The 524480-nt window shown below is 40.3% G+C and overlaps 3 protein-coding genes, 1 non-coding gene and 2 pseudogenes across 17 annotated transcripts in view; 3 read left to right on the top strand and 3 right to left on the bottom strand.

Annotated features, from left to right (window-relative positions):
- Positions 1-52479: 52479 nt before the first annotated feature.
- PLD1 (phospholipase D1) lies at positions 52480-257930 on the bottom strand. Of its 6 annotated transcripts, none has more exons than XM_042998977.1 (27): positions 257853-257930; positions 181436-181626; positions 181048-181175; positions 176184-176329; positions 175823-175928; positions 174478-174543; positions 167027-167085; positions 165465-165557; positions 157094-157246; positions 155909-156058; positions 155118-155201; positions 140846-140927; positions 132490-132600; positions 130165-130365; positions 128935-129148; positions 128237-128350; positions 122835-122963; positions 121972-122090; positions 120456-120569; positions 109827-109937; positions 107311-107399; positions 95350-95463; positions 93045-93094; positions 75578-75712; positions 67597-67750; positions 59539-59656; positions 52480-57648 (listed from the first exon to the last, which is right to left on the bottom strand). In XM_042998977.1, exons 2-27 carry the CDS (start codon positions 181593-181595, stop codon positions 57424-57426), a joined length of 3225 nt encoding a protein of 1074 aa, XP_042854911.1. In that variant the 5' UTR covers positions 181596-181626; positions 257853-257930; the 3' UTR covers positions 52480-57423. The 6 variants fall into 6 exon arrangements, with proteins under 6 accessions (XP_042854911.1, XP_042854914.1, XP_042854912.1 ...); XM_042998980.1 differs by lacking the exon at positions 257853-257930 and adding an exon at positions 257297-257605; XM_042998978.1 differs by lacking the exon at positions 128237-128350.
- Positions 146669-149525, top strand: LOC102966711 (annotated as a pseudogene).
- A 144-nt stretch (positions 257931-258074) lies between the features above and the next one.
- Positions 258075-310307, top strand: TMEM212 (transmembrane protein 212). 4 transcript variants are annotated; one of them, XR_006222162.1, is made up of 5 exons: positions 258075-259289; positions 273701-273978; positions 284684-284761; positions 297148-297207; positions 309972-310307. XR_006222162.1 is itself a non-coding variant. In XM_042998983.1 (5 exons), the coding sequence occupies exons 1-5, from the start codon at positions 287557-287559 to the stop codon at positions 302616-302618; spliced, it is 723 nt and encodes a 240-aa protein (XP_042854917.1). In that variant the 5' UTR covers positions 287542-287556; the 3' UTR covers positions 302619-302863. The 4 variants fall into 4 exon arrangements, 3 of the variants coding, with proteins under 3 accessions (XP_042854917.1, XP_042854918.1, XP_007077147.2); XM_042998983.1 differs by lacking the exons at positions 258075-259289; positions 273701-273978; positions 284684-284761; positions 309972-310307 and adding exons at positions 287542-287715; positions 298417-298740; positions 299685-299827; positions 302582-302863; XM_042998984.1 differs by lacking the exons at positions 258075-259289; positions 273701-273978; positions 284684-284761 and adding exons at positions 287542-287715; positions 298417-298740.
- Positions 310308-397707: 87400 nt separating this feature from the next.
- FNDC3B (fibronectin type III domain containing 3B) overlaps positions 397708-524480 on the top strand; it is a 434559-nt gene continuing 307786 nt past the window's right edge. For 3 of the 6 annotated variants that reach the window (XM_042998607.1, XM_042998606.1, XM_042998604.1), the window contains exons 1-2: positions 446445-446535; positions 524462-524480. The exon at positions 524462-524480 is cut by the window's right edge and continues 120 nt beyond it. The gene's annotated coding sequence lies outside the window, so the exon portion shown is untranslated. Of the gene's footprint in view, positions 397870-446444; positions 446536-524461 lie in introns of those variants that run through there. The other 3 variants (XR_006222068.1, XM_042998612.1, XM_042998605.1) reach the window with 2 other exon arrangements.
- Positions 438974-439077, bottom strand: LOC122230827. Its single transcript, XR_006207910.1, has one exon. It is a non-coding gene; the product is annotated as a U6 spliceosomal RNA (small nuclear RNA).
- Positions 509227-521640, bottom strand: LOC102970785 (annotated as a pseudogene).

Below are 524480 nucleotides of genomic sequence, written 5' to 3'. Positions count from 1 at the left end.
CCAGTAGAAGAGGATCTCACAGAGTATTTGAAACAGGTGGCAAAATGGGCAAACACAACCTATTAAATGTAGCTAGCTCCCAAGTCACCATGGGAAACAATTTCATGTGATTTTAGAGAAGCTTTGCAGTCAATGTCGATGGTGGTTGTCTTTCTTTATATCTGTTTGTATGTCTGTCTTGCCTACCTTCAAGCCTTTTCCCCTTCCTTTCTTACAAGAAGTGAGACCAGCCCACCTGTTAAGTTGTATTTGAGGTTTAGAAGAAAATACTGGAAACTTAGGTAACTTGAAGATGGTTTGGAATGTGGCATGATAAAGTAGGAACTCCTAAAAATATTAAAATGCCTCCTGAACAGCTATTCATTATAACAATTTTAACAAAAGAATTTTCTACTAAATTGACCAAGACTAGCACAATACTCCTAAATTTGTACACCAGGAACTCCCATGACTTTCTCTAGTAAGTCTGAGTTTGCCTCTAGGGAAATAATTCTGCTGTTCTCCTCTCTGAAGGTCAGCCCTGAGTGCCCAGTAGAAATTGCCTGAAGCTACTATGCTATGCCTAGAAGCAGCCTCCAGAAAGAAATTAAATGCATTCAAAGATCAGCTATCCTTTTAAATGACACGAATAGAGATGTGAGGCAAACTGGAGAAGATGCTCCAAGCATTTGTTTCTTCCTGGCTACCAAGGCAAACCCTTGGCCGCTAGATGGAATGAGGCGCGTGATAGAGCTATGGTCTCAAGGGAAAACTGTAGACATCTCTGGCTTGGTGTAGTGGTTGGCATCTGTCCATCCCAGACTTAGGCAGAAGTCATCTATCTCAGTATTTGTTTCACAGGCCAATGCAAGCAATTGAATTTGGGAAGATGCTGAAGTGTGTGTTGATACAGTTCACAGAGAAGTTCTGACTTCAGCATAGGACTTGCCTATCTGGGAATTCAACTTGTCTTAAGTTCTCCCTTTTTTATGATTAATTGTTGTACCTGACATTCAGTTCCTGCCACCCTCTGGGAGAAAGAAATGAGGGTCTCTTTAAATGTTGTCCAGGGACCCCTTTAGCACTCACTTAACCTTAAGTTGGCCACTCAATTCCATGGTCCTTGGAGTTATTTCCTTTATATTTCTCAAATGCCAGACACATTGTACAAGCCAGTGCATCCCATTCCCTTGGATTCCCTCTCCATTCTCTACAAGTGAAAGTTTTAGCACTTGCTCTGTTACAGCATGCCAGGAACTATCAATATCTACCACTAGCAATGAGGTCTTCATTGTCATCTGGTGAGTGAGTAAACCGTTCCAGAATTCTATCATTAGAGTTCAATTCCCAGAAACACTCAATTATGTCAGGTTGATTGATAGTGTTGGTCAAGTCTTTTATGTGATTACGATTTCTGCCAAGTTGTTCTATCAGTTCACAAGGGAGGCATATTGAAATTTCCAAAAATAATTGTGAATTTATTTCTTTTTTCAGTTTTTGTTTCATGAATTTTGAAGCTGTATTATTAGGTGCATACATGTTGAGAATTGTAATGACATTTTAGTGAATTGATCTCTTTATAACTGTATAATGTTCCTTTTCATCTCCAGTAATGTTCCTTGTTCTGAAATCTTTGTTTGATATTAATAATGTCACTCTAGTTTTCTTTTCTTTTCTTTAAAAAATTTTTTTTTAACATTTATTCATTTTTGAGAGTGAGAGAGACAGAGCATGAGCAGAGGGCAGAGAGAGAGGGAGACACAGAATCCAAAGCAGGCTCCAGGCTCTGAGCTGTATAGCACAGAGCCCGACGTGGGGCTTGAACCCACAGACTGTGAGATTGTGACCTGAGCTGAAGTCAGACCCTCAACTGACTGAGCCACCCAGGCGCCCTCTTTTCTTTTTTAAGTAAGCTCTACACCCAATATGGAGTTCACACCCATGGCCCTGAGATCAAGAATCACATGCTCCACTAACTCAGCCACCCAGGCACCCCACTCTAGTTTTCTTTTTAATTAGTGCTTGCATGGTTATGTTTTGCCACTTGCTTCCTTCAATCTAGCTATGTTGTTTTATTTAAAGTAGGTTTCTTCCAGACAATATATAGTTGGTCTTGCTTTGGTTTCCAAGCTGACAATCTCTGCCTTTTAACTGGAATGTTTAGACTATTTATATTTGATGTAATAACTGATATGGTTATGTTTAAATCCACCATATTGCTGTTGGTTTTTCATTATTCCATATGTTCTTTGTTTCTTTCTTCCTCTTTTACTCATTTTTTTAAAAGTTTATTTATTTGTTTTGAGAGAGAGAGAGAGAGCAAGACAGAGCAAGCAGGACAGGGGCAGAGAGAGGGGGCAAGAGAGAAAATCCCAAGCAGGCTCCACTCTGTCAGCACACCATCCAACATGGGGCTCAATCTCATGAACCACATGTGAGATCATGACCTGAGCCGAAATCAAGAGTCTGACGCTTAACCAACTGACCCACCCAGATGTCCTTACTCCTTTCTTTTACTTTATGTTTTATGACCTCATTTTAGCTTCACTGCCAGTTTATTAGCTGTATCTCTTCAGTTTCTTTGATTTTTATTGTTGTTATTTATTTTTAGTGATCGTTCAAGGATTTACATTATACATCTTTAACTTATCACAGTCTACCTTCAACTTTACCTATAGTATAAAATCTTTCATCTATTTCCCTGTTAGTCCTTGATACCATTCATTTTATTTATTTATTTTTATTTTTTTAATGTTTATTTATTCCCAAGACAGAGAGATACAGAGCATGAGCAGGGGAGGGGCGGAGAGAGAGAGGGAGACACAGAATCTGAAGCAGGCTCCAGGCCCTGAGCTGTCAGCACAGAGCCTGATGTGGGGCTCTAACTCACAGACTGTGAGATCATGACCTGAGCCAATGTGAGACGCTTAACTGACTGAGGCACCCAGGCACCCCTAATGCCATTCATTTTAATTCTACATATGGTAGAAGCCCTACAATTAAAGAATGAAAAAAGGTGCTTTTTAGATTACCCACACATTTTCCATTTCCACTGTTCTTTATTCCTTCATTATGTTAAATTGTCACATGGCATCAGTTTCCTTCTGCCCAAAGAATTTCCTTTAACATTTCTTGTAGTAGAGCTCTTCTGGCTTTCGTTTGTATGAAAAAGCATGTATTTTGCCTTTGTTTTTGAAAGATTTTTTTCAATAGGTATAAAAGTCTAGGTTGACTGTTGTGCTTTCCCTTAGTGCTTTAAAGATGTTACTCCATGGTTTTCTGGCTGCATAGTTTCCAACAGGACATGTGTTCTTATTCTAGCTTGTTTCTTTTCTCTGGCTGCTCTTTATCACTGTTTTTCAGCGAGTTAATTATAACGTGCCCTGTGTAGTTTTCTTTCTGTTTATTCTGTTCAAAGTTCATTGAGATTTTTGAATCCGTATGTTTGCTGTTTTTATTAAATTTTAGAATTTTCAACCATTATTTCTTCAAATACCTTAAGTTTTCCCTCTCTCCTCTCTTCTTAGAACTCCACTTACAATATGCTAGGCCACTTGGTATTTTTGCAAAGGTCTCTGTTCATTTTTTTAAAATCATTTTTCTTGTTTTAATTATTTTTTTAGTTTTTAAAATTTTTAAAACAACTTTTTAAGTAATCTCTACACCCAACATGGGGCTCAAACTTACAACCCCAAAGTCCATAGTTGCATTCTCTACCAAATGAGCCAGCCAAGTGCCCCCAAAAATCCTTTGCTTTTTGTGTTTCATTTAGATTAATTTATAGTCTTAGGTATTCATGTTTGCTATTTTTTCATTTTGTAGTATCTAATATACCCAGAGTGGTTTTTTTTAATATCATATTTTTTTCTCTAGAAGTTCTGCCCAAGTCTTCTTTTTATATCTTCCATTCCTCTTATCATTATATTCATGTTTTCCTTTCCTTTACATTATTGAGCACATGAAGTATATTTCTAATAACTATTTTAGGTTTTTTCTTTGAATTCCACCCTCTATGTCATTTCTGGACTTGTTTGTATTGATTTATTATTATCATTTTTCTGCTTTTTTTCATGCGTGGCAATTTTTTAAAATTAGATAACAGACATTGTGAATTTTTTTTTGTTTATGGGTGCTGAGTTTTGTTTCATTCTTTTAAATAATTGTGGACTTTGTTCTGACATGCAATTGACTTACTTGGAAGCAGTTTGATTCTCTCAAGGCTTTCTTTTAAGCTTTGTTTGGCTGGGTCCAAAGAAGTCTTTGCTTTAGGATAATTTAGTCCCACTGAGAAGGCAACACCTTCTGAGGGTTCTACTGAATGTGCTGTGTATTATATGATCTTCCTGCTTTAATAGGAATGTGAACATTTCCCAGCCCAGTGTGAACTCCAGGAATTGCTAAGCTTACCTCTTTTTTTTGTTTGTTTGTTTGTTTTCCTTTTTCTAGCCTAATGATTTTCACTCCATTCTGTCACAGGTTAGTATTCAGCTGAAGATTCAAATGGGTCTGTCTGTAGATCTCCAGGGCTCTTTCTTTGTGTATTTCCCTCATTTCTGGTACTTTGACACACTGACTCTAGTTGCCTTGGCCTCTCTGAAATCTGATCTCTATCTTCTCACTTCTGTGGGACTGCATTGAATCTGGAAAGTAACTCCCAGCAGAACTGACTGGGGTAATCATGGAGAGGGCTCATGTTGTATGTTTCTCTTCTTCAGAGTTTATGGTCCTGCTTTGCCTTCTGTTTAAAGTCTGCAAACAGTTGTTTCATATATTTCATCTGTTTTCCAGTTGCATATGTCAAAGGGCCAATTCCTATTACCATTAATTTCATGGACAGAATCAGAAATCTACTTAGCCTTTTTAAGTCATATTCTACAACTTTTCTTCAAAGTAGCCTTTTAGTCACTTTTGAGTAACATTCAAAATAATTATATGAGGTGTGATGTGTGTGCATATGTTTGTGTGTATATGCATGTGATTATTCTCACTGTTCATAATCTGTTAGATTCTAAATTCAGATGGAAAGATTTTTAAGATTTTGTTTATTTCCGAGAGAAAGAGAGTTTGCAAACTGGGGAGGGGCAGAGAGAGGGAGACAGAGGATGTGAAGCAGGCTCTTCACTGTCAGCACAGAGTTCTATACAGGGGTCAAACTCACAAACTGTGAGATCATTACCCCTACCGAAATCAAGGGTCAGACACTTAACTGACTAAGCACCCAGGTGTCCCCAGATGGAAAATCTCTTGGATAGCAAGGGATACCTTGCTATCTGGACCAATTTGGTTCTCACCTTTGAGCTAGTGAGTAGCAAAGTTGGAAAAGAGAGGCTTCTCAGCTGGGGTTTCAAATGAAAACAGATGGTATAGTCAAAGTGTTTAATGAAAGAGGAATAAAGGAAGATACTGTTTACAGATCTGTGGGAATGTTTAAGAGAACCAGTAAGAATCCAAGGACTAGCACCAATGGGAAGCAGTTAATGTCCCAGACCTGAAGGACAAGGAGAAGGAATGGTGTTCTCAGGGCCTCCATGACAACTGGAGTCCTGGAAGAGGGACCACCCAACGGGATCTGTAGGTATAGATGGGGCTCAGCCACTGTTGTCATGATGAGGTTCTGGGTGAATGCATGTGGGGGAGGTCTTAGTTGGGGTTCTCTAAAAGAAGACTCTGGGGGCGCCTGGGTGGCGCAGTCGGTTAAGCGTCCGACTTCAGCCAGGTCACGATCTCGCGGTCCGTGAGTTCGAGCCCCGCGTCAGGCTCTGGGCTGATGGCTCGGAGCCTGGAGCCTGTTTCCGATTCTGTGTCTCCCTCTCTCTCTGCCCCTCCCCCGTTCATGCTCTGTCTCTCTCTGTCCCAAAAATAAATAAAAAAAAAATAAAAAAAAATAAAAAATAAAAGCAGACTCTGAGGTGAGAACTCATGTGTAAGTGAATTATTGAAAAAGTGCCCTCTGGAGACATCTCTTGAGCCAAAATAAGGAAGGGAAAAAAGATTTGCAAGAGTGAAGATTCAAGCAAAGGCCTAGTCCTAGCCTAACCTCATAGATTTTTCTGGAGTGAAATCACACCCCAGAGTTGTGATACCTGAGTTTGTCTCACCTCATGGCGAGGGTGTGGGGCTTCCATCTTCTCTCACTAGTTATTGGCTAATCTCTGGAGCACATGATTTCCTAGACACTCCCAGCTCTCTACCTATACTGGATGAAGTGAAGTGGCTTTAGTGGTTCAAAGGTAGTTTTCTGAAGGTATAGTTGTCAGCCAACAGAAGCAAAAGGGACAGAAGTTTAGAAATGGAAACACAGAAGCAGTCATCTGGGCACAACACCAACAGTGTCGACCACAGGGAAGAGGGATATAAATACCACAAGCACATACCCATTGCTCTCTCACTGGCCATAACCAACTAGAAGCTAGTGGGCAGGGAAACCTATGATGCAGGCCTTAAGCATCAGTCTCCTGAGTTATAAATTAGGTGCTGGGAGGGTAGAAATGGATCTGGAGAGCAAAAGTAGCATAATTAGGACAGCAGGAATAGATCCAAAATTTTATACATGTTCATTTGGTTCCTGAGTTCATATAATGATAGTTTGGAAAGAAAGACATATCTGTATGTGTGTGTATATGTATGTAATTAACATTTACTATACTAATAACCATCATATAACAGCATGGATCATACCCTTAATGTTACTTCTGTGACTGTAACCAGCTTTCTGTGTCAAATTCCCCATTTATAAAATTTTAAAAACCCCAAAAGGCATGTTTCCTAGTTCCAGTGGGGAAAAGTTATAACAACATGCCAAGTGATGAGATGAAAAGAACTACTTCTGAATTTTACTTGACACTTGAAAACATTTCATTATTTTTTGTGTATGTTTAAGTTCCAGGTTCTGATAAGATAGAAATTAAAAGGTATCCTGATAGCATCTTTAAGAAGTTTAGATTCCAAAAAGGCACTGATACTTGTAATCTTGAAAAGTCATTGTTGCCTGTTTTTTTGAGCATTTTGCATGTATTTAATTTCTTCTCTGATAAAGAACTGCTAGTAAAAGCCAAGATCCCGAAGGTCAATAATGAGCAAAAGTTTTCCCTGGGAGGAGATAGGCTAGGTATCAAGTGTTGGGTGATGTAGTGATCATATCCTTTGCACTGCAGTGTCAAGGTTATGCACTAAAATTCCAGTGGGTACAATTCCCAGTATTGATATAACTTACCAAAGCCTCTTCTTAAGCCCACTAATGGTATATCTAAAATCTGGACCCTTTGTGAAAGGGTTTCCCTACAGACCCACATAGGCTTATATAGGCCCAATGCAAAGTATTTGTCAGTATCTTCTTCCCCCCTTCCCTTCCTTTCCCTTCCCTTCATTTCCTTTTCTTTCTTTCTTTCTTTGCCAGTAACAGCAAACTTAACTCATATTAACTCATAAATGGGGATTTATGGGTTCCATAACTACACTGGAGAAATGACAGAGTCATTGCTAAGACTTGGTGTTTAGACTTGAGCCTGTTCTCCACCAATTCCCTCTGCTCCAATCTTTATGTTGATTTATTCTCCATGACAGGTCTTCTCCACTTGCCTGGAAGCATAGCTTGGCTCCCATCTCTCTGCTTTACCACTGCCAAAGGGTAGAAGCTCACCTTTTCTGGTGCCAAGTGAAAAACATTCCAGAGAGGGGTTTGATTGACCTGATTTGGGTCAGGTGTCCACTCCCTGATCAAATGAGTATGGCCAAAGGGATCGACTACTCTTATTGGGCCTTTTGGCCCACATGCTCACCCTTTTGCCAATCCATTGGGGTCAGGAATGGTTACTGTGAGAAGAGAACAGCTTTCTCTGGACTTTAGGGTTCAAGTCAGAGAAAGGAACAAAAGAAGTAACGTTTAGGCACCCACTCTGCAAAGCGATTATGACTATTTCTATTTTAAAGATGAGATAGCCACATCTCAGAGAGGGCAAGTGACTCCTTTAAGTCTCTTAGAGGTAATATGTGCAAAGCTGTGATTGATGAGAAGCAATATGTTATAGGGATAAGAGCTCAGATTCCAACACTAGACAGATCTGAGCCCAAATCCCAGCTTTGCTACCTACCTGTAGTAGTCTGGGATGAATTACTTTACTTCTCTGCCTCTGATTTCTCCACCTAAATATGGGTTATATTTTTGTTTACTATATATATGTGTGTTTGCATATATATGCATATATGATATGTAATTACTGTATCTCCTTCATTAAGGTAATTATGAGGATTAAATGAGGTAATACGTGAAAAGTGCCTTGTGCAGTGCCTGGCATAATGTAATTGCTGCTTAAACATGTGCTGTTATTATTGGCTAGGAGTTGAACTTACTAAGTATGTCTGTTTCAAAGCAGCACCTACGTGGCTTGTGAGTCTCACAGGAATTACTGCAATTAATTTCTTTGTTCTGTTCTCAGGCCTAATAACTTTGGAATTTTTACACACGGTCCACAGGCACATGAAGTTATGAACACAGTCTCCATCACCAGTGAGCAGAAAGACCACTGCCAGTCACTATATGGGCTTGAGCAATTGACTGGAAATCCAAACCCAGTCTCAGAAATCAAGAATTGCAGCCAAGTCCTATTACCAGAGAACATTCTGTCATATTTACCTGAAGAGCCAATGTAGTCTCCCAACTGAGAGCACTAATATCATCCATGCTTCCCACGTAGACTCAGGCAACTGTGGCCTGTCACTCACTCACTCATCAAATGTTTATTCTGCATTTACTATGTGTGGCCCCTGAGCTCTGCATGGTATTTGATATTTATTTACCCATCAAAAGAATCTCTCCTGGTTGAAAAACCAGAAGGGTGTTGAGTTCTTGGAGAGAAGACCAGTCAGGAGAAAACTTAAAAATACCTGTGATACTTCCTGAAACCAAGCTTGTGAAAATCTGAAAAATTTTCTCAAGAGTGAGAAATTAGAAATGGAAATTAAGTGTAGTATCCATTCTTACTAACTTGCGGTGTATAAAAGTATCAGTGATGTTCTCTTAAAAGCACAAAATGTACTTTTTGTGTTGGACAAAACTTCCATGAACAAATTGGCAAGGGAGTGTTTCTGGCAAAACAGATGAGGTTCAAAGTATTTGTGTGAAAGATGCCTCAGCTTGATAACCTGTGAAAGATGCCCATTATTCTTAATCACAGCTTATTGATAGGTGTTCATTAATTATAATAATATTTTTTAGATCCACAGATCCTTTCATCCCTAATTTTCAAAGTGCTTTACAACTAGTAATTAATTCCTCCAACATCCTAGAGACAAATTTAAAAGGAGCTTTCAGCAAAACTTGCACTGATGCTCAGAACACCTTACTCAGAACTTTGAGAACCAGGCCATGGTTTTGTTGCCCGAAGCCTCAGAATGAGGAGCAGCAGGTTCCCAAATTGTACCCAGAAGGGAACCCAACAGAGGGAAATTCTTCATGTGCTGTTAAAGGAAGACATTCAGGGTGTGGGAAAGACCATAAGTGGTTGTGGCATTTATAGCTGGCATGACTTGTTGGGAAAAACAGAACCGATGTGGAGTTACAGGAAAAAGGTCCCTGAGTCTCTCTAAAATGCCCAACATCACCATTCATAATAAGAGAGAGGTACTCTCTCCCATGATCCAACTCCACATACCATGCAGGCTGTGATACAGAGGAGGGAAACAGCCTGGCACAGGAGTCCAGGGACTGGGCTGCAGTATTTGTTCCACTACTGCTTGTCTGTGTGACCTGGAGTGAGACACTTTACCTCTCTGAGTCTTTATTTCTTCACCCACAAAATTAGTTTGGATTAGTTTAAAGCCATATGTCACAAATGGGCAGCCTATGTGACAACATTGGCTGGCAGCCCTGTTTTCTTTGGCTCACACAGTGTTTTTTAAAATGCATGTACTTCTGGTTTGCCTCAACCCCCACCATTCCTTGTGACCTTCCACCCAGTCTTCTTCATTCATTTATGTCCCTTTCCTGGCCCCTATAGGCATCTGAGGTTGTAATCCTTGGGTCAGATGATCTCTGATGTTACTTCCAACCCTGATACCCAGTAGTCTAGGCCCTGGGAGGTTACTAAGCCTTAGCAGTCAGAATTACAGGACTATGAAGCTTTGGAGTTGTTGTTGTTGTTGTTGTTGTTGTTGTTGTTCTTCTTCTTCTTCTTCTTCTTCTTCTTCTTCTTCTTCCTCTTCGTCATCGTCTTCTTCTTCTTCTTCTTCTTCTTCTTCTTCTTCTTCTTCCCCTTCCCCTTCCTCCTCCTCCTTCATATTTTTTAATATATATATACTTTCTAGACTCTTCTATCTGCAAGCTGATGATATAATCTCCTAGGCCTCTTCCCATAGATCTCCAACAGCCAAGCTCTCCACTGTAGTCACACACTTAGCCTTTCTAGCTCTTGTTCACAGCAAGTAATAGCACACAGCTTAGATCCCTAGGTTTTTGTTGTTTTTTTTTTTCTAATTCTCTCTCTTCCACTCTTGGAGGCCAGCTAAGGGAATTACCCACAGGGCAAAAAGCTCTTGTGGGGAGCCAGGCTTGAAGTGATGATGGAGGAAAGAGAGGTGAGAAAGAAAAAGTCAGTGCTATGGGAGAGTTCCCCCCCCCCCCCCCCCCACATTTCAGTTAGAACGGAGTCACAAAGGCAGGGTAGTTATTTAGGATTATCTTCTGCAGATTCCCAAACTTCATGACTGTTTCAACAGCTCCAACCCTTACTGAGTTCTTTCCAAGTTGGGCAGGTTTCACTGAGCCCTCTGGCTCAGCTCCCTTTCTGCAGGGAAATTTGTTCATGTTGACCCGAGGGCACACAGCTGCCGCGGGCCTGCGGGACACAGGATCTCTGTACAATGCAGCCCTGTTGTAGAAACTTCTCCACACATGTCCGCATACAGGAGTTTTGTCATTAATGCGGTCTGGGTCATGGGGTGGAATGCACAAAGGGTGGAGAAAAAGCCTTCTATTTCAAAAGCTTTCTTTTTATACTCTTTGCCCCCCCCTCCCCTCCCCGCTCCCTGACTCCCTGCCCCGGACAACTTGGAATTTTCTCTTGTAGCTGAAAAAACATATTTCCCTTAAACACAACCCAGGCAGTTGTGTGTCCCAAAGGATCCGTTGGCCAAACAGATAAGGGATATGCCAGGGGAAAAGGACCCAACTACAGGCGAAAATCAAGAAGCTGATTCCATGAGCCATAGAACAATTGTGGTTTAGCAATCAACTCTCCTTTATTAAGTGGTTAATTGTCTTCTTCATAATTAAAGTCAATCGTACTCACTGTGGAAAACAAAGGGAGCAAATAACAATCTCCCATAACCTCACCACCCAAAGATTTCATGTTAACATATTTTCTAGAGAATTTCTATGCGGAGGAATATTTCTTTAAATGAAGTTGAGATCATACTAGTCTCGTCGCTTAAAGTCATACTTCTAAGGACATTGTGAAATTTCTCTCAGTGTAGATGGAAGGCTTATGTCACTTAATTTCTTTGGAGTAAGATGTTCAAGGGTTCAGGAGAGATGGAAGCCCAAGTCCAGGGCAGCAGAATTTTAGCCACCAAGAAAGCAGATCCAATACTTCCTAAAAAATGCCACAGGTTATAGTTTTTCTGGACTTAAGCTGTGGAGACCAAATCTCAAATTCTTGCCCACACGCATCTTCCATGGGACTCCTAGGCATTTACTGAAATTCACCATTATAAAAATGGGGCAATAACTCTGTGATTCTATTCCTAGTATTATCTCCTAACAAACCTCAGAGACTTGACTTAGAACCACTAGATTTTAAGGCAGCCTTGGGAGAATCCCAGTGTACCCCACACCCCAAGGGTTTTGCCCTGGGAGCATAAACACATAGGCTATATGGAGAGGGAGAGAGGGTACACCTAAGGGAAGGAGAGCTACTAAGTGGTGATTTCAGTGTTATTTTTTTTTTACAAAGTTTCTGTAAAGCCTCAAACTTTAAACAGATTTGTAGCTTTACCTACAAAACATAAGCTCAGAAAGAGAACCAGTCACCCCGTAAACTCATTTCCCTTGTTATACGCATCTACAAGGTGCAGGTTCGCCAAGATGAACAGTACTTGAGGGACTCGACGAGATGGAATTGCAACAGTACTAGGAGGAAGGGCTCCTATTTTGCCCCAGCCTGGCCAGTCCCAGATTCAGGGCATAGAGACCCCTGAGGCTGCCATACAAGGCAGTTTCCAAGGTTGCTATGTGCTCAGAGCTCTTTGTCTCTGATTAAAACATCCACCAGAACCACAGTGATGACTGCCTCTCAGTGGGGGTTGTTACACAGATGAGCGTCATTGACCCCCTCAACTCTTCAACTGTAATCAGGAGGTAGAGAAAATGAAATGCAAAAGCTGCTCTATCAGGAAGGGAGCATTCAACACAATGATGTGACCTTCCCAAATGGCTCAGGTAAATGACATCTTTCAAAATTCTACCACCTAATTTACTCAGGCCTTGGAAAACAAGCGATGTGTCTGATACTAGCACTTACTAGATGGGCATGATACTCTGGGAGGATTAAGGCTTAAGAGCTTTGCTGAAATATGAACAGAACACACTCCCCATAAGGAAAGGGCCAAGGGAAGGCAGGTGCTGCTCCCACCCTGTAGTTTCAGTTGCCAAATCTGATTTAGGCAGAAAGCCCACCTGACTGACTTTTGAGGCTTGCCTGCTGCCTTACTGGTTCCATTGTTGTCAATGATAGCTGCAACGGGTTGGAACCTGAGTGTCACCTCCCTCAGGGGGTGGGCTTGTGCAAAGTGCCAGCAGCCCCTGCCCAGCTGCCCCCTATTGGTAAAAGCAGAGCTCATGCTGTCTACCTGAACCCCTAGATGTACCCATTCAGGGCTTCTCCTGGAAACGTCTTTTCCCTGAAGTCTTATGTATTTAGAAAGTTGTAAATATTTTTACTTGTCTTTTCTTATCACCAAAACAAAATCTGTTCATTGTAGAAAATTTGGAATATAAAATATGTACCAGGAGGAAAAAAAAAAAAAAAAACAAAAACAAGGGAAAGAAAACCCCCACCCACTTACTAGAGATAACTACATTTACTATCTAATATCTATCCTTGTTACACATATTTGTGTGCGAGTACATATATTATAATGTTCATTGCTTTATAACTTGTATTTTATACTTGGTATATGGTGATCATCTTTCCATGTCATTAAATATTCAGTCCTCAATAACTTCACTTTAAAAAAATTTATTTATTTTGTGTGTGAGAGAGAGAGTGAGCAAGCAGGGGAGGGGAAGAGGGAGAGGGAGAGGGAGAGAAAGAATCCCAATCAGGCAATGTGATTTCAGCACAGAGCCTGATGCAAAGCTCGAACTCATACGCTGTGAGATCCTGACCTAAGCTGAAGCCAAGAGTCGGATACTTAACCAACTGAGCAACCCAGGTGCCTCTGTATTTGCACTTTTTGACATTGCCAGACGGCTACCTCACAGTGACACCCAACTCCAACATGGACTGCCTGTCTATAACCCTCTGGAGAGATAGGGAAGATTATTGAACCTTCTGCTAAGGACAGATGTGCAGGCACCTCAAAACATTTAAAGAAAAGTCTTACAGATAGACACAAATGAATGTGGACCAAGGAAATGCACCTGCTTCTTACAAGTCAGACACCAAGCAAGAATGATGGAGGATCACCCAGAGACTAGTCACCTGAAGCCACCACACACAACAGAAGTGCAGGGCTGAGATGACAGTAAAGGGGGCTGCTCATTGCTGAGGAGTCATCCTGCTTAGCAATGTGGGAGAAGAAGAGGCATTTTCCTTCAGGTGGATTCTTGCTAGCCTGGCAGGACTTTGGCTTTGGGCCATTTCCCTAACTCTTCCTTCTGCCCAACTAGAAGTCAGGGAGAAAGGGCACACTGCCCTCTTGAAAAGTGAGGCTTAGACAGATTACAAAGTCTTTAACAAGAGATGACAATTGTTAAGTCAGGTACCATACCGAGCTAGAAGCCAGAACCCATGAAAGGAGAGGTTGCATCTCTAACACTTGGATTTTCAGAAAAATTTAAAAACCTGTCAAAATCTTGAAGTACGCCAGGCACTTCTGCTTCTCCACAGTGATAGACCTTCCCAATGAAAAAGTAAACCTGGGGATCCAGGGGTTTCTTTTCTTTTCTTTTTGAAAATGTTTATTTATTTTTGAGAGAGTGAGCGTGAGCAGAGGAGGGGCAGAGAGAGAAGGGGAGAGAGAGAATCCCAAGCAGGCTCCACTCTGTCAGTGCAAAGCCCAACATGGGATTCGACCCCACAAACCATGAGATCATGACCTGAACCAAAATCACGTGCTGGATGCCTAACCCACTGAGCCCACCAGGCACCCCATAGGGTTTTCTTTTCTGTTCTGGTTTCTGTTCACTGTTTAATGCACTGCTGCTGGTGCTTCATGGCTGAGGACCTGAAAACTTTCCTTGGTCATCCTTTATCGCCCACACAGAACAGGGGTCTTCTATGAGTGGGGACCTCATATGGAGCAGAGTATTGTGTTACACATAACTCATTTTGTCTGAGCAGAAGTTCTCTTTCCCAACTTTGGAATCAAGCCAGGCCAGCAGTATTACTGGGGACTTCCAAGGTTCTGGCAATTATCTCAGAAATGGCCTGAGAGTTATTTCTGCTTTATTTTTACTTGGCTTAGCAAGAAAAACTACTAGGGCTTGGCTGTCCATTATGTTGTTCAAGGTGAAGGTTAGCAACAAAATTTGTAATTTCATTCTCCTATATTGTAACTCAAGCCAGATAACTGTGGGAACGATCTGGTTTGTACTGACACTGCTATCCCTGATAACTTTGTGTTATAATCCATGCTTTCTAGCTGGCCCCAGTTTTGAAAGGAGATTAAATGCACATTACTTTGTTAGAAAAGCAACATAATAATATCATTGGTTTTGACAGGCATTTTTAGACAAATAAGGGATGGAAAATCTTTCAGTTTTATTTATGTGGATCCAATACTCACTTATTCATTCAACAACCATGTATTAAGCCTGCCACTGTTCTGGGTGCTGTGGAAGATGCAAAGATGAAAAAAGGCACAGCTCTGTCCCCTTACCTTCTAGTGGGGAGATCAAACATGTTCACAAGCAAGCATATATATAATTTAATCAGTGCTACAAGAGAAGTAAAGATACATTTTATGAGAGTTCAAGAAAGGGAAGGAAGTAGTTGGAAGGATGGAAGAAGACTTCATAGACGAGATGACATTTGAGCCGGACCCCAACAGGTATGTGAGAATGGGTGGGAGGCAATTCCAGGCAGAAGGAACAGCATAAGCAAAGGAAGAGAAGTAAGAAAGTATGGATCTGTAGGAAACAGTGAGGAGCTTTGTATGACTTGAGTATAGGATGCATAAAGGGAGGGGCAAGGAGGGAACAAGATTAAAAGTGAAAGTTAGATGAATATTTTGGAGGATGTTGAATATCAAGCTAAGAAGCTTTGGATTTTATTCCAATAGCTGCATGACATCATCAGAGCAGAGAAATAATGTGGTATGAGTGGACTGGAAGATGGTGAGGGATGAGAGGTGAGACTGCTGCTGCTATGATGGAGGCAGGAGTTAACAGGGCCCGAACTGGGATAGAGACAAATAAGAAGGCAGAGGCAGAATTCACAGGGCTTAGCAACCAGTTATAGGGGTGGAGCCAAGGACTTCTGACAAAGACATTCTTTAGGTCAGTGGTTCTCTAGCTTCAGCACATCAGAATCACCTGGGGGGCTTGTGAAACTACAGACCGTGGGCCTCATCCTCAGAATTTGTGATTTCGGTCTGGCATCGGTCCCCAGAAACTGGCATTCCTCGCAAGTTCCCAGGGGATGCTGATGTTGCTGGTCTGGGGACCATTCTTTGAGATCCACTGCTACAAGTCCTCTGTGGCTCACCTTTGTGACTCCGGGGAAGCAACTGCAAAGGGACAAGGGTGTGGGGAGGGGAAGCAATGATTAGAGTCAGTATAAGTGAATTGGAGGGGACTTGTCCTTTGAACCTAGAGCCTCCCAGATGTCTGGAGCAAAAGGGCCTAGAGATGTTTTACAAAAAGACATTTGTATTCACCTCTAAGCTGGCGTACAGAAGGACATTCATCTAGGGCTCAAGCATTTTGTTTTCCTTCGAAAATATACAGGCTCTGATCTGATGGGGAGGCAGTGTTATGATATAATGGTAGAACCAACATCCCTGAGTCTGCCCCTTGCGCCAACGATTTAACTTCATGAAGTCTCCGTTACCCTGTGTTTTTGGGATAACAATGCCAGTGCACAGTGCCGGGAGGATTAAGTGTGGAAGTCCTTGGCTTCAGGAAGCACTTGGCACCGTGCCCAGCACACTCTGCAAATTTTGGTTTCCCCCCTACTCCCACCCTGCAAGCAAGTGTGAGGGAGGTGGGTATTGCCCGTGGTGAAAGCCTTAGAAGCACCTCTGGGTCAAACAGCCTCTCAGAGGCCGGAGGCCCCACAGTGACCTGGTCACACCTTTGGATTAAGCCTCACGACAGCGTAGCTCTCTTTGCAAACGCCAGCATGTTGACTCCCTAAAACATATGGGAAAACCAATTTGTTGGGTATCTTTGGTCTGCTGGGAGAGCACGGCGAAGGACAGGGAAGGGATATCTGCGATGAGACAAGGACACAGAGGGAGGAGTCGCTGGAAGAAAGGAAAGTTTTGTCTCCTTTAAAATTTTGTTCAGGCCGGGCAGGTCTTGGCCAGAGCAGTATCCCTTAGGGCCTCTTGAGGCTATGATCCTCACAGTGAGACCCCTTTGAACCTTACAAGACTTTAAGAGTGCCTGGGAAAGAAATGAGCGGGTAAGCATTTTTTTTCCTTTAACCAGATAAATCTGATGTCACAACATCCCCAGACAGGAAAGCAGAATGTAGACTGGACAGTGAATCACAGGGGGAAGGACGTCTCACTGAGCCCTGTTTCACGGGAACTTGATGACAAATAAGAGAGCCTGAGGCCCCACACCCCCACCCTGGGAGAAAGGGTTTGGGAAACAGGCGGGTCCGTCATTTCAGCCAGATGAGTCGGAGGAGGGCTGCAGGAGAATGAAATGTTACAGATGTGGTTCCCCTGCTCTGGGCTGGTCACACCAAGGACACCAGAAGGTTAGGGCCCTACCTATCCGTTTAGTGGTGAGGGAGAGAGAGAGAAAGCAAGGGGTTTCACTAAATGGCTTCACTAAACGACCCCACTTGCCATTTTAGGATTTTGTGATAGGAACGAACAAGCCTGACCTGAGCCAAGCCTCCACTTGACATACCTTCCAAGTGATGAGTAATGAAGGGGAACACCAATAATTCAGGTCCATCAGGTCCCTAGCTATGAATCGGCACCCTTCCTCCCTCCCTCCCTTCCTCCCTCTCTTTCTTTCTTTCTTTCTTTCTTTCTTTCTTTCTTTCTTTCTTTCTATTTTTCTTTTCTTCTATTTTTCTTTCTTTTTTTAATTTGAGAGAGAGAGAGAGCATGTGAGAGAAGGAGAGGGGCAGAAGTATGTGTGGGGAGAGACAGAGAGAGAGAGAGAGAGAGACAGAATGAAACTCAAGCAGTGCAGAGCCTGATGCAGGGCTCTGTCTCATGACCGTGGAATCATGACCTGAGCCAAAATCAAAAGTTGGATGCTCAACTGATCAAGCCACCCAGGCGCCCCAGGAAATAAACTTTAAAAATGAGCAGTGCAAGTCATGGTTCGTGACTTTGAGCCTCTGCACTGACAATGTGGAGCCTGCTTAGGATTCTCTCTCTCCCTTTCTCTGTTCCTCTCCCACTTGGTGCACTCTGTCTCTCAAAATAAATAAATAAACTTAAAAAGTTTTTTAATTAAATTTTTTGTAAAGTTTATTTCCTTTCCTCCAAAATAGATCCAGTACGGATACAAAGGAATACTACACAAGTAACATAAGTACCTCTGCAGAACGCTCTGTAATGACAAGGGATGGCAAGGCAAGCCACAAGAACAGGATAACCCCGCTGTCAGTTAAAAAATAGAATGACAGCCTGACGTGGGGTGCCTGGGTGGCTCAATTGGTTAAGTGTCCAACTTCAGCTCAGGTTATGATCTCGCAGTGTGTGGGTTTGAGCCCCATGTCGGGCTCTGTACTGACAGCTCAGAGTCTGGAGCCTGCTTTAGATTCTGTGTCTACCTCTCTCTCTACCCCTCCCCTACTCGTGCTGTCTCTCTCTCTCTCTGAAAAATAAACATTATTATTTTTTTTTTTAAACTAGAATGAATCAAAGACTAGAAAGATGTCTCAGGGGTGACTCTGGTGGTACAGATAACTTTTTTCCCTTTTTCTTATCTGAGTTTTTAAAAATTATTTACAAGTAACCATATATTACTTTTGAAGTAAGAAAAGACAAAATTATTTAATTAAAAAAATACATCCAGTATAGAAAATGGTGCTCTCTTTTACTAAATATGAATATAAACTAATGAATATAAAATATTCAATAAAATAATATAAAATATAATATATTTATAAAAATATAAAAACTAATGAATATAAACTAATGAATATAAAAGCTAATATAAAACTGTATGTTAACTATACTGGAATTAAGACAAAAAAAGTTCTATGTGAATATAAACTATATACAATTTGCGACCTGTATTTAAGCATTTTCCATGTTGTTAAAAAAAAACTGCAAAGTATTGTTATTTTTTTAATGTTTGTTTTAGAGAGAGAGAGAGAGCGAGCATAAGTGGGGAGGAGCAGAGAGAGTGGGACAGAGAATCCAAAGTGAGCTCTGTGCTGACATTGCAGAGCCTGATGCGGGGCTCAAATTCATGAACTGCGAGATCATAACTTGAGTCGAAGTCGAATGCTCAACCGACTGAGCCACCCAGGTGCCCCCACAGTATTATTTTTAACAGCTGCATAGTATTTTATCATATAAATATATCATACATTTTTGTCTCAGTCCCCAGTTATTGGCTATTTGTTGTTTCCAACTTTTTATTATTACAATAATGCTACAATCAATATCTTTTTAGCATAACTTCCCCATACATATCTTTGAAAATTAGTCACCTGCTGATTTTATCTTGCCCCTAATTGCCTTGGAAGGATTGTATTTCCACATATTCACGCAAGTGCATCAACACCTTTTTCATTATATAGCGATAAACTCTTAATTTTCTTATAAGGACTCTTACACTAAGACTTTCTTGTAAGATTGTTAGGCATTTGAATTGCCAAGACAGTTGTCAATCAAAGACACTCAGTCCTATGTCTGTTTACAGGGAGGAAGTTGAGGCCCAGAGAAGTGACAGGACCCGCCCTAGGGCACACGGTTAATCGTGACCTGGCTGGAAAAGCAACTTTGAATATTTTCCAAGGACTGGGAACTTTGGAGGATCATGACATACTAAATGATAGAAAGAGAGAATGAAAAAAGATTTGGTGGTAGGAGGGGGAAGGAACAGAAGGATTAATGGGACAGAGGGAAGGCACATTTACTTAAGGGGAGAGGGAGAGGACAGACCAACAATAGCAACATAAAAGGAAAAAGAAAAAGTAATGAGAAAAACTAACATATTGAGACCATTTACAGCAGGGGATCCCAACCTTGGCACTACTGGCCTTTGGAGCCAGATGATTCTTTGTTGCAGGGCGCTGTCCTCTGCATTGTAGGATGTTACACAGTGTTCCTTGCCTCCTACCCACTAGACATCAGTAGCACCCTCTGCCCAAGTTGTGACAACCGAAAACATTTCCAGACCTTGCCAAATGTCCCCTGGGAAGCATATCAGCCCGAGTTTAGAACCACTACTTTATGGTATTGTTCTCCACTGAAACCACTGGAGAAATACAGCCCCCACCCTCTCCTTATTGATGGAAAAGAATCTAAAATATCTGCTGAAAGAGGAAATTGGAAGCAAAACATTTGAATGCACTTTAGACATTATCCCAAAACCATAAGGTTATGCTGCAAGGCAGGGAAGGGAAATTATTAGATAAAGCCCATTTTTCAGATAAAGAAAATAAGACTGGAAATATATAATTTGCTTTGGGGACTAAGATGAGTCAGAGAGAAACCAGTAAGAGAAACATGAACTTAGGCTCTGACCTTTAGAAAGAAGAAAAACAATTTTATCACTAATCCCTGCTCACTTCAATCCTGGATCTTTGTGAGAAAAAGGAAAGCAATTTCCATTCTACCTAGTAGCTGATGAAACATCAGGAATTGGTAGTAACAGAATTTTTCTTCCTATGAAGAATAAAAAGCAGAAAACTGTTAAGAGTTAGATTCCCTGATTTAAATTAAAAAGAAGTCATAGGCACCTGGGTGGCTCAGTTGGTTGAACATCCAACTCTTGGTTTCAGCTTGGGTTCTGATCCTGGAGTCATGGGATTGAGCCCCAAATCAGGCTCCATGCTGAGTGTGGAGCCTGCTTGGGAGTCTCTGTTTCTCTCTCTCTCTCTCTCTCTCTCTCTCTCTCTCTCTCTCTCTCTCATTCTGCCTTTCCCCTGCTCATGTGCTCATGCATGCTCTCTTTCTCTCTTCCCCTCTAAAAATTAAGAAAAGAAAAAAGTCATTATGCACCAAACACTATAAAGTGCCTCACACATTATCTCTCTGAAACCTCACATCAGCCCTTTCAGCTGGGTCCTGTTATTATTTGACAGATGACCAGCTGAGAGCCAGAAGTTAGGTAACATGTCCCAGATCACACACTAAGTGAAGAGACAAAGACTTCAAACCAGGCCTGCACAATTCTCAAGGCAGGACAGTAACCTCTTAGCATCCTTGCCTCTATTGACAAAGCCTACTCCTCTAAGATTGCCATTTTGTCTCATTTTAGAATGTTTTCTCAGAAACCCCACAGTTCACTTCATCATGGACACGGACAAGAGTATTGGGCACTGCCTGTAACAGAGGAGTCTAATCTGGAAGCTCCCCCAGAGTGCTCACCCACATCCTAACTGTGCAGGAAAATGAACAGAATATATCTCATAAGGTGCTGTCAGAATCACAGTCCTGGGTTTGTACCTTCCTCTGGCTGCCTTTCACAGAACACAGAGGATATCTAGCTCCCCAGAGCCATAGCTGCTCTGGCGTGGCTGACCAGCCATGTTCCTGGAAAGTGCTTTGGCTCCTGTCTTTCTTCCTTTCTTTCTTTCTACGTTTATTCATCTTTGAGAGAGATGGAGAGACAGAGCATGAATGGGGGAGAGGCAGAGAGATGGAGACACAGAATCTGAAGCAGGCTCCAGGCTTTGAGCAATCAGCACAGAGCCTAACACGGGGCTCAAACCCACGAACTGTGAGATCATGACACGAGCCGAAGTCAGATGCTCAACCAACTGAGCCACTCCAGTTCCTGTCTTTCATAAACACAATTAGGGCATCTCTGTCAGACTTTAAAATGTTTTTTTTCCATTATTATAGTTTGACATACAATGTTACATTAGTTTTACGTGTAAAGCATAGGGATTCTACAATTCTATAGATAAGTGTAGTGACCAACTGTCACCATATAATGTTATTATATATTATTGACTATATTCTCTATGCTGTAATTTTCACCCACATTTGAGTTATTTTTAAAATTGTTTTTTAAGGTTATTTATTTTGAGAGAGAGAGGGAGAGAGTCTCAAGCAGGCTCCGTGCTGTCAGCACAGAACCTGACATGGGGCTCAAACTCGTGAACTGTGAGATCATGACCTCAGTCGAAGTCAGATACTTAACCAACTGAGTCATCTAGGCATCCCCATCCACAATTTGTTTTTGAGACTCTTCTTTTTAGAAGAGTTTTAGATTCATAGTGAAATTGAACAGAAGGCCCAGAGATTTTTCATACACCCCTACCTCCACACAGGCATAACCTGCTGCCATCAGCAGTATAGAGGGTACATTTGTTACCGTTGATGAACCCACATAGACACATCACAATCACCCAAAGTCTGTCATTTACGTTAAGGTTTACTCTTGGTGATGAGGGGTTTTTTGATTTTTTTTATGAACTTTTTTTGGAATTATACTTGGTATTTTTATAAAGAACTTCTACAGGATTGTATTTTAAAAACCATTTTGTTTCTACCAAAGGGAGGACTTTAGAAGGCAAGAGCTGTTTTTCATGCCTTTCCCCTTGTATGAAAATATTCTGAGTGACTTGGATGCATAGTACAGATGTTTCATGTCTTCCCTTTCTTCCAGGATGACAAACAGTTATATTTAGTTATAATAATAGTTATATATAATAGTTATAACAACAACAGCAAACAGTACAATCTGCTTACTCTGAGTCATGCACTCTTATACATGAGCCATGCACTTTAGACTTTCATACATGAAGAACTGAGGTCCAGAGAAGGTCTGTTACTTTGTCTGAGGTCATACAACTAAGTAGTGCAAAACTTTACATAACAAACGAGTGGACATTTTTCATTATGGTTAAAAAGGACATCTGCTTTCAATACAAGCTGCATATAGGCAGTTCTCAAGAGCGTAGCCTTGTTTCCTTCCACAAACATTTACTGAAACCCTACTGTGAGCCATTCAGAGAAGGATGGTGCCTTGGGCAGGATTAGAATTCCTAATCTGATGTCTAGGAATTGATGTCAGCACTGGATAGAGGCATTCAAGGTCATAAGAAAGTCCTTTGTAATATGAAAAAAAAATCTCTCTCTTATTTAATGCTTTCATGCAGAAATAACCCTCCCATTTCTGCTCCCAGGAGAAGGTGGCAAGTGGGCACCCACTTTCTGTTCATCTACTCAACTCAGGGTTTCCCTTCCAGCTTCGTGAAATGCTGCCCAAGGTGAACAACGCTGTCCTGAAGGCCTGAGACCTCATGTAACTCCTCTCTGTGGCATTTGACACTCTTACCAACTTCTGCTTCCTGGAAACTAATTTTTCTTGCAACTCTAGTTTTACTTTCAGAAACCACCCTGTTTCCCATACCCCTCCCACCCCTCTGATGCTACTTCATGGTTTTTTTTCAGTACAATTAATTTCAAAACTTGGAACTTTAAACCTACTTTGTGCATCAGTAACCTACAATGGTTTTGACCAAATTGATCAGCATCACGTCCACTGGAAGAATGAGAAAACCTGGAGGGGAAAGGCTTGAGGTGCCCAGTGATTCAGGGAGAAGCTGGATTCCCAGCTCCAGCACAGCCATGAGCTTGGCTGTGTCTCTTCTGAGCATTTACTGTCAACCTTCAAAGCAGGAGCAGCTCATTGTTTGCTATGAACTATATTTAGGAAAGACAAAGCCTGCTGAGTATGGAAAGACTGCAGGTTTGGGCAGAGGGCGGGGCTTTAAAGGCCTAGACCCATGAGAAACACTTATTTCATTGAGTGTTATTTTTAAATGTGCATTTCCTCACAATAGGGCCCCAGGTTCTGCTATCCTTAAAGGGTTACAGATTTTCCCTCCCAGTGACAGATTGCACAGCTACATCCCAGAAGACATAAAACTCCTTCCAGTCATCCCAGAATTAGGTCCATAGATTTCCAGTTATAGAATAGAGCCATTCTGGGTAACGCAGCAGATGTAAATTGTGTGCCTGAATTGATTTTGCATTAATTTCTCGTAGGCTATTTCAATGCTGCTTAAATACCACTTTTTAAAGCTTGTATGGTATTGTATTTTAAAAGCTGATTTGTTTCCACCAAAGAGAGGGCTCCAAGAGGCAAGAGCTGTTTTTCAAACCCTTCCCCTTGTGAGAAAGTAGTTTTGCCAGTGAGGAATTTTTGGTAGTGAGCTGTCTGTTTGCATAGCTCCTGTGTATATGTTTTTATGCTGCTTCCGTATTCTTTCTTTTGCAAGACACATCATGGGGTGCAAGCTTCAGCTTTCATATCTCCTTAAAGGACCAGCCCTGCACCCATCGGAACTGAGTAAAACAGTTGTACAGGGGTTCAGATAACAGCACCGTGTGCCCTTGCTGCCCAGTGCCTTAGGCTGTGAGCTCTTAGCTCTCCTACTTGATCCAAATGCTTTTAGAAACCATCAGATGAAGAGCAAAAAGATAATCTATAAACCTATTTTTTTTAAGAGAGATAGGGGGTAGAACTCATATTGAGTCCTGAACCTGCTACAGAAGGTCACCTTACAACTATCAAAGCTTGAACTTTCTCATATATAAAGCCACATGGCACTCAGCAAAGTAACAAATAGCACATCAGCTGTTACTGCCACCGACACATGCTTCTAGTACAGGCTCTCGGTCGCATTTCTTCATTGTTGTGGCCGTGTGTGCTAGGTGTAGGTTTTGAGACACTTTACAAATGGTTTGATGAATTGATTACACTAATTACATTTCAAATTACTAAATATTAACTATTTAATTAAGTATTAAAGTACTGAGAGAACTGAAAATGCAGTCGAATCAGCGTGTGCAGCTATTATGAAAACGGAAGTTTCCATGAAAACGAAAAGAAATGGTTCCCATGAAAATGAAAAGAAAGGGAAGATGAACGTGGTTCAGTCATAGGAATAATTCCACGGGACAAAGAGGGAAACCTATAACATGGAATACGCAACTGAAAGTTTGTGAGTGGTAAGAAGCACTGACGTTGTATTTCTATTGTCCTGAGAATAATTCGGGGGAAGGCTCCAGACTCAAGGACGCTGGGACTAAAAATTCCCTTCAGAGATGTAACCTTAAAGGGAAAGGTAATTTTGTGCCAAGCCTCCGTGTCCACCAGGGGCCTGCTCATTTTTAGACTCTAGCACCACCTAGAGGAGAGAAGGAAATAATTCCCGCCCACCGCTGAGTCCCAAGAATCTTTCCTCTGTTAACCATTTTGCAGTTTTCAAGGCATTTGCATCTTAATATCTCATTTGATATTTAGGTAATTTTCTTCGAGATAGGATTTCCTATATTCATTGTATGGATGAAGAAATTAATCTCTCAGCAGCTTACTGTACAAAGAATTTGACCAATTTTTCATGTGACCAAGCATTCTCCATGAATTAATTTTTTTTAGCAATGGTATTTGAGTATAATTTACATGCCATGAAATTCACTAATTTTAAATATACACAAGTCAATAATTTTTTAGTAAATTTACTGAGCTGTGCAGCCATCACTATAATGCAGTTTTGGAACATTTTCATTAGCACAGCAAGATCCCTCCAGCTTCTTTCGCACTGAATCCCCCTTCTCACCCCTGCCCCAGGCAATCACCACTCTGCTTTCTGTCTCCATAAATTTGCCATTCCTGGAGATTCCATAGATACAACACGTGCTCTTTTGCAGTTGGCTTCTTCCACTTAGCATGATCTGTTTGAGGTTTATCCAGGCTCAGCCTTTATCAGGATTTCATTCCTTCTTATTGCTGAATAGTGTTTATTGTATCAATAGACCACATTTTACTTGTCCATTAACCAGTTGGTGGACACATAGGGTCATTTCCAGTTTCTTTTATTATGAATAACATTTGTGTGAAAGTCATCTTTGTAAGCAAGAATCTTTCGTTACTTAAAAGGGTTGTGGGGACACCTGGGTGGCTCAGTTAAGCATCCAGCTTGGGCTCAGGTCACCATCTCATGGTTTGTGGGTTCAAGCCCTGCATCGGGCTCTGTGCTGACAGCTCAGAGCCTGGAGCCTGCTTCAGAGTCTGTGTCTCCCCTCTCTCTCTGCCCCTTCCCCACTCATACTCTGTCTCTCTCTCTATCTCTCAAAAATGAATAAATGTTTAAACATTTTTGTAATAAAAAAATTTTAAAAAGGAAGTGAATAAAATGTGTAGTAGGAGATTGATTACATAAACTATGTGTATTGGGGGAAAATTAGGATAAACTCTCTGGAGATGCCCAAGAGAAAGACATTTGGGTCTCACGTTCAATACATGCACACACACACACACACACACACACACACACACGCACGCACACCCAGGAACCAAGGGGCTCTTGGGAATATACTCTGGGGAAAGCAAAGTGTAGGGAAATAATTGAAGATTTGCTTTGATGGATTAACAGGATTCAAAGACAGTCTTTGTTGTTGTTGTTGTTGTTGTTGTTGTTGTTGTTGTTGTTGTTGTTGTTAAGTAAGCTCTATGCCCAACATGGGGCTTAAATTTATTACCCCAAGATCATGAGTTGCATGCTTTTCCCATAGAGCCACCCTTCAAACACCATTCGTAAGAAATTTTTTCTTGTTGAGTCAATGCAATATGTAACAGATAGAGACTTTATTAATGCATCTGAGGTTGGGGGTTCCATTATAATCCTTCCTCATCGTGAAGATATCCATGTGAAGACTCGTTAAGATGGTGAATGTAAATCTTCCAAGTCTTTCCAAATCTTAGCACAGAGCCTGGCACACAGTGAGTACTGATGTTATTTTTGTAGGATTGGATTGTGCTCTAGATACCCAGAAATAATGACATTGACTGCTGTTTACTCCAGCGAATGTTTCATGTGCTTTCATTGGATGTTTCTGGCTTGAGATCCAGGCAAACAGAGGTATAAATTTATTTTAGAGGTAATACAATGTTTGTGGAAGTGGAACCTCATTAAAAAAATATTGTTTATCACCCAGAATGCCATAGGCTGGTAGGAAGATGTAGTGAAAATCTGAAGGGAGTGCTTAGGACTTAGGGGGATAAATACCAGAACAATTAGCATGATAAGTTAGCAACTCATTTTGCATATAAAAACATTGCTAAGGCTCTACAGAGTTTTTTTCTATTTATGGAAACCAGTCAGAGGTTCTTGGGTTTAATCAAAATTTAATACCCTGTGAGGGGAAATATGAAGAATACAAATTCTCAGTAATAGGCAATATGTCAAATGCAGTAAGTGCCAGTTTTAAAATAGTCCTTTTTGCTGTCCCTCCCCTTGTAGACTGTGCACCTGATCTGTAGTTAGGAAGACATGGCCAGAGCCATATTAAGTCTCTGGGAAAACAAAGGAATGAAATACATATTCTGTAGCAGGAAATATGTCAAAGATTCAACAAAACCATAATCTTTAAAATGATAAGGCAGCATATTCAAAAATGGCTAAATCAAGGGACTTTCCTCCAAGAAAATTTGAAGACTCTTATTTCATGTGGGGCAGGGCAGGTGAGACTTCCGTGAGCTGCACACACCTTTATATTCACTGGAGTGTAAATTTGAGAGGCCAAAGTAACCATGCGTTCCAGAAATCTTTTTGCTGAATAAGCCAAATCTGACACCAGAAGAACACAGTTCAGTCAGGCACAGAAACAAACACAGATATGCTATAGGCCTACTTAGGGAAACATCAGACAGTACCGACTTGGTGAGATACAAGTATGGAGGATAGCAATCCTAGCAGATTATTCTGGCACATTGACTTATTGGCACCAGTTTCTGTCGCCTTGTAGCCACACCCTTTCTTTACCCTGTGACTTTGCAATTCTCACTAGAGGCATGGGTGTTGGGTTGGAACATGAGGTTTGCTGCAGCCAATGGATCGTGGGCAGGGTGGCCACGTGCCAGTTCCGCTTAGTATTTAGGAAGCATTTGTGCTTTCGGTGCCCTATTGTGCCTCTGCCGTTGTCATGAGAAGAAAATGTTGTGGCCAGCCCAGTGGCCCAAGTAGGAGGAAGAGAGATACATGAAGCAGGTCTGGACGCACACTCAGTCTAGATTAGCTACTCCCCAGCCAACCCACAGATGTACAAGCAAGAGTAAGTAATCATTGTTCAAAGCCGTAGGATTTTGAAGCTGTCAAGCAGCATTATTGTGACACTAAGTTACTGATATAAATGGCTATTTTATAGGGCTAGTTGACAGAAAAGCTGAGAGACTATTAATCTGAGAACTATCAGATCTTCATCTTCACATTTATTCTGTATGGATAATAGAAAGTTAAATTTTCAACAGAAACCTGAGCATTTCCTATATCAAAAATTGATAGTTGGGCCATTCGAGAACTGAGAAAACGATTTCTGTACAGATTTATGTAGGATAGGGGTTGGGGACAAGTGTGCTTGGACTTTTGTTTAGATAACTAATTCTAGGGGCACCTGGGTGGCTCAGTTGGTTAAGCGTCCAACTTTGGCTCAGGTCACCATCTCGCGGTCCGTGAGTTCGAGCCCTGTGTCGGGCTCTGTGCTGACTGTTCAGAGCCTGGAGCCTGTTTCAGATTCTGTGTCTCCCTCTCTCTCTGACCCTCCCCCATTCATGCTCTGTCTCTCTCTGTCTCAAAAATAAATAAACGTTAGGTAACTAATTCTACCTCATGCAGCCCACTCTGAAGACACTCCTCTTTTCACACCCTCCCTCCCCAAATGCCAGAAGACTTGTCAGTTTTCTGTGTCTCTCCTTGAAATCCTCTCTTTTCAAATCTAGTTGGGTTTTGTGCAGCATGAATTCTCATTTGTCAGCCTTCTCGAATAACCCTGGTACATCTAAGAGCTGGCAAAAGGTTTCTGGCTTAAAGTAAGAATGGAGCAGGTGTCAGAGCCATGGTGGCAGCCCAGGGAATCCATGATGGAGCTGACTGGACACAGGAATTGGGACAAAGCTTGGGGTCAGGTCCACGGTGGAATTTTGTTCCTAATTGTTTTGAGACCAACAATTCCAAGTTTTCTATTTCATACATGTTTACTCCATCTTGGATAAATGGAGGGCTAGAGCTCAGATTCCAGGCTGGAATTCCAGAAGCCCGAGTTGGGTATGAGGTTGAAGTGGGCCGGTAGACAGCAGAGATATGAGGCAAGGGCCAGTCCTAAGCACCAGTGTGAAGGGACTGGACAGAAAGACACCAATAAGAGGCAATAGAGTCAGAACCAGACTGGAACAGCTGGAACATGCCAGAACAGCAGGTAGGACCAGGGCCTGAAGAGACACTCTGGGCCCCAGTACCTGGCTGGGGGCATTTGGGTAGGTCCTACTAGCTTTGCCTGGCTAGAGCTCCGGGCTAGTTTGGAATGAGGCTCACTGAGAATGAGATGGGAGAGTTGTGTGGGTCTGAGTCTGCCAATCATAAGTAGCAGGGAGCCCTTCCTTCATGCTGGCTTTCCTTCCTGAATCCTTATCTCTGTCTGAACAAGATGAATTATAAAGAAAGGAATGAAGACAAAAATCACCTAGTATATTCCAACTTTTTAGAACTGCTTAGAACTCTCTAGTGAACAGTCTTTCTTCTGCTGCCAACCAGGAATTTTGTACTTCAAAAATGTCTGTGCTCCTAACATGTAACTTATTCCACTCCCTACCGCTACGTGCCCCCACTACTTTATTTTCCTGCCAGGAAATAACAGCGTTCTACCTCCTTGAAGGGGATTAAGTCAATGTCTCACTGAGAGCTGAAGATAGACGCTAAAGAGGAGATGGGCATGATCTTCAGAAAAAGAACTTTAGCTTCTCTTGAAGGGAGGAAAGATGTAGATGGCTGTCTGCATGTGGTTCTGACCTACCATGCTGTTGGGGTGACATCCAGTTGCTTTGAACTGAGGGATTTCCCAGGACATAAGACTTTCAGTATTAATACTGGGCCAGTCACTGGATTTATGCTCTAGAAGGTGACAGACTTTTTAAAGGGTTAGCATATGGATGCAAAGGGACAGAATGCTTGGTAACGTGGCTGTATAGGTTATACACTGCCAAGTAACAAATTTTATTAGCTTTCTATTGCCTCATGACAAATGACTACAAATGTAGTGGCTTAATCAGCACACATGTATTATCTCACAATTTCTCTGAGTTAGGAGTCTGGGTATGGCTCAGCTGGGCCTCTGCTGAGGGTCACACAAGGCTGTAATCAAGGTATCAGCTGGGCTGCATTTTCATATAAAGGCTTGTCTGGGGAAAAAAAATCTGCTTCCAAATTCATTCAGGTTGTTGGCAGGATTCATTTTCTTGCATCTACAGAACTCATGATGGCTTGTTTGTATAATAACAGAGAAAGAGTCACTGGACTCAGAGAGGACCTAGTTCCTGCTTTAAGGACTTTCACTTGATTAAGTCAAGGTCACCCAGGATACTCTCTCTTCTGATTAACTCAGAATCAACTGACCTTAATTATATCTGCAAAATCCCTTCACCTTTGCCATATCCTATTGTCCAGAAGCAAGTCACAGGTCCTGCCTACACTTAAATATGTGAACACCTGGGATCAGGAATCATAGGGGCCATCCTACAAACCGTTGTCATACAAACCATCTCAAAACATAGGGGCTGAAACAACATTAAAAAAAAAAATTATTTCCTCATGATTCCATAGGCCAGTATTTTGGGCTAGGTTTAGCACGGCCATTCTGCTGATGACACTTGAGGTCACTCACGTGATTACAGATAGCTGACAGGTTGGTTGGGAGCATATTAGTCTAGGAGGTCTCAGCTTGACATGGTTCCACATGGTCTCCTCCTCTAGTAGAATGACCTGGGCTTCTTCACATGGCAATCCCACAGTAACAAGAGAGAACAAGCCTTGGTGTGCAAGTTATTTTCAAGCTTGCATCACATTTGTGAATATCTCATTGGCCAAAGCAAGTCCTCTGGAAAAAGCTGGAGTCAATATGGGAGGGATCTACAGAAGGGCATAAATAGAGGAGATGTGATTCATTGGGGGTCGTTCCTGGAACCAGCCACCACAATGGCATTGGGAGATGCAGTCAAAACTCCTCTTGCTCAGGTTTGGAAGGAGGGCCAATAGTTACCTATCACTAGTGGAACAGGAAGACCATACAGCACACATGGCAAAAACAGCTACAAAGTTCTCAAGATGACAGGACTGCCCCCAAGTTTTCTGGACTGAGGTTCATGGGTTTCATAAATGGCCCTCGGGGGGTGCCTGGGTGGCTCAGTCAGTTAAGCGTCCGACTTCAGCTCAGGTCATGATCTCACGGTTTGTGGGTTCGAGCCCTGCAGCAGGCTCTGTGCTGACAGCTCGGCGTCTGGAGCCTTCTTCGGATTCTGTATCTGCCTCTCTCTCTGCCCCTCCCCAGATCACACTCTTTATCTCTCTCTCTTTCAAAAATAAATAAACATTTTAAAAAAATGGCTCTAGGTAGAGGGAGGGATCTTCTTAATAACAGCTGACATTGGACCTCTCAGTACGTTGGCAAGTCTGAATTTCTAAGTTTGACTTAGAAAAAACTAAGCATAAGAGGTTCGAGCAGTAACTTTATGATGTGTATTTTTACTGGGATCTTTATAATTTGAAATCATAACACCTTGTTGCACATTTTCACACCACCATCACCCCTGGAAAATCTCTTTTTAGGCTTTTCTTTACAGCTCCATATTCAAACTGGATAGATTCCAGCAGACAAGAATCATTTATGCCAACACCCAAACTCCTAATAATTGCAGTCATAAATGCCACTGAACTATCTGCATCATGGGCTAAACAGAATGAAAGCACAGAGCTTTAAGTGAGAAATTATGAAAAAAAGTAATGAAAACTTTGGATTGAACATATATTCTGAATAAAGGAGGGAGAGGAGAAAGTGGTTAAGAGAATAAAGCAGGAAAAGGAAGCATGGTGTTCTTCTTTCTCCGTTATTACCTGGATTCAATAATAATTTTTTTTAAACATTAAGATTAGGTGGTGTATTACTTTAAACCAACTTGGTCTTTCATGTAGGTTCTGTGTTGGTGGGCATTGCTAGCCTCCCATGACTAGAGTTCGTGAGAGCTATAGGTTTCCCCCACAACCTTCCTACTGGGTGGTATGCTATAGCTAAAGGAATCTCAAACGGGATTCTTTCATAAAAGCATATGTTAACAAACAGGCACACAAGGAGTCATGCCTGTTCCTGAAGCTCAGAAAAAAGACTATGGCCTCTTGCATGGCTGAAGGCTTCGATATTCTGACAGTAGAATTTTCTTCTTTTTAGCCTAAAGCACCATTAGACGTCCACCATTGGATCTTGCAACAGACGTAGGTGTACTTGTCTTTTTTTTTTTAATTTTTTTTTAACGTTTATTGATTTTTTTGAGACAGAGAGAGACAGAGCATGAATGGGGGAGGGTCAGAGAGAGGGAGACACAGAATCTGAAACAGGCTCCAGGCTCTGAGCTGTCAGCACAGGGCCCGACACAGGGCTCGAACTCACGGACCACGAGATCATGACCTGAGCCGAAGTCGGATGCTTAACTGACTGAGCCACCCAGGCGCCCTGTAGGTGTACTTGTCTTAAGTGCTGGCAAAAAGGACCTAATGGAATCCTAGACTTGAGGTATTACTCTGAAGTCAGTAAGACTTCAAGTCTTACTGTAAGAGTAAGTTCTTACTTGAAGTAAGAACTTGTGTGGTTCTGACACCATGTATCTTGAAAAACCATTTGCCCATGAAAACGTGTTTCTTTTCAAGATAATACACAAAGGCAGTCTTGAAAAATCTGACACATTAGAGACGAAGCTAAAATCTTCTCTATGATAGTTCCCAATCTCAGTTTCATTCCCAAAGGGAACCACATATACTTAGATAGGTACTTATAAACACTTTACATAATGGTCATGTTATTCCAAAATGAATCTTTTACTTTTTATCTCCCCAACTTTTTATTATAAAAGCTTTCAAACATATGGAAAGTTGAAAAAGCATTACTCTCCACCTAGGTTCATTCTGTGATACGTACTCTTTTTCTATAAGTTTATATATTTAACTGTATCTTTTAAAAGAATATAATGATACTTCATTCTTAAATATGTCACATGCAGCTCTGGAAAATATTTCTGTCATCTAACATAATTACTAAACCTTTTAATTTCGATTCTGTAAGTGTTATAAAAACTTTGGAAAGAGGGGCGCCTGTGTGGCTCAGTCAGTTAAGCGTCTGACTTCAGCTCAGGTCATGATCTCGTGGTCTGTGAGTTCAAACCCTGCATCAGGCTCTGTGCTGACAGCTCAGAGCCTGGAGCTTGCTTCAGATTCTGTGTCTCCCTCTCTCTCTGCTCTTCCCCCACTCGCACACTGTCTCTCTCTCAAAAATAAATAAACGTTAAAAAAATTCAAAAAAATTTTAAACACAAACTTTGGAAAGAAAGAAGAACATAAAAAAGAAAAATAAAAGAAGAAATAAGACCACCACCCAAAGATAAACTCTACTTACATTTTGTATCTTTAATTCTAATCTTAAAGTTGATTTTTAAGTAAAAATCAGCATTTCCTAAGGTGTATTTCATGCCATGGTTAAAAGACATTCTGTGACAGAGTTCAATTGTCCACTAAATTTGAAATACGTAAGTTTTAAAACTCTCTGTGTGATTCCAATGTGCTGCCTAAAGCTCGTGCTTATCAAAATGCAGTTTTCCATAGAATCAATCAGGGACTTGTTAAAATACAGATTCTGATCAGTGGGGCCCAAGATCCTGCATTTCTAGCATCTTCCTAGTTGATGCTGAAGCTATTGGTCTGTGAATTATTTTTTGAGTATAAAGGCTTCACAGCACAAGAGAAGAGTGATGGGATAGGGTAGCAGATGTGGTATTATTTTGGAAAGGTCTTTCTAAATAACTGTACTGTACCACCTGAGCCCTGCTTCTTTAAAAGTCTAAGGTTATAAGTTTAGTATAATAATAAGAACGACCTTCTTTTATTGAGTAATCACTATCTCTATATGCTCTATATACGTTACCACATTTAAACCTCCAAATGCCCCTATCGAGTAGTATAGCAATGCTGTTGATGTACCATCCAAATGTCCCTCGCTACACTTCCAAATCCGCCTACAGCCATAGTGAATGGTCCCTATGCACCTGCTTACCTTTAGCACCCATGTTGCTCTGCTGCTCAGCCACAGGATCTGGCTCAGTTCCACTCGAGGAAGCTGACAATGCCAACCGCTGTCCGATCATGGTTTGTTCCACATATGCTGTTTAAATACAAGAATGTTCATCGAAGTTTTATTAATAATAGCCCCAAGATGTAAACAACCCAAATGTCCGTTAACAGACGAATGGATAAAGTATAGTTTATTTATACAGTAGAAAACCGCAGAGCAATAAAAAAATAATGAACCACCACTGCTGGATGAATCTTACAGATACCATGTCAAGCAAAAGAAGCCCAACAAGTTACCTGAAGTTCAAGAACAGAGGGAGGGGCCAAGATGGCGGAACAGCATGGAAGTTTTTTTTGCGTCTCCCGTCCCTGAAATACAGCGGGATCAACACTAAACCATCCTGCACACCTAGAAAACTGATTTGAGGGTTAACACAACAATCTGCATAACCTGAACCAGAGAACTCAGCAGGTATGCAGCGGGGAGAAGTGAACTGGGGGAGAAAGCCCCGGAGGGCAGGGAGCTGTTTTTGCTTGAGGAGAGAGGACTGAGACGGGGTGGGGGGGGGGGGGGAGAGTATGGAAAACATCCCTCCTGCCTGAAAGCAGCTGGAGAGAAAAAACAAGAGTATGCAAGGGACTGAACAAAAAAGGGAGAAATGATAAAGGAGAGGGTTTAAATGCCATTAAGACTCTATAAACAGTGCAGAGTCTGAAACTCAGCAGCTCTACCTGGCAGTGCGCTGGTGGGAAGGGCGAATCCCTAGGAGCAGAGAGTGCAGTCCTCGGAGCCCTCAGGCCACAGGGGAGAGGCGGTTCCCCCGCTGGGAGGACATTTGGTAAAGGCTGTGTGCAGCTTCCCCATAGGCAAAGGCCCCAGGGGACCCAGGAGAACAACCACATTCACTGGTGCTGGAGCAAGAATGTTAAGGGTGAAGCCTGGCGCCAGATGTGTGTGGTGATTTTCCATAATCCCTGAAACGCTGCTGCTACACGATCGCGTGAACTCTTTCTGGGGCGGGCTGGCACCCGACCACAGTCTCTGGGCATCAGAGGCAGCACAGTCCCGCGAACATTCCTGGGTGCGGCTGGCACCTGGTCATCGCTCAGTGAGACCCTCCCCCCGAAGGTCTGAGAGGGTCAAAGCCGCAGTCCCTCAGAAGTGACGGGTTGGGAAACACAGCCGCATCTGAGATAAAACTCAGGAGGGAGGTGCCGCCTGGCAACGTGACGGCTTGGTCACGGACAGTATAAAAGCGGGGAGGGGACGGAAGCCGGAGACAAAAGACGGGTACGCGATTGCTGGTCAGGGAGAGCACATAGTTCTCACACTAGATACTTGTTATCTGGGTGACGCCATTTTCACCCCTCCAGCGCATGCGCATACGCACCTACAGCAATCGACCCAGTAAGCTAAGCAGCGCCACCTAGTAGAGAACGGAGCCATTACACTAAGCCCCACCCAACTGGGCCAATCTCACTCTTCAGGAACACAAGTCTCTCCGCCGGCTTAGTTTACAGACTATTAAGTGCTTCATAGTTCGACTTCTAGGGGAAACCGATGTAATTTCAATAGTACTTCACTCTGTTTGCTGGTCCATCGATTCAATTTTTTTTTCTTATTCTTGAATACAGAAAGAGAAAAAAAATTTATTTTCCATATCCATTAAAGATATTTTTCTTTAATTTTTTTCCTACTATATTTTTTTACTTTTTTGTAAAATTTTCAAATTCTATTTTTTTACTTCCATCATTTCATTTTATTCTATTTCATCATATTCATTTTTTCAAATTTTCAAACATTTTCCTTTTCTTTTCTTATCTTTCCCTTTTTTCTCTATTCTATCAAGCTCCTTTCAACAACCAGACCAGAATACACCTAGGATCTAGCATCCTTTATTTGATTTTTGGGGGGTTGTTTTTAATTTTTAATTTTAATTTTTTTAATTTTAATTTTTTTTACCTTATTAATTCCTTTTCTTCCTTCAAAATGACGAAATGAAGGAATTCACCCCAAAAGAAAGAACAGGAAGTAATGACAGCCAGGTACCTAATCAACACAGATACAAGCAAGATGTCTGAACCAGAATTTAGAATCACGATAATAAGAATATAGCCGGGGTTGAAAACGGATTAGAACCCCTTTCTGCAGAGATAAAAGGTAAGTCAGGATGAAATAAAAAATGCTATAACTGAGCTGCAATCTCGAGTGGATGCCACAGTGGCAAGGATGGATGAGGCAAAGGCTATATCAGTGATATAGAGGACAAACTTATGGAGAACAATGAAGCGGAAACAAAGAGGGAGATTGAAGAATTAGAGAAATCAGTGACTCATTAAAAAGGAACAATGTCAGAATCATAGGGGTCCCAAAAGACGAAGAGAGAGAAAAAGGGGTAGAAGGATTATTTGAGCAATCATAGCAGAAAACTTTCCTAACCTGGGGAAAGACACAGACATCAAAATCCAGGAAGCAAGAGGACTCCCATTAGATTCAACAAAAACCAGCCATCAACAAGGCACATTATAGTCAAATTCACAAAATACTCAGGCAAGGAAAGAATCCTGAAAGCAGCAAGGGGAAAGAAGTCCTTAACCTACAAGGGAAGACAGATCAGGTTTGCCGCAGACCTATCCACAGAAACTTGGCAGGTCAGAAAGGAGTGGCAGGACGTATTCAATGTGCTGAATTGGTACTTCAGTATTAACCTTTGGTCTTTGTTATCAACAATCCTCCAATGACTGTTCAGTTAATACTTACATTCAATGCTCTCTGTTAAAATGACCAATGTGGCTCCTTCTTTTCTTTCTTTCTTCCTATCAGTCGGGGTTCAAAACTCTAGGAGATTATATATTAAGAGATTGCAAAGAATTACTTTATGCAATTGTGGGGACTGGCAAGGCAAGGCTGAAGTCTGTAGAGCAGGCCATCAGGAATGATGGACTGGAACTGTTAGGTACAAACTCTTGTCTCTGCAGGCAGAATTTCTTCTTCCTGAGGAAAGCATCAGTTTTGCTCTTAGAGCCGTTCAACTGGTGGACTCAGGCCCAGCCTAGAGTATCCAGGATAATTTCCCTTACTGAAAGTCAACTAGTTATGAAGTTTAATTATATCTACAAAATACCTTCACAGCCACATTTGGATGAATGTTTGTTCAAATAACTTGGGACTAACTAGCCATGTTGACACATAAAACTGACAATCACAGAGGCGCCTGGGTGACTCAGTCGGTTAAGTGTCAGACTCTTGGTTTCAGCTCAGGTCATGATCTCACGGTTCGTGGGTTCAAGCCCCACATTGGGCTCCATGCTGGTAGTGTGGAACCTTCTTAAGATTCTCTCCCACCATCTCTCTCTGCCCCTTCCCTGTTCTCTCTCTATCTCTGTCTCTCTCAAAATAAATAAATAAACATTAAAAAAAAACCACCCGACAATCACAGCCTACCTTTGACTTCCCCCAAAGCTGTGATAGAGAGCTGTATGCACTGAGAGCTTCTCAAGTGTTCACGCATCTCTGTTGCTTTGCTTGAGGGTTTACAAGAATTATGTTCCATGTGATACCTGTGAAGCAGGACTGAGCCTGCTGCTCACGGCCACAGCCCACTCACAAATGCTCTCATATTGGTGCTTCCCCTTCCCTGCCTCACTTTTCCTTCTTCTCCCCTTGTGCTTTCTGGGGTTACCCCCCAGCAAATTACCTGCACCCTAGTCCATTGTGCAGGGTCCACCATTGGGGAAACACCAATTATGACAAGTATCATCATCCACTCCATTTTATGCCTTCCTGTCCTCTATACCAGCCAAAATGATCTCTTAAAAATTTATTGTATCAGTACCCCTCCAACCCACTTAGAATCCTCCAATGGATTCTTAACAATTAGGACAGAATTTAACCTCTTAACTAAGACGTAAAATTTCAACCTGGCCTGCCCTTGCTGTGATTCCAATGTCATTTCCTACTATCTCCTCATTCACTTTCGGCTACGCTGGACTTCTGCTTGCTCCTTAATCACACCAGAGTCATTCTGCCTGACACTTTGCATTTGCTATCCCCACTGCCTGAAACATTTCCACCTGTTTTCACATGGATGACTCCTTTCACCACTCAGATCTTTCTGAAATGCCACTTTCTTAGAAAGATCTTCCCTTAATCATTCTACTAACATAACATTCTTTCTTCTAGACTTGCAAATCTATTATTCACTTCACAACACCTCTGCTTTTCTTTTAGGACTTCTGACCATCTGAAATTCTCTTCTTTTTCTTTTACTTCCTTATTGCCTGTCTCCTTTCCCTCTGCCTCCAGATATGTATTGATCACCACTGTATCCTCAGGACTCAGAATAGTGCTCAAGGCATTGAAGACCCTTGTTCAATATTTGATGAATAAATAAATAATTATAAAAACACATATAGTTTAAAAACCTGAAAATCACTTCCGACCATGTCTATGAGTCATAGTAGGGATGACTAGGGTGGAGTAAAGGTGAACTTCACAAGCATTAGAGTAGAAGTCAAGATACTGAGAGGTCAAGGTGTTAGAAGAGCTACCTATCTGGACAATGGGATGACCCTAGTTAACAGTAAAAAACAATGAAAAATCTCTGTGGTTTAGGTGGGAGTGAACAGAGGATTGGTAGATGATAGGTAGAGAGTAATGAAATATAATATTAAGGTATTTGTTGTATGTGTATGTTTTTTAGGATTCTCAAAAATCCCCTCCATATCTGTTATTGTATTAATTCCAAAAGCACTCAATAATCCTATTGTTCATTTCTTATAGATTCCCTTACCATGTTTCCCATAATAGTCTCTTTCAAACATAGCACAGGGATTCACACGAAGTAAGTGCTCAATAAATATTTGTGTAGTAAAAGAAACTGAGGTTTAGAATGATTGTGTTATTTGCCCAAAGATACTGCCCAATAAAATATTGACAGAGCTAGGATTTAACTTCAGCGTCCATTGCCTTTGTCTAAAGACTGTTTTAGCAAATAGACCTATGTTTTCCTTCAGAGTTACAACTGTATATGTTTTTAAAACTCCCCAAATACTTTGAGGATAAGATTCAAGAATCAAACAGATCATTGGGATTTTTGAAAATGGGAAGGAGAAGGTCAAGAAAGGTCAGTGAAGCATTTAAACCTGGGCTGAAGTTGGTATTCTTTGTAGCCTGATAGTGTGGGGGAGTGAAAGGAAACAGCACAGTTTATAGGCTGCTTCAACTGGACTTACTCCCTCAACCTTGTGGGGTCAACTCTAAATATTTGGGAGGTCTGTTCCTTTCTCTCTACCCATTATTTAGACTTTATCCAGGTCATTTAATCTCTCAGTTCTCTGCTCCATAAAGTGTGAAAAAATAACAGCTGCTCTGATCTACCATGAGCATGCCCAGCTATTCTGGGATCATATTTGGAAATGTTTTAAGCTCTCTGGAGAAGGGTAAACTATTTGATGGCATTACACTGCTCTTCTGTACATTTACCTGGTCAATATCACACTCTAATGAATGAACGTCCTCAAGTGGTGAATGAAATAGCAGCATAGTCTATGGGGAAAATACCCACACATACACTCCAAATCATCCGAGGCCCCAATTTTTTTCCTGGTCGTGACTCCTTATATCAAGTTGGAGAGATCTATTTTATCAGAGAAAGTGCAGGAGTCTTGGGTTGGGTGCATGGTCTCAGAAATCCTGAAGTAATTCTGAACGAATATCTGGCTGTGGGTACATGATTTATGTTTATACGGTCTTTTACAATTTGCACAGCATTTTCACTTATTGTCTTATGTACTCTCTATTACAAGTCCTACCTTCCACAGTAAAATCAGAAGTTTAGTTTACAATGGATGTTCAACTAACATTACCTGTCTTTAATTCCTTCAAATATTTATTCCCAACTACAAATCTCTGGAGAGATCAAACAAGGCAAAAAAAAAAAAATCTTGCAGTTTAATGATTTTGGTGCCATTTGCCAAAGGAATAAATTGATGGTCATTTGGCTTGTGTCTGCCTTAAGTTGGACACAAGTTGAGTAGTGCATACAACCTCATAGGAGGTTGTTAACATTCCTCATGTGCTTATTTTGGATAGGAACAAAGAGCTCTTTGAGGTCTCAGACACTCCCTCAGATACTCTGGGCACCTCAAAATAAAAGGAGTAGCCAAGATAAAAATTATGTTGAAGTAGTTTGCTTCTGTACTGAGGCCCTCAATAGTGGTAACTATACAAACTCATATAAGGTTCAATAATTTATTTCTCTGGCCAACATGATGGGAGAAACTCTCAGGCTGAGTGACTTTACTTTCCCTTCAGATGCTCCGTGCTCATCTGTATCTCGCTTTGGATGGTAATGGATGCATTTGTGTTGAACAGCATCTTTGCTTCAATAAATAAAAAATGGCAGGGGTAAATTTAAATTCTTTCTTTTCATTTTTCCTAATGAGAACTGAATATTTGGTTCTCTATTGTATTGCTATTATTTATGATCATTAATATTTTATTTGATGTGCATCCGTGTCTTCATGTGTAAAAAATGCAAGGGCCACAAAAGCAAAAAGAATACTTCTCATTTAAGCTTTTCATATAGTATCATTTCAGAGCTGTTATAATGGCCATTTTCTGTTTGTAATACAACATTCCTTTTAAAACCATTGTACTTGTAGCTTTCTCCCACCTATTAAAATATCAAAGAAGATGCTTCTCTCTTCTTTAACTCTCTTAACCTCTAAAAAGGCAAGGTATCTTACTAATATGTTATTTGCAAGTATATTTGAAAAATGAGGTCAAGTGAAACAGATCCCACTACTTACAAGAATAGAAAGAAGAGTTGAGGTTGGCTTCAGTGAACAAGAAATACCATGGTTTAATCAGAATTCAGGTTCCTGAATACAATGGACTTCTTTTCCAGGTATTGGAAATCTATCGTGATAGAAATCTATCATGGCAGCTTTTGACAACCGTTTAACAATTTGTATAATAGAACTCAGTGTGATTATGAAGACAAAGGCTTTGGAATTTTTGCTAGGAAGGTAATGTCCATCTTCTAGGATGCAGAGTTATCACCAAATAACCAACTCATGAAAATAATAGAGTGGGGCGCCTGGGTGACTCATTCGGTTGAGGGTCCAACTCTTGATTTCGCCTCAGGTCATGATCTCACGAGTTTGTGATTGCAGGACCCGCGTCAGGCTCTGTGCTGACAGCATGGAGCCTGCTTGGGATTCTATCTCTCCCTCTCTCTCTCTGCCCATCTCCAGCTTGTGCATGTTCTCTCTGTCTCAAAATAAATAAATGATGAAAAAAAAAAACGTAAAAAAAATAGAGCAATAACAAATATCTACCTGGGAAAACAAGAAATCCGGTGGGAGTGGGGGTGGGGAAAGGAGCATAATGGCCAATGTGTGTGGTAGCTAGCCTCTAAGATGACACCAGTAATACCTGCCTCCTGATATTCTTGCTGTGTATAGTCTTCTCCCCTACTGAATAAGGCTGACTGGTGTAATCAATAGGATATTGTTGCAATGATGGCTTATGATTTCCAAGACTAAGTCATAAAAGATGTATGACTTCTGTTTTGCTCACTCTTGGATCATTCACTCTGGGGGAAGCCAGCTGCCATGTTGTGAGATCGCTCAAGCAGTCCTATGGTATGAGGATTTTCATTTCCCTCCCTTCCTCCCTCCCTCTCTCCCTCCTCCCTCCCTCCCTTCCTCTTTCTTTCTTTCTTTCCTTCCTTCCTTCCTTCCTTCCTTCCTTCCTTCCTTCCTTCCTTCCTTCCTTCTTTCTTTCCTTCTTTCCTTCTTTCCTTCCTTCCTTTCACCTGCCTTTTTATTTAAATTCCAGTTAGTTAACATACAGCGTAATATTAGTTTCAGATATACAATTTAGTGATTCAACACTTCCATACAACACCTGGTGCTCATCACAGCAAGTGCACTCTTTAATTCACATCACCTATTTAACCCATCCCCCACTCATCTCTCCTCTGATAACCATCAATTTGTTTTCTATAGTTAAGTTTCTTGGTTTGCCTTTCTGTCTCTCCCCTGCCCCACCATGATCTTTTGGTTTGTTTCTTAAATTCCACATGAGTGAAATCATGTGGTATTTGTCTTTCTCTGACTGACTTATTTTGCTTAGCATAATACTCTCTAGCTCCATCCACATTTTTGCAAATGGCATTATTTCGTTCTTTTTTATGGAAGAGTAATATTCCATTATATTTATATAGCACTTCCTTGTTATCCATTCATCATTCAATGGACATTTGGTCTCTTTCCATAATTTTGCTATTGTTGTTAATGCTGTTATAAACATCAGGATTTATGTATCCCTTCAAATTAGTATTTTTGTATCCTTTGGGTAAATACCTAATGGTGCAATTGCTGAACTGTAGGGTAGTTCTATATTTAACTTTTTGAGGAATCTCCATACTGTTTCCCAGAGTGGCTACATCAGTTGCATTCCCACCAACAGTATAAGAGGGTTCTCCTTTCTCCACATTCTCACAAAAACCTCTTGTATCCTGTGTTGTTAATGCTAGCCATTCTGACTGGTGTGAGGTGATATCTCATTGCAATTTTGATTTGTATTTCCCTGATGATGAGTGACAATGACCATCTTTTCATGTGTCGGTTGGCCATCTGTATGTCTGGCCATCTGTGTGTCTCCTTTAAACGTCTATTCATGTCTTTTGCCCATTTCTTAACTGCATTATTTGTGTTTTGGGTGTTGAGTTTGATAAGTTCTTTATATATTTTGGATACTAACTCTTTATCAGATAGGTCATTTGCAAATATCTTCTCCCATTCTGAAGGTTGCCTTTTCATTTTGTTGATGGTTTCCTTTGCTGTGTATAAGCTTTTTACTTTTATGAAGTCCCCATAGTTAATTTTTGCTTTTGTTTCTCTTGCCTCAGGAGACCTATCTAGTAAGAAGTTGTTATGGTCAAGGTCAAAGAGATTATTTCCTATGTTCTTCTCTAGGATTTTAATGGTTTTCTGTCTCACATTTAGGTCTTTCATCCATTTTTAACTTATTTTTGTGAATAGTGTAAGAAAGTGGTCCATTTTCATTCTTTGCATGTCATTGTCCAGTTTCCCCAACACCATTTGTTGAAGAGACTGTCTTTTTTCCAATGGAAAAATATCTTTCCTGCTTTGTCAAAAATCAATTGGTTGTTTAGTTGTGGATTCACTTCTGGGTTTTCTATTCTGTATTACTGATCTAAGCATCTATTTTTGTGCCAGTACCATACTGTCTTGATCACTACAGCTTGTAATGTAACTTGAAATCCAGAAATGTGATGCCTCCAGCTTTGCTGTTCTTTTTCAAGGTTGCCTTGGCTATTCAGAGTCTTTTGTGGTTCCGTACAAATCTTGGAACCACATTGTTTCCATTGTTTGTTCTAGCTCCATGAAAAATGCTGTTGGTATTTTGATAGGGATTGCATTAAATATGCAGATTCGTTTGAGTAATATAGACATTTTAACAATATTTTTTTCTTCTAATCTGAAAGCAGGGAATGTCTTTCCATTTTTTTGCATCATCTTCAATTTATTTCATAAGTGTCCTATAGTTTTCAGAGTAGAGATCTTTTATCTCTTTGGTTAGATTTATTTCTAAGAATCTTATGGTTTTGAGTGCAATTGGCAATGGGATTGATTCCTTGATTTCTCTTTCTACTGCTTCATTATTAGTGTATAGAAATGCAACAGACTTCTGTACATTGATTTTGTATCCTGTGACTTTATGGAATTTGTGTATCAGTTTTAGCCATTTTTTGGTGGAGTCTCATGTTATCTTCAAATAGTATCATGTTATCTTCAAATAGTGGAAGTTTGACTTCTTCCTTGCTGATTTGGATGCCTTTTATTTCTTGTCTGATTGCTGTGGCTAGGACTTCCAAACTATGTTAAATAACAGTGGTGAGAGTGGACATCCCTGTCTTGTTCCTGACCATAGAGGAAAGCTCTCAGTTTTTCCCCATTGAGGATATTAGCTGTGGGTATTTTGTGTTAGAGGTATGTTCCCTCTAACCCTACTTTGTTGAGGGTTTTTATCATGAATCGATGTTGTACTTTGTCCAATGCTTTTTCTGCATCTATTGAAAGGATTGTATGGCTCTTATCCTTTCTTTTATTGTTATACATCTTGTTGATTAATTTGTGAATACTGAACCACCCTTAAAGCCCAGGAAAAAATACCACTTGATCATAAAATGTACTGTTGGATTTTGTTTGCTAGTATTTTATGGAGAATTTTTGCATCCATGTTCATCAGGGATATTGACCTGTAGTTCTCTTTTTTAGTGGAGTCTTTGTCTGGTTTTGGTATCAGGGTAATGCTGGCCTCATGGAATGAACTTGGAAGTTTTCTTTCCATTTCTATATTTTGGAATAGTTTGAGAAAATAGGTATTAACTCTTCTTTAAACGTTTGGTAGAATTCACCTGGTCCTGGTCCTGAGTTTTTGATATGTTGGAAAATTTTTGATTACTGGTTCAATTTCTCTTGTTATCAGTTTTTCAAGTTTTCTATTTCTTCCTGTTTCAGTTTTGGCAGTTTTTATGCTTCAGAAGTTTACCCATTTCTTCCAGGTTGTCCAATTTGTTGGCATATAATTTTTAATAATATTCTTTTAAAATGTTTGTACTTCTGTAGTGCTGATTGTTATTTCTCTTCTCTTATTTGTGATTTTATTTATTTGGGTCCTGTTTTCTTTTTGACAAGTCTGGATAGGGGTTTATCCATTTTATTAATTTTTTTCAAAGGACCAACCTTGATTTCATTGATATGTTCTATTGTTTTTTTTAGTTTCTATATCATTTATTTCTGCTCTAATTTTTATTATTTCCTTCTTCCTGCTGGCTTTAGGCTTTGTTTGTTGTTCTTTTTCCAGCTCCTTTAGGTGTAAGTTTAGATTGTTTCTTCGAGATTTTTTTTGTTTCTTAAGGTTGGCCTATAATTGCCATGTACTTCTCTTTTAGGACTGCTTTTGCTGCATTCCAAAGGTTTTGGACTGTTGTGTTTTCATTTTTATTTGTTTCCATGTATTTTTTAATTTCTTCTTGGCTTTCCTGGTTGACCCATCCATTGTTTAGTAGGATGTTGTTTAACCTCCATACATTTGTGGTCTTTCCAAATTTTTTATTGTGGTTGACTTCAAGTTTCATAGTGTTGTGTTCAGAAAGTATGTGTGGTATGATCTCAGTCTTTTTGTATTTGTCAAGGGCTGATTTGTGACCTAGTATGTGATCTATTCTGGAGAATGTCCCATGTACACTGGAAAAGAATACGTATTCTATTGCTTTATGATGGAATTTCCTGAATATATATGTTAAGTCCATCTGGTCCAGTGTGTCAAAGCCACTGTTTCCTTGTTGATTTTCTGCTTAGATTATCTGTCCATTGCTGTAAGGGGGTGTTAAGATCCCCTACTGTCATTGTATTATTATCAGTGAGTTCCTTTATATTTGTTATTAATTGTTTTTATATTTTGGGGTGCGTAAATATTTACAATGTTAGATCTGCTTGTTGGATTGTCCTCTTTATTATGATATAGTGACCTTTTTCATCTCTTGTTATAGTCTTTGGTTTAAAATATAGTTTGTCTGATATAAGCATTATTACTCCATCTTTCTTTTGAAGTCCATTTACATGATAAATGTTCCTCCATTCCCTCCCTTTCAATTTTTTTTTTAATTTTTATTTATTTTTGAGAGAGACAGAGCACAAGTGGGGGAGGGGTAGAGACAGAGAGGGAGACACAGAATCCGAAGCAGGCTCCAGGCTCTGAGCTGTCAGCACAGCTGACATTTAGTCTATTTATATTTAGAGTAATTATTGATATGTATTTAGTGCCATTTTATTACTTGTTTCGTCATTGTTTCTGGAGATTTTCTCTATTCCATTCTTGACTTTGTTACTTTTGGTCTTTCTTTTCCACTCAAAGAGTCTCCTTTAATATTTCTTGCAGGGCTTATTTAGTGGTCATGAACTCACCATTAGTTTTTGTCTGTGAAACTCTCTCTTCTTCTATTCTGAATGATAGCCTTGCTGGATAGAATATTCTTGGCTGCATATTTTTCCCATTCAGCATGTTGAATATACCATGCCACTCTCTTCTGGCTTGTTTCTGTGGACAGATCTGCAGTTTGCCTTTTGAGTCTTCCCTTGTAAATTAGGGGCTTCTTTCATCTTGCTGCTTTTAGGATTTTTTCTTTATTACTATATTTTGCAAATTTAATTATAATATGTCTTGTTGTTGGCTGGATTTTGTTGATTTTTTTTTTGCTTTTGTTGATTTTGATGAGAGTTCTCTGTGCCTTCTGGGTCTGGATGTCTGTTTCCTTCCACAGATTAGGAAATTTCCTCAAATTTTCTGCCCCTTTCCCTCTCACTTCTTCTTCTGGGACTCCTATGATAAGAATGTTATCATGTTTGATGGAGTTGCTGAGTTCCCTTATTCTTGTGTTCCATAATTCTTCTTTCTCTGTTTTGTTCAGCTTCATTATTTTTCATTATTTTATCTCCCATATCATTTATTTCTCTACTTCTTCCATCCTTGTGTTCATTGCATCAAGTCTGTTTCAAATCTTAGTTATTACATTTTTCATTTCTGACAGATTGTTTTTAACTCCTTTATCTCTGTGCTAAGGAAGTCTTGAAGTCTTCCATTCTTTTCTCAAGCGCAAGTATCCCTATGATTGTTGCTTTATATTCTCCATCAGGCATATTACTTAGATCTGTTTGGCTTAGATCTCTGGCTGTGACCTTATCTTGTTGTCCCATTTGGGACGAATTCCTCCATATTGGCAACTGTCTAACCTCTGTCTTCTTCTGTGTTAGAAAAGCCTGTTATGTTTCCTGCTCCTGAGAGTAAGGGCTTTATGAAGAAGAGGTCATATGGTGTCCAGGGCCTGGTGCTTCAAGGAGTGTCTCTGATGTGTGCTGCATGCACTCTGCTGCTGTGATTTTAGCTGCTCTTTCAGGCTAGTCATCTGCCAGTCTCCTTGCCTGCTGTGGGCCATGTTTGGTCCTTGGCCAGAGTGTGGTGAGTTTTAACTAGGTGTGCTCTGGTCTGCTTGTGAAATGAGACCTGATACTACTTCTACTAGAAACAAAGCCTTGCAGAAATCTCTGGTCAGGAGACGTGGTGTGGCCAGGAGTTTCTGCTGGTCTTCCGGAGAAGAGACCCACTGTGCTGGGACTGAGGCCAGCATGACCAAGAAGGGCAATCCCGTCAGAGCACAGGGTGTGGGACTTGGTACAAGCAGGTTAGGCAGCCAGTGTCGGCACTGCGCTGCTTACCACAGGTGGTTCTGTGCTTTTGCTGAGGAGCAGGGGAGGGAAATGGCGCCAGCTAGCTCCTTTGTCCCTAGATCGGGGTCTCCATCCTTGCTGCTCTCAGAGAAGCACTCCAAAAAGAGCGAATAATCTCCTTCCTTTGTATCCCAGGTGTTTTTCAGATTGCTGTTTCCATGCGGTCTGCCTCCGGATTTTTTGCCTGCCTTCTTTCCAGGAGCAGTGCTGTGCCTTGGGGCTCTACCCCAGCCAGGCAACTGACTTTTAAAGCTCCAGGCTTTAGGGACATGGTGTGGCAGGGACCTGCGCTGGTCTTCCGGGGGAGCATCTTGCCACACTGGGATGGATGCGGGTTTGAAAGAGAAGGGCAGTCATGCCAGAGCACAGGGACGTGGGACTTGGAACAAGGAGGCTAGGCAGCCAGTGTCAGTCCCGGCTGCCCTCTGCAGATGGCTCTGCGCCTACGCTGAGGGTGGAGGGGAGGGAAATGACACCCGCCGGCTTCTTTGTCCCCAGAGAGATGCCTCTATGAACACAACCTCCCATGGATACAATGCGAGAAGAGCCAGTAACCTCTCCATTGTATGCCCAATGTGTTTCCACATTGCCTGCCCCAGGGGTGTTTGCCTGCCTTCTCCCAGGTGCAGTGCAGCGCCCTCAAGGTTCTAACCCGACCTAGTCCCTGACCTCTAGAACTCCAGTCTTGGAGCCCCATCTGTTTGAAGAACTCCCCCAAATCAGCCTCTCTCATTTTCCCAGCCAATGGCTTTGGGGAAATGTTCTCCTTGTGCATTCCCCTGGGTGTTCCTCTCTTGCCTTTCTCTGCGACCAGGGCTGCCTCCCCTCTACAACACCCTCAATCTCTTTCTCCCCCAAACCATGTCTCCATACTTCCTACCTTCCTTGATGCGGTTTCTTCTCTCTCTTTCATTGTGGAGTTTGTTCTGCCAGTCTTCGGGGTGATTTCTGGGATATTCAGAATGATTGGATAGTTATCTAGTTGTGTTCATGGGATGAGAGAAGCCTAGGGTTTTCCTACTATGGCGCCTCTGAGCTCCCCCCCGCTCCCAAAACACAGACCTTCAAAAGAGAGGGCATTGAAACAGTGATAGAAAAAGAAGAGTTGTATCCAGGGACCCCTCAGACAAGTTTTGAAACAAAAAAGAGTCTGTGATAGAGCTGGGTTCTAGGCAAAAAAGCAGGTAAGTCGCCAGGTGAAGGGAAGATGATATAAACTGCCAATCAAGAACTTCCTGATTTTCACTTCACTTTGGGGTTCCTGTGTCTTTATCTAGGGGAGTGCATTGTCATGTAAGTATTTTAAGAAGGGTTATGAAAACGAGGCTCCAGAAATGTGTGTGTGTGTGTGTGTGTGTGTGTGTGTGTGTGTGTTTTAAAGACACTTAAAAAGGACTCCTTCTGTTGTTTTTCACAAATTACCAAGTGTTTGCCTACTGAGTTATCTGGTGTAATTCTTAACTAGTCCTTTAAGCTACCATCCAGCAAGTGAATAGTCAAATATCATGGGGAAAACTATTGAATTTTAATTTTCCATGATCTTTCAAATGAGATTTTGACCTCATGTTTAAAAGTTCCCTTATGATAGCTTTAACTACATTTTTTTTTTAATGAGACTTAACAAATACTAAAGAAAAATTTAGAAATCCAGATCTTACCACAGCACATAAAACCAACTCATTCCTCTGGGTCCTCCTTGGTGCTTTCTGGATTGGCCCAAGGCATCCCATGTATCATAAGCACCCTTAGACTCGGGGGAAGAAGGTAGAGACTGCAACTTTTCAATCCACTTTTCACATAATCTGAATAAGTGCTTTGCATGGTGATTAAAGAGCATGAAAAAAGTCAGATGATCCCTGCCTTCAGGGAAGTTACATGCTTCTAAAAAAAAGGAATGAAATGACTACATCACAAAAACGCAGAGGCCCATGCGAGGGGCGCGGTTGATGCCCCACTCTAAAAGTCCTCAGCCTGTCTCTGAGGACTTCCTCATGCTGCAGCTCTGCTCCATGGGATTCTTGCTGCTTCTCCGCTGGCTCTCTGACCCACAGCAGCTTGCTGAACCTGTCTGCAGGGAAGCTCCAGAAACACCGGGTTTGGGGCACCACCCGGGTAAACATTCGACCAATGACAAGTGGAAGCTTGTGGATAAGAACCCCAGCCTCCCCAGCCTTCAGGGGTTCCAGCAGGATCAGGCCCTGCTGCCTTCAGTGGTTACTCCCTCTTTAATCCACTCTTGATTGGCTTTGCCCGTCCCTGTTTGCTTTACCCACTCTTGAGAGTGAGTTCTAAGTAAACTGGGCTACAGGTGAGCACACAGGTGCCAGGGAAGCTGCAGGAGTTGGTGGGATCACCTGAGCATTGTGTACAATCAGAAGACTTAGGAGCATTAAACTGGAGATGCGAAATGGAGAAAGGGGAGCCATAGTGATTTTAAAGAGTGACCAGTCACCTGGAAGCCAAGGAAAGCTTCAGAGAGGCCTAGTGAGATAAAGACAGAATGTGTCTTTGTCAAAAAAGACCAGTGAGATACGAAAAAAGGCAAAACTAATCTATGGTTCGAGAAGTCCAGGAATTGGTGGTGACAGGCAGAACAGGCAGAAGGGCCCTTCCCTTTCTTGATTTGGGTGCTGCTGAGCTGTGTACGTTAAGTTCGTGAAGAAACATCAAGCTGCCTATTTATCACATAGGCACTTTGTGTAGGTATGTTATATCGTAATAAAAAGTGTAAAAGAACCATAAGTAGGTCACTTTAGGTAGAGGGGCTGGAAACCAGATGGCAGTAGGTCGTAGAGCAACTACAATGTGAAAAAGGAAAAACAGAATATCCCGAAGAAGCTTGGCTATCAATTGTCTATTGCTGGGTCACAAACTATCCCAAAACTTAGGGGCTTATGACAGTGACTGTTTTACTTGCTTATAATTCTGTGGGTCAGCCATTTTGGCTGGGCTCAGCTGAGTAGTTCTGCTTGTATCCTTGGTGGTTTGACTAGGTCGGGGTGATCTAGCCTGGCCTCACCCCCCTGTCAGGTAGTTGGTGCTGGCTGTAATCTGGTCCTCTCTCTTGGCTTGGTCTCTCCTCACTTGGTGACAGCATTTTAGAAGGATAAGGGTGGAAGCTATAGGCTTCCTGGGGCATAGGCTTGAATGTTGCACAGTGTCACTACTGCCATGTTCTATTGGTCAAAGCAAATCATAAGCCCAGCCCTGGTTTAACAATAGGGAATGGTGGGGACAATGGGGACCTAGACAGCACATGCCTCGTCTGAAGGGGACAGCTGTTTGGCACCAACAAGATTGGATGCCATGTGGCCCACTGTTCCTAGATATTCTGATTTTGCATGAAAGTCAGAAACCTAAAATGTTCTGTGAAATCTCTCAATTTTTATACATAGCAACTCACAATCTTAAACAACATTATGTGGTCCAAATAAATATGCCCATGAGCTTGATGCAGCCTGTGAGCCTTAAGCTTATAACCTCTGCCTTGGATTATAGCAAGATTTAGAATAGGAAAGACCATCATTCTCCAAATAAAAGTGGAAACAGATTTAAGAAATCTACACTCTCTCTTTGGCCTGTAGGGCATCAGTTAGTAACTTTTGGTTTATTTCTGCCATGTAGAAGACCAACAATGCAAGCATGATAGGAATTTGGAGAAAGCCACCCATTATTTCCTCCCCTTAGACACCTCTCTCTGCCCTCCCTCCAGCTTAGAACTTCCACTTAGAAATTAGTATTATTTTTATTTATCTATTTTATTTTTTTCTGGGTTTATTTATCTATTTTTTATTTTTTTAAATATAATTTATTGTAAAGTTGGCTAACATACGGTGTATACAGTGTGCTCTTGGTTTTGGGGGTAAATTCCATGATTCATAACTTACATACAACACCCAGTGCTCATCCCAACAAGTACCCTCCTCAATGTCCATCACCCATTTTCCTCTCTCTCCCCCGCCCCCATCAACCCTCAGTTTGTTCTCTGTATTTAAGAGTCTCTTGTGGTTTGCCTACCTCCCTCTCTGAAACTATAGAAGACCCCAGGTCTTCTATTAAGTTTCTCAAGTTCCACATATGAGTGAAAACATACATGTTTTTCTCTAAATGATTTATTTCACTTAGCATAATAGCCTCCAGTTCCATCCATGTTGCTGCAAATAGCAGAATTTCATTTTTTCTCATGGCCAAATAGTATTCCACTGTATTATATAAACCACATCTTCTTTATCCATTCATCAGTTGATGGACATTTAGGCTCTTTAGGACATTAGACATTTAGGACATTTAGTTATTTTTTCAAATAGAAGTATAGTTGGCATATAATATCCTATTACTTTCAGATATACAACATAGTGATTCAACATTTTTATACATTATAAAATGATCTAGAAGTTACTATCATTTTCTTGCCTTCTGGAAGTGTGAAAGAAATTCAGACTATGGGTGGGCATGGGGTGTGTTGTCCTCTCCATTCAAGATGGCCTGTCTCAACTTTCAGAAAGTGGATGAAAGGCATCTGCTGCAGCTTGAGCAAAAATACCTACTGTGTGAGGGGCATTGTGCTTTTACCCAGGTAACTCCTTGGCCTCCCTGGCTGAGTCCTTATTACTGCATTTGAAGACTTCAGAGAGGATGATTTGCTCGCAGAGTCCCACTGCTGGCAAGTGGCAGGGTAGAGCTTTGGGGTGAGCTCTTGAATGCTGAAGCCCATGCTTTTCCCCACTGGTGTTTGCTTCAGTCCCACACCTATACCTCATGCACATGGGAGTTGTATGTAAGCCTCCAGAGTCTTGAATTGGGGGGAAAGGCAGTCTTAGGGCCATGACGACATCCTGAATATGGAACTACAAAGCTACAGAATAAGCTAAAACATGTAAAGTGTTTAGAAGAGGCCCCGGCCAAGACAGTTGTTGGGCACTCCCAACTCACTAGAACGTGGGCACCATCAAGGGCCACCTGGTCTGTTCACTGATGTACCCCAGCACTCCCACTGGCTTTGCTCAAATATGTGCTTATTAGAAGCTGGCTTGGTCTTTTATTTTTTAATTAAAAAAATTTTTTTAATGTTTATTTTTGAGAGAGAGAGAGAGAGAGCAGGGGGGTGGGCAGAGAGAGAGGGAGGGAGACACAGAATGCAAAGCAAGCTCCAGGCTCCGAGCTACTAGCACAGAACCTCATGTAGGGCTTGAACCTATAAACCGTGAGATCGTGACCTGAGCCACACAGGCACCCCTGTCTTGGTCTTTGAAAAGAAATTCGCCACATCACTACATCATCATACCTCATAGGTGACAGAGGCCTGGGAGTTGCAGAGGATGCTAAGACTCTGAGGCTCACCTTCATGGGGACCCATGACTGTTGTGTGGGGTAGGACTCCACAGACACACATTTCTGTCTCAAGCTCAGACTTGAGACAAAAACCTCCATGCAGAATGAGGAATCTGGTTTGCAAATGAAGGGACACTGCTGATTTCACACTTTTAATTATTTAATTAATGAGTATTTACATTTTTAAAAAAGCAGTTAAGGGACCAGGCGTAGAGAGCATTGATTGTGAGGCAGGGAATGGATACACGTATCATTTCCAATGTTTAACAGATGGAAAATTCAGGGGAAATTGAGTCTCCCGAGTTCACGGTTCTCATTCAATACAAATCCTTCAGCCTATCCATCGTCTTTTTTTTTTTTTTGAACACTTGAGTTACAAACATTGTCACCCATGTATAAGTCCTCAGCTGGGAGAGGCCTGCTTTAGCTGACAACATCTCTTTCCAGAACCAAAAACCATGTGATTTTATTCCTGGAAGGACTTGACCTTGTTCTTAGAATAAATCCATTGTCATATGTTGGGCTCTGGGATAGGGAGACTTGAAAACCTTCTTATGGAAGAGGTTAAAACTCATCCAAATCTGCTTGGTTGAGGTACTCTGTCTGGACATTCTCTGCTCTCTCTGGAGGAAGGATCAGTAGGCTCTTCTTAAAGATGGTGAATATTTTAAGATTTGTGGATCATTTGGTCATGAATGCATGTAAATGAATGGACATGGCTGTGTTCAAATAGGGCTTTACTTACAAAAACAGAAGGCCCCGCTTGGTTTGCCAAGTGCTGCAGTAGAGGTGAGGCTCGGAGCCTGAGTTCTGTCCAGAATATCTAAATGTTCTGAATGGATGTTCATCGCCAAGTATGTTTTCTGTGTCAGTAGTAACATGTGCTCCAACTGCAATACTTTGTTATGAGGTTTTACAACAGTTTAGGAGATCTGTACCTTTGGCCCAGACTATTTTGTGTGAAGGATCCAAGTAGATATACATTAGGAGGGCATGATGTTCTATTCCCTAGTGGGGAGCAGAATTAGGGTGACATTCACTTATGTGCATTTATCTAGAATAAAGTGAGCAATTATAGTTGCTTGGGGATAGGAAAGAGTAACTAAGCCTGGATTTTGGTTGAATTGCCATCCTAGTCTCTGACTTTACACCTTCCAAATGATCAGCATGACAAATTTTCATTTATCTTGTGTTTGATTACTTTTTTTAAGTTAAAAATTAAAAATAGTATTAGGGAAAAAAAAATAACCTGTAAGAAATTAAGCGATAAAACGTTTGGCTCCTTTCATGAATGCTTCCAATCTCAAGTCAGAGTCTGTACTATCTCACGTATGAATTGAATGCCATTAGGAATCATTTTATGGTATCTTCCCACCCCCCTAAAAATAATGTAAATTCCCTGACTTTTCACCTGCAACTTTTTGAGAGATGTTGATGAATTCCTTTTCCAGTGAATTTCTAGATTCAAGAATTTCTCAACACTCATCCATTTTAAATTTCCAAGCTGCCAGTAGTAATTGGTCTCAGAGGATCTTGCAAGGAAATAAAAAATATATTCCTAAGCACACTTAAAGTCCTTTAGCATTTGCTCGTTTTATACAAGAGAGAGTAGAGAGGGATGAAAAGATGTGAAGGATCCTCTTTACCCCTGCTACAGAGGGTGACAGACATCAGAAAAGGCTCAAGTGCCACATCAGATTGGGGATGTTAAAAAGAACGATTACCTCTGTTAAAAAAATAATAATATTTTGTCAGTCACTTAAAAGTAGAAGTTAAACTGAAGATTCGTTGTGGAGGCCTAATTTTTTTTTTTTTCCGGAAACCCTTTCCTTGTCCTCTAAAACGTTTTACATAATAAGGAGGTGCTCTGCATGGGGCCAGAGGCTGAAGGAAGAAGGAGTCAGGAGAAGCGGAAAGAAGTGTAGGTTCTTCAAGTCTACACAAATTTGTTCGCAGATGGTCTTAATCTGCAGAAAGGCTTCTCAGCTTGCCGGTTTCCTCTGGGAGACTGTTCGTTCATGATATATTACAATTGCTCAAGTTATTACATAAGAGATTAACTCTTCATGTTTTTGACTACCTACAGATGAAATTTTCTTCCAAAGGTGTTAGTAAAATAAAACCATTATTTTGTATTACAATGTGTCCCTCAATTATCTAATGGCCACCTCTCCAAGCCTCTGCATGATGCATCAGAGCTGAGAGTTAAGAACATTCCAAGGAAGGGTGAATCACTGAGTGGACACTTAACACAGAGCAAATGCCTGCATCAGACCTGCTATGTTGAGTATCCTCCAACAACTAAGCTTGGATAACCTGAATAGCTTTGCTAGCTACCCTACTTTCTACCATTCGTTTCGTATGATCAGAGGATTTTTTTTCCTTCTTGAAAACAAAAATTATTACAGAGATGATCAGAGTATTGGGTACAGCATTTATAGGTGCTTCAGAGGATTACAGTCAATTTAAAATGTTGAGCAGATTCATAAAATGTTGAGCCTTTTGCAAGGCTTTGAATCCTTTGCAATTTAAAGTTGATACCAGTATTGCAATGTTAAAGTATTTGAACTTCTATTAGGTAGTAGCGGTGTCGGGATGATGGGTAATTAGGCCGTGCAGTATACCTTGTGTCCACATCTCATGTGACTTCTGCAGAATGCTGCGCTATGTAAGCTGCTATTGCAAATAGGCAACTATTGCGTGGAATGTTCCACAGATCCTCCAAGTAAAGCCGGTAGCCTCCCATCTTTGCAGATAAACATCTTGCCTTTGAGGAGATTCAGGGGAAAGAAAACTTGCCACTGAAACCAACAGTAAGATTTCTTGTCTGAGACTCCACAAATCTGTCATTTCATTAGCTCTCCCTCGACTTCGTTGATTCACCTAACAAAGAGTTACTAAGTCCCTCCTATGTGCCAGGTACTGTTTCAGCTCAGCAGATACACTAGGAACAAAACACAGCAAAGTCCCTGCCCCGTGGAGCTTACATTCAAGCAGGGGGAGACAGATGAGCACATGAGTACATCACACGACATATCCTGCCTGAAATCTGTTTACTGCATCTCCTTGCATTTGGACAATGTTGAAGTCAAGGGAGATGCCAGTAATGAACCACAGCAATTTCATTAGTCCTGCCTCCACCATCTCTCAGTTGAGTGAAACTCAAGTGAGTCCTTCAAACAATCTGGGCCTCAGTTTCCTCATCTATAAAATGGGGAGAGGTTGGCTTATGTGATTTTTTTTTTAAAAGAGAAGGGGTGCTTTTAGGCTTTTATTTTTCATGGTGTTAAAGGAGCATCTTGCACAAAATCAAAAGCCAGCATGTTGACTGTTCTACAGTTTCCAAGTATTTAAAAGTAAACTATAAGACATCCTTAGGTATTCCATATACACTCAGCACTTTCAATGCCAATCTAAACTTCATAAATAGCAAATGTCTTATGTACAGCTGCTATAGAATGAAGTCATTTTTCACCATCTTCAGCTATCTGAGAAACTATTCATAAAACACAGTTCTACCTCATTAGTCTGAAATGTTCTCTGGCTGTGAAATCCTTTTGTGAGTGTGACACTCTCTCCTACACACCCAGATTATTGACTTTGTGCTCCTGTTTAACCTTTTCCATTGGCCTATTAGCTCCACGAAAATGGATTGGGTCCTTGCCTCTTTGAAGAATGGCTCAAATGAGGTTCTGCCCAGGTAATCCATACGTGTGTGATCAATGCCCCCACACCATGTTTTATGAGCACAGGCCTTTTGGGAACCTACATCAACTCTTTAGGCTAGAAGAATAGTTCTGCCTTGTAAAATTAGAGCTATGGTGTACCAAAGGGTATGCTAGAATTCAAAAAGGAAAAACGGGTTTCCAGAACAATTCATAGACCAGAACGATGTGAATTAATAAAGATCCTAACCTCTTTAGAAGCCTGGTGGAATGTTAATGTATATTGAATAATGCAAGTTAAGTAGCACATATTTTGCAATCAATTAATTTTTCTTAAAGAAGATAACATAGCTGGAGAGCTGAATGTCAACTAAGGTTAGGCTCCTAACTTATTAATGTGGTAGGAGTTATGAAGCCTCTGATTCTCTTGAAAGACAAAATGCATTCACTGGTCTGATTTTCAAATGCAGAAACTCAAATTTCAATCAATCCAGCAGCCAAGGATGATAGGACATTTTCCAGGACTATAAGAAATCTCCTCTTGTCTGAATCAGATCCCTGCTGACACCTTGGAGGTTTCTGAAGGCTGCATGCTCTGAGTTTTATCAGTTGCTGTGTAATGAAATATCCTACATATGTTTTCAAATTTGATCAGGTGGGCCCTATCAAAAGAACATATCTTGTCACTGCCTTTGGAGGCAAAGTGAAATCTCTGCCTCAATAACCAAATTTAATTCCTTCCTATTCCTCTGCGGTGTTAAGATCTATAGTGTCAATGTTATCAGAAGTGCCTAACATGGGCTGCTATGTACATAGCATCTGCCCTGTGCCTTCAGCCACTGAAAAGGAATAAGGCCCACATCTTGGGTGGGTAAACACTATGACTTCAGGATCAGATGGGCAGGGGTATCTCAAGTAACCTTGAAGAACCTGGAAGCAGCCTCACAACATCTCCTATTATTAAACGATGTCTCAAACGGTGTCTGTATGCACTATGAAATGAGGGCAGGTCCAGCAGTCACCAGCTGCATAAATGAAGGTCAGAGGAGAACAAAAAGGTTTAGACAATTTTTGCCTACCTGGATCACAGGTACAGGTAAATTCTTGTTAGTAAAGGAAATGCATTTTGGTGTACATCATGGAATTTGAGTATGTGTTTAAGTTGTTGAGCATACGTTACCATTAAGAATGCAGTCCCTTTTTACAAGGATAAGCACGAGGAATTATAAAGCCCACCTGATGTTCAGTATCCTTCTATCAGTAGGACCACAGCCCTGCCCAGCCAATCCAAAGGGTCTGTAGGTTGGATACAATAGTGCATCGGGGCTGGCTTTGGCTGTGAGGGTCTCCAGAAAATCACTGTGTGTGCAGTGTACCTTTCAAGGTGGGAGTCCTTGAGCTGCAAATGAATAGAACCCTTAAGTCCAAACCTCTGTGGGCACTATGGCTTCTTTGGTTCCAACGGAAGGCAGTAGGCTTTCTTCAGACAAGAAATAAAAGGGGAATTGCACCAAGAACCCACGGATCTTTTTCAGTTCTTCCTCGGCTCTAATGGGATCCTCCTTTGCTAATATGGGCTTGCTAATAAAGTCTCTCAATTGAATTAAATTGTGTACTTCATCATTGGGAAGGCACCGGAACACCTGATTAAAACACAAATGGGAAGAAACTAGGTCATAAGTCTAAAAGGAAAGATATCCCCTTATGGAAAAATACTAATTCCAACAGACAAAATCTTTGCTTTATGAAACACGTATTAGTTTTATGCTACAGCACAGACCTCACTGAAGAATTGCTTCTCTTATTTGCTCCAAAGAAACTACTAGATTTGTTTCCATAAAAAAAAAAGCCATAGATAGATCCTTCTATATGATCTACACAAGTCATTGACTTCAGGATAAAGTCAAGCTAGTGGTACAGGAATTCCACTGATGTTATTCCACACTAAGGTTAAGTTTTTGGATAATACGGATAATAATTCCCCCAATTTCACTGGAGGTTCTGCTCTAAGAGGAAAATTGCATATTATATTTTCTCTTAGCTTTTTATTTTCAAAAATGTTCATATCTGTACCTGTATTAAAGTTATCAATTGTACTCTTATTTTGCTAATTGAAAATGAGCTTCATATATCAGAATACTTCCCTCCTGAACACTTCAGCATGTATTAAGGATAAGGATGCACCTATATAACCACAATACCATTCTCACGCCTCAGAAAATCAATTCCAAGTCATTTAAGATATAGTCCATATTCAGATTTTCCCTATTATTACTCCCTAAATGCTTTCTATAGCTGCTATCCCACCCTCCCCCCAAGGATCCAAACAAGGCTGTGCACTGCATTTTTAAAATTACATTAAAATTTTTTTTAATGTTTATTTTTGAGAGAGAGAGAGAGAGAGAAAGAGAGAGAGAGAAAGAGAGAGAGAGAGACAGAGCTCGAGAGGGGAAGGGCCAGAGAGAGAGGGAGACACAGAATCTGAAGCAGGCTCCAGGCTTGGAGCTGTCAGCACAGAGCCTGATGTGGGGCTTGAACTCACAAACTGTGAGATCATGACCTGAGCCGAAGTCGGACGCTTAACCGACTGAGCCACCCGGGCACCCCTAAAATTACATTTTAAAATATTCCATGCACATGACCTATTTGATCATGGCCTTGAGTCCTCAGTATGAAATAAGGCTATGTAGATTGTCATGTTTCATTAGGAATGATGAATTCTCCATCCTGGAAAGGACTCTGGCAGTCATGAAGAAGAAAACACATTCTCATGCAACTTCTGAAAGATGGTCAGTGGATCTCAGCTTGAATATTTTCTGTGACAGAAAACTGGCTACTTCATGAAGTAACCTGTTCCACTGTTGGACACCTCTTGATTCTTCTACATTTTTTTATCATAACCATGGACAAAACTTACCAAAAGATACATTTGGCTTCCCTAACATATGGAGCTGGTTTTAAAACACCCTTCCAAAATGAGAGCTGTCCAACAGAGGAAGTGTTTCATTATTAATAAGTTTCATCATAAGGATGGATGCCATTTACTATGCACTATGTGCTAACTGCATTTAAAAGACTATTCTTTATTTTCATAACCGCCCTATCCCTCTCAGTTTATAGAAGAAAGGAGGGCTCAGAAAGTCAAATCACTACACACAAAATTGTATCACCAGCAAGTGGGCGAGCTGGGTTGTACCCCAGTCTGACTCATTTTAGGATCCCATCTGCTTCTTTTCTCTTTGTCGCTAGACATGTCCAAAGGCTGGATAACCACCTGCTAAGGATGCTCATGATGGGATCCCAGCGTCAGATCAGAGATCAGAATGTCACTAATGTCTCTTTGAAACCATAATTCATGATACTTTTTGGCTTTGTTTTTCAATGTCTACAAAGAGGTATTTTATTACAACTTGGAAATGTACCAGTTTTTTACACTCATTAAGAATACTCTGTCCCAATAATATGCAGAAATAATGATGTGTTTTTGTGACGTGATTCAATTAAAAAAGGTGGTGGTGATATGCAAACCTCACCTTATCATAAATTGTAGCATTTCGAGCTGCCGTTGCAACCCATACCTCCTTGAAGAATTTGTCACTCACTGGATCCTGAATGTTTTCGCTTGGGTCAGAAAGATAGCCAAGGACAACCCTGAAATACAAGCACCCTGTGAAATGAGTAACTGACATAAAGAAGTTTGCAGCAGGTATTGTTTCAAATAGTAATGCAATTCAGGCACTCAACCAGAGAAGTCCATTTTTTTTTTAAAGAAAATCAAAGAAGCCATTAAAACTGTGTGTGTGTGTGTGTGTGTGTGTGTGTGTATAAAACCTTAGTTGCAAAACAAAACAAAACAAAACAAAACAAAACAAAACAAAACCTAAGTTGTTTGATGCCTGAAAGTCTTAACTATTGGATAGACAGAAAGACCTTAATTTAGTTCCAAGAGAATCCTTGGAATTTGGCCTAAGGGGGTGAGAACCTTGGAGGATAGGGTTAGCATTCAAGACATGGGCCAGCAAATGTGCTAAACCCTTTCCAAGAACTGTCTCAGTAAATCCTCAATAATCTCATAAGGAAGCAACTATTATTATCTTCATTTTACAAATAAGGGAACTAAGGCACAGAGAGGATAAGTGATTTGTTCAAGGTCATACAGCTGGTAAGCTGCAGATCTGGGACTCCAGACCATCTGACTCCAAAACCTGTGTTCTTAACCACAATGATGTATCCCTTTTTCTTCCCTCCCTCCCCTTTTCCCTCCCTTCTCCCCTTCCTCCCTTCCTCCCTTCCTCCCTTCTCTTGGGCCAAGAACAATGCCAAACTCTAGGGTACAGAAATGAATACAAAAGACGTGGAGCCTTTTTGGGTAAAGTTAAATTTAATGGGGAAGACCAACAATGAATAAATAGTCATCCTTAAAAAGAATGAATGAAAATACTGAGTGTGCTTTAAAAGCATGAGATGGGAGTAGTCAGGGAGTGTTCCCCCACCCTTCCTGTTTACCTGACCCCACCTCCTATCTTTTAGGATTTGGTGCAAGTCTCCCCCTTGATTCCTGGCTTCCCCTTCTCTCATCTCCCATTTTTCTCTTTCAGTCCCCAGAAATGTGAATCTTCTTCTTCTGCTCCCCCACTGCACTTTACCTATGCTTTGTTTTATCAGAACACCTGCAGTCCTTTATACACTTTTTGTTTTTAGCAGCTCTCTGTACCACTTCTAGCATGTGAATTCTTTAAGAGAGCATGACTTGGCTACTCTCATATCCCCAGAGTGCCTGGCAAAAAAGAAACCACATACTAGATGTTGTCTGACTTGATCCTATATAAGCAGTGGTCTAGAAATAACAAGAAATTCTCAAGCAAAGCAAGCTAAGTTTTAGAGGTTGTATTTGAAAATGATAAAAGCCCCTGTGTTTATAGAAGGCCCTGGAGTAAAAAAACAAAAACAAACAAACAAAAAGCATTTACACCTCAATCCTGTGAGGCAGACGGTACAGGGTTCCCATTTTGCAGACGGGAAGCTAAAGTTTGGAGACATACTGCTAACAGAGTGAGATTTCAAACGGAGTCTAAAGCCCTTTCTCACATGCCTGATAGGTTCAAAGAAGATCAAAAAGGCTAGTGTTACATTGAAAACAGAAGTAAGGAAATAGGTCTTAGAAGGACTTTGTATTTTACACTGAGTGAAACTGGGACAGATTGCAAACACTGGAGCAGAGGAGTGGCAAGACCTGATTGACATATGAAAACACGGCTGCTGTATTGAGAGCAGGGCAAGGGTTGCAGCAGGGAGGACACTTAGGACTTCCTGCAGTAATCTTGGTGACAGATGATGGTGGCCTGGGCGGTGGAGAGGCAGGCAGAGCCACCAGGTTTTACCGATAAAGTAGACGTATGATGCGGGAACAAGTGAAGCATCAGGGATGACTAAAAGGGTTTGGCTTGGGGGAGCCTGGATGGCTTAGTTGGTAAAGCGTCCGACTTCAGCTCAGGTCACGATCTTGCAGGTTGTGAGTTCAAGCCCTGTGTCAGGCTCTGTGCTGACAGCTCACAGCCTGGAGCCTGCTTTGGAGTCTGTGTCTCCCTCTCTCTGCCCCTCCCCCGCTCATCTCTCTGTGTCTCTCTCTCTCAAAAATAAACAAACATTAAAAAATTTAAAAAAAAAGGGTTTTGGCTTGAGTAACAGATGAATGTAGTTGCCATTGGCCGACATGGGGACTTCTCTGTTGGTAGGGCCAGCTAGTGGGAGAAGACCAGGAATTGGATTTTGAACCTGTTGCGACTCCCATTAAACATTCATGTGGTAATGCAAAGTAGGCAGCTGGAGAAACGAATCTGGAGTTTGGGAGAGAGGGCCTGGCTGGAGATAGAAATTTGAGAATTGTCCCCATATTTATGTTCATAAAGCCGTGGGACCTTAACTGAGTTTACCAAAGGAGTGAGTATAGGACCTGGTGTGCCTCAACGGTGGGGAAGAGGAGGAGCATCCAGGGAGCCTGGAGAAAAGCCACGATGTCATGTCCCCGAGCCATGAGAACTGTGTCAACTTCAGAGGAGAATTGACTGTTGGATTCAACAGTGTGGAGGTCATTCTATTGTCACCCTCTCTGTATTTAAATATATGTAGATTTACATCGTCATTTTTTAAAATTTTATTTTATTTTATTTTTTTTAATTTTGAGAGAGAGACAGAGAGCAAGCCGGGGAGGGGCAGGAGCCAGTGAAACAGAATTCCAAGCAGGCTCCATGCTGTCAGCGCAGAGCCCGATGCAGGGCTCGAGCTCACGAACCAGGAGATCATGACCTGAGCTGAAGTCAACAGTCAGATGCTTAACCAACTGAGCCACCCAGGCACCCCTATATCTTCATTTTTAATGGTTGCAAAATCCCATAATGTGAAATTTCTTTAACCGATTATTTTATTATGACCTTTTGGATGGTTTCCAACTTTTCATTATTGGGAGCAACTTTACAATGAACATAATTTATTCATCATGTAGAATCCTTTGTGAATTTGTATGATTACTTCACCAGGAGAAATTTTAGAATTAAAATTTACTTCCAGAAAGGCTGTTCTGGCACATACACTGTAACTGTGCATATGTTCCCCAGTCATCTCCAACTTTATTAACTTCTGAAAAAGCTCAGCCAGGTTTACAGGGATAAAAGGACATCTCTTTTTAGTATCAGTCTGCACTTTTCCCACTGTATAAAAATTCTGTAAAATAAATGGATTTGGCACTATGGGCTCACTAGGATTTTTAGGGTTTTACAACCTCAAAATTTTATGTCTACTTCAAATAATGTCTCCTTCAAACTACATAGGAATAACTTTTGAAAAAAAGGATCTAAGGGGTGATGTTTGCACACAGATGCCGGCTGTTCCTAAGACCCAAAGCAAAATGCGACTGCACCACATTTGAAAGACAGTGCAAGTTATGACAATGTATCACTTATAACAATACCTTTGATGGGGATCAGATACAACCAGCTGAAAACTTGGCCAAAAGAATATTTCTGTGACTTTGCTTTTAAATGAAAACAAGAGGTGACACAATGTGTCCACCAAGGTATCAGTTAAGAGCTTGTTTGTAGAATACGTATCTAAGTAAGTCTACAATAGAGCATTTTTGATGATTTTTTTGTTTTATTTTATTTTGAGAGAGAGTACACGTGCAGATGCATACAAGTGGGAGAAGGGCAGAGAGAGAGAGAGAGAGGGAGAGGGAGAGAGAGGGAGAGAGAGAGAAAGGGAGAAAGGGAGAGAGAGAGAGAGAGAGAGAGAGAGAGAGAGAGAGAGAGAATATCTCAAGTAGGCTCCATACTCAGCACAGAGCCTGACACGGGGCTTGATCTCACAACCCTGAGATCATGACCTGAGCTGAAATCATAACCAACTGAGCCACCCAGGCTCCTATAACAGATTGTTTTTAGTAATAAATTATTTGTCCTGTCAGTTTTTTAATTATAAGAGATTCATATTACAATGCACAGTAAAAACACTATGAAGTCTTCTGGATATTCTTTTGAGGACTAAGGTTTGACAGAAATCTAGTCTGATTTAATGCTGGTGTGTATCATGGGAATTATTTAATGTTTGTTTATGCATCAGTAGGACAGGAAGAAAACTGCAGAAAATAGTTCCTGTTCTTTCCATTCCTCACGTCTATCACTTTAAATGATTCTGAGCTCTACTTGTGTGGATAATGGTTCCTGTTGAGTGATGGCTACATCTGTAAAGTTGGATAATTTTCTAGGACTTAATGAACTGTTCGGCACATGGCTGTGACATTAAGTGCAGTACCCTGATGTTTGGCTCTATTTAGAATTGATTTCACATTGAAATGTGTCTCTCTATTTCTATTCAAAAATAACCCAGATGGAAAATGGATGGAAGCTGCAATTTTGTGTGTGTGTGTGTGTGTGAGAAAATGGCTGTGCTCTAGGCCCCAATATTATCTTTGAGAACATTTCCTAATAAAATCAATCAAGGTTTTTTGTGGTGCTTTATACCATATTATCTGTGTTTGCCACTGGGACAACGTGAAAATGATTGTTCAAGGACAACTGCTTCTCTAAGACGCTTTGAAAATTGTCAGAAAAATAAAAGCACCTAAGAATATATTTAACACGAAATGCATAGGATCAGCACTAAAAAGTTAAAATAAAACTCTAATGATTACTAAAGAGCAATGACCCCAATAATGAAAACCTTAGAGCTTTATTAAAGAAAAATCTGAAAAGAATTTGAAAAAAACTGAAGCTTATACATTGTTCTTCAACAGGATGACTCAACACTATGAATATGTCCCTTCTTTTTATATTGATCTATAAATCTATTGTGTCCTCAACAACAACAAAAAACTTGAAGAGAGTGTGAATAAATATTCTCCAGTTCATGCGGAAGAGTGAATGTTTAAGAGCAGCCAAGATTATTCTGCCAAAGAATATTGATTTGGGAAGTGGGGTGGCAAGAAGCAGTATTCAAGTGCCCAGCTACAATTAAAGCGGTGTCACGCTGGGACAAGTAAGCAAACTACATTACCATGTAGTGGAGAGACTACAGGTAAAGTGAGGATTTATAGCCTTGTGATGTGTCATAAGGAGGCACTGCATGTCAGAGAGGCAGAGAATACTGCAGATCATTTAGTTCTGGATCAACTGGTAGGTTGGGAGGAAAAGTTAAGAGTCGCTACCTCATTTCTTACATGAAAATAAGCTACAGAGGTTAAATGTAAAGAGCAATATCAAAGAAGAACTAGAAGAACATATAGTATTTGATCTTGGGTTGGGGAAACCATACGAAGCATGCAAGAAAAGGAGGGGGAAAAACCTGTTAGATTTAATTAGTAAGAATTGAAGTTTCCCACAAATACTCTAAATATGATTTGAAGGCAACTGACAGATCAGATTTGCAACCAATGTGACAAAAGAATTAGCCTCTTATATACTTACATTACTTACAAATCATTCAAAGAAAGGGAAACATTCCAACAAAATGGGCAAAGGACACGAATAGGCTGGGTAATTTCCAGTGGAACAATTACAAGAACAATATGGCTAATGAACATTTTTTTTTAAAACCCTCAAAAAATGCAAACTAAAATAATGAAATTCCATTTGAAATCCAACAAATTGGCAAAGATAAAATAAAATAATAGAACCCAGTGATGGTAGAGACAGGAGGAATGAGCCCTCTAAAGCATTACTCATGATAACAGCAAGAAGTTAGAGGGTAAAGGAAACAGCACACTTCCTTTGATTTGAAATTCCACAGTAAGGATCTAGTTAAGGAAACAATTAAGAAAGTAAATCAGATTTTGTCTACGAAAATACCCACCTCATTTATTTATTTTAAAGATTTTATTTTTAAGTGATCTCTACACCCAATGTGAGGCTTGAGCTCACAGTCCTGAGATCAAGGGTCGCAGACTCCACAACTGAGCCAGCCAGGCATCCCTATACCACTTTTTTGTATCTGTGAAAAACCTGCCTATCAATGAGGTCTTATTATGTAAAGGAATTACAGCATACTCATATGATGTAACACAATGCATCATTAAATGTTATAGAAGAATACCTAATGACACAGAAAAGTGTGTGTAACATTACTTAAATAATAAAGAACTTCATAGGACTGTAAGATTCTAATTATGTTTTAAAAAAGAAATACACAATAGTAATATATATGTACAGAACAAAGTGGAATGATATACAGCAGATGTTAAAATTGCTAGCTCTGGGCAGTGGGATTACAGATAATTTAATTTTCTTTTCTTTACATTTTTTTACTGTATTTATTTTTGAGAGAGAGAGAGAGAGAGAGAGAGAGAGAGTGAGCACGAGTGGGGGAGGGGCAGAGAGAGAAGGGGACAGAGGATGCGTCGCGGGCTCTGTGCTGACAGCCCAATGTGAGGCCCGAACTCACAAACCATGAGATCGTGACCTGAGCCAAAGTCGAACACTTAATGGACTGAGCCACCCAGGCGACCCGATGAATTTAATTTTCTCATTGCTTACCTGTATTTGCCAAATCTTCTACAACAAAAATACGTTGTAATCAAAACCACCTACACCTTTTTAATTATACATTTAGAAAGTTATAAAGAAACTCGCCACTCTAAAGAGAATACTTCAGTTCTCATGGAACTGAAAAGACATTTTTTCTAGCTTACACGAAGAAATATTTGCTTCCTCATGTATGCTGCAGTAGGCAATCAATGGGTTGATTAACAGGGTACTAATTTTAATCTCTTCCGCACGAAACAAAACAACATTAGAAGCTAATTGAAATATCAATAGTTTGGGGAAAAAAATCTTACTGGCAAAACAATTAGTAACAAAAGCAATAAAAACTGTTAAGTAGTATTGACAGTCAGATTTTGAGGGATGGATTCGCTGAGCTCCTGGGGCAGAGAGGAGCAGAATGACCCCTCTCTGGAACTGAAGCTTATCTCGCTTCTCAAAAGCCAGAATCTGGATGTCGAGGTACCAAGGGAGTGGCTGGCAGTATTTTCAGGGAGCGAAGGACTCATTATGCGCCTATCTACAAGTGAACCCGTTTCCAAGCTCAACCACTCATGCCAGAAAAACTTAAAACAGCTGTGCTGTGAAGCATAGTATGCTTTCCCCAAATAGCTTAAAGCTTAATCAGGGACACTCGCTGCCCCTCGCTGTGGAGGCCACGGTGAAAACCCATCTCGGCAGATACAGCTCTAGAATCATGGAAACGTGGGCTTACTGTAAAGGCCTTGGGATGGAAGTGGTCAGGATCTTCTATTGGCCATGAGCAGAGTGACGGGATCTGAGCTAGGCTCTAGAAGGATCGCTCAGACCACCTAGACTAAAGGGGCTGGGGTGAGACTAGTTAGAGCCCAGCACCAGAAAGTTCTCAGAAACATTAACCCAACGAAAAGACTCCTTTAGGGGCATACAGCCCTTGCTTCCCAGCCCAGTGTTCTCTTAGCTTGACCACAGATTAGTTTAAAACTCACATCTTCTTGGAGGAGATCAGGAATCTTTCGTGTCTGCACTGACACCCTCCTTTAATAATTTTTCTTACATCCCCGTATTATTGGGACTATTACAATTTTTAAACATGGACTTACTTTAAAAACCTTAAATAGACACAGATGGGTTGACCCAACCTGGTCCTAAATCAATGAATAAATTTAAAATGCTATTTGTCTCAATTACACATAAAAATAATAAAAACAGGGGTACCTGGGTGGCTCAGTCAGTTGAGCGTCTGACTCTTGATTTTGGCTCAGGTCACGATCCCAGGGTTGTGAGTTCAAGCCCCGTGTCAGGTTCCACGCTGGGTGTTCTCTCCCTCCCTCTGCCCCTCCCCCACTCATCTTCTATCTCTCAAAAGATAATAATAAAAAACGATTAAAATAGAGAATGTTTATGCCCCAGATAAAGTAATTTCTAACACTACTGGTGACTCACATCTCGTATTCTGGGAGATGCTGTTTTAGACGAAGAATCTGGGGGATGATATGACTGCTAAGGGCAGGAGATGGGGCTGGGTTTCAGCAAACACCACAGTGAAACCATGTAAGAAGGACACAGCTTTGGATGGCCCACCTGAAGCTCTGCAGCCGAAGTCCTTGGGCGAACCGGCCAGCTTGGTATTCTTCCCCATCCATTACTGAAGGGACTGTCTCTGTGTCCTGTACAATGACAGCCATTTCACTGTCACGCTTCCCCAGCATGCTTCGGTCGTTTATGTTGGCAGAGCCTATAAGGAGAACCAGTGACATGGGACAATATTCTCGTCATAGCAGACACGGTTGGTTGCCCTCCCCACTCAATTCTTCCTTGCTAAGAAAACCTTACTTTTGTTCAGGTTATCAAGAGATGCTGAGTTTTACGAAGAGGAGGCCCGCCCTAACCCAGGCATGAGTCTTGATCAGTCTAAGCCAGCCATGGTAATTTCATGATTTTTGCCCGTGACTGGCTTAGGAATGGGCACTTGACACGATTGTAGCCAGTGTGACATGAAGAAAAGTCTGCAGGGGCTTCTGAGAAAGTTTATCTCCTTCTTATAAACAGACACCAGCCTGGAATAGGGTCTCTTCCAGTCTTTGGATATTCTGGCTTGAATGTTGGATGAAGACATGATGCCAGGAGCTGCTGCAGCCATTTTATAACCAAGAGGGGACAAGCAGACAAGTTGAAGAGAGTAGAGCAGAATGAAGAAAAACTCTGGGTCTTCAAGCCACTGAACTAGCCAACTTTCTTACCTTTTGGTGTGTAGAGTAATACATTTTCCTTATTGTCTCACACAATTCTAGCTGAGTTTTCATCTGGTGGCTCAAAGGATTCTAACTGATGTAATCATTAAGCACACAAAGAGAAAAGACACACCAGTTCAGAGTTCAGCCCAGTCAGCTTTTAGACTTAAGAATCAGACTCTGCAGAGTCTGATAACTTAACTCATGGTCATATACTTATGAATGCCAAACCCCAGGGTAGCCTCACAACGGAGAGAGTCCACTCTCCAATACGGATTATCATTAGTGGCTTTGGATTTAACATTCTCTTGCCTAACTTGTGTGGTATGCGAACAGCTTCTATCAACTTCCTTCCATGCTATTTTTAGATCCAAATGAGCTGAGAATGTTGACTTTCACATGTGAAGGGCAAGTATTTTAATATTAGTTCAACCTGTGCTTTCTCCACTCCTCTGCTGTGTATTCAGAAACCCCAGCACGTTTTTCTGCATTTATCACTATGGATTCATGTTTTTGAATCCTTGAGATGTCCTACAAACTACAGAAGGAACCTGACCTTTTCTCTTCCTCTTCCCCTAGTCACACATGCCACTGCTTCTGCAGACGCGGAGCAGAAGGGTTGGACTGAACAGGAGCAGAGGCTACCCTCTGTGATGGGGACAGTCAGGGTATAAGGTGATAGCAGCCCCGCCCTGAGACCAAATGGCAGCATGTTGTACGTGAGGAAAAGCTGGAGCCTTCCTAAAGAGATTTTACTGCCATTTGCCACAATATCGTCATGTAGTTAATACGGAAATCTATGATAACTATGGATGCGAATGGTGGTCCCATGGGGACCCTGGGTGACAAAGAAAGGATGGAGCAAGTACTTCACAGAAATCTGGGAGCACTATGGAGCTCTGTAAGGTGGGAACCATCGACACACTTTGTTTGGTTAGCAACAAATAGTCTTTTATGCATGTACTTACATTTTGATTTTTCTGTAAAATTTGTAGCCATATCCTTGGGCTTCACAGTTGGCCCAGCGTTAATTTGGACAGAGTCATTTAACCTTTTCCAGCTTTAATTTGATCTTTCATAAATTGAGATCATAATACAGATCTTGCAGGGTTCTTGTGAGAACTAAGTAAGACTATGTGAAAGAATTTAGTAATCTGTAAACTGCTCTACAATGTTTTTTATGTTTATTTATTTTGAGAGAGAGAGAGACAGAGAGAAAGCATGAGTGAGGGAGGGGCAAACAGAGAGGGAGAGAGACAGAATCCCAAGTAGGCTCTGCACGGTCAGCACAGAGTCCGACTCAGGGCTTGATCTCACAAACCGTGAGATCATGACCTGAGCTGAAATCAAGCGTCGGCCGCTTAACCGACTGAGCCACCCAGGTGCCCAAAACCATTCAATTTTTAGAGAATGACCTTTTCTAAGTCTGCTTTTTAGAAAACATTTTAAACATTGTGATATATAAAAAAAAAGACAAAAGAATGTATGCAAACATGTACGTACAAGTTAAATATGCATATATGCACAATTTAAATGTATCCATATGTAGATAATCTTTTGAGATTTGCTTCTTTCATTCAGTATTATGTCTTTGGGATTTATCTGTGTCTAATAGTAATGCATTATTTTCCTTGAACGAGCACAGCAGGACTTATTTATTCATTCTACTGTTGATGGATGTTTTGGGTTATTTTTAGTGTTTTTCTATGATGCACAAACACTCTACATAGCGATCTGTTTCCTGTTGTGCACACGTGGGAGTTTACCAGTGCTCTATAGGATTGACGTCCCTGGTGCTCCAGCTTTGTCAATACCTGGATTGTCCAACTTTTTACATTTTTGCCAAATGGTATTTTTAAAAGCTGTTCTTTGTGTCATATTAATGCAGATGAACGTCTTTTCCTATGTTTATGGGCCTCAGGTATGTCCTCTTTGGTGACATGCCTATACAATTCCTTTGCCCATTTTCCTTTGGATGTTTTTTCTTATTGATTTATGGTAGTATTTTGTAGGTTTTGAATATTGTGTTGCCATTATCCTTTTTTCAGTTTATGGTTTATGTTTTTATTCTCTTTAATAGTGCTTTTTAATGAATAAGTTTCTGAATTTTAATGCAGTTGGGTTTACCTGTCTTTTCCTTTTTGGTTTGTGTTTTAAAAAGTGTCTTGGGGGGGCACCTGGGTGGCTCAGTCGGTTAAGCATCCGACTTCAGCTCAGGTCACGATCTCACGGTACGTGAGTTCAGGCCCCGCGTCGGGCTCTGGGCCGATGGCTCGGAGCCTGGAGCCTGCTTCCGATTCTGTGTCTCCCTCTCTCTCTGCCCCTCCCCTGTTCATGCTCTGTCTCTCTCTGTCTCAAAAATAAATAAACGTTAAAAAAAAAAAAAAGTGTCTTGGGGCGCCCAGGTGGCTCAGTCGGTTGAATGTCCGACTTCGGCTCAGGTCATGGTCTCGCGGTTTGTGGGTTCGAGCCCCGCGTCAGGCTCTGTGCTGACAGCTCAGAACCTGGAGCTTACCTCAGATTCTGTGTTTCCTCCTCTCTCTGCCCCTCCCATGTTCATGTCTATCTCTCACTGTCTCCCAATAAAAAATAAACATTTTTAAAAAAATAAAATAAATAAAAAGTGTCTTGTTTGAGAAATTGTGGATCTTTCTATGGGAGGCAGAAAAATGGCCCCCAAAGACGACTGTGTTCTAATCCCCAAAGCCTAGGAATATGTTATGTTACACAGAAAAGGGGAATTAAGGTTGTTAATCAGCTGGCCTTAAAGCAGGGTGATGAACCTGGATTATCCAGGTGGGCCCAACACAGTCACAAGAGTATTTTTTTTTTTAATTCTTTCTGTTTTTAATGTTTATTTTTGAGTGAGAGAGAGAGAGAGCGAGAGCATGTGTGAGTGAGGGGCAGAGAAAGAGAGGGAGACGCAGAATCCGAAGCAGGCTCCAGGCTCTGAGTTGTCAGCACAGAGCACAACATGGGGCTCGAACCCATGAACCACGAGATCATGACTGGAGCCAAAGTCGGACGCTCAACCGACTGAGCCACCCAGGCGCCCCTCACAAGGGTCTTTAAAAGTGAAGAGGATTCAGAGGGACATGTAATTAGAGAAGTTGGGGCTGAGACTTTTGGGAACTCTCGGAGAGAAACAAAGTTGCTGCTTCCAAGGATAGAGAAAGGGGGCCACTGACAGACTCTAGCACTGGAAAAGGCAAGGAATTAGCTTCTCTCTTGGAGCCTCCAGGAAGGAATGTAGCCCTGCTGACACCCTCATTGTAGCCCAGTGAGACCCACGTTGGACTTCTCGTCTACAGAACTGTTGGGTAATAAATGACCACTAAGTTTGTAGTCATTTGTTTTAGCAGTCACAGACAACTAATTCACCAATTCTACTCTGTTTTAGCTGATTTGTTTTATCTCTCTTTTTTTAATGTTTATTCATCTCTGAGAGACAGAGAAAGACAGAGTGTGAGCAGGGGAGGGGCAGGGAGAGGGGGAGACACAGAATCTGAAGCAGGCTCCAGGCTCTGAGCTGTCAGCACAGAGCCCAACACGGGGCTCAAACCCACAAACCGTGAGATCATGACCTGAGCCGAAGTCGGATGCTTAACCAACGGAGCCACTCCGGTGCCCCTAGCTTGTTTTAAAGGAAACCTGATTCTTCTATGGAGTCCACATGTACTACTCAGTACTTTTTACCCACTTGTGTTCTCCGTTCTTCCAGTTCAGAATTTCTCAGCTTGGACTGCATGTGAGTGGCACCCACAAGGCTTTTAAAAATACTGGTGCCAGGGGCACCTGGGTGGCTCGGTCGGTTAAGAGTCCGACTTCAGCTCAGGTCATGATCTCGCGATCCATGAGTTCGAGCCCCACGTCAGGCTCTGTGCTGACTGCTCAGAGCCTGGAGCCTATTTCAGATTCTGTGTCTCCCTCTCTCTCTGCCCCTCCCCTGTTCATGCTCTGTCTCTCTCTGTCTCAAAAATAAATAAACGTTAAAAAAAATTAAAAAAAAAATACTGGTGCCAAAAAAAAATACCTTGATGCCTGAACCCCAACCAGACCAATTAATCCTGGAATTTCCAGAAATAGGAACCAGTTTTCCCCCAGTACTCCTCCATCCCTTTATCCACTAAGGCACCTTTTTTAGGGGATCCGTTTTACAGTAAATTGTAGATATGGATAAACTTCCCCCCAAATTTTATACATAGATTTTATTTGAGAGAGAATAGGGGAGAGAGAGAATCTTAAGCAGGCTCCACACTCAGTGCAGAGCCCGACACAAAGCTCGATCCCATGACCCTGGGATCGTGACCTGAGCTGAAATCAAGAGTCTCAACCGACTGAACCACCCAGGCACCCCACTGATCTGTATTTTTAAAGCTCCCCAGTCAACTCTAATGCAGCCAGGGTTGGGATCTGTGGGATTAGGCTAAGTGTAGGCAGCCGTTCAACTACACACTTTCCTCAGCCACTCTCAAGCCTGTCCTTTAAGGACTGATACTCATTACTGCTACATAGTTTCCCACCTACCAATCTCATTGACGCCTCTGGACCCTCTTACTCCCGCTCGGCAATACCCACTCTGACCTTTCTGGTGTTAGGTGGAAAGAACACCTCCCTCCCCTCTAGACCTTGAGCCCTGTGGGGCAGTGGCATTGTTTGATTCAAGTTTTACGTCTCCCCATTGTGCTCTGTAGTGGATCACACACACACACACACACACACACACACACACACACACACACACATCATTTCATTTAGTCAACACAATACTCCAATTCTAGTTAAGGAGAGCCTTGTTTTGTTTAGGAAAGCAAACAAAATGTTAGTTTGGTTAAGTGCCAATATTAAGATGGATTAGAAAAGTGGACTTGGTCACAGATTTCATGAGCAGCAGGGGCACTTAGGGCAAGGGATAATTAAAACTCCGCAGAGAAGAGATCTGTAGTGCAGGAAAACAAGTATTTCCTTGTGAGGAAAATGTGAGAATAAAAATTAGATGTTTTTCTTCTGTCAATTGTTCAATAACCCTGGCGTACTTTTGCCATGTTAGAAACTTTAGCCACAAGCTACTTTAACCTCTTTTAAGCTTTTAAATACTTGCTTAACACCTGTAAGTTATTTTCAACCTAACTTCTCAAACTCCTCTCTGAGAATTTGAAATACTGTTCTCTGTGTTATGAATTTAGAGCAGCAACAAACCTGCTTCTCTTAGAGTTTCCCCTGAGACAGAGAACACAAAAGTATCTTTGGATTTTCTATGGGGAAATCTGTTTTGCCCTTGGGGAAAGAGAAAAATCCAGCCCCTAAAGACTAGCAAGTAAGACCTCTTCAGACTCCCAAGGCCACTACTTTGGTTTCAAGAAAATGGGTAAGAATTATGTGCAAGACGGATTATTGCTAGCCTAAATAAACGGTAGCCTTTGAAAATTCACAGAACTTTCTAGAAAATAAGTCAGTTAAAAAAACTCAACAAATCTATTTAATCATTAGCTCTGTTACTGCAAAGTACTCTTCATCTATACTTTTATTTGAAGTACAGCAGGCTGAAAGCCAAAATGAGCTTTAAAATGAAAAAATGTACATCTGTCAATTTTAACTTCCAGACTTCTGAAATCTTGCTGAAGCAATCAACTGAATTTTATTTGGCTTTGTTTGTTTGTTTTTCCATTTCAGCAAACATCAGTACTCCTCCTCTCCAACTGTCATTGACAAATGTAATATGAAAATATTCTGAGATTGACTTCTGAAGAGCAAGGCCTGAGTCGCTTGGGGAAAATAAGAGAAACCTTGTTTATTGGGGGAATAGGAAAGACAATAAATCCCTGACGAGCTTTGATCCTAATAGAGCAACAGACAGAAGACACAGATATTTTTCCAAATGCCCTGGGTAAGTATTAAAAGAATGTGTGTGTGTGTGTGTGTGTGTGTGTGTGTGTGTGTGTGTGTGTCTACACATATATATGTATCACCACACTGTGGTCTATACATTTTCTGGTTTCAGAATTACTTTTTCTGTTTTTTCAACTCATATTCCAGAGAAGACAATCTCATTATTCCTAGATACGAAGTTTTGTTTTTTATCAGTGGAGGATAGGGATGGAAAAGGCTTATTTACTGCCAAAAGATTTCAAAACACTCTACAACATTTAGTTTCTCAAAGAATAGGGAAGTACCTTATTATAGTGGAGAAAATACATTTTATACATTTTTTCCGGAAATTTATTTTCTTGAGTTTTTATTTAAGTTCCAGTTAGTTAACATACAGTATAATATTAGTTTCAGGTGTACAGTTTAATGACTCAACACTTCCATACGTCACCCAATGCTCATGACAAGTGAATTCCTTGATCCCATCACCTATTTAACCTGTGCCCCCACCCACCTCCCCTGGGGTAATCATCAGTTTGTTCTCTACAGTTAAGAATCTGTTTCTTGGTTTGCCTCTCTGTCTCTTTGTCTCTCTCGTTTTTCCCCTTTGCTCATTTGTTTTATTTCTTAAATTCCACACATGAGTGAAATCATATGGCATTTTCCTTCTCTGATTTATTTCACTTAGTACATATATATATATGTGTGTGTGTGTGTATACATATATATACATATATATATACACATATATATATATATACATGAGAGAGAGAGACAGAGAGAGCTAGCACTTCTGTGTGTGTGTGTGTGTATATATATATAATATATATATATACACTATATTGTCCATTGTCTGATGCATGGATAAAGAAGTACTATATATCTATATATACTATATATATACTATATATATACTTACATATATACTTACATATACTTATATATATATACTTATATATATACTTATATATAGTATATATAAGTATATATATAAGTATATATATATAAGTGTATATATATATATATATGTATATATATATATATATATATATATGTAGTACTTCTTTATCCATGCATCAGACAATGGAGACTTGGGCTGTTCATTTTCCCTCCCCATGTCTTCCTCTCCAGCCCCCAAAATCTAGGGACTTAGATTCAAAATAAAAATAAGGAGGTAATAAAGAATTAATGAGAACAACTGATTACTATACTGCTGGGTTAAACCACTGCTCTGGATACTGTAATTTGCACAATGGTTATTTAGTTGCTCTGTGCCTTTGTTTCTTCACAGATGAAAACAGAGATTATTAGAAAGGACACAAGTGAAAAAGACTGCTCCAGAAATGTTTTAGATAACATGTTACAGTCCGTCTCAACTGCAAAGGAATCTTGGGAGGAAAAGAAAGAAGGATTTTTGCATGAAGTCAACCAGCAAGCAACACAATTAGAGACCATGTACTTACCAATAATAACAGTGTTGTCATCAGCAATTAGCAACTTGCTATGGACATAGATGAGCTCAGTGACTAGGTTTCCTTCAAGCTCTGCATGCGTTCTAAGGCCACAGAATGATATGTAATTTATCCACTGATTGCCAACTATAAAGTAAAAAAGAAAGTATTAAAATGAATATGACCTAGCTCAATAAAGGCACATTACATTTTACTGTTTTTCAAAACAAATATACTCATTAAATAGGTGGTTAAGAATAGATTGTATAGTGTGTGTGTGTGTGTGTGTGTGTGTGTGTGTGTGTGTGTGTATAATATCAGAACTCACCCAGGATCTATTTTTGCTATCAGAAGAAACTTGTACTATTAATATGGATGGATACACATTAAAAAACCATACTGGAGTGTTTGCTATGAATTACTTTTTCTGAGGCAATCAAAAACATATCAAATGTGAACATGTATTTTAATGATTGATGAGCAACTACTAACGAGGGATAATTAAAGCAGAGCCAGAGTAGATAACCAAGACATCAGTGTCACATTTGCATCTACCTTGGTTCACACTTGCTGCAGCTTAAATCAGACGCAAAAATATTAATGCCTAAACTACTTGATATAGACATAGTTTGCAGCATTTTCAACACACAGCAGCAGTTAAATTTTATAGACTTTGTGTAAATAAAAATGTTGGCAATTGAATAACACTCCTAAATCATTAAAATCAGGAAATAAAAGAACCTAACTACATTTGACTTTGGAGACTTTTCTCCAGAGCAAGCAGTACCAGGTTTGTACTTTAAAATGCTGCCCTCTCATCACATGAGGGCCATTCGTGTGATAAGAAGAAATGCATTCCATACCAAGCCAACCCATAACCATTATCCTGGCATGAATGTCAGTCACACAATTTTATGGTCCTTCTCCCTCACAGCAGTTGTCCTGGATAAGGAAAGTCTTATACTAAGAATAAATGGAGCAGAGCAAAACCATCACGAATTCTAATGGAAAGAGAATATAATTTTTCTCCTTTAAGAGAATCTGAAGCATTCTAACAGAAACAATGGCAGTTCATGTTCTGTTTACTGAAGTTTCCATGTATTACTGATGCTTTCTATTATCCTGTTGATGTTACTCGGTATTTCTATTAAATATGAGGGTCTTGGAAAGAAATTCACTCATAGGTTATATAGGGAGATTGGTCCATTTACAGATAACCCTTCCCTTATATATGTAAATAATATTGTAGCTTTGTTTGCCAAGAGTTGGTGTGTGGATGTACTAGTACATGATGTGTAAGAGATGCGTTCCTAAAAAGTTTCACGTACATAAGATTTTGTAAATAAATTTCTTCCCCATTTGTTAATGTTATATTGGAAAGATGGCTCATCTAAAGCATCAACTCCTGAAACCTCTGATCCAGGAGAAAGAAGTATTTCCTCTTTTAAGCCTATCATACCCATAAAATTCCTGGAAAATATTTCTAACATAACACCTAATATATTATTTTACATTCATTTAATCCTCCATTTCTTCTACTCTTATGGAGGTCTTATACATTTTTGTACCCCTATCATTGCATAGTGCTAAAGGAAGGTGAATAAATGAGTGAATGGATAAATGGATAAATGGACAGTCAGGGGACAGCTAATATTTTAGCTTTTGGTATCGTCAATTTATTTTCCTGAAGCTGGCTCATGATCTAAAATTTTAAGATATAAAGCAGATTTTTAAAGGAATCATGGAGAAAAATCCTTGCTAGAGTAAATAAAGTTTTGCAGTAACTTCCCATAAAAAATCCACATTAAGCTATTTGGTAGGCCAATGGTTCTCAGTGTGCATAAGGACTGCCTCTGTGAGGACCTCTCAGAAAGGGAATCTGGAAACCCTCCCCAGAGGTTCTGAGTCAGTAGAAATCTATAATCCAATAAGTGCCTTAGGGGATATCATTCTTTTGGGGGTTTTTGTTTTGGTTTTTGGGGGATATCATTCTCTGAATGACACTGTTGCAGAGCTTTGGCATTTATGGATTTAACACTAGTGGTACACATTCAGAAAATGATACACCATGCCAAAGTGAGATGCATTTCAGTGGTGCAAGTCTGCTCAGTATGAGGACATCCATTAATATAAAACATGATATTGATCAATCTGGGGAGAAAAATCATACGATTATTATAACAGATGCTGAAGAGCTTTTTACACAATTCAGCACCCATTCTGGATAAAAATAATGAAGAAAACAGAAAATGAATCCTTTCTTAACATGCTTAAAACTATATAATATATAATATAATATATATTATTATATAATATTATATATATTATAATATATATATTATACACATATAATATGTGTGCATGTGTATAATATTTTCAATACTATTTAACATTGCCTTGGAGGTATCAGCTAATGTATTTAGATAAGAAAAGTCACATAAGTATAACCATCTCCATTTCCAGATAATATGATAGTATACCTGAGGAATCAATGATAAAAATATCTCAAATGATAAAAAAATTAAATATGACAATAGATATAAATTAACATATAGAAATCAACAGCCTTCATACACACAAACAATGACCATTTAGAGGATAAAAATCAGAGAAACTGTTGCTTACAATGGCAGGAAAAAAGATAAAACACAAAGATAAACAATAAGCTTATCATCAGGTGTCTGAAATCTTTATGAAGAAAAAATTAAAACACTATCAAAAGACATAAGAATAGATTTGAGCAAATAAAGACACCCTTGTTCTGGGATAGAACAATTCAACATTAAAAAGATGCCAACTCTCTACATTTTAACTTATAAATTTAACATAATCTCAGTAGAAATACCAACCTGTTTTTATGGACCTAGAAAACTTAATATTATAATTCATATAGAAAAAGAAACATCCAAGAATGGCTATGATAAAAGCTGGAAAAGAAAAACTATGAGGGGGCATTAACACTATCTGATATTAACATACTATAAAATCTGTATAATTAAAACAATGCTGCACCAGCATATGAAAAGACAATTAAAACCACTGAATTCAATAGAAAGCACATACAAAAACACATACAAAATTTTTGTGTATGATAAAAGGTGGCATCTCAAATGATAAAGACTTTTACATAAAGATCCATAGCTTATAAATAAAAAGTCTAGTATCATTGCATAGCTCTTTGAAAAAGAAAAATTATATACATACCTCATACCAATCACAAGAATAAACCCCAAATGGACCAGAAATAGAAATGCAAGCATATGAAACGATACAAGTGTTAGAAGAAAACAGAGTGAATTCTTATATAACCTGAGTGTAAAGAAGTCTTATAACTACCTAGAGACAATAAAAGAAAAACATCAATAACTTTGGCTAGATTTAAAAAAAAAAAAACAAACACATGACACAAAACACCACAAAAAAAAAAAACAAAAAAAAAAACAAGTGACAAAGCAGGAGAAGGTATTTGCAGTAAGTATATATCACAGATAAAGAGCTAAGAAGTCCAAACCTATAATGAACTCTTAAAAACTTAAGGGATAAAAAGATCAAAATCTTGATGGAAAAAATGTGCAAAAGACATAAACAGACAATTCACACACACAAAAAGATACATTTGAAAAGATATTCTTCCTCACTCATAACAGAAATACAAAACTATGCTGAGAAACCATTTCTTACCTATGGTATTGGCAAAAAACAACACATTCTGTCAGTGAGACTGGGTTGAAGCAGGTTCTCTCATATACTGGTGGCGCGAAACCAAATTGATACAAATTGGTGGGGGGGGGGAGGATTTGGCAATATTTAGCAAAAAGTATATTTTAAAAATTATTTTATTTTATTTTATTTATTTTTCCATCATGATAAAGTGTACTCTTTAATCCCCATCACATATTTTACCCATCCTCCTATCCGCCTCCTCTTTGGTAACCATCAGTTTGTTCTCTATAGTTAAGAGTCTGTTTCTTGGTTTGTTGCTCTTGTTTTTCCTTTGCTCATTTGTTTTATTTCTTAAATTCCACCTATGAGTGAGATCATATGGGCAATTTGTTTTTCTCTGGCTGATTTATTTCACTTAGGATTAGCAATCCCACCCTAGAAATTTACCATAAATATACACTTCCAACAAATAAGAATATATATGGACAAGGTTATTCATTGCATAACTGTAATTGAAACATACTGAAAACAATCTAAATGTCCACCCAGAGGGGAATGATTGAACGACTATGGCAAATCTATACGTGGAAGACCATGCAGATGTCAAAATAAATGAAGAGTTCCATGAATTGATATGGGAAAAGTAAGAATATATGCATTATATCTGCTCATTTGTACAAAAAGAAACACTGTAAGAATATTCTAGAAACTGACAAAATTGGCTACAGATAGCAGATGTAAGGGAAATAGGGTAGAGAAGATGGGTGGGGAGGAAACTGACACAAAGTATAGGGAAGTGACATTTATCTTAGTATGTCATTTTTATGGTTCTGATTATTGGAAGTATATTGCACACACTCAAAAAAATCAAGAAAAATATAGAAAAAAACCTCTAAAATAGAACAGACTAAAGCAAATGAATCTAACTGTATTTCAAATTAATAATATAATCCAAGTAAATTTTGAACACTAACATTTGAGTATATACCATTAGGCTAAAGACAAAAAGAACTATAAACAAATATTGAATTTTGGGGAATAGATTCATTTTTCATAGTAGTATGGGCTAGCAATTCTAAAACTATTTTCTGTGTATCATAGGATTGAGGAAATATATACATTGTAGATAAAAGGAGCCAGGTTTCTCACTGTGAGAGAAAGGAGTTTTAAAAATAGAAAGAGAGATATCCAGAAAGAACTCTGTGGTGTGGGACTGGAACTGGAAGCCTTAGCGTGGAGACAGACAGATGGACAAACAGATATATTTATGGGTGATAGATAGGTAATGTGTATACCATAGGTCTTAAAGCAATTACATCCCGGTAGCAATGATCATTTCTAGCACCAGGATTTTGGTTTCTAAATGTCACTTTCCACTAGAAGAATCTAGGTTTCTTGGAGGAATGGCTGATTCTAGGGCTAATTCTGGGAATATACAAGAAGAGTATAGAACTCTTCTTGTGCCACCAAGAAAAAAAGGCTGATGGGAACATATCAAAAGCACAGATGAGCCAGCTTATAAAGGTACTCACTGGCCAAACCTGTGCAAGCTGGGCATCAAAATTATATTCACTAAATAAAATAAGAATCCATAAGTCCATACCAATGCAAATACATAAATAAATACATAAATACATACATTTTTGCTATAAAGGACACCAGTAATTCAATTGGCAAAATTTCAATAAGGTGTACAAATAATAATATTATATCAATGTTAATTTCATTAATTTGATAATGGAATTCTACCTGCTTTTTTTAATGCCTTTTTTTTTCTTTTCAGAAACACATACTCAAGTATTTAGGGGTAAATGGGCATTATAGCTGCAACTTATATATCCTAAGATATATATGATATGGTATCATATCATATTTTATTATATATATATATACACACACATATATATACATATATATATAATAAGAAATGTTCTTAAGAGAAAAACCCATCTGTCTACGAATCTAACTATTATCAAAGAATGACAAAACAAAGAAGGTAAAAGGTTAACATTTGGGTAATCAGGATGAAGGGTATACGGCAGTTCTAGAAGGCCTTCTGTAAGTCTGAAATTATTTTAAAATAATTTTTTAAAAAGATTAGCGATACTGACTAGCTTAGCAGCCTGAAGGTTTAAGACATGTAATAAATGGAAATTTTTTTTTAACGTTTATTTACTTGAGAGACAGAGCATGAACGGGGGAGGGTCAGAGAGAGAGGGAGACACAGAATCGGAAGCAGGCTCCAGGCTCTGAGCCATCAGCCCAGAGCCCGACGCGGGGCTCGAACTCACGGACTGCAAGATCGTGACCTGAGCTGAAGTCAGATGCTTAACCGACTGAGCCACCCAGGTGCCCCAATAAATGGAATTTTTGAAGGCGCAGATTTGTGTCATTCCATAGCAAGGTTGGAGAGTATCCGCAATGTATCAATTAGCAGGACAGCCTTGCAGCCCACGATCCATACTACTTTCCATTCTTCCTTGCCTATGAAATAACTCCTGTGAAGTGATAAAAACTTTGTTTCTTTGCAAAAAATGCCTCTCATGGAATAAAAAAAACTAAAGGTTAGGACCAGTAACAGAACCCAAAAGGAAAGATCAGGGTCCTAGCCAGAAAGTGGACATTTTATGTTTTTCTAAGTTTATTTATTTATTTCGAGAGAGAAAGAGAGAGAGAGGGCATGAGCAGGGCAGCAGCAGAGAGGGAGAGAGACAGAATCCCAAGCAGGGTTCACACTGTCAGCACGGAGCCCGACGTGGGACTCAAACCCATGAACTGTAAGATCATGACCTGAGCCAAAATCAAGAGTTGGCCGCTTAACCAAGTGAGCCACCCAGGAGCCTAGGACATTTTAGATTAATACAGTGTAGCCTGTCAGGTAAAGTGGGGGCACCCATCTAATATGTGAATTATCCCACCATACATGCTATGTGAAAAAAAGAAAAAGCTATTTTGGTCAGTACTGTGTTCTATAAAGAAAACTGGCTTGGGACACTTGGGTGGCTCAGTCAGCTAAGCCTCTGACTCTTGATTTTGGCTCAGGTCATTATCCCAGGGTTGTAGGATCGAGCCCCACGTTGGGCTCTGCACTGAGTGCATAGCCTGCTTAAGATTCTTTCTCTCTGCCCCTCTCCCCTGCTCGCACGACAGGGGAGTTCACAATGTTTACTTGAAGTGTGGGGATATGCTGAGGAAACAAGTACCTTTTGAAGAAAGTATGAGAAAGCCTGGGGCATGTAGAAGCATTAATATAAAGCCATTAATAGAAAAGTATCAGGAGATTTCCAAATTATATGCCATGGAGGTATGTGAGGATCTGGAGGTTTTATATAGACCCCTAGGACATATCTGTTAGGAAGTTTGGTTTATAGATGTACCATCAAAAGATGGGAATTCAATACAACAGACTCTTGATGTTTGTGAGAAAGTTTTGTGAAAGGATTTCAAGAGTTGTTACAGGCCTTTGCTACTTAAAAAGTTGTAGTTCTTGTGGGGCTCCTGGGTGGCTCAATCAGTTAAGCACTAGACTTTGGCTCAGGTCACGATCTCATGACTTTTGTGAATTTGAGCCCCGCATTGGGCTTTGTGCTATTAGCATGGAGCCTGCTCAGGATTCTCTCTTTCTCCCTCTCTCTGTGACCCTTCCCCACTCTCTGTCTCAAAATTAATAAATACATTTTTTTAAAAAAGTAGCACTTCATACAGGCATACTTCTAATCCTGACTGAAAACCTCTAGACCTTGTGTTAAATTATACTATATTGGCTGCTGACATGCCAGAATACAGAAAAATTAGAAAAATGATAAAGAAATTCTTTAAATTAAACACTAAATCCCTGAAGATTGGTATATATGATGATTATAGTACACTAATAGCTGCTGGTTTTCTTTTCAGGAATTTTAACATATTCATAGCAGTTTTGTTATTTCTAAAGAATTGAAACAGTACAGAACTACAGTCATCTATACAGTTAGAGATTAGCTAGTTCATGTATTTAAAACCCACTATACATTTACGAAAACAAAACGAACAATACAACATTGTGCCTCAGAAAGGGGCGTTATGTAATTAATCTGTTCTTTATGTTTAGAGTGTGAACATTTTTCCCACTGAGATGCCTGATTTTGACTTGTTCCCAGGGTACTTGGAAATCTTTTCATAAGAGGGCTTAGCATTGAAATTACTTCTTGTGTTAAAATCCAATTTTTCCCCTGAATAGCCAAAGACAGGAAAAGGGGCCAGAGCCAAAAGAATGCTTTATAATAAGCTCAGGCATTTTTATGGTCGAGAAACTAAATAATAGGCTTATTCTGACTTTTTATTTTCCTATAACTTCACCTTTGCATTTTTTACCAGTCACTGTCAGCACTGAATGGCTTTCCTGATTTTGTTTTTGGCAATATTTCTTTTAGAGACTTATTCATTCATTATCATCTTCATTTTAAGCCATTAGAAGCAGAGACAGGGATAATGCTCTAGTAAATCTTCCCTGTCCTAGATGCAATGAGATACAACTTTGAAAGTATTTATTATTGGTAATGTACATGCCCCATGTCTAAACATGTCTCATATTTCCAGAGAGTTGACTAGCATATCATTAGTGAAAAATTATGAAAGAGCCAACACACACACACACACACACACACACACACACACACAGAGTATATATTTAAATTTATCATATACTAAAAGCTTAACTCATTATTTTCAAAGCTTCCAAATCATTTATAAATCCATATACCATACAATCACTCCTTTAAAGTATATCATTCAGTGTTTTTTTTTTTTCAGTACCTTCACAAAGTTGTACAATCACCACCACTATCTCATTTTAAGACATTTAAAAAAATTTTTTTTTTAAATGTGTATTTATTTTTGAGAGAGACAGAGACAGAATGCGAGTGGGTTAGGGGCAGAAAGAGAGGGAGACACAGAAGCAGAAGCAGGCTCCAGGCTCCGAGCCGTCAGCACAGAGCCCAATGCAGGGCTCGAACTCACAAAGTACGAGATCATGACCTGAGCCGAAGTCAGATGCTTAACTGACTGAGCCACCCAGGCGCCCCTAAGACATTTTTTAAAAACGTTTATTATTGAGAGACAGAGAGACACAGAGCATGAGTGGGGGAGGGGCAGAGAGAGAGGGAGACACAGAATCTGAGACAGGCTCCAGGCTCTGAGCGGGGCTCGAACTCACAAACTCTAAGATCATGACCTGAGCCGAAGTCAGATGCCCAACTGACTGTGCCACCCAGGCACCTCCCCCCACTTTTTAAAAAATGTTTATTTACTATTGAGAGACAGAGAGACACAGAGCATGAGTGGGGAAGGGGCAGAGAGGGGGTAAGATATTTTTATTACACCAAAAAGAAATGCCATCCCCATTAGGAGTCACTCCCCATTCCACTCTCTCCATACCCTAGCAATGACTAATTTACTTTCCTGACTCTATAGATTTACCTATTAAAAACATTTCATAAAAATGGAATTATACAATTGTGGCCTTTTTGTGTCTGGCTTCTTTGTATTTATCATAACATTTTCAAGGTTCATCCATGTTGTACCCTGTATCAGTCCATTTCTCTTTATATATAAATAATATTCCATTGTATGGATATAAACATTCTGTTTCTACATTTGTTGGTTAATGGATATTTGGGTAATTTCAACTTTTTCACTATTATGAATAATGCTACTATAAAGGTTCACGTACAAGTTTTTATGTGGACATATGTTTTCAGTTCTCTTCAGGATATACTATGGAGCAGAATTGCTGGGTTACATGGTAACTCTATGTTTAATTTATAAGGAACTACTAATTTGCTTTCCAAAGAGCCTGTGCCATTGTTTTTAAAGCTTTTATTTAAATTCCAGTTAGTTAGCATATGGTGTAATATTAGCTTCAAGTGTACAAATTGCACTCTTTAATCCCCATCACCTATTTCATCAATACTCCCACCAACCTCCTCTCTGGTGACCATCAGTTTGTTCTCTATAGTTAAGAGTCTATTTCTTGATTTGCGCCCCACCCCTCTCTTTTTCTTTGCTTGTCTCTTGTTAATTAAAATTCCATATATGAGTGAAATCCAATGGTATTGGTCTTTCTCTGACTGACTTATTTCGCTTAGCATCATACACTCTAGTTCCATCAATGTGATTGCAAATGGCAAGATTTCATTCTTTTATATTCTATTTTATATACATATATAGCACATCTTCTTTATCCATTCATAAGTTGATGATGGAGTCCATAGTTTTCTATAGTTTTCAGCATACATCTTATCTGTTACCTCTTTGGTTAGGTTTATTCCTATGTATCTTATGGTCTTTGGTGAAACCATAAATGGGATAGATTCCTTAATTCTCTTTCTGCTGCTTTATTATCGGTATATAGAAATGCAACCCATTTGGGTATGTTGACCTTATATCCTGTGACTCCTGAATTCAGGTATCAGTTCTAACAGTATTTTGGTGGTCTTTCAGGTTTTCCGTGTAGAGTATCATGTCATCTGCGAAGAGTGAAAGTTTGACTTCTTTGCCAATTTGTGTGCCTTGTATTTCTTTTCTGTTGTCTGATTGCTGAGGCTAGGACTTCCAGTACTATGTTCAACAATAATGGTGACAGTGGACCTCCCTGTCGTGTTCCTGACCTTAGGGGAAAAGCTCTCAGTTTTTCCCCATTGAGGATGATATGACTGTGGGTTTTTCATGTATGGTTTTTATGATGTTGATGTATGTTTATTCTATACCTACTTTCTTGAGGGCTTTAATCAAGAAAAAATGCTGTGTTTTGTCAAATGATTTTTCTGCATCTATTGAGGACAATATGGTTCTTATCTTTTCTTTTATTAATGTGGTGTATCACATTGATTGATTTGAAAATATTGAACCAGTCCTATAACCCAGGAATAAATTCTACTTGATCATGGTAATTTTTTTAATGCATAGTTGAATTCAATTTGCTAGTATCTTGTTGAGAATTTTAACATCCAGGTTCATTAGGGATATTGACCTGTAATTCTCCTTTTTAGTGGGGTCTTTGTCTGGTTTGGGAATCAAGGTAATGCTGGCTTCATAGAATAAGCTTGGAAGGTTTCCTTCCATTTCTATTTTTTGGAATAGTTTGAGAAGAATACGTATTAACTCTTCATTAAATGTCTGGTAGAATTCCTCTGGGACGCCATCTGGCCCAGGAATCTTATTTGTTGGGGAGATTTTTGATAAATGATTTAATTCTTTGCTGGTATGGCCTGTTGCAATTTCTGTTTCTTCCTGAGTTTTGGTAGTGTGTGAGTTTCTAGGAATTTTTCCACTCTTCCAGATTGTCCAGTTTGTTGGCATATAATTTTTCATAGTATTCTCTTACAATTGTTTGCATGTCTGTGGTGTTGGTTGTGATCTCTCCTCTTTCTTTCATGATTTTATTGATTTGGGTCTTCTCTCTTTTCTTATTGAGAAGTCTGGCTAGGGGTTTATCAATTTTGTTTATTTTTTCAAAAAACTAGCTTTTAGATTGATCATTTTACTGTTGTTTTTTTTTTTGTTTGTTTGTTTGTTTCTATATCATTTACTTCTGTTCTAATCTTTATTATTTCTCTTCTGCTGGCTTTGGGTTTTACTTGCTGCTCCTTTTCTATCTTCTTTAGGTATAAGGTTATGTTGTGTATTTGGGACCCTTCTGGCTTCTTGACATAGGCCTGAATTGCAACGTATTTTTTTCTTAGGACCGCCTTTGCTGTATCCCAAAGGATTTGGACTGTCATGTTTTCATTTTTATTTGCTTCCATGTATTTTTTATTTCTTCTTTAATTTCCTGGTCAACCCATTCATTCTTCAGTAGGATGCTCTTTAACCTCCATGTATTTGAGAGCTTTCCAAATTTTTTCTTGTAGTTGATTTCAAGTTTCATAGTGTTGTGATCTGAAAATATGTATGGTATAATCTCAGTCTTTTTGTACCTGTGGAGGGATGATTTGTGACCCACTAGGTTATCTATTCTAGAGAATGTTTCATGTGCACTTGACAAGAATGTGTATTCTGCTGCTTTAGGATGAAATGTTCTAAATATATCTGTTAAGTCCATCTGGTCCAGTGTATTACTCAAAGCCATTTTCCTTGTTGATTTTCTGCTTAGATGATCTGTCCTTTGCTATAAGTGAGATATTAAAGTCTTTTATTATTATGGTATTATCAATGAGTTTCTTTATGGTTGTGATTAATTGATTTATATATTTGGGTTCTATCAAGTTGGGGGCATAAATATTTACAATTGTTAGATCTTCTTGATGGATAAGACCCCTTAATTATGATATAATGTCCTCCTTCATCTCTTGTTATGGTTTTTTTCTAAAATCTAGTTTTCTGATATAAGTATGTGTACTCTGGCTTTCTTTTGACCTCTATTAGCATGATAGATGGTTTCCTTCCCCTTACTTTCAATCTGCAGGTGTCTTTAGGTCTAAAATGAGTCTCCTGTAGGCGGTATGTAGTGGATCTTGTTTTTTATCCATTATGATACCCTATGTCTTTTGATTGGATCATTTAGTCCATTTATATTTAGTGATTATTGAAAGATATGAACTTAGTGCCATTTTGTTACCTGTAGAGGTGATGTTTCTGGTGATGTTCTCTGGTCCTTTCTAGTCTTTGTTGCTTTTTGTCTTGTTTGTTTGTTTGTTTGTTTGTTACCATAGAGTCCCCCTTAAAATTTCTTGCAGAGCTGGTTTAGTGGTCACGAACTCCTTTAGTTTTTGTTTGTCTGGAAAAGGCTTTATCTTTCCTTCTATTCTGAATGACAGCCTTGCTGGATAAAGGATTTGTGGCTGCATATTTTTCCTATTCAGTGCACTGAATACTTGTGCCACTCCCTCTGGCCTGCCAAATTTCAGTGGACTGGTCTGCTACTAACTTTATGTGTCTACCTTGTAGGTTAAGGACCTTTTGTCCCTAGCTGCTTTCAGGATCCTCTCTTTAGCTTTGTATTTTGCCAGTTTCACCATGATATGTTGTGGTGTTGACCTGTTTTTGTTGATTTTGAAGGGAGTTCTCTGTGCCTCTTGGACTTGGATGCCCGTTTCCTTCTCCAGATTAAGGAAGTTCTTAGTTATAATTTTTTCAAATAAACCAGCTGCCCCTTTTTCTTGCTCTTCTTCTTCTGGAACTCCTATGATATGGATATTGTTTCATTTCATGGAATCACTTACTTTTCTAAGTCTTCCCTTGTGACTAGTAATTTCCATTTCCTATTTTTTTCAACTTCATTATCTTCCATAATTTTATCTTATATTTCACTTATTCTTCCCCTCTGCTTCTTCAATCCTTGCTGTTACTGTATCTAGTTTATTTTGCATCTCAGTTATGGCATTTTTAAAGTTTGTACTGATGGGTTCTTAAATCTTTGATCTCTACAGCAAGGGTTTCTCTGGTGTCTTTTATGCTTTTTTAAAGGCCAGCTAGTAGTCTTATGAGTGTTGTTCTAAATTCTTGTTCAGATATATTGTTTACATCTGTTTTGAGCAAGTCCCTGGCTGTGATTTCTTCTTGACCTTTCTTTGGGGGAGAATTCCTCCATCTTGTCACTTTGGCTACATTTCTGTCTTTTGCATGTTTTAAAAGCTTGTTATGTTTCCCGCACCTGAGAGTACTGCTATATTAAGGGGTCATACACTGTCCAGGGCCTGGAACTTCAGAAAGCATTTCTGCTGTATTCTTTGTGCCCTCTGTTGTTGCATTTTGGCTGCTCTATCTCACTGGTTAGTCCTCTACAGAGTTCCTCCTTACTTGGCAGTGGTTGAGTGTTTGGACCTTTAACTAGGTGTGCTTTTATTTGTTTACTGATGTAACCCTGGGGGGAAAAAAGGGTGTGTGTGTGGGGGGGGAAGCCTGATCCCATAAAAAGAGAAGAGGAAAGGAAAGGAAAGGAAAGGAAAGGAAAGGAAAGGAAAGGAAAGGAATCCCATAAAACGAGAAAAGAAAAAAAAATAGTCAAAAAACTATAAGGCTGATTCCAAAGAAAAAGAAACAAACAAAAAAAAGCAGAAGAAAAAAGAAGGAAAAAGAAAAGAATAAAAAGGCTGATTTCAAAAAAAAAGAGAGAGAGGGAGAGAGAAAAGTAAATGACAAAAAACAAGTAAGAAACTATAGCACCACAACTTTCCTGCATTTTTTCTTTGGCATGTGGCTGGGACTCAAAACCCAAAGTCTTAAAGGATACAGCACAGCATAGATCCATTCCCCTCCTCTGGAGTAGAGCTTCTCCATCCTGCTGATGAAAGGCCTTTGGCTAGCACCTGCAGGGTCTTTTGTCTTTGGGGAGGCAATAAACCCTCTTCCAAAAGTACTCCAGGAAGGGAACTGTTCTCTCCCAGTGCACCCTGGAGATCACTACACCATGCTATGCACTCAGGGGCCATGTCCCTCCTCCCCAGCAACACTTGCCAAAGTTCCACTCCAGAGAAAGTCATATACTTCCAAAACTTCAGAGTCTGAGTTCCAAAAGCTGTTTGGAAAAAAAGAACTGGGACACTCAGTACTTCTCACTCCTCAGTCAGTGGTCCAGAGAGGTTCTCCTTTTATGCTAACTCGATGCTGCACTCTCTCACCACCTCTCTCTTTCCCTTTCATCTGTCCACAGAAAGGGTTCCCTCCCTTTCACAGTACTAGAGTTTATCTCTCCCCCAATTCACATCCACACTCCTCACACTTGTCAGGCTGTCTCCCTCCAACTGTGGAGATCCTTCCACCACTCTGCAGATCAATTCCTTGGGTGTTCCAAGCAACCTGACCTCAATACAGCTGTGTTTGAAGGACCAGGAAAGCCCAGTGTCTCTCTACTCCTCTGCCATCTTAACTTCCACCTCTCCTTCATTTTGAAGGATGTTTTGCTGGACACAGAATTCTTGGTTGATAGTCTTTTCTTTCAGCATGTTGAATATGTCATCACAGTGCATTCAGAACACCATGGTTTCTGATGATAAATTGCCTATTAATCTTATAGAGGATGCCTTGTATTTGATGATTTGCTTCTCTCTTGCTGCTTTCAAGATTCTCTTTTTGTCTTCGTCTTTGGATAGTTTGATTATGATGTGTTTTGGTATGAAACAGTTTATTCTTGTTGGATTTTGTTGAGCTTTGATGTGTGGATTCATATTTTCCATTACATTTAGGAAGTTTTCAGTCATTATTTCTTTAAATATTCTACCTACACTTTTCTCTCCTCTTCTTTTGGGACTCCCATTATGTATATGTTGGTATGTCTGATAGCATTTCACAGGTCTCCAAGGTTCTGTTCATTTGTCTTTATTCTTTTTTCCTTCCTGTTCCTCAGGCTATATAATTTCAATTGATCTGTCTTCAAGTTTGTTGATTTTTCTACCTATTCCAATCTGCTACTGAGCCTCTCTAACATATATTTCATTTCGGTTATTATACTTTTCAACTCCAGAATTTATTTCTGTTTTTTTAAGAACTTTTATGGAAACTTTCTAATAAAAAAGTTCTATTTTTAAGAAAATATTCTCTATTTGGGGAGATACAGTTTTTATAGTTCTCTTTAGTTCTTTGGATATTATTTCCTTTAGTTCTTTGAATATTCAAAGAATATTCAAATATTAAACTAGGTGTTTTAAAGTCTTTTAAACTGTCAGATAGGTCAAATTATGACAATTTTCTGAGAACTGTCAGAGGATGGGAGCTTCAAACCCATGCCTCCCTCTGGGGGCTGATAGGCTGCTAGTTTTGACAGTGATCAGGAGTTGATGTTCAAGGCTACTGTGGAACTGAGAAGAAGATGATGGGTATATAGCAAATTAAATGGCTACAAAGCTTGCTGCTTTTACCAAGATTGTGTTGTTTTTCTTGAGTAAAAACTCCTCATATTGTTATAAGACTTTGGTTAATTTCTAGAGTTCTAAAAAAGTTTATTTTGGTGTGCCTGGGTGGCTCAGTTAGTTGACCATTTTAATCTTGATTTTGGCTTGGGTCATGATCCCAGGGTCATGGGATAGAGCCCTGTGTAGGGCTCTGTGCTGAGCACAGAGCCTGCTTGGGATTCTTGCTCTCTCTGCCCACTCGCACTCTCCCTCATTCTCATATTCTTTCTCTCTCTCTCTCTCTCTCTCTCTCTCTCTCTCTCTCAAGAAAAGTTCATTTTAACAATTTCTGTCTGTATTTTTGTTGATTTTTTGAAGGAGTGGATTTTTGGAGATCCTTACTATGCCATTCCTGCTCATGTTTCAATTCTTTATTTTTAAGTGAAAAATATACATACATGGAAAGACTAGTATTTTCTCCCCACATTCTGGTACATCACCCAGCGCACTCCATTTAGGAGGTTACCAATATAAATAAAATCTCCAAAAACCTCAGTTGAGGTTTATAGCATATGTGAAGGCCATAACACAAGGCCTCATATAATTGTGACTTCTCCTCATGACTTTTGCAGACCTCCCTGTGGCAGCTCCATTCTCCATGTCAGCTGGTGGAAACTCTCAGGATTATCTGATACTCCTTTCACTTTCCTACTCCCACATCCCCTCAAGTCTTCTTTCCCAGCTGTACTCATACGTAACCTTTCTTTCCTTTGCCAGTGTGCCATTATCTTATGCCTGCCACCAGTCTCTCTCTACTTTTCTTACCAACAGTAAGTGAATCTTTCCATAAAAACACCACCTTGATAGTTTCACTCCAGGAAGCAGAGGCTTCCACCAACCTTGTCTTCTTCAGGATAAAGTCTAGTTCTTTTTAATGTGGCCCTCCAAGTTTTCACAATCTGTATCCCATCTGAACTGGAAGTCAGACAATTTGGGTTCTGACTCTAGCTTAACTTTTGTGGGACTTTCTGTACCTACTGTACAAGATATAGAAGACTATTGATGACCTACTATGTGCTAAACCTAGCATCAGGACAAACAGACAAGTAAACCCACAGTTACAATATGTGGTAGGTGGGAGTTTAAAGAAGGGTTGAATAAGAAGATATCTAGGTGCCTGGGTGACTCAGTTGGTTAAACATTAGACTCTTGATTTCAGCTCAGATCATGATCTCATGGTAGTGAGATGGAGCCCCACATCGGGCTCCACGCTGGGCATGGAACCTGCTTAAGATTCTCTCTCTCTTCCTCTCCCTCTGCCCATCCCCTGCTCGCTTTCTCTTTCTCTCACTCAAAATAAATAAAATAAATAAAATAAAATAAAATAAAATAAAATAAAATAATAAAGATATCTGAGAAAGTGCCTTTGAAAATGTGAAGAACTGTACGAGTGAAAGGTATTACTGTGAGCTTTTTTTCTGATTTATTTGCCTCTAGTACAATACCTTCAAAGGTTTAGTCAGTGTATGGTGGCAAAATAAAATAAATAGAATTGGTTTTCTTCCCTAAATATAAGACAGTGTTGTGACAACCCGGGGACCTCTGTATAACAAGCAGCCGCATGAATACCTGTTGACCTTGCAGCATCTGTGTCCTTAGCTTTAAAGCAGAAATGACACTTGTCCTGCTTCCTTCCCAGGATTGTGGTGAAGGATCGTAGAAGAAGATACATGAAGGGTCCTTGTGAAGTGCCTTATAAATCCCACTTATTATCAAAATAACTATTATAAAGAAATAAAAGTAAATAATGAAAGTACTCTTATTTTTCATTATCTATGCATCTGAAGTTGTGATGTCCTCATTTGAACATTGTTTTGGACAATTTAACAAGAATAAGTGATTGATCTCAGTTAAACGTTTGTGGGCTACCTCTTGTGAAGAGAGTTTCACAATGATTATGGATATGTCACCAAAGACAACTGTGGAGGAAAATAAAAGCTGTTACTTACGCTTTGCTTTTAACTGCCCAAGGATGGAATTTTCTCCTCTGCACATGGTTCTGAACACATGGAAAGGAAAGAAATAATTACAGAGGTTTCAAAGGAACCAATCCCAACTGCAGTATCTGTGAAGTATAGTCCTAACCCAAGCAAAAACAGAACGAGTGCTTTTAAGAGAAGATGAGACATGGACTTTTCGGAAGCTATAAAACCACCTGGATATCACTTTTGTAATGGTACTGCTGGGACAGGTTGTTTTGAGGCAAGTAAATGGAAAAGTCATAAAACTGACATTAGATTTCAGAAAGAGATTCTATTTTCAAAAGATGGGCTATGAATGAACTTTCTCTCTTAGAAAATTTGGTGACAGCTAAGATAAATTTAGAATAACTCAATAGATGAGAACACTTACAGACTCACGTTACTTTCATTGGTAAAAAGGGCAAACACTTAGCAGAATAATTTCTGAGTTAAAGAAACTATACACCTTGGCTGTCTCTGCAAAGTCGGCAAATGCCTTGAAAGTGAAAAATATAGTTGCAGATAACTGACTCCGCTAATGACTTTGTTTTTCACAACTCTAATAGTCAATGAATTATAAAGACTGACAAAACAAAAAATTCTATGCTCCATCTGCTTGTTCTGTAGAAGTAATTAAAAATATAGTTATCCCTGGGAAATACTGATATTCTTAAAGATGATGCCAGCAAATAGAGATGTTTTTGCATAATAAAAGGTTAGAATTTTAGCTGCTGAACAAAAGCCAAGCATGTTATTTCATTCAGCTGGTTCAAACCCAGGAAAAGTCATAGAAAATAATTACAACTGACAATATTCCAAAAATAATATTAGAATGGCAAATGAAGTGGATAAAATCCAATTAAACATTATGTCAGTGCCTTAAATACTTGAAAAGCTTTGTTTGTCATGTTATAAATCAGGTAATATTAGAAATAGGCAAATCTTCAATCAAAGTGTATATCCCAAAGCATAGTTAAAGTTCTCTCTTACTGTAACCAGGCAAAATTACCCAGAAGAAACAAAAAAAAAATCTTTACTTGAAATCCTGGTTGATAGAAATAACTCAGTCAGTAAGAAACAAGAGGATTAAAAAAAAATCACCACAGTGGTGACCACAATTGTGCCTAGAGGACCCTCAGATCCTGCAGGGGGTATTATGGGGGAGAGCAGCAGGAAGGCATGTAAGCCCCTATCCCTAATTTGACCAAGCTCCTAAGACCTTATCTGCTTTACACACTGGGGGTTTTGAGCCAGGCCTCATTGTCTCCTCCCTCACAAAAGGGTTTGATCAGAAAGGTGGGAAATTACAGGTGGTTCTAAAAAACAAGGGATATTAAAAGAAAACATCCAGGTTCCCGTCCTTGCTTTGACTTCATACAACTGTGATGCTCAGCAGGGTTCTTTTGTATCTTAGGTCCCAGAGCTTGTAACTGGGCGCTGGGATTCATGCCCAGGCCTGTTCACTTACCTCTTCACTCCCATTCTCTTTTCCAGCTACGTGACCAAGACAGAATGTTAGGGGTGCCTTCCCATCACTTTCTACACTACCTCTCTGCTCACCAGACATACCTCTTAACCCTCTTCATATCGCTCTACTGGCCAAGTCTGAAGCTTCACGGGTCTTTTTCAAGTGAATATGGCAATTCTGCTTTTTAGAATATCGAGAATAGGATTTAATACTTTCCTTAAAAGTTTAACAAAGATGTGGTAGAGAAAATAGAATTAAAATTCCAGAAGATAGGAAAGAACCTTCATACTTCATTTTCTGTCAAAGTCTACCATTCCCAAGCTTGGTGAAAAAACTTGCTACCTAAAGAACCATAAACAAACACAGGGAAATTTAATTTTTTTCTTCAAATAATATGGAAAGCTCAATAACTCTCTGGTGGCTTAAAGATAATTTTTAAATCAATATTATACATATGCCTATACATATATAATACATATATAATACATACATATATATATATATATATATATATATAAAGTCTTTGTCTCCATTTTATAAGATCTATGTATATGTACGTCTTGTGTATAGGCAATGAGTATAAAAGACAGCTTTATATTTTAGTTCTTTTTATATTCGCCATGTGTCCCAGGCCTGCCATTTATGATTTTAGGCTCTATTTGAATTTTATCAACTAGTAAACAGGCCAAGATTCAAAAGTAAAATAAAGTGTTCATCTGTTCAACACTCCCTGAATAGATGTGGGGAAATATTTCCATTCCTTTCACCAGCTTACACGCGTGACTGATAGAAAGCTGAAAACAGACGACTTTAGAACTTTGGCACCTGTAGTTGAAGTGCATTATTGCCTGCAGAGCATTTCCTCCACCCGTTGAAATGTCTCCTTCAAATCCTGGCAGCAGCGGTATCACAACATACACCCGGTATCTCTGGTTTTCCCTACAAAAGTCAGATGCAGAGCGATTCACCAAAAAATGATATAGTTAGGCAGTTCACATGGTTTTAGAGATTCAGCTAATGGCTTCCTACAATACATTCTATCACATTTCGGGGCTTGGAAGGTGCCGTTGGATTGGAGGCCAGAAGCTGTTATCCAGGTAACAATTCATAACAACCCAAAAAAATCAGCTGAACTTGGCAGTAGAGTGGGAAGTCTACTCTTTCTAAAGCATAATTTTTCCTAGGACAAAATCCACTAAAAGCAACCCATGTGTGGACCCATGGAAGGTGGGGTGGGGCTTGCAACAAAGTTTTTTTTTTTAAACTTTTTTTTTTAACGTTTATTAATTTTTTGAGACAGAGAGAGACAGAGCATGAACGGGGGAGGGTCAGAGAGAGAGGGAAACACAGAATCGGAAACAGGCTCCAGGCTCTGAGCTGTCAGCACATGGCCTGACGCGGGGCTCGAACTCACGGACCGCGAGATCGTGACCTGAGCCGAAGTCGGGGACGCTTAACCGACAGAGCCACCCAGGCGCCCCTCAACAAAGTTTTGAAAAAGATATCATCGTAATAATTTTATGTATGACAAGTCGTGTCATCATTGCTTAGAAACTCTGATTCAGCTCTGAAAACTGGCTCTGCTGCAAAATGTTATCCTGCGCCCTTCAAGAATCCTGAGTGACTGATGATTTTAAATCCTCTGCATATATAACGCATCATTTCTTGGCCGACTGTTCCAACTGATTTGAGGCCAGCCTTTGAAAGAATAGTCTTTCAGTAGCCTTTGCTACTCCATAATGTAACAAATAAAAGAAGGAAGTGGGGCTACTTAGACTCCATTCAGAAAGTACAAAATTTGGAGAATCATGTTCAAACAGGTATCACTATTTGGAGGCAAAGCCGTTAAAGTCCTTGCCTCCATTTATGGGATACAGAGGAAGAAGTGGAAGCTGGAAATGATTGTGGTATCTGTTGTGGTCGAAAAATCTTGTCCATAGATCTGAGACATCCATATTCACACAAAGGTGCTGCTATTTAAACTTCTCTTAATACTTAATTTCCAAGGTTCATTTTCTTCAAAACAACTACATTTTTCTTTCATGTGAGTATTACTACTACTCTTTGAGGGGTCGGATGTCATTATAATGTCTCCAAATGCCAATGTATGTATTGTATGCCCGTGGAAGGTGAAGTTCAGGGCAGAAGTGATAGCCAACACAATGGAGTCTGTGGGCCCCTGAGCTTAACCGCAGCGCTGAGGACCAAGGCATCACAAGTAGGTTGTTGCAATGGCACGGATTAATCACTAGATGGCAAACATAGTTTGAGTTGGAAAAAATGAATTTTAAAGAATGTAAACTCCTCAAGCTCTCTGCCTGATAAGGGTAAGAGGCTCACAGCCTTAAATGGTAAATGAGATAGTGGGAAACAACAGAAAACATACCTAAGCCATTTCCCCCATCACCAGCTTTTAAAAGTCCAAATGAGTTAAACCAGACAGTTAAAAACTGACACTATCTGGCCTCAACTGCCTTTCCAGAATCGCCTTCCATTGGATCCTCACAGACCCATTGTCCAGTGCCAGACCACTGCCCTTTGCTCAGAGGTGCACCTCCCTACTAAGGAAGGTTGGCTCATCCGCTTTGAGTCAGGAATACCCTTTCTGCCCACAGAATCCCACTTCTCCCTCCAAGGCAGCTAAAAGGCACTTTCCTTGGTCAAGTCATCCTGAATCTTCCAGTCAAAGCTGGTTTGCTCCTGCCTCTGGACTCCCAAGGCACACGGCACAGATGTCTATTCAGCTTTTGTCTATTCAGCCTTTTTGCTTTACACGATAGTGACACAGGGATCTGCTGCCTAGGCTATGTGATAAGCTCTTTTGAAACACAGGATGTACGTCCACATATCTTTCTATTTGGGGCAGTGCCCCACAGAGGATCCCTGCACATGTTATGCACTCAGTACTCTATGCTTTGGGAGACTAGGGTCGGGTTCGAAGAATGTTTGTTTCTGGGAAGCCTCGGGTACAGAAGAGATCAAGCTGCGAAACTCACAGTAAGTTTCTCTTTAAATTACATGTTATATATATTTAGCATGATAAAAATTCAAATAACACAAAATTAGCCATTTTAACCATTTTTAAGTATACCATACAGTGATAGTAATGATTGCCACATGTTGTGCAACCATCACGATTCTATTTCTAAAACTTTGTCATGACTCTAAACAGAAACTGTGATTGTTAAGCAATAACTCCCACATTTTCCCTCCCTGAAAACCCCTGATAACCTCCAATCTACTTTCTGTCTCTATGAATTTGCCATTCTAGATGTTTCCTCTAGGGGGAATCATACAATATTTGTCCTTTCATGTATGAGTTATTTCACTTAGCATAAGATCCTCAAGATTGTCAGAATTTCCTTCCTTCTTGTGGCTGAATAATCTTGCATTGGATATGCAATGCACATTTTGTTTATCCAGGCATCTGTTGATGGGCACCGGGGTTGTTTCCACCTTTAGGCTATTGTGAATCATGTTGCAGTGAACACAGGTATATAGATCTCAGTCCCTGTTTTCAGTTCTTCTGAAATATCCCCAGGAATGGCATTGCCCAGTCATGTGGTTATTTTATGCTTAACTTTTTGAGGAATCATCAAATAAATGATATTTCCACTGGGTAACACATGCTCATAGTACAAAATAGAAGAGGTAGAAGATTATATGATGGAAAAAAAATTCTCTTTCTCTCCATTGTCCCCAGGTGCTGTTTCTCCTCCCTGAGGGCAACTCCTACTACCTTCCATGTTCTTTCAGAAATAGTCTATGAATTTATAAGCAAGTATATGTATTTTTCTTCTATTCAAATGCTAGACTACTATAAACACTTTTCTGAATGTTATTTTTATTTATATATCTGTACATAGAGATTTGTCCGTTTTTTAATTATAGTGATACAGTATTCCCCGTACAACTTTTCCATAATATTTAAAGCAGCTCTCTATTGGTGGGCATTTAAATTGTTTCCAATTTTTTTTTATTATTTCAAAGTATCTATTTTGCTATGTCTTCTGACTCCCATAAATCATTTTTCACATTTGTGAAACATATCACTTAGGAGTGGGATTGCTGGTCTTGAACATCATGGGTTTGTGACTCTGTTTGTAAACATGGTTCCCTTTTATCATTGTGTTTTATTAAGGGCAGAGAAGACCTCAAAATGGAGATCTCATATCATACCCATATCAATTAGAGATTTCAGTAGGATACTGAGAAATGTCCTATAAAACTCTTTATCTTCAGATAAAATATTCTTGCCAATTTAGTTTGTGAGAATCAGAAGGTACACATTTTCTTGTTCTTAGGACTCTGTTAGCTCCCTATCTGGGTCTTTGCCTTTTTCCAATGCAGTAGTTCTTCAATTTCCTGAATGATGAAATGTTTAAACTGTGTTCAGCAAGTTAGGAGAAATGACTTAGATTTTCACTGTTGTAGAAAAAAGGGGCTCTTGAATTTCAAACCATAAAATCGTGGCTAAGTTTAAGCCAATGAAGAGAAAATTCTACTCGATATTATGTCCACTCTCCTTCCTGGATCCAATCCCCAGAAGGCAATAGTTCTCAGCTGCCAGGGAAACACTGCATCCTCATAAAGTTGGGGTGGTACAAAGGATAGGCATCAGGTTAGGGCAAGAACCTGAGCCCCTAATGGGCAGAATTACTTATGATCTTAAAAACAAGGTAAGAGCTAGTGGGCTCCCAGCCATCATGTATGAAGCAATCATTTCATCCACTGCAGTTCAGAACAATTTTATAAAATTGTATTCTTGGGCTTTTGGTTAAAATAAGTTTTCTTTCAAAACTCACAAACTCTTATAGCAGTGCTATGTATATCTGAAAATTGGAAATCAATGTCCAATAATGGGGGGTGGTTAACTAAATTATGTTATAGCCACTCAAAGAGTGAACATTTTGCAACCACTAAAAATGACCACCATCATGACTTAATAGCAAAATACTTCAGTACTGTGTTAAAATGGCCCGAATGCAAAGTTACAATTACAAGACAATTACAGATGTGCAGGCTGATACCATGAAATAGGAAATAACTTGTCCCTTAAATGCATTACCTTTCCCCCACCCTGTGACTACAGATATGAAGCAGGTACTGCCCCCAGGATGGCACTCTCACAAAGGAAACAGGACACAAGATATCAACTTCTATTGACCAGGTAGAGATCCTTTGAGCTCAGCCAAGAGTATACAGAAATAAGAGTGATGGTATCCTGCCCTTCACCCTTAAGCAGAATTCCAGGGAGAACTGGATAGACCTCATCACCTGTCAGCAGGATAGGGGAGCCATGAGGATCTGAGTGTGAAATATAATCTTGCTTCTCAGAGAACCCCAGAGAAAGGTCCACCAGCCCACATGATGTGGCAGCAACAGAGGAGCAGAGGAAAGGCAGATCTGAAAGGAGAAGGTGGAGGCCCCTATGTCACGGTCAGCAGGCTCCAGAATGGGCCCAAGGCACATCAACACTGAGGGCTGGAAGCCTCTTCCCAAAGATCTAGGACCCCTTACCATCCATACCAAGGGTGGGGTGTGTCGGGGCAGAGAGGGGAGGAGAGGCCAGGAAACACCTGACTGATGGTGTATGGAGCAGAAGTAGCAAGGAATCACTGAATTTGTCCACATTTATCAGGATGTGACTAAACTAAATTTAGTTCTATCGTGTGGAAATGGGATTTGAAACCAAAATCCAGGTGAGCTACGGAAAAAGGAAATAAATCACAACTCAACAGAAAATATACGTATGTTAATATGGACAAAAAGGAAATAGGTAAAAAGTGAATTTTTAGGGTGGTGAGAGTGTGAGACCTTTAATATTTTCCATTTTTGTGATTGCTGTAATGTTGCCTGCACCTTTAAAATCAGAGTGCTAATTCACCATGTATATGGTCATGGCGCTCCTCTACATTTCCCTCCTTGTTCTTCTCAGGAAAAACCCCCTCCCCTCCTTCATCCCCACTTCCCTCCTCACCACAGAGGGCCATCGGCAGAAGTGGGGTTGCCTGGAGCGGGGTATCAGGATCTGTAAGAAGGCCCCTAAGGAGCTCGTCATGCTTCTCCAGTGATGAGATGCTTTGCTTTTTGAGAATTTGGAATTTATAGATCATATTTCATGGCTATAAACTTCAACAGCTGGTATAAATCCTATCATTGTAGATTTTGCAGCAGTGAATGCTGCCAGAACTAAGGACTGTGCTCGGGGTGTAGTATTTTTGTGGAGAGAACATTATACCGTAGTGGCATTGGTTATGTGACAACTGGATCCGTAGCCTTCTCTGTGGTTTGGGACATAAACGATTTTATTGTGTGTTTGGCAAATCTTATAAAGCGCAGTAGCCCTTTCTAGGCTTTAGTTTTCTTATCTGTAAATGAGGGAGTTGGCTAAAATCGCTGCTGGTCCACTAGAAATGCTGGCCCTATTTAGCAGTGACTTTGCATATTACGTGTTCAACTTTACAGATTATGGCATAATACATATTGTGCACACACACACATATTATTTTCATTGCTTATCTTTTGGAAACAAAAGCTTTTAACTGTAAGGACGTTGAAGGTTAGCCCAGCACGTCTGACTAAGACTTCACTCTCAACTTGATAAGCTTTGTCAGGCAGGTCCTTCAGTTGCCCCCAAATAAGATCCTACAAAATGATTGCTGGCCTCTGCCCTGTGCTAATCTTTACATCTCTCTATCTTCTGAGATTGCCATTTATATAATTCTTGGAATCAAATAAAAGCAGTTAAATAATCTAAATCAAATGTTCTCCTGCCATGATTTACTGTCATCTCTGCCCCAGTGTAACCTCTCCTCCAGGTATTTTACAAAGCTTGGAGGTTAGTCTACAAAAAAAAAAAAAATGTGAAACCAGCCATCGGCATACTTATTCTACATGGTTTGTGTTCTTTTTATTAGAACCACGGTTTAAATTTCTTTAAGACAGTGCTTCTGAAACATACCCAGCATGGTACACAAATTATAGGACATGGTAATTGTAGGAGGCAGACTTTTCTTTAAGCCAAATAACTTTTCATCTATCATGCAATTACGTAAAAAAAAAAAATTAAACGTTCATCTGATTTCTTTAATTTTAAAATAAAGTTTCTCTCATAGATTTCTGGGAGGCTTAGTACTCGAACATTTCTACTTCCCTTGAAATGAGGGAAGCTTTGTAGCTGAGTGGTGGAGAATACAAGGTAAAGTCCCTAGAGACACGGTCTCAGTCTCTGTTCCGCTCATCGACAGCTGTGTGACGGATTCACGCGGGTTACCTCACTTCACTGGGCTCCACTGCCTCATCTGTAGAATGGGAAAGCTTACACATCCACTTCATAAGGTAGGTGTGTGAATTAAATGAAGCAATGCATGTAAAGTACCTCCGATGTAGAGAGACTCAAGAATTACCGGGTAACATCGTTAATTCAATCTACAACCACTGATTTCAATGAGAAAGCCTGCACGCCTTCAAAGAGTAATAAAGAAATAGTACCTAAAATTAAAACAAAGCAGAACTGAATTCATGTTATGCTACTGAGTGCCTTATTTTATATCTGGGGGAGGAAGTTTATTGCGTCAATAATGAAGCACCAGAGGTAGAAAACCAAAGTAAAGCTTACCTGTCCAGCAGTTGCTATCTAACAATTTAAAATAAGTCACTTTAAACATCTATTTAAAACATTTCTGTTTCTACCATAAATAGTATTTCTGAAACAGCCGATTTGAATATAGTGCTTCTAGATCCTTGTTCAACTGTACGGTGAGCTAGCATATTTCCAGAAGATGAATTTCCTGGAAATAATGTAAGAGTTTCTTCCACAAATTGATGTGCTATGGTTTTCAAAGCTGGGCAGAACAGGTATTGTTTTCTTTGTTAGTGAAAAGAACAGAGCGTCCGAAAGGTAAATGGACATGCTCAAAAGGTCACATACCTGGAGACAACAGAGTTGAAAAGAAGCCAAGTCCCAAGACATCTGGTCCCCAAATAATTTCAGATTCCCCAGAGGAACATTTTCCATACCACTCACTCATGGGCAAACTGTAAGCACTATCTGGCACTACTCTATAGTTAGAGGAAGCATGAAGAATTTGAACAGTTTTCAAAATTGGGTATTTTTCAATGTAGTGTAAGATTGTATCTCTCACTGCAGTTTAATATGAAAATGCTGAGGCGTTAAATCCATTGCCTGTCTTCACTGTATGTATCAACTCTGTTGATAACTGTGCAAAATGCACTCCCTCGCTTCCTGTTTGTCAAGGCAGCAGGATTATGCATGTCAAGTTTCCGTAAGCAAAACTGTTTCATCCTCAGAAACAATTCATTCAGGGCACGCAAAATTTCTACCTGGATCAGTCAGTTCCAGCTCTTTCTCTTGGCTTCTTCAAATATGGCATACACCTGTTGACTTTAGACAACAGATAATGATTTCTTCTCCCTGACCTCCAGTCAGATTTGAGTTGTTAAAGACGGGCTTCCAGCGGGTTGGGAGCCAAGACAGTTTTACTAATTAGAGCAGATCTTTTGATTTCTGCAGAGATTCCCATAGCTACTCTCAGTTCACCATGGAATGAGCAATGTTCTGAGGCTCTAGGTCATGGATCAGAGCGTGAAAGCTTTGTAAAAACCTATTTCTGCAAAGAATTATAGCTGTTGAGAAGGAACCAGGAGGAAGTGAGGAAAGCAGAGAACTCACAACAGGGAATTGGTGTTCCCTGGAGTCCAGCACTGGCAGAAAAATAAAGTCTCAGCTCAGTTGAGGGAGTTGGCAATTCAAAGACTCTGATCTTTCCAGGGTGGGAGGGACCTGGAAGAGAGCCTGTGTTCCTTGGTCAGGCCTGGCTGAATGCTGTCATTTCCCTCCATCTGCTTTGTGCTTTATTCTATTCTTTTTCCAACAGCCAAAATTATACTTGTTGCTAGGCATGTGACCTTGGCAGGGTAGTTTGGAGTCTCAGAAGAGTGGAGCACAGAGAAGTCAATGAAGGAAGAAAGGGGGTGAACTTGGGCATGGTACACCGTGGCCCTCAGTGAAAGCAGGGAGCCCCATTGCAGGCAGGCTGCAAGATGAGCCTTTTAATCCCACCCCTCCCTTTCCTAAGAATACAAGGTCACAGACTTGAAATTATTAAATGAAAATATATTCTATAGCTACAATGAACACAGGAGATGAACAATAATGTGGAGATACAGAGAAGGGGGGAAACGTAAAATATATTTCCAGGATACATATGGATAGCCACGAAAAATTTTATGTGCAACATCCATACCCTTTAAAATGTGACTGTCAAAGAAAGGGAGACCACTGAGACATCAGAGCTAAATAACACACAGTTAATATGCAATTCAACGGACTCACTGCTCGTTTTCTACAGAGTAGGCTTGAAATTGCATCTTTAACGTGCTCTGTGAACTTCCAAGTGTGAGATACAATCTGCAGCAGATGCTACCCTACAATGCTCTCTCACTACAGATCCCCATTCCTTTCAGAAGCAGCTCATAGGATCACTGGGAAATAGTCAATCAGAAAATAACTGCAAGTTCTTTACAGTCCTGAAATACTGTGATTTTAGAAGAAGTCCAGATTTTTAAAGACAAATTAATATGGTAAAGAAAAATGTTCTTTCAGGTTCCCAAAGCCTTTGAAAACAAATCTTGTAGGTACTTATTAACACATGTACTGTAGGGAACTAATAACTCAGATGAGTGAAGCTGAGATTCAGCCCAGTCTCCTTATTAACTGATCACCGTTACAATATTCACCACTCGCTGCTCGGCCCAGTGAGCTCATTTGTCAACTTAATGGATTTCTGCGACTTATATCAATTTCATGAAAAAAAATATTTTTCTCTTTTGTCAAATGCGCTTTATAGATAAAGCGGATATTCCTGCATCAATGAAATGCAAGAGTTAACAGAATAATTTAATTTTGTAAATTAGACATAAATTGACCCACAGAATTGAGAGACTGGCATGATGCAAGAAATCTTGGTGTATGCGGTTACGTTTAACTGTAAACAAGCCAATTTTAAGTTATCTCAGAAACAGATGCCATGGTAACTTTCTTAAAAAAAAAAAAGTATATGAGAAGGCAAAAGATAGAAGTCACCTGTAAAAGCACAGATCATCAATGTTTATGCTGGCTATATGTGCTGTTCTAGGTGAGTACTGAGCCGTCTTGACTTTGCCCTGGAGTTACCTGTGGACCATTATGAAATACAAGTGCCTGGGCCCCACTCCAGGAAATTCTGACCCAGCAACTCTGGATGGAGTCCAGCTCCCTAGATTTTTGTAAAAGTCAAATGGTGATTTTGACGTGTAGTAAATGGCGAGATCTACGGTATACCTTGCAGGATGTGGTGGGTACTGTGGTGTGCTGCCTAAATGCCCTCACCATGGGCTCAAGACAGCACTCCCTTATCATGGAGAGTGCTGGCTGCTGACTACTCACTCACAGTGAAGTCCTTCTCCGGGATTTGCACTCCTTGGTCAAAGGGACCTGCCTAACCCAAGGTCATGTTCCTCGAGTGGGCCTGTACCTGATGACTGGTTTAATGGGAAGAGGGGACATAAAGGCCCAACCCACTTAGGTGGCAACCCTTTAGGGGTCTCAAATCTATCTGGCAATGAACTGAAGTTACGTGGTATGGGAGAAGGCACTGGCTTGGCAGTCCAAAGACTTGAGCTTAAAGCCATGTTTGCCTATTGTTGTTAGTGGCTTAGTCCAGCCACATCACCTCTTGAATCTTAGTTTTTAACTCTACAAATGGGGACGGCAACAACAATAACAACAACAAGACTATATGATCTACTTTGAAGAGTATTTGTGAAGATTCAGTAACAGTATAAATATAAACCATAAATCATATAAAATACTGGTAGTTACAGTTATCAAATGTTCTTAGATCTAAAAACCCCCACATACTATGTTTAAAAAGAGGATATTAAAGTACCATGTTATGCTCAAAGTACAAAAATGTTTGAATTCCCAAATGTGTATGTACTTACCATTCTCTACTGCCTGTGTTTAATGAGTTGAAATAATAAAATGTAATGGTATTGTTTGTCTGTGTATTTTGCTGCTTCTACACAGAATTAAAATCAGCCGTAAAAAGAAGCAGTCTGGGAGCCAAGACAATTCAGTGGGGAAAGAACAGTCTTTTCAACAAACGGCCCTGGAACAAGTGAATATTCCTGTGCAAAAGAACGAAGTTGGACCCCTACCTCACATCATGTATGAAAAGTAACTCAAAATGAATCAAAGACCTAAGTGTAAGGGCTAAAATTACAAAATCCTCAGAAGAAGAGAGGTGTTAAGTCTTCATGGTCTTGGATTAGGCAGTGATTTTGTAGCCCTGGCACCAAAGCAGAAGTGACAAAAGAAAAAACAGATCAACTAGACTTTATCAAAATGAAAAACTTGTGTTTCAAAAGGTAGTATGAAAAAAAAAAAAGGTAGTATGAAGAAAGTAGAAAAGAAAACAGCCTGAATAGGAGAAAATACTTGCAAATCATAAATCTGATAGGACACTTGTATCTAGAATACATAAGAGAACTCTCACAACTCAACAATAAAAAGACAACCTAATTAAAAAATGGCCAAGAAATCTGAATATCTATTTATCCAGAGATAATACACAGAATGGCCAACAAACAAACAAAAATACTCAACATCATTCATTAGTCATTAGGTAAATTCAAACCAAACCCACAATGAGATATCATTTCACACCTATTAAGATGGTTATAATAAAAAACAGAGAGGATAGTAATTACTGGCAGTGATACAGACATTGGAGCCCTCATACACTATGGAAACATAAAATGGTGTAGCTGTTTTTGAAAATATTCTGGCAGTTTCTCAAAATGTTCAGCATAGAATTTCCATATAACCCTGCAATTCTACCCCTAGAATAATAAAGATATATCTGCATAAAAACTAATACACGATGTTTATAGCGGCATTAATCACAATTGCCAAACAGTGGAAACATCCCAAATGGATAAATAGAATGTGGTATATCCAGAAAATGGAATATTACCTGGCAATAAATATAAATGAAATACTGATAACATTCTATAACATAGATGAGTCTTGGAAACATTAAATTAAGTGAAAGAAGTCAGTCACAAAGACCATATACTGTATGATTCCATTTAATATGAAATGCCCAGACCAGGCAAATCTATAGGGAAAGAAAATAGTTCAGTGGTTGCAAGGGGATAAGATAAGGGGAATTAGGTAGTGACTGCTAATAAATAAAGGGTTTCTTTCTGGGGTGATGAAATGTTCTAAAACTAAGTATACTAAAAGTATACTAAAAATCACTGAATTGTACACTTTAAGTGGGTGGATTGTGTGGTCATACCTTAAAACACTGCTATTTTAAAAATAATCCCATGAGCTGAAGAAATAGGACAGAGGGTAGCCAGAATTTAAATATAACTCATGGAAAAATATGATGACTATTTTGCTTTGATTTTTAAGTGAACACAGTAACTGTCTGCCATTAAATAAATCAAATCACAAGTCTAACGGCGTGGGAAAGAGACTGGCCAGGAAAAAATGACTGTGCCCTGGAAGAATTCAGATTCCTTCAAAAATGGACTCAAAATTCTCAGCCACTGAAATCAGACTGAAGGAACCAATAACCTACTGCTAGCTGACCCCAATTTATGCCTGCTAGGAAAAGACAGTATTTTAAAATGGGCTTTCAAAAGTCATTTTAGTAGTAAATGCAAGAATCATTTGCAGTAACCACTTTTACCAAAATGCCAAAATGTTACCTGTGAGCTTTCAGGATCCTCTGAGCAATGGCATCACCTATCTTGTTGAACACAACTTTGTCATCAGCACAACTTATGAAAAACTGGTTCTACGAGAAATAGAGTGATCCTATAAGTCATTCTTATCTTAGTAAAAAAAAAAAAAAAAAAAAAAATATATATATATATATATATATATGGACAGTGTGCTATATTACGAACACTACATTGATATTACAAAAAAATTTTTCATATAGCAGACATGTTCTTATTACTAAAATCATTTAGAAAAGTAAATGACGCCGAGAATAAGAGAAGCCTCTTCTCAACTCTGGGTCTCATGCACGTCTATGTAACACCACATCTAATACCTTAGTCAAATGGGAGGCTGCACTAGTATTTCATCATGTGAATTCTTTGTCACTTACATTTTGAGAAAGGGAGGAACATTCCAAATTTAATCAATAGGGATATTAGGTTTATAGATATATGTATTGTGCAAATGCTCACGATTTAAAATCCTATATTGGTAAGCATTCAGTTTCGTGCTAAGTTTACCTTTCCAGCAGGGTAGACGGCAGAATCCTGGTCTAATTTTCTCCATCCATCCTCTATTATCTCCTAGTATCTTCTCTTGCCTTGTCTCATTTGTTTGGCTCTCTTATTATTTCCGAACATCTATTTTAAGTAGCTTCAAATCTCTTTCACAAGTACGTTTCATATATATAAATAAACCAATAAAACGGAAAAAAATATTTTTCCTTTTTGCTTAAGTAATCTATACTATTCATTTACCTATAAAATATTCTTTAAAATTTTTACTAAAAAACTAGGGCAAGACATTATCATCATATTGGTATAAAAGATTTAGTTGCTGCATAAAGGGGATGTTAGTAATTAGGTACAAATATTATCACCACTACATATTTATATACACTGTTGTAATATATTTGTGATTTCTAAGTCTAATCATCACAAAGTAATCTTTGCTAATCATCTTAAAGAGACATATAAGCAATGACTCAAGCTATGGTTATCATCCCTTTGCAACATCATCACTTTTACTAGTTTACGTGTTTTTATACTTAAGTACAGAAGTCTGTAAACTGCCTCCATAAGACAAACTTACCAGAAGACATTGTGCGGGAATTCATTTGAGAATCCGTTTCCCCTTAAGGCATCAAATAAAAATTTCAGCGGCAACCAAACCATGTTTGTTTTTCTGAATTCATATTACAGAGAGGCTCAGCATTCCTCAGCTGTAAACATGGCCACATGCCATGGCCTGTTCTTCCTTTTTGGGGAGAGCAGGGAAAATGCCAACCACTTACCTCTGCTAGAGGTGTTCATTACAAGGTTTGTGTCCACAGCCATGTGCATCCACATGGCATTACTGACCTCATTTAAGACTGTGGTAGCATTAATAAGAAAGGCTGACTTAATGCTACTAAAAAGAGATAAAGCAAAAGGATTCTGGGTAATGGATGAGGCAGCCATTAATATCTTATATTGTTATGGTATAATTGTTGAAATTAATAATACTAATTGTATTAGTATTAATACAAAGCTCCAGACTTTGATATTCAGAGTCCTTTTTTTGTTGCATAGTCCCATCCAGAATACTGTATTGCATTTGGCCTGCTAATATTTGTAATCAACTTCTCTTTCTCCAGGACTATGAAATAAATAGAGGTCTAATTCTCTCCTACTCACCCTTAGTGAGTAGTCACTGCATGGAAGGCAGAGGCCCAGACTCAATGGGAAGGAATATAGGGTTAGGATGATTTTCTCCAGGAAACTCATCTCCCTCCACATATTACAAAAGAAAAAAAAAGTTCAATGGGAAAGACAAGACTAAAATAAAGACGAAAGATGTGCTCTGACTTACTTTGACATTATCGTGACTTTTTTTTTTCAGGATTTTCTACATGCTCTGAGCTAGCTTTATATCTACTTTGAAGTTGAGTTAAGGTTCCCAATCTAAACCCAGTGTCTCTAGATTTTCTCCTATTCTCTGAACACAAACTCTGGCATCTGACAAAATTTTTAAATGGTTCATAGAGGACTGAAGAAAGTGGTACATGCCTTCAATATTCTCACATCTTCCTTTTCTATGTTCCTTTCCTTACACTCTCCCTATTCCAATATCGCCAAACCAGAGGCATCCAGTGGTCTCCATTTTTCCAAATTACCCTTGTATGTGCTCTCCTGAAGCAGCACACGCCTTACACTTGGACCCTCCAACTCAAGACAAGTAAAAAATGTACTCATCCATGTTATGGTATTTCTGGCTAATAATATCATAGTGAGTTGATACATTTTGGGGGACTTGGGGGACTCCTATTAGAGTCCTGAGTTAATGAAAACACAAAGTGAATGTCAGGTATGCTGGGGAGGTAAAAATTCAGGTTACCTGAATTCATATCTCAACATAGGCTGATTAATGTAGCAGATCCTGAGTTTGGGGACCCTGCGGTGTCTGTGAGCTATTTATGGGAAGGCAGGTTGTCCTACTAGTTTACATGAGCAGGACTTACCTCTATGTAGATATAGTGCTTGCTGTTCTCTATCACATGGATATAAGCAGTATGGATGGACTCTTCATGGTACTTTATACCAGCCGACCAATCAGCAGCAGAGCGGAGCAACTGTAAGGCAGCAATCAGAAATGAGTAAACAACTGAGATGACACCAGATGTGTTAATACAATGAAATCAATCCTTTTTCTTCTACACAACCGAATGATTGTGTGTGAGTGGCGTGGGTGTCATGTGTGGGCCAAGTAGAGTAGATGGGTGGGAAACTGGTCCTTGGACATAATCCATAAGGAAGGAGCCCAGCTAGAAATCAAATCCTGAAAATATCCTCCTCCACCCAGAATTATTTTGTCAACACTGCAAACCACAAAGTGTGGTTTCTACCAAGAGTCTTTTAAAAGTAGCTCTTTTGGGGGCTATGAGTAGGGTGACCATTGGTATTCTTTTTCCATGATGGTTCCACAATTACTATTTATTAATAGTACCACCGTTACTCTCCAAAGCGTCCTGGTTTGAGTCATGTGATATAGTCACCCTAGATCTGACATGATAATGTGCTGATTCCTTTTTCCCCAAATAGTGCTCAGATTAATACCTTTTAAAATGCCAATAGATTCATTTAGATATATAATCTTGACTGCGGCTTTAATCGGCTGTCTGATTCTTGGTGTGCTTCTTCATTGTTCATCTTTCTCAGTCCTACTGTCTCCCTCTATTCAGACACTCACTTGCTCTCACCTGGATTACATCAAGAGCTTCCAGCTCAGGTGCCTGAGTATGTGTTAAGTACGCTGATACCTAGTGGGATCAGCTAGTTCAAAGCTTAGCCCAACCACTTTGTAGCTTTGATCCTGGTCAAGTTTCTCAACCTCCTGGTGCCTCATATTTCTGTTTTATTAAGTTGAATATCTATTTTATAGGGTTGTGGAGAGGATGAAATGAATCTCTGAGAAGTGTGCAGGAGGCCTGTTACCTAGCATGTGGTATTGCTATTATTAATTAGAACGTTAGAGGATGCATTTGAGCTCTGGCAGATCATGTCAGAGACGCTGGACAGTACACTGGGGCTGTGCACAGGAGGGTGGTCTGGAGGACATGCAAACCTGCAGCACTAAGAACCACTGTTGGTCACTTTTCCAGCATTCTAACTATGACTGCAGTACAATGTTAGGCATACAGTAGGTGCTCAATAAATATTATGTTGAGCATACAGTAGGTGCTCAATAAATATTATGTTGAGCATACAGTAGGTGCTCAATAAATATTATGTTGAGCATACAGTAGGTGCCCAGTAAATAGATACTTATTACTACTTCCTTGAGCAGTAGCATGACATTGCAGAAGAATCACTATTTCCTCCTCCTGATTTGAAATGAATATTGAAACTGTCTCTCATGAGGTCAACTGAAATTGAAAATAAAAGAATGGCTCCACATTATTAGGAATGTATAAAGCAATCTAGTACATAATTGGTTTTATGTCTGTTATATATAAAAGTTGGTAAAATTCTTGATCTAATCAATAGCTTTAAAAATTGCCTCTATAACACTAAATTCAAACTAGTACTTACTAACATCATCGATTATGTTATCCTCAAAATGTTATTCCTTTATTTACTATGAGGTATTTATTACAAAATAGTTTTCCTCGAAACATGTACTTAATTTTATCAGATGAATACGTACAGTTGGAAAATTTAATTGTGAACAGCAACAGGCAAATATCTCAAAAGAAAACTCATAATGGGGACACCTGGGTGGCTCAGTCGGTGAAGCGTCCCACTCTTGATTTCAGCTCAGGTCATGATCTCATGGTTCGTGAGTTCAAGCCCTGCAAAGGCTCTGCACTGGCAGTGGAACCTGGCTTGGAATTCTCTCTCTCTCTCCCTGTCTCTCTCCCCTGCCCACTTGCTCTCACTCTTTCTCTCTTTAAAAAAAAAAAAAAAAAAAAAAAAAAACTCCTAAGGAAAATTTAAATAAATATGATCCACACGGGGAAAATACCTTGATTCATAATCTCTAAGGAACTGCATTATTGTCCCTCAGTATAAATAACACAGTGTTGAACAAATAGAAGTTTCCATTGTGAGTCCACTCAAACTTATGTTGAATTTTGTTGCTAAGGGGCATAGCCCTGAAAATGCAGGCTACCTTGACAAGATTCTTACGCTACACATAATGATTTGATTCTATATAACTCTGGGAACAATGTATGAAATTGCAGAGTATACTGGACAGATAGGAAATCTGGAGATCTGTGTTACACCTCTGCCCTTACTAGCTTTTTCCCCTTGAACAAGTCATTTTAATATCAGGGAGACTCAGTTTCCTCCACTGTACAACTGAGATATGAGATATCTCTCTGTCTCTCTGTCTCTGTCTCTGTCTCTCTCTCTCTCCCTCCCTCCCTTCCTCCCATCCCCACACCCACAGCTACTGGGTAAAAAAATAAATGGCATAACAAACACAAAAAGAAGTAGGTATGTGGCACATAGTATTTATTTGATGTATGGGATTTCTACCTCTAAAAACTTCCAGGCAAAATTTATATACCATCCTTGGTGGTAACTTCTCAGTCTTCCCCTCAAATCCTGAAACCTTATACTTTTCTTTCCTTTCTCACTCTCAAAATTTGCCCTGATTCAAAGATTTAACAAACCATTAACATAAGATATAAGAGTGCCAAATAGGGTTCAAGTCTAATTAAAGTGGCTTCCTGGACAATTATGCTGAAAAGAGTCTCCCTTGGAACCAGACACACTGGGGAGGGAAGCTAAGGTTGATGGCCAGTGGCTGCCACGAAGGCAATGTATGCAGGTCATGTGTTTACCATCTTTCCTGTGAAAGTAATGGTAAATGTTTCCGTTCATGGAGGCCTTTAAATGTTTAAAATCAACATATTTGTTTTTTGTAATGTTCATTTCTTTTTGAGAGGGGGTGCCAAGAGAGGAAGGGGGACAGAGGATCCAAGGCAGGTCCACACTGACAGCAGAAAGCCCAACACGGGGCTCGAACTCACAAATTATGAGATCATGACCTGAGCCAAAGTTTGACGCTCAACCGACTGAGCCACCCAGGTGCCCCGAAAATAAGTATGTTTGTAAGCCAAAAGAAGAACGTGAAGGACAGCGTAAGCAAGGTGGAGGGGAACCCCCTAATGCCTATTAAACCTCAGCATGTGGAGGCTGCCCCCCTACACAGGGGGGTTCCGCATTACCAATTCGATTATCGGAGTCCAAACCTGCATTGTTTTCTCACCCTGAAAACTCATCTAACTTTAACAAGTCATCATTTTGTATTAAACTTGAACATATCTTTCAAGTGATACAGAGAAAAAATAACTTGGGATTAATATTCATTTACTATTATCCTAATTAGTTAAAATCTATCACCACAAAAAAACTAAAAACACAGATTTCCCTTTGGTCCTGCCTCTACCCCTGAACCAGGGACCCTGAGGTAATCTATAAATCGGCTTGGCCGCTTGAAACGCTTGATGGTCTAGAAAGCTTATAAACAGCCACATAGGTCAAACACATTGTGACTGACCCTTCTGTGTTAAATTTAAGATTTACTCTTCCCCTTTTTCTTAACTGATCTGACCAACTTGGCCTGCATTTTTGTCTTAAACCAATGTAACGGAGACAAGCCTCAAACCCTTGCTCACACATGCAGAAATGGGCCTCATCTTACTCCCCACCCCAAGTACATACTGAGAATGTATGTTTAATCTAGGGTTAGATTAAAAGTGAATCTAACCCTCACTTTTGAAACCTCAAGTTTTAATACACAATTTTAAAGTATATAAAAAGAGCATATTTCTAATTTTATGTTTTAGCCTCAAAACCGTAACTAGACCCAGTTATTTTCCATTGTACCATGTCCTATTTTTTTAGCTTTAAAGATAGTCTTCTCAGGTGAAATAGGTGAAGGGGATTAAGAGGTCAAACTTCTAATTATAAAATAAATAAGTCACATATGGTCAATGATACTGTAATAATGTTGTTCAGCGATAGATGGTGACCATAGTTATCACGGTGAGTACTGAGTAATGTACAGAATGGTGGAATCACTTTGTAAAGACAGACAAACAGACAGACAGACAGATAGATAACCCTCTCTTTATCCACAAGCCCTGATCCCCTTATATACAGTGGGCCTAAGCTGAATATACAGAAGTCTCTTCTTGAAGGAAAACTTTCAAAACTTCCTTAGTATTTGTCCCAAGTTGCTTTTCTCTTACTATTATGCTTTGCTTCCCTATAAATTCAGCACATATCTTAATTTCTTTTTATTTCCCTAAACTCCCAAGTCAATCATGGACCAGAGACTGCTAGGACCAGAGCACTTTTCATATGTGTCTCAAGCAGAAGTCACTGGTGGCCTGGGCCAGGAGACCAGGGAGGCACTCAGACTGTTGGCCCTCACTCTGCCAGTCTATACTGAGGGCACAGCAGGCCAGGAGCACCAAGAAATAGGAATTAGTTCAAGAATTTGCCTCATACTATCAGGCTCTTCCTTCCGGTATCGAAGGAGATAATCCTCAAAAAGCTCAATGCAGTACTGGACAGGGAGTAAACATTCCCCTCTCATGGGGTTTCTCCAGCCAAGTAGCAAGTACAGAAATGCTACTGCATGAAGACCCAGTCCATAAATGGAAAACAGCTTCCATGTTAGGAAACTGCCTTAGAAGTAAGTTAAGTGGCTTTCTTTTTATCCTCACCTACCTACTTTATTTTTTCACAATACAAAACATCTTGTGGTCCTTTGAAATCTACATTGATTCCTACATTGACAGCCTTTGGAGAGTCATTTGGCTATTCTCCCCAAGTGCAGAAACTCATTTTTCCAGTAATATAATTTGGATGTCATTCACACTTGCCTGTTTAGTTTCTTTTCTGTTTAATATATTTTTTAACAGACAAAGAGATCAAAGACCTAACTCCAGTGGAATTATTTCCCTCAATTTGGCAGGACTTCTCAACAATGACTGTCTAAGGGATAGCTTTTCTGCACGAAGCTGCCCAATTTAATAAAAAAAGATTGTTCCCTACATTGATTCCATATTGATGCCAATTTGGCATCAGGCTTTTTCTTTTACCTTAATAGACATGTTGAATGTCTTCTGTCTAGGTCATTTACCTGAAGTGGCAGTGATAGCATTCAGGAATCTAGTTTGTTCTTTTTAGGGGGAAAACAAGTTCTTTTATACAGTCTATGCATAAGCAGTTTCAGAACTGTCTTTCCTCCAAATCTCTGCCCCATGCCTTTCTCCTGCTTTGTCTTCTCTCAATGTTCTTGGCAGGCTTCTGAGAATGCCCAGCTCTGAGGGGAAACACCCAAGGTTATTCTAAAAGTGCTGGTGGAAGTTGCTGAAGTCAGCATGAATTCCTTTCTTCCTTCCCTTCCCTCGCCTCCCCTCGCCTCCCCTCGCCTCCCCTCGCCTCCCCTCGCCTCTCCTTTTTTTTTCGGTAGCAGAAATCTGTGTTGGTGGGGGCAGGCCTGGCTCCAGTCTCCTGGGCAGGCTGTGGCAAGCCTTCTGTAACGGCTATGTGTCAGGGCTGGTGTGGAATCACCAAGGATGGTTGAACCCAATGATTGTGTGTCAAAAAAATTAAATAATCGGGTTCCCTTTTTCCAATAAAAAACACAAATTGCCCCTATTATTTATCTACTTCATTATGTCAAATGCTTCTCTCCCCTTCAATAAATATATGGTATAAAGACTTTGTATCCAGAAGTAGCCTAGCGACCCATCCAGAAAAATGTCAACTTCTTTGTTCCAAAGTCTTGAAAACACTAGGGAAAGCTTGAACACCGAAGGTAGTATCGATATAATCCACAATGAGCGCACTTCCTCTAAGTAGTTTGCATGGGTTTGCCTATTTAGCCATCATCACCACCCTATGAAGCAGATACTATTATTGTCTCTGTTTTATTGATGAAGAAAATGCAAGCAGAGATGTGAAGTATTTTCCCAAGGTTGCACAGCTAGCATGTAGCAAATCTAGGCTTTGCGCACAGTCTGACTCTAGATTCTACCTCTTCCCCTTGCTCCAGCCCCTTGCTCCCTTTGAGTTAATTAACCTTGTGGTCTCTAAATTATATTATGAACAATAAACTATGTTAGAAATCATATTAAAATTTGTTAAAAAGAATAGCCCTATGGCTCAGTCAGTTAAGCATCCAACTTTGGCTCAGGTCATGCTCTCGCAGCTCACGAGTTTGAGCCCCACATCAGGCTCTGTGCTGACAGCTCAGGGCCTGGAGCGTGCTTCAGATTCCCTATCTCCCTCTCTCTCTGCCCCTCCCCTGCTCATGCTCAGTCTCTTCTCTCCCTCTCTCTCAGAAACAAACATTAAATAAAAAGTTTAGGGGCGCCTGGGTGGCTCAGTCGGTTAAGCGACTGACTTCAGCTCAGGTCATGATCTCACAGTCCATGAGTTCGAGCCCCGCGTCGGGCTCTGTGCTGATAGCTCAGAGCCTGGAGCCTGCTTCAGATTCTGTGTCTCCCTCTCTCTCTGACCCTCCCTCATTCATGCGCTGTCTCTCTCTCTGTCTCAAAAATAAATAAACATTAAAAAAATTAAAAAAAAAAGTTTAAAAAGAATAGCCCTAAGAAAGAACTTTATTAAACAGTGTTAAATTTCTCAACCAAGAGTATGTAAGTTATATGGCTACTGCCACACAATAGCTGAGAGAGTGGAGGGTCTAGAAATAGGACAATAAACCCTTTAAAAATCAAGTTGCTGGGGTGCCTGGGTGGTTCAGTCAGTTAAGCATCTGACTTTGGCTCAGGTCATGATCTCACAGTTTATGGGTTCGAGCCCCACGTCGGGCTCTGTGTGGACAGCTCAGAACCTGGAGCCTGCTTTGGATTCTGTGTCTCCCTCTCTCTCTGCCCCTCCCCCGCTCCTGCTCTGTGTCCCTCTCTCTCTTTCTATCAAAAATAAATAGACATTAAAATTTTTTTTTTCAATTAAAAAAAAAAATCAAGTTGCCTACTTCACAACCAGGTCCTATCTCCTGGCTCCCTCCTGGGTTCTCTGGAAAACCAGGGATTCAGCCAGATTATTGCTTTTGGCCTCTAAGCTCCATACACTCATGACTTGAAAACAATAATGTCTAGACAAGATGAATAACGTTTAGAGACAGTAAATGTGAAGTGAAACAACACCGTGGTCAGAACTTTACGGGAAAGGAGAAACGGAGCAGGGTCACTTCTTTTCTTTTTTTTGGTTTCTGGTCATCTCAGACTTTCCTGACTTCAAAAAGTTGCACTGTCTGGCTGTGTCCACTGTTTTCACAATTGAACTTATTTTGGCAGGTCTGAAAAACAACTCTTGGCAGCCAGTAGAGACCCAGGTTTTGTGAGTTCTAACACTTGAAATTGTGGGGGGAGTCCTCTTTAAGAAAAGGAACACGAATTTATAAATGCAAACTTTGTAGATGCTAGAATGAAAGTCACAGCCTCCTTCCTGGTCTCCTTGCTTCCGCTCTCTTTCTAATCTAAGTTCTTCCCATGTAAAAACTTTAGGTCCCAAAGTGTGTTTGTTCAGAGATGGAAATAGACATGTGACAAAATGAGAGAGATCCTCTGGCAATTTAGCTTGGGAATTTTCTCACAGCACATTCATTCCTAGTGATTCCATGCTGCATATTAGCATAACAAAGGCACTAAGAAATCCTGGGTTTGAAAAATCTGCAAAAACTTATCTGTCCATGGAATCTTTTTTTTGTGGAAGAGCTATTAGCATTTCACGAGTAAAACTGGGTTTGTAAGATTCTGATCTAAGTTAATTTTCATAAAGCATTCCTGTATCGTGCTTCTCCCTGGATGAAAAATAAGTTCCAAAGTTCATTTATGCCTCCAGGATCGGGTCCAAATTAACCAAGTCAGTAGTCCAGGGCATCCCTAATCTGGCCTGATGCCACCTCAACTTTATCTACTCCGTCTTCAAGAGCAAATGGCCTGCAGCAGTCAGTTCCCCCATGGATGAGCAGGCAGGCTTATCCCTTACAGGAGACACCCACATGGTTCTCTCACTCTTACTGCCGAACTCTCAGGCTGGCATTTAGTCCTAGGCCACACCTAGCATTGTTAACTGAATATTTCCACGTGGCAGCTTTCTCTCCCTCAGCTAACTATGTTTCCAGAGGCAGAGAACTTTTGTCTTCCTCAGCACTCAAGTATGCATTGATGACTTCACTGTGCAAACAGATGGCACTTAATAAACATATGTTGCCTGAATAAATGAATTAATGAGTAAGTCTTGGTGGACTTCCTTTCAAATCAATTGGCTTTACAGGTTTCTGAGTCCAGGCCAACCAGAGCAGATTGAGGATGAACATACAAGCGTATCAGGAGATATCACGGATCCAGCCCCATCTCTAACACCATATCCAGTGATGCAGAGAAGTGACTTAAGGGAGACATTTTATAGACTAGACCATGCAGAGTAACTATCTACCTTGCTGGGGGGACCAGATGAGAATATGTAAAACAGGGCTTTAACGAGGGATAGAAGATGTAGGTACATGCAACATTGGATAAAACTTCCTTTGCTGATCACAAAAATGTACAATTCCCAGAAATTCCTTTTTAACAGATGCTTAATTAGCATCTGCTGACTTTGATAAGTTGATCACTGAGTCAATTTTAATGCCGTCTCAAATCTTAAATTAAATTATCTTATTTTCTTAACATGAAGGCTATTTTATCTTATAGCATGGGTAATTCTTCCCTCCAAGTAGAATAAAATTAAACAGGTTCATAAAATATTCATTAACTTACATATGAATGCATATATATATCTGTGCCTCTAAGCTTAAATTAGTTGTCTCCTATAGCCTGGGATAACTAAATATTCTCTCAAGTGGCTTATCTTTTTGATGGTTCTATTATTTGATCTATGGCCTGAAAGTCTTTTTACTTCTTAAATACAAATACCTCTACTTGTATATAGTACAAAGTAACTAATTTAGGCATTTCATTCATATATATAATCATATTCACTAGAGTCCATGTCCAGATTCTATAAATCCACATTAGCGATGCCAGGAGCAGACTGTTGGATCTTTACTTAAACAATACTTTTGATGCTGATAGTGATGACCTTGAACAAAAAGCAATGCCAAAGGTGGCCCATCCGAGCTCTGCCCCTGATGATCTCATTTACTTGAGCTGGGGTAACAATGGACCATAACAGGATTTCAAGCTCCGACTCTACTGGCGACCAACTAGCTGGTGACCCTAGACAAGTCCCCTAGCCCCACTGGGTCTTAATTTTCCAATTTGTAATTTGAGATGGCTAGATGGGATATAGTAAAATTATGCGACTCCAATAAGCAAATTCCATGTTCTATTAAAAACGCCTCTAAAAGGCTTTTGGTTAATTAGGGAACTAAAATTAGACTGACCTATAATTAGCTTCTTAGATATGAAGTGTCAGCCACATTCCTGGTGCTTAACTGGTATCAGTCCCAGGTTTACTGCATGTCAGGTTGCTAGAGTCACTTCAGGAGGAATTACAGGACAAGCCTTTCCTTGACTGGCCTTTTCTACGGCTATTTATTTCCTCATTTTCCAATTACGAACACATTTATTAGAATCCTTGTGACATAAAGATTTCTTCATTTACATGTAAACTTAAAACATTTTTGAGGGAACCAAAACCAGGCCCTTTATAGCAAATGTTATAAATGGAGGACAAAGAAACTTTTAAACATATTTTGTAAAAGTAGGTGAGTTATTCCAGATTGATTAACCCTTTTAAGTCATTTTGCAACCCACCAGTGATAATATCAAACATATTAAAAAAAAGAAGAAGCAAAAAGACAGAAATATAAATTTTTTTGAGCATTTGATGTTTTTACAGCTTATGTATGAAAGATTATATAGATTAAGAATGCACATGCTTTTGGGGCACCTGGGTGGCTCAGTCAGTTAAGCATCTGACTTCAGCTCGGGTCATGATCTCACGGTTCGCGGGTTCAAGCCCTGCATCGGGCTCTGTGCGGACAACTCAGAGCCTGGAGCCTGCCTCAGATTCTGGGTCTCCTTCTCTCTCTGCCCCTCCCCAGCTCATGCTCTCTCTTCCTCTCAAAATTAAATAAACATTAAAAAAATAATCAAAAAAAAGAATGAATATGCTTTCTGTGAGACACTCTCACATAAGGGACATGCTTCCTAATGATTGTTTTATATCAGCTGAGAAAATTATCAATCACCTACCATGTGTAAGACTCTAAGACAGCTACAGTGGGAGGAACAGAGGCATAAAGGACATGAGTGTGTCACTAAAGAAACTGATAATACAGATGAAATAAGATGGACATGTAAAGATAATGATGAACACGCTACAGTATAGAATAAAAGACGAGTGACAGATGTAACATGTGCTGAGGAAGGAAAAATGTGCATTGATCATATTTATAAAAGAGCTCTAAAAAGAGGATAAATGGAATAGATTTTTAAACAGGAAATATAATACTAAGTTTTACAAGACCTATTCAGATATGTTTTGGAGTGGCACTCACTGAAAAATATGAAGCCAATGTACTAGGCACTTGATCTAATAAGAGTAAGTCTACCCAGGAGCATTTGGTGTAAAAGAAAAGCCAGGCTTACCTGTACATTGGCATGGACCGACCCAGGCACTTGATATTTCAGCTCATGGGCTGTTGTTTGAGATTTTGGAAGCAGAAAAGGATACGAAAGGGACCGATACTTTGATTTCATTATCTAAAATGAAGAAAAACAGATTAAAAAAAAAAAAAAAAGATCCAGATGAGAAAATAGCTCCATTCCTCCCTACTTTTGTGATTATAAAAGAAATTAAGATTCATTTGAAAAAGAAAAATGTTAACAGTGAATGTTTCTAGTTGAAGAGGCAATAGATGATTTATTTTTGTGCTCTTTCCATTTTCCAGTGGCAGAGAACTCCTTTTTCCCTTCCTCCTTTACCTTTTGGAGTAAGGCATGTACTGTTTTATATTTTTAAAGAAAGCCTAAGTGTAATCTAGAGTTATAGAGGTATATAATTCCAAAAATTGTATTTTTTTTGTAAACTGATTTCTTACTATCCTGTCACAGCAATGTATAACTGTATATTATATTTTAATAATTTCACAAGAAAATTATATAGAAGAACCATATGTCATAAATTCTTATTAATGTGCATTTCAGTTATTTCCCATTTTATCAGAATTATTAGAAGCAATGTCCAAATAAATTACCCTGTTGAATTACTTTTTAACGTAAGTACCCAAAAAAGATTTTCTGAGATAAAGGTTGTATAATTTTTAAAAAGTTTTTGGGGCTTACCAATTTATCCTGCCAGGGATGGAGTATATAAGCAACAGAAATCCCCAAACCAATCACAGATACTAGCAGGTTAAAAGTAATGTCCCTTCATTTATTCATTCATGCTCCCTTAATTTTGGTTAAAAATATTTCCATTATTTCTAAGAGGTTATCAAGTTTATGCAAACGAAAGTTCACGTTAATGAAAACTAAGGGGAGACTCTAAGCTGTTGATAAAATAATTTTGTCCCAAATTATCAAGAATGCTAATGCCTTGTCATAATTCATAGTAAATAAAACGGAAGCTTAATGACACCAGGATGGTAGGTACTTAAGTTCTTCCTCTATGTAATGAAGGCGTAGTAAAGACGTCACAGTCTGGACAAAAGGAAAACGGCTCTATCTTCTCACACTGCTTCCCTTTGCTCAGAATCTCCTTCCAGAAGCCTGGACCAGTATGAACCCAGTACAATGCCAGGACGAGAGGGACTTGAAAGCTCGAGCTCTTTCCTCCCAACAAGGCCCTTGCCCCCTACAACAGCCTTCTAGGTGGCCATCAGTCCAAACCAGATGCTTAATCAACACTGAGCATCCAAAATGTTAAAAAGATCACAATAGGCCCTGAAAGTAGCATCTATCTCTCCGTGCTTCAAATTGCCTGTGGTGTGAAAGTTTAGGGACATTTTCTTTTTCTTTTGCCCACAGACCCCAGCGCTCTGGCAACCAGGCACTGAAGAGCAGACGGGCCACCACGGCCCCTTCTTGCCAACCCTCTGGGCTCCTCCTCTTCCAGGCTATTTCTCTTCACATGGACTGAATCATGATAAAACCATCCACGTACCTTCGTGAAGTTCCAGCGCTGGATGAAGTGACGTGCTACGTCACGAGCTGCCTTCCCGTGAACTGCAGAGGCAATGTCATGCCATGGCATCCGGGGAGTGGAGTGCCTGTCAATGAAATCTGCCCAGGTGCCCCGGGCAAGGATCATCACTAACTTCTGTGCCACAGACACAGCCATCTGATTCCAGCACTCACCCCAACCATGATATGTAAAAGGAAACATGGTAACGTTCACTATGCGTATATTACTTGGCTTGGGTGGAACAATACCTTTATAGCCAAGAAAAACATAGCTATCTATTACATTGAGGAGCACGGTCCCCCAAGTTCCTCCCCCAACAGGTTTCCATTTCACTTAGTACAACATAATCACTAGTCAAGGCAAGATGTGAATTGGTGTAAATTATCTAAGGCTGTGTACTTAATATTACATTTTTCTTCTAAATCCTGTTGAAATAACCTCAGGCTGTATATACAGTTCTGTCTTTCTCTTCTCTTAGACACATAAGCACAGTGATAATCTGAAAATGGGTCATTTTAATGCTGGAAGGTGAAGATGATAAGCAGAAAAGGAGAACAAAGGAAGTCACCTCTTGCAGAATTACAGATTATTACCCCCCAAATATGCCTTGATGGAACCTGGAGGTTTCAAACAGTAAGCTATGTTTCATGCTCTTTTCTTATTATACTTACAAGGAAATGTCCTTGTGTATATGACTGGATCATAGTCTCCAAAGTTTTACCAAATATTCAAAACAAAACAAAGCAGAATAAAGGACATTATATCCTGTACATGCATACTTGCTGAGATGCTGACAAGTAAAAGACAAAACACAAGCAGCCACCCACAACCATGGTACTCACCAGCAAAAGGTTTATCAAGTTGAACCCAGTCTTTGAAGACAAAATTGCAGTAGTCCTTTCCATGCCAGAACCTGGTTTCCCCATGGAGCTCTCCCATGCCTGTCTGTAAACTGCGGAGGGAGCTGGTGTCTGTGAAGGCAGCAGAGACTGTGTTCAGGTGGGCCCCAGGGAGGGAGGCTCACGTCTCATTTATTGAATGGCTAGAGGCTTCCGAACTGTTATCTTTAAGCCTTGGAACTAGGGTAGCATGTGTTCATTCTATCTGAGGCTGTGGGCTCGTGAGGTTTCATAATCCATACGAGTTTACCATTAGTGAGTAGTGGGGGCTATAACCAGGTTCATTACTTGACAATGAAATTCAACGTTCTTCTCCCCATCTACTAGGTGACTGAAGAACATCTCACAAAGTTAACCATGAATAAAGAACTTGCTGAGAGGGACTACGAGAGAGCAATAAAGCCAGGTCAGGCAGAGAAACATGAATGGGAGATGCCATGAAGAAGTCATGCCCTTGGCTCTCTTCAACCAACATGGCGCATGCCCAATACATAATTTTGTCTTTTGCATCTCAGAATCAAGAACCTCAAATCAGCACACAGCCCCTGTTCCTGCCCTGGGATTGTCAAGCTGACTGACACCGAGCTTCATCTTTTTGGGTCAGAAATTCTTTACATGTAAAAGGAAGAATTTGGCCTAGATGGCATCTAAGATCTTTGGCTCTAACATTCCATACTCCCAACATCATAAATGACATCCATAATAAATATCACAAGAACACACAGAGCTTATGATCACATAAGGTGCAAAAGCAGCAACCCACTGCAGCATTTCACAAAGAGCTTTGCCGGGACCATTTTACTTAAGGATGAAAATTCTGACTTAAATAGTTTGTACATTTATGGGATATGGTGGCCACATAAACAACTAAGCAGGAAGACAAGCAGAACTACAAATCACAAAGCAGCGCTTGGCACAAAAGAGGCACTTAACAAACACGCTGGGTACAAAACTATTCATTGAATGAATAAATGGTAGCACGTACCAGTGAGAGGAGCGGACCAGCCCCCTACCACCACATGTCCCAGAATGGTCTTTCTAAAACGCATACCATTGGCTTAAAAGCATTCTAAGATCACCTGCTGCCTGCCCATGGGGAGTCAGGTCCTAAAAGCTGAGTGTGCACAGAAGGTTCTTCCCAAACTGATGCCAATCTCCCTTTCTGGCCCTTGTTCTTCCCCAACCCAGGCCTCGTGCACACCACATTTCTCCCAGTGTTTCGACAGGCGTGGTTTGTTACGTCTTGGTACAGTTGGCACATTATTCCTTCCCGTCCGGAATGCCCTTCCCTCCCTCTCATCCTCAACTCCACATCTTTCTAGAGCTACAATAGCTGTCACCTGCCCTACAGGTACCTCCCAGATCCCAGAAGGGTGAGGCTACTACTAGCACTGCCGTAGAACCATCAGTAGCTGCACACCCTGGTGCCTCGGACTCTCTGACACAATTGTGCATGGATGCTCCCCACGAGTCTGGAAGCTCTTCGGGGTGGAGAGTGTGCCTTCACTGCGTGGTGTAGCTCCTGGCATTCAGTAGGCAATCAATACGTACTTGCAGAACAAAGGTTTTTAAACAATCACCACACACACACACACACACTGCTAATATTCTAACTTAAACTGAATAATTAACCTTCAAAGTTATTGACATAATCTATAAAAGAAAAATGTCTTAAAAGTGCTAAATATTAACAAAACTAAATAATGTTAAAAATAGCATTCTATTGACTTCTCCCAGTGATTTATTTTCCTGCTCTGTTGAGACTGAAAGGCCAAAGTACTGGCAATCTGTTTGCTCACCTGTAAAATCTTTAGAATAAGCATGGAATTTTATATTTTTTAAAAAAAAGAGATAGAAAGGAAACAGGAACAAAGAATGAGGTAAATCATGGGTCAAATTCCAAAATAAAAAAAAAAAAAAAATATATATATATATATATATATATATATATGGTAATATATACATAAGCTAAAGCTTAACATTTATATGCATGCATGTGTTTAAAAATTAACTTTCACCTAACAATCAGTTATGATAAGAAAAACAAAACAAAGCAAATTCTCATCTCAGAAAATTGTGTTGGTACTGATTGGATTCAACCTGCTCATAATTCAAATTTGTTTTTGGTTTCAGTCATGGCCTAAATTATTCCAAATAAGTCAGTCTTCCCCAGAACAAATGAAATATTAAGGCAATACAGCCAAGGACTCATAGTGTGACTGCTGCCCAGAAGTGCATGAGCACCTACGAGCAGGAAGAGAGGCTTTTTACATCAGCCATGCTGATCTGAGGGGTCCTCCTCAGTCTGCATTTGGCTTCCAGCTGATTTCATAATTGCACCTGCCTTGTCTTTGGCATAGGTTTTATGCCAGTTTTCTGCAATCCTCATCCCTCAGTGGCCCAGACACAGGCTGTAAAGTTCATAGAAAGGGTGTCTTCCTGCCCTTCACCCATGTCTTCTGGCTTTGCTTCTTCCTCTCTTCTTTTTATGGTCTCTTGACTGCCAAGGCTGCATCCCCTACACCATTACTGCAACCCCCGCTTCTTGACCTTCTTTCCTAGTCCCTCCTCCTTCACAAAGTTCTCCCTAATCTTCTTCTAAATGTGCTCTTCGAGCTCTGCCTTCTCCTTTGGCTCTCAGATCCACAGCCCCTTCCAAAGCCTCCCTCAACCTTCTCCACCCAGTTGTCCCACCAGGCCTTAAAACCATGTGTTTAACACTAGAATCATTATTATTCCCACAAAATCAAGTCTTCCTTGAGATTTCTGCTTTCTGTTCATAGTTACTCAAGCTCAAACCTCAGGATCAACTTTGGCTCCTTTCTTTTCCTTGCTCTCTTCTCCACCTACCTCCCAGTCGCCACTTCCCAAATCCTATTGAAATTCTGCAGATTCTTCCTTTGGAAAAAGTTTCTCCCATTCACTTCATTCCTGGGACAAGCTAGTCAGACTCTCTGTGGTGTAGTGTAACTTAGTAAAACACCATCCTTAACTCTCCACCCACCCCCCACCACCTGTCTTCTCCAAATCCCACCTCCATTCCTCACCCACCAGGGATTCTCCGACATTTGATAGATGAAGTTCAAGGTCACAGCCTGATCTTCAAAACCTTCCATTACAGGTACAGATGTAACCCACCAATCCAATGTATACACAAAATTTACTAACTCTTATCCATAATTCCAAAACCCAAAAGCTCTGAAAATTCAAATGTTTTCTCATAGCTCATTTGCTAGCAAAATCTGACCTGAACTAAAAAGAAGTTATAATCTTTATTTAACCCACCTGGTGTTGCACAAATATAAATGATCTGTTTAGGTGTTTCCCAGACCCTGCAAGCAGTATAACATAATATAGAGTATAGGTATTGCATTACCTTTCTAAAATCTGGAATCTTCTAATTTCTGAAGCACATCTGACCCCTAGAATTTTGAATAAGAAATTATAGACGTCTATGCATCTACCTCATTCCACACCTACATCTGACATGCTGAAATAAACACTTTTGGCACTTCGCACATATGTGTCCTAAGATATAACATCTACCAGGGCACCTGGGTGGCTCAATCAGTTAAGCTTCTGACCTCAGCTCAAGTCACGATCTCAAGGTTCTTGAGATGGAGACCCACACTGAGCTCTTTGTTCTCAGCACAGAGCCCTCTTTGGATCCTCCTGTTAGTGCATTATCTAATTAACCCATAGTGATCTTGTACATGGCTCCACGCTAATTTCTGTCCACGGCCAGTAAGGTTCACTAGGAGCCCAGGTCATCATGGTCTTTTGCGTTCAAGTAAAACTGATTTGAACTAAGAAGCTAACCCAGTTTGTAGCCTCAGGAAAGGAAATTATTAACTCAAGCAAATATTCAGTTTCAGATTTCTTATGAAGAGTTACTCTGTGCTTAAATCAGGTTTCAAGTCCTATGAGACACTATGTTTAAATCATTACATAATTTAAATGTAGAGCTGTGCTCTTTAAACTCCTTTCATTAATAGCAGAACCTTGCTTTTTTTCTTCCAACACAAATTCACATGGAGCTTTTATATATATATATATATATATGTATGTATATATGTGTATATATATGTGTGTGTATATGTGTATATATGTGTGTGTATGTGTGTATATGTGTATATATGTGTGTATATGTGTGTATATGTGTATGTGTGTGTGTATATATGTTTCTGTGTGTGTGTATATATATGTATATATATGTGTATATGTGTATATATGTGTGTGTATATGTGTTTATGTGTATATATGCGTGTGTATATGTGTGTATATGTGTATGTGTGTGTACATATGTTTCTGTGTGTGTGTGTGTGTATATATGTATTATGTGTATATGTGTATATATGTGTATATGTGTGTGTATGTGTGTGTGTATGTGTGTGTATGTGTGTGTATGTGTGTGTATGTGTGTGTATATGTGTGTATATGTGTGTATATGTGTGTGCATATGTGTGTATATGTGTATATATGTGTGTGTATATGTGTATATATGTGTGTATATGTGTGTATATGTGTATATATGTGTGTGTGTATATATATTTCTGTGTGTATATATATGTATATATATGTGTGTGTATATATATATGTATATATATATGTATATATATATATACACACACAGAAACATATATACACACCTCACAGAATTTTTCTGGTTGAAGCAAGTACCAATAGAGATGGGAGTGTCCAGGGCCCACCTGCTTGGTATACCCCCTCAGAGCCCCTGAGAAACACCAGGGTCCACAAGTGAGTGACTCATATCCAGCCATGGTAGCTGGGCTCTAGCTAAGTCTTCTAAGTAGTGCCCTAGAATTGTGGCCTCGGAATCCAGCCAAAACCTCATGATGTAGTAATCTGCATTTTTGCTAAATCACAAATCTGAATTATGAGCTCTGGAAGGCTGATAAACTGGAACAGCATTGTGCAGGTTACTTTTGATCTCTAACCCTGAGTTTCCTCATCTGTAAAAGGGAGTCAATCTGTAACACTATTACGGCCGAGCACCACCAGTGCTTAGGGTAGTAACAGGAAGTCTGCACACAATAAGCTCTAGCTTATGACTTTATTATGGTTGCCATTCATCACGAACATTACTTGTCCCTTTTCTTGTCCCCTGATCCGTTGCCAAATTCCTCTTCATCCCCACCACCACATTTTAGGCCCTATTTATTCAAATACCTAGTTCTTACAAAAGCTCCTCAGATAACAATTTCAAATAATACATGTGGTATAAAAACTGTGCAAACAGAAAGCCAATCCAGAAACACACTCACTCTGCTCATGCAGCAAAAGCTGAAGCCTAAGGACATTCTGCGGCTTCACACATCACTTACCAACATTAGGTCTAGTGAGTCCCTGCTCGGACTTACTGGAAGAGTGAAAGAGTTTCAGGTGGGGTTTTAAACCATGGATTAAATTCTGACGACTTCTACAGTGATTACAATAACCTGGAGAAAGTTGAGAGTTCTTTTTTTTTTTTTTAAACAAAGAAATAGATATATATCAAATTTGCTACCCTGAAAAGCAGGCTCGATCATTTTTAAAACTAGGCAAGGCTATAAAACCAGTCACAAATTCTGTGCTACAGAAAACTGTAGAGCTTTAAGACAAATTTGAAAAGAACAGTAAATTTACAAGATGTAGAAAATCTAATGTTTGAAGATAAAACTTCATATATTTCTGGCTAGGAAGAGACAGGAAATCTCTTCTATGAGAAGTTAAGGATGCTTAATACTTTTCTTTTTTTCTTTATAACTTGGCATTATTTTAGAAATGCTTAGACATCCTGCTACCATCAGAAGTATGAATTGTGGTTGTCACAACTACTTGTGTGACTACAACAATAAGTCTGTTCTAAAATGAGGCAAACAAAGCCACAAAATGGCATGATATTGAATAGGTGATAGCCACCTTTCAGCATTACTCATACTACTCCATTACAGAAAGACAGGTTTAAAACCTGGTCCACAGTGTCCGGCTGTGAAAGAACAGAACATCATCAAGACAAATTCTAGCAAAGACAAAGACTTACTGGAGGCACTGTCAATGCTGCTGATGCTGTCTGCATCGTGCAGGTGGTGCCTGTGGAGGTGTCTGTAGAGGCTAAATTTCGAGAACTTTCTGGATTTTCCTACTCCTTTCAGTTTTGAATCCATATCATCAACGCTCCTCAGGGTGGGCAGATTGTTACTAGCTTTGTTTTTATCTTGAAGGCTTAAGGATTCCATGGACTCTGTTGTTTCAGCCTGAGAGAGTTATTAAAAAAAAAAAGAAAGAAAGAAAAAAGATACCTCATAGGATATGCTGCAATGTGACCCTTTAATTCTAGTTGAGCTGACGTGTAAAGTTCACACATGATGGTCTAATAGACACACAACAATGTGTGAGGTCAGCCACAGGGCAGTGGAGGATTCTTGTGAGCTGCTTAAATACTGGCAAAGGAATACCAGGCGCTCCATTGTACATCCCCCTGCAGTAGATTAAATTCTTGAAATTTCATACCAGTTAACCTTTTTATGTCAAATACAATTACATGAGTTATATTCACCGTTGAGCTACTGAATTTCTTCCTCCGATAAACGTGAATAGTGCTTTTTCTGTCAACCGTTTTTCTTGCTACTTATTCACTAAATCTCTATTTTTTCCAGAAAAGTCACCAGCATATACAGCAGCAAGATAAAATGGAGACCATCAAAATTTTTAATGAGTGTATTGATATTTTGGCAACCATTAGAGTTAAACCACTAAGCACTGTTTATGGATATGGCCATATGGGTATTTTGGCAGCTCTTGATTTAAAAGGTACTTTGAGAAGTTATTAAACTCCTGCTTTCAAAAAGAAGTCCCTCCATGACTCCAGACTGACTTATCCTATTTTTGCACGTTTTTAAGTAGGAAGATTTCAAAAACCTTTGCAGGTACTTGTAGTAAGGCTACATATTTAACTTAAAGCTCAACTGATGCACATTTTTGTTTATGAACATTTTTTTTTCCAAATAGGAAATGAATCTTTTGTTCAAATGGAAAACAGGAGTTAATTATGAGCTGGCAAATGCTCTATTGGATCTGTTTTCTCTTACAAGAGAAGAAAGAGATTAAGAGATGCAAAGTTACAGACTTGCTAGGTGGTCTTTGAAACCAGGTCTGTCCATCCAGGAATATGCTGCCCCCCAGTGAACCAATCAATCAGTCATGCTATTAACACATACTTATACAAATCATGTCCCTTCTATGTAGTTCCATAAAGGTGAGATTTACTTACTGTGAAGGAACTCAGAGATGGTCCTACAGTGACACGCTTCACGCTGCCCACGTCCGTGAGTCTGTGTTCATTGTCATCCCACCTTCCATAGGCCAGGTCGATCCCACCCACAAAAGCCACTGATTGGTCGATGACAACAATTTTCTCATGATGAGCCCACAGATACACGCTGGATGATACATGATCTGGGTGCCTCATCACCTTGGGAGGGAAAAGAAAAAGACCCACGAGTAATGCACTTTTCAAAAAGTTCTTCATGTTATAATAAAATATATCTGTTTTATCCCCTGAATAGCATTTTCTAGAATTCAAATACCAGAATATGTTCTGTATACACCAAACTTCTAATTTCATTCTCAGTGCTTACAAGAGGAAGATTCCTGGTTACTTTTTTAAGCCTCCCCACCAGCCCTGCCCCATACCACATTTGGGGGAAGCTGCCATTTAACTAGAAATGTGGCCACATATTTCAGTAAAAGCTGTAATACCTTTTGTAATGTAAGAGCTGATTCCTTTTTTCCACCTAAAAGGCTTATGCTATACCTGATCTTATTTTAAAAACAACAAAAAACTCTGAAAATGTTTAACCAACATCTACCTCTGAGAAAATTTTTAATAGGTATATTGATATTTTGGCAGCCACTGAGTTGAAATTGCAAGCATATGGATATAGGGATATACATACTTTGGCAGCTCTTGATTTGAAAGATATTTTGAGGAGTTATTATTCTCCTGCTTTCAAAGAGAATTCTCTTTATTTTTTTGTTAATTTAATGCTCATTTATTTTTTGAGAGACACAGAGAGACAGAGTGAAAGTGGGAGAGGGGCAGAGAGCGAGGGAGACAGAGAACCCAAAGCAGGCTCCAGGCTCTGAGCTGTCAGCACAGCGCCTGATGCAGAGCTCCAACTCACGAACTGTTCTGAGCTGAAGTTGGAGGCTTAACTGACTGAGCCACCCAGGCACCCCTAAAGAGAAGTCTCTTTAGATGATCCCAGACTGACCTATCCTATTTTTGTATATCTTTAAGTAAAGCATTCCAAAAACTTTGGAGACTACTAAAGTTCTTAGTAACCTACATTTGTTGTGTGTAGTAAAATACACATAACACAAAATTTACCATTTTGACTATTTTTAAATGGACAGTTCAGTGGCATTACATACATTCATATTGTTCAATCATCACCATTATGTATCTCCAGAACGCTTCATTTTGCAAAACTGGAACGCTGTATCCAATGAACAATAACTTCCCATTCCCTCCTCCCTGTAACCTCTGGCAAACACCATTCTATGTCTCTATGAATTTGACTAAGTATCTTACTATTTGCCTTTTTGTGATTGGCTTATTTCATCTAGAATAAGGTGTTCAAGGTTCACCTATGTTTTAGCATACATCAGAATTTCATCTCTTTTTAAGACTTAAATATACTCCACTGTATGTATATACAAATCATTATTGAGATTGGGATATTAAAGTGTCCAACTATTATACAATTGATTGTACAATTGTCTATTTGGTCCTTTAATTCTGTCGGTGTTTGCTTTATATATTTTGATAGTCATTATCAGGTATGTACATGTTTACAATCGCTGTATCTTTTTGCTACGTTAAAACTTTTAATAATATATAATGTCCTTCCTTATATATTATAAACTTTTTCTATTATAATATCATCTGATACTAGTATAGCCACTGCTGCTCTCTTTTGATTAGTATTTACATGGAACATCTTCTTTTAGCCAAATAAAAACACACAATTGTTATATACTGTAAGCCTGCTGGAGATTTACTAATTCATATGTCTTGGTGTATCTCAATGACTTGGCAATAATTATTGATAGCTTTTTCAGTCTTTAGTAAATATCAAATTGCTCTTTTTATTGCTTATTGAATTTATTTATCTTAATTAGTTTTGTATATAACACACTATTAAGAAAAAGCTTTTTAAATCCTAGATGAGCTCTCTGTTGCTATGAACATTCAAGGGACATCACAGGGAGACCACATCTAAGACATTCCAGGATAATCTCAACGAGGAGCAAGGGAACTTGACGAAGCTCCTGAGTATTGAAACAATTGTAGAAGGTGTGTTCTTGGCTAAATTATCAGGTTAGGAGAAACAGAAATGTGAACTCTGCTGACCCCATCGATATCAGAAGTATAAGAAAGTATTTTTGTTTTATTTCTGAGAAGGATCCAATGCTATTCACTCAAAATGTACATTAGGGAATTCTACAAATTACCACTGCTCAAAGCAAAGCACACCTGAAAGACTACAGAATAATACAGAAGAAAGGTTGTTCAGAAGGATGAACCTATTACCTTTATGTTGGGGTGTAGACGCATTAAAGTCCTCTTGCTGTATTCACTGTTGATTCCAAGAGCGAGTTCCACCTCTTTGTAGAGCATTATGAAGATTCTCACCCCCTCTTGCTGTCACAAGAGAGAACACAAGGAGGAGTGAGAATTTCTGAAAGTGGGTTATGCTTTTTCTTGCCTGTGCATTATAAAGTTTCTTCTATAAACAAGTATAATAAGATATTTAACGAAAAATGCAACACGAGAAGGTGAAACATAAGTATATATCAAGATACAAATGTAACAAAAATGTATCTCCTTCCATTCTTAGGACTTGTCATACCAACACACAGTGTCAATATTTGAAAAGGCTGAAATGGTAAACTTACCAGCGAAAAGTGATGGTCTTATACCTGTGAACATTTTCAAACACTTACACAACATTAAGGAAAGTGTTGGCCTGATTCAGGTTGCAGGATTAGGGTTTTCGGTTTGTTTTTATTATACTTCCATTAGTTAAAATAGCAGTGACAAAAAACTCTGATGGCAATAAATCACACTAAATATCCCTTAAATGTTTCTGGAGTATTTTAATAGAATTTTTCTTTATTAAAAATTACTTAAGTTAAAAAAAAAACATTTCTTTATCTTCAAAGATGAATATAGTGATTCACATTTGGAACTCATAATTACAACATTAATGTCTATTTGTGACATGACTTCTTTGGAAGTTTTTCTAATGTCCAAAAATCCCTGAGATTTAGCAGCAGCACAAAATTAACATCGATTCAACCTTAGACCTTGGACTTAAAAGAAGACAAATAAGGCCACTGTGAAGGTCAAATTAAATCAAAAGTGCCTGATAAACTTGAACATGCTATGTTAATAATATTTTTATTAGTATTAACTATCAAAAAGACAATGTTGGGGTGCCTGGGTGGTTCAGTTGGTTAAGTGCCCAACTTCTGCTCAGGTCATGATCTTGCAGTTCACAGGTTTGAGCCCTGCATTGGGCTCTGTGCTGACAGCTCAGAGCCTGGAGCCTGCTTTGAATTCTGTGTCTCCCTCTCTCTCTGCCCCTCCCTGACTCATGTTCTGTCGCTCTCTCTCAAAAATAAATAAATCAACTTTATAATAAACAAATAAATGCAATATTCTAAAAAAAAGACAATGTCTAATAGCTGGTAGTATAAAAAAAATAGTATTTTCTCCTCTAGTTTGGATAGTGATAAGGTTTTAGCTAAATTGCCCCACACCTGAATGTCCTTCCTCTTCTCCCTGTCTAGTCACACAGTCCCCTCACCAACATACAGTTAAGAATGTATTCCTCCAGGAAACTCTTATCTTATTTACCCCCACTTCTTATATGACCTTTTTACTTTTTAGGTTTGTATCCTCAGTACTGCTGTGCAGTTTGCAACATTTGTATTTGCATTCTCTATATCCAGCAGCTCTGAAGCCATTTTGAAGCATACTGCATACATATTGGATAATGTATCTACACCTAGGCATTTAAAATCCTAGAGATAAAAGGCAAGAACTTGTACACAGTACAGTACTTTATAAAGCATTAGAGATACTGGCATATGAAATAAACTATAGTGACAAAGAGTAATTTAATTACAATTTAAATTAACAATCCATGGTAATTAGATATACTTCATAATGGAAATTTGAGTCATTAATTTAAGAAGCCAACTGGGTCGAATGCAACTAATTTATAAGAATTGGTTATTTTTGCAACACTATAAAAATATGAAGTATCATAAGAGTTAACATTTTTAAGTTGCAGGGTACAAAATCTTGGAGTACACCAAATATATATATATAGTTCCCCAATACTGGTCTGCCAATATTAAGAAGCATGTTTTGGCCATTAAATCCTTATAAGAACACATCCCTTCAAAATACTAACACTCTCGGTATGCCTGAGTAACTCAGTAGGAGAAGCATCTGACTTTGGCTCAGGTCATGGTCTCATGGCTTGTGAGTTCGAGCCTGACATCAGGCTCTGCTGACAGCTCAGAGCCTGGAGCCTGCTTTGGAATCTGGGTCTCTGTCTCTCTCTTTGCCCCTCCCCCGCTTGTACTCTGTCTCTCTCTCAAATAAATAAGCATTCAAAAAAATTTCAAAATACTAACACTCTATATTTCTTGGTGTGACATCTGAAAAGTGCATACATTTTTGGAGGAATATACTTAAATATATGTTCTGAGCTGCACTAAGGAAAGTCAAATGGGCGATGGATATTAAGGAGGGCACCTGTAGTAATGAGACTGGGTATTGTATGTAAGTGATGAATCACTAAATTCTACTCCTGAAACCAATATTTCAGAGTATGTTAACTAAAATTTAAATTTGAATGTGAAAAGTAAAATGCATTCTGACCCTGAAAAAAAAAATAGGATAAAAAAATACATATGTCATCCTATTTCTCTGGTTAATAGCTGACTTTTGGAATTTTCTTATTAGTAATTAAAATTATGCAACTATTACTGCAACCAAGTGCATAAGGACAGACCAGATAAAGAAATAAGGAAGTGAAAGTGTAGGCAAGACATGAACAGATTAGCTTCTAAGAGTTCAGTCACTTAGTGCTCTGCAATGAACCACTGGTGGAGAGATCTAAATGCAAACTAGAACATTATTTTTTCCCTCTACTGTTCATATACACTCTGCTATTTGGGTATTTTAGGATTTGGTACTAAATAACAGCAACACAAAATAGCCTCCCATTTAAAGATACAGTATAAAGTCTAAAACCCAAAATTGCAACCCAAATTATAAAACATTATACCTGACATCTTTTGTCACGTTTATTTTAAATGAATGAAATTGTGCTTCTTCAGCTTATGAAATTACCATTCTTGAAGGACAGGAGTTGCAATTTAGACCCTGGCTTGATTCTTTTTTTTTTTCCCTTATTTTTTATTTATTTATTTTTTAATTAATTTATTTTTTAATTTACATCCAAGTTAGTATATAGTGCAACCATGATTTTACGAGTAGATTCTTTTATGCCCCTTACCCATTTAGCCCATCCCCCCTCCCACAACCCCTCCAGTAACTCTGTTCTCCATATTTAAGAGTCTCTTATGTTTTGTCCCCCTCCCTGTTTTTATATTCTTTTTGCTTCCCTTCCCTTATGTTCATCTGTTTTGTCTCTTAAAGTCATCATATGAGTGAAGTCATATGATATTTGTCTTTCTCTAATTTTGCTTAGCATACTACCTTCTAGTTCCAGACCCTGGCCTGATTCTTACAGTTTTCTACTGACCTGCATAACTAATGGATTTTTGAAGTAATAGAGATGTTAACACTAATGGATTACATTATTACCCTCCATTTATCAATACCTTACATTTTCTTCTATATTTTGTCTTTTCTCATTGAAATAAATTAACTCCAAAGGAAATAGGGCAGAGACTTTTAAGTCTTTTTAGCTTATATACAAAAGACTAATAAGGAAGTAAGAAAACAGTTCATTTTAGGTAATCCGGTTTACAATTATTTACTTATATCTGTATCAGAATGAACAGTTAATTAGTGACAAGATTTCTGTGATCATAAAGCAATAAATTCCTTTTCTTTTGGTCAAAGTATTACAACACTATCATAAACCCTAAACTACAAAGGGCAAAGGAAAAATGTTTCCTGACAATGAAGGCATTTTCCCGGTCATAATAGTGCAGCCTTACACAAAATGTGAGAAATAACTGTGCAAAATGAAAGCCAAATTAGAAAAGAAAAAAGGACTGATGTGAATTCTGTAATTTAAGAAATACACATCTGAAGCATCCAATGTTTTGCCAACACCTTTTCATGACCCTAGGGGAAATTACTTTTTATTACAGAGGAGGAAGAAAAGTATTAATAGGCCAAGTAGAAAAATGAATGGCCTGGAGGGGATTACACAATGTCATCTTTCTCATCTCTGCTGAAGTCACGTAACCCAAAGGTTAACGGAACACACGTCACACTATCAACACAGAATAAACTTCGTAAAACCGGAGTTTCAAAAGTTGAAAGTTCTGACCTCTTTTCTAACTAGTTTTGAATCAAGTAGAGCAGACATAAGAGTATACATAGTAGGAATTTTTAGGAACTTCACATATACAAAATACATGCGAAGACAATAAAAAGTAAAAAAAAAAATGTAATAGTTGAAATCAAAGAGACTTTTTTGAGTCCATTTTTTTCTCTCTGATTACTCAAAATACTGTGGTCAAAATATTTTCTAAATGCAGCCAGGTTTGTCTCCTGCCTCGAGACAGCTTAACTTACGCATCCCCAGGATAATCACCAACTTTATCATTTGTCAAGGACTTCTGCAGAGTGTGCAATATTTGGGGAAAATGAAAAATAAAGGACAGGAGATCACATCCTCACCATTCAATGTAAGCAATGTGAAAAAGTACAAATTCTCCTTTTTTTTTTTTTTTTTTGAACCAGTTCTATTTGAAGCATAGTCTTCAAGGTTGAAGATTTTTCCTTTCCCACACATGCCCTTCTAGCCCACCACTTTGATAAGATCCTGTTTTATTTTCCTGTGTGGAGATGTGATTATCTCATTTGACAAACCTGAACATCTTTTCCTCCTAAATGATCACTGATTGCAGCTCTAGAATGTGGCTTGTGGTCCAGGACAGAAAGAAACTACCTCACAACAAAATCACCCCTGAGGACCTAAACCCTTTTCTGTAGGTCTCCAGGTGGCTGCATTTGAAGATTTTTTCAGTGCAAGTCCCATCAGAAATATTATGTTCCTAGGGTGCCTGGGTGGTTCAGTTAGTTAATCGTCTGGCTTCAGCTCAGGTCATGATCTCACTGTTTGTGAGTTTGAGCCCTGTGTTGGGCTCTGTGCTGACAGCTCAGAGCCTACAGCCTGCTTTGGATTCTATGTCTCTCTCTCTCTCTCTCTCTGCCCCCCTCTCTCTCTTGCACTCTGTGCATGTGTTTCTCTCTCAAAAATAAATAAACAGTAAAAAGTTTAAAAAAAGAATCATCACATTTCTAAGGTTGAAATATACACATTGGGTACATGAATACAGTTGCCATAACTATGATGCACTTTATTTCAACTCTTGGGGCAGTCCATGCAGACCTGTGGGAAACCCTGGGATGCTGACTTGAGCCATAATCAGCTTCTAAGTCAAGGTTGGCTTATGCTATTTTAAATGATAACACTGCTATTCAAAAGGCAAAAGAAATAGGAAATTACCAGTTTGGCTATCACCAGAGAAACAAAATACTGTATTTCTTCCATAAAAACAGCCATTGTAAGAGATGTTTGCCTGTATCCTGGCTATGAGGCAGAGACACAAAATTCCTCCCCCCAAATCTACACAATGAGATAGAAGAAAAAAAATGTATTTATTTTAATCAACCTTGTGGATCTCTGGGATCCATTAATGTAAGAATAAATGTTATTTTTTCAACCCAGTACTCTGTGAAAGTAGTGGCTTTCAGAAACTAAATAATTTAGGTGAGACAGTGTTTGTAGGCATAGAAAATAACAATTTACAATGATCTGGGTATTAAAAATTTATGACCAAAATAATATGGTATAGCTAAATTAAGGAAGAGCAATTCTGCCAAATGTACCACTAAGAAATTAATATTTAGTAATATTACTATTTCCTTAGGAAGTTGTTTTTTTTTTTTTGAGAGAGAGAGCGAGCGAGCACAAGAGCAGGAGAGAGGGCCAGAGGGAGAGGGAGAGAGAGAATCCCAAGAAGGCTCCATGCTCAGCTCAAAAACTGATATAGGGCTCAATCTTATGACCCTGGGATCATAACCTGAGCTGAAATCAAGTAGGATACTCAACCAACTGAGCCACCCAGGTACCCCTCCTTAGGAAATTTTTAAAATCATTACGTGCAATTTAAAAATTCCAAGTTTCACAAAGCAGATGGAATTGAAATGAAGCACCATTATCAGGCAATAGTATTTACTTGGCCATGGTGTTCACCTAGGACCTCACCAGGGTTCATGGGCCATAAAAGCAAAGAAAGCCCACACTGGTGATAGAAAAGTCAACTAGACAGTAGCCTGAGGGGAAAACAAACATATGAGAGCTAACACAACATGGAGGGCCAGGCCTGCAGGATCTTTAGAATCTTTCTCCTAAGCCCTGCTCAGGCATTTGCTAGCTTTCTGGAATTTACTCAGAGGTCCTGTAGGCACCTCACACTCAAGTCAGCTGGAATTTAGCTCATCGAACCCAAGTTCTTTCCACTTCTTCCCATTGCCAGACTCACCTTCCTAATACACAATTTTGATCAGATCACCAGACTCCTCTACCAGACTCGAACCTTCCCCAGTCACTTCCTACTTTCTTCCATAAAGTCCAAATGACTGACTTGGCTCGCAAGCCTCCACATCTGGCTGCAACAGCCTTTCCAGCTTGATCCCTCGTCGTACTTACGCTAACACTCAGCTATAATTAGCCTTGTCACTTTACTGTGACTGACAAAGCCTTGGGAATTCCTGCCTCCGGAATGTTTCCTCACCACAGTTTCTACACCTAGAAACTTCTTCTTTTCATTTAAATTTTTTTGCCCATCCTAAATGCCCTAAATTCCTCATATTGTGAGGGACTCCCCCACCAGAGCTTCCCATAGTAGGCACTCAACAAATACATATTGATTGAAACCTACAACAGTAAAGTGTTGGATGCGTACTATGAAGAGAGGATTTACTAGTATGGTTGACAATTGCTAGGCCAGACTGGAACAACTTAACTAAAATGGAATCTTGAGGAGAGATGGGAAAAACGCTGTTTCGTAGAGAGAAACGTGGAGAAGGCTATAGCCCATTCAATATGTAGAAGGAAGTTTGATAAGGCTAGGACTAAACCTGGGACACGAGTCCTTCAGCAAGCCTTCCATGGGCAGGGATGGAGTCCTACTCACATTCATGGCATCTTTAGTAATTAGTGTAGTACCTGGCTCCTAGGAGACACTCAGTAACTTTATGCTGAATTATTTATTTAATGAACATACAAATAACGCTTTTGAAGACAGAATTTCCAATTTTGTGAATGGAATTCTTTTGAGGCAATGAATTAGACTAGCCATGAAAATAATGCTGTTTGGCAGAACATGTGTCTGAAATAAAGCTTATCAACTTCTTTTTCCATCAGTATTAGTGAGGTCTGACTATATCTATGGATTATCTTTAGAAATCTTAAAGGCATGGGGAAAGACACTGAAAGAGGGAGGATGGGTAAATGGGGAAAGCAATAAGAGAACGTGGAGAATGGGAAAGAAGAAATGAGTCACAACTATAAGAAACAAAAATTCTTGTTTTTACCCAATTACCCAGGATCTACAAATTATGTTAGAATGTTTAATGATAGAATAATAAAGGGGTGCCTGCGTGGCTCACTTAAGCGTCTGACTTTGGCTCAGGTCATGATTTCCTGGCTCGTGAGTCTGAGCCCCGCGTCAGGCTCTGTGCTGATGGCTTAGAGCCTGGAGCCTGCTTCGGATTCTGTGTCTCCCTCTCTCTCTGCACTTACCCACTTGCACTCACTCTCTCTCACTCACACACACTCTCTCTCTCTCTCAAAAATGAAAAAAAATAAAATAAACATTTAAAAAATGATAGAATAAAAAAGCTTAAGACAATTTCAAGTAATAGTAGAAAAAAAAAAGCTGGCACTTCCTAGTTTGGACATGATTAATAACAAGTCCAGATCTATTCTAATTTTACTTAATTTACCTTGGTTGAGAGCCAACTATATAAAAACATTCATTAGAAATAAGAATGTAAAGTAGTCATTGATGAGCCTATACTGTTTCAGTTACTTACTTTTTATGCCAAAAAGAATACACTCAATGCTTACCCAGAATCTATAGGGTCAATTGGAGAGGAGGCAATTCCACATTTTTACCATGAACTGTCTCAAAACTGGAACCAACAACACCAATTCTTACTGCCCTTCTTTTTGATATTCTTCTACATTATCTTGGCCCCAACTGAATGAAATCATTCTCTTAATGACTTTGTGTTTTGATCAAATGGCAGAATAATGAATAAAAAGTAAAATGCTACATTTCATTTCACCCTTTATTATTCAACGATAAAATCTTGTTACAGTTTTTTTGCCTATAAAATTAACTGCCTATAACTGATTAAAAATCAAAACTTAGAGTTCCTGATACAATCCATGCTGTGAATTAGGCTAACATATTTATGCAGTCAAGAGTAACAGGAAAAAAGAACCAAATAAACTTGAAAACCACAAATATTCCACTTTTTATCAAACTCTAAAGAAAAAAGCTATGCTTATATATGAAGGGCTTTGAAAAGAAAAGGTATTTCAGAAACAATAAACATTGAAAAAATTACATCAGCCAAGGTTTGGAATACGTACTGCTTTTCGTTTAAGAATGCAGTCCAACCTCCAACGATTTCCTTCAACCACCGGGCGTTTCAGGAAGATTTCTGGACTCAGCCTGAAATCACAAAAGCAAGAGTTTTAAAAAGTAAAATGAAGGTAGACTTAGAGAACTCAGTGACTTCTTAAAATGTAATAACATGCATGTCATAGGAGTCCCAGAAGAAGAAGAGAGAGAAAGGGGGGAAGAAGGTTTATCTGAGCAAATCATAACTGAAAACTTCCCTACTCTGGAGAAGATCACCGGCATCGAAACCCAAGAAGCACAGGAAACTCCCATTAAATTCAACAAAAGCCAGCCATCACCTAGACATATCATATAGTCAAATTCACAAAATGCACAGACAAGGAAAGAATCCTGAAAGCAGCAAGGGAAAAAAGTCCTTAACTTACAAGGGAAGATAGATCAGGCTTGCAGCAGATCTGTCCACAGAAACCTGTCAGGTCAGAGGGAGTGGCAGGAAATAGTCAACGTGCTAAATGGGAAAAATAGGCAGCCAAGGATTCTTTATCCAACAAGGCTGTCATTCAGAATGGAAACTGAGACAAAGAGTTTCCCAGACAAACAAAAACTAAAGGACTTCATGACCACTAAACCAGCCCTGCAAGAAATATTAAAGGAGACTCTGAGTGGGAAAGAAATACCAAAAGCAACAGACTAGAGCCTACTTCGGCTCTAGGAACAGAGAACATCACCAGAAACACCAGCTTTACAGGTAACACAATGGCACTAGATTCATATCTTTCAGTAATCACTCTGAATGTAAATAGACTAAATGCTCCAATCAAAAGACAAAATATAAAATTCTGATTGTGCCATCAGAAGCAAAGGCAACTTTAGCGCAAATGCCACCATCCTCCTCCTCCTCCAGTGTGGCGGGTCATTGAAAGCTCTGCTAGGAGTTCACATATAACTTTACCTGGGAACAACAGCCTTGAGCCATTAAAAAAAAAAAAAATCACTATGATTTCTCTTTCTCTCTTACTCACACATGCAAATATATATGCATATGCAGATACTGGTGATTGCCCAGACAACAGCCATTTTCCACCTTCTTTCTTCAGTCAGAGTCTACCTCCCACAATGAGATATATGAGGAGGCACACATGGGTTTAATGGGAAAGTTTTTCCTCTTTGATCTCTCTTTCTTATACACACGCACGCGCGCACACACACACACACACACACACACACCAGGAAAAGTAGCTGTACAACAGATGTTGTTTGGGGATATGATGCTTAGGCAGGTATAGCCATATTGAAATTCTAAAGGGAAAACCAGAACCCTGAAATCACTAGACCATTTGCCAACATTAGGACTGCTTAACTTTGGGTTTCTCATTAAACAAGACAAATAAATCCTCACTGTTTAAGCCACCTTTAGTTGAGAATTCTGTTAATCCAAGCCAAGAATATTCTAATTGATAAACATAAACACTGACTTTCTATACCAAGGAGCAGTGTCCATAGGACCTGGGGCTTTCTGAGCAGGGAAGAAGGCAGGTTTGCTGATGGATGACATTTTTTTCCCATGTAAAAATGGGGTGAGATCTGAAGTCAGTGTTTGAGTTAAATCTATATATGATGTAACTACTCTATGATGAGGAAAAACAGAACAAAATATGTACAATAAAGGAAACTTTATCTGCTGAAATGCTAGACCTGGAGGAGCAGGAGTAGACTGCAAGGATTAAAGCCTTATAGAGTACCAGGCTGGAGTAGTGCCTTGCCAGAGAGGCCTCTGAGCATGTGAAAACAACAGTTGTAAGGAGCTAAAGATATTTTTAAAATCTTTTTATGCTCTATTTTATTCAGTTAAAGAAAAATAAAGCCCCAAAGATAAAATACCCTAAGGAAATACATACTGTGTAAGATAAATAAGAAAACAGACAAATGGTGGGGTGTGTGCAGTACTTAATTTAGTGTAGGAAAGGAACACAGAGGCAATCTATGTCCAAACAAAGAAACAAAAATGCAGCAATTGCTAGCAAAGGATCTAAAATGAATTAAAAAGAGGTCTGTTACAGGAAGCCATCAAAATGGAGAAAGCAGGCAAAAACCTCTTTGATCTTGGCTGCAGCAACTTCTTACTCAACACGTCTCTGGAGGCAAGGGAAACAAAAACAAAAATGAACTACTGAGACCTCATCAAAATAAAAAGCTTCTGCACAGAGAAGGAAACAATCAGCAAAACTAAAAGGCAACTGACGGAATGGGAGAAGATATTTGCAAACAACATATCAGATAAAGGGTTAGTATCCAAAATCTATAAAGAATTTATCAAACTCAACACCCAAAAAACAAATAATCCAGTGAAGAAATGGGCAAAAGACATGAATAGACACTTCTCCAAAGAAGACATCCAGATGGCCAACTGACACATGAAAAAATGCTCCACGTCACTCATCATCAGGGCAATACAAATCAAAACCACAATGAGATACCACCTTACACCTGTCAGAATGGCTCACATTAACAACTCAGGCAACAACAGATATTGGCGAGGATGTGGAGAAAGAGGAACTCGTTTGCATTGCTGGTGGGAATGCAAGCTGGTGCAGCCACTCTGGAAAACAGTATGGAGGTTCCTCAAAAAGCTAAAAATAGAACTACCCTATGACCCAGAAAATGCACTACTAGGCATTTATCCAAGGGATACAGGTGTGCTGTTTCGAAGAGACACATGCACCCCCGTGTTTATAGCAGCACTATCAACAATAGCCAAAGCATGGAAAGAGCCCAAATGCCCATTGATGGATGAGTGCATAAAGAAGATGTGGCATATATATACAATGGAGTATGACTCAGCAATCAAAAAGAATGAAAGCTTGCCATTTGCAACTATATGGATGGAATTGGAGGGTATTATGCCAAGTGAAATTAGTCAGACAAAGACAAAAATCATATGACTTCACTCATATGAGGACTTTAAGAGACAAAACAGATGAACATAAGGGAAGGGAAACAAAAATCATATAAAAACAGGGAGGGGGACAAAACATAAGAGATTCATAAATATGAAGAACAAACAGAGGGTTACTGGAGGGAGTGTGGGAGGGGGATGGGCTATGTGGGTAAGGGGCACTAACGAATCTACCCCTGAAATCATTGTTGCACTATATGCTAACTAATTTGGATGTAAATTTAAAAAAATAAAAAATAAAATTTTAAAAAATTTAAAAATTAAAAAAAAAGGTGTTTTAGGTAGAAATGTGCATTGCTATACACTGCTTGTTCACTGAAGGCGAGAGATACCAAACAACATAGATTCTTGAAATTTTTTTTTTTAACGTTTATTTATTTTTGAGACAGAGAGAGACAGAGCATGAATGGGGGAGGGGCAGAGAGAGAGGGAGACACAGAATTGGAAGCAGGCTCCAGGCTCTGAGCCATCAGCCCAGAGCCCGACGCGGGGCTCGAACTTACGGACTGTGAGATCGTGACCTGAGCTGAAGTCGGAGGCTTAACCGACTGAGCCACCCAGGCGCCCCTCTTGAAATTTTTTGATGTACACATTAATTATAAACTCAGAGGCCTTCTGTTTGGGGGCCACTTGTAATGCTATACCCTGCAGTTAAGTCTTTACCATTCTTTATTTAACCTACAAGCATTTGTGTACCCTGGATGTAGAACATTCTATTAGATGCTCTGGAGAATCTTAAGATAGATCTCAAGGAACCCTCAGTTTGGGGATAATGCATAAGAAGGTAAAAAACAAGTGTTCATGCTTTAAACAAAGTATAAACAATGGTCTCATTGATGAGGAAAAAGCAGCTATATGAGTTATGACTTACAAGCATCATTATCTCAGGATCTTCACTAAGCAACTATTAGATAAGCAAAGTTCATTAGATAAGCAAAGTTTTATCCCACACACACATGCCAATGATAAAGTTTAATTTATAAATTAGGGACAGTAAAAATTAACAATAGTACTAATAAAATAATGCAATTACAACACTGATAAAACTGTAATAAAAAAATAAAATAAGTAAAACTGTACATAAAATGGTAATAAAAGTTATGTGAATGTGGTTTCTCCCTCTCTCAAAATATGTTATTGTACTGTTTCCCCCTTCTTATGATGATATGAGATGATAAAATGCCTAAATGATGAGATAAAGTGAGGTGAATGATGTAGGCATTGTGATGCAGCATTAGGCCACTATCACCCTCTGACAATGGGTAAGAAGGAGAAGCATCTGCTTCTAGATCGTGGTTGATCTCAGGTAACTGAAACTGCAGAAAGCAAAACTATGGACAAAGGGAGACTACTGGATGTAGAAAGTACAAAACGTTGTTGAAAAAAATTAAGATCTGAACAAAAGGAGAGACGTTCATGAATTCAGGAAGAACAGAATCTGATGTACCATCTAAACAATGGGGACTTTACCATTTTTTTTCCCCATCTGATTCATCAACCTGAAGGAGAACCCAGAAATGGGCTTTGGCACAGGTACAGAGAACTCAGGTAGAAGTGCTCTACCTCAGGCTTGAGGAGAAAGAATGAGTTCAGATGACAGCCAGGGGCTCACAGGCACCACAACACTGAGGGATTGGAACTTTTTTCTCCAACTAGAAGAGCTGCTGTTCCAAGAGGACAACGTAAATAAATATCCATTGCTTGGCTCCAGACACAAGTATCATTGCAGAAAGTGTGCAGTAGGGCAGGGCAAATAAAGCCCCACCTTTCTAGAGAACTGGGCGGGGGGGGGGGGTAGGGGGAAGATACAGCAAACCCAAAAGTAGTAGAGAGATCTTCAAGAAAGCAGAGCTTAGGAAAGCAACCCTATTAAGTAGATTATGAACTTCTAGCTCACTCCCAAGCTGCCCTTCCATGGATTTGATCCTAAACATTATACCAAAGTTTGAGAACTGAACTGAGAATTAAACCACAGCCAAGAGATGAGTAAACACTCACCAGGCAAATGGAAGAGGAAAAAAACAAAAACAAAAAAACCAGGGTACCAATCTTATATCAGACAAACCAGACATTCAAACAAAGATTATAACAAGAAACAGAGAAGGGCATTACATAATAAAGGGATCAATCCTACACACCCAATACTGGAGCACCTAGATACATAAAGCAAGTATTAATGGACTTTAAGAGAGAAACTGATGGTAACACAAAGGGTAGGGGACTTTAACACTCTATTCACATCAATGGATAGATCCTTTGAACAGAAGATCAATAAAGAAAGAATGTATTTGAATGAAACATTGGACCTGAGGGACATAACAGATACATACAGGACATTCCATGAAAAAACAACAGAATACATATTCTTTTCAATGAATATGGAATATTCCCTAGAATAGATCACATATTAGAAAACAAGTCTCAATAAATTTAAGAAGATTGAAAGCATATGATACATCTTTTCTAATCACCATGGCATTAAACTAGAAATAAATCACAAGAAAAAAAACCTGGAAAAAACACAAACACATGGAGACTAAACAATATGATACTAAACAACCAATGGGTCAATGAAGCAATCAAAGAAGAAATTAAAAAAATAAATAAATGGAGACAAATGCAAATGAAAATACAGTGGTACAAAATCTTTGGCACTCAGTGAAAGCAGTTCTAAGAGGGAAGATTATAGTGATATAGGCCTACCTCAAGAAATAAGAAAAAGCCCAAATAAACAAATTAACCAAAAGGTTACACCAAAAGGAACCAAAAGGAACTAGAAAAAAAAAAAGCCTAAGATGAGTAGAAGAAAGAAAATAATACCACAGAAATACAAATGATTACAAGAAAATACTATGAAAAATTATATGCCAACAAAATGGATAACCTAGAAGAAAAGGATACATTTTTAGAGACAGATAGCCTTCTAAAACTGAACCAGGAAGAAAATCTGAACAGACCAATTACAAGCAACAAATTTGAACTGGTAATCAAAAAACTACCAAAAAATGAAAGTCCAGATGGATTCATATGTGAACACTACCAAACTTTTAAAAATTAGTTAATACCCATTCTCCTCAAACTATTCCAAAAAATGTAAGAGGAAGGAAAGCTTCCAAATACATTCAATGAAGTCAGCATTACCCTGATACCAAAACCAGACAAAGATACCACTAAAAAAGAGAACTACAAGCTAATATCTGATGAACACAGAATGCAAATTTCCTCAACAAAAATATTAGCAAACCAAATCTAACAACATATTTTTAAAAAAATCATTCACCACAATCAAATGAGACTTATTCCAAACATGCAAGGATGGTTCAATATTTGCAAATCAATCAGTGTGATACATCACACTAACAACAGAAAGGATAAAAACCATATAATCATTTCAATAGGGCAGAAAAGCATTTAACAAAGTTCAACATCCTTCATGATTAAAAAAAAGAAAAACTCAATCAAGTAGGTTTAGAGGCAACATACCTTAGCATAATAAAGATCATCTGTGAAAAATTCGCAGCTAACATCACACTCAGTGGAGAAAAACAGAGCTTTTCCTCTAGATCAGGAACAACATAAAGATGTCTACTCTCATTACTTTTATTCAACATAGATTAGAAGTCCTAGCCACAGCAATCAGACAAGAAAATGAAATAAAAGGCATCCAAATCAGAAAGGAAGAAGCAAAATTTTCGTTATTTGCAGATGACCTGATACTACGTATAGAAAACCCTAAAGACTCCACTGAAAAACTACTAGAACTAATGAATAAATACAGTGAAGTCACAGGATACAAAATCAATGTACAGAAATTTGCTGCCTTTATATACACTAATAATGGAGCAGCAGAAAGAGAAATTAAGAAAACAATCCCATTTACAATTCTACCAAAAATAATACAATACCTAGGAATAAACTTAACCAAAAAGGTAAAAGACTTGTACTCTGAAAACTATAACACATTGATAAAATAAATTCAAGATGACAAAAAGAAATGCAAAGACATTCCATGTTCATGAATTAGAAGACTAAATATGGTCAAAAAGTCTATACTATTCCTATCAAAGTACCACCAGCATTTTTCACAAAGCTAGAATAAACAATCCTAAAATTTGTATGGAACCATGAAAGACCCCAAATAGCCAAAGCAATCTTGAGAAAGAATAACAAAGCTGGAGGTATCACAACCCCAGATTTCAAGATATACTGCAAAGCTATAGTAATCAAAACAGTATGGTACTGACACAGAAAAACAGGATAGAGTCCAGAAATAAACCCACACTTATATAATGAATTAATTAATCTATGACAAAGGGGCAAGAATATAAAATGGGAAGAGACAGTCTTTAGTAAATGGTGTTGGGAAAATTGGACAGCCACATGCAAAAGAAAGAAACTGGACCACTTTTATACCAGAATAAACTCAAAATGGATTAAAGACCTAAATGTGAGACCTGAAGCCATAAAAATCCTAAAAGAGAGCACAGGCAGTAATCTCTTTGACATTAATCCTAGCAGCATGTTTCTAGATATGTCTCCTGAGGCAAGGGAAATAAAAATAAAAATAAACTGTTAGGACTACATCAAAATAAAGTTTCCCCACAGCAAAGGAAATCATCAACAAAAGGAAAAGGTAACCAGTCCTAATCCACACCAGCAGGTGGAGCTGAAGTGACCCATTCTGGGAGAGGGACTCCATCTTGCTCCCCAGTGAGGCCCTCGCTGGAGGAGGAGGGTCAGAGCTTGGGTGCAGTCAATTGGGGGCTGTAGTTTAGTAAAACAGGAAAGCTACAAAACACTGTGGAGTGCTCGGGTATAAATAAAAAGAGGAAAAAAGTTTCTCAAATCACTGCTGCACCACACGGGGCAGATGCTTCGAGGGTCAGAGTCTACGCTGTCTCTAACAGCCGCACACTGGACTTTACTGTGCCACAAGAAGACCCTTGTTCCCATTGTTTGTTTGCTTTTTTCCAAAGGTTCAAATGAACAATGTAGTGGTGCTGGATATTCCTTCTCCTTCCTACAACCCAGTCCAGTTCAAGAACTCCTTCAAGTGCATCGAGGACCTGTCTGAAGACTTGGAATTGAAAATTTTCTATGTGGGCTCTGCAGAAAGTGAAGAATATGATTAAGTTTTAGACTCTTAGTGGGCCCTGTTTCTGCAGGATGGCATGTTTTATTTCCAGCTGAGGCACCTAATCCAAGACTCATTCCAGATGCAGATGCAATAGGTATAACAGTTGTGCTAATTACATGCACCTATTGAGGGCAAGAATTTATTAGACTTGGCTGCTATGTAAATAATGAATATACTGAGACAGAAGTATGGGAAAATTTGCCAGGAAAACCAGACTTTTCTAAGCTTCAAAGGAACATTTTGGCATCTAATCCTAGAGTCACGAGAGTTTACATTATATGGGAAGACAATATAGAAAAACTGGAAGAGGCAGAGATCAGTAATTCAAATCTATAATTACTTCTTTCAACAGATGCATTACCTTCAGCATCAAAGGGATGGATGGCCCATGTCAAAAAACTGACTATTCGTCATGTCAGAATCCTTCATGGACTGCATGTGACCATCTGTCATCCCTTTAGTACAAATTAAGCTATAGAAACACACAAAACTATTTCCCTTTAATTCCATAAGAACACAGTCAAGACACAATGTGAAGAATCTGTTCAAAAAACATCCTGTAGAAAGTCTGTAAGAAAACCAGTATTTGAGTACATTGTAGAATATAAATACAACTATTTTTAAGTAAAAAACAAAACAAAACAAAAAGCCTAAAAGGCAACCTACTGCATGGGAGAAGATATTTTCAAATGACATATCTGATGATAAAGGTTTAATAACTAAAATAAAGAACTGAAAAACTCAACATCCAAAAAACAAATAATCCAATTTTAAAAAATGGGCAGAAGACATGAACAGACATTTCTCCAAAAAGGACATACAAATGACCAACAGACACATGAAAAGACGCTCAATATCATTCATTATCAGGGGAATGCAAATCAAAAGTACAATGAGATATCACCTCACAATGGTCAGAATGGCTAAAATAAAAAACCTAAGAGCTAACAAGTGTTGGCAAGGAGAACCCTCGAGCACTGTTGGTGGGAATGCAAACTGGTGCAGCCACTGTGGAAAACAGTATGGAGGTTCCTCAAAATGTTAAAAATATGGACACCTGGGTGGCTCAGTCAGTTAAGTGTCCCACTCTTGGTTTCGGCTCAGGTGATGATCTCACGGTTCATAAGTTTGAGCCCCACACCAGCTCTCTGCTCTCAATCAGCACAGAACCTGCTTCAACTCCTATGCCTCCATTTTTCTCTCTCTCAAAAATAAACAAATTTTTTTTTAAAAGTTAAAAATAGAACTATCCTACAATGCAGTAATCATACTACTGGGTATTTACCCAAGAAATACAAAAACACTAATTCAAAGGGATACATGCAACCCTATGTTTATAGCAGCATTATTGACAATAGCTAAATTATGGAAACAGCCCAAGTGTCCATCTATAGATAAATGGATAGATAAGATGTGGGATGGGGTGTGTGTGTGTGTGTGTGTGTGTGTCAGATTGAATATTATTCAGCCATAAAAAGAATGAAATCTTGCCATTTGCGACAACATGGATGGAGCTAGAGAGTATAATGCTAAGTGAAATAAATCAGCCAGAGAAAGCCAGCTACCATATGATCTCACTCATATGTTGAATTTGAGAAACAAAACAAATGAGTAAAGGAAAAAAAAAAAAAAAGATAAACCAAAACACAGAGTCTTAACTACAGAGAACACCCTGATGGTTACCAGAGGGAAGGGGGCAGGGGGTGAAATAGGTGATAGAGGTTAAAGAGGACACTTATCATGATGAGCACTGAGTAACGTACAGAACTGTTGAATCGCTATATTGTGTACTTGAAACTAATTAACACTGTATGTTACCTATACTGGAATTAAAGTTAAAACCTTAAGAAAATCTGGTCTTGGGGCGCCTGGGTGGCTCAGTCGGTTGGGCGTCCGACTTCAGCTCAGGTCACGATCTCGCAGTCCGGGAGTTCGAGCCCCGCGTCGGGCTCTGGGCTGATGGCTCAGAGCCTGGAGCCTGCTTCCGATTCTGTGTTTCCCTCTCTCTCTGCCCCTCCCCCATTCATGCTCTGTCTCTCTCTGTCTCAAAAATAAATAAAACGTTAAAAAAAAATTAAAAAAAAAAAAAAATCTGGTCTTTAAAACTCTTCAGTTTTACTAATCCTGTCAATTTCTGACATGGTTCATGCATAGGCTCAGCACAGAGGCTGTGGCAGACGCGGCTTGCACTCCTCACCCTGACAGGCTGGGGAGAGAACTCCACATGCTACCGTACACGTGCCTGCTGACACTTGCCTGATGAATTATAATCACCACCATCAAGAAGAAATCTGAGCTAAGCCACACTCTCCAGATCTGTCCTAAGAGCAATTAGCCATGTACCAATGGAGCTCGGAGCCACCTCTTGGTGTCCCACCTCATTTGAGGACATACTTCAATGAACACTGAGGAGCTAAGTCCTTGAAATAGCACCAAGCACAGAAAAGACAGAAAACAAATGTTCTTGTGGTTAATCCAGACACATGAAGTAGAGAATGCTCACTGATCTTTATATGGAAACTATCTCTTAAGACACCTTCACATCCAGCTGAAATGTACTCTTCTTAGTTTTTAGATAGTCTGGGCTGTTTAATGAGTCATTACCTCTTCTAACTGGACAGCCTACCTCAGAATTTACCTCTTTAGAAAATTTCTCCTGGGGCGCCTGGGTGGCTCAGTCGGTTAAGCGTCCAACTTTGGCTCAGGTCATGATCTCGCGGTTTGTGAGTTCGAGCCCCATGTCGGGCTCTGTGCGGACGGCTCAGAGCCTGAAGCCTGCTTCAGATTCTGTGTCTCCCTCTCTCTCTGCCCCTCCCCTGCTCATGCCCTGTCTCTGTCTCAAGAATAAATAAAACATTTTTTAAAAATTAAAAAAAAAAAAAGAAAATTTCTCCTAACTAAATCTATCCCAATCTGATTACAAATTTATTTAGTACCTCAAAATAGTTCAATCTGCACTTAAAGAATCTTAGATCTAAAAGGAACTTCAAAAAAATAAACAAATAAAAATAAAAGGCACTTCAGACACCATCCGAGTGGCAGGCTCCCCTGAGAGGTGGCTTCATGACACGGGGACGCTACAGCAGACACACCTGGAGCCCAGCCGGCACTGGCACTTGCCAACTGGGTGACTGTGGGCAGTTTCCTTCCCCTCCCCCTTATGGGTCTCACTTTTCTCAACTATAACATAGCCCCTGGCACTTGTAAGAATTTAACAAATAATCACTATTATTGTCAATGTTACTTTGTGCCTTAGAAACTACCCCTGAGAAAGATAAATAGGACTTGCCCCAAGTCCGTAATCGTCAGGTCCCTAAGGTGGTCTGAGCAAAGACCGTTGCCATTTCTCTCCTGGAGAATGGAGCACACAAGAGCGTGCCAAGTGTTCTCTAGAACCAGTGTTTAATTCCTCTTCTACACTATTACCAGAATGATCCCTTTTAGAAAACAAATTGGATTAAAATCCCCATGCTTAAAAATTGTCAGTGGTTCCCAGTGTTCACAGGACTAAGTGCAAACTCCTTAGCAGCTCAGCCAGCACCCTTCACAGTTTTCCCCTGAACCATCTTTTGGGGGCCATCTCCACCCGCCATTCCAAAGGATGCTATGCTTCAGCTCCACACAACCTCCACCCTCCTCCAAAGTTGCTGTGCACTCTCACCCTTCTATGCCTTGGTCCTGGCTATCCCTCTGCCGAAAACATTTGCCTATCTCCATCTGGTCAACTCCAGCACTAAGCCCCAGGCCAGCCTTCTCTTAGGTGAAGCTTTGTAGGCTCAGTTATCGCCCTGCCTCAGGGCTCCCTCCTTCTTCACAGCCTCCTGCTATCTTAATGCTCATCACTCAGTTTTCCCCAATCTGTTGTCTTCCATAGGACTTCCTTACTCTATCTCATTTCAGAGTAGGGGCTGCTTCTCAGTCATCTTTATATATGCACAGCCTAGTTTGGTACCTGTCACAGAGTGGGTGCTCACTAAATAGATCTAGAATGAATGAGTGAATAAGTTAATGAATGAATGGCTGGGTGGTTAAATGAATTAATGAACAAAGGAACTAAGCACTAGAAGGTCCCAGGTTGCTTCTCATTTCACTGTATCCCCCTTTGTTTGCACATGAATTATTTTATAAACCTATTAGTACAGTTTTCATTTAAGCATGTGGCAGCTCTTGAATCAGATCAGAAGCTTCTATAGGACATGTGCATCTTCTACTTATGCTTTTCACTCTCTCAGATCTGGACATATCAGCACTGGTTCAGTTTCTGATGCTCTCTTTTGCAATATACTGGCACGACAAGAATTTTCTTCACAAGATGAGGGAAGTTACAACGAAGGTTTTATTTCAAAGGTAGTGTGGTAATAAGATGTTATCCTAGACAGCCATAGAAAAGAAATAACCTGGTTTATTTTCTTGCCGACAGTAGAAAACATCCAAGGCTCCAACTCTTTAGATGTTTAAATGAGAGCCTGTATTTTAGTGTTCAGAACCTTCAAAAGAATATTATTTTCTTGCATAAAACATGAAAATATGGGCTCAATGGAAACACTATTTTCAGTCTCTCTCATGTCTTCATCAAACTTTCAGAAATATTTTCTGAAGGAATATAGTACTATTTTAAGCTTGAATTTATTCACATAAGTGCTTATAAAGTATTCAACCAAAGAAATAGCTCTTAAGTATGAAACTTTCTTTTATTCCCAGTAACTGAGTAGAGAGACAAAATGTGACTATAAAGGCCAAGATTAAGCTCCTCCGCGCACACGAGAATAAACAAGCTCACAGACATGATACTGACCATCATATACTTTATCTTTTTTAAGTTTATTTATTTTGGGAGAGAGAGGGAGAGAGAAAACGAGGAGGAGAGGGTCAGAGAGAGAGAGGGAGGGAGAAAATCCCAAGCAGGCTCCACACTGCCAGCACAGAGTCCGATGCAGGGCTCAAACTTGAGAACGTGAGATCATGACTCGAGCCAAAATCAAGAGTTGGACACTTAACCAACTGAGTGACCCAGGCACCCCCACTTACCTCATCTATCGACCCTAGATCAATGGTTCTCAACTAAGAAGGACTCTGCCCTCTGGAGGACATTTGGCAATGTCTGAAGACATTATCACAAACTAGGAGCCTATTTGGCATCTAATCCGTAAAAGCCAGGGCTGCTGATGGTGCTAACCATCCCACAATGCACAGAACAACCTCCCATAACAAAGAGAATTATCTGGGCTAAAATATGAATAGTGCTCAGATTGGGAAAGCATGCTGTAGAATTATATATTTCTACATCACTAAGACAAAAGAGTAGAAGAGGATGAGTTCATATTCCTAATTCTTCTTCCCTCCCCCGCAAAATCTAGAATGAGGAGGAAATAAATTATGATGATATTTTCACAGCTTAGATGTGAAAGGTAGCATCTGGAAGGAAACAGGACAGGGAAAAATAAGGAGTATTTCAACAACTAAGTTCTTAGAAGGAAAACAGATTCAAGACAGGTTCATTTCCACTGCAGTCAACTCTGGCATCTGCAGTAGGTTTTAACTGTCCAGGCAGATGGGTAACTGGAACTAAAGTCAAACTATCAAGCATATACCAACTCCAAGAGAACAACTTCTCAAGAGCTAAATGAGTTTTCGGTACAAGATTTCCAGTGGCTCTGTGAAGCATCATAGCTCTCATGGAGATTTGTAAAGAGGGCCAAAAAGCTGAAATCTGATGTATCTCCAAAAAAGCTGAACAGGCCTAGTCAATACCAAGGACATTTTAATAGTAATAGGCAAATGGGAACTCTTCCAGCTTCAAAGGGACAATCCAGAACGATATTCACTGAATCTGGTGACTGAAATGCCGAATGAGGAAGGCACCCAAGGAAGATTATTTTCTCTCACTTGTACAATTGTGTTTGCACTACAAAATAATCTTTACTAAAATGAATATTTGAGTGTCTACTTCCAACTGGAAAGACAAACCAAAATTGTTAAAACTAAATATTTTAAGGATATATTTGGATGCCAAGTTTTTTGAAAAGACCTTTCACTGAAGGCTATTCCAGTTAATTGGTTGAGACTCTGGCCAGACCATCTACAGGTACTGCTGGTTTTCATAACATATGATTCTGGAACAGCACAACTGTTTTACGTTTCTAAACAGAGAGGCCTCCGAACCAAATCCCCCTAGACAAATACTAACCACCAATCCGTGATAAAAATCTCTTCTTGTGCCTCTTCCATTGCATTTGCCACATCTTCAAAATATCCTTTGGCATTAACGTACCTAAAAAACAAGGGTTTTTTTGTGTGTGTCATTTATTTTTGTTTTACAGAAAGAAAGAAAGCAAACATATTTTACGGCAAAGTGAAAGACCGAAGCCACTGCCTGAGTTTCTACAAAGCCGCCAGTTTACTTTGCATAACTGAAAACCAAGGATTGAAAATACCATCTTCTGTCTACTAACTAGCAGGAAGCACAGTAAGTAGACGGAAGCAAGCGACCCGATTCTGCCTAGAGCACAACAAATTGGTCTCATCATCACATGAGTCAGATGAATTCTCTCATCCTGTTGAACTCACACCATTGTTCTTCTGAGACTGAAAACAGACCAGTTTCCAATCCATGGGCAGAAAACCACGCAATGCTTTTTATTTCAAAGAAATACCTAGCAAGTAAATTCTCGTCCTTAGATTATGGCTAATAACTTAAATAAACATTTTCTTTGCATCATTAAAAAATGTATGACGTTAAGGTTTTAAAGCCAAACTTCAAAATCTAAAGCTAGCTGTCTCAAGCTCACTGTAAAAATCTTAAAAACAAAAGTTGGAAAACCAATCTATGCTCAGGTAGTCCTATAAAGAAAGGCCCTTGTTAAGTATAATGCATATTATCTTACCACAGCCTCGAAAATTGATTCCAGATGAATTTACACCTACTATTATATTAGATACTATGACTACCTCAACAGTCTTAGAGCAATATGATCTTACCATTTGGCTAATGTATTCTCTTGGATAGCAGCATAGGACCCGAATCGATGGTCTTTGAGAAAGTTGGTACCATATTTCTGGATGAATTCTTCTATAGCCCCTCCCCACCACCGAGCATGTCTATAGCTGTTGCATTTTAAAATAAGAGTCCTTCAAAGAAAAGCAAAATGTGGAAAAGAATGATCACTCTGTTTTGTCTCTTTAAAAAAAAATTAACAATTAAACACATGACATTTTGTTGAAAATTTTAAGCAAAGAGCATCTTACTTTTATCAAGAAAGCAGACTTCTGAACATTTTCAGCAAGTTTTTAAACTGTATATATACAGCAGTACATGGCAATATAGCAAAAATAAATTTTCAGGTTATTTACTCACTCCTTCATGCTAACATGCATAAAGGTATTTACTATGACCTAGAACTGTACCAGACTGTGAGGGGGATAATCTTGAACCTTTTACCATCAGAGAAAATCAGGAAGGTCATCTTTTCACATACATACATGCACAGACACACAAAACACATGCCAATGTGTATTAGAAAGGATGTGCATGTGTGTGTGTGTGTGTGTCTGTGTGTATACACATATACAGTCAATGTGTGAAAAAGAGAAAAATTTATGTATAATATATTCATATACATGAGGCCGAATGTATATATAGAGAAAATGACAACACGTATTACATAACTATAGCCTTCCAGAAAGAAACATTTATCAACACACACACTAATAAAATCTATAGTAAATGTATGCTTGAGTATCCTTTCAAGAGATCTTTCTTAAAATCTATGTGTAAATAGAATTTTTGTAAATCAAATCTTTATGTTAACTAAAGGATATCAATTTATAAAGTTTTGTTTCTTAAAAATGTGAAACTATCACTCCTTAGCTTATCTGTTTGGTAAACTGGTACCATTGAGTAGTTAATTTTATTAATAGGCATACATTTTGTTAAAACAAACACAAATCAATACATGTGATTATTTATTCTGTTGCACACTGAATATTTAATTCTTAAAAATTTATATAAAGAAAAGTAGTTTCATTATTTTTGATCAAAGATGAGTTCTAAATAACAATGTTCTAACACTTAAATTATTTTACCTCCTCCTTCACTTAAGGTTGGGAGAAAAACTTTTTGAGAGAAAAAGAGAGAAATCTTTTTAAAATACTTGAAATTTCTACCTTGAAAGATTATCAATTCGGAGCCCGTATTTTGTCTCTGTCTCCTTCTTCCCCACTTTGATTTTGAATTCTTTATCTACCAGCAGGACGAAGGCAATGGCACCACTATCTGGTTTCATATACAGTAAAAAGGAATCTTTCACTATCAACCACCTGTAAGAAGGTAATAAGTATTTTAGAGTTGTATTGAATTACTGAAACAAAAACAACAAATTATGACAAGCTAGGTAAACATTCCAGCAGACTGTAGATATAATATTGTTTTTTTTACACAGAGGATTTCTTTTTTTAAAAATCACCATGAAACAACAACGAAAACTCATAAGGAGTCTATCATAGTTTCCTAAGAAGGACCCGGATCAAGCAATTCAAAGTAATTCATTAGCTTTTTATACATTAATGGCAAAGCCTGAAAGAATGTCCCCAACATCGGCAGGTGATGCTTGCAGGATGTACAGCAGGAGACCAAGCTGTTGGAAAAATGGAAATGAACTGGAAAAATGTTTACTAAAATAAACTATCATAAAAGAGGTAAATAAACCTCTCAGTAGATAAAAATCATCCTTTGAAAATAACCCAATGAGCATCGAATACTCCACATATTCTGTTTTTCATTGCAAATTACTTGTGGTTTGGGGCGCCTGGGTGGCTCAGTCAGGTAAGCGTCTGACTCTTGGTTTCGGCTCAGCTCATGATCTCACAGTTTGTGAGTTCAAGCCTCGCATCAGGCTCCATGCCGATAGCTCAAAACTTGCTTAGGATTCTCTCTCTCCCTGTCTCTCTGCCCCGCCCCTGCTTGTGCTCTCTCTCTCTCTCTCTCTCTCTCTCAAAAACAAATAAACACAAAAAATTCAAATTACTTGTGTTTTTAAGCACTATTCATAAATGATATTCAATGGGACATGATCTCTCCAAAGTATGTATGTATTCAATTCGATATATATTTGAGAGTTTCGTAGTGGAAAAATACAGTGATAAGCTGGGAGTTAGGGCAGAGGTGGAAACAGCACAGAGGTTTCCAGAGAGCTTACCAGGCTAGTGGGGTACAAACAAGGTACTAGAAAATGAAAAGGTAATGGGTGTAAGGAGGAGGGAGTCCTTAGTTCTCAGAGAAAGGGCTAGAGGCACTCTCCCAAAGACGTGGATCGCAGCAAGGCCAGAAAGGATCTTATTAAATAAAGCCCAAAGCAGGGTGGCAAGGTGTGCATCCCACACTGAGGGAAGAGTTGGAAAAGGCACTGAGGTATGGAAATGCAGCACGCGTTGGAAGAGAGTTTGGTGAGGCCAGGGTCTCGGAGGATAGTAAAGAAAAATGGGCAAATGAGTGGAGAAAGGGGAAAATGGACAAAGGCCATATTGAGGAGGGTCTGATGGAAATGCTCAGAAGGCTGATTTAATATCATTGAACCAGTGTTTCCTAAACCTGCTTTGCCATCAGAATATCTGGAGATGTTTGTTCAAAAAAATAATATATTCCCAAGCCCCACCACAGATCCATTAAAAAGGCCTAACAATCTGTGTTTAAAAAAAAAAAAACAAAAAAAAACAAAAAAACAAGAAACAAAAAACAACAAAAAGACCACACCACCAGGGTTCTTATTAAATAAGAGAATCCTCATGCCCAGGCAAGAAATAGGATGATAATATCATTATAACTATGTTTCAGAAAGAAAGGTATGAAGGATAGAGATGTAATGTTCAGGTTAGCAAGCTACTAGAATAACATAAAATAATTCTTCTTCTACTTGGCTGTGAATATGCATCACGTGGGTATCCTGTTATGCAGATTCTGTGGCTACAAATTCTTTGTCTTATCAAAATGACAAGAAATAACAAGTGTTGGTGAGGATGTGGAGAAAAGGGACCCCTGGAGCACTACTAATGGGACTGTAAATTGGTGCAGCCACTCTGGAAAACAGTATGGAGGTTCCTCTAAAAAATAAAAGCAGAAATACCAAATGATCCAGCATTTCCACTTCTAGGTATTTGCCTGAAGAAAACAAAAACACTAATTCGAAAAGACGTCTGCACCCCAAGTTTACTACAGCATTATTTACAATAGCTGAGATATAGAAGTAACTTAAGTGTCTATCAATGAAAGAATAAAGAAAACGTGGCGGACTATTACTCAGCCATAAAAAAGGGATCCTGCAATTTGCGACAACATGGATGGAACTAGAGAGGATATTACACTAAGTGGTAGAAGTCAGAGAAAGACAAATACCATATGATTTCACTTATATGTGAAATCTAAAAAAACCCAAACAATCAAAATAGAAATAGACTCATAAATACAGAGAACAAGCTGTTAGTTACCAGAGCAAGGAGGGGTGGAAGGACAGGCAAAATAGGTGAAGGGGATTAAGAGGTACAAACTTCAAGTTATAAAATAAATAAGTCATAGGGATGCAAAATACAGCACAAGGCATATAGTCAATAATATTGTAATAACTTTGCATGGTGACAGATAGTAACTATATGGGGTGCCTGGGTGGCTCAGTCAGTTAAGCATCCGACTCTTGATTTCAGTTCAGGTCATGATCTCACAATCTGTGAAATTGAGCCCCACACTGGGCTCTGCACTGACAGCACAGAGCCTGCTTGGGATTCTCTCTCTCCCTCTCTCTCTCTGTCCCTCTCCTACTCACATTGTCTCTGCCTCTCTCAAAATAAATAAACTTTAAATAAAGTGAATGCAAATGGCAACTGTCTCACACTGCATACACCACTGTATAATCATGTTTATTTGCAATTGTATACTGATCAAATAAATCAGTTCATAACCGAATAAAATATCAATGGGCATATTATACCAAACATTAGACAAAGTAAAGCACATTATGGAACAGGAAAGACCAGAACACTGGAACACAAGTTAAACAATGCTGTAAATCTATAATAAATTGTTACTGAACTTGCTAACCACGTTACGATTTAGTGGCTTTATAATATGGGATTTAATCCAGACAAATCTCCACGTAGTTTCATTTCATTCATTTGTGTTTTAATATAGGCTGACTCCTACCCAATAAAAGTGGGTGGGATGGATCTTGGATAATGTACAGTAAAGGGCATACATGTGATATGGTTAAAAAAAGGAAAAGCATCAAGGTCACAGAAAGCAAATACCGAACCACAACATCAACATTATTATGGTGATGGCATGCCAGGGTGGGTCTGAGCTTCCCGGTTTTTCTTACCCAGTGAATAAATTAAAGAAATAAAAAGGTATCCCTCAAAAATTAAATTCCAAAGAAGTTTCTCATGTGGGACCTAAGAGAAGGCAACTGAATAGTATAATGGATAACATTTTCAATAACTGTCAGGAAATGCAGAAATTATACACTTTATAAGAATTCTCATAGCACTGCTCAATAAAAATGCCCAGGCCATCATATAAACAAGGACTCGGTGGTTCTGAGGGCCTGAGTTATGAGTGCAGACATGTAGCTTGCCTGTCGATAAAACTCGGTTAGCGATAAAAGAGAGTGGATGGATCATATATCTGTTAAAGTTCCTTCTTTAAAGGCAGTCCCTTGTCCTGGCTTGACTTGTGGTACAAGTTAGTGGGCACATGGCACGCCACAGCCCCACGGGACTGCTGTGCTATGCTGATGACTGGGAAGGAGCCACAGAGGCTTTGAACCCCGCGGCTGGCAGGTTTGCCAATCTGAGAAGAAAGACCCCGCAGCAGACCCGTGAACCTGTCTACCTGGAAGTCCAGGATACGCAAATGGCATCAGAGCTGGCTCTCGCCAGACCTCCACGCCACGGACAACAGTGTGGGATGACGATGGGATGACCCCTATCCAGGTGTACCAGCTCCCATGGTCGGCATGACAAAACACATCTCAGAAATGCTTCTGGGAGCAGAGGCTGGTGGCACAACCACCAGGGCAAAGGCTGCAAAACACGTCCATAGGAACAGGCCACCAGGTACCACTGTGCAGATGTAGCCTGCACCAGGATACCCCGGGGAAGGGGGGCTCCGAGGTAGGCTGTGTCTTCCTGCAGAAATGGGTACTTTTCTTTAATTTGCAGAGGCTCTGTACAGGCTGTAAACAGTGTTCCTCAGCAATGGCAATGACAGCTGGTGGACTGCAGGGCCAGAGCCCTGGTCAGCTCTGGGGGTGCCACACATGTGCAGGCATCCTACGTGCATTCCTGCCCTACCCCTCCAAGAGGCAGCAGCCTGGAAATAGAGAACTGCGTAGCAGTGACAGCTGGATTTTGAACGCTGAGTGCAAAAGATAATAATTTCTATTCTGGTAACAAATTCTCTTTAATAGTCACTAGATATCAGGGTAAATTGACTCCTGGCCTTTATATAAAGCTCTTCTTAATTATGCCATTCATTAAAACTCTCCTGATTTCTTTCCTTTCTCTTTTGTCAATCGATTTTTTTCCTTAATAGGAGGATATGCAACAAGAAAGGAGTTCGTCAGCTAGCCTTTGGGAGCCCGATCCCAGCTCCCTGGGCTCTGATCCCAGCTCCGCCACCCGCCTGACTGTGTGAACTTGGGTAACTGAGCCTGAGGTCTAAATCCATACAATGGGGATAACAGCAGTGCGCAGCTCAGACACGTTTGTGAGAAGTAACAGATGATTCACCTACGTAGCTCAGCACCGTGCCTCCCACCAATAAATATGCACTTTTACAAACATTCTTGTTTCAAAGTAGGTGAGATCATAGTCTGTTCTAACAAGATGCCTCCTGCCTGGGCCACTACTTGCTGGGGCTTTAAAATGTGGCCAAACCACAGGAACCAGCCATGACCTTCTCAGCCTCACCTTCTACTGTTCCCTCCCACCTCCTAGGTCTGGCTGTTCCTCAGACTTGCCAAGGTTATTCTTTGGGCCTTCTACATTTGTTATCCCTCTGCCTACAAATGATTTCTTCTAGATCCTCCGATGGGCAGTCCTTTCCTGTTACTCAACTCCCTGCTTCAACATTTCTCCACAGGGAGGCCTTCCCAAGCTACTCAATCTTAAAAAGCTGTCCCCGACCCAGCCCAGCCCACCCCAGTCCACTTCTCCATCATGTTTAGCTTCCTCCTAACACTTACCTCAAATTATTTCTCTGCTTCGTTAGTGTCTGTTGAATTCTTGGTATAGCTCAAAGTTCAGCAAAATAAGTCCTACATTTATTTCGTAAAATCTAAACCTCTCCCTCTCTTCAGACATTATTTGAGATAAGAAGATTCTCATCTACTCCACTACCAGATGCAGAGGAGTTGCTCCATAGATAAGCTGTTAAAGCAGATGTTTTAAATTGTGGGAAGAAATGTTTGCCCTGTTTGTCTTTCTTTCTTTTTCTTTTTACTTGTCCCTGAGAGAAGGTCATCGTGAGACTTGATTGCAAGTTTAATTGCCCAGTTTGCTTTATCTGGTTTGTCAATATAGCATAAATGAGAAAGTGGTCAGAATGCTTTTTATGGGTCTAAATATAAAAAAGAGCAAGTTATGAGCACATCATCCTTAAAAGTAACTCCTATTTAGATACCAATAGCTTCTACCATGAGAAAATGTCTCAACTAATTTTGTCAGCTCTATCTTATCATTTTATTTGGTACTGATATTTTATATCCCACAAATGTGATTCAGGAAATACTTATTAATGGGGGAACCAAGGCTTCAATCTTCATGGAAAGATTTACACAATTTTAAAATGATGACACATTTCATTCCAGGCTGGATCATATCTTTTTAGATTGGATTAAATCAGGCTTCAACCAAGACAAAGTTTAAGATGTGAGGGAGGTATATTCTTTTATATAATCAAGTCTGGCCCCCATCTTTTCTGGCTGCCCTTTCTCATGGAGGTTACAACTCCAACAGCAGTTCCTTGACATCTGGAACTAAACTCACCCTCTCCCATCCTCAAGTCCGTCACCATCCCGTTGCCTTCATTTTCCTTCAAAGCTCCGGCCCCCTGCTGCACAGATACCGTTTACACGGCCTGTCCACTTTGTCACTGCCTTCACTGCTCCTCTGGTAATGCTCTGTGGGGGCATGCTCTCTTACAAGAGCTAGAGCACATCCAGGCCAACATTAGGCACTCACTAAATGACTGCATGGACCAGACCAAGGCTTCTATTTCCTGAGTAGATCTCTCAGGTTGGGCTGGCCCACGTGTCCACTCTGAGAAAAGGATGTGAGTAAAAGTGGTTTATAAAAGGGGCATCTTAGGGAGTTGTTAGGAGCCCTGGCAGGGAAGGACGGGAAGGTAGAGCAAGAAAGGAGCCATCAAGGATGTGTCGTGTTTTGTTGTGTCTGCATGTACTTTACTGTGGGCAGCTGGGCTGCAAACCTGCCAGGGGACTCCAGAGACAGTGCAGGGCTTGCTGCAGTGTCACGCCACCAGAGGGTGGAGGGGACTGGACTCCTGCCAGCTCTTGGCTAACGGCTGCTTCTGGGGGCTGTGAACGCTTCCACTCTGCTCTGCACGCAGACCCTAACTGCCCGGAGTGTCTTCAAAGATTCCCAAGGGCTTGCCCTCTGCAACCTTGAGGTTGGCCCCAGCCAAAGCTGGTGAGCGGGGAGGACTGCTCAGGAGGAATCTGTACCAGGGCCCCCTACTGGGCGATTATGCAAGTTACAGCAGTTCATTTGAAAACCAGTATTTTCTAGTATATTACTTCCTTTTTTATTTTAGTATAATTGTTTAGTCAGAACATAGGAATCTTCCATTTTTATCTAGTCTAATCTCCTGATCTTTCCTTTGTAACTTCTTCCATCCTTTCAAAACTGAGAAAATAAGAGCCTGACTTAGCAGTATTTTTTGTTGGTAGTGTAAATATGTATAAAAGTAAATCTTAGGGTTTATATATTTTTAATACACACTTAGCTCAATTTCACAATTACACATGAGCTCATAGATCTTTTTCAAAATTGGGGAAATAATATATAGTTCTTAATATTTTTCCAAAACTCCAGTAAATTATTATTGTAACCAGTAACTATTGTCTATTATATCCAAAACATTGTGATAAATGCTTTGAGAACACAAAGCAGAATCAGATGAGAATACTGACCCACAGGAGTCTTTGGTTGGGTAGGGTATGAATTAAAGTTCTCTGTCTATATCACACTTACCATAATACACATCCTCACAAATGTAGATCTAAACTGATCGTCCCTGAAGTCTGACCAATTTTTCTTTTCTTTTTTTAGTTTATTTTTTTAAGTATACAGTTCAGTGGCTTTTTAGTATATTCATAAAGTTGTGCACCATCACCATTAATATCTAATTTCAGAATATTGTCACTTCCCCAAAAGAAACCCCATATCCATTAGCAGTCACTTTCTACTGTCCATTCGTCCCAGCCCCTGGAAGCCACTCACAGACTCTATCTCTATAGATTTGTTTGTTCTGGACATTGCATATGAATGGAATCATATAATATGTGGCCTTTCGTGTCTGGCTTTCTTCACCTAGCATAATGTTTTCAAGATTCATTCATAATATAGCATGTATTAGTACTTCTCTTTTTTTCCATTAAAAATTTTTAGACATCTATTCACATACTTTAAGACCCTTCAAAATTGTATTTATTCACCGGTTTGTAATATATTCAAGAAAGTTGTACAACTATATATTTTCATCAACCCAGAAAGAAACCCCATATCCATTAATCTTCTTCACCCCTTTGTATGGCCACAAAATATTCCACTGTATGCATAAACCACATTTTATTTAACCATACATCAGGTGATGGACATTTGGGTTGTCCCTACCTTTTGGCTCTTCTGAATAATGCCGCTATGAACATTCATCTGCAAGTTTTGATACAGACATATTTTTTTCAATGCTTTTGGGTAAATACCTAGAGTTACCATATGCCCCAGTAATCTCACTTCCTATGTTTAATATTTTGAGGAACTGCTGCACTGTTTTCTGCAGTGGCTGCACCATTTTATATTTCTACCAGCAATGTAGGAGTATTCCAATTTCCCTACATCTTTGTCAACACTTGTTCTTGTGCATCTTTCTCGCGAGAGCCATCCTTCTGGGTATGAAATTGAACCTCGCTCTGGTTTTGATTTGCATTCCCCTAAGGACTAGTGATGTTGAGATATCTACTTGTGCTCATTGGCCACTTGTATGTGTCCTTTGGCCGACCAGTTGTGGAGTTCTGTGGCCCACCAGGTCTTTATGTATATAATAAAGTTTGCACACTCTACCTACAAGTCCACGTTTGAGTTTTAATGGTTAAATGGATGCTGAAGACTGGAACGTAAAATAATTTAAAATTTGCTCTGCTGTGACTTTCAAAGGATATATAATTGATTCATAATTGAAAACTAGTAGGTGAAAACTTCCCAAATACCCAGTCTATTAAAACGAATACACAAAGCTGCCAAGTCCTACCTTTTTGACCAGCGGTAGCAGGCTCTTCCCTGACCACAGCAATTCAAGCCTGGTATTCTGTGTCCCCCGGATCTCTTCATTATCATACCTTCTCTGAAAGACACATCAAGTTAACCTAGCATCTTCAAATTTCCAACTCACACTTAGCTGATACAGCCCCGCAACTTGGGACTAAATAAACTGTTACATAACTTTCCTCCCCACCCTTTCCTCCTTCACTCTCAAATTGCTTAATGTCACATTCGCTAGCCTGGATATTCTAGCAGCTGATCTCTAAAAGCACCTGGTCGGATTGAAGCCAGCAACATTCTCTTACTCACACTGCAGACCTTAAGCATCCTTGCTTCTGGCTCCAAATGCTGACTGTACCCTCTAGTCATTGTGACAAGCTGAAAAAGACCCCACACATTGCCAGATGCCTGCAAAGGAATGGTCCAGCTCACATTGAGACCACTGGAGGTGCTCGCCCACATGTTCCCAGGGATTTCTGCATCTTTTCACCTACAGTTCTAGGACCAAGTCATACCAAAGGAGTAGAGCACAGCTATGAGAGCTTTGGAAAGAGAAATATCTTGATTTTGAAATATAGGACAAGAAATAATGATAATAATGGCTTGGGGTGCCTGGGTGGCTCAGAGGTTAAGCAACCAACTCTTGACTTCAGCTCAGGTCATGATCTCATGGTTCATGAGATCGAGCTCTGTGTGGGTCCCTGCACTGACAGCTCAGAGCCTGCTTAGGATGCTCTCTCTCCCTCTCTTTCTGTCCTCCCCCAGTTATGATCTCAATCTCTCTCTCTCTCAAAAATAAATAAACATTTAAAAAATACAAATGGCTTAATGAAAGAAAAAAAATAAAACAATTACTAACAGTGCTCTTAACTCAAGAAGCTAAGTAGGCTCTATAAAAATAACATCAAGCTCTCTCATTATGAAGGAAAATAATAAGTAAATTCCAATCTTGTTACCTAACAAATTTTACACAGTATTATTTTTAATCATGAAAATGAGTGAGAAATAGCTAACTTTTGTAACTTGTTAAAAGAAGGGATCTGGCATATTTGATTTTTTTTTCAATTCACATACATTATACTAGTTTCAGGTATACAACACATTGTTTCAGTATGTGTATATATTGCAAAATGATCACCACGGCAAGTCTAGTTAACCTCCATCGCCACATGCAGTTCTACATTTTTTCCTTGTGATGAGGACTTTTAAGATCTGTTCTCTTGGCCACTTTCCAATATACAATAGTGTATATTTATTTCTAATGCTTTCTCCCATATTTCCTATTTGCCGCCTGTATTAAACATTCCTACTGCTGGGCCAGAGGAAATCTGGGCTGTAATAAGGAAGAGAGTGGAGCAGTTGATTCCCTTGTTCAACATAGCAAGGTACCACTGTGTATAAATAGAGTCCCTGAGAGGCTCTAACTCTGTTGAGGAGAAAAGAAGGTAGCAGGAAAGCCAGGTAGGCTTTGTCACCATGGCATGCTGGCAAATCAAATGGTAATGCTTATCAACTTTCACACTTCTCTTTAAGATGCAACACGGAACTTACATGCCCTTTGGTCCCAAATCATGGATGAAAGACAGCTGGCTTATGTCAAGGAATTCTGTCTGAAAAGAGGCCAGAAATTCATACTTTAGAAAGTCAGAAGGAAAAAAGATAAACGTACACATTTGGAAAAAAAACATGCATTAGATACTGCTATGCGTAAACACATCTGGGGGACTATACAGAACAATGGCATTGCCCTGTTTTCATATCTGCGAGAGAACAGATCAGAAGTGCGTACATAATTAAAACACAACCTAGAAAGTGATGTCTGCTCTCACATGTAGGGACAGAATGTTCAAGAAAGTTGAGGAGAGAGGATTTACTCCCAAAACTCTTCTGTGTTTTCTTTGCTGGGGAAGGGGGACTGTGTCACATAGTGTGCACACAAATAATAGCGGTGTGTGAAGGCGGCAATGTTGGGGCCAGCTTCTGAAAGGTGGGCTAGACTTGGCGTGTGGAAGTGGGAGATGAAGGGGGAAACAGAACAGGGAAGGTGTAAAGAGCTCTTGGGATGTACATTTGGGCTAGAGTGAGGAAGATGAAGATAGTTATGTGAAATTAAATGGCAGAGTAGGTTGAGGCGAGTTTGGGGAGGTCTTTGAATATCAGGAATACCAGAATATTTTAATACAAATTAAATAAAATGATTTTATGTAACAATAATATAAAAATAATTCTATTTTTATTGAGTAGCAAAGGAAGCAAATTTTAGGCCCATGTTTCCTATGCAAATTATAAGATAAAAACTACAAATATTATAATAATAACACCAATAGCTAACATTTACTAAGTACTTAATATCTGTTGGCCCCCTACTAAGAATTTTTCACACACTGTCTCAAATCTCTCTGAAATAGGTGCTATTTTTCCCATTGTACAGAAGAGGAAACTGACAATTAGAACAGGAATAGGCAAAAAAAAAAAAAAAAAAAAAAAAAAAAAAAAAAAGAACAGGAATAGGCAAACTTTCTCTGCAAAGAGTCAGACAAAAAATTTAGGCTTTGTGAATCATATACTTTAACTATTGTAGCATAAAAGCAGCCATAGACAATACATAAATGAATAAGCATGACTACATTACATTAAAACTTAATTTATGCATACTAAAATACAAAATTTAATATAATTTTTATGTCACAAAATATTACTCTTCTTAAATTTTTTTCAAACATTTAAAATGTAAAAACTATTCTTAGCTCATGGACCATACAAAAACAGGCAGTGAGCTTGATTTGGTCCGTGGGTCATAGTTTAAAAGCCCCAGGCATAGAGGGGCACCTGGGTGGCTCAGTTGGTTGAGCTTCCAATTTTGGCTCAGGTCATGATCTCACAGTTCTTGAGTTCGAGCCCTGCATCAGGCTCTGTGCTAACAGCTCAGAGCCTGGAACCTGCTTCAGATTCTGTATCTCCCTCTCTCTGCCCCTCTCACACTCTCGCTCTGTCTCTCTCTCTCTCAAAAATAAACGTTATTTTTTTTTTTTTAGAAACCCCTGGTGTGGAGAAAGACATTAATTGTCCAGGGGCACCTGGGTGGCTCAGTCAGTTGAGTGTCTGACTTCAGCTCAGGTCATGATCTCACAGTTTGTGAGATTGAGCCCCGCATCAGGCACTCTGCTGTCAGCACAGAGCCCGTTTTGGATCTTCTGTCCCCTTCTCTCTCTGCCCCTTTTCTGCTTGTGCTCTGTCTCAAAAAAAATAAATCAACTTAAAAAAAAAGAAGCTAAATAAACTGTCCAATATCAATAGTTAGCAAGGGATAGACTCAGAATTAGGTCAGACTAGTCAGTTTCCTCAAAACGAAGCTGCAAAAGCTGTAAGCCATTCCCCATGAGTGTTAGATGAAAATATGAAAGTGCAGAGGGGAAAACCAAGAACATTACGTGATTCTCAGCACATGCAGGAGTTTTACCTCATGTATTCCTTGCAACAACTAGAGTTACACATTATTTTGCTCCCAAATTACAGTATTTTCTTTAAAAGCAGCCACAGTAAGCCCAGATCTACCAGAGGTTGCAAACCATGCAGTAACAGCATCAACAGAAAATTCAAAGTCAAAAAAGATATGCTCCTGGGGTCAAGAAGCAGAGGGGAGACCAGACACGGAAAACACTCCATATCCACAAAGTTCTGTGGGAAGAACCACAACAATTACATGTCAAAGTAGTTATGGAGGAAAGGGGACTACTTCCTTGCTCATGTGACACTTCAGACGAAATGGCATTTGATCTAGGCTTGTAAACGGGATTAATAAAATGAAACAACAGTTTTCCTTTAAAGTTGTGTATATGTGATAGAAAATAATCTAATATTAACCTTGGAAGAAAAAAATTACAAATCTTTCACTGCTGTCAGTCTTTATCCAATTGTTTCCATATCTTTCTTAGGGTTGTTTGAGGAAGTATTTAAAATTCAGAAAGACTTAGAAACCCCAAATCAAACATATCCTCACATTAAATTTTTCATAAAGATTTTATATAAAGTCTTTATGTTTCATTTCTTACATAAAACATGGTGATTTGGTATCATATTTTTTAATCTGATTTGTGGAAATGCTTCAAATTAGAGAATGTAGTAATGCATGACTTATTAGAAGTGACATCACAGACTTTGAGCATGGAATCCAAACTGTTTCAAAACCCTAAACCACAACTTCTCATTTCATCTCTAGGGAGCAGAGAGAAAATATCAGTCCTGGTTTACACTGGAAGAAACTATGACAGAGGTGTAACTAATTTATGCAAAGCTACAGAACAGGTAAATGGTAGAATAGGAAATGAAAAGCAGAAATCAAGAAAACCATTTATCTAATACATGGATAATTTCTTATTCATATAGCTCTTATCATAGGGTTGACACCAGAAGTATTCTTTGAAATAATTCCAAAATCATAACTTTAGAATATCATAATAAAACTGCTAAGTGTAAATTTAAAATATATGTATTAGTAATACAGAAAATGTAAAGTTGTGCACCAATATAAAATGAAAAATTATCTTCATCACTTTAGTTTCACTAGGGAGAGATTTCAAGAAAAAAACTAGCTCTATCATAGACAAAAAAAAAAATCTCTGGCCATGCATGCTCTAATATAGATTTATCAGATTAAAAGTGAATGTGGCAAGGTCAATTTAGAAGCAAACCTCAATAGGCACCTGCATGGCTCAGTCAATTAAGCATCCGACTTCAGCTTGGGTCATGATCTTGCAGTTTGTGAGTTCAAGCCCCACGTGGGGCTCTTTACTGACTGCTTGGAGCCTGAAGCCTGCTTTGGATTCTGTGTCTCCCTCTCTTTCTGTCCCTCCCCTTCTCTCTCTCTCTCTCTCTCTCTCTCTCTCTCTGTCTCTCTCTCTCTGTCTGTCTCTCTCTCTCTCTGTCTGTCTCTCTCTGTCTGTCTCTCTCTCTCTGTCTGTCTCTCTCTCTCTGTCTGTCTCTCTCTCTCTGTCTGTCTCTGTCTTTCTGTCTGTCTCTGTCTTTCTGTCTGTCTCTCCCTTTCTGTCTGTCTCTCCCTTTCTGTCTGTCTCTCCCTCTGTCTGTCTCTCCCTCTGTCTGTCTCTCCCTCTGTCTGTCTCTCCCTCTGTCTCTGTCTGTCTTTCTCTCAAAAATAAAGATAAAAAAAGCAAACCCCAATAACACATTTTGAAATTTAACAAAGATTGTGTTGTCCAAACTTTTCAGTGTATCTTTAGTGATAATAATTCCATTCTCTACTTGCACAAGTGATACTCAAGAACATGAATTAATGATCAATTTAGCTGGACAGTATTCCACTGGGCTTATTGATCTTTTGAATAACTTGTGAAAAATACAATTAAACATTAGAGAAACAGGAAAGTAAATGACAAGGGACAAGCAAGTAACCCAAGGGGTAATAGCAAACCCTGGAAATTACCTGGCAGTCATATACACACTACTGTCCTACCTCATCTTTGTACTAGAAGAGAAGGAAGGTGTTCAGCAGTCCCCTTTAAGCCTGAGGTAACAAAAATTCTAGCAAGTGCCAAAGTAGGAAATTCTCAGAAGGGACACAAGAGCATTGGGTTGGGCAGGGCCTTTATGGTGAGGCTGGGAGGTAGGCTCAACTATGCCAGGAAAGACTGCCTTCACGGTCAGACGGTTAACACCACACTAGAGAGAAGAGAAGATGGCTCATCTGTGGAGGAAACTGAGAGGCTGGACTCTCCTAACTCTTAAGACTCAATCATGAGAATGACAACACCTCCCTTAATTCGCAGGCGCAGCTGTTTAACAGTACAGCTTCTTTGTTGGCATGGAAACACCTTTATTCATCTCTACCCATTCTTCCCCTCAAACTAAATTCATTCACCTCACAAAACATGGGAGGGGTGAACTCAGTATTATTAACCTACAGGATGTTTATCTTCAGATTCCTTCCTTCCAACAGGGAAATTAGCTTGCAATTAGCCTCTCAGAGGTAAGGAATCTGAGTTACGACAGTCAAATGACTTACCGGAAGTTAGCAACATCATCATATCAACCTAGGACCCTTCTCTTGGAAATTATGCACTTTGTTCCATTTCTAGATTTTAATCTTCAGCTACAAAAATAGTGCATTTACTGTTTCTAATGACTCTTCCTTTAAATTCCCTGGAATCTAAGCATTTTCCAGTTATTAATTAAAATGCCCAGCTAGTAGGTTCAGTACTAGAGCTAGCACTAATCAAATTTAGAACACAAAAGGAATTCTGCTTGAGATTTTGTATGTTAATTGAGTAAATATGTCTCTCTCTTTCTTTTTTTAGCATATTATGCCTTGAAGAGAGTCAAAATACATTTATCCCTATTTTACAAATGACTAAAGAAAACAGAATGAATTACCAATAATCTCTGAGGGAACTATCTGATGTTAAATCCACTAAAACACTAAGATGTTCTATTTTTCAGAACCTCAAACAGTATAAAAGAAATTTTATTTTATTTTTTATGTACTTAATATTTTATTTTATTATTATTTTTTAATATGAAATTTATTGTCAAATTGGTTTCCATTAAAAGAAATTTTTAAAAAGTCATTCTCTGGGGTGCCTGGGTGGCTCAGTCTGACTTCAGCTCAGGTCATGATCTCACAGTTCGTGAGTTCAAGCCCCACATCAGGTTCTGTGCTGACAGCTCAGAGCCTGGAGCCTGTTTCAGATTCTGTGTCTCCCTCTCTCTCTGCCCCCGCCCCCACTCACATTCTGTCTCTCAAAAATAAACAAACATTAAAAAAATTTTTTTAAGTTATTCTCCTGAATAAAAAGTTACTTATCTAAATACCAACTTAGCCAATGACCATATGAAAATAAGAAAACTTGTCCATGTCTAATTTCACTGAAATTTTATTGAAATTTGAGATATGATCCTATCTGATCCCTTGACCTATGATCCATGACCTCTGGCCTAAAAACCCAAATTAATTTCTAATAGGTTTGCTTTGCACTTATAAAAATAAGTTAATTATATATGATTGTATAAAAATAACTTTTAATATGATTTTATAGACAAGAGTTTTAATATTTCTCACAGTTATCAAAGGAGACACAAAGATGCCAATCTAATTTGACAAATATGAGGCAAAAGCCCATAAATCTAGTCTCCAGGCCACAGTGCCTCACAGGAAAGTTAAATAATGTTAGAAGATTAAAAAGAAAGAAAGCAAAAGAAAGAAAGAAAGAAAGAAAGAAAGAAAGAAAGAAAGAAAGAAAGAAAGAAAGAAAGAAAGAAAGAAAGAAAATTAAGATAGATCAAACTGTATCTTAACAAAAGTTTGAATCATTTTGGAGAATTCTGTTCTTGGGATAGATAAGTTGCCATCAAAAATGTGGAGTAACATAAATTAGGTGAGTTGTAACCAGGTTTTCCTCTCCAAGGAAATGTTTAGAAGACATTCTAGAATTTCTAGATACACTATGGCTCAACTTTGGAAAATGTTTTATGATTGGAAAATAAATTTAAATGAACATTTAAAAAAAGGTAATCATCATTTAATCAGCATTAGAATCCAAAATGTAGTACTATCCATAGAAAGAGAAGACTAAACTCAGCAATCACTGTTTCAAAGCCACAAGAAATAGTACAAGTCACAGGCAGGCAGAACAGTAAAACAAATAGAAAATTATTGCATACTGGTACTAGTACACATTTAAATAAATCTCTATTAAAGAAAACAGCATATGTGATTTCAGAGAGCACAACAGGAAGCAGCATTTTTAGCAGGAGAAATAGCAGTTAACTAATTGTAAATAATAGCAGTAATATCCTTACTCGTTATACTCTTTCAAAGATGCACATTCCTGAGTCCTAGGAGGGAAGAAATCCCTCCCACCCTCCTCCTCTTGAGATCCTCTGGTTGGACCCATGTTGCCAGTCTCCCTGGGAAAATACTTCTCCAGGATTATGAAACCACATACGTTCCTTCAAGTCCATCAAAAAGACATACAGCAAACTACTGTAGAAGGGGGACTGTGGCTCGGCCCCAGATCCTTTGTGTGTAAAGGGGACCAGCCGGGTACACATCCCGGCCTCCAAATAATACCCTGGTGGGCAGCAAGTCACCAGAAAACTCCAAAGAGTCCAGGTGCTCTTGCTTCCTTTCCTCAATACACAGACAGCTTCCCTTATGTGACACCACTGTCTAAACTGGAGGCCACATCTTGTAGGACATATCCGTGTCTGTCCTTAAGTTCCACATACACCACATGCGTACGTTCAACCCCACAGCAGTACCGTTTATAAGACACAGACACAAAAACACAATAATCCGATATCGTCTCAGTTACCTGGACCTTTGATAATTGAAGGTGAACCCTTTAAAAACACCCCACCTCCAAGGCCTCTAAAAGGGCTGAGCTTATTGTTTTCTGAGAACTTCTATAAAAGCCTACCCCCTTCTGTTTGCCAGCTGTGTGCCTCCCAGCTGCTTCTAAGCCCCACCACCTCTTTTCTCTTATTTCTCGGGAGTTTTTTCTCTCCCTAGCTTTTCCCATGCTTCTCACTTTCACATGAAAAGACAGGCCCTTTATAAGCATCGCAGGCCAATCAGATGGCCAACCAAGCACTATGCTCTGTCTAATCTTTGGGTATTCAACTCTGCTCAGCTGTTTTCATCACTTATACTCAGTGTTTTTTTGGTTTTTTCTTCAGGGTTAGAAATGCTTTGGGGCATTATTCTGGAAACCTGAGAAGAGAAGGACATTGATTTCTAGATAATCTAGCCTAGACCAGTGTTACAAGTTCATCTAGACACATCAATTTATAGTTGATATTTTTAAAAACAGCATACTGTGAACTAGATTATTGCTGTCAAATCAACTTTGCATTCATTTCATTAATTTTAACCCGAGGAACGCACAAGTGGATACAAGCACTTGTGTTGATAAAATGAGCCAAAATTTAGCAGCCGATTTATGCTTTTACAAAGTACTTCAAAATTTAAGTCACTGAACGGTACTTACTGTTGCATGGTAGTTTCTATACATGGGCATTTTCAGTAGCTTTGTCAAATAATCTTCCAGTTGTTTCTGTAACACAAATATAGGAGATAAGCGATAATGTCCTCATACTTAAAATTTTAAACAGTGACAGTGGTGTGACCACTATCCAATCTTTACTTCTGTAATTTATTCAATTATTTGTTCAGATTATCAGTGGACAAGGAATCTTGAATAGCACTAAGGAGTTATTTCCATAGTTCCCCTGAACTTTTATTTAAATTGCTTTCTGCTATTCAACTTTTCATGTGCTTAGGTCTTTTACAAACTGTTGAAGAGGCCCAAGCTGTATATTCGTTCAGTCTTCCATAATCACTAGCACAGGACTTGCCCATAGTAGACTGTTTTAAGGCATTTATTGATTTTATCAAAAACCTCGATTTCCTTAATTTCAACACTGAATTTACTACTGGTAGATATACTGCAGTTTTTTTAACAGCTCTTCAGGGGGAGAGGGGGGGGAAGTTTAAAAAGAGAGAGAGAGAGACACTTTCTAGTACTTATATTCTGATTTCAAATATGGTCAAATGTGGGAGGTTAATGACAATCACATCGACTATGATGATGTGTGGATGTACTGTTAAAGCCACAGCTTCTCATTTTCAGCTGCATTTTCATGTAAGTGTACACAGTAACCCCAAACTGTAGAGTTTTATATGTCCATGTATCGTGGAAAATATGTATTCTAGATCCCTAAAAGGATTTTAAACAAGATGACAACTATACAAAGGAGAAGTCAAATATCCCTTTCAGGATAAAAGTTTCAGATTACAAAACAGAACTGATATTTCCTTGTTAATTTTCTACTGAAAAACAATTCATCTTCTACCTTGTGTGGCACCATATCACTGAGGCAGAGCACCTGCTCCTGGGGCTTCTGTCCTACTCTTCTCTGACCCTAAGGGCCCCACTTATAGTTTGGTAATTAGACTTCACATATACTTGGGACAAGCTACTATGAAGTCTGGAGCAAACGGATAGAAATAAATGCTTTTAAAGGAGTATATCTCAAAACCCTCAATGGTGAGCTCAAGCTTGACTCACAACCAGCCCAAAGAGGTTCCTGCAGAGGAAAACTTCTTCATAGAACACTCTTCCTCTTCTGGGAAATGCAACCATTCTGAGTGCAGCCATTCTGACCTGGAGAAGAAGGCTGCCTAACAAGTTCCAAAGATGCTAAGCTAGCCTGGGTGAGGGATCAGGGGGAAAAAAAAGTTGCAGCCAGGTCCCCCTCACCTCCCAGGAGCCGCCATGTTTCTACAGCGCTGCAAAATTATATTTTGAACAACAGAAGACTGAAAGGGCTTACCCTTCTACCGAAGAATTGTTCTTCTCTGATCATGTTTTCAGATGAACGGGGCAAACTTGGCATCTCTCGAGGCTCTTCTTTGACATTCTGTCTTCTAAACGTGTGCCTAACACACACACACACACACACACACACACACACACACACACAATGGAAACATTTATTATTCTTTGAGTATTACTCTCATTTAAATGAAAGCATAAATATGAGCATAAAAGCATTTTATGCTTATTTTTAGAAGAGCCTGTTTAATAGAAATATCCACCAACAACGGACAAGTTAACCCATAATATAGATAAAACACTCTTTCCATCCAGCTTGCATACTGGGATAACTTTATAATTAATTCTGAAACAGTTACCTTCTGGTGGGAATGGGGATTCGGATAAAAGCTTTGTACTTGAGCAGCTCTCTATGAAATTCTTGAAAGTGTTTGAATTTCCTCTTAACTTGCCATTTAAATTCCCCATGTGTTAATTCAATAGTGTAAAGATTGATACTTGGTACCTGCAGTGATCAATAAAAATGATTGATATTTTAGATAACAAAGCCTAAAGTCTTTCAATGAACAATAGCTCAGACAAGATGTTTCCTAAAACAAGTGGTTACAGAAATAAAATGTCCTTAAATATATATACATATATATATATATATATATAATGATATATATATATATATCATTATATATATATATATATATATAATGTACATAATATACATAAGACAAACTCTGAATCACACCAAAGATAAACTTCCACAAGTTGTATTGCTCTAAATACACACACAGCCCTGAAACAAGAAATCAGGTAAAGGAGACAATGAGTGAAGACCCTAATTAGATATCAGGGGTGATTTTGCTTGTCCCAAAGTATAAACAGTGAACAGACCACTGGAGCGGGTGAAAGGAAAGCTGGAGGAAATGGATTCCAGGAGCATGATCTTAGCCAGCTACTCGTCCTTCACAGATGACATTAATGCCTTCTCCTTCTGAAACATATTCCAAGGTCCATCCCTGTCTACAACATCTCCTTGCTCTGAAGGACCACCAGTGACCAACAAGGTACAGGATGATTAGAGGGAAAAAGTGAAAGACTACGCACAAAATATTTTTCCCAATTACTTAACTAAAATGAATCCCCATTTAAAATTTTAAAAAATATTTCTTATTAAAATGCAAATATATCTTGGTAATGATTTCAATCAGAACTAACAGGCCTGGGGGATAGTTTTGATACAGTACAAAGTGTTAGGAGACTGAGGGATGTTTATAAAGCGGAGGAGATCTTGAAGGAAGTTCTGTGGACAGGGGGATGGTGTGTAGGGTGGCTAGGCAGTGGGCACTCTGGACTACCCAAAGGACACTGGCCCTTCCTGGAAGATTTAGGCACCAAAGATGTTGGGGGTAGGAGAAAATAAATGTCTCCTCTGCTACTTTATTTATCCAGGCTCTCGTGTCAGCAACCACATGCGAGATTCCTGGCCCTCAGTCCTGTTTTTTTTTAATCTTTTTAAATTTTTTTAATGTTCATTTGTTTTTGAGAAAGACAGAGAGAGACCGAGACAGAGAGCAAGTTGGAGAGGGCAGAGAGAGAGGGAGACACAGAATCCAAAGCAGGCTCTAGGCTCTGAGCTGTCTGCACAGAGCCTGATGAGGGGCTCAAACTCATGAACCACGAGATCATGACCTGAGCTGAAGTCGGATGCTTAACCAACTGAGCCACCCAGGCGTCCCCCACAGTCCTATTTGGTAACTTCTACATCTACACAGAGTGGCCATGCTTTACTATATAAAATATGAGCAAGAGTATCAATGCAACTTGTGCTCTTAAGTCTGAAATCCAGCCATATCACTGATAAATATTCAAATGTAGCATTTGCTTCGCCTCTAGTTAGGATTCATGACAATTACTACAACCGGAAGTAGGAAAAAAACCAGTTCTGGGGTTCAATATTATATGTTGCCTTTTACTTTACATTCACTTTTACTTTTACATTACTACAGGTGTCATCCTCCATCATGTATCACAGAGAAGAATGCAGGAAAGTTCTGAGTGGCCAGAAACTTTGCATTCAAGTGAAAAATGCTCAATTTAAGATGAACCAAATAAATAAGAAAAATTATACAATTTAGGAAAGCTACTGCATTTCCAAGGATTATATTTACCTATCTCCAAAAACTGAATACTTCGAAACTTTTTCAAATGCCAAGTTTTAGCCCTCACATATAAATCCAAGACTTTGTACACCAAACTTCTTAGCAATTGTGAGGTGGTATGATACGATGAAAACAAGCTGCCACATCCTTCTTGAAGATTTTAAAGGCCTGAAACCCTGTGGTGCAGCCTACCAGCTGTGATGCCTCAGCCAAGCGTCACTTCTGTCAGACAACATCCCAGCCGAATTATTGGAATTCTCTGGAATTGGAATAATCTGAAGAGTTTTAATGAAGGGACTGCTTATAAAGATGTGATAGGGGTAAGGAAACCATAAAGGAAGGACAGTAACTTGGGACTCTGAAGGCATTCCTAGTCCTGAAGGAACAAGATGCAGGGCCAGGTACTGGAACAAGAAGGAGAGAACCATGTAAGGATGGCTGCCTTGGGGAAAGGGGTGCCTTTGGTCAAGGGACACAGTCAGCCCAAGGTAACCCCAATCTCCTATCTGGGCTCTTCACTGTCTGAGCCCTACCAGAGGACAAAAGCAGAGAGCCCTGAGGGGCAGATCACAGGGTAGAAAAAGGTAGGAGGAGGCACTGGAGGGAAAATCGAAGATCTCCAGCCTGAGAGGGCCTGAAGAACACCTACCTCATTGGGCTGTCACAGAAATGAAAAGAGAAGGGCCTTGCCTTGAGCTAGCACATAGAATGTGTTCAGTAATTAGAAAAAGTGTGTTTTTATTTACCTGGAATCACATTTATACTGCATGACTTTAGTTCATATTTCTTAGTAAACTAAACATGAAGTAGGATAACGATGATCCTTAGCGGGGCGCCTCAGTGACTCAGTCAATTAAGCATCCGACTCTTAATTTCAGCTCATGTCAGGATCTCACAGTGTGAGATCAAGCCCCACATCGGGTTCTGCAGTAAGAGTGCAGAACCTGCTTAGGATTCTCTCTCTGCCCATCTCCTGCAGGCACGTGTGTGCTGTCTCTCATTTTCTCTCAAAATAAATAAACATTAAAAAGAAATTTAAAAAGATGATCCTTAGCTTTCTCACAAAGACTCAGATTAGAATAGGACTAAACCAAACTCACCTAACTAACAGAAGAAGAGTCCAAGCACAGAGAAGTCCCTGGTTTGGGGGTCTTGAATATTTATTTATCTTTGTGAATAACCTTAGGAGACACCTACTATTAATAATAATATGTAGTATTAGTGTATGCTTATGTAATACTGTAAGGGCCAAGGATGGGCCACCCCAAGATGGGCCACTTTGTCATGAAGACTACTTTGAGTTAAAAACCAGTCGAAACCCAGCAGATCCAGGAAAAGCTCTTTACCTCCCCGTCAAGTGCCTAGAAAGAATTGAGCTAGAGGACCTGCTCCAGGAGGAGAGCCACCATCACAGATTATATGATGAACCAGCTATGGTAGACAGGGAAGAACTAGCAAGGCCTGTTTGATCAAAGTTCTCCATATGTCCCACTATTTCCAAGTGGCCTGGTAAACATTTGTTACCAAACATTTGCTCTTTGTCATCTCCCTGTGAATTGCATTCCTTCTCTTTGAAGTCCCAGATGTGCCTGTATTTGGAATTTCCACGTCTGTGTGGATTGCCCATACTTAAAGAAATCAAATTTGACCCATGTTAATGGGTCTCATGTCAATTTGAGTCTTAGTCCAGCTAGGAGGATCTTGGAAACAGACAGAACCTTCTTGCTCCCCAACAATACAATATGCAATACCCTTGCATAAGGCTGTGTATTATTATTATTATTATTATTATTATTATTAAGTCCTCATAAGAAACCTATACGGTGGGCACCGTTACACCCATTATTTAGCATTATTCACATGTGAAAACTGAGAAACAGAAAGATTAAGTAACTTGTTGGAGATCACAAAGCAAAGACAGGATTTCAACCATGCAGTCTGGCTCTGGAGTCTGTGCATTTCACCCTCTGAGCATGCGTATCCCCTCTGAAGCTAAAAGCTAGTAGGCAAACTAAGAAGGCAAAGGCCACATCAGAGACATTTCTGAGTGCATTGTGCTCAGTGGTATATCAGGAAGGTAGAGACCCCCCTTCATATAAAGGGCCTAAAGGAAAGGCTGCACACAAAGGTGGGTGTTAGGAGTCAGAACATACACACAGGTAGGTCAGGACAGGCCACTAAGCAAAACTATCAGGACCCAGGTAACACATGCCATTCTGCAAAAGACAAGGAGGAAAGGCAGACAGAACCTGTCTCTGGAGAAAGGCTGTTCTACACTTCCCCTGAGGCAGGAGCAAAGGTGGCCTTAGTCTGCCGTGGCCAGAGCTCAACCTGAGGGGACAAAGGCCACCTGCCTGCGGCAATGCCCTCTACTTATCAGACTGACAACTGTGATGTACAGTCATTAACAGAGCAATGGTGGCTCCCCTCACAACCTAGTCTAATCCACACCAAAGAGTGATGCTTTGCTTGATGAAGTGATCTTCATGGAAGACGTCTTCCAGCACTCAGGCCCCATGAACAGACCTAAAGGACAGGTGCCAGGAGCAGATCAGAGAGCAGCAGAAGATGCCAGCAGTATTCTCTCAGCACCGTCTCTGGGTGATGACACTGGTCGGTCCAACATCCTGGCTTTTTTTCTTTTTCTTTCAAGAGCCAGGCAGCATCATTATTTTCTTGCTAAACCAGCATTAGGAAAGCTAAACTCTTCCTTGGCTTCTATGTGACGGTCTAGGTGGAATGGTGATGCCCCAAGAGCCCACGTTAAACAGAAAATCGAGGAGAGAGGAGGACTAGGAGTGGCACTCAGCAATTTATTAAAGTCATAAATTGCCTTAGGTGCGTATTTAAAAAAAAAAAAAAAAGCATTTTCCAGAATGAGGAAAAAGGCATATGAGAATCAAGACTCAACGGAAAGCAAATTCTTGAGAGGTGAACAGGACTTACAAGTGATTTGAAAAAAAAAAAAAAAAGCTAAAAACATATCATAGCTATGAGGAAGGAAAATGGAAGTCAGTGTGTTAATTGGTATACGTGGACCAATACGAGGTGAGTCCATAAATGCTCTGACCCTTGTTGTAGATGTAAAGCGCTCCACTTCCAGAACTTGGGCTTTTATTGGACAGCCGGTGAGATACGTCTGTATATTAGGCTCCTTAAATCCTTGAGTCTTATAAATAGCAGAGAAAGGAATACACACTAAAAAATAAACAAGTAAATAAAGTTATTGCAAGGACACAATGATATTGTAAGAATACACGATATTAGCATAACTTGCCTTTTATGGGCATCTGTTTAAGAATCATAACCTGCTACAACAAGAATACAGCTAGTGAAATGGTCTCAGCCCAGGGTAGGACATCAGCAAGGATGATCAATCATTTGCTGGTTATTTCAAATCTGCTCTCTGCCAGGCAACTCTGAGAAACTCTCTTCTCGCTCAGACCACCAGTCTTTACCTTCCTGTATCTTGGGATCGCTGGGAGACACATCATAATCCACCTCTTCTCCCTCAAAGTGCAGCTCCCGTGTGTCCAGATTTTCTATCAAATTACTCATGTCAGCAGCGATTTTCTGCAGTGCAGAGGTATTTACTCGTGGCTCATTTTTCAGTGACATGTTGGCTTCAGACAGGGTAAGAGCAAAGGGGCTGGGAAAAAAAGGGGGGTTACAAGGATTTATTATTTTGGTCAAATAAAACCCTATTCTACAATATGAATCCAGGCTTAGATACAGCATATGAAAACAAGTCAACTAGCTCTGTGTGAGCCCCAGTTTACTCAAACAATGTTTTCATTTATTTTCCTCTTTAACATTTAAAAGATTCCTAGCCTGTAAATTAAATTGGAGTGAGATCCTTAATCACAAGTACAAAAGAGAAACACTACATTGAATAAATGCCAGCATAGCTTTCACCCAATTTCATTAAGTTGGATAAATGAGGAGACTCCAGGGAGACTGGTTTGGGAATGGTTATTCAGAGAAAATAAATTGATACTTAACTGTAACAAACACACGGAAAAATATCACGTGAAATTAAGCAACCTTAAATATTTTCTGAAGACATTTTAGGGCATTTTACAACAATTTCAACAAGCAGATTTAAGACATTTTCATGACAGCATAACCTTTTCCACATTTCCTCTGTAGGTGATATCCCAAGCAAAGTGTAAATACTATCTTTTCGAAACATGAGGTTCGGGCCATGACTTTCCATGACTTATAATAATGTACGTGTCTTGAAAGGTAATTGATTAGTCTACCTATTCTGAGATACTGGAGGTGCTCAAATTGTACTTCTCTCCTTTTTGAAGAAAACCAGTTCTATCTCATTTCGACACTTAATAACACAAGTCTTTAAACATCAGTACCCAGGGAAGAAGAGTTCATTTTCATGTAGATTTTATTTTTTCTTTAAATACTAAGATTTAAACCTTGAGCGCCATCCTCAGAGCTGAGTGACAAATTCATACTGCTGGAAAGAATCGCTCTGTTACAGCCCGGCCCTAAAACAGCAGGTTTTTCATACCAGCAATTCCACCACACATGTCCATTCATTCCTGCAAATCACAAACATTTACTGAGCGTCTGCCATTCACTGTGAGAGGCAATGAGGAAATCTGTAAAGATGAATAAGGCTGGTCCCTGCAGTTAAGGAGCTCCTGACATGGGTGAGAGGAATAAGCTACATAACCCCAAATTCATTCCTGGCCTCCTCCAAGGTCCAAGGCCTTCCTGAGAACGACATGTGCTGAGTGGAAGACCCTTGGCCAGGTTCTCTCCTACAGGTGTGATCAAGAAGCTGGGGGTCTCTGTGGGAAACGCTAAGAGAGTCTTGGCCAAACTTGGACAGCCCTTACTGTAATCCGTCAAGTCTCAGGAACCTATACTGCCGTGTCTGGTAGAAAGAGATTTTGTTTGGAAATTCAGAAGATTGGGCTGGAGGAATGTGGCTCTGGTTTGGCCAGAGATACATAATTAATATGACAAAGTTCTCTGTGAAGTATGTAATCAATCATGTTTCTTTCTCCACATTGGCCGTAAGGAAGCTTGCAGCCATATCGATGGCCCACTATTAGCAAAACACAGGCCTATCCTTGCCTACATCACTTCCCTTCAACTTTCTTCTCCACTTCTCATTTATATTGTAATAACAGTTTATGTGTACCAATCACTTCATACGTACCTGGCTTGGTGATAAGTCCTTTTTATACATTATCATGTTTATCATCAATAATAATCTATGAAGTTTTGTTATTTCCATCAAAGATGACGGAAGTTTATCAACCCCTCTTTACAGATAAAAACACTGAGGCATAGAGAGATTATGTAATTTGTGTCCAAAGTCACAGAGCTAGTAAGGTGAACGGATTTAAAAACCAGGTCTCTCTGACCCAAAAGCTGATCTTCTCAACCACAGTCTTTATCTTTCCGTATAGTTTTGGTAGATATGTAAATGCCCCTGGAACAGATGGAAGTTTCAGTAAAGCAAGTGCTCTTGGGCAAGATTCAAATGGGAAGAATAGGAAATGACCTCCTCTTGATGCTCAGCACCTCAGGATGGGCCCATTTACACTCTCAGGGCCATGGTAACTCCTCTTGGTAATAAACTAAGGAGGTTGAGCCATCTCCTCTAAGGTCCTTTTAACACTGGAACCTTAACTATAGACAAAAAAATGCTATATATATTACTCAGCTTCCCCTTATAATGTACTTACTTTAACCTAAGAAATTAACCCAAGTAGTTCTTCATATGAATACGAGAAGCAGGTGGCAGATGTTTCCTAATCTGCATAATTTAATGACTGTCTGTTCAGCTTCCATCGAGGAGCTTGTTGCCTCTGGTCACAATTAAAATATTAATTTCCTTCCTTCTCGATTCAACAAACACTTACTAGATGCTAACCGTGAGCCAGGTTTTGCTTTATTTAAAATACAAGGTAATGAGAAACTTAAAGGAAATGAGACAAGGAAAAACAAGTAAGAAATTACATCATATCGTTGCTACTCATGAATTTGTAAGCCCTTTTCTATTGATTAAACTGTCTTATGGTTAACTCTGCCAACTTTCCTAGCACAGCAAAGGAAAACAAGGGTTATTCCAATGACTTTTCTTTTGGACAGAGTGTCAGTGTTAAAATGCATGTTCAATTTAAGATACACAGAAACTAGAATAATTATACACTGCAAGGTAACTGGAATAAATAGTACAGAGTCGCTAGCTAAAGCTAAAATAAAAATCAGTTTTCAAAAAGAAAGAAAAGAAGCATATAAACTTGTAAGAAACTTAAGAGTGAGAAAAGAAGCAGAAAGGAAGCCTCTTATCATTTATATTCAAGTTTTTACTATGTGCTAATAAGCACAATTTTAGCACACTTCTTTTACGATACTACCTGGTATTTATGATTATTCTGAAAGAGTTAGATAAGGAACTTGCCCAAGGTCACGCAACTTGTGTCAGTGTTGAATTCACTTATTTATAAAGCAGATTTTCTGGCCCTGAAATCTCATGGACTTGGTTATAGAAGTTCATAATTATTGATTTTATTTAATGGGTTGAATGTCTATAAATTAATCTTTTCTATAAAGTTTAAGTATCATAACAACAAAAGATGTTATCTACTTCAATCACCATACCTTGGAAGGAATCCTACTAACTCTATAGTCATTATAATTAATAGAAACATATCCCGACAGCCTCCTATAGTTCTTCTTAGCCTCTTGTTTTTGTGGTTCATAATATTTTATAAGATCACATGGAGTTTCAGTGGGCCCAAATGGTTTGCAGATTTTTTTTCTAAGCTTTTGTGAAAACTTTACAATTGAATAATCAAAATGAACCAAATTGTTTGTCTGTCACTGCCTTCACTCATGTCCGTGGTTGCTTTGTGTTGAATTTTTATCCATCAATTGTATTGCTGCTTTCATTCTTGAATATCAAACTGTAAGGCCATCGACACTCCTATGTTGTCAAATCTTAATTTATTAGCCCATGTTTTCTTTCATCCAAAACAATCTGTAACCGTGGGTGAGTAGCTGCCACAGTTACAGTCCATCTTAACCAGCAATGGGATAAGGCCTTCAGTGTTTACCCTTGAGATAATGTAATTGATTTCGTTATCTCCTTATAAAATTATACTGCAAGATCATTATCTCTCTTGGTACCAAGTAGAGATGGTGCCTATGGAGCAGTAACAGCAGCTGTGTTTTATTTTTGTTTGCATCTCTATCTGGAAAGTAAATAGGGTTGTTTTTTTTCTTTTCTGGTATTGAATACTAGAATTAAAATTTTTTGCAGGGAACATTTAATTACTTCCCGTTATTCAGGGGTGAAATCAGAGAACTCTAGAGTTTTTTCTGATCTTCATTTTCAACATCACTGGAAAATAGGACATCAAAGGAAGCAGATATTTTCCTTTCTGATAGTGTGTGTGTGTATATATATATATATATATACACACATACATACATGTATATCTATTAGTAAATATAGATATATTTGATAGTCTTATTGTATTTTAGCGAAGGCATTGCATATATATATATATATACACACAATAATATATATATAATATATATATGCAATGCCTTCGCTAAAATACAATAAGACTATCAAATATAACTACTAATATTAAAATAAATATTAACATTACTCAATATTAGCTGAGTACATACTAAATGCCAGCCACTATTCAAAAAGATTAATTGCATGATCTCCTTGAATCCTCACAATAACCTTAGCAGCTGAGTCCTATTCTTACCCCCATTTTTAAGATGAGAAGCTTAGATGGGCAACTTGCCCAGAGCCGTGCAGCTGGGAAGTGATGGAGCTGGACCCAACCCTGGTCGATCTGGCTCCAAAGTCCAGCTACTTAACCAGCCAGAAGTAGAACTGGGGCTAGCAGGAGGGACAGACACTGAAGACTTTCACTCCCATTTTACATGCTCATAGAGTAAAACAGTTCAAAAAGGAACAACAATAACCCAAAATAACACTCATTTTGTGAAGGTAACCGATTTACTTCTTGTTTCCCTTTCTAACAGAACATGCAGAGTTCCCCATATTTTTTCCAATACATTATTTGTGCTTACCTAGAGAAATAAATGGAATGGATTTCCAAACCAAGAATCATGTTTGAACGTGAAATGAATTATAATTAGATCATTTAAAACCAAACTGAGTCATGGGGATTTCTTGTTTTCCCATTTTTCATTATGATGAAATTAATTGGTGGACCCATACTACATAGCCTCCCCAAACACATTATATAGCAATGATTTGTACAGAACTGACTCGATGTTCCTTGAAATGCAAACACCGTAAATGTGGATTCAAGTACTAAACTCAATCTCTAGTGACACAGTAAACCTTGGATAAATATTTTTTTAGTTGAGCTGACTTTGAATAAAGTAAATGATATTATCATAGTTTACATTCCAGATGATATATTTTAAGAAATTAACACATCAAAAAAATTAAAAAAAAAAAATTCTTGGTGTTTACTTGGATCTTTGATTTTTTTTTAAAAAAGAACACTAGTTCCACAAATATCAATGGGGGGCTTACTATGCACCTTGGACAGATAATTAAATGTCCGTGGTGGAGGGGACAGGCCAGATGACCATGGTTGTTCTACCCTTTTTATCAGTGTAACCTGGGCAACCCGCAGCCTCCAGGGTTTCAGCATCTCATCTGTAAAATGGAAACAGTGCCACCTATCCTTTCCACCTCAGGAAGCTTGAGGAACCAGTGTCATAATGCACACACATCTACAGGCCAAAGTAATCTAGGTTGCTAATATTCCCTTGAATTCTATTAACAGGTGGCCCCTGAAAATTAACCTTAGGAAAGTTTCTTTCATTTCAGTATTTTTCAGGGCTGACAGGCTAGGAAATATCCTGCCTTTCATCTCTTAGTTAGCTCCCAAATTAATGTACCATCTAGCAACTGTCTTCCTGGATGGGCTCCTCTAAGAATAGGGCTCTCCCATTTAACCAGTCCTGAAATTTTCTGGACTCAATTCTCCCATTTGGAGAGAAGCCACCAAGACTTTGAGTGAAAAAAAACAATCACCAGGCATTAAGCAGTCAAGCCCAGTTAATGCATTTCCCATTCTTTGCACATCTTCCTGGCCTCATCTTCCTCTCCCTGGCTGGTAAGGCGTTACAGTGTCCCTTGTGTCTGTGGCAGTGACTCCTGCTCCCTTTTGGGTCCAGTACCCTTTGTGGCTTTGATGAGATTTATGGACCCCCAACCCCAGAAAAAAAATGAATATATCCTGACACACAGTATTTTGCATATATTTTCATAGGTTCACGGATGTCCCTTTCAAAACCTTAGTTTAAGAAGCCCTTCCACTGAGCAGTAATCATGAGCTGAGGTGCTGACACGTCCCTCGTCCCACCAGATGAGGACACTCTAAGGTGGGGGAGGGTGAGAGCCAGACTGTTTACCCCCGACACCTTGCTGAGCACCTGCTCAATCAATATTTATTGATTAAATGACTTCATCAGTGAGCTATCTACTGAGAAACCAGTCAGCTCCAGGTTATCCAGTGAATGCCACAAAGACATTTCCTTCATACACCACAAATACTCTCAGATGGAAAAGCCATCTGGTTAAAGAACTCCAAGAGGAATATAACCTGCAAGAAATACACAGGCTGCTGAAGCAGTAGCAAATAAGACAGTGAACTGCTATCAGAGCTAACTGTGTGCCAGGCTTCCACCAAGAGCTTTTCACGCGTCCTCACAACAAGGTCATGATGGAGGTATGGCTGCTATTCCCCCTTTACAGATAACAAGACAGGCTGACCAAGGTGACAAGTCCGAAGGTCAGTAATTCAGCTCTCAGCACAGCTCTGGCTGACTCGAAAGCCATCCCCCTGTTCTGCTTCCGTGTTCTGCTTGTACCCATATCAGGAAAAGGAGATGCTCTGTGGAATCATAGTTCCTTGTGTGCATAGCCTTTGAACTCAGACTTGCTGTCACTTCTATGGTTCCAGGAACTATAAGTATGATTCCCAAACACTATCCTCCCTCTGAGTTTCAGATCTGATCTGACCTTGGGGCCCCCAGAGCCTAGCAATCTCCCGTTTGCTTATCCTTCCTTCCTGGTTTCCTATCACAGCCTCCATTTGGTCTAACACTGACACTGCTATCCTCCCTGAGGGTCAAGATTGCAGATGATGGTGCTAAATAACCTAGACTCACTGTGCCCACAGGACAAGAGTTGGAAACCGTGCGTTCTCCCTTTTCCCTAGCTAAAAAGAAAAACAAATCTATAATTACACAAAACAAATTTTAGCGTGGAAATCATTTCTTGATTCTCATGATTTCCCCTGAATCCTTTGACCTCCTTGGATGGCCTCTCTTCTCTGCCATAAGCTTTCTTAGCCATTTCCGTTGACATGCCCTAGGGTTAAATATTCCCCTTTGCTGTAGTACCAGCCTCCTTTGGTTCATCTCAGTCATAACTTTGAATTCAAGTGGATGTTTTATTTCCAGAGGCAAATACAAGTGTTAAGGGAAAGGGATCTCTATTTCAAATATAGGTAGATAGGAAAGTATTCCCTGTCATTTATTGTCTATTCTGGGCCAAGCACTAAAGGCACGTTACATATATTTCTTCTAATTCTCGTGATAATCTCACTTAGAATTAGGGACAGAAGGTTACTGAGGCTGCACAGAGATGAGTGGCAAGGCTGGTCCTGGGGCAGAGGCCACACTGATGGTTCCACACTGCCCGCCTCCCCAGCCTCTGCCACTGGGCTCCACGGAGATACACATCACTGCCACTGTCCCCTCTTCTCCTCACACCACCATCCATCTCTGCCTCCTTCAGGCTGAGGGCAGGGCTCCTGCACAGCGTGCACAGCACATGGTCCAGCAGGAGCTGGTGTGGCTCCAGCACCCCAGCTCCACCCACCTCTGGCCAGACCCACAGAGACACTGGCTCATCCTCAGGCTTCCGGATTCTGAGGCAGCAGTGCTACACTAGAGCTGGAACCCAGTCACCTCCAGAGTTGTGTGTATGGGCAGAGGGAGCATGGGGAACTGAGTTACACAGCCTGTGAGATCAGGGGAGTTAAGGTCCTGGTGGACACATGCCCCTCCCCTCCCCTCCCTGCCTGACTGCACTGAGCACATGGGTACCACACAGCCAAGCTAGAAGCTTTCTATGTGACTGAGCAACGAGCTGATTTTCTTGTGAAGCTATGGCAGCCAGGCAATACACCACCTTTATGCTTCTTCCCTCTCTCTTCCCTTCTCCCCTCACTCTTGCTGCTGGATAAAGCCCACCATGCAACCTTAGCTCAGACTCTATTATCCAGGAAACTCGGACTAGGGTAGTGTTGAAACCAACAGGAACCATGAACCACCCTGCCTCCTGCAGACATCCATTCTCTGAAGTTACTGGTAATAATAAACAGAAAACTTGCATGGTGCTTTTGTGTCAGACACTGATCTAGGAGGTTCGCCTGCATTAACTCCACCGCCTTTACTATTCCTAGCCCCTTTTGACAGACAAGGCAACTGAGGACACAGACAGGCTAAATGACTAGCTCAAGGTCACACAGAAACCTGATGGGAGACAACTGCCTCGTTTGCTCCTATTGTTGCCTTGACTAACCTGGACAAAGTCACTTTAGTGCTCAGTTTCCTCACCTAAACATTGAAATGAATACAACAGAGACATTATTGGAAAAAAGACTCCCCTTTCAGCATCACTAAATGCCAGAGAAAACAACACATTCTAAGCAACCCCATCCAGGAGATAAAAACCTACCCCAAATGCCAAGGGAATTTAGATGTTCTGAGCAAACATCTAAGTAAGATTTGCTCCTGCTTCTATTAATGGCAATACATATAAACATTTGTATTTGGAGGGGAGGGCCCCCTCTTAATTCCAAAGTTTATTAAGTGTATGTGAGAGACTTTGAATAAGCACTGGATTGACTTAAATCAATAAGGATCCCACAGGGAAAATTCTTTATTAAAATATAAAGGTATATTATTTATTAAAATAAAAAGGTAATTAACATGGCTTAAAAACTGTGATCAGACTTCTGAAAATAACATCATTTTGTGTTTATGGGCAATTTTTTATGGCCAAGAGCAGAATACCTATGTATTGTGCTGGGTCTATAGGAGAGGAAGCTAACCACACATGAATTTATAGGAACAAATAATGTGCTCCTTGAAAAACTAAGTAAACCTTTTTTCTCGCTAAGGTAGACTTAGACCACCAATGATTCAGTGCGTGCACATGAACAAAATAAATACTTTTTCCAAAATAAAAATGGTTTTAAGAAAATTTTTCTTTCACTGGCTCAAAATATTAAATATTAGTTTTAGTGGGTACATGTTGGTTTTGATAAGAACACATGTTGATTAAGAAGCTAAACTGTGAATTCAAAGGTTTGACTTTATCATTTTCTACTATCATTGCTTTCTTTTTTCTTAAAACTGATCTTTGCCATCTTATGATGGCAGCCCCATTCAGGAAGAACCTGCATTCCCTCATGTAGACTTTGTCATTAAAGTTCTTTCCAGCTGTCTAAACTTCTTATGAATCCTCTCTTTCACTTCTCTCCAAAGGAAGAAACAACTTCCTTCTGAGTGAGTTGAGGCAAAACTGAGCATTTTCTGTGATATCCCACAAATCTCGCCAATGAGAAGAATGGAGCTGGCAAACACATGTGTAGACTCCTCCAGACATTCCCCCGTGCTAATGAGCCCTCAAATTTTGTCATGGCTGCTGATAAACACAGCAAAGTCTTATATTTTTTTTACCCATTCACATACTTAGAAAAAATGTCTGTGGAGGCAGCAGACTATCACTGAAGGTATGTGATTTTGAGTCAAACAGCTTGAATTCTGAATCTGCTTATGCTGAAACAAGTCTCTAAATCTCTACATCTCTAAGTCTCAGTCTCCTAATCTATAAATGGGTAATGCTGTTGGAAGTAAAGAATTGGAAGAATTAAATGATATAAAGTGAGTGGCTTGGAGTCGGGGCTCTAACAGATGCTGAAATAATGTTAGTTATGCCTCTGACCGAGTCCCTGGTACCCACATCAGAGCCCAGTCCCCTCCTGAGGACAAGAACTAGCAGTCAGAATTGAATTCTGAGGATGGTCTGATGTCACACACTATAGAAAACACTGCCACAAATGTCTGAAAACAAAATGGATTAAGCTGATGTAGCTGTCTCTTTCCCAGTACAAACACAGAATTGCTGAATAAACTGCAATCATATTTTAAAAATACTTAGTTAAGGATAAAAGCTAAGGCAGCAACAACAAAAGCAATCATGAAGGAAACCTTCAATTTCCAAGGATGAAGAAACAAATGAAAGTCAGATGAGTATACTGGAACTGAAGCTGAAGGTGCCCAGGGGTTTTGGTCTTGGATAAAAGAGCTGAGATTACAGGTCTGTCCCCACATGAATGTTAGCAGACATGACCCCAGGACGATAGGAGGCAGGTGCCCGGAAGCCGGACTCCCCGAATAACCTAGAGCCTCAAAGAGTTACACTGTTTAAAAGAGACTAGAAGAACTGTACCCAGCAGCCCTGGGCAGAAACTGCATGGAACTGAGGTAACTACAAAATGAGAAACTTTATATAAAACTGATCTAGGATTCCAATTTCTGGCTTTCAGTGATGGTGGTGTAGCCCCTATTAGATCCACCAGCCATTCCGCAGATGAGGACTACAAATTCAATTATAAAAAATAACTGGCTATAGAACAACCAGAAAGAAGCGGGAAATGGAAAGTAATCTACGTTTGGAAGAAAGGAATGGCACCGCTTTTGTCTAAAGGCAGACTAAGTCCGAGCCAGGTTGGGTGACTAAAACTCAGAAAATCCATAATCCTGCTTGCTTGGAGAACCAGATAACAGGCTTCCTGGCTTTCACAGCAGCTGAAAACTGAAGTGGGAAACCTTGGAAAGGAGAGCCACAGAGGAGGAGTGTCAGATTCTGCACAGGCTGACTTTGAACCATGCAGGCGTGGGTACACTCCAAAGCAACTCAGATAGTACCAAAGTGACTTCAACAGAGGTTTCCGCAGCTGCCCACCACAGGAAAGGCAGAGTTTGGAGTTTAAGTCCAGCCAAATCAACTGTCCACTCAAAAACCAAAAACCAAAAAAAAGAAAAAAGAAAAAAAAACCTCTTGAACAGAACTGAATTGAGCTTCTACAATATCTGTCATAATGTCACCTAAAACTATTAGACATGGATATAGAAACAGAAAAACGTGACTCATCCTGAAGAGAAAAGGCTATCGTTAATGAAGACTCATTCTAAGATGTTAAAATCAACTGATAAGGATTTTAAAGCAACTATTATAATAAGCTCAAGAATGTAAAGGGAATCTCAATAAAAGAAAAATTCATTGGATGGGCTTAACAGAATAGCAATGACAGAAGAAAGAATCCGTGAAATTGAAGACAGATCACTAGAAATGATCCAATCTGAAGAACAGATGAAGGGGAGGGGGAAGGTTTCTAATAAATGAGCAAAGCCCCAGTGACTTATGTGATAACATCAAAAGATCCAACATACATGTAATTTCAGGTCCAGAAAGCTGGGCTAGAGAAAAAATGAGAGAAAAAAGTTTAAACAAATAATGGCCACAAATTTTATCAAATTTGGTAAACAAAATAAATTTACAGATTTAGGAAATTTGGTGAATCCTAATCAGGAATAAATACAAAGAAAATTACATCTATGCACAATAAAGCCAAGCTGGTAGCATATAAAAAAAAGAGAAGATGTCAAAAGCAGCCAGACAAAAAGGACTTACAAAATTTAAGAGAACCATACTAAGGACCACTCATCTCTCATCAGAAACGAATAGAGGCTATAAGACAGTAAAATTATATCCCCAAACTTGATAAATATGGAACCAAATAAATGAACATGTGTTATTTTTCCTGAAACTAATCTACTAATTCAAATTTCAAAGAATTTCTCAGAGAACTTGACAATATGGCCCTAAAATTCATAACAGAAGAGAATTAAGAATAGGCAAATAAGCCTTGTCCAACCAGATATCAAGAATTATTATAGGGGTGGCTGGGTGGCTCAGTCAGTTAAGCGTCCAACTCTTGGTTTTGGCTCAGGTCACAATCTTACTTTGTGAGTTCAAACCCCATACTGGGCTCTGCACTGACAAGGAAGAGCCTGTTTGGGATTCTCTCTCCCTCTCTCTGTCCCTCCCCAGTTCTCTCTCTCTCTCTCTCTCTCTCTCTCTCTGTCCCTCCCCAGTTCTCTCTCTCTCTTTCTCTCTCTCTCTCTCTCTGTCCCTCCCCAGTTCTTTCTCTCTCTCTCTCTCTCTGTCCCTCCCCAGTTCTCTCTCTTTCTCTCTCTCTCTCTGTCCCTCCCCAGTTCTTTCTCTTTCTCTCTCTCTCTCTCTGTCCCTCCCCAGTTCTTTCTCTCTCTCTCTTCTCTCAACAAATAAACTTAAAAAAAAAAAGCTGGAGAGATTAAAATGGTATGGTACTAACAGAGAAAGAGACACAGAGAACCAAATAGTGACCCCCAAAACAAACCTATGCATATACAGGTCTTGGTTTATGATGAGAGTGGTGTGGAAAACAATTAGTAAAGAAAGAATAAACCCTCAATAAATAATGCTAGCACTACCGGCAATTCACAAAGAAATACACAATAAAATTAGTTCTCTATCTCACAGCTCCCATAAGAATAATTTCTATGTTGATTAATGTCCTAAATATGAATAAGGAAAATATTAACCTACAGAAGAATGTCTTTATGACCTCATAAAGAATGTCTTTATGTCACAAAAGAATCTTAACAAGACTCAAAAGGCACAAACCATGAAGGAAAAGCTAATAAATTTAACTACACTAAAATTTAAAACTTGTTACACAAATGGCAAAATTAAACAACAAATCCAAGTTTGGAGAAGATATACATAGAATATACAAAGTACTCCTATAAATACATAAAGAAGAAGATCCAAAGGCCAACAGGAAATAAACCAGGAATATACACAGGCAACTCACAGAGGAAGAATTCTAAATTTACAGTGAATCTTTAAACATGTTTAACCTTCCCAGTAATCAGAGAAGTCATATTAAAACAGTAAGATACTTTTTCATATCCATTGAATTAGGAAAATTTTTGCAAGTCAGAAATTATAATGTATCAGTAAGGTAATGGAACTCTCATGCACTGCTTGATACAAATGGGAGTTAAAATAACCCATTGGAAAGATATTTGGCAATAAACTTGAAGAAGGCATAAGCTACTGCCAGCAATTCTTCCCCTAAATATATTCCCCAAGAAACTCAACGATGGGTGAGTTTACATAAGAAAATGTATTATGAATGCGCACTGAAGCACTGTTCACAGTAAAGAAAACTGGATGAGAGTGTCCATTTATCAGAGAATGAATAAATAATCATATTTTTAATGAAATACTATACAATAGAGAAAATAAATGGATCAGAACTACATGTATCAACATGAATAAATCTCAACACAAAGTTTGGTGAAAAAAAAGACATCTTAGAATTTTTGTTTAAGATTAAAAAATACACAGCACAATCCTGTATGTTGTCCATTGACATATGTAGAAGTAGGACATAAAAGGAATTGAGGAAATAATATACAACAACTTCAGAAGAGTAGTCACCTTTAGAGAGCAAGGATGGGAAAGAATGCAATTAGGAAGGGGTACTAAGAGGATTTAATATACCAGAAACATTTTCTTTGCTTCTTATTTCAATTCAGAAGGATATAGGTCTAAGTAATAAAACCTGTTAAATCTGGATGTTATAGGTACATAGGTTTTTGTTTCCTAAATGTTAATCTGTACTTTTGAAACATTTCATTTAAGACAAATTTAAAAACTATCAAATATAAGTGACATTTTACGAATGTCTTTAAATCCAATCTTGGTTAATTATTGTTACATTCTTTGCAAAAATGAAATTGACTATTATTTCTATATTCAGCCAATACTGGGGACCCACTAACAAGGTAATATGTAAAATACTGTGAAGTGCTTTGTTCCACAACATCCCTCACCCACCCTCGGGAATGCTTGTATATTTGTAAACTCTAATCTGATTTACCCTAAAAATCAACAGTTGGCATGCACAAATGTTGGCCATGTTTGGGGACTGGTTCAACATCAATGCTAAAAAGATAAAGTTAAATGGGCCTGTACTGGAACTGAAAGCAAATCTGGCCTTTATTTTATTTTATTTTATTTTATTTATTTTATTTAGAGAGAGAGAGAGAGAGAGAAAGAAAGGGAGAGAGAGAAAGAGAAAGAGAGAGAAAACGCATGTGTGAGTGGGGGCGGAGGGGAAGGGACAGAGGGAGGGAGAGAGAGGTGGGGAGAGAGAGAAAGAAAGGGAGAGAGAGAAAGAGAAAGAGAGAGAAAATGCATGTGTGAGTGGGGGCGGAGGGGAAGGGACAGAGGGAGGGAGAGAGAGGTGGGGAGAGAGAGAGGTGGGGAGAGAGAGAGAGAGAGAGAGAGAGAGAGAGAGAGAGAATCTTAAGCAGGCTCCATGTTCAGCACAGAGTTCAACATGAGGCTCAATCCCACAACTCTGGGATCATGACATGAGCCAAAATCAAGACTTGAACACTCAACCAACTGAGCCACTCAGGCACCCCAAACCTGGTCTTTTTTCAGGCAACTAAACCTTCCAAGTGGAGCCTTGATGATCCATGGCTCTTATCTATAACGTTGGAGCTTCCTCTATTAATGATAGTGATGCTCAGGTGAGGGAAAACAATCACCAAAACTTAAGCTAAATTTGCCTTTGCCTTCTTGAAGGAGTTATTAAAGTTGTTTCGATTAAACTTTTATTTTTTTTTATTTTTATTTTTTTTTTAACGTTTATTTTTGAGACAGAGAGAGACAGAGCATGAATGGGAGAGGGTCAGAGAGAGGGAGACACAGAATCCGAAACAGGCTCCAGGCTCTGAGCTGTCAGCACAGAGCCTGACGCGGGGCTCGAACTCATGGACCGTGAGATCATGACCTGAGCCGAAGTCGGCCGCTTAACCGACTGAGCCACCCAGGCACCCCTTGATTAAACTTTTAAAACAGGAAAGCCTTAATATGTTCATTTGAAAATTTCCTCTCCTTAACACCAAAGTAGTCTAACACTTCAAATTAGGAAGCCCCCTCTCTTTATTCTAGAAGTCCAAATATTTCAAATAAAATGAAGCTCTTTTCACAAGTTCCTCAAAAATAGAGAAGTGATGATGATAATGCATATTATTAAAATTATAGCCAACATAGCATTTTACTTCTTTTAACACATTCTCCAATACTCGATCTCACTGATCTTCAGAATACTCTATAAGGGAAGTATTATTATTCCTTCTACAGCAGAGGTGAGTAAATCAAGGCTCAAAGAAAAAGGAGAGGGACCACGTGTTGGGTCATTTGTCTACAGTGTGCAGTGGGGCCAGGACTTACTTCTGAGCTCTCCTGAAATTAAGAACAGATATTTCAGACTGAAAACAGATATGTAGCCTCCCTATTAGAGAAATACCTGAGCCACTGGCTCCAGCTCCCACCTGGATTCTAGCCTAGGGGTAGTGCACTAGAATGATACAGCTACCTAAGTTTGTATGTCCATTCCCCACTTATTGGCTGTATAAACTTAAACAAGTAACTTAACCTCTCTGTGCCTCAATTTCCAGTCCATAAAATGGGAAGAGTCATAATGCCTACCTTATTGGGTTGTTGTAAGATTAAATTAGTTAACATATAAAATGCTAAAAATGTAATATCTGGCCCAAAGTAAGTGCCATGTGCATATTAGTTGCCATTATTATAAACTAGCCTTCTTACTTTTCAAATGCAACACAAGGGGAATAAGGACACCAAGAAGTTCCTCTAAGGAATAATACTTGTGAGGGACACCTGAATGGCCCAACTGGTTGAGCGTCCAACTCTTGATTTCAGCTCAGGTCATGATCTCAGTTTCAGGAGTTCAAGCCCCATATTGGGCTCTGCACTGACAGCACGGAGCCTGCTTGGGACTTTCCCCCTCTCTCTGCCCCTTCCCTGCTCACACTCTCTCTTGTCTCTCACAAAGATAAGTAAATAAACTTAAAAAAAATAAAGAAATAATACTTGTGAGACCACTGCCTTATTTAAATTTTACTCATGGTAGGGACACCTGGCTGGCTCAGTCAGAAGAGCATGTGACTCTTGATCTCAGGGTCATGGGTTCAAGCCCCATGTTGGGTATAGAGATTACACAAATAAATAAATAAACTTTAAAAAATAATAAAAATGAATAAATTCTACTTATGGTAGCAGTTTTCAATAAGCCATCTGGAAAAAGTGAGTATTTTCAGATTTTCTTAAGTACAAATCTCCCTCTCTTTCAACATATAACCTTCTTAGATTTCTTTTACTTAGATTTTTTCTTTTTAGTCTTCTTGATTTAAGACTCATATTTCTGTCTAGACTCATGATATTTGTATACTAGTCACAAAAGTATGTATACTATGAACCTACCATTCCCTATCACATAGTTTTACTTACAGAGCATTTATAGGAAATTCTTAGCAACTTTATAGCACAGTACTAAAGAAAATGACAATCAACCATCTGCATAATATTTCAAGACTTCAGACACTCCTTAGTCCACCGTTTTAACATTGTGACCAATAGTCACTTCCATGTAGATATGTGGCTGGAAAAGATACCTGTGAAGATGCTGTCCCCTGGTTCCAAAACCTACAAAGTGACCCTTCTAGTTTCCCTGCCCCCTACACACACACACACACACACACACACACACACACACACACACACACAGAGAGAGAGAGAGAGAGAGAGAGAGAGAGAGAGAGAGAGAGAGAGAGAGAGAGTTGGACCATACATAGCCCAAGATCACGATTATAGCATTTGGATTTCTGATCTCTACTCAAAATGCCTTTTTGGCCCAAGCTCCTACTCAAGTTATACTCACTTGCTACTCATTTGTCTGGTCAAATGGGTCCTAGGGATTGAGCCTCCATCTGATCAGGCCTCTGAAGCCAACTGCCAATTTACAGAAGGAAATACAGAGGGGCATACTGAACTGTACCATGAGGATACAACCAGCAAAACTCAGACCATGGGCAAGTCTATAGGTCAAACAGCCCAAGATTTTATTCAAGAAAAATTATAAGGAAAAGAAAAGGATGCAAGAGAATCTGTAGGTTAAAGTGGGCTCGAAATACATACCAAGTAAGAAAATGATAAAACAAGCAAGATTAAACCCTAGTGTCTAGGGCTGCACACTGAGTTGATAAAACTATCAAGAAATACAAAGACAGTGATAATTTTGGGGATTGAGAGGTTGGCACCGAGATGGGGCATATGAGGCCGGCTTCTGAAGGGGCTGGCACAGTTCTTTTTCTTATCTCAGTAGTGGCTACCTGAGTGTTTGAATTATAATTATGCACATAACTCTACATTTGGCCCTGGTCTTTTCCCCACCCGGGCATCTTCTGTCACTTTAAATACCCTCCCATCCTCCACGTCTCCGCCTGCTGAGACTTTCCACATTTCCTCTTACTGAAACTTTGCCGACTCTCCCCAACCCATCCCCTGCAGGTAGAGACAACATCTCTCTTGACTAAGCTTTGCATCATCTGGTTTCTAAGTTTTCAGTGGCGCTTATATCTCAGAGGTTTGGGGGCACGCCTCATGTCCTCTGTGATGTTGTAAACTCTTGGGGACAGGTAACTGGGTCATCCCCACAGTGCACAGTAAGCACTCAAAACTCTTTTCTGAGCAAACAACAACAACAAAAACAACAACAAAAACAAACCCAGTCAATGAAAATTAAAAATTAGGTGAGAACTTTGAATCCACCAGGTTTAGCCTGTCACAAGACCCCCATCTTCCTTAATTTTCCATGAGCTATTCTCACTCATTCCTTTGGCCTATCTGAAAACAACGTGCAGACCCTGAGTGAGCCCAGTTGGCTTAAAAACAGAGGTTCTTGGGGCACCTGGGTGGCTCACTTGGTTAAGCATCCGACTCCTGATTTTGGCTCAGGCCATGATCTCACCATGTGTGGGTTCAAGCCCACGTCAGGCTCTGCACTGACAGCATGGAGCCTACTTGGGATTCTCTCTCCCTCTCTGCCCCTCCCCTGCTCACATTCTCTCTCAAAATAAATAAACTTAAAGAAATATTAAAAAAAAAAAAAAAAAAAAGGACAGAGCCTCTTACCTGGTTCTGCCACTTATGAGTCTTAGAACCAGTAGCCTCTTGCTTTACTTACATTACTCTAGGCCTCTCTGAGCCTCAGTTCTGTCATCTATAAAATGAGACTAATCTTATCTAATAGGATCTAATAAAGTACTTAATCTGGTACCTGGCACAGAGTAAGAACTCAATACATAATTGATATTATAAATATTACTGTTCTCTATTAGTAACATTAATGGGAAAGGTACATCAATTAACCACTGACATTCTAGCCAAGAGAAGTGAAAAAACAAAACCTGGTAACAGACATGTTTCCTAAATGCCAAACAAATTGTGGAAAGTAGAAAACTTAGCAAATCTGCTGTTCCTTTGGTGGCCATCATACAAATGCAACGTCTTTTGCTAAGGTGAAGTCATCTGTCTGTGTCTGTTTCATTCTTCCTGAGCTGTAAGCTCCTTGGAGACCCCGAATGACCATGTGTCGAACTTGTGTACAGATTCTCTAGACATATCCCCATGGCCACCCCCACTATGGGAGCACAGCCACTGTCTCCTCTGAGCCTCAGGAAAGTTTCTCAATTCCTCTGAACTCTCTCTTCAGGGGTTTCAAGCTCCTTGCCATTTCTGAAAGATGTCAAGTATGATCTGTCTCAGATCTTTAGCACTTGTTGAGAAGAAATGAACTGAACGAACAAGTAAATTACATGATCAACGGGCACTATTTAACTTTGCGCATATGCACGTACCTGAGAAGAAAGAAAAGCTAATGCAATCTGATTCAGTATACCTGTGGCACATATATTTCATGGCAGACACGAAGTAAGAATTGAGGATACAATCTCTGGACTAATGAAACCAACGGATACAAAACTTGGTCAGTGATGATGATGATCTGTGCAATCGATTGGTCCAACCTCCTTCAATGCACTGAGAAGACAGAGGCCCAGGGTCATGCAGAGAAAACAGAGGCAAGTCTAGAACTCAGGCCTCTTTTGTCCCCTGCATGCTCACACAAGTCTGTTTTGTGGCCGGCTTGTTTCCACATAATGCAGCTCTGAACCACGTCCAGTATGTGTAAGAAGGACGACCAGATAGGCAGGATGAACCGCTTTTGTCTCGGCTGCAGCCAGACTCCGCTCAGTAGGTGTGGACAGGCTGCCAGCCTCACTGGAAAAAACTAGTGTGGGATTGCTCAAGAAACCGTCACTCCTGTGACTGTCGCTAAGGAACAGAATTTTCTAGCGACACCCAACTCGACAACATCCCTGGGGATCAAAAGCACAGGGACCGTATCGGCGCTAACAAGCAATGGCAAACTGCAAGAGAGGCTGCCCAACTTCAGTGCACTGGAGACAGGCAGTGCGTGCCAGCCAGACTGGCACATCACTGTGCTCTCCAGTCACGTCACTCTGTCTGTGGGGCTTCTCAAGCAGCCAGGATGATGATAATTCAATCAGCAGCTATTCACTGAGCAACCACAACGTCCTGAGCACCCACCGTGCTGGGCTCCGGGAATACCTCACATATCTTCCTACACTGTGAGAAGAGGCACTTTAGGGAAGGAACCCTCTCGTTGCTCCTCACCTTACTCCATGTATTTGCCTCCTTCCCACCAAAGCCCCAGAAGACGGCCCCTCTTCCCACTTCACCCAGCTCTCAAGCCCGGGCTTCTTTCAAACCCTCCTTTCCATTAATCAACTCCCTTATCAACCTCCCTGCTCTCATGTTTCTTCCTATTACCACTTAAAACATCCTCAAAGCACCTCATTTATACGTATGGTCCCCTGTACTTCTTGCTTCTCTTTTGCTGTTATTTCACAGTCAAGCTTTGGAAGGTATTATGTTTCCCTGCTCAGCCGGACTGAGCCAAACATGCTCCATGCTCTCCGACCTCTCAGCCTCCCAAAAGGCTGCTCCCTCTGTAGCTTTGCCTTCTTCCACCCTCCTTCTTTTCCTGATTAACTCTTTGTATTCAGGCTCCTCACAGGTGCCACCTCCTCCAGGAAGGCTCCCCTGACCTCCCAGGCTGTTTTAGATGCCTCTGCTCACTGCTTCTACAGCATTTAGGGGAGTCCACTGAGAACACTCTTTCTGCTTGGTCTCTGCCTCCTCTAGAAGATTCCCAGTTCCCTGAAGGGAGAGGTCATCTCTAGATTCCCAGTTCCTAGCGCCTTCTGGACTCTCAGTAACTATAGACCAAAGGAGGAATGAATAAATGTGAATTAAGACTTAGAACAGCTCACAATATGGGCAAAAGCAGTGAGCATACTGCTTTCCAGATTACAAAGCATTTTTCACATATACATCATATCCGATTTTCCTCATTCTGCAGGCAAACTATTATTTTTCACCTTCTTTTCAGCTGAAGAAGCAAAGATTTAAAATGATTAAGAGGTCCGACCAGGGTCATACCGTGTTAAGTATTAGGTCTGAGAATCATATCATGACTCCTAAACGTCACATTCCCTGCTCTGTCCATTCCCTGTAAGCTACTATCTTCATATTCAGAGGGACACAATACTCTATAAACTCTCCTCATCAAAACCTGATAGCTGGAAACTGTTCTACATGCTTTGTGCCTAACCAAACTACTTATTAGAAGGGACATAAACAGATTTTAATTAATTTTTAACAAAAGAAGTCAGTCTAGAAAAAGAACTAACATAGCCAGGACAATAGAGATACCATTTCCATCTTCCTCTGGTGGGATGGATGAACACATATGATTAGTGGCATCGTATTCTCCCACCAAGCCCGCAAAACATCTCAAATTTAGGGCTCATGATGAAATGGCTACAGATCTGCCCTGTGACTCTTTCATTCTTAAAACCAGGAGACCGCCATCTATTTTGGTGGAATAGCAGCAAGACTGCCTGATTAACTCTTTGCATTCAGGCTCCTCACAGGTGCCTGTATCCAACTTGTATCCAAGCACACCTTTGACACCCAGCAACGACTGCACCTCGGACAAGCTGTTCCTGCTCCCACAGCCCATGCCAGCCCTTATGCCCCTGTTCATCCAGCTGAGAGCACATGGTCCACGACTCTAACTCCTCTCTTGCTGAAAACCTCTCCTTGATGGTCCCACTGTCCTTCCGTTGCAATCACCTGAAAAACCGAACCCTGGGCCAATTCAACTCTCTGACTTCTTGGCCCCCTCCCCAAGGTTTTCTTTTTTTTTTAATATATATACGTATATACGTATATGTATACGTATATACGTGTATATGTATATATATGTATGTGTGTGTATATATATACACACACACGTATATACACACACACACACGTATACACACACACACACACACGTATACACACACACACACACGTATACACACACACACACACGTATACACACACACACACACGTATATACACACACACACGTATATACACACACACACGTATATACACACACACGTATATACACACACACACACGTATATACACACACACACGTATATACACACACACACGTATATACACACACACACGTATATACACACACACACACACACGTATATATACACACATATATTTTTTTTGAGAGAGAGAGAGCGCGTGCGAGCAGGGTAGGTGCAGACAGAGGGGGACAGGGGATCTGAAGCGGGCTCTGCACCGATGGCAGAGAGCCTGATGCAGGGCTCGAACTCATGAACTAGGAGATCCTGACCTGAGCCAAAGTTGGATGCTTACCTGAGTCACCCAGGTGTCCCCCTCCCTGGGGTTTTTAAACATGGGTGCAGAAGAAGCATTCAGCTGGACTCCAACCTCAGCTGACTCTATCCTACTAGCTCCCCCTGTTTAGAGGCAAACTGCTTCAGAAAGTTGTCTACTTACTCCTTGTATTTCATCATTCCTCCCTCATCCTTCATCCTTCAACCCACTGCACCTGGCTTCTACCTCTATACTCTGCCAGCTTTCACCAAAGCCCGGAACCACCCGTATACTGTGCCACCCAAAGGTCACCTCCCCGTGCGTGTTTTCTGTTAACTTCCTATTGCATAACCCTGCACTCCATTCTTCTTGACTCCATGTCTTCTCTTGGCTTTCATGCTCCCACATTCTTCCAGGGGTCCTCCTCCTTCTCCAGCCACTGAGATGGAATTTTCTTGGAGGCTATTCTTCTGCTCAATTTTATATGCTAGTATTTTTCCAGAGTCCTGGGATCATGCTTTTCCACTCTACCCACCTCTCAGTTACAATGCATGCTGAGATTTCCTTTCTTTGGTATTTCAATGGCTTCTGGGGGAAAACACCATTGAGTACATTCCTCTTCACAGAGTCCATGCCCCTGCCTCTTCTGGAAGACTGGAAGCTTCCTGAAGGCAGAAGCCATCTCTGTATTCCTAGTCACCAGTATCTACTGGGCCCTCAATATTTGTTTCCAGCCTTGTTCTTCCTCCTAAGCTTCAGAACCATATATCCATCTGCCTATGAACTTCCCCGTTGGATGAACTCAATATGATCAAATTAGAATTCATCATCTTCCAGGGCACTTGGGTGGCTCAGTTGGTTAAGCATCAGACTTAGGCTCAGATCATGATCTCACGGTTCATGAGTGCAAGCCCCACGTCAGGCTCTGTGCTAATGCTCAGAGCCTGGAACCTGCTTAGATTCTGTCTTCCTCTCTCTCTCTGCCCCTCCCTGGCTCATGCTCTGCCTGCCTCTCTCTTGCTCCCTCTCTCGCTCCCTCTCAAAAATAAATAAACATTTTTTTTTAAAGAATTCATCATCTTGGGGCGCCTGGGTGGCTCAGTCGGTTAAGCGTCCGACTTCAGCTCAGGTCATGATCTCATGGTTCATGAGTTTGAGCCCCACGTCAGGCTCTGTGCTGACAGCTCAGAGCCTGGAGCCTGCTTTGGATTCTGTGTCTCCCTCTTTCTCTGCTTCTCCCCTGCTCATGTTCTCTCTTTCTCCTCCAAAAATAAGTAAAAATTTTTAAAAAAGTTTATAATAAAGAATCCATCATCTTCCAAATCCCAGAACATTTCTTCATCTTACATTTCCTTTCTGAATGAACTGCAAATATCTACCCTGAAAAACTGAACCCTGGAACTCATCCTTAGCAATTATCTCTCCTTAATTCTCTATATCTAATCAATTAATAAGTCCTGCCAGATTCTAAATATCTCTTCAACATGATGACTATATTTCACATCCAAAACCATGGCAGGTATAAGGAAATGAAAAAAGGTGTCATGTAGATGAGCATAGGGTCTAGGCAGGTGATTAACGCATTTAGACTTTCTCTCAAAGTCTCCACCCACCATCCCCTATCCCCTCCTCTAGATGCTGAAGGCCTGGAGCTAAAAAGCATTCAATAATAATAAGGTGGACTGCCCCAAATAGAATTTTGTCAGATAAGTAACATTGCTTTCAATTGGTTGCTTTTTTATTAGCCAGCCAATGGTGTTCTTTCACAAATAAAAAAAGATACTGAGCTGAACAGAAAGCTGGCTCTGCTTATACAGTTACTATAGTGAACAACCATTTCCAGAGGAGTTTCCACTGTGTGAAGTCTTAATGGAACCATCCCAGTTCAGTTCTGCCACATTTTAGAATCAATGCAATATTTAAAGTAAACAAGCCAAACTGGATATGGTGGAGGGTGAGGTTTGCAGGAAGGAAGGATAGAGGAGTAACGAGAAACATGCCAGGCTTAATAACGCATGGACACAGTTGACAGATTATGATTCATCATTAAAATGGCACTAATATAAAGTTAATAAAAAACCACAGTGTAATCAGGAAGTATGTAGCTTCTTAGCATTGTCAGGGTACCTATATATGCCCAAAACTATAAGTAGCAAGAAAAGTCGTTAAAGGAATGGTAAAATGAAGGGGGTTGGGGTACACAGTACAAAGAGGAAAGAAAAATGGACTGGCAAAAATCTGCAAAGACAATTTTGTGAATATACTTAAAACTTGGAACTGTACACTTCAAGTGGGTGAATTCTATGGTTTGTGAATTATAGCCCGATGAAGTGGTTGTTTTTTAAAAATCTACAAAGACACAGGAATAATAAGTTGTAAAAAAAAAAAAAAAAATCGATCGACATATACCAACACTCAAAGAAGAGCAGGTAATTTTCAACGATCCTATAGAGTTAGCCAGTACAAAAATCACTTCTACAGTTTTTACAACAAAACTAGACAAATTTTTGTTATAAGACAAACTTATAAACAGAAAGGCACAAAGGAAAAAGACATTGTCAAAGCACTAAAAGAAAGCAATCTGTCAATGCCTACAATGAACATTTTCAAATTCCATTGTTTTCATTATCTATAGACTATTCAGTGAGTTGTTATCATGCTTTAACAAACACAATAGTCACACTTAAGTTTCTGCCAAACCAGTATCTTTTTAAAAAATTACAAAGGTATGTAACACACACACATATACACACAAACTATTGTAATCTCAGAAAAAAGCTTGCATTTCTCAATAACTAAAAAACCTATTAGATAAAGAAAAGATAAATTCTGAGGCAGTGATCATTTCCTTTGCAAAGAAAGGTATCAAAGACAAATGAAAACACCCAGCTCCCAGCAACCCAGCATTTGCGCTGCCTTGTTGCAAAAGAGGCAGGGTGCATATTTTTTAAGTCTGTATGAGAAAAACAAGTTAGTTCATGCAAAGACCGAGTCCTTTTGAAATCACTTGAAAAAGTGGATGGCAAATGGAAGGCAGATGAATGGTTAGGATCCACCAGAATAGAAATCGATAACGCCTATTCTCTGGTATTACTCCTTTCCCGCTGATCAAGCAAAACAATTCAGCTGATAAGAAACAAAATAAAAACCTATACTTCAGTCTCAACCCCCACAGATAACTCGTGCAAACCCAAGGAACCAAACAGGACTCACTTTTGGTTTTAAAAGTTAGATCATGTTGAATTCACGGAGAGTCAGTATATGGGTTCTACTTACTTAAAGTCGTCTGAAACCAGGTTTTTTTTTTTTAATTTTTTTTTTTTAAGTTTATTTATTTTTGAGACAGAGAGAGACAGAGCATGAACGGGGGAGGGTCAGAGAGAGTGGGAGACACAGAATCAGAAGCAGGCTCCAGGCTCTGAGCCATCAGCCCAGAGCCCGACACGGGGCTCGAACTCACGGACCGCGAGATCGTGACCTGAGCCGAAGTCGGACGCTTAACCGACTGAGCCACCCAGGCGCCCCAAACCAGGTTTGTTTTAATGTGGCTTCACATCATAAGAAACAGCCAGTGAGCACACAGAAAGAATTAGACAGGAAGGGCTTTGGACTTAGAGTTAAAAGTTTTAGATCTAATCTCACCTCCAGGGACTCCAAATAAACCAATTCAATCCCAGTTGAAAGAGGTGTCTTTTGATCCTTACATACCTGTCTTAACATGCCAGGCATGTAGTAAGTGTTCAGTAAATGTTTTCTGAATTATTACCACCAATAGCTATGAATAGCAAGCACTTACTAAGTACTTTATATGCATTATATCTTTTAACCTTAAACCTAGGTTTTCATATTAACTGCCTGCCACAAATTCAGAAACTGAGGTGTAGAGAGATTAGTAATGTGCCCATATGATCCAACTGCTGGAGGGCAGAGGGAGGACTGCAGGTCCCAAAGTTGTTGGTTTTTTTTTTTAAACCTTTTTTTAACATTTATGTATTTTTGAGACAGAGACAGAGCACAAGTGGGGGAGAGGCAGAGAGAGAAGGAGACACGAAATCCAAAGCAGGCTGAGCTGTCAGCACAAAGCCCGATGTGGGGCTTGAACTCACAGACCCCAAGATCATGACCTGAGCCAAAGTCAGACACTCGACCGACTGAGCCACCTAGGCGCCCCTTAAGGTTCTCAATATGTACACTGCTGTCTCTCTGAACTCAGCCGGTCACGTGCCAGAGTAATCATAGCAATGAACATAGGAGGCTCCTCCATGTAACGTGTGTTTTATCACTCACCCTTTCCCACCACCTGTCTCCCTGGGAGCACGGACAGTGAAAACCTTCAGATTTGGGGTTCTCAAAGTGTGGTCTGTTGGATGGCTGGTAACACAGAATCTTTGCCATACCCCAGAAACAGAATTTGCATTTTAACAAGATACCCAGGGGATTCATATGGGCATCAGTTTGAAAGACATGGATTTAGACTACCCCAAAACTATGTATTTACTTTAATGATAGGAGGAATGAAATTCTGGGAAGGAAACTATGGCAGAAGGGTTACTCAGTGAGAACAAAACCAGCTTGCTACGGCTCTATCAAGACCTTAATTCACCTGTATAATGGCCCACAGATTTTCTAAAGGACCTATAAAGATCCCTAGGGAACTGATAATAGAGGCAAAAACTGCATCTATAAGGGGTAGATCTACAGTCCCACTCCCTTCTAAAATTTCCAAACTTATGTCTTTAGAAGTATCTACCACGTAGCAAGTAAAAACACACCAAGGCTGTGGCAAATACTGAATCGCTCATCAGGCAAAGAGTAGAGCTATGCTGCGGGTTGATAAACCTCCAGATCTGTATACTATTAGCACCTTCATTCACGATCCAGTAGGCAATTCTTATCAAGGCAACTTTATCACACTTTTGGAGTACGACACTAAAGTCAACTTAAATTTGAGTTTAAACTTGATGTCAACTTGAGTTATTTCAACATGGTTTTCTTTTTAAGCCGTACACCTTCATTTTTAGACAGAAAGTGGCTTCTATTTTTAGCCAAGAAGTACAGGACAGTAACTATCCTCTCACAAGAGGTGGGAGTTATGTTGGGCTACGAGTCAAAATCTAAAGAGGCATCTGATGGAGTTAACTTTTACTCAGTATTTCTTACCTGTTTAAACAGAGTTATGAAGGCCTAATAACTCCACATATAAAAGCCATGCACATAACTAAAAGTAGTCTTTGTAAAAGGTTTGGAGTATATTTGACTTTTTTCTTTATTCCCATTTTTAAAAAATACATTAAATCTGTTTGACAGCGACAAATCTACACTTCCAGGGAGCACCTGGGTGGCTCAGTCAGTTAAGCGTCTGACTCTGGATTTTGGCTCAGGTCATGATCTCACAGTTTGTGGGTTCGAGCCCGTGTCAGGCTCTGTACTGGCAGTGTGGAGCCTGCCTGGTACTCTCTCTCTCTCTCTCTCTCTCTCTCTCTCTCTCTCTCTCTGTCCTTCCCCTCCTCATGCTCTCTCACTCTCAAAATAAATAAACTTAAAAAAAAAAAAAAAAAGACAAATCTACACTTCCAGGAGCTGAGACTACACTGAAGATATCTTCTTTAGTTCTATGCTTTCTGTCATTGAAAGCTACTAGGCAGGTTCTTTTTCTTAAAACCTTCAATTATACATTCTTGACACTTTCTACTTCCTCTCTGTCTTCGTCTAGAAAGAACTAGAACAACTGGATTGGATTTCTTGTTAATTAATCATCCAGGTATCTCTTAGAAAGTTCGCAAGATATTCTTCCTTCAACCACAATGGAGCTATAAAAAGAAGTGTTTTTAATTCCCAACTCACTTATTCTGTTACTGTCGTGATCATCCTGATTCAGAGATTTTCATCATGATTCAGAGATTTTCTATAAACTGCATCAAATAACCCAGGATTTTACAAAAAACAAAAACAGAAAGATGTGAGCATGTGCAGTCAGAGGGCAAGTGAGAAGCAGAGCAAAGTTTAGCGCAGTGTGGCCCTCATGGATTCTGACTCAGGGCCAAGTCCAGAGGCCACAGAAACAGAAGCACACATATTAACTATGAAGGAACACTGACAGGGTAGCCCACAGGCCTGAGTCAGCCTAGGATGGGGGCTTCAGGGAGCCATGGGACCATCAAATGCATGAGTTTCCCCAAACAGAACCAAATTCCCAGGCCCGATGAGACCAGTAGTGGATTGTATTAAAAAATTACAACAATTGTGCTAAACCAACCTCATCGCCGGTAGCATTAATGAACATACCACTCTCAGGCATACCTAAGTAACTGTTTGTAGAGCCACAAAAACATTTATATGATTTGATGTGGTCAACACACTAAAATATGGGGAAAGGAATGCACAGAAATTTGTTTGCTGCGAAGGATAAATGCAGATATCTGCATTTAGGTTGAAATACACTTACAAGCACAGGCTGGGGCTGCTTAGATTGACAGCTGTTTTGTGAGGAAACCCCCCCTCCCCCGGGAATTGGAGATGAGCTAACGTCACCTTCCAGGCCTTGGGCAGGAACAGGGTGAATGGTAGGAACACACACTGCAGTCAGCAGACCTGGACCTGAACCCTAGTTCTCCATTCTACAGCCTGTGGCCCGTTACTCAAATTCCTTAAGCTCAGTCTCCTTACCTGTAGACTGAAAATACCATATTTCCTTGATTCCAACATGTACTTTCTGCCCCCTTTCCCCAACACACACGCATTTTAACTTTTCTGAAATTGGCATGACTACTGGACTTGACATCTACATTCAACGTGATGGCATTTTCTTTCCTCTTTTTCCCCTGAAAAGCTGGAATTTAATTGATGGTATATTTAGCCCTTAACAGTGTCTTCAAATCAAGGAAATACAACAGTAATGCTGGCCTTAGTGTGGGGAAGATTGAGTGACATATTTAAGGCACTTTGGCACACTGCCTTCAAATATAATAACTGTCCAAAAATGGCACATGTTAATATTGCTATTTGTGGAAGCCTGGGTGGCTCAGTGGGTTCAACATCTGACTTTGGCTCAGGTCATGATCTCGCAGTTCAAGCCCCGCATTGGGCTGTCTGTGGTAAGTGCTGAGCCTGCTTCGGATCCACTATGTCCCCTGTCTCTCTGCCCCTTCCCCGCTCATATGGGTGCGTGTGCGCACTCTCTCTCTCTCTCTCTCTCTCTCAAAAATAAACACTTTAAAAGATATATTGCTGTTTTTAAGATCTAATGCATTCTTAGGATACATTATCAGAAGAGCAGTATCCAGGAAAGCAGCCGATAATCCCAGCCTGCTAGTCAGCCTACAGTTGGGAGTACTACATTCAATTTGAGGACCACAGAACAAGGGTAAACCACAGACATTCAGAGAATAGGGACAAGTGTGGAGAAGAGTCTGAAAAACATGGTATGAGAAATAGTCGAAAGAATCTAAAGTTTTTAGGCTGAACAAAAATGAGAAGCCTTTCAAACCTATCAAGCCCAGTGGATGTAAGTAGATGTTTCCTCTGTGGTTCCAGGGAATGGAGCTGGCGCACGAGGATGGTTATTCTAGAGAGGACTTTGTCATGTCAGCATACAGGAGGACTTCATAACACTTTGGGCTCTCTAGGACGGAAGGGGCTTGGGAAACGGAAAGCTTCCTAAAATAGGAAGTGCACCATCAGCACCTGGATGGCACCACATCAGCACTCTCCAGAAAAGCCTCCTTCATGCTCTTAACGGCTACACCCTGTGTCCACATCAACTCTAGAATCCTATGCCTCGGTCTTCCTCCTCGAGACCTAGGCCACACCTCTGGGGACCACTCAGAGCAGCAACGGCCTCCAAGGGCACGGGCTCCAGCTAGCTCCAGGGAAAAGCTAGCAGAAAAGTGGCAAAAAGTTAAAGGAGAAGGTGCATTCACCGGGGTGCCTGGTATCGTAACAATCCACACGGGAGGTGAAGACTCAGTGTGGATAAAGAAGGCTGGCAAATCCAGACTCAGATGGCAAGAGGTAGGGCCCCAGGGTCTAGCCCTCAGAGTAGCCCTCAGAGTAGGCACTCCACAACTCCTGAGACCAGATAACACCCACACCTCACCTACCACATGTAGAATGTTCTAGTTAGGGCCTAATGAATCCATTTAAGACTCCAGTGACAGGCCCTTACTGCCCCAGTTACACATTTTTTTTCTTAAATTAACCTTCTATCCATGCTTTAAGGAAAACTCCATGAAAAACTACCATAATTTCACATTGAAACAGAATGTTCTGTATCTTCTTATCAGCATTTATGTGAATACTGGTATTAAGTTTACTGTGAACTTTGTGATTCAACCCCACTGTCAAAGTCATAATCATTTTATCTAAAGCTCTCTGAGCAAAGGTGTGGGTAGCAGCCTTACCCAACACACAAGCAAGTACCATGCTTACATCAGGCAGTCAGTGGAGAATTTTACCAAGTGAAAATGAATGGCACAGGAGCCAAATGAGACCAACCTTCAGTCTGCTTCCCAAGATGATGCTACTTTGGGTCTGAGAGAAGCCACAGGCTTTGGCTTTTTGGTTTTTTAGCTCAGCCCTCAGGTAATCAAAGTGTACCTGCACACCCTTGATCCAAAGACATCTATAATCTGTAAAGTCAGATATAGTTAGGAATCTATAGGACATGAGATCAAAATTCTCTCTTCTACTGTCTGGAACAATCATCACGTGTCAGGTGCCAGGAGTTTAGGAGCACAAAGGTCAACAGCTCTCTGACAGAGGCTCACGGTCTAGGGGAGGAGACAGACTTTTAAGAACTAATTCTCAGAGTGTGAAGGGTAGTGTGGTGGGAGCCTAGAGGAGGAAGTGCTCGATCTGGGGACTGGGGAAAGTAACTGCCGGGAAGGTACAGTGGAAAGGAATCTTAAAGAACCGCTTCGGAGTTCACTGTGCGTACTGGGAAAGAAGGCACATTCCAGGAAAAAGGAATGGTTGCAGTGTGTTAGACTATGTAATTTAAAAGAACAATGGAAAAGTAACCCCGCATGTTTGAGCAAGAGAATAATAGTTATCTTCCGATATCAGAACTGTCTGATTAGGTGTCTGCTTCTCCATGTAGAAGGTACTATGAAAATCGGAGCAGGGGGCACTATGATAGTACACACTGCACTTTAATATGTATAAGAACTTTGTAAAAAAAAAAAGAACGATTAACAAGGAAACTGGTTGCCTTGAGCAGACGAGTTTACACCATAATTATATCATTTTGGAGTCAGTTTGGGTTCTAATTTGAGTTTAGCTCATGGGAAATGCTTAATAAACAGTTGCTATACACATTATGAGACAATACACTCACCTTTACACTGAGTTCCAACACCACACCGAGTTGTCATTGATGGCAATGTCTCATGTATGGGGTAGGAAGGTGGACTAGAGAACATTCAAGGTGCTCCCCGGCCTGAAGCTCTCCTGGATTATCTCTGCCCATTTCTGATCTGGCATTATTCCCTGGCATTATTCGCCAGGAAAGATGCTACAGAAACGCCCATTGAAAACCTGCTACCTAAATGTTAGCTATCGTTACTATTATTTATTTACAGAGAGAGAGAAAGAGAGCGTGTATTTGTGTGCATGCAGGGGAGGGGCAGAGGGAGAAAGAATCCCAAGCAGGCTCCACGCTGTCAGGATGGAGCCCAACACAGGGATCAATCTCACAATCCACAAGATCATGACCTGAGCCGAAATCAAGAGTTGGACACTCAACTGACTGAGCCTCCCGGGAGCCCCCATTACTATTCTTATTGTACTTTCTTCTGATATTATTTTTCTACTAACTTTATCAGCTCTGGTTTTCTTTCATCCCTGTGTATATCTGTATGTGTGTTTAATGGTATGCAAATATTCTTGCAAGCCAACTCAAATCCTTAGGAGGGCATAGATGTAGTCATTAAAAAAACAAAGGAAAATAGGGGCACCTGGGTGGCTCAGTCGGCTAAACATCCAACTTCAGCTCAGGTCATGATCTCACAGTTTGTGAGTTCGAGCCCTGCGTCAAGCTCTGTGCTGACAGCTCGCAGCCTGGAGCCTACTTCGGATTCTCTCTCTCTCTCTCTCTCTCTCTCTCTCTCTCTCTCTCTCTCTCTCTCTATCACCACCCCTCATGCTCTATCAAAAATGGGTAAACATAAACAAGTTTTTTTTAAAGCAAAGGAAAATAACTTTCTACAATTTATTATAAATGACACTAATAACAATAGCTAACATCACTTAACACCTATGAAGCATCAAACTACAGTAGGCCTTTTATATGCATTATTTTAGTTAATTCTCATAAGAACCCTACAAGGGAAGTATTTATGTTTTAACCCATATTTTATAAATTAAAAAAAGTAAGTCTTAGTGAGTCAAGTGATTCACTCAAGGCCCCAACTATTAACTAGTATAACCTCACAATTTTGCAACACAGTCGACAACAATCTCATATTAACGGCTATATACTCCCACATAGTTTTTAAATCTGATTATGGAAGATTTTAATTTGAATCTGAATATAGGGAAAGAAAACACAAATAAGCCACTTAATCTAATAAACAGGTAACAACACTGAGTTAATTTTGTCTCAATCTCATGCGTCAGGACACTATTAAGAAGAAAGGGCTGGGGCGCCTGAGTGGCTCGGTCAGTTAAGCATCCAACTTCGGCTCAGGTCATGATCTCATGGTCCGTGAGTTGAAGCCCTGCGTCGGGCTCTGTGCTGACAGCTCAGAGCCTGGAGCCTGTTTCAGATTCTGTGTCTCCCTCTCTCTCTGCCCCTCCCCTGTTCTCATGCTCTGTCTCTCTGTCTCAAAAATAAATAAACGTTAAAAAAAAAAAAAAAAAGAAGAAGAAGAAGAAAGGGCCCACACAGCGGCCAGGTCACATTCACCTAAGCAGTCTTTGAGCATCAAATTAAAATGTCCAGCTTTCTCACATAATGTATGATTCCATTCACATGAAATATTCTGAGTGGGCAAATCTAGAGAGGCAGAAGGTAGAATATGGGTTACCTAGGGATGGGGGAGGAAAAAATGGGAGCAAGGGAATGAGTACGAGGCCTCTTCTTGGAGTGATGAAAATGTTCTAAAATTACATTACGGTGATGGTCACACAACTCTGTAAATATGCTAAAAATCATTGGGCTGTACACTTTAAAGGGGTTAACTTTGTGATATATAAATGTCAAGAAAGCTATTAGAAACTACTTTTCCAGGGCTCAGTATCAAGTGATCTCTAGTCATTCCATGTGGCTGCTGTCTTCCAGAATAAACATGAAAACCAGATGTGTAGTAAATAAGCCTTACCCAGGAACAAAATGTTCAACAATGAGGAGAATGAAGACCATGCCTATGAAATTGGTGAGTTTTCCTTGGAAGCAGTTAACGGGCCTTCAGCCTCTTTCTCAAATGTCACTAGGTAAGTGCTGAATGGTATTAGCTTTTGATTTTTACCAAACCAGAAATAATGGAAATATTCATTCATCATTACTAAAATGTTTTTAAGTAGACAGAATGGAGTATTAGAAATAGCAATAACTGGGGAGTCAAAAGACCTCAAAGGGCCCAAAGACTCCAACTCAACTGGAACCTTGTGGCCTCTGGGACTCAATCATTCTAGGCTTCGGTATAAAATGAGGAAAGTGTTCTCGAGACACAATGGAAATCCATGAAAGTGTCATTCCTAGACTGATGTTTCAAGTATTTAAGTGAGCTTCCTCCCACATCCCTTATTAAATAAACTCTCTACCTTAAAATTGCATTGGCTATAACCACTGACTAAAACTTTAAACCTGATAGATAAAAATCAAAAGGCACTTTCCTAAAGTAATGCATAAACGTAGTGAAATAATTGTTCTCCAAAGTAAAATTATCTCATCCTTTATAAAAATTGATCTTGCCTCATCTAACCTGTCACTCCTAATCTATTTTAATTTTTATTATAAAAACTATAATTTCTTATGAAAGGAAATCTTAGATTTACAAACTGAGGAAAATTAAAATCATTCTTAAAGCCGCCATCGTAATTAAATAGAATATGGGTGATGTTAACCTGCAATTAAATTTTGGTACATATTGTTCTCATTTTTTTCTCTTCATAAGTAGTTTTCTTTTTTTTCTTCAACTATAATCCTGTTTAAAAATATCAATATGCAGAAAAGTATATATAGAGAAGAAAATACAAACTACCAGAAAGTCTCAACTTCAAAATAATCCCTAAACCTCTATTAACTTAAGGTGACCATCATTTCTGCTATCGCCTTAAGCATAATACAGACAGAGATATGTAGATTTTAAATAGGGCCAAGTACGTGGTGCACAAATAGTTTAATTTTAAGTGTTTTAAATTAAACATCTGTCATCACTACTTGCTATTACACTTTTTTCATACCATTGCAAAATTGTAATAGTTGCATAATGGTCCATCATACAATTTTCTTCTACTGTATGTTTTGAGTACTTCCAACTTTTTATGATAATAAGTAATGTTTCAGTTAGTATTTTTGTACTTAAAATGTTTTATACTCCTACCTGGAAAATTCCAATCTATTACCCTGTTCCTTTTGTGATTTCTCTATTGGTTTTAGGATGAGAAAGTGCTTCCCCATCCAAAGATCCAAATCTTTATTGTTTGATTTCTTTTCTTTCCTTCTTTTCTCTTTAAACATAGTTCCTTAATCTATGGGCTATGTTTTCAAATACTGTTAAAGACTCCAAACTTGTGGCACTGGATGGCTCAGTTGGTTAAGCGCCCGATTTCGGCTCAGGTCATGATCTCACGGTTTGTGAGTTCAAGCTCACGTCGGGCTCTGTGCTGACAGCTCATGCCTGGAGTCTGCTCTGCATTCTGTGTCTCCCTCTCTTTCTGCCTCTCCCCCTCTCACACTCTGTCTCTCTCTGTCTCTCTCTCTCAAAAATAAATAAACACAAAAAAAAAAGATTTTTAAAAAAAGGACTCCAAACTTGTCACACGTCTAAGTTTTAGCAAAAGCTAGAGTAAGCTATTTGCCCAACATTTTCAAATACACACTTACGTTTTTAAAGGAAACACTTGTCTCATATTCTTGGCTTTCCACTAGGCCTCAGAAAGCCTCCAGGACTGACAAAATAACCAGAGCTTTGATTATCAGCAGGAAATCATACTGGGCAGGAATGAGGAGGACACTCATACAGGCCAAATTAAGGTAAACAATCAGAAGATCCAAGTTCCTAGCCTTAGCAGTTTTATTATTTTAGCCTTTAAAAGTCTCAGAAGTTCCAAGATGGGCTTAAGTATGTAGTCAAAAGACAATTTTCAATGCTGTGGGCTGACTCTCTATGGTCATGACTCTCCGTGGTCGCCATTGGTCTCGTTTACCGACCATGGGCAAACTCTGTGTGTTGCCATTGGTCACCAGCAGAACAATGCTGGTGAGAAAACAGTACAAGCCCACCTCCCACCCAGTAGAGTAAGAACACAAAGGACATGCCTTACTGGTTGACAGTGAGTCAACAGAAGCATCTCTGAGTGTGAAGAGTGACACAGGTATCAGTGCTCACCTGTTTGTTTCTCATTAATAACAAATATTGGATTATAGCTCCCCAGAACATGAACTTCTCGTACTAAATTTTCTTCCCACCAGAGCACTTCTCTGAGGCACAGCACTGTTAATGCTGCTATCCGCTATGACTTGGGATAAATGACAGAATCTTCCTGGGACAGTTTCCTCAACTATAAAATGAGGATAAGGGCAACTGGCCTCTTGGGGTTGTTGTGAGAAACAGAGAAGAGGCTCAGGACAGGGACTGCCCTTAGGGAATGGTTTTGGTATTAGTTGTTGTTATTACCATATTATTATTACCACCACTACCTCTACCGTTCCTGCTAGGACTATTATTTCCACTCTACCTCCGGAAATGCCAGACTGTAGGAGTGCCTGAGTGGCTCAGTCAGTAAAGCGTCCGACTTTGGCTCAGGTCATGATCTCACGGTCCTGAGTTCAAGCCCCGCGTCCAGCTCTGTGCTGACAGCTCGGAGCCTGGAGCCTGCTTTAGACTCTGTCTCTCTCTCTGTCTCTCTCTCTCTCTCTCTGTCCCTCCCCTGCTCATACTGTCTTTCTCTCTGTCTCAAAAATAAACATTTAAAAGTATATTAAAAAGAAAAAAAAGAAAAGAAGTGCCAGACTGTAAAACTTAAATGGGGTTTTTCCAAAAGAAAGAGGGAACTGGATGGAGAGGATTGTGGTCAGTCAGATCAGCCTCGGGAGTAAAATCCGCCCAGGAAGTCAGTTTTCCTGTCACTATTAAATACTGAATGTCTGGGGTGGGTGGCACCACAGTCCTCCCCACTTTCTGATACACAAGCACGGGAATTCTGTGCATCGCCACCGTCAGTGAGCAGGGCTGAGCCAGAACCTGGGGGTTAGGCACAAGAAAGACCATGAATCCAAGGCCAGAAACCACAGAATAACACCTCCCCAAAGGGGCACCGAAAAGATCCCAACTAGGGGTGGGAATGAGAGCCACCTGGGCCATGAATAGATTTATCAAGGTTCAGCAGTCAGAAAACCAACCGACTCTTGATATCACAGTTACTTCTATGTATTCATTTCTTTCCTCTGAGTGCCTATCTTCTACCGCCAGTCAGTTTTCCCAGTGTGTGGGCCAGTTCATACTGAAATGGTTTGCCTGAGGATTTGTCTCCAACCTCGAAGCTCTGAATCGTTTTAAAAGAAAATAAGGATCACACGCTTATGCATTATCAGCTAGGTTCACAAGCCATCTGAGATTTATGAGACATCTAGAGTACTTTGAATTCCAACAAGAAAGCAGTTTGATATAAATTAATCAGCTCAAAGCTTCACTTAAAATTAGATGGTATGGAATGAGAAAAATACCCGTCTCTACTTGATTCTAGGCAAAAGGCAGAGTTGTAACAAAACCAAATTAGTCCAGCAAGATGAGAACAAGAATTACAATGCAAGTTTCAAACCTAGAATCAGGAATAAGATTTGCTTACTTTATCCTCAAATTACAGATTTCGAACACCCTACTGTATGTATGGTCTTTTTTTTCTCCCCTTGTTTGAAGGAAACGTAATGAATATTCTTTGGGAAAACCCTAAAATCTGGCCTTCAGGGAGTTTCTCCTATACTTTGCTACATTTGTTTATTTGTGTTTCTACTCAGTGGTATTTTGTTTGGGTATCTTCTCTAGAGGAAAGACTGTGAAGCACTTGGGAACACAGAAATTGAGATCGACCAGACACAAATGAGTTTCCTGTGAGCTTTTGAAGACTTATCTATGCCGACTAAACACAAGTAAGTAATCAGTGAGCAAAATGTTCTTAACATTGTTCTTGAAAAATCACTGGGCAGCAATAATCATGCTGACAAAAGTCCTTCTTTAAATATTAAATTAAGAGCATTTAATTATTAATAACAGTATAATAAAGAGTACGTATATGCAGTAAGAGTGTATATTAAGCAAGTTACAGCAATCTTTGCCTTTTTGTCTTGTTTTGTTTTGAAAGCTAAAATGACCCAGTGGATTTGCTGTTAAGAAAAGACCTGCAGAGGCAGGGGCAATCATTAGCTGTACAATTGTATCTTGGAGGTATAAAGTACAATCAAATTTGTGATCCTGAAATGGCATGCAGTCATAACTTTATAACTTCAGCCTCAGCAGATATGGAAACTGTGATCCTCAAGGAAGTAGCGTCCTTAAAATTTAGCATGTCACCGCAAAGATTTTTTCAAAGTTCTTTTTTCTGTCTCTCTTCTCCCTCAATTTTATTTTTTTGAACAGAGGAGAACAGGGAAGAACAGATCCCTTCCAATACACTGTATTTCCCAGCGGCGGGGGGGAAGAGCAGAAGAAAAGGGCAATAACAGAGGCATATTAGCATTATCTTAAAACACTCGCACATTACTTCCAACCAAAGCACACTTAAAGTAACATAAACACAAGAATATTTTATAGAGTGTTACAAACTGTAAAACATCATCCAATTTACTCGTGCAGAACAATTTCTTGCTGGATTGCTTTGGTGACAAATTAATTAAGGTAAAACTGCTCTCTAGGTCTTTAAGTTAATGAAATTAAAGAAGATACTCTCTTGGTACTTACGTACTGAATTTCGTGTTATTACTATTAGCAATACAAGGCACGCTCCATTTTTGCCATCAGATTTACTCCAGAAGGAGTCTCGGACTGTGAGGAATTGCTCGAGAATGAAAACAGTGACAGCTATGCACCTGTACACGGTTCCCACATCAATAGTTACGTGGGTATTTTAGGAGGCATTCTAGACAAATGTCAGACTCTTCAAAGAGAAAATGAAAACGGCATTCTGGTTCATTGTAACTCTAAGTAGGCCCAAGGGAAAACTGGGCACCAGGCAATTTTGCACAACGGTGTGAGGCACGACATCGCTAGCTGGAGGGTAGCACAAGGCCACCGCATGTTCAAAAACAGTACAATCAGCCATGTATAAAAATCACACTTATGCCTAGAAGACTTAACAGGAGGGCAGAAAGAAAGGAATTCGGAAAAAGGAACTAAAACTGCTTACAAACAAGTCCAAATCTCCGGACTACAAATCCACCACATAAATGCCATTTCATTCTAGCTCCCATGTGTATGTAATATTGCCAAACAACGCATATGTGATAAGGAGAATCATAACCTCCAAACCTCCACGAACTCACATCATTTTCTACAAGAACACAGCGATGGCACAAATGCTATGCTGTCATGTCATCGCCCGCAGTCAGCAGAGAGAAAGTCTGACACATGCAGCAGAAAAGTTCAAAATGTTATTTACTAACCTGGTGCCCCTGTGAAAGCAGTCCCTCCATACTGCTTTAAAGAAAGAATCTTTACTATGAAACTAATCTCCAAAGCAGCTGATCCAGCCCGGAGGGGAGGACTCGGACTACCCAGGGAATCCACAAACACAAGGAAAGCAGTTTGTTCGGAACTTGGCAACTTAAGTCATAGCCAAGCCCACAAAGCACTTTAGCCTATAAGCTTTAGTAATGAACTTGAAACCACTCCCCATATGTTAAATAGACACTGGGCAGCTGTGAGAAATAAAAACCACGTACACCATGAGCAAAGACTTCAGGCTTCAATTTTGAACTTGCTGCCTAAGAAAACCATAACACACAAACTTAAACAAAGAGAACCCTTACTCCCTTCTCTCTCAGACGCTGTAGTAAAGTGACTCATTCATTTTAAACAGGAGGAATGCGATCCGCTCCCCATTAGGGTCATGAGATGAAGTTCAATGGTGGTGACAGTGTAACATACAGCACTGCAATTTCACTTTGCATAAGAGGGACACATGAAGGGACCATTGCTGAGCATCAAAGTTACATACCGTTTTCAAATTTTGAGGGGTAGCGTTAAATAAGCCTAATATCTCATTAATCACTAAAGTCTAAAAATCAACTTATGTTCGAGAGGAGTATGTGTTAAAAAAACCTTCTAATTTTTTAGTATAGTTAACATACAATGTCACATGAGTTTGAGGTGACCAGCACAGTGAGTGATTCAGTATTTCTGTATATTATGCTACGCTCGCCTCAAATGTAGCTACCCTCTGAGGATCATTCTAACTTATGACTCCCTCTTGGTGTCTGTAAATCTGAAAATCACTCATAATTCAGTTTTACCATCTATATTTAGGTTATGTTTACAAGATAAAAGATTTTTTGGTCGTATTATAGTTCTTTACAGTTTAAAATGGAACTGAATAGGACTCGCTATGGTTTCAAACGAAGAAATGTGAACTCATTTCTCATTCTAGAAAAGTACAATTGATAATTTCCTAAAGGCATTTCTATCTCCAAACAGTCCATAAAGTTCCAGTATATTGCTGAAGAAATAATGAAAATCCACCCTCTGCTTTTTAACACGACGTGTTCACAGTACCGTATACATAGTTTACCCCTAGTTTTCAACTCCAAGAACAGTGTCAGTTGTAATGGCTTACTTCACGTCTTCACCTTGATTTAAAAAAAAAAAAAAAAAAAGATCTATTTCACGGTCAAGATTCTCTAATTCTATTGTTTCTTCTAAGACATAACATCGGACCAAATATTCCAAGGAACACTGGATTCATTTCCTGCCAAACAGATTTATATAGGTATTGCTGGTAAAATCAAGTTTCTCAAAACCGGTGCAACAGAAGACGTTAGCACATAAGCACAAGATCAGGCATGAAAAACCTGGAGACCCCCAGAGACCTCACACGTGCCCCACCTGCTTCCCCCACCCACTCCCAGGTGAGCTTAATGGTTTCTCCTGGGGTCACTTTAGAATGAAGGGATCAAGACAATCACCTCCATGAGAAAACTGGCCTCTAGATATGCGGCCCTTGCCTTAAGAAGGAGCCAGAACCCCACCTGGTGGCAAAACCAAGAAAAGGCTGGAACAATTAAGTTTCAGGGGAAATACAAGTTTGATGCTGGAAGAAAACACAATAAAAGCAGAAGACGATCTGTTATAAGGGTGCATTAATGTCACATACAATATAAGTGTGTGGTGAGGTTCAAGGAAAGTTTGTCCCCCCTACAAGAGCAGAATATTTCTTGAAGATATGAAAATACTCATGCAAAAAAGAAAAAAAGTGATTACACTCAAAACCATCTCTTCGATAGTTCTGGTTTGCAAATATATACAATGATTTACATTCCCAGAAAAATCCTCTGATAAATAATGCTGATCCCTCCTTTACCCAAAAATCTGCAAGTAAAATGCCAGTCAACATAATCTCTGAAATGGAATAAATATGGATAAACCCCCAACTTAACCAGCTAAGTACTGGTGGGACAGTGTCCATCACTGTATTAAAAGGCTGTATCCCTAAGATTTTTCCTGTCAAAAGTATTTCCTTTTGTCTCACACAAATTATTTCTGCCAAAAATCCATGTACAATATCAACCTCAATGGAGATGAAGAATAAATACTTGGTTTCAAATTGCACTAGAGTAAAAACCCCAGAAAAAACAGTATAGTAGGATGTGACTTTTTTTAATTTTTAATTTTATTTTAGAGAGAGAGAAAGTGCATGAGCAAGGGAGAGGAGGAGAAGAAGAGGAAGAGAGAGAACCTCGATGCCACGACCCCTGGGATCATGACCTGAGCCAAAATCAAGGGTAGGACACTCAACCAACTGAGCCACCCAGGCACCCCAAGCAGGATGTGACTTCTTAATAAGCCCAAGCCACATCACTGAAACTAAAGCTAATAGCTAATATTTAAGTTCTTGCTATAAGGTAGGCATGGTTCTAAACTGCTCTACAAGTATTAACTCATTTAAATCTCACCACTGTTTTTTTTTCCCCCACCACTATCTTATAATACCAGCCTTACAGATGAGAAAACCAAGGCACCTAAAGGGTAAGTACCTTGCCCTTGGTGGAGCTGGGATTAGAACCCAAGCAGTCTGGCTCTGAAGTAAATGTTCCTAACCACGTACTTTAATCATTCTGTCCTTCTAGGTGCGTACCACTTGGGAAACCCTGCCAGACTCTGGTCAGACACAAGGGAGGGGGAGTTGGGAGAGGAGAAATGCTCTGTAGACAGTCCTCATGATGGTGTAGACCGGGCAAGGCTTTGCAGGGAAGCAGCCACAGAGCTGAAAACAGAAGGCCACATGGCAGGTAAGGGATCCCGAGGCAGAGAGCACCCATTCAGCCTTCCAAAGAAAAGGGGGAAATGGTGAACAGGCCATTGAAGGGACCACAGGGAGCAGAAGAAAATGCTGCAAGAGAGGCCCGAGCCCTCTGATGTCATATCACAGAGGCTAAGAGACATTAAGAGAGTTTAAACCAGAGGGCACCTGGGTGGTTCAGTCCATTAAGCTTTGACTTCATCTCAGGTAATGATCTCGCTGGTCTTGAGTTCAAGCCCTACAACAGGCTCTCTGCTGCCCCACGTTGGGCTCTCTGCTGTCAGTGTGGAGCCCACCTTGGAACCTCTGTCTCCCTCTCTCTGCCCCTCCTCTGGACCCATGTGTTTGGACGTGCACTCTCTCTCTCAAAATAAACAAATATATAAACATTAAAAAAAATTCTTAGGAAAAAAAGAGAGAGAAAGAGAGAGAGTTTCAATGGTAAAATGACCAGATGTGTGCACTGGAAAAATAAAGTAAGGATCGAGGCCTTTTGGAGTGGGTTGGTGGGGTAGAAATTAAGACATTCCAAGTAGAAGGAAGGGCAGACCAGTGCTTTCAAATGTAAAAGTTTATACTTTCCCAAGCTTCCCCAAGGACGCGGGGCAGTAACACAGGCAGCAGTGGCGCTTGCTAGTTCCCTTGCTCAAGCTGGGTTTGGGGCCTGAGCCAGGTGCAGGTTGTTGAGGCCATCTGCAGAGCTGGGAACATGGGAGGAGGAGCAGAGGGGCACGGAAGGGCCCAGGAGTTGGGACTCTGGAGGCCGAGTGGGAGGTCCCTCGGGCCATCCAGGGTGGATGTGCAGGAGATACAGGTCTGGAGCTCCAGTCCCCTGCCTGGATAGAGGTGCACATCTAGTAGGCACTGCAGAGAAAGGATGGCTGCAGCTGGAGGGCAGCAACAGGGGGTCTGCCCCCAAGAGTACCAGCCACAAGAGTAAAGGGTAAAGGATTTGGGGTTTTTTTTAATTTTTTTTTAACGTTTTTATTTATTTTTGAGACAGGGAGAGACAGAGCATGAACAGGGGAGGGTCAGAGAGAGGGAGACACAGAATCCAAAACAGGCTCCAGGCTCTGAGCTGCCAGCACAGAGTCCGACGCGGGGCTCGAACTCACAGACCGCGAGATCATGACCTGAGCCGAAGTCGGACACTTAACCAACTGAGCCACCCAGGCGCCCCAAGGGTAAAGTCTAAGGCAAGGTGTTTCGGAGGATCTCGAACAGAATTCAAAATGTGAGTGGGAGAAAATTTTCATTTTAATTTTTACGAACCTCCAACTGAAATTGAGGGTTTCCTTCTTTTACAAATGCAGGCAACAATCCATGCTAAAATTAGCCATACTGGTAACTTATCACAAGTAGAAATCAAAAGATATCTACATATCACATTACAGTTATTACAAGTACCTCAAAGTAACATTTCCACCCATCTCTACTTCCAAATGACAGTAGTTCCCAGACCTGCCACTAGTTCTTGGTGTGGAATGCATTAATAAAGGATGTATGTAACAATACCACATATCTTTTGCTCTACAGATAACTGTATATCCTATCATTGGCTTCCTTTGTAATCCCGTGCATTTGAATTTTAAGCATTTAAGTTTAGACGTTTGAGTTACGCATTAAACATTATTCTGAAAAGGGATACATTAACTTCACTAGAATGCCAAAGGTGTCCTGTGGGGCGCGCGCGCGCGCGCGCGCACACACACACACACACACACACACACACACACACACAGAAGTAAAGAACCTCTATCCGATTTAAGGAGGAAAAGAAAAAAAACCACAGGAAGATATTTCAAAAAGGAATTCAGAAAAGGGGGGACATGGTATGAGATGACCCAGGATTCAACCCAGGACCTCTGACTTGTGTTCTTTCCTCCACCAACTGCACACCCTAAAAATAGTCATCCCTTCATTTGTGTCAGCAAAGTGCTTTCACATTTATCGGCTCAGCAGCTCGTCACAAAGACCCAGAGTAGGAAAAGTCTACCCCAACTGCCTGAAACTTCAGAGAGGCCGCAGCCCAGGAAGACACCACTCCCGGGCAGGGTGGGCGTGGGGGTGTGGGGAGGACTTGGCATCCGCCACCTGCTCTATGGGGCTGCAGCCCTGAGCACAGAAGAGTACATGAGAGTCCATCCCTTGTATCAAATCAGCTAGAACCCAACCCAGAGAGGAAGGAATAGCGAGTACAGAGCTTACTGAGTGCATCCTGCTGCTCTCCAGGCTTCCATCTGCAGGCAAGGGTAACAACTGATTTGCATTCTTTGCTCAAAGCTCTTTCGTTTAGTTCTGACTGGTGATCCAGGGTGAGTTACAAAATTTACAGTATTTCAACTGTTCAGTTTTCCTTTGGCTATAACCAGAACAGAAGCCTGTACTTAAGCAATTAGTCTGAAATTAGATAGACAAGCCGAAACAATACCCTCTCTGTTCCCTCCTCGCTGTGCCCACTAACTGGCGTTCATTATTTAATCTGTGACGCGTGTTGCCAGGGCTGCATTAACAACAACATCACTTTTTGTCTTCACATCCACTCCCTACTCTGCAACATCTGTCGTGGCTCATGTCTATATTTTATTTATTTTCCTTCTTTTACTTTTATAGGGTCATTTTCTTAACAGCCACAAATTGCTTTATAATATATTCTAACCCCCCAAAAGGTACCAACATTTTGTAACTTGGTAATAAGAAGAAACTTAAGGTGTAGGTACAAACACCCTTTTACGTTACTGCAATTTACACAAAATTGTATCATTAATATTTTATGATATATTTAATCTCATGGTTGACTAAATAATCTATCTTTATTTTTTAATAACCTGATCAATTCACAGAATACTTGGCCCCTTCTCATACAATGCATGCATTTCCTTTTTAGAATGTGGCTTTGGGGCACCTGGATGGCTCAGTTGGTTGGGCGTCCGACTGTGGCTCAGGTCATGATCTCACAGTCTGTGAGTTCGAGCCCCTGCGTCAGGCTCTGTGCTGTCAGTTCAGAGCCTGGAGCCTGCTTTGGATTCTGTGTCTCCCTCTCTCTCTGCCCCTCCCCCACTCACGCTCTGTCTCTATCAAAAAATGAATAAACGTTAAAAAATTGTTTTTTAGAATATGGCTTTATATGACCAATATAGTATGGTCTTCTGAAAAACAAGTTATTTCTTAACATGCATGTTAAAAAAAAAAATATTGGGGAGCCTGGGTGGCTCAGTCAGTTAAGTGTCTGACTTCAGCTCAGGTCATGATCTCGCGGTCCGGGAGTTCGAGCCCCGTGTCGGGTTCTGTGCTGACAGCTCAGAGCCTGGAGCCTCCTTCGGGTTCTGTGTCTCTTCTATTTGCCCCTCTCCTGCTTGCTCTCTCTCTCTCAAAAATAAATAACATTAAAAAAACATAAATTATTATGTTTATTAATGGGCCTTTAATTTCTAAGTTCCCTATTCTTTCTTTCTTCAATAAGGAGCCAGAGTAAAAATGATCACTTGCCTTCTACTCCCATCACCTAAGAACTAGAATGGGAATTCTTGTGAGTAAAAAAGAAAGTTCAAAATTGGTTTCCAGACCCTGGAAAGGAAGAATGGAGCCCTCCTGCTGCTGCTGCCTGTCCATGGCACATGGAGTCAGCACAGCCATCCACTGTGAGTGCCCTGGAGGGTAACTCCCTGGCCACCTCCCCTGCAGGGGAAGGAAGGACTGAATCTGGAAGCAACAAGCCCCTGATAGGTTACCTTCTTTCCTAACCACCCAGAAGCACTTCCTGCCTAGCTTGCCCAATCTACAGAAGGATTCCTGTGTGGTGGCACTTCCTGTAGCCTCAAGCCACTTACTTTTGTTCCTACCCTATTTTCTTCGTATTGCTCTCAAACAGCTTCTTCATTAGACATCTTCCACCAGTCCCAATGGCTTATTCAATTTTTCCAACCCCCTAAGTTCTTCCTCCCCTTTGGGTTTGTGCCATTGCCCCCACCTGTAATGCCCTTCCCTTGACGACCAGTAAAAGATTAAAATCCTCCCCAGCTTTTCCTGGGGCAGCCCAAACCCACATCCTCCCCAAAGCCTTCTCAGATCCTCCTGGCTTAGGAAAAAAACATTTTTATTTACTACACCTAGAACAATCAGCAGCAAATGCATTAGGAAACTAGTCATACCTGATGACTTTTCTATTATTGTCTGGTTTGGTTATTTAAATATCCTATGGCGTTTAGCGTTTCATGCAGTTATATCTATTTCCTCCAACTAAGTGATCAATAACTGGATCATAGGTTATACCTCTAAAATCAACCATTGTAAAAAGCATATGCCAGGGAAATTAATACTACCTTATATGGCATTCATATTTCTGTGTTGTTTTATGAGACTTAAATCATTCATATTATTAAATAGTAATTATAATAACAGCCAACACTATCTTACTACACCCAATATTTTATTTGACATTCACATCTGCCCTATGAGGTAGGTACCATTACTTTCCCATTTCTCAGAAGAGAACGGGACCAGCAAGGTTAACTTGCCCACAATCATCCATCTAACAAATATTTATGGAGCACCTATTATATGACAGGCATGGCTAAGAGCATTAACAATTCCAAGCAGAAATTCCTTATCCTCAGGGAGCTTGTATTCTACTAGGAGAGAAAGACTATCAACAATTAAATATCAAACCAGATAACGCCCTTAGGTAGGGTAGTCAGAAAAAACCTCTCTGGTGAAATGATACTTAAGCAGAGATCTGAATGGAGTAAGGTAGTAAGCCTCGTAATTATCTGGGGGAAAGATTCCAGGCAGAAGAAACAGAAACAGCAGAGGCCCTGAACAAAATAAGCTTGGAGTGTTCAAGAACAACAGAAAGGCCAGTGTAGTCAGAGTGCTGTGAAAGAAAAAGCAACAGAAGAGAATGAAGTCAGAGAGCAAACAGGGAGGTCTGATCACATAAGTCTCTGTAAACCATTGCACAATTTTTCCCCCTAAATACAATGGGAAGCCCTGAAATGTTCAGGGGACTGAAGCCATCAGGGGAATGAAATGCTGTGACATTTTAAGATTTTTTTTAATGTTTTATTTATTTTTGAGACAGAGAGAGAGAGAGGATGAACGGGGGAGGGTCAGAGAGAGGGAGACACAGAATCTGAAACAGGCTCCAGGCTCTGAGCTGTCAGCACAGAGCCTGACGCAGGGCTCAAACTCACGGACCGCGAGATCATGACCTGAGCCAAAGTTGGCCGCTTAACCGACTAAACCACCCAGGTGCCCCAACACTGTGACATTTTAAAACTCCAGTTGTGTGGCTAACAAACAGACTGGGACAAAGACTACTTAGGAGAATCCTACAGTAAGCCAGGTGAGAGATGTTGGTGGCTTGGACTAGAAGGACAGCTACATAGAGAGATCTAAGGTATATTGTGAAGATAGAACCAAGAGCATTTTCTGGTGCAGGTTGCCGGTCTTCTGTGTGGGGTGTAAAAGAAAAATAGGTGTCCAGGAAAACTATAAGATTGGCATCTGAGCAACAGGGAGAAAAGCCCATTTATTGAGCTGGCAGCATAGTGGGTAATAGAGAGTAAGGAGGAACAATACATTTCAGAGGCAAATTAAGAGCTCCATGTTGCATAGATTAAGTTTGTTTGATATACCTTTTAGATGCCCAAATGAGGATAAGAAACTGTATATGTAACTCTGGGGTTTGCATCTATAAGTCTGCGATTCTGAACTGAGATATAAAATTGGGAGTCAGTTGGATTTAAATAACATATTTATACCATTTAACTGAGAATGGATAAAGCACAAAAGTCTAAGGACTGAGGCTCAGGCCCTTTAACATCTAAATGTTTGGAAGAAGAGAAGGATACAGCAAAGGAGGCCAAAAAGGGGCAGATAGTTAGATGGGAAGAAAACCAGGAAAGCTTGAGGAATAGAAGCCAGGTGAACAAAATGCTTCAAGGATAGGATGATCAATTATGTCAAAGGCAGCTGAGAAATGAAGAAAGAGGATGCCTGAACTTGCCATTGGATACAGCAGCATGGAGGTCACTGGTGACTAGACAAGAGTGGTTTCAGGGGAACGGGGCCCTAAAACCCAAATGGAGTGAGTTCAAATGAGAATGTGGCTACAAGACCTTGCTGAGAGGAATTAAAGATCTAAATGAGTGGATATACCATGTTCATGGATTTTAAAATTAAATATTATTGTCAGTTCTTCACAAACTTATCTAATAGATTCAACAATCCCAATCACAAACATCTCACTGGACTTTTCTGTAGAAATTGACAAGCGAATTCTAAAATATGTATAGAAAAGCAAATGACCTAGACTAGGCAAAGCAATCATAAAAAATAAGACCAAAATTGGAGGGCCTAAATTACCTGACTTTAAGACTTTGACAAGTGAGTCTACAATAATCAAGACAGTGTGATACTCACATGGGATTAGCAAATAGACTGATGAGACAGAACAGAGAGCTCAGTAACAGACCCACACTTACAAGGGCATTTGAACTTTCACCAATCAACAGAGAAATCCAATAGAAAAAGAAAGAATTTATAACAAATGATGCTAAAACAACTAAATACCTGCATGACAAAAATAGATAAATCTCAGCTCCAACCTCACACCACACACAAAAAATTAATTTCAGATGGATTACTGCCCTAAATGTTAAAGCTAAAACTATAAAGCTTTTAGATATGACACAGAAAGCAATAAACACAAAAGGAAAAAAAAATTAGACTTCATCAAAGTTAAAAATTCCTATTCATCAAAAAGACACCAGTAAGAAAATGAATAGGTAAATCACAGGCTGGAAGAAAATATATGCAAATCATATATCTGAAAAAGGACTACAATTCAATAAAAAGAGAGCTAAATATTTGATGGGACATTTCACAGAGGAAGATAAACTAATGATTAGTAAGCACATGAAAGAGTGCTTAATGTTAATATTCATCAAAGAAATTTAAATAAAAATTACAATGAAATATCACTACATTATATATATATATATATATATATATATATATATATATATATATGCCCCAGAATGGACAAAATCAAATGCTAGCAAGAATGTAGAACAATCAGAATTCTCATATACTGTTTATCTGAGTGTAAAACAATACAACCATTTTAGAAAAAGTTCTGGCAGTTTCTTATAGAACTAAACATATATATATATATATATATATATATATATATATATATATATATACCGATAACTCAATAATTTCATGCCTAAGTGTTTAGTCAAGAGAAAAGAAAACACATATCCACAAAGGACTTTTGTGTTTGTTCATGGCAAGTTTATTCATAATAACCTGAACTGGAAACAGCTCAGATGTCCATCAATAAGATAATGAGAAACAGGGGCGCCTGGGTGGCTCAGTCAGTTGAGCATCTGATTTCAGCTCAGGTCATCATCTCATGGTCCATGGGTTCAAGCTCCATGTCAGGCTCTGCGCTGACAGCTCAGAGCCTGGAGCCTGCTTCAGATTCTGTGTCTCCCTCTCTCTCTGCCTCTCCCTCAATCACACTCTGTCTTTCTCTTTCTCTCTCAAAAATAAATAAACAAAAAAAATTTAAAAAGAGTTGGTATGATTTTTCATCTCAACAAACTGGCTATGAGAGAAAAATCTATTCTCCTATGTCTTAACACATCCCTTCTGGTCTTATATTTCCCAATCCTAAAGAGAATGACTTACTACTTAAATACCACATTAGAAGGATCTGAAGAACCTAAACTTGAAGTCATTCCTTCAAAAGAATTTTTTGAAAAAACATTTAAGCATTAAGTCACCTCACTCTCAAGGAAAAAAAAAAAATGCTGTCACTGTTTCAGGCATTCAGAATTTTAATGATTTTTTAATATTTATTTATTTTTGAGAGAGAGAGAGAGAGAGATAGAACATGAGCCGGGTAGGGGCAGAGAGAGAGGGAGACAGAGGATCTGAAGCAGGCTCTGTGCTAAGAGCGGAGCCCAATGTAGGATTCCACCTCACAGATCACAAGATCATGACCTGAGCTGAAGTAGAATGCTTAACCAACTGAGCCACCCAGGCACCCCCAGGCATTCAGAATTTTGGATGGACTACTAATTGGGTATTTTAGAAACTGTTTTAAGACACCACACACTCACTGGCATTTAAGCTCTACAGGAAAAAGTCCAGATTCCCCAGATTCCCCAGCCCGGCCTTCTACTATTCAAGTCCAGGCCTTTACCACCCCCTGCATGAACATCATGTTCCAGGCATGTGACTGCCCCCTTCCTCCTACAAGACCCCTCCTGCCTCACCTCTGATCTTCTGCTCTTGCCATTCCCTCCACCTGGGCCATCCCTTCCACTTTCCCAGTCTCTGCCTATGCACATCCTCTTATCCATCCATCAGGTTCCATCTCAAACAGACTCCAAGCCAAACAGTGACCACAGTCCTCTGGAACTGCCAAAACTCTGCGTCTGCACCTCTTAAGATGGCTATCCAGTTGTAGCTGCTATAGCTGTTGGGTACCCATAGAATCTCCCTTCTGACACAGAATCACCTAATATTTCAATCTGGAACTCTTCACGATTTATCTTTGTATTGGACTCCGAATGCTTCCCACAGTGCCTGGCATAATACCTAATCAATAAACATCTGTTGACAATACAAGTATACATTTCAGAGGGACTAATAAGGGAAAGTTCAATACAATGGTGGGTGTGCCTATTTTTAAGCTCAGCATTCTGTGTCCAGTAGTAAGTTAATACACTTAGAGATCCAGATTTTTTAATCGTGGGCTACTGCCAAATTATCCTTCAAAAAGTTTACCCCAACTGAAATGCCCATGATGAGGTTCCAACAATTTATATACGTGCCTTACCTATACAACAGCACTGTCCATCAGATATACAGTGTGGGTCATAGATGTAAACCTGGGTGGCTCGGTGAGATTAAGCCCTGCATTGGGCTCCGTGCTGACAGCATGGTGCCTGCTTGGGATTCTGTCTCTCCCTCTCTCTGCCTGCTCTTGCACTCATGCGCGCGCTCTCTCTCTCTCTCTCTCTCTCTCAAAAGAAATAAACAGTTTTTAAAAAGTAAAAGTAAACAAGTGAAAATAATTTCATGACATTTTATTAACCTAATTTATATCCAATATACTATGTAATTTCAACATATGATCCATACAAAAATTATTAAGGACATATTTTACATTTCTTTTGTGCTCAATCTTAGAAACCCAGTGTACATTTTACACTTAAAACACACCTCAGCTTGGATTGGCCACATTTCCAGTGCTTGATAGCCACACATATCCTTATCAAACTAGACAACACAGGTCTAGAATGTCCTTGAGGACAGAGGCTGCTTCCTTCAGCCCTACACATTCCACAGTGATTTAAGTGCCACAAGCATGCTAAAATCAAATGTGGAAAAGCACCAAGCACAATGCTTGCTGCATAGAAAGGGTTCAACAGCAGCTCCCTTTCCTTTACATGCAACAGACACTCAAATGCTTCTGGGATTGAACTTCCAACGTGGAAATGGTGCTTCAGGATTAAGGCCATCAAGCTCTCTTTGCTCTGCCCTCTCCAAGGACCCTTGTGACCTTAATGTGGCTTCAGGGCATGTGTTCCTAATATAAGAATATTCTAGCTACCAATAAATGATCCCAACTACACAGAAATAATAATTTCTTAAATAAATAAAATAGTATCCTGGTCTTCATCAGTCCCAGTGAGTTTGATTTCCAGCAGATATGCAGGGTTCATTCACCCCTGGCTGAATTAATAATAGTGCATTTTGGAAGCTGCAGAGCTAAAGAAAAGATTCAGGAAGCGAGAACCAGGCTGGAGCCAATCTCAAACGGCTGGTCAGACCGACCCTCCATTACTGGGTCGGGGATTTATAAAGCAACTGAGCCACAGAAGCCGTTACTTGGGCCTTGAATTCTCAAGGAATTAGAATAGAGCAAAGAAGTAAGAATGCTAAAAATGCTTAACATAATTAATTATTATTTAAGAATTCAAAAGGCATTTCAGAATCTCTTATGCCTCAAAGCAACATTATAATCTTAAATTTATGTTGGATGGTACCATAAAAATTATAATTTAAACATTCGTGTTGTTTGAGCTTCTGTGATTTTGATTACATACTCAAATGCATATATTATATATATATATCTGATACCACATATATATGATATAGGTATATATATCTATATGTATATCACATATATAATACAAAGCTCAACCTGACAATATTTCAACCAGAATAGGTAACATGGGAATTTCTCTACCAATTCTGGTCTCCCATGCAAATATTCTAGCCAGGCAAATATATCTTACAATACATGCATTGCCTTGTGGTTATGTCTCCTGTTAATTAAACCCTTTATTAATAAGTCATCATTGCCTTTAATCTTCCATTCTCTGTCCATCCATTCTTTGTTCCTTATACATTCACCCAAGGCATCCATCTAGCCCTTCACTGAACAGTCATGGAATGCACATCCCCAGTACACCACAGAGAGTAAGAAAATGTGGTCTTGGCCCCGGGGAAGCTCACAGTTGAATTCTCACAGCTCATTCTGCTTTTCCACTGCTAGTCTCTCTCTGAGATGCCCAAGGCTGCAGGTCTGTGCAGAAGTACCTACTAACAGGAACCTGGCTAGGGTTTTACGGACTCTGTATACAGTAAACTAGGCTGTCTGGTGAATTTCCTTCCTTAGAATATGGTCATCTGTGTTCAACACAGACTGACTTTCCAAATTAGATATGTTGAAACGGCCTATCTGCATTGAGTATTTTTACCCTTTTTTCTTAAGATCAAATGACTTTCTGTTGGCAATTCCTGCTGGGTTTTTTTTTCCATTAAATAAATACCTGGGTGCCCCCAAGTGGCTGATGCTTCTCTCACACTGTAAGAACTGAGGACAAAATGCAGCAACCAAGAAAAACCTCACAACCATAATATTAACCTAAGTGAGAAGGGGATGAATTTAATAAGCACCAGGAAAGGAACCTAAAGTCTATTTGCATACTATAATGTATCTGATGTCAACATGCCCCCCCAAAAAAATTAAGGATATTTTTCCCTTTTTAATGTTCATGGTACGGTCTTCATGGATGTGGTGGTTGACGTTCATGGTACGGTATGTATTTCAGGGAGGGGGCAGTGGTGTTTCCAGTATAAACCGCACAGGCTGATACAGGGTGAGGGCAGACTCTTCCTATGAGGCAGCAAATTCATTGGGCCTGAATTTTCATTTCGGAAAAGGGAATACCTTTTCTTTCGTTATCGAATGAAATTCAGATAATACAAGAACAAATTGGGACTAAAAAAAGAGAAAACAATTTTTTTAATTATTATCACTGCCAGCCTGAAGAACAAAGGGAACCTTTGTGTTTGTGAGTGCGCCTGCGTTTTCTCTGTGTGAGGACTAAAAGAAGGATGCCGATGGGTGATAGACATAAACAGGATTATCAGTTTACCAACTGCTGAGAAACCAGGCCAGGCCCACAGGCTGACAACACCAGGGAGGTGGCACGGATGAACTTTCCTTTAATGCACAGGAGGCTCTGATCACTCATACAGCTGAATCCATTCAGTCAAGAAACCAAACAGCTTGCCTCTGCTTTTCTAACTTCCCAAATAAGAACAAAACCCGGCAGACACAAACAACATAGCAACAAACAGAACAAAACAACAAATTTTGATTACACATTCTTTGAATGGTTCTAAAAATACTTTTCATGTCTCCTGAACACTGACCCGGGAAAGTACCATCAAAATGAGGATGAAACTCAGTTCAGTCCTAGACAAAAATAGCTTTGACACGTTTGCTGATCTGTGGTTCTCCACATACACAAAAACACATCACCTCCGAGGACGCTCCCACTTCCTAGAGTTCTATTTATATACTTCTACTGCCAAGTCCAAGGTTCTGTCTGCACTTAAATTCTCTGTGGCCATTTATAGAGGTTGGTTTGCATCCATTAGTAAGACTGCTTATTTGAATTTTATTTCTCCCATCCAGTATCTACTGAATACCTGCTCTCTGTTATGCACTCTGCTAGGCACTGGGGATTCAAAAATGAGTAAGACAGACACTGTCCTCAAAAAGCTGGCAAACTCATGAAGGAGGCTGCCTATGTGGCCCAACAACAAAAGTATGCTGTGCACCCACAAAGCTGTGCATGAAAGGGCTGTGTGAACAACAGAGGGGGGCAGAAGTGATCCAGCACGCAGGAAAAATGGGTGGTCAGGGAAGACTCCAGGAAAGCATGGGATATTTTTATCTGTAAGTAGACAAGGGAGGAAGGGCATCTTATTCAAAGAGCCCTAAGGCTAGAGAGCACATGGCATGGTCTGGCCCTGAGAATCTTGGCACAGAGGGGAGAAACAGCGAAGTCGAGAGGATGTGTGTATAAAGCCACGTGACTGCCACATTATAAAAAAGGTCTTGCTATGGTCTGATTGTTTGTGTCCCCCCCTGAACTCAGATGTTGAACTTATAACCACGAAAGATAAATGGACGTAGGAGGTGGGACCTTTGGGAGGTTCTTAAGTCACACACTTTTTTTTAGATCGGTCATTCATGCATGCAACAATTCTTTATCAGCACTATGTGCCAGACATGGTACTAGACGTTATATTGGAGACAGCCCAGCAAACAAAGCACAGCACCTGCTCTAAGGGGGCTGTCCTTGTTGGCAGCAGTGGGGAGGGAGGCTGCAATAGCAAACATACAGCATAGAGCTCAGAAGAAAGAGCAGAGCGAGTGATGGAGCAGGACAAGGTCCTACTTTGGAAAGATGGCCAGGGAAGGCCTCTCTGATAGGTTATGTTTAAGCAGAGAGGAAGGATATAAACCACATCGCAGTGGGAACCCTTCAATTCATATCTCATTAACTGCAGCAACATTCACTGCCCTTCTCAGAATCTATGTCCACTAAGGTCTATGACCTTAGTAATTTTGTTCCCATCTGCTGTTAAACCAGCCCCCAAGAAGATCTAGGTTCCTCATGGAATGCTCAGATGTATTCTCAAAACCTGTAGTCTGTTCCCTCCTGAAAATCCACAGTTATGAAATCTCCACTCATGGGTTATACTAGCTCTGGCAATTTCGTGCCTCCTGGGCTCGCAGGGACTTTACCAATCCCTCCACCCACCTGACCACAAGGTTTCTGAGAAAGTCTCATTGGACACTAGCTTGGCACAGAGTAAAGTTCAATAAATATTTGCTGAACAAATGAACGAAAGGCCCGATTCTGAATTACATCTGAGGGAATAATATACTTAAATTTGGTAGAAAATCCCATAATGAAGACTTTATGTGTATTCTTTCCACAAAATTAAGCCCAAACATTTGTCACTCTGCTCTTCCCAAAAGTCACCAATTTCTTTTTTCAAGTGAATTTAAATCAGATAACAGAACTAGGTTTTTCAAATTCTTCACTGTCTAAAGATACTCACGTCTATATTTAATACAAAAGAATATGGCAGTTCTGGAATTAGTGGTAATTAATACAAAACTTTGTGAATATACTAAAAATCACTCTAAAAAGGTGAACTTTATCATATGTCAACCATATATCAATAGAACCATTATTTTACAAAACAATGTAGAGGACTCTTCCAATAATAGATTAGTGAGCATCTGAATCTAATGAGTAAAAACAAATCTGCAATGCTCCTAATTTTTCCTATAGTTACAAAAGCTATTATTGGCTTGAATAAAGAATGAAAGGCACCATTCATATCTCTATCTACAAAAAGACAAAAAAGGTACAGGTGAGAAAAATAATTAGTGCTATGAAAAAAATTGGACATCTTGCCATTAGTTTTAAAAGCAAATTTTAAGTTCTGTTAACTCTGATGAGTTCACAGTGGCTGATGAGCCTCAAAGCCCTTTACTTGCTTAATGAAAACATCAAAAATAAAGTCTTAACTATCTATAATAAACAGAGAGGGAAAATAATTAAAATGCACAAAACCAGGCTCTCATTGGCTACCAATGATGGTATCAGTCCACCTTCTTCCAGAATATCAGAAATGAGGAAACACCCCAGCTCTCTCGCTCTAGGTGACAATTAAATTGTGGCATATGATGACTTTGTGATGTGTCTACTTGGCTAGGCTAAATACATGCCCCAAAATTACCTTTCTTGTATGTTTCCAGCATGAGTTGGTGGCCACGGATATTCTCTCACGAGTGCTAGAGGAAAGAAGCGAGGCAGCAGCCTTTTTAAAGCAAGCACACACCTTTTCCCAGTTATTCAGTCAATTACTAATTTAGTGCTGCTGTGAAGAGATTTTGCAGATGTATGTAATCAGTTGAATTTAGTCAAAGGAAATACTGGGGGGGGGGGGGGCGCCTGGGTGGCGCCTGGGTGGCGCAGTCGGTTAAGCGTCTGACTTCAGCCAGGTCACGATCTCGCGGTCCGTGAGTTCGAGCCCCACGTCAGGCTCTGGGCTGATAGCTCGGAGCCTGTTTCCGATTCTGTGTCTCCCTCTCTCTCTGCCCCTCCCCCGTTCATGCTCTGTCTCTCTCTGTCCCAAAAATAAATAAAAAACGTTGAAAAAAAAATTTAAAAAAAGAAATACTGAGTGGGACTGACATAATTAGCTGAAAGCTCTAAAAAAAAAAAAAAAAAGACTTAAACCCTTCCTGAATTCAGAGACTCCAAGCATTAGCTCCTGCTCTTGGGGTTCCAGCCTGGTCATGATATTTCATGCCTGAATTTCAAGACCTATGGATTTTAAGCATGCTTAGCAAGCCCCACAACTGAGTAAACCAATTCCTTATAATAAATCCCTTAATCCATGTAACCTACTAGCTCTGTCACTAAAGAATCTGACTATTCCATAAGCTCTCTCCCAATCTCATGCAATGGGAGAACAGAAGATTGGAGGTGAATTAATTTTAAAAAATGAGTTTTATAATAATTTAGAGATGGAGTGAATTAAACACAATGCCACAGCTAGGCCAGTGTGCCTCAGCTCTGGCCAATGAGATACAAGTAAGGAGTCCTGGAACTCTGAGGCATGAGACAGCAGGCCCATCTTCCCCCTCTTCACCCTCTGCCTGCTCTGTAAACATGAGGTTTGGCGCTCCAGCAGCCATCTTGGACAAGGGCCATAACCTGGAGAGAGCAGACTGGAGAGCTGGAGAGAGCCACCAGCTGGGGGTGCCCACAACCGTCAGGCCAGCTCACAACTGCGTGCTTCCAGGCTGCTCTTACAGGACACGTAAAGTCACTATCTGGGGTGGGTCTCTGATACTTGTAGCTAAACACAATACCTAACTGATCCAAGGACTTTTTTCTCCAGTTTTCCTCTTCCCAGAGCAGTAAACTAACACATTCATGCTGGTGCATTAGAAGGAATAGCTATATTTAATTCCACCGCTATGTGCATGGAGACACATAAGTGTTTAAGAGGATTAGAGCGGACAAACAGTTACAGTGCAGGTCCATCTTTATTTCTCCGTGCTTCTATGCTCTGGCAAAAGAATACGAGAACGTTTTCACAGTCTGCACTAAATGTCTTCACGAAGCCACTAACTTTCATTCCCATAGAGTAGAATTTCATATGGCGAGCCTGTGGTCACATCCAAATCCACTTATTCGACAGATTGGTGATGTAGAAAATTCACTCTACTATCCCTTTAGATAGGCCCTGCCTTTTCATGTTGGAGTCATCTAACGTCTCCCAAACCAACAACCCTTGAACATGCCTGGAGTAGATTCTTTGCTGAATGGAAACCACACGGTCATTTCAAAGCCTATAATTCCATTCAGTAGCCCTGGGCTTTTGGGATGTTCATGAACATAACCACCAAGGGTCGCACACACTTTTGGTGGTAGCCTTGCCTGCTTGAGCTCTACCACGTCACTCTCTCAGGGTGAAAAACTGCCTGACATACCACGCAGATGACAAATGTGAGAGAAAAAAAAAAATATCAGGCCCATGACCAAAGGGAAAATGAAGTGATTAATATGGAAAACACAGCAAGAAACATCAAACAGGAAAAAGTTGACATTTCCCTTTAGCTTAAAGTAAGTTTGTTTGCTCCTCACACGGACTATAAAAGGCCGGATCAAAGTATTGACGTGGTGCAAAAGTGTCAGAGGTCTTCCTGACCCTGGGTCGTTTATGATACTGCAGAGTCTCTGACTCCTTTTTTTCAGAGGGAGGAAAGGAGCTGAGTTAACATAATCATAAGTCTGAATAGATAAACTTGGGAAACTGTAAGTGTGAACACAATGGGCCGAACTGTCCCCAGCATGAGCCACAGCGGTGGTGCCTCAGGTCCTTTGTGCCATTTCCTTCCGTTCAGAGTTGCCTGGACATTCCTCCCCGTCTGGTTCTGGGGCCCCTCACCCCTGACACCATTCCTGAACACTGGTGTTCCTTGGGGTTCTGAGCTCTGGCTAGTCTACCTGTCAATGTCTCCCATTCACCATTCTCACAGGAGAGGTGTTTGTCTCCATCACGGCTTCACCCGCTTTACTACTCTCAATATCGCCATTTCTTTCCTCTCTTTCTCCCAAATGTCCACAACCCACTGAACTTATTGTTCCGGAGGCACCTAGTTTATCAAGTTCAAAACTGAGCACAATTCAAATATGCCTCACACCTCAATTGCATCCTCTTTCCCTTTCCCACAGCCCGGCCACACATGCACCGCCCTCCATATTCCACACCTCAGTTACTGGCACCACCGTGCACCCAAAGGCCATTTCCACACTTGCATCTACTCTGCCTTACTTTTCTACTAAGAGTAGTGGGGGCTGGATGACCCAAAAATGAAATCCATCCATCTGTGTGGATGGATCAGGGGGCTCCTGGCCTTCAGGCCTTCATCTGCACCAGCCAATCTGCAAGGGGAGAAGGGGGCCTTTGGACAGGGAGACCGCTGTGACTGCTGGGGGCCAAACCAGCAGAGGGAAAAGGGGCTGCAGTCAGCAGCTGCTTGAAGAAATGCAGAAGGCTATCTTCCCCCTTGCCTCTGTGAGTCACAGAAAAACACACCCAGCAACTTCAGGCTCCTTGACACAAATTTATGCAAGGCATGTGAGGCACACACCAGGTTCCAAAATCTTTCTAGTGTCTCCTCCCCCAGATTTGCAAACAGGAAAATAAGGCCTGGCGCATGGCTTCCTTGGCATGGATCCCAGGCTCCAGGAAGGCACCCACAGCTATGGCAGGGGTAGGGATTCACCCTCAAATCCTTTTGGCCCGTGGTCATCAACAAAGAAGCCAAAGCCAAGGACAGCCAAGGACACAAGCTCTGTAAGCACAGGTAAGATATCTCTAACGTTCCCAGAGTACCTGGAGGAGACTTAATAAAGGTCCTACATATCCACATTTGAACACAGACCAGTAAAATTTGCATTGTCTCTATTAACCTGACTTCATTTGAATCCTCATGCCGGTAGAGTCTGAAGACATTCTCCCCGTCTGTGTTCTGCTTTTCATACCTACTATAACTCAGATGCTTTTTCCCTACACCCCCTTTCAAAGTATTTCTACAGATCGCTACAAAAGTGATCTTCTAAAATTATAACTCCAGTCATGTGCTAGGCTGGCTCATCCCGGCTCCTAAGAACTCATTGGTAAATTTTCAAAAATGTTATGAATCAGTTGTTAAATATAACATTTATGAGAGACTAAATTATATAAACTTACAGTGAAATAAATTATATTAAACACAAAGATAGTAAGTACTTAAAATGCATCACTTCTTGACTACTTTAATTCATTTCACTAAGATCTATGACCTTGAGGTTATTTAGATCTATGTTGCCCACATGTGAAAATACCATGAAATGTGCTACAGCAACTTGAAGTTGGCTGTAATGGGAGGGTTTTCACATGGACACTGACAAACCCTAAATCATAGTCTGATTTTTGTTTTGTCGATTGTCTAGCCTTAAAAAACTGGTGGAGTGGGGCACCCGGGTGGCTCAGTCGGTTAAGCGTTCAATTTCAGCTCAGGTCATGAGCTCACAGTCCGTGAGTTCGAGCCCCGCGTTGGGCTCTGTGCTGACAGCTCAGAGCCTGGAGCCTGCCTTGGATTCTATGTTCCTCCCTCTCTATGCCCCTCCCCTACTCGTGCTCTATCTCGCTCTGTCTCTCAAAAATAAATAAATGTTAAAAACAATTTTTTTTAAACTGATGGAGAAAATGTTAATATGTGGTGCCTGTAGTAACTATGTTGTGAATTAAATGAAAAGTTAAGGAAATAATTCTTCTAATACTATCCAATTCACAAAGATGCATAATGAACAAGTGAAGGTCTGGGATATGCCTTCATTGTTTCACTTTGATCTTACTCCATACTGTAACAGGAAAAAATCAACTACCCTCTTTTATCAATTGTAATCATAGGTTGGCTACAAATACAAGAGTTCAGCATAAACCCAACAGAAACCTGTCAGACTCAATTAGCTAAATGGACTTTATGATCAAGAAAATTGTATGTTTTATTATTTATTTGTAAATTGTGTGCTACACAACCTTTATGTGAGGACATTTTAAAACAGACATATATACATACTTATGTATACACACATGCACATTTATTTTTCTGTAGAGCTGGTTGTTAAACATTTACCAGCACACCACTGCAGAAATCTGACTAGGTGATTCCTTTGTTTAAAATCCCTTGATAGCTCCCTAGGTCGGCTGCCTTTTATGCTCTGCTTTAAATCCTCTCAAACTCACCTCGTATTCCTGCCATTGTGATGGCAGCCAGTCCCATGAAGAATCTGGCCAGCTTCGTTTAAGTGCAACCTGACAGGGCCTCTCCAGCCCAGGCTTCTCCAATACTGCCTCATGAGGTGCCCGGGGGAACCCACCTAGCAGTCAGGCTAGGGGTAGCCAGTGAAAAAGTGGAGCTGCCTTTAATCAACGGGAGACAAGAAATCGATAAAAGCTTCTCCCTTCACCTTCTCCAGGTGAGCTGTGCTGACATACATTTCATAAGACTTCTCCTGAGACGATCCCCTGGAATCAAGCAATCAGTTGCCCCTGGCAATAGCCAACTCCATAATGCCTGCTTCCTGGTATGACTCTCCCTGGTCCCTCACTCCTGCTCCCAGAGAGCATTCCCAATTAAACTGCTTCACACAGACATTCCTACAGGATAGAGCCCACGCTCCTTATCTGAGCAGTAATGCCCTTCTGAAACGGGGCCTCCAGCTACCTCGCCCGCTTCATTTCCTAGCATGTCACACCCTGGTCACAAAGAATACACATACTCTTTTCCATCTCTGATGCTTTGCTCATGCTGTTCCCTGCTTAGAATTCTAGGGGCATGCAGAGAGGCATAAAATTCTGTAGTTTACTATATCCACAACCTTACAAATGAAGAAATTGAGACCCAGAGTAGAAAGGTCTGGCCCAAGGTTTTCAATGGCTAATTTAAGACAGATCTGAAAGCTGTCCTGGTTTGTATGGGCTTCTGCTTCTGGTTCCTACTGTGTCCATGAATAGCTACGTTCTAGTCCTGAAAGTCTACTGAATCGTTTCCTCTTTCAACCTCCCAAAATACACGGGTTTCCATTCCCTTTAAACTACTACTTTTTATTGCCTGAGCCATTTTATCTCTCACTAAAGAAACAGATAGTAATTGACTTTTACTCAGTGATTCAGCCCAGTTCCTCAAAATTTGCTGGCTCCTTTATACAATCACTCATGATGAGTGCAGGGAGAAACACAAAAATGAATCAGACATGTTCTTTACTCAAAAGGAGTTTATGATCCAGAGGAAAAAGAGGCTTGTGCATAAATATACCAGTATATGCTGTGAGTATTATAATAGGAGAAGAAGCCAAAAAGATTTAAAATATCTACTATAGTTATTTAAAATACATGCATAGAATTACAAGAAGAAAATGTCCACATGCATAGTATACAAAATAGGAGAAAGAGCAAGTCGACATACTTAGAAAACTTTAAGCAAAACTATAAGTTCAAAAAGAAGACTACTTACAGATGTAAATATTTTCGAGCCAGTGATTACCCAGGATCAACCAATTAGCAAATATATTAATTAGTGCCTATTACATACAGGCCATTTGCTTTTCACACAAATACATTCTGTGATGTTCAGACAATAAGCAACCAAAACATTGATTACAATCAAACAAAAAGAGACCTTTAAAAAGGCATCTGGTCCAGTGCCCTCCTAAAGAAACCAAGTTTCCACCTGTTCGTTTTCTTATCCAATCTATTTTCTCTGAGGGATCTATCTGTCCACACTCCTTCTTCTGCAACAACTCAGACTTGAATCCTCAGTCTCTCTTGACCTTTCCACCTCCCTCATCCCCAGCAGCCAATCAACTCCCACATCTGTGACTTGTGCATAGATCCATCCCACCACTGTATCCTTCCCACCTTCACGCTCTTCTTCAGCTCCACTCCTGCTTGGAGATCGAGCTGCCCCAATAATTCCTGAAACCACTGTCACTTCCAAAGCCATTCATCACAATGCCAGAGGTGGTGCCATTCTTAAGCATGGCTCTGATCATGCTGTTCCCTTGCTGACAAGATCCAAAAACTAAAAACATGTTTAGTTTAACTTTCTAGCTCTTTCATTCTCATTCTCTCATTCTCTCATTTCTCTCAGAAACAATTCCATCTGTTTCTGGTTGTTGTTCCCCGACACCAACACTCAGCCCACCGATGCTAGACTCTCCCTAGCTCCCACACACATCCTCGCATCAAAGGACTGGGATGGTGCCATCCCCCAAATGCCCTACCTGTCAAGGCTTTATCCACTTGCCAAGATCCTGCTTGACCTCTCTTGCTTCCATTAGGTCTTCTTAGATCTCCAGTTCATTCATCTTTTGATCCACTTCTCCACACCCTGTTGTCCACATTACTTGTACTTATTTCACAGCATTAATCTTTGAATTGTGGTTACTGATGTGTCAGCTAAACCATTAGGTCAGTGGTTCTCAAATCATGGTCCCCAAACCAGCAGCATCAGCATCATCTGGGAACTTGTTAGAAATGCAAATTTTCTGCCCGGCCCAGACCTACTGAATCAGAAACTCTAGGGTGAGGCTCAGCACTCCGTTCTGATGAGCCCTCCAGGGGATTCTGATGCGCAGTGGAGTGTGAGAACCACTGAACTAGACCGTAAATCCCCCGAGGGTAGTGACTAGGACTACAGTTCATTTATCCCAGCTCTGGAGGCAGGGCCTAAAACAGACAAGAGCACTAGTGGAACTTCCAGAAATAAATTGCCCAGGGTCACACTAAGTCAGTTGCAGGGACAAAACAAGAACTCGGGGGTATCGTGAATATCGGACCATGGTTCTTTCCAGCATGACCACAGTCTCTAATTGTGAATATAGACCATTTAAGTCCACGCATAAACACCCACGTGTTGTAGAAAATGCACTTAAATTACCTAAGAATGACAAATTGTACAAATCACGTCATTTTTGGTCTGTAACTTCAAAAGGATGAGTTGGTGGAGCTAGTCAAGAAGGCTGACTTAGAGATGTCCTGCTTGTATGAAAGGAGAGATCCTGCAGGAACTGAAGAATAATCAGCCACTGAATCTGTGTTCCTCAAACGTCTCGCAGGACTGAAAAAGTAAATTATGCTCACCGAATGGCTTTAGAGGCAGACTCAGGAGGCTGTCTTTTTACAAACGTACCCTATCGTAGCTATCTTTCTTTTAAATGCATTTTTCAAGTAAGCAGCTTTTGACCAAAACATCTGCAAATATCTTAATAATGTGAAAAAAAGCTGGCATTTACTAATGTGAATAAGTTTTTAAATTTCTCACTTATTTATTTTGGGCCTCCTATTTAAAATTGACTAAAGTTGGCTACATTTTTTTTTAATGTTTATTTTTGAGAATGAGAGAGACAAAGAGTGAACGGGGGAAGGGCAGAGAAAGAGAGAGACACAGAATCTGAAGCAGGCTCCAGACTCTGAGCTATTAGCACAGAGCCCGATGCAGGGCTCAAATTCACAAACTGCGAGATCATGACCTGAGCCAAAGTTGGACGCTTAACCAACTGAGCCACCCAGGCACCCTGAAGTTGGCTACATTTTTTGAGAGCTTATTCTTTTTCTTTCAATCTTTAGAATCCTTAAAGGCTTATTTCTCCTCAAGTGCCATTCTTCCTTATGTTTCGTGATGGCTGTCATGCGAGCCATCACGTGGGAAAACCCATTTTCCATTTTTTTCATGACTCACTTGTAAAATGATAAATAAATGGAAGTATCACTGACCCCTTAAAATGTGAAACCTAAAGAAACTTTAAAGAGAAGGGGAAAGTGCTCAGGCTACTGAGTCCAGGTAACCTCACCCACACACGAGTAAGATTGTCCTTTTGTTATATAATCAGCAAAGGCAGGAAAGTGGGCTGGATAAGATCAAAGAGGACCGGTCAATGCTGTAGGAGGCATTGCAGAGCTGAGAAGAGTGTGCTCAGTGAATTACCATCACTTAAACATCCTCTGCTAATGTAATTCTAAACTCATTTTGGCAGCATTAAGCAGTGGATCTACATTTTGAAGAAAACCAAGCCTCTGTTTTGAGAAACTATGTCCTCAAGCCTAACCTCTGAGGAGAAGAGGCTTCAGGGTAGCTGGTGAGGCCACAGACTAATTCAGGGCCTAAAGACCCTCAGTTGAGGGGGTGGGGGGTGTCACCATCCTCCCTGCCCTGGGGCAGTGACACCTCCCTTGCACATCAGCTCTGAGGGCTGTGGTGAAGAGACTCCAAAGCTAAAGAAGCCTAGGCCTTATGTAAAACCGTGTCTCTCCATCCCTGCCCCACACCCAGCTTGATCTGTGTGCTATGATGAAGAGAAATTATATTCCTTGTTTCTGGTCATTCCTGCTCATTGAACACATGGTCATTTTAGTTATGGACAAATTTCATAGCCTCTCTAGGTCCTTGGCCCCAGGAAATCACTGTGTAAGGAAAATTTTACTACCTAGAAGTAATCAGATGAATCAGTAAGTCTATGACTTAGTGAAGAAACAAATAAATGGGGAAAAAAAATCCTGGGTGGAATCAAAAGACAGTATGAATATAGGCACCAGTTTGATTAGAAAGAATGAGAATTGAATGTCTGATCTGGCTGTGTTAAAAATTTTTTTTTAAGTTTATTATTTACTTTGAAAGAGTGTGAGTGAGGGAGGGGTAAAGAGAGAGGGAGAGAGAGAGAGAAGCCCAAGCAGACTCCACACTGTCAGCACAGAGCCTGATGTGGGATTCGAAGACACAAAACCGTGAGATCATGACCTGAGTTGAAACCAAGAATTGAGAATCGGACACTTAACCAACTGAGCCACCCACGTGCCCCACTGTGTTAAAATAATTCTAATTATAGTCAATCAAGTGAAGTGCTCATCCTTTATGCTTAACTTGTGCTTAATTATCATGCAATACAATAATGACTTCTCAACATGTTCAAAATTAATACTGTTACTCTTTATTTGATTGCAGCAGTAAACCCATCATGCCTCTCTAGCCAGATGTCAAGGTCCAGCTCTGGGCCTATTGCTTGATCCTGCTGGGAACTGACTCATAGGCCTGAGTTCACTTGGCCACTTATGGGGTCAGCCATGCTGAGATGGGCCTCATACTCTCTGTAGGAAGACTGAGTCCTCAATGGGGCATCAGAGCACTGGGGCCACATGGGTAACCCACTCCCCCCAAAACACTAACCAATACCTGGCCCAAATGGCCAGGTCATCTGGTCTCCACATATAATTGCCCCCAATTTGATTTTAAAAAAGGAGAACTTGCCTACGACTAAAACCACTCTCTAAAGTATTTCTGTATGTGTGAACTGGCACAGAAACAAGAATACGTTAAAGGCCCGAATTTTAGAACAAAATTGACTAATGAAATACAAAAGAAAATCTGTAACAGTAAAAGAAGTCAAGGGAATGAAATATTTTTAGGATGCTTTTCCTTTATTTTAAGCCAGGTCTGTAAGCATGTTAGGATATGATAGGCTTTTAGATGCTTTTAAAAAAAGGTGATATATAGGTTTATATACAATTTATTTAATTTTATTCTTCAGCAGAGAAAAATGCTATACATAGGAAATTTGTTTTAGAAAACAGAAAACATGCAAGATTGGCGTGAGGCTTCCTGTAACAAGTCTACCATTCTTCCAGCAGTAAGAAGGGTAAGAAGATGCTGAGTAGCATTTTCAAAGTTTCTATTTAAGGAGAATTTAAAGAAAAAGAGATGGGAAAGCCAAACGTTATTCTTAAACCCCTGTACGTTATTCCACATCCTAAAGAATTTTTAAAAAACAAATGACTACAACTTTCCCTATAGCTGATCTCAGCAATAATTTAAAGTACTGAGTGCAAAGTCAGTATACAATAGGGGAAAAAGGTGCCTTTTGACCTCCACCACTCCAAAAAACACCTGAAATACCTACATTTTAACTTTACTCCTGCAAAAAATAAAGAAAAATCTAAGTGACAATGTGTTCTTGTCCTTGATACAATGCGACGAGAGTGGTATTTTACCTCTGTGGTTTTCCTCTCAAAAGCCATGATGCCAGTCTAATCAGGAGAAAAACATCATAAAAGTTACGACTGAGGGACGTTCTACAAAACACCAGTACCCCTTCAAACAGCCAAAGACATCAAAAACACAGAAAAGTCTGAGAAACAATCATCGCCAAGAGAAGGCGGAAAAGAAAGGATGTTAGGGGAAAACTAAGGAAATCTGAGTAAGGTATGGACTTTAAGTTAATAATAATGCAGTAATATTAGTTCGTTAATTTTAACAAATGTACCGTTCCAATGTAAGATGTTAATAACAGAGGAACTTTGCAACTTTTCTGTACATCTGGAACAAAAAGCTTATTTTTTGAATGGAAAATATACAAAATTAGTTTTTAATGAGATGCTTTTATAGAAAGTGGGGTTTAGAGAAGTTCCAGAACTCTGCTCTCTGCATTCCAAACCCACCCCAGTTCCAATCCTAGCCTGCCCCTGAAACACAGAGCGGTTTGAAAACCACTATGTGGAAAAACTGGAACATGTTATCATTACCAAGTGCCAGCCCATTCCAGATGGTGGGACAGTCCTGACTCCAGCGGACTGAATGACTTGGACCACAAGCTCCAGGCAGGCTGAACCACATCTTACCCCCACAAGCACATGCTGAGCACTCAAAGGACTTTGCTTAATAAATTCTCCAGTGCCAGCATGACCAAGAGCCATTGCAAACACAGGGTGATGGCTTTCACTGTCAACTCTGTTAGCCTTCTTGGCAACAGATCTGCAAAAATTACCTCACCATTAGTCAAGCCTGGTGAGATGGGATGGGACAAACCTCTCCCACATGCACTTCTGGTCTCTTGGTGTCTTACAGAGGGATGCACACCCCCTAATTCTCATCACCCCGCCCAAATGGCTCCTGGTAGAACTCAAAAAGACTTTAGGGGAAACAGGAGTTTCCCAAAATTAATCAGGCTTACTTTACATCACTTTTATGTTTTTGTTGCTCCATTCTGTCATAGATCATTCACCCACAGGGCAAATGGGTGCAGCTGAATCAAATCTTTATAAACTCTCCGAAAACGAAAGGTGACCTTCATGTAGAAAGCTACAGATTTGATTTCCCATTGGTCAAGAGTGACCCTTGTTTCAAATGGCAGTCATATCCCCACAAAGAATCATTGCCACAGACATGATAACATCTGCAAGTTCAGAAAAGAACAATTAGGAAAGCAGTCGAGCCATCTGAGAAGCCAGGGTTCACGCTACCATTATATACTCACATAGCAGTTTGGAGAGGCATCCAGCCAACAAGTAATTAGTGAGCACCTACTATGTGCCAGGCAAGACCCTGATGTCACAGAGTTTACATTCTTTTGTAGAAAACTCCAAATTCAAGAAAACAAGACACAAGGAAGAATTCAGATAGGGCTAAGTACTGGGATGAAAATAACCTGTAATAAGGGCTAAGAGGGATGAGTCTGTGGGCAAAGCAATGCTGACTGAGTAAGGAGGCAGATTTCATGGTCAGGGAAAGCTTTTGTAGGGAGGTAACATTTGAACATCTTGTCTTGGACCTAAATGTTAAAAAGATACAAGCCATGCAAGGACTTAGGAGAAGGGCGTTCCAGGCAGAGGGAATGGCGTCATGCAAAGGCCTCCAGGTGGAACCCAATGTGGTGTGTTCCAGAAACAGAACCCTCCTGACAACCCCAAGGGATGGGCAACTGCAGTTCAGAAAGGCAAACACGAAGGCTAACAGAGATAGACCCAGCACCCGCGACTCCCCTGTTAGCCTTCCTGTGCTACACAGAGCTTTCCCCCTAGCCAGGAATCCAGGACTTAACAGAACTGAATTCTGACAAATAGATTTATGGGGCAAAGAGTCACCCTTTGAATGCAGTTTCACAGAATGAGAATTTGAGGCCAAACATAAAAATCAAAGCTCCCATGTGACCAGGGCCCAGTGGCCCAACTGACCTGACACTAAACAGAGTACAGGAGACACCAGAGCTGGGCAGCAAGGGCCCACAGGGCCAAGCAGGTGCATGGAATGGGAACTCACCAAGTAGCCCCCTTCCCCAAGCATCCCAATTTAGTAGGTATGTGATAGAACCTGGGAATCTGAGTTTAAATAGTTCCCAGGTGATTTTGTTTAGGCAGACCTTAGAATGACTGTGATGGAGGGTAAGGAGAGGGCATTGGGGGGTGGGGGGGGTGGGTGGGAGGGAAGACTAGGGTATGAATAGGGTAGAGTCAGAAAAATCCTACCTATGCAAAAGAATAGAGTCAAGGATTACACTGAATGCAGTTGTGATCTAAAATGTTTGGAACCAATCACAATCGTACCACCTAATAGAAAAAAGACAGATAAGCACATTGTATAAGTCGGTGTATTTCTTTCCCTCCAACCACATGTCCAATTGAGAACCATCACAGCAGAAAAAAACTGAGCAAGTCTCTTTGGTCACAGTAAGAAAGAAGGAGGGAGTAAAGAAACTTTAATATTCCACAGGGGTAAAGCCAGTGGTGTGCTGAGGGCAGGGGAGAAGCCCTAACTGTACTGCAGCCTATTTCCATGGTGTAAATATTCAAACCATGGCCAGTTTCAAGCTCCTAACATGATGTCACTGAACACGCATTTTGAGAAAAGATGGGCAATAGTTACAGCATTTTTGCCATACGGAACCAACAGATGTAAACAACTTCAAGGACATAAATAACAGTTAGATTTAGTAGAATATAATCAGTAAGTGAGGACTTGTGGTGTTTATTGCCTTTGCTTTCAGTATAACTTATTTAATGCAATAAAACCTAAATCTTAGATAATTTTATTTTTAATAATAGCATCTTTAGGGGTGCCTGGGTGGCTCAATCAGTTGAGCGTCTAACTCTTGATTTCAGCTCAGGTCATGACCCCAGGGTCGTGAGATCAAACTCTGCTTTGGGCTCTGTGCTGAGTGAGGAGCCTACTTAAGATTCTCTCTCTCTCTCTCTCTCTCTCTCTCTCTTTCTCTCTCTCTCTCCCTCTGCCCCTTTCCCACACTTGTGCTCTCTCTCTAAAACCATCATCATCATCATCATCATCATCATCATCATCATCATCATGGCACCTTTAACAACGGGCTCACAAAATCCTGGGACATTTAAAAATCACGTCTCCATATGAGCCAGTTCTAGCACACCTCTGGCAAAAGCTTTGAAAGAGCAGTCCAGTGCCTTTCCTTTCCATTCCTCTTTTTGTGTCTTACTCTTCTCTTCCCTACCATAAAGATATGGCAGTGCCTTCACATCTACTCCTAGGAGCCCTGGGGTTCCAGACTGAGGGCCAGCTGGTGCCAGGTGGCAGTCAGGGAGGGAAGGCTGGAAGACGCAGCCAGCTCACTGTTCCCACATAGGAACTGTCAATAAGAACAGCTCTCCTTTTGGGTATTTTACATACTGGGATTTCACAGAAGAGCTCATTCAGAAAAGTGGTTCTTGGGGAGTGGGGAACGGTACCCATCATTTTTTTTTAAGTGTGAAAATTTCTGGTCAAAATTATTGACAGTCTCTACTTCCATTCATGATTTGTGTGGATACGCATTACCCACACCCCTATAAACATTACACTGCCAGCGATGCCCTCCTCACATACAATGGGAAGCTAAAGAACGTGATGGGGAAAAAAAAAGAGAATGTGATAAGAAGGGTGTTTTGCCAACATAGTATGAGCTAGTTCACTCTTATCTTGAAAGTATATTGTTCTTCTTAATTGTAAATATATTTTAAAAACACACCCCTAGGGGTGCCTGGGTGGCTCAGTCAGTTAAATGAGTCAGGTCATGATCTCATGACTCAGTTTGTGGGATTGGGCCCCATGTCAGGCTCTGTGCTGAACATGGAGCCTGCTTGGGATTCTCTCTCTCTCTCTCTCTCTCTCTCTCTCTCTCCCTCTCTCTCTCTGCCCCTCCCTACTCCTGTGCCAGCTCTCTCTCCCTCTCTCTCTCAAAATAAATAAATAAACTTAAAAAAATAAAAATAAAAATCACACCTCTATACATATACTCATTGGTAAAGAGCAATGAATCACGCTTCTATTAAACGCTATGCTTCTACTAAATGAATCAGGGTTCCTCTATTACATGCCATGCTACACTAGTGGATTAATAAAAATCAAATTTTCAGGGTGCCTGGGTGGTTCAGTTGGTTAAGTGAGCGACTTCGGCCTAGGTCATGATCTCGCCATTCCAGTGTTCGAGTGCTGCATCAGGCTCTGTGCGGACAGCTTGGAGCCTGGAAACTGTTTCAGATTCTGTGTCTCCCTCTCTCTCTGCTCCTCCCCTGCTCATCCTCTCTCTCTCTCTCTCTCTCTCTCTCTCTCTCTCAAATAAATGAAACATTTTAAAAAATTTTTTATAAAAAGAAAAAAAAAGAAAAATCACATTTTCTAGCTAACATCAAAACATACACCCCAATAGGGGCACCTGGGTGGCTCAATTGGTTGAACATCTGACTTCAGCTCAGGTTATGATCTCATGGCTCATGAGTTCAAGCCCCATGTCGGGCTCTGTGCTGACATCCCAGAGCCTGGAGCCTGCTTCAGATTCTGTGTCTCCCTCTCTTTGCCCCTCCCCTGTTCATTCTCTCTCTCTCTCATAAGCAAACATTAAAAAAAAATTTTTAAACACACACCCCAAAAGAATAATTATCAAAGGCATACAGTTCATTCTCTCTAGTTGTAATCAGCTTTGTAGCCAGAAATCTGTCCACTGCTTTCTCATCACTGGGTCTCATGGAATCCCACTCTCATTCAAGATTTCCTCCCGGGAAAAATTAATTTCTCCCTCAGTCCCTCAGTCATATTCCCATAGGGCTACATCTCCATGTCTGTCCTAGCAGCAATTCCCGTTTGCACGGTTATTTATGGATGTCACTCTTAAACAATTTGGGAGGGAGGGGAGGGCAATGTGTGAAAGAAGGGAGCCTAACATTTACTGTGCCATTTCTATGTTCCAGGCTCTACACTAAACATTTTATAGGCATTGTTTTGCTGTCTTCACAATAATCCTATGAGATAGGTACTATTTTTATCCCTGTTCTACAAGTGGAGAAATTAAGGCATAGAAGATTTTTATGTTACTTGTCTTAGGCCACAGGGTGCTGGAGTCCTCATCTGTGAATCCCAGCTCTCTGGCACTAGGCTGAGGCCCCTAGTCATTATCTTTCCCAGTGAGGACTTTGTGGAGCCCAACTGTGCCTCAGAAGCCTCACAGACCTACTTTGCTTAGTCACTGCCCCATCACCCTGCATTTCCAGTCACAAGAGTAGCAGCTCAGTGTTGGGATTGAGGGGAGGTAAGAGTTGGGGTTAGTCTTTGCTGCATGTTCCTAGCTTTGAAATATTTAAGTATCCCCAACAGGTGGGTTTTTCCTTAGGATATAGGATTCTGGCTGGATTCCACCCCCCCCCCCCACTTTTATTGTTGTTGTTCTTTTTGGCATCACAATCATGTTAGCATCCCAAATATACTTCATCTCCAAATCCTCTACCCTTAGCTTAGCTTACAGGTTTTTACTCCAAAGTGGGAACAATGGTGAGATTTTTAAAACAATGTCAAATTTCACCTTCAGTTTGTTGTTTTTCCTACTCTTAGCCCCATTTATCAAATTTCCCACTTTGGGTTCTGCATTGTCACATCCCCTCTCCCTCATACATCTGGAAGTGTTTTCCTGCTCCAAGCCATGGAACCTCCATCCCAATCCATTGCTACCTCTCCAATCTCATTTCAAAGGACTCTTTCATCAAAACTTGGGTACAGACACTGAAAAAAAAAACTTTAAAGGCCAAAAAATTGAGCACAGTTGCTAAATTCCACAGACGGCTCGCTCCACATCTACAAACGTATTTGTAAGAGTGGTTCAACGGCACAGGAGAACAAATAACGAAGTAAAACATTAGCCATAAAAACCTTCTTTTCTGGAAATATTTATACATTTTGAATGAAATGAATCATACCTTCTTCATTCATCTATTAAATGCACCTTTTCATTTGGTTCACAACTATTGTTCACCATAATGGACACTGGAGAGACAAAAATGAAAAAAATATATAGCCTAGGGCCCCAAGGATCTTACCTTCTCATGGGAAACACAGGAAATAAAGAAAAAGATTGCAAACCTAGTTATTCCTAGTGATCATGCTCTATATAAAGTCCACGCATACCAAAGTGCTATAGAAAAAAACAGACTGGATCGGTATGAAGATCCCAAGCAAGTGCTAAAGTATCCCCAGGTATCTCCTCCCCATCCTCTATTGATCAGCAATGGTTTTAAGCAACATTGAAGTCACTTCATGATAAACCAAAGGAAAGATAAATTTCAACTCCGTCTGGCATCTCCAAGGGCATGAAGAGGTAACACACCAAAACACAGCCTTGTGTAGGAACTGACAAGGTTTTAGCACTGTCCTTCTGTGCCCCCTCTTTCACTTCCTCCTCTCTACATTTGTTTCTCCCTCCCTGCCCACCACTTTTCTTTTCCCATGTTTATTCCTTATTCTCCTTCATCCAGATGTACTATCTATAAAAGCTCACTTTGAAAAAAAATCCCTGTTGAATACTGAACTTTGATTTTCCTGTTCTTAGTACAAAGTTTGTCAGTTTATGCCCTTAGATGTGTGTGTGTGTGTGTGTGTGTGTGTGTGTGTGTGTGTGTGTGTGTGTCTTAACAAAAGAACAGACTAAATGAAGTTATTTTTATTTCCATATTGCTCTTGGCTGATTCTCTTTTGTGTGGCAGAGGCTTTCCAAAGGTTCCCAACTCGAGATCCAAAAAGTTCAAAACATGATTGAGTACAGAATAAACTACTCCCTTCATGCAGAGGGGAGCCCAGGGCCACAAGCACCACCAGCAACTGGAGAAGGAATCTGGGATCTGGAGCCCTAAGCAGCAAGACTCCCCACGGCCCACAGTTGGCCACAAGCTTCTGCTCTGTGCACCCATGACATAACCTAGGAGTTAAGTGAGCAGGTTAGCTCCAAAATGGTCATTTCCCCCATGGTTGGCAAATACAGCCCTCCCCAAAACAAACCCTGGCCTCTCCAGACTTTCCCAGGATCCTTATCCCAACCTCCTCACAATCAGGAAGTAAGGCTTAGCCCAATAGGTTTCCAGGACTCTGCCCCAAGGCTCCCAGCCCTGAACTTAACCAAACTCCACCTTAACTTCCTCTTCTGAAAAATAAGGGAGTTGAACCGACTTTCTGAGTTACACTCTGATTGCAGTTATGTCAAATTATTTCTCCCTAAGGACAAATATAAGATAGGAATATGACAACTTGAAAAAAGTTTATTGGTTAGGAGGGTGGAATCTCAGGTTATATTTTACTGATGAGACAGCAGTGCTCCAAATTCTGGGTTCGGGCTGCCAGAGATGGAACCCCAGCTCTGCCATATGCTAGCTATATGATCTCTCTGTGCTTCAAATTACCTCATCTATAAAAGGGAGATGGTATTGGTACCTATTTCACATGGTTATCTTGAGGATTAAAGGTGTTCATGTTTGTAAAATGCATAGAATAGTGCCAGGCACATAGTAGGCGCTACATAACTACTGATTAAATAAATCATTTTATTCTGTCCCTGCAATGTTTGTTTAATAAATTCAAAAATTAACCTGCAATGTTTGTTTAACAAGTTCAAAAATTAAGAAAATTTCACAACAGAAAGGAAAAAAAAAAAAAAAACCTGTGACACTACGAAACACTTACATAACATATACGGTTGTTTAATAACCCAGCACTAAAACATCTGGGATCCAGATTTTACACTGCATTGTGAATTTAGGAAAACCAATACACTGGAATGCATTCCCACTGCAGCAAAAGATATGATGTGTACAATTCCTTTTCTAATCAGGAAAGTCGCAGGCTTCCCGGAAATTTAGGTTACAAGTTTCTCATTTTCACTCTGCAACAGCATTTATCCACACCCCAGCTGGAGAATACATTTTATTGTGTGGTGCTAACATTGAAAGGATTGTAAACATAAAACCAGGCCTGGCACAGTGACAGCTGTCTCCTGAATACAATGACTCAGAGCAACTGTGAGTTTAAAGAGCCATGTCTTATGTGCTAAGTCCTCGAGCATCATTGTTTAGTAGACACCTGGAGAGCAGAAGAAATCGCCACACCCAACAGTTAGCTTGGTCAAAACTGCTTCTAGTCACTAAAAAGGTGCCACCGTCTGAGCTCAAGCATGCCTTTGATACAGGCTACTGCACTGCTAAAGGAGCCAAAAGTATTTCAATTTAAGGTGAGATATGAAGGGGAGGAAACTATAAATAACAACTAACTACCTCCCGGATTCCTCTCTCTGGATAGCTAGACTTCACAATACCTTTATATGCAAATTTAAATAGCTCACCAGCTTATTCTTATTTTTTTTTTTTTTACCAGCTTATTCTCAAACAGTAATGTGTCAGATCTGTCGTGATGGAGATAAGATTTACTAAACACAAACTGGCTGTGGCTTTTCACCTTTCCTCTTTAAAAGTGCATTTTGATGGGGAGGGGGGCAGGGGCGAGTGGGGGAGAGGGGAAAATGGGTGACGGTCATTGAGGAGGGCACTTGTTGGGATGAGCACTGGGTGTTGTATATAAGCGATGAATTATGGGAATCTACTTCCAAAGCCAAGAGCGCATTGTATACACTGTAAGTATAGCTAACTTGAGAATAAATTATATTAAAAAAAAAATGACAGGCTAACAAAATAAATTCTAAAAAAAAAAAAAAGTGCATTTCTATAAAGCCATGGGAAGGAACTCAAACCTCGAATCATGAGAAAACTAAAGCCTGCAGCACAATCACTGTCATCAAAATGTTTTGAAAACCCTATGGGAAAGACAAAAGGTGTTCTGTGGATGGATGGTGGTGATCGTAGGACAACAACGAGAAAGTACTTAATGCTATTAACTGTACGCTTACAAATGGCTAAGATGGCAAATTTTACGTCAGGTATTCACCACAATAAAAATAAAATTTAGAAAAACTCTGTTTAAGGGTTAAAGGTAAATGAGTTTTCATAATTAGTTTTAGCTAAGAAACATACACTCGTTGGGGGGCCTGGGTGGCTCAATCGGTTGAGCATCTGACTTCGGCTCACGTCATGATCTCACAGCTCATGAGTTCCAGCCCCACATCGAGCTCTGCACTGACCGTTCAGAGCCTGGAGCCCGCTTCAGATTCTGTGTCTCCCTCTCTCTCTGACCCACCCCCGTTCATGCTTTGTCTCTCTCTCAAAATAAATAAACATTAAAAGATTTAAAAAAAAAAAAAAAAAAGAAAGAAAGAAAGAAAGAAAGAAAGAAAGAAAGAAACATATACTTGTTAATTAATCAGACAAGGAGAAGGGTCTCCCACTACCTAGTTTTAAGCAGATCAACAAACCTTTATGAGAGTTTTACAGCCCTTACCACTGTAATTCGTAAGTACTCTGACATTGGGGACAAACAAGGTAAAGACACATCTTCCACAAATCCTTAACTACTCATGCTTCTTATATTGATTGTGAGTTATACTGGATCTTGGAAAGACAGACTGGGAGTTAACACTGGGAGTTAGTTGAAAGGTTAGACTGGGAGTTAGTTGAAAGGTCCCCAAAGCAACATTTAAAGGCTGTATACAAATTCAAGCTAAAAGCCTGGGTACAAGTTCACTTGTATGTAAGTTAACAAAACATTTAATACTGAAAGAAATACTTACTCAAATGTAACACCGTGTGTAAATGTGGTGTCTGTTAACAGTTCAAGCTGTAGATTCTTTTCATTCTTTATGCTTTCATTACACCACCCTAAATTAGCCCTTTTAAATCACAGAGGTCTCTAGGTACCTAGTCTCCCAAAAGCCCTCAGAAGGCCCACAAGGGGTTATCTAAACTGAAATTGGCAGACCTGGTAGACAAAGTTAATGGAACTCTCCATTCTGGAGAAAGACCTAGGGATGATCTAACACTGATGTCCTGTGGTCCTTAAGCATCTGCTTGAATGTAGTACTTCACAGAGGAAGGAAGGAAGGCAATAACCTGAGACTTGGAGAAGAAGCAAATATAGGCGTGGCGGTGGCTCTGGACTGATTGTACAAGGGCAGTTCTGAAGGGCGTCACAAAATCCTACCCAACGCTTGGAGCACCCCGCTCCTGGAGCAGAGACCTGGGTCCCAAACACCTTGAGCTGGAGACAGAAAAACAAGCCCTTTACCACACAACGGGCTCCTGGGCCCTTGCCCTTGCCCCACCCCAGCGTCATCACCTCGTGGGCGCACAGCAAGCAGCTGTGTGGCCACACGCCCGGCACCGTACATCTGGCAGGCTGGGCTCCAAGCCTCCGAGCGCAGCACTTCCTGGTTGGTCCGGGATGCTGGTCCCCTCGCGCCGCCATCCCCGCCATCCCACGGCGCACGAGAACCCCGGGCGCGAGAGGACACGGGGGCGCCAGCCCCACTGCCCCGGCGAGGCCCGCGGTGCACTCTGAGGGCACGCCCCCAGCCTCCCCTGGCGCCCGCGCGGCTCTGCGCTCCAGGCAGCGCCCGCCCTGGCAAAAGCACGGCCCGAAGTTTGTAAGAACTACTCTGCAAGAACTGGGCCCGAAGGCGCGCACAGGAGGCCCCGGGGCCTCCCGGGAGGCCGGTCCCGCGGGGCCGCCGGGCTCTGGCGCCCGCCGCCGACGCCTCTGCCAAGGTCCCGTCCAAGTTGGGCGGGGAGCGGCCAGCTGCCCGGGGCCGACGGGAGGAGGGACGGAGCGCGAGAGTAGCGGAAACCAGACGCCCGCGGGAGCCTGGCGCGCCCGGCCGCGGCGCGGCTCCTACCTGTAGGGCGAGGGCGGCCGCGGGCACCTGCGCGGTGACGGCGGATTCTCGGGCCTCGGGCGCAGCTGGCACAGCTGGAGGCGCGGGAGGAGGGGAGGAGGAAGGGCCTGAGGGGGCACCGCGCTGCGCCGCCGCCCGGAACTCGCCGCCCGGATTCGCCCTGGCTTGGCAGGGGTGGGGCGAGGCGGTGCCGGGTCCGGGTGCGTTGCCGCTCAGGCTGGCCGCCACGGCTGGGCCGAAGGGCTCCAGAGGCCGGGCCTCTGTCCTCCTCCCCGTTTCTTCTCTCTTCTCCCAGAGTCTCGTGACTCAACCTCATCAACCTATGGAATGTTCACTAGCATTATTGCTGTTATTCTCAGGTGCTCTTAGGCCACCAAGTGCCCAGGCACCCGTTCCAGGAGCTTTGCCTGTGTTAACATACCCTCGCCTACTGGAGCCGGTAGCCACGAGTGGCCCTTTTGCAGGTAGGGAAACGCGGGTTGGAAAGAGGAAATAATTTGCTTGAGGTGACATAGTTAAGAAGTAGGAGCCTTGTTGACATCACCTATAAAGCCTTCTTCCAACTTCCAAGACTGGTGTTATTGCTAATGATAGGTAAGGAAACCGAGCCTCAGGAAAGTGAAGTATCCAGCCTGATGCCACCCAACTTAGAACACAGAATTCTGGAATTTGTGTCTTGATGTCTCTAAAACTGAAGCTGCGTATAATTCAGAAATCTTAGCATAAAATAGTAAGTTGGGAATAAAATGGAAAATTCCCAATCTACCCATGGAACTGTGCAAATAGGGCAATTTTTATGTTTTTAGTCCACCTAGAATAAAAATCTTAAGAGAAAGAGAACCAGTTATCTTGTGGCTTGACCAACAGGCCTTTTGGAATGTAGTTTTGAATATAGGCCAGCTCCAACCTCATTACACAATATTGCATTCTGCCAAGACGGAGGGAAGCAATCGGCCCAGCATACACCAAACTGTTAATAAGGATGGCCACTTTAAAGCACTTAGTGGATATTGCAAAGCTGAGACTGGATGAGTTACATAATTTCTTACTGCAAACATGGAATTACATGAAATGAAAAATGTCGTATTCCAGTCCAGGGGAAGGGGGCGGGGGGGTGAAATTGCAGTCTGGAACTCTTTTTCCCTGTAACCTATAGTTGCTCATCCCTCCCTAGACCACATTTTTTTCTCTTGAGCACATCTTTTCCTAATGATAGAAGAGTCACGAAGCCGTCACTCTTTCCTTGTTGACAGAAATGATTGATGTCTTTTAAATCCTAGGATACTGACAGCTTTTTACAATTAAACACATGGCTCTCTGAGCAAACAGAGTATTGCCTAAGAAGAGTTTGGCAAGTGTAAGACAAGCATGTTACTGAAAGACTGAATATCCTTTCCTCCTCTTCTTTCTCAAGTTTTATTAGTCACAGATGATTTGGTAAGTGTTGTACACACAATTAACTGCACTCTTACAAGCTTGTCTTTAGAAATTGTAATGCTTTTGATTGAGAAGCAGCAGGCTATAAAATTGCATCCCAAATTCCTAAGTGTCATCATTAAAACATTTGGCACTGACCTACAACAATAGGTTTTCCTATTAACTATAATGAGAAATAAAATTATTTAAGTGCCCTCACAATAATTGAATTTCTGCTTCTCTGTGCTGGAGGAATCAAATAGTAAAAGGCCATATGTTGTTGATAGACAAACATACGCTGTGGACTGCCAAAGAGAAGTTTTAGGTGTACTGTGATTCTGTATGTAATTATTTCTGTTTTCCCGAGAGGTTTGCTGATTGTTGGTTGTTGCTATTATTTTTCCAAATCTTGCCTGTCTTCAGAGTTGTCAAGAAAAAAGTGACTACAAGATCCTATTATATATCCATCTGGATACACATTTGACATTTTTATCAAATGATATTCTAAATTCTCTCTAATTTTCATCTTTTCTTCTCAGTATAAAAGTGATATATGCCTATTTTTAATAATTTCCACATGTATATTTTACAAAAATACAAAGTTTTGGAGATAACAGAAAACAAATTTTTTTTTATTGAAATTATCTATAACCCCCCTAACACACCCATTGTGTGTTGGTACATTTCTTTTCTGTTATTGTTTGCTGCATTTCTTTTTTGTTCATTTTATATACCTAAACAAATGTTCATTACAAAATTATCATCATGCTGTACAATTCAGAATCCTCCTTGTCTCACTGAGTATTTTTTACTGTCACTAATTTTGTAAATATGATTTTTAATGGTGGAAGAATATTCCAATCATTTTTTTAAAATCTCTTCACCTACTGATGGCTTTTAGGATGTTCCCAGGCTTTGGGACAGTTTACAAACATTCTGGAATGAACATTGTAAATACCAATCTTTGTCGAAATCCCTAAATTCTTGAGATAGAGTCCTAAAAGTGGAACTACTGAATCAACATCTATAAACATTTTCAAAGATCTGTGAGATGCTGTAAAAACACCTTCCACTATTAAGTATTAGTTGCTTATATTTGAAAATGTGATGGATCAAAATCACATCTTGTGTTAACCAGGACTCATTCAACAATCAATAATGATGAACACTATTTTTTTGTGTTTATTATTTGTGCTATTTACTGACAATGATATATTCATGTCCATTTCCTGTTTCTTATCATATTATTTCTTTTGTTAGTTTTAATTAATGCTTTTAATAGAAACATGTTATATGTATATACATATACATATTACTTATAGAATACACTATAAAATATAATGAATGCTAATACACATATTATTTACAGATTGTTCTTTAAAATTTGCATACAGTTGTGTTCCCCTAGATTTTCCCTCATGGTGTTTTTATATGTATACTGCTGTCCAAATCATCTAGGTCATTTTAAGATGCCCAGCATCTATCATCTTTTCTGATAGTTCCATTTTCTTATAGAAAATTAGCCCTCCCCAAAGGTGTATAGTCTCAGCAAGAGAGCAATTTTGTGCCGCAGTCTCCAAAGCAAAGGGCAGATCCTTCCTCCCTATTCCCACCACCACTTTATTTACCTCAAAGGCCAGGTGGACCATACGAGGAAGCAGGTGATGTTTGAGATGGGACCCACTGAGCAAAGGCAGTTGTAGCCCCAGCATCAACTTGGCCCTGACCCCGGTGACCCAGTGAGAGACAGTTTCCTACTTCCTGATTTTTTTTTTGCTTTTAACCTTCTGCACTTCCTCAGTATCTGCTGCTCCCAGCCTTGCCTTAAGTCTATGAAGCCCCGGTACTCTTTTCTTTCAGACAGCCAAGGGTCTGCATCCATTGTTTGCCCCCAGTAATCCTCACTGACATAACCTGCAGGACTTCTGTGTCTTTCGGTCCACCTTCCGTCCCCTGGTTAGCAACCATTTACTTTGTTTGTTAATTTGTAAACGTTTGATTCTTAATGCTAATTAACCACAGCACACAGCTACTCTGAAAACAGAGTACGGAGGAAGATATTTTATCATTGATCACCTGCTGACATAAATCAAGTCAGGCACCATAACAGTGACAGAAAGATGAGAGAACAGTGTACTTATCAAGACTTAAAGTTTTTAAAAACACATGACCTAATTAATTAATTTAATTTAATTAAAAAATACATGACCATGTCTATGGCCAAAAATCTCAAGAGAGAATGAGGAACAGAGTGCATATTGCCAAAGTATATTAAAGCTTTGTGTCTCTATATCTTCATTTTAGCTTTCTGTGGACCATTCATGTTTTATAATTTCTCCCAATAACGTTCAGCTTGTAAGCTATCTAGTACATGACTCTTTAAAAAGGGGCCACATTTGACGCCTACAGCCCCAACCAGGGATGAATCTTCTCAGTTACCCTTAGCCAGTCCCTTTGAAGGGTTTTCTGATCCAACAGTCATTCGGTAAGTCTAATAACTTGTTTAAAATATCTCTGTATTTTCAGTGTTTACTTGTTGTTTGAAATGATACTCATTTTCATGGATTTGTACATACATACGAGATAGGATGATTATTAAATAAGAAAACATATGAAATAATTTGGAAGAGTGAATATTTGTTTAGAACAAGTGTATGTCAATTGATTGCTACAATTGTGCTAAAATAACTTTGGGAGCACCTGAGTGGTTCAGTGGATTAAGCACCCCGCTCATAATTTTGGCTCAAGTCATGATCTCACTGTGCATGGAATTGAGCCTCCCCTCAGGCTCTGTGCTGACATCTCAGAGCCTGCTTGAGATTCTCTCTTGCCCTCTCCCTCTCCTTCTGACCTTCCCCAGCTCGCTCTCTCTCTCGCCCTCTCTTAAAATAAATAAACATTTAAAAATAAATAACTATAAAAGCATCTGTACTTGGTTTCCAAAAAAAAATCCATAAATTGCACAGTAAAAAATGATCTCAAAAAAGTAATGGCTCTAGGAACGTATAATTAAAAAAAAAATTTTTTTTCAAAGCTATTTTATCCAAACATACTCCTGTATTTTTGACTTTCACACTCAACATCAAATTTAAATATCTATCCATTCATACATCCTGAAAAACCGCTATGCTGCAGGTACCGTTATAGTAGCTAAGGATATTGCATGAACAGAAGAAGCCTCTGCTTTTCTGTAGGAAAACAGACCTGAATGCAATATAGAGGAGATGATGGGTACGATGAAAAAACATAAACCAGGGTAAAGGAAAAAGCTGCCAGGGTGGGGTTGGGGAAATTGGCAGTGAAGGCCTCTCTGATAAGAAAACCTTGGAGCAGAACAAAAGGAGAAAGCCTGTCAGATGTCTGGGCAAAGAGCATCTAGGCAGAGGGACTAGGAGGTACAGAGACGGTGAGCTAGAAATGTGTTTGGTGTTTTCATGAAAGGGTAAGGAGGCGAAGGTGAATAGAGTGGTGTGAACAAGGAGAAAAGTAATAAAACTGGAATCGGGCGACAGGGAACAAGTTTCTAAAAGGAAGAAATTTGAATTTAGTGTTAATTGATGTGGAAAGCTTCAAGTCAAAGAACGACATAATCTAACTTGTTTTAGAAGGACCATACTGACGACTATATGGAGAATAGACTGCATGGGGGGGAGGGTAGAAGCTTGAAGACAAAGTAACCGTCCAAGCAAGGGTATACTTGAGTGAGTGGCATGGAGGTGTTGGAAGTGGTCAGATTCTGCATCTTGGTACAGATAGCAAAGAAGCCAATAGTCAGGAAAACCAGTATTCAGGATGAGCCTTATTTGGCAGGGGTATCAGTTCACGGGGAGATGAATTAGTAAAGGCATCAGTGGAGCCAATTCGTTATATCACTGTTGCATTTTATCTTCAGCTAGATGAACGTTCTATGTGTTTGTGAAATGTAAATTTGAGCTCTTGCAATTTTGCCTGTAAGATTCAGTTCTACCGCCCTTAGACTAGTTGCTGTACCATACATGCTCCCATTTCAAAATTACAGACAGATTTCTCTCCCATCAAGTTTTCGACTCGGCCTTCACCCAAATAAATGTACAACCAATTCAGCATTTTAGTTCCTAACTGCAGTGCTGGTTGAAATCAGATAGGACACCTTCAGTCTCAAAATCATCTGGTTTCAGACACCGTTCTATTCCATTATAATTGGCCTTCTTTGCATTTTTTAAGAAAAATATTTCTGTAAATATGGGTTTGGCTTTATTTTTTCCTAGTTCTGTTTAGATTTAAAAGGTATGTTTGCTATACCAGCAAATGTTTTTACTTAGAATAGAAATAGAAGGACTTATTACAAAAGGTTTCTTTAGTGATAGTAAGAAAGGCAAAACTTCCCAGGGTGAGAGCCACTTGGTCCCCTGCCCATGTGCCTTCTAATCGTTTAGAACCTCCAGAGAATTAGGGAAGTGTTTTCTTGGCAAACATTTGCTAACAGCTAAGGAGTTTGGAAACATTTTCATCTCCCTGCATCATTTTTCATTTTCCAGTAGAAATGCAATCCTAGGGGCATTCACTCTAAACTGTTGCTGGTATAGGTTCTCACATTTATACAATCTGTTGAATCAAAAGTGCACTTTGAGGGTGCCTGGGTGGCTCAGTTGGTTAAGCGTCCGACTTCAGCTCAGGTCATGATCTCACGGTTTGTGAGTTCGAGCCCCGCATCAGGCCCTGTGCTGACAGCTCAGATCCTGGAGCCTGCTTCAGATTCTGTGTCTCCCTCTCTCTCTGCCCCTCCCTGGCTCGCACTCTGTCTCTCTCTCTCTCAAAAATAAATAAACATTAAAAAAATTTTTTTTTAATTTTTTTAAAGTGCACTTTTGAACTAATGTCTTAGGCTAGTTTTATGACGCCTGTCAAGGCACCCCCTACCCTCACACCTCAGATTGGCAAAAACAGATCTCAAAAATCTCTTAGCTCACAGCTTCAGCTGAGCTGAGATGTCCCCCAGAACCAGAACTTTCCTGTAAGAACAAAGTGGAATGGATGGATGAATGGAGGATTTCTTTATTAGGGCAAATTATTTGGCTTACATGCTAACTTAGGCTTACAGGCCCTCTGCCCAGAGATATAACGTCACTATCCTTATAACAATAAAAATTCAGGGAACAAATTTCAGGGTTATAGATCCTTGCCTTTAAAATACAATGCAAAAGACCCCTGCATATCGTCAGAATTACTTTCCAGTCCTTTACTCATCTCATATTCACTTCTGGGAATCTGCACAGGCCCACAAGCTCCAAAACCCTTAGGAACAGAAAAAATTAAGATACTCAGAATTTTATAAATTTTTAGAAAATTCATAGAGCACATATTATGTTGCACCCCCAGCAAGGCCTGGGATTGCACCCCATACTGAACACCTTGTATTTCTGCAGCAAAAGATGTGAGTAAGCTACTGCATGGAAAAATAAAGACTGTAAAAAGCCTTACGTCAATGCAGATCGAGTTTTGCTGTCAAATGAGTTACGAACAAAACTTTGGGTGTTCAAAGTTTTTTGAGTTTTAGAATTGTGGGTAAGGCATCAGGGACCTGAATTAAAACAGAAATGAATAGACTTTGCAGTCAATAGCCTTTTCCTAGTCTACCAATTCATTCAGTATCTTAGGGGACAGTTTTTGTTTGTTTTTGCCAACTAATCAGAGATGTTGCATTTTTATAGTTTTAGCAAGTGTATTTAACAAGTGAGCTAAGACCCCATTTGATAGTCATTTGGGGGAAGGTTTTTAACATAAATTAGTAAAGTCTACTTCCAAGTTTTTAAAAGTGGGCAGATGTGACCATTTGTATAGGTGACAAGTTTTCTGAAATCAATCAGGAAGGAAGCATTTTGCAAAGTCTTCTATCATGATCACACCACCAAGTTTTCTTCAAAAGCAGGAACTCCCACTTGCTATTAAAGTGGCACTTTTATTTTGAAGGCACAGTGTATTTTAAAATTCTGCTGTATGATCCTGGAATTGCTAGGCACTTGTTATCACAGAAAAGACAGAATGTGGAACACTAGTGTTTTTAAAAATAAGAACATGTAGGGGCGCCTGGGTGGCTCAGTTGGCTAAGCATCCGACTTCAGCTCAGGTCACGATCTCGCAGTTCGTGGGTTCGAGCCCCGCGTCAGGCTCTGTGCTGACAGCTCAGAGCCTAGCCTGTTTCGGATTCTGTGTCTCCCTCTCTCTCTGGCCCTCCCCCATTCATGCTCTATCTCTCTCTGTCTCAAAAATAAATAAACGTTAAAAAAAAAAAAAAAGAACATGTAGTTCCTTTAAATTGGACAATTCTGAAAGGTAGTCAGCTATGATAGATAAAATTGGAGACCTTGTCCATGATACAAAATGTTTTCACCATCACTCATCATCTCTACTAAGAACAGTAAATGGTTTACAATAGTTTAAAGATCTGGCTTTTATACTATTATCTCTATCAGCAACATCTTGTAGCAATTTGTACACTTTAGCTTCAGTTTCTTTACAGCAAGAGCTTCTTGCCTCTGAATGATGCCGCGAATACATTTATTTTTGAAGCTATCTCTGTATCTTTATCCCAGAATCCAAATTTTATTCTAGACAAAGCAGCTCTTCCACCAGTGGTTATTTTGACACAGTTTTTCCATAAAACACTGTTTTTGTTATGGAATTCATATATGTTGGGAATATATTTTTCTCCATCAGTACATCTTTCCATTATTCAGTAGCTCCCAGCCCTATCAGAGCAACACGCCCTTTTTATTATGACAGTATCCCCTCTATTATCTTAAAACGGAATTAATTTGTAGTTTCAAAAACTATGTATAATGTATTGACAATAAGGGAGAAGTAAGAGAAAGTAAATTATAATAAAATAGACTATCTCTCAATATGTAAAATTCTCAGACAAACCACACTAGAAGACATAAATAAAAAGATCAGGGGCTGGTATCGCCTTTCGTGAATACATTTTTGTTTAAGACAAATTTCCATCCAAATACTGCTACAAAATTGCTTCTCAAATTTTGATGTGTATACACGTCACCTGCGGCTCTTGTTAAAATGTGGATTCTGATTTCAGAGGTCTAGGACCGGGCATTTCTAGTAAGTTCCTAAGTTATTATAGTGCTACTGGTCCCCTTAAAGCTGGACACTTTGAATAGGGAGGGTTAACACAATTTCTTTATAGTGACATTTAAGTGTGACAGTTACAACTGTTGACTGATAAAGGTGTTGCCATGGGTAACATAATTTTCCAAATAGCCTCAAATAAATTCAGGTCAGATTTTGCTGCCAAGTGAGTTATAAACAATCAGTTCATGACTATTGAATGAACCAGAGTTGTTGGTAAACAACTCTTAGCAAAGTTCCAAACAATTTTTCCTCAGTTTGGACACTGGTTACATTCTCCAAAAAATGCAGTGTATATGAAAAGTGTGAAAGCAATATTTTGAATGTATACATAAAACAGAGTTTAGGTTAGGGGCACCTGGGTGACTCAGTAAGTTAAGTGTCTGACTTCGGCTCAGGTCATGACCTCACAGTTGGTGGATTCGAGCCCCCGCATCAGGCTCTGTGCTGACAGCTCAGAACCTGGAGCCTGCTTCAGATTCTGTGTCTCCCTCTCTCTCTGCCCTTCTCCCACTTGTGCTCTGTCTCTCTCTGTCTCTCAAAAACAAATAAAAATGTTTTAAAAAAAAGTTTTTTTTTTTTTTAAACAGAGTTTAGGTTCTAGGCTCAAATAATTAGCAGATTTTTCACCTACATGAATGTCCAATAAAACCTTTGGAAGTTGTGTGGGACAAAGAACGACTCTTCATTGTACAAAATCATTGCACACACAGCAGACCTCTAGCATCCCTGGCCTGTACCCATCAGATGCCAGTAAATGGCCCCAATCATTGTTGATCAAAAATGTACCTGCCCCATTTCCAAAATATTCTGGTGAGACAGGCAGTATGACTTCTGCTGATTACCACTGCTTAAGTGAAACTCAAACATTACTGTTTGCATTTAATTAAAACAGAATCCAACAGAAACCCAGACATTATAGAAACATTCATTCTTTCCTCCAACTGTATAGCAAGCCTCCAACACTGTGTAATTTACTGTAACACTTGTTCCTTACATTCTCCCACAACTTGATTTATGCATCTTCCATAATTATTTGCTGATGCTTGGTTGCCATATTGTTTTCTTCACATTATTGTAATTATTTTTACTTCAATAGAAACTGGAGGGAGGATACCTGCATTTACCAAAATATTTTATTAGAACAGTTTTCTTCTTGGGCGCCTGGGTGGCTCAGTCGATAAAGTGTCCAACTTCAGCTCAGGTCATGATCTCATGATTCGTGAGTTCCAGCCCCATATCGGGCTCTGTGATGACAGATCAGAGCCTGCAGCCTGCTTCAGATTCTGTGTCTCCCTCTCTCTCTCTGCCCCTCCCCGGCTGGCTCTCTCTCTCTCTCTCTCTCTCAAAAATAAATAATAAAACATTTAAATTTTTTTAAAAACAACTTTATTTATAAATAAATAAATAAATAATATTTTCTTCCTACTCTTCAGAAAATTGTAAGTCCAGTTATTTTTCTTGGGTTGTATAGTTTAATGTTTGCTCTCAGAAATTCTGATTTATAGGTAATAAATAAATTATAAGCAGAGTATTCCTTATATTAATCCTATTTTTTCAGTTAATCACTATAAAGTAATTTCTATAGGCTTCAACCTTATGAAAATAGGTTGATTAATATAGAATATATACACACCAAGAAATCTCTTCTCATAATTTTGTTTACAAAACTTTAAGAAGTCTGTTAGGCTAGCACTTAACAGAGATTAATTTTTGCAATAAATGTTAAAATGCAACTTAGATTCCATAGTTAAAAATGAGAAATATACTAATTTCTGTTTTTTCTTAGAGTTTTGTTTTTATATAATTCAGCTAGCCATACACCAAATACAGCATATGGATAGTAAGCAATGTAAATTTTAAATTTTACACAAATTACATATGTATCACCAAAATGTTGCACTTAAATATTGAAGACAACAATGAATAACTTGAAATCTGTTCAAAGAAGTTAAAAAAAATGAAGCAACTAGTTATGTACAAGGGAACACCCATAAGGCTGTCAGCTAATTTTTCAGCAGAAACTCTGCAGGCTAGAAGGGAGAGGTATGACATATTCAAAGGGCTGAAAGGAAAAAACTTACCACCAAGAATACTCTTCCTGGCAATGTTATTATTCAGAATTGGAGGAGAGAGAGTTTCCCAGACACAGAAAAGTTAGAGGAATTTATCACCACTAAACCAGACTTACACAAAATATTAAGGAGACTTCTTTAAGTGGAAAAGAAAAAGCCATAAGTAGAAATAAGAAACTTATGAAAGAAAAAATTTCATTGGTAAAAGCAAACATGTAATTAAGTTAGTAGTTCATCACTTACAACCAAAGCTTATATGAAAGTTAAAGGACAAAAGTGGTAAAATAGATATATCTCTATAAAATTAGTTAAGGAATACATAAAATAAAAAGATGTAAAATATGACATCAAGTTCATAAATTGCAGTGAGGGAGTAAAAATGTAGTGCTTTTAAAATCTGTTTGAACTTAAGTGACTTAAAACCTAAAATAGACTGCTATCTATAGGGTGTTATATATGAACCTCATGGTAACCACAAACTAAAAACCTATTAGTAGATAAACAAAAAATAGAAAGGAATCAGGGAATATCATCAAAGAAAGTCATCAAATCACAAGTGAAGAAAGCAAGAGAAGTGGGGAAAAAGTACAAAAATAACCGGGAACAATTAACAAAATGGTAACAAGCGCATACATATCAATAATTACTTCAGATGTAAATGGACTAAATGCTCCCCATCATAGGCTCTATATGAAAGATATAAGGTGACTGAACGGATAGAAAAACAAGACCCATCTGTATGCTGCCTACAAGAGACTATCTTCATACCTAAAGACACACACAGACTGAAAGTGAACAGATGGAAAAAGATTTCACACAATAGAAACAAACTAACAAAGAAGCTGGGGTAGCAATATTTATATCAGACAAAATAAACCTCAAAACAAACTAGCAGGAATGCCCAGGTGGCTCAGTTGATTAAGCAACCGACTCTTGATTTCAGCTCAGGTCATGATCTTGCATTTTGTAGGTTTGAGCCCCATGTTAGGCTCATGGTGACATCTAAAAAAATTTTAAGTTTTGTTTTAAAATAAAATCAAACAAACTGGCAAGAGACAAAGAAGGGCATTGCATAATGATAAAGGGATCAATCCAGCAAGAGGATATAACGATTATAAATATCTATGCACCCAACATTAGGAAAATCTAAATACATAAAGCAATTATTAATAGACATAAAAGGAGAAGCTGACAGTAATATAATAATAGTAGGGGACTTTAACACTCCACTTACATCAATGGAGAGATCATCCAGATGGAAAATTAATAAGGAAACAGTAGCTTTGAACAATACATTAGATCAGATGAACTTAACAGGTATATAAAGAACATTCCATCCCAAAACAGCAGAATATACATTCTTTTCAAGTACACCTGGAATGTTCTCCAGAACATGTTAGGCTACAAAAGAGTCTCAATAAATATAAGAAGAGTGAAATTATATTAAGTATCTTTTCCAACCACAATGGTATGAAACTAGAAATCAATTAAAAGAAAAAAAACTGGAGAAAAATAAACACATAGAGTCTAAACAACATGCTACTAAACAACCAATGGACCAATGAAGAAATCAAAGATAAAATTTTAAAAATACCTTGAGACAAATTAAAATGGAAACACAAAATTCCAAAGTCTTTGGGACACACAAAAAAAGCAGTTCTAAGAGGGAAGTTTACAGGGATCCTGGCCTACTTCAAGAAATAGGAAAAATCTCAAATAATCTACTCTTGCACCCGAATTAATTAGAAAAAGAACAAAACCCAAAATTAGTAGAGCACTGGCTTTTGGGGTCTGGCTTATTTTACGTAAGGTAATGTCCTAAAGTTTCATGCATATTGTAGCAAGAACTTCCTTCCTTTTTAAGACTGACTAGTATTCCACCATATGTAATATGTATTATATTATATCACATTTTGCATTTGGGTAGGTTTTGTGTTTCTAGTAATTTGTTCACTTTATCTAGGTTATCCAATTTTTGATGTACATTGTTCATAGTACTCTCTTATAATTCTAGTAATGCAGAATCAATTGTAATGTCCCCACTTTCATCTCTGATATTAGTAATTGTGATTTTTGCTTTTTTTCCCCTTAGTCCATCTAGCTAAAGGCTGTCAATTTTGTTGATCTTTTCAAAGAACCAAACTTGTTTTCACTGAGTTTCTCCTTTTTTTTTTTTCAGTCTGTATTTCACTTATCTCTGCTCTAAAATTTAGTATTTCCTTCCTTCTGCTAGCTTCGGGTTTAGTTTGTTCTTCTTTTTCTAGTTCCCTAAGTTGTAAAGTTGGGTTGTCGATTTAAGATCAGAAAGTGTCTATTTTTTTTCTTAGCATTTACAACACGCCAAAAATTGGGAACCCTGAGTATGCTCACACACAAATTCTAAACATTAGAAAAGCAGATTTCAAAAAACATCTAAAGAAATTTTTGGCGTGATTACATAGCAAGAGACTATTCAAGGAATGTTCTTGAAGTTTCTTGGCCCTCCAAAGTATAGATAGAATAGATGGAAAGAGGGACCCAAAATTCAAAAAAGTAAGAATTTTATTAGAAAGTATCAAGCCCTGGGGTGCCTGGGTGGCTTAGTAGGTTAATCGTTCAACTTTGGCTCAGGTCATGATCTCACAGTCTCTGTGTTTGAGCCCCCCATTGGGCTCTGTCCTGACAGCTCAGAGCCTGGAGCCTGCTTCAGATTCTGTGTCTCCCTCTCTCTCTGCCTCTCCTCTACTCTCTCTCTCTCTCAAAAATAAATACTAATATTTTTTTAAGTGTCAAGCCCTGAATAAGGGGACTCATGATAAATACTAAGTTCAAATTTAAAAGACTATTTCCGGGGCGTCTGGATGGCTCAGTCAGTTAAGTGTCCAACTTCAGCTCACATGATCTCACAGTTTGTGGGTTGGAGACCTGCATCAGGCCCTGTGCTGACAGCTCAGAGCCTGGAGCCTGCTTCAGATTCTGTCTCCCTCTCTCTCTGCCCCTCCCTGGCTTGCACTCTGTCTCTCTCTCTCTCTCTTTCAAAAATAAACATTAAAAAAAAATTTTAAAAGACTATTTCTTAAAGAATATTTCTCTTCCTAGAGAACTCTTAGCTCATCTAATTTCCAGTTTCTAAACCTAGGTGTTTGACATTCCAGCCACTAAAAACATTGTAGTTGCAATTGCAGAGTCTGTGCTTGGTAATGAAGAGTCAGGAAGAATATGAGAATCACCAGGAGACTGAAAAACGAAAACTGGTTTCCAGTGTTCAACAACAACAAAAAAATGTGACTCTAGATAAAATGAACTAATTGTTCAGCCATAATTTGTTGAACACCTAACCTATGCTAAACACCAAGCATAGTTTGGAGAGACAATAAGAAAATAGAATCCCTAACCTATAGCTTACATTCTAGTGGAGGGCCCAGATTAGATCATGAAAAGATACAGTGTTGGGGCACCTGGGTGGCTCAGGCAGTTAAACGTCTGACTCTTGGTTTCGGCTCAGGTCATGATCTCACAGTTCTTGAGATCCAGCCCTGTGTCGGGCTCCGTGCTGACAGCCCAGAGCAGGCTTGGGATTCTCTCTCTCCCTGTCTCTCTCTCTGTCCCTTCCCTGCTTACACTTTCTGCCTCTCTCTCAAAATAAATAAATAAACTTAAAAAAAAAAGTTACTGTACTGCAGTAGAGATTAGTGTTACAACGGAGACCAGAAAATAGGTACAGTGCAAGGGTAGAGAGGGACAGCCTTATGCTACCCAGAGAGGTAGACAGGGCTTAGGTGCAGATAAAGAGACTGACCTTCACCAGCTGATGAATGGAAATGCTAGGGAAGAAGAATGAGGAAAAAGCAGGGAGAGAGTGGCATGGAAGTTTCTTCTGATGGGTGAAAGAAGAAAGACTATCTTCAGAGTGGGGGATGTTCTGGCAACAGCCATCTTAAGCTGGGCTTCTGGTTCATATGTCAGATTAGACATACATGTTGGAGGGCAGATGACAATGGTTTTACTTGGGTGTCATTTAATACAGGTAGGGCTTTAAGCTAATCAAGTTATCTGTTCCTCCGATATTATTTGGAGCCATTGAAGAGGGCACTGTGTCAAGACAGTTGGCTGGTCACTACGACTGGTGGTTTCCACTGGACATCAGCAGGAACACCTGGGCACTGACTTGACACCCATATGGCTCCCTTGTGCAGATGCCAGGCTGAGGCTGTGTTCTCTTGATCTAGGGCTTTCATGACTGTGATATCTCCAAGTCTACACCTCAGCCTTCCTTGAATTCCTCTGACCTGTTCACTAATACTCACTCTTAGGAGAGCCTGGGTAGCTCAGTCGGGTAAGTGTCCGACTCCCGATTTTGGCTCGGGTCATGATCTCACTGTCATGAGGTCCAGCCTCGTGTTGGGCCCCATGCTGGGCATGGAACTTTCTCAAGATTCTCTCTCCCTCTTTCTCTGCCCCTCCCCACTCACATGCATGCTTTCTCTCTCTCTCTCTCTCAAAAAAAAAAAAAAAAAAAATATATATATATATATATATATATATATATATATTCAATCTGCAAGTATGCATGTGAACATTTCTATTTTGCAGCTAGTCCTGCAGCTTTTGACATTAAGGATCAAAATTCTCTTACCCTTTTTTTCTGGTTTTGTTGTACCCATATCCCCTCAAAGTGCCAGGTGACTATTGTCCAATTCTTTGAGCTGGGGGGAAGGGAAGATAACAGAGTGAATGGTGGAAGGGACTGAATAAAATGCGTTCATGGGAGAGGACAAGAGATGAGAGTGGAGATAGAGAGGCAGTTAACCAAATTGTTTACAGTGCTAAGTAGTGAGATTTTGAGTGGCTTTTGTTTTCTCTTTAATGCATTTATGTTAAAAACCTGTTTACAAAGAGCCACTTATTACTTTTATAAACAGAAAACTACTCATGAATATTATTATTTTTCTCAGATAACGAAGAATCACAATGAGTCAGCAGGAGTTCCCCAGGAATTAGTTATCATAAATAAACCTGATATAATATTTGGATAGAGCTACTAAGTGGATAAATCAGGAGAATACATATACATGGTATTTCTGATTATTTTATTATGTGGAACCAAAATTGATTAAATAATCTCCAAAAAGTGTTTATCATAATGTGTGACTCTCAACCTAGAGTAATGCCTTTAGCGAATTGCCACAAGGCCCCACATAGCTTCATCTAATAACTTACATGAAAAAAACAAATTTGTGTTTATTAAATTTGCAGCTGGAAACTGAGGGAAACATATCAGAAGCACGATTCACAATAACTTCAAAGGAACAGCAGCGTGGGTTATATTACTGAGATACCAAGCAGTAATATGTGTCCAGTTCAGCAAACCAGCTCTCCACGCCTGGGATGGGAGGCAACCGGAGAGAGAGTAGGTACAAGACCAACAACTTGAGCTGCCTGCAGGCTCGGGAAGATCTGCAAACACCGGTTCCCTAGCCCAAAGCTACCATGACGTTAGGCATCCTTAATGAAGACGCCACACCTGGAACAAGGTGAGGACTGTTCCTCCATTCTCTGATTAGATGGCAACCTTCATCACTTGCATATCTGTGCCCTACTGGCCCAATTGCGTTGAGTGGGGGAGTGGGGAAAGGAGAGATGGCGCTCATCCCAGAGAATTTGGGAGCTATTTTCCAGTGCCAGTGGGCCAATACTATGGCTGCTGGTATTCTTGGAGTCCACGCACTTGTTTGGACCCAATACTTAGATCAGCTAAAGAACAGATACCTTTCTGCAATTTCCCGAACTTGTAACTTCCTCCCCATTGAGTGTATTTGTGCAAAATATTGCACAAGGACTTTCAAAAATTGTTAAAGCTAAGCTTGTTTCTAAAGCCCAGCTCCCAGTTGAATTTGAGATTGATGGATAAAAGATGTTTTCTACTCTCATTTGCTAAAACCATGAATCTGGATTTGGTCCTAGGTAGAGAAAGTGTTCTTTACGATGACATATCCTATAAGAGGAGATTCTGGTTAACCTCACTGGTATTGATTGACCGTTTCCCAAAAGTCTTTAAGTTGGCATTTAGATATGTGCTCTAATTTAGTCATCTTATTATAAAATCTGCAGTGTATTTAGCTATGAATACTTATAACCAAGTAGGTAATAACCTTTTTTACAGGAAGGAAATGTGTACCTCTTAGGATTTTTATTTCTAGTCCTTTTCTTTCATCCTTTTAAATTTCTTTCTTTTCTTTCTGTTCTTTTCTTCCTTACTTTTCTTTGTCTTTCTTATGTCTTTCTTTGTTTTGTCTTTCTTTCTTGTCTTTCTTTTTTGCTTTTCTTTCTCTTGTCTTTCTTTCTCTCTTTCTTCTTTCCCTTCTTTCTTCTTTTCCTTCTTTTCTTCTTCCTTTCTTCCCACTCTCCTTCCTGCCTATCTTTCTATAGAGTCAGACAGTACTAAACACAAAACAGTTGATGACTGGGAGCGAGAGCCCAATCTTTATGTAACAGAGGGCCCCCAGACCGGCCTAAACTGTTGCAAATTCAGACAAGCCTAGGGAGGTTCCAGGGCCAGCTGTATTTGTGTGAGACTGAGGAGTCCCCTGAGGAAGACAACTCCCGAGGAAGGAGAGTCAAGGCCAGAGTCCTCGTCCAAAGATAATGTACTAGACCATACTCCCACTATCTGCCAAGGACATGCAGCGGAGCATCACATCAGCTGCTGGGTGAAGGCCCAGGGCCCAGGGCCACCTAGAGGCAGCTGGAAGAAATGAGTGTGGGATCCTGTGTGGCAGGAGTAGCAGACTCCCAGAGGGAGACAGGAGACCATTCTCTGGCTGAATTCTGCAGGAGGGAGTAAGGTCAGAGGAAAATGGTATGGCCTAGGAAATCAGAGTGTTTTGAAATATTTTGGAAAAAAATCTGAAGGGAAAACTGATGTACATCAAAGAGCATATTCCCTTATCATTCATGATGAGAAAATGCTGATAAAAGATAACTCACTTGTGCTATAGAGGTAGGTCCTCTGTTTACAAACACCTCCTTTAGGTTAGGGAGAACCTATGGGTTGTTCATTCCAAAGTTACTCTAAAGCCAGTATTTAAAAGGAAAATTTTTGCACCCTTAAAGGTGCACCCCAGGGGCACCTGGATGGCTCAGTTGGTTAAGTGTCCGACTTCGGTTCAGGTCATGATCTCATGGTCCATGAGTTCGAGCCTGGCGTGGGGCTCTGTGCTGACAGCTCAGAGCCTGGAGCCTGCTTTGGATTCTGTGTCTCCCTCTCTCTCTGCCCCTCCCTGCTCATGCTCTGTCTCTCTCTGTCTCTCAAAAACAAATAAACATTAAAAAAAATTTTGTTGAAAGTGCACCCAAAAAAAGTTGCAAATCTCCTCTAAGGAAATAGAACACAAATTTTGCCTGACTGGAATTATTATACTTTTGAAAACACAATTAAACCTATGTTGTAAATACTTCTTCCACTCGACAAAAGTATAAATGCACTTTGAAACGTCTTTCTTATAATGACTGTCTTTAACTCAGAATTAACAAGGAAAAGGTAAGCAGATTTGGGGAGATTTTTTTATTGCTATTATTATAAACACATACAATGACTTCTTCACAGTGTGTGTGGGCTTAGCTGGTTGTACACAAACATTTCTAGACATCAATAATACTTCTATACTTTCATAAGCTTTTAAGTATAGCACCTTGCAATAATATGGTCTCCCCTCATCACTACATTTTCTCATTTGTGGACCTCAGCAAGCACATCTCCAGGCTTCAGTTCGGGCCAGCTCTGACGTCGCTGGGAGCATCAAACTCATTGACCTCAAAATGCATATAGTTGGGTTCTATAATGTTTTTCAGGGTTTTTTTTCTCTTTTTTTTCTATATCAAGAGAGGAGAAAAAAATATATAAATTGCACGTGGCCTAAAATGGATGTCGTCTGGAGATGACGACTTGTGTTAACTGCATAGCCTTGCTTCCTGTCCACAGAACACGTGCCCATTTCAATATTTACAGAATGTATTATTAGGGAACATAGAATAATAAAACATGAAATGAGGCAAAAGCATAGGAATTTGGCTTTTATTTTCCTTTTGGTAGAGAGATTTTTGTCTCACTCTTGGAACGAACTTAAAATAAAGGCTGTTAAGCGAGGCTGGAAACAATTTTTTTAAGCAAAAGCAGGAGTTATATTCACCTTTTTGGAATTGTACAGATGTAACCTGTCTAGAGAATAAGAAGGATAGAAGGGGCGTCTGGGTGGCTCCGTAGGTTAAGCATCTGACTTTGGCTCAGGTCATGATCTCCCAGCACATGAGTTCGAGCCCCACATCAGGCTCTGATCCTGCTTCAGATTCTGTGTCTCCCTCTCTCTCTGCTCCTCCCCAGCTTGTGCTTTGTCTCTTTCTGTCTCAAAAATAAACATTAACAAAAATTAAAAAAAAAAAAAAAAAGGATGGAAGAGAGTAGTAGATGACATTAGAAGAACTCATACAATGGCATTTTTAAAAAAAATACTTTGGTCAGTTTAGCATTAAGAAAAACAAGGACACCTGGGTGGCTCAGTTGGTTAAGCATGCAAATCTTGATTTCAGCTCAGGTCTTGATTTCGTGATTCGTGAGTTCAAACCCCACATCGGGCTCTGGCCAACAGCACAGCCTGCTTGGGATTCTCTCTATCCCTCTCTCTCTGCTCCCCCCAAAAATAAATAAAATTTTAAAACTCAAAAAAAAGAAAAGAAAAACAAAGGGTAAGCGTTTTGTGATTTGTGTATGCATGTCTGTGCGAGTAAATGATAAGTCTATTTCCGTAGGTCTTACTGTTTCTTATCTCATACACACACACCAGAGGACTTACCTATATAAGGTCCATACAGAAGTGGGTCTGACTAAAGATGGCAGAAACTTCCTCAGAGTCTACCACATTGTGCCTCTCCTTCCTGCCACTCACTAAACATGATTTACAAAATGGACGCTTTCAAAAATTCTTCTGTCCCTCTCTTTCATAGGAAATAGACGATTTTCCTAACACATAAACACCTCTTACCCCAAGTTTACAAGAACGTGGATCAGGAGTCTGACCTATCTCTTTTGAAAAGCTGCCCATCTTTCATATGGAGCGTAACAGATGAAGTGCAAAAATAGCAATGGATACCACTCTAGGCGATCATCGATGCTATAAGGAGCGAGGAAAGGAGAACCTCTGTGAAGAGAGAATTGGAAGAAACAGTAGAATTCACTCTGTTTTTAAATATCCTAAGTGAATATGGTCTAAAAACCACAAAGCATAGTTTTATCCTCAAAGGATGTAAAGGAAATAGAATCTTCAGAAAAGAAAGGCTGATTTGTGCTGGGGAGAAAGCTGAAAAGAACATTTTATAAGAAAGTCAAACTTCAGCCAAGCCCTTAGTTTTTTCAGCCTGAGGCCTGAACTATAAAAATTGGAAGGAACTCTCTCTTTAGGACTAGACCAAAGAGTTTATATTATGGATCCTAGCAGCTAACTTTGTGTTAACTACTTCTCTCCCGCTATGCTAAGCCTGGTAATGGGATTAGGATGCTTCTACTCTGGCTTCCTTCTTCCACTTTCCTCTCTGCTAGGAAAATCTAGGACTGTTGGGCATGGAGGACGGCACTTGTTGGGATGAGCACTGGGTGTTGTATGGAAACCAATTTGACAATAAATTATATTTAAAATAAATAAATAAAAATTAAAAAAATAAAAATAAAAATAAAAATCTAGGACTATTATTAGCATCATTGCCTGATTATTGGTAACACAAATAATTATTGGCAAATAACCAAAACCGAAAAAAAAAAAGTTTAGCAACAATATACGAGACATTGCTCTGTTCCACATATCCAGACGATTTTAAACTCAGTATCAGATAATTATAACGTGTGACCTGTGGAACTTGAACGTTTATGCTGAGCTTATATCAAATTTATCCAAGTTGAAACAACTGAGTAATGATGTCAAAGATTCATACTTAATAGTTGAATTGTATTCCCTTTAAAACTTAAAGGTGAGTTGAAAATTTAGGAAAAACTATGAAATTCTTTTTTTTTTTTTAATGTTTATTTTGAGACAAAGATAGACAGAGTGTGAGTGGGGGAGGGCCAGAGACAGAGGAAGACACAGAATTGGAAGCAGGCTCCAGGCTCTGAGCTGTCAGTACAGAGCCCAACACGGGGCTCAAACTCATGGACCATGAGATCATGACCTGAGCTGAAGTCGGACACTCAACTGACTGAGCTACCCAGGCTCCCCAAAAACTATGAGATTCTTAAAGCAGGACCTGTTTCTCCCTACGGTATTGCCATTCAAATTGAAGAACTGAACTAATATAAGTAATGATGCATCTGTCACTAGAGGGGGTTAAAGCATTTCTGTCCTCTGTTGCCCTGGGGAAAGAAAGGTTCTAGAGAGTTGTCCTTCCTCCCCCTTGGTATGTGTGGGAGTATTAAACCCCAAATAGAAGAGTGCTAAACTTTTTTTTTCATATTTTGTTTTTCTATAAACAAACTTTATCTGTGGCCTTGTAGCAGACAGTCAGTTCCAGGAAACACACAGCAACAATGTCATTCCCCTTGCATTGCACATAATATAAAAACAGAGTTTAAGTAAATATTTGAATTAGGACAATTTGAAAAATTTGACTTTGGAGTAGCCTTTCCCTGGCATGTATTGATCACTCCTTTGCAGAGTGGCTGTTTCGGTAGATGCAGTATGCCAAAGCTGCACCGTTTAAATGAAGCCGGTTCAATGAAACATAGCAAATACCAGCAGGGTATCGTCTTAAAAACTCAGCCTTTGCAGAACAGAACTCAAATTAGGAGGCTCAGCTCCTGCTGCGTATCAAAGAAATCTGACTTTAACTAGCGGTAGAGCAACACCTAGTGCTAAATGTAGATATAGCAGAAAGATCAGTGGTCACAACTGGCTTATTAAATTACGTTAAGGTTGCAGTTAGACAGCTTTCTGTATTGGTATTTTGACCATGGAATTAGTCTGTGAAATGACAGGCATGGACTGGCTGATCTCTCAGGTCCCATTCCATTCTGCAATTCTCTAGTTGGGTCATTACTATGTACTTTTCATTCTTATTGCCCCACATGTTTTTTAGTGAACTTGTCAGTTGGGTAAAGGAGGCTTGCTTAGGCCGAGCTTTTATCTTTAATGTCAATTAGCTTTGTGTGGATCATGAGGAAGAAATAGAAAGGCTTATGTACTGGGACAATGAGATGGGGAAGTATCTAGAAATGCCTTTTTCTCCTCTTTAAAATAAATATATAAATAAATAAAAACCAGGGCAGGGTATCTGCATTGTTGAAAAGAGAAAGGAAAGTGTGGGCCTTTGTGTACACAAATGATAGCATCATCTGGTAAAAGTAGGTGTTTATACTGTGCTACCCAACTCCTTATGTCAAAAGGATGCACTTAGTTTACCAGTTGTCCTATCTCAGAAAAGATCACAATATCATCTGAATGGAAATATGCTACAAGCATAAGTTTGTATAATCCACTTCTCATGAGTACAAATTTTCATATCTGCACTATTTCATTTTTCTATAGAGTAGGAGAAGACACTTGTTATCTATGAAAAGCAGCCAGATAAAGAAGTAGATGAAACCCTTGAATAGACAGAGATGCATAAAGATCATTCAATTAGATAGATCCCTGTGAATATGAGCCGCTTTAAAAGTTGGCATCACCGTGGATTAAAAGGCACATTCGAGCTTTCTCCCAGAGGCGGAAGTTCTTGCTAGACTCACGCGGTTCGTCTGTGGCCTTGTTTCTTCCTCTATTTAACACAGAGTCATGTGGATGTTTGTCACATGCTGGTAGAGCAAGGTTAAAATAATCCCAGGATGGGCACACCTCTCCTATATATTCACATACAATGCACATGTATCTGCAGTGCGGTCTCACAGCTCAGAGAGTCAACCTGGAAGATTTTCTTCGTGTTTCTATGTGGATTTTCATGGAGAGGGAATGGAGAGATTTAAGGTACCAAGATATTAAATGTTTCCAAGTGAAGCCCTGAGGAGCCAGCTTTCTCAGCAAAATGGTCTAGATAAAAGCAGTTTCATTCATTCATTCATTCATTCATTCATTCATTCATCAGTACTTCCTAAGCATCTACTATGGGCCAGGTATTATTCTTGGCTCTGGAATGTAACAGGGAACAAAACAAAGTCTTTGCCTTCATGGAGCTTTCATTTTAGTCGAGAAGACACACAGCTAACAAATAAGGCAAGAGCTATGAAGAATAAAGTCAGATGATAAAAATTAAGCTCAATAGAGGGATGGGGGAAGAGATTGATGAGAAAGGTCTGTGATGAGGGGCTTTTTGAGCAGAGACCTGGATGAATTGTGGGAATGATCAAGTGTTTGTACCATCTTAGCTCACCTTGCTTTCTTGTATTATGAGCATACAGAAAAGTGAGGTTCCTGATATTTTAACCATTGCTTGGAGAGTAGAGTAAGGACTCTGTTTCCTGGCCAATCAGAAGCTGGTTTAGAGAGGTTAACCCTACCTAGCCACTCTCAGCTAGTGGATGGGGATTTATCTTTGAGTTCCCTGCATGTCCAGAGCCTCACTTAATTCTCATCAATCTATTTATCTACACGAGGTACTCCATGGCTCCTAATGGTACCAGTTGCCTCCCAGCTTTTCATCCCTTTCCAAGGAGCTGGAAAAGAAGAGCGATTTGGCTTTACGTTCCTTCAATCCTTTCCCTTCTTGGCCTCTGCTGTGTTGGTTGACAAGTTTTAATTATTTTATGACACAGTCACCAGGGCTGGGCTGAGATCACCAATTTGTTACTCAAAGGCTGTTAATTATCCAGCTGGCGGATGCTGGCTCAGGGCTGTCTATTGGTGTGCCAGGAGGGCAAAGTGAGGCCTCCGTAGAGGAACTCTAGGTGAAATCTCTCCAGCAAAAATCCAATTGGCCAATAGACAGTGTGCAGTGCTTGGTTTGTTCCCTTCGCTTATACCAGACAGAAGTGGATCTAGCTGGTGGTTCCCAGCCCTCAAGGAGATAGCATTTTTACTGATAAAGGCTTCTTAGAGACAGGCATTTGGGCCACGCAGGCAGTTTAGCTCCCTTGGGATTTCTTTCAAGTCACGGCATCTTAGATATGGAAGGAATCTTAAAAATTATCTAGTCTAACCTCCACATGTTGCCGAGAAGAACATCAAGATTGTGAGAGGTTTTGATTTACTCAAGGTCACACAGCCGTGGTCTTTCCCTACTGCATTATGCTGCTCCCCCATCTTATTCATTTGTTTTAGCCTCCACCCTTGGCCAGCCATTCGGGAACAATGTGTGCAACAGCCATCATCTCCACACTAAGGGCAAGAGCCCCCGCGTGAAGCACTGAAAGATGGAAAACAAGGCACAGCAATGCTCTAGATAGAAATTCGGATTTCTACTTCAGTACATAGAAATGAAACTTTGGTTTTAGTTTTCCCCTTTGTTCTAATTTTGTAAAATGAAATAACGAAGAATCTCTCGCTCCCTCCCTCTCTCTCTCCCTAACTGGGAGTAGAATCAGCAGTTCTAAAACTGTCTCCTCTGTGGATACGCAGCATCATCTCCCTTCCTATCATGTTCTTGGTTTGAGTACAACCCTGGTGTGCAGCTTTGGTATGCTTCATGGTTCAATTTTCACATATGCATATATGTTTTACAAGATGTAGTACATCTGTAAACTGACCTGGTAGTGAAGAACAAAAATTACCAGCTTCAGAGTCAAGCATCCCCAGATTCAAAGCCAGGATTCAAATGCTGATTGGTTGTGTCACCTTTGTTATTTAACACCTCAGAACCTCAGCTTTGTCATCTGTAAAATGGGAAAAACAATGACAACGGTAGTGAAGCCATCCTCACCGTTCCTCCCTCTCTTTTGCTTATTGCATGGATATAATTGGATCCAAACGTGGGTTTAGTTTCTCACAGAGCAATTTGGTTCTTTCCTTTTTCAAAAATGCCAAGAGAAGGAACTAAATGAGTATACATTTCCTGTCTAAGAGGATTTCAAGGTCTGTCCCTGAAATCAACTTAAAAACAAGCATAATCTGAGAACATTTCAGGTTGCATAGAGTTCCTTCTCTCTCATTCTGCTCCTTTGCCCTTTCTCTCTATTTATTTCCCTTTTGTCCACCCTACAAATATCTTTTGTAAAATGTACATGAATGGCCCGTGGTTTCCATCGGTCCTCTGTCCTGGAATCAACTCTGTCCAGACCCAGGCTTTGGATCTGTGAGTGACGCAAGAAGCTGTTTTTGGCTTCGGGAATGTTTTCTTCTATGTTCTGACTCCCCTCTTGTTGTCCTTCTTTCCTCTCCATCTTCTCTCCACCTCTCTTCCCCAGACACCCCCACTGTTTCTCTCTTCCTGTTTTCTTAGTTTCTTCCCCGCTCCTTGGTGGTCAAAGCACCAATCAATCACAGCCGCTGCCACAATCTCAGTTCTATCTGTGGCTCCTCTGTCTCCATGATTAAACAAGATAGGAGCAGCCTTTCCAAGGACAGACCATCTCCACAGTAGCCTGTGGGAGGCTGCCTGGTGAGGTCAAGCCTGCCAATAAGAGCATTTCCTTGCAGCTGCAAGGCTCGGGAGAGCAAACTGACAGCGAGCTGCACGAGTTTGCCGCGACACACTTAAGTTGTTTTGCTCTGCAAAAACATGGGAAAATTCTGATAAATTCCAGATGATTTCAAAACACATTTGGGGGTCAGATATACAAAAGGCAGATAAAATCTAAATTAGGTAAGTACAAGTTGATGCACAAATCTCTATTTGGGTCCAAACATCTTGCAGATTGGAAGGCTTTAAATTTGACAATTCCCAGTTAGGGATGATAAAAATTGAACTTTGCTCTCCTTAAACCCCAAGCCATTATGAGAAGAGAGGGTTCACTCAAAGTTGAAGTCAAATGGTTAGTAAAAAGCAGAAGCAAATGAATGATCATTAGGAAGGTTTTTATGCTGTTAAGACACTTGAATAGCTGGAAAGACAAAAGAGTATATAGAAGATACTCATCACTGGGTCCGCATGAACGATATGTCTTCACAGTGTAAGCTAACATACCTGTTCCATTGTCCCTATTCTAAGAAGACGGGCTCCATGTTGGTGTTGAAGGCAGGCAGTGGATTTTTCCTTACAGTCCTTGTACTGTGACCTGCATTCATCAATACTGTCAAGGATTATTGAGCCAGTTGTAGCCATATGTCTGAATAAAAGTTAGACCTTTCATTTTACACAGTTAATGAATTTGCTTTTTTTTTTCCTCACCATTCAATTTAAAATTTTTGTACCTATAGAAAAGCTGAAAAAAGCATAAGAAACACTAAACTAGTTTCACCAATGGGACATTCTTTTATATAAATATCATGCCATTCATTCTCCCAAGATACTCAGCATTGATACACTGTTATCCAATATTAAATGCATATTTAAATTTTTCCAATTGTCTCAGTAATATTTTATTACCTTTCATGACATGGACAATTTTGAAGAGTCCAGGCTACTGCTTCGTAAATGTGCCCATAACCCGAATTTGTCTGATTGTTTCTTTGTGATTAGATTCAGGCCAAACATTTTTGCCCAAAACACTATTCAGGTGACAGTGTAGACTTCCATTGCATCATATCAGGAGGCACTGATGTCAATTTCTCCTGGTATTGGTGATACAAAGTTTGATCACTTGGTTAAGGTGGTGACCGCCATATTTTCCGCTGTAAGAGTATCCTTTTCCATTGTGCTTGAATCCCAAGCACAAGGGGGGTAGCAGAGTGTTAATTTTCTAATTTTGTCATTCCTCTTGTATATATTAGATGAAATCCTTAGTATCAAACCCGGGTCTTTCTGATGTCAAAGTTCATGCTCTTTCTGCTACCGGAGCTACCTCTCCAATATGTAAACAAATGAAGCTAATCATCTGAAGCTGCTGGGACAATAAAGCATTTTAATTTCATCTCTTGTTTAGAGGTCTGTTTTCTTTTACCTTGACAAAAACAGTCCCCTTTCTGTAACTTTGAGACCCACTTAAAAAAAAAAAAAAAAAAAAAAACCAGAACAAGATGCATGCAGAGCTATTTCTAGGGTTCACATGTAAAGAGGTAGAGAGTGTCCAAATCAGCTTCTCTCCTTCAGCATTGCTGACATTATCCCACCCTTTCGGGGGGATTTAGGTTACATTTCTTTCTTTCTTTCTTTTTTTTTTTTTTTTTTCAGTGGCAAAGCTGGATTGAAGAGGAATTTGGCACAACCTCTGCCATTCTTTCCTGAGCAAAGACCGCTGGATCCCCCTAGGTAAGGGGGAAGGTAGGGTCTGCAAAGCAGCCTCCAAGGAGGATTGATTGCACACCCCCTTCCTGTGGTGCCAAATGGGAGGCAGGGGGCGCTGGAGGGGGACAGGAGGTGGCGGGGGGCCCTGTGAGCCTTGCTGGCTGCAGACACCAGGAACACAGAAGACATGGCCCATCTGAGAGGAAGCCCTGGTCACAAGCAGAATTACACTCTCTCCTTTCCAATTAGCTGCCTTCTCTGCAAGTCTCTTTGCTTTAAGGAAGCTGGTGCGGGTAGATTCCTGCGGAAACGTGTGGCTGGGAAAAATCCCTGGTTCTACCTCTGTCCCTTTTCTTCTTCACATTAAGGGGCAACAATTCTTCTAATCACGAATAAATTCAGGTTTATAAGTCACACTGGCAGTATCAGGGTTAGCCTGCCAGTGTTACAAACCCTAAAAAAGCCCCCCCAGATTAAAACAAAAAATATTCTCTTTGTTTGCCATCTTTGTACTGTTTAACATGAGTATTTCAACAGTCTCTATTTTCCAAACACGCAAACAGGGGAGAGTGATCTGACCCACAGTATATTGACATACCATGTAGCTATAACCTTGAGATAAAAAGTAAAGGAAAAAGTCAAAACAGCCCAAACCAGATACTAACACAAACAAGTCTTTCCTCAGTCCAGACCCCTTCCCTCTGTAGCAAGGGCAACACTAGGATTAGCACAGAGTGGCTAGCACTCTGTGGTTAGCACTATGTGTGGCATAGTGGACACACTTACCTCTATGCTGGGGCAGACGCTCAGGGCCCAAGTGCACAGCTACAAGGTCCAAAGTATTAGTTCATTTGTTCCACAAATGTGTATTAAGTATCTATTCTGAGCCAGACACAATTCTAGGTGTTGGGAACATCTTACACATCTAGGGCTTGTAAAAGACTTGGAAGGCCTCTGCCCTTGTGGAACTTACCTAGTGGCATTAGGAACAAAAGAGAGAGAGAATATCCTCCCACAATGTTGACAGAAGATGGGAAATAACGGCTATTGCAGAAAGCCTGAGGTGATTTCCTGGATCCTGTATATCCAAGAAAGCCACTGCTTCAAAATCTGGGTCGCACTGTGGAATAGCTATAGAAGGCCAAAACACGGAAAGAAAAAGGCAGAGAATCAGAGAGAAGCTTCCCTCCTCACCATTCATGCAAGGATCCTTTAGGAGTTTTACCATATTGATCAGGAAGAGTCAAACCTACTGTCTGTAAGTTGATGCATAAAAGCAACAGTAATGACTGTGCCTCTGTCCCATGCTGAAAGAACCCCAAAGATGGACCGCCCAACGTAATAATAGGGAGATAACTAAGCTTCTTTGCTATACAGAGCTCAGTGCTGAGAATTTTACATGCATTGGCTCATTTACTTTTTTTAATCACCACTCGGTGAGATAAACACTAATTTTATTCCCATATGAAGAAAGACCCAGAAAGTTAAGTAAATTGCCCTTGCCCAAGGACACATACCTGGCAGATAATGGATCCTAGCTCTGTCTCATACCAAAATCTATGTTCTAAACCACTGCATTTCCATTCATAAAATTATTTTTCATCATCTCATTTAAAAGAAAGAGTATCAATATAGAACAGGAAAATTATTCAGCTATCTTCAGAAAACGATCTGTGTTTTCAGATTATTATCTTAGAAGAAACAAACGTGTCCTATTAGTCAAAAGCAAATACATACCACTTTCTCAAATACATGAGAAATTAAGAGATAAGCCTTTTGCAATCGCTTCAATGTACATAAGCCCAACGTCTAATTATTGAATTGAATTATGATTCAAGAATGATTGGAGAGTAGGGGCCGTGGCGGCTGCGGTCATGGTGGTGGTTGTGAGGTGAGGCAGGCTGAGGGGGAGCAGCCCGAGGGGGGATAGCCCGAGGGGGGGAGGGCGGGGGCTGGTGGCAGCGGCGGGTGGACTCGCGATAAAAAAAAAAAAATTAAGAAAAAAGAATGATCGGAGATTGGTATTTCATCCGACTAATAAGTTACTGCTCAAAGTGCATTTTACAACTGCATACACTTCCACCTTCGTCCTCTACTTGATAATTGAATTAATAATAAAACACCTAAGATGAAACTGGTTTCGAGAAAACAAGACAGAACTCCATGATGAAGCGTATGCCCCTTTGGGAATGAAACCGTGTCAAAAATCTTTATCAAAACTTCAAAAGTATGGTAATAGAACTGAACTTTGAACAATGGGGAGAGGTCTTGCGTTTGCTTGAAATCATTGAAATTAAATGTAATGAAAAGTGATCAGAGTGCTTATTTTTACTTTGTTTTGTGGGAAATTGTGCTGGGAATGTGGATCTATTGTGCACAAAGGATGTTGGCTTTATGCTGGAACCACCAGGCAGGTTGAGTTGAGAAACAATTAGCTCAGTCAGCAAGCCTTTGAATCTGATTAAGCCAGGAAGTGGGCACTCCCCACGACAGGGCAGAATGAAGGGAATGGAGGCTGAAATCCAAAACAAGGAATGACTTCTCCCTCTCCCTCCCTCTCTCTCTCTCTCTCTCTCTCTTTCTCTTTCTCTCAGGAAACTAGTATTAGAATTAATTGTATCAAATTTATGTCAAGGATTACTTCATTACAATTCACTATCTTTGGTGAAACAAATGCAAGCTTGTTTCCAAGTAGATCAACAGTCCACATGCGTCATGGCTACTGTCTCCAAGAAACTTCTGTTTACTGAGGCCTGACATACCCTCATGTTTTGGTAACAAAATATCTTTGAGATCCAGGACCCAAGTCACAGAGGAAGATGCAGAGCCTATCCCAGGCTGCTGGCCGAATTCTCATTTCTCTGGGGACTCTCAGTGTATTCTCTGGAGTTATCGCTTTCTTCCCTGTCTTTTCTTACAAGCTTTGGTTCACAGGATGGAATGTCTGGATTGCTTGCCCCATCTGGAATGGAGCTTTGGTAGGAAAATATTTTATTACATATATTGAGAGAGTATAGAAAGAAGGGAGGGAAAGAAGAAAAAGAATGACGTGTCTTTTTGGGGGTGCTCCTGGGTGGCTCAGTCAGTTAGTTGAGTGTCCGACTCCGGCTCAGGTCATGATGTCATGGTTCACTATTTCAAGAGCCCCACATGGGGCTCTGTGCTGACAGCTTGGAGCCTGGAACCTGCTTCAGATTCTGTGTCTCCCTCTCTCTCTGCCCCTCCCCCACTCATGCTCTGTCTTTCTCTCTCAAAAAATAGACATTAAAGGGGCGCCTGGGTGGCTTGGTCGGTTAAGTGTCCGACTTCGGCTCAGGTCATGATCTCACGGTCCGTGAGTTCAAGCCCCTCGTCGGGCTCTGTGCTGACCGCTCAGGGCCTGGAGCCTGTTTCGGATTCTGTCTCCCTCTCTCTCTGCCCCTCCCCTGTTCATGCTCTGTCTCTCTCTGTCTCAAAAATAAATAAACGTTTAAAAAAAATTTTTTTAAATAGACATTAAAATAATTAATTAATTAATTCATTTCAAAAAAAAAGAATGACATGTCCTGTTTAAGTTTTGCAACAATACAAAGAAGTCAAAATTCTACAGAAAATTAGATGACTGTAGAACATATATTTCTATTAGTTGTCTCTTAAATGTACAATCTTTCTTAATATCATTTTATCATATACACTATCACGTGTACTATAATGAAATGCTGTTCAAGAAATTCTTAAAAAGTTGTTTTAGTCTTCTCACCTTGGTTTTCTGAGAAATTGGAATCTATCTTTTGAAATTTGAATTTTATTGTTTTAAGTTTTTTTTGTTTTTTTTTGTTTTTTTTCAATAATCTCTACCCTCAATGTGGGGCTCAAACTCACATCCCTGAGATCAAGAGTCACATGCTCTCATGACTGAACCAACCAGGTGCCACTAAAATTTAAATTTTAGAAAAGAAATATGTAAACCATAAAAAATGTAAAAAAAAATGGAGAACCGAGTAAAATAATCTTCAGATGAATGCTTTCACTAGAAATACTCAGGTGTGTTGACATGATCCAAGGATTTGCAAGCCCCAAACCTTAGTTCTCCCACATTTTTCTTTGCACGCAACTGTTTGAACTGCAAATAATTCAAGAATTTGGGTGATGTACTTCACTAACTTCACAGTTCATTAGCAAGTGTGCATGTGGCAAATATAAGTAGGCACCAAGTAGCTGCTCCATGTCTATTTACTGAATGACTGTACAAAGGAAGGATTAGACCGGTACTCCAGCCCTCTGCATCAGAGAAATGAACACATCTAGCCTTGTGAGTTGGTGTCTTCCATGGTGGTATGATTTAAGAGGAGTTACAGAGGCTTGCAACAAATCCTTCTCTCATTGTTTCCTGTGATGCATGACATTCACCATTGGAGACTAGAGAATTAGACTTTAAAGACTTTTGATCTGAAGGAGTTTTCTATTGAAATGTAGCCAGTCTTGGGAGAGGCAACACTCTAAGTCTTAAAAAATCTAACTTTAACTAAGATATCACCTAAAAGCAAGATGCTATAAAATACAATTTTAATCTATTTATTAAGTAAATATGTATTGATAACCTACTACATGCTTGAGTTAACAATGGGGGAGAAAAAAAAAACAAACAAACAAGGTCTCAATTGTTAAAAACTCCATCTAGTGGGACTTAAGGATGGTGAGTAGATGGGAGAAAGCCAAATGGTGCGAGTGTGGGACTGAACAAGGAAACACTTTGATGATGTTTTCCTTTTTTCTTTTCTCTTCTTAATTTTTTAAATGTTCTTTTATTTATTTTGAGAAAGAGAGAGCAAGTGGGGGGAGGGGCAGAGAGGGAAGGTGAGAGAGAATCCCAAGCAGGCTTTGCACCCTTAGCACAGAGCCTGATTGCAGGGCTCAAGCCCACAAACTGTGAGATCATGACCTGAGCCAAAATCAAGAGCCAGACGCTTAACCCACTGAGCCACCCAGGCATCCCTTCTTTTTTTTCTTTTACATCTACCTCCCAGTCTTGCCGGTCTGCTCTTTTCCTCATCTCCTACATGAAACCATATGTTCATTCAAAGAAACAGTTATTAAACATTTACCAGAATGCAAAAATGACAGTGACATTTATTCAAGCAGCTTCCACACTTTCTGTTGATGACCCAGAGTAAGAAAAACATTTTACATCCAGGACCTAGAATGTACATAGTTGCATGTATATAGTTCTCTCTAGATAAGTAGTTAGATTTTGATACATATATAGAACATAGAACAAACAGCTTCAAAAAAACAATATTTTACCTTCTGTGTCAAATGAATTGTTATTTTCTATTCTATTAATTTTTTTTTAATTCTGACTACAGAACTGACCCAGTGTTTAATAAAACCATAATTGTAGTCCAACTCTGTATTCCTTTCTTGTAATTCTTTGCCTATCCCTGCAGCCTATCCTAGAACATTCAGCAGACACTGAGAGTTGATTAGGATCACAAATTATTGAATACAGATTTGCTCTATGCCAGTATCTGTTTTATCAATTACTCCCAGAGAAATGACAAGGTCTGTCTCCAGCATACAGCTAGTTGGTGGCTATTTGATTTTGAGACCAATGGCATAGGGAATTGGAATCCGAAAGGTAGGATTTGGGGAGACAGAGCCTATGCTCAAGTCCTGATTCTGACATTCTTGGTATATGGTCAAGAGCAGGACCCTCACTCAGCCAGTTATACACTGCCTTACCTATAACATGAGGAATTTTGTAGGTAAAGAGAGTCCATGCAGAGCTGTCTAACCCTAAGATGCTCAGTGAGAACGACCAAATTTGAACAAAGATTGTGTAATAAAGAGCTTCCCCGGTTTTGAAGCTCTACACACATGCTAGTTAATACCATGCCTTTCGTCTGTGCTGTGAGCGAGGAAAATTTCTACCCTCCAGGTGCTGGGAGGGTACCCTTCACATGGGGAATTCATTTCCTGATTTCAGGGGGACAGAGGAATGTTCTGGCACCAGTTGCTTAAGTAACTTTAATTCAAAGTAATCAATACACCAAAGTGGCGTATTTGGGGGCTGCCTGCCCTGAATCCCATCCGTGCCCAATATCTGTCCAAACGCTTTGATCCTAACCTCTTGCTGCCTGCTCACTTCCCCATTCCATTCCCTGCCCAGTGGCTGAATTCCCCATCCTGTTAGCTTTGGGACCTCATCTCCTACCACTCTTCCCTTAGCTCATTCCATTCCCTTAGTCATCACACTGGCTCCTTGTTGTTTTCAAATATTCCAAGGTGTGTTTTTGCCTCAGGGCCTTTGCACTATCTGTTCTCTGCCTGGAGCTTCCTCCCACACAAGGCTTATTCTCTCACTTCCTTTTAATTCTTTGAAGAAATATCACTTTCTCATTGATGCCTTCCTTTATTACCCTCATTTCCCTATTTAAAATTGTAAATCTCAGGGTGCCTGGGCGGCTCAGTCAGTTAAGCATCAGACCCTTGATTTTGGCTCAGGTCATGATCTTATGGTTCTTGAGATCGAGACCGGCATTGGGCCCTGCCCTGACATCGCAGAACCTGCTTGGGATTCTTTCTCTCCCTCTCTCTCTCTCTCTCCCCCTCCCCTGCTTGCTTGTTCACTCTATCTCCCTCAAAATAAATAAATAAAACTTTAAAAATAAATAAATAAAATAAAATTGTAAGTCTCTCCCACAACTGGCATCCCCAGTCTCTCATTCCCCACTCTATTCTTTTCCTGATGGTCCTTATCACCATCTAATATACTACATAATGTATTTATTTATTGTTTGTTAATACCCCTCCCAACAAAATGTATATTGTACAACGGTGGGGATTTTTTTTTTTCTATTTTGTTTACTGCTGTGCCTCCAGCACTTGGAACAGAATGAGTCACATACTAGGTGTTCCATAAATACTGTTTGATAAATATGGTTGAATAAGGGAATGAGTCCGTGCTCAGGTGGTACAAAATGCATCATATCAGTGAACTCTCATTAGGTTGCAAGGACTAAAAGTCAAGCCAGTATTCACACTAAAGCAGGACAAAATCGTCATGAAAAGGAAAGCAATAAGAGTGCTCACTCTTTCAGTAATGTCTAAATTTGGAACAATGTGATTTTTTTTCTTTTTCTAGTGAGTTTCCCAGTGAAGCACAGCTCTGTCTGATCGGGGTCAACTACAAAAGGTCTCTGACTCGTGCCACAACTTTCCTTCCTTCCCATTTCTCAATGTGCCTGAAGAGTGAATCTTCCTTTGGTGGAAAGACAATGTGTGCATTTCAATCCTATTGACATTTCCTTTTGCAAATGACTCCATATCCCTTCGGAGACTTAGAAAAGATAGATTTTTACAAGCGGAACAGAACTTTGCATTTGTTCAGTGCCTTCATTTGAGACTTTCTGAATTCTTCAAAGTATCGGTCCTCAGAACTCTCCTCACTCTACTCTGATAGCCACATGATAAGCAGTTTTCCTAGGATTTCTGAACTAGGTTATTTAAAGGCCATCAGCTGCCAGAAAGTATGCAGCAAGATCACAGTGCCTGATGGACTGGGCTCTACTTGAATCCCGGAAAACGTGGCTTGGCACCCTCCAGTGACTTAGTTAATGGCAAGCCACAGTGCTGTATCCAGAAGCCTACCTGGAGACAGGAACTTGGGGAAAGGTGGGCAAGACGTCCCGTGCAGGTCCCAGTTTCCTCCCCTGTCAGAGAAGGGACTTGATTGTACCATCATCACTCAAGCCTCTTATAGCTTCAGTGGTCCTGAGATTTCCAAACACCTGATGGCCAATTTCCGCTTAGATATCCTAAACTTCTGTAAGCCCGGCTTGTTCCCCCAAAACCATCTCACCACCAAAAGCAGTGATTTCTTCTCCAGACTTTCCTGGCTTTGAATTCGATTTCAAACCCTAGAGTGACTTTTGATTTCAACCCTTCCCTCCAAACTAGTGCTTCTTAAACTGTAATGTGCATATGAATCACCTGGGGATCTTGTTAAAATGTACACTCCGATTCAGGAAATCTGGGGTGAGGCCGGGCACCTGGGTGGCTCAGTCGGCTCAGGTCATGATCTCATAGTTAGAGGGTTCGAGCCCCATTTTGGGTTCTGCACTGTGCTTGGAATTCTCTCTCTCCCTCTCTGCCCCTCCCCTGCTCGTGCTCTCTCTCTCTCTCTCTCTCTCTCTCTCTCTCTCGTCTCTCTCTCTCTCTCTCAAAATAAATAAATAAACATTTTTAAAATTTTATTTACAAAATCTGGGTGAGGCCTGAGACTCTGCCTGTCTCACAAGTCTCCAAGTGATGCCGATGCTGCTGGTCCTAAGACCACTCTGACAACAGTGCCCGAAACCAACCCACCCTCAGCCTCACTCCTACCCCACCGCATCCAGTCAGTTGCTAGCTAACTTTTATTTTTCTCGTGAGGCATATCCTTATCCATTCTTTCCTCTCATGCTCACTGGGCACCACCTCCCCCTCAACTCCTTACCACTTCCCACCCCCACCCAGGTTTCATGCCTACATGACTTTGATAGCCAACCTGTGGGAACCCATTCATTAATGAATCATAAAATCCATCTATTGCATAGCTAGCAGCATTTATAAAAGTAGAATAGAATAGAATAGAATAGAATAGAATAGAACAGAAATGGGGCACCTGGGTGGCTCAGGTGGGTCAGTTAAGTGTCCAACTTCAGCTCAGGTCATGATCTCGCAGTCTGTGAGTTCGAGCCCCATGTAGGGCTCTGTGCTGACAACTCAGAGCCTGGAGCCTGCTTCGGATTCTGTGTCTCCCTCTCTCTCTGCCCCTACCCCGCTCATGCTCTATCTCTCTTACTCTCAAAAATTAATAAATGTTTAAAAAAAAATTTTTTTTGAAGACCCAATTCTGACAGAGACGCCTAGGCCTCACCTCATTCCTACCCAGCACACACTTGAGCACAGGCTTGTCTTTCTAGACCTCTGCTGTGTCAGTCAAGCTCCTCCTTCAAAAACCTTCAGTGTTGCTTCATTGTCCAAACGAAGCCGAGATATGTTAGCCTGAATTTTGAGGCCCTTCTCAACCTAGCCTCATGTGGCTTTCAAGCCTGATTTCCTACTCTTTTCTACCAGGAACCAGAGCTCCTGCCCCTCTGGGCCCCTGTCTCACTGTTTCCCAAGCCTGGCTGCCACCTTCCCACCTTTACATGCATTTCTCCCACTGCCCAGACTGCCCTTCCCTCTGCCATCTCCTGCTGAAATCACACCCATCCCTCAAACCTGCTTCGGGTCCCGTTTCCCCCATGCTGCTTTCTTCCACGATCATCCCCCCCTGGAAGCGGTATCTTGTCACTGGGCCCTTCTCACACGGAGTGTACTCACTTTTCCTGCCTCATTTTGTGGACACTCTTATACGCACATTACTTTCACATCTGGACTGCAAATTCCAATGAAAGTTGGAGCCACTGTGTGTATGATTATTACTTGGTGAGCTTGCTTGTCCTATTTATCCTCTCTGTTCCATCTTCTAAAAAGTAGAAGATCAGGGCACCTGGGTGGCTCAGTCGGTTAAGCTTCCAGCTCTTGGTTTGAGCTCAGGCCGTGGTCTCCTGGTGGTAGTGAGATCAAGCCCCATGTCAGGCTCCATGCTGAGTGTGGAACCTGCTTCGGATTCTCTCTCTCTCCTTCTGCCCCTCTCTCCCGCTCATGCGCACTCCCTCTCTCTTTAAAATAATAAATAAATAAATAAACTTTTTAAAGTCGGAGAAGATCTCCATCGTTATAAGGATTAAATGAGTTATCATATGTAAAATGTTTAGTGTAGTGCCTGGCATACATACAGTAAGGGCTCAGTAAATGTTAATTTATGCTATTATGCCATCTGCAGAGTGCCTATCACATCCCTTGTTGGCAGTAGACTCACAACAGATGTTTATAAGTGAATAAATTAGCCCATATTAAAATGATTCCTCTAGGGGCACCTGGATGGCTCAGTCAGTTAAGCATCTGACTCTTGATTCCAGCTCAGGTCCTGGTCTTGTGGTTCGTGAATTCGAGCTCCGTGTCAGGCTCTGTGCTGTCAGGCTCTCTCTCCCTCCCTCTCTCTCTCAAAATAAATAAATAAAGTGATCCCTCTAAAAGTTTCTATTACTGTTGTGATGCCTCCCTGCTTCCTTCAATTCATCTGCTTCTGGGAACCTTTAGTCCTTTATGTCCTTTACAGGGGGCAATTTAAAGAGCCTGTGGGAGGGCCCACAATTATCATCCGACCAGAGTGTTAGCTGCTACCGTTGCAAACCCCAAGCAATCTCTCTGGAACTGCCTGTGGAGCAGAAAGCTAGCCTGCCAAGAAGAGTAGAGAGAGAGCAGAGTGCAGGACTGGGCCTTCTCTCCGGGCTCTTACCTCCCCAGGCACCCCCTCTGGGTCCTTTCTGAAACCCAACTGCCCTGTTGTGCCCAGCTCTTGCCTCTCAGACACCGCCTCTCACATTTCCTTTTCCCATTTGACTTCTCTCCCCTACCCTCAAAACTCTTCCTTTTTCTTTCTTCCCTCTTCCCTGTCTAAATACAAGAGTTTAAAAAAGAAAAGAAAGCAAGAAAACAGGAGGCTATGACTCAGGGGACACCCGCCCTCTGTCTCGCAGGCATGCTGGACAGGGGCACCAGGGAAGATGGGTGTGCTCGCCCCTGAGCCACCTCCGTCCACAGGGTGGGTTTCCCAAGTTACTGAATGGCATTCATACACCAGCCTACTCCATGAAAGATCTTTTCAAAGTTTTGTGTAAACAAAGCAAAATTCAAGCTGGCAGCTACAACCAAAATATCAGGCGACTGCAATTCGGCTGCATTTTTCAACTTTTGAAAGGAAAGAAACGGTCCATGCCAAAGTGGTTAAGGCAACCTGGAATCTAAGCGTCTAATAATGTCAGCTCTCTCCTTGGAGTTACACCAGGAGAGGAGTGTACCCTTCACTTTTCTCTTGTTTGCCCCTGTGTTTCTCGCCCGTAGAGGAGTAACGTGCCCATTGGATGCCTTTGCCTCTGAAAGCGTAGACTGGCCCCCGGCTCAACATCAATGTTCAATTGCTCTTAATAATTCTGTTTTGTTGTGCTATTTATGCTGGCTCAACCTCCACAGGGTCCCTTGGAAACTTTCCTCTTGAGAATCAAGCCAACCTCTTTCGACTACAGATGGTTCTGTTTTTATCCACGGGAGTTTTATGGTGCGGCAATGCCACGTCTGGAATTTCAGCCTGAGCCACACGAGAAGTGTTGTGTGAACGTACATGTGCATACTTCTCCCCCACCTCTCTTGAATTCTCCAAGTCAGGCATTCAAAATAAAATATGCCAGGAAAATGAAAAGCTGGATCTAAAAAAAAAAAAAACAAAAAAAAACCAGGCTGGACACAGAAGCTACAAAAGCAGCATATCACAAAACCATATTGGTAGAAGCTCTGATTTCCACCCCCTTAAATTTGTTGATACTATATATACAGTCATGTTTATTTCTCTGTCAAAAACCTAATTCGTAACTGCTTTTACTCCTGCCCTCATTCTATATCTGGTTTCAGGCACGTCTCTTCCTGGTTGTCTCTCTCAACCTCAAAACATTCCCTGACCAGGAACAAATGATTTATGGGTCAGGAATAAGCAGTTTCCAGGCTCAGTGACCACAAAAGGTCTCCTTCACCAGAGCCGGAGCTGAATCAAAGATGAGCCCAGAATTCTTTTTTCTTTTTCATTATATATTGCCCTGACACCATTCCCTCCTTTGTTGAACTATTTTCATTCTGCACTTTGGGTCTTTTTCCCTCAACGGAAGCTATTAAAAAACAAAACAAAACAAAACTTTTGAAAAGCTGAACACCAGTGCACCCAGAACAATTAATGTCCCGCCATGCATTCACTCTAATTATAATCTTTGTTACTTGAGAAACGGAGATCACATATTTGCATCCCACCAGTAGGCTGAGGCTCCTGAATCTCAAAAGAAAAGCAAAGAGTAAAAGATAATGCTGTTGCTGGGCAAGTTTTCAGGGTTCTGTGACACATTTCCTTTCCGGTTCCTCCCATTTGTAATTTTAGCAATTTGTGGGAAAGATGAATGATAGACAATTAATCAAAATAAAACATATGGCAAGGGTTATAAAGCCAAGCTTTTATTGCAGTGACACCTTACAGTAGGGGAGGTTATAATTGCAATGGCAAAGGCAGCACAGAAAATAAAAAAAAAAAAGAGCTTGTATGAATCATGTCTTTATGACACTGATGGCTTTTTTCTTCATTGTCATCCCAGATGAGGAAGAGATCAGAGCCATAAATCCATTTAGCCATTTGCTGTTCTTTCTAGTTCATAATAAAGTTGTCAAACCGTGAGACAGATTGAACTCTTTCCAGAGGTACATTCTATCATGGATATTATTTTTCCATTTTCTTTTCACAGGCCATCATGACCGGTATACTTCTGCTGGTGGCTCACAAAGAGTGGACCAAGAGATACCTGGTAAATATATAGACCTTCAGTAGGATGGTTGAATAGGTTTGAAGGTCAAACCTCTACCAGTTCAGGATGGAACATAGAGAATGTGATTTCCGATTATAATTGAGTTCCTTCTGATTGATGCCTTACTATGATGGATTTCAGTAATAAACTGGCTTTAAATGAATATTTTTTATTTTTATTTTAGAGAGAGAGAGAGCACAAGTGGGAGAGAGGGAGGGAGAGAGAGAGAGAGAGGGAGAGAGAGAGAGAGAGAGAGAGAGAGGGAGTCTCAAACAGGCTCCACTCTCAGCTTGGACAGAGCCCGATGCAGGGTTTGATCCCACAACCCTGGGATCATGACCTGAACTGAAATCAAGAGTTGGACGCTCAACCAACTGCCACCCAGGTGCCCCTTAAATGAATAATTTATATCTGATTTCTTCTCCAAACACTTACTGCAAGTTCCTGCGATTATTGTAAATATTTAAGTATTCCAATTTGGAGAGGACAGAACTAATGTTATGCTGCCAAATTTCATTCTGAATAAATGGATCTATAGGCTCCTCTGTTTTTAATAATGTATGTTTAAGTCTCAACTCCTCAGCTTGGGATGTCCTTCCACTGTCTCTGTTACTTCTCCCCCCCCCCCCAAAAAAAAAAGGATGGGAAGTCTATGATATATTGCATTTCAATAGTAGGGAGCCAAGTAATCCCAGGATATAGAAAGACTACTTTGTTCTGATCATAGATCTTCCCATGGCTCAAATAAGTGTGAGTCACCTGGGAATCTGGTTAAAATGTAAATTCTGATACAGTAGATCTGGGGGAGGTATGAGATTCTACATTTCTAACAAACTTCCAGGGATGTCAGTGCTACTGGACCATGGACCATGCCCTGACTAGCAAGGTCCTAGGATAAGGCAGGGATTCTGGTATTCATCTTTTTCCCACCGTAAGCTGGCTCTTAACACATGATAGAAGATAAATAAACACATGTTTGTTGAATGGAATTCAATTAGTTTTTGGCTCAGTTGGCTGATATGTTATTCTCCCAGAGTGTAGATTCAAGAAGAGAATAAAAGGGCCTAAAGAGAAAATTGTAACCCATTTCTCCTTCACTTCCCAGTAAAAGAGATTAATATCCAACAACGCTTTCTTTCTCCACATCGCTGAGAAGCTTTTGAAGAGTCTAGTTTCCAAAGTAACAATTTATTTTTGTTTTATTTTCAGTGGGAAGCTAGTTTCACCTTTGTGATTCTAAGCATTATGGGATGTCCACTTCATTTTGCGATAGCCTTGGAATCTGCTCTCCTTGGTCAATATTGCTTCTACTCATTTTCAGGGATTGCAGGGACCGGTTACCTCGGTTATGCAGTTGCCTTCCCTTTTCCATATGCAAAATTCCCATCAGCTTGTGTGGACCCACCACACTATGAAGCGTACCACCTGACGCTTCAAGCCTTCGACCTGTGCCTGAGCTTCGCCATGTTCTGTGTGTCCCTGACAGTGTTCATCAAGCTTTCTGCAGGACTTATCTGGAATAGACACATACATGTAAGTTTTCAGAAAGGGGGAACCAGTTTTTTCCATCCTGAATGCTAAAATGGAAAGTCTGCCATATTAGTGCCTGATCTGTCTCTCTTACTTATCACTGTATCTTTTATAATCAGACTTTTCCCACTATTTCTACTTCTACTCCAGCAAAGAGGCTGATATACACCAACAACAAATTTACCTTTCTAACTTTTTCTAAGATGGCTAATAAGAATATTAATAATATTTGGGGCATCTGGGTGGTTCAGTCGGTTGGGCGTCCGGCTTCGGCTCAGGTCATGGTGTCACGGTTCGTGGGCTCAAGCCCTGTGGTGGGCTTTGTGCTGACAGCTCAGAGCCTGGAGCCTGCTTCAGATTCTGTTTCCCTCTCTCTCTGCCCATCGCCAGCTCACACTGTCTCTCTCTCTCTCTCTCTCTCTCTCTCTCTCTCTCTCTTTCTCTCTCTCTCTCCCCCTCTCTCTCAAAAATAAACATTAAAAAATTTTTTGAAGAATATTAATAATATGATAGTAATAGAAGTATGAACTGAATGTTTACTATGTATCAGTGTACTTCCCATTTCACACATAGTAGACTATAGTTAAAAAATGATGTAATTTGAGGGCTCCTGAGTGGCTCAGTCAGTTATACTCCCAACTTCGGCTCAGGTCATGATCTCACGGCTTGTCTGTATGAGCCCCACGTCAAGCTCTATGCTGACAGCTTAGAGCCTGCTTCAGATTCTGTGTCTCCCTCTCTTTCTGCCCCTCCCCTGCTCATGATTTATTCCTGTATCTCAAAAATAAACAAATATTAAAGAAATAAAAAGAATTATGTAATTTGCCCAACATCACACAGCCACTGAGCATGAGGACCAGATTCAGAACCCAGAGCTATTTTTCTTAACAGTTCAGATTTATCCTGGACTTCTCGTCACCCACATTGTATCCTCTCTCCTTCGCTAGACATCAAGATGCATAATTCTGGCCTCCAGGAGGGTTAGAGCAGGATCAACTGGGAGAACAGTACAAGTGATTTCTGATTCCAAATTCCTACATCTGATATGGGTCACTCCATTGTGGGTTGAACAGCCTCCTCCTGGAAAGAGGTATTTCCCACTGCAAACTCTTATACTGGCTTGATAATTCAAGTTAGTTTTATATTAAGGTCAGGTGAATTTGAGTTATGTTAGCCAATTTTTTTTCCCGGTTTGATCATATCAGCACAGATCAGCAAAGCTGGAAGACAAGAACTTGGCACTCTCAATACCTTTTGTGGTCAGTCTTGTCCTTTCAACTTCTACATAAGTCTGCAAAGGAAATCCTGTACATTCTTAGGAACAGAGTTGATTTTGCAAGGAGGCCCACTGAGAGTTGAGGCTAGTAGACCAAAATGACCTCCCCTGCTGTTCTGCCAGTGCATCTAGAAGTTTAGTATTTGAAATTTCTCCCTTGTGGGGACTATCCCAACTTCCTAGAGCCCTTTTGTTAAAAGGAACATAAACCCAGGAGAACTACACATTAAAGTGTTAGCCACCCATAACTCCTTGGCATCAGACATCTGGCTGCCATCTTTGGGCATGACACCTAAAGTTTAACAATGGATGGAGGTCAGCGAGAAAACTATGAAAAATTATGTCCAGAGCTTGGTAAGCCAGCCTCATGGAAACCCAATAGTGAAGCCACCTGAAGTTCCTGGAAAGAGAAAAAATTCATTGAGAACAAAACAAAGTTCTCTAAGTTTAGAATTTTGCCTTTGCCCATCTTGCTCAAAACAAGTGATTTCTAAATTAAGTGTGTAATTTCTAAATTGGATGCAAGATCCAACACAACTACAACATGTTGCTCAATGTGGATCAATAACATCAAAATCACCCAGGGTTCTTATTAAATCAGATTTCTGGCTTTCATCCCGGCCCACTCTTATGGCAGAAACTCAGGGGTTGGAGGCAGGGAATATGCATTTTTAGCACATGCCCCCAAGAGATTCTGGTAAAAATTCTCTTCCTAGCACAGGATTCTCTAAGTGTCACTTCTGGACAGAATCTGAGTTTTCCCATGTGCATAAAATGCAGCACGAGTTTGGGTGAAAGCTCTCGATAAATTTAACAAGCAGCAAATCTTTGGTGAGCGTTTTTGGATGATTTGACACCACTTAATCCATGGTGGTGGCATATCATGTTTCATTAGCAAGGATGAGTGGCTGACATAATGGGATATGAGGTTCTGTATTAATAAATACACCACCGCCTCCCCGAGCCCACAAGGAGCATGTGCAGCTTGAGCAAACCTTTGTTACCATGTTACCATGTAGAGATCTCAGTGATACTAGGCACAGTTTCCAGCAGTGAAATAATGTATTGTTTGTCAAAATTCTAGAAAACATATAACCTTCGCAGAAGAAATGGCAGATCACTGGTCAGGATATAGAATTCTACATGGTGATTCTGCATTTAATGAGCCTCCAGAGAGATTTGATGTTAGGTTCCCTATGTGCTGGAAGAGACAAATCATATTTTTAAAATTTTATTAAAAATTATAAATTTATTAAAAGCTATATAAATACTGTAAAATATGCTGCTGATTTACTCTTCTTTCATAAATGTATCAATGTAAATATGCATATGTAAATACAGGAATATTTATGCATGTAAATGTATGTAAATATCGGGAAAATCGAAAGCTGTGAAAATTTGTAAGAAAGAAGAAAGTGATAGTTTAAAGGAAGATTTGGGGGAAATTGTATTGTGTTAGAGAATAAAATCATTTTTTTTCATGTATGTAATAGTCAATCTCATGATAGAAAATATTCACTTCTAAGAGTTTTCCCGTAAGTCTGAAAACATGTTTTCAGAAATTTATCAAACAGTCCCTTAGGAATCACCATATTCATCATTTCTCTCTTCCCTGTGCCTTTTCACTTTAGGAGAATTGAAGTCACCTTGTATCCCAGGCAACTCAAACTATTATAACAAGATACCAGAGACTTGGTGGCTTAACCAACACACATTTATTTCTCATGGTGTAGGAGACTGGAAGCCCAAGGTCAGGTTTCCAGTAAGGTCGATCTTCACTGAGGCCTCTTTTCCTGGCTTGTGGATGTCACCTCACTGTCCTCCCTGGGCCCTGCTCCTGGACAGAGAACTCTGTCCTCTTCTTATGAGGACACTAATCCCTTCGTGGGGGGTGTCTCATCCTCATGACCTCATTTAAATTTAATTTTCTCCCGAATGACTCGGCGTCTATATACCATCGCAGTGGGGAGTAGGGCTTCAACATAGTGATTGGGGAGGAAGACGCTAACAGTAGATAGCATCTGGTTGAGGGTCACACAGTGTCGGTGTGTGTGCGTATGCAGTCAGTTGGTCCCCAACTAAAACCACAGTGAGAAATGCTTGAAAGAGGCATAAAGGGTTTTGCTTTATGATGATTTTGATAAAAGCATTATATGAGTGCTACAGACTGAATGTATGTGTCTCTGAAAAATTCATGTTGAAGCCCTTACCCCCCTCCCCCCCCTCCCCCCCTGCACTGTGCTGGTATTAGGAGGCGGGACCTTTGGGAGATAATTAAGTTTATCAGGAAGGTAGAGCTCCCATGATGGGATTAACTTCATGATGCCCTTATAAGAAGGTGAAGAGGCCAGAGTCCTCTCTCTCTCCACCACATAAGGATACAGCAAGAAGGTGGCCATCTGCCAAATAGGAAGAGGGTTCTCACCAGTTGCTGAATCAGCTGACACCTTGATCTTGGTCTTCCAGCCTCTAGAACGGTGAGAAATGTTTGCTGTTTAAGCCACCCAGCCTATGGTAGTCTGTTACAGCGGCCCAAGCTAAGACCACAAGCCCTTCCAAATTTTCCAGGGACCCATGGGAGGAGCTGGAGCTGGAAAAGGAGTAAGAGTCCCCGCTTCTGTGGCTACATGAAACACCATGAAGTGACCCTGTGGGCTTAGGACTCAGTGCAGGGGGCAAAGGAGCACCGCATAAGATTAAGTTGAGAAACTAAAACGCAAAACAACCATAGCCGAAATTGTCTACATTCTTGGTCCAGTAAGTAATAAAGTGATGGGAAAGGAAAGAATTGGGACGCCAGACGTGCTGCAGCTGTCCCCTGCAGCTACTCCGCCCCTCCCCCACGGAATGGAATGGCTCCCTCTGTTTTCCTTTCATTATTCATTGTTATGTTTGGGGTTTTGTTTTTTTGTTTTTTTTAATGAAAGGAGAAAGAAAATATTTTCCCCCTTAACATGTGATACAATGGTTTTATTTTTTTTTTCTCAATGAATTGAGAAATATTTGCTTCCCATAAAAGATGTAGGTAAACCCTTGAAACAGTGAAAAAACATATGAGGACAGAATATTTATCAGTGGAGGACCGTCTTCCTCTAAACACAAGACAAATCTGCAGAAATATATTGGCTTCAAATCTTCTAGCGGATGTACCCTGCATCATCAGCAATAGCAATGTGTTTTGCCATAAATTCATCCATGACTCTCATCCTAAAGGTCCGAGACCTCATGTTGGGCTACACCAAGGTCTTTCTGGTGCTTCTGGGAACTAAATCCCCTTGGGGAGATCCAAGTAAAACCTCAAGTAGGACTACACAGCGGTCAGAATGCACTGTATTTCTTCCTCACGAGTTCCTTTATGTGGTCTCCTCAACTTGGTCGATAGAAAAGTCAGAATCTAGAAAAATAATTGCAATCCAGGGCATTAGCATTCCTTTGATCTCATTATGTTCTCTGGAATAATAATGCTGGTGAGTAGTAGCAGAGTGATTGTAGGTCTATTTATTGGGCAGTGACTACTTGTCAGGTGCTTTACCTCCTTTCTTCCTCACAACACTGCAAAACTCATTCTCCCCCTTTCACAGATGAGGACATTGAGCCTGCCATGTGGAGTCAGGATTCGCTCCTTGTCTCAAAGGGTCTGGAGGCCAGGCTCCACCCTGCTGAGCCACACCTTTTGGAGAGTGTATTCAGTTTTACAGACTCCGAGTGGCTTTGCATAAGCATGCATTTTGTAGACAGTCTTTCTTATGTTTCTCACAGACAAAAATTAACTCACATATCAGAAATGGAAGCTATTTTTTCCAGGATATTTTCATTTCATTTAATCAGCAAGATGATGCCAAGGGTGATAGCAACTTGCTAAGAGAGGAAATGAGAGGGAAGTGTCTATTGTGATGTATTAAAATAAGCTTGATATTTTGTCAAAGCAGAAGAAATAGCTGAGGAGGTAACCTGAAAACTGCCTTTTGTCAGTTTTTATTTTATAATCATTGTGAGTATCAACATATTTTCCTTTTGACAGTCAATTTAATCTTTTAATATAAAATATCCTACTAGGGTTTTTTTTTTTTTCCTTGCTCCTTACTTTTAATCTAAAATATTATTATGGGGACACTGGGGTGGCTCAGTAGTTAAGTACCTGACTTCTGCTCCAGTCAAGATCTCACAATTCATGGGCTCAAGCCCCGTGTCAGGCTCTGTGCTGACAGCTCAGAGCCTGGAGCCTGCTTCAGATACTGTGTCTCCCACTCTCTCTGCCCCTCCCCTGATCATGCTCTGTCTCCTTTCTCTCTCTCTCCCTCTCTCTCACTCTCTCAAAGATACATAAACATTAAAAAATTTTTTTAATGTTATTATTATGAATATATTTTTCAACAAACTTTAAGTGCTGTATTTAAAACAAATAAGATATATATTTAAAACACAGAAGAAATTTTTGCTTTCTAAAAGAGCAGAAACTTGAGCAGAAGTCAGAAACCTCCATTCTCTATAATCATATAAATTTGGTTTCAACAAAGAAAATTGAATTTATACTAGTGAATATGTCAGAATGACTGAAATGGTGCCCATATGTGAGCACAAAGCCATTTAGGGAGGTAACAATGTTGGCTGGACACTTTGCATTGTATTAATTAACGAAGAGAATATGCAGTGGCTGTTACTGGGCACCTGAGTTCATTCCCCCAGGAAAGAAGAGAGAGACCCACGAGCAAAGTAATAGGGTGACACGCAATCAAGGCTATGAGGATTGAGGAATGACACAATGTCACTTCCCTCCCAAACAGGCCCTACCAGCCAGCAGGGACAGTGGGTAAGGCAGCAGTTCACCCCTGCACACATCAGTAGTTGTGGACTTGAGCTTCCTCATCTCTAACACCACAGGGCTTGGCCAGCCACGTCCAAAGACCTTTCCAGATCGGTCTCGGTCTGTGATTTTCAAATAAAACTTTATTCCATTGGGGAAGATTAACACTCAGAAGGGAGGACTGTCAGCAACCAGGGGTGGCTCTTCACCTGTCCTAAGCCATGTTGATGTGTCGCTGGGGTACCCCACATAGCCTTTACCCTGCTAGCTCAAGAAGGAATATACACCAGGGACACCTGGGTGGCTCAGTCGGTTAAGTGTCCAACCTCGACTCAGGTCATGATCTCACAGTTCGTGGGTTCGAGCCCTGCATCGGGCTCTGTGCTGACAGCTTGGAGCCTGGAGCCTGCCTCAGACTCTGTGTCTCCTTCTCTTTCTGCCCCTACCTGCTCTCTCTCTCTCTCTCTCTCTCTCTCTCTCAAGAATAAAATAAACATTAAAAATTTTTTTAAAAAAAGAAGGAATATGCACTAGCAATATTATCCAATCAAGATGGATATGAGAGTTGTCACAGATTTATAGATCGCTTTAACCACTTTGGGAAAACAACTTTCTTTGCTCAGTATTCGGTCTGTCATATCAAACCAACCAGAATTATCTTGTTGGTTGTCTTTTTTTATGATTCAGGCAAAATTAATATATCGTGTTACATTAATTTTAGGTGTGTGATATAATGTTTCAGCAATACTATGTGTTTTCTCAGTGCTCATCAAGATAAGTGTACTCTCTGTGCACTTGATCCCCTGTATTTATTTGACCCGTTCCCCTACCCACCTTCCCCCTGGCAAGCCACCAGGCAGCCACCAGTTTGTTCTTGTGTTTAAAAGTCTGTTTTTCCATTTGTCCCTTTTTTAAATTTGTTTGTTCATTTTGTTTCTTAAACCCAACACAGGAGTGAAATTGTATGGTATGCGTCTTTCTCTGATTGACCTATTTCACTTGGCATTATACCCTCTAGACCAATCTGTGTAGTTGCAGAACTTAACCATTGTTTTACCAAATAAGTAAGGAGTTTTAAACTCCAGTTTATGTGCAAAAAAGTTGTTCCAAATGTTTTTCTCCTCTTATTTCATGTAACTAACCTAGTGTCATGGATAAGAAAGAATGCTGCTAGTTAAAGCAATAGAATTGCTAAGCGCTGGATGGTAATTAGTACCTATCTGACAAGAGGAGTATCTTGTGTTCACTAGTATATGACTTCCCTCCTATCACGTGTTGAGGAATCTGATTCCAAAGCCCTAAATACAACACTCATTATTTATACTTGCCCCTCAACATTTAGTGAACATATATTATTTGCCATATACCATGCTAAAAGCTGAAGGGTAGAGACAGAAGGATGAGCAAGACATATTCTGGTCCCCCATTGACTTACAGGGACTGAGGGGAAATGTCACCTGCACCAGAAGGACCAGGAGCCCACATGAGGAATAATGAGATTTGAATTAGGTAGTGTTAGTGGACATGGAGAAGAGGTGAAACATTTGAAAGATATTTAGAAGGTACAATCAAGAGAACTTAGTATCAGTTAGCATGAGGAATAAGGGAAGAGCTCAGGAAGATGCAAACGGGTTTCTTTTTTTTTTTAATTTTTCTTTAATGTTTATTTTTATTTTTGAAAGAGAGAGAGAGAGAAAGCGTGAGCAGGGGAGAAGTGGAGAGAGAGGGAGACACAGAATCTGAAGCAGGCTCCGGGCTCTGAGCTGTGAGCATAGAGCCCAATGAGGGGCTCAAACTCACAAACCATGAGATCATGACCTGAACCAAAGTCGGATACTTAGACTGAGTATCTGAGCCACCCAGGCACCCCATGGGATTTCTTGACCATGAGAGACAAGACAGAGTCCTTGGATTTAATGTGTGAGTCCTACTTTTATCATTTAGGGTTTCATAGCCCGTCATTAATAAAAAGCCATTTTAAGAACCTAATAGAAGGCATCGAAAGGACTTCTTCCTGGGGTTCAACTCAATGAGGTACTGAAGCTTGCCACTGGACACTGCATGGCTTTAGTTGGTTACATACCAGATCCAAATGATGCCTTGCTTTGAGTTCATAATAAACCTAGTGCTGAAGAGCACAGGCTATAAGAACAATTTCAATCTAGGCCATATTTAACAACTTATCTCTTCGTTTCTTCTACTGACACTCTTATGGCAAAGGCTGCCAATGAGCAACCTGTACATAGCCAAGCCCAATGGAGTCTTTTCAATCCACATTTTCCTTGACCTCTTCACAACCTTTGAAACTATTGACCACTTTCTCCATGAAATCCTCTCCCCTCTGACTTCCATGGACAATTTGCTTTGGTTTTCTTCCTTTCTCCTTGGTTTTTCCTTTTCAATCTATCTGATGGCTCCATTGCTCTGCTGAATCCTTAAAGGCTGGTGGCTTCAGTTATCACCTTTGGGCTGATACCTCACACATCCATGTCTATAGCCCAGTTCCTTCTCCTCCTCTAATGAGTTCCACATCTGACTATTTTCTGGACACTCTCCTGGGGGTCTCACAGACATATCAAACTCAAGATGTTTATAATGGCGCTGATCATTTCCTTGTCCCCAACACCTGCTCTTCTTCCTGTAAATCCAGCTCAGTTGCCAGCAGTCCTGGTGACACTCAGGACAAGCCCGAGACTCGGAATCATCCTTGACTCCTCCCACCTGAGCTGATCACCATATCCTGGCAGCTACACCCCTTATTCACTGTGTCCCCCTTTCTCTGTACTGATCAAGTGGCCCTGGTCCAGCCCTCCATCTTCTCTCACTCAGACATCTTTGCTTCCAATCTTGTCTTTCTTGAGAAGTATCCTCCACACAGGCTCTAGACTGAACCTTCTGAAGTTCCAATGTGCTCTTGTTACTTTCCCGCTTTACATCCTTCCGTGACTCCCCTTCACACTCAAGATACAGCCACGCTCCTCTATGTGACATTCATGTGTGTGTAGCTCCTTTCCAAGAATATGTGTTCCTTGAGAATGGAGACTGACTAAAGTGAGCTAAATGGTGGGACTGGGAGACTCAGAAGACAGGAGAGTAGCAGGTTGCAATACTAGATGCCACGTTTACGTATTCCTAGCCAGAGCTAAAATCTTACCTCACTCTATGTCAGGAATATTTCAAATTTAAAAGCAATTCACACAACATGCAGGAATTTACTGTGGTCATGGACTCCAAAACAGAGCTCCAGGAAGGAATACAGAGGAAAAGTAGATATGAACTTCCATACCAAGGAAAAGTGCCTTATTGAAGAATTGCTTTCAGCATTATTTATGGTATGTTGAGATCCTGAGAAGTCATGGTACTTTTGAAGTCAGACAGTTTGAGGTATAATTGTTTCCTCTGTCACCTACCATCTGAGTAGCCTTGAGCAAATCAATATTGAACCTCTTTGAGCCCTAGAGATAACACCTACCCCACATGTTGCAAAGTGAAATGGTATAATTACTACAAAGACCCTTACACGGACTTGGCCCTTGATAGTTGCTCAAGAAATGTTTGCTTTCTTCCTCTTAGTTCTAATCAAATTTAAATTCTTGGCTCTCATTCAAAGATTTTAGAAAGAACCCTTTAACCTTCTGTTAATTTTCAAAATGCCCCAAGCCAATCCAAACCAGACAAAACAAATAACAAATGACCAAAAAAGATATTCAACAGAGAGATTCCTCACTTCCTTAGACAGTCCCTGCCCACAAAAGTAATGGTTCTTCTGAACTGTTTTATGCTTATGCCAGATATTTTATTACACATATATTTCTTTTTTATATCTTTCTGCCATCCCCCTTCACCAATATCACCAATATTGTTCTCTCTGGTGATTCCTTTTAAATCCTTAAGTGGTACCATGGTGCTGTTACTTGAGTCATCCTTCATTGGGTTCCTGTGACATAAAAAAGGCTAAATTAAATGTCAGAAGTGACACTCTATTTTCTTTGATAAATTGTAGAAATAAACACTACTTTATTTTTTTTTTCTTCTAGGGTCAAAAGAATGGACAATAAATTTGAAGCAGTGTTCCTCTTAAATTTGTTATACTTGTGACCATTATTTTGAAATACAAAATAATTTTCATCTTCAAACAGTTTTTTCTGTGTTCTTATAAAATAAAAGTTGAGATAATTGTACATTTTATGCCTTTCAGATTATTAACCTTGTTTTTTTCTGATTACATATTATGATTTTTAAAATGGAAATTTTATCATCATTGTCATAAAAATTTTTAAATCTGAAATACAAATTTGCAGTGAATGAATGTTTTCTTTAAATGCCTTTTGCCCGTGTTTAGTGTTTCATTAAACTATAATTCTATATTACCTAAATTAAGCAACCATTTTGCCCAGCATTTCTTAATTGCCATTACCAAAGCAACTGTAGATCTGCAAACACAATTAAAACATAGAATAGTAGCCATAATGAGAAGGGTCTCCTGCAAGGGGAGAATGAGCCTCCCTCCTCGCTTCTCTATAAGTTGTCTATGGCACTCATGACAGTTTAATAGTCAGAAGGGACCATAGCTGGGGCGCCTTGGTGGCTCAATCTATTAAGCATCAACTCTTGATTTTGGGTCAGGTCATGATCTCACGGCTCATGAGTTCAAGCCCCGCATCGGGCTCTGTGCTGACAGTGTGGAGCCTGTTTGGGATTTTCTCTCTCTCCCTCTCTGGCCCTCCCCTACTTGTACTCTCTGTCTCTCAAAATAAATTAATTAATTTTAAAAAATAAAATAAAATAAGAAGGGACCATAGCTGTCCTTTTGGCCAACTTTTCACAAATGTCCCAAGGTCTAAATGCCCCTGACAGCTCAACCATTCCCAAGAGGCAACCCCATTCAGCAGTTGAGTGGCTCTCAATTGAGAAGACACAGCTTATTTGGGTGGCTGTAAGAGGTCTTGGGGCACCTGGCTGACTCAGTCAGTAGAGCATGCAACTCTGGATCCTGGGGTTGTGAGTTCGAGCCCCACACTGGGTATAGAGATTAGTCAACAATAAAATCATTTTTTAAAAAATGTAAGAGGTCTCTTTTAATCTGGCCAAAGATTTGCTTCTTATATTCTCTATGTCATATATTCTTACATGTCTCTGTCTCTATGCCCACAGGTCTTAATAATATAGCACAGTGGTTCTCAAATGTGATTCTTATGCCAGCAACAGCATCATCACTGGGAACTTGTATGAACTGAAAATTTGGGAGCTGGGTCCCAACAGTCTGCGTTGGGAAACCCTCCTCCAGGTGATTCTGATGCATGCTGAAGTTTGAGAAGCACCCGTGGAGTGTAATGGAAAGCAGGCAGGACTTCAGAATGAAAAACACCAGGATTCAGATCCTAGCCCTCTGGTCAGTTTAGGTAGGTAATGGCCTCGGTTCCTCCCTGGTCAAATGGAACTGATGAGGAGAGCTGATTCCTAGGCTTGTTGAGAGAATTCAGTGACACTATCTAGGTAAACCACATAGCAGAAAATCAAACACAAGGACAAAAACAGTGTCTAGTGTTGTTGATTCATTCGACACATTTATTAGATGCCTTTGAATATCAGTGTCTACGGAGTCCATTCATTTGAGAATGCACAAGTACAGAATGAAAATTTTAGACATAACATTAAAATTTTTTTTAATGTTTATTTATTTTTGAGAGAGAACCAGAGCATGAGTGGGAGAGGGGCAGAAAGAGAGGGAGACACAGAATCCAGAGCAGGCTCCAGGCTCTGAGCTGTCAGCACAGAGTCTGATGTGGGGCTCGAACCCGCCGACCACAAGATCATGACCTTACCTGAATAGACATAACATTTTAGACATATCATGGAAAAATATGATATTTAGAGAAGCTAAACAATATGTTCCAGAAGACACAACTGAATTGCTGGTGTCTGAAAGTCCTCTAGGTACCACTCAGACCTCAGCTCTGCAATCAACATATGTTCCTCTGTCACCTAAGAAGCTGTAAGACGTCTAGCTCTGGACCTGGGACTTATCAGTATAGAGCCTGAATTAATTTTAATATTATTTGAACATTTTGAGCCAGGACTGAGTGCCCTGGCTATTTATTTATTTACTTCCATTCTACACTCTTATTTGCATCCGTCTCTGTTTTGAAAGGGTTTAAGGTGACTTTTGCGCATTTTATCAAGAATTAAAGTTTCAGCTGCTATGGCACCAACCGTGGGGCCAGTGAGGTCCAGTGATTGCTTCCTGGAACTTTGGTGCTCAGCAAAATCAGCACAGTTCTGAAGATCCCAAACTGATACACAAGTGAAAGAGTCTAATACCAAGTGCTTTAGGCTGACTGGAATCCCATGTAGAACGTGTTAAAAATTATATTCAGTTTTCAAGAAATATGTAGGAGGTATTTCTTGCCCTTGCTTTCACAAAGAAATGAGCAGACATTTTACTATGCCCTTGCCTGGGAGAACTAAATTTTTGGTTCATGCTCACCATCACATGCCAAAAAAAGTCTGCTTTACAGGCCTTCCGGAAGGAATAAGGCACCTTTACTTTAAAACAGTCTGTTTCCAGTTTTGTGTGGCTGATAATATTACTGGACTAGTGACAGAGGCCAAGGCAAGAAAATAGGCTGGGTTACTTATAACTCTTTGAATGTGGACACATCAGCTTGTGGGAAGGAAACTATTTAAAATGGGGCTTAGGGAAAGGGGGAAAAAAATCCCCTTTCCCCATATGAGATTCTTCCACAGTGTTGTCATGCAATCTTGAAAACCTCCATAGAACAGTGGATCACTCTCATTGGATATATGCAAATTATCTGAGACCCAGTGGTTTCCTGCCAGGCAAAAACTTATAATAACAGAGCAAGAATGCAATCTGAGCCCTTGCTCTCTGCAATCCCTGAAAGAACAGAGTCGTTCTTGACAGGGCAATTTCAGCCCTTGACATTCCAGGAAATAGCTTAATAATGTCATTTAGGCTGGGGTTGTAACCAATCCTAAGACATAGAGACACAAATGCCATATGTAAGATTTAAAATATCGGTTCAGGGACCATTATTCATTTTCACAGAGAGTTTAACAACAAAACACCGCCACAACAAAAACTAAGCCATGCATCCTAATTAAATTTAGCATTGTCCCCACTAATTAAACCCAATATGAGGAAACGGAAGGGTTCCTGTCCAGAAATTTCAGACACATCCTGAAGACTATTTCTTTTCCGTTGACTTTCCTAGGTACTAGGACCATGTCATGTCCAGGATGTGGTAACCAAACAAAACTGTTTTTTGATCATTAATGTATGTGCAGAAGTGAACCCCATCTTGGGGCCTCACAGGCCTTTATGAGACACGCTGGCCTTTACATTTCAATGTGTTTCATTTTCTCTGGGTGCTGTACAGCTGAAAAAGGTTACAAGACTCAGGTTAAAAGCCAGGAAGTAGATCAGGGCCCCATACTATGACATCACTTTCTTGCAATGCAATGATGCAATGACATTTCCTGCAGGAAAATGATTAGAGTTGACGGGCAGCCTCAGTTCCCTGCAGTGGAAGGTGTCAGGCCTCCCTCACTCCAGCTCCTGCCTCCCTCCCTCCTGTCCCTTGTCTGGGGCTTCTCAGAGGCCAGAGAGAGAGAGAGAGAGAGACCCAAGCCACTTCCATTTTGTGAAAATCCTGATATATTTAAAATGAAGGTGTGTTAGAATTTAGCTACACAACTTGTGGAATATATTAATTGTGAAAGCAATTGACACTTTTAAACAAAATATATATACTTTTGCCATTTACAAAACAGTTTCTAGATCTATTATTAATGGTGACATAGGGGCACCTGGGTGGCTCAGTTAGTTGAGCGTCTGACTTCTGATCTCAGTCAGGTCATGATCTCAGGGTCATGGAATTGAGGCCCACATCAGGCTCTGCACTGAGCGTGGAACCTGCTTGAGATTCTCTCTCTTTCTTTCTCTCTCTCTCCCCTCTGTCCCTCTGTCCCTCTCCCTCTCTCTCTCTCTCTCTCTCAAATTAAAAATTTTAAAAAAAAATTTTTTTAAGTGACATATAGGCAGAGCCACAAGGAATGCTTGTACATGCTGGCCAAAGGGAAGAGCAGGGATTAAAATTGACTCACTCTCTGATCATCAACCCATGCTTGCTGGAGCGGTATGAGATCTGCCTTTTTCTGATTCACACAAATGTCTCCCCACTCGCAATAGGAGGTCTTGTAACAGACACAGGTTTAAGTTGAATGACGAGTCATTCTTCTGCCTTCAGTCCCCGGTGTCTCTATACCTGTAGGTATAACATCTTTCAGGGGCATCTCCAGAAGTGCACATTTTAGGACCTGCCTGATTATGAATGCTAAGCCAGTGAGTCTCCTGCCAGTATCACCCCAGCATGTAGAGAGCCTTTTGGGGGGACTTATAAACCAGTGTTGCCCGTGAGCCCCCACAGGCTGTGTGGGGCACATGGCTTGGTGAGTAGAGGCTCTGAGCAAGGCTTCGCCCTGGCTAGGTACTTTTATGTTCAAATTGCAATACTGTAATGGCATTAATGGCCCTCAATATGGTGGACGCTGCTCTCGACTCCATACTCAGACAGAACTGCCCGGGCCCTTAACACCAATTTAGAGACCCGAATCAAGGCAAGAAGAATCTAAGGGCTGGCACCAATACTGGGACTCCACATCAAACTGTCCTTGCTTGTCCATCTGTGGCCTCGTAACTCGGTTCCTGGATTTCTGCCTCTGTGTGAGCTCTAGTGGCTGGGTGCCTGGTGAGTGCTGCCTGGGACTAAGCATTGATTCCCTTGATTTACCTTACCATGCTTCTTCTGGAGACCTCAGGTGTGCCCCCATAAACAACAGAATGAGGACTCCAGACTTAGAAGCTTCTGTCATTTTTCTTCTGCTTGTCACCCTGCTTTGGGATCCTCTCAGGAGTTAATGGCATCTGCCAAGCAATGACTGCAGCTATGACGAGAGAACAGCTTCCTGGCGCATCTTTTGTCCGTTTCAAAACAAAACTAAGGCTAAGGCACTTTTATGTCAGAAGAGAGTCAGCAGGAGAAGTTTCTACTCCAAAAAAAAAAAAAAAACAAAAAAAAGGTTATGACTTCAGAAATGTAAAGTCTTAGGATCCCTGATGGATTTACATGCTGGAAGCAATGTTTCTAGGTAATGCACTGGGTTTGCCAGACAGGTTTAAGCTCCCTGTGGCAGTTGGATGGATACGTGTCAGGGATGCTATGAGGCATGGCTTACACAGAGCTCAAAAATTGGGAGTGCGTCTATAAATCATGACACAGTAACTGGATAGAGCTTGCAGTGACAATATGCTAGCTCTGGAAAAATTAGCAAATATCTCAAGGGCTAATGCATTTCTTTAGGATGAGTCAAAACACAAGCAGAGTTGTCACTCCTTTCCTTCACTACCCTCTGGGTGTTCTCTCAAAGGTGTAGGTCTTCATGAGTAACTGTTTCCACAGTCTCTCAAAGTATCAGTGGCTACAACCTGGGAAGCATGACATGCCTAGAAAGGACTATAAAACTTAGATCACGGGCAAGAATGTAAAGTGTCCGACATTACTGGGTTTTGATTACTGTGCCAAATTTGCATTCTTACGCTATCTAATCACTCCTGTGAAGGAAATTCATTATTTCCTAGAGTTGAACTTACGAGGAAAAAAAAGAATTTATTTTACATTTGGTATTTTTGTAGAGTCACAAGGTCTGGAGCCTGTATTTTTCACCATTTGAGCAACCCTTCTGCTTGCCCATACGTGTTGAAAGTGTCATTTAACCTGAATACACAGATCAGACTTGCTGAAGACTTTACCCTTTCACCTTGCTGTAGGCAACAAGAAAGATCAAAGTTTCCTGTATGTTTTAGGGATGACCCCTTCTTTGTTCCGACTACTTTTCACATCTCCTGTTTGTGGAAGCTTCTGCCAAGACTGATTATTTCTCCATTCCATAAATCTGCTTATTATAAGCAAGACTGCCATTGCCCATTTGGCCTCTTAGAAGAAGGAATTTACCGATGTGGACAGATACTTTATCATAGCTTTTTAAAATCATAGTATTTAAGGGTACCTGGGTGGCTCAGTTGGTTAAGCCTCTGACTTCGGCTCAGGTCATGATCTCACAATTCGTGAGTTCAAGCCCCGCGATGGGCTCTGTGCTGACAGCTCAGGGCCTGGAGCCTGCTTCGGATTCTGTGCCTCCCTCTCTCTGCCCCTTCCCCACTCATGCTCTGTCTCTCTGTCTCTCTCTTTGTCTCCCAAAAATAAACATTAAAAAAATTAAAATCGAATTTCCTTATAAAAAAATTAAAATCATAGTATTTAAAACACATATTTTAGGAAAAAGAATTGTCAGAATTAGATTTTTTTAAGTATTTATAATCAATATGCTATAATGATAAGGCTGAGATACAACAAGGAAAAAACTCATCTGTTGTCAATTCTGCCATGAAATAACCAAATGACTGACATACTTAATGTATTTTATTTCTACTTTAAATGACCTTAATTTATTTGTTAATTCGTTAGTTCTTTTTGGTTGGAGTAGAATATAAAATGAACCATGATATATTATTTCACTTAGTTCGTTAATTTATTACTGATTAAGAATATGTAAAGTGACTACCAGAGGACAAGGGACAATGACTTGTAGATTGAAATCTTCTAGTTCACAAAACAGAGATGATACAGAAATAAACACCATGAAGGTTACACGGGTTCAATACTTTCCAGGCTAAGGGCTGAAAAGCAAATCTTTTCACCTTTTTGGTCTTAGTTTTCTCGTCTATAAAACAAAGGAGCCAAAATTAATCATATGGTCCCTTTAGCTCTAAAATTCTGGGACTAGGGGCACCTGGGTAGCCTAATCAGTTATGTGTCCAACTCTGGATTTTGGCTCAGGTCATGATCTCACAGTTGATGAGACCAAGCCTAGCATTGGGTTCTGCACTGACAGTGAGGGATTCTCCCTCCTTCTCTCTCTGCCCCTCCCCCACTCATGCTCTCTCTCCCTCTTTCAAAAATATATAAACATTTTTTAAAAAACTAAAAGAAATACATGCCAATGCTAAAAGCAAATTTAAGGGGTCCCTGAGTGGCTCAGTCAGTTTAAGCTTCCAACTTCGGCTCAGGTCACAATCTCACGGTTCATGGGTTCAAGTTCTGCATCAAGTTCTGTGCTGACAGCTCAGAGCCTGGAACCTGCTTCCAATCCTGTGTCTCCCTCTCTGTCCCTCCCCCACTTTCACTCTGTCTCTGTCTCTCTCTCTCTCTCAAAAATAAATAAACATTAAAAAAAAAAACTTAAAATGTTCAAACTCTCACAAGCTTGTTTGTCAAATATCATAAAGAAGGTAAGCTCAAATCTGATTTACGACCACTGATGGGGAGGTGGACGCTCTTACAGATATGGTGATCAATGAGAGGAAAAATACAGAGTTTGGCCAGAAGTAGGAGAAAATATCTCAGTGGAATAGACACACTGGGAGGGAGGGAGCCACAGCAGAGAGCTGAACAGCAAGACTGGGCTGAGTGCACTGCAAGTCTCAGATCAATCAATCAACAAGGATTTTATTCTGCTCAGGTTACTTTATTTGTTAAGGGATTCTTAAGGGGGCGCCTGAGATAACATGGCCAAGGATTATAAGCCATACTAAGTATAGAAGACTGTAAAAATATCTTAGCATCTAGCTCTATAAGACTAGTGGAAGAAGGACATCTGTAAGTAAAGAGGGCTTAGAAAATATTTTAAGAATGCTCTGAGGTTCAGCTTCAAACGGAGGGTCCTGGCTAAGGATTGTGAAGAAATAGCAGTTACAGACAGCCAGTGGATGATAACCAAAATGGAGTTGCTCTCTCTCTAAGCAAAGACTACGGACAACCACTATTTGGGGAGGATATTACCAAACTGTTGCAAGCAATTACTCTGGCTGCCAACCAAGGAAGCATCTTCACATGTCCTCAAGACATAAATGACACTTTAGTGACGTAGATAGATTGCCCGCACGACTCATTTCTCTCAGAGATAGAAAAATATGTGATGCCCTATAATGCTGTGTTCTCCACCATAATGAGAACTAGGTGAAGCCCACTGCATGGCCCTTTTTGCTCTGTTTGCCAGGAAGCTGGAGACAGAATTTAGACTCAATTTCAGGACCTACATTTAAATATCTAACCCACTGTTTTGAAATTTGTAACTTTTCACCTGATCTTTTGGGCTTCCCAATTTCGCTATCTTTGTATCTTTAATTACATGCTGCCTCATTCTTTCATTAATTTCACAGATTATTTATAAAGCATTTACTATGTGCCAGGCACATCAGGAGGGCAGGCGGAATGTGGCTCTGCCTGCCAGGCAGGAGACTCTGTCTCTGGCTTATGCTCTGTTTAGCTCTTAGGGCTTGGTGTTTATATTGGGGATACAGTTCAAGCATTTTCCAGATGAACAAGGGTTCTGGGACATATAGCTAGTTTTCCTAATAACTCACTCCATTTCATCTCAGTTAGGAGTGGATTTTTCCCCTGAGGGTCTTTGATCCTACAGCTGCAGACATTCTGGCACCAGGGAGCCTTAGAGGTCAAGGTTCCAGGACACACAGAGGTCAATGAAATCAGGGGACATCTTAGACACCGCTGACAACCAACAGGAGTGAGCACTGTGGCTTCCAAGATGGATGGATGATGTCATTTGTGGTATAAATAAGCGTGTGCTTACCACGCTCAGACTGGGATCCAACAGGTGTGTCCCAGAACAGTGCTGTTTGGAAGAGACCCTCTGAGGAGAAAAGAGTCAATAAACTTCGTGCTTCCCTTAATCTAGGAAGTCTCTTTTTTTATGTCAGACTCCCCAAAATTGAGCATCGTGGAGTATTTCAACTTGAATCTCAGTTTCCCCGTCTGTAGAATAAACGAGCTGGATTTACTAGGCTTCTAGCCCTTTCTAGCTCTAATCATCTGTCACTTTATGATCCATTTCTCCTTCCAGCCCTTTGGCTACACTGCTCTGCAAAGATAGTCATCATTATCACTCTCTTCAAAAGCAATAAAACGCAATATGCAAACAAATACAATGATAACACCTGTTTAATGGCAACACTGAAGGACAAACTTGAAACGTATTGAAAGATTATTGAGTTATAGCAAAGACTTGCTAGGTACGGTTGCTTTTCAAGATCATTTCCTTCATAGCGTATCCAAGGCAAATGGTTTACACCAAGTCTTAATATACAGGTATATACGCACCCACACTGACATATTAGAACAGTGACGTATATATAATAAATGTGAAAAGAATCTGAGTAACTTGTGAACTTAGGAAATAGGTTACAAACCTTTTTATTAGTTTACAGACATTTTCATTTCATATCAGTGATTTGTATGTAAAACAAACATCTGGGAGTATAACAGACACAAATAAAAGGAACACACAGTTTCTGCCCCAAAGAATTTACGATTCAGCAGAAGTACTTAAAAACGTAACCAGCATTGTGTGGAAAGTGTTTTAATAGGTTCAGTGATATTTGAAATATGGACGTATGAAAGTTACACATTTATTTACAGTGAAATATCAATAGTGAGTACTACCCACTATGCTAAATGCTGATTGAAAATGGTAACTAAGGTCTCTGTGCTTTATACCCCTATCAGTTGGTTAAAAGGATACTTATTGGGCACCTGGGTGGCTCAGTTAGTTAAGCGTCTGACTTTGGCTCAGGTCATCATCTCATGGTTCATGAATTCAAGCCCTGCCTTGGACTCTCTGCTGCCAGCACTGAGCCTGCTTCACATGCTCTGATCCCCCTTTCTCTCTGCCCCTCCCCCACTCACACACTCTTTCTCTTACAAAAAGTAAAATTTTTTATTTCTTTTTATTGCTTTTTAATATTTTTAATGTTTATTTATTTTTGAAAGAGAGAGAGACACAGAGTGGGAGCAGGGAAAGAGCAGAGAGAGAGGGAGACACAGGACCTGCAGCAGCCTCCAGACTCTGAGCTGTCAGCATAGAGCCCAATGTGGGGCTCGAACCCACGAGCTGTGAGATCATGACCTGAGTCGAAGTCAGACGCCCAACCAACTGAGCCACCCAGGTGCCCCAAAGTAAATTTTTTTTAAAAAAAGGATTCTTATTCACCCATCCATCCATCCATCCATCCATTCATTCTGCAAACAATTATTAAATGCTTACTATGGCAAAAACACTGTAATAGGCACTTTGGAGGACAGAAGCATGATTTCTTAATGACTGCTGTCTTCAAGAATCTTAAAATTTAGGGGCAGTGAACTAACAAAGCAGAATGGAAAAGAAGCATCAGTAAAGGGCCAGAGAACACTTGGAGGACAGAGTAATTAGTCCCAAAAGTTAGGACAGCCTCCTTAGTGGAGATGGTTCTGGGGCAAGAAAGAATGAAAGACATTTTAATGGTGGAAACAAGGGGGGAATTCATCTCAGAAAGAGAGATCAGTGAGAACAGAGGCACAGAAGCATGAAAATGAATGCATGCTCTGGGAAGAGCAAGTAGCCTGGTATGGCTGGAGCATGGTGTCCAAAGAGAATAGGGAGAGATGAGGCCAGAAAGTTAGGATAGAGCCAGCACATGGAACACGTGCAATGCCACACTAAACCTACTGATTCTATTCAGCTAACAGTAGGCAGTCAATAAAGGTTGATAAGGATAAGAACAAATAGGAGGTGCATACATACGAGATACCGAACATGTAACTTCCCTAATGAACTACTGCTAAAGAGTAATTAAGGAGGGTAGAAAAAAAGGGTCTTCTAAATTAGGAGATTTAGGGGCTGCAGAGCAACAGGAGGAAGTCTTGTGTGGGATATATTGATGCTCTTCATGAACACATTCTTTAGATATCAAAGTGAACATTTCTTCCTCATGACGCTTCCCTTGCACCCTGATTGAACCAGAGCTCTCTGCTGTGGAACCGCAGAGATTCTTGCACTTTTCATTCATAGTACTTCGCAGGGTTTGTAATTATACACTTGCCTGCATTTGATTAATGTGTGTGGCCTTCGTTGGACTACAAGCTCCATAAAGGCAGGGATTTTGTATTTGTTTTGCCCTTCAATTTTACTGTAGGCTACTCAATATGTCTGACCCAGAGAAGGGACTAAAATATTTGATGAATGAATAAGTGAATGAATGAATGGAAGGAAAGAAGGAGGGAAGGAAGGAGAAAGAAAGAAAGAAAGAAAGAAAGAAAGAAAGAAAGAAAGAAAGAAAAAGAAAGAAAGACATGGGAATGGACACTCTGTTGGAGAATAATACTGAGAAATAATATTTCGGAACTCATAACTAGGTGTGGTGGTTTTAAAATATGGCTGCAAAATTCTTTGACATTGCTCTCATCGAAAGGTGGGTTCTAGGGGTGCCTGGGTGGCTCAGTCGGTTGAGCGGCCGACTTCGGCTCAGGTCACGATCTCGCGGTCCGTGAGTTCGAGCCCCGCGTCGGGCTCTGTGCTGACAGCTCGGAGCCTGGAGCCTGTTTCGGATTCTGTGTCTCCCTCTCTCTGACCCTCCCCCGTTCATACTCTGTCTCTCTCTGTCTCAAAAATAAATAAACGTTAAAAAAAAAATTAAAAAAAAAAAAAACAAGAAAGGTGGGCTCTATAGCATTTGCCATTGAATCTGAACAGCCTTGTGACAAACAGAATGCAGTGAAGATGAGGGTATCTGATTTCCAAGGCTAGGTTGAAACTACTTGGTTCTCTTAATATGATCGCTCTGGGAGAAGCCAGCTACCATGTAAAAAATTTGACCACCTTGAGACCACCAGGCTGAAGAAGCGACCTTGCTGGACATTCCAGTTGATATCCTGAACTCATCTTTGCCAAAACATGTGACTCAACCTGTCTTCAACCTTTGGGACCTTCTCATCTGCCAGCTGAGTACCTTTGAGTGACCTTAGTAATTTCTTGGAGAAGCAAAAGAATTGGCCAGCTGAGCCCAGCCTGAATTAGATAGAATCTGTTTGCACAATAAAATGGTTCTGGTTCTATGCCAGTCGATTTGGGATAATTTGTTACTAGCAATAGTAACTGGCACATCAACCAAAGTCTCAATAGAATCCTCTCCAATCACCGCCCGTAGCAGTTGAGGAAACTGAGATCCAGAGAGATTAGCTTGTTTAACCATGTTTCTAAATTGGCAGCGGTAAAAGAGAGGAGGCCTAGGAACTAATCTTCTGACCCTCAGGCCACTGCCTTTTCCTTTCTAATATATGATAATGCATCAAGAAAAACTTCTGTTTAATTATATGCAGTGTGCAGAGAGCAACTCTTTGTCGTGCCACAATTTTACCCCATTGATGCTTTCTTCCCATTGATAATTAAATGGATTAGTCAAACTCCTTGACATATAAACAAAAAAGTGAACTGTGGCCTCCCATGTGTGAAGCTTACAAATGTCGATGATGTGGACATTTGAATGCAACTACCTCCCAATTAGAGGAAGAAGCATGCTCAAGTACATAAAAGACAATAACATTTCTTCTCAAGTTTGTGGCATTCAAACTCTTCGCTGACTAGGTTTTCAAGGCTGTCAGTTCCAAATTCACTGAAAGATCTTTCCTGCTGAAAGAAAAATGCCGCCTCTATTAATATCAACCTTTTCCTCTGCAGAACACTTGCTTGCTGGTGATTTATTATGGACAAGCTGCTTCCTGTTCCTTTTGAATGTTAAGATTCTTTTTTTTTTTTTTTTTTTTTTTTTTTTTTTTAATTCTGCAAGTAGAATTCCCCATCTCTTGTGCCCAGGGCAATTTAGTTAAGGCTAATCTTCAGGACAGAGTTTGGGTATTTACAACTCACAAATTGATGCTTCCCCATACCACACAAAAGAGAAAGGGTCTGCTGCTGTATCTGATGTCAACTGGGAACTAATCCAAAACACAAATAAGGAAGACCAACTCGTGCAACGTTTACGGGAAAAGATTCTTTTGGATTTTGGAACTTTGCAATGATAAAGATGGAAAATTTTTCCCTTAAAAAGATCAGAGGTTAATTATCCTTTTGTTCGTGATAATTTCATTATTTTTAAAGAGACTCTGAGGAAAACAACTAAATAATCTGATGCGTATGCTCTCCATTAACTGTATCTCGAAGACAACTATGTACACGGATGACTCAAAAGTTCATGTTTATCTTATTACATTTTTCCTATTCCTACAGTGAAACCCATGAAAGTCTAAAGAAAGACAAAGTCAAATTCAATTTTATTCAGAATTGTCATAATCACGGCTTCACGGGTTTTAACAAATGTTAATCTCTTTTAAATCCCACTCCTCCTGATGTAGAAGGTCCTGGAGTAGAGCGTGGCTTTAGGTAATGTTAGGTATTAGGACTCTCTCAGTTGCAGATGCCAGAACACCCGATTCAGACTAGTTTTAACAAAAAGTGGAATTGATTTGCTTACATAACAGAAAAGCACAGACTTAGAAGGCACCTTGGGCACAGCCAGAAGAGGGGGCACACTGGGGCTAGGCTTCCACCTCCAGACTGTCTCTCTCGCTCTGTTTTCCTCAGTGTTGGTTGGCACCTTTCTCAGGCTGAACCCATGTAATGGAAAAGATGACCACTGGCAGCTCTCAGCTCACATTCGGCCAGCTTCCAAGCTCAGCAGAAGAATTCTGGGTCACTTCAGACACAGGCCTGGGATTGATCCTGTCTGGTCCCTCTTGAGTCACATGTCCACCCTCGTGGAATTCTCCTTGGCTGCACCTGTAAGGTACTGAGGATGGACTTACGGACTTACCACGAGTTGTAGTTGGATTTGAGCATAACTTATGTTTAAATAAAATCTTTGCCTTAAAGTAAGTGTATAAAACGGCATGCCAAGGGATACAGCTAAGCTTTCCAGAAACTCTGCCTTTCTTTTAAGCGATTTTCCCATACATATCTCACCTCCTTTTCAATACCAAACTTATCAAAAGCTGAATCTATATTTGCTTCTTCCCCTTTCTTGCCACAATCCTCCTGCCATCTAATCTCACTTCTCTGCTCAAATGCCATCAACAGCCAAGTCCAATGGCATCCTTTTGGACCTCCTCCTGCTTGTCCTCTTGGCAGCATTAGACATTCTGAGCCACTCCCCTTTTTCTTGGACCTCTCTATTCCTACAGCTCACGCTCCTTCTTTTTCTCTGATAGATTCTTCTTGGTTTTCTTCACTAGCTTCTGCTATGTTCCACATGCCCCCAAACGTACCTGTTCTCCAAAGTTTGGTCTGCAGCCTTCTTTTCCTCTAACCTTATCATCTCTCACTGGGGCCACTTCATTCAGTTCCATGGCCTCAATCTTCTCCTACCTGATGTAGACTTTAGGATCTAAGTTTAGTCTTCTGTCTGCTCTTAGGTGTGAGACAATAATTTCTGAGTGTTCCTCTACACTTCGATGTCTGTCTTAGTCTGTTCCGGCTACTGTAACAGAATACCATAGACGTAGTGGCTACAACCAATAGTTCTAGAAACTGGAAAGTCCAAGATTAAGGCACCAGGGGATTCGGTATCTGGTAAAGACCCACTTCCTGGTTCATAGCTGTCTTCTCACTGTGTCTTCACATAGCAGAAGGGGTGAAGTCACTCTCTGAGGTCTCTTTTATAAGGGTGTTAATCTGGAGAACCTGGGTGGTTCAGTCAGTTAAGACTTCGGCTCAGGTCATGATCTCGCAGTTCGTGAGTTTGAGCCCCACATCAGGCTCGCTGCTATCAGTGCAGACCCTGATTGAGATCCTCTGTCTCCCTCTCTCTGCCCCTCCTCTGCTCGTGCTCTCTCTCTCTCTCTCTCTCTTTCTCTTTCTTAAAAATAAACATTTATAAGAGTGTTAATCTTATTTATGAGGGCTCCATTCTCATGACCTAATCACCTCCCAAAGACCCCCCCCCCACCTCCTAATACCATCACCTTGGGCATTAGAATTTCAGCATATGAATTTGAGAGAGGGCACATTCAGTCTATAGCAATGCCCTTCCATCATCAGAAACTCAGTATTTCCAGAAGCAAATTTATTAATTGACTCCATGTAGTCCTCCATGCCCTACGAAGTATCACAACCATTCTACCAGGTGATCATCCGGGGTGGAAGAAAATGGAATAATTTTCACTATTCACTTTCAACTCATATCCAGTTGGACCTCCAAAGACCCCAGCCTGCACTTTTCTATGACAACTGCCACTGTTCTAGTTCAGAGCTTCACCCACTCTTCCCTATTACAATAACTTCCCAGCATCTTATTTTTTATCTAAACCAACTTACTGAAAATACATATTGTTTACTCTCAAAATTGTTCATTCCATCCCATTCTCTAAGTTCAAAATACTTTATTTTCAAGGCTTTCTATCACTAAACTCAACCCTTCTTGTTAACCTCATCTCCCATATGTTCATTTTAGACATTCTCTCGTTGAGCCACACCACCCAACCGTTCACATCTCTGCTCATGTCATTTCTTCAGTTTCAATAATGTTCTTCCTTCACCTGTCAATACTCTACTCATCCTTTTACTCATCCTTTTAAGCTCTGCTTGGGTAGACAACAGTGTGGTTCTCCTCCTGCTAAACACATAGTAGATTGCACTCTTCTCAGTCCTTCACATCCAACAGTTATGTCACTTGGTTTGGCCAATGAAATATAAGTACAGTGCCATATGATACTTCTGGACAGAAGTAATATAATTTAGAGTGAGATGGGATATTTTTTCTTTCTTCTATTTATTTCTTTTTCTCTTTCTGCTTTTCTTTCTTTCTTTTTTTCTTTCTTTCTTTCTTTCTTTCTTTCTTTCTTTCTTTCTTTCTTTCTTTCTCTTTTTTCCACTAAAGTGATTGGCTATGTCCCTGATGATGACTGCTCTGACGGTTTAGAATAAAGATGTCATGGACCAAGCTCCCACTCAAACCATGATAGACAAGTAACATGAGCAAGAAATAAATGTAGGTTGTCTTCATGTAAAGTCTGACTCCATTTTTTGATGTTGGACTGCTGATATCTTTTAACCTCACCCCCTCCCTCTTCCCTTCTGTTCCACATCTACACAAGCTGGTTAAAAAACCCTGGGTGCACCTTTCTTTGATGCCGGTGGGCAGTTCAGACCATGTAAGCCCCTTCTTGCATGAAGCAATACTCACTCTGGCCCATCTTCTAATTATTATAAAAATCTAAGGCTAGTCTTCTTTTCTTGTTCCCTCAAGCCATTTTTAGACTTGCCTACTCCCCCCAGAAACTTCACTATGTGATAAGTCTTCTCATATCATCTTGCTATGTGTGTGGCATTATTAATCTTAACATCTGAACTAAATTTGGGGTGGGAAGCCCCATTCTACTTTTGAGAAATGACCATTATAATTTGGGGTTTGAGGTTTGGTTTCCTTTGCAGAGGCCATAGCTGGGGTGCTACAAAGTGCTATTTCTTGATCTGTGTGTTCAATATATGAGATTGTTCACTTTGTGAAAAATTATTGGTTTGTATGCTTATGATGTGTGTGCATATGTGTGTGTGTGTGTTATACTACAGTAAAAGATTATTTTTAAACATTTACTGAGATTATCCTAAAATAATCTCAACCTTGTTTTCTTTATCATTATCTCAGTATATGTATTGAAATGAGGTAGTGTGTATGTATGTATATGATGAAAACGTAGTTAATGACAGAAGAAAACAAGCTTTTGAAAAGGAAGCTAATTGTTAAGAAAGGCAGAATGGCATAAATTCTAAATAGAAGTACAAGCAATATTCCTTTGTAATTACAGAAGGAGAATATCATGTAAAGCTTCAGAGAGAAAGTGAAATTATTGGTAGTGCATCAGTCAGAGTGGGCAAGATAATGCTGTATAACCACTGTTTCCATTACCATCAGTGAGTCTTGCCTGTCTGTGAAGTTCATATAAATATAATTTTACAGTATAGTTTCTTTTGTGTCTAGCTTCTCTCGCTCAGCATTACATTTACGAGATTCATTCCTTTTGTTGTATGTGTTGGTAATACATTCCTTTTTCTTGCTCTGTAGTATACCATTGCATGAATATACCCACAATTCATTTCTCCATTTTCATGTTGATGGTCAGTTTTTGGCTGTCATAAATAATGCTGCTATGGACATGTCTTTTGTACATATATGAATTCATTTCCATTATGTATATATGCAGGGGGAAATAATTTGGCATATGATATACATATGTCTTGTTTTAGGAGATACTGCTAAACTGTTGTCTAGTGTGATTATACCAACTTACATTTCTACCAGCAGTGTGTGTTACTCTGTATCTTTGCCAGCTCTTGGTATTGTCAGTCCTCTTAATTTTAGCCATTCTAGTAAAACGGTAGTGAAATCACCTATGTTCCCTGATGGATAATATTTACTGGCCATTTGATTATCTTCATTTGTGACACCTCTGTTCCAGTCATTCACACATTTTTCTACTGGATTGTCTGCTTCATTTCTTGTTGATCTTTAGAAGTTCTTTAAATATTCTGGCTCTGAGTCATTTGTGAGTTCTATGCATTGCAAATATATTCTTCTTTTTTGAGCTCACCTTCTTATTCTCTTCATGGTAACTTTTGATGACAAAAGCTCTTAGTTTTATCAATGTCTAATAAATACATCAATCTTTTCTTTTTTTGTTATTATTTTCTATGCTCCATTTAAGAAATAATTCTCTACTTCAAAATCACAAAAACATTTTCCTGTTATTTTCTAGAAGCTTTACTGTTTTTCCTTTTACATTTAGTTCTACAATCCATCTGGACTTGCTTTCTTAGTACGGTGTGAGGTAAGGGGTCAAGATTCATTTTTCACATATATATACATATCCAATATATGTATGCACATTAACTCTTGGTATAATTTAATCCATTAAACACACCAATTATTTCTCAAATCTCAATTTTTGTAAGGTTATTATATCATTCTTGAGGTTCCTGAAACACTGCCTGTAAAGCAGCAACCTCTGTTAAAAACTCCTCATGGTTTCCTGAAATCATTTTATTGGTAGTGAGTGGGGAGAAACCATTATGCCTCCTTACCACTAGTCCTAGAGATTAGCAGGCTGGCACTTCCTCCCTAGCCAGCAATTTCAAGGCTTTCAGGAGATAGCAATAATTTTTGTCCACCAAAACAAAAATTGTTTGTCCTTCTCTCTTGGTCCTATCAGCCCACCAGCACACATATATACTTTATCATAAATTAAGTTCCATTCTCTGCCATGGTATTTTGGGAACATACTTTTTTTTCTCGAGTTTATGAGTCCTAGTAGTCTACACAGAGTGAGTACTCAGCAAATAGTGGACCACCGCCTATCACTTATGGGAAGATGTTCTCTTATCTCCCCAGGCTATGACCCACAAGAAGCCACTAGATGTAGCTGTGGAAGGGCCACGGCCTGTCTCTGGATAAAACTGCCCAAGTTCCTACTCCAGGTCTATTTCCCAGGATCAGTGGGACCACATGTAATTCCCCTAACCATCCAAAGCTCAGTCTCATTCATCTGCTCACTCAGGTAGTAATACTCTAGTATTATCATGGGCTTTGTGTTAGTACATGATAGGGTTGTTGTGCAGAATATTACATGCAAAGTGGTTGTCTCACTGCCTCTCATATAGTCTGCACCTAATAAATGTCAACTACTATTATTTTCTGCTATTAATGCAGAAGCCCAACTAACTAATCTGCATCCTCAGGGCCCTTCACAAAATGAAGTTTAGAAAACTGTTACAAGGAGGTGAAATGCTGGTTTTTACTAGTGTGCATATAGCCAAATGCCCCACCATAGGTTCTCAGGTTTCTTCCTCACAACCCAGAGATACTTTGAAAAAAGAAAAAAACAAAACACTGTCTTTAATGTCAAGCTTTTCCCAGAGATAGACAGACTGAAATAAATAGGTAATAAACATGCCAGCAATGAAATGAAAAAGAAATGTATTCTTTGGTTACAGTCTCCTTGGATTATCATAGTGACATTGCTTTAGGGTGTCACTTCCAAAATGACTTTTTCACTTGACTCTAAACTTCCAGGGAAAAGAAAATGCTCCCTAATTGAATAGGCCCTTAATGGCATGTGGTGGGGGGGGGGGGGCATGTGGGGCAAAAGAATAACTATAGTTATCAAAAATAAGTCAATATTAAGATTATAAAATCTCTTTAATTAGTATAATAACAGGGACTGAAGGCCATATCTCTAAAGACTTGGCTTTATGCAGGTATAAGATAAATTTAGCTATCAGAAAGCCAGAGACAACTTTCACTCTTTCTTCCACATAAATCCTAAGAATTATTGTGAACTTATTTGACTTAAGTAACCAAAAAATCTTTTCTCAGAGAATGAAGGAGACTGGCTACTTCAAATAAGAGCACTTTTTATCTCTTCCTTAGAAGTAACTTTTAAAATACTGTGTTTTGCTCGATTTGATCCTTTTTCTCTCCAAATATATCCAGGGTTCCCAACATCTACCTGATGAACAGTTTCAGAGATGAGGCTAAAACTATCTGAGCTGGGGAGACTTTATTAAGGGTGCAAACTTCTCTCCCTCTTAAAACATTTCTTGATATATAGGGAAACAGAGGAAGGATAGGAGCTAACTCTCCATCCAGCTTTTCCAGAGCCCCACTAAAGAGGAGTTTCCTTTAAAACCTGGTCAAGGTGATTCAGGGCTAGTGAACTTGAAAAAGGGTGGGATTTTTTTGCTCTATTTGGCTTGTGGGCCAAGAATTCAAATACTGACAGGCTCAATATAATGCTTCATCAGTGATGTTTGAGAGTCATACAACCCTGATCCACATGCAGGTAAGCAACAACCTGAACAGCAGGCATATCTGAGCAGGGATAGTAATGAACTTGGATAGAAATCCATTTTCCTAACAGTTGCACCTCTCCAGGTGCAGTCCATCTCCCAAGAGGGAAACCAATCACAACACAAGAGGCCAATCAGAGCAAAATAGCATTCCCAAGATGGATTTCTTTGGTGGCATGCAAAGAAGCATGTATGAATCACCTGGACAGATCTAGAGAAGAAAAAAACATCTAAGGCTCCAGGTCATTCCAGGTCACTTACTGAATTCAGGAGTGATAAGTCAATAGGATGGCGTCCTGGAGCTGGCCTTTGGAAACAGATTCGGGGAGAGCCGGTCACCTCACCAATACCCTCCACACAGCACCAGTAGTCTGACCCCATCCCTCCTTGCCTCTCTCAAAGCGTAAAATCATCTCACATAAAATAGAAACCATATCGCCTAAAAAATGAGTTTAGCAAAGGAGAGCTTTGTTCATTAGCTTTTTAAATTGAGGTTTGATCCTTTGGCTACTGTGCTGAAAAGTCTCACTGTAGCTTTATACGGGCCTCTCCACCACAAAATGATTTTCTTCACGCACTACGTTACTCAAAACTTCTTTGTTCAGTATTATTTGATTAAAGTACCTTCTGATGTCTTAACAAATAAAAACCATGAACCGAATACTTCTCCCATCCTACAAATCAGTAGATAATGGGTAGCTCTAGGATTGCTTTTCCTTCAAAATTAGAAAGGAAACATGGATAACATTGTCCCTTCAGGAATTGTGGAGCATTAATACTGGAGCAGTACTAGTAACATACTATTAAATTTCAGGCAAGCCACTTAACCTCTCTGCCCTTTCTCCATCTGGAAATTCAGAAGATAAGTGGCCTACATCAACAATGCTATTTCAAAGGCAAACTGGTCAAAGATTGGTAAGCACTTTACAAATATTAAGTGCTCCATAATTACTGCTTGTTGTGACAAACTCTATTTTAAACTCATCCAGGATACAAAATACATATATATATATAAATATATATATATATATGTATATATATATTTATATATTTATATTTATATTTATATTTATATTTATATTTATATATTTCCCTGTCTTCTAGTCTAGGCTGAACGGTATGATCTGGACAAAAATATAGCAAAAAAGAAAATTAATCCTTACTAGATCTTTGGCTGCTATGAAGAAGGGTGCTCTTGAGAGAAATTTGAAGAAGCAAATTTTGATATATTGAAGGGGGATATGAAAGCACAAATAATGCTACTCCAGCAACTGATTCCTTCTTTCCCTGTAACCGGTTCAACACAGATCTCCAAATTTCTCTTTTGCTAAAATACGTAACTTGAAATAGATACTACAGCTAGGGTGGATATTTTGCCTATTAAGTGTAAGGCGTTATGACAAGAGCAGAAGTGGAATTATCCTCAACCTGAAATCACACAAATTTGAACCTTGCAGGAGTTCTGTTCTCCTTAAAGAAAAATGTGGATGCATGAAGATTGTTAAACCTTCCTCTTCTTTGGGCCCACAAGGTGGTCTTGCAAAACATGTTCCTTTCACAAACTGTAATCAATTAATTAATTAATTTTTAATCAATTAACAAGTATTTATTGACCACCTACTACTATGTGTAAAGCACTGTGCTAAGCTCCCATGTATGATACAGTTTAAAACAAAACAAAACAAAAGAACAAAAGATAGTCTCTCTTGCTCTTAAGAGCTCTGAATCTAATTGGACAGATAAGATATACACATGGGGCAAGATAAGTGGCACCATGAGACTGTCATTGATATGAACCAAATGGCTAGTTCAAATAGTAAGTGAGAGACCAAGGGGCAAACTGTCCTGGGCTGGGATGGTCAAGGCAGGCTTCTGAAGACAAGCAGGATTAAGCCCTGGATCTGAGTGTATTGAGTGGGACGGGAGGCGGGGGATTGAGAAGACTTCATTTAAAGATGACCATGCAAAGTAAATGAAATGAAGGTTGAAATGTAAGCCAATTGTACCAGTTCTCTTCTGTCTCTCTTTTTCTTTCTCTTTCTCTCTCTCTCTGTCTCTCTCTCAGGCACACGCACACATGCACATAAAATATAAGGGGAGAAAGTGCTCAGAGGTAAGTATGCCATACTTTTTGGCCTTTAAATATTAAACAGACTTCTATTGTACTTATTTTTCCTCCCTTCTCCCTCCTCCTCCTCTTTTCCTTCCTTCTTTAGCCTTAGTCTACTTAGGAATTGGAGTACCGATCACTTTCAACTGTCCTGCGGCACTAAGAAAAACTGTAGAAATTCTCATGTCTGCTTCTGGCGAATTCCAAGGCTCTGGGTCTCAGAACCACAGAATCCTATCAACAAAGGGGCTTTAAAGGCCACTTAGTTCGGGGCTCCTGGATGACTCACTTGGTTAAGCATCTGACTCTTGGTTTCGACTCAGGTCATGATCTTGCAGTTGGTGAGTTCAAGCCCGGCATCGGCCTCCAGACACTGACAGTGGGGAGCCTGCTTGGGATTCTCTCTCTCCTTCTATCTCTACCCTTCCCCTGCTCATGCTGTCTCTCATGCGCACGTGCACTCTCTCTCAAAATACATAAATAAACTTTAATTTTTAAAAAAAAATAATAATAAAATCCACTTAGTTCATGCTACTCTGAAACAAGCCTGACACTGAATCCTTGCAGCAACCACGATGACACTGTGGCCCATCCTGAATATGGTTTCAAAGTTGTTGGAAGAAAATACCTCTGGGGACCCTTCAAACTACGTTGTGCAGAAATTAAATCTAAGACCCTCAGATTGTGATCAATTTTTTTTTTTTTTTTTTGCCATTATCATTTGCATGAATGCATTCTAAATCAGTGAGTATTCTGGTAAAACGCTGATGACATCAGTTTGAAGATCTAATTTCAAATTCAAGACAGACTGCATGCAGGTCAGCCAAAACTAGTTGCATACATGGTAGTGTCCTGCTTGATTCTCGTCAGTGGACATCAAGGAAGAACAGGAAAGAAGGAGGGGAAAGAAGGAAGAGAATGCCTTTAATTAAGGGCTTCTCCTAGGAAATTACCCAAAGCGTGAGTTGAGGTGCCAAAGAGTCCACGTTGCATATTTAGATTCATCTTCTGTTAGACTTACCAATAACAGCCAAGTCAGCTTGCTGGGCATTTAAATTAGGGGAACAGCAGTTTGTTTTTCCAGGTTTAACTATCTCACAAGTTGTACTTAGACTTGACTGACTGTGTCATATTCTCTCCAGCCACCCCCCCCCACAACCCCCGCCCCCCACACACACACACATCCACACAGAGGGAGACTCTCACCTCCACCACATATTATATCTAGGGGGATTCTAATCTAGAAAATGAAGAAACTGGGCCTCTTCCCTAGAATAACAGAAAACTAGCATTCACCAACAATAGACAAGTTACTTTTTATAAATCATTCTGTTGTAATAATTGTGTTCTCCTATGTAAGAGTTTTTCACAAAAATATGTCTTTTGCTCCTTAAGCAAAGCATTTCAATCCTCAATGGGGGATTTGTGGATCATTGTGGTTTTAAGGACAGCTTACAAACTGGCATAACCCTGGATACAAGTTTTGAACAAAACTCAGGGATGTTTAGGAGAAGCCTTTCAAGTTGAATTTTAGGGGCACCTGGGTGGCTCAGTTGGTTAAACGTCCAACTTCAGCTCAGGTCATGATCTCATGGTGCGTGAGTTTGAACCCAGCATCTGACAGCTCAGAGCCTGGAGCCTACTTCCGATTCTGTGTCCCCCTCTCTTTGTGCCCCTCCTCCACTCGCACTCCCTCTCTCTCTCTCTTTCAAAAATGAATAAACATTAAAAAAATGTTTTTAATTGAATTTTAGCCATTTGCATTGCAACATTTGGAAAAGTAGTCTGTTAAAATCCAGAATTAGGCCTGGTCATTTCCATAACCTTTGGTAAAAACTAAGAACTTTACTATAAATGAATGTTTCTTTCTAACTATTAATTTATTGGAATTAGCAGTTTTTAGTCTTAGAAAAATTCAATACGTGAAACTAAAATAGAAAAACCAAGAGATGGTGTCATTCAATCAAGCAGGATCAAGCAGTGCTTTTCATTTTAAAAACGTGGTCAAAAATAATTGAAGGAATTGTCATTGTTATGTTACTAACATGTTCATTTCTGTATCAATCTTTTCTTTAATTCATTTATTTGCCAAAAAGTATACTCCTTATCTCACTGCAACACGGTGAGATTCTCCACACATCCAAAGAGTTTGTAAAACTGTTTTTTCTTTTTTTTTTTCCTATTTTTTTTTTGAGGCAACTCTCCTGAAATGCCTAAAATGAAAGGGAGTTATTGATGTCTTCCAGAACTTTAATTGCAAGAACAGCTTTATCTCCCAGGCAGACAGACACTACACAAATGTTTGGTTTACCCCGTATCACACAGTTAACAAGGCTCTTGTAGGTTCAAGGAAAACAGATTGTAAGGCTTTGCCAGGAGGACTTAACATTCTAGGGGGGAGAAAACTGACAGATAATTCTGAAGACAGTGAATTTTAAAATAACCTCAACTTAGACATAATCCTCTAGGAAAAGGTAGAGTGTGGAATGGGAGTTTTTAGAAAAGATGAGAATGGGTGTAAAAGGCAAGGAAAGAAATGTGTTGTTTGTTTGTTTTTTTAACTCCTGTACAACTAGTCCAAGCATCCTAAGAAGATGGTTTGTGCATTGTGAGGGCCCTCATTTCCGACCTAATAATCCAATCTTCCTTAATTCAAAATTGTTCAAACTGTAGAAAGAAAACCTGACGAAAATAGTCTTGCATCTAACTTGCCTGTTTCAGTTGAATGCTAAGTCTACATTTCAACTAAGCTTTAAAAACATAGTTTTCCTGTGCGTGCTGCGCAGGCATGTTCCCCGCACTGTCCTTGCCCCACCACGGGACAGAAGGTAACAAAGTGTCTTCACATGCTTCTTCTGAGTGTACATCCCGTCTGCGTTTACTAACTTACCAATGGGCTTTGTTTGTGAGGAAGTTAAGAGACTGACATTTATGGCTCTCCAGGCAAAAGAGAACAAAAAGAGGAGATTCCGCATCTTAAATCTGTTTACCAGCTGCTGGAAAAGGTCAACTTTGGGCACCAACAGCTCATACAAAATCCAAAGGTATCCCAGCCGGCCCTTCCCCATTTCTCATGTGGGGCTGTAAAACACAAAAGCTGCACAATACCTGCAATAGACTGACTGCCAGACTAAATTAAGGCATGGTGAAGAAATTACATGTGCTTCTGTGAGAAATGGAGTCTTGAAAGACCAGTTCTTTGCTCACATCTCATGAGTTAAATTGCTTAAAAGCAGACATTGTGGTTATGGTTCCCCGGCATGTGGTATTTGCTGAGCTCTCACTGGATATCCTAAAACACTTAAGCCTAAAGGGTTTAGGATGTCTTTGGAGGCCATAATTTGAAGAGAACAACTTTATCTTTGTGGGAGACACAGGACACAACAGGACAAATGTTTGTTAGATTCCTTCTCTTTTTCTTGACGAGCTTATCACACAGTTCTCAAGCAAATGGTATGGGAAAGTAAATGATTTCGTGGAGAAGAATCACTGTGGTTTACCAATGTTAAAGCTAGAGGCTTCAGTCAGGTGACACTCTAGGTTCACAGAGAATTGAAGACAAGTTGAAACATAGTTCCTCAAAAGTCAATAAGATACGGGTCATATACCTTGACACTGGATTTGTAGGGAAATGCCAAGAAAGTTCAAAGGTGGGATTTGTTACAATGGTAGAGGGGTAAATGTTCCAGGCAAATGGGAGAGAGATGGCAGGAGAGGTCACCAGGTACCTACAAAGGGATTTTCTAACCCAAGGACTACTCTTTGTATTAGAGAATTTTCTCTTCTATTAAAAGGACTACTTGGGCCAAAGAACTAAGAGAGGGTAGACAGAATAGTAGAATTTTCAAACAGACAGAAATGTTGAAATATTCATAAACCACACATGGATCATCTCATCTCTGCTTAAAATCCTCCATGGGTTTCTTCTCACTTCTCTTCATGTGAAACCCGCGGCCTGGTCCCCATCCCTGCCCGTCTCTGCAGCCTAGTCCCACAGGACAGCCTCTCCAACTTCACCCCACTCCCACCCCCACCGCGCCCACCCCACACTCGCTCTGCTGGTGGTCCTCATGCTCACCTACCTTGTCAGTCTCAGGGTCTCTGCCCATCATGCTGCTTTGACCTATGTTCTTTCTTTACCTCTCTGATGGACCCACCATCATTTGTAATTATTTCATTTAGTTGTTTATTTGTTTTTGGTCTACTTGTACTATCCGCTAAGCATCTTAAAGTCAAAGACCATGTCTTTCTTATTCTGTTTTATTATCAGGGTGAATCACAATACCTGGCACCTGGTAGGTGCTACACAAAAGTTTGTTAAACAAAATAATGCAAATGAAGGCACTGAGGTTAAAAGAGATCATTTCCTGGAGCTCTCCCATACCGTTAACAGCAGAAGTTGGCTGTATACTCAGATTTCCTGAGAAATCCTGGTTTCCAGGGGGAGCTGGAATACTCTCAGGTAAGAGTTAGCATTAACATTTATACAGAATTCATGACTTCAGATGACATTTATCCTTTTGGAGAGATCATTCAAGAGAAGAAGCTTTGAGAACAAGACTGAGTGAAGTCACCTGCCCTAGGGATATTCAGAGTGCGAACTGATGCCCTTGACCACACCCCACCACCCCCCACCCACTTCTGGGGTTCCTTTCTGTCTCGTGTCTTAGAATTACTCTCGAAGGCTATGGTTGCTGGTCTTCACCCTCTGGTTTTCCTTCTTTTCTTATTTCTAGCACATGCTCTGTTCCGCCCTTTGGAATGTCCTATCTATATGCCCAGACCATTGCTTGGAGGTGAAATTGCAGCTTTTCATTTCTCGTGCTTATTTGGGGGGTGTGGAGAAGTGAGATAGAAGAAAGAGGCAGGAGATTAAATAACATTCTGTTGTCAGCTAAGATATGAATCCAGCCATTTATTAGATGTTATCTTACGTTAGGAAGAAGAAGACACTTCATTGATTTACTTTTTTTGTTAACATTTTAAAGGAAATCTCCGTCTTGATTTGGTAACTCCCCTGAGAACCTTCAGTACCACAAAGGGTGTTACAAAATCTAAAGTCTCAAGGGGCTAAAATCATTTAAACTAATAAACATGACATACAATCCTTTGTGGGGCCTTGGGAAGGGTAATAAATATCATGAAATCAAGCAATGATCAGCTGTTAAAACTCCCCAAAGGGCAGTCATCACAGGCTGAATGATTTGTTCTTGGTGTTTGTTTCTTTTTTTTTTTTTTTTTAATTTTTTTAACGTTTATTTACTTTTGAGACAGAGAGACAGAGCACGAACGGGGGAGGGGCAGAGAGAGAGGGAGACATAGAATCGGAAGCAGGCTCCAGGCTCTGAGCCATCAGCCCAGAGCCCGACGCGGGGCTCGAACTCACGGAACGCGAGATCGTGACCTGAGCTGAAGTCGGAGGCTTAACCGACTGCGCCACCCAGGCGCCCCGGTGTTTGTTTCTTTTTAACCTCATCTTTTCTTCATAATCATCCCATTTATGCTCACAGACCCTTTCACAGGCAATAATAATACTAATAATAGCTAGCCTCTACTGAATGCCTACTATGAGCCAGGGACTTCACATTTTCTTTACTCCTTACAACAACCCTAATAGTTAGGTATGGTCATCAACATTTCAAATGAAAAAATTAACATTTAGAGAAGTTACGTATATTGCTCAAGATCATATAGCAAGTAAGATCTGTCAGGTACTCTAAGCCTATATCTAACACCAGTAGTTGTGCCCTTGGTGGCAAGGGTGGGGTGAGAGCATGGGAGAGTGGGGGAGACTTTAGTCCTTTTCCACTTACCAATGTCCACCAGCCCAAATACACAATCTAAAGACAGAAGAATCTGTGTTTGCTATGCAAACCCTACTTCAGAATAATTTCCCTGATCTCCTCACCCCCTTTCCAACATGTTTGCCACATCTGAGGTCATTTTATATGTACCATTATATGACATATCATTATGTCACATTTCATGCAAACACAATCAAGTACCATGGAAATTTGAACTTCAACAATTGGATTCAAAATCTAGTGTACTGGATTTTGCATCATGGCCAGCAAACTAAAATTTTTACATAACAAACTGAGTCTTCTTACTTATTTTCTTCAGCTCTCTGTGTATCCAAAATGCTTTTATTTGATGCTATCTGTGCAGTTGGGAACTACATTAGGACATAAGGTACATACTTGATCTTTCAAAAAGCATCCGGAGCTAGGGAAGCCCATTACGTTAGAACCTCTTTGTTCAATATAAACAGGGATAGAAACCCAAACAAAATGTGTCTAACTGATGTACTATCTCTAAAGTCTGATTGCTAGCAGCAGTGAGAAGATGCTAAAGATCCAAAAATTGTCTTCGATACAGAGCCTCTCTCCCACTGCCCTTTCTATGAAGCCAGCCCCATTAGAGCTAGCTTCGAGTGTTTCTCACAACCAAAAGAACACAACAAATCCCACACCCACGTGGAATTTAAGCAACATATTATTAGACAAGTAGTGGGAATTACAATTTTAAAGACTAGGCATGCTTATGGTCAATTTAAAAAGCAGAAAACAAAATTTTATCTATGCTATTGTGGAAGAAGAATATTTTTGAAATATTGGTTTTCCCCAGTATTTCCTTTTCTGCCTTTGACTCCTCCCTCTGCTCAAGCACTGGATTAGACTTTTGTCGTCTCAGGAAAAGATCAAGGTAGCATTAAGCAGAGAAAGGGACTCTTCAGATTTCTGAATGGAGTCCCTTAGAAGAACAGAAAAGACCCAGACTAGAAAAAGATTAGGAAAGGAGAATTGGAAGAGGAGCATAGAGAGCAGAAGGTCACAGTGACAGGGGCCTGGACTTTACCCTAGAAGCTCTTCTCCAAAGAGGAGGTAAGGCCCCAGAGAAGAAATGGCAGCATGTTTAATGGTTGAGAGCCTTCCCTGTGCAGTTCCCCAGCAGGGCCATTGTGTGAGAGTCAAACAATGATCTCCCCACACCCAAAAGTGGCACGGAAGGAATCCTGAAATCCGATGAGACCACATGGGGTTATGGGAGTCTCCCCAGTGTCTTCTTCAATGGCTGGCGATAAACAATGCGCAAGGAACAATCACGGTGATGGACATCTCAGAAGATGCTGATGCGGCTAGACGAAATTGGCGATCCATTGCAAGCTCCCTAAGAACATAGATCTGACCAAGGAGAAAGAAGAGAGAGGTATAGCAAATCAACTGAAATTACGTGTCTGCCACACCCAGAAGAATGGGGGTGGAAACAGAAATTAATACACCAAGTCAGAGCAAAGTAAAGAAGGTTAAGTATCTTGCTTTTCTGCATTTAGGGACTAAATTTCATACCTTCTAACCCATGATTGAAACCGTAAGTGAGATTTGTGAATTAACATTTAAAAAAAAATGAGAACCACCATGATTTCTCTAAAAATGTGTGTTTTTGTCTTCAAAGGGAGAATAATAAAAAGGTCTATAATCTAGAATTAGAATGCACATAAAGAAATAATAAATTATTACCAAATGATACCTAAGTAATTATGTGTTGGAGTTGTTAGATTGTGAATTTTCATTTTCCCTCATTTTTATTGCCCATGCTTGTGGGTTTTGTTGTTGTTCTTATTGTTTTAAGAAATGAAGACAAAAGGGAGAGAAAGAAGAGAGAGAGAAATGGAAAAAAAGATTAAGAAGAGAAGGCTCTTTAAGTAATGTGATGTAGCTAGAACATATGGCCATTGGTAAAAGATGGAGTGGGAAATGCGGAAGGGGAAAAATTGTAGATGGTCTTAAATCTCAGACTGAGACCCTGCAATCAATGAAGAGCCACATGGTCAAATCTATTTAAAAACAGCACTCTGGTAATTTAGGGGTAGGGCTCCTAAGATCAGAGATAGGGAAATCAGCTCCCAGGTTATTGCAATGATGTTGACATAAAATCATGAAACAGTTCAAGGAGTGGTAGCAGGAATGGAAAAGCAGGTCTGGAGGAAAGAGCTATTTAGGAGGTAGCAAGTTAGTGAACAATGGGTGAAAAAAATCATCACTGAGAATGATACTGAGCTGTCAAACCTTTAGCCTCGTCTTGAAGTGGCTGGGCTTTTATGAGGAGGTTGAGCAGCTTTGGTGTCATTTTGAAACTGGACAGAACTAAAGACTGCTGGGGAATGCTGGCCACTTAGCGACTGCACAGAGAGCAGCTTCAGACCACAGCTACCGACCTGCTATCCTGGGGCTATAGGCCTCCTCCTCTCCCACTGTTCCAAGCTGCCTGACCACTAATGGGAAATGCCTGCAACCAGAGCAAAAATAAAGCACCGAAGACTTCCGGATCTCCTCTTCACACTGCCCAACTAGGAGAGGAAAAGCTGAGTCAAGAGCTCCTGCCTCCATTTCTGTGAGATTCATCTCCTCCTTTCAGCAACCCCTTTGTAGTTGGTGGAGCACAGCTCTCCCTAAGCCTGGTCACAGGGATCTCCCCTTTTTGCTCTACAAGCAGCAATGAGGCCAGCAAATTTGAACACGATTTTTTTGAAGGCTTGAGTATTACAAAAAATAAATACATTCGGAGAACAACATGAATCCCCCAAATTCATGAGATCCAGCCCCCTCTCCCGGATCACACAGCCCATCTTATTCCGTGGGCCCCAGGACAGAAGCAGGGACCCCATGTACTTTCCATCCTTGGCCTCAAACTTCTTCCTTTCGGTAGAGGCCATCTCTAATTCCCGCCACACCAGAGGCACAGCATTCCCGACCAACCATTTGAACTCTGGATTTATTGTTTTCTTTACAGCTGCCCCTGGTCCCCAAGAATTCTGAAGTAGTTGTATCATTTTTACTATATTTTAAGTTTTGAAGTGATAAACAACCTTTTAAGAAAGGTTAATATTAGAAAAAAAAAGTTTTAGAATTGCTCACAGATTTTAAAAATCTTCAGAAAACATATTAGTATTTTTGTATATTCTTTCTTCTTGTGTTTATATATAAATGTATTACATAGCTTTAACCATACTGTATATACATATACCTGTTTTTTTGTTACATTTATTATATCATAGACATGTTCTCATATTGACTTTTATTCCCTTTATTTTGTTTTTTGGGTTTTTTTTTTAACAATTTCTAAAGTTCCATAATTATATTACAATTTCTATATTTAGGGCTATTAGACTGCTTCCATCATAAAATGATTTCTCATTCATTTTTTTTCTAATTATATAACGATTTTAATTGTTGCAAATGTGGACTCTAAGAAAAATAATAAAACCACCTACACACAAAATTGTGACATACAGTGTACAGATCTGATTTCAACCTTGTCTCATTTGCTTTAGCCTTATATGGTTACACGGCTTACACGGTTACAGGGATTTAAGCTTATATGGTTATTCTTCATAGAGGAAATGTGCTCTAAGGTTATTGTCAGTCATTTGATCCCAATGAAGCTCTTGTCTCAGCACAAAGTCCCAGACAGTTCTTCCCCACATTGAGGCTAGCTCAAATCTCAGTTTTTTAGATAGTACCACTGCCATCAGCAGTCACCCCGAGGCAGCCCTGTCTTCCCAGGGGCTTGATCCGCAAAACCACAGATCTTAGTCTCCCATTTTCTCCTCTTCTGTAGACTTCCGCCCCTCTGGCGAAGCCAGCAGAATCTCCAATAATGTGTCTTCTCCAGGGCCAGTTGTCTTACATTAAGAGATTGCCTGGGAGCTTCCAATCTGCACCACCCAAAATGCTCAAAGCAGGAATTGGCAGATTTCTTAATTTCTACATTATTTTTTTACATTGCTGAGTGTTTTATAATTGCTTTACTCAGCAAGCCTGGGAAATGTGTAAGTAGTCATCAGTTTTACAGATGTGGGAATTACGGTTCAGAAAGGTTAAAGACTTGCCTTAAATAGACACAAAATTATATCATTAGAGAATCAAATGAGAACTCTCTTTTCTATCCAAGTTACATTCCTCTTGGGGTAAAGATAAACGAAATTGTAATAAAGAAAGTACATGTATTGGTCCAATAAGGGGATGGGGTGGAGAGAAAAACAGAGAGAAGGAGGTGAAAGGCAGATGGAAGAACAGAGAGATGCAACAAAAGGCAGAGGTTGTAGGGGAAAAAAGCAATTTTGTAGCCTTGTCCTCTCAAAAAGGCTCATTGTGTGCGCGCATTTGTGTTTGTAGGGAGCATGTTGGTTCCCGACTTGATCCACGTGTAGGCTGTTTGCCGATTGGCTCACCTCCATTCTTGTACGAGCAGAAAGGAGGCTTCCTACCCATCCACCCCACCACCCCTTTCCTTCAAGGGTCGCTTTTGAGTTGTACATGTGGAGACAGAGGGTTTGAGCCTCACATGGGATTAGTGTCAGTGCACGCCAACAACCTACACCTTCACTATGCTTACAATGACTCCTCCAAGCCTCATCATGCTCTTCAGCCAACCCTGCCTCTTAGCACCGTCCCAAACTCCTGGACAGCTCTCTCCCTCCCATCCTACCCCAAATCATGCTGTCACTGCCAAGCAGGCTTCAGGGGAGGGGATGGACTGCAAGACTACACTTCTCTTCATTGTCTCAACCCTCAGGTCCTCAGAGCACCATTAAACAAAGCTGCTCTATTCAAGGTTTGAGTTTGATCAGTTTGATCAAGGTTTTGAGTTGTCTGTGGGTGAGGGGAGAGGGGAAGCTTTCCTTCCCCTGTATACTTTTTGTATAGTTTTTAAATTTTGTATTGGGTGTGTTTATTACTTACTCAAAGGTAAAAACTAAGATAAAGCCATGAATGTTATATATAACTGTTTCCAGAGTCCAACTAAAGGAAACATCTCATAGAGTTCTACTCGTTGGCATACCTCAGTTCCAGGTCTGACTTTTTGTCTCGGGATCACCTCTCTACTTCCTCCCTCTCTTAGTAAAGGTCACATTTCAATTCTTAGCATGAGAATCTCCATTCATTCATAGAAACCCCAACTTCCTGGCCACAATGGTGTGCCCTGACCTGCAATCTGGCTCGACAACCAAAACGACCCATAAGGCACCCTAATCAGCAGAAGTCTAATTCTCAAAATCTGAGCAATTTCATCTAGAATAACCATTATAAAGTTGTCATCTAGAACAACAGTAATCCAGGATGGCCTTTGCCAATTCATTTCCCAATATTTTCAGGATTCCCTCTGCCAGGGTCAAGTGGAGACGTGATTTCTCATTCTCTTTGTGATCTCCTGATCTTGACTGTGTGTGCCCTATGGGTGAAATACACACCCACACACATCTGAAAGATAAATAGTAATTCTTAGAGATCATATTGTCTAAATCATATTAAATGGAGAAAACTTCCTACGTGTTCTGATAAACTGCAAAGACTTATCCTGAAATAAACTCTGAAAATAGACCTTTACATTATTCCCCGGTGCCATTATTTGTTTCCTTTCTTCAATCTCCAACTTCCAGGCTGTGTCCTAAAGGTTTACAGGTGACAAAGACACTGCCATCACAAGTCCTGCTCAAACAGAAGAACTATTTACCTCTGATCTTTATTCTTAACTACATTAAAACAAAAAATAAATGAAAAAAAAAAACAACAAACAAACATAAAAAAACAACCCTGACAGTCACTTTGAATTCATAGGTTCTGACAAGGTCATGTCATCTGCAAATAGAGATTGCTTTACTTCTTTCTTTCCACTCTGGATGTATTTTCTTTTCTCTTTTATTGCTTAATTTCCTGGGCCATAACCTCAAGTACAATGTTAAATAGAAGTGGTAATAGCAGATATCCTTATCTTGTTTCTGATCATAGGAAGAAAGCTTTTAGTCTTTCACTATCTTGTATGTTAGCCGTGGGTATTTTGTAGATGCCTTTTATCTGGTTGAGGAAGTTCATGTTCATTTCTAGTTTGTTGAATCTTTTTAACATGAAATGTGCTGGGTTATCTTCAAATGCTTCTCCTCCATCTATTGTGATGATCATGTAGTTTTTATCCTTTATTTTATTTATGTGATGTATTATTTTAATTGATTTTCACATGTTGAGCTAACCTTGCATTCCTGGTATAAAACTGACTTGGTTGTGGTGTGTAATCCCTTTAATATGCTGCTGGATCGGGTTTGTTAGTATTTTGTTGGAGATTTTTAGATCTATATTCATAAAGGATATTGGTCTTTTGTTTTCATTCCTTGTGATATCTTTGTCTAGGTTCAGTTTCAGGGCAATATTGATCTCATGGAATGAGTTGGAAAATGTTCCTTCCTCTTCCATTTTTTGAAAGAGTTTGTGAAGGATTTGGGTCAATAATCTAAACCTTTGGTAAAAATCACCAATTAAGCCATCTGGGCCTGAGATTTTCTTTGTAGGAAACTTCTTGTTTACAAATGACTTTAATGGTGAAGACTTTTCTTGCTTTTTAACAAATATAGAAGGATTCATGCTCCCCAGGTTACCACTACCACAACTCCTCTTGGTCTGAGATTGAAGAGAAGAATCACTGTGGAAGAGATTGAATATGATTTGTTCATTGACCTCTAAAGTAATTTCTTACACTCTCTCTGGTGCTTCTGCCAAAAGAGGATTTTCCATCTTTTCTAACAAGGAGGCAGGGACCTGGGTAACAGTGAGAATTGAATCAACAGTTGTAGTTTCATGAAGAAATTCCTTTTTGTTATAAATTGCAAGAACATGTATACATAATATTTAGAAATACTATTCCTATTTATTTTGAACCCTAATTAATAGATATTAAATTATTTATTTATTGAAATGTTAATAATATATTCAGTTGTATACGTTTATCTGCACTAAATTTATCTGTTCCATATCTGCACTAAAAGTATAAAAACATACACAGGAGGGATACAAACAGGGTAATAGTTATTTCTAGAGAGAGAGTGGAAAAGAATTAGAGATAGAACTTTAGTTGTATAGATAATATTTTCTTGCTTTTTAAAAATGAGAGGAAGAGGGGTGCCTGGGTGGCTGAGTTGGTTAAGCATCCCACTCTTGATTTCAGTTCAGGTCACCATCTTGTGGTTCATGGGTTTGAGCCCTGCACTGGGCTCTGCACTGACAGCTCAGAGCCTGCTTAGGATGCTGTCTCCCTCTCTCGGGGCCCCTTTCCCGCTCGTTCTCTCCCTCTCAAAATAAATAAATAAACAAAAAATAAATAAACATTAAAAATTCTTTTCAAAAATAAAATGAGAAGAAGAGAAATTTGAAACAAATGATACATTCATGTTAACGTGTCAGATTTGGGTAGAAGGTTCTTGAGTGTCTAATCTTGATGGGCAGGTCAAAACAGGGATTATTTAAATAAAAGGAACATTGATGCTTTAGATGGTGCTTTTTTAAGTTTAATGTTATGATAATAAATGAAGGAAGTGAACAGTAAATTACAAAAGAGGAAATGAAAATGCCCCACCCTAATTATCCTTCTGGACTGAGGGACTTACTTACTCCTCCAGCTTTGGGAATTGCCTTGGCTAAAGAAATCCGCCTCACCCATGCTCCCCTTACTCAGTCACCCTTCATCCAATGGTTGGTCAGTGCAGGTATGAAAACCTGTTCCCTTGCCCTAACTTGGAACAATTCTGAAAAGACATCCCAGCTTCAAAATCCCCCATGGTTTATCTGAGACAATTGTGAAATTGCCCCTCAGCCCAGCTTCTCCCTCTGTCGAGTCCTGCTTTGTTCGTCTCCCCCACAGGTATTGACCCCCAGAACTTTCCTGATCACAAATCTCCATCTTGGGATGTGCGTTCTGGAGAACCCCACATGCGACATATATATGTATGTATATAAATACAAAACCTCGCTAATAACCACAGAAAAAGTCCAATTTAAACCAGAAAACATTCAATTATGGTGAGAGTAGAATGCTAGATACCGTACTGTGGCAGAGCTTGCCAGTTTCCTATACGATGTTTACCACCCCTTTTCACCCAGTAACGGAATCCTGATTTTATTTTATTTGAGACAGCAGTGTGCGCTAATAGAAGGATATATTTCCCAGCCTCCCTTGTAGCTAGATGTAGATATATATATATATATAATTATTATATATAAATTATATATATTATATATGTATAATATATATTATATTATATACATAATTATTATATTTACATGACATTACATTATGCATGATGTTACATTCACATTTACATTATAAAATAAAGCCATATGAAATGACTTCTGGAAGTCCACCAACACTTTAGGAAAGTAAACTCAGTAAGTATTTTTTGGGCAGCTTTCTTTCTCTTTCCTGCTGCCAGATGGGGATGTAACAGCAAGAGCTCCAGCAATCATACTGTGACCCTAAGGACGGCAGCCACAGTGGCACATACACAGCTGGGTGCCTAATGATTTCATGAAGCACCGTATCATTCTGCTTCCTCTGGACTTAACAAAATACAAGAGCTTTTGGGAATCTTATATATGAAACTTTGTCAACCTTAAGCATTTCAGCCACTTAGTTTTGTTTTGTTTTAATTTTTTGATATCTTTATTCTTTTGAAGTGGCTGTTCCCGTGACTTTATTTATTTGCTTGTTTGTTTTTTGCCACTGTTAGTTTTTACTTTCTATCATAAACGGCCAAACCTAATTATAACTGAAGCAAATAGGTTACAGTCTAAAGGTGAAATAGAAAATGGAAAAATAATTTTGGAAAATGAGTGTTTGGCTTGTAAATGTTCTTAAGGAGTCATTCTATTTGCAGAAATAAATCCTAAGGAATTGTGTGTGTGTGTGTGTGTGTGTGTGTGCACGTGTGTGTGAAGCTTTAACAACAGACACATTTATACTATAAGAAAAATAGAAACTACCTAAATAACAACATAATGGAATGGATAATAAAATGTGATGCATTCACTGAATTAAGAAATTAAAGAAACAAAGAACATTTTTATTTAAAAAAAAACTTTTTTGGGAACAATTTAAAAATACAGAAATTTATGAAGTAAAAGAAATAGCCTCCCTCTCCTACTATACAATCCTCACTCTTAACTGTTTAGTCTGGTGTATATATTTCCATAATTTTTCCTTTATCTGTATGAACAAATACAGATATATGTTCACATTTACAAGGTGTTTCAAAATTGGATTATAATACATATGTAAAGAATATACATTGTACTGTGAGCATTTCTCCTTTCTCCATGTTACTGATAATTAACATGGAGAAATGCTCACAGTACAATAAAAAGTTTTACAAATAATATATAAAGTTGAGGGGCATCTGGGTGGCTCAGTCGGTTAGGTGTCCAGCTTCGGTTCAGGTCATGATCTCATGCTTCGTGGGCTTAAGCCCCACGTCAGGCTCTGTGCTGACAGCTCAGAGCCTGGAGCCTGCTTTGGATTCTGTGTCTCCCTCTCTCTGCCCCTCCCCCGATCACACTCTGTCTCTCTCTCAAAAATAAATAACATTAAAAAAAAATTAAAAATACTTATATATAAATTTGATATACAGCAAGATCTCAATTACTTTTCAAAAAGTGCCTAGAAAAAAAGCCTGAAGTGAAACATATAATAAACAAATGTGTAAATGAATGAATATTAAATTCTAATTGCCAATATTAATAGTTTACTATTAATAATAAATACATTTTCTCCCAGAACTAATACAGAGTTTTTTCCACAATCCACACAAGACTAAAAGTAAAAAATATCTTACTATATTTCAGGGGAAATATGGGAGACAGAGGGCACATATTTGAACCACCTGCCTCCCAATCCCATCCAAAATGACCTAGAAAACTTAAAAATATGCAAAACCCTAAATCAGTACTGGAAGCTAGGGAAGGAAACCATACAAATGCCAGAAACTTCAAAAGAATTTCTTCTAAATCCTGTGCAGTTGGGACCATATTTAAAAAAGACATCCAAGGCCAAATTTGCCAGACACCAAAGGAGAAACATCCCCTGGAGGGGTGAGGCCTTGGAAGCGGACTGCAGGACGACATCAGTGATCCTTTTCAGTCTTGAAAATTGTGTGAGTTTGAGGGTTAACACAACAGTAGAAGTTGGGAGCAGAAAGCTTGTGAACAGTGGCCATAGTTGTATTATTGGATGGTTTCCCCAGGCTTTGGAGACCTTCCCTGTGTCTGCGGAGCTGGGCATGAAGGCGAGGCCTAAGTAGCTCCCCGAAGCCTCAGGCTGTCACTAGCAGCAGTATTCCTTGACGATGCAGTGGGCGCTGGGCTGGAATCCTTGGCCTGGGTGTATCACACACCCACAGTAAGCTTGGAGGTACCTCTGGAAGCCCTAGATAGGAAGCCTACCACAAAATCTGTCCAATAGCACAGCCCTTATGCCAAATACAAAGAAGAGACTTTCTAAGTTGAAATTTCGATAACCATATATTTTTTTTCAATTTTGACTTCACTCTCACACAACACGTAAGAATTAATTTGAGATGGACCATAGATGTAAATGTGAAAAGTACATCAATGAAGTTTCTAGAGGAGAGCATAATGTCTTCGTGATCCCTGGACAAAACTCCTTAAATAGAACACCAAAAGCACTACCCAGAAAATAAAAGATGGAAAAATTGAACTTCATTTAAACAAAGAATGTATATTTGTCAAAAGACAATATTAAGAGAGTAATAAGGCAAGCCACAGACTGGGAGGAGATATTAGCAATAGATATACCTGACAAAGGACTCATGTCCACAGCATATAAAGAATTTCCACCAATCAATAAGAATAAAATAGGAAAACAAACTAAAAATGGGTAAAATGTTTTAACGGTCAGCTTAGAAAATGACCAGTAAGTGTGAACATTATTAGTAACAGGAAAGCAAATTGCCAACGATATCGAGTGTTGGCAAAGATGTACAGCAATTGGAACGCTCATAAATTGTTGGTAGATGTGTAGCGATTAAAAAGTTGCTTTAGGAAGGTGTTTGACAGTGTCCACTAAAACTAAACATATGTATACCCTATGGCCCAGAACTCCACTTTTAGGTACTTACCGTACAGAAATGAATGCTTGTATCTACCAAAATACATGTGCTAGGATGGTCATACCAACTTTATTTATGAAGCCAAACATCTATAGGAGAACAAGTATATAGATTTTAGACTATCCATATCCATATGAAAGAAGAACAAACTACTCCTATGCGAAAACATGGATGGGTCTCAACATAACATTGAGCAAAATAAGCGAGACTCAAAAAAGTAAGATGGCAGTTGTGTCCTCCAAGAAGCAGACGCCAAGACTGAGTTAGAAGTACAAAAGATTGGGAATGCAAACTGGTGCAGCCACTCTGGAAAACAGTATAGAGGTTCCTCAAAAAATTAAAAATAGAACTACCCTAGCACCCAGCAATTGCACTACTAGGTATTTATCCAGGGGATACAGGTGTGCTGTTTCAAAGGGGCACATGCAGCCCAATGTTTATAGCAGCACCATCAACAATAGCCAAAGTATGGAAAGAGCCCAAATGTCCATCGATGGATGAATGGATGAAGAAGATATGGGGTATATATGCAATGGAGTATGACTAGGCAATCAAAAAGAATGAAATCTTGCCATTTGCAACTAGATGGCTGGAACTGGAGGGTATTATGCTAAGTGAAGTTACTGGTATTTGTCAGAGAAAGACGAATATCATATGGCTTCACTCATATGAGGACTTTAAGAGATAAAACAGATGAACATAAGGGAAGGGAAATAAAAATAATATAAAAATGGAGGGGGAGACAAAACATAAGAGATTCATAAATATGGAGAACAAACAGAGGGTTACTGGAGGGGGTGTGGGAGGGGGATGGGCGAAATGGGTAAGGGGCATTAAGGAGTCTACTCCTGAAATCATGTTACACTATATGCTAACTAATTTGGATATAAATTAAAAAAATAAAATTATAAATAAATAAATAAATATTAAAAAACTGTAAAGTAACAAGGCATAATCACTACCCCGTGTGGAGAATTTTGTGGGAGTTTTGCATATTATCTAAGTAAATTCTTTCATGAAAAAATAATAAATAAGTATTTTTAAAAAATTTTTTAAATAACGTCTATTAAAAAAAATCTAAAAAAAAAAAGAAGTACAAAAGATTTGCTGGGAATAGTAATGAGCAGGGGAGAGGCTCCAAGCCTGACATTTAGAAGAGAAGGATACAGCTGCATAAAAAGAGCCTCAGCCTTCAGTGCAGCTCCAGGAAAATCTTGGCGAGCTCAATGAGGAGCTTCAACACAAAAATTACCCTTAGAGAAGGCTCTCACTAGCCACAAATGGCAAGCCTTCATACCAGCCTGCTCAGTCATTGACTGATGCTACCCCGGACGTACATGACCTTAACTCAAAGGCTGAAGCATCACTAGGATCAAAGGCACAGTTTCGGGAATATAGTCAATGGTATTGGAATGGCATTGTATGGTGACAGATGGCAGCTACAGTGTGGTGAGTACAGCATAACATATAGACTTGTCGAATCACTATGTTGTACACCTGAAACTAACGTAACAGGGTATGTAAACTATACTTGAAAAAAAGAAAGAAAGAAAAGAAGGAAAGGAAGGAAGGAAGGAAGGAAGGAAGGAAGGAAGGAAGGAAGGAAAGAACCACAGGCCAAAAGCTGAGGCACACATACATCTGAAGACTGTCACCTAACTGCACTCTTTGTGGTGGGTTATCTCCTGAAGGGTGATCTGAGTGATACACCTGTGTGGTTGCCACAGTTACTACCAAATGATTACACCTGTATGAAGTCCAAAGCCATCAAACCTAATCCACAGCTATAGAAGGCAGAAGAGCAAGGATTGTGACCGGGAGAAGGGTAGGAGGGAGCCTGCTGGATTGTAGGAAATAAGCTATTTCTAGATTTGGATGATAAATACATATATTTACACATGTATATTAATGCAATTTATGATACATAGCTTATCCCTCCGTTAGAAAGGGGAGGGAATGATAGAGATGAAGTTTCCTTTCCAGGATTTCACGTGGCCCTGACTCCCCCAGGTTGTTTGTCTAAGGAACTAGCCACACAACTCCATTTTAGATTTAAGTGGTCTAAAAATATTTTTAAGAAAAAGAATAAACAGGGGCACCCGGGTGGCTCAGTCGGTTAAGCATTCGACTTCAGCTCAGGTCGTGATCTTACGGTTTGTGAGATCTCATGGTTCATGAATTCAAGCCCCATGTCAGGCTCTGGGCTGACAGCTCAGGGCCTGGAGCCTGCTTCAGATTCTGTGTCTCCCTCTCTCTCTGCCCCTCCACATTCGCTTGATCTCCCCCCACCCCCCAGAAATAAACATTTTTAAAAAGTGGGGAAAAAAAGAGTAAACATATTTTTTTCAATCCCCTTACCTGGTTTCTGGAGGAGGTAGCAAAAAAGAATTCTCACTATATAAATATAAGTAAACAGAAAAGTCTCATGTCAGTTAGACTAAATTTGGCTGTGACAGAAAACCCACAGTAATCCTGACTTAAATAAGATAGTATTTATTTTACTATCACCTAAACAAAGTCCAGAGGTAGACAGTCCAGTCCTTATTTGGTGCTGCTCAATGGGCCCCTTTTATCTTATCGTTCTGCCATCCTTGGCACATGGTTTTTACCTCACTGTCCAAAAGGGCTACTTTAGCTACAATCATTACATCTGCATTCCAGCTACAAGAAAAGATGACAAAGAGACACTCTCCCTTCCATTTAGAGACACTGCCCAGAAACTCTGTAGATAGCACTTCCACGTATATCCCACTGGCTGGAACTTAGTTTTATGAGCATGCCTAGCTCCAAGAGACAAGCAGGTTTATTTCAGGGGCCAGGGGCCCAGCTAGAAAGCAGAGTTCTATTACTAAGGACAAAGGCAGGGGCACCTGGTTAAGCATCCGACTCTTGATTTCAGCTTGGTCATGATCTCACCATTCATGAGTTGGAGCCCCACGTCGAGCTCTGTGCTGGCAGCAAGGAGCCTGCTTGAGATTCTCTGTCTCCCTCTCTCTCTTTGCCTCTCTCCCATTCATTCATGTGTGCGCTCTCTCTCTCTCTCTCAAAAACTAACAAATAAACTTAAAAAAAAAAAAAGGACAAAGACAAAACAGATATTGGGGCACAACTAGCCAGCTCTGCCATAACCCACAGAAGAATTTGTAGTATAAAGGAAAGAAAACATAGCATGCAAAAGATAGAAGAGAATCATATCAGAGAAACATAGATACTTCAGGAACAAAAATTTTTAGATGTACCTATATATGCTCTTAATTAAAAAAAAAAAAAAAATACTTGTACACCCAGAGCTGAGTGATACAAGATAAATTGAACAGACAGAGTTCAGGAGGGAATCAGTTGAGAGAAATGAAAAGGGAACTGGGAGGGGCGCCAGGGTGGCTCGGTCAGTAAAGCGTCAGACTTTCAGCTCACATCATAATCTCATGGTTCATGGATCCGAGCCCCACATCAGGCTGTGCGCTGACAGCTCAGAGCCTGGAGCCTGCTTTGGATTCTGCGTCTCCCTCTGTCTCTGCCCCTCCCCCACTTGCGCTCACGCGTGTGCTCTCTCAAAAAATGAATAAACATTAAAAAAAATTTTTTTTTAAAGAAATGAAAAGGGAACTGGATGACTAAGGGAAAAAGCATCTTGAAATTACTTTGCAATTGTGAGATTTTGTACTTCATTCGAAGCCGTGGAGAGCAGAACTGACGATGTAGAAAACTGTATCATGAATACAGCTGACAAGCTTGATGAATTTTTCCAGGGCCAATGAGAGGGGGAAAGCAGACAAGACAAATGTGCACCTACAGAGATAACATACATGGAACACTAACAATGAGGGTTCACTGTGTGGATAATGGCAGTTTTGGAGAAACGATCTAAACCAATGTAAAACGAGCAATATTTAAAACCACAAACAAAGAAAATGTTTGTGAGCTAAAGGTAAAATTTAATCTGCAGATCAACATAGCTTCCTAGATACGAGGAAAAAAGATCATAAATGAAAAGATATTTAGATGCATCCTAGTGAAAGTGTGAGTTTCAAGGTAAAATAAAGATTCTTACGAGAATCCAAAGAGAAGAAAAATGTCGTTCATCCAGAATGGAAGGCAAATCACCTTTCCTTAGATTTCTCTCCTGTTGTATTAGAAACCTAAACATAATGGAGCAGCAACATCTATGGAGTGAAAACGGTGAGAGCAGGAGAGCTAATCTCTTAGCGACTTAGCAGGATTGGGAGACGGGGGTTGTGCACTTGTGTTAAAGAGAGTGATGGTCCCTTTCTTGACCCATCCATTGTATTTTAAATTTCTAAGTAAAAACCTAGAAGATGGGAGAGGGGTACTTACTAGAAAATCCATGTGATTTCTGCTAGCTATCATACAGTTGATTACTCCTGCAGGGCAAGAACAAGTGACTGGAAAATAATGGTAGACATCTTGTCAGAACACCATGAAAACCTTGGAACTTAAATAAGTTTCATCAAACCAAACCGAGGGCAGTGGAAGTACCCCCTTCCCAAGTGGACTTCATATGTGTACGGGAACAGCTACTCGATTTCTGAGCCTCTCTCTCTCCCCTGCTCTTTGAGAGTGAGCAATGGAACTTCATTTAGACCAGGAGTCTATCATGGGGACATGAGCTTTCATGTAGGGATCACAGAGATCAGAAGAGTTGGTCTGTGAAATGATATGCAACTTTATGATGTGGCCATTTTGAGGGGGAATAGAATCTAACCTTAATAAAGTTCTCAAAGGCGTCTATGACTCCCAAAAGGCCCAGAACCAGTACTGATGACTTTGAAACAAACTGATAACAGTGACAAAATGATGAGGGAAAATAAGAGAAATATAAGGGAGAGAGAGATCCAGGAAATACCATCAACATGTCCTAAGAATCCAAGAAAGAGAAAACAGAATGGATAGGAGGGAAGCAATATACAAAGAACTAACAGGGGGAAATTGCTGAGTTTATAGAATTAAAGTTTACCAGGCAGAAATGAAGAGACACAGGTACCTAGACATATCCTGTCGAATATTTCAAGAATTAAGGAGAAGGAAAAAACCCTACAAGCATCCAGGCAAGAAAAAAACAACTTAAGTCTTAAGCAGTGTTTCTCAACCCCAGTCATCATTCATTGGGTGAGCCTTTAAACAATACTAGTGTATGGGCTCCATCCTTAGACATTCTGATTTAATTATTCTGGGATGGAACCTCAGCACTGACATTTAAAAAATCTCCCTCTCCATGATTTGAATGTGCAGCGGAGGTTGAGAGCTACTGCCCCAAGGGAAGGAAAACCATCACCTTCTCCAGAGAACCAAATAGCAGCAGTAAATGAAGCGGGGGCGGGGGGGGGGGGGGGTGCGGGAAGAACAATGTACTTTCATTTATAAGAAAGACCAATATTCTCCCATTAGCCAGTGCTCAGAAAATATTGTACTTGCAGTTTAGGGATACAATCCAGCCAACCTGGGGAGGGATCAAAAGAAAGACCTCTCTTCAAGAATGAGGATGACGTGATAAAAGCAGATGATAGGGAGCAAAGGAAACCAATTAAGCCTAGATCAACATCTTGAAAACTGTGATTAGTATGGTTAGAAGGCAAAACAAATTTCAAAAATCAATCTCCAAAGAATAGTTAATAATGTAAAATAACAATAATAATTTACATCTAAATTCCAGAGTACATCAATCAAAACTGTGAGGTGGGGAGAGGCAGTAAAGACAGTAAAAGCTTGAAAGACTTCTCATTGTACGCATATGATAATTAATAGTTATATTCTTAAGCTTGATAAGCAGAGAGAAAAATATTTCAAATGGCTTTAAATAACATAAAGATTATTAGTAATAGAAAAGGTGTAATTATAGTTTAAATTACTAGAGAAATATGAGGCAAGAAAACATAGTTGCAGAAAGTATATCAGGATATAAAAGCTATTATACAATATGATCCTGTTTCATATATGGATATATAAAACACATAAAAGAATAGAAAAAAGGAACACCCCCATATTAACCTGGTTGCCTTTAACAGGTTGGGATTATGGTTTGTGGTTTATTTTTTTACTAATGCGTTTCAACTTTTTCTACATGTTTTACAACGAGAATGCTATTTTTGTAATTCAAAAAATCAATAAACACTAAAATTGTAAATTAGTATTCATCTCTCTTTTATCTACTGTGCAATTCCATGGTGCATATTTACTACACAGGATAAGAGTTTTTTAATGTGCTAATTTTAGAAATTATAAAAATTTTAAAATCTGATCCCACGTATTTTTAAAGACTCAACACCTATGAATACTATAAAGGTGTTTCTATTAACATTTCTTTCTAAATCACTTTCTGGAAGTAACATGTTTGTGTAAAATCTTGCCAAAAACAAGAATATTAAAATGTGTTCTACATTAAGAAGGAATCCACATCACAAGTATATTAGAAGTTAACAAGATTTGTGAGTAAAAAACATGAAACCAGAAGAACTGGGGAAAATGCGCTTGCAACTATAAATTCCATAATTAATTTACTTTACAAGTTTTTTTGGAGATGGTAGGTCACCAAGTAACATCTTGAATTTGCTTTTTATTCAGTCAAAACAAATAAAAGCATGCATTACTTGCATGGACCACAGGATTGTGGTCTCAATGTATTTTTCCATCCAACTACCTACTTTTGATACGAAGAACACTGCACAAAGTCATATTGTTCTTTAATTTCACTTCAATTATTCCTTATTTCTGCCCCACACAGAACTCAGGATTTTATTTAATTCATGTTTTCCCAGGCTTCCACAGCCTGAGGGTTCTAATGGAGTCAAATTAATAAGAACCCAAGTTTTATTTGCCCCTAACCCACTTTCCACGGTTACCTTCTGCAGGACCTCAATTGCCTGTGTCTCTCAAATACTTTTAGATGCCCCTGGACGTATACCTCATGTGCTCCCAGAGGGTCTGCTTTTGCTGTCTGCACTCCCTGCTGCGCCATCACCCACTGGGCAACCTGTGCCTGCTGCCATGTCTGTGGGTCCCACTGCCTTTTGCTGCAGCGGAGGCAACAAAGTCCTTAAAGCTTCAGTGTTGTGTTGGGAAGTAGGTAAGAATATTTCATTCCTCTCTTGCCATTGTGCAGCCCCCAGTTTTGTTCCCACCCTGGTGTCATGTTTTAAAATAAAGCTCCTCAGGGTTTTTCTCTCTGATAACCCCACTCTCTCTATGCGTCTCAGATACATTTCCAGTGGGGCTTAGGCCTGGGGTTAAATCTAAGCGACAACCGGCAAGCTGAACTCATTCTCCCCTCCCCTCCAAAGTCTAAAGTTTCATAGACTCAGGCTGGGACTCCTGTTGCACTCATGCTCAAAGGAGGCTATATACTCCGTATAAAAAAACATTTCATAATCTCGGTGTTGGATAAATTTATTTTAATGAATTTGTTGTGAATAAAGATAAATCTGATCTTTTTAAAAAGCACATGATTAAGCCATCGAGTTAGCCATTATCAGTTTCATTCTTGGGAGTTGTTTGTGGTTTCTTTTCTGGACTCTATTCTGTGTTGATTTTTTTTTTTTTTTTAATTTTTTTTAATCTTCTGACTGAGCCACCCAGGCGCCCCTGATTTTCATTTTGGAGAAGATTGCTACCTATCCTCTCTAAAATCTATCAGGTCTAGTACTGCATAACACGGGATAAAAATCACCCTGGGGTTAAAATGCATTTTATTCACCTGGCTAGTTAGGTAGTTCTTCTTATCAATATAAATAGATGCACTGCCAAAATAACAGGAACAAACAAGCAAAAAATTCCCTTGGAAATAGTGAGGAAAGCCCTTGGCCCCTAAACACCTTAAACAAAGAAATAAAGCATTGTGAAATATGTGAACTAAAAAAAAAATGACTCTATTATCTCTTAACCACATCCTTTTTTTCACTCTTTTTTTCCAGCATTAATCACATCCTTTTAAAGTTGTCTTCTAATTAATCAAAATCCTTGTGAACTTTCCATGTTAAGATATGAATTTTGCATCATCATTCACTACTATATAGAGATTCACAGGAACTTCCTATTCCCACCCCAGCTTGACAGGGTCTTGAATGTTTGTGGCTTGCTTACTCCTTAATTTCCTTGGCAGCCAATGTTTTTATTCCCTGAAGTACCTCTCCTTCTAAAGAAAAACTTCTCTAAGATAAACCAACCTCTCCCTCCACTTCTGTGATTGTTATTTTAAAGAATTTTCCCCTACTGAGCATCCTTCTGGAAGAGTTTTCAAACTTGTTCCTCAAAAAGAACTTTTTCTCCTTGATTCTCAATGAGAATTTCTCCTGAACTGCTCTAATACGGTGACATCACCATAGATCTCCTTTATATATGGAATTTTTTTTAAAAGTCAAACTCAAAGAAACACAGTAGAATGGTAGTTGCTAGTGACTGAACGTTGGGGAGAAATGGGGAGAGGTTGGTCACAGGTACAAACTTTCAATAATAAGATGAATAAGTTCTGAGGATCTAATGTACAGTATGTGACTATAGTTAACAATATTGTATTGTATACTCAAAATTCGCTCAGTGGGTAGATCTTATATGTTCCCATGACAAAAAAGAAAAAAAAAAATAACGTAGGTGACAGATGTGTTAAGTAACCTTGTGGTGATCATTTCACAGTGTATTGATACGTCAAATCATCACGTCATACATCTTAAATTTATATAATATGATATCAATTATATCTCAATAAAGCTGGGGGAAAAATAATATTTTACTATAGTTCCTAGGATAAAAGCTCTAGGCAAATGGAAGACCTTTTCAGCTTTTTGGTGTGGGAAACCAAAGAAAAGCCAATTTCAAAATCATATTTACTCATTCAAATACTTATTATCACACTGGGTATGTCTAGAGCCTATGATCATGGTAAGGTATGAGATTCCTCTTGGAGTCTCAAGGAGCTCACTGTCTACTGGGGGCTCATGTCATGCTCCTGGGAGAGTGGCTCTCTCTCCTTCCTCCAGCACGCCAAACTCAGTCCTTTATCGGGAACTCATGTTCCATCTCCAGTTCTGTGTATAGCTTTCCTCTCATTGTGCTTCTGGACTCGATTCTAATATCACCTCCCTCAGAGAAGGCTTCCCTGATTTCCCACTCACATACCCCCAACACTAGCTAATCATCATTGCACCCTATTTATTTCCTTCAAAGATTTGTATCAAAATTTTATTGGAAAATAAATTGTTCGTATATTTATCATTCATTTTCTTCCACTAGAATGCAAATTCCATGAAAGCAGGATTTTTTTCCTGGCTTATTTATGGGTACATGTATCTCTAACATGTATCTCAAAGATGGCTGGTAAGCACACTATAATGGCATTGAAAAGGAGACGAAATAAATGGAAGTTAGATGAATGAATTCAGCAATTAGCTCATTATAATCCAATATGGTTATTGCCACAGTGGAGGAAAGATCTGGGTACCTCCTTGTATCTAACAACTGATGGGGTGGTAAACTATCCTAGGAGACAAGGGTTACTTTCTAGAGCACATGAAAACATGGACTTGAAAGAGGGGACTGCTCTGGAACATCCTGTAGCTTAATATGTCTGGAGATAAAAGGAAGAAGGAAGTGAGAGGAAGGGCTGGAGAAGGAGGAAATGGACAGAAAGCAAGGACCCACCCTGAAAGAGTTAGGGAGCCCGAGTAGGGATTCAGCCTTTATCCAGGGAGCAGTGCGGGGAGCAAACAGACCCTGAACAATGACAGGTGAGGGAGAGACAGGGAATGGGGACAGATCTGTTCTATAGTCTGCTCACCTCAGAAGCACTATGGAGAATGGGATGGCATGACAGACACCAATAAGCCTGGTGACTCAGTAATTCAGACAAGAAATGAGAAGGAATTGAATTCCAGGGTTATGGAAACAGCAGAGGGGATGGTCTGGGGAGAGCATCTAGAAGTAAAATTGATTGCAGAGGGAGAAGGCAAGTTCAATTCTTCACGTAGTGACAGTTCTCAGGTTCAAGTTCTTCATTTTCTATAAAGCAGTTCCAAGGGCTACCCCCTTGTTCTTTCTATACTGAGACTGGGGGAGCTCCTTCCAGGTCAACCCACCGGTTGAAAGGACAGCCTCAGAGTCAGCCACTCCTGCTGCAGGTAGAAAACGTGACCAGATCTCTTTGTTTTGGCCCACAGGTCAGCTTCAGGCTGGGCCACTTATATTCTGATACATACGGTAGGATAGGATTTTTTGAAGCTTCCATTTCCAGGTTCATCAAAATTCCTTTTAGATAAGGATATCTATTCTCTTCTATACTTATCTAACAAGTATTTGGTGAAAGCCAACTAAGGCTGGGTTCTGGGAACAAAGCCTCTGCCCTCAAGCAATCCAGAATTTCCTGAAGGAGATAAACCCCAGCAAAATGCCCTATGGTAAATACTGTGAAAGAAGTCCTCACACAAAGAACACAAAACAGGGACCCCCCTAAGCCAAAAATGAGTTTAGGGGTGGGGGTCTTAGATCAGTGAAAGGTAAGAATGGCTCCTCAAAAAGAAAAACAGCTTGTAACAAAATGAAGATAAATACCCATTAAAAAATAATGTCAGCTCAGGTATAAACACAAGTGCATCGAAAACATCCACCATAATAAGAGATACTTCCTGAGTGCATGAAATGTGAGAGGAGCAATGGGTCTTGTATCTGTTTTCCTCATTTCATTCTCATGGCAACCCTATGAGTTAGTCGCCCACTCCTCCATTTGCAGGTGAGGAAGCCGAGGCTCACAGAGGTTGAACACTTGGCCCCAGGTCCCACTAGTAGTTAGGTGGGATTCACACCTGACGGTCTGAACAGAGTTCTTAACTGGGATGTAGTCCTGCCTTCCACAGTTAGAGCCATCTGTCTACCCATCAGCCAGTCCTCCACAGGGTTTAAGAGACTTGCCCACCATTCCCCTGGGTAAGAGTGAAGATTTCAATCCAGTTGGCTGAGCTCAGCTGCTTCTGCTCGTTCGCACAGCCTTATCATCCCGCTGGACATACAGCCTCCATGGAGAAAGAGAATGAGGAAATACACTCGCAGAAAATTAACTTTCCCCTCATTTTCTTTGTCTCAATTCTCCACAGGAGGATCCAAGCACCGCCTCCTGCCTACGTGCCTCTGTTCCACAGGGGAGTTAGAGGTTACAAGGCCAGGGGCCGGAGAGGTTGGGCTGGCCCACACACCACTCCATCATGGGCCTGTGCTAAGAAAGCTGGCAGTCCCCAGTGGGCAGTCATCCTCAAGAACATTTGCCCATAACTGCTGCATTATGTGGACAAATAAATACTTTTTTTTTTTTTTTTCAAAAACAGTAATTGGGAATGTGCAGTTGCTATACTGTTTATGAAAAATGGGAAGGGAGCACCTGGGTGGTTTGGTCAGTTAAGCATCTAACTTCGGCTCAGGTCATGATCTTATGGTTGGTGGGTTCAGGCCCTGCATCAGGCTCAGCGCTGACAGCTCAGAGCCTGCTTGGAATTCTCTCTCACGCTCTTTCTCTGCCCCTCCCGTTTGTGCACGATCTCTCTCTGTCTCAAAAGTAAGTAAATAAACTTGAAAAAAAGAAAGAGAGAGAGAGCGAGAGGAAAAGAAAGAGAATGAGAAAGAGAAAAAGAAAAAAAGAAAAAGGGGAAGGTTAGCCTGAATCTATGTTGATATTCTTCAATATTTGCACCTCAGCAACCCAAGAGCTGGCTAATCATGGTAATAGATGTCCCTGTTACCATATAACCATTGATAGCCTCTTCCTGTATAGTTGCAAGACCTAGATCTTTCCCCACCTGAAGGAGGCCCCAAGTTATTTTTGTGGGAGTCTGGGATGACTTTCCCAGGTTTCCTTCTCAGGCCTCCATCGCTCCCCTAGAGGAGAGATGCTTTCATGCCCCCTCTTACTGTCTCCCTCAAAGGCTCACATGGGCTGGGCTTCCTTTAAGCTTCCCTCTGCTGTTACAGAAAACTGGTCTGGATCACCCTGGCAGAAGAACCAAGTGGAAGGAAGGAGGTAGGACATTTATTTTACACCGGTAGGCCCAGAGGAGATCATTCTCCAGAGATCTGAGCCCAGAGCATCAACAGAGGGGACAATTTATAGTCTGTTACTTCCGCATCCCTAATTGGTAGTAATTTGATGCCTGTGGCAAGCAGAATAGGAAGGAAATCCCGGAAGGGGAGTCTTCTGACAAGGACTGGAATTCCCTTCTCAGTCCTGTCGGCCATCTTACAACAGATTTTTCCCTAACACTGCAAGAAGGCTGGCTCTTTCCATCAAAATTACAAGATGCCTTTCTCCACAGCTCTCCTTTACACCTTCCCAGTTGGGACCCGCCCCGACATTGCTTGTGTCATGAGTCTCAGGAAATCACTTGAGAAATCAAGGTCCTCAAAATCTGTTCCCTGCCCCTTCCATCCATGCTCAGACTGGAAAGAGGTCCCTCCCTGTGCTTCTCCACATCTCCCTCCCAGGCATCTGCATCGAGGAGACTCTTTTGCCCTCGTGCCTACCAAGGAGCCCAAAGTGAGGCCTTGTTCAAAGTGGGAACCCAGGCTGCCGGTTCACCCCACCCAATTCAAACACTCACTTTGGCTCAGACACTACCTTTCTAATGAATACAACCACCTAAAAATGATTGAGGAGATACTGGGCTATTTCTAGCAGGCATAAGGCTGTCACGTGATGATAACAAAAGGTGAGATAACATCCGATACGTATATATATATATATATATATATATATATATATATATACATACATATATATATATATATATATATATATATAATACATGGATAAATGTACTTAAGATAATGGAACCCAAGAAAGAAGCTTTCTCATGTCACCTTGGGGGCTTTGGCAGACCCTGGGAAGTCCAGTAGACCGATGTAAAGAAGACGCCATGGCCCGGGCAGTCACAGTGCCTGCCCTGTTGATGGAGGTAGCTGCCTAACACGTAGAGAGGAACAGCATGAACCCATCAGTTATTCTTCAGCCTGAATGAGCCTGACCCTCAGAGCCTTACATTTGTTTTTATGTTCAAATGGGGATAATTATACCATCCTGACAGCATTGTTTGTGCTCAACATAATTATCTGTATTTTACAAACTGCAAGTACCGCAAAATATTAGTTAGTATAATATTGCTTGCAAGGAAGAACCAGAACAGAAGTTGAGTTGGAGGCAAGGCTGGAGAAAAGGGAAGGGCCAGGAGGTTGAGGCAAGGAGAGTGGTCTCTAAAGACTATGGGATGTGTCCCATAGTGGCTGTAGCAGGGCTGGGGGAGCACCCGGTGCAGGCCAGGGGAGGTACCTCAGGAGGGAAGAAGTCCCAAGAGACAGGAAAAGAAGCTTGAAGGAGGCAAAAGGGGCCAAAGACACTATCTAGAGGGAGATTTTCTCAAGAGTCCTAGATGCTTTTCGAATGTTCCACTGCCATTCCTGGCTTGATGTAGGAGAGAGCTCGTGCTTGGCACACTGCAGAAACCTGATGTCAGGAGCCTGCAAACTGAAATAGGAGCCGGAAGTAGGAATCAGTGCCACTCAGACTTCCCAGCCTAAGATTCCAGAAGGTGTGTGTGTGCACCTGTCTCACGTGCACAGGCCCCGACCCCACATCTGAGCTACCCAAACCAACAAAGCAAAGGTTCCCCAATTCACCTCTAACTGCTGAGCTCTGTTTAGTATTACTGGGGTGATGCTAAACATTTCTTTCTTAAAGGGCTAGTGTGATTCTGGCAAGAGGAGATGGTCATTAAGCCTTGTAATGAAAACAAATTGTTTGGGAGGGATGGTTAAAATTATGTATGGTAGGAATTAAATATTCAAGGTAACAGATTTAATTCATCGTAAGAGTGGGTTTTTTTTTTTTTAAGACTAATGCAATAAATGCTTCCCTTGAGACTTCTGGTTACAGTACAGGGTTTCACCTCAGGAAGCATTTCAATATAAAGTGTTCTAATTGTATGGGTTGTAAGGGAGGGCATTTACAATATGCAGAGTGACTGGAACGCTCTCAAACTCCAGGTGCTAGTCTGTCCCTAACTGATAAGGCAACAGTTGATATCCAGAGGTCCCCCATACAAGGAGTGGGTTTGCCCCCCAAATGGGGGAAACCACTTTGACAGTCTTGGATTCCAGGCATGGTGGGGCAGCTCTAAGGAAATCCAGGTGAGCCCATCCTCATAGTCAGGAAGCAAACAATGGGGAAAATAAACCATCAGTTCTTCTCTTCCACCTCACCTGGAGAGCAAACTACTTTGTGTTGTGTAAAAACAGTTCACACCCCCGTTAAGAAGTAAGAATAAGGAAGTGTGGGCAGCAGGAACAAAGGAATCACCCTGTCTCATTTGAATCATTGCCTTAGGGGTCCCGGTGCTAGGAACAAGACCTCAGGTTTTAATACAAAAGAGTCTTGGATGAAACTCTGAGATGCCCCCCCTACCCTGGGGTTACTTAACATCATAAGGAAATTTTAGGGTGAGCATATATCCTGACTAAAAGGAAAAGGAACAATACTGGTTGAATTTTAGGCACCCAGATAGGCAGTCAGAGAAACTTTGGGGTGATTTCCCTGGCTCCTTTCACACTGCAAGCAACTGCCTGACACACAAGACTGACCTCTGTGCATATGGGTGTATGTCTAGCATGTAGGGGGAAGTTTGCTTTGGCTGCTCTTGGAGGCATCCATTTGTCCAGGGAGGTCTGCATGGCCAGAGAAGGCACTGCCCTCCTTGCCATCTTAGCAGTTTTAAGAGGGTGGAGTGTTTTCTTTGAGGCCAAGGTTGGCACAGACAACATCCTCAGCTGGCAAATTTTCTGCCGGGCTGGGTTGCTTTTCTTGCATGATTCCACCCCTCCCACCTCCCCCAAGCCCCCTCCCCCAGCCTTTGGTCAAATTTCTGGAGATTTTGGCATATGTTTGTGGGATTGTATCTATTCCTTCCTGATGTGGTGGATGCAAAGATATGCTTTCTCTTGGGTGAAATTTACAAGCACATTTTCCTCCATGACAGGAACAAAGAGCCACAAATATTTCCTAAGGGGAGAAAAAGGCTTCCAGATGCAGAGCTCCAAATGTGAGGGTTTTTTTTTTTTCCTTTCTTTTTCTTTTGGCATTTTTAAAGCTTAATAATTACACTGGACATATTTATCCAGAAGGTCCACAATATTCATCGTAACAAGGACCTCATTAAAATCTCCAAGTCACAGATACATCTGCATCGCTGATCTTTTTTCCTAAAGCATCACCACAGAGGCCCTAAGTTTCAACCCTCACTGGAGACTGCAGAAGATAGAAGGCCCCCTTTCCTCTCCTTTTCCTCAGCTATGGTAGCGCAGACTGCAGAATAATAAAAGGGGGAAAAAAAACATTTCTAAACTCTTGAACTCTCAGCAAACTACTTTTAAATTGTCTCTAGTTAAAGGGCTACTGGGAAGAGAATTATAAATGTCAAGAAGACCTTTTAGCAAACTTTTACAACCCACAGAACAGTTTCATATTTTTTAAAACTAAAGCATCCCAATTGGTATCGTTTTCTATTTTAGAATTGTATTTTCCAGGGCTAACGAAACCTTCAGTTTATATGACCTATAATCTAAAAATGTTCTGTCACCGGGGCGCCTGGGTGGCTCAGTCGGTTGAGCGTCCGACTTCAGCCAGGTCGTGATCTCGCAGTCTGTGAGTTCGAGCCCCGCATCGGGCTCTGGGCTGATGGCTCAGAGCCTGGAGCCTGCTTCCGGTTCTGTGTCTCCCTCTCTCTCTGCCCCTCCCCCGTTCATGCTCTGTCTCTCTCTGTCCCCAAAATAAATAAACGTTAAAAAAAAAAATTAAAAATGTTCTGTCACCATGATCAGAGGAATTGTGGGTGATGCTTAGCTCACATGTGGAAAATCACTATCACCCACAATTAAAAAAAAGTTTTGAAAAAATAAGCTACTTATATTTATTTAGAAAAACATTTCTCTGTTAAGCATTGGCAAAGAAAAAGACTAAGTCCTCAGAAATCTTTTTTTGGCTATATATCTATCATTGATTCAGAAGCAGGCATGGAGACATTTAACACAGGTAAATGGCTTTAGCCCGTTTTTATTCTAACAGGGACACAACTAAGGTGCATATGAATCAGATTCTGCCTTAGTGGGTCTGGGGCTAGAGCGATAGTCTGCACCCTACCAAGGTCCCAGGGCTGGAGATGCTGCTGGTTCATGCAGCTCACCGCTCAACCAACGTAGAGGAAGGTAATATGTCTTCCTCACCCTCGGCCTCCGTTCAAGGGTGAGACGGTGGATACTGGAGTCACACAGCCCCAAGACGCCGGAGAAGGGACTGGACCCTTGGGAGGTTTTCTTAGCATGTTCTTCCAAGCAGTTTAATCTATGCTCTTCAAAAAATAAGTGAATCCCTCCTAAGTTCAAAGCCCTAAGCTAGGTTCTGTATAACATAATATAATACTGTATAATTTAAAGGTAATAACTTCATTAAATGTAACATCTGTGCTGATTATCCTCTCTGTTACTGTTCCTCCTCCAACACACGCACTTTTTATTTTGAAAATTTTCAAATTTGCAGAAAAGTTGAAAAACTAATATAACAATTTTAAATTTAGATTTACCAATCTTGAACATGCTGCATGTGCTGTCTCTGTATATATGGATACGTAAATATACATATCCATATATACATATGTAATATCCATATATATATATGGAATATATTTTTTGCTTATTTTAATGTTTGTGGCCAAGTTGCTTAAAAGTAAGTTGCAAGTCTCCATTGTTCTTTATCATGTTGCTATGCTTTGTCTCCATTGACTGGCCCCACTACGAAGTGGCTTGTTAATGGAGAGCTCTGTGAGTGCGGGAAACCAAGGTGACTTGGAGTTTCCCAGACTTTCTAGGATCGGGCTTACACAGGAGAAAAACAGATGGTGGAAACCTTTTCTCCGCCTTACAAAATATTCAACAGTTCACCCTTAGGTTCTATCCAGTCACCCAGCTCTATACCTTCTTTAAGAAGCTACGGAATAATCACTCTGGAGACCACCAGAAATACGGACTCTAAGATGGCAAGCAAAGAAGAATGACTTATTTGGCTAAACCATACGAAAATAGAAGGTGAGCTTGTTTCTTCCTCAATGAGTTCGCATCTAGCTAGTGAATCTTTGGTCTATGCTGGGAAAGGCAAAGGTCTATCTTCATATCATTTGATATCACTATTCTAATGTGATTAAAATAATTACCTATGCAAATATTTTGTGACATTATAAAAGGAATGTGTTCATGCTTGTTTAATCTATATAATATACAATCTACATCATCTATATGTACCTGACTTTACCTTTTTATTACAAAATGTCCAGAAATGAGGCCCCATCAGAAGGTCTCTGCATTACTTGAAAATTTCCCAGAGAACTGCCCCATATATTTTCCTGACCAAGTCTAACTAGAACTTCCACGCTAGCCTCTCCATCCTGCCATCACATTACTGCCTAGATGGTTAATGACCAGAGGAAGAGCCCCCACACACTGTGACCGTCTTACTACTACCCATGCTCTGTACCATACGTGGGTCACCCTCTCAATCTCTCTCCCTCTCTCCCACTCTCCACTGCTGCTGAGCCACCTGCCTCCATCCTCATTCTTAGAAGAGTCTATCTACATTCGGATATCGGTTTAAAAAAAAAATCTCAAATTACACAGGGTACAGTCTTACCAGCACACCCAGTTTACATTCCAAAACAGAACGTTAAATTGTTCCTGCTTAGGGCACCTGGCTGGCTCACTCGGTAGAGTGTGCGACTCTTGATCTCGGGGTTGTGAGTTCGAGCCCCACGTAGGGTGTAGAGATTACTAAACAATAAACAACCTTTTCAAAAAATTAAAAAATAAAATGTTCCTGCTTAAGCAGGTGTGCTGGGTTACATTCCTGCATTCCGCTTTTCTCCAAGGGCAAAAATCAGCTTGATGTTTAAAAATCACAAAATCCAGTTTCTAAAAGTAACAGCCTAGCTACTTTTAGACAGCTCTTTGTTGCAATTGTAGAAAGTTATCCCAGGGTCTGTCTAATATTCTGCAGTGGTTGTTCCCTGAACTCTACTTGTCAGAATTGGCATATGGCACTAGAGTCTATATTTCAACACTGGCTTCTAAGGGAATGAACAGAAAAGAAACACATTTCAAATAAAAGCAAAGAAACATTTCTTTTATGTTTGCTTTTATTTAAGAAAATCACCCTGAGAACAATAGTTAATTAATCCCAATGACAAAAATACGGAAAAGTTTTTTTCAGTATAGAAACGTTTCAGAAGAATAAAAAATATTTTGCACATATAAACCTGTCTTCATGGTGTATAATTTGAAACTTTTAAAAGTTAAAAAATAAAAATGTTAGGGGCACCTGGGTGGCTCAGTCAGTTGATCGTCCGACTTCAGCTCGGGTCATGATCTCATGGTTCATGGGTTCAAGCCCCGCATAGGGCTCTGTGCTAATAGCTCAGAGCCTGGAGCCTGCTTCGGATTCTGTCTCTCTCTCTCTCTCTCTCTCTCTGCCCCTCCCCCACTCACTGTCTCCCTCTGTCTCTCAAATAAATAAATTTAAAAAATAAAAATAAAAATAAAATTGTTAGCCTCTAATTTTGAATCCCATTGAAGCAAAAATAGATGGAAAAAATTTGAAGAGGACCATACGCTATATTTTATATTGATTTTTACATATCATAGAGAAAACCAACACTAATATTCCAGCCACTGCCTTATTAATAAGAATGCATACCTGGGGCACCTGGGTGGCTCAGTTGGTTAGGTATCCAACTCTTGGTTTCGTCTCAAGTCATGATCCCATAGTTCATGGAATCAAGCCCCACGTCAGGCTCTGGAATGATGGCATGGAGTCAGTTTGGGATTCTCTCTCTCTCTCTCTTTCTCTCCTACACGCGCTCCCTCTCTCAAAAAAAATAAATAAACTTTTTTTTAAGAAAGAATGTACACCGAGATGTTATAATGCTATCTTGATGACGTTTCTTTTTTACTGACTTGATCAACACAATAGCATAGTGTTTTATAAATTTGGGATAAAATAGGACAATATATCCATGAATGCCTTAACAACAGCAGCTTGACCACATGTTTTATAGAATTAACTGAGTTCCATTAAATGGGAAAGAGTGTTTTTATTTTATCATGGTCAAACCAGTCATCTAATACTAAGGCAGCTGTCATGATCTGTTGGCCAGAACCCTAACTTATATCTGTGAAAGAGGACACTAGATTGATCACTTCAGTAATTGGCAGTAAGCAACTGTTCGTGGCAGTAAAATGAGGATGCTTCTGAAGCAATATCTTTAAACTCTGAGCTGCAATCCATTAATGGTCATGAAATCAATTCAGTGGATTGTATTTAGTCTTTTTTAGTTACTGAGATAGAATAAAAAATATTATTAACACACTAAAAGTAAGCATGGTTTTGCGAAACTAAAATTTTATTTATATATACACTCATATATAAATCATGACATCTGTGTATATATAATTATATATAAACCTCTCTAAATATAATACACATACTCCATGGTTACTTTAGACAGTGTATTCTCACTGTAGGTCACAGTCAACATAATTTAAAAGTCTCTGTTCTAAGGGTAGTGAGAGAAACCACAACTATCAAATCTTCTCTTACTAATGGAAAGCATTTTAAATAAATACCAACCATTCTCTTTGTTTAGCCTTGAATTGTGTTCCAAACATGTTAGTTTCTTCAACAGGCCATGAAAACCTCACAAGGAAACTCTCTGTCAGCAAAACTACGATGCCAACATTCCCAAGAGCACCACGAGAGAAATGATGTTCACATGCATCTGAATCGCACAACCCTTTGGCCATATCTGGATTTCACAGCTGTGGCAGAGGTAAGATAAGGTCTTGGTTATGTGATATTCCTTTAGAACTCTCTATAACTTCATTTCCTTCTCTCACTCAAAAAAGCACAAGGCGACAGATGCCTGGGTGGCTCTGTCGGTTGGGCATCTGACTCTCGGTTTCGCCTGGGGTCATGTGCTCACGGTTCCTGGGAACGAGTCCCTTACCTGGCTCCACACTGAGTGTGGAGCCTGCTTTGGGATTCTCCCTCTCTCTCCCTCTGTCCCTCCCCACTCGTGCTCTATCTCCCTCCAAATAAACATTTAAAAAAAGGCACTGAGTGATGAAAAATAGTGACCGTGGTCGGGATACTTGAATTCACTCCAACACTTTAAAAAGAGAGAGAAAGTAAATCATTTGCAAGCTTCAACTTCGTATAACCGTTATTAATAACAAAGATCTGAGACACCTCAAAACTGTGTCACTGAGACAAGGTAGTAGTAAAGCATTGCTGTAGAGCACCAAGGGTATACTCATGTATCTCTTTCTCTACTTTTCCAGAACTGCACACAGTTTGCCGCCCAACTGGCCAATCTGGTGTCTTTCGCAGAGGACATCTAGGTACCAAACACAAAGCAGTATACCCAAGAAGTAGTACCCCTGAGCTGCCACAACAGGGAATGGCCATGATTAAGAAAAGCTCCAAAAGTTCATCAGCGTGAATGACTTTACCTCAGGTCTCTTCTTTTCTGGCTTAAGATCAGTTGTGAGACATACTTACCTTCTTCCTTGTTTTTCCCCCTCTTTCGGTTTAGGGCTCTGGATAAAGAGAAGGTTTGGGGTTGGAAGGCTTGGAGGTGATGGAAATGCAAGGAGCAGACTGTAACAGGTGAAAAATTCCCGTACTTTAGAACTCAAACTTCATCTGTCTTTGATGGAAAACGAAAATTCAGGAAATCGAAGAGACTTGCCAAGCGTCATGAGGTTACCTGGTGGCAAAGACAGGGGAAGCTTCCTGGCACTGAGATTCTGCACACGGTAGCCTTTCTCTGGGGATAGTTTAGGATCCAGCCTGCACGACTTACTAGCCACTCTTCCAACTGATGGTAGTTGCGCCTTTCACAGTGAGGAGTGTCAGGCCTGGCAGCTACGTTTGGGGAAGAGATAACAAAGGGAAAAAAGTATTGAGACACTTAAGAAGCGCTGCTAAATCATTCATTTGATCAACCCCAGTTTAAGTCACAGGTTCACAAGGTACAAAGATGGCCAAGACGAAGCCTGCTGTCATAGAGTGCATACTGTGGCACAGAAAAAGATCATACACACACTTCATGATGAAACAATACTGGGAGGTTATAATGCCGGAATAAACCAGTGCCATATATAAAGAGAATTTTGCCTGGAGCTTGAGCTGGTGTGGGGGCGTGGGGGTGCGTGTGGGTGTTGGGGGCTCATCCAGAAACCAGGTCAGCTATGAAGAGGAGCAATTATGTCAGCAGTCTGAGAGGCCAGGTGGTCTAGCGAAATATTTTCAAACTTTAATGTGGGACTCTTAACTAGATCACAGACTGTGATTTAGGAAGCAGAGGGGAGAAGCCTGAGTTTCCGCATTTCTAACTAGATCCAAGAGATTCCCCTTGCTGCTTCTCCACAGACCACACTGTGATGAGCAGAGGTTTAGTAAGAGGAGTAGAGATTTCCCATTAAAGAGAAGAGAGTTTTTTTAATCCCAGCCCTATGTCCTGTAGTTGATGATGTTTGGGTAAATTACGGAGACTCCGCTTCCTGATCTGTAAGAATGGCCGTAATGTTAAAAACCTTACAGCTTGTAAAGCTTGAATGAGAATGTAAGCACAGTGCTTACGACAAGGTAAAACTCAATTAAAATTAGTTCCTTTCTTATTGATTTTGAATTATACAATATAATTTGCCTCCAAAGAACAAGATTCACGTAGAAAGCCCTCTCATATGAATCCATTCAAAGCCTTATAACCCTTTTTCAAAGTAAATATCCCTGATATGTATTTGTTTTTACAGCAAATTACGGCATTAAGATTTTCCCTGAGGCAATAACAAAACAATGGCCAAGTCAGATAAGAATGCAGGAAGTATTATGCCTAGTCCCATAACCTAACCACTAACCCACTCAACCTTGTCCTTAATGAACTAACGTAATTAATGGGTGAAACATGGGAAATTTTGGAACTTCCCTATATAGCTAAAGGAAACGGCCCTGCAATAATGTGGTTTCATAAGCCTAAACTTTCTTTAATGTACTTGGAAATTGGATAATCTGAAATAAACAGTAACCACATTTGCAAAGGGTTTTCATGTTTCTTTTCCTCATACATCAAGATCGTTGAGCCTCAGAAAAACAGGAAGGCCAGCTATTTTCACCTTTTACAAATGAGGAAACTGAGGCCCAGATTGATGAAGTGACTGGCTCACTGTACTGAAAGTTCTTTTTTTTTTTTAATTTCTTTAAGTTTATTCATTTCAAGAGAGTTGGAGCAAGTGGGGGGTGGGGGGCAGAGAGAGTGAGAGAGAGAGAATCCTAAGCAGGCTCTGCACTGTCAGCGCAGACACTGTGAGGCTTGAACTCTCGAAAGACTAGATCATGACCTGAGCTGAAACCAAGAGTTGGACACTTAACCGACTGGGCCACCCAGGCGCCCCTGTACTGCAGGTTCTTAAGGAACACTAGCCCTGGCCTAGTATGGCTTACCTCCAAGGAATCTGTTTTGGCTTGCCAGGGGTGGGAGGTGAGTGGGGAGGGAAGTGGGAGTGAGAAGGTAGAGGTTCGTGTTGAGGGTGGGCAGTACAGCGGCAAAGTCCCAAGAATGGAGTATGCCTTTTGCCTTCTGGCCAACTTTGGCATTAAAGATTTAGTGCCTGTGTTCACAGCCACATTTGTTGGGCTAGAGTTAAATAAATCACATGGAAGGGGGAATGAAATCTCATATGAGATTTTAAAATGTTTTGGCAAATTTACAAGTAGCATTTTTGGGATTCACCCAATTTTTTTCTTGATTTCAATATGCCTTTTTTTTTTTTTTTTGGCTTCAGTTTTTTCCTGTTTTCTCTATTTTTTCTGATAAAATTCCAACTTAAGGAAGTTGGCAAATTATGAAAACACTTATATGAAATGCAGATTTCCTCCTTCCTGTATATATTTCAATATTTATTTTTTTCAATATTTATTAATACCTGGGAAGCATAACGTTATTTTAACAAAGAACATTTAAGTAATGGGATTAGAACTTTATAAGTAGAATTGCCATTTTGTACATGATGACAAGTCATTTTGATTCTTTTTTTTTCTTCAGATGAAATTCAAGTGTCCTACTAAAATTGAAAAATGAAAAACAGTAAAAGCAATACTTTGGGAAACTTAGTAGCATAGACCACCAGGAGATAAAGTAGGTTGTTTGACATCTTCCTACCCAAGGATCTTTAGTTATTAATTTTTAGACTCAGTGATCATAGATGTTTATAAAAATAACACAAAGGGACAAGATTCATTGAACAAAGCTCTTGATAAATCTTCACTGGACACAGCTGAAACCGTGATAGAGAAACTCCTGCCTTTAAGAAGTCGACATGCCCTAAGAAGTAGAAAGTAGACATACTTTCTCAAATATTTCTAAACATGAAGTAGTCTGTTCTTATCTTCAGAGTTGAATATTTTATGGTATTTAAAAAATATTTTTTTTAAGTTTATTTATTTTTGAGAAAGAGAGGAAGTAGAGGAAGGGCAGAGACAGGGGAAGAGAGAGACTCCCAACCAGGCTCTCCACTGTCAGCACAGAGCCCAATGCAGGGCTCAAACTCACAAATTGAGATCATGACCTGAGCCACAATCAAGAGTCGGACACTTAACCGACTGAGCCACCCGGGCTCAAAATTAAAAAAAAAAAAAAAAATTGCAATTGATTATAACACACTAAATGTGTATTCTTCACTATGTATTAAAGTCCTTGAAGACAGGAACCATATCTTGGCCATCCTTTTATATTTCTGTAACGACCAGCAGAGTGCTTTGCTTATATTAGGCACTAAATAAACACTTGTGAATTCAACTTTTTGGATGGAATTATTCAGAGAATTTGATGAACTGACTGCAGTAAGTACCAGAATCTATTAGATAAACAGATATTTGTCATCCTAAAGTCTCTGTTGCTTTTCAGGATCAAATATAAGACTGGGGTGAATAGCCAATCTCTCTCTTTGAAAGCATATAAATAGTCCTTTCCTAGCTTTAAAGAGGAATGGAAAAAGCTATTTGAACATTTTTTTTTCCCTGTAACGACAGCTCTGGCCCTAGTCAATTGTTCATGGTTTTTACAAAGCAATAAAACCTAGCCAAAAATACATAAGTGCCTACAGGTGAGCACATGTCAAAGCTCAAATCCCAAATAGGTTATAAGAGTCATCAGGTTGGATTTACATAAACAATGACATTTAGGAATTCCCTACAATCACAAATGTTACTCACTGGTAGAGTGAGTGCTTTAAATGAACTTGCCTGTCTCAAGAGCATCAAATATCCAGATAATAGAAGGGCTTATAAAAACAACTGTCTCTGTGGAGGCTTGTGATCCACTTCTATTCTAAATAGGAAGCCTGAGGCCTAGTATTTGCTTCAGTTACTTGTCTGTTTCTTCCAAGACCTCTCAGGATCTGACAAATGACAGGATTTCTTGACGCAAGTATTATTAGGATCATATTTTATAACAGTACTGACCCTATAAACTTTATTTTCTTTTTTACTTAGCTTATTTCCCATCTGTTTTGTCACCATTGCTTAAGTAATTTAATAATTAAACTGGATTGTCCGGATACCAATAAAATGTAAGTAACAAAACAAGCTTTCTAACCTTGCCAATTGTGCTCAGGACTGACCAGCTGTAATAATTTACATTTCTTATTTAGGAAAGAACCATAGGTGGTGGCAATTGAATCTAAGACCATCCAATGTATCTAAAGCATCTGATATAACCAGTGGCGTGCTGATAAATGTTTAGCAACCGACTCTTTGAAAAGAAAAGAAAATAACACTGATTGATAGTGTTTGTTGATTTCATGGTACAAATACTCCCACCGTGGCCGTTTTCAAGCTGACAATGTGAAATCTCTGAACTCAGTCTTGGGAAGAGATGCTACAATGGGCTCTCGTGACTCAGTAGGAGCTGGCTCCATTACACTGCTCGGTGAAAAAACACACAAAATGGATCGCCTTTTCACAAAACCGCTATAAAGTTTTCAAGGCCTGATCTGATGTAATGATTGACATTCAGAAGAAAGGAATTCCAAGACGTGTCTCAATATATAAAGCCCTTATGAAATAATAGGGATGACATTTCACTGATTCAGAAGTCGGGAAAGATAGAAAGTTCAAGACCTCAGCTTTGGTAACAGAGGTAAGTGTTATTATTTTTCTTTTTCAAGATATTGCCACCTAACGTATGATTTTGATGGGTTAGGCTTCACTAATCTTAAGAAGTAAGAAGCGTATTATTCATAATTGCCAGGGAATAAGTATTTTACAGAAGCATTTTTTAATAAGTAGAGTTCATCTCTCTAACCAAAAATGTTTATTATTCTACTTACATTGCATCAAAAAATTAAGAAAATACAGCAATTCTTTGACTTCTTAGAAACTGTATAATGATGCCATCACATGCTTGATTCTTCTTTTAGGACATTAAGAAAGACTTTAGACTGATCTGTAAAACACTGCAGTGCACTGAGGAGTTATTTAAATAAATTGAGCTGCAGGGGTCCCTCGCTTACTGTTGTGTGCTTGAGCATTTAGGTTGGCTTTTTATATTTCTTCTTGCTTCATCCTTTCTGCCTGCTGTGAGCTGTCACTTGCTGTCTGAGTGACAGCCCCTGGCTATTTCACTGTCTCCTCCCCATTTCTAATTTGCTGCTTCCAACCTGCTGAAGGCTAGGAAACAAAGCAGCTAGCCCACCTTCTTCGCCTTATGTATGAAATAGACTCGGAGAGAGGGCCTGGGGGGAGTTAAAGGGCAGTGATTTCAATCCATCAGTTCTGACATCTAGTTTCCCTATGGGAACTTACTCTGTACATTTCCTAAGACAAAGGGGAAAATGTACCAGTGTGGCTATAATCCTGTACAGTTAAAGTTGGGGTTGGATCTATATTGTCCACAAACTAAGATATTACTATTTTGTCTCATCTTACAACACCTTGAAATATTGAGTGTCTTTTTTTCCTATCTTAGGATGTCTCAAGGAATAGACTCATCCCATTATTCAGAGTTGGATTACCAACATGGAATCTGTCAGCTTTGCCCCCTCCTATTCAGAGTTCTCTATTGCCTCTAAATTGTCATCTGTAGTCACACAGAGGAAGACAATTCAGCCTACATCTTGGGAACTTTCCTCCCTAGCTTTCCCCCCACCCACCTTAGGTAAACCTTATATACAGGAATGCATAGGGGTTTTTTTTTAACATTTTTATTTATTTATTTTGAGAGAGAGAACACGTGCACCAGCAGGGAAAGGGCAGAGAGAGGGGGAGAGAGAGAATCCCAAGCAGGCTTTCCCTGTTAGGGCAGAGCCAGATTCAGGGCTTGATCTCATGACCATGAGATCGTGACCTGATCCAAAATCAAGAGTTTGATGCCTAACTGACTGAGCCACCCAGATGCCCCACACAGATCTTAAATGTACAATTCAGTCAGCTTTGATCAAGGTGCACATCTGAATATCCATCATCCCAATCATGATATAAAACATTCCTTCACTCCAGAGAGTGGTCTCATGTTCCTTCCCATCAATTCCCATCCTTCATAGGCAATCCCTGTTCTGATTGCCTGTTTCTAAGTTTAGTCTCTTACTTCTTTGGCTCAACATACAGTTTTGGGATTCGGCCATCTTATTGTATGTATTAGTGGTTCATTCCTTTCTATTTCTGAGTAGCACTCTAGTGTATACATACACCACAATTCACACACCCATACTCCTGTTGATGGACACCTGGGTTGTTCAAGTTTAGAACTATTAGGAACAATGCTGCTATAAATATTCTCGGATACATTTCTGTGTGAACATATTCCTTCATTTAATTCGGGCAAGTACCTAGGAGTGGAGCTTCTGGGTCATAGGGTAGGTGTATATTTAAGTTAATTTTTTTTTTAATTTTAGAGAGAGAGGGAGTGAGGGACAGAGAAGGAAAGAGAGAGAGAGTGAGAGAGAAAGAGAGTGAGAGAGAAAGAGAGAGAGACAGAGAGAGAATCCCAAGCTGGCTCCATGCTCAGTGCAGAGCCTGAGCAGGGCTCAATCCCATAACCCTGGGATCATGACCTCCGCCGAAATCAAGAGTTGGATGTTCAACCTACTGATCCACCCAGGCGCCCTTAACTTAATTTTTTCTCAACATCTTTTAATGAAAAATTTACAATATACAGAAAAAGTGAGAAAAAACTATACAATGGGCAACCGTTTCCCAGTACCTGACACCTAAATTCTGCAAGTAGCATTTTGCTAATTTGCTTCATCACATATCACATATCTATTCCTTTATTTTCCCCTTTTTTAATGCATTCCAAAGTCAGTCACAGACATCAGTATACTTTACTCCTAAACACTTCAACGTGCATCTCACTGACTAGAGCTCAGTATTCGTCCACAGATTTTTAGGATAAAATTTATATACAGTGACATGCACTAAACTTAAGTGTACTTTTGATGAATTCAGGCAAATATAACTCAAACTCTTACCAAGATATAGAATATTCCCACCAAGCCAGAATGTCCCCTCTTCCCACTTAATCCCCACTTTCATTCACCAGATGCAACGACTGCTATGAAATTTTTTTTATCATAAAATAGTTTTGCCTGTTCTAGAACTTTATATAAATAGAATCATATAGTATGTACTCTTTGGAGTAAGGCTTCTCTGACTCAGTATAATGGTTTTATGTTGCATGTATAAGGAGTCATCACTTTTTTTTTTTTTTTTTTTTTTTTTTTTTTTTTTTTTTTTTTTTGCTGACTGGTATTCCTTTCATTGGATATATCACACTTATTTAAGCCATTCTACTATTCATGGACACCTGGGCTCTTTTCAGTTTTAGGCTATTATGAATAAATCTGTTTTAAATATTCTTTTACAGATCTTTTTGTTTTAATTTCCCTTAGGTAAATTCCTAGGAAGAGAATCACTAGGTTATAGAGTAGGTGTATGCTTAGTTTTGTAATTGTGGGACTGTATTTAAGGTGGTTGCTCCATGTTACATACCTACCAGCACGTATGAGAGTCCCGGTTTCTCTACATCCTTACCAACACTCGATAAAGTCAGTCTTTTAAAATTTAGCCACTCTAGTGGCGCCTGGGTGGCTCAGTCAGTTAAACATCCGACTTCAGCTCAGGTCATGATTGCATGATGCATGATTGCATTGCATGATTGCATGATTGCAGATCGACCCCCGCATGGGGCTCTGTGCTGACAGCTCAGAGCCTGAGGCCTGCTTTGGACTTTGCGTCTCCCTCTCTCTCTGCCTCTCCCCCTGCTCTCACTCTATGTGTGTCTCTCTCTCAAAAATAAATAAACATTGAAAAAAAATTTTTTAATTTAGTTATTCTAATGGGTGTAAAATGATATATCATTTGTGGTTTTTATTCACATGTTCTTGATGACTGATGATATTGACTGTATTTCCATGGCCAATTTGGCCATCCATACATCTCCTTTGTGAAACAGTTGCCCATTTTAAAAATTGAGTTTATTTTTATTGTTGGATTGCATAAGTTCTTTATATATTCTATCAGACATACATACTTAAATATTTTCTCTCAGTCTGTGGCTTGCCTTTTGATTTTTTTAAAGTGTCTTTTGATGAGCTGTTTTCATTTTGATGAAATCCAATCTATTGCTTTTTTATGGATTATGGTGTTGTGTTTAAGAAAACTTTTTCAAGGCTGCAAAAATTTCTGTGTGCTCTTCTGGAAGCATTATAGTTCTAGATTTTACATTTAGCATGGTGACTTTAAAAAGTCTTTTCTGAAATCCAGAGAACACTCCTGATATATGTATTGGTAATATACAAAATGTATACAATATACCAAATAACTAAGTTTATCATCTTAAATTCTAATCTTCTTTATTCTCTCTTGAACTATGTGTTTATATTTCTAAATGCTACTCAAACTGTTGTCGTAAACAACAAGAAGGAATTCGTTTCCCGTCATCCCAAATAGCAGGAGAAAATTCATTTTGTAGTCTTGTCTGTGTGCTGCATGAATGTTTCTGGGTTTGCCAGCTGACGAGGGGGGGTGGGGGGAGCGGAGGGCAGAGGGTGCAGCGCCCCAAGCAATGGGCAGTCCTCTCCAGTGCAGGACTGCCGCAGGCACAGTGCCACGGGGGCAGTGTTGTGTGGCTAGTCTGCCTACTTTGAGTAGCGGAATCTTGACTAAAATTGTCAAACACTCCTGGATCAGCTGTGTGTCCTTAGCAATATTGTCTTCAAATTTGGAACCTGAGGAAGTTTTCTTAATTGAGAACGATGCCAATGCACTGCAGAATAAGCTGTGTGTGTGTGTGTGTGTGTGTGTGTGTGTGTGTGTGTGTGTTCATAGTAAAACACACAGGATGTTTCTTCAGTGAGGTCTCCAGCCTTCCTCACTGACAAAATGTGAAAGACCTTCACGAATCTCAGGGAATTCTCTCTGTCTTTGGGGCAATTTTGTTTCCTTTCCCATAATGCCAGTCCTGCACTATCTGTTGATCCTTTTCTCAGGATCATGCAGTAGAGGTGTGGGACAACTGCTCCCTTGTGTTCAGCCATTTAACACCAATTGCAGAGAGGGTTCTGGCTGGTTTCACTTTTTTTAAAATGTCTATTTGTTTATTTTTGAGAGAAAGAGAGAGAGACAGAGACAGAGCATGCGTGGGGGAGTGGCAGAGAGAAAGGGAGACACAGGATCTGAAGCAGGCTCCAGGCTCTGAGCTATCAGCACAGAGCTCAACGTAGGGCTCGAACCCATGAACCATGAAATCAAGACCTAAGCCAAAGTCAGATGCTTAACCAACTGAGCCACACAGGCGCCCCTACTTTTCTTTTCTTTTCTTTTTTTTTTTTTTTTTGGCTCTTCACCAATCTCTTTTCCATAACTCTTCCTAACCTCACATGAGTCTTACATAGCAAAAGGAGGGCTCCTGTGCCTTCAGCATACTCCACAAAATTCCTAGTGCCAGTTGTGTTTTTGGCGCCCCCCCCCAGGATAGCAGGTAGGTTCTTGAGCTGTTCTGTACCCTTTTGCTCATGGTCTTTAAACTATGGTAGTGAGAAGGTTATGTAACCTCGCTTTGGCCATTGATAAAAGACAGTTAATAGATATGCGAGATTGAATAAGGTTCTTGGACGTCAATACTCCGAGTGTCAACTTTTTTTTTTAATTAAAAAAAAATTTTTATGTTTATTTATTTTGAGGGAGAGAGAGACAGACCACGAGCCGGAGAGGGGCAGAGAGGGAGACACAGAATCTGAAACAGGTTCGGCTCTGAGCTGTCAGCACAGCCACCCAGGTGCCCCCCGCTGAGTGTCAACTTTTAACACCCCTTTGATTTCCATAGCTTTGCCCCTCGTTGTGCTCCTGTTCATTCCCTGAGTACATGGCCTTCGTAGACTAGTATGATTTGCCTAAAATAAATATTGATTTGAAGACATATTTCCATCTTTTAAGAAATGGGACTCACATGATGCCAAATAATCAGACGAACTAAAATTTTAACTTTTTAACAGTTGTTTTGGCTTCTTACCTACACAACCTTTGTTGAAATGCTTACTACTTTAATTTATGCAAGTTAGTAATTCTCATTCTACAACTGGCTTAGTCTAAAAATATGGACATTTAATTATACCAAAGTCAATAAATACAACAGGTTTTTGCATGAGAATTCTTGGGAAAACATTTTAACTATCTAAAATATCATTAATTTAAAAACTAATTAGCCTAAATAAGATTTGGCAAGTTCTACCCTAAAGACAAATGGCTCATATTTTTCTTAATTTGTTCATGCGTGTTACCATGGAGACAGTGGAGTCAAAACACACAAGCTAGTGTATTGTTCAGCTCTGCACTTCCTACTATAGATTTGATGAAGTCATTCTGGCCTCCTCGTTTTGAGAATTTGAGAACATAGCATTGTTTCTTTTATAAAAACATGGTCAGCATTCCGACATGATCAATAAGGCAAGAAAAATTAGATCTTACTTGTAATCTTTGCTCCTTCTGATGTGATAAAATAAGAAAGAGGTAAATCACTTCCTTCAATTAGTTATTTTTGTGGTGAACGTAATGCCTCTGATTCATTCCTCAGAACAGCAAGGCTTAATCTTATTTAAAAAAAAAAAAAAAAAAAAAAAAAAAAAGCCTGAAAAAAAACCCCGCCTATTTGGTGGATAAGGCAGGTGTCCTTTCATACTACAGCACCAAAAAAGGCCATTTGGCGGCTCATTTCCTTTGCAGATGCTTTGAATATTATTCTCCATCTTCCTGCCCTTCATTATACTTAAGAACAATAGGAAAATGCACCTCTTTTTCAATGAGGTGTGTTTGTGGTCCTGTCATTTTGCCTTTCTGAGACCCAATCATGATGTGTTCCTGTTCTCTCATAATAATATTGCTTCTGTCCCCACTGGCGCTCACCTAGGAAATCAAGATGTTATTATTTCTCCATTCTTTTCTTTTGCCCTTAAGATGGGCAGAAGAGCCGTTCCTAACCCTTTCATCCATTTCATGAAGAATGTTACCAGGGGCTTAGCAAAGGTAGGTTCCACATAGGTGAGAGTCCCTTCCCGGCACTTCATGAGGACGTGGAAACAAAAATGCCTTAGATTTGTTTTGTTTTGTTTTGTTTCTTAAGTGAATTGTCTGAATCCCAGAGAATAGTCAGAGACCATCTCATTCTGTCTTCTACCCATTCCCAAGAAAATAAATGTGATCCTCTTTAGGGAATCTCCTTTCTCTGTGTATCCAAACACTCCCGCGGAGTTTTGAAGCAGCCTGGCTTCCTAGCAGTTGTACTCAGTAATGGTCAAGTCACTTAGGCAACTGAAAAATTTCGGTTCTTTTATAAAAATGTTCCTGCTGCAGCAAACAATGAAATTATTTCATTGCAAGTGTACAGAAAAAGCCTAACTCTTTGGGTTTTCCTACTTGACTCTATACGGAAAATATTTCAATAATAGTTCATTAACGTATTTCTTTCCAATAATTAAAACGTGAATATTTAACCATGTAATCCCATTTCATCTCCGTAGAAAAACTATGTGTATCATTTCTATACCAATTCATAGAGCATGAAACAGCCCTTGCCACCTCAATCGCAGAAATGATCTCTCTCTCACAGCACTTAATTCGAGGCATATACCAGATGTCTGTGGCACACATCTCAGCCATAGTTACTCTGTAAATACCAACTCCGAGAGTGAGCTCATGGGAAAGGAACTATCAGTCTGAATCCGCCCAAAAAACGGTCTGTTCAAGAGCTCAGAGATGAAGTGGGCCTCCTTCCCCATTTTTGCTGGTTTGGAGGTGGAGGTCCGGGGAACTGTCTCTCTGCCTGGGCAAGCATCGGCCCTCCCCTCCAAGGAGAGCCAGGACAGATGGGCAGTGTATTTGACAAGGAACCCCTGCGTCCTTGCTTCAACGCCCTTCTGCTCTATGTTAAAAGCAGTACTGTATTTTTTAAGTGTTGGAACTGGCAGCTATACCGGTCACTGGCTACAGCGAACAATCCTCCATTCAAATCAAGCAGCCCAAACCCAGATCCAGTGGAAAGCGGTGATGAAGCACACAGAGGGAGCCTCTCTGCCCTCCACCGTGCGGAGGGCGAGGGTTATGTCAGGCGCCCCGAAGATTCCAGAGGGGGGAATTCAGCAGAGTTCTTATACAGCATCTATTATACCAGTTTCACAAGGAGGATTTACGAACTGAAAAAAAAAAAAAAAAAAAAGAAGGTTACCTTGGTTGGCTTCCTTTTACTGGTGCCACCAGGGTCTGAACCTCCCCAAATCTCCTGTAAGCAAGAGGCCTCTCTCCCTCCCTCACTGGAGGCCTCGTCAACCAGGCCATATTTTGTAGTACTAACATTTCTAAGTAAACATCAGAATAAAATGTCCCTTTTAAAGGAGCCAACGCAGAGAGGAGGTGAGGGAGGGTTTGTAAGTTGCAGTAAGGCAAGGAAAGACAGAAGAGCAAAACAGGGAGGGAGAAAGGAGAAGCAGAATCTGCTCTTGGGTTTAAGTCATTTCAGGCAAATGGCATCAGCTGAGTTTCCCAGGAGCTGGCCCACTACCTGCCCATGATGTAATTACCTTACAACACCAGCAACATCTTCCTAACACACACATGTACGTGCATACAGGCACGAGTGCCCCGTTCTTCCTCTGTGTGGCCCACATAGCTCAGCCTGAATCCTGGATTTGTTTCCCAGCGCTGTAACCAAGTACCAGAAACTGGGTGGCTTAGAACAACACAAATGTATCGTCTCACAATTCTGGAGACCGGAAGTCCACAATCAAGGCATTGGCAAGACCAGGCTCTCTCTGGCGGTTTGAGAGGAGACTCTTTCCTTGCTTCTGGCTTCTGGTATTTGCCAACAACCCTTGGCATTCCTCAGCTTGTAGATGCATCACTCCAGCCACAGAACCGTCTTCCCCTTGTGAGTCTTCACCTCATCTTCCCTCTGTGTGTCTGTCTCTGTGTCCACATTTCTCTTTTTCATGACGACACCAGTCATATTGGATTAGGTCCCACCCTAATGGCTTCATTTTAACTTGATTAGCTTTGTAGCAGCCCTATTTTCAAGTAAGGTCCATTCTGAAGTACCAGGGATTAGGGCTTCAATGTCTCTTTTTTAGATGACACAGTTCCACCCATCACAAGCCTCCGTTTGTGAAGTACCTCCCACTACTTCGTGCTCACCTCCTCAAAGCCTGCCCCCTGTACTAGGGCAGGGAGGAAGAACTTCTCAAGAGAGATGAACCTCTAGATCAGGGTAGTGGAAGAAACAGGGTACGACTGACTTTTCTAGTATGCTGGGGTGTAGAAATAAGGACATCAGGAAGGAATAAGTCTCTCCTCTCTTAAGGACTCTGTGCAGCAGGCCAGTGTTGGACACTTTCACAATCATCTCATGTCTAAAAAGCTACATCACCCAACCCCTTTTCACTTTGCCTTTTCCTCAAACCTCCCCCGAGGATTTTTTTTGCCCATAGGAAACTATGGATATTCCTTAGAAAATAACATCGCCCAGGATAAAGTCTTAATTTTGTAGATGAAGACACTGAAGGTCAGAGAGACCAAATAATCTCTCTCAAGATGCCCGGCTACTTAGTATCAGAGCTAGGGCTAGAATCCAATTTTATTGACTCCTTCTCCAGCAGTCATTGATTCAATATTGCCTTCCAATTTGACTTGACATCATTTGCAGGTAGGAAACAAATTCAACCTTACTTAACTCCTACCCTTCTAGGGAAATGAAATCCCAGGCAGAGCAAATGGGAGGGCTAGTAAATTGCATATGACTAGAGTATAATATGGATGTCTTGCACCAAAATAACTGCTCTTGCCAAGGTCTGTGTAGAAGATGGAAATTCAGAGAGAAATGGATACAGACACTGCCTTCAAGGAGTTCATAATCTTTTTTTATTTTATTTTATTTTATTTTATTTTATTTTATTTTATTTTATTTTATTTTACAGAGACAGCATGAATGCTGGAGTGGGAGAGAGGGGCAGAGGGAGAGAGAGATAGAGAGAATCTCAAGCAGGCTCCATGCTCAGTGCAGGGTCCAATGCAGGGCTTGATCCCACACCCTGGGATCATGACCTGAGCCAAAATTACAAGTTGGACACTCAACCGACTGAGCCACCCCAGCACCCCGGGGAGTTCATAGTCTTGTAAGAGATTCAGAAATGTAACAAATTAATCATATTCTAATGGAATAAGTGTCACAATAAAGGTTTTAAACAAGTCTAAAGGGAGTGTGGCCATGGCTAACAGTTGACTGGGTCCCATGGGCATGTTGCCTAGACAAGGTCAGTGGAGCAGGTGGATCCAGGAAGAGAGCCTGTGCAGTGACCTCCAGTTGGGGGACCAGCAAAGGCTTGTAGGATCCTTGGGGCAAACAAGTCATGAGTGTCAAAAAGGAGAAAGGAAAGGTGGGCTAGAGCCAGTTTCTTAAGATTCTTCATGCTATACTAAATAACTTAAACTTCGTGTATGGGCAGTAAAAGTCCAAAGTTGGTTTTAAAGCAGGGGAATGACAGGAATCAGATTTCTTTCTTAAGAAACAAGGAGAAGGGGGGGCTAGGACCAAGGAAACCTTGGAAACACCAAACCTCACCTCCCTCGATGCCCAACACTAACTAGCCCAGGGCCTTCAAGCTGAAGTAGCCAACATCAGGTGACACCCCCATCCCCCAAGTGACTTCCAAGAAAAGCAGGGGTCCCTAGTAAGCACTGAATGAATATCCAGTTTACCTGTGGGAAAATCCAGCTCCAGTGTCACAGAGAAAGCCCCTGACAAGCTGTTAGGAAAATGTCAGCAGGAGGGAGTCCCTGACATTTCAGAAATCCCTTTCCCCCTGTCTTTGTCCTTCTCAGTCTGTGTCGTTAATTTCCAGGCCGTCTCCATAGCAGAGTCCAAAGAGCACCTCGGCATGCGTGTGGGGGTGTTATCTGGCAGGGCCTTTCAGAGCCATAGGTATGTTGTAAGTTTGATACCCGAGTAAACTCTGAGTGGTAGATGAAGCCGCTTTCCTCAAAGGTTAAAAGTAATAAGATCGTCTTTGTGCCTTTGTGGTCTGACTTTTCACAGGCTATTATAAAGGTGCAGGGGGGGTGGTGCTGGTAGAGTTTAATCCATATAATTTGCATGTTAATGTCCAGTCTAAAAATATTCACTGTGAAAGGAAAAACTACACTTTAAATTACGCTTCAAGGGAACAACATTTCAGTTCTTATGATCCAAGTGTTTAGCAGTAAGGAAAAGGACACCAACTCATTTCAAATTAATTTTATTTATTACAAACTTTCAGATATCAATCATTTTATTTATTATTATTTTTTCACTAATTATATTCAGAGTTTTGGTAACACATCATATTTTTTAAGTTTGTTTATTTTTGAGAGAGAGAAAGAGAGAGAGCACATGTGTGTGCACAAGTGGGGGAGGGGCAGAGAAAGAGAGAAGGAGACACAGAATCCAAAGTAGGCTCCCAACGCGGGGCTCGAACTCATGAACCATGAGATCATGTCCTGAGCTGAAGTCTGAGGTTTAGCCAACTGAGCCACCCAGACACCCCAACACATCATATTTTTATGCTTATTAAACTCAGAGTAGATTAAGGAAGTTCAAGGAGAGACTCTTTCAAAATGTCCATTCTTCTCCTCCCTCGACACACATGTCTCAGCTGCGTGTTGGGGGCCCCAGACTCTGCTGGATGGATACAGGGGCTCCTCAACCTGTAGCACCCAATATTTTATCAGGAGCTGACATTAAATTGAAAGGTGCTTATGGTCAATCCTTTCCAGAATAAAAGAAAATGAATCCATACCGCTGTGATCAGATTCATGAGGAAGTTTGTGATTTATGTAAATCAGGATATGGGCTTTTTCTCCTAAAAGGAGAAACAAAATTCATCTTTGAGGAAAATTAGCAGGGGCAACTAGGAGTTTGGTGTCTCTCCTCTGAAACTCGTCTGAGAAGGTGAGCCTTTTGGGTGTTCCTTCAGGGTGGTGTGAAAGGAACTGCTGTTACCTGCTGAATCACCCTCCCCACATCCTGGCCCGCCTGCCTGCTCCCTGGGGGGTGTCTGCCCTTTCAGTAGTGGCCACACTTGCTCAGGGAAGGATGAGGTCACCGCCTGCATGCATCTCAAGGATGGCCAGAGAATGGCCTCCTCAGATGAACTGGGTCCACCCTCAGGAGGTAGGAAGACTACCCTTTCCTGTGTACTTAACCTAGCCCTTTGGGCAAATAATGACTCTATCTTGAAGGTTCTTCACAGTTTTCTTCATAATTTCTTTCCCTTAATGTCCTGTGAGAAGAAAACCTTTCATGTCTCTCTCCAAAACTTTAGGGGCAGGGGTGGGTACCACATGAGGCTTTAGCAATAACAATTATACATACAGTGAGAGTGAAAACTCGCACAGAACAGAGCAGAAATCCGGATTCTGGGTTTAGTTTTCCTCTTCCTATGTGATCTGAGGACCACCAGTTGACCTCTGTGAGATATCCTTCCTCATGGAGATATTGCATTAATTCACAGGGACATGCACCACTGATGTGTGTAATGAAAAGAGAAGGGTAACATGAAAATTTTTTTAGGCAAGTTCTATACACAACATGGGGCTTGAACTCATCACCCCAAGACCAAGAGTCATATGCTTCCTGACTGACCCAGCCGTGTGCCCCCAAAAATATTTCTTCAAAAGCAGATACAGAAATGGACTGACAAAAAGGCAGAGGTAGGGGAGACAAGGGAATCAGGTCATGGACCAGTGTACAGAAGAATATGGACAATAAAAGGAATTGTCAGCACAGAACCAAAAGTAGAAAGCCCAACATAATTTTGCCCCAGCTTTATCCAGAACCAGAATAAGCAATCTTCCACTGCTGGGCCAAGGTATGAGAAGGAAAGAAAGCATTTTTGGATAGAAAAGAATTTATTTTTTCTTAAAATGCAAACTCTAATTCAGGAGTTAGGATGGGAACTGAGTGTGCTTTTGTTTTTCTTTTTTTTTCTTTTTCTTTTTTTTTTTTTTTTTTGAGGAGGAGGAGGAGGGGTGCAGAGAAAGAGGAAGAGAGAGGAGAGAGAATCCCAAGCAGGGCCCACAGTGTCAGCTCAGAGCCTGACTTGGGACTCGATCCAGGGCTCGAACACACAAACTGTGAGAGTATGACCTGAGCTGAAATCAAGAGTCTGATGCTTAACCGACTGAGCCAACCAGGTGCCCCTTGAAAAAAAAAAATTTAAAGATAGGATGGCATACGAGCATCTTTTTTTTTAAGCCTTATTGATGCATACTCATTCAAATAAGTTGACTCATCCATCTTGGCAGATTTATTTGATAAGAACACATGCCAACCCGAGGCCCACAGTAACCCATAGGACCCATTTAACTAAAGGCATTTAGGTATGTTGGATTGTTATCCCAAGAAGCACTGGGAATTGATGAGTTTGTTTTCTTCTTCCTTGTTTCAGAGCAATGTGCATTGCTGTCCTCACCTGGGGTTCTGAGTAGTATGCACATGTCAAATGTGGCCGTGACAGAGAGTTAAATCAATAATCATTGATTGGACACCTTTTAGATTTTAGGTATCACTTAAAGATACAAAGAAAATAAGACGTGGACCCTGCCCTCAGAAAGAGGCAGATGTGTAAACAAACAAATTACAACACAGCATCCTAAATGCTGTGACACAACATGGCCGGGGCAGGAAGGAGAAGGAAGTGATTAACTCCTTCTGGGAAGGCTTTGCAGGAATGACAAAGAGAGGGGGAGGGGAGAGTGTATTACACAGTCTCTTCAATTATTTATAGAAGTGTTGTTTTTTAAAATGGGGGGGGGAGGGGTTCATGATCAAATAACTTAAACAGACCCTTTGCTGTAAGATTTACTTTTACTATTACAGGTGTGATTTTAGGTAAGTTTCTTAATCTCTCTACACTTCTACTGGTTTAGCCATAGACTCGTGATAGTAAAACACAACTCATATCATTACTGTGATCACTGCAAGATATATCTATATGTACAGACCTAGATATACACACACACCTCTAGTAAGTGGTAGAGCCTATGCCCACCCCACCAGGAGATACCCACTAACAAAATAATTAGGGTTTATGTGTGATGAAAAATAAGCACAAGAAAAAAAAAAATGACAGAGATTTTGCTCACAGTGAAGTAGTATCTTGAATTCTCTTATTGCCCAGAAAGAGAAAGAAAATCAGTAGAAAGAAAAGAATATCCTCATGGCACATCTCAGTCAGAAAAGACACGTTAATAAACATGTGTTCAATGAATTCCAAATCGTCTTCTTCAAGATCAAGTTCAAAGATGAAATCAAAAAATACCTCCCTTTGTGTGATAGTGACTGGGGATAAACAGATGACACTGCAGGGCTTTAGATAGGGGGTCTGATGAGAGCTTTGGGAATGGGACAGTTTACTTTGTATTTTGGAAGACCCTGAGTGGAAAAAATGAAACTGTTGACTGTACTTTGTAGAAATACTTTTGAGTAAACCAGGGATAACGTTCCACCAATTCTTTTGCAACGAAACGTGGCTAGCTCTAACTAGACAGCATGGGCCTGCTCTAAAAGAAGAGGTTTTGGTTTTTTAAACCTTTTTAGAAAGTCTATTTATTTATTTGTTTGTTTATGTAATCTGTACTCCCAACATGGGACTTGAACTCATGAGCCCGAGATCAAGAGTAGCATGCTCCCCTGACTGAGCCAGCCAGGTACTCCTAAAAAAGAGATTTTAATATTAATAGTTTCTATTTATTAAAAGCCTAATAGTTCAAAGCGTTGGCTTTGGGGTCAAACATGTCCAGGAGTTCAAATTCCAGCTTTCACTCTTGCAGGTACAGGATGTTAGACAATTTACTCTCTCTGTCTGTGCCCTCATACATAAAATAGAAGATATAAGAACACCAACTTCACAAAAGATTATATGAGGATTTAATGAGTTCACACATGTAAAGCACTTAGCATAGTACGTAGCACCCACAAAGTCTCCAAAATTAGCTACTCTTATTATTACTGTATTATTCTTTCTTGTGAGAGTAGAGAGGAAAAGGGGGTTGATTCTTTTTGGAAAGAGAAAGAGCCAGAGATGAATTCACATAAGAAAAATATGTATAGAGTCCACTAGGATGGCCGTAATTAAAAAAAAAAAAAAAAAGTATTGGCAACAATGTGGAGAAATTATGTAGACAGTTCCTTAAAAAGTCAAACATAGAGGTATGATACAACCCCAGCAATTTCATCCCTAGGTATATACCCAGGAGAAATGGAAACATATCCACAATAAAAGTAGTACATGTTACTAGCAGTGTTATTCATAACAGCCCAGAAGTAGAAAGAACCCAAATGCCCATTCACTGGTAAAAGTATAAACAAAATGTGATATATCCATATAATAGAATATTATTCAGCCATAAAGAGGAATGAAGAGCTGATATATGCTACAACATGGATGAACCTTGAAAATATGACACCAGGTGAGACCGGCCTGTCACAAAAGGCTACGTATGATATGATTCCGTTGATACAAAATGTCCAGAATAAGGAAATCCATGGAGACATAAAGTAGTGGTTGCCAGGGGCTGGAGGGGAGTGGGGAGTAGGTAGCCACTGCTAATGGGTAGAGAGCTTCTTTTTTGGGTGACAGGAATGTTCCAGAATTAGGTAGTGGTACAGCTGCACAAAACTGGAGATGTGCTAACAACACTAAATTTTACACATTAAAATGATAAACATATGTTAGGCGAATTATTTCTTAAAAAATTAATGTGGGCCTTCAGAGACCTAGGGACATGCCAAGCAAGTGAGGGGAACAGAGGCACCCAGGCTGTAGGAAAACTTAGGGTCAGAGTTCAAAAGTAATAACAACCAAGGTTTGTTCAGGCTCTTGGTAAGAGCCTGGTGAGGATAGAGCCTATGGCTGTGCTACTCCAAGTGTGGTCAGTGGACTGTGATTGTTACATTCTCTGACCATATAAGGAAAGAAATCACGAGTGAGTAGGCTATAGAAATGTTGGTAACTTGACACTGCACGGTCAGTGGCCTCTGGTCCTGGGGCAGGATATAAACCAGGTGTGGTCAAGCATGTGTGGCGAGGGGAGTGTCACCCAAGCTGCACGCTAGCCCTGCACAGTAGGACCACATATCCAACCTTGATAGATGGGACATAAAACAGCTGGTTCTTCACTTTGTCCAGTGTGAGAAGCACCGTCATATGGGATGCATTAGAGGGAGTACATGCTGGAAAAATAGATTGGGAACAAAGTGTGAAAGGCCTTATTAGTACAATAGTTCGGGATCACCTCTCTGTCCAGAATTCTTTAACTGGGTTGTGCCTAGTTATGCCCCATAATTGTGACCCTGTGGCCCTTTAAAACATGGAGGATCGGTGAGGACTGGAGAAAACAGAGCAACGGGGCAATGGTGGGACAAAGAAAAATCTTTACGAACCAAAACAAAACAAAAATACCTGGGAAGCAAGTAAGGGCATATCTCTTCCTCCTGGAGTAAGCAGAAACTAGATGCAACAACCGAAAGGGTTAAAAGAGGCACATAGCCCACTGATCAACATCCAAAGGTTTGTTTCTATTTATTGAATAAGAGAAGCCAGAAATAAGCCATCCCAGCAAGAAAACCAGTGGAGAGCTAGGCTAGTGGTCCAGAGATGAACGAGGCAGGGAGAGGAGCAGTAGAAAATCTCACAGCTCACTCTCCCGTGTAGGGAAAGCGCACAGCCAGGAAGCTTCACGTGTGGGAAAATACTCAACCTCACAGAAGAAGAGCGCTATATTGATTCCAGACATTGTTATTCCTGCGTGCAGGGGGGACGAAGAAAGGAAAGGAAACCAAGGTATTGACAGAAAAACCAGCTTCTACTTTCTCAAATGTCTTAATATGTCACTATGAAGCAACCGCGAGACTTCCCCTGGTGTCTCATGTTGACTCATTCTTCCCCAAGCCAAGGCCATTTATTTAATGTCTAGTTTTGTTAAACTTGATGAGAATTTGTTTCAGAATCCGGGGCAGTGCTAATGTAAAGGCTTGTTTGTCCTGGTCGTGCAGAATGAAGGAAGTTCACGCTCTGCACAAGGAAAGCAATGTGTCATGTAATATTGCCAAAAGGTTGCATCATTTCTAAACTTTCCGGAAGACTGGATGGATGAGAGGTCATCTATGTTTATTTTGTGAAGTTTGGCCTACCAGGAAATGTGTGGGTACAAGAGATATTTTAGGCCCATGAGACTCTCACTTTAGAAGATGAATCCAGCAGCATGTGCTATAAGCTTCAGTCTCTAACTAAATCTTTGAGAAGAGTGGCAAGTTGTGAAGTATGCAAGGTTTTTTGGCTGCACTAACAGAGCCACGTATAAAATGCTGTTGCCAAACAGAGACTAGAACCAGATGACAAAGACTGAAAACACACACCATGTATTGACTTTCTCTATAAAGTACTCATTACAACTTAATCCATTAATATTCATTTCTAGAATTGCATAATCACTTACCAAGCCATATTAATTAAATTTGTAAATTGACCATGAAAGAAGACTTTTAAGCAGAATTCTTCATGTTGAGTTTCTTTAAGAATGTAATGGAATTACCTCAACAAGGAAGGAAAGATGTTTAAAGCAGTGATTTGTAGCGTATAGTTTAAAAGATGTGATAATTAATGGCCCACCAGCAACTCTATTCAAGCCTGCTCATGGACATTTTATTTGTGGTTTCACGATCTCTGTAATCCAGAAGATAACTATATTCCTTCCGTAGGAGAAACTGCTTTTCTCTACTTTTTTTTTCACATGGTTCTGGGGTGGGGGCTGCCAAAGAAAATATCACTCACACACACCCCTAGCACACGCCCACCCCAATAAAACACACACACCCTTCCTGCCCCCATCACACACAAGCATAGGAGATAATGATACTAACACAGAGGGGAATGCAATGATGCCAAGAGATGGAAACAGAGAACAGCTCTATCCCTAGAATGCACAGGAATGAGCCAATAGATCACCCCTATTGCTAAAGCTGTCTGAGTTGAGTTTCTGTGACTTGCAACCAAAAGAATCCTAACACCAAAACTCAAGATGTTCATCTCCCTATAGACAGTACTCCTCGTTGCACTCTTCCGGAAGACAGGTGCAATGAGGAATATTAGCTAGGTAACTGGAGTAGCATCTATGGGACTGCCACCACCAGGAGCGTAGCCCCATTTACATAAGCTATGTATGAGTGCCCCCCTCCCCAGAACTGTGCAACGTGAGAATGGAAGGGATCATAAACTCTCCTTACTATATCTATCAGCACCAATTTCTCCACATACCTACTGCTGCTTGGGCTTGGGCTTGGGTGAGCTGCTTCTTCTCGAGCTTCCTTCCTAACACTATGATTTTGCACGAACACCACTGCCAGTTTTCATGAAATGCCTCTTAGAGAATGTTCCTCCAGTATTTTCCTTCCCCTGAGTCCTCACAACGCAGGTACCACCTTCTCTATGGAGACTCTTTTAGCTTGATCTCCAGGTGGAACAAGGCCACAGCATCTTCTCATAGCAGATGGGGGCCAATTGTTTCTACTCAATACCTGGCTCCATAATTCTTGGCCCTAGAAACCTCTGTACCCCCATTTTCCTAGAGACTATAAATTCCCTCCTCAAAAATCATCCATAAGTCACATGCCCTTCAATCTTTTCCAGTTCTGTGATGGTGTCTTCTTTGACGTGCCCTCTCCCTCCTTATCAGATGTCTTTCTTCTCTGCTTTTAATATAATAGTAACTCCCAAAATGTGCTACCTTGTTTAAAAAAAAAAAATTAAGTCTTGGAAGCAGTATTTATCAAAACTAGAAAGTTTTTTTTTACATGCAGGAATTTGTACACAGCCAAGCCCCAGATTCCTTTCTTAATGATTGCAGATAAATCTTTCCCATTCACTGTATACACCTCCGAGGGTTCTAATATTTCATGAATAAAATATTGAGACCTGTTCTCTTGAAGAGGGAAGAAGCCTCCTCCCTTGAAAACACTCTTGATAAAAAATGCAAGGCAAACTTCCTTGTTGAACCTCTAGCAAAACGTATCCAATAAAACTGGGGGGAAAATTAGAAGAGAAATGAAAGATTAACTATTAAAGAAAGAAACGACAAATGGGCAATGACAACAACAACAAGGACAACAACGAGAGTCACTGCAAGGAAAGAATCGTCTCTTAACAATACACAGCGTAAGTGCAAAAGGAAGTAAGTTGATATGTGGGAAACCAGTCCAGCCATGTGTTCAGCATTCTTCCAGGGACCAAGCTGGAAACCGTCCTCACAACATCTCACCGCTTCTGCCTCCCACCTGTCCTGCATCAGTCATTTGTCAAGTCACATCGGTTCTATTTCCACACCAGTCATGCGGTCATTCAGCACACGTTTTTTTGAATCGCTGCTGTGGCTCAGGAACCATTGGAGCCACCAGAAAGCAGTGAACAAGAAGAGAGACAAAGTCCCTGCTCTTGTGGGATTTATAATCGTGGGAGGGGGAAAAAACCATAGTCACGTGAACATACAAGAAAAGTAATTTCAACTTGTGACACGTGCCACAAACACAGCAAAACAGGATCATCAAGTATCCCGATCCAACCTTCTGTACATTCCCACAGCCACCACCATCCTATGATCTCTTTTCCTTCTTAGTTGGCTGATTATGGTCACTTCCTACCTGGTCTTCCCATTCCCTACCTGCTGTCTGATGCATGGCCGGTCATGTGATTTCTCGTCTCTAAAATCTCAACAAGAACCAGAGGTGACCACATGAAACACCAATCCTCACCGCACCATCGAAGACACTCATGTTGTGGTCCCCACCTCCCTTCCAGGCCCATCTCCCACCATGCCCCTTGCCCATTCTGTGTTTCAAGCAAACTGGGCAACTCAGGGGGCCTAGACACTCCAGAGGCTTTCCTGCCTTCCTTCCCTCCCCTGCAAGTTCAGTTCACTTCTGTTTGGCTCATCCCAGAGGTCATCTACCTGTTGAAGCCCCTGCTGACGCTCTTCTTCCCTTCTCCCCCTTCTTCCTTTCTCTCCTTCTCCCTTCTTCCCTTCTCCCCCAAGAATACCTTTTCCTCTTTGAGCCCCCGAGAGAATTTATTTGTATTTGTCTCTGGGGCTTTATCTTACACTGCCTTATTTTACACTGCTGCCCTATCTGACCACTCCTGAGAGCAGAGATGATGGCTTCATAATTTCTGGGTTCCTATTGCCTATCACTGTGCTTGACAAATGGTAGCTTCTTGATTATATTTATTATAAAAGTGATATGACATGAAGTGAGTAACTTTAAAAAAAATTTTTTTTACTGTTTATTTATTTTTGAGAGAGAGAGAGAGACAGAGCATGAGCAGGGGAGGGGCAGAGAGAGAGGGAGACACAGAATCTGAAGCAGGCTCCTGGCTCTGAGCTGTCAGCACAGAGCATGACGTGGGGCTTGAACCCACGAACCGCGAGATGATGACCTGAGCCAAAGTCAGACACTTAACCGATGGAGCCACCCAGGTGCCTCACTAACAGTAACTATTGACTGTATGAAGAATATTCCATCACAGCTGTACCTAAAGTCCCTTTAGATTGACGTTAAGTGGCACATTTTGCTGAACGCACTTATTCTTGGTGTACAGAATCACCTTCATGGATGAGTAGCTCAGGCTAAGACCAGAGCAGGAAATAATATTATTGAGCACCTACTATGTGTCAGATATTATGCTAGATACTTCATATATATTATCCCTCATTGAAGCAAGGAGATAACCTGACAATCTTGCAAAAAGCAGGACTCTCGGCGTGTAATTTGATCTTTCAGAGTTCAGAACAATTTTATCTAACAAACTGCACTCTTGTTGATTTATTATTTTTTCATATTGTCATCTTCCTCTCCCTCCTTCCCTAACTAGAATAGATTTGTCTCTTTCTTTCTCTTTTTCTCCCTGTTTTCTTTCCCTGTTTGATTCCCAGCAGTGCTGCTGAGCCAGAGTAGACACTCAAAATATATTTGATGATTAGATAATTTTACCTTCATATTTTCCTTTCAAATCCCTGCTAACTAGCAGGTCTTGCAGTCGACTCCCTAGAACAAAATAACCATTTTGAACATTTGCATGTGAAGATCACATTCTTCTCCGCTGTAAATAAAACTCAAACATTTCTCCCAAGTGGCCCAACTTCACAGGTGTACATCCTGAGAACCAGAAACATCTGGGTGGAGGGGGAGGGGGGAACCTGCAACGTTCCAACCCCACAAAATGCTTTTCAAAAGACAAAATGAGAGAAAGCTTTAGGAACAGCCAAAGCGTTTTGCAAAAAAAGAACTCCCTTGTGGATGGAGGGAAAAATCCGGAACAGAGGTTTCCCTGGGGCTGGAAGTGTTACTGGCCTCAAGAGTCATCTGAACCAGAAGCACTGCTGGAGTGAGTGTGGGTTCCAAGCTCAGCACCTGCCAAATCCAGGATCTCTCCTCCCCAGTTCTGAAGACAAACCAGATAGAAATGAAATCTGTTGGAGATCGGCAGTGCAAGGGAAAGTCCATGTGGCTACAACAAGGGAAGGAGTCATTTCTATGTATTTAATACCAGGCTGGTTTTAGTTGACATTCCCTGGATTCTTGCATAATCGTGTTTCATTTACTTACGTGTGGGTGTTACTAGCAAGTGTACACTCTTTTCTTCAATAAATAAGGCAGGTGGGACCTTGCTGTTAGAAAATATATTGATTTGCCTCTGTTGTCTTTTTTTTTTTTAACTTGCAGGGTAAAGTAATAAGCTTGTTCGTTTCAAGATATCTACCTAAATAACATTAACAATTCTAAACAGTAAATATTTCTTAAATTTCAGCCCGGGGAATCTGCTATATTTTTTAGGGTATTTTCTCCTCTTCCATTTGAGTCTGTACTTCTTTTTTCCACCTGAATTGTGAAAAGAAAACCAGAAAATCATCATCTTTGAAATATCATCTTTGAAATGGCAACACCAAGGTCAACAGTGGCTTCTCTAAGTGGCAGGTGTTTTTCCCTTGTCAAAGAAGATAAAGGGGAAGGATAGGAGAGCATCTGGCTGTCTGACCTTAACACGAGATGCAAGGAGGAAGGTCTCTTTCGTCCTTTATCCCCTTTAAATCCATCTCTTATCTCCCTAATATTTCCCTCACCTAAAGTTCAAATTCAACTAATTTTTATAAGTGTCCGTATGCCATTCATGTGATACACATTCATAGGGTCATTTATTCCCTATAGCTTTTGAGCTCCTATTATGCACCAGGCACTGTCTAGACTCTAGGGTTAAAACTGCAAGGAAGGAAAGGTCTCTTCCCTAAAATCTAAGAGTAGATGGACAATTAAAGCAAGATGAGTACTATTATGGAGGCAAACCCATGATAGAAGATGGGAGGAACATCTAACTGTTACAAGGAGGCCATAGAAGGCACCATGGAAAAAGTGATGAAAAGGAGTTAACCTGCCAAGAGGGAATGAACAGGAAAAAACATGTGCAAAAGTCCAGAGGAACACACAGCAAATAACCCGATAGAACTACAAATAGTTCAGTGTAGTTGAAGGATAAGCCGGGGGAGGCAGTGGCAAGACACTGTGTGGGAGAGAACAGACCATGGAAAAGCTTTATATCCTGTGGACAAGAGGAAATCATTGAAGAATTTTAAGTAGGAGTGAGGGAAGGGACATGATTAAAGATTCAGAAAGATCACTAGGGGTGGAAAATGTGGTCACATGGAAGCCAGGGAAGAGAGTCTTCCAACAGAGAAGGGAGTGGTGGACAGTGTCAAATGTTCAGAGGTTAGGTCAGATAAGAAATGAGCACTGTTCATGAGAATTAGCAATGGGGAAACAGTTTATGACCTGGGTGAAAGCAGTTTCTGAGGAGAGGTGTGGGCACTAGCAGATTGCGGTCAATTGAGAGGAAAGGGAGGTGAGGAAATGGCAGGAAAATGATAACAGTTATTTCAAGAACTTGAGCTGTGACGGGGAGGAGGGATAGGAGGAAAGTGTGGGGCCAGGGAGGGAAGGGAAGAGATGGAGGGAGTGGTTTTTTTTTTTTTTATTCTTTTGGTTTTTGTTTGTTTGTTTGTTTGTTTTGTTTGGGGGTTTTTGTTTCGTTTTGTCTTGTTTTAAGATGGAAAAGACTTGAGGATAGTTAATGGGAAGGATCCAGTGAAAACGTCAAGATTGAACTATAGAAGAGAGGATTATTGTTGGCGGGAAGCACCTGAAGAAGCCCAAGATATGAGAGCCTGGGTTCAGGCAGAGACGTTAGTCTTGGGGGAAGGTAGGTAGGTGCAGGTAAAGGGACAGGTGAGGTGATGGGAGGGGTGGCAGGAAATTGTGGGCATCCGCATCGGGCTTCTAGGTTTTTGTGGAGTAGCAGGCAGCATCATCTGAGGGCTGAGGTGAGAAGGAAGTACAAAGGAGCAAAGTAGAAGGTCTGAAGCGAACGAAGGAAAAGGCTTATGACAGATGCTATGGAGGCTGAAGGAACATGCTGACCAGGGAAGCAGGAGTTCCAGGGCAGTGCTGATAGCCCAGGTGACCTGGAAATGAATTTGGACTACATGTTTCCAGAAAATTGGGTGATTTTCTCCAGCAGTACTCCCTAACCCAGAGCATGAAAAAGGCAGACAGCTATGGATGGAAGAGTTCTGCCTGAAATCTTGGAGGAAAAGTCAACTTAAGGATGCTGCAGGGGAAGCACAAAGTTCAGGAGTGAGCCAGGTTTCCAGAAGGTGGAGGCATTTCGTGGAGAAGTGGAAGGTGCATGTGATCGCCTTCCAAAAAGAATATGGAAATGCTCTGGAGGAGAGGAGGAGTGGAGTTCGGGTTAGGGAAAAGGAAACCCATAACAGAGGAGTGAAATGGGAGAAGACAGTTGTCCCAGGAGAGTCACACCTTGGCCAAGGACCAGGGAAGGCAATAAGATAGAAGAAATGGTGGGCTTAGCTGACAACCAGGTGTGGCCCCAAAATAAAGCCCAGCAGTCATCTGGGTAGCTAGGAAAATCTCAGGCCTCTGTGAAGGAGTGAAGCCAGGCTTGCATTGATTGTCCTGTCAGGGGAACCCTGGCCCCTTCCGCAGGCCTGTTGGGTTAGCTGGTTCCTGTGACACTCCTGTTACAAACCACAGGGACTGGGACACTCTGGTGCCTTTGGAAGGAGTAAGCCATGTGTGGTTCAAAGGTGCTTTGTTCTCTTTAGCTGTCACCTTGTGTGGTGAGTAGTAGTATTTCCTATTCACAGGTGAGGCTCAGAGAGTTGAAGAACTTGCTCCAGGCCATCAGCAAATAAATGGGAGAGGGAGGATGAAGCAAGCATTTTCTCCAAGTTCAGTGTTCCTTCAAATTACAGTCCTCCATGCTATAGGACTATCAATCGCTCAGTCACTTCAAACCATACGGGGAGGTGCCAGTGCAATGGTTGTAATATTTTTGAAAGTAATAAACTGATCTATTTTGATCCTAATGAACTCCCAACGTGTAGGTGCTCCTGATTCACACACTAGATAGGTTGTCAACAAGGGGTGAATACTGCCCATCTTAGGGATGTTGCAGGGGCACTTTTGATTGTCACATTGACTATGAAATGCTGCTGGCATTTAGTGGGTGAAGGTCAGGAATGCTGAGATGTTCAGCAATGCCTGGGATGGTCCTACCTAACAACAGAACGCCCACCTACAACAGTTGTCTTACCCCACATGTCAATGCTGCACCCATTGAAGAACGCTGGCAGAACTATGTGTAGCCAGCCTCCAAGATGGCCCCTGTTGATCCCTACCTCCTGGTATTCACACCCTTCTCCTGTCCCTCCCACACTCACTCTAGAGGAGGGTTGGTCTTTGTGACCAGCAGACTATGGAAGAAGTGATACTATGTCACTCCTGGGTTAGGTTATCTTGGATCACCGCTCTGGGGGAAGCCATATGATGGGAAGCCCTACTGAAAGGCCCACCAGTAAGGAACTGAAACCTCCTTCCAGCAGCCACATGGGTGAGCTTGGAAATGAATCCTCTAGTCCCAGTCAAGTCTTTAGAGACTATAGTCCTGGGTGCAGCTTGATGGCAACCTACCCAGCTGAGCTACTTTTGGATACTTGACCCTCAGATACTGTGTGAGATTATAAAAGTCTATTGTTTTAATTACTACATGGGGGGGGGGGTAATTAGTTCATAGCAAGACTTGATTTGATAGCCACACACAGTAGGTTCAGTTCATAGGGATCTCACATGAGCAATAAGAATGGTAACTCAGGATATGACATAAAGGGAGTTCGTGACTCCCTAAAGAGAAAGGGGAAGTGGGGGCTCATTGGGGAGGAGTTGAGAAGATAAGAGAGGGAGAAGAAAAGAAAGCATTCAGATATTTGGGTTCTAGCTTCTTCCTCCAGACCTACTGCAAGTGGTTGTGCAATCTCCTGCTGCACCCAGATACCTGGCCAAGGAACCAAGTAAGAAGGTCTCTCCAGGCCTTGTCTCTCCACTCACCAAGCTTTGCAGCCTGGCCCAAAGGTATATTCACCTGAGGAGTGTCATTTTCTAATTGTCACCAAGAATCTCTATGGGCTAGTCATCTCCCTGCCTACTTTTGGATCAAGATAATGAGAAATGGGGAAATGGAGACAATCAGATATGTTTAGAGGTTTTCCAGAGCAGGGGCCCTTTCCTAACTTTTTTGGATACACACTGTGATGATTTCAAGTTCCTTAGGAGAAACCCAGCTTTAACATGGCACCATCCAGGCTGGTTGGAAATAGCTGAGGAACAGGTCCAGGTGGTGAGAAGCCAGAGAAGTGCCCCTAAGGTCTCCCTTGGCTGCTATCTGAAGTTCCCACATGACCCTTGTCAGGGATGACCGAGTAGAGAGCCAGTGGCCAGCCAGGAGGTTGCTGGGGCCTGGGGTAAGAATGGGCTTTCCCAACCATGTTGGCTCTGGACGTAACCAGAGGATCTGCAGCACCAGCAATAGTCTAGGCCTTGGCTGAATCAAGAGAATGCCAATTTCGTAACCAGAGATTTCAGTGGCAGATGTCAGCAGGGTATGCCTATAACCAGGAGGGATAAGGGCCATCATCCTGGAGGCCATCAAGGGCCCATTTTAATCCAACAGCTCTAGGAGAGCTCAAGGACCAGCACCCCCTCTCCCAGCCTCACCTCCAGGACCATTAAAAGAAGACCTGAGTGGTGGGGAGGGTATCCAGAAACAATGAATATTTACCCAAAATACACAAATTACCAAAGAGCCTGTTTTTAACTGAAAGACATTAAAATCTCTTTAACTGACAAGTTTATGCCTCATCCCAGCGGCTTGTGGAGCAGACTAGAGAGCTCTAGAGAGCTCTAAGAAATAGTTTGAAGAGAAATTTGCTAAACCTTTTTTTTTTTTTCACTTTCCAATTTGTAGTGAGTTACATTTTTGCCCCCACAGAAACATCAATGTAGTAATTGCAGCAATAGCCTGATTCTTTCCCTCTGAAATTTTTTAGAAAGAAAACACTGAATACAAATGCAGCATTCACTTTCCTACCAATCACATCCCCTGTGCATGCAGTCACCCCAAAGCATAGCGTCTAATGTGAATATGAGCAATACTATGGATCCTAAACTTCAAATAACTTGACCATTGACTACAGTAGAAAAATTGTTTCCTAATAAAATGCTGAAAAGCTCTCAAAGAATAATAAATTTAAGGGCACCTAGCTGGGTCGGTCAGTAGAGCCTGTGACTCTTGATGTCAAAGTTATAAGTTTGACCCCAAGCTGGGTGTAGAGATTATTGATAAAAATAAAATCTTTAAAAAATAAAGAAAGAAATAAAAATAAAATACTGAAAAAAATAAGTTTTCCTAAAATAGTAGAAGTCAGGAGTCTAAGTACCTACAAAGCTGTCTTCCATTCCATAGCGGAATACAAAAAGGATGAGAAAGAGATAAACTGGGGAAGAGGATGACCCCACTTCTCGGCATTTATCCTCATTTTAATTTTGCCTCCTTATTCTCCACTTACATATTATATTCTTCCACTTTCTTTTAAACAAAGCTGTGTTGTTTTTTTAATTTATTTTTGTTGTTGTATGATTTTTAATTTTTTTAATGTTTATTTTTGAGAGACAGAGAGACAGAGAGAGAGAGAGAGAGGGAGAGGGACAGAGAGAGGCGGAGACAGAATCCAAAGCAGGCTCCAGATTCTGAGCTGTCAACACAGAGCCCAATGCAAGTCTCGAACTCGTGAACCGCAAGATCATGACCTAAGCCAAAGTTGGACACTTAACCGACTGAGCCACCCAGAGGCCCCTCTTCCAGTTTCTTTTAAAACCAAGGAATGATCTTTCTCAAATTGAGGTCAACAGACTGTCAAGGGGATCAAGTTGTTCTTGCTCTAACTCTGTAGAAAGAGGGCAGATATGAGAGCAGGCCAATGAACAACCAAAGAAAATTAAATCTGTGGATGTGTAGGGATCCAAAGACACCCCCAAAGCTTGGACGGTCCATCTTCCTACTGGACTTGGAGTCACCATATGAGGGTGTGAACCCCAGTTTTGCTGTTTACTTCCTTTGTAAGTAAAGGAAGCTCCTTGTAGGAGTTCTTGAACTACTTTACATCTCCACTTTCTCACCTCTAAGATGGATATTATAATATTAATACCACCTACATCACCAAGTTGCTGTGAGAATTCGAGGAGATAACATGCATGAAATTCATATTATTTGAGGGCAGTGTCCCAAATCACCACTGGTATCACACAGAAAGTATTACAGTGCTATGCAGCTTACATACAAAGCAAGAAATAACTCTTCCTGTCCCTTCTCTCACCATTTACCTCCCCAGCAAAACAAAGAAAATTGAAGCTTCAGAGAATGTGGTTGCCAGAACCAGCATCCAAATGGTGCACAAATGAGCAACCAGCAGCTGTTCCCAGGGTTAACAAGTCCATACTAAGGAATCTACGTCATCAGTAACAAAACCCTAAGGCAAACACAGACACCCCTGGATAGGCCAGATGACAGGAGAAAATACAGGCCAGGCCCTTTCTAGCTGAGGTTCATCAACAGTTCCTTAACGTGAAGGAACCAAGGGGTGGTAACAAAACCCTATTACCTTTAGACCCTTGCTGCTGAAGTGCAATCTACCGACCGGCCCCAGCAGTATCACCTGGGAGCTTGTTGGAAACTCAGCATCTCAAGCCCTGCCCCAGACATACTGAACCAGAATCTGCAACTTGACACAATCCCCAGGTGAGCTGTTTGCACAGTACAGTCTGAGAAGCACTGTTCTGGAGTTCACTGGACAGAAGCATGGGAGATAGTTATGTAGTTCTCAACCTGTGTTTCTGAGTGTTCATAAGATTTCCGATGATAGAACCCCTCTGGGTATTGTTACACAGAAATCTCATGCAGGGGAACTCTACCTGGCTATTACCAAAGATTTGGATATGTAGATAAGCAAAAAGATAAGTAGCACCCTCAGGTTTTACGTCTTACTAATTTTTTCTCATGTTTATTCATTTTTGAGAGGGGGGGAGGGGCAGAGAGTGAGGGAGACACAGAATCCGAAGCAGGCTCCAGGCTTGGAGCTGTCAGCACAGAGCACAATGAGGGGCTTGAACTCATGAACCATTGAGATCATGTCCTGAGTCAAAGTCAGACGCTCAACTGACTGAGCCACCCAGCTGCCCCACTCAGGCTTATGTCTGAAATGCGTATCCATGCCTCGGGGATGCTTCATGCTACCGAGAGCACCTACTGAGTATCCTAGTAAGAATTTAATTTTGGACATTGAGCATTCATCCAAAAATCACTTATTGGACACATATTATGGGCAGGGTTCTATTCTTAGAGGAATAACCAAACCTGGAGTAAGTAATCTTTCCTTTCAACTTAAACTACACCAGCCCATAAAAGCCAAAATCTAGACATAATTGAAAAGCTTTTAAATGAAGAAATTTATAGAATTTTACTCTTCTGTTTCCAAAACTGAAAAATAAAGTTAACAGAAAAATAAAATTTTTGTAGGAAAAATATTAGAAACCCTAAAATATATACTTCAAATATATTTTCTCATCAGTGCACATGAGCAAGCTGGGGTCAGGAAAAGGAAGAAAAATGCACAAAACAAGGAAGAAGCAGGGAAGCTCAAAGAAAGCAAATAAAGGATGAGATAGTGAAAGATGAACAGAAGAGAGACAGGGAGGGGTGCCTGCATGGTTCAGTCAGTTCAGCGTCTGACTCTTGATTTGGGCTTGGGTCATGATCTCACAGTTTCATGGGTTCAAGCCCCGCATCAGGCTCTGTGCTGACAGTGCAGAACCTGCTTGGGATTCTCTCTCTCTCTCTCTCTCTCTCTCTCTGCCCACCCCACCTCCCCCACCGGTGGTGTCTCAGCCACTCTCTAAATAAATAAATAAATAAATAAATAAATAAATATCTAAAAAAGGAAGAAAAAGAAGACAGAGAGAGAGAGAGAGATACAGAGAAAGTGAGGCAGACACAGGTGCAATGGTGTGTGAGGTTTCAGACAAGTTAGAATTGCCACACCTGACACTCATTTGAGTTCACAGTAAGAGATCATTTCCTGTCACTTCCCTTTGTAAGATTCTGTACTGCCTAACTATCCATGGCTCTTTACCTCCTTATCAAATATTGTTAACTCTAAAATTGAGGGGTGCAGCAGCCCTTTTGTGCTTAGAGGTACTCAAGTATCACCTCTAATTGTGAAGGGAGGATTAATTAATTATCAACAAAAATAATTTGTAGAGTTCCGATATTTGGTGTGCTCTGTACGACCTGCTCTAAGGACCTTGCCATCTAATTAACCATCAGTCGTCAAAGCAATGATAGAACTAAACTGGATCTGCACACTATGACAACCAGGCTAATAGTTGTCTACTCTTCCCTAAAAGATATCCAGGAATAGAGGTGACATCTCAACAAATTAATATGAAATTGACAGTTAAGGTATTCATCAGAAATCTAGAACTTATTTTATATTATTTATTTGAGAGAGAGAGATGGAGAGCATGAGCAGGGGAGGGGCAGAGGGGTGGGGGGAGAGAGAATCCCAAGCAGGTATCAGCTGTCATGCTCTCAGCACAGAGCCCAACTCAGGGCCTGATCCCAGGAATAGTGAGATCATGACCTGTGCTGAAATCAAGAGTCGAACACCTAACCGACTGCACCACCCAGGCACTCCTTGAATTTATTTTAATAAAAGACCATGTTGGGCACCTGGGTGGCTCAGTCAGTTGAGTGTCCAACTTCAGCTCAGGTCATGATCTCACAGTCTGTGAGTTCAAGCCCCGTGTCGGGTTCCGTGCTGACAGCTCAGAGCCTGGAGCCTGCTTTGGATTCTATGTCTTCCTCTCTCTCTGCCCCTCCCCTGCTCATGCTCTGTCTCTCTCTGTCTCAAATACAAATAAAAACGTTAAAAAAATTTAAAAAAAATAAAAGACCACGTCAAGCTGTCTGAAGTGAAAATCAATGGTTTTATTATCCATGAGCATAAAAAATCTTGCTTTTTTTCACTTGTAAGATAGAAATGTTTATTCTTCTCAAGGCTTACATTGCTTCTAGGATAAAGTAATGCAGAGAAGAGAGGCACATAAACTCATGCAGATCCAGTTTATACTTCTGCATTGTGACAGTAATGTGCAAGGAAGCAGAGACTAGTGAACTCGTAAATATAGAACAATTTGAGATTTTGCACACAAGTTATTCTAGAAATGCCAAAATACCTCGTTTACAACAAACCAAGAATTTAAATGTTGGTTGTTCCTGTTCACCAGTACACAGAAAACACAGAGTGAAAGGCTTTCACATTTCAAATAACATACACTCAGGGAGCAACAGGATTCATCTTGCTCTAAAAGGCAAAACGACTTAGTTGGTTGTGAATGGAAATAAAATATGGCTGCATATAGAAAGCAGAAAACATAACTTTTAGGGAGATAATCTGCTTTTTAAAAGATGAGCATATGGGGGTGCCTGGGTGGCTCAGTCGGTTGAGTGTCCAGCTTCTGCCCAGGTCATGATCTCACATGTCATGGGTTCGAGCCCCGCATCGGGCTCTGTGCTGACAGCTCAGAGCCTGGAGCCTGCTTGGATTCTGTGTCTCCCTCTCTCTCTGCCCCTAACCCACTCATATTCTGTCTCTGTCTCTCTCAAAAATAAATAAGCATTAAAAAAATTAAAAAATAAAAAGATGAGCATATGATTCTGCAATGATGACATAGAAACTGAAGTGTTATTTCCTAGTCCTTATTACATTTCAGCTGTCCCCGAAACTAAAGTAATGGAAAAATTGTATTTCTATGTACAAAGTGACTATAAATTATCCATTCATTACAGAACATTTTACCCCTTATCTATTTAGATACAATTATAGCCTTGCTCTCCAGCGTTTTAGAAAACAGGATGTTGGTTAATAAAAATTCCAGTGAAAAGTAAGTATTCATTTTCTCTGAGCTTGTCTTGCTCCTATTTTGTCCCTTATTTCTTTCCTCCTAAATTGGGCAAAAGATGTGTCCCAGTGATCTAACTTTTCTTTCTGAAATCTAGCCGGAGCAATAAATAACTCTCTAACTAAAGTTTCCACTCTTTTTATAGTCTTCTGACATTGTCATTCAGTAAAAAGTTTTATATGATGGACTCTCAGATGGGCTGAAACTAGATAGATTAGTAAAATACTATATAATAGCATCTGGCTGTGATTGGACTTTTAAAAATATAGTAGACACATGCGTATTTGATCTATGTCTGCTATATATGTATATAATTTCTTCTAGACTGTGAGCTCTGTGAGGGTAGTGACTGAGCCTGTCTTGTTCACTTCTGTAATGCCAAAACACAGCATAGTTTCTAGAATATAGCAAGTATGTGGTGCATTTATTCACTCATTGGCTGTCTTTATTGAGTGCCTAACTCTGTTCCAGGCACTGTTTCTAGATGCTGGGGATATAGGATTAAAAAAGAAAGAGGGAAAGAAAGCTTCTGCTCTCGTGGTGTTTTATTCTAGCAGGGATCTACAAGCAAACAAATGAGTAAAACATATAGTCTACAATTTGAGAGAAAAATAAAGCTGCATAAGGGAGGTAAATTGAGGAGTATGAGATGCTACCAGATACTGGGTGTTTATAGCAAAAACTGCACTACCTAGGTCCTCCTACGGGGGGAGACATTCATTCCTGCCCCCTCCCCCCGACTCCTACCCGCCAGCTACTGTGAATATTGGCAGCTGACAGGTCACAGCTGAGTTCTCTCCAGGACCTGCTCTCTGTAGGAGGAAACTGCCTTGCTCAAGGTTATGCCCCTCCTGGGGGTAGCCTGCATCCAATAACTGGCTCATGCGGTGGTTCAGATCTCTTTTGCCTCAACTGGAATAATTCTGAGGGTCCATCCCAGCTCTAATGCTCCTTGTAGGATCAGCTGAGGACTCTGTCGTCGCTGCCTTAGTAGTTCGGCTTTCTCCCACTTCTCAGTGCTGCCTCCTTCATCCCCATCCATCACAGGTACCGGCCCCAAATACACTCCCCCCACATCTCCTCATGTAAATCTCAGAGTCTCAGAGTGAGCAAGGGGGAGAGTGGCATTTGGATTTTCTTCCAATTAGAGTTGTCAAATACATACTTGGTATGTGATTCTGGAGCTCAGGGAAGAAGTAGAGTAGAGTATATAGATTTGGAAGTTGTCAGTAGTAGTTAAATCCATAGGACTGGATAAAATTCAGCCAGGAAGTAAGTGTAAATAGAGAATAAAAGAGACCCAGTGATGGATTTTGAAGCCCTCCAACACTTAGTGATTAAGAGAGATGGAAAGAAACAGCAAAGAAAATGGAAAAGAAACAGCTATTATAATAGCAGAATCGTGGAATGGCGTCCTGGCAAGCAACTCCTGGAAATGCTCCAAGGAGAAGAGAATGATTAGCTGGGTCAAATGCTATAGACATATCAAACTGAAAACTGAACTGGTGATTAGATTTGGCAACATGGAGGTCACTGACAACAAGAGTGGTTTCAGTGAAATGGTGGTACAGTGAAATGGTATAACAGTAGAATGTGTATAACATGTCTTAGTCAAGATTTATTCGATGCCTGTTATATTAACTGGCTATATTTATATTTCTTCCATATTTGAAAGGGTAGGTTATTTGTATTCCCAGTGCCTAGAACAAATACCTGGCATGTAATATGTGCTCAATGCATATTTTTTGAATCAATGAGTCACTTGGTGCCATTTTTATATGTACCCAAGCTTCATTGACCTTAAGAGTATAGAATTTTTAACATGAAAAGAGATTATAATCTTTCCACCTAATTCAACTACCTCTTTTTACAATCTAGCAAGCCATAGCCTTCAGATATCGCCACATAGCTGAGTTGGGACCAGAATTCAAATCTCTGAAGCTGAGTTCTTCATTTTAGCCCCTGCAACATTCTGAGATATGAAAATGTTTGCTTTTATGTAACTCTATGGACGTACAATCACCTTCAGTTCAAATTAGAGAAAAAGCAAAAAATTTTTTTTCATGGTGTTCAAATAGTTATTCGCCTAATCCCTTAGTGAGACTTCTTAATGCTTCTAAATAGAGTTCATTGTGTGGGGCGCCTGGGTGGCTCAGTTGGTTAAGCGTCTGACTTTGGCTCAGGTCATGATTTCCTCGTGGTTCTTGAGTTTGAGCCCTGTGTCAGGCTCTGTCCTGACAGCTCAGAGCCTGAAGCCTATTGCGCATTCTGTCTCCCTCTTTCTCTCTGCCCCTCCTCCATTCATGCGTGTGCGTGCTCTCTCAAAAATAAACACTTAAAAAGTTTTTAAAAACTAGAGTACGTTGTGTGAAACTTTATGATTAAAAAATTTACTTTGTAATTCTGTATTTTTATTTGATAAAACACTAAGGGGTCTAGGAGTCTGTGCTAAGGGTTTCCATATTACTTCAAAAACCCAAAAAATTACCCTTTGGGAAAAAAACCAGCATGAGATTTAGGTTCTATTGTCTCATTCTAAGCAAAAAGTTACCTAGCCTGATTCTTTTCAGATGAATCTTTAACAGAGCAATATAACATAAACCTTACCTAAGTGATGAATCTCTAAATTCTACTCCTGAAACCATTATTACACCTAATGTTGACTAACTTGGATTTAAATAAAATTAAAAAAAAAAAAAACATAAACCTTATCATTCAAACAAACTTTAAAGCTTTTTCATGCACATGGTGATTGTCTCGAAAAATGATTTTAGATGAAGCATTGCGAACTGAAATAGATTTCCGTTGTACTAGTCACTTGTACTCAGAAGGGTCTACTTCATTTTCAAAGACTCTAAGTATTTAACATCAAAAACCGGACAGTAAAAGTGCAGTATTGTGAATGTCCTAATTTATTTTATAGAGACAGATTTTGAATGTCATACTCAGAAAAACACTACTTGTGGGTAATATCATTGAACGAGGCTTTGGCAGAAACTTCAAAAAGAAACTGTCAAGTGCAGAAAAATAGAACCTAGAATAATAAAACTTTATTCTGGTCAGTTTTACTAATCTATACTGCTGATGAAGGTGCCAAAATCGAAAGCATAATTTACCTGTCCCATTGGCTAATATGTTATAGGTTTTTTCCCTGGAAGTGTCAGATCGACTGAGAGAAAACAGAAAACATCAACTGTATTCAGTTTGGTCATGGAGATAATGAGTAAGCATGAAGTAAGTCTATTTGCTTTGAGTCTTCACAGGCCAAGACAAAAAGAAAGGAAGCCATTGTGTAGATCATTCAAACTTCAAAACCTACCAGGGAACAAAAACAGGGTTTTAAAAATGATTCAGTGTATTTCAGTAAAATTAATTTTATTTTATTTTATTATTTTTTTTTTAATTTTTTTTAACGTTTATTTATTTTTGAGACAGAGAGAGACAGAGCATGAACGGGGGAGGGTCAGAGAGAGGGAGACACAGAATCTGAAACAGGCTCCAGGCTCTAAGCTGTCAGCACAGAGCCCGACGCGGGGCTCGAACTCACAGACCGCGAGATCATGACCCGAGCTGAAGTCGGCCGCTTAACCGACTGAGCCACCCAGGCGCCCCTAATTTTATTTTATTTTTAAAGTTTACTTATTTATTTAGAGAGAGAGAATGAGAGCACAAGCTGGGGAGGGGCAGAGAGAATGAGAGACAGAATCCCAAGCAGGCTCCATGCCACCAGTGCAGAGCCCGATGCAGGGCTCAAACTCACAAACCGTGAGATAGTGACCTGAGCCGAGCTGGAGTCGGACACTTAACTGACTGTGCCACCCAGATGCACCAATAAAGTTTATTTTATACAAAATAAAAGATTCATTTGTAACTACCTAATGTAATTAATTCATTTGGGCCAGGATACAAAATGCACTGAATGAAACGCATTTGGGGAACAGGATATTCATCTGGCCTCAAAGAAGCATCTCATATATCCGTTATTAAGCATAATAGGAAATGGTATTTTTATGAGGGACAGATGCAAAAGACACTCACATATTCATACACATATATGCATAAATACATACCTTAAAAAAATTTTACATACTTCTCTACAACTTGCTTTTCTCAGGCAGTAGTGCCTGAAAGAATTTCTAACTCAACTAGTATCTCTTTCTCTAACTTGCTATCTCTATCTTTTTCAGTGTGGTTGTGGATATAGCGTGACTGTTTGAACAAGTTTCTCCATTGAGGTGCATTTTCCTTTTCCCCTCTAATTTGCCACCTCTATGGACAATGCTATAAAATAAGCATCCTTGTACATATTTCACATGTGCTGATCCTTCGTTTCTGTGAAATTACCATCTAAGAATGGGGCGAAAATGTGTCTGTATCTTACATTAATGCATTACCAAATTGCTTTCCAATGGCCCGATAACAGTTTGAGGTATTTCCACAGGAAATAGGAGATTGTTACTCTTAATCGTATTCCCACCAACAATAGATACTGTTGCTCTATAATTTCCCCACTTTGATGGAGTAGAAAATGATACCTGATTGATGCTTTAATCTGCATTCTCTCATCATGCTTCAGTTTATGCATATACTTATTTTATCTATCTATCTATCTATCTATCATCTATTTATTGACCATTTGTCTTTGCTTTTCATATTCTTTGCCTATTTTTCTTTTGGATTGTTTGCCATTTTCTTATTAACATCTAAGATTAGCTTGCATTATCAGAAAAAAATCGTGTTTTGTCAGCTTCTGATAATTTTCTTCAAATATATTATTTTCTCAGTTCATATAATTTATGGCATCCTTGGCCAAAAATTTTACAAATTTTTAAAATAAATATATGTTGATATGACATATAGAAATATACTTTAGGATTTCCTATCTTAGTTAACAATGCTTGCCATACCCATGGAGGGAGAAAAATGATTTTTCAGTTTTCTTTATATAAGTTCTTCTCCTTCTTTGTCTAATATATACCTAGGGGCGCCTGGGTGTTTCAGTCAGTTAAGTGGCCAGCGGTAAGCTCAGGTCACGATCTCGCAGTTTGTGAGTTCGAGCCCTCCGTTTTACGTTGGGCTCTGTGCTGACAGCTCAGAGCCTGGGGCCTGTTTAGGATTCTGTGTCTCCCTCTTTCTCTGCCCCTCCCCTGCTCACTCTCTGTCTCTCTGTCTCATAAAAATAAATAAGTGTTAAAAAATTTTCGTAAATATATATCTAAATTTTTCACTTTTTATTTTTTATAATAGTTTTATTGAAGTGCAACATAAGTGTACAATTTGTTGTTTTTAATGAATTTATACAATTGTACGTCCACCACCACCATACATTTCCAGAACATCTTCTTCACCCTGAAATGTTGCCTCTGCCCATTCAGTCAATCCCTTCTTTGATCTCAGCTCTTGGCAACCACTGATCTTTCTGACTACATATTTGCCTTTTCGGAAATTTTCATATAAACAGAGTCATACAGTACGTGTTTTTTGTTTGTTTGTTTCTGGATTCATTTTCTTAGTTTAATATTATTGAGGTGGTATTAGTTTCCTGAGGTTGGCACAACAAATTACTGCCAGCCAGGTGGCTTAAAACAAATTCATTGTCTCACAATTCTGGAGGCCAAGTCCAAAATCAAGTTATCAGCAATGCTGCACTCCCTCTGGAGGCTCGCAGGGAGAATCTTGCTTTGCCTCTTACAGCTTCTGCTGGCATTCCTTGGCTAGTGGCCACATCACTCCCTTCTCTGTCTCGGTCTTAATCTCACCTTCTTCTGTGTATATGTGTCTTTCAAATCTCCTGCCTTTCTCTTATAAGGACACCTGTCACTCCCTTGTCATTAGATTCAGGGCCCACTTGCATAAAGGATGTTCTCTTCTTCTTGAGATCTGTAAATGAATTATATCTGCAAAGAGTCTTTTTCCAAATAAGGTAACACTCACAGGTTCCAGAAACAAAGATGAGGACAATATTTTGGGGAGGCCACCATTCAACTCACTACACAGGTTAATCCATGGTTTGGCATTTATCAGTGCTTCATTCCTTTTTATTGCCAAATAACTTTCCATGGTGCAGATGCACCATATTTTTTATCCATTCATCAGCTGATTGACATTTGGATTGTCTCTGCTTTTTGGCCATTATTATGAGCAATACTGCTATGAACATGTGAGATTTTGGTGGACAGGTTTTCAATTCTCTTGGCCATATATCTAGAAGTGGAATCGCTGAGACTTATAGTTACTCTGTATTTAATCTTTTTAGACATTGCCAAATTTTGTTCTAAAGTGACTATACCATTTTACATCCCATCATCAATTGATAAGGGTTCCAGTTTCTCCATTGCCTCTCCAACATTTGATATTAGCTGTCTTTTTCATGACAGTCATTTTAGTGGATTCGAAGTGGTATCTCATCGTTGTGATTTTATTCTGTGTATTTCCTAGCTCTGTCCACTTAGATAACCTAGACACAGTGATATAGTGATATCTCAGTAGCAATAAGCCACACCTACTACCCAGATCTTGGCTTCTAAAAACTTTCTTTTAAAGCAAATCATGCTTTCCTAGGGAAATGACTGATTTCAAGGCCAATGCAGCAAAATAAAAGATAAGGCTGGCACATCTTGCTATGAGAGAATATAAGGGTACGATCATAGAAAGATATGGATCTGCCCGAGAGACATAGAAACAGGCTTGTGAGTGATCCCACTGGCCAAAATATGGAACAATCTGATCATCAAAATAAATAACAGTAAGGGATGGTAAACCATTGAGTAAAATAGGAATTCTTTGGTCTACACTGATACAAATAAATAAATAAATCAGAAGAAAAGCTCTTCCTCGCAGTAGAATGCTAACCAATAAATGTAGAAGAAATTATCAAATTCTCCACTTAACCATCATCACAAAAATAAACAATCTAGACAAAAGCATTGCAAGAAACTAGTAAGTGAAAGTTGGACAAGGAACAGGATATTTACTAGTTATCTGAGTATCTTCCTGCAAAAGAACGTATTAATTACAAAGAGAAAAAGAGAAATTCTATAGTGGAGAAGTCTAGGCAATGCCACCTTTCTCTGGTAAGCAAACTATCAGGTGTGGGCAGATCAACATCGAATACCACCCAAGGGGATGCAACATCACACATCACTCTGTGCTGTTCCTGCCAAAGATGCATAATCCACATGTAATCGTGAAGACACATCAGACAAGCCCAAACTGGGAGAGTCTACAAAATAGCTGGCCTGTGATGTCTTTGAAATGTTAAGGTCATGAGAGTCAAAAGATTGCCGAGGACCTGTTCCCAATCTGAAGAGATTAGAGACAAAGCTACGTGCAGCGCACGGCACTGGGTGGATCTTTTTCCTATAAAGTGCATTACTGGAAGAGTTGGCAAAATTTGAAAAGTGTCTCTGGGTGAAAGGTACGTGAGAGTTCTTTTCACTGTTCTTGTCCTGTTCTGCGAGTTGGACATGATTTCAAATGAAAAAGAACAAAAATTATGTTGTTAGGTTTAGTGAGGGTGACTGCACTATTGGAACAAACCCTGCTTGGTCACGTGGATTATTATTTGACACCCTCTTTACTGGGTTTTGGTATTAAAAATGTCCTGTCTTCATCAGATTAAGTAGAGTGCTTTCCTATATTTTTTTCTAAGATCAGGAACAGTTTCATAAATTTTTTTAATGCTTATTTATATTTGAGAGAGACAGACAGACAGACAGACAGAACTTGAGCAGGGGAGAGGCAGAGAGACAGAGACAGAATGTGAAGCAGGCTCCAGGCTCCGAGCTGAGAGCTGTCAGCACAGAATCCGACATGGGGCTCGAAATCATGAACCGTGAGGTCATGACCTGAACCGATGTCGGACATTTAACCGACTGAGCCACCCAGGAGCCCCTAAGATCAGGAACAGTTTAAATCGTCTTGCAATTATTTACTTTAAAGTTTTGCTAGAATTCAGATATGAAGACGCTTGATCCTGTTGCTTTTGTAAATGCTAGATCTTAAATCACTTCTAAAAACTTAGGATTATTTGAGATGCCTGGGTGGCTCAGTCAGTTAAGCACTGGACTCTTGGTCTCAGCTCATGTCTTGATCTTGGGGTTGTGAGTTCAACCCCCACAATGGGTGTGAAGCCTACTTAAAAATGGTTTATTCAACTTTCCTGTCTTTATTTGAGTTAATTATTGTATCGTTTGTTAGGTTTCAAATATCAGATTTTTAGAGAGTTGCACATAATGTCTTATTTCTTTTCTTCTCTTTGGTATTTGTCCTTACGTGCTCTTTGTCATTGACAATCTTGTATATTTTTGGTTCTCCCTGCATTCCTCAACCTCAAATGAAAATTGTTTCTCCTTTTGTATGTCATTCACATCAACTGATTTTGAGCTTTTTGTTCTTTGTACTCTTTTTATTTCCTATTTCTTTATTTTCAGGCCTTGTCTTTCTTAATTCCCCCTTCCTAGTTTGTTTTTTTTCTTTAGCTGTTTTTTTTCTAATCTTTGTAAATATTCTAAAATTTCTATGTTTTAACATCTTTTTTCTTTATTTTTATTTTTATTTATTTTCTTTAGAGAGAGAGAGCACGAACAGGGAGGAGGGGCAGAGGGAGAGAGAGAGAATCTTAAGCAGGTTCCACGCTCAGGGCAGAGCCAGACATGGGACCTGATCCCAAAATCCTAGGATCATGACATGAGCTGAAATCAAGAGTCAGACGCTCAACCAGCTGAGCCACCCAGGTGCCCCTAACATCTTTATTCTTTAATAATAAAAAATTTAAGGGTATTACTCTTTTCTGTGAGTGGAGCTTTACCAAGTACTATATGCCTTGGTAGGAAATATTATTTTCATTACTTTCTAGATAATCTTAAATTTTTCATTGCTTTTTTGACAGTTTTTAATATTTTTTTGAATTTAGGAGCAAGCTATGTAGGTATGTACTTCTTGATTCCGATGAAGTTAAGGTTTTCGTATCATTTTTATTTATTTCTAAATTTGCCGAATTATGACCAGAAAACCATAATTAGGTGTTCTTTAAGGGAAAACACATAATAATTTTTAGAAATCTTCCATGGAATATTAAAAAAATGGCTATTCTATGTTTGAGGAGCTGAAAGTTCGCTCTAAATCCATATACAGGTGATTCTCATTATTCCCAGTACAGTAACTACGTTCTATAAAGTGACCGTGAACACGCAACCATTGCTTCTAGGGCAAAAACAGGGTTGGTCTCCTATGAGCCAACAACGTTTTTGTCAACCAATCAGTATATAACCTTCCTTTATATGCGTTTCTGTTGAAAGACATTATTTAATGTGTATTTGTGATTCATTAGCATTGAATTCACAGCCAACAGCACAATAACTCGGGTCTGAATGGAATGTATCTACCAAGTGTAGTATCTCCATAAGGCACATTCCAGCTTTCTTGTGCTTAGGACATTAGACAGCACTTCAACACTATGCTTGGGAGCCATTTGAAACAGTGAACTCACCAACAAAAAGCATAAAAATGTGAAAAACATGACACTAAATATCCTGGGGAAAAGGTTCTTGCTTGTAATACGAAAGCTGAAACAAGAAGGCAGCGTCACCTTGTTTGACTTCAGCTGTGAATGTGGCCATCAGGCAACTCAAATTTTTTGCTACTCTGCCACATGTCTGTGAATGACTGCAGAAGTGTCGCAAATATTGATTTGAGGGTTGCATTTTAGCAATGAATTTTAAATGCATTTTAGAGAATGGGCAAATCCACCAATAACGGAATCCATAAGTAATGAGGATGAGCATATCTATATAAAGCAAGCATAATGATTATATTATTTAATTCGTCTATGTCTTTTTCTGTCTGTCTACCTCTATGTATGTATGTATGTATGTATGTATGTATGTATCTATCTATCTATCTATCATCTATCATCTATCAGAACTAGTCAATCCTGATATTCAAGTCTTTTGCTTATAGACTTAAGTATTTTTGGCTCATATAAAATATTATATATTTTATGTAACAGTTGGCACTTGGCATTTTTAACATTTTAAAATTTTGTTTAGCTGCTATGTTGCATAAAAACTTAGTATTGTTGGGGCACCTGGCTGGCTCAGTCAGTAGAGCATGTGGCTCTTAATCTCAGGACTGTGAGTTGAAGCCCCACGTTGGGCACGGAGCCTACTTAAAAAATAATCTTAGCAATGTTTTATTTTCTTCATAAATTATGCTTTTTATCATTATATAGGGTCCCTCTTTTTTCCGTTTAGAGATTTTAAACTTCAATTCCATGTTCCATAGTATTAATATTATAACACCTGCTTTGAGAGTTAGCTCTCCTTTTACATTGTGTTAATGGTTACTTGCCTTTCCCAGCCCTCATAGAAAACCAAACCAATATTTCCCTGGTAGTGCATGAAAAAAAGACCGACACCAACTTTCCCCTGACTGAGAGGTTTTATTAGCCCACTACCACTCCCCACCCACGACACACAACTGGAGGAAGGCATCTACTGCAATTTCCTCCTCACTCCCCTCCCAAGAGATAAAGCCTTGGGAATATTTGTGCTTCCTTCCTCCTCATGCTCCTCCTCACCATTCTTTAGTTTTGCTGAGGTCATTTAGTTCTTTGAATCCAAGATTATTCTTGGAAGCTTCCTTTTTAGTACACTTCTCTATTTCTAGGGTCTTTATTTAGTACTTACATTACACATTCCCAAGTCGATCCTTGTTCGTTCATTTTCAATTAGTTATCACAAACTCAAGACTCACTATAGTGTTCTCTCCTGGTCAAGTCTCTGTTTTATTTGTTTGGGTTTTTTTTTTAAGTATTATGATTAAAGTGTTTTTCTAGTATTTTTCCCAGATGAGTAATGAGATGTGCGACTTCTCTGAATTCACACATATCTACAAACATCTCTCTTGTACCCTAACAAGTGAGGTATATTTTTAAGCTGGAAATGTATTCCTTTGTGCTCTAGCTTCCAGTGTCGCGAAGGAGAATTTCAGTAACAATGTAATCTTTTTCTTCTATAAATAACCTACAAGCTTCTACACAGAAAGAATGAGATTTTTTACTTTACCTTTGGAGTTCAAAAATTTTACCAGGATACAGCTAGCCATATATGTGTGTATATACACATATAAATAAATCTCATACATCTACAAATATAGATAAATGTATATGTGTATCTATAACTATCTATCTATATAAATGAAAAAATTGCCATAATTATCATTCCTGCCTGAAACTTGGGGTCCTTTCTTCAACCCCAAAAAATCTTTTTTATATGCTTCATTTTGTTTTGCTTAAATATGCCCTCTCCTTCATGTGCCTCATTTTCTCCTTCTGGGACTCCAAATATTCTCGTGTCAGTTTTCTTAAACCTCTCTTTCATCTCTCTACTTATGATTTACATTTTTTTGCTCTGAGCCTGTAACATGTCTTGCATCCAGTTTCCAGGCGACTGACTAGTTGGATTTCAGCAGTTACCAATTTCTTCACCACTGATTTTATTTTTATGTTTTTAATGCTTTTTATTTTTTTGATTTTTGAGAGAGAGAGAGAGAGAGAGAGAGAGTATGAGCATGAGCATGAGCAGGGCAGGGGCAGAGAGAGGGAGACACAGAACCTGAAGCAGGATCCAGGCTCTGAGCTATCAGCACAGAGCCTGACATGGGGCTCCAACTCACATGCTGTGAGATCATGACCTGAGCCGAAGTAGGAAGCTGGACGCTTAACTGACTGAGCCACCCAGGCGCCCCTTCACCAGTGATTTTAAATTTAAAAATCATGTTTTTGTTGTTTTTAAATCCGGGAAGTCTGTTCTCTGTACCCCTTAGATCTCATTAGGTACTTGCATTACCTTTTCTGTTCAAGTTTAAGTTACATTCTCTGCCCTCCAGTAAGTCTAATTCATAGAGAGCCACGTTCAGCTTGTTTCTCCTCTCTCTGCTTGGTTTCGAGTGATCTGCTCATCAAGGCTCTGCTCCAGCTGCTGGTATATGTCACCCAGTGACAGTTCAGTGAATCGTGGCCTGCCTGGAAGTCTCTGCCCACGAGGACACACATGGTGACATCAGGCAGACTGTCAGCCCTGTTAAGACAGCAGAAGGAAGTCTGTCTGTGCCCCAGCTTACAGTCTCCCAGGAGAGAAGACTTGGTCTACCTGGCTAGCTCTACCTGAGAGCCAGAAAGAATGTGCACAGTCCCCGGGGCTGAGAAAATCTCTCTTGCCTAACTTCACCCATTTTATTCTTTAGCTGATGTGTATTGTCTTATTTTTCTATAATTTTATTTGTGAATTTTGGGAAGAAAATAATTTAATCTGAAATGCTACTGCCCTTTTTCTACGTTAAGCTCTCATATTCCTTAAGAAAAGACTGGACTAGAATTCCTCTGTTACCAATTGGATTTAGTGAAATTAAGGAGGGGTAGAGAGGGTTTCTGGAGGAGGAAGTGTTTCTGTTTGATATGAGGAGATATCACTTAATGGAGAAACGCTGAATTTATATTAACCTTCAGTAATGTATTGGTTTCACATGTACATTATAGAAAGATCGGGTGTAGAATTTGGAAGTGAAGCCCAGAATGCACCTATAAGTCACATGAGAACCTATTTTCAGAGAAAAAAATGTATGAAAATGATTATTGCTATGTTTATAAGTTTTGTTTTTTAATATATGAATTAACATTTTAAATTAGCTTTTGAGAAAATGAAGCACAGCTAGATTGTTTGCCAGATTGTGGCCCTTCGTACAACTTTGTTAAGAACTTCAAATTTTAGGGCGCCTGGGTGGCGCAGTCGGTTAAGCGTCCGACTTCAGCCAGGTCACGATCTCGCGGTCCGTGAGTTCGAGCCCCGCGTCAGGCTCTGGGCTGATGGCTCGGAGCCTGGAGCCTGTTTCCGATTCTGTGTCTCCCTCTCTCTCTGCCCCTCCCCCGTTCATGCTCTGTCTCTCTCTGTCCCAAAAATAAATAAAAAATGTTGAAAAAAAAAATTAAAAAAAAAAAAAAAAAAAAAGAACTTCAAATTTTGTAGCCTCCAAGAAGTAATGGGATCTTAGAGAAAACATGCATTATGTTTCTTTTTTCTTTCTTTCTTTCTTTCTTTCTTTCTTTCTTTCTTTCTTTCTTTCTCTACTGTTCCTTTTTTAAGGTGAAATTCACACAACATAAAATTTACCATTTTATTCATTTATTTTTAAGAATTTATTATTTTTAAGTAATCTCTATACTCAACCTGGGGCTGGAATTTATAATACCAGGATCAAGAGTTGCAGGCTCTATTGACTAAGCTACCTAGGCGCCCCTAAAATTAACCATTTTAGAATGAACACTTCAGTGGCATTTAGTACATTCACAATTTTGGGTAACCAGCACCTCCATCCAGTTCCAAAACATTTTCTTTTTTTTAAGTTTATTTTATCTATTTTGAGAGAGAGCGCCCACGAGCACATGTTCAGAGAGAAGGGGCAGAGAGAGAGGGAGAGAGAATCCCAAGCAGGCTTCGTGCTGTCAGCACAGAGCCCGATGCGTGGCCCGATCTCACAAAGTGTGAGATCATGACCCGAACCGAAATCAAGAGTAGGCAGCTTAACAGACAGAGCCACCCAGGTTCCCAGTTTCAAAACACTTGCATCACCCCAAAATGAAATTCTGTATCCAGTAAGCAGTTATTCCCTAATCTCCCCTTCCCTCAGCCCCTGGTAACTACCGATCTGATTTCTGTCCTATAGATTTACCTATTCTGAATACTTCATAAAAATGGAATCATACAGTATGTGACTTTTGTGTCTGGTTTCTTTCACTTCACATGTTTTCAAGATACCTCCAACTTTTAGCGTGGATCAGGGCTTCATTCTTTTCACGGCTGAATAATATCCCATTGTATGCATGTGCCCCAATTTGTTTATCCGTTCATCCATTGCTGGATATTTGGATTGTTTCCACTTTTGGACTATTGAAAATAGTGCTGCTATGAAAATTTGTGTACAAATATTTGTTTAAGTGCCTAGTTTCAATATTTTGGGGTATCTAGAAGTGAAATTACTAGATCATATGATAATTCTATGGCTTGCTTTTTGAAGAATTCTGTTTGATTTTAATTTTGCTTAATTAGCATGTAGCACTTAACTTGAACCTCTGTTTATTTCAATTAGATCGATGAATTAACAGTTAGTAGTATAAGATTATTAGGAAAATAATGATTCATATTCCTCACCACAGTTTGTCTCATGGAGCATTTTCTCTTTCCTTATCTTCTCTAAAACTGCCTCATAAGGAATTAAAGATCCTAAGAAACCCCGCTGTTCCCAACTATACACTAAAAGATCTTCAGGGGTTTCCTGGCCAGCTCAGTCCATAGAGCATGTGTCTCTTGATCTTAGGGTCACGAGTTCTAGCCCCATGCTGTGGGTAGAGATTACTAAACCAAATTAAAAAAATAAAATAAAAAAGTCAGATCTTCCAATATAGAATAAGAAACATGCTATTAATCAGTAAGGGATTGATAAACACCTAAACTACAAATTCCAACACTGTGTTATCAAACAAGTCCAAAGGTGGAGGGTGGGAGAGAAGCAGACAGAATAAGGAAATGTGTAAAATTTATTAAAATAATATGAAATTTTATAAAATAAAACAAAAGGCTCCTGGGTGGCTCAGTCGGTTAAGCATCCAACTCTTGACTTCTCACAGTTTGTGAGTTCGAACCCTGGGATTCTCTGCCTCCTCTCTCTCTACCCTTCCCCGACTCATGCTCTCTCTCTCTCTCTTTTTCAAAAATAAATAAACTTAAAAATAAAATAAATGAAATGAAATGTTAAAATTTAAACCTTGAAGTCCATGTAGTACCAGTTGATCTTAAATCCACACTCTTTGAAATAAAAACATGAGCAGGGGCAGGTGAACCTTACAGAACATAATTTTTAAGAACACCATTTTGAAATGTTTTTAACTCTTTTAACCTTTTTTGAATGTTTCTGAAAACTACACACACACACACACACACACACACACGCTAATATATACACATACTGTGGCTGTGTTTTGTGTGTGTGCGTGTGGTTTCTTTTTAAGAGAGAGCCAGCAGTCATAAGACCATATTATTTTAGAGGTGTCATGATTTAAAATTTTATTCCAATTTCCCTTTTCCCCTCATGTCTCTCCCTCTTTTTCTTTCTTTTTCCTTTCTCCTCCTCCTCCTCCTTCTCCTGCTCCTCCTCCTCTTCTTCCTCCTTTCTCTTCTTCTTCTTCTTCTTCTTCTTCTTCTTCTTCTTCTTTGGTTGTTTTGAATGACAAGGAAGAAGACAAAGCAAGAGTCGTAAAGAGTGTGCTTCAGGGGAAACTCAGGGGATATAACCACCTAATTATGAATTTCCTGAATGTGCAACTCGACCAGCAGCAACTGGACATGATTAGTACAGTGGGCCTCACCTCCAGCTGTTCTGCAAAAACAAATCAGTGAAGGATTTCCAAGGCACATTTTCCTTTGGACCCGTTTTAAGTTTTAACAATGCAAACAGCACAGTGTTGCTCTTTTTTTTACGTAGGTGACAGATTGAAAAGAAGCAACCGTTTCCTCCAACAAAAGAACTAGCCTATGGAGCATATACTTCGGCTCGAGTTGAACGTGTTTGAATCTGTATAAAAACACAAAAACTGCAAATCTGTCTCCTTATATGTGGAACCAAATCTGGAAATATGTGCTCTAGAGGCAACTGTAAAATCATATTTCATTCTGGCGTATGGGCCAATGATTGTGTTGTGTGAGTAATGCATATATGTAATCCATGTGGTAAGCTTCGTGGACAGAGAATAAGTCAGTGTTATTCACTGAGGCTTGGCAAGCAGGAACCATTTATTTAGAAAAATTTACATGGGCTGAAACAATGTGAAAAATGTACTGTCCAGTTTGTCAGCTTGTGAACATAGCAGAAACCAGAGTACATAGTAGATAATACTCCAATTAGCACAAAGACTGAAGGAGGAATCTCTTTTTGCTGCTTTCTAGTTTACATTTACAGAAGAATGATTCCTCTTGTGCAATCAAGGAATTTATAACTCACGCATACTAGCTTTCACCAAATCAAGAAGTTCAAATGGGTATTTGTAGGACCAGAAATCTGAAGAAAACTTCGGCAATTTGATGCACTGAGGGAAAAGCCAAAGATCTTTATAGATTTTATTGTCATTGTGCTCAGATCAATTCTTAATTGCATTTAGCTATGGCTTGTTGAGTTTCAAAGTAATCATAAAATATTTTTACTAAATGCATAGTAGCATAATTTCTACAGGATGTACAGCTCCAAGGGAGGGAATAACCAGGAAGATAAACTTAAAGAAGCCCATTAATCTTTGTGAATAGCAAGATATCATCTAGACATCAAGATTTTTTCTTAAATCCAAAGGCATTTAAAAAAGTAGAATCTTTAGATCAGAAAGGGCCTTACAAGTGATCTAGAGCAGGCAGGAGAAGAAAGCATGGGCAGTTGGTTGGGGAAATTGGGAGTGAGGGTGGATGGAACTCAAAAAGGTGAAAGGTTACCAGGGACTGGAGTTGGCAAGAGTTGAGGAATTATTGTTTAATAGGTACTGAGTTCCTGTTTGGATTGATTTTTTAAATTCTGGAAATGGATAGTGGTGATAGTTACACAACTATCTGGATGTAGTTCGTGCCACTGAAGTATGTACTTAAAACTGGCTTAAAAAATAGCTAAAATGGTAAATTCCATGTTATGTATATTTTATCACATAATACCATAATATTTTATGTTATTTATATTTTACATTTAAAAATGTAAAAAAAAAAAAAGAGCAAGACCCACCTATATACCAACTACAATAAGCCCATTTTAAATATAAAGGCACAGGGGCTCCTGGGTGGCTCAGTCGGTTGACATCTGACTTCCGCTCAGGTCATGATCTCACAGCTTGTGAGTTCAAGCCCTGCGTCGGCTCTGTGCTGACAGCTCAGAGCCTGGAGCCTGCTTCGGATTCTGTGTCTCCCACTCTCTCTGCCCCTAACGAGGTCAATTTATCAGACAGATATAACAATCTTAAAGATTCATGTGCTTAAAAACAGATTCATGTTGGAATGAACACTGGGTACTGTATGGAAACCAGTTTGACAATAAATTTCATATTAAATAAATAAATAAATAAATAAATAAATAAAATCAAAGTTAAAAAAACAGATTCAAATACATCAAGCAAAAATTTATAAAATGGAAGAGAAAAACAAACAAATCTACAATTTTAGCTGGAGAGTTCAACACTCCTCTGTTAGCACTTGATAGAACACGTGGATAGCACTGACAACACGTGCAACTTAGACACTCACACTCTGCTTAAACACTCCACAAAACTATAACAGATTACACATTCTTTTTCAAGGGCTAATGGAATGTTCACAAAGATAGGCTATAATCTGGGTCTTAAAAGAAGTCTCAATAAATTTAAAAGCATTGAAAACATGCAGTGTATATTCTCAACTACAACAAAATTAGAGATCATTAAGAATAAGATTTTCGGAAACTTTCTAAACATTTGGGAATTGAAAAATACATTTCTAAGTAACTCAAAGAAGTAATTATAAGGAAATTTGCATATATTTTCAACTGAATGAGAATAAAAACACAGCATATCAAAATTCATGGAAAGGAAGTTAAACCAGTGTGCAGAGGGAAATTTGTAGCTGTAAATGCCTAATTAAATAATCTAAGCTTCAGGACGCCTGGGTGGCTCAGTCTGTTGAGCATCAGACCCTTGATTTCAGTTCATGTTGTGCTCCCAGGGTCATGGGATCAAGCCCCATGTTGGACTCTGTGCTAAGCATGGAGCCTGCTTGGATTCGCTCTCTCTCCCTCCCTCTGACCCTCTACCCTGCTCGTGCTCTCTCTCTCTCTCTCAAATAAAATTTTTAAAAAAATTATCAATATCTGGAATGAAAACAGGAATATCATCATCGATCTCCCAGATATTAGTATAAAAAGGAGTGTCACGAACAGCCTCATGCCAACAAATTTGACAGCTTAGGCAAAATGGGAAAATTCTTAGAAAAACACAAACTACCAAAACTCATTAAAAAAAAAATGGAGGGACACCTGGGTAGCTCAGTTGGTTAAGTGTGGGACTCTTGATTTTGACTCAGGTCATGATCTCACAGTTCCTGAGATGGAACCCTGAGTGAATGGGACTCTTTCTCTCCCTTCTCTCTCTGCCCTTGCCCTACTTGTGCTCTCTCTTTCTCAAAAACAAATAAACTTAAAAAAAAAAAAAGATAATCTGTGTCTATAAAAGAATTGTGTAGTTGGGGCGCCTGGGTGGCTCAGTCGGTTAAGCATCCGACTTCAGCTCAAGTCATGATCTCACGGTTTGTGAGTTTGAGCCCCGCATCAGGCTCTGTGCTGACAGCTCGGAGCCTGGAGCCTGCTTCTGATTCTGTGTCTCCCTATCTCTCTGCTCCTCCCCTGTTCATGCTCTGTCTCTCTCTCTCTCAAAAGTAAATAAACATTAAAAAAAAAATTGTGTAGTTAAAAATCTTCTCACAAAGAAACTCCAGTTTCAAATGGCTTCACTGGTGAATTCTACCAAATATTTTAAAAAGAAAATATCAATTCAATACAATTGTTTTTATGAAGCCAGCATTATGCTGAGGTTAAAACCAAATGCATTCCAAGACTACATGTCAACAGGCACAAAAATCTTTAACAAAGCTTTACTTTATCAAATCCAGCAACATGTAAAAATGATAATACATCACGTCCAAGTAACGTTTCTCTCAGGAATGTAAAGTTTTATTATTATTATTATTATTTTAATTTTTTTTAACGTTTATTTATTTTTGAGACAGAGCATGAATGGGGGAGGGGCAGAGAGAGAGGGAGACACAGAATCGGAAGCAGGCTCCAGGCTCCGAGCCGTCAGCCCAGAGCCCGACGCAGGGCTCTAACTCACCCACCGCGAGATCATGACCTGAGTCGAAGTCGGACGCTTAACCGACTGAGCCACCCAGGCGCCCCAAGTTTTATTATTCTTTAATTGAGATGCAATTTACATTACATCGTTTGAGCGGCGTTCAGTGATTTTGTATATTTGCAAAATTGTGTAACCAATCCAGAGTATTTTTATCACCCTAAAAGAAAAACACTATTTCCATTAGTAGTCACTCCCCAATCCTCTCTTCCTTCACCTTACAAACCACTCATCTGCTCTGTCTCTATTCGCCTGTTGGGGGGATGTCATGTCAATGGGATCATACAGTATGTGGCCTGTTGTGACTGGCTTCTTTCAATTAGCATCATGTTTTGGAGGCTCATCCAAAATGCTTAGTTTGTAGCATGTCTCAGTTTTTAATGTCGTTTTACAGCTGAATATTATTCCATTAAATGGATATATCACATTCTGCTTATCTGCTCATCAGTTGATGGCCATTTGGGTTATCTCCACTTTGGGAACTGTTATGAATAATACTGCTGTGAACATGCATGTACAAGTTTTCATGCACATATATGGTTTCTTTTTTTTTTTTGAGTACATAGCTAGAGTGGAATTGTTAGGTCATATGGTAACACTATGTGTAGCTTTTTGAGGATCTGCCAAACTGTTCCCCAAAGTGGCTGTACTTCTCAACAATGTATGAGTGCTTCACTTTCTCTGTATCCTTACTGACACTTGTGATTGTCTGGCTTTTTTATTAAAAGTGGTAATAAGATTGGTTTAACCTTTGAAAGTCAATCATTTTGGTAGCCCTAAGAAGAAAAACCGTATGATCATCTCAAGAGATGCAGGAAAAGCATTTGACAAGATTCAATACTCATTCTTTGTAACTAAATAAAGAAGAACTCTTGGGGCACCTGGGTGGCTCAATCGGCTAAATGTCCGACTTCCACTGGGGTCATGATCTCGCGGTCTGTGGGTTTGAGCCCGCGTCAGGCTCTGTGCTGATAGCTCAGAGCCTGGAGCCTGCTTGGGATTCTGTGTTTCCCTCTCTCCCTGCTCCTCCCCTGCTCGTGCTTTGTCTCTGTCTCTCAAAAATAAAACAAGAACATTAAATAAATAAATAAATAAATAAATAAATAAATAAGAACTCTCAGCAAACTACAGACAGAGACATCCACAACTTGCTAAAGAGCATCTCGATAGCTGACATCCTCCTAGGGGACATCACATTAAATTCTGAAACACTGGATGCTTTTCCCTTAATTCGATAAGAAGCAAGGATGTCTACTCCTTTTACTTCTATTCACCCTTGTCCTAAGAGTCCTAAAGTAAGAAAAATAAATAAAAGGCACAGAGATTGCAAAGAAAGAAGTAAAACCAGTATTGCATTGAATGTGCAGGTAAATTTGAGAGAAACTGACATCTTAACGTTGACAAAAACTATGGAACATCGTGTATCTCTCCAATTCTGGAGACCTTCTTTAAATTTTCTGAGTAGTCTTTTATAGTTTTCAGTGTAGAAGTCTGGTACATTTTTTTGTTACAGTTTTCCTGAAGTATGTTTTTGACGCTGTTGTAAATGGTATTTAAAATTTTCACTTTTAAATTGTTTGTTGCTAGTATAACAATTTTTGTATACTGACGTTTCCTATAATTTTGTTAAACTCACTTATTAGATCAAATTGTGTTTTTGGAGATTTCTTAAACTTTCCTATGTATATGATCATATTCTCTGTGAGTAAGTGCAATTTTACTTCTTTCTTTGCAATCTCTATGCCTTTTATTTATTTTTCTTACTTTAGGACTCCTATGACAAGGGTGAGTAGAAGTAAAAGGAGTAGACATCCTTGCTTTTTATCCAATTAAGGGAAAAGCATTCAGTGTTCCAGCATTCAGTGTGATGTCCTCTAGGAGGATGTCACCTTTCGAGAGGCTCTTTAGCAAGTTGTGGAAGTTTCTGTTTGTTGTTTGCTGAGAGTTCTTATTTATTTATTTTATATTATTTTTTAATGTTTTTATTTTCTTTCTGAGAGAGAGACAGAGGCAGATAGAGAGGGAAACACAGAACCCCAAGCAGGCTCCAGGCTCTGAGCTGTCAGCACAGAGCCCAACGCAGGGCTCGGACTCACAAACCGTGAGATCGCTGAAATTGAAAAGATCGTGAAATTGAAAAGCTGATTATAAATTCTATGTGGAAGTGCAAAAAACCTAAAATAGGAAAAACAATTTTGGAAAAGAATCCCAACCAAAAAAAAAAAAGAAGAACAAAGTTGGAGGAGACTCACTATTTCAAGATTTACTATAAAGCTACATTAACAAAGATCATGGTGCCAGCATAAAAAAATAGACCAAGAGAAAAATGGAACAGAATAGAGAGTCCAAAGATAAACTCATGCATAAAAGATTATTTGATTTTTGACCACGATGTACCACAATAATTCAATATACAAGTAATTATATTTTCAACAAACGATGATGGGACAATTGTAGTTCCAGATGCAAAAGTTTGACTCTTGACCTTTATACCATATTCAGTCAAAATGTAGTCCACATTGGTCTAGACAGAAATGTAACAAATATGTACATGAAAAAATGCTCAACATCCAAAATCGTTGCTCATTAGGGGAATGCCAATTAAAACCACGATAATACGCCACTACAGGCCTCTAAGAAGGGCTCCAATTTAAAGACTTACAATGCTAAATGTTGGCAAGGGTGTGAAGCAACTGGAAACCTCATATGTTGCTGGCAGGAATGTAGACCAGCACACCCATTTTGGCAAAGAGCTTGACAATTTCTTAAAAAGTTAAATATGCACCGGCCATGCAACCTAACAATCTCACTCCTAAGTATTTACCCATGAGAACTGAAAACAGATACCCACAAAAACATTTGTACGTGAATGGTCATAGAAGCTTCAAGACAAGAAAAATTTGGAAGCCAGCCAAATGCCCAGCAACAAATGAATGCATAAGCAAATTTGGTATGTTGTGATTCAGTGGACCACTCCTGAGCAATAACTAGATGTGAGCAACTGATGCCTGCTGTAACAGTGATGAATCTCAAGAACCATGCCCAGGGAAAGAAAACACACACAGAATGTAGGGTTACATTTATATGAAATTCTAGATTTAGCAACCAGATCAGCGGCAGGCTAGGGCTGGGTGAAGGAATGGGTGACTGACACAGAGGTGGAGGGAACCTTCTGGGGTGATAGGAATGTCCTGTATCTCGATTAGAGTAGTTACATGGGTGTCTCCATTTGTTAAAATCCAGGAAAATGAACATTTAAAATAGATGCATTTTTGTCGTATGTAGGCAATACCTCAAGAAAGTTGACTTTTAGAAAAATTGTATGGAACGCAATCGTTTTGGAGAATGCTTGGAGTAGTTCCCCTCAGCCGCTTGGCTATCTTGCTTTTTCTCCCCCACATCTCCTCCCCCACGCCCACCCCCAGTTTCTGCTCTTAAGCCACAGCCTTCTTTCATGTGCCGGCTCTCCAGGCTCTCCAAATATTTGGAGAGGTCACTATCCGCTATCCGTGCTTTCCTTCACCAGCCTCCCCCACCAAAATCTTCTCTCCTGCAAGTTAAACATTTCCAGTTCTTCAGCCATTCACATCAAGAGTAGTTTCTATTCTTGTTAAAGCAGAGCTGAAAAAAAGCTGTGTGGCTTGTGCGGGAGGTCAAGATCTGGCAGGGAGGTGAATTCCCCAAACATAGGGAGAGTATTCAAAGAGCAAGCAAAACAAAACAAACAAAAATGCGCATATTTACAGTTGAAAGGTGTGCCGAGAGACCCAAATCATGGCAGGCCCCGTAAGCTTGTGGTCAAGATTTTGTTTCCTTCTAAGTAGGTTTTAGAAGGAAAGAGGTGTGATGTACCCCAGGATGGTCTCCCTGCATTGGGCCCCAGAATTCTTTCAGTTACTTTCCTCTGCTGCACACATCAGGGTACCAGTATCTAAGCAGAAGGTCATCCTTGCTGGGATTTCTCCTTTCAAATTTCCTGCGCTCTATGAAGATCAGTATCTTTAAAACAGTATTTACATTTTGCTTTATCTCCCATGTTCTCTTCTTCAGAAGATATCCTGGCTCAATTCTGTCCAGGTTATTGAACTGCTTTCGGTGTTCTCTCTTATAAAGTAAGGATAGCAATTGTAATAGTTTCAAAGTGTTGCGAAGATGATTACAAGCATTAAGATATGTGAAATGCTTTAAATATTTCCCCGGCACATGTAGCAAACACTCTTGAAGTATTTTCTGTTATTATTACCCAAGGATAAAGAGGAAAATCATACTAGCTTCTAGACAGAATGAATAAGATACATGTGAAGAGGGTGGGGGTGGGGGTGGAGGGGTGGGAATAGGCTGCTAGTGAAATTCTTCTTTCCAACATTAGAAGGTAAAAGGGAGCTGAATACATTTTCAAATCTTTCATTTAAAGATCTTATGGTTATGGAGCTCCTGGACGGCTCGGTCGGTAGAGCATGTGACTCTTGATCTCAGGGTCGTGAGTTCAAGCCTCATGTTGGGTATGGAGCTTACTTGACATAAAAAAAAATTTTTTTTTTAATTTTTAAAGAACTTATGACCAGTTTGCTATATATTTCACTTGTCAGAATGGAAGAAAGGTATTCTTACAAACAGGTAAAATGCATTCCCTGCCTCATAGTAAGTGCTTTGTACAGGTTTTCTGTTGTTATTGTTAACATAGGACCATGGTCTGAGACTTCTAATCTACCTGCCTGCCTTATAACTATCTTAAACTCACATTCAGCATACACCGCTCACTGTCCCTCCTTCACCTGACCCATCCTCCTCCCTGTTCTTTCCACACTTGCATTTCAATTATTCCAGCCTCAGGAAGCCAGTAAGCCACATGACATCTAAATTTATGGAGTATCTCTCCCAATTTGTGTTAGCGATCAACAGACTTTGATTAGGGGAGCAGATAAAAAAGAATATATTTGGCTTACCAAAACTCTTAAGAAATGTGAGAATCCGGGAAAACACCAGAAAAGATTCGGCCTGTCTCATGAGGAAATCTCCCTTGCTTTTAATTTTTAAATTCCTAACTGTATCAAAAAGCATTTCATACAACTAGAAAGTTCATTACCTTGTCATTTGTATTCTTTTTCTAGTTACCCTATTCATTGATTCAATTGGCATTATTTCTTTAAATTTTTTTAATGTTCATTTATTCTTGAGGAAGAGAGAGAGAGAGCATGAGCGGGGGACGGGCAGAGTGAGAGAGGGACACAGAATCTGAAGCAGGCTCCAGGCTCTGAACTGTCAGTACAAAGCCCAACAAAGGGCTTGAACTCACTAACCATGAGATCATGACCTGAGCCGAAGTTGGATGCTTAACCGACTGAGCCACCCAAGCACCCTGGGATTATTTCTTTAAAAAACAAATCATTTGGGGCCATCTGGGTGGCTCAGTCAGTTAAGTGTCCGACCCTTGATCTCAGCTCAGGTCTTGATCTCAGGGTTGTGCCCTACATTGGGCATGGAGCCTACTTAAAAAAAAAAAAAAAATTATTTCATTATTGCTAAATTTGAGATGGTTTTTGAAAACTGCAGTTTGAAAAATTTAGACTCTTTTTTTGAAAAGGAGGAAAGGTTTAAACAAAAACTCTAAAGCATATTTGCCGATAATTTTATTTTTGAATTTTTTTTATAGCGATATAAGGGTAAAAGTAATTCTTACGTTTGATTCATTTATGCTTGGATCATCAAATTGTTTTTTTTTTTTTTTTAAGCTATTTCACGTTCCACTAACTTTTGAATTCTTTAAAACTTTTTAATGTGTTTTTTATGCCTCATGAAAGACTTTTTGCTGTCTTTGGGGTTTTATCTGTCGGGTATGTGCCTTGTATTTAACCCATACTTCTCAAACAGCGATTGCTTGAACAGGTTTACTCTTACCTCAGGGTCCTTATCCTGGCGCTTTTCTTCACCTGGAAAATTCCTTCCTAGATACCTTTATGGCTAACGTCTTTATTTCCTTTGTTTACAAGAACCTTTTCAATGAGGCCTGCCTTGACCACCCGTTTTCAAATTACAAACGTAAAGTGTAGTCCCTGACAGCACATGCAAGTTATTGTGTAAAATTAGCACCAAAACAGCATATCCAAGTAAAACTCAGAATCAAATAGTGTTAGAGAGACTTAGCAGTTCTTCCTGTCCAAATTTCTCACTTGACAGATGGAGCCTAGAGAGGTTACCTGGCTTCCCTCAGATCAGACAACCAGTTCCATTCAGAAATCGTTGTATCTAGTAGGTATCTCGCACTTAACGTGCCCCAGACTGAACTCCTGTTGTTCCCCCAATCCTGTTTCTCCCACAGCCCTCCCTGCCTTGGTTGATGGCATCATCCTGCCAATTGCTCACACCAAAAACCTTGGCCTCCTCCTTATCTCCCTTTCTTTTACACCCCCGTATCTAATCTGTCAACACATCTTGTTTGCTCCATCTTTGAAACAGATGCAAAATCCTCCCACTGTTACATCCGCGGCACTGGTGCAAGCGGCCATGGTGTTGCCCCGAGATTACTGCCGTAGTTTTCCTGACTGGTCTCCCTGCTTGTGCTCTTGCTCCCAATCACCTACTCTCAATCAGTAGACAGAGTGACCCCTTTACACCTCAACCAGTTCTTGCCATTCTTTTTTGCTGTTTTAAAGTACGCTCTACACCCCACGTGGGGCTTGAACTCATAGCCCTGAGATTGAGAGTTGCATGCTCCACTGAGTCAACCAGGTGCCCCAGTTCTTGCTATTCTTGCGCTCCATTCCAAACCTCGTGTTAACTCCCTATTTTACTCAGGCAGTGCTTACAGAACCCTCCACCATTTGGCCTCCATTTGCCTCAACTTTAACTCGTCCAACTCTACCTCTTGCTTGCTAGACTCTAAATATAGTGATCCCTCTGCTATTTCTTTTCTTTTCTTTTCTCTCTTTTTTCTTTTCTTTTCTTTCTTTCTTTCTTTCTTTCTTTCTTTCTTTCTTTCTTTCTTTCAGAGAGAGTGAGAGCACGAATACGAGTGGGGGAGGGACAGAGAGAGAGGGAGAGAGAATCCCAAGCAGGCTCTGCATTGTCATTGCAGAGCCCAACATGAGACTGAAACTCATGAACTGTGAGATCATGACCCAAGCTAAAGTCAGATGCTTAACTGACTGGGTCACCCAGGTGCCTCCTCCCTGGTATTTCTTGAATAAGCCGGGCATATCCCCACCTCTGGTCTTTCCCTGGCTCTCTCCTTACCTGGAACACTCTTCCTCTAGATATCCCCACAGTTAAATCCATCTCCTTCGTTCAAAAGGCATCTTCTCAATGACTCTAAATCTTCTTACTGAAAATTGCAAACTTCCCATTTATACCCCAGGGGCACCTGGGTTCACTTATCATGTTCTACTTTTCTTTTTCTTTCAGAACATATCACCTTTTTATATAGTATATCATTTATTGATTCCTTATGTTTATCATTTATTGTCTGTCTCTTCCCTGTTATAATGTAAGCTCTACAAGAACAAGGATGTTTGTCTGTTTTATCATTGTATCCTCAGTACCTAAAACAGTGCCTGGCACAAAATAGGCATTCAATAAATATTTGTTGCAAGAAAGAAAGGGAAAAAAAGAGAAAGAGAGTGAAGACAGATCTCCTCTTTCCTAGACACAGAGCCATTAGAGTACCTTATGTTGCCAACACAAAGTAGACATGACTAACTTCACTGCAAAAACCTTAACAAGTTGAAAACAAGGCAAACCTTAGATTACCAGGAATGAGGTAGTTTTGTTCTTCATATCTCCTTTTCTGTGCCCTCTTGATCAGGCAAAGCTACAGCTCTTCTCTTTTATTCTACTCAGAATTTTTCTGATTGAGCTATTAATTTACCTGAAATCAGATGAATGTTCTCACTTCAGTTTTGGTTTCCAGGGTGCTATACTTCCTTAGGTTGCTTACATTTTAAGAGAAAGTAGCAGAAATAGGGCAATACCTAAGCTGACGCAGTGAGTTTTTATTGGTAAAATTTTAGGCAGTATAGTATATAGATGGTGAGAGAAGTCTCAGTTGCCCAACATAAGTATCTGTTTACTCTGGGTGAAATTAGCCCACTAGTATGGCTTTGCCAAAATACTTTAAAAATAAATATAAACTAATGTGAAGAAAGATTACAAATACAAATTCAATTACAAATACAAAAAGAACAAATACAAAATGGAAGTGACTTATGAACCCAGATATGGCAAGGTCAGTAGTGAGGATTAGAAAAATGTACTCAGTGAAAGGTTTGTGAAATTTAATAAAATGTGGTTTGTTTATTTATTTATTTATTTCAAGATTATTTACTTATTTCTTTTTAAGTAATCTCCACACCCAAAGTAGGGCTCGAACTCATGACCCAGAGGTCAAGGGTTGCACACTCCTCCAACTGAGCCAGCGAGGCTTCCCATGAAATGCGGTTTAGAATAAATTTATAATATGAGGAAAGGTAAAATTATATAACAGAAATGTAGAGGTGAATATCGAGTGGACAGAGAAGGACTTGAGCTGAAGTATGGATGTAGAAGGGATAAAAGTTAAGACTTCTCTGATAAACAACCAAGAATTGAATCAATTTTTCAGATATTTTAGGCAAAACAACCTCTCTTGCATTTTCAACCAATCTATACATTACAAAGCATCAAGGCAGATAAGGTCAAGTAAGAGACACAGACAAATGCATTAAAAACTACATTCGGCTTTCAATATGACGTCGGGAAAGACATGATTGATTGACTGAAGTATTGAAGTATGAGAATGAAACAGCTTTGAAAGGGGTTAAGAAATTAGATGGTTTAATTCTAAAAATGTGCATAATACCCCATTTGTGTAATCAACTGATCACACACAATATATTTTTGCAACACAAAAAACTTCTGAAAGCTTACCCAAAAGAATTATTATGGTTACTTCTCAGGGGAAGATATGGAAGTGTGCAAGGGGCATAAATAAGCAAAACTTTACAAACATTCTGCATACTTGTATACTGTTCGAATGAATTACTTTGAGGGTATATTATTAGATAGAAAAAAGCTTAATAATTTTAAAGGACAATATTTAATAAAAGCTTACGGAGCGATAAAGGAAGTCTTGATACTACTTCAAATTATACTTAAAAATCACAAATAGCAGGGCGCCTGGGTGGCTCAGTTGGTTAAGCGTCTGACTTCGGCTCAGGTCATGATCTCACGGTCCGTGAGTTCGAGCCCCGTGTCGGGCTCTGTGCTGACAGCTCAGAGCCTGGAGCCTGTTTCAGATTCTGTGTCCCCCTCTCTCTCTGACCCTCATTCATGCTCTATCTCTCTCTGTCTCAAAAATAAATAAACGTTAAAAAAAAAAATTTTTTTTTTTAAATCACAAATAGCAGGGTACCAGACTGGCTCAATCAGAAGAGAATATGACTCTTCATCTCAGGGTCATGAGTTTGAGCCCCACATTGTGTAGAGGTGCCTGAAACAAATAAAAACAATAATCTTAACAAAATCGTGAATAGTATTTCCCTTAGTAGTTATATAAATTTCAGTATCAAATTTGGATTTTATCTTTTAATCAAGTATAATATACACAATGTCAAATGGACAAGTGCTAGCAATTCTCTGAATGGTACACAAATTCAACCCATTTTCATTTCTTCAATGACTTTAAATCAAGACGCTAAAAAGCATCAGTCCTTTTGTTCATGAATTTTAATGAGTAAGCAAAATTAAACAAAGAACACTACGTAAGGGTTCCTCTTATTAATAACAGCATACAAATACTACAATTCCATTCATCGGCATTTATGGAGCGTCTATAATAGGCTCTGTGCTAGGCCCTGTGGGATGCAGAGCCACCCTCCGCCCTGGAAGAGCTCACAGTGTGGTGACGGAGATCACTGAGAGCACATGATTAATTACAATAGAATATGATGTGTGCAAAAGAATGTGCACAAGATACAAACATAGCACAGAATAAGAAAGGATTATAAACTCAGCAGGCTAAGGAGGTCTCATAGAGGAGGGATGTGAAGGACAAATAGATTACTAGTTAAACAAAAGGAGGGAAGGGAGGGCGTTGGAGGCATGAAACATCGTGGTGTTCTCAGAGTACCACGTGCAGTTTGTTACTGTTGGAGCTTAGGGTGGGAGGAGTGGAGCAGCAGGAAGGAGATGAGACAGAAAAGGTGGTCAAGCTGGAATGCGATGAGTCTTGTGTACCAGGCCAGGAAAATTGGTCCATGAGGGCAGGAGTGTGTCTGTCTCGTTCACTGCTGACATCCCGAGCACTGTGCCTGATGCACAAGTAGATCCTCGATATATGTGTATTGAACCATTAAATGAGACCGAGTTGGGGAGAAAACCAAAGAACACGTAGCTTTAGACACCAAGGTCAAGGCCAGGGAGCTTTGAGAAGGGGGATACCGGTGGACGCAGTAAAGGCAGGGGTTTTATACTCCACAACACAGGCATCTTTGTGAGTATAAAAGGCACTATTTTGTTAAATGCAAACACATAAAACATTCCACAACTTTCATAAGCTGTTTTTCTGTCCCTCAATTTTTACTATACCCAGATCCTCAGCAGATGAAAGTATGCTCGCAGTTGGCTAGTTTCCACCATCAGATGGTACAAGTCTGAAGACAAGCCTGAGCTGGGGGCTGGAATTGGCGGGGTGGTGGGGAATGGGGGGTGGAACCACCGCATTGAAAAGGTGCCCCCTCTCCATTCTGACTCCTTTTTTGCCATTTTGTTCATGATCTCGGTACGGCTGTAAACATAATGGATGCACTGGTTCTTCTTTCACACTGCTTCTACCTCTACTGTCATGGAAGGTTGCCACTGGGGGACAATGCTTTTTAGAAGGGATCCTATGCTCTTGGCCCCTCCTTGCCCAAGGCGCTGGTGCTTGTACGTCTCTCAGCCTGGGGGAGGCTTTGATTAGGGGTCAGAAACCATTTCCATGGAGTGCTGAGAGAATATGATTGCAGTAAATCGAGGATGAGGAATGATTGTGATCCCAGAGATTGTGGCTCTGAAGCACGTTTTTGGTCTTAGAACAAAATATAGTCTCTTTAGAAAGACAAAAAATCAGGAAAAAAAATTTACCTTGGCTCTGTACAATATTCCAGTATTATAACAATTAGAAAAAATATACTGCATGCCCTTTTTTACGTTCTATCTATCATGCTCACGTCACCCTTTTCCTTTGCTTATTACTGGAATGTTCTTCCTGTCCTCCCTGCTTATGAAATGTCTCTTGCTACCAAACGTTCCTTCCTCCACTTTTGGGAATATTTCACCAAATACCTTTGGAGAAGACTCCTCCCCTATTGTTTGTCACTGGTTTTAGTGGGATAGACTCTATTCAGAGCTCTAGAGGTAGGCCCAGATTGGTTTAAAGCAATGATTATATCCCTTTGTCCGAATCACCATAATTAGTTTAAGGATTGACACCCACCCACCCACCCCCCCCATCACCTAATCAGAGCCAACAAAATGCTAGTATTCATTTACTAGGGATTCTGGGAAGGAGGTACTTCCTTGCTTTCTCTCAGCTCTACTGGAAAAGACTATCTTCTGGAGGGATGTGATATGAAGTTATGAGGTCTAGAGCTGAGGCACATGTTTTGCTGCCAGGAGGGAAACCAGGTAAAGAACAAACTCAACATCATCCCTCATTCCCTTTACCACAGACTTGGGTACTTTAGTACTAAATCATAGCATTAGATAATGGGCATAATTATTTATCAGTATTATAATAAGATAATACCAAATATTGTCATTAGAGTTCATGGCTAGATTTAAAGATTTCAAAGATTTAAATTCTAGAAATGCCAGTGTCTAGGTGTATGATGTAAGAAACATTTCTTTTTCTTTTTTTTTTAAGTTTTGTAAACTTAAAAAACTTTTTTTTTTAAGTTTTAACGTTTTATTTATTTTTGAGACAGGGAGAGACAGAGCATGAACGGGGAGGGTCAGAGAGAGAGGGAGACACAGAATCTGAAATAGGCTCCAGGCTCTGAGCGGTCAGCACAGAGCCCGATGGGGGCTCAAACTCATGGACCGCGAGATCATGACCTAAGCCAAAGTCAGACGCTTAACTGACTGAGCCACCCAGGTGCCCCATGCAACATTTCTTAAATTTCCCATGCCTCTGATTCTTCATCTATGAAAGGGGAATAATAAAATATAATATAATATTAGTGGTAGAAATTTTTCACTTCCAGAAAAGCAGTGGACAAAGCTGATGCTGCAAATCCACCACAAACAGTAAGAAATACAGGATAATATACAATAACAGCAGTAAAGCCTAATGCATATTTGAGTTTAGAAGAAAAAGAAGTTCTTGTGTGTCATGAATGAAGAGTGAAGAGTTTGTAAGTTGATGTCTTATTAGCTCTGGAGAAGAATATTACCTGTGAGTAATAGCTAGGTATATTGGTCAAGGTTCTGCAGGGAAACAGACCCAATAGGATATATACAGATATCCATATAAGAAGAGATTTATTAGAGGCACCTGGGTGGCTCAGATGGTTAAGCATCTGACTTCGGTTCAGGTCATGATCTCATGGTTCATGAGTTCGAGCCCCACATCAGGCTGTCTGCTGTCAGCAGCAGAGCCCATTTCTTCAGATCCTCTGTCCCCCTCTCTCTCTGTCCCTCCCCAATTCTGACTCTCTCTCAAAAATAAATAAAACATTAAAAAAAGAGAGATTTATTATACGTATTGGCTCACGTAATTATGGAGACTAAGAAGAAACACAGTCTGCCATCTGCAAACTGGTGAACCAGACAAGTGGGTGGTGTAATTCAGTCTGAGTCTAAAGGCCTAAGAACCAGTAGCACTGATGTCTGAGGGCAGAAAAAGATATCCCAGCTTAAGGGCAGAGAGTCAATTTGCCTCCCTCCATCTTTTTCTTGTATCCAGGCCCTTAATGTATTGAATGCTGCCCACCTGCATTGCTGAAGGCAATCTTTACTCAGTCTACCAATCCAAATCCTAATCTCTTCTGGAAAACACCCTCCCACACAACCAGAAATAATGTTTTACTAGCTATCCGGGCATCCCTTAGCCCAGTCAAGTTGACATAAAAAATTAAACATCCTACTGAGGTTTTGATTTTAATACCCACATAGGGAAAGAAAATGAACCCTTAGGTCTATGGGAAGTAGAGAGTTAAAACAGATTTCTAAATAAAGCTGGGATGTTTTCTGCTAAAAAAGATATGCTCCTTAGCATAGTGAGATAACAAGAAAACTGTCTCTACCTGGGCCACAGTTAAAAAAAAAAAGGAAAGAAAATCTATTCTCAGAAATTAGGATTCTCAGCCTATATCTCCTGGGGACTTAAACTTGGAGTTTATATGACCTTCATAGTATAGGAATGGCTTAAATTGACAAATTAACACAAAAATGGTGCTAAGTTATTGATTCCTCTGGGTGCCTGACGTGGGGGATTAGTCCCACATCCTAGTTATCACAGTGAAAGATCTAGTAATGACGAGCTCACAAACCAATATACAGCACCCAAGGAAATACTCTAGCATGAGTAAGAATAAACACACAGAAAGACTAGCAACCCCAAGAAATGGATGTAATTGAACAATCTGAAAAGGACTGCAAAGTAAGCATATTTGAGTACTACATACATAAAAGAAAGAATTTTATATCACCAGAAAGGAAAGCAAATACAAGATTGTGACATAAAGTACTGCAGTTGCTTTGGAAAACAACCTAGCAATTTCTCAGAGGGTTAAACATAGAATAACCACATGACCTTGCAATTCCTCTCTTAGTTATACACTCGAGAGATAGGAAACCACATGTCCATACAAAAACCCGTACACAAATGTTCATGGCACCATTTTCCTAATGACAAAAATGTGGAAAGAATCCAGATGTCCATCAACGGATGAAGTGATATATTAAATGTGGTATATCCAAACAATGGAATATTACTTGGTAATGAAAAGAAATGACTTACTGATACATGTGGCTATTACATCAATGGGTCTTGAAAGTAGGCTAAGAAGTTAATGACATAGCTATATGTTGTCTGATTCCATTTATATAAAAAGTTCAGCATAGGCAAATATAGAGACAAAAAGTAGATTAGTGGTTGTCTCAGGCTCACAGGGCTGGGAGGATTTGAGGAATAATGGGTAAAGGGGTAAGTTTCCTCTGGGAATAATGAGAATGCTCTAAAATTAATTATGCTGATGGATACACAATTCTGTAAGTAGTTTAAAAGCCGTTAAACTGGGGGCGCCTGGGTGGCTCAGTCAGTTAGGCGTCCGACTTCGGCCCGGGTCATGATCTCATGGTCCGTGAGTTCGAGCCCCACGTCGGGCTCTGTGCTGACAGCTCAGAGCCTGGAGCCTGTTTCAGATTCTGTGTCTCCCTCTCTCTCTGCCCCTCCCCTGCTCATGCTCTGTCTCTGTCTGTCTCAAAAATAAATAAACATTTAAAAAATTTAAAAAAAATTAAAAAAAATAAATTAAAAAAAAATAAAAGCCGTTAAACTGGACACTTTATTTTATATTCTTTTATTTTTAAAATTTAAATGTCTATTTATATGATAGAGAAAGAGGTAGAGCATGAGCAGGAGAGGGTCAGAGAGAGGGAGAGACACAGAATCCAAAGCAGGCTTCAGGCTCTGAGCTGTCAGCACAGAGCACGACATGGGGCTCAAACTCATGGACCGTGAGATCACGACCTGAGCCAAACTCAGACGCTCAACTGACTGAGCCACCCAGGTGCCCCTGAATTGGACACTTTAAATGGGTGAATTCTATAATATGTGATTTATATCTCAATAAAGCTGCTTAAAAAATTATACTATCTCAATAAAACCTTGGAAAAATAAGATACTCCAAGAAAGGAATAGGAAGATTTGAAAATTAACCAAATAAAACTTTAAGAGGTGAAAAATATAATCATAAAATTGAAAACTCAGTAAGCAAGTTAAAGAGAAAAGTAGGCATGAATGAAGGGAGAATTGGTGAACTAGAAGATAGATAAGGATATTAATAGGAAACAACAAAAAAAGACAAAGAAAGAAATATATGAGAGATTAAGATCCTACATTTATCTAATAAAAGTTCCAGAGAAAATAGAGATAATGGAGGAGAGACAATATTTGAAGTGATAATGACTGAGAATTTTCCAAAATTGATGAAGGACTCAGATCATCAGATTGGATAAGTGCACTAAGTCCTATGTAGGATAAATAAAAACAAATTTCTGCCTGAGATTTTTAAAAAAATGTTTATTTATTTTGAGAGAGAGAGAGAGAGAGAGAGAGAGCACAAGCAGGGGAGGGGCAGAGAGAGAGGAAAAGAGAGAATCCCAAGCAAGCTCTGTGCTGTGAGTGTGGAGCCTGATGTGGGGCTCAATCCACAAAACTTCAGATCATGACCTGAGCTGAAACAGAGTCAGATGCTTAACAAATTGAGACACCTGGGTGCCCCAGGGAGGGATGTTTAAACTTATTCCATCTTCTTTGGAATAATTATCATAAAGCTGGACAGACAATGTTACTAGTTAATCAATGAAAAGTAAGTGAAAGAATGTTGATTATCCTAATAAGCATAAACAATGTATTTGTTGCTCTATCACATATAAACTATGGAATTAAAAAAAAATGATTACAGGGGTGCCTGGATGGCTCAGTCAGTTAAGCGTCTGACTCTTAATTTTGTCTCAGGTCATGATCTCAGGTCATGATCTCACAGTTGTAAGATCCAGCCCCTTGTTGGGCTCAGCACAGACAATGAGCCTGCTTATGATTCTCTCTCTCTCTCTCTCTCTCTCTCTCTGTCTCTCTGTCTCTGTCTTTCTCTGCCCTTCCCCTGCTCAATCCCACGCATGCTCACTTTCTCTCTTTCAAAATAAATAAATAAACTTGAAAAAAAAAAAAGATTACAGGGGCGCCTGAGTGACTCAGTCAGCTAAGCATCCAACTCTTCGTCTTAGCTCAGGTCATGATCTCAAGGTTTGTGGGATCGAGCTCTGAGTCAGGCTCTGCACTGACAGCGTGGAGCCTGCTTAAGATTCTCTCTCTCTCCCCCCCCCCCCCGCCTTTTCCCTGCTTGTGTTCTCTTTCTTTCTCAAAATAAATAAGTGGACTTAAAAAAAAATTACAGTTAGTTTCATTTGTATTAGTGTTATTTTGGTTCAGGAATTTTATTTTAAAAATTTATTTTATTTTATTTCATGGAATGCTTCATGGATTTTTCTCTCATCCTTGTGCAGGGGCCATGCTAATCTCCATATCGTTCCAATTTTGGTATATGTGCTGTTAATGCTAGTGCTTGGTTCAGGAATTTCAAAATGGGTTTAGAATAAGCTCTTTCATTCTAAACCTAATATTTTTTTTTACCTCCAATACAGTTTGAGTTAGTTTCCTGTCACTTGAAACCAAAGAGTTCTAAATAATATACTTACCTCCCATAAAGATAGAGCAGCATAAAATAAAACAGAGATAAGATAGGTTCATTAAAATAAAGATTAAGTGAATATGAATCATGTAATAAAGAGGGAGGTATAATGGTCTCACCAGAACTTTTAGGCTAAGGATAACTGCTGTAGTTGAGAACAAAACTTACCTTGACTTTCTTAGCAACCAAGGGAAAAAGGAACCTCAATAAATTACTTTGTTCTCACTGTCAAATAAAAAAGCCTATTTCTTCATCAAGATAATGGAATATTATTCAACCATTAGAAAGAAGGAAATCTCAGAGTGCATGGGTGGCTCAATCGGTTAAGCATCTGACTCTCGATTTTGGCTCAGGTCATGATGTTGCAGTTTGTGGGATCGAGACCTGCATTGATTGGGCTCTGCACTGACAGTGTGGAGTCTGCTTGGGATTCTGTGTCTCCCTCTCTCTCTCCCCCTCCCTAGCTCTCTCTCTCTCTCTCTCTCTCTCTCTCTCAAAATAAATAAATAAACATTAAAGAGAGAGAGAGAGAGAGAGAGAGAGAGAGAAAGAGGGGGTGCCTGGGTGGCTCAGTTGGTTAAGCATTCGACTTCATCTCAAGGTTTGTGAATTCCAGCCCCGCATCAGTGTCTCTGCTGTCAGCACACTTCAATTCAGATCCTCAGTCTCCCTCTCTCTCTCTGCCCCTGCCCTGCTTACATGTGTGCTCTCCATCTCTCTCTCAAAAATAAATAAACATTTAAAAACAATTTTTTTAGAGAAAGAAAGCTTGCCATTTACAACAACATGGATGGAACTTGAGGGCATTATGCTAAGTGAAATAAGTCAGACAGAGAAAGGCCAATATTGTGCGTTATCACTTATACGTGGAATCTAAAAAAAGCCAAATTCATGGAAACGGAGTATGATTTATAGATCATCAAATATTGGGAGCCAAGGACCCTCTATCTGATGACCAGGATTAACTGAATTTGTCAAGGGAGAGGAAGTGAGTCTGTGGTGCTGATCTTATGGGGTAATCGGGGTTCCCTTTCCACAATTCTATCAACAGCAGGGGGCTCAGCACAGAGGTAGGTACAATATTAGCTGTCCTGGCTGAGTGAACAAGTTACTGAAGCAACCTGAAGAACTTGCACATAAATTCACAGGAAACTTCTAGAAAGAACTGGAAAGAGTACAAAGGGAGTGAGCAATCCTACAATAATGGTGGCTGCCAGAGTCAGAGAAAGGGTGTTTATTAATGTTAATGTGATCAAAATGTAACCCCCTTGCTAGTAAGATCTGAGACACAGGATTACATGTAATGTACCAAGGGGTATGCTTCCAAGAACTAAAAGAAATATTGTGGTAACTACATAAAAGACTAGAAATGATGATTTCAAATATCATATCCTACCCTTCACAAACAGAATGGGCACCATTGGCTCTGCAGAAAGGTTACTCCATTTTCAACTCCTTGCTTCCTGGCCAATTTCAGAATTTTTCCTTGATCAAATTGGTTTGTATCTCAGGCACGTTGCTGAGCTAAAACTATTTGTTTGTGTTTTTTGCTTCCTTTCTCTGTGAAAGCCACATTCTCTCTATCTCCAGTCTATATCTCTCTATCTCCACTTCTATCTTTATCTCTACCTACATGTATTTCTCTCCAGGGGAAATTTTGAATTTGTTTGAGGAAGACAGTATATAGCACAGCTGTGCTCTTGACCTCTTATGAAGAGAAGGTGACCATAGGAGTAAATCAGTTATGAGAGTGGGCAAGAGGGCTAACAATGACTATGAATGAGGAAGAGTCAGACCAACCCGCTCCTCTCTGGTGGTGTGGTTCAGGTAAGCCAGGGTGATGGACAGATTCATAGCTTTTTAAATAACTTTGCCTCGAATTTGCTTCCAACTGGAGAAAAATTACTAGTGGTCATCCTTGGCCTTGTCTCGTTTCATGTTTCTGTCAGTGACTTGGATGGCAACATGGAAAGCATGGTTGTCGTAATTATTAACGTCACAAAGCCGGTAAAGGTTTTTTGGTGAAAGACTCAATGTCTAGAAAGGCCCAGGTAGGCTGGAATGTGAGTATAAAACTTACAAATAAAATGTAATAAAATTAGTCAAGCAATTAACATTAATCAAAGTCAAGTAAGATGAAATCAATTGCATTCCTAATGTATGCCAACTTGACAAGTTTCATGGAAGGAAAAAATGATTCAATGGGATGAGGAGGCAGCTAAGGAAATCAGCACAATATTAACCTGTAATGACACAGCGTTTTGTCCAAATGGAAGCAGGAAACCACTCTGTGGTTGTGTTCTGACGATGGGGGAAATGTAAACAGAATCTGGATACTCATCTTTTGGAGAGGTTGAACAAGTAGGCCAACAGTGGTGGCAGGAGAAAGGGAAGGAGAGAGATCTGGAAGCCATGTGATGAGATAAGAATTCAGCATGTCTGAGATGATTATCCAGGAAAAGGGAAACTTTAGGGAGCATGTGACAGGGATGGTCAATTCATTGGAAGGGAAGTCATGTGGAAGGCAACTGTTGTTATTCTGTCTGCCTCCAGAGGGCAGAAACAGGAACGTTGGGGGAAAGTGGCAAGGAGACAGGTGTCAGAAGACTTGGTATAGATTTGGCGTTGCTGATAAAAGGCATTCTCCGCAAGAAACGTTTCCCTCTTCCTGGTGGCATTCGGTCTGAGCTGGGTGCTTAGCTGTCACAGACATGGAAACAGATTCTGATCGGGGAGGAAGAGCACCTCAAAAACCTTTAGCTCCCTGTCAACCCTGTGGTTTTATGAGCCCTGGCACTCATTCAGCTTCTACCTGAATAGTTTCTGATGACTATGGAATGGATATTCTTGTTTGAAGTGACTTTACAAAATATATATATATAATATAAAATATATATTTATATAAAATATTATATATATATATATGGTGAAGCTATAACATTGTTCTAGAAAAGTGGGTTTGACTGAGGCTGAAGTATTGCTCTTAATTTTTTTTTTAACATTTATTTATTTTTGAGACAGAGAGAGACAGAGCATGAATGGGGGAGGGGCAGAGAGAGACACACACACAGAATCTGAAGCAGGCTCCAGGCTCTGAGCCTTCAGGCCAGAGCCCGACGCAGGGCTCGAACTCACGGACCGCGAGATCCTGACCTGAGCTGAAGTCGGACGCTTAACCGACTGAGCCACCCAGGCGCCCCTGAAGTATTGCTCTTAGATTGTGTTATTGACTGAGCTGGCTGTCGTTTACTCTAGTTAGTACTCCAGTAAATTCAGAGTAATCCAAACAGGATTAATTGGCTTTTTCTCAATGTTCATATTGAAACTGGTATCAGATCTGGCTCAGGACATCAGAACAAGAAGTAAAGGCAAAGAGTTAATGCCCTCTATCTAAGGTCAAGATTGGGTTTCAAGATTAGAGGGCAAGACTGCGCCTGCCTGGGAGAATCTAGCAAAGGAAGGGTATTGAGACAGGAACCTAACTAGGTCTTCTAGATACTGTGTATTCCTGGCTGTAGTGATCTCTGAGAAGGAAGTTTAAATTTCAACAGTCTAGACTTAGAGAAGGTGTTCAGAGGTTTCATGGTTTAAGATTTTTTTTCAATGCTAGTTTTAAAACTCATGCTTTCTTACATGTTAAAGTTGCATTTCTTTTGTTATAACGTATTTGAAATCAGGAAGTATCACTTTGTTTTTTTGTTTGTTTTTTATTTTTTATTTTTTTATTTTTTTTTTAGTGCCACGCAGCCTATATTGCATGGACAATATAAAGGCTTGGGGTGCCTGGGTGGCTCAGTCAGTTAAGTGTCAGACACTTGATCTAAGGGCTTGAGTTCAAGTCCCACAATGGACTCTGTGCTGAGTGTGAAGCCCACACACACACACACACACACACACACACACACACACACAGAAAGGCTTACAAGTCTGTATATTTTCATACAGACCTTATCTTCCAGGCATCTTCATTTGGATGTTAATTTTTGTAATTGAGCAAATTCTAAAATGCTTTTGGAGCAAAGTTATGATTACAGTTCTATAATTTAGGACCTAGAGAGGCAGGTGACTTGGGTTGTCAACACCATATGGGAAGACTCGTTGCCTTGTAGTCAGGCCCTCCTTCGCATCTGCAGACCATCTCTCTGGCCTAAGTCTGTATCATCTCCCATCCAGGGTAGGTTCAGGGCATGCCTTTCTGGCAAGGGCCTTCTGCATCCTGCTGCCAGAATAGTCAGCTTTGAAACCTACTTCAATCACTCCATAACTCTATAACCTCACTGTATTCAATTTGAACCCTTCAACGTACAGTTGAGAGCCCTTCTGACATTTTAAAAAATGTTTATTTATTTGTTTTGAGAGAGAGAGGGAGAGAGAGAGAATCCCAAGCAGGTTCCTCACCATCAGCATGACCTGAGCTGAAATCAAGGGTCAGATGCTCAACTGACTGAACCACCCAGGTGCCCCTGAGAGCCCTTTTGAAGGTCCATCTTTTTCCTTGAAGTTTCCAATTCCTGTTCTATTCATTCATTCATTCATTCATTCAAAGAGAAACCAATATTTATTTATTGAGTATTGGCTGCTCGAGGCTTTTAATTCTTACAACTTTAACAGAAGGCAAATCACCATTTAACAAATAAATATTTATTTAAATGTTTAACAGAGGACTCAGAGAACTTTAAGAACTTGCCCATCATCATTGGCTTTTGTGTGATTATAATTTCCATGCCCTTTGCCTACCCCATACTTCCTCTCATTCTGCAAACATTTCTTGTGGTTTCTTTCTGTGCCGAAACTGGTATGAGGTGCTGGGATAAGAAGATGAATGAAGCACTGAGATCATGTATATGAACATACAGTTACAACTGTATTCTATATATCGATTCTTCTTAATTAGAACGAAGTTAGTCTAGTGGAAGAAACAGGCAGAAATAATTGAAATCAGGAGAGAAACAGGAGTGTGCGAGGAGAAATAGGATTCAAGCACTTGCTGAACTTAGGACCAAAAAAGGATACACACACACAAACCAAAACCAAAAACCAGAATACTGAGAAATAGCTCCTTTCTTTTTGGAATTTACGATTCGATTTTGGGGATGTGTGAGATAATAGCGAATCTAGGCAAACGTGGCCCTCCGTCCTTATTGGCTTCTTTCAGCCAAATGTCTCCAAAGGGGCTCTTGAAGCCATCTTTCTAAAAACATGGTTCTAATCCTAGGTGATAGTCCTGCCTGGGAAGGAAAAAAAAGAAAAAGAAAGAAAGAAAGAAAGAAAGAAAGAAAGAAAGAAAGAAAGAAAGAAAGAAAGAAAAGAAAGACAGAAAGAAAGAAAGACGGAAAGAAAGAAAGAAAGAAAGAAAGAAAGAAAGAAAAAGAAAGAAAAGAAAAGAAAAAACGCAGTGCCCCCCACCGCCCCTCCAGCTCTGGTCTCAGCTTTTCCAGCTTCCCCCAGAGCCAGGTCTTGCAGTGCCGCTGAACTCTCATGACTTGGAAGCACACCTCTGTCCTTGTGCACGTGCTGTCACTTGTTTGGAGCATACCTCTTCCTCATCACTGTCCTAAGATCATGCAGACGTCTGTCTTTGAGCTCCTGCTAAAATCACTGCCTGCCTCCCCACAGTCTGATAGCTCTTGTCCCCATAAACTCTGTAATTCTTTTTAGTTCTTCTCACATCGCTCTGAATCTAGTGCTTATGTCCTCCACTTGATTGGGTCTTGTTCATTTAAAGAAACTTTTTTTTTAAGTTTATGTATTTATTTTTGAGAGAGAGAGTAGGGGAGGGGCAGAGAAAGAGGGAGAGAGAGATTTTCAGGCAGGCTCCGTGCTGTCCGCAGAGAGCCCGATGTGGGGTTTGAACCCACAAACACTGAGCCAAAACCAAGAGTCAGATGCTTAACTGACTGAGCCACCCAAGCACCCCAGGTCTTAATCATTTTTGTATCCCCGGCATCAACCTAGCATTGTGCCTTGAATAAAGACCCCTGATACATGTTTGTTGAATAAATTAATCATAAAGTATGTGGAAGAATTGAAATGAGTAGATAAATTGGCAAACTTCAGAGGGCAGAAGGTTAAATTCACATGTGGAAGGAAAGACTTGGCAAAAGGAAGTAAAAGCAGGCAAGAGAAATTGAGAAGACTGGGGTTAGTTGCTTGCCCTGAAATTTCAGTTCTTTGCCAGGTTCAAGAAAACTCATTAACATGAAATCTGGACACATCTTTCTTTTCTTCTCCTTCTGCTCCCCTCTCCTCCTCCTTCTTCATAAGCAATTGTGATAATATCCCATCTCTACATGTCTGAGCTAAGCTCTGAGTGCTATAACAGCTTTTTAAAACATTTTTCATTGCAGTATTCTTTTATGTTTTTCAGGCTTTAATACAGTACTATGTACAATAACTTTATCTGATAGTTGAAGCTGAATGCCATTATTTAGAATACCTGGGAAGCTGAGGAGAGAGGGCAGGGAAAACTGCCTCTTCCCTCCTGGATAATTTGAGGGGTGGGATGGGATGCAATCTGTTAATCACTTTGAGCCTCTACAAGAGGAATACGTTACATTTACTTAATATAAACTCAACAGTTATCTAAGGGGTCCCATTATGCACTCAGCTATGTTTGACAGGACAGAAATACAGATATGAATACGGATCAGTGCCCTTGTGAGCGCATATGAGTACTGAAAGGGGGAAACAGACATTTTAACTTTGGTATAATAAAATCTGTTCATGCTATGTTGGTTGTGTGAACAAGTGCTGTGGGAAATAGACAAGGGAGTGACAAAATTGCTCACAAGGTTGTGGGGATTGAAAAAAAGTTAATAGATGTGTAAATGAAAAAGCGTCATAGAGTCTTTGCTTATTACTCAGCAAACACTGCATTTATATTGCTGTTTGGTGATCTGTTGCAGAACGCCAGCCCTCGAGTTTTAGGAGCTGCTAGTTCCCCAAAGCCTCCGACTTCTTTAGTCTGGCTGAATCAAAGAGTGTCTCGTCAGTTGCGCAGGCCTGGGGCGCACGGGAGGCTCCCACAGTCCTGCGGAGCTGAGATTGTGGTGGCGGTTTTACTCTGCAGTTTACGGCAGTGGGCGGGCCCCAAATCCCCATGTGGTCCCGACATCATTGACATGGCGGAATCCCCCATCAAACCCTCCTGGTAGTTATTTGAGCGGCGGCGGCGGCCGGAGGAGGAGGAGAGCGGCGGCGGCGGCGGCGGCGGCGGCGGCGGCGGCGGGAGCGGCGAAGGGGCAGCGGGGATCCTCGAGACTACCGGCTGGGAAGGCGTGGGCGACCCGGTGTGTGGCGCGCCCGGAGCCCCGCTTTTCAGCCCGAGGGAAGGTAAGGCGTGCACGATCGGCAGACTGGAGGCACCGGGACCCCGCACCTCGGCAGCCGGGTCCCGCGCGCTGGAAAGCCCCGGCCGGACGCGGAGTCCGCGGGAGTGCGATCCTGTCCCGGAGCGCTCCGGGCGCGCCGGGCTTCCCGGGGAAAACTTGGCGCCAGAGTGCTAGGGCGCCCCGCGCTCGCCTGGGCACCCCGGGAACACGGGGCCCGGGAGGGGGCTGGTCTCCACTTTGGGGCCGCATCTTGCTGGGCTCTGGCCCCCCCCTCCCGTCGCCCCAGCTTGCCTGGGTTTGGAGGAGGGAAAGAAGCGGGTAGATTCTTCTTGATGAAAAAAAATCTGGGCAGTGGCTCCCGGGCTCTCCCTCCCCCCCTCGCCCTCCCCATCCTTCCCAGCAGATTCTGTCCGAGGAATCTGCTCCCCCTCCCGGAATCTCCGCGGCAGGAACGCTGCCCGGGAGGGGGAGGGCGGGCGGAGAGGCCGAGGAATCTTCGACGTGTCACTTTCTGAGGCTGTAGATTTCCATATGGTGGAGGGAGGAGGGCGGGCGTGCGAAGTGGGGCTGGAAGTTGGGGCCGCCTCTCCGCGCCGGGCGGGGGCGGGCCGGGACCTCAGACCCTGGGATGCTCGCGGGGAGGGTCCGGGCCCGCAGCCCCGGGAGCCGAGCCGGCCCCCTGCCCCCGGCCGGGCCTCTCCAGGACACTCCCCGCCTCGCCGCTGGCCACCTCCGTGCGCGCCACGTCCTCCCTCCCCGTCCTGCCCCCCGGGCTCCCCCCGGGCTGGGGGCGGTAACCGGCGGCCACGGCCGGACTCGGCGAGCCTAGCGGCTGGAAGATCGGGCGGGGGAACGGGGCGCGGCGGGAAGGAGCGGGCGACCCGGTGTGTGGGCCAGCGTAGCTCCGGTCAGTCGGTCACCCCGAGGGGCGCCCCGGCCGGGGGTGGGGCGGGCGGCGGAATCCGCGCCCGGAGGCGGCCGGGAGGGGCCGCGCGGACCGTCTGGTGCCCGCGGCGGGGCGGGGGCCGGCCAGCGTGGGAAGGGCCTGTCACCCTGGGAGGAAAGTGGGGCCTCGGGCTGTGCCAGCGAACTTTCCCAGAGGTCCGGGTCCGGGCGCCCCGTGGGAGCCCGAGCACGGGGCCCAGTGTCCCGGGAGACTGGGCTGGGCCGCCTGGAGGCGCCGTTGGCGGAGAGGCTTCCAGGAGTGCGCGATTGGAGTTGGAGCTTTTCGAATCTCAACTCCCACCCTGCCATCCCAGACGAAGGGAAGCAGTGGCATATTATCCAGACAGTGCCGTTTTGCGACTTCCTTAAAAGTTACAACTTTTTATTTTCTCTTCTGCCTAGCATTTCCTTGGAACAAAATTTGGAATTGGGCCGCTATGAGCCGACGCTGGGGCCCCCAATCCGCACGTTTATCTCTCCATCCCCGTAGGTTTCTAGTCTCCCTCCCCCTCTTACACTCAGGCTTAATCATATTTTGGAACGGGCGAGGTCTTTTGTTGGGTGGGCACCTTTTGATTGCTTGTCCGTTTATTTTTTTAATGTGCAGCTAATTTGATTTGAATTTCCGCCAGTTTCCAGGCCCTGCTAGGGAAAAACTAAGGGAGAGGAATAAGCCACTTTTTTTCTTTTTTTCTTTTTTTTTTTTTTTAAAAGCGTGGAGAGAGGTGGGGCATTGGGAAAGGGGAGGCACTGTGGTTGTGGGCAAAGAGTCAGAGGGAGCAGACAGACCCGGAAGAAAAGGAATCTGCTCTGGAATAACACTTTTTTTTTTTTTTTTTTTTTTTTTTTTTTGAGGCTACAGGCCTTGGGCAAAAATGCACCGCTCTGTTCTGATTTCTACTGCCTGAGTTGCTTTTCCACTCTCAGGCTAAAACTGTGACTCTGGGGACCTGGACAGGACAGGGAAAGAGGTCCAGAACCCAAGGCAGCCAGTGGCCCTGGTTTTGTGCTTTTTTGGGGGGGGGGGGCTTGGTTCCCCCTCATTGGAGGCAGGCTTTGTGGACCCAGCGTTCATTCAGTTCCCTGGTTCCCAGGGAACAGCTGTTAATGAGAGTAAAGTCTTTGGCATGTTTCTGGCCCTGCAAAGGGGACCTCACCCATGAAGGTGTAATTCTCACTTTGTTTAGAGGGTCACCCACAAATGGCTAAGAATGAGGCATAGCTGGTTTAAAAAAAATCATTAAAAAGTTGTGGTTAAACTCGTATGTGCTTTTAAAGTGTTTTGGTTTAAATACTAAGAAAGAAACATGTATCTGTAAAGATCATGTTTGTTTAAAAGAGATGTTAAAAGTGCAAGATATCATCATGGAATAGGGGTTGTAGTTTCTAATTACAGTATATACAGTTCCAGAAAGATATTCCCGTAACCTTTTAGGACAGACTTTGGGGGTTTTGGGAAGAATGCTTGGGATTGGTTAGGAAGCTCTAGGAGTCTAGGTAGTAATTTATTCAGTAAGTGATGGCTCTCCTTAACACTTAATTTACTATGGAAGGATTTGATAGTGTCCTTAGAAGTTAACCAAAAGAACTTCTCAAACATAACAGTTTAGGAAGACAAGGCCCAGGACGGTTGCCATCCTTGGCGGAAGTCTAGTGTAGAATCATATTAATTACTACTCTTTCTTGAATATCTAATGTGTACTAAGGCCTGTGTACTGTGGTTTTAAATACATTATCTCATTAAAGTTCTAATAACAATCTTTACATTTAGGCGATGTTATGAGCATTTTATACACAAGGGTGTTGAAGTTCTCAGAAATGAAACTGACTTGTGTAAGATCACATTGCTACCAACAGCAGGGTTTTCTTTAATGATGGAAATAGCTCTATGGCTGTGTTGTCCAGCATGGCAGCCACCAGGCACATTAGCTTTTGTGCTTTTGAAATGTGGCTACTGCAATCGAGGAACTGTGTTTTACATTTTACTTCTTAAAAAAATTGTATTTACTTTTAGTTATTTTAAACTGCTACTTGTGGCTAGTGGTTACCATATTGGAGATCACAGTGTAGAACTTTTCTGATTCCCAGATACATTCACATTTAACTCGATCATCCTGCTTTTTAGATCTAGTTCAGTGTTCTTTTTTACCACCAGAAGATGCTTAGAGTCAACCTTCTAGTAGAATTTAAATGCTGAGTTAGCGATAGCTCAGTATTGCTTTTATACCTGGAGTGGATAAAATAAGCACATTAAAAAAAAATGCTTACATAGCATAATTAAAACTGATGGACAAAACTTTAAATGACATTTTCTTGTTTGCTTGAAATAATTGTTTATAGGAATTGCTGAAAAGGCAGACCTTTTTGGTTATTTTAGTGTAATACAGGAGTGTAAATAGGCAATATGAAAAGTCACTGATGGGGAGTTAAAAAAAAAAAATGACCCGCTTAATAGCCATGTTTGCCAGTTCAGTGGGTGATTCTTTTCATATGACTGCATAAGTGTCAGGTAAATAATACAGTGAAACCATCGTTCGCTTTTCCTTATGTAGGTGGACATGTAATCTGAAGAATTAAAATCATTGCTTTACTGTCAAAGAATAAAATTCAGATATAAAACACTAGATTCATCTATGAATTGGGAAGAATATATTTAAGATGAAAATAAACCTCCAGAAACACTTGGTGGCAAATGGTCAAGTGGTTTTTTGATTAGTGAGTTTCATTTATTTCTGTTGCACTTTAGAATTCTTTTAACAGAAGGAATTTCAACAACTTTCTTGATTTTGTATGAAATCGTGAACATTCCAACTCATGTTAAATAATAAGCCTTCATCTGGATTCTGTACATAAATGTCCAGTAGTCGAATACTTTTGTGTGTGGGAGGCATACTACTTGCAGGGAAAGACAAATGGTAAAGTCATCTCTTTTTGTTAGGATTTTTAAAGAAGTAACTTCCAGGTTCAGTATAAATATATCTGAATCTTTTGTACCTTTCGTAGTTACCGTATTTCCCAGGATTGGTTGCAGTTCATTATCCCGACGCTAGAGCATTACATGATCCTGAAAGACCTATACTTCTAAATCAGCTCTAAGTTGATCTGTATCATGTTAGTGTTCTGTGAATTGCATGGCCTCCAAGCTCTTTCAAACTTGTAAATTCAGTCACAGGTAAGTCATTAGTTAATGACACTGTTGAGAGAGCTGAAACACCCTTTTCATACCCATTTCTGACCCTTGGGAGCCCAGTTATTTTCAAGGAACCAGGATAAAGACCACGTTATAAATAGGATTACAGTGTTCTCGTGAGTATGACCAATATAGGAAACACCGTTTAACTCATGATGCATGGTTCCATTTGTTGAATGTCAAGTCACTAATACAAATGGGAGACTTACTAAAACTTTGAAAGATAAAAGATGTTGAAAGATTGGCAAATAATGGGCAAAGATTAGAAATCTTAAAAGTCTAGTGAGGGCTGCTTCAGAGCATCAGTTTGAAATCAGAACATCTACGCTGCCAAAGACTTGCTTTACTTTTTAGCTGTGTGTTTTGATAAACTTCTGAACCTCTCTCAGTTTAGGTGTCCCGATTTTATTATGAAGAGAAAACATCTCATCCGTGTCATTCCCCCCCCCCCCCCCAATAGTTGTCCCAAGGGATTGATGAGTTAGTGTATTGAAAAGTATTTGGGGAAATAGTATGCAAACTCCATAGTTTGTTATATATCAAAGTTTAAAACTGAGCTGTTCCTATTCTATTAATTTGCACATTTTTAGGGATGTCCACATTGCATGTGGACAGTTTGAAAAATGATTTATTTTCCCCTTTCTGATGAGTAAATAAAGCTTAAAGCTTTAGATTGCTGTGTTCATTTTCTCCCTACCCTAGTAGAATAGTTGATTTGTGACCTCTCAAAAATTGTACTGTACATAAGTCATCCCAGCTCCATGTTTTGGGGAAGTTTTTCCTTAGATGTAGCCTATAGCTGGCTAGCATTGCTGACGTGGCATGCCAGTTTGCGTGGTTCAGGGTTTTTCTTAAGAGGCAGGGAAAAGAGTGCAATCTTTTAGAGGAACTTCCAATACTGAATGATAGAGGCACAGGGCTTTAGTCATTGTATAGTATCTTAGTAAGCCTATTATTTGAGCTTTCCGTAATTACCGCTGAGAATGGGGGCGGGGGGGGGAGGGTGGTGGGGAGGAGAATATTTTCAGTGTAGGGGGATTTTTGCAATTTACCTGCATTTCCATTTTAGAACTTACAATTGCCTTTTCTTCATGTTAATGAGGTTAATCCATTAAATGAGTTTTTTGTGGTAAGGCATGTTCAAGCAAACCTTAATTCTCATCCTTGCAGCTGTGGGGAATGCATTTAAGTGCTTGAGGAGAAGCATCGTTCTATAGTTGACTCTGAATGCCTTTGAAAATAGGAAACTACTCATAAGCGTGTATACACATATATCCTTTTTTGCCTTAGACTATACAGTATGGTATGGTGTTACGTGTTTCAGCGAGGCAGAAAATACTTGAATCCTTGTGGTGAGACAGAGGCAGGTCTGTGTAGGGGTGAAGAACAGGCTCACGATTGATGGTCCTTGGGCACTTTGCAGGGTAGAGCTAAGGAGAGGCTAGCCCCTGGTCACAAGCTTAGCGGCGGGGGGTGGGGGGGGTGGGGGGTGGTGGTGGTGGTGGTGTTTTTGGTTCAGGTTTATGGGCAAGGATCGGTCCTTGTTGACCAGAAATATGAAGGATTTGGGGTGGAGATAGGGAGACAGGAAGTTTTTAAGCCACCAAATGAAAATCGGGTAAGATAGACATGGTGTTTAGCCATCCACAGGTGGGGTATTTCTCATTTTGACAGTAGATCGGTCCTTGAATCTTTTTTGTCTCGGGTTGAGCTATGCAGGTTTAGGGTTGAGCTATGCAGGTTTAGCATTCCGTTACTCCTGGACTGTAATTTGCAATGCCCTTGGCTGATGAGATGCCCTTGGCAATACTCCCTGTTGGTTCAGGGATTGGCTCCTAATGTTTTGTTTCTTTGATATCATGACAACTGCTTGTCAGTTTTAAACAACTGGAGGGAGAAGATTTTAGTGAGATTGAGCTGAAGTTAGCATTATTTGAGATTCTAGTAAGTAAGCATCAGTGTTTTTAAATATTCCTTCTATTATATGGTTATGCTTGATTTTTAAATTTAATTTTCTTTCATCACTTGTTTGTTGACTCAGAAGGCATGTATTGAGTTCTAGACTAGATTCTTTGTTAATGTAATATTCTACTCTCTTCTGACTTGTTTGGGGCAAATGCAAAGCATTTTTTACTAACTTACAAGAGAAGGGGTATTTTGCTCATATTTTTGGAATGTTGTGTAGAGAACCATGTCTGCCACCAAACTCCTAGGGCAGGATGGTGGCAACTTCAGTTCTTTAATCCTTTCTGAAATTTGAGAAGTGTTAAAATTGGAGTGCTTACAGGCTATGTTTAAAACTAAATTTATATCCGAGCTTAAGGCTTCTGATACATCCCCGTTTTGACTCTGGAAGATGAAGATTTTTATAAAGGCAACCAATCAGAAAAATTTACCTAAACTAAGTTGGTTTAATACTAACTCATAGTCTTCAATTGTGAAAAGCTTTATGTTGAAATAATTGTCTAGAAAATTGTCTTTATGTATGAGCAAATGTCTTATGTTTGAGAAGTAATTGAAGATTCCAAAATCTTCAGGAAATATCCCAGGAAATAGCTTGATTTAATTTACTTTTACGGGACTCAGATTCTCCACAACATGTGAAAGGGATCTCTATTAAAAATAACTCCATTGTTCTTGATGTAACTAATTAGGAATTTGCAAGTATCCAGGCGGGTCTAAGATAAAGTTTGGTTTCCTATTCTATATGAAAAGGTTTTACTGTAACAGAAGTTTAAGTAGATCATCAGAGGGAATATTTACCAAATTAGGAGAACAAACTACTTTTAAGCACTTTGGAAAAATCAGTTTACTTAAAAGCAGTGCAAAACTGCATTAAGGGTTGAAGCTAGTACTCCTGCTGGACTTTGACAGAGATGCAGGAGCCCTTTAACATTGTTGATTTACTCAATGCCATCCCCTTCTAGGAACAGTTTACCAGCAAGTTAGAAATGTATTTCTGGATGCAGAGTAAATCACAACAACAAGTAAATATCTATCTCACCCTGCCCCCACCATTAGACTCCAACTATGCCTCTTCATTGGGTTTTGGAGTTTTTCTGTTGACATTTGCTTTGCTACTTGTTAATTTCTTTACCACCTGTAAGCACTTGATGGCAGATTGGTGAGAGCAGGTGTTAAAGGTTTAAGAACATCATTATTGCTTTTAGTTGCTGCGGATCTCTCCTGCCTCTGCCTCTGCTGTTGGGGCCGACCTGGGGAAAGTCATGCAAGTAGTATTTAAATGAACTCATCACACACCCTTCTCCTTTGCTTTTACTAAAGCAAGACCTTCCTGGACAGTTTCATTGCAGGTGCTGAATGAACTGACCGGTAAGAAGAGTAAATTTCTTTAAAAATATCTCAGTATATTTACATCCATTTATTCAGACAATGAAATTTTTTAGTATGTGACTTTTTAGGGGTCAGATTGACCTGTTTTTACGTTGCAAATTGTATGTGTGGGATGCTGAAGATATTTTTAGGATATTATGCTTCCTTTTATATTAACAAAATTTTTGTTATGATACATTCTGTATCTTCCATTGTTTAAATTGTTTAGGAGGAAAATACTAAGTCTTTGGATATTTCTTTTGTGGTTTTTCTTGTCTCAGGAAAAATCGTTCCGATTTAGAGTTATAGAAATAAACATTCTGAATTAGTGAATCAGAAAATACTTAAACATACATTGAATCAGAACCCTAGTGTATTGCTGTTGAGAGCGTAAAAGGTAGAGTTTTGTGGTTTCTTAAAAAATTAAGTACAGAATTACCTAGCAGTTCTTTTCTTAGGTATGTACCCCAAATAATTGAAGGCAGTGACTCAAACAGATACTTGCACACCAGTGTTTATGGTAGCAGTGTTTACAATGTCTGAAAGGTGGAAACAACCCAGTGTCCATGCACAGATGAATGGATAAACAAAGTGTGGTAGATACATACAATGGAATATTATTCAACCATAACAAAATATTGGAATTCCTATACATTGTATAGCATGGATGAAACTTGAAAACATCATGCTAAGTGAAATAAGCCAGACACAAAAGGACAAATACTGTGTATTTCCAAGTACCTAGAATAGGTAAATTCATAGTCACAGAGTAGAACAGAGATTACTAGGACTATCGGGAGGGGGACTAGGAGTTATTGTTTAATGGGTATAGAGTTTCTGTTTGAAATGATGAAAAAGTTTTAGAAGCGAATCATGGTCATGGTTGTACAACACTGTGAATGTGCTAAGCGCCGCTGAATTGTATGCTGAAAAGTGCTCAAAATGTTCGATGTTTTGTTTTGTGTATTTTACTACAATAAAAAAAAAATATTGAAGGAGATTTATTCCATACCATCTCAGTTTGTCTCGCTTTGCTCCCCCTTGGTCTACCTCCATGCTGGTATGCAGTGTTTTTGTTTTGTTTTTTTTCCTTTTCTTCCTCCTATTGCATTCTAAAGGGAGATTCCCCTAGGCCATTTTTAGAGTTTGGAGAGTCCTTATTTGATGAACTGACTTGAATTTAAGAAGCTATTTAAAAAGCAGTAGATCTCTGGAGGGGAAAACAAAAAGACATTTTAATATTAAGATGAATCAGGTAGTTTATTAACATCCGCAGACTATGGAGAGGCACATAAAGGTAGTCTATCCCGAATTTCACTGTGAGTCATCTAAAAACCAGGGATGTACAATTAGACCTGTCATATTTTTTATTCCATTTGGTCATCTTCAGTACTTTAGGAAGAAGTTTGATTTCCACTTAGAGAAACGGCCTAAGTCATCTCAGTACTCATGTTGGAAGTGTTTAGGTGCTAACATTCTTCAGTTCCTTAGACTAAACCCTGTTGGAAGGGAGAGTGAAAGAAAAGCATGTAGTATTCTGTTTTATGCATGTGAACTTGTCTCTAGCAGCTAAAAATTTTGTAGTCTTTCCTGCACCCTGAGCGTTGGTGGTTTGTTTTTCGTTTTGTTTTCCTTCTGAGATACTGGTGTTGGGTTTGGGTAGGTCACTTCTAAAAAGGTGGTGGGATTTTCATTAAGTGATAAAGTACAAAGCTTAAACATCAGATGTGAAGTGCATGCTAGGAATACTGAAGATACAAAAATTCAGATGGGAAGGTTTAGGTTCCTATCCAAGTAAGCTCTAGGGAAGATTACATTACTTTAATTACATGCATATGTAATTAGACAAAAGTATTTATTGTCCCTGATAGTTCGTTAATTCCTGAACTCCTGGAAAAAACAGTGTAGAGTTGCAAAGGTATGGTGGTAGTGTGTTGTGCTGTGCCCTCTCTACGGGTATACTGTATTTTCTCTGCTGTGTATTTAAATAGCATTCATACCATAGCAGACCATTTTCGTGGCCCACTAATTACTCTAGAGGTAACTATCATTACCACCTGATACCAAAAGGTACTGAGAGTCATGGTGTCTTTACATCTAGTGGAGATATGAAGAATTATAACGTGTTTGCAGAGTGTTCCTCATTGATTTCGGTCTACTCAAAAGAAAAGAACGTCCCATTCCATTTTGCATAGCCTCATTCCATTCCAGAACCATCATTTTAGGTACTTTGTATTTTCTTTAAATTCTTCTCTCCCTTTACCTGTACTTTTTAGAACACTTGTCCTTTTCCGTGCTGTCTGGTTGTCTCCTTGTCACCCTTACTTGAATGTGAGGATGATTACTGATTTAACTGAGGGTTGTTCATGGTGAGTGCATAGTAAATGTTCCTTGGATGGTTGAGTGGATGAATTCCCAGGTTGAATGTGCCATTTAAACTTGGTGCTTTATCTCAGGTGCTCAGTCAGTATTTGTTCTACCGACGTGGACCTCTTTGAAGCATGGGCCATATTGTGGACATTGTTGTGTTTCCAACAGTGTTCCTGATTTTTTTCTCATAGTAGAGATATAATATTTAAACAAAACAAAGGCATGAGTCACCTTCAGTGCAAGCCTGGCTTTTCATTTATTACTATTTTAAAGAAATGAAAGGGGTGCCTGGCTGGCTCAGTCCATAGAGCATGTAACTCAATCTGGGGATCATGAATTCGAACCCCGTGTTGGATGTAGAGTTTATGGTTAAAAAAAAAAAAAAAAGAGGAAAAAAAAGAAAAAATATGTAAATAAGGGTTTTCCAGAGAATACATGAGCTTTTTCATACCTATATTAGATTACTAATGGATTTTGAAAATTTTTAACAAACAGCTTCTATTTCTATTCCCTAAAAATGTGGTCCTTGATTGTATATATTTTGCCTATCTATTGGGACTCAGTTTGGGAATTATAAATTAAGAAATTTATTTTATGGGATGCCTGGTGGCTCAGTCGGTTGGGCGACTGACTCTTAATTTGGCTCAGGTTGTGATCCCACTGTTCACAGGTTCGAGCCCTGTGTGGGGCTCTGCCCTGGTAGAGCCTGCTTGGGATTCTCCCTCTCGCTTTGCCCCTGCCCTGCTTGTGCTGTCTGTCTCTCTCAAAATAAAAACTTAAAAGTTATTTTATGAAAAAGGTAACTTTTCAGGGATTTGTGGTAGTTTAAAATGATAATTTACAGGGACATTCTAGAAGGGTGACATGAAAGGATAGAAAAAAACCAAAATGTGCCTTGCTAAGATATTGGGGGCCCAGCTGAGGTAGTTGATTCTGCTAGACTAGTGGCCAAAGTGTTTGGTGTAAAACTAAGCCATGGAGAAAGGGTCAAAGAGCATGTCGTAGAAACTTGAGGAGAATGGCCTCAGCTATTTTAGGTGGAGTTAAAGTATACTGGAGAAGAGAAGAATCTTTAAAGTATTATGAGTGGGGTGGATGGTGCAAGGGAGCTTTTATTCATTGTGTCTGGGGTGGGATCTGGGAGTCTTTATTTCATTAAAAAAAAAAAATTTATTTATTTATTTTGAGAAAGAGAGAGGCAGAGAGAGGGAGAGAGAGAATCCCAAGCAGGCTCTGTGCTGTCATTGCAGAGCCTGATGCGGGGCTTGATCCCACGAACCATGAGATGAGCTGAAATCAAGAGTTGGACACTTAACTGACTGAGCCACGCAGGCTCCCCCTATCCTCATATTCTTTAGGGTAAAACAATAACCAGCTCTTGGCAGTTTTATATAGAAACTGGCTTAGGATACTTGTCATTTGTGTGCTAAACTTACACTCTGTGACCACAAGTCAGATGTGAAATATAATAGTAGTGACCAGCAATTGTGAAGCACCTACCACATGCCAGGCATTTCCATACAGATATATATATATATATATATATATATATATATGCCATATTAAAAAAACTAGCCCTGGAAGGTAGATATTATTTTGTTTTTCTGTATGTGTTACCAGTATCTACAGCAGAAGCTGGTGCATACCAGGTGCCCTAGAAATGGTAAGTGAATTGAAGATTAGAAGGCATGTTCGAGGTTAAGAATATCACCTAGACTGATCTCAGAACTTTTTTCAGCTTCGTTACACTGCTTCTCAGTAGTTTACATGAAATATCTTATTTGTATCTCCGACTTGGAATAACGTCCAGTTGTGTTTCCAATGTAGTGAGCTGGGTTCTAAAGCCAAGTGTTAGTTGAAGGCCTTCCATGTGCTGAACTTGTCTATTGCCCAGAAGCCTAAAATTTATTTTTGAAACAATTATGATATTCTGGATGTTTCCCAAGAGAGAGATTTTCCTAAATTGTTTTCTGTAATAGCAACTTAACCCTAGGATGAGAGAAACCAGAGAAGAAAATTATACTTGGTAGAAAGTAATATATAAGAAACTCAATGTAGTGAATGGGAAAAATCTAGAGCAGTGGGCTAGGAAATGGTAGTGAAGTTTTTGTCTTATTCGGACGTCTGAGAAACTGAGAGGTTTTTCACTGAGTGGTGGTTCAGTTTTGCTCATCTTACTTGCATCCCTCTCCTTGAAGCCTTTCATGTAAGTTACTTTGCACAGAGCAAGATCCTGTGCTTCTAATTTGCACCTGGAAAAGCAGAGCCTGCTTCTCTGAATACTAACCCTTTCTCTCCTTTGGAGGCTAGTAGTTTGTGGTGTTTGGGTTGCTCCGGAGGCAACCACAGGGAGGGAACCAGCACAGAACTGACTAGAGCGAACCTCATCTCTGAGCTCAAAGCAGCAGCCCCTGTGGTTAATGAAAGGTGACCTCAGGATTCAGAGGAGCCCTGTGCTTTCCCAGACGGCCCAGGCTAAACCTGGGGAGCTGGCATCCCTAAATGCTTCCTTTGTTAGAAATCCTTTAGTTCTCTACTCCATCTTTAGAAAGTGAGCTCACTGAGGTGAGTTCAGGACAAGGCTCTGAAGTGGGGCCCGACTTGCTTTCTTTCATTCCTTGTGTGGGGCTGTGCGGGCTAAGAGGCTAATTAATGATGGAGCTCTCAGGCTGTCTCATCCAAATACTTCTTGCTCCTTCCCGGAAATGCTCCCCGGCCCCAAAGGAGCTGTGTGCTTCTCTGGAGCGTGTGTTGCCACAGAATGGGGAGGGCTGTTTGAACCTTTTCTTGTTTCTCTTCGGCCCAGGAGGGAGGCTGTGAATGGGAAACCGTCCGGAGAAGTACTGCCCCAAGCTGGGCTGCCTGAGTGCCCTCCTCTTTGGAAAGCTGGAGACTGGGAAGCCTCGTTCTTAGCCCAACTCTCAGGCTTGCTGACGGCAGGTGCTCACACACAGATTACCATGGCTGCAACTAACAAGAATACTTACTTTTAAAAACCTATTTTATACCTTAGGGTTCGAAGAGAACAGTTTAAAGCGGCTATTAAAAAAAGGAATGTGTTTATTTTAGGATTTGGGCATCTTATTTCCTTATTTTTGTTTTAAATTGCTTGGACCCTCCTCTTCTGTCCAGCCCTTGTGCACTTTTGCCACCGTCACCCGAAAGGTGGAAATTTACTGAATTTTGGGTGAAGGGATCCTATAGCTAGCTCTCCCATGTATGTAGACTCCTGTTCGAAGAAATTATACAGTCTGTAGTTTTGAGCCTCTTAGGAAGTAAGTTCAATTGTTAAAATGCTCTCTTTTTTTTGTTCTTGTTTTTGGTTTTTGTTTTTTTTCAAGGAGGATGGAGAAGAAATGGGTAGCAACTTGAGAGGCTTGTATTTTACTTCAGGCTTTAACTAGCAACAGGTATCTTCATTTAACTTAAAATTTCTTCATTAGTGAAGAAACCCAGTTATTTCCAGGTCTGTCTGATTTTGACATATTTTAATCCTGCTATGTGATTACTGGGCCGTGGCTTTCACTGCATCTTGATGATACCTGTAACTATCTGAAGAATTTTAAAACCTGTCTTTTTTAGATTTTGCCTGCTGCTTGTTCTATTAAATTTACACATGGAAACAATGCCACTTCCTACTTCTGTTTCGCTTTCTGATCCTCTCAGTTTAGTTTGGTGTTCTCAGAAGTTTGTTCAGACCTACCAGGGCTTAGTAGTTGGCTAAAAGGAGAGAGAATTAAGGATTCAAATACATTTCTCTACTAGGTCCCCTTAGCTTCATTTCATTTGGAATAATTCGGGGTCCCAGGTGTTTGCCATGAACTTTCAAGTCTTGAAAGTTTTTATTCTTCGCTTTTTGTGAGAAGCAGGGATTGTAGGCCTGAAGAGATGAGGCCAGGGTTTGGGAAGGATGTAGCCCCACAAAGGTGAGCGAGTTTGTTCCTATTATATTTCATGTGGGGTGGCAAGTTTTCCACATTCTGGTTTCCACTGAGTCATCCATGAGTTCAGTAGAGGGACAGTTTTACTGTCAGACGTTCTGCTTGGCAGGTGAATGGAGAACTTTTTTTTTTTTTTTTAAGTGTTTATAACACAGATTGCTGTATTTGTGTGCCTTCAACAGGTTTCAAGAAATAGCTTCATAATATTTTTCATGAAAAAGCATAGAATGATTTTCTAGAAAGTTTAATCGCAAGGTAGGTTAGACGAAAAGGAAACCTCTTTTAAGGTTTAAGAGAAATCATTCTCCTTGGGAATTGTTGAGCTGCTGTCTGTAAAAGCAGATTCTCCACACGATTTCTGTGTTGGCAGGACATGGGAAACTACTCATTTCATTTGGAATTCATGTTTTTGGTAAAAGGTGAATCCTTAATTGTCATTTGTGGAGGAGTGACTGAACCCATGTGCTCTGGGGAATGAGACCCCACTGCAGATTGCAAAGTCTGACTTTGATTAAGTTACTCAGTCTCAGTGGCTTTTTGAACAGGAATTGTTAGGACTCTCTGGCTTGGCACAGAGCTTGGAGCCAGGGCTTAGCAAGTGATGGCTGCTGTTTTATTTTATTCACTGACTACAGTCATTTAACTCTTGGACATACTTCTTAATAGGATGATCGTTATTTTAAAAGTGTTCCCAGTTATTTTAGGTGGATATGAATATAAGCCATTGATTTTTCTCTTGGTCTTGCCACTGACTCCTTGAGTATCCTTGTTTATGGGACAGCTTTGTATCTCCTCTCCAAAGCCATACATTAATTTGCTTGCCTTAGTAAGGTGATGCGGGCATAAAATGAAATAATATATGTAAGAAGTCCTTTGGGGGAAAAAGAAGCATGTCTGAACGCCAGGCAGTACTTAATTATTACATGTGCTCCTACCAGTGTTTTTCTTCCTCCCTGCCCCCTCAAAGAGAGGTTGTCCCTTTTTAAGTAGAGCTATGACAGCTCTGCTTCCTCTCCTAAAGTCTAGGATCAAAGGGGAGTTGTAATAAAGCAGAGTCCCTCCCTCTCATTCCCTCTCCCTTTTCTTGTGGATGTTGTTCCAACCATTTTTAAGAGAGAAGATCAGGCCTTGACATCGGTGGGTGAAACCATGGGGCTCCCCAGACCTGCCTTTCATCTCTGGGTCAGCGCCTCAGACGGTGTCCCTCATCTCTGTAATGGCATCACACTGCCACTGCTGGGGAACAATGCCCTGCAGGTTGAGACCTTGAAGTATTTCTGGAAATCTTAGCCACCCTTGCCGCTCATTCTTGGGATGCTCATTTCTTTATTTGGCGGAGTGTCCGTGAATAGTTTTCTCTGTTTTGGCAGAGCCTAAACCTCACCAACTTCTTACAGATTGGAAGCCTAGGTCCAACAAAGTAAGAGAAGAAAAACAAAACTGAGTTTTAGCTGGTTGTGTACCGGCAGGGTTTTTCTAGACATAAACACCGTTGAATGGAAAGGATAATAGGGATTGGAGCCTGGCTTGCTCCCTGAGAGTGAATGAGCCAGTGTTAGACCTTCGTGTTGGAGAAAAAAAATAACCTTCACCTTTATTAGAAAAACAAAAACAAAAACCAGGCAGTCAGTGTAGGCTAACTGATGAAAATTAAAGGTCAGTTTCTTCAGTGCCCCACCTCAGTGCATGCCTCAGGCCATGTTAATAATGGCAATCCTATTATTTTCTTACAGTAGGCAGGAAATGCTGTCTACACCCATTAGATTTGTTTGAGTGGCCCCTGGCTGGAAACGAAGAAAATTAAATTTTCTAACTTGCGGGGAGAGGAAAAAAAAAAAAAAAATCATACAATGCAGCATACAAGTTGACTGTTGGGCTGGGAGAAGAACAATGTCATGGGAAAAAAAAATACTTGATAATCTTAATCTCAGTTGTAGGGACATTTGGCCCTTATCCACATTGAAATCATGAATGGATTTCTGCAAGTTAGGTGCGTAGAAAAGCTTTCTGAATAGTGTCAGAACTTGCTCCCTTCTAGACTGTTCACTACAGGTTTGCAGACTGCCCAGTCTCTCACATCTCCCACTGGCTGTTGGAAACTTGCTTGAAGGAAGGCTTTGTCACAGCTTCCTTTCAGAAGATAAATTTGCTTTTCAAAGGCAACATTCATGTTGAGGAAAATCTGTTTATTCATTAGGGCAATCAATTACTTTGTGGTTTCAGTAACAAGAAGAAAAAGTTGGTATTAGTTAATGTTACAGAGAAAATATGTGAGCCTGTCCCTGCACATCCTAGTCATACTGCCTTTCAGAGTTACATTTCCTAATCTCACAGCTCACTTGGTTTCCACGACTTCTTTTGTGTTTTTGGTTTTTAGAAGATCTTTTAAAAGATGATTTTTATTTGTTTACCAAGTTGATGTCCCTCCTATATCTTTTTTTAAAATAAGGCAGAAGATCTTTATCGCTATTTTGATATTTGCTCTTTTGGCGTGTTCTACTACGGATTCTCAGTTGGTATATAATTCGTTCTTTTATATAGTTACGTGTTTATTTGAGAGCGAGTGGAAGTATGAGCAGGGTGGGAGGTTGAGGGGCAGAGGGCGAGAGAATTCCAAGCAGGCTCCGGGCTCAGTGTGAAGCCCAACGCAGGGCTCGATCCCATGACCCTGGGATCATGACCTGAGCCAAAATCAGGATGCTTAACTGACTGAGCCACCCAGGCGTCCCATATAATTCATTCTTCTAAGACATTCAAAAGCAATTGGATTTTCCCAGAAACACGTGGTGAAAGGAAGGTCTTAAGTTGAAGGGACTTCCTTAACATCAGGAGTAGCCGCGCTAGAAGAAGGAGATGTGTCAGGCTTTGCCTCCAGAGGAGGTAAAAGAAATCATTCTACTTGAATGGATGTGTAGTTCGTGTGCAACAGAACTAACTTCTTGCGTTCCAGAGCTGAAGCACTATAATTGAAGGTCATCATATTTGTTATCGACTATACCTACAGCTTTTTCTTTGCTTCCTGAAACAATCTGTGAGAAAGGAGTTTGTAACATCTTCATAGGAAGAGAACAGTGAACCAAGGGAGCTTTTCTGAATGTTGTCCTTTCTCTTTGTCTTAATTCCTAAAACCTTTTAGCAGTTCGCCTACAGTGGTGACTCTTTGGCTCCTAACATTTTGCTTCTGGTTGTCATCAATACCAGCATTTTTCATAACATTTATTTTCCTTATTCATTTGTCACTATAATTATGCACAAGAATAAGCAAAGCAGGGGATTCTTTCATGGTAATTGTAGTACGTATAGCTTGTATGTGTGTTTTGTAAAACACATTTTGGCAGTATCGTGCTGTAGAACATATCTGGGGGACATTTTTAAAATCCATATTTGTAATTTCATTTGTAAAAGAAACATGGCTTTCTGTTAGCTTTTTCCATAGGAGCCATAGACTCTCCCAGGGTTTGTTTTTTTTTTTTTTTTTTTTTTTTTTTTTTTGATGGCTCTTGAGATTAGGTCTTTGGATTCCTGACACTAATTGCACCCTATGGCATGGGACGTTTGAAACTTACATGTAAAAATAGAGTTAAATGACTTTGAGAATTTCATCTGATATTCAGAGAGTGTTTGGGAGTTGATCATTTCGAGCTGAAAAATTGTTTTCACGATTAGGCATTTAGGTTTGAAGTGGTTGTATGGATTGTTGACCACCTAGCTAGAATTTGTTGTAGATTGTCTAACCTGTTTATTGGAAATACATCTGCTGTATTTAAGTTTGGCAAGAAATCAGGGCAGGGATACAAGTTAGGCGTTATTGTTTATTTTTCTTAATCAGTAACGCAGTTCGTGTTTTGCCGTGGAAAAGTAATCATTGAAAACATTACAGCTGATAGCCTATATAAACTTGCTTAACGTTTAGCGTAATGATATTTTTTTCCAGGATACTAGATGGATGATTGCGTATAAGGATGTTTATCTATAGCTTAGTGAAATAAAACTTTTAGACAAATAGAAGCCATGTAGCACTTATTCCTTCGACTCTGTTCTTTTGAATGATGTAGTTAGTGAGAACCTTCATTTTGAAATGTTTTAAACCAGTTATGCATCTTTTGACCTATATCTTTAGGGAATACATATCTGGATTTGCAGGCATGTGAAGATTTAGCCAGGTAGTCAGCTCCTGTTAGTTGTGGGAGATCTTTAGCTTGAATTGACTGTTGCTTATTAATGTTCCACAATGGGCTTCCATCTTCAACGGAGGACCCTCACGGTGAACCAGTTGACACTTAATTCTCGAATGTTCTCTCTTAGGATTCTCATGACTCAATTTTGTAACGAACCTCTGCATAAGTAATGAAAGCTGGTGGGAGTGCTTGACTGGCTCAGTCAGTAGAGCGTGCAACTCTTGATCTCGGCTTTGTGAGTTTGAGCCCCATGTTGGTTGTAGAGGTTGCTTAAAAATAAAATCTTAAAGAAAAAGTGAAAGGTGGTGGATTTTAATTAGAAATGATAAGTCCCTCTTTTAAATGTCAGTCCCATTGCTCTGGGGCACCGGGGTGGCAGTTGTCGGTGGCATGCAGGTGAGAGTTGGTGGTGATAGAAGACAGAGGGTAAGGCATGTTTGTGAGTTGGACCCATGCCCAAGCTTTCCTCGGTGTCCCCTAGGTCATGAGGCTGATTACCCACTTTGGTGAGAGAAAACCCTGCAGGCCCACATCATACTTTTCATTTCCCCTTTAGAAGTTGAAGACTAGAGGAACTGATGGGTTGCGTGAACCAGTACCAGAAGCTTAGTAGGGAGCCTTTAGTTCAGTTAGAAGTAGTGTTTGAGCCCAAGCGTCGAGGCAAGGAGAGGAGCAGAGACACTTCTAACTTCCCTCTGTGTTCCTCACTAACAAATTCCTTGAGGGCAGGGACACTTTCCTTTTTCGTTTAATACAGTGCCTGGCCAACAAGAAGTAATCATTAAGTGTTTACTGAATAAATGACTTAACAGAGCAACACATGGACACCGATAGCCCATTGTGTTTGAAGCAGGAGAAAACTTGTTTGGTATTAATTTTAAAGCTGTGTTCCAGTTCTAATTCTTGGAAGTATATGAGATTTTCACTTTACGGTAACTGAGATGGGGCACCTGGCTGGCTCAGTCGGGGAGTGTGTGACTCTTGATAGCAGAATTATAGGTTTGGGTGCCATCGTGGGTGTGGAGATTACTTAAAAATCAGATCTTTGAAAAAAAATAACTGAGATGCTTGAAAATACATGAAGATTGAAAGATTTTTGGTGTTGAATAGTAGTCCACAATTACTTGTCTTGCAAATAGCAGAAACCCACTCAAACCAGCTTAAGCAAAAGGTTGGATTCATTGGTCAGGAAAGTGTTCCTGGACCTCTTGAGGTCATGGAACCAGCCCTGGGAAGTCATCGAAGCCATGACTGGGAGCCATAGTTGCTTTTCTTTCCCTTTCTCTCTCTCCTCCTTTTTGATTTGGTACTTCTTCCTCTGTAGGCTCCATCCTGTATGAATGGTTCATGCTTCTGAACTTGTAAATGTTTATCAGTTTTTATTTTTCCCTTCCAAAATGGCAGAGTCTGCACATTAGTCTTTAATAACGAATGCAGGATATGGATGGTGGATGTTTTGTTAGAGCCATTTTTTCTTTTAATGCTTATTTTTGAAAGAGAGAGAGACACACACAGAGTGTGAGCAGCAGAGGGGCAGAGAGAGAGGGAGTTACAGAATCCGAAGCAGGCTCCAGGCTCTGAGCTGTCAGCACAGAGCCCGACGTGGGGCTCGAACTCATGAACTGTGAGATCATGACCCTGAGCCCAAGTCAGCTGCTTAATAGACTGAGCCACCCAGGTGCCCCTGTTAGAGCCATTTTGAAGCAAATTCTTTTCCCAGTATGTCATTTACAGTCTGTTTGTGGGAGGAAACTCATGTAAAGAAAGAATGGCCACTATTCAACAAAACAATGATATCTGTATTTTCCTGTTTCTTGTTTTTTTAAAAAATGAACTGCAGTGAGACATGGCTGGGTTGATTTCTTCCCTTAATCATCTCAGAAACTGTGCCCAGTCCATTAATTGCTTTGTTCAGTGGGCAGGAAGTGATTATGTGTGTACAAGTTACACAATCTTGACTAAGTTGGAGCAAAGAACCAAAGAGATCTCTGATCTTTCTTCCAGGATTAACTTGTTGGTTCCACAAACTTAGGCATGATGCGTGAACCTGGTACCAGGGGATAATTACCAAAAATCATAATTTGTTTTCTGTATCAGAATGTCTGCCTGTTTAGGGATACTGAGAAAAGTGGTTGCATGAGATGCTCATGCTGGTACTGAGGTTAAGTTTGTGCAGTTTTACTTCCTTCTTAACAGTTTCTTGTGATGCAATAAAGATATCTGAAGCTGGTGCCCTGCTGGCATTACTATCAGGAGTCAATCCCCGCCCACTCCCCCCACTCCTCCTTGCAGCCATTTGTAAATAATATTCTTTTTCTTGTCTGGCTCGGCAAGTTCCCCCTGTGCTCATGCCTGTTACCTGTCTCTAGTTCCCCAGTTATCTGCTACTTTTCTCCTTCCTGAAAGTGGGATTTTTCTCTTTATCACTACTTGATGATTCTTTAAGCATTATGATTGACATTTTGCAATTTGAGCAGGGCTGATTTTATGTACAGTATTTCCAAGTACTCTTTTCATCAGTCTGTTCATTCATTTATTCATTCATTCATTCATTCATCTTTCTCTCATTTTAATTTCTGTTATTTCCTGATGCCCCTATAGCACTGAGAGAAAATACAATTTGTTTTAAGTTTATTTATTTATTTTGAGAGAGAGAGAGAGAGTGCAGGGGAGGGGCAGAGAGAGAGAGAGGGAGAGAGAGAGAATACTAAGCATGAGGGGATGCTTGTTGTGAGGCTTGGACTGACAGCTCATGAGATCATGACCTGAGCCGAAACCAAGAGTCGGACGCTTAATCGATGGAGCCACTGGGGCACCCCTGAGAGAAAATAAATATAATCTTAACTAAGTGAATAACTAATAGAGACCAAAAAGAGAGGAGAACGAATGAAAGACCTAGGTGAATTTAGGTGGAGTCAAAAGATAATTTCCCTCTTTAAAATATTAACTATTGGTAACTCCTTTGAAAGAAGTCGAAATACTATATCAGCTATTGCTGCAAAAACTCATTTATTCTCCTTAGATCATTAAGATTTCTCTTTTGAGTGACCCATTGTCATTACTTGCTTCCTTGTAGCTTTTGTTCCCTTTCCTCCTTGTTAAATACTTCTGAGGCAAGCCTTGAGTTTTGTGTATGTTTCCCATTTTTCTTCCGGTGTTCCATAGCACCTGAAAATTACATAGCATTCTTGGTCTTTTCTCACTTGTGGTCTGTTCTTTGCATTTTGCCAAATCACCCGCCTCACCCCAAGATGTCTTCAGAAAGTCCTGCTTTTCTTTAGAAGGCTTCCTCCTGTTCAGAATCCTCCAGTTGTTGAAGCCCTCTCCTCCTACTCCATTCCACCCAGAAATCAGAAATTTCCTTTGATGGTGATACTTGCTTTGGAATTTCTACTTGAGCCTCTTAAACCCTTCGGGAAAGGTAATTCTGTCAGCATTCACTTCTCTTTCTCTTCTGTTCCAAATGACTAAGGACAAAGAATCTTCCTTATGCATTCCTGTGCTGAGGTTTCTGCTTTAAAGTTTCTGCTTCTGTTTTCTTACTGGTATCTGAATTCTCTTGCCACTGTGCCAGATAAGATTGTCCATCTCTCCTCCAATCTCAGGACAGGACAAAAGGGTTCCATTTGGAATTGGCTCCAAATGAGTATCCGTATCAGGATACTCAGATATGAATAATTTGGTAATGATGACATGATCCTTTGAAGGCAAACACACAAAATAACTTCTCTAAGAGGTGAAGTAGGTAGAATCAGGGTGGAAAGATCTCTAATGAGTTTTCCAGCTCTCTTAGCTCTGAATCTGAATGCATCCTCAAGGAAGAGTTTGTTCATCAGGGGAGTGAGAGACCCGTAGTAGCCTATTTTCTATTTATTTGTAATCTGTCTGCAGTTTAATTTTGTAATCAGTCTTTAGCTACTATTTACTGTTCCGTAAAACTCCTTATAGCTTATCTCTGTAAGAAACAGCCTGCTACCAGATACATTTTCAGATTGTTCAATTTTAAAATATTTTTCTTGAAAGGGTAAGCTAGTTTCCCAATGGAAAGTGTGACTTTAGAGATAACTTTCATGTCCTTGAAATCTGGAGGAAAATATTTGTAGGAAGTCCATAGCCATCGCTGGTCAATATCTTTCTACTCAGTATGCTCCAGGGGAAGATTGCCAAATTTAAGTCTCTCAGCTTTCAGGTTGCTCTTATGATGAGCATAGTGCATGAAATTGCAGAGGTGTTGAGAAGTTCAGTTTCCATTGACCATTACTGTGTGTACCTGGCATGTAATCGGCTCTCTGGCTTATTGGTTGAATGAAGAAAGTGATCCTGCTGGTTGGTCAAGGGGGTTGAAAAAGAGGTCTGCACCAACTTTATAGATTACCAGTGATCTTGGGGTCACTCCTGTTGCCCTGTGTATTATGTGACTCCATGTTTATTGCGATCTTAAAGACGTCTCAGTCACTGCAGGGGACAGACTCCATATTTCTAGGGGATTCCCATGTGCCATTTCTGGAGAACTGAAATATTGACATACATAGGTTTCATTCTAGTTGAGAGATGGCTCTTTTTAGTGAAACCTGCAGAAGGTCCTACTTCTGCCTGTGAAATTGGGTGATAGGATTGTACCCTAAAAATGCTGTCTTGCTCAGAAGTGACATGGGATATTGGTAAGCGGGCAGATTTATGTGGAAGCACTTTGTTTTTACTACATGTGTAAAACCCCAGGGAACACTGACTAGGATATGAGGTGCTCCTTTCTGCTGTGCATTAGCAACGTGGCAGTTACTGATCTGTCATTTACTTTGAAAAGGAATTGCAAAGTTTTGGCCTCATGCCTAGAGTAGCTCCAGATGGTCAGAAAAGATTTTTGTACTGAAGTCAAAGAGTATATTGCAGTGATAGAATTGGGCTAGTCATGTTTATATTAGAACATTGACTTCTTACTTTATCCCTCTGTGAAGTTTTTATGTTTAATTATTTTTCCCTGAGGAAGTGAGTGGAAGAAAATGTTGCTTTAGAGTTATGGAATCTAATATTTGGAATACATTTGTTCTTGGTGACAGTGGTATCGAGGTAGGATATGTGGTCCATATACTTGCTTTGTCAATCTCAGTACCCCTGATATTTAGTATTTACCAAGGATGCATGAAGAGTTGGAATGCGGAGATATGCCAAGGGCCATTCGAGCTGATTTGGGAAATGCAGGTCAGAGGCTTCATTTGGGTTGTGTGTGCTTCTGTGATAAACTGGCTGTTAGCCCACAACTGTTATTTGGTGGCTTTCCTTAGTCGTTTGGCCCATCTCTGATGGGAGCTGGTGTTACTTATCTCTTTTCATGTTTCCCCATGATTCTGTGGCTGATAGGGTAACAGCGAAGTATAGGTGTTCCAGTATTGGGTGGGAGGTGGGGTCTGGGGCGATGAGCTGGGAAGAAGTCATGGCATTGACCAACAGTTACCATGCTTTGCTCTCCTGGGCACTAGAGCTTAAGTTCCACACATGACCTTGTTTATGTACCTTCGTGTCAGTCCTGGAAGGGGAATGAGGTGATTCCTATATTCTAAATGAGAAAACATTCAGAGAGAGAGTATATCTGCCCAAGATAATAACAAGATCATTCTCTTTTGCTGTCTGCCCTTATACAGCTTTGGAGGAATTTATTGCAAGTATCCTGCCCTTTCAGGTTCGAGGTGACCACAGGCTTCAGGAACGAAAGCTCATTTTCCTCTGGGAAACCGGGGGTTTGTCGAAGCTGAGCCTTTTAGTAAAGCTTGGTCACAAGGCTCAGATTAAGTCCTAAGCCTACAGGCAGACTTCTGCTCCCGCACTGTGTTCAGTTACTCTTGTGGTTATTGTGTAATTCAGTGAGTTTGAAGAACACTAACACAATTTCTGTCTTCGAAGACAGTGCTACTCATGGGGAAGTGACATTCGGTTTGCAGACCCCACAAAGGAATTTTGATCTCTTTTGAGATATCGGTATGTAGGTTGAAGACAAAACATCTGTAATTTTGATTCTTGTCCTCTCAGTTGATTGTCCAGGTGTTTGACAGAGGTAGCTGTTTTGAAGCACTCGTATTGAAAAGCATGAGGATTTGTGTTCTTCAGTTAAGCAAGCACACAGTACTCCTTCACCTGGGGCTCGTGCCAGCTCTCCCTTTGCTTAGATTGTAGCTGCTCCCGAGTCTCTGCTTTGCGGGGAGTCATTTCTCACTTGATTTTCTGTGCAGACCTGAGGCCTGGTTAGGACTTTTTCCTGACTCAGTCTTCATGAGCTTCCAGAATCCTCCTCCAGGTTGTTACTCTGCTTCTTAATTTTGCCTTTTTATTTATTATTATTTTTAATGTTCATTTATTTTTGAGAGAGACAGAGAGAGACACATACACACAGAGCACGAGCGGGAGAGGGGCGGAGAGAGAGGGAGGCACAGAATCCGAAGCAGGCTCCAGGCTCCGAGCTGTCAGCACAGAGCCCGACATGGGGCCGAAACCCATGAACCGTGAGATCGTGATCTGAGCCGAAGTCAGACGCTTAACCGACTGAGCCATGCAGGCGCCTCTTCGTCATCTTTTTAAATCTGCTGTTTAGATATTGTTCAGGCAGTATTAGTTTTCTCTATTATATGGTACTGTAATCAGTTCATGAGTTCTTTTGGGATTGGGTCCTAACCTGCAGGAACACTCCGTTCCAGTTGATGTGCTTTTTGAAGTCCTGCTACCTTTTTGATGGGAAGGATCAAAGTGGAGCGGAGGTGGGTTAGTGCGGCTTCGTGTAAATCTGATCTCTGAGGCTTTGCCACATTCACAAAGGCACCAGATTGGGGCTTTCCTTTTAGTTCCTGTTACTTTATTACAATTATGAATGCCACGTTAATGCTGTTGTTTTATCAAAGAACATAAAAATAAAGGTACCTTTTCTTAGTGTTGCGTATGTTAAGAAAAACAGGTGCCTACCGTGAGTCAGAGAGCCACACTTACCTCAGGAATTTTGTATCTTTTAAAAAAAAAATTTTTTTTTTTTAAGTTTTATTTTTCATATTTGTGAGAGAGACAGAGACAGAGCACGAGCAGGGGAGGGGCAGAGAGAGAGGGAGACAGAATCTGAAGCAGGCTCCAGGCTCTGAGCCGTCAGCCCAGAGCCCGATGCGGGGCTCGAACTCGCAAGCAGTGAGATCATGACCTGAGCTGAAGTCGGACGCCCCACCGACTGAGCCACCCAGCCGCCCCAGGAATTTTGTATCTAAAAACACTCTCTGCTGGGTTTTCGCTGCAGTGTACCCGTATCAGGGGACTGGAAGGTCATCGCCCTTTAAGAAAATTACATGAGGCCTATACAGAGTGTATAGGAGGTTGTAGTTTCATAGTGACTTGTGGGCCAGGAGGTCGTACTCTAGAACCAGCTCTTTCGTAGACCTTGGGAACCCAGTAATTTTCCCTACTACTTGCCCTCATGACTAATTAAGTACATATGAAGGAGTGTCCCCCTCGTGTTTTTTTTGAAGAGACCTCCTCTGAGAATTAATGGTAGAATACCTTTTTTTAGATCCCCCCCCCCCACAGAGGATGTGGGATTATCACTGTTTCAGGTTGTGTGTTGTGGTATTACCCAAAGGCCCCTGAGTGCAGGCAGTGTTCGGGGCATCTTCCCCAGCCTCCACACCCATGCTCCCCATGAGCACCGGTCAGGTTGCCGCTCAGGAATCTACCTGTGTTCCATTGCTTGGAGTGTCTTCTCCGCTCTTCTTCTGCCCTTGAGTCATAGGGTGATGACATAGATTTTTTTTTTTTTTTTGTACTAAAGATTTTAATCTACATTTCCTAACACACGGGCCCATCCTAGTGGAACCCATGCTATAGCCCCCACAGCTCTTTCCGGGTGCTTCTGTTCTTTTGCCCTGTTGTCATTACCTACCTGTTTCTTCTCCCACTGGACTCTGGGCTCCTCTGGAGGGACTGTAGGTTCACCTCTTACATCTCTAGTGTCAGCTGATGCCGTGCCGACTGAGTAAAGAAGAACATGAAACAAGAAGATAAGATATTCGTGTTTGAGGATCCTGAGTGTGGCCCCACTACTCTAAGTACTCAACCCTGCCGTTTCCTCAAACAGTTTACTCGAATTAGTGTGTGGTTCTCTCCTTCAAAACTATGGAGCAGGTATTTGGGCCAGAATGGTTTTTTTTTTCTTTTTAATTTTAATTTTATTTAAGTTTTGTTTGTTTATTTATTATCTCTTATACATGCACAAGAGAGTGTTCAGAAAGGGCAGAGAGAGAGGGGGAGAGAGAATCCCAACTAGGCTCTGTGTCAGCATGGAGCCTGACGCGGGGCTCGAACTCACCAACCATGACATCATGACCTGAGCCAAAATCAAAAGTCGGTTGCTCAGCCGACTGAGCCACCCAAGTGCCTGTGGGCCAGAATGTTTTTTGAGGAGCACTTATTTATAGCAAGAATAAAAATGTTTTGTAGGGAAAGAGAATAATAATAATAATAATAATAATAATAATAATAGTAATAGTAATAATAAAACATAGAGTCCTTGCTATGTGCCAGACACTGTTTTAAGTGCTTTATACCCATTTCACCTAATCTTCACAGCTTCATGCGGTAGATATTGTATCATCTCCTTTTTGTAAATGAAGCAACTGTGGCCCTGAGAGGGCTGGCAAGTTGTGGAGTCAGGATTTGAATCCAGGCAGTTGTGGTCTTTATAGGTAAGTTGTACAGGAGAGGAGAGGGCATAATAACATCCTCTCCCGAACCTCCATATTCCTCTATAAATCTTTTCTGTGTTACATATTGCATTGTTCCTTGTAGAGTTACTTGCGTCAACTTCTGGTGTTTTCGCTGAGAAACGTCATTGTCCACTTCCGTGACCTGGTAACTGTAGGTTGATGGGCCATTTCAGAGGGTAACCACAATTAAGCCTCAGGACATGGCCTAGATGTGTTGTCTGTCTCAAAGGGATTGGAGTCAGAATTTCTTTGGTATTTATTTATTCCTTCTACTTAGCTAAGCAAAATGTTTTGTAAAATGTTTGCTGGCTTTTATGTGGTCAGAGTGAGCGAACACAGGGTTAACACTCTTGGGCAAAGGTTGAGCTCCTCAAAGAATTGGTGAATCTTAGAAGTTATTGCCATGGTCCTTTAACTGGCTGGCCAGCCTCAGTTCCTGGGCGGTGCAGACCCCTTCCACACTCACCACTCAGAGCACCTTGGTGCCTCAGCCCGAAGAGCCTGGATGTTCTGGCCAGGTTACTCCTGTTTCCTCACCCCTGGGAAAGCAGTGGTGGAATCTGGTTAACAATTCCAGTTAGTCCTCTTCATTGAATTGGCTCTTTATTCCTCTCCATTCTAAGTAAGGGAATAGCCTGAAACCATTTTTAGAGGGGTACTAATGCTGTTTACAAGTTAATATGCCTTTTACTTAAACAGATTCCACCCCCCTCACTCGCTTTTCTTTCCAGTGCTTCATATCATCTCAAAAATGAAGAACCTCTAACTGAAAATCTGTAGGTGCATGTCTAATGCACTTTTAATGATAAGTACAGTGAAATACTTCTACCATGCTAGCATTTTCCGAGACCGTTCGTAGAATATTTTGCAACTTTATAAATGACCGATGGAGTTAGAAATCACTTAGGTTACCATAATTGTGTAATTTTAGATGTTCAGATACTAACCTCAGATCCATCAACAGAAGGCAGCTTCTTGATAGCCTTAAAAAAGGGGCACATCTTGAGCCAAGAATTATAAGACCCTTGGCTATTTCTGGAGAATGTGAGCTAATCTACCTTATGGTTTTCTTTCTGTGGAATTGGTGAAGAAAGAGACGAACAAAATCCAAAACCAAGTCACATGAAAGAATTAACACTCCTTGGGGCATCCAGTTGTTGGGGATAATCATAAATTCTGCCACCGGTAGTGGCTGACAAGGGGGAAGAGACTTGTAGCACTTGGCTGTTGACCGTGAAACAGATGGACATTTGTTATGATTTTTACCCCTTACCTTCTACGTTAAGCAAAAGAACCTTCTACTTAGGTGAGGTTTTTTTTTTTTTGTTGTTGTTTTTTTTTAAGGTGCAATTTTGAGGGGCACCTGGGTGGCTTAGTCGGTTGGGCTTCTGACTTCAGCTCAGGTCATGGTCTTGCGGTTTGTGGGGTTTGAGCCCCGCATCGGGCTCTGTGCTGACAGCTGAGCCTGGAGCCTGCTTCAGATTCTGTGTCTCCTTCTCTCTCTGCCCCTCCCCTGCTTGCGCTCTGTCTCTCCCTCAAAAATAAAACATTAAAAAAAAAAAAGTTGCAATTTTGAAAAAATTCAAACATACACAGAAGTAGAGAATAGTGGTGGGTCCCTGTGTCCTTGTCATTGTCTAAATAAACATCACTTCATGGTCTCTCTGGTTTCACTCTACGACCCTGTCCCTTCCCCACTTTCCGCTGTAATATTTTGAAGCAGATCCCAGACCTCTTATCATTTAATCTCTACATATTTCAGTATTTTTTCGGAGAAGGTCTTTCAAAAGTTTATTTTCTTATTTAGAAAAGTTTCACAGACGAAACATTGGAATTTTTGCTGTATAAAGTTGTGGTTGAGATTAAGCAATTTCTAACTGATCAGCGCTTTTCAGATTTTTGGCTGACAAACTTTCTGAAACTGGGAAAAAGTTAATCACAGTAACAAACAAATGCGTGTCATGGTAGTGCTAAAAATTAGCTTATTTTTCAGACTTGATTGTTCTTGTTGAGAAAATGAAGATATTTCATAAGCTTTTTTTTTTTTTTTTAAGCTTATTTATTTTGAGTGAGTGCATGCGCAGGCGTGGGGGAGGGGTGGAAAGAGAATCCTAAGCAGGCTCCGTGTTGTCCTCGCAGAGCCTGATGCGGGTCTCAGACTCCCAATCCGTGAGATTATGACCTGAGCTGAAATCAGAAGTCGGACACTTAACCGACTGAGCCACCCAGGTACCCCGATGTTTCATAAATTTTTAAACTCTTGTATAGTGCCATTAATGTTCTTCCGTTTTGTTTGTTTTCAACCTTTATATTTCCCAGCTATTTCAAACAGGCTGAATAGTGTACCTTAAGCTCATGCAATCATTTAGGCTCAACTGGTAGGGAATTTTCAGTAAGTTGGATATAACTTTAATAGTAGGTTTCCATTCAAGAACTGTATTTGCTAATTGCAGGTGCTTATTAAGGAGAATTCTTGGGTTTTATAGAATAAGTAAATGGATTTATGGGCTTTATTTATATGCGTATATATATTTTAAAAATATGTTTATATGCTACGAGTTTAATCTGAGTTAGAGAAACTAGCCTAGTTTATATGTAATCAATTGATTCATTAGAATTTTACTTTTATCATAAATAATAAAATAAAATAATCTTTATTCTTTCCAAGTGAGGAGCCAACTTTGTGAAAGGTAATCAAACTTAAAAGCAAGTTTTGGCTAATTAATCTTATCTTTTCTCTTAAGTGTCCCGAGAGGGCATGGAGATTGTTACAGGCAGTCGCACATACTAAAAAGAACAAAATACTCATTAACTAGAAACAACGGTGTGCATTTTTAAGGCTCTGAAGCATACTGTCAGGCTTAATAATAACAACAGCACATATTGGCTTAGTACTTGCTGTTCTGAGCGCTTAACTAACTCATCTGTTTGCTACCATAGTCCTGTAGGGATAGATGTTGTAACTATCCTTGTTTTATAGATAGGAAACTGAGGCACAGGGATGCTAGGTGCTAGTCCCAACCCAGTTCGTAAGTTGTCAGGTGGAATTCAACAGCTGGGCTCTATAGTATAAGCCCTTAACAATTCTGCTAGAGTGCCACACTTGGTTTATAAGGTGAAATACTATTAGTTCATAGGCCTTGCGTTTTTGTCCACGAGAACGTGTCCTTTTAGACCGCTGCTGTCCAATAGAATTTTCTGAAATGATGGAGATATCCTGCCTGCGTTATCCAGTAGGATAACCACTAATCACATTAAACATGGCTAATGTGAACGAGGACCGACAGTTTAAATTCTATTTAATTTTAATAGCCACATGTAGCTGTAGTGGCCCCAGTATTGGACAGTGAAGTTTTAGAGTCTGAGAGTCCTGGGAGAATTTATAGTTTGCGTTTTCCTGGAGAAATGACAACTCCTTGGCATTTTATGACTCAGTATCTTGACCTCAGTAGGGTAGTCAGTGATTGTATCATTCAATAGCAATGATTCTTATGAGTTAAAAATACTTTTACAAATCAGTTAACTGAATGTTTAAAACCGTAATGCCTAACAACAAAATCCTGTTTGATCACTAACATGAGACACGGTCGGCCTACCACGTCTGGAGGCATCCCCTTGTTAATTCCTCCGTAGCTGAGCAGAAATTGCTTTGACATTCCCTTATGCTTGTCAGCCTTGGAGGAGAGCTCTTGGCTTGTAAAGAGTCCAGCTCCTTGGTCAAGCTTAACATCAAGGAAAGATGATAAGACAGTAAAATGGACTTTGTGGGCCAAAAGCAGCTCTTAAGAAGGAAGTGTTGAGTTTTTCTTCTTTCTCCTACAGCCTGCTCGGTAGATTTGTGTTGACAGAACACAACTCCCACCTAGCAACGTGCAGCCAGTACACTCATTGGTAATAAAGCCAGGTTCCATTTCAAATGAGACCACATAAACTATGGTATTGCTGCCTCCTATAATGTGCTTTCATCTAAGCCTTTATGAGGCACTTAAACCTAATTATTTTAATCTTTTCTTTATGTTGATGAAAAGGTCCGGAGTGGTTGTTTCCATCAGCAGCGGTGGGGATCTGAAATGCAGGCAAGCCAACAGAGCTTGCAGATGGTGGCAGGTTTTGGACTTTAGCCACTCAGCAGACATAATTAAACACGTCTGCAGTTCTAAAACAGACCTTTTCTTTGTTTATGGGATTGAACTGTTATCATTAGCATTTAAGTGAAGGACTTGGAGTCCAAGAGCCAGGTGCTATATCAGCTACGATGTTAAGTACTGGATCTGGAACTCTGCTTTGAAAGGTTTGTATGGAGAAGTTTCCACAAACATTTGGGAATTCGGAAGGCTGTGGGGTGTTTTCAACAAATCTTGTTTGCTCGGTTCCTGTTCGTGATTCTCAGATGTAGCGAAATGAGAACAGAGAGAGTCAGGATTGGATGTGAGAGTGGATTGGGACTTTAAGGCAAAAAGTATGGAGTGGTAGGCAACTATACCCTATTCCTGGCTCTGGTATTAGCTTCTGTTTGAAGTTGGGCGAATCATTTAGTTACTGTGGACTTTGACTTCTCCACTTGGTGAAAACTTCTTTAGGGATGGGAAACCGCGTATCCCAAGAAAGTGATTTGACTTCTTGAAAAGAGAATTACGGTTTATTTGTAGAATGAAAGATAGCTTTGAGAATGATTTTGCATGTTTATTCTAACTGCCTCATTGCCAATAAACTCTCCATTTATACTTTTAATGATGATTTAAGGAATGGGTGAGCATTATTTAAAGACATCTGGGTTGAGTTTTGCTCATGTAGGACACTGTAGAGCGTGTTCTGTAGCTACCTTTTTAGCCAAAGCTTTAGAACTAACTCAGCCTTGTGCTGGGTAGTGACTGCACAGCTTAGGTAAGTTTACTGACTGACTGGCCTTTATGTCCTCTCCATAGACAAACTCTCCTTATTTTGGCCAGGAAATAAAATCACTCTTCTTTTGTGTTTTCCCTGGCCCGCTTTCCTTTCCACATGACCTTTAAGAACTGTCCTCTTTGGGCGCCTGTGTGGCTCAGTTACGTGTCCAACTTCGACTCAGGTCATGATCTTGCGGTTCGTGGGTTCGAGCCCTGCATTGGGCTCTGTGCTGACAGCTTGGAGCCTGAAGCCTGCTTCAGATTGTGTCTTGCTGTGTCTCTACCCCTCCCCTACTCCTCTTCTGTCTCTCTCTCTCTCTCTCTCAAAAATAAATTAACATTAAAAAAATATATATGTATTCTCTCTGGGGGCGCCAGGGTGGATCAGTTGGTTGGGTGTCTGACTCTTGATTTTTGCTCGGGTCCTGATCTCCTGGTTCATGAGTTTGAGCCCTATGTCACTAGTAGCATGGAGCCTGCTTGGGATTCTTTCTCTCCCTCTCTCCCTCTCCCCCTCTCTCCCCCTCCCCCTCTCTCCCCCTCTCTCCCCCTCTCTCCCCCTCTCTCCCCCTCTCTCCCCCTCTCTCCCCCTCTCTCCCCCTCTCTCCCCCTCTCTCCCCCTCTCTCCCCCTCTCTCCCCCCCTCTCTCCCCTCTCTCCCCCTCTCTCCCCCTCTCTCCCCCTCTCTCCCCCTCTCTCCCCCTCTCTCCCCCTCTCTCCCCCTCTCTCCCCCTCTCTCCCCCTCTCTCCCCCTCTCTCCCCCTCTCTCCCCCCTCTCTCCCCCTCTCTCTCCCCCTCTCTCCCCCTCTCTCCCCCTCTCTCCCCCTCTCTCCCCTCTCCCCCTCTCTCCCCCTCTCTCCCCCTCTCTCCCCCTCTCTCCCTCTTGCTTTCCCTACCACGCTTGCTCACACGCTGTCTCTCAAGTAACACATTAAAAAAAAAAACCCAAACCAAACTGTTCTCTTTCTGGAAACAAGGTCTTCCCTCATGAACTTAGGACCATGCTGTGCTGCATCTCAAGCAAGGCTGGTGTCACAGAATGATGACTCTGGAGGACGACTTCATCAGGTTATGACCATGCAAATGCTGTATTGAGATAGTTGCCTACAAATGGATCGATGTTTGTTGGACCCATTTTTTCAGTCACTTAATGGTACGTGTGCCTCTGTCTTGAGAGAGGTCATATACAGTTGACTGCACGTGGGTGCTGAGCTATACCCGTGACTGCTATGACTCCCCCTGAGGTGGCCCTTTTGCTGTGCTAGAGAGAGCAACGATTCCAAACTCATGCTAGGCCAGCGTGCAGATCTGGTTCTTGGTTTCCAAATCCTGTGCATTCTGTAACTTAGAAACCATAGTGTGTGTGTGCTCACACGTGTCACGTCTCTACACACACAAGCAGACTGTACCAAGGACTTGGAAGGACGATTGAGCCTTGCACGCCTCTTAAACAGGAAACATTACCCCAGAGTGAAAATGTCACGAATTTAAAGACAGACTAGTTCTGTTGAAGAGCAGCCCTTTACTTTGTGTGTTTGCACGTTAGTAACTTGTTTTAGGGAGATTTGTTGCTTATGACTGTAGCATCTTGCCTTCCTGCTAGAAGAGGATGATTTCATGGTGGAGGATGTCTCAGGTATCTTAGTTTGCTACTTGATAGCATGAATTATGCTTTAAGGCCTGGAAAAAAAAAAAAGTAGTTTAAGTCTGTCTTGAGACCCATGCAAAGGAAGCTATTTCGTAACTATCGGGCACATGAAACTTGGCAGGCCCCAGGTCCATTAGTGGCCACAGTCACATGATTGATTAGCAGTTGGAAACGATAGTTAGCTTATTGCAGACCTACATCTGGCATAATTGATGTTGTCATCAGTGTCACACTACTCACACTGTTCTGCCAACTTGTTCCAATAACAAAAGTTTCTTGCCTGGCGTGTGTGAAAGTGTGACAATGTATGTGTATGGAATTAGAGAGTTTTTAACCATGAGCCAATCATAACCGCAGGCTTACCTTGGTGATACCGTGAGTTCGGTTCCAGACCACCACAATAAAGTGAATATCACAGTGAAGTGAGTCAAATGAAAGTTTTGGTTTCCCAGTGCGTACGAATGTTGTGTTTTTACTATACTGTAGTCTGTTATGTGCATTATGTCACTAAAAAAAAAAAAAAAAGAAAGAAAGAAAGAAAATCCATACCTTAATTAAAAAGTACTTTATTGCTGGGGCACCTGGGTGGCTCAGTCGGTTGAGCGTCCGACTTCAGCTCAGGTCATGGTCTCACCGTCCGTGAGTTCGAGCCCCGCATCAGGTTCTGTGCTGACAGCTCAGAGCCTGGAGTCTGCTTTGGATTCTGTGTTTCCCTCTCTCTCTGTCCCTCCCCTGCTCATGCTCTGTCTCTCTCTGTCTCAAAAATAAATAAAAACATTAAAAAAATTTAAAAAAAGTATTTTATTGCTAAAAAGTGCTAATTGTGATCTTTCAGCAAATTGTAATCTTTTTGCTGGTGGAGGAGGGTCTTGCGTCAGTGTTGATGGCTGCTAACTAACTGATCAGGGTGGTGGTTGCTGAAGTTTGGGGTGGCTGTGAGGATTTCTTAAAATAGGACAACAATGAACTTTGCCTCATGGATTGACTCTTCCTTTCATAAATGATTTCCGTGTAGCATGGGATGCTTTTGATGGGATGCATCTTACCTATAGTAGACCTTCTTTCAAAATTGGAGTCAATCCTGTCTAACGCAAACACTGCTTTATCAACTAAGTTTATGTAATATTTTGAATTTTTTGTTATTTCAGTAATCTGCAGGGCATCTTCAACAGGAGTAGATTCCATTTTAAGAGACCACTTTCTTTGCATAAGAAACAACCCGTCAGCCATTCAAGTGTTATCATGAGCTTGCTGCAGTTCAGTCTTTTCTTCAGGCTCCATTTCTAATTTTCATTTTCTTGCTGTTTCTACCACAGCTTTGGATGTGGAGTCTTGAACCCCTCAAGGTCACCCACGAGGGTTGGAATCAACTTCTTCCAGAACTGCTCATGTTGTTATTTTGATCTCTTCCCATGAATCACAAATGTTCTTGATGGCATCTAGGATGGTGAATGTTTTCCAGAAGGTTTTCAGTTTACTTTGCCCAGCTCAATGAGGAAAACCACTGTCTATGACACCTATAGGCTATGGAATGTAGTTCGGAAGTAATAAGACTTGAAAGGGGAGCCTGTGTGGCTCCGTCGGTTAAGTGTCCAACTCTTGATTTTGGCTCAGGTCATGATCTCACAGTTTGTGAGACCAAGCCCTGCATCAGGCTCTGCGCTGACAGCACGGAGCCTACTTGGGATTCTCTCCTCCTTTCTCTCTGCCCCTCTGTTGCTCACACTTTGTCTCTCGAAAATAAATAAAAAAAAATAAGACTCGAAAGTCAAAATTACTGCTGATCCATGGGCTGCAGAAGGGCTGTTGTTTTAGCAGACATGAAAAACAATATTAATGTCATTGTACATCTCCTTCAGAGCTCTTGGGTGACCGGGTGCATTGTCATATTTTGAAAGGAATCTTTTTTTCTGCACAGTAAGTCTCAACAGTGGGATTAAATAGTCAGTAAACCATATTGTAAATAGATGTTTTATCATCCAGGCTTTTTATAGAGCACGGTAAGAGTTGATGTAGCATAATTCTTAAGGGTCCTAAGATTTCCAGAATGGTCAATGACAATTGACTTCAATTTAAAGTTACCAGCTGCATTAGCCCCTAACAAGAGAGTCAGCCTGCCCTTTGAAGCTTTGAAGCCAGGCATTGGCCTCTCCTCTCTAGGTATGAAAGCCCTAGATGGCATCTTCTTCCAATATAAGGCTATTTTGTCTACACCGAAGCCTGTGGTTTAGTGTAGCCACCTTAATTATGTTAGCTAGATCTTCGGGATAACTTGCAGCTTCTACATGTACTCGCTGCTTCACCTCGTACGTTTATGTTATGGAGACGGCTTTTTTCCTTCAACCTCATGAACCAACCTCTGCCAGCTTCACGCTTTTCTTTTGCAACTTCCTCACCTCTCTCAGCTTTCATAGAATTGAAAAGAGTCAGGGCCTTCCCCTTGATGAGGCTTTTGGCTTAAGGGAATGTGGTGGCTGATTTGATCTTTTATCCAGACCGCTAAAAAAGTTTCTCCATATCAGCAGTAAGGCTTTCTTATCATTTGTGTGTTCACTTTTGAATAGCACTTTTCATTTCCTTCAAGAACTTTTCCTTTGCATTCGTAACTTGGCTGACTGGTGCGAGAGGCCTAACTTTCAGCTCCGCCTGGCTTTCAACATGCCTCTCTCGCTAGGCTTAATCATTTCCAGCTTTTCATTTCAAGTGAGAGACTTGTGACTCTTCCTCTTACTTGAACACTTAGAGGCCATTGTAGGGCTGTTAACTGGCCTGATTTCAATGTTGTTGTGTCTCAGGGAATAGGGAGGTCTGAGCAGAGGGAGAGAGAGATGGGGGAGTGGCTGGTTGGCAGAGCGGTCAGAACACACACAACATTTATGGTTAAGTTCACCATCTTGTGTGGGGTGGCTGTGGTGCCCTAGACAATCACAGTAATCACACCAGAGATCACTGATCCCAGATGACCGTAACAAATATAATAATACTGAAAAAGTTTGAAACCCCGCCAGGGTTACAGAATGTGACCCAGGGACACGGAGTGAGCAGATGCTGTTGCATAAATGGTGCTGGTATACTTGCCTGCTGCACGGTTGTCACAAACCTTCACTTTGAGGGGGGGAGAAAAGAACCCAAACCAAAAACAACCCCACGCAATAGCTGCAAAGTACAATAAAGTGAAGTGCGATAAATTGGGGCATACTTATACTTGAACTTCTTGATTTTCATGAAACATAAGAAAAATTGAAGATTCCATACTTCTCTACTCTCTAAATTTAGAGAATCTGTGGGTTTCTTCTTACTAAGTAAACGAAGAGGAAGAAACAAAGAAAGGCTGCCCCAAATCATGTCATCTTGTGCCCGGGGCCTGTAAAAAAATACAGGGGCAGACGGGCCTCCCGAACTTGGACAGTGACTTAAAAACATGAATTAATGTAATTTTAAATGTTTGTTGCTGGTTTTTCATGGAAGTTAGTAGTTGTTTCCTGAGGGATTTGCTCTAAGGAGTCATTTTGTGCTCTTGTGAAAGGAAATGGAGGGTGGTGAAAATGTAGGTGGGTCTGGACTGGTGAGAAATTGGATGAGCAGGTCTCACAAATCTTTCCTTTCTACTTTGCTGCAGATACTCAAAGACTGGAAGTTAATTTCTCCCAAACGCGGCAAGGGGCATTTCCATTTCAGAGATTTTAAGTTTTGTAACTTACCTCAAGGTGGAATTTCTTCTATTTAAGGGTTATCTAATGCATTTTTTGGTCAAAAAATGTTTTTCTTTGTCTTTGTGTCTTCTCAGACTTCAAAAGAAGAGGCTTTTCTTTTTTTCCTTAATGGTTTTTATCATGTTTGAAGTCCTGAGTCCTATGAGTAATGACATATATGTAAATGAAGTCCCTGTTATCTTTTTTCCTGAAAATGTGTAGATCTGATCGTCAAAAGATAAGTACAGAAATACTTGGTTGTAGCTTTACATTAAAGAATTTTGATCCGAGGTATCAGGGAGGGCATCTAATTCTTTATTTCAACTGATGTCAAGGCCACCTGTCTGACATCTTGACACGTGGTCAGCAGCCATTGTGCCCCTAACTACCAGTTTGGTGTGAGGTATCTTTATGTTTATGATTAGTGAAATGGAAGAATTGGACCAGGTGGTCACTAAGGTTTCTTTCAGTTCTTTTGTTTTGTTTAAGTTTATTTTATTTATTTTGAGGTGGGGAGGGGCAGAAGGGGGGCAGAGAGAGCGAGACAGAATCCCAAGCAGGCTCGGTGCTGAACGCAGAGCCCGACTCGGGGCTTGAACTCCTCAACCGTGAAATCATGACCTGAGCTGACATCAAGAGTCAGATGCTTAACCAACTGAACCATACAGGTGCTCTGTTTGTTGTTTGTTTGTTTGTTTGTTTCATGTTGGTTGATTTTTGAGAGAGAGACAGCATGTGCATGCACGCTGGCGTGAGCAAGTGGGGGAGAGGTAGAGAGGGGAGGACAGAGGATCCAAACCGGGCTTCTCGCTGATAGCAGCGAGCCTGATGTGGGGCTTGAACTCATGAACCACGAGATCGTGACCTGAGCCGAAGTCGGATGCTCAACTGACTGAGCCACCCAGGTGCCCCAGGTGCCATGGTTTCCTGACAGAATGTCTTCAGCTTTAACGATGAATCAGTTAATTTTTTTTTTTTTGACATCTTTCATTTTTACATTGAACCCAAATTGTCATGGTTGAGAGGCTTTGTATAGCAGTATTTTTTTCACATATTTTGACCAGGATACACTTTGAGGTATAGTAGCTCAGTAAATACACATACACAAAAATATTTATGTAATAGCTGAATCAAATGTCAAAAGTTTTGTTAAGTCCGTGCTTGCCTTTATTCTTTGTGATGCAATTCTGTACTATTATATATTTTTTGAAAAGAAAGTCAGTGACCCACTAAATTGATTATATGACACAGGAATGGGTCTTGGCCTCTAGTTCAGAAAATACTGCTCCATAGCAACCTAGAACAGGTTTGTTTCTTCAAAGTCAACTCAAATTCAACTACAGTTAGCTTATTTGCCTTTAGCTCTTCTCTTTTAAGGGCCTTAAGGTCCCTACTTTTTAAAGGTTTTCCTTGTGTGTTTGGATATTTTGAATTTCTTAAAAACAGTTTTTAATGTTTTTTGTTATGTTTAAATTTATTTTTGAGAGAGAGCATGACCAGGAGCAGGGGAGGGAAAGAGAAAGAGGGGAACAGAAGGTCTACGCAGGCTCTGTGCTGACAGCAGCAAGCCCGATGCGGGGCTCGAACTCACAAACTGTGAGATCGTGACCTGAGCTTATGTCGGATGCCAACTGATGGAGCTACCCACGTGCCCCTGTTTTGATATTTTGACTACCATCATGGTCATCTGCCCTTAGATACTTAAAGTTTGTGCCCACCTTAAAGTAATGGTGACCGGAAGAAATACAATCTCAAAATAAAATTTAACCACTGCCATGTCTTTTTCCTGTCTTCTTTCCTAGTAATGTCTACTATGTGTTGCACAATTTTTTTTTTTTTTTTTTACAAGTATTTATTCCGCACACACTTGCTGAGCACTGTTTGGACTGTTCTTGAGGCATGGGGATACAGCAGAGAGCAGAACAAAAATTACTGCTTTCAGAGAGTGTACATTGTAGAGAATTGTGCTGCCGTTTGGAGTATGATGAGTCCTAGCCATGCCCTCACCCATGGAGCTCTCTTTTAGTGCTCAATTGCTCAATTGCACGTGGTCTTTTATGGCTCTGTGTTGTATGCTTGTATGTGTTTCCCTTCTGAATTGTGAGCTTTTCCTGCCTTTCCACTTGAGTGCACGTCTCAGCAAAGATGAAATGGCAGCTCCTAGGAAGAGAGTGGATGTATACAGTTTTCCTTTGTTTTAATTCGTTAAAAAAACGAAGTGGAAATTAGTTAAAAAAAAAAATGATCACAGTACAAAAATACTAAGTTATTTTTCTTGAGTTTCAGAGTGGTTAAGGGAAGTTTGAAAGTTTCCATTATATGTGATAAAAGCCTGTAAATTCTCTTCAGGTCGCAAGGGCATCAAGAGGGGTCTTTAACTTTTTAAGACAACGAAGTATAATTTTAAAATAAAATTGTAACTATTTCTAGAGTGACTTTGACATGGGTAAATTTGGACCAATGTTAATAGTTTTAGAGATTGAATTTTAAAAAATGTTTGTTGTAACTGAGGGTTGATGGGGGGTGGGGGAGAGGAGAAAGTGGGTGATGGGCATTGAGGGCACTTGTTGGGATGAGCACTGGGTTTGTATGGAAGCCAGTTTGACAGTAAATTATATTAGATAAATAAATACATACATAAATAAAAAATGTCTGTCTTATATAAAGTAGTATATTGGGGGGAAGAGGTTTAAGTAAACAAAATAAATAGGAATGTGGTTCTTCAAAGTTTGCATTCACATTAGAAAATAAAATCTACACTCCCTCTTTCTCTCTGTCCCTCCTTCGCTTGTGTGCTCCCCCCCCAAATAAGTAAATACACTTAAAAAAAAATTAAAAAAAGGGGGGGGCACCTGGGTGGCATACTCGATTAAGTGTCCGACTTTGGCTCAGGTCATGATCTCACAGATCCTGGGTTCGAGCCCCACATCGGGCTCTGTGCTTACAGCTTGGAGCTTGGAGCCTGGAGCCTGTTTCAGGTCCTGTGTCTCCCTCTTTCTCTGTCCCTCCCTCTCTTGTGTCCCCCCCCCCCCCCCCCCGCCTTTCTCTCTCAAAAATAAGTAAATAAATTTAAAAAATTAAAAAAAAAAGAAAGAAAATAAAATCTATGTACACGAAAGCCACATAAGTACAACTTGAATATAATCATAGGTAAGTAGGATTATTCAAGAGAGGTAACTGGAGACCTGGCATTTGAAGTAAATGGGACTGGATTGGTAAAAAAAAAAAAAAAAATCATGTCTGTTCTGAATTGAATATAATTTAAGGGATTGGAAGCACTTAAAAATCTGTGCATAGGTGTAGTTGGAAATTTATTTATTTTTTTAAAAATAGAATTTCTTCTATTTAAAAAATTAACAACTTAGGGATTTTATTAATGAGAAATGTAAATATATTTGTAACATGAGAAAATGTGTAGAGTCAAAGAGCAAGGAAACCAAGCCTTAAATGTGACATTATTCAGTCAGGTTGGGATTGCATTGGTCTAGGGGCAGGAAAATCTCTGTGAGGTGGCATTTTCACATAGGCCTGCCTCTTCCTTTACTTTATTCTGAACTACATATATATCAATTAAAGCTTTCTAGTCCAAGAAAGGTGGCAATTTATGATGGACTTATAAACAAAGCCCTAGAACATTACTACACTTAACTGATGAATGCTCTCTCCCTTCCCTGGTTAAAGATTTTGGCCTCCAGTGTGGTTGTCTGAGAGAAAATTAATGGATTCTTTTCTCTGATCTCTTGTAGAAAGGCTCCCACTATAAAAAATGTTTGGCTTTTTTTTTCCAAAGAAGAAAACTGGAATACTTTAAATTTTTATTTCTTTTTTTTTTAATGTTTATTTATCTTTGAGGGGGGGGGTGGGGAGGGGCAGAGAGAGGGAGACACAGAATCTAAAGTAGGCTCCAGGGTCTGAGCTGACAGCACAGTGCCCAAAGCAGGGCTTGAACTCTCACAGTGAGATCATGACCTGAGCTGAAGTTGTGTGCTTAACCGACTAAGCCACCCAGGAGCCCCTAAAACAAATACTTTTGAGTTTCCTAGTACTTTAAGTTCATAAAGGTGAACTGAAAAAGTACTTAAGGAACTAGTATTAAAATCACCTTAGGAAAAAAATCATTTTTGTTTTCAGAGAAAATGATGCCTCAAAGCCAAAAGTAGTAACCCAAATAAAATACACAGAGAAGGAGAATCTGCCTAGTTGTATGATTTCGGGCAAATCGAAATTGGATTTCATATTTTTAACTTTTTCTGTGAACTTCCACTTGGCATTCTTTAAAGTGAAATGACACTTTGTACTAATCCTTAAAAGGCCCCTTCTCTCCATTTAAAACCTGTGAAAATAGCTATCTTCTAAATAATGTCATGTTAATGGAATCCTGGGATTTGGGAGGGTGAGTACAGGTGTCCACGTCCAGCTGAATGCAGATCTCTGTGTCAGAAGAAGGTGAGAGATGCCATTTAACCAATATGACAATGTCTGTAGAAAGTACTCATTTTTAGTGTGGAAATGGTAAATTTCAGATTATGAAGGAATCTCCCTTTTCATCATAGCTTCTCTGCCAGAAGTAGGTTGATTGAAGTAAATATTTAAGTATACTGAGACATTTAGATTGTGGCAGATGAAAACACGGGCGCCTTTGGATAAGGGCAATCTGCACAAAATGCTTTTGACTCTAATGATAGCTTTCTGTCTGCTGCCACCCAGGCATCTTTCTTGTTCTCATTGATTTCAGGGGCATTCCCTAAACTGCGGGAGGAAATTCAGACACTAGTTTTGGAGATTCCTGGCCATGGCCGCCTTTTACAGGAAGTTCTTCTGGTGATGAGTGTCATATGATTGCTAGGGGAATGTGTTTACTTGACTGTCTGTTGACCCTTTGATACAGGAGATAAAGGACACACTGTTGTTGTTGTTGTTGTTGTTGTTGTTGTTGTTGTTGTTGCTAAACTCCTATGTAGGTATTTAAGCAACCTTTGAGATAATGGAACCCACACCCTACAGAAATAGTGTGTCACAGAGACAGGACAGGGATAGACATTTGTATAAATCTGTGTATCCCCAGGATTAAGGAGACATGAAAAATATGAATTCATGATTTCTTCTACTAAGTACTATAAATGTTATGCTGTTAAGCTACACAGAATCTGAGATGAGGTCTTAGTATCTTCTATTATGTGCTGATTAGGATAAAAGAATAAATCTGTATTAGTTGCAGGAATCTAGAAGGTCCTTGTGCCTTTGCCCTTGGTGGGATTTTGTGTTTGGAGCTACAGTTCCAAGTGTACCTGCTAGCTTAATAGGAGGAGAGACCAGGAAGAACAAACTGGCAAGCGAGTTGGGTGGATATTGACATGAAGGTCTGTAGATAGTTGGAAAGAAATTTTGCAGGCAGGTATTTGAAGCACAGGTATTAGGATTACCCCTGTGTCGCCACTGTTCAGGTCTTCCTTCAGTCCTCAGTTCTGTACACAGGGAAACGTGTTAAGAGGGCAAATAATGCCTCAATAGCCACAATTTGGCAAATTGTCAACATCCTTTAAGATGAGGAGTTCCTAGTAAGGAAAGATAGGACCTGGGAGTGTTTTTTTAACGTGAGGTGTTGGGTGAGGGAAGGCTGAGTTCTGATCGGTGCCTTTGCTTTTCGTGAGAGAAGTATTGTTCCTGGAAATGAAAAGCATGGAGGCAGAAAATCTATTTCTTTAAAAAAAAAAAAAAAAGGTAGGGACTGGATTTTTGCACTGCGGACTAGCTGTTGATTTGGCAGCCTTGGTAACTGAAATCCTGTCTGTGTGGCTGCACAGAATCTCGAATGCTTGGTTTCAAATCTGAAGTCACAAACAGCATTCTAAAACAAAAGAATGGATTTAGAATAATAGAGGGTGGAGAAAGAGAAAAGACTGACAAATAGGCCAGTTATTATTTTTTTAAACACGAATGAGGAGGTTGTTTAAAACCTGAATCAAGAAAACAACTATGGAAGAACCTCAACAGAAAAATAAGGTTTATCTTATCAAAAGTTTGTACTTCACTCTGAAGGCTAGTTGATAATGACCTTCAGTTACCTGAAAGAATTATTGGAAAGGGTGGGGTGGGGGGCGGCATTACCCAGTTTCAGTAATTGTCTTGCACCTGAGGCTTTGGAATATGCTTGGTTTTCTCATGGATTGACTGTTGAAGTTGAGTGTGGTTCAGCTGTGACCTTCTCCTGAGACTTCTTGCCCTTTTTAGGTTGAAGACATCCTTTTGAATCTTAGAATTTTTAGCAATAGCTTGAAGGGATGGGAACTACCCATGTGATGTTTCATCTTGGCATAAAGCCAGAAGGCTCTGCTCTCACCTGTAATTTAAAGGTGGTTTGCTGATAAACCATCATGGGCTCAGATTTGATATGTTCTTAGTAGAAAGCTTCGAGGGCCCCAAAGAAAGTCTAGACTAGGAATCTCCTGCTGATTGTGTTTATTAAGGACATCCCATGATTACGTGTAAAATGTGTGTGTCTATTTGAGTCTCTGAATCTGGTGGTTAGGTTTTTTGAAGGGCTAACTCATTTTCCTTACAGTAACTTTCTTAGGAATTAGAATCAGTTTAGAACCTCAGCTACTTAAACTGTTTCCCCAGTATTCGGAAATAGTTAATTAACACTTTTTTGAAAATTGATTGACCATCAGGATGTCATGTTAGTCTAAGGTTTGAGTTCAAAAATTGATATATATGTAAAAACTGATATATAAAGGTTGGAAGTTGGGATTTATTAGTTCTTTTTCCAGAGATTCATCTGTTGTGTCGTTTTCTATCCCTGTACTCCTTTCAGGACTGATTCAAAGACACTGGTTGTTACTAGTGGTTGTTCGTTAGTATTGCAAAATGGGAAGAATCGGATTACCTTCTGGATTCTTCCATTTAATGGCCACAGAAATTTGCTTCTGTCTTACTTTACTTCTCCAATCATCTCTGCTTTCTCCATTGATCTGAAATGTAACCCTGGTTTCTGTGGTGTATCTTTCGTTTCATTGTCTCTCTGATCTTTGTTCTCTTTGTTTTTTTTGTACATGGCACAAAATTGGACCCGAGTCTAGAATTTTGAGTTTTATGCTGATATTGTGCTTCTCCGTATTTGTGTTTTGTATGTCAAGTGATGATTTTGAGTCTTACATTTTATAGGTTAAAATCTTAGGATCTTATTTCATACATATATTTCAAAGCAGGGCATTGACTTGATATAAAAGTTACTTTCTTCTTAAATCCATAATATACTGAATCCATTTTTTGGAAGGTTTTCTTTGTTTGTTTGTTTGTTTGTTTGTTTTAAGAGCAGTTTTAGATACACAGCTAAATTGAGAGGAAGGTATAGAGACTTCTCATATATATACCCCTTTCCCTCCATGCATACATAGCCTTCCCATTATCACTATCCCCCATCAGAGTGGTGCATTTGTTATAATTGATGGACACTACATTGGCACATCATGATCACCCAAAGTCTGAATGTATTGCTGAACGCGGAAAGTAAAATTTTCAGCAGTGTTGTAACTTACAAGATTGAACGGCTGGGGGTAAGGTTAGCAATTCCCATTTGCCGTTAGTCTTGCATTTTGTCAGTTATTCCTCAGAGCAGTTAGGTTAACACGTTAAGTTTTTGGGTTTAAGAAACGTGCTTCAAAGTGTAAGGTAGTTAATGCTTACCTAATTGGCTAGGAAGAGCTTTTATTTCTTCTTAGGAAAATAATTTCCTCTTGTTTCACATTATCCAGCACGTTGGTTGAGTGAAATTAATTGTTAACTTGAAACGCATTTATTTTCTATGGTTGTGAGTATTCCCAGAGTACATTTGACACTTTGATAATACTTAATTGTGGATTAGGTTCCTGGTTCCATGTGATACGTTGACATTCAAGTCAGAGGAGGCTTTACATTTACAAAAGTTCAATGGCAAGAAACTCATCATTAACTAGGATGGCAGGAAATAAGGAAATAGTGTTTTGGCATTTGAGGTATGTATGGGAATTCTTTTCTGTACCAGCCTTGTGAACCAATAAAGAAGTCTGACCAATGTGAACCAATAAAGAAGTCTGACCAATATAGATTTTTCTTTTATAAACATCTCCCCCATGCCCAAAGTCAGCTTTATTACTTACTGTCTGCTGTGGTCACTTACTTTCTATGGATAAATAGTATTCCTTGTTATTTGCAAGACTGATGTAACAGCACAGCTGTCATTTGCTTGGCATTTCTGCTTCTGGTGAAATGCTATTTGTGCAGATTTATCTGATCCAGATGTGTGACCAGCAAGTTACATTTCTAATTATAAGGATAGCCAAATTCCATTATAAGCACATCATGGGATTATAGGGCCAGGAGGTATCTTGAGAGGACATCTAGTTCATTCTCCAGCTTTTCTGCAGGACCACACTTCATAAAACCACTCCAGCACTGAACAAAGCAGTAAAGAATGTTCCACTCATGTATAGGCTGCATGTAGAATCATCAGATTCTGGAAATCATCAAAACTGGAAAAAGAGATGTGTCCCTCTGGCCCAGCCCTCCTACTTCACGGGTAAACAGATTGAGGCCCTGAGAAGTTGGACTTACTCTGGATTTTTAATGTTTGTTTATTTTTGAGAGAAAGAGAGAGAGAGAGAGAGAGAGAGAGAGAGAGAGAGAGAGAGAGAGATTGCTCATGAGCAGGAGAGGGGCAGAGAGAGAGAGAGGAGGAGACAGAGGATCCAAAGTAGCCTCTGCGCTGACAGCAGACACCCCGATGTGGGGCTCGAACCCATGAACTGTGAGATCATGACCTAAGCTGAAGTCAGATGCTTAACCGACTGAGCCACCCAGGCGCCCCTGGATATTTAGAACTCTGCCTAGAACTTGCTCCCCTGTCTTCTGAAGCAGTCTGTGCTGATAGGGTGGGAGACTTGATTGTAATGCCAGGTACAGATTCAGACGCAGCTCTCTAGTTACTTAATTTAGACGAGGTAAGGATTAATGATAGCTGGATTCGATTGGAATTTATTAACTATTTCTGAAACCTAATGTGGGAGGCACTCTATTAGTAATATGTGTATGTTTGTGGACGTTAGTTCGAAAGTACAATATGAATCAGGCATGCATTTAGGATAAGATGGTTTGTAAGTGTTGTCTATAAGCTTACTAAGAATGACCTCTCTGAGTAAATAAATGTGGGCTTCTTTAACTTGATTTGGCATTGTTGAGCCTGGCGTTTGATTTACCTTAAGCTAATAGTTCTTCTGTTGCCGTTTGTCCTATGCTGGCAGAAGACGAGGGACTTCGTGCCACAGACAGGGGCGTACCAAACAGCCCAGACATCGGCATGCTTGTGTCAGTTCCTCCTGGCTCCCCAGACCCGCAGAGGTGATCCGGGGCGTCCAGATGGAGCTGCACACACGTGGAACACTAGACTTGGGGCAAACCACTGCTGTTGTAGCGTGCAGTAGGTGAACTTGGTCTTTATCCAGAGGAGAGACCTCATCACATCTGTCAAAGTTGTTCACTGCAGACAGAACTCTGAGAAACAGCCTGGGTACAGCACAAGCAGGGCCTTGCATTTTTACTTACCTGGCAGGACTTGTATGAGCACCAGAGACTGATGGAGTGTGTCTCACAACAACATTGCCCTGTCATTTCTGTCCGTTTCTGGGTTGCACGAAAGAGACAATCACACGTAATGCATACTAGCAACTTCACAGAGAGTAGAAGACATTACATAGCTGTTAGCAAGCAAAATCATGGTAAGAGAAGGTAAGGTCGGTGCTGGATAATCAGGAGAATGAAAATGGGAGGAAAATATGAGCAACTTCATTCTATTTCTTCTGTAAATTGACATCTTACTACGGTACTTCAGAATGTGGTCAGATCTTAGAAGGGAAAGGAAATGTTAACGGTTTTAGTGGCTATTTGTTGCATCTGAAGGATAGAATCTAATAAGCTCCTGGGACATTTAAGAGGTATTCTGAATACCTGGAAAGATTTAATAGGCAGTGTTATGACTCTTTCACTAAAATAGAACATGTTCACTTTTCTCAGATAGTAGCTAAAGATCGTCTTAACAATAGTGGGCGTTAGGTAGGCTAGGCTAGGATCTTTATTTTAGGGATAGGGAATTGAAGCATACAAAAATTATTTGCCTAGTTACATGTTAGCCATGTTAGACTTTGTAACGGCTTAGAAAACATTTTGGCCCCAACAAAAATCTTTGTAGGACATGAAGTTAATACGCTTTAAATTTTTTAAATGTTTATTTAGTTTTGAGAGAGACAGAAAAGATAGACAAAGCGCGAGCAGAGGAGGTGCAGAGAGAGAGGGGGACACAGACTATCAGCACAGAGCCTGATGCGGGGCTCGAACTCACAGGCTGCAAGATCATGACCTGAGCTGAAGTCTGATCATTAACCAACTGAGCCACCCAAGTGCCCTAATATGTAGTACTCTTGATTCTACTTGCCCTGCTGTGTGTGTGTGTGTGTGTGTGTGTGTGTGTGTGTGTGTGTGTGTTTAATTATCACTTTCTTACACACTACATAACTAACTTATTATGTTCATTGTTTGTTTCCTTTTAGTAGAATGTAAACTCCAGGAGGACAGGTTTTTTGTTTTTTTTCCCCCTCCACCTGTGCATTGGTGAATTTCCAATGTCTGCAACAGCATCTCACTCACAGTAGGTGCTCAGTAAATTTGGTGATTAAATGAAACAACGTGTGGTAGTTAGATGGTGCTATAAATTGATGAGACTCATTTCTTAGATCATGTTTTCAGCTTTGGACAAGTGATGGGACCTCTCTGGGTAGTTTTGGTTGCTCCATCTGGTTTGATGGGATTGAATTTGTAAACTGGGCTGAAGGATATGGCCTGCAGATTTTGTTTTCTGACCTTACACAGTGTTGTTTGTTCTTGAATTTGGAAGCAACACTTAAAAATTAAGGGATTTCACCTAAAATGAAATTTCTGAGCGTTCTTGGACATTTGGCAGTGTGGGCCTGCATCCCTGCATGGTAGTGAGGCCTGAGCTGAGCTCCCTCTTTAAAGGGGCATTTATTCCCCAGCTTGTAGCCGTCCCCATGTAGCAGGATTCTTGCACAGAGAGGCATGATACTGAGCCTTATCTTTCCAGGAAGCAACTTTATTTGTGCCGGCAGGGCTCAGTTGGGTTTCTCACCAAAGAACTGAGCCCCCAACGCCATGTGGTGTAGTTTTTTATATATTTTCTACTTCTTTGTCTCCCATACATAGTAACACACAGACATGCAGTCTGATTAAGTAGTCTCCTGTCACAAGGTCCTGAGGGATGTTGTCACGTATGAATGCATATAGCCTTAAGGTTTTGTTCTGTTTTTTCCTTAGGGAGGGGACCCTACCACACCCATAGATAACGAAGCTGTCTGTTGCTTTTTACCATTATGTACATACTTTTAGCTTTTCAATTTTTTAAAATATTTTTTTAAGTTTATTTTGAGAGAGAGAGAGAGAGAGAGAGAGAGAGAGAATGAGCGGGGAGGGGCGGAGAGAGAGGGGGACAGAGGATCTGAAGTGGGCTCCGTGTTGTCAGCACAGAACCCAATGCTGGGCTCCAGCTCATGAACCGCGAGATCATGACCTGAGCCGAAGTCAGCCGCCTGAGCCACCCAGGCGCCTCAACTTTTCAATTTTTAAATGTAAAGACCTATTTCTCTCTAGCCATGTTTTACAAAAGAGGGAAAAAAGCAAACTGGACCACTTTAGTCATTGACGTTACGTCCTTGGCTTTTGTAGTCATTTGAACATCGAACAGCGCAGCCCCTTGATGTAATGTTTGTCTAACATCTCTCTCTTTTAGGTCTAGCCTTTTTATGATTGTAGCTGTGATTGCTGATAGTATGCAAGGGGGAAGAGATAGCTGCTCTGACTTAGAGGAATGAACTTCAGTGCTTTGACTGTGAAGTGGCCGCATGGAATGTGGGTCTGGGGAAAAAAATGCTTCCTTTGTTGAACTGTTTGTTAATGCGTAATTGGTTCAGATGTTGAAAGTGCATGGCCACGTTGTTTTGTGCTCAGGTACTGCGTTAGAAGGGCCCTAAAGGTGTACGTTCTCCATTTGTACATTTCCTGTTTACTAGAGAGACTATTTTCTATTTGTAGTGGTGGCCTGGAATGCAAAAGGTTGAGAAAAAAGTTTACTGTTTGGGAAAAGCGATACTTCTTCCAGGGGAAGTGAATGTTGTAGGTTTCTTTTTGCATTGGGGACTAGGAAAATTGAGCCTTGGATCTCTTTGATAGAAAGAACAAATGGCATACTATCCCTAGGGGAAATTCGAATAACTAGACAATTTCAAACCATGTTTAATGTGGAAATGCGACTTATATTTTGATATTACGTGGAGGAAGAAGATTGTGCAGTCAGTCCTTTAGACTTGTGAATGGCTTGTTTGATTATGGAGTTAACCAGTGGATCCAATTTTCTTTGACTCTTTACCAAAAATTTGGGCTAAGTCCTTAGGTGAAAAAAGATAGAGATATCACATAATTTCATTAGGAGAGTTGAAAATAATTAGATAGCTACAGCAGTATTACCCAAAGAATATTATCTGATGAACCCTAGCTCTTGAGACAAGTTTGTGTTCAAAAAAGTTTGACCCTGGAGCGATTCTCAGTGTATATTAGTTCGGTGAAGTCTAGTATTAAAGAACCTCTAGCTATTCAATCTAGAGTTTTCAGGTTTGGTTATGGTAGAATTTTGTTTTCACATAAGATATATTAGTACAAAGCAGCTTATTTGTTCCATTTTATATACTTTGGAAGTTCCCACCTGGATGGATTTAGGAAAAAATAGATACATGTAGTTCGTTTCCGCTTCCTTACAGGTGTATCTGTTTCCTTCACTTTTCCTTGGGTTTGCAATTACTTTTCCTCCAGGCTACTCCCAGGGATATTTTGCAGTGACTTGGTTAAAACTGTAGACTCCAGATGGAATGTAGAGGATACTTTTGAGTCTTCCTGTTTGTTTAGAAAACAAATCTCTGTATTGACTCCCCCTCCACCTTTTTTTTTTTTTTTTTTTTTTTAAGGTAGTGTGCTTCTAGTTAAGACCTATAATTTACTATGCCTGTATTGTAAACTACCATTCTTAGGCATGGTCATCTTTTCCTTGTGTGTGTCGTTTGGAGATTTCCTGTTATTAATGTAGGTAATACTTGTTTTCTCTGAGAGCCTCAGTAGTTGACTGGTTTGGGACTTTGCAGATAGAAGCTGATGGAGGTCAGGGATGGGAGGAGAAGGCGGGAGGATAATTAACCGCTGGAATTTGATAAACGAGAGTTGGTGTATATATGTGTGGGTGTGGTAAAGAGCTTCTAACTCTGTTGTTTCATATATATATATATATATATATATTGTGTATATTGTATATATTGTGTATATGTATTATTGAGAGATGGTGCAAGTGAGCTTGGGCAGGGGGAGAGAGAGAAAGAGAGAGAGAGAGAATCCCATGAGGGACAGAGTGGGGGGAGAGAGAAAAGTGGCGCTCTGCTCACCAGAGGGGCTCGTGCTCACCCAACGTGGGGCTCAGACTCACAGACCTTGAGATCATGACCTGAGCCAAAGTCAGATGCTTAACCAACTGAGCCACCCAGTCGCTCAAATTTCCTTTATAAACTTAGGTAGAAGATATGTTCAGAAATATGAAGTGATTGGAGAGACCAGAGACCTTACCCTTCCCATTAATCACTGGTGTGACCTCTCAAAAATAAGAGATGGATTAGATAATCTTGAAAGTGCTGCTGTTTTAAAAACAAACTTAAAAATTCATTGCAAATTTTAAATGCTGAGATTGATTGCATTTTTGAAATTAGTGTAGGTTGTAACATGCTAGAGGGGTAATCAAACCCTCGTGGTAGAAAAGCTCATGCCGACGTAAAAAATATGATTTGGGAGTCTTTGGTATTTGCCAGGGGCTACAAGAATTAAGTGATTCTGTATTTGTGACCTTCTTATACCTTGTGAAAAAGCTGAAGGAGAATTTGAAGTTCTAGGCAGACCGTATTCAGGGATGTTCAGGCCATCGCTCACTACATACAGCAAGAAATGATAGTCTAGTATATACCACTTTGCCTTCAGATCTCGAAGTTTTTACCATTCATCAAACAACCATTCAGTTTCAAAGTAATGAGAAGCTTAGTACCAGAGAAGTGCTTGCCTCATCTTGTTCTAGAAAAAGCTGGCAGCTTAAAAATGCTTATCATTCAAGGTGTGACCTGAGTGAGTGCTGTACGGCTATTGTAATTTTTCGTTAAAGAGATGTGGCTAAGCAAGTACTTTCCAGGGAAAATTCCTTCTAACTAGACCTTTATTTAGGATTTATCCCACATTGCTGAAACTGCTGTATTGGGATCCCGGAATCAGAATTAGAAGGGAATTTGAGATCAGCTAGTCCAGCCACATGATGTTGCAGGTGTATGTAAGCTCTGAGAAACCTAAGTCACACAGCTGGTGGATAGAAGAGAACTTGAATTAAACTCCAGATATTGAATTGCCACTGAGATCCTCTTTGCTCATATCATGTAGAGTTTAGGCAGTGTGTCTGGCGTGAGAATTTCTTATGAAATATTAAAATAATTTTTTTCTAATGTTTGTTTGTTTTTGAGAGAGAGGGACAGAGCTCGAGCGGAGAAGAGGCAGAGAGAGAGGGAAACACAGAATCGAAGCAGACCCCAGGCTCTGAGCCGTCAGCACAGAGCCCGATGCAGGGCTCAAACTCACAAACCGCGACATCATGACCTGAGCTGAAGTCAGACGCTTAACAGACTGAACCACCCAGGCGCCCCTCTTATGAAATGTTTTAAAAAATTGGAATATAATCTACATATAGCAAGTTAGAGATCTGCATCTTCAGAGGTATATTTTGAAGTGTAACTGATCGTGTAAAAACCCTTTTTAAAAACTTTACAAAAGATAGCTGTCATGGAAGAGAGTATGACCTCATCATTTGCGTTGACAGCATTCTCTTAGGATATGAGTGATGTTTGTACAGAAGGTATTAAAAAATAGTATTTTTACTCACTTATCCAGCAGTTAGGCTTTTAAGATATATATATATATCTATATATAGATATATATATGTATATATATATATCTATATATACACACACACATACACACATATACATATATATCTATATACATCTATATCTATATCTATATATATAGGTATAGATATAGATATAGATGTATTAGATATATATAGATGTATATATATATAGATGATGGCCAAATAATATTCAGAGTTCTGGTTTAAGTGAGAGGGAAATATGCTTTATTTTTTTAAGTGGTTTTGTATTTATTTTGAGAGAGGGAGTGAGAGAGTGGGTGTGTGCATGCCCACATGCACGCATGTGGGAGTGGAGGAGGGGCTGAGAGAGAGAGGGAGGGAGAGGGAGGGAGAGAGAGAGAGAGAGAGAGAGAAAGAGAAAGAATGTGTGAGAGAATCCCAAGCAGGCTGTACACTGTCAGCATGGAGGCTGACCTGGGGCTTGATCGCAGGACCTGTGAAATCGTGACCTGAGCAGAAATCGAGAGTCGGGTGCTTAAGCGACAGAACCACCCAGGTGCCCCTGGAAATAAGCTTTCTTAGGGACTGAATAGGCGTTGGGAGAGAAGTGATTTGTCTTGGTGTTGCATTTCATGGAGTTAGGATTGAATAAATAGTATTTTCAATGTGCTGTGAGTTACTTTTATTTTTTAAATTTGTCTTTTTTTTTTTTTTTTAAAGATTTTTATTGTTAAGTATTATCGCTACACCCAGTGGGATGTCGAACTCACACCCTGAGATCAAGAAGTCACGTGCTGTACCTACTGAGCCAGCCAGGCGCTCCTAATGCTGTGAGTTTTTTAAACTCACAGTAAGTAATTTCCATTGGAAATTAGTAAAGTAAAAATCAGTTCTGAACAAATGATTTCTTTTACTAATTTTTATTTCCGAATTAAGTATATGAATCCAGAATATACAAACATGTCTTTTATTTAAAAAAAAAGAAAATTTTTTTTTTTAACATTTATTTATTTTTGAGACAGAGAGAGAGAGAGAGAGCATGAACAGGGGAGGGTCAGAGAAAGAGGGAGATGCAGGCTCTGAAACAGGCTCCAGGCTCTGAGCTATCAGCACAGAGCCCATCGCAGGGCTCGAACCCACAGACCGTGAGATCATGACCTGAGCTGAAGTCGGACGCTTAACCGACTGAGCCACCCAGGAGCCTCCAAAGACGTCTTTTAAACTGTATGTTACAGGAGGATAATCTAGAACTAGGGGCAAGCTGTTTTACCACAGAGTTGTCTCAAACCCTGGAAAAAAGACGGTAAGGATTTATCAGGGGTAAGGAAATTTTCTTAGTGTTGGAGACAGAGTGCAATGTGGTGCAGCTGTCGGCAGAGGTTTGGAGGCCCTCCAGGGGACCGTCAGTCCTGAGTCGTCGGTTGATCGAAGGTCAGGGGTAGCTGGCGACCCATACCACACACGAGGTGAATGTCAGGTTTACAAAGCCCTCAGCAGTGTGATTTCAGGTCATAATTTCAATCATAGCAATATCTTGATACCTTTGACAGAAGGATCTTGGAACATTAAAAAAAAAAAGGGGGATTCCAATGAGGCTGTCGTGTAAAGATCAAGGACAGGGAGGTTTGAAAATCTCACTCTTTATTACTGAAATCTTAGCTCAGTTACATAGTTTTAGCCAAATGTGCAAAGCTGGATGCACAGGATACCCAGGAAATGTTTGGACAGCCGAGGGGATGGACGGCCAGATCCGTCAACTCGTTTTTTTTTTATGACTTCAATCACACACGATTTCCACATATATCATTCATTTGTTGTAGTGCTCGGGGTGTGATAACTGTCAGCTGTGATTAATGAAATGAGTTGAGTGGGTGTACTTAATCCTAAGTCTTTTTTGTTGTTGTTGTTTTTATAGTTATAAAACTTTTTCTTTATTGAAGTATAATTACGTATAGTGTTACACAGTTCCAGGGATACAACATAATGATTCGACAGTTCTATACATTACTCCATGCTTATCATGATAAGTATGGTCATCATCTGTCACCAAATGTTTTTATAATCTTATTGACTATATTACCTGTGCTGTCTTTTCATCTCTGTGACTTACTTACTTTGTAACTGGAAGTCTGTATCCCTTAATCCCCTTTGTCTATTTCCCCATCCTCTCACCCACTAATCTGAAGTCTTAATTATTAGAAGTTGCTTAACAGTTTTTTAAACATTTTTATTTTAGCGAGAGAGTGTGTGTGCAAGTGGAGGGGGAGAGAGCGAGAGAGAGAGAGAGAGAGAGAGAGAGAGAGAGAGAGAGAGAGAGAGAGAATCTCAAGCAGACTCTACATTAAGCATGGAGCCCGACATGGGGCTTGATCCCACAACCCTGGGATCATGACCTGAGCCAAAACCAAGAGTCCGTTGCTCAACCGACTGAGCCAGCCAGGCACCCCTGCTGAACAGTTTTTAAAATTAGTCACTATTGAGTTATCAGATACTAATATTGTCGGCAATGTTGAATGAATTAGAGGCAGAGACCAGAGACTTTCTGGATCCTTCTAACCCAGCACCAAATATGCCTCTCTTTTGCCACCACAGTTCTTGATTGAGGAGAACGCCCAAGTGGGAGGGTCCGTGGTGCTTTTTCTAACCAATGGGTGGCAAATATGTGACATGGCTCTCCTCCCTCAATTTCGTAGCCTTGGCAACCCTCTCTCATTATCACGGAACTGGTGCAGTGAATCTTTCTGAATACTGTACTGAATTAATTGGAGTGGGCATGTGAAAAAAAAAATCTAGGGCTCTCACCAAACAGCATATGGTATGAAGCTGGAGAAGGATTTGTGCATAGGGACACCAACATAGTTCTTGGTAGAATCAGAATAACCCAGGTGTCCTGATTCTCCAGTGTAGTATTTGTTATCACTTTGCTTTCTCATGTAGCAGGATAGGCTTCGGAATATGAGTTGATACTGTTACTTAGGGTCCAGCACAGAAAACAAACTAAATCATTCTTTACCTAGTTTGGTCTAGGTACTGAAGAGAATGCGGTGAATTTAATTTTTCACCCCAGTAATCTCTTCATCGTCTGTGAAGAGTTTGAAAAATAACTTAGCAAAATGAGGCTGGGATTGGGGAACCGGGGAGAGGGAGTAGAATATAATAAAACACTTCTGAAGTACTTGGGAAATTTTTTTTAAGTAGCAGTTGCTAGAGGTACTCGTGTGTCTTATCTGTTAAGTAGAGCAGGTAGGAGTCCCACTTGGCAGTGCTTTTGGAAGTTTCAGCTGCATTTGAATTTGCTCTTACAGATGTTTCTTTTTATACATTTAGATGGGCCTTCCCTTTCCTCAATTAATTTGAATTACCAAGGTTTTATTCTATGTAATGTTAAAATGTAAAAAGACAGCACAATCTGAAGAAGTGGATATTTTCTCTTAATTGCAAGCATCTGAAAAAATATCGGAAATTACAGAAGTCAGATATTTTGTAGATTTAGACATGGGCATTGTAATCTCAAGTACTCTGTAATATCCTAGTATTTGAGAGAGAGAGAGAGAGAAAGAGAGAGTGAGAGTTTGTGTGTGTGTATGTGTATGTGTACACGTACAGCCCCCTGTATTTCTGTTTTGGAGCATCTTGGATTTTAGCTTTACAAAGTTAACTTTATCACTGTAGTTGCTGGAAGTAAAAAAGGGCATACTTGTACCTATAAAATGTGATCCGAAAGTTATTAGCTTCTTCAAAAAGTTGGCTTTTATTAGTAGGATGCCTTCTGACACACATTTTCATGTGGCATTTGTATTTATTCATCTCGACAAGAGTAGTCACTGAAGAACAATTTTCAAAATTGTGTTGCTTCCAGTAATATTACCCGAGTGCTCTGGCATTTTTCTGACCTAGCGCTGTGTGGGTGGGTGGGGGACTGTAATGAATGGCTGTAGCCTGCCGCAGAGAATACGATTGCAGATGGACCACAAGATGGGCCAGTTATCTTTGTTCATTTCATGCCATGGAATGTACCTCTAACCTTAGATGTACCGCTGTCCGTCAGATGCTGTCATAAAGCCATCATTACTGGCAGAAAAATCAAAACACATCACAGGTGTTTTTGCCACGAGTTGGTAGTGTTGGAAAAGAAGGGCAGCAAACATCGTATGTCAAACAGAAGCAGTGTGGAAATTACAGGTCTCCCCACACCAAAGATTTGTGTGGATACCTCAGCAAACCTAGAAGTCTGTGAATAGACTGGAGCTCCAGGAGTGACTTCTTAGGCATCAAGGAATTTGTCAAATACCTGAGCCCTTACCATATGCCAGACCCTATAGCAGTATCTTGAGGACCTTTAAACACGTACACATTCTCCAGCCTTTTCAAACAAATTCCTCAAGTAATTTAACTTCTCCATACACTAAATTAAGTAGGGGAAGAAGTTGCACAAGACACATTATTTGGAGGTAACAGGCGAACTGAATGGAAGAAAGTCTGCTTGTCGAGACTTTCTCTGGAGTCTCTCCTCCGAGAAGCTCAAGCTGTCAGATAGGGAAGGAAGTCTAGTAGTCGATCACCCTCGTTTCACACTTGAGGGTATGAATGTCCAGAGGGTTCTTAGTAGAGGTCATCATGAATGGGAGCAATCCTAAGGTAGTTTTAAGCAGCAGGTAAGGCCTGGGCAGAACAGATTGATGTCCCAGGAGGAGAGTACCAAGAGCAAAGGTTGAGTGGGCGCACGCTCCCCAGAGAGTCACTGATTAGGAGGGGTGGTTGTGTAGGCCGAGTAGGAAATACATTCACGGAGGGTGGGTGACTAAAGTAGATGTATCGGGCCTGAGAAATGGTTTTGAGGAACAGAATATGATACGAAGTCTGTTTATATACAGCGTTGGGAAAGGGCTAGAGGGGTGTTAACTTGAGCGCATTTTATGACTTTTCTGGGGTACTTAGCAAACATGTGCGTCCTCCTCCCTCCTGCCGAGGGAAGATATCTAGGCCCCTCCCTCCAGAGATTCTGCTTCAGCAGCTCCGTGGTGGAAGGGAGAGATCTGTATTTTTAAAGTTTTATTGAGATACAATTCACATGCCATACCGTTTACTCATTTAAGACGTAAAATTCAATCTTTGTAGAACATATTCATAGAATTATACAACCATCACGACACTCAAATTCCAGAACATCTTTGTACCAGTCAGCTGTCCCTTCCGACTCCACCCCCACACCCAGCCAGCCACCAGTCTACTTTCTGTCTCTAAAAGTTCACCTCTTCTGGACATTTCATGCCAAGGAAACCATACAGTATGTGGCCTTTTGTGACTGGCTTTTTTCAGCTAGCATACATAAATCTATTTTTTTAACCCACAGACATGGGTGTTTTGGGACTAGCAGAGAATTGCAATCTGGGTCAAGCAAGCTAACTGGTGAAACTATAGGCAAGCTCCTTAGCACACTCTGTTTTAAGGTTGATGTTGTAGCATGTATCAGTACGTCATTCCTTTTTACTGCCGAAGAATATTCCGTCATGTGGCTGTACTTCATCTTATTAATTTATCCTGAGGTTGACAGATGTTTGGGTAGTTTCTCCTCGGTTGGCATTTATGAATACGGCTCTGAACATTTGTGCGGAAGCTGCATTTCTCAGCAGGCGCCCCACTTACTTCCGTCGAAGGGTTCCTGCGTCATCCTTGGAGAAACACTCGCCTGAGTGGTTAGGGCTGTGGGTCAGCTCCTCCCACAGCGTGAAATCCGTCGTTCTGCATCCCTTAGCGGTGTTACTCTGGCCTCTGCTCCAAGAATCACTGGTTTTGGGCGAGCAGTGACTTAGCGGAAGTGATGTTCCGGAAGTGAATTTCATGATCTGCGCGTGCGGGGTAGAACGGATGGAGGGGGGCGGTGCATAGAGGGACGGTGGGCAGAGTAAGCCGGTTTCAGGTATTTCCAGGACCTGGAAGTGATTTGCTTTAGTTCCTAAAGGAGGGTGCTGCCGCGTGTGGTGGTGATGATGGAAAGGAAGGGTCAGGGATAACATCCTTCGTCAAAGGAAGAATTCCTTTTATTGTGGTGATTTTAAAATGTTCAACAGTTTATGCTTTTCACTGACTCAGACACAGGTCTGGCTAATCCTGACCTTATCTATTCCTGTCATCCTGTTATTCCGAAGAAACGTATTTTTACTGACTGTTTGGGAGAGGAAATCCTGGGATAACTAACTGAAGGATATAGTATAATAAAGAAATTCTGAGTTACGATATTTTCAAGCCTCTGGTCTGTTAGAGATGTTTAGATAATTGTACAAGTCTGAGTCAGAACTGAACTTTTCAAGGTTCCTTTTTAGACTTAGGATTCTCTGATCTATCTTGGAACTGAAAATCGCTTCTAGGAGGTTCACAGTCCTCACCATCACTGCTGGTCTGCCCAGCTGTGCCTCAAGTGAAGGGGAAACCACACCTGTGAGCTAGTGCACAGCTTTAGAATATGGGGCCGGCACAACCAGTGGCCCATGTCAGGAAGTCATAGAGGTGTGTTTTATGTAATAGAATTGTCATTGACCAGGTATCCATTATCCGTTTCTCATTTTTCCATGAGATTCTTTGACAAATATTATGAGATCACCTCTAAGATGCTCTGTGGTCCATATACTTCCTCCCCCCGACCCTCGTGACAAAAGCATCATAACAAGTATCAGAACATGTAGATAAAAGCTTCCTCCTCCTCCTTCTCCTTTCCTCACTATAATCATTGTGAACACTTTACGGTATATTCTTCTATTTTTTTTTTTTCCCGTGTGAAAAATAAACTAGTCCTAGTTTTGCACAAATAAGACCATGGCTTAGACCTTTTATTTAACATGTGATTCCTTTACATCATTTCCCTATAAACAGTGGATTGTGAACATATTCCTTTATTAACAGATTCATTTCTACAGCACTTAAAATTAGTTTTCTGTTGTACGGATGAGATAGTTTCCAACTTTTCACTATTGTGTCCTGTGATGATACATGTGCTCAGACTTTATATTAAGATATTTTAAGTCACATCAGAGTCTTTGTCACTTCGATTCCCTGGTAATAATTTTCCTGGCATCAGTACGCCTAGATGCTCGGGGATAAGTGTTTTGGGGCAACCAGAACACTTGATTCCTGGCATATATATTCTGCTGGGAGGGTAGGTTTGGTTTATAGTTATGAGAAATGTGTTATGAATAGTTAACATAAAACATCCTATAGCTCTTAGGAGGTAGAGAATAAAACTTTACTTTTTAGAAACCTGTATATATATAAACATGGAACAAAGAATTGAATTTACAGTGATATGTGGGGACCATTTACTTGATAATTCTGTTTAAATACTTGTACACAATCTAAGAGTATTCTGTCGCTATGCTCTGATACCTTCTAGAAAGCAGTTAATGCCTCTGGCTGCACACTGGGTTAGGTGCACGTTGGGCATGTGGGTTAAATATGTTTTCCCTCCCCTATCTTTCTGCCAAAGTCAAGGACCCTAGAAGAGGATTTTACTGCCTTCTCTGAAAATGTGATTTTTAGGAACCAGTCCTTACTTATCTTTTAAAGTTGACAACGTTATTGTTATGATCATGAAGTATCAAATAAAGAATAGATTGGTCTGCACTGTGTAAATTGTAGCCCTCCAACTTTATAGATTTCATACGGATAGAAAAAAACTGAAGTGAAGCACATCACCTCTTAACAGTGGATGTTTCTTGGTGATAGGATTCTGAATAATTGAAACTTTGTTCCTGCTTTTCTGTATTTCCAGATTCCTAGAGTGAACATGTGTTGCATGTTATAATATATGGGGATGAGGGAATAAAAATATGGGACAAATATTTTTAGAAGGTTTCACATGAGGGAGGGTGCGGTGGAGAGAGCCCACGAAGATAGGAGTGGGTGGGTACTTTTCCACTGACAAGGAGGCCTGCCAAGCCTGAGGGAACTCTCTGACTCCACCCTGTACTTTTCAGAGCCAGAGTTTTTGAAGTCCTTTGTGCTAGTTAAGGACTAGCATAGTTAGCACAGCTAAGTAAGTATGTAACAGATTTCTATTATTAGTTTATCTTTGCTGAGTCTCGTTTGATTGACAGAGAGTCCTCCACCCAGAAAGTTTGATTTATTTTGGCAGTTGGAAGAGGATTTTTTGGAGTGCTTGTTATCTAAAAAAAGTAAGGCTGGGGAACCTGCCTTTCCCCTACTCCCTTTAAAACAAAACAAAACAAAAACACAGAAAACTGTTTGGGTTGGTCCTGGTGAGCGGGCCTAATCTAGGGATTACTTAGCAAGCATGACCCGAGGGCTGGTTCTATAAATGTTACCAAATCTATTCCTTAACCGTGTGCAGGTTCTTCCAGCGCCTCGGCCCACAGTTCCGGTTGATTGGTGGAAACCAGTTTTGTGAGACTTGGGTAAGCCCATACCCCTTAGGTCTACACTTTATGTCGGACAGTGATTTGAAAGCATTTTGAGTTACAAACATTTAAACAATCACGCGGAGCAAAACGAAGGGGATTACATCAAGTTTCTAAAAGCTAACTTTTATCATTATAAAAACTACAGTTGCTCATTGTAGGCTACTTGAAGAGCTATAGTAAGTACGAAGGAAAAATATAGTTGACTCGTCATTTCGTTATCTGTAGGTTAAACGTTGTCTACATCTTGACTATTTCATTTCAGTTTTTTTACATAAATAGATGTACCTTTGGATTAAACATTGTGAGCATTTCCTCCTGGTATTTCTGGTTTACTTCTTCTGTCTTGCAAAAGTGACTGCCTGTGGCTAGTAAGTCGTGTTATTTATGGTTGGCATGGGTGCAGATACCTTTTATTTTTACCGTGGCTGCCTTAAGTATTACACTTCTAATAAATCCATGTATGTGTTAATTGTGATAGTCTTTGTTGCTGTGCCCAAATTGATAGATTATTAGAGCTGGCAAGGACCTTGATGATGGAGGTCAGTACTTTAATTAGAGAAATGAGGAAAACTATCCAGGAGGGTTGCCCTTTGCCCAATATCATTAAATTATTTAATGGTCTAAAAATATTACTGTAGGAAACAGCTGTTACCTCTCTTTTGCAGGTTGAGAAACTGGGGTATTGAGAATTTAATGAACACATTTTTTCAAACAACCAGGTTGTGTTTTTTACATGCTTGGGAGGAGAAAGAATTACCAGTAGTTCAGTAGTTTAGCATTGAATTGACAAAACCTGTTTATTAACTGCATTTTTCAACCACCAGTTGATGGATTTGATGGCATATATAAGCAGCTGCCCATATTTCCTCCCATATTTGTGCAGAAGTCATTATTGATACGATGTTGACAATGCCTGCTTTTCTATTAGGAGTTAAAATAATAATTTTTTTCCTTTGCAGTTAAACAAAATGGTCAATATTTAAGGAATCATAATTTTCAGTAGAGATAATAAAGTGATTTTTGAAGCTTTGATATTTTAAAGTCCATATTCCATATTGACACTTTTCATTTGGCTTTGAAAAGCAATAGACACTTGGAGTGTTTTACAGTTTGAGAAAAAAAATGTTATGGCTCTGTGTGTGTGTGTGTGTGTGTGTGTGTGTGTGTGTGTGTGTGTGTGTGTGTGGGTTTTAATTTTTTGAACAGAGTGATGTCCTGAAAGATAAGCTAGAAAAATGAAACGGAATTGTTCACCGTTTCAATTTCACCTTGGGAAGAACCGGGGCGGTGGTTGTGGGCAACACTAGCTTTGTTGACCCTGAAGTCTAGGCAGTTAGGGCCTGTGAACGTGGCATTTGCAGGGTTTCACTGGACCTGCAGCCTTGGAAAAGCTCTCTGGAACAACCAGAGGTGCTGTTAGCAAGGCCCGCTTCCTGTGTGAGTACCTATTGTGGAGCCCTGCGCTGAATGGGAGGTTTGTGAGAAGTGGTTTCCCACCAGCACACAATGCTGCCCCTGGGCCATGTAAATACACATTCCACTCAGGGTCAGCCGAACAGGGACTGGCCAGGACGCCCTTGCAGAGAGAAAGATATTTTGGAGTTCCATTTATTTATAGTGGCCGGTGGAAAATTAATAGGCTTATTAAATCTATTTTTAAAAATAAAAGGGAAGTCTCTTATCTAGTATTGTTTGTTGCATGCAAATCAGTTAGCCGTGCTGTATTTTAATTTTACTAATTTGTTGCTCTAGGAGATGAATGCCACTGTCTTACTGATTTGTCTATATTTGAAACTTGAGTTTCTTGTTGTAAGAGTTCTTATGCCTCAGAAAGATTTTTTTGGATTCTTTGATGAAAGACATAATAGGCTGAGGCAAAAGAAAATAAGTTAGTGACCCTAGAAGATACTAGATCAAGTTGTCTCTGGATTTAGAATGACGGCGTTGAGCAGTAAACGAAGGTCTAGCAATCAGAGCAGGCACGATTCTTACTTGGGAATGGCAATACAAATTTTTGTCTTTATTCCTTGGACTTGAGATCTTTTAAAAACCATTTAAACTTTTGTTAATAAAACAGAAAAGTAAATTCAGGGCAACTGCTTTGTTCTTGCAGATTATCTGACCATATACCAGGGTGGCTCAGTCAGTTGAGCATCTGATTCTTGATTTTGGTTCAGGTCACGATCCCAGGGTCGTGGGATTGAGCCCCGCATCGGGCTCTGTGCTGAGCATGGAGCCTGCTTAAGATTCTCTCTCTGTCTCTGTCTCTCTCTCCCCCAATTGTGCTTGCTGTCTCTAAAATAAATTAAAAAAAAAAAAAAAAAAAAGATTGTAATGTCTAACAAAGTTAGGTAAATGAAATTAAAAAGAGAACAAATTAAATACTAAAAATCCTAGAAATCTTTCCTTCAAATATCCGGGGCCTCCTTAAATAGTATTCAGTGTAGCTCATTTGCAATCATAAAAAAAATCATCAAGATCAATCATATTGTACAACCCCCAAAGGAAAAAACCGAGGGAACTCATGGGTATTTTTCACAGCTTCATTGTAAAGTGCAAGATCAAAAGGATGGTTATCTTCTTTAAACTGGACATAAGATACACACATGATGGTTGCCTTGGCTCTTAACTCTTCCAGCTACTTCCATGATTCCAGAGATTTCTTCATCAAGGGGCTCCATCAACTCAATGGTCTCATGTTTTCCCTTCTCCATCTGAAAGAGTAAACATTTTCCCAGTAGAATGACTCTTTTCCAGCCTCCCTACAAAGCAGACCAGCTGGATGAGGAACTGAGCTAGCATGCTGGCCTTATGTGTGACCTGGGGAACTTCATCATGTCCACGATGATTGTTGTGAGCTTGATTATTTGCTTTGAGTACAGGGCATGAATCTGATCAGGAGAGGTTGAATGGGAGTCCCATCTAGCAGGCCTGGATTTACTGGAATCTGGTCCTACCCTGTTCCTGACCTCCAGTTTTGCTGACCATCCTTGCAGAGGGGGACCTGGCCCTCAACATCCATTTTCTTATCCCGCCAGCCTCCTGTTCTTACTTCCTTCAAGATTTTACCAAATGAATGTGTTTCACCAAAGTGATTTATTTATTTATTTTTAAGTTTATTTATTTATTTTGAGAGAGAGAGAGAGAGCTAGCAGGGGAGGGGCAGAGAGGGAGGAGGGGAGGGAGGGAGAGAGAATCCCAAATAGGCTCTGCACTGGCAGTGTGCCCCTCCCCAAAGTGCTTTAAAGAGTGTAACATAAAGTCCTAAAGAGAGAAATCCCTGCTAGAATTGGATAGCTTTTTGCTTGGATTAATAATTTTGTTCAGAATCTGTCAGGTGAATTGTGAATATACAGACTATAATATAAGGACAGCCGTCTTTGTCTACTAGAGAGTGAACTTAAAATTTTCTTCTTTTACATCGAAGCAGCTTAGTTTGGTGCAGTAGTTCTCACAGTGTGGTGTGGGGGACCCTTTTGTGGGGATCATGAGGTGAGAACTATTAATAACCCTAAAATGTTCTTTGTCTTTTTCATTCCCATGCTTCTGAGTTCTTCAGTGACATGAATGGCAATATTTTTTGTGTGTGTCTTTCATGCATTGTCATTATGGGAAATACGAAAATTGAATTGGAGAATACGGGTTTTGTATCCGAGTTGACATTTAAAATTGCTTTGCTGGAAAGATTTTGACATCTTAACAGACTCCTCAGGTTTAGAATTTGCATGATTTCAGATTAAAAGTATCTTGCACTGAGCAGAACCTAGGTGTTTATTAAATGAATAAATGTAGCCCCCTTATATTTTCTTAATAAATTATATTAGTGTAATTAATGATGTCCTCCTCGTTCATAGGGAGTGTTTAGAATATAGGCACTCGCCATACATTCAAACATTTAGATTCATCCACTTGCACGTAAAGCATGTGGATAGGAGTCATTATTTTCATCTAGGAAAACCAACCTCCTTAATGCTCTGTGGTACGTGACAGTTTTTTTTTTTTCCCCCTTGAGAAGAGGAAAATAGTTTTCCTAAAGAATTCCACATTTTTGTGTTTTTTAAAAAAATGTTGGTCTAAATTAGTAATGTGGTTGCATATATTATCTCATACTAAAATTTTATAGTAATAAGTTAATCTGAAATAGTAAATAGATGTTTCCTTACATGAGTCTTTGCACCTGCTAATTTGTTTCTGTGCGAGTTTTGTCACTTCATGTGGACTTTCTGTTTCAGTAGGTTTTAAGCTCAAAGAAACACCTGGTGTGTGTTTTGTGTTTAGTCACTTTAAGTGAAATACCAAGTTGCTTATGAGAATGTCATCAATTGTAGTGATTCTTCAAGAAATAACACCATGCTGGTTTTCAGTGTATCCTATAGTATTCTCTCATTGACACCCACCCCCTTCGCCTTAGAGGTGGAGAAAAGAATGAGATACTAAAAAAAAAAAAAATTGAACCAACATCTACAATTGTTAATGAAATGTCAGAAATCTTTGAAATACATACTTAAGTATATATAGACAAAACACCAACGATCTTAATGGTGCGGATTGTTTTCCTTATAAAGAGTGTTCTGTGACATCTGTTTACATAAACAAAACTGGGTATGTAACATAAACATGGTTGAATTCTATATGAGCTGATTCAAGAAACAATTTTAGTATCCTCCTGGCTGATCAGAAGTGAAGATTGAGGTAGGGGGCATGTTTTGAAGACAAACTCCTCTTCTGGAACACTTAAGTCGAGAAAAGAGGCCACAGCTGGGAAACCAAATTTAGACACTGGAGTTTATCTCCGATGAAAGGGTTCATAGAGCATGGAGGTCTGTTGACTCTGTGTTGTTTCATCAGAAGTATCCAGCTTGGATTTTGTTTTAGTTATCCAGTGTAACATTTCACTGCAATGCTGCTTAACCCAGTGCCTGTATTTCTAGAATCCTAGGATTCTAGTACAGTGACTGGCACACAGTGGGTGCTCAATAAATATTTGTTCAGCCAACAGATGATAATTTTGTTCAGGTCCTTTTGTAATGCTATTTTATTTTATTTTATTTTATTTTATTTTATTTTATTTATTTATTTTTTAAACATTTTTTTAATGTTTATTTATTTTTGAGAGAGAGAGAGAGACAGAGTGTGAACGGGGGAGGAGCAGAGAGAGAGGGAGACACAGACTTGGTAACAGGCTCCAGGCTCCGAGCTGTCAGCGCAGAGCCCGACGCGGGGCTCGAACCCACGGACCGTGAGATCGTGACCTGAGCTGAAGTCGGACGCCCAACCGACTGAGCCACCCAGGCGCCCCTGTAATGCTATTTTAGAAAGTATCTTTCAACTAAGTCCTTTTGAGATATTGAAAATAATAGAATCTCAAAACCCTTTGTATGAAAGGCCTTATTCTAACCACCTCATCAATAATTCGGTCAGCTGCTTTCTTGCTTTTGTGGTTAGTCCTGGCACATCTCATTAACAGTCACCATGGAGAGTATCACTCTACTAGTTTAAAATATGGTTTATGCAGGGGTTTTTCCCCCTCCCTGGTTAACTTTTAACCATCTGGACTACATGCTAATACAATGAATTTGCTTAACCTTCCTTAAGCTACTTTAAAAATGTTTTAAAAATTATTAAATCTGTACCTTGGTAAGGATACATCAAAAATTCAGAGTTGTTGCTGTTGTATGGGGAGCAGTGGAGGATAGGTGAAAAATGTACTTTTACTGAGTGGCTTTGAAAGTTACTTTTTGAATTTTGTGTCATGTGCTTGTTCAATTAAAAAAAAAAAAAAAAAAAGGAAGGGGTGCCTGGGTGGCTCAGTCCGTTAAGTGTCAGACTTCTGCTCAGGTTGAGATCTCCTTGCTCATGGGATGGAGCCCTGTGTTGGACTTTTCGCTGACAGCATGGAGCCTGCTTCAGATCCTTGGTGTCTGTCTGTCTGTCTGTCTCTCTCTCTCTCTCTCTCTCTGCCCTTCCCCTGCTCATGTGTGTATGTGTGCATGCTCTCTCTCTCTCAAAAATAAACATTAAAAAAAAAAATAGAAAAGAAAAGGGGGTGCCTGGGTGGCTCAGTCCATTTGTTAAGCATCCAACTCTTGATTTCGGCTCTGGTCATAATCTCACAGTTTGTGGGTTCTAGCTGACAGCACAGAGCCTGCTTGGGATTGTCCCTCTCTCTCCCTCTCTCTGCCCCTCCCACTGCCTCTCTTTCAGAATAAATAAACTTAAAAAAAATAAAAATACAGTTGACACACAATAGTCTATTAGTTGCATGTGTACAACAGTGATTCAACAATGATGAACATTGCAAAACACCATGATGTTTTATATAATTTTTAAAGCCACTAACCTGTGAATTCTGCATCAGCTTGTCCACTTTGTGTTTCCTTGGGAGAATCTTGAATGTTATAATCAGTTGGCTATTCTTACCATCACTTTCTATTTGAGTCTCCTTGGGCAGATTACTCAATAGTTGCTACATATGTAAAAGAGGAACACCGCCCACCTCACATGAATATTGTGAAGCTTGGATGAGCATTAGTGCGAGGTGGTTCACGCGGTGCTCTTGCCACCCCCCCCCCCCCAGGCTAAAGGAAGAGCTTCGGAGCTCTTCTTCTAACCCTTTCCCAGAAAGCAGTCAATTGTTTGGTGCTTGTAACACATTTTTACCCCCAAATAAAGGGTGTTATGTGTGGCTGTTAGGTACTCAGTGGTTGCACAAATGTGAACGTAATTCTTAATACGTTTGGGGTTTTATTAAAGGGGAGTCTAGAAGCCGTGTTAAGCACCCCTGTTACAGATGCAGAAACTGAGATGCAGACAGCCTGTGCAGGAATACCCTGAACCACAGAGGACAGGCAGTGCTGTGGGGGTTTCAGGCAGATAGTGGTGCCTGAGGGCTGGGTAAGGAGTGAATTGCGGGTGCTGGGAAGGAGAGCGTGTCTTCTGACTTCACATCTCATCTCTTTCTACCTTCTCATGCAGTTTGGAGGTAGGTGGTATGGTGGTGGGAAGTCTTAGAACTGGAGGGGGCTTTAGAAATGACCTTTCCAGGGGTGCCTGGGTGGCTCAGTCGGTTAAGGGTCCAGCTCTTGGTTTCAGCTCAGGTCATGATCTCATGGTTTCATGAGTTCAAGCTCTAACAGCACAGAGCCTGCTTGGGATCCTCTGTCTCTCTGTCTGTCTGTCTCTCTCTCTGTCTGTCCCTTTCCCACTCATGCTATTTCTGTCTCTCTCAAAATAAATAAACTCAAAGAAATGACCTTTACATTCTTGGACTATAGTTTTCTAGACTTTTCTTCAATGCCCTATAGAAAAGGATATAAAGAAAGAGCCATACAAGTCCAAATTTCATTGAAAATATGTATTTTCAGTTACCTGCATCCATGGATAAAGTATGTGGGGAAAGTTAGGTTGGATATGTGTGTAAATAAGGGCTCATAGCTTTGCAATGTTTCATTGCAGGTGCTAGAGTGTCATCCTTGGGAGGTCAGATTTATTGTGCTGAGTGTAGCTGGAGTTGAGGTGTTCTAATAAAAATGTCTAATTACATATGTAAACTTCAAACAAAGCAAACTTCAAACTTGAACAAACCAAACAAACATTCGTTAAGCTTTTGTTTGTAGATGGGTCCCCTTTCCTTTTAGCTAATATTTGCAGAACTGAGTTGTTACGTATATGCGGATGTGGATCTCAGGTCCAGAGACTGTAGATATACAGTGCTGTAATTTTTTTTCCTATAGGTTTTATATTTTTTTGTTTTTATTTTTTATTTTTTATTTAAAAAAATTTTTTTAACGTTTATTTATTTTTGAGACAGAGAGAGACAGAGCATGAACGGGGGAGGGTCAGAGAGAGGGAGACACAGAATCTGAAACAGGCTCCAGGCTCTGAGCTGTCAGCACAGAGCCCGACGCGGGGCTCGAACTCACGGACCGCGAAGTCATTTGCTCAACCGACTGAGCCACCCAGGTGCCCCGGTTTTATGTTTTTTTTAAAGATTTGGGACGTATTGAGTTATGGAAGCAACCTCTGTATTATTTATGGAGAATTATAAAAGTAGCCTCAGATTAGTATAGTGTTTACATATAATCTGTAGATATATAGACTCCCCTTCCCCCGCCAAAAATGGTGCCTTCTATATAGTAGGGTTTTTTTTTTAATGTTTATTTTTGAGAGAGAGAGAGACAGAGCATGAGACAGAGCATGGGGAGAGGCAGAAAGAGAGGGAGACACGGAATCTGAAACAGGCTCCAAGCTCTGAGCTGTCAGCACAGAGCCTGATGTGGGGCTTGAACTTGGGAATGGCAAGATCATGACCCAGGCCGAAGTCAGATGCTTAACCAACTGAGCCGCCCATGCGCCCCTGCGTAGTAGTTTTGAGTTCAGACATGGGTGTGCTTTGCCATTTAGGCAAAGGCAAATTGAAAGTACACACACACACAAAAACATGTATGTATTCTTGAAGGCAAGGCCTATATATTAGACAAGTTGGCATCCCTCCTTGTTCCCCAGATCACAGTGGACAATTCTTTTTTACTTGTTGCTTAAGCCATTATTTATTTTAATCCAGGGAGGTGGTGGTGGTTTTAATCTGAACTCGATTTCACAGGATTTCTTTGTGGATTTAAACACTGCACCTGAATGTCCTGTGTTTATACTTGGATGCAAAAAGCAAGAATGTTTTTAAGGCTGAGAACTTTTTAGACGACCGTGATTTAACTTTGCTAATGAACCCATATCAGACAAGAAGACAAATTCCAGACAATTTGTGCCTCAACCAACCAGCTGGGTGCATACCTACAGGTACTGCTCATGTCTCAAGAGGTTTTTCTGCTTGAACAGTGATCACCCCTCCTCCTTTCATTCACGTGGCAAGCCGTGGCAAGAGTCTTTCTTCCACAGCTGTGTGGAACTCAGCTGTAAAATTAGATTTCATTGGCATAAAAACACAGTGATTACCATCGCTGTTTGCTCAATACATTCTTTTTTCCAACATTTTACTTAGATCCTTCCTCCCTTTTATGCACGAGGCTCAGGTTCTACTTTCACAAGTAAGAGCAACTATAGGTTTTCAGAGTTTGAGTAAGCCTCTTTCTAGCTTGAGTTTAATCTGTGTTAAGTCAGCAGTGGTGTTTGAAAGTGTGGTCTGTTAAGAGCAGAAAAGAACCTTAAAGGCTAATCTATACTCTTGTCCTTTTATGAAAGGGGACATTTCAACTTCAGAGTAAATGGGCAAACCCCGGATTAGAACTCAGACTTTGCAGTACTTAGTCCTGGAGTCCTACTGTAATGCTTTTTACCATAACACACTGGTCCTTTGAGCTCTTGATAGCCAAGGGGCTGTGAAAATTTCGGATAAAAATCCATAGTCCCTCTCCATATCCTTCCCCCCCACCCCCCAATTTAATTTGATTTATTAAAAAGCAAAGGGGAGTGTTTTCCTGTCTCCAAGTACCTTTCCAGTCCACGGTACGGGAGAGGTGAGGGCAAGAAAAAACACTAAAACCACCCCAGCTTTCATACGTCCAGGTTTGTAAATGGCCACATGCTAATCTGCATGGGCAGAGCCAGGCGCAGGGAGCTGGTTTCATGTTGCCGAGAAGGGAGAGAAAAACTCTCCTCTCATAGGCGCAGGGAGGCGGTAAAAACAGATGTGTGCTGATCGATGGGCAGATTTTTCTCAGCTCCAGAGGTAAAGATGATTGCACAGTGTTTCTGTTCTGTTTTAATCGCTTTTCCTCCCCTATTGATGCTATTGGTGTTTCCATAGTTATTATTAGAAAGCTGTTTCTTTCTAGTTTTGCTCTGAAGGCTAGAAATGACAACCATTTTCAGAGTTTCCAGGTCTTGAAATACCGGCCCAGGGGTTTACCTTTTAAAACCAGTGTGGAGCCGTAAGGAAGGAGGTTTTTCTGATGAGGAAGATAAAATAACAAATGATACTTTGACATCGTATTAGTTGTCAGGAATGTGTACAGCTAACTTTTTTCCTTCTCTCGCCTCCTCTCTCTGAGCTCTCTCCCTCCTTCTTTGTCTTTGTGAATCTTGCTAATAAAGCTTACAAAGGGAGACCACACATTAGGAAGTTGTCAGTCTTTTGACTGATGGCATATGGGCATAAAGGCCACCCATATGAGACAAGGTTCGTGAACATAGTTTTTCTTTATTTCTTTTTTCTCTGCTCTGTGATTCTCTGTCATAATCTGACTTTCCTACATTTTGTTTTGTTTTGTTTTACTACAGCCACGGCACAGACAAATGTAAATCAGCTGCACAAATGTTTGTCATAATAAATTTTTATTAGACTTAGCCATTTAGAAACTTGTAATCACTCATAAAGCATTAGCTACCTGATAGTTACATTGTTGTAAAAGAATACAGTGATTTCTTAGTTACCTCGTAGCACCCTTTTGCCCCAAACACAACTTGGTAAAGTAAACCCCTCCCCCCCCCTTCCATGATTGAGTTAGTTTGTCCTTTTGTCTTTCTGACTACTGCTGGGGTTTTTCTTGCCTTTGCAACAAGAAAAAGTTGCTTTTTCTTATTAGTATTGTGTAAATGGCTAGAACGTTTCTCTGGTACGTTTGTAACAATTTTCTAAAAGCTGGCCCACAGTGTTAGAAGTCAATTGGTATTTTTAGTAGAGAAGGAAATTTTCTTGAAGGGTGAATCAAGCTATGGTTTTACTAATGTACCCATGACAGCATTTTTCTCTGGCTGTAGAACAAGCATGTTGCAGGCAAAATGTTTACATGCTGTTTAGATTATGTGAATGTGATTGGTTAATCTCTGTTTTATTGGAAAAAATACAAACCTTATGGAATCACAGTTATCTTCAGTGGCATGAATTTTGAAGAGTATTTATTAGGCCAAAAAATCAATCTAATTAGTATTACTTAGATTAATATTTTAATAAATATTAATAATTAACATTAATAAATGTTAATTTTAATAAAAATTTAATAAAAACTAATTACGGGTTAATATTTATTAGATTATTTATTTGCCCAATTGCTTTATAAAAAGTTCCTGTAATTGATATGTTTTCATCAATGTCCCACTCATCAAGGAACCCATTTGGTTTCTGAAAGTGCATTTTAAAATGCAGAATGGAGGCGAAAAGTTAATGCTGATCATGTGCGTTCTTCTTATTGGTTTCCTCACCGCATCTGCTTTTTAGACACTTCCCTAGGATCGTCTAGAAATCAGTCAAAAACAACGTCAGAGTGTAGGTAAAGTGACTCAGGGCCTGACTTGAGATGTAACTCAGAGAGTCCCCTCCTTCTCCTGCAGCTGTGTGGGCTCCTTTGGTTCTGAGGGTTATACTTTGCTCCTTTTGGTGTCGTTACGTTTCTTTTTCTCTTGTCGTCTGAAACTAATTTGTGTACTGTACTGCCAACTCACATTTTGAATTAATGTAAGGAAATTTGGGTCATCGGCCCATGGAGTGAGGGACCAGGACATTTTGTTACTAATTTGAAGGCCAGGTTCACCAATTTAAAAACTCTCCCAACAGCGATTAGGGCTTTGGTTTTTTCAAGTTAGAAAAGCTTCCTAGTATATAATTGCTTTCTCTGGCCTTTGGAAATGGATCTGCGGTTCTCTCCTGAGAATCCAGTTTTTCATGAATTTGGCCAGTGTGTTTCTTGGTATAGGCTGGGGCCAAAATACCATGGAAAACCTTTTTTTTAGACTTGGAGTTGGGAAAGCCAAATAAGAGGAAAAAGTAATAAGCCAGTTGCCTAGAGTAATGTAAAAACTGAAGACCTTTTGTAATATTCTTTTAAAATAAGGTGTTCTTTAAAAGCTTTGGGGCATATTTGGACGGAGTTAAATGTCTTAACTAACAGTGAGGATCTGTTCGTTTCTCAGAGCGCCCAGCCCCCACCCCTGCTGTTAGCTCAGGACTTCTTCCCTAGTGCTGGGCCTTGCTAGCAGGTAATCAAGGTGGCAAACGACTGGCTCTCGCAGGAGGGGGGGAAGTTAACCACAAGTGCTCGTGTGGCATCCCTCCCCTGTCAGTCAGAAGACGAGAACTAGCTGGGCATGAAGCACTTGTGGTTTTAGTGTTAGGATGTGTGGTTAGGGGGAGAGGTTGTGAAGGCCTGTGGTTGTTACCGAATTCTTTGAAATGGAAGCATGGGTATGGGTAAGAACAAAATAAAGAACAGGAGTGAAACCTTGGGGCCCTGCGTAAAAATAAATAAATAAATAAATAAAATAAATAAATAAGTAAGTAAGTAAGTAAGTAAAATTCAGAGGATTAGAAAAAAGCATTGTAATAGAGAGCATCCATTTTCCATTTTTTAATTCTCATTAGTCTTGCAGCACATTTATTCTTTATTTGTAAAGGGTAGTGGTCTAAAGAATGAGATCCTTGCAAGAACTCTGTTGTGTGTGAAGGGGACGGTGTGAATGTGGTACAGCCTTGTCTGAAATACTTGAGTTCCGTGATCCATTTGGCCAGCCCGGATACACATTTGTCTAGGGGAGAAAGAACCCAGACCAGAAAAATGAATGTTTTGTCAGGGTGGTTTGTCACGAGACTTTCTGACTCAAATAAAAAACAGTTACAGCTCAGTTTTCCAGAGATCACACATCTGGCCATTCAGCTTCTCTTAGAGCTGATAATCAGCAAATGGTCAAGGAAGGTGGCACAAGGCACATAGGGGAGCTTCAGTGACCCCACAGAGACTGTTCCTTTCTACTCGTGTACATGACTAGCAGTCTGGCTTCCTAAGGAGCCCAGGGAAGAGGTAAGACAGCAAATTTAGGATACGGTCCTGAAATGTGAGGAGGGATGGTCTGCAGTGTTGCCTAATGAGAAAGAGGAAAAAACCCAAAAAGTAGGCATGAATTTCTCTGTGTACAAGGTCAAAATGCTTCAGTAACTCCTTAACACATCACCTTGTGATTGCAGACAGTATTGTTGTGAACAGTGACCCCACATCCCTGAGAAAAACTAAAGTTATGGCCAGCCTTCTCTGTAATGAAGATGTGTGACTTTCCATCCACAGTTATTGCAAATAGAGTAAGTTTTGGTCCTCATGGTCAACTGTTTGGGTAGTAAGCCTTCCACATTTATTGCTTCATCTTTTCATTCCATTAAAAAGTCATATGGGGTCTCTTGGGTATGTCACATGGGTCTCCTCAGAGCGGTGGGGTTGAGGCACACACACCTGTTCAAATGGAGGACCGGTGCAGTTTATTTGGGTTACCAGTCCAAACACAGGAGACTCACTTTTTCAGGAGCTGATCGATTGAATGATTGATGACCTAGTAAGCCTTCCCAAGTCTTCTGGCTGGACTTAACCTTCTTTTTTTTTTTTAAGTTGAAGCATTTATTTTGAGAGAAGAAGAGAGTGCGAGCAGGGGAGGGAGAGAGAGGGAGAGAGGGGACAAGATCTGAAGCAGGTTCTGTGCGGACAGCAGACAGCCCGATGTGGGGCTCAAGCTCACAAGCTGTGAGATCATGACCTGAGCCGAAGATGGATGCTTAACTGCTTATCCGTCTGAGCCATCCAGGCGCCCCCGGACTTAAACCTTCTTTAACTGTCAATGTTTAATGGCAGTGTGGTTTTCCCACTTTAATACCTGAATATTTGACTTCGCATTTTGTATTGGGGAAACTTGCTACATTTCTCCTCATCACTGGGAAATAACCAAAAAGGTACTAGTGTGTATCCTATTTTATGTTTTGCATCTGTGGTTTTCATTTTTCTTAAAGTCCCTTCTTGCCTTTTCGCTTATCCTTCAGTCTGTGATGCTAAATTGTATTCCGTCATAATGTTAAGGGACAACTTGGAGGTGGTTTCCTTGCTAAATAGCTGGGCATTATCTTTTTTTTTTTTTTTTTTAATGTTTATTTATTTTTGACAGAGAGAGAGAGAGAGACAGAGCATGAGCGGGGAAGGGGCAGAGAGGGAGACACAGAATCTGAAGTAGGCTCCAGGCTCTGAGCTGTCAGCACAGAGCCCGAGGTAGGGCTCAAACTCACAGACCTCGAGATCATGACCTGAGCCACCCAGGTGCCCTGGGCATTATCTTGCTTAGAGATAACTTACTGCTTATTTCCATATATCTCTTGCATTTCAGGCAAATGAAACTCTCCTACGTATGCGTATGGAGCCTAGAAATGGGAATTTAAATATTGCTGGCTGTGTGTACCACCTCACCTCGATGAATCTCTTACCTAATATTCCACTCAGGATGAAGTCTGGTTTATCTCTGCTAAAACTCAGAGATTAGAAAACAGACGTCGGCTTTTAGCAAGCCAGTGGCCTAGGAAAAGAGAGGATCGATCAGCAGCTTTGGTTATGGAGAAGGGAGACTCTGTGCCAGGGTTCACAGTGGCTTTGTATGCATTATATTCATCCTTCCATTTTCCTCCATGATTAATAGTGTGGTTGAGTTTAGAAGTAGGAGTGTCTGATGTTTATAAATTCTCACTGATTGCCATCTGAGTGATGGTCGTATAGTTGACTTTATTTTATGTGCCGTTCCTCCTGCCTTCCCCTCCCCTGCTCCCCTCCGCAGTCTGCAATAACCACTATACATCTGTGAGGTAGACAATCCATTGTAGTAGGGGGGAAGAAAAAAAAAAAAGGATTCAGGCATCTTTCTTCTTTATAGAATAGTTGCATTACCAGAATTGCCTGTACAGTTTTCAAAAGCAAATGCCACTTACCTCTTTTTGCCGGTGGACTTGGGTTTCCTTGGGTGTTTTTGCAACTCTGGGCTCCCATCCTACATCTGTCTATAAAACCCGTGTGGGCCTCAGGTCTCTCCCCTAATCCCAGAGTTGCAGAGCCTAGAGTTTAACTCCATAATTTGGAACTGACATCTGTGCTTAAGAGCGTTACCTGGCAAGACAGGATTGCTATCTCCTGTTAATAGCGAGTCCCATTGTTTAACATGGCACCAAGCAGGAGCTTTCTTCCGTTGGAACTGTCACTGCAAGATATAATGTTGGTGTTGAGATATTCTTTGGTATTAGGGCCAGCGGGCCAGGAACGCTTGAATTTTGTGTCGGATTACAACTGTCTCCTGCTACCCAGTACCTGCCGTTATCCCCAAGAGACAGTGACAAATAGGAATAAAATAGCACTGGTGAATTGGATTTGTGTCTCAACCCCAAATACTGAAAATCAGGCAGCTGGGTTGGACCAGTGGAGCATAAATAGCTTTAGCCCAAAGCAGGTCCTGACTAAGGACCTCAGTCCTGGCCTCCCTCCTCCTCCTATCCCCCCATCATCATTTACTGTTCTCTGGCCTAGTGGCGGGACCTCCAGGCTGCAGGGACCTACCGGCAGGCCCTGAAGTTGGTTTGCTCCTGCTGCCTCATTGGGTGAGAAAAAAGGTGCAGGTTCCATCCTTGTGCTCGCGTGTGACATGACCGGGGACTGCTTGCATGGCGAAGGGCTTTGGCCCCTCACTGCTTTAGCAGGGAAGGGAGAGAAGACAGAGCCATAATCTGTGCCAGCAAGTGCCTTGGAAGTCTTCCTGGGGAGGAGTGAAGAAAAGATAGAGGAGAGTGCTTCTTCACCCCAGAGGCTTCATAGTCAGACCCCTGATGTAAATTACTGCCCTGTTTATCCAACCTGCAGTTCAGAAGAAACGTGAAGTGAAACATTCCACTTAAGAAACAAGCCTGTGTAATATCAGCAGTCTGGAGAAAGTAGCTGGCCTTTCCTCATGCACTAGTAGGATTAAGTATATTAGGAATACAATTGACATGGACATCAGTTCTCCATCGTTCGACCTACTCAAATGGTGATGTCATGACAGTGTCAATGGGATTACCTTAGTTAATTTTATTGAGCAAGAATCTGTTTCCTTCATCAGGATAAACTATTGGGCTTTGGGTTTTGTACCTTTATTTGCTTAGGAACTGAGTAATTGCCTCATAAAACAGCATGATGGTACTATTAACACTGAATTATAAGACCTGTTATTATAGAATGTGCTTCCTTAGTTGGGACAAGACTTCGTTGTTTGGTGCTTAAAATAATTAGTTTCTCCAAATGGGGTTATAATGAATAGTGTAAAATTTTACCTATTTAAAATAAAAAAGTTTACAATCTCTTGGGTGGCTTTTATGCATCATTTGATACTTCCAGAGAAGGATTTTCTTTGGGTGGGATTGTGGGAGAGGGAAGTATATTTAATGTTCAGAATGGAGGGGTTTTAGAATGAGAAAAATATTTGTTTTCTGGCATACCCATCTGGGACAGATTTGAGACAGTCATTAAAGGATTTGTCCCACAGTTTTGCCTGGTTTGGACATTGAGTATTAAAGTGTTCATTGATCAAATATCCTTGCATTTGATATTTGGGAGGACTTTATTATGAATGACAAAAAGTTTGTGTGGCTTTATTTCTGAATGGACTTGAATGCATGTATTTGTTGTCTCTTCCTTGCACATGCTATTAAACTTTTTGTGCCATAAATTTTTAGGCATAAGTGAAGGATGTTTAAATACTTCTGAAAGAACAAATTATAATTCTGTATAGGAATTTGTTATTGTTTTTCCGACTATTGTATTGGAAAGCTAATTATTGGTACCAAGTACCATTTTGGAATGAGAGTGCACTTTGTACTGTTTTGAATACTTGTTTGAAAATCATTTATTCCGTGAAGCAAGGTAGTCTGCCTTTCAGCCCTACGCTGCACAAGGTGCCTTGGGTTCTGTCTGGGATGTGGGGAAGTTCAAGATCTCCACAGCGATAAAGATATAAATACACAGCAGGTTAAATTCAATTCAAGGAAATGACGAGAGAGAGATAATTAGAACATGATTAATTACCAAATTAATGGCAAGGTCAGAAATTGTAACAATTGCAGTATAACCTTTGTTAACTTGCTTGGATTAACTGCTTATGAACAGTATTTTGATCTTAATGAAAGGGAACACCTGTTTTTATAGGTCATCCTCTTTGGCCTTGTTTTCTGTAATTAAAGATAATGATACCACCAGTTTTTGTTTGACACTTGACCTTCTCACAGTTTTGTCTAGTTTTAGATCCAAAAAGATCCCTGGGGCAGGGTAGTTGCTATTATTCATATATTTTAAAAAATTATAACTAAAAGACGAAGTCTAAGTTTAGGAGGTTATGTTCACATAGCTGCTTGGAAACTCAAGTCTGTGGTCTCCTAGTTTAGGCTGTTTTCTTGCTTTTGCTTTACCCTTCTTGGGGACTGACACAATTATGCAGTGCTCTAGGGGCGTCTGGGTGGCTCAGTCAGCGTCCAACTTTGGCTCAGGTCATGATCTCACGGTTCATAGGTTCGAGCCCCACGTCGGGCTCTGGGCTGAGAGCTCAGAGCCTGGAGCCTACTTCAGATTCTGTGTCTCCCTCTCTCTCTGCCCCTTCCCTGCTTGTGCTCTGTCTGTCTGTCTGTCTCTCTCTCAAAAACAAATAATAAAAAAAATAATGCAGCACTCTGTGATTACAATGATTTGATTTTCAGCTTGACTTCATCACAGTGCACTTAAATTGCTGACTTGTTAGAGATGACTTTTCGGGGTCCTGAGTCCTTTTTAAAAGATGGTGGTTCTTTTGCAGGAAGCCAGTTGAGGGAAAT

Source organism: Panthera tigris, chromosome C2 (assembly GCF_018350195.1).
Source record: "Panthera tigris isolate Pti1 chromosome C2, P.tigris_Pti1_mat1.1, whole genome shotgun sequence".
Lineage (NCBI taxonomy): Eukaryota > Metazoa > Chordata > Mammalia > Carnivora > Felidae > Panthera > Panthera tigris.
This window is presented reverse-complemented; position numbering and strand designations above follow the sequence as displayed.

Coding starts and splice junctions, on each gene's coding strand:
- PLD1 (XM_042998977.1), bottom strand. CDS start 181,595: ATGTCACTGAAAAATGAGCCACGAGTAAATACCTCTGCACTGCAGAAA. Junction 181,176..181,435: donor CGATCCCAAGATACAGGAAG/GTAAAGACTGGT, acceptor TTTATTTTTTAG/TGTGTATTCCTTTCTCTGCT. Junction 75,713..93,044: donor TGGGCAGTTAAAAGCAAAGC/GTAAGTAACAGC, acceptor TTTACTTTATAG/TTGGCAATCAGTGGATAAAT.
- TMEM212 (XM_042998983.1), top strand. CDS start 287,557: ATGCAGAGCCTATCCCAGGCTGCTGGCCGAATTCTCATTTCTCTGGGG. Junction 287,716..297,147: donor CCATCTGGAATGGAGCTTTG/GTAGGAAAATAT, acceptor TTCTTTTCACAG/GCCATCATGACCGGTATACT. Junction 299,828..302,581: donor CAGCCTCCTCCTGGAAAGAG/GTATTTCCCACT, acceptor CAAATTTTCCAG/GGACCCATGGGAGGAGCTGG.